The following is a 576716-nucleotide window of genomic DNA, read 5'->3' on the forward strand; positions in this document are numbered from 1 at the left end:
CAATTTTTTATCCACATATTCTTTTTGGCTATAGCACATGCACTCCAAGGCTTCCTCTTACTCTAATGTTTTGTGGTTCTGAGGCCCAGAACCCTTTGGGTCACAACCTCCATAAGTTGTAATAGAGTAGTCATGACAAGAAATCAGTAAATCCTGACCAGCGAGCCAAATATTCAGTGGTCATTTAGATGTCTGTCCTACTGAGTAGGCACATCACAGAGTCCATCAGAAGAAAGGGGGAGTAGGATGGAGCCCAGAAGGTGGCTGGGCCATGATGTCGATGATGGTGAATTGGTGTCAGTGGAAGAGGAGGAAGAAGAGCCACCTTTACAATATTTCAAAGTTCCCTTACTTTATCTTTTCAAGGCACATAGGACAGGCATAAGGAGTCCTAAATTGCAGAGGGAAAGTTGAATCTCATCAAGGTTAAGTACCTCATCCAAGTTCACCCACTCAATTAGAACCCAGGTCTTTCATATCCAGGAGCCAGCTATGGCCACTGGTCTCTGATGACCGTTTGCTGCCGAGGGATTCTCTTCCACACACACTTCAGGACAGTGACTTTGCCCACATAAATGGCTGCTGTGCCATTGCTGCCAAATAACAGATAAGGCAGCCTCTAGGGTCAAGATGATAAAGCAGAAAAAGATCCCTTGATCCTACTTGGTATAAACTTTCCCCCACCAGGATGGAGAGAGGGGGCGCTGAGGACATCACGAAACCCAAAGCAGTAGAGCCCACTGACTCTAGTGCAATGTCAGGTCTGGTGGCCACCCTCTGAGCCTGGGGCACTGATACCACCAAGCCATCAGCTCCACGCTCTCTTCCCCTGCAGACAGTGGGAGACAGGGACAAATATGGTCAAAGGCAGGTTCTTTCAGAATCTTCCTTCTTGTTCTGCCCCTAACACTTCGTGTTTTGTAATCATAGCACCTCATGAGCACTCTGTCATTTTTTGTTGAATTAATGCATGCATGCATGAATGGGTGATTGAATGAAGAAAATTCGGGCATATGTACAGCGCTTTCTACTTTTCACATCACCTTTGCATCCATTACCCATTTTATTTGTAGGGTACCCCTGTAAATGCAGGATTTGAATGCCTGCTTTACAGATGGGGAAACTGAGGCCCAGCTAGATGATTGTCTCACCTGAGATAATAGCAGAGCCTGGGTTAGAATCCAAGCCAGGGCTCCTACTTCCTTCCCTATAAGGGCTGCTGACCTAGGTTTAGATCTCCAGATGCCCAACCCTCCAAAGAGAGAAGCTTTGTTCCAGAGCCCAGCAAGTTAGAGATATCTGATCACCCAGCTCATCATGGGAGGCGAACTGTGGGAAGGACCCCAGAGAAAAGGAGCTCTCACACCTAAGCCAGGGAGCACTCATGACTTTCCAAACAGAACTCCACATTTTCCCCAGGTTAGCTGATCATTTCCAGATCACGATAAAGACCGGAAAACCCCTGTCATTACCTTTCTGACTGTGACTCACACCGGGGGCAGGGAGGTGGGAGAGGTGAGACACCCAAGTCTCAAGTCTCATCAGTTCCCAAAACAAAAAAGTCTCTTCTTTGACCCCACAGTCATTCATTCAACAGATGCTTCCTGACCGCGCACTGTGACTGGCACTGAGTATCCAGCCCTGTGCTCAGAGCTGTGAGGCTGGATTGGGCAGGGCAGCCTGCCACTCACACCACAGCCAATGTCCTCTCCGACATTCCATCGTCATCGCTCAGGCCAATGAACTTCCTGCCAATGGTCAAACCTTGTCTGCCTTAGTCTGCGCAGTCATTGGAAATGTTAACTATTCCTTCTTCACAGACTTCCCTTGGCATCCATCTCACCATTCTCCTACTCATTGCTCACTCCTTTCTCTGTATCCTCTACCCACTTATTAAATGTCAGTGCTCCCCAGAGCTCTTACTTGGACCCTATTATTTTTTTGTCTCCCTCTATTCACTCCCCTTTAATCATCTCATCTGCACCATAGGAATTCAAATCCCACCCAAATGCTGATGATGAGCAAGTCAGTTTTTCAAACTCTACACCAAATGCTTGTTGGATATCCTCTCCTGAGGTGTCCATGGGTATTCAAAACTCAGCATATCCACCTCTGAAGCCACCTGACATCCAACCTGCTCCTCTCCCATAGCCTGAGGAGTGGTGAGGGGCTCCAAGCTTTCAGCCACTTGAGCCAGGGACCTAGGAGTCAGCCCCTCCTCCTCCCTCTGCCATACCACCACATCCAAATGTTCATCAGTTGAATGGCTTCTACCCACCCAGGATCTCTCAGAGCTATTCCTCTACTCCTCCCCCCTGTCCTCCTTAATTGACCTCTTCCTCTTTTCCTGAACTATGACAATAACTTCCTCATTGGTCTCCACACAGCCTACAAGCTGCAGCTAGACTGCTCTGACCTGCATCCCAAGGCCCTCTGGGATCCAGATCCAACCTCAGCCTCATCTCCATTCACATACATTTGCTGAATACTTCCAACCCCAGAAGGAACCCTGCTCTCTCCCACCCCCCTCATCTGTTGTGTAGGTGTTTCCCCTTTCCCGGAAAATTCTCTCCCACTCTTCCACCCCCACCTAGGGAACTCCTACAGCTTTTCCTTCAGTACTTAACTCAAACCTCACCTTCTCTGAAAGCTACATTACCCTCACCTCCATGAGCAGAGCCAGGTTCTCCCCAATCCCCCAGGTACCTATAAGGCCCAGGGAAGGCCATCATCACAGCACTCAACACCCTAAATTTCAAGACCTTGTTTACAAATCTCACACTCCATAAACTCAAACCCTTCAAGGACTGTGTTCTGCTCTTTTATTTTGTACTACAGGCCTGGTGCATGAAATTCATGCAATGGGGGAGGAGAGAGAGACCCTCAGCCTGGCCAGCACCCTCTCACATTCCAGGACTCCTCAGGGGAGGTCTGACTGCCGGTTTAGGCCTGATCCTCCAGTCGGACATCCCTCTCGCAATCCAGGACCACTAGCTCCTAACCACTGGCCTGCTTGCCTGCCTGATTGCCCCTAACCACTCACCTGCCTGCCTGATCACCCCTACCCATTCGCCTATCTGCCTGATCATCCCTAACCCCTCTGTCTGCCTGCCTGATCGCCCCTAACCACGCACCTGCCTGCCTGATCACCCCTAATGGTCTCTGCCTCAGCCCCTGCCACCATGGATTCATTCAGAAGGACGTCTGGAGTGACGTCCGGAGGGTCATTCGGCTGTCAGGTCTAATTAGCATATTATGCTTTTATTATTATAGATGCCTAGCTCCTGGGATGTTCTGCTATCATGGGCCTCAATGAATGACTGAATGAATGAACAGTGCAGGTGGGTGGACTTGATGAAATAAAAAAATATTCACCAGGGACTGAATATGGCAGTGCCAACCAGTCAGGGGCAGGAAAAACACCAGAAACCTATCTGCCAGGCCCTAAGGAGTTTACAACCAGCTTGAGAAAGACAAGACTCATGAAACATCTAGCAAACTGGAATGGCTTACAATTAGCTCTGCAGGGCCGATTCCCTCTAGAGCTCAGAGGAACAGGGGCACTGCAGAGAGCTGAAGACGTGTCAGGAAGGAGCCTGCCTCTGTGCTACAACCCAAACCTTCCAGGGTCTGAGCAGAACAAGAGTCGAAGGGTTGAAAGAGGCACTTGGCTTCTCCAGCAAAATCCCACCCAGAAGATGCTCCTGGGCTCTTACTGGGGAAAGCTCGGCACCTTCTTTTCACCAGGGAGCCTGACATGAGGGTTGGAAAGGGGCAACAAAGGCATTGTAAGCAGAAGGCAGATGTCCCCACCCCACGCCCCAAGGTGATGACCTGGAGTGTTCATCTGTTTGACTTTCTCAAAAAACAAGCCTGACTAGTGCTCCAGACACCAGGCCAGAACACTGGGAGGGACCAGCACCAGGAGACGGGTACAGCACCCAGAGAAGGCAGGGAGGGAGAGCAGGAAACTCAAGTACTATTGGCAACCTCTTTTGTTTGACTTTGGGCCAACCAGGGTTAGGTGTAATGGTTTTGATCTGACCTTGGTCTTTATATGATCTGAAAGAGTGTAAATACTGAGACGCATGCCAACACTAAAGAAAAGCAAGCCGGTAATCCAGCCACTCCTGGAAAAGCTTCGCATCCAGCTAGTGACCCTCAGTGGCCCAAGTTTCCCCTATCATGCACCATTTTCCCTCTTAGTAGCCCCCTCCTGTCCTTCCTCCCATCCTTTCCCCAGGGCTAGGCTATCTTCCCATTCCTGAGTAGAAACATCTGCCCCAGAAACATAGGCTCCTAAAGCTGGAAGGGGCCCAGAGCTTGGCAGGCTCCAAACCCCTTTCACAGAAGAGGACATTGAGGCCCAGGGAGGGAAAGGGTTTGGAGGCAATCACACAGCTGCCCAACTCCCAGGACAAAGCCCGCTGGGCTGATTAAGCTCTCAGACCCTCCATGCAAGCTCTAGTGTCAATCTGGGAACAACTGCTAGCAGTCCTGCCCCTCCAACTTCCACACCCACCCCCACCAGAAAGAAAAATGGGGCTGGGCCATGTTTCAACACAGATGAAAGCTTTGTCAGTAATCACTTTGTCACCTACAGGTGTAGCGCCTCTTGATGCAGAGACCAGCAACTAAACAGACAGAACGATAGTGGAATTTGAGGCATCCCAAGAGAAGCCTGGGCCAGGCCTGAGGTCACAGGGCTCCGGCCAAGGTGGGTGGCTGTATGTTCTAAGGAGTGCTGGTGACGCTCTGTCCTGGCCTCCCTTCCAGCCTCGCTCTGGTGTGAGGATGGCAATCAAGGCAGAGCCAGGCCATATGAGAAAGCGAGAGTAAGGCCTGCTCTTTAGAGGCCATGGTGGGGCCATCAGCTCCACCATGATGTTCTCTGAAGCCTATTGTGGGGGAAGGGGAGCGAGCCTGCATGTTTCAAACATTTGCCCACAACTGCAGTGACATGAAAAAGGAGCAGGCCCTGGGATGTCTCCTGCTTAAGGCCTGAGTGCCACCCTCCTGCAGTGCCAGCTCCACCAACACCCGTGGTGGCACTAGGCAGGGGAAAGTGGAGACAGGCCTCTGGTGCCCTCTGCTGTTCAGCACTCTAGTCCCACAGCCTGAGGGATGGCACAGAGGCTGGCAGGAGAGACCCAAGAAATGTCACCTATGCCCAGGGTTGCCCCAACTCCTAACAGCCCCTCCATCTACTTTCCAAAAGGATCCAGGGAAAACGCCACGCTTGAGCCCTGGGAAGGGCAAGCCGAGCACCCCACAGTGCGTCATGGCAACGAACAACCCCAGAGTGAAATGTCTTCTAACACAAAGCTGACGCCCCAGGTTTCCTCTCTCCAGGACCTGGGGGGAGGAGGGGAGGGAGGCAGCCACCACCTTGACTGTCACAGCTACTGTGAGAAGACAAGTGGCTGAAGGGCCTCGAATAGACCATTAAACTTCCACTCACATCTCATTGGGCAGATCAGGCTTCATGGCCCCAGCCTAACAAGGGCTCTGATGTGCCCAGAAGTCAGGAAGCTAGAAATATTTAGAGAACTGCATTCGTGATGACTCATGGTTCATTTGCAATTCGGGTCACCAAACGTTCAGCTCATTCTCCTTCCTGCATGTGCAATACACCCACCCCTCCCCAGGGAACAGCCCCAAGTCCCCCGGGCGCAGCATCAGGTTCAGGGTGGAGTGTTGGGGTCACCACATCAGCAATGAGGGTCAGTAATCACTTTGTCACCTACAGGTATAGCGCCTCTTGATGCAAAGACCGGCGAACTAAGAATTAAAGTTATCTGCCCCCAAAACTGTATATTCAATAATATAACAAGTACAACATAACATCAATAATTGCACCCAATTAGAAGGAGGAAAAGTGGACAACAACCTCAACAGACACTGCTCCACACCTACCCTGACACCCCACTGGGCAGACACTTTAAGGGTTGCTGCCCTGGCAGTGGGCCCTTTTCCGTGATCAGCAGCGGCTCCTCCTGGTTCTTTGTTACTTGCTCCCTTCTCCCCTGTCTGGCTCCCTGAGTTTCTCCAAACTTGAGGGTGTTGGTAGCCCTGTAATGGCCACCCTACACTGAGTCTGCTGGACCGCCAAGTTCCAGCGTGACACCAATTGCATTGTTCCTTGGGTCTTAATTCAAATTCCAGAGAGAGAGAGGAGACTCGTCTGACTGGCACAGTCAGTCAGCATCCAGCGTATGAATGGGCCTCTCAAGAAGGGGCCACATGCTTACTGGGCCACACTGGAAGTAAGAGTGGGGAGGCCATGAGTGATTGTTTTATTTGAAACAAATTGGAGTTGCCTTTGAACAACTCTGAAAGAGACACAATTTGGGGTGAGAAAATGAGGGCTGGCCTTCTCCCACCTCAGACTGCTAATTGCTTTCACTATTTGTCTAAGTCTCAGTTTCCTCCTCTGTAAAGCGGGATGATAATCTCTGTCCTTACTCTTCTCCACTCACCTTTTGGCCCCCCAGGGCCCTCAGTGAAAGCAATCACGGATTCTGGCTGCCTGAGCTGCATCACCTTCCAAGCTTACTTGTTGCCTCTCCCAGGAACATTTGCATTTGGGTAGAGAAATCCTGGAGCCTGAATACCCAAAGGGATAAATTTCTAATGGTGAAATGTAAGGCAGTGAGCGAGACCAAAGGGGATAATATTTTGAAAGATGGGAGGCAGGAGACAGATCAAGATCCACCTAGATATGGATTCTTCCCGCTAGGCCTGACTTTCTGTTTCATCCTTCATGGGAGAAATGAGTCAAGGCCAAACTTGAATGATTCTTGTTACCAGAATCCTCAGGTCATTTTGAGAGCTATGTGGGCACAGTACCTGTGTAGATATCCACTTTGCCTCCTCGTCCCATGTTTTCTAAATTCTAACCAAAAGTGACACAGACATAGTTTCGATTAGGGCTAAACCACTATAGCCCACATTTCTCACCTCAGGGAATGGGAGTGCTGGGTTTGCCCTGGGGACTCTGCCTTCCTGCCTCAGGAACGGCCCACTGCCAGGGCACCCCCCCACCCCTGCCCCACCTGTCTAGCCCTGGGTCTGCGTGGTCTGCAGAGCTGGCTTAACTGTTCACTTCACTCTGTTTCTGAACCAAAAGTCACATCTCAGGTGAGGCTTGCACCCATCCCTGTGTCCTTGCACTCAGAGGCCCTACACAGATTTTGATAAGCAGGGATGGCATGTCCCCCAAGTGACAGCGCTGACTCCTCAGCCAGGCACTGGGGCACTTCCCACCTTGCGTCCCTGCAACTTTGCTGCCCCTGCCCATAGCACCTTCCTCCTCAGATCCTCGTGGATCTCATCATGGTCCAGTCCCTGGGCTCTAGGAAGATAAACCCCTTTTGCCCCACCCACTCTCAATACCCAAATCCAATCCCACTTCCTCCCCCTCTGTGATTTGGGGCAGTTTACATACACTTTCTGGGCTGTGACCTCACTCTAATGTGAAATTAAAGAATTAAAGTTCCCCAATTCTAGACCCCTCCTTCCCCCCTCCCCTCTAGGGTGTATGAAAAACAATGATAGGTGTAGTCTCTACAACATGACCAAATTTATTATTTTATTTAAATCTATTGATTGCTCCCAGAGGAATTAACGTATATGCCTAAGGTCACACAGCTAGTAAAAAAAAAAAAAAAAAAAAAAAAGAACTGGGATTAAATCCAGGCATCCAGACCATGTTCGTCTTCTACCTCAGCAACCGTGTCGCTCCCGCACCCTCTGGCTGATGGCTGAAATCCCTAGTCCCCAGGGAGACTACCCCTACCCCTCATATGCCAGAATCTCCAAGACTAGATTCAGGGTGTAACCCTCACTTCCCTCCCCTGGGACAGGGCACAGAGGCTCACAGAGCATCACCACAAAGTGGGTTGCCTTGGATCTGAGTGAACTGGAAGAAAAGAAAAAAAGAAATTATGACTTTAAGGCTATCCACACGTTCCCCTGTCACTGGCCTGGATCTCTTTGGAGCAGCTGGGCCAGTTCTAATTTGGCTAATCGGTGCCCTGTTCTCCTCCAGTGACAGCCCAGGACGCCCTGGGGCCAATGCCTGCAGGTCTCTCCTCCCAGTGCTGCTTTCCTGGGTCACCACAGGTGCCACCCAGGGTCAGAAGTTAGTGGTACCCTTCTCTTCACCTCAGTTTCTCTTTCTGTGCAATGGGAATGATCTTCAGTTTCCTGTTCCTCTTTCCTATAGGAGTGGAGGAGAGCGTGAGGGGGCATGAGCTGGTAGTGTTCCTTACAGGGCTTGAATCTCTTTATAGAGGTGATATCTAAATAAAAGCTAAGAGCAACAGTGGCCTCAATGCTACCTGATAAAAGAACTCCAGGGGAGAGGCTGATTCTCTGCATGTTCTGGAGAATTGAATTTTCTAGAAAATTAGAGGCCTCTTTGATTTCCACTTTTGTGGTTCCAAACCCTTCTACTCTTCCTGAGAGTCCCTCGCTGGGACCATGCCGGGACCTGATCTTGCTGGTGTGCATCTGCCAGGCTGGAAGCGGCGCTGCCCGGTGCTGGACCGGGACAACTGCAGGAGATGGCGTTGGGTGGACTTGGAGCCCAGATGGGCTCAGAGTGCATTCCAGATAAATCCCTGAGAGTCGTTTGTCTTATTTCGTTTCTTTGGTTTGTTCTCAAGGAGGTCACATCTGGCAAAAATTCCAGATGTGTGGGACTGCAATTCATTGTATGACAGCCATAGAAAGGTTCACTGAAACCAAGTGTGTATGGACAGCTGCTGTTACCTGGGAAAACAGTCCTAGGCACCATGAGCTGGTACCTTCACCACTTTTATAAAAAGCTCTCAGAGGCATGGTTCCCCATCTGTAAAATGAAAGATTTGCTTTTCCTTGACATGAGGTCCCATTAGAGCTAAAACTCGCTTGGAATAATAAGACAAAATCAACCTTAGAGGGAAAGACACTTCAGATTTAGTGGGGTAGATAAAGGGGCCAGGATGCACCCCCTCCCCCACTTTTCTCTCACTCTTGACTTTCCTCTTGTAGTCCCTAATGTGTAGCCCAATATTGCCACCACTTACAAGAAAATTACCTACTATTTTAGAACCCTAGGCCCCGTCCTATAGTTGTCTGCTTCTGTGCTGATCACCCTTCAGTAACATGTTAAGCTGTGAGCTTCTTGAGAGAAGGGATCACATCACCACTGTATTAGAGTTCTCTAGAGAAACAGAATTAGTAGGCAATAGGAAAGATGATAGATAGATGATAGATAGATAGATAGATAGATAGATAGATAGATAGATAGATGATAGACACATATATACATATATACCCACATATATGTATATAGACACATATATATACATATGTTCACACATGTGTATTTATAGATACATATACTCATGTGTGTGTGTGTGTGTGTGTGTGTGTGTGTGTGTGTGTGTGTGTGTGTGTGTACAGAGACAGAGAGCAGTGGGAAAGAGGGAGAGAGACAGATTTTAAGGAATTGGTTCATGCAATCATGAAGCTGGCAAGTCCAAAATCCTTAGGCAGGTTGGAGGTTTGAGTTGATGTAGCAATCCTGAGTTCAAATTCTAGAGCAGCAGGCTGGAAACCCAGGCTGTTTCTATGATGCAGTATTGAGGAGAATTCCCTCTTCTTTGGGAATCTCGATTTTTGACCTTAAGGTCTTCAACTGTTGGATGAAACTCACCCACATTATGTAGGGTAATCTGCTTTACTTGAAAGTTACTGATTTAAATGTTAACTACATCTAACAAACACTGTTATAGCAACATCTAACCTGGTGTTTGACAGAGTGACTGGTCACCATAGCCTAGCCAAGCTGACACATAAATTAACATCATACCCCTTGTCACTCACCTTTGTGTGCCTGCCTGGCACTTAGGGGTGGTCAATCTTGAACAGATAAACAACAAGGAGTCCTAAGTATTCCATGACATATTTTGATTTCTCTTTTCTTTTACATTTCTCCCCTTCCCATTTTTTATTAACATAGGTCTTCTAGGCCCAAAGACTCAGCCTCACTCAGCACCATTGAAGCTGGCACCTTGACCATATTCAAAAAGATGACAAACCTGGGCTTGACTCCTGGCTTCACCACTCATTTACCCAGAGACTCTGGGCAAGTTTAACCCCTAGAACGTGAGTTCTATACCTTTAAAGTGAGGGTGTATGGTGTTCTCATCTCAGGATTTTTGTGAGGCTGCATGGGACAATGCATGTGCCATACCCAGCTCAGTGTCTGCCATGAATGAAGCATCCCATCATCTTAGTAATGATTATTTTATTGCTCTTTACACACAATTAAAACTCACTAATTCAGATCTATCAGATAGGGCAGTCAATGGCTGAAAAGTCCACATTAAAAAATAATTTTAAGATAATGTTGTTTTATTACTTTAAAATATATTACTCAGTCCAGGCTAATAAAGTGTTGGACAGTGAGCCTTTGGGGGGACTTACATTGATGAACTAAGAAGGACAATTTGAGGTTAAACCTTCAACTATTGGTGTGAAAAAGGGCATATTCCAAAGTACTTGAAAAATGCTTCCAAATAGCACATTGTCCCCTTTAGATTATTTCCCTTGCAATTATCTTAATGCAATTTATTAATTCAACAACTTCTTGCCATCTTGAGAAGGCTCCACGCAACTTCTGCCCAGGACTGACCAGACTTCTACAAATTCTGACTTGGTGGTGACTGAGTGTAAGTCATTAGGTCAAGACCTTTATTTTAAGCTCTTTCCTTTTCTCAGAAGCCTGTTTCAGGGTGGCCATCTTGGTCTGTAACTCCCAGAAATTGAACTGTTTAACAAAGAGGCTGGACTTGGAAGCTTGGGCTCCGGCCTCTGGCAGACTCAGATTCAAATCCCAACTCTGGCTGTTGAAAGCTGTGTGAACGTGAACTTGGACAAGCACTTACCTTCTCTGAGGCACAGTAAAGTGGAGATAAGGTGGCCTGCCTCACGGGGCTGCTGTAAGATTAAATTAGCTGATATATCGAAAGCAGCTGAAAAATATGTGACTTGGCACCTTAACGGGCCCTTGTACAGGTGCCAAACCTAGAGATGAGTCAGGAGGTCCTGGGCACAATCCTAATAAGCACTGAGGGTAGCGGATGCTGAAAGTATTATTCTGGTGCTAGGCCAGTCCTTGGTGGGTGATGAGAGTTGGCTACAGACAGACTATGATCTCAGGGCAGAAGCCCAGGAATTATTGTCATTATTATTATTAGCAACAAAAATGACGATATATATCTTACAAGAGCTATCCAGCTTTTCTCAAAGCTCCACTGAGACCATTTCTATTTGCGGGAGGCTGTGCCAGGGCCATGGTATTCACGTGCTCCTCTAGACAGCCCTAGTTTGGTTTGGTTCACTCACCAGAGAACCACATGCCCCAAGTTAGCTCCGCGCCTGCAGAAAGGCCTGCCCTGAGTGCAGGTGCGAGTGAAGCCCTTGACCCTGCTGGGCGCCAGCCTGGAGACCCATCCGAAGGGGGGGTCTCCGGGGAGGCCTGGAGCCTGACACCCACCTGAATTTATCAAGCACTTCCTGTGGGGAGGGGCTGGAGCTTTACAACACCTCACTTTGTCCTCACTACCTCCAGCCAGAAGGTTGGACTCCTGCCCCCCACCCAATTTCTCAGAGGAGGGAGCTGAGTCCCAGAAGGCAGGGGGGATGTGCTCAAGTCACTGAGGTGGTAAGTAGTGGCTCTTGGATACAAACACAGCGTGTGATCAGGAAACACTGCCTTCAAAAGACTTCTCTCTCCGCCATCTCAGATTCTACAAGGCTCCCAGCCCTTCACAGAACCCCTAGGGAAAAATTCTCCCACCCTTCCTCAACCTCCCCTAAAGACTGTACCTGCCTCTCTCTTGGAGCTGCTTCTGCTTCCAGCACGCTCATGGTGAGGGCAGGCACTGCGTCTTGTCTTTGTTTCTTACTGGTAGTGCCCCGCACAGGGCCTGGCCCTAAAGAAGCCGCTTAATACATGTTTGTTGACTGTGTTGATAAGAATTAATAAGAATTTCCCAGAGGGCATTTGGAGAAACTGTAGCTATGTGACTCTTTTAGATGATCCCACTCTAAAAACAAGTGTCTAGAAGCAGAAGGAGGGCTGCTTTGACCTGGGGCAACCTTGGGTGACATTCCCCAAGTCTCCCTGCCAGCGTCCGTGCCTGAGGACAGGATGAGACAGGGCTGTGGACAGATGATGAACAGCTGAACCCCACTGACTTGAGCCAGCCTAAATGGGTGGCAGCTACTTGCAACATAATAACCCAAGTAGAGGTCCCTTTTCGAGGGAGCAGGAGCCAGTCAGGAAAGGGGGTGTGATGTAACTGACTTTGCCACACTTTGGTCCTTGAAAGAGACCCCCAACCCCCCTACCCCCGCCCAGCCCACGTAGCCCAGCCAGAGATAGCAAATCAGCAACATAACTAGAGCACTTGACAACCAGGCAGGTCATTTTTAAACTTAGTCCTCTTCCATACAACAAAATTACTTTATAAAAGTCATGAAATGCAATGAATAACAATAACATATAGATGCACTAGATATGCTAGTTAGTATTTCTTCAGAATTTTCGTTAACTACACATGATTTTGAATGCATTACATATTTTAAATACATCCAGACGTTATTTTGATTGCCTCCTCTTTTTTTCTTTTCATTTTTCTTTGTTTGAGCTCCACTGAATTTGTATGGTTTCATATTGGTACAGGTGCCCCACTTGCATTTTTCTACAGCTTCAGAACAATTATGAACGAGTTGCCAGTTTCACAATACTGCAAGACATTGCAAGTTACTCAAACTTCCCACAGGACAAAAAGATACCCTGATTTATACACTATCAGTTTGAACTTTGATCCTTTGGTTACAGTCTAGTATAATAATAATTTATGTAAATAGTTATCCAGTAACTAATAAGAGGATTTTAATAAGTCCAAAATGTCAACAAAAGGTATAATTTGTTAGTTGTATTTTTTTTAATCTTTATTGTTGAACGTATTATACATGTCCCCCTTTTTTTCCCCATTGACTCCTTATAAACTGCCCCTGCCTCCCGCCCCAGGCCTCCACCACCCTATTGTCTGTGTTCATGGGTTATGCATGTATGCATGCAAGTTCTTTGGTTGATCACCTCCCACCCACCACTCACCCCCCACTTCCCTCTGAGATTTAATAGTCTGTTCTATGCTTCCATGTCTCTGGATCTATTTTGTTCATCAGTTTATTTTGCTCATTAGATTTCACATATGAGTGAGATCATGTGATACTTGTCTCTCTGACTGACTTATTTCGCTTAGAATAATACTCTCCAGGTCCCTCCATGCTGTCTCAAAGGATCTGAGATCCTTCTTTTTTTACTGTTGCACAGTATTCCATGGTATAAATATACCACAGCTTTTTTATCCACTCCTCTACTGATGGGCACTTGGGCTGTTTCCAGATCTTAGCTGTTATAAATTGTGCTGCTATGAACATAGGAGTGCACACATTCTTTCTGATTGATGTTTTGGGTTTTTTAGAATATATTCCTAGAAGTGGGATCACTGGGTCAAATGGCAGCTCCATATTTAATTTTTTTAGGAAACTCCACACTGTTTTCCATAGTGGCTGCACCAGCCTGCATTCCCACCAGCAGTGTATAGGGTTCCCTTTTTTCCACATCCTCATCAGCACTTATCATATGTTAATTTTATTGATGGTAGCCATTCTGACAGGTGTGAGGTGATACCTCATTGTTGTTTTAATTTGCATCTCTCTGATGATCAATGACTTTGAACATTTTTCATATGTCTCTTGGCCATCTGTATGTCCACTTTGGAAGAGTGTCTATTTATGTCTTTTGCCCATTTTTTAATTGGACTGTTTGTCTTCCTTTTATTAAGTTGTATGAGTTCCTTATATATTTTGAATATTAACCCTTTATCAGATGTATTATTGACAAAAATGTCCTCCCATACAGTGAACTCCCTTTTCATTTTGTTGATGGTTTCTTTTGCTGTGCAGAAGCTTTTTGTTTTGATGTAGTCTCATTTATTTATTTTCTCCCTTGTTTCCTTTGACCTATGACCATGGTCGGCAAACTGCGGCTCGCGAGCCACATGTGGCTCTTTGGCCCCTTGAGTGTGGCTCTTCCTAAGCCTTAGGAGTACCCTAATTAATAATAATGTACCTACCTATATAGTTTAAGTTTTAAAAATTTGGCTCTCAAAAGAAATTTCGATCATTGTACTGTTGATATTTGGCTCTGTTGACTATTGAGTTTGCCGACCGCTAACCTATGAGATGTATCTGCAAACATACTATTATGAGAGATGTATGAGATTTTGCTGCCTATGGTTTCTTCTAAGATTTTTATGGTTTCACATCTCACGTTTAAGTCTTTTATCCATTTTGAGTTTATTTTTGTGTATGGTGTAAGTTGGTGGTCTAGTTTCATTTTTTGCATGTATCTGTCCAATTATCACAACACCATTTGGTGAAGAGACTGTCTTTACTCCATTGTATGTTCTTGCCTCCTTTGTCAAATATTAAATTGAATGTAATGGCCTGGGTTGATTTCTGGGGTCTCTATTTGGCTCCATTGATCTATTAGCCTGTTCTGTGCCAGTACCAGTCTATTTTGACTATAGTGACTTTGTAGAATAACTTGATATCTGGTATTGTGATCCCTCCAACTTTGTTCTTCTTTCTCACAAAAGGTATAATTTTTTTGATAAGTCTGTTTTCTGGATTTTGTTCTGTCATTTTAAAAGAACTAAAAAACAATTTTTAATTTTAAAAAAAATATTAAAATTTAGTAAAGTAAGTCAAGCATGAATTAAACTATACACTTACTAACAAGGATAGCACACCTGACAGTTTACACAATTTTACCACTTTAAATTTTAAACAAAAATAAACTCCAGTGGTTACCTAGAATGACTGAAAGAACTCAAGTTGCATTTTTTTCATCTTTACAACCACTGCACTATCATTGTTCATTTCAAATCTATTGTTAAACACAAAAATATGTGATGATGTGATGCCCCAGAGCTTGGGAGCACTGACTGTACCCAAAAGGAATGCGCAATGTCACCTGACAAAGTAATTCTTCAATGCATGTGGGAGGTCCACGTTTTGGGAGCTCCTCTCCAAAGTAACTTCCATGTATACTAAAATGTTTATTAAAGGATAATTGATAAAATTGTCTGAATGTGAAACTTATTTACTTATACTCCTACATATTCTGCAATAAGATAATTGTTTATACTTTAAGCCACGAAAAGATTTTTCATGAAGTATCTTATCGCTGATATTGTTTACGATTGTCAATGTACAGTGACACTAAGAGCAGACCTGCTTTCAGTCAAATGCGTTGTTTTTTTAAACTCCTCTGCACCTGTGTATTGCCTGCACCAGAGGACGGTGCCCGTTGCGCCACCTTCAGTACACACACAAGTCAAGATACTCTACTAGTAAAGGATGCCTTGAGGTGTCTTTTTGAGCTGGCTAACAGGAAACGCTATATGTTTTTCTTCACAGACAATGAGAAGCATGTAATTGATTATGTTGCCTTTATTGCATTGGCTCCAAGAAGTTCAGAGACAAATTTATAGCTCACCATGGAGAATCTTACGGCATTTCGATTTCTCCCCTTATCAACTTCATGCATACCTTCCCTGTCCCAACTTCCCTCATATTGTTTCAAAGATTTCAAAATGAACTCTCGCAGCCTAATTAACTTACACAATCCTTCTGCAAGTTTAAATTTTGACTTTAGGTGGTTTCAGGTAGGGCACAAAACCTCCAGTTTACCATAATCCCCACCACTCCCTAAGAACTGCCCTGTATGTAGCCTGTCTCTTTCATATCTACGGTAATCTCTGCTTAGCCTCTGAAAGTGGTTCAGTTTTCAAGCCACCTGTGTTTTTTTCTTTCTTATACATCTTTGTAAGACAGCTCATATCATTTGTGCAGTAGGGAGGGAACTCAGTCTAGCTTAGTCTGGTATGAGAGGTGCTGGAATCTGGGAAGATGGGAACCGTGTATCTGGCACTCAGTAATCAACTGGGAAAAGTATTGGTACCGTTTTATATCTGAGAAATTGAGGCCCCCAAGAGTTAAATGCCCCAATCTCAAGTTAACAGCTTCTTGATGGCAGAACCAGGATGGAAACCCAGCTGGTCTGGAGCCAGGTCTGTCTACCCCATGAGGTGAGGGAGTTGGAGGACTGGAGTGCTCCCCAAGGGAGTGGATGATGCCCTGGGGAGGAGCTAACCTTCCACTCCTCCTGCCCTTGGCTTCCTGGCTCCACACACAGATCCCACAGAGCTGTCCATCAGGAGGCCAGGTAATGCCAGCCCTGGGGCCACTGCATGGCAAGCCACCCTCAAGCCCTGTCCTCAGAGGTGTGCTGGATTAATTCTCTGCCTTCTTAAAATTCTTAATAATTTTTTAACAAAAGGCCACATCACCACCACTTTAGACTAAAAAGTGACAGTGGCAAGCGATGGCCAGGATGTAGAGAAAAAAGGAACCCTTTTGCACTGCTGGTGGCAATGCAGACTGGTGCAGCCACTGTGGAGAACAGTATGGAGTTTCCTCAAAAAACTAAAAGTGGAACTCCCATTGACTCAGTGATCCCACTTCTAGGAATGTATCACAAGAAGGTAGAAACACCAATCAGAAAGGACATATGCACCCCTATGTTCATAGCAGCACAATTCACCATAGCTAAGATTTGGAAGCAACCTAAGTGCCCATCAGCAGATGAGTGGATTAGAAAACTGTGGTACATCTACACAATGGAATACTACACTGCTGTTAAAAAGAAGGAATTCTTACCATTTGCAACAGTATGGATGGAACTGGAGAGCATTATGCTAAGCGAAATAAGTCAGTCAGAGAGACAAGTATCACATGATCTGACTCATTTGTGGAATGTAATGAACAACATAAACTGATGAACAAAAACAGATCCAGAGACAGAGAAGCATCAATCAGACAGTGAAACCTCAGAGGGAAAGTAGGGAAGGGTGGGGGTAAGGGGGAGAGATCAACCAAAGGACCTGTATGCATGCATATGAGCCTAACCAATGGACATGGACAACAGGGGGGTGAGGGCATGAGTGCGGAGGGGGGGGGGGGGACAGGAGAGGCAATGGGGCATAAGGACACATATGTAATACCTTAATCAATAAAGAAAAATAATAATAAAATAATAATAAAAAGTGACGGTGGCAAGATGGCCCCACCACCACCAGACTCCTGTGCCATTGGTGTGTAGCGGACACCTTGCCCCGAGCAAAGGCTTCTGGGAGTCATCGCCGCAGACCCAGCTCCTCCTCCTACTTAACCCAGAGTCCTTGGCTTCACTGATGCCCTGATCTGCCTGAGCTTTGCTCTGGACAGTCGCCACAGCAACCAGAGATTGGTCTCTGCAGCTGAATGAGTCAGCAAATATTTATCAAGCATTGTGCTAGGAACTGTGGGGGAGAAAGGGTGGCTTTGCCAGTTTTAACATATTTTTAGTAATAAATACTCAAAAAGAAGTGGGGGGAGGGGTTATTTATAAGAACCTATTTCTCTTCTTTCCTGGAAGCCATGAGGTAGACAAAACACTAGTGTCGTTTTTTTACATGCACAAATTTGGGAGCTAGATATTTTTGCGTTCAAATCCCAGCACTACTACTATGTGTGATAGTATGCAAGCCATACTTGCCTCAGTTTCCCCTTTTCAAGGGAAGAATGCTTCCCCTTGCCCACCTCATAAGGCTCTTTAAGGATGAAATGAGCTAATGTGTAACAAAGAGCTTTGTTGACTGTGCAAATGTTAGGTTGTTCTTTCAATAAACATTTATTAAGCATTTACTCTGAGCCAAAGCCTGAGTTAGGCATTAGAGTTTCTCAAATGTAAATGCCCTAGGCTCATTGAGATTTGCCCTTTTTTTTTCTAGCTGAGGTGAAATTCACCTAACATAAAATTAACCATTTTAAAGCAAACAATCAGTGGCATTTAGTGCGTTCACAACGTTGTGAACCAATACCTCTATCAAGTTCCAAAACTCAAAAAGCCTGTACCCATTAAATGTCACACTCCTCTTGGTAGATTTTCTCTTGCTATCATTTTGTCCTTCTCGGGAATTGATATCCTGGGCTTGATAATATCCTAATGTCCCTTTGATCTCCTAGGACTCCAACCCAACTCCTGGTCCCAGCTCCAGCTTCACAAGATGAAACCCAGTTTCCTTCGCCAGCGCCGGAACCAGGAACCTGCGCCTGCCGCTTCTAATTCCACCGGGGCTGGGTGGGCAGGTGGTGGCCCTGCGTTTCACCGGGTTACCTCCCACAGAGGAGCGCTGTGTTTGCTCGTGTGTGTGCTCTTCTTTCTTGGAATCGGCTTCTTGTTCGCAGCATCGTCTCTTCCCGGCAGCCTGTGCGCTTGGCGAACGTCCGCCCTTGTCAAGCTCAGGGAGAGTCAGGTGCAGGGGGAGGAGGCCGTGTTTGGGCAAATATTGGACTTGGCCACATTTGCTGTCCCTATCAGGAACCTGAATGGTGTTATTGATTGACAGATGCGGGGACCAACTGTTTGGAAAGCTGAGCCCCCTCGGATTGGGTAGGTGTTTCGGCAAACAGCCCTAATACTGGGCAAACAGGCCTGTTGGAAGAAGTGCCTGGCGTGTTAGCAAAGCAAACCAAGCGCTGAGCAAACAGCTTAAAAGAATGTGGCCACCTCCACGTAACCTCAACCGAGGTATTGATCCCGCTGGAGGCAGGAGAGGGGTTGAGCGGGGAACAGAGCGCTACAAACCCAGGCAGAATGTAAATGTTATCTTTAAGCTGTGCTGTCAGGGCCCTAATGGGCATCTGTTTGGAATTTGTCTTCTTGCAAATCTTTAAATCCAGGTTAGGACCATGCACAGAATTTAATAACAACTTTTCAGAAAGATCGGGGCTTGGAGCTGATTTCATTCTTCACAAGCCCAACTGGGACTTTCTGTTCTTGTTAGAGGTAGCAGCTTTACATTGAAACTTTCTAGGTGCAAATTCCAAGCTGGGAGGAGGCAGATCTGAACCTGATTCAGAAGGCTTCGGCAGAATAGAAGAAAATCCAGAAACAAAGATGCTTTATCTGACCACTGAGTTCTCCACGCATGAGAGCTGGTCAGTGGAAGGAATCCGAGAATCAATGCCAAGACACCTGGTTTTGCTGCAGCTGCTGGCTCCACCTGGCTGGGCCCTCTGTCATCACCGCCCTGGGCCTCAGCTTCTGCTCCTTCCAAGGGAAGGTGGCATTCGCAAAGGCCCAAGCTAACAGGGTGGGTGGGAGTACACTCTGTAGCCAAAAACACTGCCCCGGTGTAAGGAGGTGGGCTGTTTGCTGGGAGGCCCTGGGGGTGGCCCTCCAGGACTCTAGACCGTCTGACATCACCAAGTGGCAATGGAATGGGCCATGGCTGTGGCTGTCATCTGTTATTCACGGCAAGTGACTGACTGGACCTGGGTGTCCTTGCCCAGAAGGTGGTCGGGGGAAGGGATGTTTGCAAATTTCTTGAAAAGTCTAAAACCATGTTTTATTGCCTTCTAATGTTTCTGTAAAATAATAGAGTAAAAAATATGTACTTGCTCCTCAGTGTCTCAAATGAGGTTGGAGGGCTCTGAGCAGATGTCATTACTAGTCCACCATGTCTCCCTGAGAAAAGCCACAGAAAGAATAAGATCTGCTCTCTTCCCCTCCAACCCCTTCTCCAGCCTGGCCTGCTGCCCTGGTTGTTGCAGGCAGAGCCTAGGCACAGCTCAGCCATGTACCCCAAATAGTGAGTGGGCAAACCTATGCTGGGTCCTGGCCCATCAGGAAGACTGAGGCCTATTTTCAATGGAGATCATGAGCAGTGTGGGTAAGCCCGGGTATTACTTGACACTGCATTTTGTAAGAGTAAAGGAAGCTTATAAACCATGTTGGCTGTCTCTGGCATTTCACATCTGGTCCCACAATGATAAGAAAAATCAAAGAAGAATGTGGCTCTGAGAAGGGGGCATTCCTAATTTTAACGGATCTTTAAACATGCATTTAAGCATTTAACCAAAGGATATAAGTGAAGTGGCTTAGAGTATGGGCTTCAGAGTCAAATGCCTTGGGTAAAATCCCAGCTCTGCCGCTTACTAGCTGTGCGGTCTTGGGCAAGTTATCTAACTTCTCTGAACTTCAATACTCCTCCCTATAAAATGGAAATAATAATACATTTCTGAAGGGATTGTGATAAGGATTAAATGGGTGACTGTATGTTGGCCTCTCAGTGCATCCTCTCACCCCTCAGTATATAGTGGAGACTTATTACTGTTTCTGTGACATAGGCAGGACAGACCCTAGTGAAAACAAGTTGTCACTGCCAATTTGTGACTGTTGGGGGAAGCCCTGTTCCCAGTGAGAAAGCCCACCAGCTTTGCCTAGAAAACTTACCACTGGGCTGAGGTCAGCACAGAGAGGGCACCATGCAGGCGGAAAAATTCACTAAGTGTCTGAGGACAGGACCTGTGGGAGCTTCTCAGATTGCTTCCGCTGCAGGTAGACCACCCGAGGTTCTGCGCTCCAGGCAGGGAGGAGGCTGTGAAGACAAAGGGTCCTCCACTTGTAGATGGGACAGCGGAAGCCTCGAGAAAGGGGACACTTGCCCAACGTCATAGAGAGGGCCCGTTATGACAATAAGGACAGTCTTCAAAGGCAAAAACCACTGACGGGTTATCAGGAAGAAGTCAAAGCTAGTCTTAAAAAGGAGTGGAAGGTGACCTGATTCATCTCCCCTCACCAGAAAGTTATTAATTAATGAAGGTTTCTCTACTACAATTAGAAACAAATATGTAATCTGTACCTGTGTTGACACTCTTGCTCTCAACCTAATGATTAACCAGCCCTCAATGAAATGTGTATCTCAGCAAAGGTTGTCTCAAAACCATTTGCTTTGGGAACAAGAGAGTAAACACAAAGACACACAAACGCCAGGGTAACCTATGGCATGGGTTAAGTGGAGATGACTCTATTCTCCCGATCCACATGGCATAACCTCTGGGTAAACACGGAAGACTCCCTCCTCCTCCCTTAAGGAAAAGGCTCTTAAGCTGGGTCTCGCATTTGGCCAAAGCCCACCATGCAGCCTCAGGCTCCCCCATGGAGCACAAGCAGAGGCCCCTATCAGACCCCCCACTTTCTCTCCCTCCTGCCTCTCCCCTCAGTTCTGCAGACAGTGACATGGATGCTCGCTGCCAGGAACCAAAACGATGTTGAAAGCGAAAAGGGGTAAACTTGTTAAATACGACCACTGCTGTTTTCAAGGGTAAAGGACACTTGCCCCCACTGGCCTGGAAGTACAGGCACCATCCGCCCTCCCCTGGTCATCCTCGGGTTCCAGACCTCACTCTTGCTGCTGATGGACAAAGTCCTCCTTTCTTGGAGGGAAGACGCTGGGCACTCTGCAGACCTGGAGGAGCTTCCGTCTGGGGGCAGGAGTGGGTGCAGGGCCTGGAAGCAGAGGTCCAATGAGCTTGCACTTTGGAAAGAGGTTTTTGAGCACCTTGACCCAGAGCAGATTAGAGGTCCACGTTTGGACGCAGGAGCCCAGAAATCCCTTATGAATATCTGCTTTGCCTCATAGCAGAACCCGCCCCCTTGGAAAGCCTAACCCACAGGGTTGTGAAAGGCTCAGCCCCTGACTCCCCTGCTGTTACTTCGCATGGCACGTGGCACGTTCCTGCAGCTGCTGCAAACGCAGGGCCTGGAAAAACAAGTTCCCTCCTGAATTCCCACTTTCCCGTCCTATCGCTTTCCTCATAATTACCCAATTAGACTGGATCCCCTGATAGAAGAGGTTCATCGTTACAAGCCAGGAGAAGAGGGAGTTATTGTATGCTGAGCCCATCTACCCAGATCCACAGTCACTAGCACCGTTTTTGAAAAGACCCAGGTTGGTGCAGGGTTTTGACTTGAGAAGCACCAGCTAATTACGATAATGAGAACTACACAGTGGCAGTAGCCTTGCAGATGAATCACTGAAAAGGCTGAGAGATGCTGGGAATGCTCAATTAATGATCAGTTCAGTAAAAATGCACATTCGCCGAGGTGCCCAGATCTGGCCCTTTAGCTAAAATCACTGTCCTCTTTTTAACCCCAGTATCTTCCATATGGAGTTTAAACATTTTCAGAACTTCCAACTTTGAAATAAGTAAACAAATCTAGCCCAAACCAGGACTGACCTCATGGTTGTGCGACCCCTGCAGTCACTCAGGGCCTGAGTTCAGAAGGGCCCCTCATGTGATATTCTTAATAATTTCTGAGCAAGGGCCCCAGTATTTTCATTTTCCACAGGGACCTACAAATTATGTCATTGGTCTTCCACCAAACTCTTACTAAAACAAAAACAAGATGATGCTAATAGAAAGTGAGACACAGGAATCCACAGGCACGCCCCTTAGCCCTCATTTGAATCACAATGCCCTATTGTTTTAAAATTTTGAACAAGCCAAGTCTAAGCTAAAAAATCTTTTCTTGGTTGTTCTCTTTTTAACTTAATTTTATTTTATATTTTTCCATTACCATTTATCCCATCTATACCCTTTTCCACCTCCACTCACATCTCTGCCTCCCCCCACAACCACCACGCTATTTTCCATGTCCGTGAGCATTTTCTCTTTTTTCCTTTTTTGCAGAATCCCTCCACCTCCCATGCCTGCTCCCCATCCCAGAGCTGTCAGTCTGCTCTCAATCTATGAGTTTGTCTCTATTTTGCTTATTAGTTCAGTTTGTTCCTTAGATTTCACATGAGTAAAATCATATGGTACTTTTTTTTCTCTGACTGGCTTATTTCACTTAGCATAATGTTCTCCAGGTCCATCCATGTTGCCCCAAAAGTTAACATCTTTCTTCTTTTTTAAGGCCAAGTAATATTCCATTGTATAAATGTGCCAGACCTGCTTTATCCCTCAACCTCTGATGAACACTTGGGCTGCTTCCACATCTTGGCAATTGTAAATAATGCTGCAAGAAACATAGGGGTGCATATATATTTTTTTTTTTTGAATTAGTATTTCAGGTTTCTTCAGATAAATTCCCAGAAGTGGAATCACTACATTGTAAGGCAGCTCAATTTTTAATTTTTGAGGTAACTTCATACTACTTTCCACAGAGGCTGCACCAATCTGTATTCCCACCAACAGTGCACAATGGTTCCCTTTTCTCCACATCCTTGCCAACATTTGATGTTTGTTGATTTATTGATGATAGCATTCTGACAGGTGTGAAGTGATATCTCTCATTGTGATTTCAATTTGCATTTCTCTCATGATTAGTGACATTGAGCATCTTTTCATATGTCTATTGGGCATCTCTATGTTCTCTTTGGAGAAGTGTTTATTCAGGTCCTTTGCCCATTTTTTAGTTGGATAGTTTGGGGTTTTTTTATGTTGAGTTTTGTAAGTTCCTTATAAAATTTTGGATATTAACCCCTTATCAGATGTATCATTGGCAAACATGTCCTCCTATTCAGTAGGTTGTCTTTTCACATTGTTGATGATTCCCTTTGCTGTGCAAAATCATTTTAGTTTGATGTAGTTCCATTTGTTGTTGTTTTTTTCTTTAGTTTCTTTTGCCCAAGGAGGATATATCAGAGAAAATATTACTATAGGAAATGTCTGAGAGTCTACTGCCTATGTTTTCTTCTAGGATTTTTATGGTTTCAAGTCTAACATTTAAATATTTAATCCATTTTGAGTTTATTCTTGTGTGTGGTGTAAGAAGGAGGTCTAGTTTTATTTTTTTGCATGTATCTGTTCTAATTTTCCCATTTATTGAATAGACTATGTTAGCCCATTGTCTATTTTTTCCTTCTTTGTCAAATATTAATTGACTATAAAGGCATGGGTTTATTTCTGGGCTCTTTATTCTGTTTCATTGATCTCTATGTCTGTTTTTATGCCAGTGCCATGATATTTTGATTACTATGGCCTTGTAGTATAGTTTGATATTAGGTAGCATAATTCCTCCAACTTTATTCTTCTTTCTCAAGATCATTGTTACTATTAGGAATCTTTTGTGGTTCCATATACATCTTTGGAATATTTGTTCTAGTTCTGTGAAATATGCCATTGGTATCTTGTAAAGAATTGCTTTGGGTCTGTAGGTTTCTTTGGGTAGTATGGACGTTTTAATTATATTTATTCTTCCTATCCATGAACACAATATATGCTTCCACTTATCTGTATCTTCTTTGATTTCTTTCTTCAGTGTCTTACAGTTTTCTGAGTACAGATCCTTTACATCCTTGGTTAAATTTATTTCTAGGTGTGGGGGGGGTTTTTAAGCAATTGTGAATGGGATTTTTTTCTTGGTTTCCCTTTCTGATTGTTCATTAACTATATATATATAAACTAGAGGCCTGGTGCACAAATTTGTGCACAGGTGGAGTATGGCTGACCCACCCCGATTGGGGCCGGACTTGCTGATGGGAGGGGCCATGGGTGGTTGGTGGGCTGGCCCCGCCCCCAGTCAGGGTGGTGGGGTGATGGGGGATGGGACTGGCCAGGGGGAGAGGCCACGGGCAGTTGGCCAGCTGGCCCCACCTCCTGGTCGAACTCCCGGTCGAGGGGACAATTTGCATATTAGCCTTTTATTATATAAATAAATAAATATAGGATAAGGAATATGCTAATTAGCCAAGTGTCACAAACTGTTCAGGAGGAGCTGCGCATGAAGATGGGTGGGAGGGGACTGCGTGCCACCCTCACCCCAGCAGCCACTGGGAGGCTGGGCCTGGGGGCGGCCCAGAGTGGAGACACAACACATGGAAGGCTGGGGCTGGGGGTGGGCTGGAGTGGAGACACAACACATGGAGAGGCTGGGGCTGGGGGTGGGCTGGAGTGGAGACACAACACATGGAAGGCTGGGGCTGGGGGTGGGCTGGAGTGGAGACACAACACATGGAGAGGCTGGGGCTGGGGGCGGGCCAGAGTGGAGACACAACATAAACATAGCCTCCATGTCTTCTGAGCAGACACAACGCGGCAGGGTGCCTCCTCACACAGAGGGAGGTGGGGCGCCTCCTTGAGCTATTTCAATCGCATGCTGGGCCTCTAGTTGGTGTATGAAAATGCAACTGATTTCTGGATATTTATTTTGAATCATGCTACTTTACTGAATTCATTTATCAGTTCTAATAGTTTTTCAATGGAATCTTTAGGGTTCTTTATAAACAGTATAATATCATCTGCAAATACTGACAGTTTTACTTCTTCCTTTCCAATTTGGATGCTTTTTATTTCTTCTTGTCAGATTGCTATGGCTAGGACTTCCAGTACTATGTTTAATAAGAGTGGTGAAAGCTGATGTTCCTGTCATGTTCCTGATCTCAAGGGGAGCACTTGTAGTTTTTGCCCATTGAGTATGATGTTGGCTATGGGTTTGTCATATATGGCCTTTGTTATATTGAGGTATGTTCCCTATATTCCCACTTTGCTGAGAATTTTTTTCATAAATGTGTGGTGAATTTTATCAAATGCTTTTTCTGCATCACTTGATATGATCATGTGGTTTTTATCCTTTATTTTGTTCATGTGGTATATCACATTTATTGATTTGCAGATATTATGCCAACCTTGCATTCCCAGAATAAATCCCACTTGCTCATGGTGTAGGATATTTATTATGTACTAGAGGCCCGGTGCACAAAAATTTGTGCACTCGGGGGGGAAGGGGGGTCCCTCAGTCTGGCCTGTGCCCTCTCACAGTCTGGGACCCCTCAGGAGATAACGCCCTGCTGGCTTAGGCCTGCTCCCGAGTGGCAGAGGGCAGGCCCAATCCCTAGGTACAGCCCCTGGTCGGGCTCAGAGCAGGGCTGACTGGGGAGTTGGGGTGCAGCCCCTGTCATGCACAGAGCAGGACGGATGGGGAGGTTGCGATGCCACCCTCAGTCACGCTCAGGGTAGGGCCGATTGGGAGGTTGGGGCACCGCCACCTGTCACACTCAAGGGAGGATCGATGGGGAGGTTGCGGCGCCACCCCCTGTCACGCACAGAGCAGGGCCAATCAGGGGGTTGGGGCACCGCCCCCTGTCACACACAGAGCAGGGCAGATCAGGGGGTTGGGGTGCCGCACCCTGTCACACTCAGGGCAGGGCCGATGGGGAGGTTATGGCTCTACCCCATCACACACAGAGCAGGGCCCGTGGGGGGCGGTTGGGGCGTCACCCTCTATCACCCACAGAGCAGGGCCCATCAGGGGGTTGGGGAGCTGCCACTGTCACACTCAGGGCAGGGCCAATGGGGAGGTTATGGCTCTACCCTGGCACACACAGAGCAGGGCCGATCAGGGGGTTGGGGCGCCGCACCCTGTCACACAGAGAGCCGCAGGGCGATCAGGGGGTTTGGGCGCTGCCCCCTGTCACGCTGATCCTGGAGCCAGGAGGCCTCACGGCTCCACTGATCCCGGTGCTGGGAGGCATATTACCCTTTTACTATATAGGATAGAGGACTGGTGCACGGGTGGGGTCTGGCTGGTTTGCCCTGAAGGGTGTCCTGGATCAGGGTGGGGGTCCCCACTGGGGTGCCTGGCTAGTCTGGGTGAGGGGCTGAGGGCTGTTTTCAGGCTGGCGGGTGACGGAAGCTCCCAACTGCTCCTTTTTTTCTTTTTTCTTTTTTTATTCTGGGCCAGCTTTAGCTCTGAAGCTCCAGCTCTTAGGCCTCCGCTGCTGAAAGCAGGTATCTGGTTTGTTTTGGTTCTATAATCGAAACAATGTATAACTCCAGCTCTGAGATCCCGGCTCGCTGAAAGCAGGTTTCTGGGGTTTTGTTTAGCTTCTATATTTGTTACAATGTTTCAAACTGCAGGTTCAAAGGCTGGCAAGGCAGGCGGGGAACGTTGGTTTCCTCCGTCACTGAAGCAAGCAAGCCTCATGTTAGTTTCAAGCTGCCTGGCTGCCGGCCGCCATCTTGGCTGGCAGTTAATTTGCATATCTCGCTGATTAGCCAATGGGAAGGGTAGCGGTCGTACGCCAATTATCATGTTTCTCTTTTATTAGATAGGATTGTTGGATTCGGTTTGCTAAAGTTTTGTTGAGGATTTTAGCATTTATGTCCATCAAGGATATTGACCTATAATTTTCTTATTTTTGTAGTGTCTATCTGGTTTTGGAATTAGAATAATGTTGGCCTCATAAAAATGATCTTGGGAGTCTTCCTTCCTCTTGAGTCTTTTGGAATTGTTTGAGAAGGATAGGTGTTAGCTCTTCTCTGAATGTTTGGTAAAATTCACCTGTCAAGCCACCTGTTCCAGGGGTTTTGTTTGTTGGGGGTGTTTTCATTACTGCTTCAATTTCACTAGTGTAATCTGTCTATTCCGATTCTCTGATTCTTCCTGATTTAGTTTTGGAAGATTGTATGTTTTTAGGAATTTATCCATTTCATCCAGATTGTCAAATTTGTTGGCGTATAATTGTTGATACTAGTTTCTTACAATCCTTTATATTTCTTTGATGTCAGTTGTTACTTCTCCTCATTCATTTATTATTTTATTTATTTGGATCCTCTCTCTTTTTTTTCTTGTTGAGTTTGGTGAAAAGTTTCTCAATCTAGTTCATCTTTTCAAAGAACCAGCTCCTGGTTTCATTGATCTTTTGTATTGTTTTTTAGACTCCATTTTGTATTGTTGGTTTTGTGTTTGGGTTTTTTGTTTTTAGGTGTTTTTGTGTGTGTGTGTTTTGTTTTTTGTTTTTTCTCTGATCTTTATTGTTTCCTTTCTTCTACTCACTTTGGACTTTGTTGTTCTTTTTCAAGCTCCTTTATGTGTAAAGTTAGATTGTTTATTTGCATTTTTACTTGTTCCTTGTGATAGGCCTGTAGCGCTATGAATTTCCCTCTTAGGACTGCTTTCTCTGTGTCCCACAGATTTGAGGTTGTTGTGTTCTCATTTTCATTTGTTTCAAAATATCTTTTGATTTCTTCTTTGGTTTCATTATTAAGCCTTTCATTGTTTAGTAACATGTTATTTCGCCTCCATGTCTTTGTATGTTTTTCAGTTTTCTTTTTGTGATTGATTTCTACTTTCATAGCATTATGGTCAGAGAAGATGCTTGATACAATCTCAGTCTGCTTAAATTTATTGAGACGTGTTTTGTGTTCTAATATGTGGTCTATCCTAAAAAATGTTCCTGTGTGCTTGAAAAGAATGTATATTCTGCTGCTTCAGGGTGAAATGCTGTGAATATATCAATTAAATCTACTTGATCTGGTGCTTTCATTTAAGGCTACCACCTCCTTGGTGATTTTCTGTCTGGAAAATCTATCCATTGATGCCAATGGGTGTTAAAATCTCCTACTATAACTGCATTACTGTCAATCTCTCCCTTCATGTCCATCAAGACTTGCTTTACATATTTAAGTGCTTCTATGGTGGGTGCAAAAATGTTTATAACAGTTATATCCTCTTGTTGGGTTGCTTCCTTTTTCAGTATGTAGTGTCCCTTGTCTCTTACTATAGACTTTGTTTTAAAGTCTATTTTGTCAGACATAATTATGGCTACCTCAGCTTTTCAACCCTTTCCATTTGCATGAAATATCTTTTTCATTCCCTTTACTTTTAGTCTGTGTGTATCTTTCATTATGAGATGGGTCTCCTATAGACTGCATATACTATATATGGGACTTGCTCTCATATCCATTCAGCTATCCTATGTCTTTTGATGGGAGCATTTAAGCCATTTACATTTAAAGTGACTATTGATAGGTACATATGTATTGTCATTTCATTTTTTAGCTACGTTCCTCTATTTATTTATTTATTTATTTATTTATTTATTTATTTATTCCTTTTTTTCTTTGTCTTCTTCTTCTTCTTCTCCTGCTTCTGCTTCTGCTTCTGCTTCTGCTTCTAGCAAGCCCTTTAACATTTCTTTTAATACTTGTAATTCTGGTTTGATGGTAACAAACTCCTTTAGCTTTTTCTGGTCTGGAAAGCTCTTTATTTTTCCTTCTATTTTAACACATTGCAGACCAGTAGTTTTAGTGCTAGCTTTACCCAGTGACCAGACAAGTTTCTATTGAATAAGTACAAAAAACATTTTACATAAATGTTAAAGGCATGCTTTAAAATTAAATATTCATTGCATTTTAAATTTATTTATTACATGTTCTTACAAGCTAATATCTTCTTAAAGTATGATACTTTGTAAAACACTGTGTAATATGAAAACACACGAATTCTCGAGATCCGTCTACAATGTGTTAAATTATAACCTTGCTGGGTAAAATAGCCTTTGTTGTAGGTCCTTGTTTTGTATCACTTTGAATATTTCATGCCAGTCCCTCTGGCCTGAAATGTTTCTGTTGAGAAACCAGCTGAAAGTCTTATGGGAGCTCCTTTGTAGGTAACTAGCTGCCTTTCTCTTGTGGCTTTTAATATTCAGTCTCTGTCTTTAACCTTTGTCATTTTAACCATGATGTGTCTTGGTATGGGCCTCTTTGGGTCCATCTTGATTGGAACTCTGCACTTCCTAAACTTGTGTGTCTTTTTCCTATACCTGGTTAGGAAAGTTTTGAGTCATTATTTCTTCAAATAGGTTCTTGATCCCTTGCTCTCTCTCTCTCTCTTCTCCTTCTGGTACCCCTATGATGCAGATGTTGTTATGTTTCATGTTGTCCCAAAGGTCCCTTAAACTAGCCTCACTTTTTTAAATTATTTTTCTTTTTTCTGCTTTAATTGGGTGTTTTTTCCTATCTTGTCTTCCAAGTCACTGATTTGATCCTCTGCTTTACCTAGCCTACTATTTATTTCTTCCAGTGCATTCTTTATTTCAGATGTTGTATTCTTCATTTCTGACTGTTCATTTTTTTATGGTTTCTAAAACTTGTTCATATGTTTGTCCTTTCTCATACTGTTGTGCATTCTTACAATCATTACTTTGAACTCTATATCTGACAAATTACTTGCCTCCATCTCATTTAGCTCTTCTTCTGGAAAATTCTATTGTCTTTCATTTGGGGCCTGTTTCTTTGTTTCCCCATTTTGGCTGCCTCTTTGTGTTTGTTTCTATGTCTGTGGTAGATCTGCTATGACTCCCAGTCTTGGTAGGGTGGCCTTATATAGTAGGTGTCCTGTAGGACCCAGTGGCACAGCCTCCCTGATCACCTGAGCTGGGTCTCTAAGAATGTCCCTTGTGGGTATTATGTGGGTTCTCCTGTTGTAATCGAGTCTTAATTACTATTGGCCTGTTCATGCATGTGATCAACCCTCAGGCTGGCTGACTGTAAGGCTCAACTCCAACACAGTGGAAGCTGCTATGCAGGTGCTGCTCACACAAAGTAGAATTTGCCTCAGCAGGTTATGGTGCCTGTTGAGTTCTCCCTGTGCATATTCTGCTTGTGCAATTTATTGGATCCTGCTCTGCTGTTGTCTGAATCTGGCCACTGCTTGTATTGGTTCTGGGGCCTCTTCAGAGGGACTTTGGTGTAGGCCAATATCAGATACTGCCTGAGACTGGCTCTAGGTAACCTGTTTGGAGCTATCAGTGATACACAGCTTGTGGCTCCCTCTGCTGGGTCTAGGTGTGAGCATCAAAGCTGGCTTTAACCAGCACTGGGTCTGGGGGCAGGTCAGCAAAAGTCTCAAAGCACCCAGAGATCCACCTCCACCTGCCGGCTACCTGTTGGGCTTAGTCACTGAAAGAGCCTCTGGCTGTTCACCTCCGTAGGGCATAAGCTCCACAGGGTAGGCCTATTACTTTTCCCCATGCTGATCCCGCTTGTAGGGCAGTGCTCTGCTTGAGAAAGATGGCTTCTGCAATATGGGGGAATGACTCAGCACAGGGATCCTGGCAGCTGACCCTTCTGCTCTCTCCCCAGAGCCACCAACCCCAGAACCTCCTCCCGCAGCTCTATCCACTCTGCTCTTCTTCCACCATAGACCAGGGTGAGTGGCTACAAACAAAATTTTGTGCATTGGCCCTTTAAAGAGGGTGCATGTGTTTCTAACCATCTCTCCCTGACAGACAGAGACCCTGCTGCTTTCCACAGCTGGATATTGTATAGGTACCATTCCTGGTTCTGGTGCTCTAGGCTGGGGAGCCCAACTTGGGGTTTAGACTCATACTACTCAGGGGGAACCCCCCACAGCTGAAATATCCCTCTGGAAGTTCAGCTGCTGCCCATGGGAGTCTGGCCAGCCCTCTCATGCCTCAGTGCTTCCTACCAGTCTTGATGTGGCTCCTTTTTTATGTCCTTGGTTATAAGGTTTCTCTCCAGCTAGTCTTTAGTTGGTTATTCAGGATGATTTTTCTAAAATTTAGTTGTAATTCCAGTTTGGTCCTGAGAAGAAGTTAATATATCTTCCACTTAATCTGCTGCCATCTTGGATCTCCCCTCATTTGCTTTTCTTTTTTTGAGGAAAGGATTTTTATTACATTACAAATCCCTTATGAGTAGGTCTGACCCTGTCATCTGAGCAGACCCCTCTCCTCCCAACCAGGCTCTGCCAGAAAAGCATCTTTGTGACCTGCTGTCTGCAACTCAAGAAGCGATGACCGGGATGACAAAATCAGCCTTTCCCAGACTGCTTCTCAGTGGCTCAAAACAAAAATATTTGCTGAGAGGGAGTCTCTATGGTAAAAACAAGTTTTGGAAACTCTGGATCAAGTAACGTTAATGTTCTGAACTGCAGGACTTCTAAGAACCTTTAAAGAGTTCCTGGAAATTGTGACTCTCCAAGCATAGGCTAACCAACTTATTTGAGTACATTGTCCAGAATATGTAACTGGACAATCAGTGGGTCTGTGCTGCCTGTCATTACTTGAGCAAATTAAGCAGAGACAGGGTTGAATCATACATGAGCATTTATTTTAATACTGCTGGCAGTATGGGAGAACAGCAGGTCATCCACAAAAGGCCATGAGTACCAGGTCTTCAATGCATAATGGACAAACTTCCCCAACTTATTTGAGTACATTGTCCTAACAACCCACCCACTCAGGCAGGTATTTGTGTCACACATTCATTTATTTGTGCATTGATTTCTGAGCTGAAGAATTTTATTTTATTTTTATTTTTTTTGAGGAAAGGATTTTTTTTAGGACCTTCAGTGCTCCTCGCCTGCCATAGGTCATTCCAAGGCTCTGGAAGTGCCCTAACAAAGCCTGTTCATATGTTTGTATAATGTTTGTAAAAGTAACATATTATTTATTTATATTCCTAAAGAGAGCCCCTAAAATTACATGAACTTTGGACCCCACAAAATGTGCAACCTTCCTTACACCTATTCCCACATATGGAGGCCCCATCTCTACATCATGCCAAATATCTTAAAATGCACTCACCTCTCCCATTTAATATCCTATATAATAAACACCTAATATGCTAAATGTCTGGTTGTCCAGTTGTCCGTTCAACCAATCAAAGCATAATATGCTAATGATATGCTAAAGCCACTCAACTGCTCACTATGATGTGCACTGACCACCAGAGGCCAGATGCACCAACCAGTAGGTTAGCTGGAGTCCAGCTGATTGGGACTGAGCAAGATGGGCTGGGCTGGACATGCCCTGAGCCCTCCCTCCCCAGATGGCCAACCTCTTGCATCCCTCCCCAGCCCCAATTGTGCACTGATGGGGTCCCTCGGCCTGGCCTGTACCCTTTCGCAATCTGGAACCCCTAGGGAGATGTCAGAGAGCCAGTTTCAGCCTGATCCCACAGGCCAAGCCAAGGGACTCCACTGGTGCATGAATTCATGCACCAGGCCTCTAGTAATTTATAAATAACCCTAGGAGTTAAGACAAAGATGGCATGATATCATCTGTTTAGTAGGCTTTTAATTAAACATTCTTTCATATTGGTTTTGCTTGGCTGCAAGGAATGTTAATTTTGGAGACAACAGGTTTTTTTAATTTCCATGTCACAATCATTTTCTTACCTCCAGGGAAGCTTGGAGGCCCTGAGTACCAGGTCTTCAATGCATAATGGACAAAAAGTTGCTGCACTCACCAGCCTCTGCAGTTTGAGAAACACTCTGCTAGACATTTTCGTAGCCATTTCCAATTCTGAGGAACTATCTAGCTAATGTCTAGTTCAGACTAAAAGAGATTAGAGTGGTGGGGAAAGAATGAGTCTGGACTATAAAAATTGAGCTTTAGAAAGTAGATTTTTGTGGATGACCTGCTGTTCTCCCATACTGCCAGCAGTATTAAAATAAATGCTCATATATGATTCAACCCTGTCTCTGCTTAATTTGCTCAAGTAATGACAGGCAGCACGGACCCACTGATTGTCCAGTTACATATTCTGGTGACCCAGATGGGATGTAAGCAAGAGACTCCTCTGGAGTGACTAACTGGGATCCCGCTTGCTGCCTGGACTGGAGTTTCCTGGGGCTGAGGCCTGGACTCTTATTTGCAATGCTGCCAGAAATTTCCCTCTTCTGAGTCCCAGCCACAGCCTCAGCAATCCCCATTGTCTCATCTGAGACCTAAGTTGAATCAAGCATTTTTGTAAGGAGGAATCAAGCCTGTTTGTATGGCATGAGAAGCACTTGCTGCCTCTCATCTGGGCTTCCTTGTAAGGAATTATGTACTCTGTATGGCAGTACTGTGTATGGCACAAGAGGCATTTTACTATCTCTCATCTAGGCGAGCCTGCTCAGCTCCGGGTGGCAAGAGACTTCAAGCGTTCCTTGCCTGGTCTCTGAGCCCTTAGTTGATCCACTCTGGGACAAGAGACATTGCTCTGCTTCGGTCAATTTTAAATGCAGGGCATTCTGAGGTTTTTGTGGCTGGACAGACGAGGAGCATCGTGTGAAGTTCTTATCTGTGGGTGTGCACACCTGTAAATATTGTACATAGAGTGTCTCTGTTGATTTTTTGTGTGTCTTTGTTTGGTTTAATTTGTTTAAAGATGGGGCATATTTCACTTTGTTAGGGATCCCAGCTGCAGGTTCAGTGGAAGGCTGAACCCGTGGCAGGGATTGCAGAAACTTCCCAGCAGCTGCCGAGAATTCTTAATCTTGGGGTCCCTTCCTGCTCTCCCTTTCAAGGCATCAGCCACTGGAAACTCTTAGCTAGTGAAAGTTCTTGTCTGTCTGTAATGTAACTTGGTTACTGATGTTCTTTGCTTGCTTTCTTATATTTGGGGGACTTAGTTTATGTTCGCCGTTTTATGAACATAGGAAATCCTCTGTCTCTGCTGTTTGGGCTTTGCGTCACTCAGAACCCATTTCCTGTGCTGGGTTAGTGTGAGATAAGATTCTAAGGCCAATGTCCCAGTCCACCTTTTTGTGAGTACTCATTCATTTACTGTAGGGGGTTTTTCTGTTTCTGTTTTTAAGATCTGTTCTTATGGTAAAATTTCATATTGTTAGTCTACTCAGAAAGAAAAAAATATGGGAAATAAAAGTTTCTAAACCCCCCAAGTCTTTTTCCTAGGAGGACTAGATCTACAAAAGTTCCCTCCAGCAGGCTTCAAAAATAGCAGTGGGGGCCACTCCAATTTTGCAAAGAAAAATAAAATAAAATAGTACTTTCACCTTAAAGCCACTGAAGGCCAGTGTGTTATCCCTTTACAAAATTTGCCAAGAAAATGCCTTGGGTAATAATAAAATGGCTTTAAAAATCTCAAAGTTGTTAAACCAAAATAAATATAACTAAAATGAAGGGTATATGATAAAGCTTTTTCAGTGATAATTACATATGCCTAAACATAGTTTTCCAAAGTCTTTGGTAACTTTAAACTTTGGCGTTTGCTGGGTTAAGTAATACAAATTATTAAATATCTAGCTATTTTTAAATAGCAAGATACTGAAATATTAACCTGAATTTGCCTCATATGGAGAATCTAGGAGGATAGATTTGAATATGTTAATGAATATCTTGTATTTTATTTGAAATATCTCTTAAAATGTGAATGTATTGCTATTGTTAATTACTTACATGTCACCTAAAAATTAAGGTTTCTAAAGGTTAAGAATTCTAACCCTTGGAAAGAAATTATGGTTTTGGTATAATAGAAGGCATGAGGCATAGAGATGCATTTTGAAGAAAAAAGAAAGTGGATTCTAAAGTTGGTTATTTCTGAAAGTTGTAAGGTTTGTGAAGAAAGGTTTATGAAAGTTGTAAAATATTTGTAAAGAGAAATGTTGAAAGGAAGATATATAAATGGCACGGGCCAATAGGCCAGGAGTAGTAGAATAGGGAAATTTCGATGGTTAAACAGCAATTTGGAGCCATCTAGTAAATCCTTTTTCCCTAAATCAAGGGCACTTAAGAGTAAATGATTTGCATTTTGCCTACCTAACCAGAGAGTAAATAGCTTATATCAACCTACTCAGGAGACAGATAGCAAAAATCCAATTAGTGTCACTTGCTGACCACATCCAAGGACAAAGGAAGTTAGAGAATAAACCTCATTTTGGTCAGTCCTTTTCTAGTCTAGTCTATTAAAAGTCTTTCCTGGTTTTGCCAAGGAAGCAAAAGTTCTATAAGTTATTGAAATGGTTATATGTTATATTAATTAGGCACTTGATTATTTTTTTTAAAAGCCATCTTCTTAATCATGGGAACTGAAGTTTGCTAGCTTATGTTTGTATCTAATACCCTTTGTCAATTTGATATATGATCTTTTGGTAAAATAAGTTTGACAATCTTTCCAGAGTTTGAATTTTAAGAAACTTTTCTTGACCTAGAATTGGCTTTAGGTCATTCCAATAGGCCCTGGAAAGCCTCAAGCATTTGTTTTCTCTCATGAAGGAAAAGTTTCTGCTTAAGGTACTTGGGAAGTTTTGTCAAATAACAATAACTATATTATGCTTTCATTTATAGCTCTAATTGTTATTCTGGAATATTGTATTTTGCAGAAAAGACAAGATTCTGTGACATTACTCTATGAAGTATCTGGATTTATAGAATTACTGGCAGTAAAAGTCAAGAGAAACAAAAATTTGATTATGGGGCTGAACGAATGGAAAATAATTATATAGTTTTTATAACTTTTGTTGAAAGTATTGCAGATTCTTAAACTTTTTGTTTTTCAAATATAAGGAAGCATTTTTAAAGGATGCAGGGATGCTTCCTCTAAAGGTTAATGCAGTAGTTCCCTGTGGTGAATGTCTGACTTTTACTGGGTGTTCAAATTATTGTCTTTAAGTGTCTGATAACTTCAATATGAATTTTTCTGATAATTTCATCCTCTCTTATAGTAATGGACATAGTAAGCTGCTGGCTGGTTGGTTTCTGATATGTGGGGTAACTATTTATCCCTGCTAACGGCATCAGGGGGCCTTGTTCCTTAGGATGACTGGCTGTCTTTATGCCCCAGAAACATTACAGGGTCTGCACCCAAATATACTTTCTCAAGGTGGTAGCACCAGACTGCAATGACGATCTCCACCTGTGGAGCCCTGCTGAATATATTGCTTTGATCACTTTTGTTATCCTGGTAATGGTAGGCTCCCTTAATGTAGAAGTGATCTGGCTGGCTTGTAGCATGGTAAGAGCCCTGAATGCTGCCTCCAGGGCTATACATGGGATAAATCAAGAGCTGAGCCAGGTCAGGGAGGCAGTTCTAGAAAATTGGGCAGCAATAGATTATTTGCTGTTGCAGCATAACCATGGTTATGAGGACTTTAAAGGAATGTGCTGTTTTAATCTTTCTGAAAATTCTCAGTTGATAGAAAACATATCCAAGATCCTGCATTTGTGTATTCCATCCCTGGGAACTGCTTTCATGGCAGAAGCAGATGCCTTGAAAGTCCAGCAGGATGAGACTTTTCATCTAAAACTAATCTCATTGATATGAGATGATGGGGAAATGTTAGGGGCAAAAATGGAATATTGGAGACTAGCTATGGTTATGGGAAATATTATCATGCTCTGTTAACCATGATTGCCTTGTGTTGTTTAAAGAAAGGACATTCTGACCTTGCTAGGAGTTGTATGCCCCCAGGATCTGGGAGTCAACCTTGGACCTGGGAGTCAACCTTGGAACCATTCTCATTTAAGAACTGCCTATTATCATGGAAAGATTAACAACCTTGTTGCCAAAACAATGGAGTCCCACCCCAGCCTCCTACTTCCCCATGTAATCTTTGTATTACCCTATATAAGCAGCTGGCCTATGGAGGGCTGCAGAGCAGATTTTTGTGGATGACCTGCTGCTCTCCCATACTGCCAGCAGTATTGGAATAAACGCTTATATACGATTCAAGAAAAAGAAAGCAAGAATTTGAACTTTATTATTGTCAAGAAACAGCAGATGTTATCTAATGAGATGTGAGGGGCTTCTTGAAGTTAGGACAATATTGTTGTACAGTTAGCTTATCAACTCCAAATATGTAAATGAAGGCTTTTAAAGTCCTTGAAAACAACTCTTGCTCTTAAGTGATTGAACTGTTTCCCCTTGATGTTCTTCATTTTCTCCTGCTTGGACACCACTTCCTTTAATTAATCATTAATGCTCAAACAGTGTGCCCAGGGGTTTATATATGAAAAGAGCCTGCCCTCCACCAGCTTATTGTATAATCAGGAGTTGGCATCCTTTTTCTATAAAAGACCAAATAGTAAGTATCTTTGGCTTTGCAGACCACCTTTATTGCAAGAATAAACTGCCCTTCTAGCACAAAAACAGCCAGAGACAATGCACAAATAAATGTGTGGCTGTGTTCCAATAAACCATTTTTTGCAAAAACTACATGGGCTATATTGTGCTGACCCCTGGACTAATGAGAGAGAGAGACATAAAGAATCTACTATGTGAAGGTATAACCCTAACCCGGTACAGTGCCGACCAGGTATCGTGGATTGCAGAGGCTGAGGGAAGAAGCAATTGATCACCAGGGGAAGGACAGAGTCTTCCTGGAAGAGGTGTCTGCGCTTAGGGAACCATTGCTTCTTAGTTTGGGTCTTTATTGTTCCCCAGTTGCTTTGCTCTTCCCTGACTTTGTCCCCTAATAAGGCTGGAGTTTCTGACAGCTGGCATTGTCTTGTACCATTCATGGAGCTTAGCTAAAATGGGTATATATGTCCTGCCTACAAATTCTGAGTCAGCATCCGGTCAAATAAGGTTAACATAAGGGAGAAACTCAGATACCAGCCTCTCTCCCCCAGGCCTCAGATAACCACTTCTTGTTTGGGGAACCATGGTGCCTTTGGGTGGAATTAGACAGTATAATCTCCTGCACAACCTGGGCCCCTTTATTGTTCTTCCAGACGCTTTCTCTTTGCATTTTCAATATCCAAAGGCCACGTAGTTTATTGTGACTTGTTTGCTCAAGGCTGGGCAAATAAAAGAACAAAAGAGACTGTGAGCAGCACCTCAGCATTGCTATCACCTGCTCTCCCGATGAGCTGGGCAGTCTTCAGTACCCCACCCCTTAACAGGCTGGGGGTCAAGGTTGCTTGAGATGTGGGGCTATAAAGATTAGACAGGAGACAGTCGCTTTCTGAAAGGACTCCTGATAGCATATCTTTAACTTCATCAGAAACTGGGAAGACGATGGCACCCTGGCAATACAGTAGGTACATGAATTAGTCAATCAGTAAAATGGATAGAACTGATAACAGCAAGCCCAAGAGATTATAGAATCAGAGGTCTCACCAAGAGATGGCTTATGAGGTTCAGCCCCAGCATCATCTCCGTTAGCCCCTCTCTGAATTAATATCTAATCTACCTGTGAGTGCAATACACCGGCTATGCCACCCAGACCAGCACCACTCCTAAGCCCCTTCTGCAGAGTCACTCTGGAGCCCCCACTGCCCGTTGGTGCCTGGTATGCATGAGGGGGTGGCAATGCTCATGAATGCCCCTCTCCAGGAAGCTAGAGGAGGTCAAACCAAAGAATGCTGGATCCAGATGCTAATTCTTCTCACTTGTCAAATGCAGATAGGCCTGCAAGCACCCTACTCCTTTCCCCTAACCAATTAGTGCCCAGCTGCAGCGTCTCATCTGCAAATGAGGAACTATCTAGGTCTAGGAGCAGCCCTCCCACTTTCAAACAGCCTTCCCCTAGTTGTGGTGAGATGCAGATGAGCACCCAGCACAGCTCCAGGCTGAAGGGGAGCCCCTCCCTCATCTAGCCCTGCCCCGAGAAAACCGGCCTGCTTCCTCTTCACCTGCCCAGGACTACCCACCCTTCAAGCTCTGGCCCCAGGCTGCCTCTTGCAGGAAGCCTTCCTCCATCATTCTAGCCCTCCCAGCCTCCTCAGAACCCCTACATGTTTTCAGGCAGGCTGACACAACAACAAATTTAATAACCCTGTCCAATCCCACAGCCTCATTACCCCACATGTGTTCATTTTCTCCCCAAAGTGTGAGCTCATTGGCTGGAAACCATGCCTTTACTTTTAACCTACTAAGTGTACTGCACAGACAAACAGCAGGTGCCCAATAACTACTTGCTGATATAAATTCCAAGAATATAAAACGGGTTTAAGCCCAGCTTCCTTCTCTTTAAAAGAAGACATGAGGCCTGGCCAGCATGGCTTAGTGGTTGAGCATCGACCTGTGAACCAGGAGGTCATGGTTCGATTCCTGGTCAGGGCACATGTCCGGGTGGTGGGCTTGATCCCCTGTGTAGGGCGGGCAGGAGGCGGCCAATCAATGATTCTTTCTTATCACTGATGTTTCTATCTCTCTCTCCCTCTCCCTTCCTCTCTGAAATCAATAAAAATATATTAAAAATAAATTAAATAAATAAAAGAAGACATGAACATAGTAATAACCAATAGTTGTAAGGCATTCAATTTGGCAAAGGTGTACCACATTCACGATCTTAATTAATCAGCTAGCCAGGGAGGTGGGTGGAATCACTCCCCCAATGGAAACTGAGGGCCCGTGTGAGTTCAGGGACTTGCCTGAGAGAAAGAACAGCTAGTAAGTGGAGGAATCACAATACAAAGCCAGGTATTCTGAACCCAAGCCCTTTTTTTTTTTTCCATCACAAGGAGCAGTGATCCTTAAACACCAAGATTGGGCTCAAGGGGTAGCTGGCAGTTTTGCAACAGAGAAAACTGCAGCTGTTGGGAAATATGTAACCTGTTTATTCTCAGATGCAGGGACCACAGAGAAGGCAAGCTTCCACAGACCTTGAAGAAGTGATAGAATTTGAATAAAAAGAAAGAGAGAAGGGAGAAATGGTAGAAGCAAAGGCATAAAGGGGAGTAGGCAGAAGGCAGCCAAGGCAGATGGTAGGCACAGCCATGTGGCCAGAGCTGGGCTTGTGGAGGAGCTGTGAATAGCAGGCAAAGTCAGAGGGGAGTGATGTGGGACCGAATGTGAGGGACTCTGGATCCCAAGCTGAAGCTGGTGGCAACAGTGTGAGCAGAGAGAAGATGGAGGCGGGGAGGTGCTTGTGAGTGACAACTCTGCAGGACTAGGTGAGGGCCCAGATGGGGAGGGAGCAAGTAAGAATTAGCGCGGTCATTCCAAGCTCCTAAACCAGAGAGATCGCTACACTGTAGGTGTCAGTAACTAACTTGGGAGTGGCAAAAATTGTCACTGATTTTGACTGGGAAGGAAACAGGGAGTATCACACAATGTCACATTCAATAATATCCTGTTGCCACCCACTAGCTCATTATTCCACACAGGCTCATTATCTCCCCAGATTGTGTGCTAGCTGGCTTTTGGAAACTAGGTCTTCTCTTTAAGCCTCCACAGCTCCTTATCCAGGGCTGAGCAGATAGCAGGGACCCAGGAAATACCAGTGGATACAAATTTCAAGACTATAAAAAAGGCCTAACCCCTACAGTCAGTGGAGGGGCATTACAGAGAGACAGCTATCAACTCAATATTTTCTTAAAAGCACTTTGCAGTAGCTTCCCAGCTATGAAACACTGCCCTTCCAGGTAGAGGGTGCTCCCTCACTGGAGGTATTCAAGCAGAAACTGGATACTCTCATGGGAGGAGTCTCTGCCCTGGGGGGGAGACCAGACAGAACCGCTCCTCCAGCCCATCTCTCAGCCGCTGTGGTTCAAACATGCTGTGAATTCGATCTCCCGTTTCCCTGGCATGTCCCATTCAGAAATAGTCAGACTGGCTTAAAAAAAGAAATCCCCTGCCTCTTTCTATTTCTTTCAAACCCTTTAAATGTCAAGTTCCAGACCACCGCTCTGCCTTGCCGGGTGGTTGGATACCAAGCCCATGATTGCTGGGCTTAGAATAGCCCGCCTGCGCGGCCAGAGGAGGGGTCTGACTTCATGCATTCCTAATGCACATCTATTTTTGCACCCACGAGACACGTCGCCTTCTCTCGAGGCTCACATCAATATCACACAGGGACGCTGACACAGGGCCATCTGTCCCCACAGACGCATTCTTTTGGGAGAGGACCAGGAGGAGAAAGATAGACACTTTTGTTCTAAGTCTGAAAATTGACTTGGGATATGATATGATAGATTGCAGACTTGAGCTGGCCAGAGACCCTTTTGCCAATCCCTGTTGGGAACAGTGTCTCATTTTTTTCATCTCCTTCTGAAGTTTAGCACAGTGTGTCAGTCAACCCACACAAGCATTCACTCATTCCCTCCCTTATTCACTCTTCATTCTCACATTCCTTTGCCTAGGGCATGCCATTGGGGACCACACATCCTTTCACCTCGCTTGACTCTTCTTGAAATCTACAATGCAGAAGGGCCTGGAGACGGGGGAGTGGGGGGGGGGGGCGGGGGGGGGGCGGGGGGGGTAACATGACCAGGAGGGTGAGCAGGTGAAGCAAGTCCTCTTTGAGTGTTTTCAGTGCATCCAGAGCTGCACCCAAACTGCAAGTCTGACCAGGTGGAGATTTCCCCAAAAAGGCTCCCTGCACTGAGACAGGGATGGGTCCAGGCGTGGGGGGATGACTTCTATGCTGGAACAAAAACAAAGTGGTCACAAGGGAAATAAAGGCTCTGGGTCAGGGCGTCTGCGGACCCCAGAACCTGGCCTGAGCCAGCTCTTCTGAAAGAGCCCCACACTCTGGCGAAGGAGATCTGGGAATGTCTGAAGGAGAGCCCACTGGGAGCTCGCCCCTCTCGGGTTTGTTTTAGACTCTGGCTCCCAAAGCCTTTGGGGCCCATTGTGCCTTCCCATCTCCCTGCTCTGAAAATGCTTCCACTTTTCCTGGGACATGCTGCTCCCCATCTCTGGTGGTCCTGGTAGCCTTGTCAATCATGCAATGCCACCTTCCCTAGGTAAAGGGTCCTGCCAGCCAATGAGAATACATACCCCTCTAAAAGGGACTACAGTGATTAACTCAGGGAGTCATAAATGATCCTGGGGTGACCAATTAGAGGCTTCCCTGGGACTTTTCTTCCAGAGTTAACAAGGAAGATAAACGTTCTCAATTGCTTTTGCTAAATTGAGGGACTATGAGTCTAAAATACCAGTGACCATACTGACTCTCCCCACTCCCACCCCCGGTCCCCCCATTTCCTCAAAGTAATTGAGTTTAAACTTGCAACCAATAGTTTCTTCACTGGTCTGCACTTAGAACTAACTCTCTGGGCATGTGGGGCATTACTTAAGGGATCACAGGATCGCTCGTGCTCACCCTCTGAGAATTTCCAAACTCTGAACTGGAATGAGGACTGCAGAGGCAGCCCCAAGAACCCTGGTCCAGCCCCTGGCGGTGCCTTTTAGACCTGACCGGAGGTGCCACACTCGAGTGCCAGCCGCTGCAGCCAGCAGGGCATCTTGTTGAGCCCCCTCCAGGCTTCAGCTGTCCCTGACTTGGCAAGAGTCCCATTGGTGCTGCGGCTGCTAGATCCATGAAGCGTGTTCTGGCCTCAAGCGGCTGCCACTTTATTCCAGCTCTGGGAACAGACTGCACGGCCCCTTGTACAGTTGGGAAAAGGCTCCTGGAGAATCTGAGTATGTGGGGGCCTACACCCTGCTCTTCTGGCCACTAATGGAAGGGGCATTATTTATACTCAACTATGTCAGGTAGACTGTAAGGAACAGTCTCAGCCTCCAGGCTACTGGGGACCCACCCCCACTTCAGCACACAGCTAATTTGTGGGGTGTGATTAAAAGCCACAGAACAAAAAAGGGGGGAGCCACAGAACACACAGATAAAAATAAGACAAGATGGTCTTGCCTTGGGGGAGCCCACAACCCCCCGTTAGGAGACCTTCTTCTGAACAGAAAGCTACAATGCAGTGTGCATTAAGGCATATTTTTTATTTAAAATTTTGTGGTAAAATATACATAACAAAAATTTACTATTATAACCATTTTTAAGTGTACAATTCATTTGCATTAAGTTCATTCACAGTGCTGTGCAACCATCATCACTATTTCCAGAAGTTTTCAACATCCCATATTGAAACTGTATCCATTAAACAATTACTCCCCAGGCCCTGGTAACTACTATTCTGCTTTTTGTCTGTATGTATTTGATGATTCTAGGTAATTCATATACATGGAATCATACAATATTTGTCTTTTTAAGCCTGTTTATATCACTTAGCATAATGTTTTAATGGTTCATCCATGTTCTAGCACGTGTCAGAATTTCCCTCCCTTTAAAGGATGAACAATATTCCATTGTACATACAGTAGTCCCCCCTTATCCACAGTTTTAATTACTCATGGCCAACCACAGTCTGAAAATACTAAATGGAAATTTTCAGAACTAAACAATTCATAAGTTTTACATTATGCGCCATTCTGAGTAGTGTGATGAACTCTGGCATCATCCTTTGTCCCGCATCTCTACGCTCCCACCCTTTAGTCATTTGTTATCCATCTCTGTTATCAGATCAATTGTCACAGTGTCACAGTGCTTGTGTTCAAATCACCCTTACTTTACTTAGTAATGGCCCCAAAGCACCAGAGTAGTGATGCTGGCAATCAGATATGCCAATGAGAAGCCATAAAGTGCTTCCTTTTAGTCAAAGGGTGAGTAAAGTACAGTAAGATATTTTGAGAGAGATAGAGACCACATCCTCATAATTTTTATTATAATATCTATATTTATAAAAGTCAAGCAACTGGAACTACAGAACGACCAGAACAACTGGGATGACCAGAATGACCAGTCACTATGACATGCACTGGGGCGGCCAACTGGCCCAATTGGGGCCCCAATTGGCCCCCCTAATTTCCCATGGCCCCTCCCCCAGACGATCTAGCCCCCAATAGACCCCCCCCACCCCGATCGGGGGCGGGGTCAGCCAGTCAACCTCCCATGGGCCCCCCTGGCTGGCCCCGCCCCTGATCGCCCCTCCCCCATTGAGTCAGGCCGGTCAGACCGCACCCATACATGAATTTGTGCACCAGACTTCTAGTATTGTTATAATTGTTCTATTTTGTTATTATTGTTCTTAATCTCTTATTGCACCTAATCTATAAATTAAACTTTATCATAGATGTATATATATATATATATATATATATATATATATATATATATATGAAAAAACATAGTATGCATAGGGCTCGATACTATCCTAGGTTTCAGACATCCACTGGGGGTCTTAGAATGTATCCCCCATAGATAAGGGGCATTGTCTTTATTCAAGTTCTGATGTGCTTGCTTCTACCTTTTAGCTATTGTGGGTAACGCTGCTATGGACACTGGTATACAAGTATGTTTGAGTCCCTGATTTCAGCTTTTGGAGATATACTAGTATACCAGAAGTGGCACTTGTAGGTCACAGGTAGCTCTGTGTTTGACTTTTGAGGACAGACTGAGGTACATGAAGAACAGGATGAATGAATGGCACAAGGAGAGGGATGGGAGAGCAGTGACTTTAAGTTCAGAAGACCTCAGTTGGCGTCCCCAGTTGGCCCCTCACTTTAGGCTTTGGACCTAAAATTAAGCTTCTGTATCTGCCTGTTCATTTATAAAGTGGAGATGGTATCTCCAGCTCCTACGAATGTGATGAGGATGAAGTGGTGGAAAGTCATCACAGCTGACTCCCCAGAATCCCTCTCAAGGGAAAATCAGTCTTGGTTTGAGGTAATACCTTAGCAAATGCTTCTGACAGAAGCAGGACTGTCACAGAGGGTTGTGTATGGCACCTACCTGTCCAAAGGGGGAAAGGGGGCTGAAATCTAGCCTGCTGTCCACTCATCAAGTCATGGGACTCAGCATAGGGCCGTTTTTGACCTAGTCCCACAAAGCAGTGAAAGTAGGGCTCTCAGTCCAGATCTGACTTTTCTCTCTCCCAGCTTCTATGGCTCCCCACGGTCCTACGATAAAATCTAAGGTATATTGCATAGCTTACTAGGCTGTAGATCCAACCCTTACCTGCCTCCATAGCCCCCATTCTGGCCACCTTCTCCGTGAATACTGTTCTCCAGCCCTCCTGAATATCTTTCCATATTTCAATATCAAATAGTCTCTCCCGAGCGCGCGCTCTGTCTCTTCACTCTTTGGATGGGGAAACTGAACCTCTGTCAAGGTAGACAACAGGCCCAATGTCACACTGCTGGCCTGGAACACAGTCGGAACCCATACCCAGTAAACTCAAAGTCTATGATCTTCTGGCTACAGGGCTAGAGATGGCATCGGGCTAGAGTCCAGAGAGCTAGGGTGCAATGTCAACTTCACCCTCACTAGCTGGGTGACCTTGGCCCTGCCACAGACTAGCTTCATTTTCAACCCAAGGATCATTAGGAATATTGTAATGGGAGTATATTATTGCTGTTATGTGGGAGTTGGCTGTTCTGGTGCCTCTGCCCTCAATAGGAACTCTGTTGTGCCTTGTGAATAAAACCTGTAAACTAAAGCACAATTTGAAATGGAAACTTCCCTGGCCAGATCAGCTCAATTTCCAAAAGCCTCGGACATCAAAGTAGCCCCAGTATCTGGGGACTGCTAAAGCACTGAATGAAACAGACATCCAACTCCAGAGTTCAGTTCCTTAACAAAGACTGAAGCAAGCAGAGTTTCTGACACTGCAGAAATCTATTTTACAAAGATTTAAAAAACAAGAGAAGATAATTTCCATCACTTCAACCTGCAGATTGAAGCTCTTCCGTGGCCTGGCCGGATGCAATTGCACTTCTGTCAGTCAGGTCAGGGTAGCGCCACCCGCCCCCCCCCAGAGGAGGGGTCAGCTCCCCAGGGGTCCTCAGGCTCTTGATCATCCCAGCCAGGGTCTAGGCTGCTTTGACTCACAATAGACAGTCCTCTGGGACAGTCCTTTGAGCTTCTGTAGAAATGCTGGCTGCTGGCGAAGACAATATTCTCCCAGAGAGTCTGAATGCTGGGACCTTAAACTGAGGGGAATCCACTCACCTACTCCCCAGCACCCAGATGAGAAGGGGCCAGACAAAGAATAACTCTGCCCTAGGCTCTCTCTCAGGGCAGGGCCCTGCAGCCACCTAGCCATGCCATCAGAAACTGCATCCTTCTACCCCCTCGCTCAGCCCCACATCAGACGTGGCACCTTGTAGATACCAGTTCAAACTGTCATCATCCCCTGCTTAAACACAGAGCCTTTCTGTCTGCAATGGGGGAATATGAATATTTGCCATTGTGTCAAGACACTTTGAGTTACAAGTAACAAACTGCTCAAAGTGCTTCAAACAAAACCTAGCCAACAACCCAGCTGGAGTGGCTCAGTGGCTGAGCGTCAACCTATGAACCATGAGGTCACGGTTCGATTCCCGGTCAGGGCACATGCTCAGGTTGTGGGCTCGATCCCCAGTGTTGGGCGTGCAGGAGGCAGCTGATCAATGATTCTCATCATTGATGTTTTCCTCTCTCTCCCTCTCCCTTCCTCTCTGAAATCAATAAACACATACTTAAAAAACACAAAAACCTAGCTAACATATCAGCAGGTCCTGGTTTCTATCTGAAGGCTCAGTCAGGTCTGCTCTCTGCCTTGAGGAGGCACCACCTACCCATGGCTCTCAGAGAGGCTCTCCTCTCACGGTCACAAGCTGGAGGCAGAAACTCTTGGTCTTACATCCTCTCAGTGGCACATTCTTGAAGGAAAAGTAAGATCTTGTTTCCAAGAATCATTGGTTCTCCTTGGGTCATGTGACCATCCCTGAGCCAACCCCCATTGCCAGGGAAATGCTCTGACTTGCCAGGCCTGAGTCACACATTACACCTCTGCACTGGGGTCACCCATAGAAGCACAAGGAAGGAAAGTTGGGGAGGATGGGCCCCCCTCAGAGGAATCAGGACACAGTGACCTAATGAAGGTCAAATAAAACCTGGGTGGCCACCATGGCCTCACGAGTGTCACGAGGAAGCAGTGAGATTATGTGCCTGGCACATAGAATATTCTCAGCATCAGCATGGTTAACTTTTGGGGACATATTTGAGCACATGGTTATTTTTAAAAGCTAGAAATTCCAAAAACAATCAGATAAATACAAACCATTATAATCCTAAGAGTTCTTAACAACTTTAAATAATGGCCAGTGAGTACCACCCATGATTTTATTGTATGTCTGTAAATTAAAATGTTTTCACATGTCACAACTTTCTAATGAGCAACATGCAATATCGCAAAGAACATCTCAGTTTTAAATTTAAAACACTCTATTAAAGTTAAAGTCTTCACGTGAAGAAATATTCCAGTTTATCAGAATTCCTGCAGCTCTTCCATCTGGTTTCACAGACAAAACTCAGGCCCAGGTTTTTGCCCAGGTTTTTGCTCAGGTCTTTTCTCTTTCTTTGAGTTTTTTCCATGTCAAAGACTTCCCGCCTCAACTAATATGTGAGCTCCTAAAGGGCTGAAAGCCTGTCTACACTTTGCCCTGAGTCCCCAAAATCAGCCTCTCAGGGTGAAGATTCTGAGTTGGTTGTCTGGCTGGCTGGCTGGCTGGCTGGCTGTCCCACGGTCTGGCCGTCCTTCTGACTGACAGCGCAGCCTGGGTCCTGGTAGTTGGCAAAACTCCCATCTGTGTGCACAGCCTGCACACACCCAGACCTGCTGCCAACCAAGGGTTAGCCCCGGCCTTTAGGGACTCCATTTGTGCCACTAACAGGAACTTTGGAAACAGCTGCCGGCAGCAGGTGCAAAGCCAAACAGAACCCAGCTCTGAAGAGAAATCTTTTGCTTGTTCAAGTCATCTATAGAAACAGTGACGAGTAGGAGGGGGAATAGTTCTTTCTGCAATTCAGCACAGATCACAAGAGTGTGGTCCAAGCCATTTCCACCATTGAGTCAACCAGTTGGATGGGCCAGCTGGGTGGCCACCTTGTCACAGGGACTTGGATGGCCCCACCTGCTCCCCTCACTTCCAATGAGCCCTTGCCCCACCTCCAAATCCAGGCTGCCCTCCCTCCCTGAGAGTGGCTGCCTGTGCCTGACCCCTGAGAGAATCTGGAAGTCCCTGGCAGCTGCCAAGTGATTTTACTTGGCGCTGCCCACTGCTCTCCTGATATGGGTCACCTGCTACACCTGATTGAAGGAGGAAGTGGGTAGCTGGTGGATAGATGAGTCCAAGCTAGGTGGTCTCTGGTGTGAACAACAAGGATCCTAGTGCCCTGGGTGGCCACCGTGACCTCACGAGGAAGCAGTGAGATTATGTGCCTGGCACATAGAATATTCTCAGCATCAGCATGGTTAACTTTTGGGGACATATTTGAGCACATGGTTATTTTTAAAAGCTAGAAATTCCAAAAACAATCAGGTAAATACAAACCATTATAATCCTAAGAGTTCTTAGCAACTTTAAATAATGGCCAGTGAGTACCACCCATGATTTTATTTTATGTCTGTAAATTAAAATGAGTCCTTTGAACCATCTGGATCTCAGAAGAGATCAATAGGCACCACGTGGCGGAAGGCAAGGCTTAGTGACTAAGAAAAATCCTATCACCTCAGGTGGGGTTCGGTCTGAGTGGAGGGACCTGTGGAAGAGAAGAAATGGGACCACCTTCATCTATGGACTAGCTGAATCCCCATCACCTGGAGCTTTCAGAAATGCAGAATCTCAGTCTCTGCCCCAGACCTACTAATCAGAATCTGCAGTTTCACAATTTCCCCAGAGGACTCACATTCAAGTCTGAAAAGCACTGGTTTGCAGAGTCAGGCATTCGTTTAATCATTCAATCATTTTTATTGAGCATCTACTATGTGCCTGGCACTGTCATGGGCTCTGGCAATACATCAAGGACTAAAGAGAGAAAATAGCCTAGTTCTTGTGGATCTTATTTTCTAGTGAAAACAGACAATAAGTGAGATAAATACATAAAATAGATAGTGCACTAGTGGGTGATAACTCCTAAGGGGAAAAACTAAGTGGGGAAGAGGAACAGGGAATGTGGGGTAGGGAGGGGCCAGTTGTAAAGAGAAAGCCTCCCTGAGAGGGGGCTTTGGAGTGAGAACCACCCTCCCAGCAAGTGAACTGAAGGAAGGGGAGGAGAGGGGAGACCAACAGTCCCAGTTTGCCCAGGACTGAGGGAATTCCTGGGGCGTGGAACTTGCTTTTTTAAAATCAAGAGAGTCCCAGGCAAACAAGGACAGCTGATCACCCTAGTTGATCACCTGAGCCCAGGGGAGGGGCACACCATGCCGGGACCTCACTGCTCACAGTGTGGCCCTCCTTCGCCCGGCAACATGGAATCACCTGGGCAGCTGTGAGAAATGCAGAATTTCAGGTGCCACCTGGATCTTCTGGGCCAGAATCTGCATTTTCATAAGGTCCCCGGGGGGTCTGGGTGACTACAAGCTCCTCCTAGACCTTTGTCAGGACTTTGGCATTTACTCTGAGTGAGATGGGAAGCCATCATCTATGACATGCTTTAACATTTCACAGGCTGCTGCATTGAAAATAGACAGAGATGAGAGGGGGGCAATTAGGAGAGAGCGCAATAATCCAAGTGAGCAAGGATGGTGGCTGCTGGTCCCTGGCTGGCAGTAGTAGTGGAGGAAGCAGTCAGGTTCTAGATGTGTTTTTAAAGGGTCTGGGAGTTAGAAACCAAGTCTCTGAGGAGGTAAGCATATGAGATACTCGCTAAAATGTGCTGTCATTTAACCCCACCTCCCTGGTATTCTTGCAGTAATCGCCTTCCCCTCACCAATATTTTTGGGGGCTTAATTTAGGGAAGTCCCTATGCTTGGAGGAATGAGACCCAGTGCATGGACTGTGCTCTCTGATTAATTCTGTGCTTTCGGATGCTGGAGTGTGGCAGGGAGCGGGTATGTAGGCTCCAGGTGGGAATTTCCTCTTGGCTCCATAGACTGCTTGCTTCAAGGAGAAGGGTATGGCCAGAAGAGGGCCACATATGGGCCAGGCCCAGAACATGGAAGCCCTTTCTAGCCTAAAGTTCAACACCATCTTCATTCAAGCCCAGATATATTTTCAATTTCATTTACTTTTTATTTGACAAAGCTTTTCATGTGTTTTCAAGTATACCAAATAGGTCTAATCAGCTCAAAATTTCTTATTCATAAGGAGAAAGAATAAATCCCCAAGGCGTTCCAGGGGCCCATCAGAATAGTCCAAAGCCAATTCTGGGTGAAGAAAAGTTTCTTAAAAGTCAAACCCTGAGAAGGTTGTCAAACATATTTGACCAAAAGATTATATATTAATCTTAAACATTATTAAATTATGTATTTATTTAAAGTGACAATAGAAGGTATTAAATATAAATATAGGCTAGTAAAACTTTAGTTCTTAAGATTAAGAAGATGGGTTTTGAGCTCCTCGCATGAATTTCGTGAATTGGGCCTCTAGTAACATATAAAACAACTACTCACAGAACTAATGGGAGAAACAGACCAAAACACAATCATAGTTGGGAACATTAATATTCCATCAACAGCGCTAGATATACTATCCAAACAAAAATTCAATAAAGAAAAAAAAAAAAGAAGATGGGTTTTATGTAATCTAGTACCTGATTAAAATAATGTGACATGTAACTATTTTAATAATACATAGAATCTTTGCTCTCTAGGAAGAAATAAGAAAGGCTTTTTCCCCTTTTAACAGGCTGAAAAAGCTAAACAAATTCTGTATTGGCTTATCTTTGATATTTAGACTCATTTACCTAATTACATTTATTATTCAGTTTATTTATATGTTTCCTTTTGCTTCCTCCCCTTTATATAATCTTTCTTTAATTTGCACAGACCTTTTCAACTTTTCTGGTCTCTTTCAGTTTTTTTAATTCATTCAGAAATAACCAACTTTAGAACAACCTATTTTCAATTTTATATTATCAAAACTATACAATTTCTTTCCAACTTAATTAGAATTCTTAACTCGTAGAAACCTTGATCTTCTTAGTGACAAGTAAGTAATTAACATTGCTCAGATTGGCAAAAATATTTCATAACTTCTAGAAACAGGTTCTTTCATTGGCACATACATTCACATTTTTAAGAGGCGTATTTCCTCATCATTTTTTTTTTTAATTTTACTGTCTTGGGGGGGGGGGGGCGAGGGGTGTTTGAAATCTTTTGCCCTCTCATTAATTTAGATTTTTCTGAGTAGAATTTTTATAATATAACAACATGAAAGCTTGCATATAAGACATTTTATCTTTTTTCCAAATAGAAACAAAATTATCTAAAGCAAACAAACAAGTACTCTCAGAAGGAGGAAGTGGGACACTAGCCTTAGGATCTTGTCTCATACCAACAGTACATGAATGACCTTCAAAAGGTCTAAACGGCACAAAGCCCAAACAGCAGAGACAGAGTGCATACAGCAGCAAAAAGCAAACCAAGTTCCTAAAAGATAAAAAAAGCGAGCAAAGAACATCTATTACCAAGGTTTCATTTCAGGCAGATGAGAGCTCTCAGAGAGCTCTCAACAGAACAGAATACAACAGACAGACGAGAACTCCCATAACGGAATTCGGAAGTGCTCAAATCAGACCGTCCTCCACCTGGGGTGCTATGACTTTTCTTAGTCACTAAGCCTTGCCTTCCACCACGTGGTGCCTATTGATCTCTTCTGAGATCCAGATGGTTCAAAGGACTCAGACGGCAGGGCACTAGGCTCCTGGTTGTGCACACCAGAGGCCACCTAGCTTGGACTCATCTATCCACCAGCTACCCACGTCCTCCTTCAGCCAGGGGTAGCAGGTGACCCATATCAGGAGAGAGCAATGGGCAGCCCTGAGTAAAATCACTTGGCAGCTGCCAGGGACTTCTATATTCTCTCAGGGGTCAGGCACAGGCAGCCATGGGACTTACCAGGGGTCTCCCACCTGCCTCTGTTGGCTGGCTCACCAAAACTGAAACAACCCAAATGAACCTCAGGTTGTTTTGCCTGTTACCATGAAACCAAACACATGACACAGGTGCTAATGGAAGGAAAGTGATTTATTCAGGTGCTGACTAACTGAGAAGATGGCAGGCTTATCTATATACTAGTATATAAAAGCCTAAGCAACTGTTAAGATGGAATGACTGGAACCACTGGTTGCTATGATGCACACTGACCCCCAGGGGGCAGACGCTCAACTCAGAAGCTGTCCCCAACCTGCAGGCCCCAATCACCACCGATGGAGTCTGCCAGCCAACCTCCTGATCTCTTCCCCACCCCCCACCCCTCCCACCCCACCCCTCACCCCCCGCCAGCAGGCTCCCTGGGCTGGGATGGGGAACTGGGGGTGGGTGGTGGCAGACACAACCCCTTTCCCAGGAGGGGCGAGGGCCAGCTCCCTCCTTGGGGTCAGCGGCCAACCTCCCGGGTTCCTTCCCCCAGCCAGCAGGCCCCGATTGCCTGATCAGGGCTGGGCCCCAGGCAGGACAGGGAACCAGAGGGTGGGTGGCAAGGGAAGGAGGAGGCGGGGAGGCAGGGAGGCTGGGAGGCAGGGAACCTTATCAGCCCTGATCGCAGGCCAGGCCTAGGGACCCCACCCGTGCATGAATTTCCTGTACCAGGCCTCTAGTGTCTTAATAATCATCTTGTGTGTGTGTCAGTGTCTGGTGTTTTTTCCCCTCTGTGGGTTTTATTGCTGATGTCTGAGGACAGATGTTGCAGGCTTGATCAGCCATTGGCATCTGCTATACTCCTGTGGTCAACACTGGCGAAAAGGGGAACTGGAACTGCTGCTGCATGTAATATTTTTAAATATGAAACTATTAATATTTTAGACTATGTTTTGTTTGTATATTCTTATTTTTAATTTTTGGTTATTTAGTTAATGAAATGTGAGGTCTTTTTATAACCAATACCCTGTTATAAAACCTCTGAACAGTTTGTTAGTGTGACTATGACTTCCTAATATTTGGCCTATGATCTGTGGCCTCCATTTAGACTCTTGCCGTAGGCCCCACAAAGGTTCTGGCCAGGCCTGAGGCATAGCTGTGACCCTGCAATTCTCCTGGAATGCTCTTCCACTCCTCCACTTCTTCCATCTGAACCCAAGATTCTTTCAAGGCCTCGGTAGAGATCATCTCTCATTTTTGCCTGCCATCAATTCTATCCCCTTTTAGCTGGTGCCTGAAGCCCTATTTTCTGAAAGAAACCCATTCCCTGAGGTTTAAGTAGAGCTGAGTTCTAGGGGCTAGCCCTTTGCAAATATCCAAAAAATATAGTCTCCTTATAGAAAGACAAACTGGCCCAGAGAAAAGAAAGCATAACTATTATTGGGAAACCCCCAGTTAGGCGGGGCTGCCTGTCGCTGTGTCCAATAATGAAGGTAGGGTTGAATCGTATGAGGCATTTATTGAGAAGGCTAACCAACCAAAAAGACAGGGAGCTTGGGCATCAAATCCTGCCTCCCAGCAAGGTACAGGGACAGGATTAAAAAGGGAAAGGGGCCAGGATGCTACATGCAGCCCCAGGGTCCCTCGGATGTCAGCTATTGTCTTTAGTCATTGATGAGATGATGTTGATGAGATGATGTTTTGACTCCTGGTGGGTTGGCCTGACCATGCTTATCAGTTCTGCTTGCTGAATTCACAGCTGAGTCACCTCCTTAATTGTTTCACACAGGCCTTGAGAAAGCAACGTTTAGAAAAACTTAACCCCCATTCATATATAAGAAACTTAACCCCCTATTCACATAAGTACATGTGTTCTAAGATTTAAAATAATATGATTACTTTTCAGATTAATTCAGGTGCTCTATTAGGTTATAAGTCCCCCCTAACATAACTAGAGTGTGAAACAGGAGGGAGACAAAGCCAAAACAACTTTTTGTCCATTCCTGGATCCATCTATATCTGATTCTAGTTTTCCTCAGCCAATGAATGCCCCTTTTTTTATTAAGCTGGTTGGAGCTGGATTTCTGTTACTGGCAACTGAAAGAATCTTACTAATAATTCTCATAGAATCGTAGTTGTCAGAGCCCACAGGAGCCTTAGAAACCATCTGATCAACTTCCACTATTTAATGTGTGATGAATCTGGGACGCAGCAAGGTGAAATGGTACGTACCAGTTCACACAGAAAATCATGGCCAGAGCTGAGACTGGAATGCGGTCTCCATCTCACCTTCCTCGGCCCGCCCAAGCCCAAGCTGTACCCCCTCCTTCCCCTCCGTGTGACATCTATTCCCATGCATCGCCACATCTCTGGTTCTTGTCCTGCATATCCATTATCGCTTCATGGTCCCAGCAGGTGTCACATCCAAATTCAAACAGCAAATCCCTTGGTGGAGGAATGCTGGCCTTCTGTCTTGAAGCTCCACTGGGTGGAATATCACTGCAGGCACATGGTAGGCGCTGAGTAAGTCCTGGCTCACTGACCTGTCGAAGGCCTTGATGCCTGATTGGCCAAATCCAGCCTCCTTTTCCATCCAAAGCACCTTCTCTGAGTTAATGTTTCTGCCAGGCAAAACATTTTTTTATCCAACAAGCTATTTCCCAAGCTATTAGGAGGAAGTACAACCAGAGGCAGGAATGCTATGTTGCTTTTTTCTCCAGTTCCTTTTGTTTTCAATTTTCTGCCTGTGGAGACCTTTTTTTCCTCCCTTCTTTAACAGCCAAGTTGCTAAATTGCAATCACCAGCAATTCCTGTGAGTTTAGTCCTTAAGTGTTACATTTCTGTAACAGATACTCCATAAGCAACACTTATCTTTCAGGAGGGGCTGGTGAAATGCTAAAATTACATTTCCATTTCTGTTCCTATGTTTTTAAGCTGTTATTTTAGCATTTCTGACTAGTTCACAGTTGACACCTACTGATGGAAAATTAAATAAAACTTGGCCAAGAAAGAGCCTTGCCTGTCCCCCCACCCCCAGGCTGAGAACTAGCTCCTTTTTATAATGAGATGCAGCTGTGGAGGGGCGGAAACTCTCCTGGATGTGGAAGTGTGAGGTCCTGCAATATAGTCCCAGCTCTGCTGCTAACTAGCTCTTGGACCTCAGCCCTCTGAGCCTTGTTTGTCTTATCTGTAAAATGGGAATCATACCTGCAGAATCTGAGGTTACAATGAGGTTTTATATTGTGTAAACATTATCTGGCCATATACTGACAACATCAATACTGTACTATGAAAATTCTTGGCACATATTTGATATTAAATAAAAGTTAGTTGTTTCTAGGAGTTAGTCCTTTTTTCTTAGACCTATAATATCTTTTGGATTTGTTAGTGCTCCAAATTGGATAACCAAGTGATTAAATATAGGAATTATGGGATTCCTGTCCTTGGTTAAATGAGCAGACCATGCCCCAAATATAGGCCACACTAAGGCCCCAGGGTCAGTCTCAGTCAAAATCTGTCAGTGGCACCCTATTGTTCTGGGGATCAAGCCCAAACTCCATAACACCACATGCAGAATGAGCCAGTTCCCACCTTCCTCTTCCTCTCCAGCCACATCATCTGGAACCTTTAGTCATGCACTTCATCTGCTGGCAAGCCCTTTCCCTGGCCAGCTCCCCTTCAAACTGTGAGACAGTTTCATTACATCCTGTCTTTGAGCTTTCCTACCCCACCCCCACCTGTGCCCATGTCTTCCCCTGAGGCCCATCATCAATGATCCATCAGACTGTGAGCCTGGCTGGCACAGATTGTGTGCCCCGTTCATCTTTTATCCTTGGTTCCAGCAAAATGCTTGGCATACCGTAGGAGTTCAAAAAATATTTCTTAAACGTATAATTGGATTAATGAATGAAAAGGAAGTTTCCATTTGGAGAGTCAGAAATTCTCCTTCAATTAACATGTAAATTCAATGCAATTTCAACCCATATTCTAAGGATGTTTTTATGAAACTCGATCTACTAATTCTAAAGTTGGTCTAAAGAGTAAATTCATAAGAGAAAAAAAGGTAAGCTCTCTAGCCAGAGTTGTGAGCAAAATATTCTGTTCTGCAAAATACGTTATAAAGTGGTGAAAGAATAGGCAAATGGAATGATGGACCAGACTAAAGAGCCAGATTGCGGATGTGGCATATAAACATGGGATTTTTTTATAAGCAGGGGAAAACGGGCCATTTAAAAAAAATGGAAAGTCAACAATCAGCTGTCCATGTGGAAAAAAAGCAAAAGTTATATGCTGTCTGGTATCGACCCAGATAGGCTATACTGTGCCATGGTGCTAAATTGCCCCCAAATCTCAGTGACCAACACACGGAAGGCTGATTTCTAGCTCAGGCCATGTGCCCATTACAGGTTGGTGGGGGAGGCTCTGCTCATTGAAATCACACAGAAGCCTGCTGATAGAGCAGCCACCATTTCATGGAAGGTCTGGACAGGGACATGAAGGTCTTGCATTAGCAATTAAATGTTTGGTGCTGAAGTGACCCCATCACTTCTGCTCACAACTCTGGCTAGAACTAGTAACATGGCCCCACCCAACCTCAAGAGCACAGGAAGTGAAATCCAATTACGTGCTGTGTGGTGAAAAGAACCTAAAGGTTATTGTGGTGCAGGGCACAGTGACTATGCACCACAGTTACCAGGTCATGTCTCCACCTCCAAAAAAGTATTTTTAATTATTTCTTCAAAATCCAGAAGAAAATATGGGGTAACTTTTTTATAATCTTGGAGAGGAGGATTCCTTCCTATTCAAGTCAGAGTCAGTAAACTCAGAAGCCATAAAAGGAAAGAATTACAGATTTCATTAAATAAAATTGTAAAATTTGTGCATGGCAAAATAATATGAAAATTAAGATAAAGGTCAAATAATGGCACATGATAGGCAATCCTGTTTAGAGGATTTGGGGAAATGACAAGCTCATATACTTGTTAGAAGTGTAAACTGATTTTTCTTTTTTGAGAGTAATTTGAAAGTACTGTACTTATCAACATGTTAAGTGTATATACATTTAATGCACCAATTATTCTAAGTCTTCATACAAAATACTATATATAAATGTATATGCCTGATGTTATCATCCTATCTAATAAAAGAGAAACATGGTAATTAGCGTACGACCGCTACCCTTCCCATTGGCTAATCAGCGAGATATGCAAATTAACTGCCAGCCAAGATGGCGGCCGGCAGCCAGGCAGCTTGAAACTAACATGAGGCTTGCTTGCTTCAGTGACGGAGGACTCCAACGTTCCCCGCCTGCCTTGCCAGCCTCTGAGCTGCAACTCTTAGCAACTATGTTACAAATATAGAAGCTAAACAAAACCCCAGAAACCTGCTTTAGTCCGCCGGGCTTCAGCCAGCAGGATTGCAACATTGTTTGAAATACAGAAGGTAAACAAAGGCCAGAAACCTGCTTTCAGGAGCGGAGGCCTAAGAGCAGGAGCCAATCCTCAAAGCTAAAGCTGGCCCAGAATTTAAAAAAAAGAAAGAAAGAAAAAAAGGAGCGGTTGGGAGCTTTAGTCACCTGCCAGCCTGAAAACAGTCCTCAGCCCCCCCACCCAGACTGGCCAGGCACCCCAGTGGGGACCCCCACCCTGAAGGGTGTGTGACCAGCTGCAAACAGCCATCATCCCCTCACCCAGGCTGGCCAGGCACCCCAGTGGGGACCCCCACCCTGATCCAAGACACCCTTCAGGGCAAACCAGCCGGCCCCCACCCGTGCACCAGGCCTCTATCCTATATAGTAAAAGGGTAATATGCCTCCCAGCACTGGGACCAGCGGAGCCGAGAGGCCTCCCGGCACCAGGATCAGCGTGACAGGGGGCAGCGCCCAAACCCCCTGATCGCCCTGCGGCTCTGTGTGTGACAGGGGGTGGGGCCACAACCTCCCTATCCACCCTGCTCTGTTCATGACAGGGGGCAGCACCCCAACCCCCTGATCAGCCCTGCTCTGTGTGTGACGGGGTAGAGCCATAACCTCCCCATCGGCCCTGCCCTGAGGGTGAGAGTGGTGGCGCCCCAAACCCCTGATCAGCCCTGCTCTGTGGGTGACAGAGGGCGGCACCCCAACCCCCACCCCACGGGCCCTGCTCTGTGTGTGACAGTGGTGGTGCCCCAACTCCCCTATCGGCTCTACTCTGTGAGTGAAAGGGGGGAGCTCCCCAGCCCCCTGATGGGCCCTGCTCTGTGTGTGACAGGGGGTGGCGCCACAACCCCCCCATCGACCCTGCCTTGAGTGTGACAGGGGGCGGTGCCCCAAACCCCCAATCGGCCCTACCCTGAGCATGACTGAGGGTGGCATCGCAACCTCCCAAACTGCCCTGCTCTGTGCATGACAGTGGGCGGTGCCCCAACTCCCCAATCAGCCCTGCTCTGAGCCTGACCAGGGGCTGCACCTAGGGATTGGGCCTGCCCTCTGCCACCCGGGAGCAGGCCTAAGCCAGCAGGTCATTATCTCCCGAGGGGTCCCAGACTGCAAGAGGGCACAGGCCGGGCTGAGGGACCCCCTCTCCCCACCGAGTGCACAAATTTTTGTGCACTGGGCCTCTAGTATAAAATATTATTTGCAGATATATATGTACCATGTTGATTATTACAGAAGTAGACGCTGGCACAGGTAAGGTCCTGTAGGCCCGCCCTGATGGGGGCCTATCGGGACCAGGCTGGGGGGGGGGGGGTGTGTGCAGGAAGTTGACCAGTTGGCCCCGCCTCCAGGGGACTGATCAGGTGTAGGGCCTGCTGGGGGCGGGCAGCGGGAAGTTAGGGGGCTGGCCGGGGGAGGGGTCGAGGGCAGTTGACCAGCTGGCCCCGCCCTTGATCGGGGTGGGGGAGCTGATCAGAGCAGGGCCGGCTGGGGGGAGGGACCATGGGAGGTTGGGGGGGCCGCCGCAGTGCGTGTCATAGCAACCAGTCATTCCGGTCATTCCAGTTGTTCCACTTGGCTTTTATATAGAGAGATTATTGGTAATAGCAAAAAAGGTATTGCTTTTAAACAAATATGGAATACCATGCTGTCAATACAAGGGTGATGTAGTGTCCTAAGTTCAGACATGAAATGCCGGGGTCCAGCCCCAGCGGGTCCAGGGGTCCCCAAAGGTGTGGACGGAGTCGGCGAAGAAGGAAGGACACGGAGACAGTGTTCAGTTGATCAGCAGCCTAGCCAGGATCTCCAGCCAAGTTCTGGTCTGGATCTCCAGAAAGGTTCTGCTTCGGATCTCCAGCCAGGTTCTGTGGCCATGTTCCCTCGCTAGGTTCTCCAGCCAGGTTCTGTCCAGGTTCTCCAGCCAGGTTCAGTCACCAGGTTCTAGTCAGGTTCTCTTGCCAATTTCTGTAGTCAGGTTCAGCCCAGGATCTTTTGCCATGTTCTCTCCAGCGAAGTTCTTCTGTCTCCAGGCTCCGTGTAGGATCTGTCTTCTGAATTCTGTGTTCTAAGTTCTGAGTGTTTCTGTCTTGTTACAACTGTATTTATACCAGTTGATTCCAATCCTATCAATCTCTATTACAAAGGTTAGGGCGTTTCTTATCTCCATTCCTGGGAGAAAAGATTATGTAGTTTAAGCATGATTGTTCGTAGTTAAAGTGATTAATTACCCGCCTGGCACTTAGTTGAGGGGTTTTATTCCCTCCCTAACTTCAGGGGAAAATCCCTACCTGGGGATTCAACCTTTCTCAGAGAGGTGACCTTGGTTAAAACACAGGGCCAAGAAGGTGAGCAAACATATTAAGAACCGTATGCCATATATGCCAGGTCCCTTGAAACAGCAAGGATGGACCGGCTCCCGGCAATGAAAAGATGTTTCTGATACATTTGTTGTGTGAGGATTGTGCTGCTCATTGATCACTCTTCCTGCCTCACATTTTCTAACATGTTTATATGAACCCTAAGATCCAAGTGAGATCAGCTTTACTGACAGTGCAGTGGGATGAGAGGACTCAGTGGTGTGCCCAACCATGTCCCATGGACCCAGATCTGACTTTCCACAAATTAGCCATCAATTTCAGGTTTTTTTCTAAAGTCCCTGTCATTATAATGTTAATTCTTCTGGAATTTTTAAACATAGGAGGAAAAGGGCTCTGGGCCAGAGGCTTGGCATGAAATGAAATAACTAATTAGCTGGCCTAGAGTCACCATCAGGCTGGTGGCACACAGGGTTCAAAGTCTGATCTGACAGCAGGACAGGCTCTTTTCCTCACTCTCTAGATTGGACCCCTGTGCTAAGCCAGATCACCAGGGAGCTGCATTCCTGGGGTCAAGCCTTTGGTGTCCTCCCTCCAAACCCATCTCCGCCCTTAACATTACGGTTGGGCCTTCACCACTATTAACTCTACTCTTCCTCTGAAAACCAAGGCCAAAGAGGTTCTTCATACTGTTCAAATGTGGCGTGGGGAAGTGCGCTGTGGTCCTGGGCTGTCTGGGGCACAGCAGGCCCTTCCTGTAGCCATGGAGAAGGCGGAGACCCTGCCCGTGCTCCCTCCCCCACCCGCTTGCTCCTCTCTTAGGAAGCTCAAAATCCTATTTTGTCTTTAACCGCCAGCCTTTCCCTCAGTCAGAGTTTTGGGATGTGATTTCCCACTCCCAACTACCTCACTACACTTTGCTCTTTCCTCTGCACAATGTGCACCAACCCCACAGTGCCTTGTCTTTTGTGATACTTCCGTGTGTCACAGGCAACTTGGTTTCCATCCTGCTCCTGGGAAAATTCAGTTCTTTTTGCCTAGTTTCCCTGTCTGTACAAATGGGAGTAGTAGTCACAGTATCTCTCTCATGGATTCATCCTGAGGATTAAGTGGAACAATGCTTGTACTGCACCTATACACAGAAAGCAATCCATAGAGACCAAAATCACCGTTTTGTTCCAGAATGGGTGAATGTGGCAATTTCATGTGGTTCATTTAACCTAGTAGGTTTACTGACAAAAGTGGGTAGGCTGTAAATTAATGTGATGCACTGTCACACCCCATCGGTCATAGTTGGACATTTGGATGGTTTCCTAGTAACTTTGGAACCCTGGCCCACCTTGCTGTGGCCTGCGGGAAGGGGTCGGGGTGGAGGGACAGCTAGAGGGCAGCTGAGAACCCTGGGACAGGAGAGAGGAGTCTCTGAAGGGACATTGGAATGTAGCAAAGGAAAATATTCTCTGCTCAAGAATCGCCCAAGCACATCCCAAACCCTAGGCCTCGCTCTGTTCAAATTGTTCCCCACATCCTGCTGAAATCCCACCCAAATTCCTTTAAACAGTGACTTGCCTGGCCACAATCAGCCTTGTCCACCCAAGTGGTGTACGACCCACTCCCACAACCCCACAGCATGGCTTTGCAAGGAGCCAGGTCTCCGGCAGCTGACAAATGGGCCTGCCTCCCCATAGATGGTGAGCTAGAGCGGGCAGAGCCCTTGGCTTGCTGCCTTTTCTAAGTCCCCCGTGAGGCTTAGTTGGGTGCCTAGGTCAGAGCAAGGACTTGGAAAATGTTTGCTAAAGTGAAACTTCACTGAGGTCACAGTGTTTGCTGGAGGCCAGTCCTCACGTCCCACTGAGAAATGGGACACTGATCTTAAGAAGCTGTCCCACTTGGGAGCAAGGGGGCAAAGAGGGGAAAAGGGAACCCCGTAGGACAGGGACCACAGGCAGCTCAGGAATTTCCACCCAGAAGGGCTGAGGGGCACTCCCAGTTGGAAGGGGGTTGTCTTGAAGCCACGTTGGCATGGCAAGCTAACTGTTTGAGCGTAGAGAGTATGTTTACTTGGGGCGGCTTGGGAAGCAGCTGATAGCCACCAACCCTTCCCCAACCTGAAATGCATCCCTCCCCTGCTAAACATAAACGCAATCCTTTCTCTGGCAGGGACCCTCACTGGATTTACGATGCGACTGGATAATGAGCAAACTGAAATGGCAACTGGGCTCCACTGGGTCCCATCCCTGCTGGGTGACCATGGCAAACCCGCCTAACGCCCTGGGGCTTCAAGTTCCCCAGCTGTAAGTTAAGTTCAGCCACTGTGCCCGCCTCTCAGCACCTGCAGCCCAGCCCAAGAACCCTGCAGCCACCTCCGTGTAGACATCAGCACAACAGGAGCGATTTAGAACTGGAGCCCTGGTGTGTGGTATCAGGAACGCAGCTCTGCGTTTCATCCTGTGAGCAGGGCGGTTGCAGCTGGGGATTACAGGGCCGCCTCCAGAGGCCAGTGGCGGCACCTTCTGCCTGCCCACGAGGCCCCGCTCTTGTCAGAATATTAACGCCCTGCATGCATTTGTGTGTTACTCATGATTGCCACCACCGTTCCAAACGGATTATGCAGCATGCATATTTATGAGACAAGCCCAGACAAAGACTACCACATTTTAAAAGATGCAATTATCTCTAAAAAGTTCAGCTTTATTTTCATGCTAATGAATACAATATTTTTAAGCAAACCTAATTGGTTTGCCTGAGCTCCCATAAAAGCTCTCAACTCATTAGAGCCCTGAGGTCCCCCTCAAAAGGGGCTTTAGAGGGATCTGGGGGCTGGGAAGGAGCTGGCGTTCAGGCCATTTTCTGAAATTTTCAGTGCCTGCGCACTGCTGTCCCCCCAGCCCCTCCCATACCCAAGCCCTCTGGCTGGGTGACTGGTGAGGCCTTTCCGGAGGGGCCACCCCAGGAGTCTGGACCCTGAGAATGTGGAGAAGCTGAGGGCCAAAGGGAATACACTACCTTCTCTCTGCCGAGGAAGTGAGGCAAGTGCCTCACCTCACCCCTTCCCCACCCCCACAGCACACACTGTCCCCAAATCCATGGCTCCCTGATGGAAGCTTGAATTCCAACCAGAAAAGGGGTCTTTTCCATCATCTCAGGCTTGGGGCTCGGAGCAGGGGGGAGGGACTCCTTGTGCGCTGACAGCTGGTCATTTGCTTTGATGTCACTGGCGTTCAGATTTCACTGTCTACTTTTGAAGCACTTTCCATCTATTTTCTCATTACACACCCTCGTAAGTATTTGTTTTTGCCATCTTACAAATGAGAAAACTGAGGCCAAAAGCCACAGGGTGAGTTTGTGCCATCCTGCAGGCCCAAACATTCTCCATGACAAGCCCAATACAGGGCTTCCTGTGAAAAGGGGGTCTGTCCTCTGTCCTGCCTGATTCCATGTCCTGCTTCCCCGCTTATCTCAATCACCTCCCTGCAGTTCCAGCTGGGTCTTTTCCGTACCTGCCTGCGCTCCCCCTGGATCTCTGCCCCAGGGCACAGTGTACAGCTGTGCGCCTGTGCACTGTGCAAGGCCAGGGGGTGAAGCACTCTCTGAATGGCGCCCCCTGGAGTTGTGCAGCACCATGCCCTATGCTCATCCTGCTCCTGGCCAGGGACAGGTCAGGCTCAGGGGCTCAGGGAGAAGGCTGGGGGCCAGCAGAGCAAGTGGGAGGAGCATATAGGGCGGAGGGCATTGACTGAACCCTAAAACCTAAGCTAACTAACCAGAGAGGAACAAGAAGGGTGTTTCAGAAAGGGCTATGTGGCCCCAGCAACAACGAACCCCAGAAATGATGGTGAGTGCCTCACCTCACCCCTTTCCTGGCTGAGTGGCCAGGAAAGCAGACCAGCTGCTAAAGGAGTTAGAGGGCAGAAGGGAGGCCTCAATAGGGGTCTGTGGTTTATCCAGTGCCATAGTCATCATCTCCTGTGATCCTCATACCACCTGAGAAGGAAACCTCTGTTTCCATTTTACAGGGAGTAAGTGGAAGCCTACAGGTGCAGCTGCCTGTCTGAGAACCTCCAGCCTGGCCAGGCCAGCGCTGGGTAAGGCCTCAGTGTCCTGATCCCCAATTTGGTTATCATTTTCCTTAAATTACCAAGAGGCAAAACTTGCAGGGCCTTGAATAACAAGGTCAAGATTTTGGATGGTGTTATGGGACATAGGAAGCTCCTGAAAGTCTTGGAGTGAGAAATGACCGGGAAGGATGGACGGGTAGTGAGAGCAACGCAGGCAGGGCCCGCTCAGGAGGAGCTTTGTCTGGGTTCAGGGAAAGGCCAGTCCGGGACCTCTACCACTCTGCCCTGGAGCAGCTGCGTTAGAAGCTCTCCACTGGGCCTTCCAGGGTCGTGGGGGGCATGGCCCAGGGGCTTTGGGAACTGAACTGACACCCAGGGCACATCACTGCAGGGACCCAACCTCAGCTCAGAGCCAAGCCCTACACCCCAGGCTTTATGCCACCTAATTGGCTTAGATTTATCAAAGTAATTTTTAAGGGGGAATTTTATATGAAGGTAATTATGCTCAGCTGAACTAATGTTATTAAACAATGCTGCCTTAATGACAAACAAATCTGTTATTAATTTGTAACCAAGCAGCTATTTCATTCAATTTGCACCATCGGTAATGAGCCCTGTGGCCAGAGCAGCCCAGAAGCACCTCTTTCTGAGGAAGGCAGCCTGGCTGGGAGGCCAGAACCCGGGCCTGGCCCCCGCCCTGCCGGGGCCAAGTGTGTAACTCCAATTGCCCCTTCTCTCTCTGGGCTGTGTCTCTAAAGCAAGGGCTTGGAGGAGTGCCCAGAGGGAACGCCCACTCAGCAGGTTTAGGGACTGAGTCTGGATGGACTTTCAGTACTTAGCGTGTGCCCCAGTATCCTCATCTGTAAGGTGGGGGAGGATAGTGCCTATCTCATAGAGCAGCTGCTCTTTTTTTTAATTTTTTTAAAATATATTTTATTGATTTTTTTTTACAGAGAGGAAGGGAGAGGGATAGAGAGTTAGAAACATCGATGAGAGAGAAACATCGATCAGCTGCCTCCTGCACACCCCCCACTGGGGATGTACCCGCAACCAAGGTACACGCCCTTGACCAGAATCGAACCTGGGACCCTTCAGTCCACAGGCCGACACTCTATCCACTGAGCCAAGCCGGTCAGGGCACAGCAGCTATTCTTAACCTTTTTCATGTCATGGCACACATAAATGAGTTACTAAAACTCTGCAGCACACTAAAACATGTATTATATATTTGCTAATCTGACCAAAAATATAGGTATAATTTTGATTCATTCAAACTGGACAGCTATTGTTGTGCTGGCTGTTGTCATTTTTTTATTTGACAATCAAAGGGAAAAGAGATCACTGCCCTGACTAAATAGTCAGGTATCGCATGTTTTAAAAATTCTGTGGCACGTCAGTGTGCCTGCCACGGCGCACCAGTTGAAAATCACTGTCATGGGTAATTGTGAGGATTCATTGAGTTAGTACAAGCACAAAGCACTTAAGCAGTGCTCAGGCACACAGGATGCATTATATAAGCGCTTCTTATTTTTATGAATATTCCTGGAGCCAGGAATGTGAGCTGGGGTGGGGAAAGCTCCTGCTTCCCCTAATCACATGACCCCTTGCTGCTGCGTTTCCTTGGATCCATGACTGCCCACCCCTCCCAGGAGGGTAAGATCTCGCCCTCTGGCTCTCCGTGGTTGATGCTTCTGAGGAGCCAAGACAGCAGGTTTCTACAGCAGGTGGATGCGGAGGCATCATGTCAGCACGAGCCCAAAGCGCCTGAAAGCTGCACAGACTGATCTTACCCTCCTAGAAGCAGGTGGGCAGTCATGGGCCCAAGGAAACGCAGCATCCAGACAGCAGGAATGAAACTCCTAGTCACCCTGCCCTTGAGTGACCCTCGGCTTCTTTAGCTCCCGATGCAGATTGATGACACGTCCTGCCTCCTCACCAGGCCATCCTAGGGGACAGACAGGGTCATCCGGTGGCTCTCAAACATGCAGAGTGAGTCAGGATAACCTGGAGAGCATATAGGCGAATGCTGATTCCTGGGCCTGGCTCCTATATCTCCCCAGCTCTGTGCACTTGGGGCACCCTCTGGAGAACCCCTGCACCTCGATGTCCCTTACAGGTGTGCAGGGCACTCCACACCGCTGCCTCTTCGGTCTTACTGGCCTGTGTTCGAGGGAGGAAAGAGCAGTTTCTCATACTTAACTAACTTGCACAGTGAGTGGTGAATGGGAGACAATATCCATCACTGGACCCATTGGTTCCTTGTCCTTTGGGTGGGGCTGGGACAGGACAGTTTGTGCAGCTTTCAGGCACCTTGAGGTCGTGCTGACATGATGCCTCCGAGTCCATCTGCCGTAGAAACCTGCTGTCTTCGCTTCTCAGACACATCAACCACTGACCTGCTGTCTTCGTGTATCAGACACATCAACCACTGAGTCAGCCTTTCAGTGAGTGGCTATTAACCTATCACCTGTGTGTCACCTAGACAGCCACTTACCCAGGGTCCCAAGAGCCCCCGGGCCCATCACGTGGCTGACCTCCTGCAATTAGGGAGAGGACTACTCTGTCCCCAGAAGCATCTATAAACCCCAACATGCACCATTAGCCCCTTGGCAAGGTCTGAGTTTTATTCAGAAAAACCTTCCCTGTAGTTCATGTCCCAGTGCTGCACAGACCTGTGGAGCCAGGGCCACGCAGCCCTTACCCCCAAGGGAACATAACTTCCAGCCAGGAGCATAGGCTGGGGTAGAAAGAGCCACAGAGCCTCCCACAAGACCCCCCTGCATGGCAACTGGGGAATCAGAGGCATCTCACCTCAGCTGGGCCCACAGTCACCCTCAGTGAGGAGGTTAACAGGGAGCTCTGGCAGCCTCCAGTGGGGCCATGAGGAAGGGTGGGGAACTCACTCCACACCCATGATACACTGCTTTCCTCAGACAACCTCTCTGAAATGCCCTCTCCCTCTTGGCTCTCCATCCCAACATCTAAATTCTACCTGCCCTTGTGCCTAACTCAGTGCCCACCCCCTCCTACAGGCCTCCATGCACTTCTCATTTCCCTGCCTCCCTTCTAATTGGATGGAGGTCACGTGGCCTTGGCTGGCCAATGAAATGTGACTGGAAGTACCCGTACCTCCTCCAGGCTGGGGCAGTAGGGAGCTGGTGGGCTTCCTCCTTTGGTTACAAGTAACCAAATCCCTGACTAACAGTGACGTATTTTCTCATATAGTAAGTCCCAAAATAGGCAACCCCTTGTCATCTCATGGCTCCAAGCTGCATGACAACATACTCAGCGGTTATACCTGTGTCTCAAATGACCCAAACTTAGTGGCTTAAAGCAACAGTAAACAGTTATGATCTCACACAGTTCCTATGGATTCGGATTGTGCAGCAGCTTGGCTGGGTGTTGGGGGCTCTGGCTCGAGGTTTCTCATGAGGTGGCCGTCAAGGTGCTGGCCAGGGCTGCGGCCACCTGAAGGCTTGGCTGGGCCGGAAGAATGAGCTTCGGGGTGGCTCCTTCACACGCTGGGAAGTGGCTGCAGGTTGTGCTGCTGGTTGTTGGAAGGAAGCCTCCGTTTCTCTCCACGCAGGTCCCTCACAGGCTGCTTGAGTGTCCACCTGGCATGGCACTGGCTTCCCCCCGAATGGGCCAACATGAGACGAAGCTGCAGCATCAGGGTCTTCTTATTTTTTTAATTTTTTTAAATTTATTTCAGAGAGGAAGGGAGAGGGAGAGAGAGAGACAGAAACATCAATGATGAGAGTCATCGATCAGCTGCCTCCTGCTAGGGATCGAGCCCGAAACCTGGGCATGTGCCCTTGGCTGGAATCGAACCTGGGACCCTTCAGTCCACAGGTGGACGCTCTATCCGCTGAGCCAAACCAGCTAGGGCAGCATCAGGGTCTCTTTAGCCTGTCTTCAAAGGCGCACACCCTCGCTTCCATCACACTCTCTTCATTAGATCGTCACTAAGTGTGGCCCACAGTCAAGGGGAGGACGAGGCTCCACCTCTGGGAGGGAGGAAGGCCAAAGACTTGGCAGACAGATGTGTGAAACCACCACAAACAGTGTCCAAACCGGAAGACAGGAAAGGAAGCAGAGGCCTCCTCTCCACACCACTCTGTCATCTGAGAAGAGGTTTTCCAGAAAGCCCTGGAAGTCTTTCTCTTTCCTGCAACTGGTCAGAATTGAGGCACGTGCCTTTAGACCCATCACCGGCAAAGGGAAACAGAGTTCCACAACTGGTTCAGACCAATCATGAATTTTCCTCTGGCTCTGGGCACATTTCTGCCAACAAAATCGGGTTCCTAGTAGCAAGGAAGTAGAAAGTGTCTGCCATGTTGTTCTACTAATTGGGTAAATGGGAAAAGTTAGACACTGAGGCAGAGGATAATCCACAAATAGGATCATCACCTTTTCATACCATCCAGCTGAAATGAATCGATTCCAGGATCTGCCCTGAGAGAGATGTTTGCTTTCTTCGGTCTGAACTTTGTCCCTTAGGGTGGTATAGTTTGGGACCAGAGGACATGGGGCCCCTGCTGAGCCACATCCTCTGCACAACCCTCGGCCACAAGGTTGCCTGTGCAACCCTGAGCAAGTTCAGTTACCCTCTCTGAGCCTTGGTTTCCAGCTCTGAACAAGAATGGGAACACCTACCTCACTGGGTTCCAAGGACTGACTGAACGTGCTTTGTAATCTATCGAGTGGTGGGCCCGGGTACATTCTGACCATTGCCATTTGCCCTGGGTTTTGAATGCGAAGCCAGATATCACCAGAGGCTTCTGTCTCCTTTCCCCAGTCTCTAACTTCCAACACACAGTGCTCAGCAAAAAGAGGAGAACTGGGCACAGAAGGCAAATCCCCAGCATAGAAACAGCGGTGCCACTGTGAACGCCTCCAGCAATGGCACCCCACCCAGCTGAGGGAGCCTTATTCCCAGCCCGCTTAACAACGTGCAGCCTGATTTAATATGAGCAGCTGATCTCCCCGCTTCCATAGCAAGTTTAATTTGCTGGGGAAGCGAGTTGGTGAAGTTCTAATAATGCAGAGCCGCAAATAATACCAAAGAGAGTTTGCATTATGATAACTTTCCAATTAAAATGGATTAATGGAGGAGAAACGGCAGCAGTAGTGTCTAGACAACATATTATGAAATCCTTGGAGAGGGAGATGGAATGGAGTTGGGAGAACAAGAGGAAGCAAGATAAACAGGGGAGCTCCAGGAGTTGGGGCACCATTGTGCGGTGTGAGGTGAGGTACTGGGCATGGTGGGCTCCTTGTCCCTGTTGCCCCATCCGTCCCAGTGCCTACACTTCCATCACTCGGGAGGGTTGGCCTTTTAGGACCCAAAGGCCTTTGGTCTCAGGACATCCTTTACGAAAGTGCAATTAGCACCTTTAGTTTCCTAGCTGGCCCGCAGCTGCCCAGAGCACTGTGTGAGGCAGAGCCCAGGCCCTGGCTGAGAACCAGCCCAGCGGGGAGGTGTGCACACCTGTGGTGGGTGTGTCTGGGCTTCACTTCAGGACCCGAAACAGTTCCTCCACATCTGTACTAGTGACCCTGACCCCTGACCACTGATGAGTGATCCAGGTGGCCCATTCGGAAACTCTCTCGAAAGAAATCTGAATTTCAGCCTGAGAGATACAGGGCCTGGATGGGGCTGGAGCTGGGGCTCACTCATGCAGGCACTTCCAGGAGGGAAAGAGCTACAAACTACTGTCCGTGTTCTTGGGCAGCCCCGGGCCAAGCCAGTCAAGTCTCTTATTCTGTGAGAAGACCCAGCACCCACCTCCTCCCCTTTGCTGAAGCTAACTAGTCATTATCTGTTGCCTGCAAACAAAAGAAAGTAAACTAACATTTCCCTTCTTATCTGCCGGACCTAGCAATATCAGTGTGTCTCTCTGAGTCTCTATTTTCTATTCTGTGGGCATACACACATACCTACCTCGCAAGGTTGGTTGTCTCCTGTGTTGGTAAAATTATTTGTTAGGGTTAGATCCTCATTTAGGTTCCTCTCAGGTATCAAGTTGGGAGGTTTTATAAATGGGTCCTAGAGGATTGGGGAAAAGGTTGGCTGGACCACAGGGACTGGGAGATCAGGAATCCCAAGGACCCCAATTTTACCAACATCACTGCCTTACAGGGTATAATAATGAGCATCTTAACATCAGAATTGAGGCTCCTTCCAGAAACCCCCAATGTTCCTCAATGCCTAGGAAGGCTCTGATTTCTTGAAAAGTCCATGAGCTCCTGGGCCCCTGAGCCAGTCCCTCATGGATGAAGTACTGGTCATGTGCTGCCCCCTGCAGGTCTCTATTTCTCACCAAATATGCAGAGAAAGCGCATGCCATCAAACACAGCCACAGGTCCAATATTTAGCGTGCACAGTCATCCCACATTTTATTTCACTCTCCCATGTCCCTCACTGTCCGAATATGAACCTACCACTGAAAACAAATAATTCTGTGGAAAGAGAAAAAATGAGGCAAGAAACTACTGGAGGGAAAAATATCCCTTCATATTCAATAGACTCTCCACTTCATCCCACCTACACACACACACACACACACACACACACACACACACACACACACACAGAATTGAATCCAGGGTACCGTTGAGGAGAAGAGAGAACAGTCATCTGCATTGCACACCTGCTGTGAGTCATGTATTATATCCTCCACTATCTCATGATCGTCTTGATCTTTCAGTTCAGGTAACATGGATCACCATTTTACAGGGTATGAAACTGAGGCTCAGAGTAGTTAACTTGCCCAAGGTCAAACAGTTCAGAAGTATGAGGCCTGCTTGAGTCCAAAGACTTCCTTCTTCACTTTATTTTAAATAGAAATTGTGCTCTCAAATGAAACCTTATGCCCAGTGTATAAAAGAAATAATAAAAGCAGGGCCCTCTGGTTGAACTGGTTACTGTAGAGTCGGGGGAGGGTTTGTCCAGTGCCAACCCCCCTGTCCTTTGGCCACAGATGCTGGGACCCTGCAGAGCTCAGGGTGAGAACCACTGCTTGCCAGGCAGGTTTTGTTGCAGGCCCTAAGCAAACCAACAATGTTTTTCAATTAACCAAAAGGAAAGAGTTCCAACTTTGGGGATCTAGTTCAAAATTCTGGTTCTGCCGCATATTAACTGTGCAAGTTTCTCAGCTAATCTGAGCTTCCCCAGGATACTCTAGTCCAGCCACCATCCAGTAGAACTATAATGCGAGCCACACGTGTAATTTGCAATTTTCTACTATCCACATCGAAGGAAAGGCAAAACAGTTAAAAGGTGAAATCAATATTAGTAATATTTCTATTTAACCCACTATAGTCAAAACATGTAATCAATATCCACATGTAATCAATATAAAAATTATTAATCAGCTATTTCACACCTTTTTGGACTGAGTTTTGAAAATTCAATCATATTTTAGAACATCTTTCAGCACATCCCAATTCAGACACTAAGTTTACACTGAAAATGCTTGATCTGGCCCTAACCAGCTTGGCTCAGTGGACAGAGCATCGGCCCACGGACTGAAGTCTCCCGAGATCAGTTCTGGTTAGGAGCATGTACCTTGGTTGTGGGTTTGATCCCCAGTATGGGGCATGCTGGAGGCAGTTGACTGATGTTTCTCTCTCATCTTATTTCTAACTCTCTATCCTTCTCCCTTCCTCTTTGTAAAAACATCAATAAAAATATATATTTTTTTAAAAGAAAATACTTGATCTGAACTTAAATTTCATAAAGTTTATAGTTAAATAAGTATTTTCATAAAACCAGGTTGTTCCAAGCATGCTTAAATATTTTCCAGTAACTGTATTGACCAGAGGCTTTTAAATATAAATCAGTTTTAAATATAAATTAAAGTGAAGCACAAAATAGAAACCCTCATAAAACATCTCCTTGTAATAGTCTTGGAGTGGAACGGCTCCAGAGAGCTGCTACGGGGACACAGGGTTGAAATTAAAATTTAGCCAAGTCTCAAATCCTGTGTTGGGTTTAGGGGCAGGGCTGGGCAGCGCAGGGCCAGCTGAGCCTGTACTTCTGGTGCCAAAGAAGCAGACAGCTCCTCAGAGGCCTTTGGCCCCTTACACAGCTCCCCAGGGCCTGCCTTCCCATGACGCAGTTTCCCCAGCAAGTACTGCTGTCAGAGAAAACCCTGATGTCCACAGTGCCTGAGGAATATTTAGAAAAGGCTCTGCTTTCGGAGAATGAACTCTTCTCCTGCTTGTTTATGTCTCTCTTTCTTTCTCAGCTTTTTAAAATTGTGGTGGTAAAATATATATAACATAAAATTTACCATTTTAATCATTTTCAACTGTACAGTTCTGTGACATCCTATATAATAAAGAGCTAATTTGCTAATTAGACCAAACTGCAGAATGACTGTCTGGACAATCTTCAGGACGAAGCCAGGGCTGCGAGGGCCAAGCCCCTTGCATGAATTTCATGCATTGGGTCTCTAGTTATGTATAATCACATTGTTGTGAAACCATCATCATCATTAATATCCAGAGCATTTCCATCTTCCCAACTGAAAATCTGTACCCATTGACCTGGAGAGTATTGTGCTAAGTGAAATAAGCCAGTCAGAGAAGGACAAGTATCACATGATCTCACTCATATGTGGAATCTAATAAATAAAATAAACTGATGAACAAAATAGATTCAGGGACATAGAAGCATGGAACAGACTGTCAATTCTCAGAGGGAAGGTGGGGGTGGGTGGGTGAGTGGAAGGGATTAACCAAAGAACTTATATGCATACCAGGGGCCCAGTGCACAAATATTTGTGCACTCAGGGGGGTCCCTCAGCCCGGCCTATGCCCTCTTGCAGTCTGGGACCCCTTGGAGGATGTCCACCTGCTGGCTTAGACCCGCTCCCTGGGAGATCGGGCCCAAGCTGGCAGTCAGACATCCCTCTGGCAGCCTGGAAGCCCTCAGGGGATATCCACTTGCCAGCAGGGAGCAGCCTAAGCTGCAGTTGGACATCCTTAGCACTGCTGAGGAGGCGGGAGAGGCTCCCACCACCATCAGCCTGGCTTGTGGCTGAGCAGAGCTCCCCCTGTGGGAGAGCACTGAAGACCAGGGGGCAGCTCCTGCATTGAGCGTCTGCCCCCTGGTGGTCAGTGTGTGTCCTAGTGATCAGTCATTCCCAGTCATTTTGCTGTTAGGGTCAGTTTGCATATTACCCTTTTATTATATAGGATAGAGGCCTGGTGCACTGGTGGGGGCTGGCTGGTTTGCCCTGAAGGATGATCCGGATCAGGGTGGGGGTCCCGCTGGGGTGCCTGGCCAGCCTGGGTGAGGGGCTGATGGCAGTTTGCAGCTGGTCACATCCCCTCAGGGTGGGGGTCCCCACTGGGGTGCCTGGCCAGCCTGGGTGAGGGGCTGATGGCTGTTTGCAGGCTGGTCACACCCCCTTCAGGGTGGGGGTCCCCACTGGGGTGCCAGGCCAGCCTGGGTGAGGGGCTGATGGGTGTTTGCAGGCTGGTCAAGCCCCCCCAAGTTGGGACCCTCACCCCATGGAGGTTTGGCCAGCCTGGGTGAGGGGCTGATGGCTGTTTTCAGACTGGCCACACCCCCTTTAGGGTGGGGGGTCCCCACTGGGGTGCCTGGCCAGTCTGGATGAGGGGCTGAGGGCCGTTTTCAGGCTGGCCAAGCCCCCCCGGTGACGGAAGCTCCCAGCCTATCCTTTTTTTCTTTTTTCTTTTTTTATTCTGGGATTTATTTACCTTCTATAATTGAAACTTTGTAGCCTGGAGAGGAGCTCAGAGCCTGCCAGGGCGGGCGGGAGGGAAGCTTGGCTTCCTCCATCACCAGGGGCAACCCACTCCTGCGCTCCAGCTCTATGGCCACGGCTGGCTGAAAGCAGGTATCTGGGGTTTATTTACCTTCTATAATTAAAACTTTGTTGCTTTGAGTGGAGCTCAGAGCCGGCCACAACAGCTGGAAGCTTGGCTTCCTCCATCATTGGGGCAACCAAGCCTCCTGCTTGCTCCAGTTCCGTGGCTGCCAGCCACCATCTTGGTTGGGTTAATTTGCATGCAGTCGCTCTGATTGGCTGGTGGGCATGGCTTAAGGCATAGTGAAGGTACAGTCAATTTGCATGTTTGTCTTTTATTAGTGTAGATATGCATAACCCATGGACACAGAGAATAGTGTGGTGAAAGCCTGGGTTGGGGGGGAGGGGGGAGTAGAGAGGGGCTCATTGAGGGGGGGGAAATGGGATATCTGTAATACTTTCAACAATAAAAATAATTTTTTAATCTGGGCTCGTTAAACAATAACACTCCATTTCCCTCCCCCTAACCCTTGGCAACCACCATTCTATTTCCTGTTTTTCTAAATTTGACTCTTCTAGGTACCTACTTCATGAAGATGAAGTTATATAATATTTATATGAGTCCTTTTATGACTGGCGTATTTCACTTAGTACAACGTCTTCAAAGTTTGTCTATGTTGTAGCATGGGTCAGAATTTTCTTTATTTTAAAGATTGAATAGTATCCCATTGTATGCATATACCACATTTTGTTGTCCATTCATGTGTCAATAGACACTTGTGTTGCTTCCACCATTGGCTATTGTCCATAGTGCTCCTATAATGATAGGTGTGCAAATACTAGTGCAAGACCTTGCTTTCACTTCTTTGGGGTATACACAGAATGAAATTACATATGATAATTCTATGTTTAATTTTTTGAGGAATTGCCCTACCCTTTCCACAATGGCCCCCTCCAACAATGTATGAGGGTTCCAATTCCCCTACATCCTTGCCAACAGTTGTTATTTTCCAGGATTTTTTATTATAGCCATCCTACTGGGTATGTAATGGTATCTCATTGTGCTTCTGATTTGCATTTTCCTAATGATTTAGTAATGTTTAATATCTTTGCATGTGTTTATTAGCCATTTGTGTATTTTCTTTGTGAATATCTGTTTACTAGTAAGGCCTTTCCTATTTTTTTTTTCCAATCCTCACCTGAGGATGTGTTGATTGATTTTTTTATAAAGGAGAGAGAGAGAGTGAGAGGACAGAGAGAGAGGGGGGCTTGGATGTGAGAAACATAGATTGGTTTCCTCTCTTATGCACCCCAACCAGGGACTGAACCACAACCTAGGTGTGTACCCTGACCAGAAATCTCACCCACAACCTTTTCGTGTATGGGAGGATGTGAGGTCAGGGACAATGCCTATTTTTTAATCATTTGTTTTGTTGTGCTTAGGTTTTAGTTCTTTATATATTAATAGAAGCCTGGTGCATGAATTCGTGCAAGGGTGGGGTCTCTCAGCCTGGCCAGGGATCAGGGCAATCGGGGCGATCGGGGCCATGGGAGATTGGCCAGGGAGAGGGGCCAAGGGAGGTTGGCTGGCAGGGGGAGGGGCCCTGGGAGGTTGGCCAGCCAAGGGAGGTTGGTTGTGGGAGTGCACTGACCACCAGGGGGTAGTTCCTGCATTGAGCGTCTGCCCCTTGGTGGTTAGTGGGCATCATAGTGACCAGTCAACCTGTCATTCTATGTTCAGTCATTCAGTAGCTTAGGCTTTTAGATAGATAGATAGATAGATAGATAGATAGATAGATAGATAGATAGATAGAGATATAAATTCTTATCAAATATATATTTTGCAAATATTTTCTCCCTTTCCATGGGTTGCCTTATCACTCAATTGATAGTATCCTTTGAAGCACAAAAGTTTTTAATTTTGATGAAATTCTCCTTATCTATTTTTTCTCTTATTACCTATGCTTTTGGTGTCATATCTAAGAAATCTTTGCCAAATCCAATGTCTTGAAGCTTTTCTCTTATATTTTCTTCTAAGATTTTTATAGTTTCAGATTTTATAAGTTTTTAATCTATTTTTATTTAATTTTTGTATATGGTGTAAGGCAAAGTTTCAACTTCATTTTTTTGTATGTGGATATTCAATATTCCCAATATCATGTGTTGAAAAGACTGTGCTTTTCCCATTGAATGGTGTTGGCACCCTTGTCAAAAATCATTTCAAGAATTTATTTCTAGGCTCTCTATTATTTTTCATTGGTTTCTATATCTGTCCTTATGCCAGTACCATACTGTCTTTATTGCTGTTCTTTGTAGTAAGTTTTGAAATCAAAAGGTGTGAGAATGCCAACATGTTCTTTTTCAAGATTATTTGTGCTATCCAGAATCCCTTGAGATATGAATTTTAGATGAATTTTTCTATTTCTGCAAAAAAAACATAATTGGAATTTTGACAGAGATTACATTGAACCTATACGTCACTTTGCATAGTATTGACATCTTAGCATATTAAGTCTTCTCATTCATGAACATGGGATGTTTTTCCATTAATTTATGTCTTCTCTGATTTCTTTCAACAAGGTTTTATAGTTTTCAGTGTGCAAGTCTTTTGCCTCTTGTTTAAGTTAATTCCTAGGTGTCTTATATTTCTTGATTCTATTGTAAATGAATTTGTTTTCATTTTCTTTCAAATTTTTCATTGTTAGTGTATTAAAATGCAACTGACTTTTGTGTGTTTATTTTATATCCTGCAACTTTGCTAAATTTGTTTTTCTTGGTTTCTTAAGCTGGGTGGTGGGTATATGGTTTTGCATGTCTGGAATATTTTATTAAAAAATAAATACGCTGAGCCCCAAACATGCTCCCGCTAAAGTATTTCCCTTCCAGCAACAATTAGAGAAGGGGAAGCCTTTGGGCTCTTATTGGGTTCCTTGGCCCTGTGAAACACCGCCCCCCCCCCTTTCCTGCTCCCTGGGAGATGCCCGCTTCCTAGAAAATCAATAATACTGCCTGAGCATGAACACCACCACCAGGGATCTGTCTGAAGAGACAGAGGGGCACCCTGAACAGAGTCAGACCTTGAGGTAGGAGGACAGACTCCATCAGTGATGTCCTGGACAAATCCTCTCCTGGGCCTTAGTTTCCTCACCTGTAAAATAAGCAGGTAGGACCCAATGATCTCTAAGGCCCTTCAAGGAAGTCAGAGTAGAGGCAGGCAAAGCGAATGTGGATGGAGTCACCAGGGTCTGGCAGTGGTGATGTTCTCAGTCACCATTCTCACCCACGTCACTGCTATGCAGCATTCTCGCTCACTAAAGGAAGACTCCCTGTGATTTGCTGCAACTTGTCACTTCTGTAGTTAACCTTTGTGGCTTTAAAACAACAACAAATTACTTGTCCTGAAATTATTATAACATAACCTCTTGCTCTGCAGTTACTACAGTCCTTTCACATTCATTGCCCACTTTAGGAATGAGGTAACCAACTCCCAGAGATGTGGTGCTACTTGCCTGAAGCTAGGCTAGTAGATAGTATGCCTGGTCTGGATTAAATTGAGTCCTCGGGCAGCTGCCCAAAATGCTGTGTGGCCACCTTTGAATAATGAGGTGGTTAGGGGAAAGGAGAAACAGAAAGAATGAGAGAGAAAAATAAACTTAAGAAACTTGAATCATATATTGATTTAATACAGTTAATTTTCTGCAAGGTCTAATGGAAATGGGAAATCAAGAGGTGGACTCAGAATATAATAAAATACTGTACAAATATTACAGTAATCCTAATCTGGTTTTAAATATAAAGGCCAATTCTACCCTTCACCCCTACTCTAGCCCTGAATCCCCTCTGTCTCTCTGTCAAAGCATTTAGCTGGGTGAGGCCAGACTCCTTCCATAATGTCTCTTCATCTGGTTGATTACTTTCTCCAGGTCACACCCAAATTCCATCATTTCCCCTTCCATATGGGATGCTAGAATCACAAAAAAACAGGTTAAAGGTAAAGAATATGGATAGTAAATACAAGTCCACAAAAATATGTATAGAATACAAGTCTGCAAGAGATGAGGAAGGTAGCGACAGAGGGAGATCAAATGAGAGACAGAGAGAGGAAATCAGGAAGAGACAAAGGACTGGCATCAATGGAGGAAAGAATAGTCTCCTCAACAAATGGTACCCAGACAACTGTATACCCACATGCAAAGGAATCAGGTTGGACCCTGATTTCACGCCATATTATAAAATTAACTCCAATGGATCAACAACTTAAATATAAGAGGAAAACCTATATAAAACTATTAGAAGAAAATAGAGGCGAATCTTCATGACCTTAAATTTAGCAATGGATTTTTAGATATGACACTTAAAGCACAAGCAACAAGAGAAAAAATTGGTAAATTGGACTTGACACAAATTAAAACTTTTGTGCATCAAAGGACGTTATCAATATGTGAAAAGACAACCTACAGAATGGGAAAAATATTTGCAAGTCATATGTATGATAAGTATCCAGAATACATATAGAATTACAATACAAAAACAAAAAATAAACAACCCAATTAATGAAATAAGAAATGGCTTGAATAGGTATTTCTCCAAAAACATATGAATGTCCAGGAAGCACATGAAAAAATATGCAACATCACTAGTCATTAAGGAAATGCAAATCAGAACCACCATGAGATATCACTTCATACCCACTAGGATGGCTATAATAAAAAATAATAATAATAACAAGTATAGCCCAACCAATGTGGCTCAGTGGTTGAGCATCAACCCATGCAGGTTTAATTCACGGTCAGGGCATGCGCCTGGGTTGCAGTCTCGATCCCCAGTAGGGGGCATGCAGGAGGCAACCAATTGATATTTCTCTCATCAATGTTTCTGTCTCTCTCTCTCTCCTCCTCCCCTCCTCTCTCTCAACATCAATAAAAATATTTTTTAAAAATAACCATATTAGTCAGAATGTGGAGAATAGGAACCCTGATAATATCACTGGGACAGGGGGATATGAAACGATGCAGCTGCTGTGGAAAATAGTATGGCAGTTCCTCAAAAAGTTAAACATAGAATTAATATGATCCAGCAATTCAATTCCTAGGTGTATACCTAAGGGAAATGAAAGCACATGACCACATAGTACCTTGTACACAAATGTCCCTTTATAACAGCCAAAAGGTGGAAACAACCCAAATGTCCATCAGCAGATGAATTTCTAAACAAATTTTGGTATACCCATACAATGGAATATCATTCAGCCGTAAAAAGGAATAAAGTACTGATACATGCTATAATTTGGATGAACCTCAAAAACATTATGCTAAGTTAAAGAAGCCAGACACAAATGTTACATATTATATTATTCCTTTTATATGAAAAATCCAGAATAGGCAAATCCATAAATACAGAAAGCAGAGTGATCGCCAGGGGACAGGAAGAGGAAGAAATGGGGAGAGATTTCTTAATGAGTATGAGGTGCTCTTTGGGGGTGTGGGGGAATAAAAAAAACTTTGAAACTAGGGACAAGTGGTGGTTGCACTAAATGCCACTGAATTGTACACATTAAAATAATTAATTGTAAAACAGATCCAGAGACAGAGAAGCATCAATCAGACCATCAAACCTCAGAGGGAAGGTAGGGGAGGGTGGGAGTAAGGGGGAGAGATCAACCAAAAGACTTATATGCATGCATATAAGCATAACTAATGGACACCAGGGGAGTAAGGGCATGAGTGGCGGGGGAGGGGGGGGCAATGAGGGGATAAGGACACATATGTAATACCTTAATCAATAAAGAAAAAAAGAAAAAATAATTAATTGTACGTTCTGTGAATTTCCCCTCAGATTTTTTAAGTGACAGAGAGAGTAGACTGGAACCTGGAGGGGTAGAAAGAGAAGAGATGGAGCCCTCAGGAAGAGCTACAGGCCATTACAAGAAATGTATTAGTACCGTTCAGTCAGCAGGTTGCCAGCTAAATTTAATATGGATCTATATACAAAGAAAATGCCTCATTCTACATAATGAATATTTAATCATGCATGGGTTGGGCAATTTTACAGAAGTAATTAAAAGCAGTCTTTTGTTTATTGCTCAAAAATGATAGCGACCCGCTGACTGGGGCTGCAGACACAGTGACATATTGAAAACGTTACCTACTAACATATGTTATTAAAGAGGAATTAAGGGTTGCTTTCTTCCCCTCCCCTTAGAAGCTTATCATTCCTAAGCTTTCCTGTCTGCTCACATGCAGAGCACAGTTCTAAGGGGAAGTCACCTCCCAGATGAGGCTGGAAAGCTAGGCCAGCACCGCCCTCCCTCCCCCCACCCCTGTGATCTACAACCTTCCCCGACCCCAGGCCATAAATCAAAGCAGATGAGACGATTATTGAGAAGACCACAGAGAAGAAATATGCCACCATGTGTATTCATAGCCAGCCAGTAGTAAAATCCTATCAGTTTATCCTGCAGCCCTTGTCACGGTGCTGTTTCCTCCTTTGTCATTACTGTTGCCCTGGTTCAGCCCCTCACGTCCCCCACAGTCTCATTCCTTCCCGTTCCAGTCTACTGATGACTCTTCCTGGGTCTGTGCACCAAGGCACCCTTTGCTTACCTGCCTCCCGTGGCTCCCCATTATCTGTACTCCTCCTCACCATGGTGCTAAAGGCTCCCATCATCTGGCCTCAGCTGATCATTCTGATGGGTTCTTGGTTGTCAACAACAGAAAGTTACTATGATTAACTTAAGCCAAAAAGGTGCAGAGACGAAAGAAAGAAAAGAATAAAGAATAGGGGAAGAAGCCCTGACTGGCATGTGCTGTGGTTAGAGTTTGGGCTTGTGCACTGAAGGGTGATGGGCTCAATTCACAGTCAAGGGCATGTAGCTGGGTTGCAGGTTCAATCCCCAGCCCCTGTTTGGGTGTGTGCAGGAGGCAACCAGTCAATGAGTCTCTCTCACATCAATATTTCTCTCTCTCCCACCCTCCATCCCTCCTTTCCACTCTCTCTAAAATCAATGGAGAAAATATCCTCAGGTAAGGATTAACAACAAGACAAAAGAATAGGGGAAGGAAAACAATATAAAAGAAAAGAGGGGAAAAAATAATTGTGAAAAGGAAAATAGAGGAGAAAACAAACAAAAAAATAAGAAAAGGTAAAACAGGAGAAAGAATTTAAAAATATGGCAAGAAAAAGGAAGGGAAGAATTAGATCTATCAAAGAAAAAGCAAAGACTAAGCCCAGCTAGTGTGGCTCAGCAGTTGAGCACCAACCCAGAAACCAAAAGGTTGTTGGTTCAGTTCTCAATCATTGCATATGCTGGGGTTTCGAGCTCAATCCCCAGGAAGGAACGTGTAGGAAGCAGCTACTGGATGATGTTCCTCTCTCATCAATGTTTCTATCTCTTTATCCCTCTTCCTTCCTCTCTCTAAAAATTAATTTTAAAAAGCTTTTAAAAAAGAAAGAAAAAGCAGAGACTAAAATAACAACAAATCAATAAAGAAGAAAGGTGAAGAAGATAAAGGGGGGGAAAAGTGAAGTGGTGCCCAAACCGGTTTGGCTCAGTGGATAGAGCGTCGGCCTGCGGATTGAAGGGTCCCAGGTTCGATTCCGGTCAAGGGCATGTGCCTTGGTTGCAGCACATCCCCAGCTGGGGGTGTGCAGGAGGCAGCTGATCAATGATTCTCTCTCATCGATGTTTTTAACTCTCTATCCTTCTCCCTTCCTCTCTGTAAAAAAAATCAATAAAATATTTTTTTAAAAAGTGAAGTGGCATTCATCCGAGCAGTTTAGTGCCCCCCCTGGGAGCTCCCCTTGGACCCTGCTCTGATGGCTGAGGCTGACTGTTCTGTCTGCGGATTCTGGGCTTCCCTGGAGGTACTTAGGTGCTAACCACTGTCAGAAACTGCCCTCCCTGGGCTCTCAGCAACCTCTTTGAAGCTTCAATCCACAGTTTGTGTCTGTCTGCACAGGACTTGGCTGCTCGCGGGAGGGGCCAGGCTGCCCTCTAAGGCTGGTTTGTTAGCAGCATGGGGCCCAGGGCTGGGTGAGTAAGCTTCCCAGGTTCCCCATGCTCCACCTCCATCTTTGCCTGCCAGCCAGCTATCAGTATTCTTTTTAGGATGTTTTTATTGATTTCAGTGAAGAAGGGAGAGGGTGAAAGAGAGAGAAATATCAATGATGAGAGAGAATCATTGATTGGCTGCCTCCTGCATGACCCTCACTGGGGATCAAGCCTGCAACCGGGGCATGTGCCCTTGACCAGAATCGAACCCGGGACCCTTCAGTCCACAGGCCAATGCTCTATCCACTGAGCCAAACCGGCCAGGGCCAGCTATCAACCTTAATCACACAAAAGTCTGTTTCTGAAAGGCCTTTAGGAGGAATCAGGAGTCTAGACCTCTGGATCTCCCATGGAAGGGAGGTGCCGTTCAGATTTCCAGGAAAGTAATGGGTTTGTTTCCCAGAGCTACTCTACTGAGAGTGGCCCAGAATTTTCCCTTGCCTTGGCTGGGTGGAGATCCTTATATGCAGTCCAGTGGGATCAGCTGGGAACCTGGAGTTTCTATCAGCTCTCCCATGAGGGGGGGGCACCAGTCAGGGTCCCGGGTTAGAGGGGCAGACACCCCCATGCCCCAAGCCAGTGACTGATGCTTCCTGAGACTGTTCAAAGCCCTGGGCTTGGCCTCTGCTGCTGTCTCCTCTGCAAATGTCAAGATGCAGGTTGGGGCAGGCAGGGCTCCTGAGGGTGGGGTGGGCTGCATCACCTAAGGTGTGCTTTTTTTCTTTTTCCTGAGCTGTGGCTTCTGGAAGGGGCCAGTGCCTCTCAGGGAAAATGGCCATTTCAGTTTGGTGGGGTATGAGCTAATGCAGGTCTCCTAGCCACCTCTTTCTGCATCTCCCCCTAGCTTCTCCTGAGGCACCTTCAGTCCACACCACCCTCCTTCCACTGAAGCCTCAGATAAGTAGCTGCAAACAAAAGACCTATGCTCTGGGTTTAAAACAAAACAACACACACCAAAAAAAAAAATGTGGCTTTATCTCCAGCTGACTCTAGACCCCCCCCCGCAGCCAGCAGCCCTGACGCCTTTCAAGGCTGGATGTTATGTGAGCTGCTGATCTCAGCTCCTGACTATGGAGCCCAGCCTGGGTTTCACGTCTAGATCTTCTCAGGAAAAAGAGCCTCCATAGCCAAGAGATCCCTCTTCACTCTCCGCCTGCCGCCCGTAGAAGCTGGGTCAACCTCTCTCTCGACCAGTTTCCCAGGGCAAGAAAGGTCTGCCTATTTGGCTGCCATCTTCCTCCTTTGTTTATCATTTTATTATTGAGTTAAAGGTATTCTTTATATACTGATGATATAGGTTCTTTGTCAAATGTCTGTAAATATGTTCTCCCTGTCTGTAGTTTGCCTTTTCATTTTCTTAATAATGTCTTTTGAAGAGCAAAAGCTTTACAGTTTGATAGAATCTAAAGTGTGCATTTATTTTCTTTTATGGTTAGTATTTTTTTTGTCCTATCTAAGTAGTCTTAATCCCAAAGTTGTGAAGATTTTTCCCCCCACATTTTCTTCTTGAAGCTTTATAGTTCTAGTTTTTACATTCAGGTCTATAATCCATCTTAAAATAACTTTTGTGTCTGATGTGAGGTAGAAGGGGTTCAAGGTCAATTTTTTCCCCGTACAATGTCCAATTTTTCCAGCATCATTTATTTAAAAAGCCTATCATTGACTACTGAATTATGGGTGCCTCTAAAAGTCAATTAGCTATGTAAGTATTGGGTCTATTTAGGGACTCTCTAATCTGCCTGATTGATCTATTTGTCCATCCTTACACTAATCCTGCACTGCTTTGATTCCTATAACTGTACTTATTGATGACTTGTGAGTCCTGCTCTCTTTGAGTCTTGCTCTTCTCTCCCTAGCACACCATTCTCCTGGCACATTCAATTCAAGAGGCATTTGCCATGGGGAGAAAAAGTGGTAGCAACTACTAGCTATACTCCAACATTCAATTCGTATTGTTTCTAAAGTAATAAACCCCAAGTTTTAGTAGCCATCTGGATTTGAGGCTTGATTTGGCAGCCTCCCTGACAGCTGGCTAGATGTGGTCATAGATATGTCATATGTGCAACTTCTGAAGTGTGTGGTTAACAGAAGAAGGTATAACTCTCTCCTTTCTACGACTGGAATGCAAACATGAGGACCAGAGCCCCCGATGGATTACAAAGCAATCCTGGGAATCAAGGCCATGAATGCAAAACAACAAAATAGAAGGAGCTTGCATCCCCGACACCATGGAGCACCAGCCCTGGAACACATACCATTTTTTACACGAAAGAAAAATAAACTTCTGTCTTGTAGAAGCCACTGATATTTTTGGATCTCTCACTCATAGGGAAGCCAAATTATAACTAAGACAAGAAGGGATGGGGGGAAAAACTAATGTTTATTAAGGATGTATGTCCTAAGTTATGTCACATTCATGATTTCACTTAAAGTCACATTACAATCTCATGAAGCAGATGTGGTTATATCCAAATAGAAGAGGAAGCTAAGGTGCAGAGAGGTTGTGACTTATTTATAATCACAGAGCTAATAAAAAATAGGTCAGAATTCAAAAACAGAATTGACTAGACCCCAACCAGGGCTGGGGATTGAGCCTGCAACTGAGGTCTTTGTTCAACTATTATTGCTTCAAGTCAGAAATGGTATCTCTCTTGTTCACTTGGAAACTCACTGCCCAGCACACAAGTCCATGAATAGGAGGATTCCAAAATGGTGGCTGAGTAAATGGAAGCTACACTGACATGCTCCCAGGACCAAACTGGAATTGCAACTAAAATACAGAAAAACCACCCTGAATAATCAACTGAAGACTAGCTGGAGAGAACCCTGATAACCAAGGACAAAAAGTGAAGACCACATAGAGACTGGTAGAAAGGGTGAACATGAGAGGGCTGGCCAGGCTCCCACAGGCAGTAGCAGAAGTTCTGGAGAGATATCTCAGCTGGGGCGGGGGGGGGGGGCGGTCCCCCACTGAGAACTCTGGGGTCTAATCCCCAAGCAGGGCTCCCCATCCCAGAGCACCAGAACTGAGAAAGATGCCCACAGAACATCTGGCAGTGAGAAGTAGCAAGGTTGCTGCCTGCCAGGGAGAGACAGCTGGAAAAGCAGGCACCCTCTTAAAGGATCAACACACAAAATTTTGTGTGCAGCCACTCACCTTGGGCTCTGGCAGAGGGAGGGCAGAGTGCACTGGAGCTGTGTGAGCAGAAGCCAGGGTTAGGGGCTTTGGAGTTAGAGCTTGGAAGGCAGACACCCTGGTTTCCTGTGCTGAGTCATTCCTTCATACTGCAGAGAACATCTTTCCCCTGCAGACTTTACTATTCAGGGAGCTTTTGCCTGGGGTAGGAGGAGGCGGAAGCAATTGCCCCACTCTTTTGGAAAACCCCTTGCCCACCCTGTGGAGTTTCTGAGGCCCCTTAAGAGATTGAGAATAACAATCAGCTTCCAGGCAGAATCAATTACCCTACCCTTTTAGAAAACCTCTCATCCCACCCTGTGGTCAATAGCCTCAGGCTAATCAAGACTGAATAACAATTATATTGCAGGCAGAGGCAGGCCTCTGGAGGCTTTGAGTCTTTGATCTAATTTAGGGCCCGAGGATAGGAAAAGCAGATCTTGGTGCACATATCGGTCCTTTCCAAAGGCACCCAGCCCCAGCAGTGGGTGCCACAAGCTTTGGATTGCTGATATATCCAAACATGGCACTCAGAACCAGTCTTAAACAGTGTCTGACACTGTCCTGCACTAGAAATTAGGAGACATAGCAGACCTACCTAATACATAGACAGCCAAAATGGGGAGACAAAAAGCAAGCCCCAAATGAAAGACTGAGAGAATTCTCCAGAAGAGCTAAGTGAAATGGAAATAAGAAATTCATCAGACATAGAGTTCAGAATAATGATAGCAAAGATGCTCAACAGCATGAGAAAAGATATACCAACTATGAAGAATGACATAGCACTAATAAAGAACACAGTGGAAGGAATACACAGCAGATTAGGGGAAGCCAAGGATCAGATTAGTAAATTAGAAGACATGGTAGACAAAAAAATCACTCAATCAGAGAACCAAGAAGGAAAAACAATTAAAAAACAGGAGGATAGCAAAAGGGAGCTGTGGGACAATATGAAATGTAAAATATTCGCATATCAAAGTCCCAGAAGGGGAAGAAAGTGATCAAGGGCCAGAGAACATGTTGGAAGAAATAATGGCAGAAAACTTCCCTAAACTGGTGAAGGAAAGAGTCACACAAGTTCAGGAGGCACAGAGAACCCCAAACAAGAAGAACCCAAACAGACCCACGCCCAGACACATCATAATTAAAATGCCAAAAATTAAAGACAGACAGAATCTTAAAGGCAGCGTGAGAAAAGAAAAATGTTACCTACAAAGGAGTTCCCATAAGGCTGACACCTGATTTCTCATCAGAAACTTTACAGGCCAGAAGGGAATGGCATGAAGTACTCAAGGTAATGGAAAGCAAGGATCTGAGATCAAGATTACTATATCCAACAAGGCTGTCATTCAAAACAGATGATCAAATAAAGAGCTTCCCAGACAAAAAAAAAAAAAAAAAAAAAAGGCTAAAGGAGTTCATCACCACCAAGCCAACATTGCAAGAAATGCTAAAGGGATTGCTGTAAGGGATTGCTGAGAAGAAGAAACAGAGAGAGAATCCTAGCCATACAGAATTGAAATGGCTATAAATAAGTACCTCTCAGTAATAACCCTAAATGTAAATGAATTAAATGCTCCAATAAAAAGGTGCAGGGTAGCTGAATAGATACAAAAACATGACCCAACTATATGCTGTCTACAAGAGACCCACCTCAAAACAAAAGACACCAGGATGAAAGTGAAGGGATGGAAAAAAAATTTCCATGCAATAGACTTTAAAAGCATCATGCTAAGCAAAATAACCCAGTTTGCACAAAGATAAATATCATATGATCTCACTCATTTGTGGAATATAATGAACAACATAAACTGATGAACAAAATAGAGCCAGAGGGGGAAAAATAATATTCTAGAATATAATAGAAGTAATCCTGTTATTTGCAGATTTTTAATATTTCCTGCAACTTTTGTGATGTCATACTATGTTAGTACAGTTTTTTATATTATTATACTTAAAATCCTTTTATTCTTGAAATATTAATGTTTATTGCATGTAATATTATTATATGTAAGATTAGTTTTCTCAAATAATTGATGTTTATTGCATGTAACATTATCACATTTAAAATCCTTTTTCTTGAGATATTAATATCTATTACATGTAAATTATTATATTTAAGATCATTTTTCTTGACATATTAAGGTTTATTGCATGTAATGTTATATTTAAAATTGTTTTTCTTAAAATTAAAAAAAAAACACTGGAAAAAATGAATAAATAAAGAGGTTAAAGATGAAAAAAACAGACTGGTACTGGCACAAGAACAGGCATATAGATCGATGGAACAGAACAGAGAACCCAGAAATTATGCTCAATTAATATTTGACAAAGGAGGCAAGAGCATACAATGGAGTCAAGAGAGCTGCTTCAATAAAGGGTGTTGGGAAAATTGGACAGATATATGCAAAACAATGAAAACAGGCCACCAACTTACACCATACACAAGAATAAACTCAAAATGGATAAAAGACTTAAATGTAAGTTGTGAAACCATAAAAATCCTAGAAGAAACCATAGGCAGCAAAATCTCAGATATCTCTCATAGAAATATGTTTATGGATACATCTCCCAGGGCAAAGAAAACTAAGGAGAAATTAAACAAATGGGACTACATCAAAATAAAAAGCTTCTCCACAGCAAAAAAAAAAAAATCAACAAAATGAAAAGGAAGCCCACTGCATGGGAGAACATATTTGGCAATGATACATCAGATAAAGGGTCAATATCCAATATATAAGAAACTCATACAACTCAACAAAAAGGAAGACAAACAATCCAATTAAAAAATGGACAAAGGACCTAAATAGACACTCCTCCAAAGTGGACAAACAGAAGGCCAAGAGTCATAAAAAAATGCTCAAAGTCACTGATCATCAGAGAGATGCAAATTAAAATGACAATGAGGTATCACTTTACACCTATCATAATGGCAACCATCAACAAATGACAAGTGCTGGCCAGGATGTGGAGAAAAGGGAACCCTGGTATATTGCTGGTGGGAATGCAAACTGGTGCAGCCATTATGGAAAACAGTATGAAGTTTCCTCAAAAAATTTAAATAAGGAACTGCCATTTGACCCAGTGATCCCACTTCTAGGAATATATCCTAAGAAATCCAAAGCACCAATCAGAAAGAATGTATGCACCCTTATGTCCACAGCAGCACAATTTACAATAGCTAAGATCTGGAAACAGCCCAAGTGCCCATCATAGGTGAGTGTATGAAAAGCTGTGGTACATTTATACCATGGAATACTATGCAGCCATAAAAAAGAAGGAGAATCTCTTAACCTTTGAGACAGCATGGAGGGACCTGGAGAGTATCATGCTAAGTGAAATAAGTCAGTCAGAGAAAGACAAGTATCACATGATCTCACTCATATGTGGAATCTAATAAACAAAATAAACTGTTTAACAAAATAAATCCAAAGACATAGAAGCATGAACAGACTGTTGAACCTCAGAGGGAAGGCAAGGGTGGGTGGTGGGTGGGATGAGATCAGCCAAAGCAATTGTATGCATATATGCATAATCCGTGGACACAAACAATAGCAGGGTGAAGGCCTAGGGCTGAGCGGGGATGGAAGGTGTCATTGGGGGGAAAGGGGGATATATGTAATATTTTCGATAATAAAGATTTTTTTAAAAACACACACGCAAAAACAGAGCTGACTAGATTCAAACCAAGTTCATTCCATGAGCCCCTCTTGTGTATTCAAGACTCTTGGTTAAGTCTTTTTTCATCTGAACTAGCCAGGCTGCTCTTCTCCACCCAACTTAGCATTTCAACTGCATTGTCAATTGTTCTGTTTCCTCAAGGACCCAGAATACTGACCCCTTGAGGCCAGGACCCATCTCAGGAGGCTTGGTTCCCCCCGGCTGTAGTCACTAAGCATTTAATGAAGACTTGCTGAACGTTTGACTTAAAAACCTGTGCTAAAGGCCCATAAAGATGAAAAGAGGGCTGGGGCTGGGGCTGGGGCTGGGGCTGGCCTATAACATAAGTGCCCTGGAGCAGCTTCACAAAGCTTTCATCTCCGGGCCCTACACTTTCTTTTTTTAAATATATATCTCATTACATTGGGAAACAAAAAGAGAAACACACAATTACCTTTTATCGGCCAATATAAATGAGTACAGATTCCAAACTTCATTTCAGTTGAAGACCTTTATGGCGATATGGCCTGCTGACCAATTAAATCTAACAAGATGCCTGGGACTCAGAGTGGGTCAGGCAAGGGTGAAAAGCCATGTGTCTGAAGATGAAGTTCTTTGAAAGGAGGTAGGAAGGAGGCATACCCTGCCTGAGTCTCCAAGTTTTGGGGATAAATAGAAAGACTGGAATGGTGCTCAGGCTCAAAAGAGGCGGCAAATATAACAAACATATCAGCCAGAGGCCAGGATCCCAGTGATATCCAGGGCACCTGCTGGCATTCCTGAGACGGCTTCTAGGTCACATGGGGCTTGGTGGCCAGGACTTGTACAGAAAAAAAGCAGACCTGTGACTAGCATTGACCATCCAAAGGCCAGGCTGAGATCTCTCCATGCATTTGAACTATGGTAGCTGGGATAGAACTCCTCTATACTCAGTTTTCTCCTCGCGTGTGAAATCGCCGTTGAACATGAAAGAGCAGCTATAATTTTATCCAAAAGAGTGTCTATTTGGCATTCAGTATCTGCTTCACCACATAACTAGCCCTGGGGAGGTTGCTTCACATCTCTGTGCTTTAGTTTCTTTCTCAGTAAAATGGGGGTGAGGTTACAGGTCACATTGGTATTGCGAGGCTCAGCTTCATTCCCTGAGCTTTCCAGTCTTGTCATTTCCCACCATAAACTCCCTTTTTCTGAAGGAAGTTTTAGGGGCCTGTGTCCTTTATTATCAAAGAGGCTGAATGGTATAGAACCGTAATGCACTGTACAGATCCAGTAGTTTTTGTCCTGCCATGGAAAACAAATATTCCTGTAACAATTGCCACCACCCAAGCTTCAAGGCTGGGAGGCCAGGCCAACCATTCCAGGAGCCAGTCCAGGGCTGTGAGCACTCTACAAGGAATTTGCTGCATCACAGTTTCGGGCACAGGAGACGCCTTCACACTGCAGCACTGGGTCCCAGGCGTGGAACCAGCTATCCACAACCTGCTGTTGGGGCCCCACGCTTTTTAGTTAATGGTGACACCCAACTGCACCAGGCATTCCTGAGTGAAACCCAGTTTTGCACACTCAGTGATGTTTTCTGTGTTCTTTCCATTTCTTTCCCGATGCTATTCAATATATCATCAGCCTTTGGGGCCAAGCAACACACTGGCAGTGTGTCCGCACCTTATGATCAACAAAGTGTGTGGTTATGCTAAGCGAAATAAGCCAGTCAGAAAAGATAAATATCACATGATCTCACTCCTTTGTGGAATATAATGAACAACATAAACTGATGAACAAATATAGATACACAGACATAGAAGCATTGAACAGACCTCAGAGAAAAGGCATGGGACGGGGGAGGGGTAAGAGATCAACCAAAGGACTTGTATGCATGCATATAAGTATAACCCATGGACACAGACAATAGGGAGGTGAGGGCATGTGCTGGGGGTTGGGAGTGGGCAGGGAGAGGTCAATGGGGGATGGGGGGAAGGAGACATCTGTAATACTTTCAACAATAAAGAATTCTTTTAAAAAGTGTGTGGTCATTCGTGACCTACCTCATGCATCCCTCACAAACACCTACCTACACGCATACAGGGGTAATTAAGCTAATTATTCACAGGTTGCAATTAGGGCCCAGGGAAAGAACATGGCTTGTTCAAGGTCAAACAGCTGGGAGTCAATAGAATTGTCACTCTCTTTCACACACACCTACACGTACAAAGTTGAATTCACCCCATCATGTCCTCTGAGATACAGCTACGATAAGCCAGACCTTCTCCAAGGTGGTAACAGAAAGTTCGGCACTTGTGATTTAACAAGCATTCCGAAGTTTTGGTCCTAAAATGGTTTGTTGTTTCTTTTTTGAGGGGAGATGGCTAGGCCCCTGTTGCTTAGTTGTGATTTAAATCTCAGCTCCTCAAGCAAGTCATGGGGACAAGAGATGATGGGCTGCTGTGGAGATTCATTGAAACAACTTGATAATGGCATAGAGGAAGTGCCCAATAGGGGTCGTCCCCCTCCCCTGCTCCCATTCCATACTGCAATGATCCGCCTTGCATCTGTCCCAAACCATTAGTCGCTAGGACCCAATTTAAAGCGTCTCTCACAAGAGGCCTTTCTCTGACCATCCCAGTACACCTGGTCCCTTCCTCTCCAGAATTTCTATTGCATTCCTGGTCTGCAACATGTGGTTTCGGTGTTTGTTATTTTTCAGGTGTGTTTTCGATTAATAACTAAACTACTCATGAGGATGAAGATGACATCCTTTCCTTAGATAGCCCTTCAGTCTATGTAGTCGGTGGTTAATAAATACATGGTTCAGTCTCCCCTTTTCTTGCTCTTATTGCATTTTTTTTTTAGTTTTCTAAAATACATCACCATTAATCTGATAGTGAATTTAATCAAACCTAGAAGAGCTTATTAGTAATCACAACTTTGAAGATTTTTTGTACTCACCTACTTCTAGCTTGTGACAGAGAATCCCTTCCCCTTCCTCCAGAGTAATACCATTGTAGCCCAGATATGGACCACATTTCCCAGGCTCCTTTGCATTAGGTGTGGTCATGTGTCCAAGTTCTTGCCAATGGAATGTGAGAGAAGACTTCAAGCCCAGAACTCTTTCTGCACCACCCAAAGGAGACACCCATTTTTTATTTTCCTTAATCTCTTTACATAAGCTATCATAGGGAAAATTCCTATGTAAAATGCAGTGAGCCATCCCACAAAAGAGGAATGGCTCGCTTATATATGTTCCTTATAACATTAAGCAAGTCATTTTACCTCTCTGGGCCTCATTTTCTCTATCTGTAAGTAAGATTCCCAACTCTAACACTAAATGAGTCTAAACTCAACCTCTATTCTCTTCAGCTCCCTCCTGGTCTCTCCCCTTCTCACCTCCACCCACTAGCTGCCAGGCAGTCTGGGCTAACATTTTATCTGAGAAACAGCTGTGCCTGGGTTCCCTTCTCCTACATCAAGTCCCACCTCCTTCTGACTCTCAAAAACCTGCATGCCTCCCCTCATGATGTTTGACTTGTTGAGATGAGATCATACTAGAATAGGGTGGACCCTCAATCCAGCATGACTGATGTTCTTATAAGAAGAGGGGAGGAGACAGAGAGATAGACACACAGGAGAAGAGCCAGCCATGTGAGGACAGTGACAGGGACTAAAGTTTTGTAACCACAGGCCAAGGAATGCAAAGGATCACCAGCAAACTCCAGAACCTAAGAGAAAAGCAAGGAACAGAGTCTTGCCTACGGCTTCAGAGAAAATAAGACCCTACCAACACCTTGATTTCGAACTTCTGGCCTCCAGAGCCATAAGAAAATAAGTTTCTGTTGTTTTGAGCCAACCAGCTTGTGGTGCTTTGTTACAGCATCTCTAGGAAACTCATACTCTCCTTTGGGAGCTGCTTCTTAGATTATATTTCCTAAGACTTTGTCTCTCCAGCTCCCAGATAAATGATGCCAGCAGAACTGACAAAACAGGCAGAGGGGAAAAAGAGATAAACAGAACTAGGGCTGTGGGTTCAGGAAGTGACAAGGGACTGGACAAGTAGTTTAGGCCCATAGCTCAAAGAGTCAGATGCAAAGGGTCAGCCTGCAAGTTTGACTGAGCAGGAGACTAAGACCCTAAAAATAGCTCACTGTGCTTGGTGGGCCACTGAGTCCTCCCTAGGAGGACTATCCAGGCTCCCAGGGCACTCTGGGCCAAGCCCCAAGATTAAGCCATTCCCCATGGCAACTGGAACTGCTTTTGTCCCCAGAAGTTTAGTCATCTAAGTGCTAGGAGCACAGTGACCCAGGCACCTGGATCCCAGGTAGAAGTTCACACCTCTGCTCATCCAGAGCCCAGAGCACCTTCAGATGGAGCAGCAGGGCCATCGCATCAGCACGACGCAGAGGTGCCGTATGGTGACCTACCTGCTCCCAAATCTCCCAACCACCAGACTGAACATAATTGAGGTCTGTGAACAAAGAAGGATGTCAACCACATGAGACAGAAAGGGACTTAATGTGTGACCCAGAGTGTTCGGGGCAGGGAAGGGATTATCACTCCTCTCCAGCAAGGCCTGCCCTCAGCCTGATGATCCTCATGATGAAAATGAAAGAGACCAACTCAATTATCTCAAAGGCCTTTCCCCTCAATTTTCTCTAACTACAGGTACTTGAACCCTGCCAGGGCCTTGCACTCAATGCTCCCTCTAGGTTTCCCAGCCCTCCATCCATGTGATGCAGACCTCCCAGCTCTGAACCCATCATTAAAACCTGCCATGTCCCTACCCCAGTTTAGGTCCTGCTCTGATGCAGAAACTCTGTAACGGCCAGAAGTCCAGCATACTAATCCGGTCACGAAGAGGCCCAGGCAACCTTCTCTGTAAGATTCTACAATGAAAAGGGGGGTAGACTGCAGCGGAACAGGGGCACACGCTTTGTTCACCATTGATTCCTGAACACCATCCTCAGATCTGACACGTGGCAAGTGCTCGATAAATACTTGTTGGATGAATGAACAAATAGCCATTTCAGTCACTGCAACAGAATGTGCAAGCCTGGGGTGGGCAGGAGTGCAAGGACCCCTTATACTTTTAAGGACTCTACCGAAACTTTAAAACACTGGCTCTGCTCTATCCCCAAACCTTGAGATGGGTGCCAAGCCTGCTGACACTTCAGCCTCACTCCCTGTATCCCAGGGCCCATTGTCTCAGAGACCGAGGGATGCTGACCCAGCGCCTGAAGTCAACCCAGAACAAGTGCGGAGACTTGCATGGCTGCATGCATTGCATGTTTTCTCAACTGTCTGGGGATAAAACCATGAAAATTAAAGGCGGTGGGAAAGGAGACTCACTGAAAGGAGAAATCAAAGAGAAACCGGCCATCAGCTTATCTTTAGCAATAAGCAGGATAATCACAAAGGAAATTAAAAGCGAGTTTCCTTGAAGAAGAAGGGGGGACTATAATTGGTTCCCTCTGCTCTGAAGTCACAGCACTTGCCCTCCATCTGCACCCAGAAGAGAAATGGCCAGAGGTCGGGGAACTGATCTATCAAAACTCTTCCAGGCAGTCCTGAAATGCCGCGCGCGCGCGCGCACACACACACACACACAGTCCATCCATGTGTGACTTAAAATGCACAAATCTTCAATACTTGGAGGCCAATGCTAGGACCCATCCTCCTATCCTTCATCCTGTACTAAACCCTGGGTCACCCGGAAGAAGAATTTGCAGGCCAAGTGTGTGACCATCCTCTATGCAGGGATCAGCCGTGATGTGTGGAGCAAATAACTTACCACACGTTTGTGAGTGGTTCATCTAATTGTATAACTTGGGGAGGACTCACAGTTAGACCTTAATCTCATGTACTCCCTCCTGCTTCCTCGTAGGAAAGGCGGGGTGGGGTTGACAGTCAGTGCACCGGGAATGTGCTTCACTCACAGGGGGGAGCAGCCCTCCTCAGCCATGGGTTTGCTGCAGAAAAATATCAATAGTCTCCAGTCTGGAATGTGGAGCCCAGGGGCAGGCAGAGCTAAAAGACATGTCTTGGAGATGGGCTTGGATGAGATTTGGCCTGAACTGGCCTCATGTTGGCAAAATCAGATGGTCCAAATGGGAGAGAAAGAGAAAGTCAGAATCGGGGGGAGACAGAGACAGAGAGACTAGGAGAGGGACAGAGGGAGAGAGTGGGAGAGTCCGCCTGGGGTTCTCATTGGCATCAGGCCCTGTGAAACCATTCACCCTGTGTTCTGTTTCCTACCCCTCTCTCTTCCAATCAACACATCTTCGTACTTAAGCCAGTTTGGGTAGGATCCTGTTACTTGCAAACAAAAGTATAAGGCTTGGCCAAAGCCCATTCCTCAGCTACCAGCTGAGTGGGGAAGGAGGTAGGGAACCTTCTAGAGAGGCCGTGAGAAGGTGGAGAGCACGATTGAGCCACTGGGCTGCACAGTGGCTTTCTAGTTGTGCTCCTTGGAGCTGTAAGTGTTCTGGAACCGGACCCCAGGGACCAACCCATTTTCTGCTCCAGCTAAATTTTGTTTGAACAAATGTTTTTACTTCTTTTGAAATCCATTGGGCATAGCACAAGGCACTGGCAGGAAGTGGAGACTAGATGATTTCAAGCTGTTTTACTCTCACTCATTCTACCTTAATAAACAGAGAGAAATTCCAGCTACTTGTTATTTTAAGCTGTGTCGGCCAGAGAGAGGCTCTGGTTCAGGTTCCATAGAAGGGCCACTGTGCTGCCCATCCCCAGGTGATGCCGTCCAGTGCCATGGTCTCCAGGGGGTGCCCTGGGACAGCAGGGTTGGGCGCAGCCCTGGAGCTGGCTTTTTCTTGTCTGTTCACAGGGACGCTTCTGAGGATCCTTGCTGGGTGAGCTCTGAGATGGCAGTCCCACTCCATGAGACGTGGCCCTTCTTCCCCTGAGAATGGAGACGAGGAGAAGCACATGCTGACCCTCACAAGCCCCTCCCCATAGGCAGGGGGAGGAAATTCGGAGACCTTGCAAGTGGAAGCCTTGGTGCAGCAGAAGACCTCATCATTAGCCTGGGACACAGAGACTGAGGAAAAGCAAACGCTCCTCCAGATGAAAACCCTCGCCATGGAGATAGATCCCTACTGGATGCGGTGAGGGCCCAACAGCCCTCCAGAGTGGACACTGTGAGCAGTACAGAGACTGAGGGCTCTGTCCTAATCAAGTACCCATTTCACAGAACAGGAGACTAGAGGCTCCAGGAGGGATGGACTTGTTTAAGGCCACACCATGAATAACTTATTGTCTGACCCCTCTCTTGGCATATTCGTCCCCTGAGGAGCCAGCTGGGTCTTCCCTAGGTCACTGAGCCAAGTGTCCAAGGACTCAAGTTCCTTCTTCCAAAGGGTCACAGGGAACGCTCTACCCCCTTTCCTGCTATTCCCCCAGCTTCAGGAATTTGTCGTGTAATGGCAGAACCTGATGTAGGACTGTGCAGCCTGTCTGTCCCCACAGGGCATCATGGGACAGTAAAAAGAGCACTCGAATTGGTGTCCAAAAGCTGTTTTTCACCTGACCTCTATGTGTGCCCTTGTCAGTCTCTTCACTCTACAGTGGGACAATACACTCTGTCCTGCTGGTTTCTCAGGTCATGAGGATTAAGTAGGATGAAGTCTGGGGCCATTTCATGAGCCAGGATGGCCCAAAGGGATGGAAGATTATTCCCACCACCCCAGCAGAATCCCCAGCCTCACCTATCTGATGAGGCATTTCTGATATCACACTGACCTCACTGAAACTCCCCTAAAACAACTGCCTTTCCACAATGCCTCGGCCCAATTCTACACCCACCATCCTTACACCCCATCCTTTAAGGGGAAGGGAGGGTCAGGAGCCATCTCAGCTGAGGCTTCCAAATGTGGGATCCCACACAGCAAGGGACCCACAAACGTGGCCCTGTTGCCTCCAGGCTATCATCAAGGTGTCAAACACTCTGGTGATATTTCTCCAGATAAATTGAAGGGCCAAGTTTCTTTGCTCTGGACTAGAATGTTCTTTCAGTGTGCAGTGGGAACAACCATTATCTCTGTTAGCCAGAAACTCTGCTTGGTAACACATGAACATACATGTGCACTCTAATTAACTGTTAATTGATAAGTGAGGTTTATTTGATAGGAAATCTTTTTCAAAAGTCACGATCTCCAGCAAAACCATTTTTAGGCATTTCTCCTAAAAAATAATTATGAATGAATGTACTGATTTATGGACAAAACTATCTATGATATATTGTGTACAAAAGATGTTTAGAAGTCTTTCTGTCCAAATCAAGTACCCGTTTCACAGAACAGGAGACTGGAAGACAATTGTTTAAAGTTATGGTGCATTTAAATGATGGGATTATATGTCCTCAAAAACCACTTTGTAGAAGAATATTCAGTAACACTGAGAAAAATTATCCTATATAATAAAACCCTAATATACAAATCAACCAAATGGCAGAACGACCGGCAGAACAACTGGTCGCTATGACACGCACTGACCACCAGGGGGCAGATGCTCAACACAGGAGCTGACCCTAGCCCACAGGCCCTGACCGGTGGCGGTGATTACTTGATTGGGGAAATGTCATCTTATAATTAAACTAGGGGCCCAGTGCACAAATAGCGCCTCGCTGTCAGCAGGTGCATGCACCTTGAAAGGAACTGTGGGCCACAAGGCTGCAGTGGGCAGACCGGTGTGTCTCAGCCCATCCTCCGTGCCCCTATCCAGTCCCTCCCGTTACAGCCCCCAGCCCCCTGTCTGCTTGTAGCCCCACTCCTGCCACCGCCACTCCCACACACTGATGGGGCTGTTGCCAGCACCCGCAGAGGTGGCTGCCGGCCTTGATTGTCCCTCAAAAGCAAGGGGAAGTGGAAAAGCCCTGAGGGGCGATCAGCCACCACTCACACCCACTGCCGGCACTGGCCCGGCTCGCACCCACTGCTGGCGCCAGCCCCAATCGCTCCTAGCCATCAGCAGGTGCGAGCAGGGCCAGCACCATCAGCACATGGGAGTGGCAGTGGCAGGAGTGGGGCTGCAGGCAGACACAGGGGACTGGGGGCTGCGGCGGGAGGGGCCGGCACCAGGCTCTGGCAGTGGGTTCGAGCGGGACCAGCACCTGCAGCAGGTTCAAGCGCCCGGTGGGACTGCAGCACACGGGAGCAAAGAATTTTCAGTAACCACCAGAGGCTCGCCCTGATGACAGCAACCAGAGCCCGCCTTGGTCTGGCGCCCCCTCACCTGCTCCACCATCCCGCTGCAGCTGACACCTGCCATGATCCTTGCTCTGCCACCTGCTGCCAATGCCTGCCATGTTCCATGCACATGCCCCCTTGGTGGTCAACACACATCATAGCAACCGGTTGTTCAGTTGTTCAGTTGTTCCCCTGTTCATATTAGCCTTTTATTATATAGGATGTGTGCTATGATTAAGGTCCTATCTTTTATTGGGGGTGGAATCACAGGTGCTTATTACATTAAAATAAATAATATGGGAGGGAGGGAGGAAAAAATGAAAAGAGGGAGGGATGCAGGGAGGGAGAAGTGGAGGGAAGAGAGAAGAGAGAAGGGGGTCCTACATGTGCCAAAGATGAGAGTATGTCATGAAGCAAGGATTTTGATTTATCCAGTTGCGGTCACCTGGGCTCCTTTAAAAAGTGCTGAACTGAGATTGAGGAGACAAGATGGCGGCAGAATAGGTGGACGCATCTCAAGGCTTGTCCCGGAGCAAATAGAATGAGCAGCTGAAACGAAGAACATCCACCCCGAATTGGCAAAGGAGACTCAGCTGGTGAGACAGTTTGCAGCAGGGAAGGGCAGAGTTCCCCTGGAAAGGTAAAAACCAGAAATCTGGGCAGGAAAGTTTGCCAGATCTCTGAGCACAAAGGGTCAGAGGGAAACCGTGCGGCATCCAGCCACGTCCCTTGGGACAGGCACAGCCTCTGACTGGGGAAAGGTGATCCACAGGACTGTTGGCGCCGGGAGATTTGAGATCAGGGTTCCATTATTACGGAAGACTGAGCCCAGAGGGGGCAGCCTGAAGCGCTGACCAGACCATGCAGTGCCGGTAGGAGAGGAGCTTACAGAGACTCAGTCTTCCCAGTTTCTGCGGCCAGCATTTGGTTTTTTTTGGTTTTTTCACTGAGCCCTGTTCATAGGACAATTCGGATACAGACACTCACCCGTGCTGAGGAGGGGGAGAAGGTGTGGACGAGTGCAATTTGGGGAGAGGCTGGGGAAAGAAGGGGATCCAGGAGAGGTGGCAGAAAGTTGAGTGCTGAGTCACACCTGAGCCCAGGACCTGGGCAGCCATTTTTCTCCTGAAAATATAACCCCTCCCTCCAGTCTCCAGGCAAGGAATACAGCCTCACCCAGATTCCACCCTGAATGGTACGAAGGATTAAAAAAATCTGATTAGTCCCTGGGAGTTAACAGGGTCTAGCCTATAGAGAGGCCTTCAATCCCAGCAACAGAAAAATAAAATCACAGACATTCCAGAAAACTAGGATCTTAAGCCAGCCAAAGGAATGACATTTCAATTTTTCATTTTTATTTTTTTATTATTATTTTGTTAGCTCTTTTTTTCTTTTTGATTTTTTCTTTGTTTTCCTTTTTTTTGTTTCTTGCTCTTTTTTTGCTTTTCTATTTGTTTTCCTTTTTTTGTTTGTTGCTTTATTTTCTACTTCTTTTCACATTATTTTTCATAATTCAATTTTATTTTTACTTGCTATTTTCTATTTTTATACCATTTTTTTAAATCAATTTTTTGTAAATATATTATTTTTTTCCCCTTCTGCTCTTCTTATCCACTCATCCCTTTTCTACTCCCTCTATACTGAAGTGAGGTCCTCCCCATATTTATCCAATTCTTAACCTTATTTCCTGTATATCAGCTCAGCCTCTACAGATTCTGCCCCCACCCTCTTTACTGGGTGTTTGGTGTTTGTATTTGTTTGGTTTATCTATTGGTTCTGTGGTGTTTTCTCTATATATTCTCCTTTTTCTTTTCTCTCCTATCTTTTTTTTTCTCTCTTAGATATCATTTGTGCTCTCTTTTCTCGCCCCTAATTCTCTTTTCTCAGGTGGTCACTTATATTGGGGTTATCGGTGTCGTGAGTACATCATGCTTTATTCCCTTTGGGTCATGTCTTGTTAAGGTGAATTTTATCCTGTCTGGCTAAAGTGCTAGAGAGCAAGCCACATAACCAGACACCTGGAGAGGAAACTTCATTAACGAACGGGTCAATTACACCCTAGACCCAGCTACAGAGGCAGGAAGAAGGCGGCAGGAGGGAGTAAAAGAGGAGTGTGTGGTTGTGTGCGGTGTGTGTGTGTGTGTGTGTGTGTGTGTGTGTGTGTGTGTGAACGAGGCACAGTTAGACCCACAGGACCTTCGGGGGCAGACTAACTAACTGGGCTAGCCTAACTAGGCAGCCGCTGCTACCATTGCAAACAGTACCAGGAGGTCATCTCTTCTTCAGAGGCCTTGCCTTTTCGAAGGGGAGAGCTGATGTAACTGAGAGCCCAGCCTTACCTCCACCCAGGGTACCCTTGGAGCTGTAAGGTGCCCTCAGGTTTATAAGAGGGGAGGAGACAGAGAGATAGACACACAGGAGAAGAGCCAGCCATCTGGCTCTTAACTAAATCACAAGTCTCAGTAACACCTGGGACTCTACAGCCACCCCTGCCAGGGACCTGCTACCTCGGCTGTAGTCCCACAGTCACCGAGTCTCCAGCCACCCCGGGCACAGGTTCCTGTGAGTTCTGAAGCACGCTCCCCTCTGACCACCCCAGGGCACTTCTACCACGTGAGCAGCTGTCCAAGGAACATCAGCCCCACGAGCAGCCTGCCCCAGACCTAAGAGCAGCAGCCTCATATGGCCTGCCCCTGTCCAAGGAGCAGCAGCTGTGTGAGCAGCCTGCTCTCCCATCTGAGGAGCAGCAACCACGCGAGCAGCCTGACCCTTCTGAGGAGCAGCAGCAGCATGAGCAGTCTGCCTATGTCTGAGGAGCAGCAGCCCTGTGCAGCCCGCCCCCATCCGAGGAGCAGCAGCTGCGCACAGCCCGCACCCTGCACCAGTCCTAGGAGCAGCAGCTGTGCAAGCATCTTGCCCCCGTCCAAGCAGCAGCAGCTGATGAACAGCCTGCCCAATCCGAGAAGCAGCAGCTGTGTGAGCAGCCCGTCCCCATCCAAGGAGCAGCAGTTCTGCAAGCAGTCCATCCCCATTTGAGGAGCAGCAGCAGCCCACCCCGGTCTGAGGAGCAGCAGCCACACGAGCAGACCGCCCATGTCTGAGGAGCAGCAGCCCTGCGCAGCATGCACCAGTCCAAGGAGCAGAGCCAAACACAGCCTGCACCTGTCCGACGAGTATCAGCCGGGTGAGTGGCCCATCCCCGTCCGAGGAGGACAGCCACGTGTGCAGCTCACTCCCGTCTGAAGAGCAGCAGCCACGCGAGCAGCCCACCCCCATCCAAGGAGCAGCAGCCTTGCAATCAACCTGGCCATGTCCAAGGAGCAGTAGCCCCACAAGCAGCCCACCACATCAGAGGAACAACAGTAGCATGCAGCCAGCCCCCATCCAAGGAATAGCAGCCATGTAAGCAGTCCACCCCAGTTCAAGGAGTAGCAGCTGCTTGTGTAGCCCGCCCCCATCCAAGGAACAGCAGCGTCGTGATCAGCACACCCTCTGTCTGAGGAACAGCAGCTGTGTGAGAAGCCTCCCCCCACCAGCCAGAGGAGCCACCACAGCTGTGAACAGCACCCACCAGAGGAACTGCTGCCAACTGAGGAGCAGCTGCTACCACAACCGCCAGAGGAGCAACCGCAGCCCGAGGAGCCACAGCCACCCAAGGAGCAGCCCCTGAATGACTCAACATCTAGATCTGTCGGTGAGATCAAACATGGGTAGACAAGGAAACCCCCCCAAAGGAAAGAAAAGGAGGATGCTCGAGAAAGGCAGCTAAGTGAAACAGAGGCATGCAACATGTCAGAAAAAGAATTCAGAATAAGGGTCCTACAGTGCATAAACCAGATAGAGGAAAAAGTCAACAACTTATGCAAGAATCAAGGAGAAATGGATAAAAAAAAATCAATAACTTATGTAAGAATTTAAAAAAATGAAGAGTGATATAGCTGCAATAAAAAAACATGATGGAAAGTTTCAACAGTAGACTAGGAGAAGCGGAGGACCAAATTAGCGAATTAGAAGACAGGGAAGCAAAACACACCCAAACTGAACTACAATTGGAGAAAAAATTAAAAGACAGGAGGAGAACCTAAGGGAGCTATGGGACAACATGAAACGAAGCAACATACGAATAATAGGGGTGCCAGAACAACAGGAAGAGGAGTAAGGGTTAGAAAACCTATTTGAAGAAATAATGTCAGAAAACTTCCCTGAGGTGGGGAAGAAAAAAGTCACACAAGCACAGAGAGTCCCAAACAAGGTGAACCCGAAAAGACCCAAACCAAGACACATCATAATTACCATGGCAAATGTTCAGGACAAAGAGAGAATCTTACAGGCTACAAGAGAGAGACGGAAAGTTACATACAAGGGATCTCCCATTAGATTATCAAATGATTTCTCAACAGAAACACATCAGGCCAGAAAAGAATGGACGGGAATTTACAAAGTGATGCAAAGCAAGCGACTGAGCCCAAGAATACTCTATCCAGCAAGGCTATCATTCAAAATTGAAGGGGAAATAAGAAGCTTCACAGACAAAAAAAGGCTAAGGGAGTTTATCACCACCAAGCCAGCAATGCAATAAATGCTAAAGGGACTGGTGTAAAAAGAAGAAATAAAAAGCTAAAAAAGAACACAGGCACAAAAAATAGAAATGGCTATAAACAAGTACCTTTCAATAATAACTTTAAACGTAAATGGACTAAATGTTCCAATCAAAAGACATCGAGTGGCTGAATGGATAAAAAAACATGACCCATATATTTGCTGTCTACAAGAGTCCACCTCAGAATAAGGGACTCACACAGACTGAAAGTGAAGGGATGGAAAAATATCTTTCAGGCAAATGGAAATGAAAAAAAAGCTGGGGTAGCAATACTTATATCAGACAAAATAGACCTCAAAGTGAAGGCCATAACAAGAGATAAGGAAGGCCACTTCATGATACTAAAGGGATCGCTACAGCAAGAGGATATAACCCTGATAAACATATATGCACCCAATGCAGGAGCACCCAAATACATTAAAAAAAAAACCTTCTGGAAGATATCAAGGGAGAGATCGACAACAATACAATCATAGTAGGGAACTTTAATACACCACTGACATCACTGGATAAATCCTCTAGATAAAAAATCGGCAAAGAAACAGCAATCCTAAATGACTCACTAGATCAGATGGACTTAATTGACATCTTCAGAACATTTCACCCCAAAGCCATGGAATATACATTCTTCTCAAGTGCACATGGGACATTTTCAAAAATAGATCACAAGCAAAGTCTCCCCAAATTCAAGAAGATTGAAATCATACCAAGCATCTTCTCAGACCACAATGGCATAATATTAGAAATAAACTACAATAAAAACAACCCAAAACACTCAAACACTTGGAAGCTGAATTTATGAACAGGCAATTCACAAAAGAAAACAGGGTGATAAATAATCATATAAAAATGAGCTTAATCTCACTAGTAATCAGGGAAGCAAATGGAAACAACAGGGAGATTCCATTTCACACTGATCAGATTGGCAAAACCTTGCAAGTTTGATAACAGACTTGTAAGCAATGGGGAAAAGGGAACTCCTGTACTTGTTGATGGGAAAGTATTATTGATACGATTACTTTGAGGAGAAATACAATTAGTAGATTCTAATATGATCAAACCTCACAATACAGCAAACCAGTTCTAAGTAGAGACAATTTGGTGCATAGGGAGACAGGTACAAAGATGTCATTGAAGTCCTGCTTGTAATAGTGAGAAAGTAGACGTAACCATCCTTAGGAGAATGGAGATCTAAAAAATGTGGTTTATGGACAGTTTGGTTTGGTGGATAGAGCACTGGCCAGTGGACTGAAAGGTCCCAGGTTTGATTCTAGTCAAGGGCACGTACCTCGGTTGCAGGCTCAATCCCTATCCCTGGTCGGGGTGTGTGCAGGAGACAACTAATCAATGTGTCTTCCTCACATCAATGTTTCTCTCTCTCTATGTCTCCCCCTCCCTTCCACTCTCTCTAAAAATCATTGGAAAAATATTGTCAGGTGAGGATTAACAAAGAACAACAAAAAGGAAATATTATACAGCAGTTAAAATAAACCAGATGTATACATATTACCTCTCACATTTGCTCACATTTTATAGATCTCACCTCCTTGATGTCTGTGGGATCTATTTGCTCCTTTCCATCTGCCCCAACAATTACCTGCCATCATTTTTGCTTGGATGATGCAACAGCCACCTAACTGACCTCCCCGCTCCACATGGCTCCTGGGAGCCATTCCGTAGACAGAGGCTTCTTTCTAAGATGCATGCCTAACATTGGCACTTGTGCTTAAAGCCCTGCAATGACTGTGTCCTACAAGACAAAGCCCAGGTGCTTTAGCAGAGCCCAAGAAAGCCCCACCAACCCTTCCAAGCCACTTCATGGGGTTGTTCATGGTTCAACAGACATGCCAGCTTTCTGCTGCCATGCCTTCATCACGTGATTTGCTCTCTCTGCCCAGAGTAAACTTTCTTTTACTCAGCCCCTTCCCACCTGCACTGATCCACCTGGAAAACCGGATCAGTCTGCAAGTATCCATACTCAAAGCCCCACTCACGAATCTCTGAAGAATTTGCTGCTCTTCCCAGCCAATCTGAGCCATGGGCATCTCCCAGAACAACTGGCACAAGGGCCGTGAGACTGGCGATAAGAGAAAGCCCTACCACAGGAAGTGAAAATATGAGCTGAGACACTTGTGGCCAACACTAAGATTGGCCCTGCATGGGTGGGGAGGCAATAGGACGTACTGTGCCTTGATGCTGAACTGGGCACCTTCTTCTGGGGCTCCAAGTGTTATACATGCAAAACGAGGATTATTAATGTTGGCTACAATGTATCCAACAATGAACTGGTCTGTACCGAGACCCTAGTAAAGAGCTGCACTGTGCTCACTGACAGACAGCACACCCACAGCCCCACTAGGCACTGCCCCTGGGCAGCAAGAAGGGAGCCATGCTGACGGCTGAGGAGGAAGAGTTTTAAACAAACAAAAAACGATCAAAGCAAATTCAGAAGAAATATGATGAAAGGAAAAGGAATGCCAAAATCAGCAGTCTTCTCAAGGGGCATTCCAGCAGGCAGGCTTCTGGCACTCATTGCTCTAAGACCAGGCCAATGTGGCCAAGCAAATAACTATGTGCAAGGAGCTGGAGTTCTAGCTGAGGAAAATCAAGGCCTGGAAGGTCAAATAAATCCTCCTCCCTCCCATCTTAGCTAATGTAAGAAAAGTGTTCTACGTTATGTAAAAGAAAAAAAAAAAAGGGAAGAAAAAGGAAGCAACCAGCCCTCCTAGGTGACTGCATGGATACCCGCCAGTCTGGGTAACCAGCCAGGGGAGGAACCTAGACATTGCAGAGGAGGCGGGGCCAGTCAGGGAACTCCCGGAATTCAGGGAGTGGGTCCTCCACTCACTGAAGAGGTGGGATTTTCTATGAGGGCGGGGCTTGTGATGGGTGGGTCCCAGGTTGGTCACCTGGAGCCCCCTTCCTCCCCCCGCAGGTTCCTCTATTTGGGTCCTGGGCAGGGCTGGTGTGGGTGGTTGAAGAGCTAGCACAGGACACAGCCAAGTTGGACAAGAGCCATCATCTATACTAATAAAAGGGTAATATTAGACCAGGTCGACCGGATATCTTCCAGATGTCCGACTTCCTTATGGACAAAGCCACGGTGGTGGGGGCCTAGGTAGAGGCAGTTATGGGCAATCAGGCCGGTAGGGGAACAGTTAGGTGGCAACAAAGCTAGCAGGGGGGCAGTTAGGGGGCAGCCAGGCTGGCAGAGGACCAGTTAGGGGGCGACCAGGCCAGCAGGGGGGCAGTTAGAGGGCGACCAGGCTGGCAGAGGGGCAGTTAGGGGGTGACCAGGCCAGTAGGGGGGCAGTAAGGGGTGACCAGGCCAGCAGGAGACCAGTTAGCGGGGGATCAGGCCGGCAAGCAGAGGCAGTTAGGGGTGATCAGGCAGGCAGGTAGAGTGGTTAGGGGCAATCAGGCAGACAGGCAGGCAAGCGGTTAGGAGCCAGCGGTCCCGGATTGCGAGAGAGCTATCCAACTGCCAGTTTAGGCCCCATACCACAGGGATGGGGCCTAAACTGGCAGTCAGACATCCCCCAAGGGGTCCCAGATTGGAGAGGGTGCAGGCCGGGCTGCGGGATACCCCCCCCCATATACGAATTTCATGCACCAGGCCTCTAGTCTATATATATATAAAAGCCTAAGCAACCATTACGACTGAATGACCAGAACAACCGGTCAACCAGTCACTATGATATGCACTGACCACCAGGGGGCAGATGCTCAACACAGGAGCTGCCCCGTGGTGGTGAGTGCGCTCCCACAGCCAACCTCCCATGGTCCCTACACCCCCTACCAACCTCCTGCAGCCTCTCTTTCCTTCCCCCCTCCGCCCCCCCCCCCCCGCCCCCGCCAGCCAACCTCCTGCGGTCCCTTCCCCATGTCGGCCTCCCTCCATAGACCTCAATCGCTGGCCAGGCTAAGGGACCCCACTCATGCACGAATTCGTGCCCCAGGCCTCTAGTGTAATAGATAATTGCACACACAAAGTTACTACTTTAATATAAAAATATGAAAATTGGTGTTTATTTAAAATGCCATATTACTTTGTATTATTTACTTTCCTATTACATAAATGCTATTATTTGAACAAAACCACAATAGAACTACTTAACAGTGACAATTAGTAGTAATTATAGTAGGATTAATTAAACAATACATGGGAGTAAAAAGTAAAAACACACACACACACACACACACACACAAATTTGCCAAGTGCCCACACATACCCACAGTCCCCTCTCCCCACTCCTTTGCTTTCTCCTGTGGTCCCCCGGTCACACTTCTAGGTGCAAGAGCATATTCTCTTCTCTATGGGAACCAACGCAGGTCATTTCCCACTCAGAGCTGAAGCCCACCCTTCGCAAGAGCACTGATCATTCCTTCCAGCTTTTCCTGTCGGCTAGAGAGTGCTGGAGAGCGCTGGATGGGGTGAGACCAGTTCTCTCTCCTACACACTGCTTCTTCCCAATCTTGTCAAACTGCATCACTTTCAGTGGCTGTTTCCCTACTTCCTTCCTCCACATCTCTGGATCAAGTTCACACTCTGGGACCAGCACTGAAGACTCACCAATTGAGCGCAAAGATCCAGGCTTCAGAATGGGGCGGGGCGGGGGGGGGGGGGCTCCATGCTGGGAGACCTTGTAGGAGAGAACCCCACCTGACCACACCCCAGAAGGAGCCCATTGAGCAGATGCTCAAAGCCAAACTCTTTTGTCCTCCTCCACTTTGACACACACACACAGCTCAGAGGACCAGCCAAGGAGTAGGAGAAGGAGCCTGGATTGAACAGAAATGACAGCCAGGAGAGCGAGGCTGGATGCAGCCAGGGAAGAAGGGTAGTGTCAAATGGTACTGAATGTTCTCGTAGGATAGGTCTGTCTACAAGACAGCCTGTGGCCCAGTCCTGTGGATAATGAGTCAGAAGTGGTAGCATCACCCCTGATGCTGCCCAAGTGGTGTCAGAGCTGTAGCCTTGTAAAACTGTTTTATAATCTTTATGATGACACCTCCTGTCAATGGAAGGTTGATCCTGTTTAGTGGAAGTCTTTTTGCCTGAGGAGCACTTTGGCAGGTTTGGGTGTATGCAGATTGGAACAGCTGAGTACTGAACTGCCCTGCCAAATAGAAGAAAAAGAATTTGGACATCCATGGGAGGGAAGGGGAGAGCATCAGAAAAGGAATGGAGAGGGAGAAACCAGTAAGTGGGGGAAGGTTGGGCAGCTGGGGGCAAAGAGGAACATCAGAATCCTATCTAATAAAAGAGTAATATGCAAATTGACCATCACACAAGATGGCCGCCCCCATGTGGCCACAAAATGGCCAGCAGGGGAGGTCAGTTTTGGTCGATCAGGCCAGCAGGGGAGGGCAGTTGTGGGGGGAGGCGACCAGGCCTGCAGGGGAGAGCAGTTAGGGGCAACCAGGCTGGCAGGGGAGGGCAGTTAGGGGCAATTGGGACAGCAGGGGAGGGCAATTGGGGGCAACCAGGACTGCAGGAGAGGACAGTTGGGGGCAACCAGGCTGGCAAGGGAGGGAAGTTAGGGGCAACCATGCTAGCAAGGGAGGGAAGTTAGGGGTGACCAGGCCAGCAGGGAAGGGCAGTTGGGAGCTACCAGGCCTGCAGGGGAGGACAGTTAGGGATGACCAGGCCAGCAGGGGAGGGCAGTTAGGGGCAATTGGGCCAGCAGAGGAGCAGTTAGGGGTCGATCAGGCTGGCAGGGGAGTGGTTAGAGGGTAATCAGGCTGGAAGGGGAGTGGTTAGGGGAGATCAGGCTGGCAGGCAGAAGCAGTTAGGGGCAATCAGGCAGACAGGCAGGTGAGCAGTTGGGAGCCAGTAGTCCTGGATTGTGAGGGGGATGTCCGACTGCAATCAGACATCCCTCAAGGGGTCCCAGATTGGAGAGGGTGCAGGCTGGGCTGGGACACACACACACACACACACACACACACACACACACACACACACACGCATGGATTTCATAGACTGGGCCTCCAGTGTTGAAATAAGAAAGACTGCTGAGTGACTCTAAATTCTGTGCTGGACAGTGTGGCCCCTCCTCAGGTGGGTGGAAGTGTGGGCCAGGTTCAAGGATCTTTGTGTGCATGCATCTCTTGGGTGTGGAGATGGAGCAGTTGGTCATGTGGAGTGAAAGTGTTCTTGGGTCTGCACCTTGAGAGCATGGCGTCCTTCAGGGATCCACAGAATTTAGAGACGCAGAGGGGGCTTCAGAATGGGAATTGAGGATAAGCTGATCTAGATCTTAAGCACCTCCAGCTGACATCTGGATCACTCTTGTTCACTGCACAATACCTAATAAACTTGAAAATCACTATTCACCTTTCCAAAGTACATCAAGCCCTCTAGTACTATATCATCTCCTCAAAGGGAAATGGATAAGTGTGCACATCTGCCATGTTGTGCAGTGTTTAACACCCCTTCCTTGCACTTGGCCAGAGCCAGAGTTGGACCACACAGCTAATAGAGGCAGAGCTGGGGCTTATTTTCTTCCACCCCCAGATTTGGGCTTTTCCCCCAAACTACCACAGCTGCTTAGGAGTTTGGCTAGAGCCAATTTGGGTTTGAAGGCAATTTATTAAAATGTGTCCTGGGAGTCAGAACAGGAGACAAGGAAGCCTTGTTTTTTCTAAGTGAATGTCCCAGGGCTATGAGCTCCAAGCAAACACATTCCTGAATCTTTGCCACCACATTTAAAACCAGAATAGAAAAGTTATAAATGGGCTATTCCTCTCTATAGGTAAGAGAACCACAGGCTGTTAGGGCTGGTGGAGATGGGCTGGTGAGGTGTTTCCCTGCCCACGTGCTCTACAGCATAAGTGACTGAATTCTCTACCATGCACCCTTTAGAGTTCCATAGGCAAAAAAAAGAGCTATCTTTTTTTTCTCCTGCAACATCTGAATGAATCCCATTTCTAATTTTGTTTCATTCATTCCCCTGACCCCATCCCCTTTGGCAGCCATCACCTTATTCTCTATATTTATGGGTCTGTTTCTGTTTTATTTGTTTGTTTTATTTTTTAGGTTCTACATACAAGTGAAATCACATGGTATTTGTCTTTCTCTGTCTGACTTATTTCATAGCATAATACCCTCTAGGTCTATCCATGTTGTAGCAAATGACGAGATTTTATTCTTTTTTTTTGCTGAGTAATATTCCAGTGTGTGTGTGTGTGTGTGTGTGTGTGTGTGTGTGTGTGTATTACATTTTCTTTACCTATATATCTATCAATGAGCACCTAGGTTGCTTCCATATCTTGGCTATCTATAATAATAAAAGTGTAATATGCTAATAAGACCAGACATCCTTCTGGACATCCTTCCAGAAGACCTTCTGGACAAAACTGCAGCTGCAAGGGCAGAGCCCCTTGCATGAATTTCATGCATCAGGCCTCTAGTTGTAAATAATACTACAGTGAACACAGGAGTGCATATATCTTTTCGAATTAGTGTTTGTGCTTTCTTCAGATAAATACCCAGAAGTGGAATTGCTGAACTGTATGACAGCTATATTTTTAATTATCTGAAGAACTTCCATACTGTCTTTCAGTGACTGCACCAATGAGCATCCCCACCAACAGTGCAGGAGAGTTTCTTTTTCTCCACATCCTCGCCAATACTTGTTGTTTACTTATTTCTCTTTTTTTTAATTAAATCTTTATTGTTCAGATTATTACATTTGTTCCTCTTTTTTCCCCCCATAACTCCCCTCCTCCCAGTTCCCGCCCCACCCTCCGCCCTCACTCCCCACCCACTGTCCTCATCCATAGGTGCATGATTTTTGTCCAGTCTCTTCCCGCATCTCCCACACCCCTTCCCCCCCCCCCCAAGAATAGTCAGTCCATTCCCTTTCTATGTCCCTGATTCTATTATGATCACCAGATTATTTGTTCACTTGATTCTTAGATTCACTTGTTGATAGATGCATGTTTGTTGTTCATAATTTGTATCTTTACCTTTTTCTTCTTCTTCCTCTTCTTAAAGGATCCCTTTCAGCATTTCATATAATACTGGTTTGGTGGTGATGAACTCCTTTAGCTTTTCCTTATCTGTGAAGCTCTTTATCTGACCTTCAATTCTGAATGATAGCTTTGCTGGATAAAGTAATCTTGGTTGTAGATTCTTGTCATTCATCACTTTGAATATTTCTTGCCATTCCCTTCTGGCCTGCAAAGTTTCTGTTGAGAAATCAGCTGACAGTCGTATGGGTATTCCCTTGTAGGTAACTGAGTTTCTTTCTCTTGCTGCTTTTAGGATTTTCTCTTTGTCTTTTGCTCTTGGCATTTTAATAATGATGTGTCTTGGTGTGGTCCTCTTTGGATTCCTTTTGTTTGGGGTTCTCTGCGCTTCCTGGACCTGTAAGTCTATTTCTTTCACCAGGTGGGGGAAGTTTTCTGTCATTATTTCTTCAAATAGGTTTTCAATATCTTGCTCTCTCTCATCTTCTGGCACCCCTATAATTCTGATGTTGGTATGCTTGAAGCTGTCCCAGAGGCTCCTTGCACTATCTTCGTATTTTCGGATTCTTTTTTCATTTTGCTTTTCCAGTTGGGTGTTTTTTGCTTCTTCGCATTTCAAATCTTTGACTTGATTCTTGTGCTCCTCTGGTCTGCTGTTGGGAATCTGTATAGTATTCTTTATTTCAGTCAATATATGCTTAATTTCTAGTTGGTTCTTTATCATAACATCGAGGGTCTCATTAGATTTCTTGTAGATCTCATTAAGTTTATCGGCAGCTTCTAGACAGTTCTTAAGAGACCTTAAAAGTGTGGTTCTGAACTCTATATCTTCCATTGACATTTTTGTCCTGTTTCTTTGTCTCGCATTTTTTATGCTTTCTTGGTGCACCCCCTAGTGGTCTTTGTGCGCAGTCTTGTTGTAGTTAAGCCTTGATTGTTGTAGTTAATACTGGGGAGATTTGACCTCCAGGCCAACTGGCTATGAGAGTCAGCTGTGTCTGCAGTGGGAAAACTTCTGTCCTCTGGGGAGGTGCTAATCTAGCCTTTGCCTGAGGCTATCTGGCAAATGGCTCTGTGCAGGGCTTGGGCGGGGCGGGTCACACTGGATCAAACAGGGCGGGCAGAGCAAGCAGTTATGGCTGCTCTCAGTTCCGTCCCTAGGGGCTCTGCCTCACAGAGTACCAGCAACCGCTGCAAATATCGGAGAGAAAGCTGCCTTCGAGTTCCGACCAAAGCCAGACAGTCCCACTTCTCCCGTTTGAGTCTGGGTCCCTAGAGACTCGCCCGGATCTGGAGCTCAGAGTCTGAAACTCCCTCCCGATTGAAAACAACAACCGCGCCCTCCGCCGCCAGCCCGCTCCGCGTGCGCACTCCGCACCTGAGTATTTCACTTCAGCACTGCACCTCCTCTGAGTCTGGGTATGATATTCTCTTTCCTCCTAGTTGTAGCATTTCCACTCAGCTAACCTTCCTGTGGTTCTGGTTGATGTTCGTTCCGTCTTTTAGGTGTACCCTTGAATTGGTTGTTCAAGGCAGCACTCTCCGGCGTTAACCTATGCCGCCATCTTGGTTTCTCTACTTATTTCTTGATAATAGCTGTTTTGACAGGTATGAGGTGATATCTCATTGCAGGTTTTTTTTTGTTAATCCTCACCAGAGGATATTTATTTTTCCCATTGATTTTTAGAGAGAGTGGAAGGGAGGGAGGAAGAAGAGGGAGAGAGAGAAACATTGATGTGAGAGAGATACATTGATCAGCTGCCTCCTGCATGCACCCCAACAAGGGCCAGGAATTGAACCTGCAACCCAGGTATGTGACCTTGACCAGGAATCAAACCCACAACCCTTCGGTGCACAGACTTATGCTCTAACCACTGAACACACTGGCCAGGGCTCTCATTGCAGTTTTAATTTGCATTTCCCTGGTGATTAGTAATGTTGAGCATCTTTTCATATGTCTATTGGCCATATGTATGTCCTCTTTGGAGAAATGTCTATTCAGGTCCTCTGTCCATTTCTTAATTGGACTGTTCATTTTCTTAGTGTTAAGTTCTATGTGTTCCTTATATTTTTGGATATTAACCCCTTATCAGATGTATCATTTGTGAATCTCTTTTATGTTGTCTTTCCTTTTTGTTGATTCTTTCTTTGGCTGTGCAGAACATTTCTAGTGTAATGTAGTTCCATTTGTTTTTTGTTTGCTTGCTTGTTTTGAAGGGGTTTTTTCACCCTTACCCAAGGAGCCACATCCTAAAAGATATTGCTAAGATCAATGTCAAGGAGTTAACTGCCTATGTTTTATCCTAGGAGTTTTATGGTTTCAGGTCTTACATTTTAAGTCTTTAATCCATTTTGAGTTTATTTTTGTGTATGGTGTAAGAAAATGATCCATATATCTGTCCAGTTTTCCCAAAACAACTTATTGAAGAGATTGTCTTTACCCCATTGTATATCCCTACCCTCATGGCCATAGATTGACCATATAAGCGAGAATTTATTTCTGTGCTCTCTATTCTTATTCCATTGATATATATTGATATATATAGATATATATGTCTATATACATCGATATATATATCGATATATATATTTATGCCTGTACTATACTATTTTGATTATTGTAGTTGTGTTGTATAGTTTGAAATAAGGCAGTATAATACCTCTCATTTGTTTTGTTTTTCAAAGTTTCTTGGATACTTGGGGTCTTTTGCAGTTCCATATAAATTTTAGGCTTAGTTGTTCTAATTCAGAGAAGAATACCATTGGAATTTAATAGGGATTGCATTGAATATGTATATTGCTTTAGGCATTAAGGACATTTTAGCAATATTAATTATTCCAATCCAAGAGCATGGTATATCCTTTCATTTATTTGCAACTTCTTTAATTTCTTTCTTTAACATCTTATAGTTTTCAGAGTACAAGTCTTTTGCTTCTTTAGTTAAATTTACTCCTAGGTGTTTTAAGCTTTTTGATGCAATTGTAAATAGGATTGTTTTCTTAATGTCACCTTCATTATTGGTGTATAGAAACACAACAGATATCTGTATGTTGATTTTGTATCTGGCAACTTTACTGAATTTATTTATTAGTTCTAATAGTTTTTTGGTGGAGTATTTGATGCAGATGACATGTATATATAGTATCATGTCATCTGTGATATATATAGTATCATGTCATCTGCAAATAGTGAGCATTTTACTTCTTCCTTTTCTGACTTGACTGTCTTTTTTTATTTTATGATTACTATGGCTAAAATTTTGAATACTGTGTTGAATAAAAGTGGTGAAAGTGAGCATCTCTGTCTTGTTCCTGATCATAGAGAAAAAGCTTTCAACTTTTCACCATTGAGCATAATATTAGTTGTAGCCTTTAGCCTTTATTATGTTGAAGTATGTTCCTTCTATCTTCACCTTGTTGAGAGTGTTTATCTTAAAATGTGTTGAATTTTGTCAAATGCTTTTTCTGCACCTATTGAGATGATCATATGATTTTTATTCTTCATTTTGTTAATGTGATTTATCACATGGATTGCTTGATTTATTGACTGATTAATTGATTAAACCATCCTTGCATCCCTGGGATAAATCCCACTTGGCCATATTTAACCCTTATAATGTATTTCTGATCCAATTTGCTAATATTTTGTTAAAAGAGATGTGTGCTTTTATTAGCTTCTTCAACAAATACTGTAAATATTTTTAAAGATTTTTACTTCTTTTATCAGAGGAAAACAACAATAGGCATTAAGTGAATTACATTAAATATTTGCAAACTTCTAATTTATTTAACTCATTAAGAGTCCATTTCTTCAAGGAATGGCTGAATGTTGGTAAGCATCACAGTTAAGTTCTGGATATGTGGATGTTTTATTATACTAGTCTCTCTATTTTTACAGTTGTTTTTAAAATTCTCTAATAAAAAATTAAACCTATATGTGTAACTTTAAGTCTGCTTCTCTGATAAGTGTCAGAAGTCAGGGCTTCCATCATAAACAATTTTGCCTGTTGGTGAAAAATAGATACATGTCAAATTACCATCAGGAAGCTTTGGGCCATAGATCTGGGTTTGTATCAAATCTCTCCTTTTAAGATGAAATTAAAGGAGCCTCATTTTAAGTGGAAATTGAGATTCAATGCATTTGGGAAAGCTGCATAGCCCCACATATGCACACACACACACACACGCATAAACACTGGCAGTGTATTGATGCATTCTGTGTTGACCACTCACACTAAGCTCACTGCCTCCCCAGCAGAGGAGAAGCCCTCATAGCATTGCATCCATTCCACTAGTCTGCACTGGCCACATTCTTTTAGAATTCCTTCTGCTCATCTCTCTCCCCAGCTGCTCTCTGAGCTCCTTGAAGGCAAAAATGAGGCTGGTCACTCTCTGTTCTAGGCTGGGACCCTGCCCCACACAGAGTGGGCACTCAATAAATGTTAAATGGTTCGGCCAGTGTGGCTCAGTGGTTGAGCACTGACCTATGAACCAGGAGGTCACGATTTGATTCCTAGTCAGGGCACATGCCCAGGCTGCGGGCTCAATCCCAAGAAGGGGTGTGCAGGAGGCAGTAAATCAATGATTCTCTCTCATCATTGATGTTTCTATCTCTCCCTCTCCCTTCTTCTCTAAAATCAATAAAAATACATTTTTAAAGTTTATTAAAAATAAATAAATGTTAAATGATTCAAAAGTCAAACTGTGTAGCATTCTCAGCTTGGAGGAGAGAGTGGGGGGAAATATAGGAGAGAAGAGAAGTGACCTGAGAGATGGAGCAAGATCTGTGCTCCTTACCCCAGCTACGCTTACTCTCTGCAGGGACTCAGTCTCTCCATCAGCAAAATGGAAATAATAAATTTTACTTTGCAGAGTTGTGGTGAAGAAGATGGATGTGCAGTGCCTGGCACATAGCTTTAAATAAAAAGCTGCTATGACTAAAATGATGACACTGAGATGAAGATAACATCTGATGCAGAGCTTGGCACAAAGGTGAGTGTTCCAAGCAGGGGCAGTGAAGGGTTACCTGACTAAGATTAGCCAAGAAGTTCATGATCTTTTATTAACAGTCAAGGAGGAGAGAGAATTCACAGGCATTTAGTACTCTTATATGCCATGACTTTAATTAATCCTCACGTCAACCTGTCAATTGAGTGGTTTTATGACCAAGTCTACAGGAGGAAACATTAATACAGGCAGGTGCAGTCGCTCACCCGTGTTCTCAGGGGCAGGAACTGGTGGAATTTCTGGCACCTGGGGCAGGAAGAGTTTCTGGGCTCCAGGTACTCTCCCTATTCTCTTTAAATCAAATCAAGTCCTGGAAACAACTCAAAGCTCACCCTCTTTCAGGCCTAATCCCCATGCCTTTGTTTAACAAAAAACACGGTTTCATTCCAGGCTGGCCTAGTTCAAGCTGACCTGGGCAAGGCTGTTGCTTGGAAGGTGGACAGAGCCTCCCTGTTCCCGCCCCTGCGCAGTCAGAGGACATGACCCTCTCTCTTCTCCAGGCCTTGTAAACCTGCCTGCCTTGGCTTCAGCTCTGAGCACTTGACCTCGGAGACCCCTCCCTTCCCTTGGAACGTGGAGTGAAGACATCCTGTATGGACATCCCAGGTGCTTACTCACTGGCAGTGGGACACTCAGTCAAGTGACTTCACCTCCCTGTGCCTCAGTTTCCTGCAAAATGGGGATAATGGTTCCCACATCAAAGGTTGCTGGGAGAATTGTCAATATGACGATGTATAGAAAGTGTCCCGCCCACAGCAGGTGCTCACTAAATGTCAGTTTCCTGTTCTGTCTTCCCATAGCATCCCATGCTTCTATCACAGTGGCCGTTGCCATTTCTGTGCACCACCAATATGATCCTCATATTTTCCTATACATTAATTCACCTCTAAAACTCAATCTCAGTTCTACAAATAGAAAACCGGCAGCACTTGGCAAACATTTGTTCCTTTGTTTAGTCAATACTTACTGAGTGCTCAACATGTACCAGGTGCTGTTTCAGATTCTGGAGATACAGCAGTGAACCAAGGACCCCCTACCCTCATAGAGCATGCATTCCCATGGGGGAGGTGGACAGTGAACAAATAGAGATTGAGTATGACATCAAGTGGTGCAAGGCTAGACTTGTGGGGGTGGGACACCTGTTTCATTTTGTGGGGCCAGCAGAGGTGGACTTCCCCGACGCTAATGAAGCTTAAACCCCAGAGCTCTTTGCGTGACCAGGTCCCTTCTTATTCCCATTCTAAATACTTCCCTACCAAATTTTGTATCCACAATCACGGATTCTTTTTCCTAAAGAGTATTCTCAAAAAGGAGATAAGCTTCAGGCCCCACAAAGTCTGGTCCTGCTCCTAGTGGGTCAGGAATGGCCTCTCTAAGAAGGTAACATTTGAACATGGACTCGAATAAATAGAAAATAACTGTTAAAATTAACAACACAAAATTCTTGGCACCGCAGAAGCCAGTGACTCTAAAAAGGTCCCAATCTATCTGCTTTGCTGAGTGAAAGGCTGCATTTGAAACTCTATCTCAGGCCAGGTCTCCAAAACAAGTTGAGCTTGAAAGTTTCTATGTCTTCCCATACCTACCCTGCCCAGCCCCAAATTTTTGGCCTAAGCGAGGCCTGAGAAGTGGGGCAGGAAGGGTGGGAGCACCAGCAGGCCTTGGGTCTCAGGGAATGGCGGGCAGTGCAGACCAGTAGGAGGAAGAACCGAAACAGACAATACCAGGTGCTGATGAGAATGTGAAGCAACTAAAACCCTCATCCACTTCTGGTGGGAATGCAAAGTGCTCTAGCCACTCTGGAAAACAGTTTGGCAGTTTCTTACGAAGTTAAACACATACTTAACACGTGAGTCAGCAAACCCTTCCCAGCTATTTACCCTAGAGAAATGAAAACTTACATTCACACAAAAACCTGTACATGATGTTCATAGGAGCTTTATTCATAACAGCCAAAACCTGGAGGAGAGAGGAAGGAGTCAAAAACAGCCCAAATGTCCAACCACAAGTGAGCATGTGAACAAATTGTGGTCTAGCCTTGCAATGAAATACTCCTCAGTATTACGAAGGCACAACAACTGATATACCCAACAGCGTGTGTGAATCTGACAGACATTATGCTGACTCTGGAAGAAACTAGATACAAAAGGCTTATCTGTGGGGTTCTAATATGACACTTTAGCTCCAGGTACAGAAAGCAGATGATTTTAAGGTGACACAAAAGAACTTTCTGGGGAGACTGAAACAGATCTTGATTGTGCCGTGGACACAGAGAATAGCACAGGGAAGGCCGGGGGTGAACCGGGGGTTGGGTGGGTGGGAGCAGAAAGGGAGAAAATGGAAGACATCTGCAATACTGCCAGCAATAAAGTAATTTTTTTAAAAAAATCTTGGTTGTGGTATACCTCATTAAATTATATACTTAGAATGAGTGTGTTTTATTATACGTAAGTTATAGCTTAATAAAGTTGATAGAAAATCATATCACAACGCATTGTCCGCTGGAAAGACCCTCTGTGAACTCAATCATCCACCCCCTTTACTTCAGGCATCAGGTAACTGAGCACCAGAGCGGGGAGTGACTTGCCAGAGGTCAGGCAGGCAGTAAGTCAGGGCTGTTAACAGGCTGGCTAATTGCAACTCACTGAGCACTCTCCCAACCTCCTTCTGCTTAGTGTTCACTAGACTTGGGAGGCAGCAGCACTCTCTGCCCAAGTTACAGATGAGCACACTGAGGCCCAGAGGTTGGAAAACTCCACGGAGGTCACACAGCCAGCTTCACCATGACCTACTCTGCCTGGGCAACTGCTGGTGGAGCAGGAATGCAAGCCCAGGTCCTCTGCTCTCAGAGGCCAGTTCTTGTCTCCTCCCCACAATCTTCCTTGCAGAGGGAGTGTGAACTGAGACCCTTCACTGAAGCCCCAGGGCCCAGGGCCCAGCACGGAAGCAGGCAGAGCCAAGGGGAAGGAGCACGGAGCACTTGTGAGCTCTCCGCTGTGGGGCTGCGGGCTGCGCGCAGCCACCGCCAGGAGGCGCTTTTCCTCCCAGGCGGAACACACCAGTGGCACAGGAGCGGTGGCAAGACAGCCCTGGCTTTGCTCCAGAAAGATCCGGTTTCCCCTGGATGCGTTTTCCAGCACAGCCTGCCAGGAGAGATTAAGATCGCAGAGAGCAACACGATGCTGCCTGCTGCCAGCGAGGAGCTCCCCCTGTGACCACAGGCTCTTTCTACAGCGGGGGCTGCCCCAAACTCCGTCTCCAGCAACACCTGCATAGATGGGCTTTGCTGGCCGCTAGGCCCAAAGCTCCCAGCCTCTCTGCTCAGCTGCCCATCCCTGACTTGACCTTTTTTAAAGGCCCAGTCTGGTCCCCAGGTTGAGTTCTGTAAATAGCCAGGTGGCATGCTACCAATTAGGTGTTGGCCCTTCCTCTCCAATGGCAGGGACGGCATGATCCATTGCTTACTTGTTTGGGGTTTGCTTACCCAAAGGCAAAGTGACAGACCCACCAAACCTGTCCGGGGGCCTGTATTTCCACTGGCAGCTCCAATGCCAGCCCGAGGTCCTGCTGTAGCACCCAGAGCTGCCGCCTGGACGCCAAATTCTGGAACTGTGTGACCCTAGACAAGTCCCCGAGCTCCTTCATCTGTTCCCTCTGAACTGAGGAAGGTAGACATTCTCCAAGGTCCGTCAAGCTCTGACCAGAGCACCATGCCTCGCAGACCCCCCTCCTCAGTTAATGATCTCCCTGCAGGCCATTCCTTTGTAGAACACATGTATCTTCAGTACAATGCTTTTGGGCTGGTATTTACATGAGGGGGTGGGATATATGTCTATGTCTCCAAAATTCAACACATTTTCTAACAAAACAGCGTTCAAGGAAAGAATCATGATACATTCCAAATACAATTAGTTGTTTTGAAGAAAAAAAACAAACATGAAAGTAGTGACAAAGCAGATGGTGCCTCTCGGCTGTCCCTGGCACTAGAGAGGCCCGATTGCTAGGTACAGAACAGCTGGTTGTTAATGTCCATATGAATTATGGGGTGACCAGGAAGCAAAGCTTTAAGCATCTTACAACCTAACATAATCATGTGTTACACAAATAAGCATTTTACTGTATTTTAGTTAGATCTGGGAAACTGGTTATGGGATTGAGGTTAACACATAATGATATAATTTTCCCCTTTAAAAATAATGGAAAGAAAATAAATCAAAGGAAAAGAAAGACGTTCCCAGGAGCATTTTCACAGAACCGTTATGTTCAGGGATAGCCTAGTGACATCAAGCTGGACAAGCTGTGCGATCTTCCCAGTGTACATGGTAGTGGTATTCTAGGGAAATTCCATGTATATTAAAACCTCGCAAATTTACCTGGTGCTTATTGTGTAAAGCAGAGTTCAGTTTTTAGCTCAGATAATCGTCAACATTCATATCCTGAGAGATATTATAAAGTCATGTGGAATGCAAGACAATCCTTCACTGTGAAATGGCCCCAGGCATTGCAAAATGTCTAGCATCCCTGGCTCCTCACAGGCCTCCCACAGCCAGTAGCACCCCTGCAACATTGTGGCCAGAAATATCCCCACACATTGTAAGTGCCCCCTAAGGCTCTCCCACCTTCACTGAGAAATTAGCCTAGGAGGGGTGAGCATGGAGCATGGGGAGAGGGTGTTTATTTCAATCAAAGGTTTCAAAGACCCCATAATTCTTTCCATGGGCTTTTTGAGATATAATTCACATACCATAAAGTGGACTCTTTTAATGTGTACAGTCAGTGGTTTTTAGTGCAGTCACAAAGTTGGACAGCCATCATCACTATCTAATTCCAGAACTTCTTTGTCACCCCAAAAAGGAACCTGTTACCCATTAGTAGTCACTCCTCATCCTCCTCTCCCCTAAGCCCTGGCAACCACTAAACTACTTTCCATCTCTATGGATCTGCCTGTTCTGGATGTTTCATATAAATGAAATCATGTAACAAATGGCCTTTGTGTCTGGCTTTTTCACTTAAAATAATGTTTTCAAGGTTCACCTGCGGTGTAGTGTGTATCAGAACTTCATTCCATTTAATGGTTAAATAATATTTCAATATATGTTTATACCACAATGTATTGATTGATTCATCAGTTTATGACAGTTGAATAATGGCTATTTTTGGCTGTTGTGAATAATGCTGCCATGAACATTGTGTATAAGTTTTTGAATGGGCATATGTTTTTAATTTTCTTGGGTATATAGCAACTGGGTTGCTGCTGAGTCTTGTGGTAACTCCATACTTAACTTTTTGAGGAACTGCCAAACTGCTTTTCCAAAGTGACTAGCTATTTCAAAATCTCACTATCAATATATGCGGGTTCCAATTTCTCCATACCCTCTCCAACAATCTTTACTGTCTGTCTTTTTCAGAATAGCCACCCTAGAGAGTGTGAAGTGGTATCTCATTGTGGCTTTGATTTTCGTTTCCCTGGTGACTAAGGATGCTGAGCATTTTTTCATGTGCTTATTGGGCATTTGTATAGCTTCTCTAGAGAAATGTCTTTCAAGTCATTTGCTCATTTTTAATTGGGTCATTTGTCTTTTTGGTTGAGTTGTGAAAGGTCTTTATACATTCTGGATACAAGTCACCTATCAGACGTATACTTTTCAAATTCTGTCCATTGTCTTTGCATGTTCAATTTTGATGAAATTCAAGTTACTATCCTTTGGTTGGTATGTACCATAGACTTTTGAACCAGTTGTCCTAGCAGCCCCACCTCACAGAGCAAGGCCAGGGAACAGAGGCTGCTGTGATTTGAATGAAAGCAAAACATCCTTCCAGTTTCAAAGCTTCTTACGGAGATTCCATAAATACAGTTTAATTTCTCTGGATAAAACCTAAAAAAGTCTAAGCCTGCCAAGTTCAAATACCCTCAGAATGGGTAGCACTAGACCTACCAGTTAATCATACCTTAGGGAAAACTATTCCCAATTGGATCCTTCTCTAAGAGCAGACCATGCCCCTGGCGTGGGGAGAGTGTGGGACCCTGACCCCTTGGTGGGCACCACGTGGGTAGAAGGACATGGTGGGGAGCAAGCTGGACAGTGAGGAAGGCCAAGGTCACCTCCTTGCTAAAGGAAGTCACCATGAGCTCTCTACTGTTAGTCTTAGCTGGGAGCCTATCCAGTCCCTATCTCAGGCCCCACTTTTAGATTTTGCCACAAAAGGCTTTGGTAAAACATAAATATATTTGCAGGATGGGGACACATTCCTAGACGGCTGATGCTAGACTCAGCGGGACCTCAGTGCTTATTTCCTGCAGTCCCCCTAACTAAACATGGAGAAGTCAAGGCCCAGGCAGGACAGGGAACGTAAGAGCAAGTCCATAGAAGGACAGGGACCACACTGCCCTCCTAGTCCCCACTGACCTCCAGCAAGGTGGTGACCTGAATGGATTCAACAAGCAGGACCTTGGGGCGTGGCAGTTTGCTTGGGCAGAAAGAGGCACAGGTAGGTCAGTGTCCCAGAGGGTAAGCTCACTGAAGGACCATAGGAGGGGGCAGAGCAGCACAGAGGCTCTACACCTTGGAGGACAGGGGCATCATCTCTGTGGGACTACGCCGCAAATCACTTATGTCTTAACAATAATGGCTGCCTTTCGCTGAGCCCTGGCTAGGTGCCAGGTGCCATGCTAAGAAATGTACATGCATCATCGCCTTGTTCCTCCCAACAGTCTCAGGAGATGGATGTCAATTTTTTTCAATGAGGCCACTGAGGCTCCAAGAGCATTAGTGACTTGCCCAGGATCATGCAACAGGAAAGAGCTAAGCAGGCTTTCAAATCCAAGTCCACCAACTCCATAGTCAGTCCTCCTAATACCCATACAGGCTGGTTTCTGGAGAGCCCTCTGGTTCTCAGCTCTCAGGGAGAAGGTCCCTGAGTGGGTGGTGGGCTGTCTGCCTGTTGCCCACCGAATGAGGCTGAGCTTTGCTCAGGAGCAGTCAGAGCCCCAGGCTGTTCACCAGGGAAGGTGTGACTCTCCTCCGTGTCACAGTGACCCCTGCTGCTCCTTCCATCTCTTCTGCAAGATCACTTAACATAACAGAGACTCTGGGGATTGTCCAAATGAGAGCCCCCATTAACACCCTATCCTCTTGAAAGTCTCCTGGGGTTTGCAGCAAAGCAGAGAGAAAAGTGAGAATGTTTGTTTCTGGGCTATGAGGTCTGTGCCTAGGAGCCCCTAAATCCCACATCTTCTTACCCTCCTGTCACAAAGCAGAAACTCCAGACTTTGTGTCAGACACTGGAGGTCAGACACCAAGTCCAATTCTTCATAGTCCTGCAACGTGAAATGAGTCTCAGCTCCCTCATCCGCTAAGTGGAGACATCTGCTAAGTGCTTACCTCTATGCAGGGGTATGTCTGGAGTTTAACCTAGTGAGCTTCTCTCCTTCCTCAGCCTGAGTGTCCTCGTCTGCTGATGTTTATGGGGTACCCAGCCTTCACCTGCATTTCCTCACTCAATTATCACAGGAATGCATGAGGTAGAATAAGGAAACTGAAGCTCAGAGGAGATAAGTTGCCCAAAGTCACACAGTTGGCAAGATGTGGCGCCAGGTTTCCAACCCAAGCAGCCTGGTTCGGGTGCCAGGCTCATAAACACCATGCCACAGTGCCTTCCAGGTCGAGATGCCTTCATACTATGAAATATGCAAAGTGGGGAGCTGTGGAAGAGGAATACATTAGGAAAGTTAGTAATTAGAAAAATGAGACAATAATGGGGATGAAGTATGGTAGCAACCATTTCAGGTGGAAATTGTAGTTTAACTCTAACCCTGTTGTTTGGCTTAACAATATAAAAGTTACTTTGATTTTCTAAATTGTATAAGTCATCCCATTCGATTGAATGCCTTATCGATTGAATGACTATTCCATTAATTGTTATCATACTGGTCTTAGAGAGCACATTCTACTGTACCTGGAAACAGGACAGCACAATTACCCTAAATTGTTTTAGTGGCCACAGGTGGTACGTTCCAGCTGACTCAGTGGTCCTGAGACCAGAACAGCACAATTACTCTAAATTGTCCTGACAACTCAGTGGTCGGGAGACCAGGGGGCTCTAGATAATGTGTTTCTATCAACTCAGTGATCCGGAGACCCAAAACTGTAATTTAGATAACATGCCTAAGTTTAACCCAGGTTACCCAAGGACTCTAGATAATGTATTTCTGTCAATTCAGTGACCCCGAGACCCGAAACTGTAATTAACATGCTTAATTCTGCTTCTGTAATCTGCTTTTTTGGGAGCCAGGTGCCACATTCCAAACCCTGGGATGTAATCAATACCTTTGTGATTTTTGCCTATATAAGTCTGGTTTTGCCACCATCTTATTGCTATGAGATTTGGGAATGACCCCTCATAGTCCCGGATTGCAATAAATGTGACTCTTTAATTCGACTTCTTGAGGCATCCTTCTGTGATTCGGGGTACTTTACAACAGGGAGAATCTTTGAGCTAGCGTTCATCTTGGCAGACTTCTTGGAGGAGATGGGGACTGAGCCAAATCTCACCATGTCACAGGGTCCAGCCATCAGAGAAGGGTGAAGGCCTGGCTGCTCTCCATTTTCCCATCTGGGGTGGAGGGTTCCCCACCTCACAGGAACCAAGAGAGAAAAGGCATGATGGTATAGAACTGTCATGATATTGAAGATCATTTATTGTGTGTCCATACAGACCACACACAGTGCTAAGGGCTTTATGCAAATTATCTCCTGAAAGAAGGATTTGGAGCCCAGGCAAGTGTTGCTTAGTTAGAGTGTCGGCCCAGCATCAAAGGGTTTCAGGTTCGATTCCCCATCAAGGGCACTTACCTGGGTTTCAGTTCAGGTTGGGGTGTGTGCAAGAGGCAACCATTAATGTGTCTCTTTCACATCTCTCTCTCTTTGTTTCACCTCTCTCTCTCTCTCTCTCTCTCTCTCTCTCTCTCTTTCATTCTCCCTCCCTTCCTCCCTCTAAAAATCAATGGAAAAAATATCCTCAGGTGAGGATTAACAACAAAAAAAAGATTTGGAGTTAGAAGATTGGGGTTCAGAGTTTTGCCCCTCCATTTTATAGCTATGAATGAATCCTTAAGTATTAACCTTGTAACTTCATTTTCTTCATCTGTAAAATCAAATGAAAAATGGTATCATCACTAATGAAAAGTCACCATTTACTGAATATTTTTATGTCAAATATCACACTAAATACTTTAAATTTTTTCTTTTAATCTACACAGCCACCATATGAGCTAGTGAGTGTTACTATTTCACATATCATGCCTGGCTGGCATGGCTCAGTGGTATCAACCAGGAGGTCATGGTTCAATTCCTGGTCAGGGCACATACCTGGATTGCAGACTCAATCCCCAGTATGAGGCATGCAGGAGGCAGCCAATCAATGATTCTCTCTCATCATTAATGTTTCTATCCTTCTCCTTTCCTCTCTAAAATCAATAAAAATATCTTTTTAAAAAAATAGTTCACATATGAGTGTGAGATGGCCCAGAAAAGCGGCGAAGAGAACAAAGAGAACCGAGTGAATCAGAAAGAAAAAGGAGAAGTTTATTTGTGTTCTCCGGTGGGACCCACTGGCCCAAAAGGTGGGGCCAGTGAATTTCGCGCCTCCAGGGAGGGAGAGGAATCTTTTTATTCAGGTGTTTGGTGGGGGGGGGGGGGGCGGGGGGGGGGCTGAACTGAGGACATCCCCACCGCAGGGATCATCACGGCATTCAACTGAGGAAGTCTCAGCTGCAGGGGTTTGGGCGGGATATGCAGGAAGAAGTCCACATCTGTGTGGGGGTATGTGGATTCAGGGAGAAGAAGCTGGTATCTGTGTCTGGCACGTTGATCTGTGAGAAATTCCAGGGGAAGTCCATTGTCTCATCACATGTCTGCATGTATCCGAACCTGGGCTCTCTCCGACCTAACAATGAGGAGACTGGGGGTAAGACAGGGTAAGTAATTTTTTGAAGATCTGAGATTAAATCATGAATCTACAGCTCATCCTCTCTTTTTTAATGGTTCTTTATTGTTGAAAGTATTACATATGGTTACCTTTATCCCCATTGACCCACTCCAGCCCACCCCCACCCCAGGCCTTCGCTATCCTATTGTCTGTATCCATGGGTTATGCATATATGCATACAAGGTCTTTGATTAATTAACTCCTTCCACCCACCTTCCCTTTGAGATTCCGCACTCTGTTCCATGTTTCCATGACTCTGGATCCACTATATTCATCAGTTTATTTTCCACATATGCATGAGATCATGTGATACTTGTCTTTCTCTGACTGACTTATTTCACTTAGCATGATACTCTCCAGGTCACTCCATGCTGTTTCAAAGGGTAAGAGATTCTTCTTTTTTAGTGCTGCATAGTATTCCATGGTATAAATGTACCACAGCTTTTTTATCCACTCATCTGCTGATGGGCAGTTGGGCTGTTTCCAGATTTTATACAGCTCATCCTTTTAACCCCCAAATTATGTTATCTCCCTAACTAACAAACATAGTTGTTTTGAAGTTCAATTACAGTCATTCTTGAAATGCTTTATAACATAAAGTATCATATTAATTATTGTCACATTTGAGGAAGATATGTTTTAATATATGGCAAATGGAGGTATTGTATTTTGTTTAATTTCTACATAATACTTTTCTCAGAGCAGACTGAATTTTTTCCAAGAAGATGGTGAAAGGGCGAGGGCTATGCCCTCCATCTTGCCCCGTACCCTCCATGTTAGGGCAGCTGCCATGTGCTCAGGAGAGTACCTTCTTCCCGGAAGCCCAGGCCCCTGCTGGCCACGCCCGGGATTTCATTAAACTAACCAATGACAATCAAGGGACGTGCGCACCATAGAGATGACCACATCCTGTGTAAGAAGACCCGACTGGCGCCTGGCCAATCAGCAGGGCCCACAGTCAGCTCCCCTCCCCTCACTCCACCCCCTATTAAAACCCTGTTTCTCTCACGGCGGTTTCACTCTGCTTCCGGTCGCTGCGTCGGCCAGGAGGGGGAGTCGAGCTAGCTCAATAAAGGACCCTCTGCTTTTGCATCGGACTGGCTGGCTCCCTGGTGTGGTTTTCTTGGGGATCTTGAAATCTGGGCACAACATTGGGAGGTTGATCTGTTAGGCTTAGATTTCTTCAGTGAAGGCAGGATGTCATTAAAAACAAGCAACTTGCAGCCCCAGCATCCACCTGGCACTGGCACTGTGCTAGGGCCATGAAGTTCGTTTTGGAAAGCCATCTTCCATTTATATTCCACCACAATACAAGACTCACGGCGGCAGAGACGTTGTCCTGTCAACACCATGTCCCAAACGACCAGAAGACAGCATTTAAGTATCAGGAGCTCAGTCAGTATTTGAGTGAATAAATAAAGGTGAATCTGAGAAAGCAGAGGAGGCCTGAGGGAGGAAGGACAGAGACAGGTGTGGCAGATGCAGACTGCACTCCCCGAGGCCCCAGCCCACAAGATACCTGTGAAGGGTCAGGATGCCATGCCCACTGGGCAGACTGGAGGGGCAGAAGCAGCAAGTCAGCCTGAGTGGCTGGTACATATTGAGGCTGAGCCCAGGGTTAGGAGTGGAGGAGCGCTGCAGAGTGGCAGAGGTCAACAAGCCACCATCACCACTGCTGGAATCTGCCCCGCCCACCATCCTGTGGCCCACCCAGCATTACAATCCTAACTCAGCAGATCAAGAATCGGCAGAAGCGACTTTCCAATCCAGCTGGTCTGTACTCATTGCAATTAAGCCCACTAGAAAGAAAACAGCCACAGATGGGAAGACCAGTGTGGCTGGAAACCTCTTGCTTCACGATAGCAGTACAGGGAACACATAAGTCAAGAGACCCATAGCCCACCACACCCCACCATGGTGCCCCGAGATGAGGGTAACTGGGCCTTAAAGAGGACACTCACCTCCTCAGAGAAGACAGATTTTCTACCGCTGAGGTGACACCACCACAGAAACCCCTGAAGTCCCAATAGTGAAAGTAAGAGCAAACAAAAACTGGAGCTATAGCACCACCTACTGGAAAACAAAAGAAAGATATCTACTCAACCTGCTAAACAGTTGAGACAGTACTTAAATATACTGTATATACATATATACATATATCCTACCTAATAAAAGACAAAAATGGTAATTGACCGTACCTTCGATACACTTCCCATTGGATAATCAGGGCGATATGCAAATTAACTGCCAACTAAGATGGCGCCGGCAGCCATGCAGCTGAAGCGAGCAGGAGGCTTGCTTGCTCCAGTGATGGAGGAAGCCAAGGTTCCCTGCCTGCCGCGGCCGGCTCTGAGCTCTGAAAGAAACAAAGTTTCAATTATAGAAGCTAAACAAACCCCAGATACCTGCTTTCAGCAGGCTGTGGCCTCAGAGCTGGAGCCGGCTCTTAGCTCCAGTGACGGCAACAAAGTTTCAATTATAGAAGCTAAACAAACCCCAGATACCTGCTTTCAGCAGGCCATGGCCTCAGAGCTGGGAGCGAGCAGGAGCCGGCTCTCAGCTCCAGTGACAGCAACTAAGTTTCAATTAAAGAAGGTAAATAAATCCCAGAATAAAAAAGAAAAAGAAAAAAAGGAGAGGCTGGGCGCTTCAGTTGCCGGCCAGCCTGAAAACGGCCCTCAGCCCCTCACCCAGACTATCCAGGCACCCCAGTGGGGGCCCCAACCCTAAAGGGGGTGTGGCCAGCCTGAAAACAGCCTTCAGCCCCTCATCCAGGCTGGCCAGGCACCCCAGTGGAGACCCCCACCCTGATCTGGGACACCCTTCAGGGCAAACCAGCCGCCCCCCACCCATGCACCTGGCCTCTATCCTATATAGTAAAAGGGTAATATGCAAACTGACCCTAACAGCAGAAAGACTGGGAATGACTGGTCACTATGACACACACTGACCACCAGGGGGCAGATGCTCAATGCAGGAGCTGCCCTCTGGTGGTCAGTGCGCTCCCACATGGGGGAGTTCTGCTCAGCCACAAGCCAGGCTGATGGCTGCCAGTACAGCAGTGGTGGTGGGAGCCTCTCCTGCCTCCTCAGCAGAGCTAAGGATGTCCGACTGCAGTTTAGGCTTGCTCCCTGCTGGCAAGTAGACATCCCCCGAGGGCTGCTGGGCTGCCAGAGGGATGTCTGATTGCCAGCTTAGGCCCAATCCCCCGGGGAGCTGTCCTAAGCCAGGAGGTGGTCATCCCCCGAGGGGTCCCAGACTGCGAGAGGGCACAGGCCAGGCTGAGGGACCCCCTACCCCCGAATGCACAAATTTTTGTGTACTGGGCCTCTAGTATATTTTTATATATTTAATTTCCTCAAATGCCCAAGCAGAGAAATAATGTATTAAATATAATTTAAAATCAAGGTTACAAAGTAGTTCAGAAAGAAAGTTAAAAATCTCCAGAAAATAAACTTAAAGGCATGGAAGACTATTTTAAATGACAAAGAATTCAAGATTGCAATTTTGAAAAAACTCAACGAGATACCAGGAAACTCAGAAAAGCAATTCAATGAGCTAAGAAATAAAATCAATGAACAAAAGGAGTACTTTACTGTTAAGGGCCGTTAGAATACACTTGGCTTAATTTACTTCAGCTGGGACTCAGGGAGAGGGCAGAGCCACTCCCTGAGGGTAGGACCAGTCAAAGACTGGACACCACTCAGTCTGACTCTCCCACCCAGTGTTAAGGGGATGGATCTCATGATGTCAAAGGCCCACCCAGATATGATATAACTTCCTGTAATTTGAGTATATAATAAAAAGCTTTCGGAGCTGGTGCGCATGCTCTCTCTCTGTGTGCTCTGTCCGCCAGAGGGCAGGCACCACACCCAGCCCAAGCTTTTAATCTATTTTATGTCTGTCTTTCATTATTCTTTAATCCCGAAAGTGCCTCCTACTTGCAAGAACCGGTTCAAGTCTCCCCCTCTGTGTGGGACGCGGAGAGGAGACCCCAGCCCCAGCATGCCTGCCATACTTTACCAAAGAGATTAAACCTGTAAAAAGAATCAAACAGAAATTCTGGAGCTGAAGAACTCAATGAATGAGATGAAGAATGAATTAGAGAGTTTAGGAAATAGAGTAGATTAGATGAAAGTAAGAATTAGTGACATTGAAGATAGAAATATAGAAATGACTCAGATGGAAAGGAGCAAATTGAGAGTAAAAAAAATGAAAGAACTCTATGATAGTTAAAATGATTAGAAAGAGAAATATACGAATAATGGGTATACCAGAAGGAGAAGAGAGAGAAGGGAACAGAGAGCCTATTTAAACAAATAATCAATGAGAACTTCTCAAACCTATGGAAAGAGCTGGACCTTTGAATCCAAGAAGCTAGCAGAAGCCCTCGATGCAAAAGGACATTCTCCAAGGTACATGATATTAAAGCTCTCAAAAGCTAATGACAAAGAAGGAATTCTCAAGGCAGAGGAAGAAGATGGAAACCCCACTAGATTATCATCCAATTTTCACTAGAATCCCTAGAAGCTAGGAGCAAGAAGAAGCAAATATTTAAAATATTGAAAGAGAAATCACCAACCAAGAATGGCATATCTACCAAAGTTATTTCACTATGATGAGAAAATGAAGGCTTTTCCAGACAAACAGAAGCTGAGGAAATTTATCACCACAAGACCTGCATTATAAGAAATGCTAGAAGGAGTTCTTCTACCTGAAACAAAAAGGCAAAAGGATACAAAGCTGAGACTAAGATGACAAATAGACAGAAGCAGGAAATTGCAATTCTTGTTCAGAATAGGATATTAAACACCTAAACATAACATAAAGGTTAAAGGGGTAAAAGCATTTTTTACAAAGAAGACAATAAATCGCGTAATTTGGAAATGAACAAATTATGCACAGCATAAACAGGAATATCTTGTGATAACAAAAACATATACGGCAAGAGGAGAAAGAATGAATGGAGGTAACATGCTATCAAAAGAAAAAGGACTATTGTACATAAGAAATTTTCTTTGCATAGACATAATGGTAACCACAAAACAAAAATCTAGAAATGAGACCCATACAATTTTAAAAAAGATAAAACAGAGGAAAAAATTATAGAATATCACCAAACTGAAATAGCAGACAGAAACACAAGAGAAAAGAAACAATGAACACAGAGAAAAACAAGTAAAAAAGATAAAATGGCTATAGGAAATCCTCCTATATCAATAATCACCTTAAATGTAAACAGATTGAATTCACTAATTAAAAGGCACAAAGTAGCAGAATGGATTTTAAAAAACAACAACTATATGCTGCCTTCAGGAGACACATCTCAGCTGTAAAGACATAGACTCAAAGTGTATCCAGAGAAAAGGGGTTATAGCCATACTCATATCAGACAAAAATAAATTTGAAGATTTTTTTTAAAGTTAACAAGAGTCTACGTCGGATAGCTCAGTTGGTTAGAGTGTTGTCCTGATACACCAAGTTTGCATGTTCAATCCCTGCTTCAGGGTACATATAAGAAGCAACCAATAGATGCATAAATAAGTGGAACAACCAATCACTGTTTCTCTCTCCCTCTCTCTCAAATCAATAAGTTAAAAAGAATGTTTAGAATGAGATGATCATGGCAGCTCGAACCAGTCCGAGGGTCCTGAAAAAGATGGTTTCAGTCTTGGGATGTTGTCCGAAGTCACCGGTAGCAGCTGGAGTCCCCATTTCGGCTCAGGGTCCTACGCAGAACATCAGATACTTAGCTTCCTGTGTATACTGATGAGCAGAACTCTTCCACTACATACCTCAGTTTTGCCCAAGGAGATATATGCAAGAGCTTTCTTTAAAATTGCTGTACCATTAATAAACAAAAGGAAAGAGTATTCAGAGAGGAGAATTATAGGATACTCTATGCAGGAAATGTATGATGTGGTAGCAGGAATGGAAGATTACAAGCATTTTGTTCCGTGGTGCAAAAAATCCAATACATCAAAGAGATCCGGATACTGCAAAACACAATTAGAAATTGGGTTTCCACCTGTATTGGAGCGCTATACATCCATAGTAACCATGGTGAAACCACATTTAGTAAAGGCATCCTGCTTTTCAATCATTTGGAGACTGGTGTTTTAGCCCAGGTCTGCCTGGCTACCCAAGGGCTCGTACCTTGGATTTTTCAGTTTCTTTTGAATTCCACTCTCTCCTACACTCTCGGCTTGCCACATTGTTTTTCGATGAGGTCGGAAAGCAGATGGTAGCGGCCTTTGAAAGAAGAGTATGTAAGCTGTATTGTCCAGAAACAAATATACCTTGGGAATTAATGCTTCGTGTCGTTCATCACACGTAAAAAGAGAAAAGAACTGGACTGTTCACCTACTTGTGACTTCAGTGTATTCACTTTTAGAACCTGCTTTTATCACTTGCTTTCAGAAGCCAGAGAGCATTTGTTCAGCCCAGCTTTGATTATAAACCTGCACCATCGAAAATTTGCACTTGGAATATGGAAGCCCATGTACATAGAATTCAATCAAGTACTGAGTAGCATACTTACAGTCAACAGGATGTCATCACTATTGCTAGAATATGACATCACTTTTCTTAGAGATATTGAAACTAAATTTAAACCTTTTAGTTATCACTTTAACCAAAAGAGGTTAGTTGAGATACTCATGTAGTATGTATTGTAATAACCTATCACATTTAAGTTATTAAATTTAGACTATTTATAACTTACTGTCATAGGGCTTGTGTCATGAGTTACAACATTTGCATAATCATCAGATACTTACAGTAAAAATGTTGACTTAACAATACTGTTAATGAAGTTTCCTTGGCACTTTTATTTTTAAATTCTTCTGATTGTAGTAGGAGATAATTCAATGCTATGGTGAGGTTAGCTCCCTGATAACTCCTGGCTTTTTTGGTGAGTGGTCCAGAGCTCTAAGCTACATTTTTTATAGTTTGCAACCCTCTCCCAGGTACTTTGCTCTTTCAACAATGCTGCTTGTGTATCATATTGTGTCTACAGCAGTGGGCAACATGAAGAGAAGTTGGTTGCTGTCTTCAGCACCAGGCATCCCTATTTTCTATTTATTGTGGGTACTCACTTTCAATAATGCATTTCAAACTGATATTTTTGTATACAAATCAATGTAAGGATTGAAGTGGTAACTTTATAAAGTTAATTTGTTTATTTTTTGTAAAAAAAAAAATGTTTAAAGGCAACAAGAGATAAAAATAGACATTTTATAATGAGAAAGGGGACAATACATCAAGAAGACATAATACTGCTGTAGCTGATTTGGCTCAGTGGATAGAGCGTCAGACTGTGGAGCCCAGGTTGCGGGCTCGATCCCCTGTGTGGGGCATGCAGGAGGCAGTCAATCCGTGATTTTCTCTCATCATTGAAGTTTCTATCCCTCTCTCCCTCTCTCTTCCTCTCACTGAAATCAATAAAAATATATTTTTTAAAAAAAGAAGAAGACATAATACTTTTCAATACATATGCACCCAACCTGGGAGCACCAAAATATATAAAGCCATTACTAACAGAACTAAAGGGAGAAATTAACAAAAGGCAATTATTGTAGGGGAACTAACTACCCCCCTGACAGCAATAAATAGGTCATCCAAACAGGAAATCAATAAGAAAACATCAACTTTAAATGATACACTAGACCAAATGGACATAATAATTACAGAGCTTTTTTAAAAATATGTTTTATTGATTTTCTACAGAGAGCAAGGGAGAGAGATAAAGAGTTAGAAACATCGATGAGAGAGAAACACCAATCAGCCGCCTCCTGCACACCTCCTACTGGGGATGTGCCCACAACCAAGGTACATGCCCTTGACTGGGATCGAACCTGGGACCCTTCAGTCCACAGGCCGAGGCTCTATCCACTAAGCCAAACCGGTTCTGGCAAGAGCTTTTATTTTTTTTTTTATTGATTTCAGAGAGGAAGAGGGAGAGGTTGAAACATCAATGATGAGAGAGAATCATTGATTGGCTGCATCCTACAACCCCACACTGGGGATCGAGCCCACAACCCAGGTTTATGCCCTGACCGGAATGGAACCTTGACCTCCTGGTTCATAGGTTGATGCTCAACCACTGACCCACGCCAGGTGGGCATTTACAGAGCTTTTAATACCAGAACATAAGAATATATTTTCTTCCCTAATGCCCATGGAACATTCTCAAGGATAGAGCATATGTTGGGCACAAAACTAGTCTCAACAATGTTAAGAAGATTAAAATCATACCAAACATATTTCTGACCATAATGGTTTGAAACTAGAAATCAACTGCAAAAAGAAAGCTGGAAAAACCATAAATATGTGGAGATTAAAAACCATGCTACCAAATAACTACTTGATCAAAGAAGAAATAAAAGAAAAGGCCAAATGATACATTGAGACAAGTGAGAATAACAATATGACATATCAAAATTTGAAGATTGAAGCCAAAGGCAAGTTTATAGCTTTACAGGCCTACATCAAGAAACAAGAAAAATCTCAAATAAACAACCTAACTTTTCACTTTAAAGAACTAGAAAAAGAACAAATGAACTCCAAAGTCAGTAGAAAGAAGGCAATAATAAAAATTAGAACAGATTTAAGTAAAATAGGAAAGAAAAAGACAATAGAAAAAATTAATGCAACAAAGAGCTCAGTCAGTGAGAAGATAAATAAAATTGACAAAACTGCCTAGACTCACTAAGGAGAAAGATACAAAGGAGAAACAAAATTAGAAATGAAAGAGAAGTTACAAGTGATACCACAGAAATACGAAGAACTATAAAAGAATACTATAAAGACTGCGTGCCACCAAATACAATAACCTGAAGGAAATGGACAAATTTTTAGAAATATATAACCTTCCTTGACTGAGTCACAAAGAAATGGAAAATCTAAATAGACTGATCAACAGTAAGGAAATTGAAACAATCATCAAAAACCTTCCCAAAGTCTGGGATCAAGATAGCAGTATAGGTAAGCATGGTACTCACATTCTCCCACGCCACATCAAAATTACAACTCGACTACAGAACAGCCATCACTGAGAACAACCTGAAGTCCAGCTGAACAGAAACCCTGTAACTACGGAGATAAAAAGAAGCCACATCAAGACTAATAGGAAGGACAGAGACACAGGGCCTGGTGGTGGTTAAAAATCTGGAGGAGTATCTCAGCTGCGGAGATTCCCCTGAGGAGCAAGGGGTTCCAGCCCCACTCCGGGATGCCCAGCCAGGTTTTAGTGCTGGAAAGAGGAGTCTCCATAATGTCTAGTTGTGAAAAACAGTAGAGAGTGTGGCTGCGTGTGGAGCGCTGCTGGAGTCCTTCCTCTTATAGGACCCTGAATAGACTCACTCCCTCTGAACTCCAACAACGGGGCTGCAGCTTGAGAGGCGACAGGGACAATGGGGAGGAACTGAATTGTCTGGCTTTGGGACAAGCGTTGGAGGGGCAGCTTTCTCCCAGACAGCAGTGCTGGCAGAGGCCACTGTTCCTTTGCTGGGCCTTCCCCCGACCAAGCCAGCAGGAGGACACCCATCAACTTGGCTAAAACTATTCACCCCGCCCTGGTGATTCCCTGAGACCCCACCCAATTCTCAGGCCCTCCCAAGCTGTCCAGTGCTGTTTCCATACAAACGGCCTGTCTTGGCTCATGCTGCAGGCATTCCTAAACGCTCTCAAGCAAGCAGAAGCTGGCCTCAGCATGCACACTACCTCTTGCTAAGTGACCCCAACCGGGGCTAGGGATTGAGCCTGCAACCGGGGTATGTGCCCTTGACCAGGATCGAACCTGTGGCTCTTCAAGTCTGTGGGCAGATTCTTTAGCCACAGAGCCAAACCAGCTAGGGCCCCAACAGAAACTTTGCAGGCCAGAAGGGATTGGCACAAAATATTCAAAGTGATGAAAAGCAAGGACCTACAACCAAGATTACTTTACCCAGAAAAGCTATCATTTAGAACAAAACTAAAGAAGTTCATCACCACCAAACCAGTATTACAAGAAAAGTTAGAGGGACTTCTTGAAGAAAAAAAAAATGGAGAAGGAAGAAGAGAAGGACAAAAAGAAAGAAGGAGGAGGAAGAGGAGGAGAAGGAAGAGGAGGAGGAGGAAGAGGAGGAGGAGGAAGAGGAGGAGGAGGAAGAGGAGGAGGAGGAGGGAGGAAGAAAAGGATCAAAATAATAAAATGGCAATAAATACATATCTGTCAATAATTACTTTAAATGCAAATGGAGCCCTAACCGGTTTGGCTCAGTGGATAGAGTGTCGGCCTGCGGACTGAAAGGTCCCAGGTTTGATTCCGGTCAAGGGCATGTACCTTGGTTGCGGGCACATCCCCAGTAGTAGGAGTTGTGCAGGAAGCAACTGATCGATGTTTCTCTCTCATCGATGTTTCTAACTCTCTATCCCTCTCCCTTACTCTCTGTAAAAAATCAATAAAATATATTTTTTTAAATGCAAATGGATAAAAATGTTCAAATCGAAAGACATATGGTAGCTGAATGGATAAGAAAGCAAGACCCTTATATATGTTGTCTACAAGAGACTCACTTCAGATGGAAAGATATACACAGACAAAAATTGAACAGATGGAAAAGGTATTTCATGGAAATAAAAACACACAAAATAAGCTGGGGTAGCAATATTTATACCAGAAAAAAATGGGCTTTAAAACAAAGGTCATAACAAGAATCAATGAAGGAGCCAGAAATTCCACTTCTGGGCTTTATCTAAAGAAACCCAAACATTACATTGAAAAGACATATATGTTCACTGAAGCATTATTTAAAATAGCCAAGATATGAGCACAACTAAGTGTCTATCAGTGAATGAATGGATTTTAAAAAAGAAGTGATGCTGCCCAGCTGGTGTGGCTCAATGGTTGAGCATCAACCTACGAACCAGGAGGTCACAGCTTGATTCCTGGTCAGGACACATGCCTGGGTTGCGGGCTCAATCCTTGGTGTGGGGCATGCAGATGGCAGCCCACCAATGATTCTCTCTCATCATTGATATTTCTATCTCTCTCTCCCTCTCCCTTCTTCTCTGGAATCAATAAAAATATTTTTAAAAAATAAAATAAAAATAAATAAAAAGAGAATTAAATTTTGCCATCTGCAACAACATAGATGAGCCTAGAGGGTATTGTGCTGAGGGAAATAAGTCAGATAGAGAAAGACAAATACCATATGACTTCACATATGTGAAATCTAAAAAACAAAATAAACAAATAAGCAGACCAGAAACAGACTTCTATACACAGAGAACATTTTGATAGATGCCAGATGGGAGGGAGATTGGAGGAGATGAAAAGGTGGAGAAATTAAGAAGTACAGGTTAGTAGTTACAGATAGTCATGGGGATGTAAAGTACAGCATAGAGAATATAGTCAATAATGTTGCAATAACTATGTATGGTGTCAAATGGGTACTAGGCTTACAGGGTGATCAAGTCATAAGTTATATAAATGTCTAATCACTGTGTTTAACATCTGAAATGAATATAATATTGAACATCACCTGTAATCAAAAAATAAATTTGTTTAAAACCCTTCCAAGTCTGGAGAAACCAAGATGGCGGCATAGGTTAACGCTGGAGATTGCTGCCTCAAACAACCACTTCAAAAAACAACTAAAAGACGGAACGGACATCATCCAGAACCACAGGAAGGCTGGCTGAGTGGAAATTCTACAACTAGAAGGAAAGAGAATATCATACCCAGTCTCAGAGGAGGCGCAGTGCTGAAGTGAAATACTCAGGAGCGGAGTGCACGTGGAGTGGGCTGGCGGCGGAGGGTGCAGTTGTTGTTTTCAATCAGGAGGGAGTTTCAGACTCTGAGCTCCAGATATGGGTGAGTCTCTAGGGACCCAGAATCAAACAGGAGAAGCGGGACTGTCTGGCTTCGGTTGGAACTCGAAGGCAGCTTTCTCTCTGAGGTTTGCAGCGGTTGCTGGGACTCTGTGAGGCAGAGCCCCTAGGGATGGAACTGAGAGCAGCCATAACTGCTCACTCCAGCTCGCCCTGTAGATCCCCGGGGACCCGCCCCACCCAAGCCCTGCACAGAGCCATTTGCCGGATAGCCTCAGGCAAACACTAGATTAGCACCACCCTAGAGATCCAGCACAGAAGCTCTCCCACTGCAGACACAGCGGATTCTCATAGCCAGTTAGCCTGGAGGTCAAATCACCCCCGGTGTTGCCGACAACAATCAAGGCTTAACTACAACAAGACTGCACACAAAGACCACTAGGGGGTGCACCAAGAAAGCATAAAAAATGCGGAGACAAAGAAACAGGACAAAATTGTCAATGGAGGATGTTGAGTTCAGAACCACACTTTTAAGGTCTCTCAAGAACTGTCTAGAAGCCACCGATAAATGTAGTGAGATCCTCAAGAAATCTAATGAGACCCTCTATGTTATGATAAAGAACCAACTAGAAATTAAGCATACACTGACTGAAATAACGAATACTATACTGACTCCCAACAGCAGACCAGAGGAGCGCAAGAATCAAGGCAAAGATTTGAAATGCGAAGAAGCAAAAAACACCCAACCAGAAAAGCAAAATGAAAAAAGAATCCAAAAATACGAAGATAGTGTAAGGAGCCTCTGGGACAGCTTCAAGCGTACCAACATCAGAATTATAGGGGTGCCAGAAGATGAGAGAGAGCAAGATATTGAAAACCTATTTGAAGAAATAATGAAGAAAACTTCCCCCACCTGGTGAAAGAAATAGACTTACAGGTCCAGGAAGCGCAGAGAACCCCAAACAAAAGGAATCCAAAGAGGACCACACCAAGACACATCATAATTAAAATGCCAAGAGCAAAAGACAAAGAGAGCATCTTAAAAGCAGCAAGAGAAAGAAACTCAGTTACCTACAAGGGAGTACCCATATGACTGTCAGCTGATTTCTCCACAGAAACTTTGCAGGCCAGAAGGGAATGGCAAGAAATATTCAAAGTGATGAATACCAAGAACCTACAACCAAGATTACTTTATCCAGCAAAGCTATCATTCAGAACTGAAGGTCAGATAAAGAGCTTCACAGATAAGGAAAAGCTAAAGGAGTTCATCACCACCAAACCAGTATTATATGAAATGCTGAAAGGGATCCTTTAAGAAGAGGAAGAAGAAGAAAAAGGTAAAGATACAAATTATGAACAACAAACATGCATCTATCAACAAGTGAATCTAAGAATCAAGTGAATAAATAATCTGGTGATCATAATAGAATCAGGGACATAGAAAGGGAATGGACTGACTATTCTTGGGGGGGGAAAGGAGAGTGGGAGATGTGGGAAGAGACTGGACAAAAATCGTGCACCTATGGATGAGGACAGTGGGTGGGGAGTGAGGGCGGAGGGTGGGGCGGGAACTGGGAGGAGGGGAGTTATGGGGGAAAAAAGAGGAACAAATGTAAAATCTGAACAATAAAGGTTTAATTTAAAAAAAAAAAAGAGGGAGAAACTAAGATGGCGGCATAGATAAACACCGGGAAATTCCTGCCTCCCACAACAATTGAAAATCACATCAAAAACAGGAAACGGACATCATCCGGAACTTCAGGAAGGCTGGCTGAGTGTAAATTCTACAACTAGAAGGAAAGAAAAGCACACTGAGAGCCAAAGGAGCTGCGGAGGTGGAGTGCAGAGGTACGGGGGCCCGCGCTGGCGGAAAGGGTCTGGCACCTGAGGATGCGGCTGTCTTTTTGAATCCCGAGGGAGACACAAGCTCCCGACGGCTCAGAAATCCGGTTCCGGGAAGTCTCTGGGGACCCAGAACTCATACGGGGAGAAACTGGTCTGTCTGGCAGCGGGCGATCTTGAGGGCGGCTTTCCCTCAGAGGTGCTTGCAGCCATTGCCGGGACACTGGGACTCCCACTCCTTAGGGCGGGGCTGAGGCTCCGCCATAGCTGCTTGCTCCGCCCTTTGATTCCTTGAGACCCCGCCCTGCCCAGGCTGCGGCAGAGGCTTTTGCATATGAATGCCCCGGCCATTTGCAACCTGTAATTACCTAACTGCAGCCGGGCCAGATAGACCCAGAGCTTCCAAGAGAAGGCCCAAGGCCCCACAGCAGCTTGCATTGCTACACAGCTGAGCAGCATCAGGGAACTTCCAAACTCCAAAAAAAAGGAAGGGGAATCTGCAGTTCTCTTCGTAGTTCCTGCTGTGTAACCTCAGGCAGAGGCTAAATTAGCACCTCCTTAGATCCAAGAGCCACTGTACCCAGTGGTCAGAGGGGGACCATCCAGATCACAACTCCTCAGATCCATGAGGGACACACTCAGGGTGCAGTCTCAGTGAGCACCAAAGCCCCACTGAAGCAAGTCTTGCCCCAGAAGGGTGTCTCCAGCACAGAAGTTCTCCCACTGCAGACACAGCTAATTCTCACTGCCAATTGGCCTGGAGGTCAATTCCTCCCAGTGATCCTACAACAACCAAGGCATAGCTACAACAAGACTGTGCACAAAGCCCACAAGGGGGTGCACCAAGAGTGTCTACCTCAGGTAACTGGGGAGGCTGAGCCACTGGGCCCTACAGGACACCTAGCACACAAAGCCACTCTATCAACACAGGGAAGTAGCCAAAATGCAGAGACAAAGAAACAGGTCACAAATGGCAGAAATGGAGGAAAGCAAATGACTGGATATAGAGTTCAAGGCCACGTTTATAAGGTTTTTCAAGAATTTTATGGAAACCGCCGATAAATTTAATGAGTTCCTCAATAAGTATAGTGAGACCATGGAGGACATGAAAAAGGACCAACTAGAAATTAAGCATACACTGACTGAAATAAAGAATAATTTACAGAGATCCAATAGCAGACAAGAGGATCCCAAGAATCAAGTCAAAGATTTGAAATACAAAGAAACAAAAAATACCCAACCGAAAAAGAAAAAAGAAAAGAGATTCCAAAAATATGAAGATAGTGTAAGGAGCCTCTGGGACAACTTCAAGCGTACCAACATCAGAATTATAGGGGTACCAGAAGAAGAGAGAGGGCAAGATATTGAAAACCTATTTGAAGAAATAATGACAGAAAACTTCCCCTACCTGGTGAAAGAAATGGACTTACAAGTCCAGGAAGCGCAGAGAACCCCAAACAAAAGGAATCCAAAGAGGACCACACCAAGACACATCATAATTAAAATGCCAAGAGCAAAAGACAAAGAGAGAATCTTAAAAGCAGCAAGAGAAAGACAGTCAGCTACCTACAAGGGAGTACCCATACAACTGTCAGCTGATTTCTCAACAGAAACCATGCAGGCCAGAAGAGAGTGGCAAGAAATATTCAAAGTGATGAATACCAAGAACCTGCAACCAAGATTACTTTATCCAGCAAAGCTATCATTCAGAATAGAAGGTCAGATAAAGAGCTTCACGGATAAGAAAAAGCTAAAGGAGTTCATTACCACCAAACCAGCATTATATGAAATGCTGAAAGGGATTCTTTAAGAAGAGGAAGAAGAAAAAGGAACTCTTACCATTTGCCACAGCATGGATGGAACTGGAGAGCGGATAAATACCACATGATCTCACTCATTTGTGGAATATAATGAACAACATAAACTGATGAACAAGGACTGATCCAGAGACGGAGAGGCATTGATTGGACTGTCGGGCTTTGGAGGGAGGGTAGGGGAGGGTGGGGGTAAGAGGGAAAGATCAACCAAAGGACTTACATGCAGGCATATAGGCCTAACCAATGGACACGGACAACGGGGGGGGGGGGGGGGAGGGGAGGGGGAGGGCATGAGCAGGGGGGGGTAGAGGGTAACGTGGGGACAAGGACACATATGTAATATCTTAATCAATAAAAAATATATTAATTTAAAAAAAAGAACACACACATAAAATAAATAAATAAATAAATAAATAAATAAATAAATAAATAAATAAATAAATAAATAAATAAAACCCTTCCAAAAGTAAAATTCCGGGAGCAGATGGCTTCGCTAGTGAATTCTGCCAAACACTCAAAGAAGATTTAATGCCTATCCTTCTCAAACTCTGCCAAAAAACAAATAGATTTACACATTTAAGCCATCATAGAATATTAGCTGTCTGTATTACTTTTTGCCTCTATTATAGTATTCTTCATTTGATCTGCCTTACTTCTTGGCTTGTTATTTAGAGATTTAGCTTCTCAAAGAGACCCTTCTAATGGCTAGGTTGATGGTAAAAGCAAGATGAAATAAGTTTCCACGTTATAAAAGCCAGAGCAAAAACCTAGTCTTCCAGCCCTGGCCAGTGTTGCTCAGTTGGTTGGGCATCATCCTGTGAACAAAAAGGCTGCTGGTTTGATTCCCGGTCAGGGCACATGCCTGAATTGCAGTCTCAATCCCCTGCAGGAGGTAGTCAATCAATGCTCTCATGTTGATGTTTCTCTCTCTCTCTCCTTCTCCCTTTTCCTCCCTCTAAAAATCAGTAGAAATATATTTTTTAAAAATTTAATCTTTCAAATCTCAAGAAAAAATGGATTTAAAACCGAATAAATAAAATTACTTTTTATAATCACACAGTGCTGCTGCAGAGAGAAAATAAATGAATGAATTTTCAAATGAATGGGAAAGAAGATAGAGGAAAAATGGATATGGAAAGAAGGAAAAAAGGAAAAGATTGGATTGATAAGTAGAGCTTGACAATGTTGTAAACAGATACCCTAATGTAATTCAAAACCCAGCTTTGGATTGAAAAGGAAAAATTTCCTTAGGAAAGCATAACTAGGTAGATTCATATGAGATTTCCTCCGCCATAGCCTTTTTTTATTTTGCCTATGTACACATTGTCTGCTGATATCAAGGACAAACAGTGGATCTGTGTTTGCAGTTCAGTACCTTTGAACCATCAGCACATAATTGTCTATTGTAGCTCCTATTCCAAGATACAGTTTCGAGTACAATCAACTATATTTATGAGTAAGAAAATGGTTGTAAAATTCTAGGTAAATATTACACTATAACTAATTTAACGATGGCTTAGCTGGAGAAATTTTATAGGTTGTTTCCATTTCAAATAAGAAAGATTTATATTCCAACAGGCTTAGGAGGACACCTACTGGATTATATGCCCACAAATAATAGTCAGATAAAATAATCCTGCTCATCTTGTCACCAGATGAGACCAGCCTGGAGCAGGCCAGTCAGTAGTGTGTGGGTTCTTGACTTTGTGCAAGAAAGATTTCACAATATGAGTCCAGGTGATTTTGAGAGTTTGTTTATTAAATCTGGGGGCAGTGAAACAAAGGAAGGACTTAGGGTAGAAAAAGCAACAGAAGTGCCCTCGCTGGTTTGGCTCAGTGAATAGAGTGTCAGCCTGAAGACCAGAGGGCCCCAGGTTAGATTCCGGTCAGGGGCACATGCCTGGGTTTCGGGCTCGGTCCAACGTGGAGAAGGCAGCCAACCAATGATTCCCTCTCATCATTGATGTTTCTATCTCTCTCTTCCTCTCCTTTCCTCTCTGAAATCAATAAAAATATATTTAAAAAAAAAAGAAAAGAAAAAGCAACAGAAGAGAGTCTAGGACAGGGGTGGGCAACCCTGGCATGCATCCCAAACATGGCACACCAGTAACTTTTGCTGGCACATGAAACCCTCTCTTATAATCTTCCATTTACACTTTTTTTCTTAATACTGACTTTTTTATTTTTCAGATAAATTCAGTGTAGGTGCATCTTAGATAAATAAATAATTTTACATAACAAGTTATCTTAAAGATCATAGACATGGATTGACTAGAGAGGGGAAGAGCAATTTCTATGCCTCTGCCTTAACTCTCCCTGCCTTCCTAGATCCGACCAGTGTTTGGGTTTCATCCACATATGCTTGTGAATCTTTGTTCTCAGTGATGAATTTTGTTAAGTCTCATAATAGGAATAGCCTGACGGATGAAAGTAGTAGCTCGTGCATATCTCTGAAGGTCACGAAATATAAACCTGATGTAAAATCTCTGTCATCAGTGATGCAACAACAAAAGTCCCACTGATAATATCAAACGGAGTCATAAAGTTTTCTGTCGGACTATCAGTGTACATGTATACATTAAAAAATAAATGTATTTTTCATCATCATATACTGTGTTTTTGTCGCTCGAATGAATTTTATTATTTCTTCAAGGTTCCTCACATACATACACCTTAAGAGATATCAAGTAGGCGTAACATGTTCTCAAAAAATTAGAATTTTGAGTCAGAGATTTTGCTGGTTTTGGTACGCACTCACAAAAAGGTTGCCCACCCCTGGTCTAGGAGGTGCTCTGCTTTGGCTCCCTAAAAATGTTATAGGAAAGAAGTGAGCCTAAGCCCTGGCCTGGAAGCTCAGTTGGTTAGAGTGTCATCCCATTATGCCAAGATTGTGGGTTCGATCCCTGGCAAGGGCACATACAAGAAGCAATCAATGAGCCCTGACCAGTTTGGCTCAGTGGCTAGAGCGTCAGCCTGCGGACTGAAGGGTCCCAGGTTTGGTTCTGGTCAAGGGCATGTACTTGGGTTGCGGGCACATCCCCAGTAGGAGATGTGCAGGAGGCAGCTGATCGATGTTTCTCTCTCATCCATGTTTCTAACTCTCTATCCCTCTCCCTTCCTCTCCGTAAAAAATCAATAAAATGCCGAAACCGGTTTGGCTCAGTGAGTAGAGCGTCGGCCTGCGGACTGAAAGGTCCCAGGTTCGATTCCGGTCAAGGGCATGTACCTGGGTTGCGGGCATATCCCCAGTGGGAGATGTGCAGGAGGCAGCTGATCGATGTTTCTAACTCTCTATCTCTCTCCCTTCCTCTCTGTAAAAAATCAATAAAATATATTAAAAAAAAAAAAAGTTTAAAAAAAAATCAATAAAATATATTTTTTTTTAAAAAAGAAGCAATCAATGAATGCATAAATAAGTAGAGCAAAAAATCTCTCTCTAAAATCAATCAATAATTTTTTTTAAAGGTAGTTTTTTAAAAAAAAATGAAGTGAGCCAAGGCAGGGCTGCTGTTAGCTCACTGGAAAGTCAGAGAAGAAGAAGGCCTTGGAGACAAGATAGGGGGTAAACCAAGATGAGCTGCCACTGCCCATGCTCCCCTGGTCACAAGTCCCATGGGGATCCTTAGGTCCTTAGCTCCTAGGAGGCAGTACAAAGTTCGTGCCTGAGAAGGCGCAAGGGTGTGCGCTAGAACAAGGCCTCACTGGTATCCTTTGTCTTGAGGCTTCTATCTCTGTTCTGTGGGAGGGAATCTTAGGGGAGGGTGTCAGCAGAATATTCGTTAGCTTTCCAGGTGCATTTCTAATATGCTGATTCATCAAAATGAGCATATTGGGGAGTTTGGATTATTGTTTGGTCTGCTTTCCTGTTTTACTTTTATCTTGGGTGCCCGGCTCTAATCAGGGTTTGCTATTTGTTCTCCTGACTTCATCCTCCCTGGGTTTAGCTGGCACAAATGGCATTAACTGGGTCTCTGTTCTCTATTTCCCTAAGCAGAGTGATTTGAGCTCTGTATTCTCTGGTTAGGGAGGAGAGTTGCAAACCATTTGCTCTCAAGTGTCCTTGGTTAGGGAAGGGAAGGTCTTGAGATTCACTAAGTGGCTGTAAGTCATTCAAATTGTTTGGCCGCCTTTATCTTGTCTCAGTGTCCCCATTCCACTTGCCCAGGAACTTTCCTAGCTTTTTACTATCCTGCCTCAATCTGAAAACTGGCTTCAGGGGTAACATCACAATTTCACAAATTCGGGTCAGTAGTGCTCTGACCCTCTATTGTGAAGTAGGGCAATGGTTCCCGTGATCTCTTCACTGTGATGATAGCGATCCTGTGTGCCAGCTTTCCAAATAGATTAATGCTGGAAAAGGGAAGTTCTAGAGCCTTTGAAGCAGTTTCTGATATTGGATTTCATTTCCATATGTAAAAATGGGTTTTTCGCCCTAGCTGGTTTGGCTCAGTGGATAGAATATTGGCCTACAGACTGAAGGGTCCCTGGTTTGATTCAGGTCAAGGGCACATGCTTGATCCCCAGTAGGGGGCATGCAGGAGGCAGCCAATCAATAATTCTCTCTCCTCGCTGATGTTTCTATCTTTCTCTTCCTCTCCCTTCCTCTGAAATAATTTTTTTTAAATATATTCTATTGATTCTTTACAGAGAGGAAGGGAGAGGGATAGAGAGTTAGAAACATCGATGAGAGAGAAACATCGATCAGCTGCCTCCTGCACACCCCCCACTGGGGAGGTGCCCGCAACCAAGGCACATGCCCCTGACCGGAATCGAACCTGGGACCGTTCAGTCCGCAGGCCGACGCTCTATCCACTGAGCAAAACCGGCTAAGGCTGAAATAATTTTTTTAAATTGGTTTTTCTCCTGCTTATTATATCTTTTTAAATTACAAGAAACATAAATCATGAGTTCAAGGTGCTTATGAATCCAATGTGCTTACAACAGTAGTAATCTTGGTTATGCAAGAATTTAACCTGGAACTTTATAACAATTTCAATATGGATACATTGTAAGAGTATATCAAAGATTCTATGGAGTAGAACAAGTTACTCAATGTATTTGACACTTTTAGGATATCTGTGGTAATGGCCACCTCCATCCATAGGAATAGGAATGGATTCCTGGCAATCCTGTTTTTGCCATGTGACCCCTCAACACATACAGCTCTGGCCATGCCTGCTAGACAACAGGTAGATTCACTGTCCTAATCGGCTAATTGGATTCTTATTCATAAGAATTTAAAATCAGATCTAAAGGAAGACCAAATCAGCTTGTCTCTTCCCAGTGGATCCATATCTTACTAATGAGGCACTATGTCACAAGCATATTCTTCTTTGAGTACAGAAGTTAGTCTTTGGGACAGAAGTTAGTCTTCAGGGACAACGAAAAAAGCAGATATACAGAGAGGAGCAGAGGTGAAACAGAGATTATTCCCTGAGCTCCATTGCACAGTTCCAGGCCCTTCCTAGGGTCTACATACCAGCCTTTGAGTTTCATGAGACATATAAAATCACCTTTCTTTTGCTAAAGTAAACTCCAGTAGGCTGCTTTTACAGCAGCCATCATAAAAAAATGCTTCACTGAGCAGTTGTGGACATGCTTAAAACATGAAAAAATAAAAACTTTCAGCAAAGATATGGAAGGTATATGGGGGGAAATGTCAGTACAGAAAATGTTAAAGGTAATTATAAACAGAGATTAACAAAGGGACAGAAATATGTGAAGCAAAAACTGATAAAACTGAAAGAAGAAATGGGTAAATCGACAATTAGAGATGGAGATTTCAATGCCTCTCCTTCAATAATTGATAGAACAAAGTAGACCAAAAAAAAAAAAGGAAAGATAGAGAAAAACTCAATATTGACATCAACCAAAATGATACATTAAACAATTAGAGAACATTCACCTAACAACACAGAATGCACATTCTTATCAAGTACCAATGGAACATATAGTACTAAAATAGACCATATCCTGGGCCATAAAACAAATCTCCACAAATTTTTAAAGAACTGAAACAATATAGAATATGTTCTCCAACCACAATAAAATCAAAGTAGAAATTAATAATAGGAAAATCCTGATAGAGTTGGAAACTAAACAATACACTTTTGAATAGTTCATGGGTCAAAGAGTAAGACTGAAGGGAAAGAAAAATACAGTAGAATGAATTAAAATGAAAATACAACATATAAAAATTTTCAGGACACAGCTAAAACTAAGGGGGAAATTTATAGCACTAAATGCATACATTAGAATACAGGGCAAGTCACAAATCAATAATCTAAGTCCTCATCTCAAGAAGCTAAAAAAGAGCTAAGTAAATCTGAAGCAACAGAAAGAGGAAATATTCAAAATAAGAGCAGAAATCAATGAAATTGAGAACAGAAAAACAGTAAAGAAAACTAATGAAAGAAAGAGCTTGTTTGTTGAAAAGATCAATTAAAATAACAATCTCTAGCAAGACTGAAAAAAAGAAAAAAGAAGGCACAAATTACCAACATCAGAAATGAAACATGACGTATCACTACAAACCCTGCAGGTATCAAAGTGATAATAATGGAATAACACAAGTCACTTCACACGCATACATTTGACAACTTATATGAAAGACCAATTCCTCAAAAAGCAGAAACTTCCCCAATGCACCTAATATGAAATAAATCATTTTAATAGCCCTGTAATCATTAAGAATAATCTATCATAATAAAAGCATAATATGCTAATTAGACCAGACAGCCAAACGACCTTCCGGAGATCCTTTCAGACGACCTTCCAGACGAAGCCGATGCTGCAAGGGCTGAGGCAAGCCTCCGCAGCTGCAAGGGCTGAGCCCCTTGCACAAATTTCGTGCATCAGGCCTCTAGTATCAATATATTTAAAAGCCTAAGTGAGCGAACAACCGAACAACCAAATGACCAGTTGACGGGCTACTATAATGCGCACTGACCACCAGGGGGCAGACGCTCAATGCAGGAGCTGCCCCCTGGAAGTCAGTGCACTCCCACAGCGGTAGCACTGCTCAGCTGACCGACTGGTGCCAAACTCCAGGTTCGCGGCTGGCAAGCACAGCTGCAGCAGCACAAGCCTCTCCTACCTCCACAGGAGCGCTACCAAGTGGCGGTGGCAGGCGCAGTGGGACCTGGATGAGCAGGAGCGGCCTGGGTTTGGGCTCCTCCCCGGCCGGCCGCCTGCTGCTTCATGTGCTGCTACATCCCGCGGGGGATGTTGGACTGCTGGTTTCCCTGCAGGCCGGGATTGGGCCGAAACCAGCAGTCTGACATCCCCTGAGGGGTCCCGGATTGCGAGAAGGCGCAGGCCAGGCTGAGGGACCCCACCGGTGCATGAATCCATGCACTGGGCCTCTAGTAGTACAAATAAAAACCAAAAAGAACCTACAGACCAATATCCCTCACTTATATACACGCAAAAGTTTAAACAAAATATTAGCAAATAAAATTAAGCAATATATATTTTTAAATCATATACCATGACCAAGTGGAGTTTATTTCAGGGATGCAAGGCTGATTCAATATTTGAAAAATCAATGTACAGATAGTCCTCAGGTTATGTCGGACTTGACGTATGTCGTTTCATGGTTACGTCGCCATCTCCTATTAATTTATTTTAAAAACAAGTTCCTATCATTTCTACGTATGTACATATGTGCTTTATGTTTTTTATTATTTATTTACCACAAGTAAAGGTCAGGAATTGTTATCTTTCTTTAATTTTTTTTTACTGTTTCACTTCATTACTGCTGTGTATGTGCTCCATGTGAGTGACGTAGGTGCTTATGTAGGTGGGTTCCGACTTACGTCGAAAATCGCGTTATATTGCGCCATAGGAACGGACCTTTAATGTAACCCAAGGACCTACTGTAATCTACCATATTAACAGGCTGAAGAAGAAAAGTCACACAATCCTATCTAGCAATGCAGAAAAGCATTTGATAAAAGTCAGCACCTACTCCTGGTATTCTTAAGAAAGATAGGAATAGCCTTACTCAAGGTGTTTTCTTTAAGTCTACATAAAACCCTACAGATAACATTATACTTAACTAGAGGCCCTGTGCACGAAAATTTGTGCACTCGGGGGGGGGGGGGGGGTCCCTGAGCCTGGCCTGCGCCCTCTCACAGTCTGAGACCCCTCAGGGGATGTCTGACTGACAGCTTGGGCCCACTCCCCGGGGATCAGGCCTAAGCTGGCAGTCAGACATCCCTCTGGCAGCCTGGAGCCCTCGGGGGATATCCAACTAATGGCTTAGGCCCAGTCCCTGCCTTTAGTCAGACATCCTTAGTGCTGCCGCGGAGGTGGGAGAGGTTCCCACCAGTGCTGCTGCACTGGCCAGCCATGAGCAGGCTTCTGGCTGAGCAATGCTCCCTCTGTAGAAGCACACTGACCACCAGGGGGCAGCTCCTGCATTGATCATCTGCCCCCTGGTGGTCATTGTACATCATAGCGACCAGTCGTTCCCAGTTGTTCCACCATAAGGTGAATTTGCATATTACCCTTTTATTATATAGGAAGGATTATATAAGATGGTAAAAGACTGAATGCTCTCTCCTTAAGACCAGGTACTCTACCATTTTGTGTATATGGGTGATTTTTAGTTTGATGAAGAAAAAGAATGTGCATTTTCTCCTTTGGAGTAGGGAGATTAGCACATGTATTTTAGATGAAGTATGTTAGCTGAATTATTCGAATTTCCTTTCATTTAATTTATTTCTGCATATTTCATATGTTGAATTCTGATAAAATATATTAAAAATCGCTTACCTATATTTTTAGAATTATAAATTTACTTTTATTCATCACAGTTTTGTCTTACATTCTTTAAACCTGTAAGTTTTTATGAGCAATACATCTTCTTGAGCCATTGTTCTTTTTATTGATATGAAATATTACTTGCTCTTTCAAGCCTTTTTGCATGAATTCTATTTATCTGCCATTAGCTATATCTGCTTTTTGTTGGTATTTGTTTTGCAAATTTTTTCGGTTTACTTATTTTAAACATTTCTCTTTGTTTTGTTTCACATGTTTGTGCCTTAAACAGGACATAGTCCAATGTTTTTTCTTTTCTTAAATCCAATCTGAACATCTCTTGTCTTTTAATAGATGAATCTCACCCCTTCACATTAGTTGTGATGACTGATTTAACAAATACCCTTTTTGTGATATGCAATATTGTGCATCCATACATCATGATGACTCCAGATTGTCTCCTTTAACAGAATGTTGTTGATGAATGTGTAGTGGTTTTGTCTTTTTTTCTTTCTAAATGCCAGGCCATGGCCTCCTTGGGAAATGAGCTGTGCCACAAAACATATTAGAGCTCTGTCACTGTACAGTGAGGGGCTCATTTGAACAGGCACACGCAGCCTGTGCCTTCAGAATTCTCTGTATAAACAGGGCTGCTCTGGGGGCTCATTACCTTTAAAAAGCAATCCCTGAAGAAACTATGAATCACTTTGATTTCAAATGGTCATATACAGAAATCATAGTGTAACACAATATATTTTAATTATTAATAATGTGAATTGCGATAACATAATGTACTAATAAAGCACCCCCTAGCAAGCACCCATTGTGTTATATATTCAACCCTCATATCATAAAATCTAAACAAGCAATATAAAAAGTCTTCTAAACCACACACACACACAAGCTTTAAATTTCCCCTTCAAAATAAAAATGAAAGTAGATTGCCATTTGAACCTCCAAAGTCCTCAGTATTCTTTTACTGATTCATGGTAAGGGAAAGAGGCGTAGCTGAAGATATTGTCCTCCTCCCACCTCCACACAGGGAAGGCCTCACAAGATTAAACACTTTTCCAGTCATTCTCTCTTACAAATTAAGCCCTTTCCCAGAGTCCAAGGTGAACAGACATAAACCTATGTATTAGACTATTTGTATCACGTCAAGCAAATTGTTTTCCTGTTCACACTTTTATTCTCAAAACTAACCTGTGTCCCTATATCAATTAATAGTTAATAGTTCAGGCCATATAGAACATACCAGGTGTTCAATAATTATTTGTTGGAACAAATCAACAAACAACAAGTGTTGGAGAGGATGTGGAGAAAAAGGAACCCTTCTGCACTGCTGGTGGGAATGCAGACTGGTGCAGCCACTGTGGAGAACAGTATGGAGCTACCTCAAAAAACTAAAAATGGAACTCCCATTTGACCCAGTGATCCCACTACTAGGAATATATCCCAAGAAACCAGAAATGCCAATCACAATGGATATATGCACCCCTATGTTCATAGCAGCACAATTCACCATAGCTAAGATTTGGAAACAGCCTAAGTGCCCATCAGCAGATGAATGGATTAGAAAACTGTGGTACATATACACAATGGAATACTATGCTGCAGTAAAAAAAAAAAAAAAAAGGGAACTCTTGCCTTTTGCAACAGCATGGATGGAACTGGAGAGCATTATGCTAAGTGAAATAAGCCAGTCAGAGAAAGATAAATACCACATGATCTCACTCATTTGTGGATTATAGAGAACAACATAGACTGATGAAAAGGGACAGACCCAAAGACTGAGAAACAGCAATCAGGCTATCAATCCCCAGAAGGAAAGTAGGGGAGGGCGAGGGTAAGGGGGAGAGATCAACCAAAGGACTTGTATACATGTATATAAGCCAAACCAATGGACATGGACAACAGGGGGATGGGAGCATGAGTGTGCAGGGCGGGGGGTAGGGGGAGGTTGGGGGCTAATGGGGGGAATGAGGACACATTTGTAATACCTTAACTAATAATAATAAAAGTAAATGTTAACAGAAAAAAAATAATAATTATTTGTTGGAAGAATGATTTAAGTAAAGAATGTTATCTTGATTCTCTCTCACTTTAGTCAATGAAAGCTGTATGTCATTTAAAGTATTTGTTTTCCTACCAAAAGCCAAGCTGTTCAAATAATTAGCCTTGAGAATAGAAATTCACAAAAAAGTAAATCAATTTGCCAATTATTCTACCTGGGTGTGACATTCACCTATCTGGAAGTCCCTAAACAAAGGAAGCACTCCTTCAAATGTTATCTACTGGAAGCGAACCACTCTAATGCACTGTGATATTTCAAAACAAATAAATTAAATATAACAGAAAGCTTTGCCACACTGGTGTAAAGAGAGAGAATAATACTGAGATCAAGTCTTTTAAATATCAGATTTTAATGTATGAAGTTTTGGGTTGGGACGTGATTTATTCCACGGCAGATCAGAGTCAATGTAATAAATAGCCATGCTATAATGGAGTCATACTAATTCCTAAAACTTTAAAACATTTAGGCAGAACTGTCGTGTGAAAGTCAAAACATATTCAAATTTAAGGAAAATACCCCGTAAGTTTCACTTGTATGTATAGGTCTAACAGTGTCATTCTGGATAAGTAACTGTCCACTGTTAGGATTTATTCTTCTATTTAAAAACCCGCCTCAAGAAATAAGTTTCTGATCCATGGGGTATATTAAAGGCTCTTCCCCCATGCAGGATGTGGCCAAGAAGTAAATGCTTATTATGTCAAATTGTCAACTCTTGTTAATCCCTTGTTCGTTTATTAAATGTAATATGAATCAGGGTCAGCCCACTGGGGCTTGTCTCCGAAATGCAAATAACCTATGTAATGACAACCCCGCCGGCAGCGGCCAGGGACCCCGCGAGCGGGGAGCGGCGGAGAAGCGGCAGGCCGCCCACGGTGGGTGCAGGGGCCTTCGCGGGCGGCCGCAGCCCAGACTGGACCGCCTCGTCCTGGCGGTCCCCACGCTGGCCGGGCTGGTCCTGCCTTTCGGTCCTTTAAAGGCCCGCCTCCCCCGGCCCTGATGACTCCGCCTTTCGCCCTCCTCTCCACCCCGCCCTCCGCCCGCTGGCCGCACCCCCGCCCGCTGGCCGCACCCCCGCCCGCTGGCCGCACCCCCGCCCGCTGGCCGCTCGTTCCCCCAGCCCCTGTCGGACCCTCAGCCTCCCGGGCCAGTCCTGCCCCACCCTCCTGAAGGCCCCGCCTCTCCCCTGTGGCCCTGCCTCTCCCCCCGCCCCCTGCACCCCCTTGGCCACACCTTCCCAACCCGCTCCCCGCCTCTTCCGGCTCGCTTGGTGACCCCGGCCCTGGCCCTGCTGTCCCGCTTTCTCCGCAGCAGTGGTCTGGCAGGCCCCTCTCTGGTGATAGTTCCCAGGGCACATCCCTTCCTCTCGTCGGTCCATGCTTTCTAGCAGCGCCTGCTTTTCTTCAGCCTCCGGCTTTGGGGCCCAGCAATTAAGGACCCTGCCCCCGGAGCCTAAGCTCAGCCCCGTCCACTGCTGCTGCATGATGGCTGCTGAGACCCAGCTTGCCCACAAGCCTTCTCCCTGACCGGGACGGAAAGCCTCTGTCTGCTCGCATGCTCTTCCTCTCCTGACCTCTGGAAGGAATCATCTGTAAATGTCTTCAGCCCCAGAGAGTGTAGTCCAGTGGTTCTCAACCTTCCTAATCCCGCGACCCTTTAATACAGGTCCTCATGTTGTGGTGACCCCCAACCATAAAATTATTTTCATTGCTACTTCATAACTGTAGTTTTGCTACTGTTATGAATCATCATGTAAATATCTGATATGCAGGATGTATTTTCATTGTTACAAATTGAACATAATTAAAGCATAGTGATTAATCACAAAAACAATATGTAATTATATGTGTGTTTTCCGATGGTCTTAGGTGACCCCTGTGAAAGGGTCGTTCGACCCCCAAAGGGGTCTCGACCCACAGGTTGAGAACCGCTGGTGTAGTCTGTTAGATTGAGATATCCCACTTAGGATGAGTGCAGTATCTCTTCTGATGGTTAGTGTCTCAAAGTTGTGGAGGAAAGGGGGACACATGCTAACCAGACTAGCTCAGGGAAGGCCGCATGGCGGCCAGGGCGGAGACCACACATCCTCATTGTTATTGTTATTGTGGTAATTGTTGATTGTTACCTATCAGGTACCCACCTAGTAAAACAAGTGCATATCTATCATTTTACCTTTTATCCAATCCCGGAGAGTTCGTTCTCCCCTCCCCTTGCTTTCTCCTGCCTCCCTAATCTATCACCAGTGGATTTCGTGTAACCCAGTACGTCTCCTCTTTTGATTGCAATGTATAAAATAAGGTGCTGCCCAGCCAGTGTAGGTCAGTGGTTGAGCACCAACCTATGAACCAGGAGTTCACAGTTCAATTCCCAGTCAGGGCACTTGCCCGGGTTTCGGGCTCTATCCCTAGTGTGGGGCATGCAGAAGTCAGCCAATCAATAATTGTCTCTCATCAATGATGCTCCTATCGCTCTCTCCCACTTCCTTCTTCTCTGGAAATCAATGTAAATATATTTTTGAAAATTTTTAAAAATAAAATAAGGTGCAAAACTGTCATTCTCTGGAACATTATCCCAATGTGTTGAGATTTTGCTTCCCGGCAATTGTCAACAGTTTGGGCTCAAATAAACTCACAAAAATTCTTCACAATTTCAAACAAGCTTGAAAGTTTCTTATGCTGACAAAGTTAGCTGCCATTAAGGTTATGTTTTGAACAAGCAAAACCCACAGGCATTGTTACAGAGAACCAGAATAAATCAAGCAATGCTCAAAGAGTTTGGAGTCACACTTTATTCACTGCAGTGAGCTCAGAAAAAATGAATTCAAATTCTAAGCAAAGCTACAAGCAGAACTTCCCTTTTATTAAAGAGCCAGGCCTATGTGTGCTTAGTGGTTATCTCGCTAGTGGCCTTCAAAACAACACAGTTCTACCCAATTAAAAAATACACCTGGCATGGCATGAGTATGGGCGTATCTAGTCTCTGGCCTACAAGGTCAGACAGCTAACTTTATCTTCCTTATTTTTCAAGCAGGCTAAAGCAGGCTAGAAAGCAAAGTTATTTTTTTTTAGAATAAGAGGCCGTCTGCAGCGGTTCTCAACCTGTGGGTCGCGAACAATGAAAATACATCCTGCATATCAGATATTTACATTATGATTCATAACAGTAGCAAAATTACAGTTATGAAGTAGCAACAAAAATAATTTTATGGTTGGGGGTCACCACAACATGAGGAAGTATATTAAAGGGTCATGGCATTAGGAAGGTTGAAAACCACTGGAAGAATAGCAGAGAATTCCAAACAGTAGTTTTACAAAATAGGGGTTAGCCTTTTCAGCATGACCTTGTTTTTTTACAGTTAAAAAATAACCTACAGCGCTAGCTGGTTTGGCTCAGTGGATAAAGAAAGCATCAGCCAATGGTTCGATTCCGGTTAAAGGCACATGCCCAGGTTGTGGGCTTGATTCCCAGTAGGAGGCGAGCAGATGGCAGCCAATCGATGATTCTCACCATTGGTATTTCTAGCTCTCTCTCCCTCTCCCTTCCATTCTGAAATCAATAAAAATATTTTTTTAAATAATATTTTTAAAAAGGTAACCTACACCCCAGCTGGTGTGGCTCAGTGGTTGAGCTCTGACCCAGGAACCAAGAGTCCCAGTTGGATTCCTGATCAGGGCATATGCCTAGGTTGCAGGCGTGATCCCCGGTAGGGGTTGTGCAGGCGGCAGCCCATAGATATTTTTCTCTCATCAATGTTTTCATCTCTCTATCCTTCTCCTTCCCTCTCTCTTTAAAAAAAAAAAAAAAAAAATCAATAAAAATAGCCCTAGCTGGTTTGGCTCAGTGGCTAGAGCCTCAGCCTGCGGACTGAAGGGTCCTTGGTTCAATTCTGGTCAAAGGCACGTACCTGGGTTGCAGGCTCCTGGCCTTGGTCTGGGGCATGCTGGAGGCAACCAGTTGATGTGTCTCTCTCAAATTGGTGTTTCTCTCTGTTTCTTCCTCTCCCACTCTCTCTAAAAATCAATGGGAAAAATATCCTCAGGTGAGGATTTTTTTTTAAATCAATAAAAACATATTTTAAGAAAACTTTTTTTGAAAAAGTAACCTAGATAACAAATGCTAACTAGGATGTGGAGAAAAGAGGATCCTTATACATCTTTGATTTCCAGGGGCTGGGGCTGGGGAAATATGGAAAGGTTGGTAAAAAGGTACAAACTTTCAGTTATAAGATGAATAAGTTCTGAAGATCTATAATGTTGTGACTATTATCAATGTAAGAAACATTCAGCCTAAGCCGGTTTGGCTCAGTGGATAGAGCGTCGGCCTGCGGACTGAGGGGTCCCGGGTTCGATTCCGGTCAAGGGCATGTACCTGGGTTGCGGGCACATCCCCAGTGGGAGATGTGCAGGAGGCAGCTGATCGATGTTTCTCTCTCATCGATGTTTCTAACTCTCTATCTCTCTCTCCCTTCCTCTCTGTAAAAAATCAATAAAATATATTTAAAAAAAAAAAAAAAGAAAGAAACATTCAAACCTGCAAAGAATTTTTGTGAGTTTGTTTGAGCCCAAACTGTTGACAATTGCTGGGAAGCAAAGTCTCAACGGTTTGGGATAATGTTCCTGAGAATGGCAGTTTGCGCCTTATTTTACACATTACAATCAAAAGAGGAGATGTATGTGGGTTACGTGAAATCCATTGGTAATAGATTAGGGAGGCAGGAGAAAGCAAGGGGAGGGGGAAATGAACCCTCCAGGATTGGATAAAATGTAAAATAATACACTGAGTGGCCAGATTATTATGACCACCTGACGTTTGTAGGCAAATTAGCCGTACACTGCATCGTATGGGACATGGAAGCCGGAGGCGTGCTAGAACACCTTTGCTGTCTGCAGTTACCAAGATAAAACGTCTCCAATTCGCACAGGAACACAAGGATTGGACAGTCGAGCATTGGAAAAAAGTCATGTGGTCCGATGAATCACGTTTCCAGTTGCATCATGCAGATGGCAGAGTGAGAATTTGGCGGAAACAGCATGAAAGCATGCATCCCACATGCATGAGTACAACCCTTCAAGCTGGTGGGGGCAGTGTTATGGTTTGGGGCATGTTTTCCTGGCATGATTTGGGCCCTTTAATTCGTGTGGAACAACGTCTGAATAGCACAACATACCTGAGTATCGTTGCTGATCAGGTTCATCCTATCATGTTGATGGCGTATCCCAATGGAGATGGCTTCTTCCAACAAGACAATGCGCCATGCCACCGTGCTTGTATTGTGCAGGAGTGGTTTCAAGAACATGAGGGAGACTTTACCTTGCTTAGGTGGCCCCCACAATCACCAGATCTCAATCCAATTGAGCATTTGTGGGCCGAAGTTAAAAGGGCCATCAGGCAGCTGGTTCCATAACCATCAAATCTCACAGAACTGGACAGTGCTATTCATCAGGCATGGTGTCAGATTCCTCGCATCACCTTTCAACATCTTGTGGAGTCAATGCCAAGAAGAATCGCTGCAGTATTGAATGCAAAAGGTGGCCCAACAAAGTACTGATGTGGTGGTCATGATAATCTGGCCACTCAGTGTAGATACACACTTCTTTTTACATATGTGGGTACTGGATAGTTAATAGTCAACAACTAATACAATAACAATGCGGATTTATGGTCTCCTGCCCAGGTGCTGTGGTCTGGAAAAAGGGAAGTTGTGTTGGCATTCCCAAAATATGCAAAACGACAATGGACAGACTCAATTAAGATACAGATTGACTTTTTTTTTTTTTTTTTAGCAGGGAAGATTCTAGCCTGGGACATGCCTGCCTCCATGACTTGCTTTTAGTTTAATTTCTTCTTAAAATTCAATTTACAGACAGTCTTTATTGCTTGCAACCAAAGTATCCTAACAGATGCCTCATTCTTGAGACCCCAGTTTAAATGGCACCACCTCAAGGACTTCTTATCTAAAGGGGTCCCCTTCCCATCCCTGGCCACCATTGTTTTTTGTCCTGGCACTTTGTTTCATCTAGGACACTTATCACAGATTGTAATTATAAATTTTTCTCTGTGCTTTTGTTTTTCTCCCCCTCAGTCTCTTCTTCACTGCCACACCTTTATCACCTAGTACACTGCCTGCCATTGGATAGGCAAGAAGTAAATATTTGGCCCAGGTGAATGACACAGTGGTCAAGGATGACTCAGAGAATTCTGAAGTAAGCAACTAAATATATAGGTAGAGAGTGAAAATACAGGAAGTTGGGCAAACTTGGAGGAAGTGTTCAGAAGGTGATCGGTTTTACTTATGTGATAGGCAGTTAGACAGACATGAGCAGAGCAAGGACGATGGGCCAGTTACAGAAGGTGACCAGGACAGAACGTTCCAGACACCTGGCAATGGGGGGGAAACTGGCAAACCATGTATTGTAGATAAGTGTTAGGACTTAAGGTCCATTTGTAAGGCTCCTGACACAGAACAGAAGACCAGGAAAAACTTGCTGGACACCAGGAGTCAGACCATACAAGAAATAGAAAGTGTCCTGAAGGCACCTGCATTCCGACCGTATTCTAATCCCACCAGCTCAGCCCCCAAACCCGCAGACAACAGCTTCCCGCTAGTGACTGCATATAAGGATGAAACTCCAGCTCCTGAGTGCTGCCATCATGGATCCAATGTCCCCTTGGCTTAGTGCTGTACAGCCCTTCCCTTTGGATATCCCATCTCCCATCCCCTTTCCCTAAAAAAATTCAATTTTCTTTAATCACCATCTGAGATGGCTATTTAGCCCACCCATGTGCACCATCCACCATGTTCACCTTTCAATAAGTATAGTATTTTTGTTTGTTAACCCTCACCCAAGGATATTTTTCCCATTGGTTCTTAAAGAGGAGGGAGAGGGAAAAATAGAAACATCGATGTGAGAAAGACGCATAGATTAGTTGCATCCCTCTCCAGACCTGGACCCCATCATGTTCCTAAAACCGAGGTACATACCCTTGACCTGAATCGAACCTGAGACCCTCAGTCCTTGGGCCAATGTTCTTACCACTGTACCAAACCCGCTAGGGCTGAAGGTAAGTCTTGTTAATCAGGACCTCGCCCCTAAGATCCCCGACCTCCAATACCATGGGCTATCCTGCTTCATACAGCGAAGGCACCTCCTAAATGCTTGCTGGGGACAATGAGAGATTTAGGGACAGATGGTTCCCTCGTAAATAAAGCTCCCCCAAAAGACGCAGCACGTCTTTAAAGCCTGCTGAAGAAAGACAGTGCTGAGGGACCAGCGCTTCCTTTTTCGCTCGGGTGAGTCTGCCAACACCCGAGGCCCGCATTAGTGCACACTGACCCATTTCTGGTCCACAAGAACACAGAGTTCAGAAAATAACCTGGAGTCTGTGAAAATTGCATTCCGCCCTCCCTACCGATGACGTCACACGGACGCAGCCTTCAGACCACCGCCTGCTGGGCGTATTTATTCCCGTGACTAGCAGGGCCCCCGCTCCGCCCCCTGGTGACGTCACCCGCGCTCAGCCTCTAAGGCCGTTTCACGCCGCCTGCCAGCGCCGGGCGCGGTGGCGCGCGCCTGTAGTCCCAGCTACTCGGGAGGCTGAGGCTGGAGGATCGCTTGAGTCCAGGAGTTCTGGGCTGTAGTGCGCTATGCCGATCGGGTGTCCGCACTAAGTTCGGCATCAATATGGTGACCTCCCGGGAGCGGGGGGCCACCAGGTTGCCTAAGGAGGGGTGAACCGGCCCAGGTCGGAGACGGAGCAGGTCAAAGCTCCCGTGCTGATCAGTAGTGGGATCGCGCCTGTGAATAGCCACTGCACTCCAGCCTGGGCAACATAGCGAGACCCCGTCTCTTTTGCCCTTCCCTGATTTAAAAGGCAATTATCTCTGTACTTCCTAAATACATTATTTTTTGTATTTCCCAAATAAACCCAATTTGCCCCTTCCTTTCCAGATCCACACTCTTACGAAAGCAGGAGTTTAGTAGTCTTCAGCACGGGCTCCGCTCCCAACATTCTTTTGCTTCATATCTTACGTCTCCTTTACGATTAAAGCTCATGGGGTATCAGGATACTCGGGGACTCCCAGCCACCTCAACACTAACCCCTACTGGAGCACTGCCTAAACGTCTTTGCGAAAAGCTGTTATCACTCTCGGAGCCAATAGGGGTTGCTCGTGCACACACAACGTGTAGGAGAAAATGCGGAAGGACAGCAATGCAAAAATGCCTCTGACTCTAAAATTCCCCAGTTCTTCCCGCAGCGGTTCAGTTTGCTGCTCCTCAGCTTGGCCGGACTAGCCCTGTCCACCTCCTGCCATAGGATGTCACCTTCTTCCACCACTAGCCTACCAAGGTTTTTGCTTTTAAATGCTGTAGACGACAAGATCTGTCTAAACAAGTCTTTCTCCCAAATCCTTAAATTCTACCTGCTTGCGATGATGCTGACCTTCGGACCGGGGCTCCCTCTGCTCCCCCCTTGTAGGGGGATAAAAGCAACTTAAGGGGAGCCCAGATCCCTTGTGATAGCAGAGGCGAGGGGCTAGTGTGGCAGAATGCGTCATCCTTGTCTCTCTGCTTGCCAACAGCTAATGTAAAAGATCGAATCGAAGCGCGGAGCTTGGAGAACTGGTTGGGGCTGTTTTCTGAACCCAGTGTTGATGAGAGCAAAGCCATATTGAGCAAGTACTGTGCCCCTACCTCATTTTGAAAAGAAACAGGCGAATGATGTATAAAAGAAGAGAATTTTTTAAATTGCCACTTCTTGGTGGTCTGTGATAATAATTCCCTCATTATGAAAGAACTATCTTAGAAAACAAATATATGAGAAGTGTCAAGGTTAGTCTGTACCTGAAAAACTCTGAGGTCAGAAACTATCTTCTTTAACATACTTGTACTTTTTATAAAACTTTTCATATTGAACAAGTTTTCAAGGTCAATACTTTTCCCCTTTTGAGGGTGTGTGTGTGTCTTTCTTTAAACCAAAAATATTTTAACAATTTATCCAACCATTTATCTAGCCATCTATCCATTTATCTACACTTAACATGTTTAAGCGCCCAATATTTAACAGATCCCAATTTGATAGTAGATAAGTAGAAATAATATAGACAAGTCATTGCCTTTGTAGACCTTCCAGTCTGCTGTGGGATGGGGAGCAACAATTATTTTTATTTTTTTTTTTATTTTTTTATTTTTTTATTGCTTAAAGTATTACAAAGGGTATTACATATGTATCCATTTTATCCCCCTGCCCTAGACAGTCCCCTAGCCTCCCCTATCACCCAGTGTCTTATGTCCATTGGTTATGCTTATATGCATGCATACAAGTCCTTTAGTTGATCTCTTACCCCCCTACCTCCTGCCCCCCAACCCTTCCCAGCCTTCCCGCTGCAGTTTGACAATCTGTTTGAGGCAGCTCTGCCTCTGTATCTATTATAACAATTATTTTTAAATGAGTCATGTTAAGTGTGATTTAGTGTTCTTGTGATATCCTGCTAAATATATTTAATTATTTTGCCTGCCTGAATGCCTGAAATCTCCAATAACTCTCCTATTGGTTAAAATATGGTTTTTAGAAGGCCATTGTTACAAAGGCACTTTGGCATTTACTCGATATCATTGAAGAATACCTATTTCAACTATCCACCCAATACTTGGTTATACTTTACAATTTCCTACAACATTCATGAAAAAAAGTTCAGTATATCATGAAGTTGACTGTATTTTTTAAGCCTTTAATCATGTTAATGATGGAATGTTTTTCACATGCAGAGACTTTAAAGTTTTATGCATTCAAATCTATCACTCATATCTTTTACAAATTTGTGCACAGGTGGGGTCCAGCCACCTGCCCCAATGGGGGCCGATCAGGGATGGGCTGGTGGGGGGGAGGAGCCACGGGAAGTTGGCGGCAGACCCTCCCCGATCGACCAACCAGTACATGTTTTGTACTGAATAAAGTTTCCTTCCTCACTGCACCCCAATTTGGGGATTCCTGTTGGTGTTGAATTAGCCAATGACCATCAGTTGATGGTGTTGGTTGGTTCTAGCATCTGAGGAGATCTCTGTCAAACCATTAGTGGTCCATATTAATCTAATGGAACAGAGACTTCAGTGGCCACAAACAATAAAGACTTAAAATTAGTTCAAAAGGAGAGGATCTTGGGAAGGTGGTAGGGTAGAAAACACCAGGAACCTATCTCCCTACCTAGGCAACAATTACACTGGCAGAATCTGTTTGATGTAACTATTTTGGAATTCTGGAGTCTTGTAAGCTTGCAACTTCCAGGAAAAGGGTTGGATGGTAAATTGTGGTTAGTTTTTCTAATTCTCAGCTCTTAGCACAGTAGCAGCTACCCATCTGCAACTCCTAGCTATATGGCAGCCAGATGTAGACCTGTTTCTGGAGCAGCTTGCACACTGTTTTGGGGAGCCAGACTGGGCAAAAAAGGACCCTCTTTTCCAAACTGCTGCTTCTGGTCAAAGAGGTGTAAAGAGGCAGGTGGCCATTGTTGTTGCACCTCCTACCACTATTGGAAACCCTTGTCCCTTCTGGCTGAAGTAACTTACTAGTATAGGGTAAGATTTAAAAGGGCCGGCACCCTTTTTGTCCCCTCCCTACATTTTTTTCTTTCCCCCTTTTGGGAGCCAGAAATTAAAGACTAGGATGTTCAAAGCAACTTCATATAAGGGGAAAATTAGAAATTTCTGATTCAAATATCCTTTCTTTCTTTCCTTTTTTTAAAGATATATATATATATATATATATATATATATATATATATATATATATATATATATATATATATATTTGATTCGGAGAGAGGAAGGGAGAGATAGAAACGTCAATGATGAGAGAGAATCATCAACTGGCTACCTCCTGCACACCCGCACTAGGGATCAAAACTGCAACCTGGGCATGTGCCCTGATCAGGAATTGAACCACGACCTCCTGGTTCATAGGTCGATGCTCAACCACTGAGCCACATTGACAAATAAAATTAACCATGGTAAGTCCACCACACCTCAACTAGACACTCATGTGCATCTTCTTAAACTACACCTAATTTCCAAATTAGGACCATAACAACCAGGTCATACTTTTGCCTAACATGGTACAACTATCCTGTATACAGCCAAAAATGCCCTAACAATTTCCCTAGAAGAGGATGCAAAGTTTTTGGGTAATGTTTACTCTTCTTGATAGTCCATAACTTAAAGTAATATAAAGTGAACATACTTAAATACTATGACAGAAAGTTGTTACATCTTATGTTACATGATAAGAGGATAAAAGAGGGAAGAAAACAAAGATATTTGTTTGGTATATACATATCAAAATATACACACAAATACACACATAAACATATTCATAGCAAAAAAAATAAGTACTATGACAAATACAGTCCTTGTTTCTTTTTTAAAAATATTTTTATAGATTTCAGAGAGGAAGGGAGAGGAAGAGAGAGAGAGATAAGCCAATGATGAGAGAGAATCATTGATCAGTTGCCTCCTGCAAGCCCCACACTGGGATTTGAGCCTGCAACCCAGGCATGTGCCCTGACCAGGAATTGAACCATGACCTCCTGGTTCATAGGTCAACACTCAACCACTGAGCCACACTGGCAGGGCATACAGTCCTTGTTTCTGTTGCTGGTCATGTGGTTGTAGCTGGTATTTAAAACCACCTTCTTCCACAGCCCATTCCATAGTCCCTTTGCCTTCAGGAAGCACTTCAGCTACTCAAGCTTCTTTAACTAGTGGAGTTATCCAAACCTTCATTCCTGAACAATCTTAGCCATTAGTATTCCTGTCTGGATGGAGCTGTAGTTTTTAATTGACTTTCATCTCAGGGTGTGGTAATGCTAAGAAATGCCCTAAGAGATTTACTATATTCCAGATATGCTCTTCCTTACCTCCACTGTGGAGTAGCAGTCAAATTTCTCCTTGGTAATCAGGCCCAATCCCCCCACAGTAACTCCCTTCTTTGCCTGTTAATTCATAGTCATGAGGAGCCCAGAGCGACTGTGCAGCAGCCTAAACTTCTAGTTCAGTTGAATTGTGTCCCCTAGTGGAAACGTTCCTTCCTTTATAACTAAGACTTCTAGGCCAGCAGATTATAAGACTGGGGGACACAGGAAGCAAAACTTTTGCTAGTGCGTCACTAGGGGTAATAGTGGTGCCACTCTCATTTCCATCCGTATTAGTGATTTCTGGACTCAATAGTATTGGCTGTGGGAGAAAAGGCATCATATAGTGGATGCTGATTCAGAGCACACACAGCCTCCTGGAGAGACCTTTGCTTCAGTCCTGCAGAGTATTGCCACCTACCTGGTGCTGTAAGTGAGCCTTTGAAAGGCCACTTCAACACTATATAAAGCTAGCTGCTTCGGGATAGTGGGAGAAATGGTACAAACAGTGACAAACAGTGAATTCCATGCTCCTACGCTCCTTGTTGCACTTCATTTGCTGCGAAGTGAGTTTCTATATATATATATATGTGTGTGTATATATATATATATATATATATATATATATATATATATATATTATTGATTTTTTACAGAGAAGAAGGGAGAGGGATAGAGAGTTAGAAACATCGATGAGAGAGAGAAGCATCGATCAGCTGCCTCCTGCACATCCCCTACTGGGGATGTGCCCGCAACGAAGGTACATGCCCTTGACCGGAATCGAACCTGGGACCCTTCAGTCTGCAGGCAGGCGCTCTATCCACTGAGCCAAACCAGTCAGGGCTGAAGTGAGTTTCTTGACCAGAAGTAATGCTGTGTGGTACACCAGGACGATGAAAAAGGCATTCTGTAAGTCCATGGATGGTAGTTTCAGCAGGGAAAGCAAATCTGCTTCTAGAGTAAATGTCTATTCCAGTAAGAACAAAACCCTCTCCTTCCATGATGGAAGTGGTCCAGTGTAATCAACCTGCCACCAGGTAGCTGGCTGGTCACCCTGGGGGAATGTGCCATAGGCTCAGCGTTGGTCTCTGCTGTTGGCAGTCTGGGCACTCAGCATGGCTGCAGCCAGGTTTGCCTTGGCGAATGGGAGTCCATGTTGCTGAGCCCATGCACAACTTCCATCCTGCCACTATGGCCACTATATTCACGGTCCCATGAAACAATGACCCAGGTGGCTGAGGAAGGAGGCTGGCTGGTATCCACAGAACAGGTTTGTCATCCTATCAACTTGATTATTAAAATCCTCCTCTATTGATGAGTATTTGGTGAGTAGTCACATGGAATGCAAATATATTCACTTGTTGTTGTTGTTTTTTTACCCATTCAGAGACGTCTATCCACAGACCTCTCCCCCAGACTGCATCACCACTAAATTTCAAATTATGTGCCTTCAAAGTCCCTGGCCACCCAGTCATAGCCCATGAATTCGTATATAATCACATTTCTCCTTCCAAGAAAAATGAACAACCAGGTGCACTGCTGGGAATTCTGTCCACGGGGAGGATTTTCTCTTCACCACAGTCTTTCAGGAATGTCCCAGAAAGGGGCAGTAGTGCTGCAGCGGTCCATTTGCAGGTGACGCCCACATATCATACAGGACTGTCTATACATCAGTCCCGAGTCTTCTCTTCCTCTGTCAACTGATCCTAGGGAACTCCCCGTGAGACCAGGAGAGTAGCGCCCATCAAAATAGGAACTCCTTCTTGAGGGCCGGTTCGCCTTGATTGTTGAGGATAATCATAGGGCCAATGAAACAGTTTGACTTCTTGCATTTCTGCACGTACAGGTAAAGGAGACAGAACCCTACGGCCCCTCTGGGGAAATCAGGGTTCCTCCCTCATAAACTGCTACTACCAGCAGGGGTCACTATGGAGGCTGGTTTGAGTTCCGAAATACAAGGGGCAAGGTAACCGGATTAATCCGTAAACTTTCCAGGAAGGAATGTAGTTTTAATAGAACAGTTGGTATCTCTTTCTGGTACAAAATACAATTGTTCCAGTACAAAAAAATAAAATAAAAAAAGCGAGTCGACGGGGACTTGATAAACGAATTCTTCCGGAAAGCGACAGAAACGCGTTTAAGGAATGTTGGGTCTTCTGCGCGGCCGTAGATCTCCGCCAAGTGCGCCTGCGTGGAAGAGTAGAGGCGTCGAGTCCGGCGATCAGTGGGGAAAGCTGCGGTAGCGACCCTCCAACCTCGCCATGAAGACCCGCTTTAGCACCGTTGACCTCCGTGCGGTACTCGCGGAGCTGAATGCCAGGTAATGTGCGGCAGGTGCGGGGAGTGCGGGAGACAGAGGGTCCGCGGTGTAAAACAAGACCCGCCCGAGGTTCTCCCTTTCTCCCCCCGGGCTGCTCTGTGGGCACGGCTAGGCCCGGGTGTGCGAGCGCTCGCCCTCTCCCCGTGGCCCGCCGGGCACCTGCGGACCCAGCGCCCGCCTGCCCCACGGTCTGCCCCCGCGGTGGCTTGGCTCGCGGGTCTGGGGTCCGGCCATGGCGCGGCTCTCGCTTCGTCAGGCTGGGCAGCTAACATTTAGTGAAAAACGAGACGCCGGGTGGACGCCGAGACGCCAGAGTAAGTCATTTGCTTCAGAGGTTCCCAGGCTGGAGGCCCGTTTCCTTGGACACTCCTCGCCCGGAACAGAGGGAGCCTCGCCATCAGCCGAGGTGACAGATCTGGACGCTAGTCTGTCTGGCTTTTTATTCCTCCGCCGTGTGAGCTTTGTCATATTTCCCAGGGCCTTGTTCGCCCCCCCCCCCCTTTTAATTTGTTTTTCTCTTGCAGTAAATTAAGTGGACGAGACTGCCTTTCCTAAAAAACATTGGGTCATTTCAAAGTCACAAGGCACTGCATGGTGTTCCCAGGACTGATGGACCACTTTTGTTCTTGGTGACACTTAAGTTTTGAACTGAAAGCCTGATGGCCTTCGGACTTTGCTCCTTAGTTGACTCTGTATCTTCCGAGTCGGAGATTCCTGAAGTCCCCTCTTCCGTGGGCTCTGCTTCCGCCGGCAGCATTAAATTGTGGGAAGGTTTATGTTTCGGATGGTAGTGTGATTTGTTACCTGTTTGCTTTCTTTCTGCAGCTTGCTAGGAATGCGAGTAAACAATGTTTACGATGTGGATAATAAGACGTATCTTATTCGTCTTCAAAAGTAAGGCTTGTTTTATCTTCTGTGATTAAATGAGATTGATAATTTTTTTTTTTTTACCTGCACGTTTAGTCTGTTTCACTGAGTTAGCATTGGCAAATGCCCTAAAGAAAAAATCGACTTTTTTCTTCTACAGACCAGACTTTAAAGCAACACTTTTACTTGAATCTGGCATACGAATTCACACAACAGAATTTGAGTGGCCTAAGAATATGATGCCGTCTAGTTTTGCCATGAAGGTAAATTTTAACTTGTACTTGAAAGTAAATTTTAAGGCCCTGAGGTTGGTCACTAGCAGCTGAAGTTTTAAAGTAGAGATAAAATAAAGGTAAGAGTAGTTGATGGACACTGGAATGAATAAAGTGGATGTTTCCTGACTTCTCCTTATTACCCTTCACACCCAGTTGTGCTCCAGATCTTTCTGTTCCCACAGTCAGTATTCAAGTTCAAGCTTTTGTAACATTCAGCCTTGTCGTCCCTTAACTATAAATCCATTTCGTGTATCACAACAATTCTGTATTGGACCAAGATTGATTTTTTCTAAAGCATCTTTTTCATTAGTTATCTCACGTTTTAGGATTCCCTAATTTTTGAATATCCCATATCCTAGCGTTCTTGGCTTTCCATGATCTGTTCCTCACCTTCCCCACCCTGCCTTTTCCTAGTCTTGTCTTCCATAGCTCACTTTTGAGCTATCAATCTGTATTTTGTTGGACTACTTGGTGACATTAGTATGTTAACAATTATTATATCTTTTTACTTTTTACTTTTCTCCTTGCTTTTCTTTGTACTATTAAACTGAGATTCTGCATTGTGGACATGTTACTCATTTGCTTATTGACATAACAGATATACTGAAAGTTCATGTGCTACAGAGGAAAGATGTTGGAATCAGATATACTTAACTTTGAATTAATGGTTTTGCCACTCATTTTATAATTTGGAAAAGTTATTTAACCTCTTGGAACTTAGTTTCTTTGAATGTGAAATATGGATAATACCTCCCTCATGGGGTTATTGGTGAGGATGAATTGAAGTAACATGTAAAGCATCTAACACAATGCCTGACACATATTAGGCATCCATATGTATTAATTTCCTTCTTCCTCTCCTCCTCACTTTCCTTCAGAAATTTATTTGTTTTGGCATTGTGTTATTTCATTAGAGGCTTTACAGAGAAGAGCCTTATCCCCAGCAACTTAGAATCTGTTTTGGATTGCAAGTTAGGTAAGTGCTTCCCAGATCACAAGGGCTGTCATAAAATTATCAAATTCCTAAAACTTTATTTAATAGTAACCCAAAATGGTTCTTTTGGAGATTATCCTTACTAGTAATGCCACTTTATGTTTGTGTAGCACTTTTAAAAGTAGATGGGTAATGCATATTTCATTTAAGTTAACAACTCAGTGGATATGAAGAACATTTAGTTTTGCAGATGATGTAATAAGCAATAGGATATAATTGTGTAAACATTCCCAAATTAGGCTATAGTATCAATGGGACCTCAAACACTTTAAGAAAACTTAGAATTTTTGAGTTAAGTGTACATGTCAAGCTAAATGTATAGGAAGATTCCCTCTAATGGAGCAGACAATGTTAAGCACTTTATAAATAACTTAAAGAGCTGTTATTGTTGTATGATACAGGCAGGGCCATGTCCAGTACATGGTAAATCACAGTATTTGTCTCTAGTTCTCACATTTGGAGATGCCAGCTATGGCTCAGTGGGTGAAAGGTTGTTTTCACCAAGCTGCTAGTAAGGAAATAAGCAAACAAAACAGGATTTATATATGTACTCTGTGTCCACACATACTCATGATAAATAATCCCTTTTTCACCATTCCACGGTGCCAACTTTTGTTCCTCACAAGGATGCCTTTTATGTTCATCTTAACTCTACTTTTTTTTTTTTAAATTATTTAATCCTCACCTGAGGATATTTTTCCCATTGACCTTTAGGGAGAGAGTGGGAGAGAAAGTGGGAGTGGGGTACATATGTATGTGTATATATACATATACATATATATGTCCATATACATGTACATGTACATATACATATACCACACACACACACACACACACACACACTAGAGGCCTGGTGCACAAAAATTTGTGCACTGGGGTGGGGGGGTGGGGGGTGGGAGGTCCCCTCAGCCTGGCCTGCACCCATTTGCAGTCCAGGACCCCTTGGGGGATGTCCACCTGTTGACTTAGGCCCACTCCCTGGGGGATCAGGCCTAAGTTTGCAGTCAGACATCCTTCTGGCAGCCAGGGAGCCCTTGGGGGATGTCCGACTAAAGGCTTAGGCCCCCAAGGGATCGGGTCTAAACCATTACTTGGACATTCTTAGTGCTGCCACGGAGGTAGGAGAGGCTCCTGCCACCACCACTGCACTGGCCAGCCATGAGCCAGCTTCTGGCTGAGTGGCACTCCCCATATGGAAGTGCACTGACCACCCAGGGGGCAGCTCCTGCATTGAGCATCTGCCCCCTGTTGGCCAGTGCACATCATAGCAACTGGCCATTCTGCCGTTCAGTCAATTTGCATATTAGCCTTTTATTATTATTATATAGGGTGTCCCTATTTCCCCCCTTTTGCCCCCTCTACCCAGCTCTTGCCCCCACTTCTCTCTGGCCATCACCATACTGTTGTCTGTGTCCATGGGTTGTGCATATATTTTCTTTGGCTAATCCCTTCTTTAAATTCACTTCTTTAAATTTTTTTTTTTCAGATAAGTGCTTATAACTGCACTATTATATATTTTCTATTATATTATTTAGAATTAAGATATTTTTTAATTGAACCCTTGTAAATTTTAGCACAATTTAATAAATTATGCTAGAAGCAATTAGGAGATTTTTCATGTAATGCAGATACATTTCAATTAATATTTTATTAATTTTTAATTTTTTAATATTTTAATTTGAAATAATCTCATACATGTAAAAGAAACTGTAAAATACTACAGCATATTATATGTACCCTTCACCCAATTTCTTAAGTGTTAATAATTTAAACATAACCATTATACAACTAACAAAATTTGGAATATATTTTTCTTATAATCTCTTTAATGTTACTTAATCCATTTACTTTGTTTTTGTTAATCTTCACTCCAGGATATTTTTCCATTGAATTTTAGAGAGTGAAGGGAAAGGGAGAGACACATTGATTGGTTGCCTCCTGCACATGCTCTGATAGGGACTGGAGATCAAGCCAGCAACTGAGGTACATGCCCTTGACTGGAATGGAACCTGGGACCCTTCAGTCCACGGGCTGATGCTCTATCCACTGAGCAAAACAGGCTGCAGCTTAATTCATTTACTTTTAATCTACATGTGTCTTTATATGAAGTGAGTTTTGTTTTTGATTCACCCTCATAATCTGTCTTTTAATTGGTGCATTTATGCCACTGACTTTCAGAGTGCTTACTGATAGAGTTACTACCATATCAGGGGCCTTCTGGGACTGGCTAGTGGCCCAGGATCGGATCTGATCACGGGCGGCAGGCGGGCAGCTTCTGGGGCTTCCGGGGCCAGCCTGTGGCCCGGGATCGGATCTGATCTCGGGCGGCAGGCGGGCAGCTTCTGGGGCTTCCGGGGCCAGCCTGTGGCCCGGGATCGGATCCGATCACGGGCGGCAAGCAGGCGGCTTCCGGGGGCGGCCTGCAGCCCGGGACCAGATCTGATCACAGGCAGCAGGCAGGCAACTTCTGGGGTCGCACACGGGGGGGCCTGGATGGCAGCCCAGGACCGGATCCAATCACGGCAGCAGGCAGGCAGCTTCTGGGGTTGCCCACAGGGGCCTAGATGGCGGCTCGTGCTGTCCCGCCCTGCCTGCAGTATGCAAATTAGCCACCATCTTTGTTGGTGGTTAATTTGCATATCTCGCTGATTAGCCCATGGGAGGCATAGCAAAGGTACGGTCAATTACCATGTTTATGTATTATTAGGTAGGATACACACACACACACACACACACACACAGAGGTGAGGGGAGAGAGACAGAGAAACATTGATGTGAGAAAGACGCATCGACTGGTTGCCTCCTGTACCTACCTCAACCAGGGCCAGGCATCAAACCTGCAACTGAGGTACAGGCCCTTGACTGGTAATTAAATCCGACACCCTTCGGGGTAAGGGCCGACGCACCTCTGAGCAAAACCAGCTGGGGTTAACTCTACAGTTCTCGAATAAGAAGATTACTGAGGGACTCTAGAAGGCTTGATGGTGATTTTCCCCTGGGGATTTAAAGATAGCCTTATATGGAGGTCATTGTTTAAATCAACATCCATATAGGTTACTCTTAAATCAGAACTGTTGAATTTAGGAGGAGGAAGTTGTTTATTCTATGAAGTTTGAAAATTCTTCTTATATCTGCCTGAATATATAAGTACATAAAATGAAAATTTTAGTCAATTTGAAAGATAGGTCTGGAGGAGACTATTCTTAGTTGTGAAAGAGTGGACATTCATTCTAAGAATGACTCTATATTTCTTTTTTTCTTTTTTTTTAAGGTGGTTTTAGGTTAACTTCTCTGTGAAATTTATGTTGAATCTGAGTGTTGAAGAAAAGAAAGCATTCTTTCTTACTGGTCTAGACTAAAGGGTCTTTCAAATTCAAGAATTAGATACAGTTGTAAGATTTTTTTTTAAGGGCTACAGAGTAGTCTTGTTTCTGTTCCATATCTATAATAATAAAAGTGTAATATGTAAATTGACCGAGTGGCCAGACAGCACAACGACTGTCCAGATGGCCTTCCAGGCAATGCTGCAGCTGCAGAGGCCTACTCTTGCACGAATATTGTGCATCGGGCCCTAGTACTTAAATATTTGTACTGAAGAGTGGGACAAATAATCTGAAATAAAAGGTATTTATCAAGTAATTTGTATTCAGGTTTAATATGCTAATTTTATTCTCATTGCTAATAAGAACAATAACTTTATGACTGGGGATGTGAGGAATGAGATTTCATAATCAATAGGAGTTACTATATTTGGATTTCAGCTAGGTTGAGCAAAAGCTTGGAGATAGTACCAGAAGATTCTACTTGGGTTATATCAATAAAGTTTGTGGCAATAGCGGGTAATTGGATATAAGTTGGAGGACTAATTTCCACAATACCAATAAGCTCATGGTTTAGAATTTTTATTTGAAGTGGAAGATTAATGGAAACTTAATTAATTTTGAACACAAACACACAAAAGTAAATGTGGGATACTTAAAAGATTGGAGTAGAAAGAGACTTTAAAAAAAAAAGATGATTGCCCCAGCCGATTTGGCTCAGTGGATAGAGTGTCTACCTGAGGATTGAAGGGTCCAGGGTTCGATTCTAGTCAAGGGCATATACCTAGGTTGCAGGTTCGATTGTGGTTGGGCGAGTGCAGGAAGCAACCAATCAATGTGCCTCTCTCACATCAATGTTTCTCTCTCTCTCTGTCTCTCCCCCTCTCTTCCTCTCTTTAAAAACGAAAAGGTTATGGTTTTGAGTGAAGTCGTCAGGTTGAGAACAAGGGATTTAGCAGTGGTATAAAACAACAAGTAAGTTTCACTATGGGCCTATCATTATCTACTTAAATATTGAATATCAAATACTGTTTCAGAGTTAGCATTTAGAATTGTCTAAACCAAAATGTTTTTCTTCTTATTACCTGCAAGCTTTTATTTTATATTGTTTTATTTGCAACTTTAAAAATATTCCTGATGCTAATGAAAAGAAAAAAAAAACATATTTATAATCCAATACCAAATTATTAGGAATTAACTATACTAGTATAAATGCATTTTTCTTCTGTTTCTTACTAGTGCCGAAAACATTTGAAGAGTCGGAGATTAGTCAGTGCAAAACAGCTTGGTGTGGATAGAATTGTAGATTTTCAATTTGGAAGTGATGAAGCTGCATATCACTTAATCATTGAACTCTATGATAGGGTAAGTTAAATTTGGGGCATGGGGTGAGGGAGAATTCATGATTATATTGTTAATTATTCATGTAATAGTGCTGTAAAACATGGGCGGGGAAACATTTTTTCTGTATCAAAGGCTATTATTGATACATTAGGATAATAAGTGCCAAACAAGTTAAATACAGTTTTCCAGTTATTAACTGGAGATTAGAATTTAGGCAGATCTCAGCCATTTAAAATGGCATTATGAATGTAGGAGATGAAGATCTGAGAATTGAGGACATCATCTGTTACATTTCAGGACTACTGTGATGCAACCAGAAAATAGATAGTTGTGTCATAAATAAGACGGCAGTTGAGACTCAGGGACATTGCCATGTTTTCATAGTGTCATCAGTCTAAGAGGAAGAATGCTGATGTGTTCACCATTCTTGCTCCCTGCCTCTCACTTATTCCACTGGTCACCAAATTCTTTCTTGGAACTATTTTATGAGCCACTTACAGCAAAATAAATTCTATATGCATCAAAAATTTAAATGTGTAAGAGGAGGAATTTAAAATGTAGGAAGAGAAAAAAACAAGTGGTCCAATGGTCAGTTATCAAAATCAACCAAGGTCTCTAAAACAAAGGATCCTCAGTGAGGCAAGGTGACCTGGCTCTTGATTTAGTCATGTGTCTGGAAGTGTAGCCATATTTGAAGTGGATGCTTTTTTGAAGTAGATGCCTTTGCAACCAAAGCTTAAGTTAGGTACTTTCATTACAAAAAAAGAGAAAACCCAACTGTCAGGGCTGGGACTGGAGATGAAACATAAGACCTAACCACACTTATGTTTCCTTTGTATGACATTAATATTTTCAACTCTTTAGAATGACAGGAGGAAGATATATAGTTGAAATAATATCAAGAATATTGTTTAATTTTTATAAACCTAACTTCAGGAAAATGAGTCTAATTTAAGGAAGATCTTTGTCATGCTCCTATGGAGTGGTGAGCAAAAAATGCAAATAGTCTGGCTGGTGTGGCTCAGCAGTTGAGCGTCCACCCATGAATTAGGGGGGTCAGGGCTCAATTTCCAGTCTGGGCACATGCACGGGTTTTGGGCTCCATTCCCAGTGTGGGGCTTGCAGGAGGCAGCTGATTACTGACTCTCTCATCATTGATGTTTCTCTCCCTTTTCCTCTCTCTGAAATCAATTAAAAAAATTGTTTTAAATGCAAATAGGGGCTCTGAATAGAAATATTAGACCTAGTTTAATGAAACTAGAGAACACCGAAGACAAAGAGAAAACAACCAGAAAGGAAGACTAATTGCTCATGAAAAAAAATCAGTAGACACATTGTTAACCCACAAAAACTGAGAGACCATTTCAGAAGACAGAAATTACTGAGAAGTGGGTTAGAAGCAATAAAGAAAAATACATGGTACAATTTTATGTTTCAGAAAACTGGAAATGACAGGTGATCAAGTGAGTACCTTGCAGGTCTTTCCACAGGCCAAAGAATCCTATCATCACTACTCCCTTCTCTACTACCCAAAACTAACATTTCATGGAGCTAGTAAACCAGCCATCTTCTACGAATAATTCTATATAAAGTCTTTCTTAGAAGTATGTATGTTCCACCCAGCTGGCGTGGCTCCATGATTGAGTGTTGACTTATGAACCAGGAGGTCACAGTTCAGTTCCCGGTCAGGGCACATGCCTGGGTTGTGAGCTCTCTCATAATTAAATGTTTCTATCTCTCTCTCCCTCTCCTCTGAAATCAATAAAAATATATTTTAAAAAAAGAAGTGTATATGTCCCCTGTCAAGGTAGGGTTGCATTATTCATAGAAATTACTAATAATTCAGAGTCCCAAACTTCAGCAAGCTTTCTCTGTATATCAATGCCTAGAGGAGCAACATGAATAATTCCACAGCTTTGTACAACTTTGAATAAATTTGTGTTTTTAAATGCTATACATACGTAAACAAGGAATCATAGAAGTCATGTTCTCATGCTGTTTAGCAGACTTGTTGTGTAGAATGTATCAACAGAGTATTCAGAAAAGTGCTATTAGCCACTTGAAAGGAGTGCAAACATCATTCACCCAAACCACAATTGATTTAAAAACATTTTTTCAATATAAAAAGTGAAGCCATAGAAGTACTATGTAAAAATATGGATTAACATTGGTGAATTTGGGATGAAAAAGACTGCTAAACCTAACACTGGAAACAAATATTAATAGAGAGGACTACTAATTCTAGAACTGCATAAGGCAGAAAACACTGAACTGTATTGGAAGATGAAAAACTGGAAAAAGATATATATATTTAATTTTATTGATTTCAGAGAGGAAGGGAGAGGGAGAGAGAGATAGAAACATTAATGATGAGAGAGAATCACCAATCAGCTGCCTCCTGCACGCCCCCTACTGGGAATTGAGCCGCAACCCAGCCATGTGCCTTTGACTGGAATCAAACCTGGGACCCTTCAGTCCGCAGGCTAGTGCTTTATCCATTGAGCCACACCAGCTAGGGCTGGGGAAAGATATTTTAACTTGTGCCATAAAAAGATGTGCATAACCCTATATATACAGTTTTCATAAAGCACTTAAGTGGAAATAGGCAAAGTGCTTGAATAGTTCAAAAAAGAATAAATACAAATATAAAAGCATGAGTACATGCCTAAATTCATGAATTACTGAAATATAAAAAACAGGATATTTTTCTCCCTCCTTGTACTTCCTTTTTTCTCAGCCAGTCTATATTAATAAAAGGGTAATATGCTAATTAAACCAGATAGACTGAACATCTTCCAGACATCCTTCTGGACAAAGCCACGGTGGCAGGAGCTGAGGCAGAGGCAGTTAGGGGCGATCAGGTAGGCAGGCAGAGCGGTTAGGGGCGATTAGGCAGGCAGGCAGGTGAGCGGTTAGGAGTCAGCAGTCCCGGATTGCGAGAGGGATGTCCCAGATTGGAGAGGGTGCAGGCCAGGCTGAGGCTCCCCCCCCCCCTTCCTGTGCACGAATCTCATGCACTGGGCCTCTAGTTCTATATAATAAAAGGGTAATATGCATATTGACCCTAACACAGAACAACCAGTCACTGACATGCACTGACCACGAGGGGGCAGACGCTCAACGCAGGAGCTGCCCTCTAGTGGTCAGTGTGCTCTCGCAGGGGGAGCTCCACTCAGCCACAAGCTGATGGCTGTGAGCACAGCAGTGGTGGTTGGAGCCTCGCCTGCCTCCTCGGACATCCCCCGAGGGCTCCTGGGCTGCCATAGGATGTCTGACTGTCAGCTTAGGCCCGATCCCCTGGGGAGCAGGCCTAAGCTGGCAGGTGGACATCCCTTCAGGGATCCTGGACTGTGAGTAGACATGGGCTGGGCTGAGGGACCCCTGTGTGCTCCCCCTCGACCCCCACCCCCTGCATGAATTTTGTGCACTGGGGCTCTAGTATGTAATTAAACAATTAGAAAGTTTGACGACCAGTATTAGCATAAATGTAGAGGAACAAAAATGGATAAGAACACTTTCAGAAGATTATTTGACAGTATATAAGATGATTTTTAATGTTTATGTACATAACCTTTGACTCAGGAATCTCACTTCTAGTAATTTGTCGTAAGCAATTGAGACATTTCTCTTAGAACCAGTTTTGCCATTAATGAGATAAATTTTTGACAGTTACAAAAATAGTATATTGTCTGGCAACCATTGTTTCTAATGAAATCAGTGTCAATCATACTGTTGCTTCGAACGTTATTTGGCCATTTTATCTGGAAGCCTTAAAATTTTTTGGTTTTGGTTTTCAGTAGTTTGTTGTGATGTGCCTAGTTGAGTTTTTCTTTGTAATTGTCTTACTGGGGTTCATGTTGCTTCTAGAATCTTTGACTTGGTATTTTTCATCAGTTTTGGGAAATTCAGCCATATTTTCTTTTGACTTGTCTACCAATTCACTAATTTATTGCTATCAGACAAGAATCATTTGGTATCATTTGGAATTGTTCTATTATCTGACACCTCTAAGTGACTGGTTTCTTAGGTTTATTGGGTAATGTTGGCTAATAATATATAATTTTCAGGTGTATAAGATTATAATTCAATATTTGTGTACTCAATTGCGTGCTCCCCATCCAAAGTCTAGTTTTCTTCCATTACCATATATTTGACCTCCTTTACCCACTTTGCCCTCCCCCTACCCTCTTTCCCCTTTGGTAACCACCATTTTGTTGTCTGTAGCTATGAGTTTTGAGTATCTGTTTTTATGGTCTGTTGTTCCTTTGATTTAAATTACATTGTCTTGTTTCTTGACATGCCTGGTTATTTTATTGTGTGCAGGCATTGAGTAGGAAAAATATACTGTGAGACCTGGAAAGATGTCTTCATTTAAAGATGATATTTGTGCCCTGGCTGGTTTGGCTCAGTGGATAGAGTGTCAGCCTGTGGACTGAAGGGTCCCGGGTTTGATTCCGGCCAAGGGCATGTACCTTGGATGCGGGCACATCCCCAGTAGGGAGTGTGCAGGAGACAGCTGATCGATGTTTCTCTCTCATCGATGTTTCTAACTCTCTATCCCTCTCTCTTCCTCTCTGTAAAAAATCAATAAAATATATTTAAAGAAAAAAATAAATAAAAAATACTACCTCCTTACCTTAAAAAAAAAAAAAAAGATGATATTTGTTTGCTTTTTACAGGTAGCTAAGGGCACATGTAATCCCAGATTACCTTACTTTAGTTAGGAATTGAATTGATTAGAAGTTGACCCTAGGAAAGCTGGTATATTTCCAGTTTACCCCTTCTTCTGGGATGTATACTTTTGAGGTCACTACTCATAGCTGGACTTATCAGGGCTACCCCTCCCCACCATCCCCCCAAGACTTTTCGCTTGGGCCCTGAACTCCAATTTTTATTCCCCTTAGTTGTCCTGTGAGTCTATCAGAATTTAGACCAGGGGTGGGCAAACTTTTTGACTCGAGGGCCACAATGGGTTCTTAAACTGGACCGGAGGGCCGGAACAAAAGCATGGATGGAGTGTCTGTGTGAACTAATATAAATTCAAAGTAAACATCATTACATAAAAGGGTACGGTCTTTTTTTTCCATAGTTTTATTCATTTCAAACGGGCCGGATCCGGCCCGCGGGCCGTAGTTTGCCCACGGCTGATTCAGACAAATGATCCTAGGGGAAAAGTAGCCCCAAGTATGGGGCTCACCTTTCTGAGTTTCCTCTCCTAGATTTTGGTCCTGTAAATGTTACCTGCCCAGTCAGCTTTTTTTTCTTTCTTAAAAGTCATGCTTTGTGTATTTTATTCAGTTTTTCTATTTCTTAGTAGGACAGTGGTTGGGATTATCTAGTAATAGTACATGAATATATTCTCAGTATATAGAGAATTAGGTAGCATTAAAATTGAAGGTTTTGCCCTGGCCAGTATGGCTTAGTTGGTTGAGCATTGTTCCATGTACCTGTGGTCACTGGTTTGATTCCCAGTCAGGTAACATGCCCAGGTTGTGGGTTCGATTCCCAGTAGGGGACATGCAGGAGGCAGCCTATCAGTGTTTCTTTCTCTCCCTCTCCCTTTCTCCATAATCAATTTTAAAATATTTTTAAAATAAATATATATTTTTTTAAATGGGAGGTTTAACTACTCCTAGCTCAAATAAATTCCTCATACTAACGTAACATGTCTAATGTCCTATTTATGGTCCCCTCCCCCAACAAAAGAAAATAAAAAAAATTTTCATTTGAGGGTTAACATCTCTAGAATTTAACTAATTGCAGGCATGCCTTAGGTTTAGGTCAATATACTTAATACCCCTTATCTGTGGTTTTGCATTCCTTGGTTTCAGTTACCCCTGGTCAACCATGGTCAAAAAATATTAAATGGAAAATTCCAGAAATAATTTATAAGTTTTAAATTGCATACCATTCTGAGTAGCATGATGAAATCTTGTGTGCCTTCCCATTCTGGCATCTCCCCTGCCAATGTGAATCATTGCTTTATTCCAAGTGTGGAGAGCCACTACAGTGTTTTGGACAGGTTCAAGCCTTGGACTGATGAGAGGGCACAGGCCTCTCATTGCCACGTGCAAGTCCCAGCTTGGAGGGCAGGGCCTTCCCAGCACAATGATAGCCAACAGCTGTAGTTGTAAGCTTGAACCTATGGTCCGAACACGTGGCCCCACATGCCTGAGTGATGTAGGCTTGATAGAGTTCAGGTGCATGCAGTTAAGTAGGATTGAAACCCACAAGAATATTGTAAACATCTTGATCACGCCCTTACTTTGCCTCATGGCATCTGCTATAAAATAAAGACACAGCTTGTGGGCATCGTCGCTGTCTCTCAGAGAAGCAGCATCCCACCGAGACCCAGCTTTCATTCTCTTGTCTGTCTTTTCTAAGCCTTTCAGCCGCTCCGACTCAGGTTTACCCTTGGCCGTGCTGGCTGGGCACATCCAAGTATTTGTGCTGTATATGTAGCCATCTCTCTTATCAGATTGACTGTCCTGTATCTCAGTGCTTGTATTCAAGTACCGTATTTTATTTAATAACGACCCCAAAGCATAATAGCAGTGATGCCGACAATTCAAATATGCCAAAGAGAGGCCTTAAAAGTGCTTCCTTTAATCAGGGGTGGGGAACGTCCAGTCCCACAGGCCCCGGCACGGCCCACGAAATCATTTGGTCTGGCCCTGCCAAGGCATTAGGGGAGAGTTAATTAAATGTTCGACCACATACAGCAGGCTAATTTTTAAGTTAATGATTTTGTATGGCACTCAAATGATAAATATCCAAATGGCCCTTGACAGAAAAAAAGGTTTCCTATCCTACTTTAAGTATAAAGGTATGTGTTTATGATGGCCGGGGGGCACATAGTAAATTAGAATCCAAAGTTTCAGTCATCCACAAAGGGTCTTGGAACTTATCCCCTGTGGATAAGGGGGGACTACTCCATGCTTGCAGTCTAGGATATGTCTTATATATCATACGCGGACCTTTCTGGGTTTTTTTTCCTGTTTCAATTTAAACTTAGCACTTAATGATACCTAAAAATTCTTTCAATAGTATGAGTGAGTTTGTGTAATCTTTATTATTTTAAAAATCTATACCTTTTTATCTTGTAATAATTATAGATTTGTAGAAAAGTTGCAAAAATAATACAGAAAGTTCCTATATACCTTTTGCCTAGTTTTTCTTAATGTTAACATCTTACATAACCATGGTACATTTGTCAAAACTAAGAAATTAACATTGGTACATTACTATTAATTACACTGTACACTTTATTTGGATTTCACCAGTTTTTCTACTCATGACCTTTTTCTGTTCCAGGATCGAATTTAGGATACCCCATGGCATTTAGGATCTTTCTATTTTGAACTTTCTGAGCAATTGGCATGCATACAGTCTAGGTTCCAGAGGTCCAGTTAGTGATGAGTTTGGAATAGATATTAAGAATTTATATATGAGAGTTATGTGCTTGGGAATTTTCATAGTCACTGTGATATCAAGAGAGGTAGGTTGGTTGATGCTTAGAATAGATCCTGAAGATTGCTCTTTCCTCTGTCTATACCAGGGTTTGATCTTCAAAGTTTTATGTCAAAGATTTTAATGTGTCGTTTATCTAGAATTGACCAAACTTTGGGTAAAGAGGCTATTGTTACTCAAACTCATTTAAGAAAGTCGGTTTATTAATTTGTCTTTTGTTGTTTTGTATGTTTTTTTGTTAATCCTCACCCAAAGATATTTTTCCATTGATTTTTAGAGAGAGTGGAAGGAAGGGGGAGAGATGTGAGAGAGACACATTGATTGATTGCCTCCTGCACACACCTTGACCAGGGCCAGGGATTGAGCCTACAGCTGAGGTGCATGCCCTTGACTGGACTCAAACCCAGGACTTTGGCTCTATCTATTGAGCCAAACCAGCTAGGACCAGTTTATTAATTTGTAATAAGTTCCATTAGGAAAGACTCTGGAGAAAGTAAGTTAAGATCAGAAAGTACTTTATTGTGTACATCAGAGTCACGCATAGTATTTCCCAAAATATGTTCCTTGCATACCACTTCCATAAGATAATAGGTGTGCCTAGAAAAATGAGTCCCATAGTCATAAAAATTTGAGGAACTTTGAGAATAAGGTAAAAATTTAACTCTAGGACTTATCACTTCCTTTAATATGATAATGTGATATGTACATTTCCTGGAGAAGGATATGTTATATAGAATTCCCAAAGCTTACTTGATCACAGAATTCTTTTTTTTTTTTTTAATGGGAATAGGGAGAGCCATCTTACAGAATACTTTTGGGAAACCTTGGTTTAAGGAAAGCCTTTTCAGGGAGGTAACTGCCTTCTGGAATCTTTTCAGGTGTTCTGGGTAACTGCACAGTTTGATTCAGTAGACATTTACTAGTATTGTGCCCACCTTCTATGTGCCAGGCTCTATAGCCAGGTCTGTTTTTCAAGTCACATCTTCCTGAACAAGACACTATATCAGTGATGGCGAACCTTTTGAGCTCGGCGTGTCAGCATTTTGAAAAACCCTAACTTAATTCTGGTGCCGTGTCACATATAGAAATTTTTTGATATTTGCAACCATAGTAAAACAAAGACTTATATTTTTGATGTTTATTTTATATATTTAAATGCCATTTAACAAAGAAAAATCAACCAAAAAAATGAGTTCGTGTGTCACCTCTGACACGCGTGTCAGGTTCGCCATCACTGCATTATATGGACTTCTATTCCAGCTCTCTGCTTTCCTTCTCCAGTTAATTTTTTGTTCTTTAAGTTAAATAAGTGTTTAAAAATTTACATGCATGGTTGCTTTGAAGTCAGATTCTTTAGCAGTAGGTGCCTATACTCTCTTAACACCTAGTAACAACTTCTGGTTATCTTTCTCTCAAGTGAATGGTGTTCCCATCTACTGAAGCCATTTATCTTGCAAACTGTCATTCCTCAAGAGATTGGGGCCACTTTACCATCTTCTGTGACCAACTTCTAAGTAGTTGCTAAGGCATTTGTGACTATTTTCATGGATGCTTCTTTTAATTATGCAGTAACACCTGTCTTCACAGTCATCAATTTGAAAGGTTGTATTCTTTGGGCAGTTTTATTTTCATTCGGTTCTTTTGGTTGAAAAGATTATGTAACAATATTAAATTTTAAGAAGTCTGTTAAACCTTAACTCTTTAGTAAATATTATCATTTTTCTCTATATTTGCCTTCTACTTCCTAAGATACAGAAATTTTTTGTCTTGCTATTTATCTGACAGTATAAACAATTTTCTACTTTTTTTTTTACATAGTCTTCATAAGTTAACAGCTTATGTTGTATATCATAATTTATTTATTTAACAGTTTTCCCAATATTTACATTTAGGTTGTTTCTATTTTTTTATTGTAAATAACTGCAGTGAATAGCTTTAAGCGTATAGTTTTTTGTTTTATTGAGTTATTACATTAGGCAACATTATCAATTGTGGAATTACTTAGACGATGGGTATCACTGTCTTTATTGCCACATAACTACTGCTATTAAAAGACATAATGCTCCCTGGCTGACGTAGCCCAGTTGGTTGGAGGGTCATCCTGGACACGAAAAGGTGGCTGGTTCAATTTAGGTCAGGGCACGTACACACTTTGGGGGTTCGATCCCCAATGGGGCGCATGTGGGAGGCAACCAATCAATGTTTCACTCTCACATGAGTGTGTCTATCTTCTCTCTCCCCCTTCCTCTCTCTAAAAACTCAAAAATTTTTAAAAAGACACAGTGCAGGTGAAAATATATAAGCATACCTCATGTTATTGCTCCTCGCTTTATGACACGTTGGCTTCACCCATGTTACATGTTACGATTTTTGCAACTTGAAAGCAAGACCTTCCACCAGCAAAAAAAATTACAACTCACTTTATTGTGATACTTTATTGCAGTGGCCTGGGACTGAATCAGCAATATCTGTGATATTGCTTGGCTTCTGAAATATATATCTGTTCTGTTTTTCATAATAAGATACAGTGTTTGTAGACCGGTCTCATGAAAGTACAGCAGTAAGTTCAGCTGGTGGTCATCAAGGTCAAATGCTTTCTGTAATTTCATTTCTGGAGCCTTGATGAGGTTTTTAAGAGCCTACATTTTCTTTCTCAGTTTTTAAGCTTCAAAAATGATATGGGATAAGCATTAAATTATATTTTATTCTATTATAGGGGAACATTGTTCTTACAGATTATGAGTATCTAATTTTAAATATCCTAAGATTTCGAACTGATGAGTCAGATGAAGTTAAATTTGCTGTTCGTGAACGCTATCCCGTTGATCATGCTAGAGCTGTTGAACCGTTGCTTACCTTGGAAAGGTAACATGTTTTGTTTATAAACTCATTCCATATTGTATTAAAGGGCAAAATAGGCCATATGTAAGAATATAAAGAGCTGACATAAGATATTTTATTTGCATAAAAAAACTAAATTTGGACTGCTTGAACTGCATAAATGTGCATGTAAGCAATTAAGCCTTATTTGAGAGTAGCAAATGTATCTTTTTAGTCTAAATTTGGTGTTATTTCAGATGTTTATTATTTCTTGGTAAAGTGAGGGGATTTATCAGCTATTCTGTGAGAAGATAGATGGATATCTTGGGCAGAGTACAAAAAGATAGAGAAATTCTGATTTAGCTAAGAAAAGGGAGCAGGGTAATATACGAGCTAATTGTAGCTGTACTCTTCTGGCTGGAGGCTTTGCTGCCCAATAGGCTATAACAGTGTTTCGCAAAGTTTAGTATGCATTGGAATCACCTGGAGGGCTTGATAAACCAGATTTCTGAGTCAGTAGATCTGGTGTGGGGCTCAGAATTTTACATTTCTAGCAAGTTCACTGTAATCTGATGCCTTCAAAGGCCCACAAGCATCCTGAGTTCTCATTAAATGTTTAATTAGATAAAGCCATTTCAGGTTTTAAGATATATCTCCAGGCTTCACCAACAACATTTAATTGTTATATAAAAATGTGCCTTTCATATCATATATGGGCACACTAATGATAAGCAATATGACTGAGTTAAAAAAGTATTGATTTTTCTTAGAAAAAAAACCTGGTTTTAGGTCCCAGTCTGATGTATACTAACCTCAAATAAATTAATTTTATGACCCTACATTTTCTTACCTACAAAATGAACTAGTTCCTCTTATATTTTAGAATATTTGAAGATCAGGTGAATTGATGTGGTATTATGAGTATAAATATTGCTGTAAGGATTATTAAATATAAGATAGTAAGAGGTTTGTCAATTTTGTTTTACAGACTGACTGAAATAATAACCAGGGCACCTAAGGGTGAACTACTAAAGAGAGTTCTTAACCCATTACTTCGTGAGTAATCCTACATAGAGCAATGAAATGTTTGCAAGATAGTATAGTTTTCAGGAATTTACTTAAGCCTTTTATAGTTCTAGTAGAAAATTAGAACTTCTTGGTAACTTTAGAAAGGAGTTTAAAATGATCTTTTGAGTAAATAGAGTTTATTTTTTTTTGTTTATTTTTTTTTTAAATATATTTTATTGATTTTTTACAGAGAGGAAGGGAGAGAGATAGAAAGTTAGAAACATCGATGAGCGAAAAACATCGATCAGCTGCCTCCTGCACATCTCCTACTGGGGATATGCCCGCAACCCAGGTACATGCCCTTGACCGGAATCAAACCTGGGACCTTTCAGTCCGCAGGCCGACGCTCTATCCACTGAGCCAAACCGGTTTCGGCTAGAGTTTATTTTTAAGGAAGGATAAATTTGTCATACCACATGAAGTTTGACCTTAATCTGTTAGATTTTATTTAAAAGTAATATAGTTAACTAATATAGTATGTTATTTAGCTATAACATTATGTTGCTAAATTATGTTGCTTTGAAAAAAACTCCTAAATACTAATGATAGCTATAGTATTTTAAGAAATCTTTTCTTTTCCCAATATGAATCTTCAGTTTAATATCCACTTAGTTTTTTTTAATTATTATTATTAATGGGGCTCAGGGTATCCCAGGATGTCTGGTACTTTTGATAATCAGGGTAAAGAAAATCCAATAATTTTTATGCTTGAGAAAATCATCACTTATTCCTACAATAAGGAATTTTTTTCTTTATTAATGGGGTATATTACATTAACCACTCTTTGGATGATAAACCAACCTTGCATTCCTAGTTTATAATCTTTTTTATATGTGGCTAAGTTTCATTAAATTCCTATAACTTTTGCACTGGCTTTTACAGTTTTATTGTAGTCTCAAATTTCAATTAAGTACTTGAATTGTCATTTCTAATAGCATTTCAAAATAAGTAAACTAATTGTTATTTTCCCTGGCTACTGTTATTGAGTAGATCATTTATATTGAACACAAATTTGTATTATATTTTGATGTTACATTTTTTAGGAAAATACTAAAAATAATACCCTCTGTTATTATAGCCTATGGATCAGCTCTCATTGAACATTGTCTTATTGAAAATGGATTCTCTGGCAATGTCAAAGTGGATGAAAAATTTGAAAGTAAGGGTATGTCTGCATGGCACAAGTTTTGTTCGTCCATGTTTATTTATTTCCTTTTTTAAAACTATGAAAATTATTTCTGGGGAAGTAGTGAGTAAGTAGTTCTAGACTTAAAAACATTTGACCTGTGAGTGTTCTATCCATGTGGTATTCCTGGCTTCCTACTCTAAAGTGGCTCTTTTTCCCTGTTAATGTGTAGGTTAATCTCTTGACCTACCTTATTGCCTTTCAACTTTAGAATATTCTCCTTCTCTCCCCTAAAATTTTTTTTAATCCTATCAGAGGACATTTTTAGTGATTTTTACAGAGAGGGAGAGTGTGGGAAGGGAGGGAGGGAGAGAGCAAGAAAGAGTTTGAGAGAAACATTGATGGGAGAGAGAAACATCAATCAGCTGCCTCCCAAACACGCTTGACTAGGGCTGGGATGGAACCTGCAACTTAGGCATGTGCCCTGACCAGGAATCGAACCCAGGACCTTTTGTTAAATGGGCTGCTGCTCCTGCTAACTGAACCACACTGGCCAGGACTCTTCCCCTAAATTTTAGAAGTGGTAACTGACCTTGAGATAGTCTTTGGTACAAGGCTTGAAGGAGTTGGATTATTCACCTTCAGACTCAAGCTGGAATGTGTCTAGAAATATTAGCATTCATGCATTTAATTCTGTAAGTACGCTAATGTGGCTATATACGTTAGGCTCTCATAACTATTTAAGGCAAAGGTGGGGAACCTTTTTTCTGTCGAGGGCCATTTGGATATTTATAATATCATTTGAGGGCGATACAGAATTATCAACTTAAAAATTATGTTGCTATGAAAAATACTCCTAGATTTATTGAATTTCGAGTTCTGCCTGTGGTTTCCTTGGCAGGGCCAGATGTTCCCCCACCCTGATTTAAGGGAACCTAACTTACCTGCCAGATTAGGATAATAAGAAAATTAGAGGAAATACAAAGAATTTAGAAACAGGCCCAAATATATACGGGAACTTAGTATATGAACAAGGTGCCTTTCAGATTATGAGGGGCAAGATGGAATTAATAAAAGCTATTGGGATAACAGGCTGGCCAAAACATCCTATTTACATATGCTGATAACAAACATGAAATAACTGTATTTAATTTTCTTAAACACTCTTATAAGCACTGTCCTGTTTTCTGCATAGTTGTTTAATAATAGTTAATTGCATCTTGATTACCGCTCCTTTCCTTTTTTATTCTCCTTAGATATTGAAAAAGTACTTGTTTGTCTGCAGAAAGCAGAAGACTATATGAAAACAACGTCCAACTTCAGAGGAAAGGTAGCAGCAGCACATATACTTATATATTATAGTGGCTTTATTATTTACTAGGGGCCCGGTGCACGAAATTCGCGCACTGGGTGTGTGTGTGGGGGGGAGTGTCCCTCAGCCCAGCCTGCCCCCTCTCACATACTGGGAGCCCTCAGGCGTTGACCCCCATCACCCTCCAATCGCAGGATCGGCCCCTTGCCCAGGCCTGACGCCTCCGCCAGAGGTGTCAGGCTTGGACAGGGGACCCCCATCTCACGCCGGTCACTGGCTCTGGCCCCCGCCCAGGCCTAAGGCCTCTGGCCCAGGAATCATGCCTGGGCAGGGGACCCCCATCTCCCCTCTGATCGCTTGCTCCACCCCCCGCCCAAGCCTGACGCCTCTGACCCAGGCTTCAGGCCTGGGCAAGGGGACCATCATATCCCCCCAATCCCCGGCTCAGCCCCCCACCCAGGCCTGATGCCTTGGCCAGAGGAGTTGACCCTCATCACCCTCCGATCACCAATCACCGGATCGGCCCCTTGACCAGGCCTGAGGCCTCCAGGAGAGGTGTCAGGCCTGGGCAGGGGACCCCCAGCTCCCCGTGGTTGCAGGCTCCGCCTCTGCCCAGGCCTAACGCCTCTGGCTGAGGTGTCCAGCTCGGGCAGCGGGGACCCGCAGCTGCAGCGGCCCCGTGATCGTGGGCTCCGCTTTAGGCCCAGGCAAGGGACCCATAGCTCCCGGGACTGCCAGCTTCGACCGTGCCCAGCTCCCATCGCTGGCTCCACCCCTACTTCCTGCTATCACTGGCCAGGGCGGCAAAGGCACCTGATTCTCCGATCATGGCTGGGGGGCAGGGCAAAGGCGGCCCCAAGGCCGCCTTTGCCCTGCCCCCCAGCTCTTAGCTCCTCCCTGGGTTTCTGATCACTGTCAGTGGCAGGGGGCTTCTTCCTGCTTTCCCTTTCACCTCCCTGCATTGTGCCTACATATGCAAATTAACCGCCATCTTGTTGGCAGTTAACTGCCAATCTTAGTTGGCAGTTCACTGCCAATCTTAGTTGGCAGTTAACTGCCAATCATAGTTAGCAGTTAATTTGCATATAGCCCTGATTAGCCAATGAAAAGGGTATCGTCGTACGCCAATTACCATTTTTCTCTTTTATTAGTGTAGATATTTTTAGAAGTTAAATCTTCACTAAAGATCAATATATGTACATTTTTTGTTTTAGTTTAGAAATTCAACATTAGTAATATGCTTATTCTAGGGTGGATTTTTGTTTTCAATTTTCTTTTTATCCTCACCCAAGGATATGCTTTCATTGATTTTAGAGAGAGAGGAAAGTAGAAAGATAAACATCGATCAGCTGCCTTCCATATGTGCACTGACTGGGTATTGAGCCGGTAACCTAGGCATATGCCCTGGCTAGAAATCAAACCGGCAACCTTTTGGTGCATAGGACATGAGCCACCTGGCCAGGGCTAGGGTAGTTGTTGTTTTGGTGGGGTTTTTTTTAAAGCCTCACCCGAAGATATTTTTCCATTGATTTTTAGAGAAAGTGGGGGGTTGGGGGGGGAGCATTGTTGTGAGAGAGACACATCATTGGTTGCCTCCGGCAAGTGCCAGGGATTGAGCCTGCCCCGAGGTACATGCTCTTGATTGGAATCAAACCCAGGACTCTTCAGTCAGCAGGCCGAGGCTCTATCCACTGGGCTCTTTTGTGTGTGTTTTTTTTAATTGCTGTTGATTTGTAATTTTTTGTTCTGCTTTTTTGCCTTTCATAGAAAGTAATAGGTTAAATCAGTATTAGCCCTCCAGAAAAGAAGGGGAATTTGAAAATATTTCTCATTAGGTTAATTTTAGATAGCGAAGCATATTCTAATTTGCCAGCACTTTCCAAAAATTTGGTGATTTACATCCCTTAACAGTTAAACATCTTCTGAATTACCTCAGATCTTTTGTTTTTCTTCCCTATTCAAAGTATAACTTCACTTACCAGAAAAATAAAGAGACAGTTCTGATTAATTACACCTAAATTTAGTCCAAATGTACCTGCCTAAAATGTTTCTTTTTGTTTTGTTAATCCTCATCTGAGGAGATGTATATAGTTTTTTTTGTTTTGTTTTTTAGAGAGAGTGGACAGTTGAGGGAGGGAGGAAGGAAGAGAGAGAGAAACACCAATGTGAGAGAGACTCATCGATTGGTGCCTCCCTACCACGACCAGAGATCAAACCTGCAACCCAGATACATGTCCTTGACCAGGAATAAAACTTGTGACCCTACGATGCCTGGGACAGTGCTCTAACCATTGAGTAACACCTGCCAGGGCCCAGTTTTGTGTTTTTGTTTTTAATATTTTTTTAAAAATATGTTTTTACTATTTTAGAGGGGGAGGAAGGGTGAGGGATGGAGAGATAGGAACACTGATGAGAGAGAAACATCAATAGGCTGCCTCCTCATGCCCTTTACTGGGGATAGAGCCTGCAGCCCGGGCATATGCCCTGATTCGGAATGGAAATGGTGTTTCATGGGTCAGTGCTCAACCACTGAGCAACACAGGCTGAGCCCAGTTTTTTAAATGAATTAAAATCGCCTACCAACAAAGGAAATCTGTTTTTCTGTTGGCAGTGCTTTTGATTTATTTAAATTGCACCACATCTAAAAATGGAAAGAAGAAAGCAAAATGCAGCTGTATAATCCCACCATCTTATCAAATCATGAGTTTCCATTTTCTTTATTCCCTGATTTTTCTTGTGCATGTGAAAAAAACAATGTTTCCTAATAATACTTTGAGTCTAAGAATTTCTTGTGCATGTGAAAAAAACAGTGTTTCCAAATAATACTTTGAGTCTAAGAAAAGCTTCATTTATAATCTGTAGACAAATGCAGTTGATAAATTTATAACTAGAAAATGTTATAACTTAAATTACCATTAGTCATAAAAAGTAAATCTTTGATAATTATGGATAGAAATGAGTTTTATGTTGGATTTTTATAGGGATATATCATTCAGAAAAGAGAAATAAAACCAAGCCTGGAAGTAGATAAACCAACTGAAGACATACTCACGTAAGCATGTAGGCATGGATCAATTTATTTTAGATGTTTATTAATGTTCTTGAATATGATATAGTAAATATGTTTTACAGGTATGAGGAATTTCATCCTTTCTTGTTTTCTCAACATTCACAATGTCCATATATAGAATTTGAATCATTTGACAAGGTGGGTTTCAGATTCTATTTTTTGACCAGTTAGCATGATATAAATTATTGAATTAATATCAACTTGCTTTGATTGAGAAATTGCAAATATTTTTGCTTTTCAATCACTATAAATCTGAGCATTACAGAACAGTGCAGTCATAGATACAAACTGTTGGAAACTTTTTGCTACTTTATTTCAAGATAAAGGATAAAAAATGTGAACTTGATTCTTGATTATTTAGCTCTGTCTTTGAGTGTTGTTATAAACAAAATGGACTCAAAAATTCTATGTATGCAAGTTGAAATAGAGACTATCCTTTTTTTCCAACTAGTTACTTTTGTTTGTTTGTTTTAATAAGGCTGTGGATGAATTTTATTCCAAGATCGAAGGTCAGAAAATAGATTTAAAAGCTTTACAACAGGTATGGTATTTAAAACATTTATATTAAACTAACTAACTTTAGTGTGGTTTGCTGGGTAGATGATGCTCTCATAAGAATGGGCAGCCTTTCAAAGTGTATGGAACGCCCTGATCTTTTAGTTTATTGATAACGATCTAGGTCAGCGGTTCTCAACCTGTGGGTCGCTACCCCTCTGAGGGGTCGAACGACCCTTTCACGGGGGTCGCCTAAGACCATCGGAAAACACGTATATAATTACTTATTGTTTTTGTGATTAATCACTATGCTTTAATTATGTTCAATTTGTAACAATGAAATTACGGGTCACTACAACATGAGGAACTGTATTAAAGGGTCGCGGCATTAGGAAGGTTGAGAACCACTGATCTAGGTGACGTCGCCAGTGTTGAAAAGTATACCCTCATTTGTTCCATCGTATATCGGGTATTCTCTAAAATGGAAAATACAGTGGGAAGATGAGACCTGTTATTTATACCCTAGTTTGATTTGCTTTATTAAAGCAATCCAAAGCTTTTAAATTTTGCTGTTAAGGTAATACTGTTTTGAGAAGATTTTTAAATAGGTCAAAGGAGAGGGAAAAGTTTTTTCTATACAAATAAATATTTTTATTTATCATTAAACTGTTATTTCATTTTTTATTTATCTTTATTATTTAAAGTATTACAGATTTCCCCCTTGACCCTCTTTACACTGCTCCCATTCCCTGCCCAGGCCTTTGCCACCCTATTGTCTGTGTCCGTGGGTTATGCAGAGTGAACTTCTAAACTAGACCTTTAATGTGGTTTGTGTGGAGACCCACTGGTGATTGCCAGAGGGGATGCGTTGGGGACCACGTGGAAGAGGTGAAGAGATTAAAAAGTACAAATTGATATTTATAAAATAGTCACAGGGAGGTATAGCATAGGAAATATAATAAATAATATTGTGACAACTACAGGGTGCCAGGTGGGGGGAATACTTTGTAAAGAATACTTTGTAAGGTATTGTCTAATCCCTCTGCTGTACACCTGAAACTAATACAAAATAACACTAAAAGTAAACTGTAATTGAAATTTTTTAAAATAAATTTTAAAAAGATGTTTTTTGTGTATCATGACTCTACAAGGAGGTTTTAATATGCTGTATTTTTCCAGCACATGTGACCATGTTTTTGGAACATTTGCTCAAGAATGATTTCAGAAATTTTCCACAGTTACTCTTGATTTGAAGAGGATGTGATTTTTCAAAAATATTAATAAAGTGTTATAATATGTGTGCACAGTTTATAATTATGTGAATTCTTGTATCCTCCCTGCCCCTCAGTTTTAAAATAATTAACAAAGCACAATTTCTAAGCAGATGGGTCAAATTAATTAAATATTGTGATTGCCACTTGGTGGCAGCACTTTAGCTACTAAATAAATATTTAGCAGTGACATTGAACTCCATCTCCTTTATGTGCATTAGAATACCCATGAATTATTTTAGTAATCATTTTGCATTCTTTTAATAGTCACCATTTTTATAATTAACATTTTTTAATACTACATCCAGCGTTCAAACATTCATTAATTGGTAATGCTGTTACTACTGTTAGAAAATTTGTCCCAAAATCAAAAATCCTGAAATGTAAATTATATGTGATAAAATGCTATATAGATGATCAAATAGTTACTATGACCTTTTGTGTTGTTAATTTAGGAGACATTCTGTAAAATACTAGGAATAAGACTAAGAAAATTAAAGGCAGCAATGAAATAAAAAGAAGGAAGCAATTTGGGTAATTTAGGCTACGAATGCATTCCCCCAAGTTTTACTTTTCTGCCAGAGGGAAAAGATAGGCTCTAGGAGCATATTTTACATACAATGTAACCTGTAATCAAATTACTTTCAAATATGGAACAGGAGATCATTAGACATGACCTAGTTTTGGAGTATGAAACACTTTGGGGTAGTATAGAACTGGAGAGGTGGACTTTGGGGATCTCTAGCTAGCTAGGGGACAGATGTCGGGGCAGGATAATGAGTTTCAGGAGGTGCAGGATATGGGAGAAATCTAATTTTTTAAAAAATCTTTTTTTGTCAACAAAAGGAAAAACAAGCATTGAAGAAATTAGATAATGTCCGAAAGGATCACGAAAACAGATTAGAAGCTCTTCAACAGGCTCAGGTATTATGTTTAGCTTTTTCAGATGCTTTCTGAAAAATGGTAACTTTAACTGGCATTATGGTAAATGTTTTTGGTTTATTTCTTAAGGAAATAGATAAACTTAAAGGAGAGCTCATAGAAATGAATCTACAAATAGTTGACAGAGCCATTCAGGTTGTTCGAAGTGCTTTAGCCAACCAGATAGATTGGACAGAAATTGGGTTAATTGTGAAAGAAGCCCAAGCTCAAGGAGACCCTGTTGCAAATTCAATCAAAGAATTAAAACTACAAACAAATCATGTTACAATGCTACTAAGGTAAGTTTAAATTATTTATTTATTTTGTTAATCCTCACCCGAGGATATTTTTTCCATTGATTGTTTTTAGAAAGTGGCAGGAAGGGAAGGAGTGGAGAGAGAAACAGAAACAGAAACACATTGATTGGTTGCCTCCTGCACACGCCCACCTAGGGCCAGGTATCAAACCTGCAATCCAGTTACTGCTCTTGACTGGGAATCAAACCCATGACCCTTTGGTGTGTGGGCTGCTGCTCTAACCACTGATACACACTGGCCAGGGCAGGTAAGTGTAATTTTTAGTGAAGCAGTTAATGTTTGCCTTTATTTTGCTATTTAATTGTTCACTGTATTCATTTAAAATTTTTCTTTTGTTTGGAAATTTATCCTTGACAATACAGAAAAAAATAATTTGCAGTAAAATAATACAAACTAAATACTGTAAATCAGTGGTTCTCAACCTTCTGGCCCTTTAAATACAGTTCCTCATGTTGTGACCCAACCATAAAATTATTTTCGTTGCTACTTCATAACTGTAATGTTGCTACTGTTATGAATTGTAATGTAAATATCTGATATGCAGGATGGTCTTTGTGACCCCTGTGAAAGGGTCGTTCGACCGCCAAAGGGGTTGTGACCCACAGGTTGAGAACCGCTGCTGTAAATCATTTATGATTTCATTTAGGAATATACTGAAAATAAAAAAATGTGATGTCATTGACATTAGTGAAATACTATTGAATATTTTTAATAGAAATCCATACTTATTATCAGAGGAGGAAGATGACGATGTTGATGGTGACATCAGTGCTGAGAAAAATGAAACTGAACCACCAAAAGGAAAAAAGAAAAAGAAAAAGAATAAACAGCTGCAGAAGCCTCAGAAAAATAAGCCATTACTTGTTGATGTTGATCTCAGTTTATCAGCATATGCCAATGCCAAAAAGTGAGTCTTTAAAGTATAAATTTTAGGCGAAATATTATCTGCAATAACTCAGGGTATTAAAGGATAAGAAACATTGTTATTTTGCCTGTCTATACTTTGGGGTGAAAATACCTTCTTTTTTTGTGTGTCATAAAATTATATTTATTGTAAGAAAGAATACAGAAATTACTATTTTTCAAAACAGTAATCCTCCTGGAAACTTCAAATAAATTCTTTTTTAAATCTTATGTGCATTCTACAACTTGGTTTTCATATGGAACATAGAAAATAAAGGTGCATAAAGCACAAAACTTGTTCTGTATGATTTGAGAATCTATAAAATAGAAATAACAAATAGAAAACTAAAGAATAGAGATTTTACTTAAAATTTAAGAGAATTGTGTTTTTCTAGGTATTATGATCACAAGAGATATGCTGCTAAGAAAACACAAAAGACTGTTGAAGCTGCTGAGAAGGTACTTTGCATTTCTTAGAGTGAATGTTAATTGTTTTTCTCTACCTTAATTTAATGACCTTAATGATTTCTTATGTTTACTAGTAAATGAGGTTTTCTAATTCAGAAATACCTTTCAAATTTAATTTTGCTTTAAATGTGTTTCCAGTATTTATTTTTTCCCCCAAAACCTGCTCCTCCTTGGTTTTTGCCATCTCAGTAAATAGCATCTTCATTTTTTCCTTTGCTTAGATTAAAAATGTTGGAGTTATCCAGGACTCTTCTCTCATAAACCATGTGCAGTCCACCAGCAAATCGTTTTGGCTCTTCTTTTAGAGTATAACCAGAATCTGGCCACTTCTCATTGATCCAGGTCTCAATCACGTGTTTTCATGGACTATAGCAGTAGCTTCTTACTGGGTTGGTTACTCTCCCACCCTTTCCCTGCTACAGTCTGTTCTTCACACAGCAGCCATAGTGATCCTGTTAAATAAAAAATAAAGTCATTTCTCTCTGTTCAAAATTTCCTAGAAGCTTTTCATGTTAGCCAAGACAATCCAAAGCTCTTCTCCTGGTCTATAAGGTTCTATATGATCTGCTTCCCTCTGATCTCATCACCTGCCCTCCTCCTGTTACACATTCTTTCTAGCCACACTGGGATTTTTAGCTGTTCCTGCAACAGTGGTCCATGCTACCTTCTCAGGACCTTTGCACTTGCTGCTCTTTCTACCAAGAATGCTCTTCCCTAGAAATTTCTGTGGTTTGATTCCTCCCCTCATTCTCATGCCTACTTATATGAGATGTCAGGGAGGCCTTTCTTGACCACTCTTACTAAAATTAGTATCTTCAATTACTCTATCTTTACTCTGCTTTTCTTCTTAAAAAACACCCTTCCCAACACCCATTTACCTGTCTTCCCTCTTGAATGTGGATTGCATGAAAGTAAGATTTTGTCTGTGTTAGTCATTGCTATATTTCAGCCCTAGAATATTGCCTGGAACATTGGCACATTAATATCTGTTAAATGAGTGGCCCTCATGACTTAGCCCTCTGTCTACCTCTCCAACCTCATTTCTTGATATTATTTGCATAATTATGTGTTTTATATTTGTCTCTTCTCCTAGACCCCATTGGGGTACAAACTTTATCTTGTTCACTGATTTGTCCCCAGCATGTAGTTTGGAACCTGTTATATGGTAGGCACTTAGTATCTGGTAACTAAATATATTCTTGTTAATTTGGAGGTCTTGAGGAAATATATGTATACAGTAAATCTTTGACTTAAATTATTTTAATATTAAAGTAAAAAATATTTTCATTTCTTCATTACTTTTGTGTGTGTGTGTAGATAACGCCAATTTTTGATATTTAAAAAACTGTTTCTTGCCTTATCATTTGCTTGGTGTTATTTAAATAAATTTACAAATTATTTAAAAACTCTTTCTTATAAATAGGCATTCAAATCAGCTGAAAAGAAAACAAAGCAAACCTTAAAAGAAGTCCAAACAGTTACCTCTATTCAAAAAGCAAGAAAAGTGTATTGGTAAGTGTTCTACCTTTTAAAAATATAGTTTTTATTTTATCAAAATTATGCATGCACATTGTTTAGAAAAATGAAGCAATTCTACAAAGCTTGTTACAAAAACCAGTAGCCCTGCTATTTTTTACCCCTACTCCTATTGCTTCCTCTTCCAAAGAAACTTTTATACTTTTAGCTCTTTTACCTGATTCTCCTAGTATATACCTCTATTTCTCTAAGTAATATGCTTATATTGCTGCTTCTTAATTTTTCTATTTTACACTCTCTTGATGGCTTACCACTATGGAAGATTAAGATTTTACTCTATCTTCTTGTGTCCCAGTGTTACATAGGCATGCACCTTCAGCCTTCTAGAATAGTTACAGCACAATTCAATATTAACATTATTGTGAATATTTAAATTGTAGTCAAAGCTTTCTTTTTCTTTTTGTTCTTATTAATTTACCTCCACTCTTCCAAGTGTGCTCACATTGGAATTCTGTTAGTATCATCTTCTTGCAGAAGTCTCCTCTGGAGCTTTTTGACCATTGTTCTAGATTGGTTACTCTAAGCATTTTAAAATGCCCCTTTATTGTTATCCTGAAAGTTCTTTTTATCCCTCTCTGTGTTGGATTCTTTGTCCTGGATTTCATACTTTCTTTTTCTTTGTTGGTGGAATTATGAGCTATAGAAGCATAATGAGAGGAGTGCGTAGAAGGCAAAGTTTTTGAGGTATCCAGTGTATAAAAATGATTTTACTCTTATACCTAATTAATAGTTAGTCTGGGTATAAAATTCTAGTTTGAAACTGTTTTCGTAAGACTTTAAAGGTATTTGTCCATTATATTAACTTCCAGGTTTGATTTTGAGAAGTCTGATGTCATTTTGATAGTTAATATTTTATAGGAAACTTGTTTTATCTTTCGGTAAACTTGTGGATTTTTTCCCCTCTGTTTTCCAGAATTTCACAATGATATAGGTCTGTGAGGATGTTTTTTATCCATTATGCTGGATATTTTGTGGGCCTTTTTAATTTGGAAACTTTAATTTCTGAGAAATTTTCTTGACATATTTCTTAGAAAACTACCTGCCCTCTGGTTTTTGTTTCTGTTGTTGCTTCCTTTTCTTTCCCTCTTTTCTTTTTTGTGATTGGACAATCCTCCCATTTTCTTGCATTTTCTATTTTCAACTCTATCATTTTGTTTTATATTCTGAAAGATTTCCTGAACTTGATCTTTCAATCCTTCCACTGAATTTATTATTATTTTTTTAATTCTTCTATCATGTTTTAATTTAAGATGTTTTGGTTCTTGGAATTTTTTTTTTTTAATCCTCATCCGAGGATATTTTTCCATTATTGTTTAAGAGAGTGGAAGGGAGCAGGAGAGGTAGGAGAGAAACATTGATGTGAGAGAGACACATCGATTGGTTACCTCCCACAAGCACCCCAACCAGGCCCAGGGATTGAGCCTGCAACCGAGGTATGTGTTCTTAACCAGAATTGAACCCAGGACCCTTTAGTCTGCAGGCCAAAGCTTTATCCATTGAGCCAACTGGCCAGTTTTGAATGTTACTTTTTAAAAACTTCCATCTCTAGTTTCTCTATACTGAGACTAGTTTGGATGTATTAAATTTTATTTAGTATCCTTTTCCTGCAGGTCTTTGTCTTCTCCAAGTTATTTTTTCTATTTATTGGTTTTGTCTCCAGCTCTCATGCTAATGTCTAGTGATCCTTGGTTGTCCGCTCACATTTTATAGTAGAGCATTAAAAGGCTAATTGGGAGTTCTCTGTGGGGAGTTGTAAAATGATCTCTGTGTGGAACTCTGGATGTCTTTAGCTTTTTTCCTCTTCAGCGGGTCTTATTTCCCTTTTTTTTTTTTTTTTTTTTTTACAGTTGTTGTTATTATTTTTTTCTTTTCTTTTTTTTTTAAAGTTAATAAACTTTTATTTAAGGAATTTCACATGTTCTGAGTTCTTCCACTGCCTTAGTTCCTCCTGAGTTTGAGTCTTAATCATCTTATTCCCTTTTTTGCTCAATCCTGATGTCATCTCAAGTCAGTCCACAATCTTTTTAGTTGAGCTTCTTTGATCTACATTTGAATATGGACATACTTCAAAAATTCTGCACCTATAATCATTGGGAACTAATTTCTTCAAGCAATTTACTTTAGGACCGTGGTTAGGGTCTGAGTAGATGGATCTGCCTGGTTTTTTAATATCAGACACCCTCTACACATGAGTAAGTTAAAATCTTCACTCCTAAGCTATCACTCCCTAGAATCGTACAGATCTTCAGGATATACAAAAATACCTAAGATTAAAAAAAAAATTATATTAATTCTGTCACAGTTTTAGCAGCTGTCTTGTAATTCCTTCCCACAGATCTAACACACAGTTCTGTGAATAAAGGAAACAACATATTTATTCTATGAGGCGTTTCCAACGATGTTTCTTTTATTTTTAATCTTTATTGTTGAAAGTATTACATATGTCTCCTATTTTCCCCCCATCGACCCCCTTCAGCACAACCCCACCCTCCGCCCTAGGCCCTCATCATCCCATTGTGTCCATGGGCCATACATGTATGTATACAAGGTCTTTGGTTGATTACTTCCCACCCACCCACCCTTCCGTGCCTTCCCTCCAAGATTCCACACTCTGTTCCATGTTTCCATGTCTCTGGATCTACTCCGTTCATCAGTTTATTTTGTTCATTAGATTCCACATATAAGTGAGATAACATGATATTTGTTTTTCTCTGACTGACTTATTTCACTTAGCATGATACACTTCAGGTCCCTCCAGGCTGTCTCAGAGGGTAAGAGATTCTCCTTCTTTACCGCTGCATAGTATCCCATGGTATAAATGTACCACAGCTTTTTTATCCACTCATCTACTGATGGTCACTTCGGCTGTTTCCAGAACTTAGCTATTATAAATTGTGCTGATATGAACATAGGGGTGCATACATTCTTTCTGATTGGTGCTTCGGGTTTCTGGGGATATATTCCTAGAAGTGGGATCACTCAGTCACATGGCAGTTCCATATTTAATTTTTTGAGGAAACTCCATACTGTTTTCCATAATGGCTGCACTAGTCTGCATTCCCACCAGCAGTGTACTAGGGTTGCCTTTTCTCCACATCCTCGCCAACACTTGTCGTTTGTTGATTTGTTGATGGTAGCCATTCTGACAGGTGTGAGGTGATACCTCATTGTCGTTTTAATTTGCATCTCTCTGATGATCAGTGACTTTAAGCATTTTTTCATGTCTCTTGGCCATCTGTATATCAGCTGATCTTATTTCCTAGAAGAGATTCTTTTTCTCTCTTGCTTGTAAGCTAAAAGCTGGTTGTCACTTTTTAGGAGCCTAGTGAAAATAATTGGTGGGAGTCTCAGTATCCAGTCTTTTGTACATTTGCATAATTGCCTGTTTTACATATGTTACCCTTACTTATAACTGTGCCACATTTTTCTCTGGTCCATAGATCTTCTTTGACTCTTTTTATAGAATTAACTTCTGGCCTTCTGTTAGAGTGTGGAAGGGATAGTTGCACAATGATCAGAGTTGGAAAGAAGATATAGGGAAGTAACTGCTTCTTGATCAGACTTTCAGCCAGGCCTCCTCTTTTTAATCCCATCTTAAACCCTTTTTATGGCAGTACACTTATGGTACTATTTTTTATTTTTTTATTATTACTTTACTAGAGGCCCGGTGCACAACAATTTGTGCACTCGGGGGAAGGGGGGGTCCCTCAGACCGGCCTGTGCCCTCTTGCAGTCTGGGACCCCTCGGGAGGTAACGACCTGCTGGCTTAGGCCTGCTCCCGGGTGGCAGAGGGCAGGCCCAATCCCTAGGTGCAGCCCCTGGTCGGGCTCAGAGCAGGGCTGATTGGGGAGTTGGGGCGCCTTCCCCTGTCATGCACAGAGCAGGGCCGATCAGGGGGTTGAGGAGCCACCCCCTGTCACTCACAGAGTAGGGCCGATAGGGGAGTTGGGGCACCGCCCCCTGTCACACTCAGGGCAGGGTGGATCAGGGGGTTGGGGCGCCTCCCTCTATCACCCACAGAGCAGGGCCGATCAGGGGGTTGGGGCGCCGCCACTGTCACACTCAGGGCAGGGCCAATTGGGGAGGTTATGGCTCTACCCCATCACACACAGAGCAGGGCCCATGGGGGGGGGGGGGGGGTTGGGGCGCTGCCCTCTAATACCCACAGAGCAGGGCCGATCAGGTGGTTGGGGCACTGCCACTGTCACACTCAGGGCAGGGCCAATGGGGAGGTTATGGCTCTACCCCGTCACACACAGAGCAGGGCCCGTGGGGGGCAGGGGGGTTGGGGCGCCTCCCACTGTCACACACAGAGCTGCAGGGCGATCAGGGGGTTTGGGCGCTGCCCCCTGTCACGCTGATCCCGGTGCCGGGAGGCCTCGCGGCTCCGCTGATCCCGGTGCTGGGGGAGGCATATTACCCTTTTATTATATAGAATAGAAGCCTGGTGCATGGGTGGGGCTGGCTGGTTTGCCCTGAAGGGTGTCCTGGGTCAGCATGGGGGTCCCCACTGGGGTGCCTGGCCAGTCTGGCTGAGGGGATGATGGCTGTTTGCAGCTGGTCACACACCCTTCAGGGTGGGGGTCCCCACTGGGGTGCCTGGCCAGTCTGGGTGAGGGGCTGAGGGCTGTTTTCAGGCTGGGACTGAAGCTCCCAACCACTCCGTTTTTTCCTTTTTTTTTTTTTTTATTCTGGGTCAGCTTTAACTCTGAGGCCTCGGCTGCTGAAAACAGGTTTCTGGCCTTTGTTTACCGTCTGTATTTGATACAATGTTGTGGTCCGGCTGGCTGAAGCTCCGCTGAGTAAAACAGGTTTCTGGGGTTTTTTTAGCTTCTTTATTCGCAACATAGTTGCTTAGAGTTGCAGCTGAGAGGCCAGCAAGTCAGGCGGGGAATGTTGGAGTTCTCCGTCACTGAAGCAAGCAAGCCTCCCTGTTCGCATCAGCGGCCTGGCTGCCGGCCGCCATCTTGGCTGCCAGTTAATTTGCATATCTCGGCCCTACTCTGTGAGTGACGGGGGATTAGCCAATGGGAAGGGTAGCGGAGTGACACTAATTACCATGTTTCTCTTTTATTAGTGTAGATTGTTGTTGTTAATCCTCACCAAGGATATTTTTTCATTGATATTTAGAGAGAGTGGAAGGGAGGGGGAGAGATAGAGAGAGACACATCAATTGGTTGCCTCCTGCACACACCCCAACCAGGGCCAGGAATCTAGCCTGCAACCAAGGTATGTGTCCTTGATTGGAATCAAACCCGGGACCCTCAGTTCGATGGCTTGTGCTCTATCCACTGAGCCAACCCGACTAGGGCATTGTGGTGCTATTTTTTAGCTTTTTATGGGTTACATAGTGTAAATTGATTTACTTTGATCTTCTACTGTCAGCTAAGGATTCAGCTTGCCTTTGATCACTCATCCATTTATTTTCCAGCTTTCAAAAATTTTTTGTGATTTTCTCCCTCATCAATGTAACATCTGTATTGATGAATAGAATTGACTTGTCATTTTCATTCCTCATAATGTTCATGTTCAGTACTGGTTATATTCATAAGGTTTTATTCATACGGAAAATTTAGAGGGTTCCTTCTTTATTAATTGTTTTTAAATGTTTGATGGAATTCCCCTGTGTAGCCTAGTAGTCCTAGAGTTTTCTAAGACTTTGTCTAAAGTTTGAAATTTACTGGCAAAAAGTTCGTAATATTCCACTTAACTTTTTAACATCCTTTAGAATATTTAATGACATCTCATACATGGTAGTTATTTGTGCTTTCCCTTTTCTTGTTTAGTCTGACCAGAGGATTTTCAGTTGTACTAATATCTGTAAAGAGTCAGTTTTTTATTATTAATCTCCTCTATTATATATGTGTTCTCTCTCTTTTTTTGTTTTTTCATCATTATACTTTTCTTTAGTATTCATTTGCAGTTCTCTTATTGATTTCTTGTGATGGAATCTTAGTACATTGACTTTTTTTCCCTTCCAGCCGCTTTCTTTTCTAATATATATTGAAAATAATAACGTTACCTCTAAGCATGGCTTTGACTGCACCTAAAAAGTTTTATTATGGCCGAAGCCAGTTTGGCTCAGTGGATGGAGCATCGGCCTGCGGACTGAGAGGTCCCAGGTTCGATTCCGGTCAAGGGCATGTGCCTGGGTTGCGGGCATATCCCCAGTAGGAGATGTGCAGGAGGCAGCTAATCGATGTTTCTCTCTCATCGATGTTTCTAGCTCTCTATCTCTCTCCCTTCCTCTCTGTAGAAAATCAATAAAAAAAAATATTTAAAAAAAAAAGTTTTATTATGTATTGTTTTCATTATACTTCACACCACAATATGTTCTAATTTCCATTGTGATTTCTTCATCCATGCATTGCTTAGAAGTATTAATTTCCAAACATACGGGACTTTTTGGTTATTTTTTGTTACTGATTTCTAGTTTAATTTGCATAATGGTCATAGATGGTATTCTGAATTATCTCAGTCCTTTGACATTTGTTGTTTTAGCTTGCTTTATGACCAGCATATTTATGGTCAGCTTAATTTATAAATGTTTCATATATACATGAAAAAAAGTGTCAGTTCTATAGTTTTGGAGTGCATTTCTTTAAATATCAACTTGGTCATATTAACCATGCTGTTCAAATCTTTGGCATCCTTACTAATTCTTTTATTTTTATGATTGTTTTCTTAATTATTGAGAAAGGTGTGTTAAATACCACACAGTTGTGGATTTGTCTGTTTCTCCTTTTACTTCTGCCAGTTTTTGTTTTATATATATGAGGCCAGGTAATTAGGTGATACAAGTACAAAAGTTATATCTCCCTAGTGAATTGAGCCATTTATTAATGTTAATGAAATGTCCTTTTAACTTATTTTTTTCTTCTGTGTGAGATATTAAAACTGTATCAGCTTCACTTAGTATGTGCATGATATATATTTTTCCATCATTATACGTTAGCCTTTTTTAAAATTAATTAATTTTTAAAAAATCTTTATTGTGGAGGGTATTATAGGTACCCTCCTGCCTTCCCCACATTCCCCCCTCCAGACAGGTCCTGCCCTGCCCCAGGCCTTGACCACCCTGTTGTCTGTGTCCATAGGTAATATATACATGCATGTAAGATGTTTGGCTAATAGATTCCTGTCCCCTTTCCCCATCCTTCTGAGATTCAGCAGTCTGTTCCATGCTTCCATGCCTCTGATTCCATTTTATGCACCAGTTTATTTTGTTCATTAGATTTCTTGATTATTTTGATGTATAGATTCAGTTGTTGATAGATATGTATTGCCATTTTAATCATATTTCTTCTTCCTTCTCTTCTTCCTCTTCCTCTTCTTCACCCTTCAACATTTCATATTGGTTTGGTGGTGATGAACTCCTTTAGCTGTTTCTTATCTGTGAAGTTCTTTATCTGACCCTCAATTTTAAATGAGAGGTTTGCTGGGTAGAATAATTTGGTTGTAGGTCCTTGCTATTCACCACTTTGAATATTTCTTGCCACTCCCTTCTCGCCTGCAAAGTTTCTGTTGAGAAATGAAGGGACAGTCGTTTGGGGGCTTCCTTGTAAGTAACTTGCTGCTTTTAAGATTTTTCCCTTTGTCTTTAACCCTTGGCATCCTAATATATAAAAACCCTGGGTCTGTCATGACCGGAGGCTCTACCAACCAGAAGTCAGTCCTGCAGTCAGCACTGGGTTGCCGTGGTGACCCAGCACTGACTGCTGAGGGGGCTGCAGAGAGGCTTGGAGAGAGGCCTAAAGAGAGAAGCAGGGTCTGATCCGTAGCCTCTGTGGCAGCTGTTAATCAGTACTTGCCTCTCTCTTTCTCTCCAGCAGCTGCACCTCCATTTCTCTCCAGGCCTCCACTGGGGCTGCTGATCAGCCCTGCCTTTCTGATCAGGCCCCATTTATAGGCCCAGAGACGCTGACTAGCATAGAAACCCACCAATCAGATCCAAATCTGGGTGAACTGTGAGGAGCCAATGGCTGCCTAGGAGGCAGAGCTTTTGACACCGACTGGAATAGAAACCAACCAATCAGAACCAATTGGCCAGCAGAGGAGGGCAGTTGCGGGTGAGATCAGGCCGGAAGTAGAGGGCAATTAGGGGCAATCAGGCCGATAGGGAAGGGCAGTTGGGAGTGATCAGGCCAGCAAGGGAGAGCAGTTGGGGGTGAGATCAGGCCAGCAGGGGAGGGCAGATGGGGGCGAGATCAGGCCGGCAGGAGAGGGCAGTTGGGGGAGACCAGGCTTGCAGGGGAAGGCAGTTGGGGGCAACCAGGCCGGCAGGGGAGGGCAGTTGGGGGCGATTGGGCTGGCAGGAGAGAGCAGTTGGGGATGATCGGGCTGGCAGGAGAGCAGTTAGGTGTTAATCAGGCCGGCAGGGGAATGGTTAGGGGGTGGTCAGGCTGGCAGGCAGAAGCAGTTAGGGACAATCAGGCAGGCAGGCAGGTGAGCAGTTAGGAGCCAGCAGTCCCTGATTGTGAGAGGGTTCCCAGATTGAGAGGGTGCAGGCTGGGCGAGGTACAACCCCACCCCCCACCCCCGTGCACAAATTTCATGCACCAGCCCTTTCGTTTTAATTATAATGTATCTTGGTGTGGGCCTCTTTGGGTTCCTCTTGTTTGGGACTCTCTGGGCTTCCTAGACTTGTAAGTCTATTTCTTTCACCAGGTAGGGGACGTTTTCTGTCATTGTTTCTTCAAATAGGTTTTTAATATCTTGCTTTCTCTCTTCTCCTTCTGGCCATCCCCTAATGCAAATGCTGGTAAGCTTAAAGTTGTCCCACAGGCTCCTTATACTACCTTCATATTTTTTTATTCTTCTTTCTTTTGCTCTTCTGATTGGGTGTTTTTTGCTTCCTCATATTTCAAATCGTTAATTTGATTCTCAGAATCTTCTACTCCACTGTTGAATCCCAGTAAATTATTCTTTATTTCAGTTAGTGTATGCTTAATTTTTTGCTGGTCCTTTTTCATGTCTTTGACATTCTCACTAAGATCCTTGAAAGTTTCACTAAGTTACTTGAAGCTTTCTTTGAGTCCCTTGAAGCTCTCATTAAGATCCTTGAGTAACCTTATAACCATGGTTTTGTACTCTGTATCCAGTAGTTTGCTTGCTGCCATTTTTTTGTTGTTTGTGACATGTTTCTTTGTCTTCACATTTTGGCTGCTTCGCTGTGTTTGTTTCTGTGTATTAGGTGGAGCTGCTGTGTCTCCTGGAATTCATAGAGTGGCCTTTTGTAGTAGGTGTCCTATAGGACCCAGTGGCTCACCCTCCTCAGACACCAGAGCTGGACTCTCTAGTTGCGCCCCTGTGTGGGCTGTGTGCAGTCTTATGGTTGAGCCTTGATTGCTGTTGGCATCACTGGGAGAAATTGACCTCCAGGCCAATTGGCTGTGAGGACCAGCTGCAACTGCAGTGGAAGAGCCAGTTGTGCAGGAGACACCACTGTGGAGCATGACTTGCTTCAGTGGGGGCTTTGGTGCCCACTGACTCTGCACCTTGAGTGTGATACTTGTGGATGTGTAGAGTTGTAAACTGGTATGGTCTGAAGCTGTCCACCGTATGCACTGGCTCTGGGACCACATGGCAGGAGCTACAGAGAGGTCTGCAGATGGCTGCTACTTGCATTGAGCTTGTGAATTGCCCAGGTGAGGCTCAGATATGAAGCAAGGCAGGCTGGTGCTAGTGCCAGGTCTTGGGCCTTTTATTGATAGATTTGGGGCACACTGATGCCAGCTGCTGCTTGTTTGAGAGATTTTAGCAAAGTCTGAAGCCTGAGGTATCAAGTCTGAGTAAGTTCATGCCCCAGCCATTTAAGAGGAACACCTGGGTCTCCAGCAACCTCTGTGTCACTCAGCCACAATCCCCACTGGTTTTTACAGCCCAAAGTTATGGAGACTTCTCTTCCCAGCTCTGGAACCGGTGTGGGGCTGGAACCCCTTGCTCCTCACAGAAGGCCTCTGCAGAGATCATCTCCCTCCTGATTAAAGAAACCCCACACCTGTTCCTCATCTCCACCCCTCCTACCAGTCTTGGTTTGCTTTCTTCTTTACTTCTCTAGTTGTAGGACTTCCATTCAGCCAGCTTTCAGGTGGTTGTGAATAATGGTTTTTATGTATTTTAGTTGTAATTTTGATATGGTTGTGGGAAGTGGTGAGTACAGCATTTACCTATGCTGCCATGTTGGTTCTCTCTTTAAATCTAGTTCTGTCTTTTTAAAATCCTTGTTTTCCAGCCTGACAATCTTTGCATTTTACCTAGAGTATTTATAAATTTACATTTATACTAATGTAACTTCTGATACATATTTAGGTTTAAATCTACCCATCTTACCGTTTGCTTTCTATTCGTCCCATTTGTCCTGTATTCTTTTTTATTGCCTTATTTTGATGGATTTTTGGCCTTTTGTGGGGGGGGGGGCTGTTGGTTATATATTCCTTTACTAGCATGATTACAAACACATCCTTGACTGATCTGTCTCGTTTTCTTTGCCCTTCTGGGTTTTACAAACTTGTTTACCATCTATAGCAGAGTGGTTACATTAATTTTAATATATCCATTCAGCAATGAGGAAAGTACATTTTTAAGTGAAAAAAATATGCAGAACAGTGTGTACTATATTGAAAAAAAACTTTAGAATAAGCATTTTATTTTAGCTTTTGTATGTATAAAAATACTCTGGCCCTAACCGGTTTGGCTCAGTGAATAGAGTGTTGGCCTGCGGACTGGGGGGTCCAGGTTCAATTCCAGTCAAGGGCATGTACCTTGGTTGAGGGCACATCCCCAGTAGGAGGTGTGCAGGAGGCAGCTGATCGGTGTTTCTCTCTCATCGATGTTTCTAACTCTCTATCCCTCTCCCTTCCTCTCTGTAAAAAATTAATAAAATATATTTTTTAAAAAATACTCTGAAGAGGGATGCACAGGAAGCTAATTACAATGTCTCCCTATCTGGTAGTGGTGGTGGGAACTGAATAGATGCAGGATCTCTCACTATACCTTTTTATAAAATTTAAAAAAATTTTGAACCATATGCATCTATACTAATAAAAGGGTAATATGCAAATTGGTCAGGACGCCCTCACAGTAACAACTGAACAGCAGGGTGCATAGGGCGACCAGGCTGGCAGGGGGGTTAGTGAGGCACGACCAAACGACTGAACAGCAGGCTGCATGGGGCAACCAGACCGGCGTGGGGGCATTGAGGGGCGACCAAACAACTGAACAGACTGTGTGGTGACCAGGCCAGCGGGGGGGGGTGGGGGGGCAATGAGGGGCAACCAGGCCGGTGGGGGGGGCAGTTGGGGGCAACCGGCCGGTAGGAGGGGCAATTTGGGGCGACCAGGCCCGCAAGGGGCAGCAGTGAGGGGTGACCAGGCTGCAGGGGGGGGATAGTTAGGGGCAATCAGGCTGGCAGGCAGAGGCAGTTAGGGGTGATCAGGCTGGCAGGGGGTGCAGTTAGGGACGATCTGGCAGGCAGGCAGGTGAGCAGTTAGGAGCCAGTGGTCCTGGAATGTGAGAGGGATATCCAGATTGGAGAGGATGCAGGTTGGGTTGAAGGGACACCCCCCTCATGCACGAATTTCATGCACTGGGCCTCTAGTGTGTGCGCACAATTGGCTGTGAGGACCAGCTGCAAATGCAGTGGAAGAGCCAAAGCAAACACATAAAATGTCTCCAGGTCCTTAGGTTTAGCTTTCTTTTAGTAAAAAAATCAATTAGAATATAGGAATAAAATCGTTTTGCTCTTACATTTTGGGGGATATGAGGGAGTTTAGTTAATGCCTATGCTACACCTTTATCATCTCTAACAAGAAGTTTTTAAATTATAGATTAAATCATGAAAAAGATTATCTTGCTGGTTTACGTAGTATAGGAAATATGTATGTTCATTGTTTTGCATGTCATTTTCTAAATGTGATGAAAATATATACTCATTACTTTTTACTGTGATGGTACATATTAATTATGAAAAACCCAGATTACTTTGTCCCTTGAGAAAAGTTATACTTGGTAGGCAATATTTGGTCTTTTGTATAAAAATAAGTGTAAAGAATATCATATATGTAAGCATTCAGTTGATTGAGGACAAAATGGGAAAAACTTTTTCTTCTTTCTTACCAGTGGTCCCAAAACCTATATAGTTTCCCACTGAAAGAAAGCTAGCCGAAACCGGTTTGGCTCAGTGGATAGAGCGTAGGCCTGCGGACTGAAAGGTCCCGGGTTCGATTCCGGTCAAGGGCATGTACCTGGGTTGCGGGCACATCCCCAGTGGGAGATGTGCAGGAGGCAGCTGATCGATGTTTCTCTCTCATCGATGTTTCTAACTCTCTATCTCTCTCCCTTCCTCTCTGTAAAAAATCAATAAAATATATAAAAAATATATATATATTTAAAAAAAAAAAAGAAAGCTAAACCTGGGGACCTTGAGACATTTTATGCTTTGGCTTTGTATAACTCATTGTTATAAGTTATCCTTGTGTTTCAGACGGCTATGTATATGAGAGGGATTTAGGAGAGAAAAAAATATATATGTGTGTATTTTTAATATTTTTATTGATTTCAGAGAGGAAGGGAGAGGGAGAGAGCGATAGAAACATCAGTGATGAGAGAGATCATTGATCAGCCGCCTCCTGCACACTCCCTACAGGGATCAAGCCCAAAACCAGAGCCATGTGCCATGACTGGGAATCAACAGTGACTCCCCATTCATAGGTCGCTCAACCACTGAGCTACACCAGCTGGACAGAACATATATTTTTCAAATACAGAATTTAGTTGCTTTCTTCTCAGACTATCTTAAGAATGTCCTAGGGTAATTTATATTATAAGTTTTCAATAAAAATCAACTTCATTTTTTAAGAAAAATCAAACCTTAAAGTTGTCTTAACCTACACAGGATAGCCTCCTGTTGTTTTTGTTTGTTTGTTGTGTTTTGCTTTGTAAAAAAAAGGGGGGGTGTGTGAATTTAGGCAACTATAAAGGAAAAGAAATGTTAACTTTTCTTATTTCAATTTGGTAGGTTTGAGAAATTTTTGTGGTTCATTAGCTCAGAGAACTATTTAATTATAGGAGGACGAGATCAGCAGCAGAATGAAATAATCGTGAAAAGATACTTGACACCAGGTAGGTATGATTAAAATTCTAAAGACTATTTTCTTAAGTAATTGGATCAGTTATCTCAATATTAGCAATAGATTTTCATTTTAAACTTCTTTGACAAATTGAGTTAGTAGAGTTTGATGCTTGGTGGTTTATAGTTTGACACTTAATTATCATCGTAAGTGAATATTTCTAAGGTAGTAATGCTAAGCTAATCTGCAGTGTTGGACTTTTGATTCTTTGCTATATTAGCATATTGATTCTCCAAAATCATAGATTAAATTTTTAAAAGCTTAATTTTTCAGTGCTGAAGTTTATAACCTTTTTTAACATTTAAAAAGGACTGAATTCCTGTGGTGTAAGTCCTCTCATTTATTTTTGTATGCTTATAATCACCGCCTCACTGTGGCTAAACCCTCAGTGTGGATATCAGAAATCAATAATCAATACCGGAACTAATCTAATGACCACTGAAGATTCCTAACCATGGAAGAAAGCAGCAGGGTCAGGTTACATGGTGCCCAGGGCTTGGTCTCTGTCTTTTCTAGCTCTGTTCATTATGAGTTGAGCCTGTTATGGAGCATATGGGTTTTTCTCATTGAGTTTCAAACCCAGATAAGGTGTCCACAGCAAGCAGTGGCTGCTCATTTTACTGTTAAGAACCATGCATTTTCCTTTTCTCTGGTTGACCATTTACTCTTGTATTCATCTGTTTGTTCCTTTAATTCACATACTTAGAATAAAACTGGAAGTCTTTATCATGGCTTACAAGGATCCTGGCTTCTTCTCCAGCTTCTTTTCTTACCACTCTCCCCTCACTCTGGCCTCCTGACTGCTCTTCATACATGTCAAACAACCATAGTCCTCAGGACCTTTGCACTTACAATGATGACTCATCTGCTCCATCTGTCTCTCACCCTTTCAGCAGGCTAGTCTGGGCTTGCTTACATGGTAACTCAGCAAGTTGCTGAGAGAGAGGAAGCACACACGTACTCTCAAGGCCTAGGCTGGGAACTGGCACTTAGTCCCATCTGCCACATTCTTTTGGCCAAGGCAGGTCATGAGGTAGGCCCAGATCCAAGAGATGGGGACATGCACTCCACCTCTTTTTTTAAAAAAAATTATTATTATTATTATTTAATTTATTGGGGTGGACTCCACTCTTAATGGGAAAAGCTTCAGTCACAAAGCAAAGAGGTGTGGGTAGAGAGAGGGAGAGGAATTGTGGTCATTTTTGTAATCTACCATATTAGCATTGCTTTCTATAAGGAGGCCTATAAGAAATCTCCCAGGGATAGCAGATGGAATTTATATGTCTTCTTATCACTTTTAGGTTTTGAATCCATTAAACAGTAAATAGATAAATAATTGTAACAAAACAAAACAGAATTTAGAGTATCGTTTCTTCTTTTTAAGGGGACATTTATGTACATGCTGATCTTCATGGAGCTACTAGCTGTGTCATTAAAAATCCAACAGGTATTATATTTCTTTCTATTCAGAACTTTAATTCCTTTTGTTAAAATGTTTTAATATAACTATAAGACAAAAATTGTCAGTAGAGATAAGGTACTTTATAATGATAAAACAGTCAATCCATTAGTAAGTTATAACCATTATAAATACATATACACTCAACAACAGAGCCCTAGAATACATGAAGCAAAATCTGACAGAATTGAAGGGAAAAATAGGTAATTCAGCAATTATATTTAATTTTTAATATTTTCAATCATAGATAGAATAACTAGATATAAGATCAACAATGAAATTGAAGATGTGAACAGCACTAAGTTAACTAGATCTAATACATCTCTAGTATACTCCACCAAATTACAATAGATCCGTATTCTTCTCAAGTACACATGGAACATTCTCCAGGAGAGACCATATGATATTCATTAAAAAGTCTCAGCCCTGGCTGGTTTGGCTCAGTGGATAGAGCATCGGCCTGTGGACTGACGGATCCTGGGTTTGATTCCAGTCAAGGACACATGTCTGGATTGCGGACTTGATCCCCAGTGGGGGGCATGTAGGAGACAGCCAATCAATGATTCTCTCTTACCATTTATGTTTCTATCTCTCTCCCTCTCCCTTCCTCTCTAAAATCAATAAAAATATATTTTTTAAAAAGTCTCAATAAATTTTAAAACTATTGAAATCATACAAATTAAGTTTTCTGACCATAATGGAGTGAAATTAGAAACCACTAATAGAAGAGAATTTGGAGAATATACACATGTATGGAAATTAAAGTACACACTCATAAATAATCAATGGATCAAAGAGGAAATCTTTAGGGGCTGGGGTGTCAGCAAATACTTTGAGGTGAGTGAAATGAAAACCGTGTATCAAAACTTTGGAGATGTAGCTAAAGCAGTTCTTAAAGAGAGATTTATGGTGGTAATGCCTATAATAAAAAAGAAGAACAATTTCAAATCAATAACAAAATTATAATCATTAAAATCTAGAAAAACAAGCAAATAAAGGTTCAGATTCCTAAAATTAGGAACAAAAGAGGGGACATTACTGTCAACTTCACAGAAATCAAAAGAACCATGAGGGAATTCTATGAAAAGTTGCATAGCAGCGAATTAGATAACCTAGATGAAATGAGCAAATTCTTAGAAAGACACAAACTACCAAAACTGGCCTAAGGTGAAATAGAAAATCAAAACAAACCTATAATAAGTAAAGAAATTGAATTAGTAATTTAAAAAAACCTACTCAAAGAAATCTCAGGCTCACATGGCTTCACTGGTTAATTCTACCAAACTTTTAAAGAAGATTAAACCTCAGTCCTTCACAAAGTCTTCCAAAAAATAGAAGAGATGGGAACACTTTCTCACTCAGCGATCACCAACTGGTGGTCTGTAGACCACTGGTGGCCCGCAAGGTCCGGAAAGTTGGCAACCACTGTTCTAACTCTTCTACAAGACCATTTTACCCTAATAACAAAACCAGACAGACATAACAAGAAAACTACAGATCAATATCACTTATGAATATAGACACAAAAATCCTCAACAAAATATTAGGAAACTGAATCTAGTAGCATGTTAAAAGTATTATACACCATGACAAAGTGGGATTTATCCCAGGCATGCAAGGTTTGTCTTATGATTGAAAATTAATGTAGTAAAGTATAATAGCATAAAGTACAAAAATCACATGATCATTTAAATTGATGCAGAAGAAGCCTTTGGCAGTAATCTAACACCCACTTGTGGTAAAAGCATTCAACAAACTAGGAATAGAAGGGAATTTCCTCAACTCGGTAAAGAATAGCTATGGAAAACCCACAGCTAACAATTGTACTTACTGCTCACAGACTGAAAGCTTTCCCATAAGATCACAAAAGAGATAAGCATGGCTGTTATTGCTGCTTCTGTTCCATGTTTATGAAGGTACTAAATAGGTCACTAGGCAATAAAAATAAATTAAAAATATCCAAATTGATAAGGAACAAATAAAACTATATTAATGGATACAGGATTTAGAGGATTATGGAGATTCCTGGAATTAGTAATAATGGTTCCATAGCTTTATGAACATACTAAAACCCATTGAATTTTACAAAGTGGACAAAAGTAAGTTTATAGCTGTTCATGTGGGAAATAATCCTATGTAATAAAAGGGTAATATGCAAATTGACCCTAACAACAGAACAACTGCTCTCCTACAAAGGGAGCTCCGCTCAGCCACAAGCCGGGCTGATGGCTACAAGCGCAGTGGTGGTGGCAGGAGCCTCTCCCACCTCCTCTGCAGCGCTAAGATGTCCAACTGTGGCTTAGGCCCACAGGGAGCGGGCCTAAGCTGGAAGGTGGACATCCCCTGAGGGCTCCTGAGCTGCCAAAGGGATGTCTGACTGCCAGCTTAGGCCCTATCCCCCGGGGAACAGGCCTAAGCCAGCAGGTGGACATCCCCCAAGGTGTCCTGGACTGCGAGAGGGCACAGGCTGGGCTGAGGTAATCCCGAGCTTTTTGTACAATAATAAATAATAATTCAGAAATAAACTCTGTATTCACATACAACTATAAACCTACTTCTGCCCAAACCTGTGTATTTTTAAAAGGTCAATTTTATGTTATGTGAGATATCCCAATTTAAAAATATTTGAAATATAACTAGGGGTTTGTAATTATTATGCTCTTTATTTTGATGACTTAGTGAATCTGTAATAATTCTGGAAGTCTTCAAACTTTAAATAGATTGTTTAAATTATCCTTTTTGGAATGAGGCTAGATTTACTGACATAAGAGGAAATTTCTTCTCTAATTTGTTTTATTTACTTAGACCAGTGGTCAGCAAACCGTGGCTTGCAAGCCACATGCGGCTCTTTGGCCCCTTGAGTGTGGCTCTTCCACAAAATACCACATGCAGGCGTGCATGTACAGTGCAGTTGAAACTTCGTGGCCCATGCGCAGAAGTCGGTTTTCGGCCTGGGCGAGTCTATTTTGAAGAAGTGGGGGGGTGTCAGGCAACAGGAGACGCAGCGCAGGTGGGCCGTGGGATATGCAGCGCAGGGGGAGGCGCACGCGATTCATGCACGAGTGGAGTGAGCCAGTCAGTCAGCAGTCTCATGTGCAGTGGTTAGTGCTAGTCGCGTCCGCAAATCGCACGCAGGTGACAAAAGTACCTACTTGAAGCATAAAGTTACCTATATTTTTCCAACCAGCTGCAAATCCTACAGGTATTTTTGTCATCAATTTAAGAATTGTAATTATTTTGTGTTGGTGGCTTTATTATTATAAAATGAAACATTTTTAGCAAAGGCCAGCTTAGGAGTACCCTAATTAAGTTAATAACAATGTACCTACCTATATAGTTTAAGTTTAAAAAATTTGGCTCTCAAAAGAAATTTCAATCGTTGTACTGTTGATATTTGGCTCTGTTGACTAATGAGTTTGCCGACCACTGACTTAGACCATTTAAAAGCCTGCTGTAAATACATTTTAATAAAAAAAATAGTAACTTTTTATAATATTGAAATAAAAATGTAGTACTAGTATTTAAAATATAAGAAGATTAAACCTGCCACACCTGTGATTTTCATATCTTGCTCAGTAGAAAGTCTGTACTTGGTACTGACGCATTGTAGCATTGTTATTACAGGAGAACCGATTCCTCCTCGAACATTGACTGAAGCTGGCACAATGGCACTTTGCTACAGTGCTGCTTGGGATGCCCGAGTTATCACTAGTGCTTGGTGGGTGTACCATCATCAGGTAATAACAGCTATGGTCCTTTTCTTAATTTATTAAGACCTACCATGTACCAAATTTTAGGGGTATAGAAGTGAACAAGGCTGAGTACCTACCTACTTGATGGAGCTGACATTTTGGTAGTGGAGAAAAATACATAATGCCGGGTAGCAATTGCTATAAGTATTTTTTTTAAGGGGATAGAGAGTGATAGGGGCTGCCATTCTGAACAAAGTATCTGGGAAGGTAAGATTTGAGCTGCAGAGTCCTAAATGAAGAGAGAGTGATCCATGCAATTATATGGGATAGAGAGTGTTCTAATTATGACGGACATACTGACCTAAAACACCTTTCTCCTATTCATACTTGTTGGAATTTTCTGAATTCCTTTTGGCCCTTCCAGGAAAGTAGGTATATCCAATGGTTTTGTAGTCACTTGATTTTAGTGATTGTCCCTTTTTTATTTTTTAATATATTTCTATGATTTATAGGGGAGGGGGAGGAGAGATAGAAACATCAATGATGAGAGAATCATTGACCGGCTGCCTTCCGCACACCCCCTACTGGGGATGGAACCTGGGACTCTTCAGTCTACATGCCGACTGTCTATCTACTGAGCCAAACCAGCTAGGGCTAGTGATCCTCTTTCTTTATGGTTATGTTGTTTTTTGTGATGATACTTCATTCCACATTTGACTTTACACTGCTATTGATACACATTTTCAAGAATTATAATTAACTAGAGGCCCAGTGCACGAAATTTGTGCATGGGTAGGGTTCCTAGACCTGGCTGGCCATCAGGGCCTTCCTACTGGCTGCCAACCAGGGCCTTCCTTTTCTGGCTGCCGGCCAGGGCCTGCCTTCCCCAGCTGCCAGCTGGGCCTTCCGTGTTCCACGCCGCCCCCTGGTGGTCAGCGCATGTCATAGCAAGCAGTCAGTCTCCCGGTCAAACTCCCATGGGGACAATTTGCATATTAGCCTTTTTTTTTTTTTAAAGATTGAAGCTTTCTTTTTTAAAAAAATATATTTTATTGATTTTCCACAGAGAGGAAGGAAGGGAGAGAGATAGAGAGTCAGAAATATCGATGAGAGAGAAACATCGATCAGCTGCCTCCTGCACATCCCCCACTGGGGATGTGCCCACAACCCAGGTACATGCCCTTGACCTGAATCAAACCTGGGACCCTTCAGTCCGCAGGCTGATGCTCTATCCACTGAGCCAAACCAGTTTTGGCTGTATATTAGCCTTTTATATAGATAGATAGATAGATAGATAGATAATGAAAAAGCATGTGGTAAAAAGAATTCAATACCATTATCCTTTCTTATATTTTTGTTTCATTTTTATATCAGTTATATTATTTTCTGCTATGCTGTGATACTGGATTTTTAGGAAATACCACTTCTGAGATTAGGTTTGTCTGCCTCAGTCTTGTTATGAAAGTGACTTTAATTCTTTTATGAATAGGTTTTTTTAATCCTTTGCATAACTATGACTAATAAATATACTCTCAGATTTGGGGATTTCACAGATGTATGATAATATTTATTAGTTGTGGAATTATCTTGCTCACTTCCTATTTTGTCAAATTAGAATATATTTTAAAATCTGCTATCATTTTTATTTCCTAAAGTAAAAGATTATTTGATTACCAAAAAGTATCTCAGAAAAGGATTTCATTTAATAAATATAGTTTTATTTTAGTAAGTGTAGTTGTATGGTAAACTTACTAAACTACTACTTCTTTATTATATCTCACACTAGAGGAACGGTGTGGACCAGTTCTGGCTCTACTCCAAGACATTTGAAAATTACCGATGTAGTATGTTCTAGCATGTTCTTTTTTTTTTTTTTTCCCATTGTTACAGCAAAGGGTATATTTATCATTAAAGAGACGTATCCCATCAGCATTGATCATTTTTGCTAAATTTATAAACTTCTCATGACATAGCACTACTTACTTGAATATGACTTTCTTCATTGAAAATATTTTTTTTAAGTATTTCTAAAGACAAGAGTATAATGTATTACGTGTTCCTCAGGTGTCTAAAACAGCACCAACTGGAGAATATTTGACAACAGGAAGCTTCATGATAAGAGGTAATGATTGTCAGTGGGTTATAGGAACCAGTTTGAGGACCATCTGCTAATATTCTCAGAACAGACTCTTGTCTTGATTTCATATATTTGAAGTCTGTTATGCAATAAGGAAAATTACTCTGCTGTAGCAAATTTAGCATTTGTCATGTCATCTCCATATATATTTTTATTGATGAATATATACTTCACATAGTTTAAAGTTATAAGGATAAGAAAGTATAACATGACCTTTTTTTCTAAAAATTGATTATTCAGGGTCTGATTAACCCAAAGGATGAGAGCAAACAATCATATTTTTCTATCTTAATTCCTGTTCCTTACATAATGCCAATTTCTGTAAATGGGAAATGTTCCTCTTGACAGAGAAAAGACAAAACAAGTGTAACCATTGGTGTCAGATACCTTGCAAGCATAAAATGAAGAAAACAGATTTGTAAAACATTTATGTCCATTATCTTTTGTAGGAAAAAAGAATTTCCTTCCTCCGTCATATCTAATGCTGGGGTTTAGCTTCCTCTTTAAGGTACTTTTCATATTCTTCATTATTATATTTTTAAAATATGTTTTTACTGATTTTTAGGGAGAGATAGAAACATCAATGATGAGAATCATTGATTGGCTGCCTCCTGCAACCCAGGCTTGTGCCCTGAACGGGAATCAAACCATGCCCTCTGGTTCATGTGTCAATGCTCAGCCACTGAGCCACACCGGCCAGGCTCTTTATTATTATTTTTTTCTGATTTTCATTAGCCTCACTTAAAGTTCCATCAATGAAAAGGGATTATTTCCATAGGTAGATGAGTCTTGTGTTTGGAGACATCGAGGTGAACGAAAAGTCAGAGTGCAAGATGAAGACATGGAGACACTGGCGAGTTGCACAAGTGAACTCATATCAGAAGAAATGGAACAACTAGGTAGTTTACAGACTTTAATAAAGTACCTAATAATGTTTTCTATTACAGGCAATCTTTGGGTTACGTCGGACTTGATGTACGTCATTTCGTGGTTACGTGGTTACGTCGCCATCTCCCATTTTCAGTATTTATAAAAAAAAAAAGTTCCGTCATTTTAACATATGTACATATGTGCTTTATGTTTTTTATTATTTATTTACCACAAGTAAAGGTCAGGAATTGTTATCTTTTAAATTTTTTTTACTGTTTCACTTCATTACTGCTATGTATGTGCTCCATGTGAGTGACGTGGGTGCTTGTGTAGGTGGGTTCTGACTTACGGTGAAAATTGAGTTACATCGCGCCATAGGAACGGATCTCCGACGTAACCCGAGGACTGCCTGTATCTAGTTTTGCTTCTAAATTCTTACTTAGAATATCATAGCTCCTTTTGGATAATTAAAGTTTCATTTACTGAATTTTGTTTTGGAAAATGTTAAATATGCTTATAATCCTAGTGAATTATAAAGTAATTAGATCCATAACTAGTACACATGAGTATATATTTATATAATAAACCTTCAGTATTTATTGGGTAATTCATAAATATGAATGAGCACTTACTTTAGGGCAGTGGTTCTCAACCTTCTGGCCCTTTAAATACAGTTCCTCATGTTGTGACCCAACCATAAAATTATTTTCGTTGCTACTTCATAACTGTAATGTTGCTACTGTGATGAATCATAATGTAAATATCTGATATGCAGGATGGTCTTAGGCGACCCCTGTGAAAGGGTAGTTCGACCGCCAAAGGGGTCGTGACCCACAGGTTGAGAACCGCTGCTTTAGGGTTTAGAAGTGATACAAAGATGAGTTCATAACAAGTACAATTTCCTTTAAGATAATTTAGCTTGATTTAATAATATATTTGCTTCTAGTGGAGAGCAACTATGGTTACTAGAATAAATTTACCTATCTACCTGAAGGAACTAAAGAAAATATCTAAGTTATATTTATAGTTATCTTTCTCCTAGGGTCATTCATTTTTGGGAGTACTACTGCATTGTTTTATTTACGACTACTGACTGTTGTAACAAGTCTCTTTTTTTTAAAATTTTCAATCTGTTCTTGATACTATATAAAGTGCTTTATTTACATTGTTTTTTATTGAATTCTCAAAACCATCCTTGTCAGATGGGTGGTGGTATCCCATTTTATAGGTGAGGCAACTAGGCCATATTGCTATATGGTTCCTTTTGCCAGAGTGTGAACACATGCTGTGTGCCAGTTATATACCACACTAGAGGCCAGGTGCATGGAATTCAGCCCAGCCTGCACTCTCTCCAATCTGGGACACCTCAGGGGATGTCCGACTGCCAGTTTAGGCCCAATCCCGGACATCCCGGCAGTCGGACATCCCTCTCACAATCTGGGACTGCTGACTCCCAACCGCTCCCCTGCCAGCCTGATTGATGCCTAACTGCTCCCCTGCCGGCCTGATTGCCCCCAACAGCCCTCCCCTGCCAGCCTGGTCGCCCCTAACTGCCCTCCCCTGCCGGCATTATTGCCCACAACTGCCCTTCCCTGCCAGCCATCTTGTGGCCACATGGGGGCGGCCATCTTGTGCAAGAGTGTGATGGTCAATTTGCATATTACCGATGTATTATATAGGATGATCTAATTTCATTTCTCATGTGCAAATTATAATAAAAGCAACAGAATTTATAGAACTGCTGCTGTCCTCCTTTTTGGAAATACCTAACAAAGACAAGTTATAGTTTTTATTTTAGAAACTAGAGGCCTGGTGCACGGATTTGTGCATTGATGTGGTCCCTTGGCCTGGCCTGTACCCTCTGGCAATCCGGGACCCCTTGGGGGGTGTCAGATAGCTGGTTTTGGCCTGATTCCTACAGGCCCAATCCAGACAAGAGGGAGCCTGGTCCTGTCCATTGAGCATCTGTCCTCTGATGGTCAGTGCACATCACAGCGACCAGTCATTCGGTTGTTTGGTCGCTTAGGCTTTTATATATATAGATGGTTGTAATGTCCAAGAAGTTTATTATGGTAAAGCATCTTGGAGATCATTTGTTCCAACCAATTCATGATACAGAGTATCCTTTTGTGTAAATCAGAGAACCCTGTGGGAATGAACAGGCATTTTCTGGTAATCTTTTGGAGAAACGGAATCAGTAGAATATTTTTTGAAGTTTTCAAGGAAATCATCTAGCTTTTTGTGGTGATAGCACTCTTGACTTTTCTCATGGTAATTCTACAGATGGAGGAGACAGTAGCAGTGAAGAAGATAAAGAGGAATTACAGGAAACTCCTGTGGAAGTGGAATTCATGTCTCAGGTTGACCAGGAGGGTATTAATATTCATAGTGGTGGAGATGAGCTAAATGAAGAACTAATGCAGGAAGAAAGCTCCGAAGATGGAGAATCTGAAGAGGTGGTAAAAGATCAGGAATCTGTTGGTGAAATGAAGGATGAAGGGGAAGAGATATTAAATTATCCTGATACTACCATTGACTTGTCCCACCTTCAGTCCCAGAGGTAATTTAAAAACTATAATTGTAAGTTTTATTTTGGAAGCTAGGAATGATGAGTTAATCCTTAAAAAGATAATACCAAGAATTGACCTTAGTACTTTTACCCTGTTCTGTGACTTTATTATCTTTTATACAATTTGATTTGGAGGTCTGGTCTCTCTAAAGAAATTCCCAGGACCCACGGTGGAAAAATACAGTAAATACAAAAATGACTAAACTAGGTCAAAATAGAAATAAGTAAATTATTATAAATGCTAATAATATAAGAAAGGCATTGCCATGCGAAAAATAAGGTGTTTGAGTCTTTAATGTCTTTAACTGATCACCAAATTAACAGTACCATAGTTATAAAAGCATTACCATTGGAGTAGTTAAGAATGGCTTAGGAGTCAGATCAGAATTGAGTCTCAGAGTGTATCCTTGGGCAAGTTGCTTTATGTCTAAGCTTCAGTTTTCTTCTTGGTGAAAATTATTATCCAATTCATTGGGTTTTGGTGAAGATAATATGCATGTAAAGCATCTAGCAGTGCCTGGTACATAGTAAGTGTTCAATACATGTCAGCTATTTAAGAATATATTTAAAAGCGTGAAGAAATAAGTAAGCAATTAGATTTTGTAATTTGAAAATTTGTAGGATTGTCAGTAATTAAGGGTATGATATGGAAATGTTTTGCGACTTTGTAAATACATGCCTTCTACAGGCTAGTGGATTCCTCTTTTCATAGGTCCCTCCAGAAATTGGCTTCAAAAGAAGAATCTTCTAATATGGTAAGCTGTTTTGAAAGTTTTATGAAGAACAAACATGTCCTTCTCAATGAATAGAATAATTTTCTACTTGTCAGTTTTATTGTTTGGAAAATTAGTAGTGATATTGTTTGTTTGTTTTTTTAATAGATTGACAGTAAATTACAGAGCCGGAGACATTTGTCAGCCAAGGAAAGAAGGTAAACATATTTGTATTATCTAACTGAAAAGCATGTAATTATTTTTTATTGACAATTTAGTTATGACAGATCACCTTGCTGTTCTAAAGACCTCCTCCCTTTGTGCACTGAGGGGTCCCTTGGCAATTAAAATTGCCAAGATTTGCCATAAATCTTATTTCATTTTGTTGGAGATTTTTTGTTAATTCTTACCCAAGGATATATTTTTCCCATTGATTTTTAGAGAGAGTGGAAGGGAAGAGGGGGAGAGGGAGAGGCTGGGGATCAAACCTACAACCCAGAAACACGTCCTTGACCAGGAATCGAACCCTCGATACTCTAACCTATGAACCAGGAGGTCACTGCTCAATTCCAAGTCAGGGCTCATGCCCGGGTTGTGGGCTCAATTCCCAGTGTGGGGCGTGCAGGAGTCAGCCAATCAATGATTCTCTCTCATCATTGATGTTTCTATCTTTCCCTCTCCCTTCCTCTCTGAAATCAATAAAAATATATTTTTAAAATAAAATAAATAGCTAAGATCTGCCAAGGCCATATTAATTACAAAGACTACAAATCCTGTTGCCTGGCTGTCAAGGTGTTAAGGAACTGAATGTAGCTACTAAGTAAGGGTAAGTCGAGAGTGATCATGTGTTGAGGTGATTGACAGAAAGAATTAAAAACCCACGAGAGAAAAATTTTAAGCTTTTTTCCTTTGTGATGATTAGTGCTTCTTTGTATATGGTAATGGTGATTATCAGGTAAAGCAGAAGCCATGATCTGTTATACGTTGTACATGTTCCCTTCCCCATGTAATTTTTTTAGGGACTAAGAATTTGAAATTCTAAGAATTAGATGTTTTTGTTTTGTTTACATTTAGGGAACTGAAGAAGAAAAAGCTTCCAAGTGACTCAGGGGATTTAGAAGTGATAGAGGGAAAAGACAAAGAAAAAGAAAATGCTCTACACCTTGAAACACATCAGAACACAGGCAAAAATGCACCAGCTGTGCAGCCAGTGAAGCGAGGACAAAAGGTAATAAAACTTCAGGGTGAATTGGTGTTTTTTTTTACTTTTATTGCATTTAATGCTGAATTTACTCCTGGGCGATAAGTTTTTGTTTCTTTAGTTTCTTTTGGGATATTATTCCTTCTGTGCTCCTCTCCTGATTTAGGAACAGTCTGTTCCTTTGCAGTAAGGATCATCTCAATGTGGCAGGGAGAGCTCATGTATGGGTTCATCTGCCCGTGAGCTCCATAAGTTCTGGGAGCTTTGTTCACCTGGATGTGCTCAATGACCAGAGAATGGACATCTAAACCCTGAAGTTCAGCATCAGTCTCTGCATTTTTAAGCTTGTGCAGCAGAAATTCAGCACTCTATTTGGGCCACTCACCCTGTGTCCAGCCCCATGTTTGGCCTGGCACACCTACCAACTGCACCACTGTAACAACGAAATGGTACATACTGCTTCTGTAAAGGGACATCGTTCAGATACTTGGTGACTTTTTGAAATGCATACCCTTGATGGCCTGTGCAGTCCCATGAATGTTCTTAAAGTGAACGTGAAGATTTGAACCTCTTGATTTGCATGATTTTGTGGGGTTTGCTGGGTCAAATGAATAATGAATCGTTTTCAGATGTCACCACAGGCCACTTATGGGAAGAGCTGGGGTGAATTGTTAAAGTTAATACTATATGGTTCACAAATGAAGTTGTGAGGTTCCCCTTAAATTTTTAAAATTTAAGTGAAATAGATGCTGTAGGCAAAAAAATAATAATAATTCTAGCCCGGTCAGGGTGGCTTGGTGGTTGAGCGTTGACCCATGAACCAAGAGGTTGCTGGTTCGATTCCCAGTCAGGTCACTTGCCCAGGTTGTGGGCTCAATCCCCAGTGGGATGCGTGCAGAAGGCAGCTGATCGATGATTCTCTCTCATCATCTCTCTCATCATGTTTCTCTCTCTCCCTCCCCTTCCTCTCTGAAAACAATAAAAAATTTTGTTAATGTGTAGCGTGTAAAGAAGAGATTGTCAGTTACTATATCAGTGTATCCTTTTTTAAAAACTCTTTTGAAGTCTTAATAAAGATCATGTTTAATGAACTTTCCTACATCAATAGTATCAGAATTTCCTGTTGTTTTGCCAGTGGGCCTCATAAGTGAAGTGGCTAGTCATGTTTTAAAAAGATACCGAAGTAAATTCCAGGGGGAGAAAAGAACCCATCAGTAAAATTGCAAGACAAATGGCAAATCTGATAAAAAGAAATGCTTATGTAAACAAGGTGTGTTTTTCTCACCCATCAAATTAATAGATAATGTGTGTTCAATCTCATTCAATAAATGTTTGAGCGCACAGCATGGGAATTCCCATCAGGAGCCCTAACAATGTACTTACTCTTTGACTCAGCAATTCTACTTTTAGGAATTTATATTTTAAAAAATCATATATATATATATACTAAGGATAGTCATCAAGATATTTATAATAACAAGAAAACTGAAGATAATTTTAAATACCCAACAATATAAAATAACAAACAATCTGGTGTTTATACAGTGAGATATTCTGCAGATACTTTAAGTTCTAAGGCAAATCCTGATGAAATTTTTACTAAAATACATTACATTTTTAGATTATTTTTGTGGAGAGCTATCATCTTTACCACAGTGAGTCTTCGTGTCCATGAATGTGGACTATAATTATGTGAGACTTTGTATTCTTCCATTTTCCTCTAGAGTCTTACCTGTCTTATCTATTCCTACTTAAAATTTTTATTACTTTTTATAATAAAGTGGCATATTTTTTGAAATTTCACTTCCTAGTTATTAGTTGCTGGTATGTGGGAAGTCAGTTTTCATATTCTAGTAATAGGTAGTCTTACTGAATTTTTAAAATATTTCATCTGTATACAGTCACATTGCTTGCAAATGAAGGCTTTTCTTCCTTCTAATCCTAATATCTGTTATGCTTTTCTTATATTTTTTGCACTGGCTCAAACATCAGTTTACAGTGTTGCATAGAGGTAATAATAGTGTGCATCTTTGTTAATTACATTCAAGGGGACTGTAGCTAAGGTTGTTACCATGTTGTCTTAAGGGTTGTTGGTAGATGTCCTTTATGAAGAGTTATCCTATATAATAAAAGAAATATGTAAATTGACCATCCCTCTGCTACACTCACCAGCCAATCAGAAGTGAATATACAAATTAACCCGACAAAGATGGCGGGTTAATTTGCATATACAGGCGCCAGGCGGAGAGCAGAGCAGGAGAGCCGGTGGAGAGTGGAGCAGCTTGGGGAACTTTGCTCCCCAAGCCGCCAGATGGAGAGCAGAGAGGGAGAGCTGGCAGCTTGCAGGACTTGGCAGAGTGGGAGGCCATGGGATGGAGACAGAGCAGGAAGGGAAAACCAAGAGCGCAGGGAGCACCAGGAATTCTGGGAATAGTAGTTCTGGTGGCAGCCCCAGGACCGGAAGCAGAAGCCCAGAGCATGGGGAGCACCAGGAATGCTGGGAATTGTAGTTCTGGTGGCAGATGGATCTCCAGGGACCAGTGGTTCTCAAACTTCCAAATGCCGCACACCTTTAATACAGTTCCTCATGTTGTGGTGACCCCCAACCATAAAATTATTTTCATTGCTACTTCATAACTTTAATTTTGCTACTGTTAGGAATCGTAATATAAATATCTGATATGCAGGATGTATTTAGGCGACCCCTGTGAAAGGGTCATTCGACCCCCAAAAGGGGTCGCAACCCACAGGTTGAGAACCGCTGTTGACACTAGAGCAAAGTGAGCCTGGAGCACTGTTGTGGTTGGGGATGGAGGGAAAGCAAAGGTAAGAGACATAAGTAAAATCAGAGTGTCTAGGAAAAATTAAAGGGAAGATATCCTAAAACTTCCAGGAAATCTCCACCAATGAAGCAAAGAAAAAAAAATGCCTCTATTATTCTGTGAGCAACAAACCAAACTGAGTTGGGGTCTCAGACAATTCGCTAATATGATTGCAAAGACAGACAGAAACTCCCGGATTGGAGAGGGCTCCCCTGAGGGCTCCCAGATGGGAGAGGGTGCAGGTCGGGCTGAGGGATCCCCACACCTCCCCTCCCCCCCAGTGCATGAATGTCGTGCACCGGGCCTCTAGTTTTTAATGAAGAATTAAATTTTATTGAATGCTTTTTCTGCACGTATTATTTTTACTCCCTTAATCAGTTAATGTGGTAAATTACTTGAGAATATCGATTAAATTGCCCTCTAATTTCTTATACTGTCTTTGTGTGGTTTTGGTATGGTTATACCAGTTTCATAAAATAAGTTTGGGACTTTTTCCTCTTTTCTGCTCTCTAGAACTTGTATAAAATGGAGGTTGTTTGCATCTTGAAATTTAATAATATTTACTTATAAAACTGCCTAATATTTAGGGCTTTGAAGATAGGTTTTTTTAAGTACTAAATTTCTTTAGTGATAATAGGTCCATGCAGGTTTCCTGTTTTTTTCAGTTGATTATCCTATTTTACATTTTCCAGGAAACTGTTCTTTTATCAAGTTTTCCATTTCTTGGTTCAATTTATTAGTAATACTAGGGGCCTGGTGCATGAAATTCGTGCACAGGCGGGGTGTGTGTCCCTCAACCTGGCCTGCACCCTCTCCAATCTGGGACCCCTTGGGGGATGTCTGACTGCCGGTTTAGGGATCGGGCCTAAACCGGCAGTCGGACATCCCTCTCACAATCTGGGACTGCTTGTGACTCCTAACCGCTCACCCTGCCTGCCTGCCTGATTGCCCCTAATTGCTCCCCTGCCTGCCTGATCACCCCCAACTGCCCTCCCCTGCCAGCCTGATGGTCCCCAACTGGCCTCCCCTGAAGCCTGGTCATCCCCACCTGCCCTTCCCTGCCGGCCTGGTCGCTCCCAGATGCCCTCTCCTGTAGGCCTGGTTGCCTCCAACTGCCCTCCCCTGCCAGCCTGATCGTTCCCAACTGCCCTCCTCTGCAGGCCTGATCGCCCACAACTGCCCTCCCCTGCTGGCCATCTTGTGATGACGTGAGGGTGGCCATCTTGTGAAAACGTTGCGCGAGGGCATGACGCCACCTAGGCTTTTATTATATAGGACCAGGGGCCGGGTGCATGAAATTTGTGCACTGGAGGGGAGGTTCCCTCAGCCCAGCCTGTCGCCTCTCACAGACTGGGAGCCTTCTGTGGGAGGCGACCGGGCTGATCAGGGGAAGGCACCAGGCCCATCACCCCGCTGCTGCAGCCACTGCCAGCCACCACAGCCGCCAAGGTGTTTTCATGAACACAGACTCCAGTCCCTTCACCATGAAAAAATGACAACTTTCTTTAGGCATTTTCAAGATGTGTCTTTCAGAGGATATGACCTTTTTTTTTTTTTTATCCTCACCTGAGGATATATTTCCATTGATTTTTAGAGAGTGTGGAAGAGAGAGGGAGAGACAGAGAGAAACATCAATGTGAGAGGGACACTTTGATTGGTTGCCTCCTGCATGAGCCGTGACCTGGGCCCCGGCCAGGGAGGAGCCTGCAACCTAGGTACATGCCCTTGATCATAATCGAACCCGGACCCTGTGGTCAGCAGGCCAAGGCTCTATCCACTGAGCCAAACCGGCTAGGGCAGGACATGACATTTTTTTAAAAATATATACTTTTTTGATTTTTTACAGAGAGGAAGGGATAGTTAGAAACACTGATGAGAGAGAAATCGATCAGCTGCCTCCTGCAAACCCCCTACTGGGAATGTGCCCGCAACCAAGGTACATGCCCTTTTTGATCGGAATCGAACCTGGGACCCTTCAGTCCATAGGCTGACGTTCTACCCACTGAGCCAAACCGATTAGGGCAGGATATGATATTTCTTAGCCCCTCCAGCAGCCGACCTTTTTTTTTTTCCTCCAGGAATGTGGTGGAAAAACCCTAGATCACCTTCTTGGATCCATAACCCAAGTTACCAAGAACAGTGCAAGTGGCGACATACAGGGAGCTTAGCCAATGAGCGGTCAGAAAAGGTGTTTACACTTGAACTGATTTGGCTCAATGAATAGAGCGTCAGCCTGCAGACTGAAGGGTTCCAAGTTTGATTCCTGTTAAGGGCATGTACCTTTGTTGGGGGCACATTCCTAGTGGGGAGTGTGCAGGAGGCAGCTGATTGATGTTTCTCTCTCATCGATGTTTCCGACTGTCTATCCCTCTCTCCTCTTCTCTGTAAAAAATCAATAAAATATATGTTTAAAAAGAAGAAAAGGTGTTTCCTCTGTAGCTCATGCACAGAGGACCTCCTGTGTTGTGTCAACTGGGCTAGGGGTGTGTCCCCACCGCCAGGGAGGGTACACCCCCAAAGCCAGCAGCCAGCCCTGCACGTTGGGGGCATGCAGAGACCACGGGCCGTGCGCATGGCTGCCACTGGGTCTCCGCATGCCCCCCGAGGCCGGCAGCCAGCCCCACGCGTTGTGGGCGCTGGGCTGGGGGGCTTGGTGCCGGCGCACGCGCAAGCGGCCGTGGGGCGGGAACATCCACTTGGCGCCTGCGCCCATGGGCCCGGAGTGGCCGGGGGCGTTTTGGGACCCTGGCCACTCAGGGCCTATGCGTGGGCCTACAGGCTAGGAGCAGCCTGGGTCCCAAGGATGTTCCCAGGACCCAGGCCGCTCAGCGCCTGTGTATGCAAATTAACCCACCATCTTTATTGGGTTGATTTGCATACCCAATAAAGATGGTGGGTTAATTTGCATACTCACTCCTGATTGGCTGGTGCACATAGCGTAGGGATGGTCAATTTACAGGTTTCTCTTTTATTCTATAGGATTATTCATTTTATTCTCAAGATTTTTTTCCTGTATTTTATTTTATTTACTTTCTTTTTATTGATTTCAGAGAGAAAGGGAGGGGAGAGAAATATCAGTGACGAGAGAGAATCATTGATTGGCTGCTTTCTGTACACCCACACTGGGGATCTAGCTCACAGCCTGGGCATGTGCCCATGACCTCCTGGTTCATAGTGATGCTCAACCACTGAGCCACAGTGGCTGGGCTATTCTCAAGATTTTTTTTAAGTATAATCCTTACTAATAAAACGCTAAGTAGTTGTCATGCCCCCACGCCGTCACAAGATGGCTGCGCGCACAGCGGAGGCAGGACCTGGTGGCCGCTCCACACGGCAAGGCCTAGGGGTTTTGTGGCTCCGCATGGCACGGAGGGGGCTGGTCCCGGCATCTCTGCTGCCTCACAAGAGGAGGCGGGTCCTGGCGGAGAGTCCCCGCCGCCTCATGCGGAGGAGGCAAGTCGCAGTGGAGAGTCCCCACTGCCTCGCGTGCCGGAGGGCGGGTCCCCAGCTCCGGCCTACCTCTTTGGGACAATCCATTAAGGAGCCCCAGATGGGTGGGCGAGGCCTACCTCTTTGGGGTGATTGATCGCGAGGCTCCCACACTGTGAGAGGGCACAGGCCAGGCTGGGGGACCCCCTCCTCCAAGTGCACGAATTTCGTGCACCGGGCCTCTAGTGTACATATAATAAAATGCACAACTCATTCTTGTCTCTTTCTAAATAGCATCCCATCCAAAATATTACTTCTTTAAAAAATGTTTTTACTGATTTTTTTTTTTTTTTTTTTTTTTTAGAAATTGAGGAAGGGAGAGGGATAGAGAAATAGAAACATCTTTGATCAGCTGCCTCCTGCACTACCCCTACTGGGACCTAGCCCGCAACCCTGGCATGTGTCCTGACTGGGAATTGAACCAGTAACTTCTTGGTTCACTTGGGTCAGTGCTCAACCATTTAGCCACACCGGCTGGGCCAAAAACATTATTACTCACTAGATTATTTTGCCTGTTTTTGAACTTTATATAAAAACAATCATATGTTATATACTCCTTTGTCCAGCATGTTTCACTCAACATTGTATGTCATGCATGTTGCATATAAAAGTAGTTCATATGCATTGCTTAGTAGCATTCCATTGTATGACTGCCACAATTTATCTATGTACAGTATTGTTAATAGACATTCTCATCTAAGTCATTTATGCATTTCTGTTGTGTTGTATGAGAAGGAGTATTGCTGGGTTGTATTGTACATGTTTGGCTTTAGTAGATAATACTAGTTTCCAGAGTACATGTACCATTTCCCAACAAGCACTGTGTCAGAATTCTAGTTGCTTTCCAGTTGCTTCATATCCTCACTAACTTTTGGTATTGTCAGGTTATTTTTTGGTCATTTAAGTGTAGATATACTGAAATCTTATTTTTGCTTTAATTTGCATGTCCCTGATGACTAATTATATTGAGCACTTTGTGTTCTCTTAAATACTGAATATGTCTTTTATTGATATATGTATTACAAATACTTTTCACAGTTTTTAAAAATTATTGTTTTAATCTTCACCCAAGGACATGTTTTATTCATTTTAGAGAGAAAAGAAGGCAGAGGGAGAGGAAGAGAGAGAAACATTGATGTGAGAAACATTCATCAGTTGCCCCCCATATGTACCCTGACCAGGAATCAAACCCTTAACCCTTCAGTGCACAGGATGATGCTCCAGCCAACTGAGCCACACTGACCAGGGCCCAATACTTTTCACATTTTGAGACTTGAATTTTTTTCACTTTTATAATAGTGTTTTTTGATGAGCAGCATTTGTTAATTTTAATAAAGTCGGACTTACCAATCTTTTATGTGTGTGTGTGTCCTGTTTAAAAATTAGGAATTTGTTGTTTGGACCCCAGTTAAGTCTAATCAAGACAAAAAATCTTTGAATATGAGACCTAGATACAAGTCTGTAGTTTTAAAAAGCACTAGGATGATTTGGATATGTAGTTTGAGTAAAGATTTCACTAGTTCCATTGATAAAATTCAGTCTTAAGAGCCTTGATAGTAACTACCCAGCCTATCTGTGCTGCCTTGTTTCCTGTTTCTCCTCTATATGTATATCCTGACTCCAACCAAATGCAATGACTTGCTATTATTAGTCTTGTCTTTACCTTATAATCTTGCTTTTCCTATTTTCCCAGATACTATAAAATGTATTTCTTTAAGACTTTCAAGTTTTGCTTTATTCCCCCCCTCCAGTTCTTGCTCAATCTCAAAGAAATCTTTCTCAAAATTATCTTAGAAATAATTTATATGTACCTCTACTGTATTTAGAATATGTTGCATTAATTTGTTCATACTCTTATATGTATCTTCTTTTTCCACCAGATGGTAAATTCCTTGAGGGGTGAGGACTATGATTTATCTATCTTTAGAATGGTGCCTTGCTCAATAGCATTTTTGACAGAGAACTAAAGAAGTGATTTTTCTTTACCAACATTTGTTCTCATTTTTTTTTATTGCTGAATTTTTCCAACAAAAATCTTTTGATATTGTAGAGTAAAATGAAAAAAATGAAGGAAAAATACAAGGACCAAGATGAAGAAGACCGTGAACTCATTATGAAATTGCTGGGGGTAAGTAATATCTAAAAATATTTTCTTCCTTTGCTTTTCAAGGGGCATCCAGATCCCTGCCTATTATATATGCTAGGTATTCAATACACTTTTGTTAAAATATTGACAATATTGAAAATACTGACATTAACTTCTTTCCTCTATGAATTGAAGTCTGCAGGTTCAAATAAAGAAGAGAAAGGGAAGAAGGGGAAGAAAGGAAAAATGAAGGATGAACCAGTGAAGAAACAGCCCCAGAAACCTAGAGGAGGACTACAGGTCTCAGACAGCATAAAGAAAGAAACCCCATCCTTTGAGGTTATAACTCATGAGTTACAAGACTTGGCTGTAGATGATCCACATGATGACAAGGTAAGGTTACCATACACACGTGGGCTTTTGCTCCTTAGTTAGGGTGACCAATCATTCTAGGGTTCTCAGGACATGAGACTCAACAGTGCTAAAACCAGGACAAGTAATAACCCTATCCTTGATGAAAAGTCACCCTAGAAATAAACCTGTAAGACTAAAATTCCAGAACATAAACATAAAAATGGTGGTGTTCATAGTTGATAAAGTTTATCACAAGTCTTTTAAAATAATCAGTTTTTTGAAACAGGCTTTATTTGATTCTGGTGGGAACTCAGTTAAAATAAGACAAATAACTGGGACTGTTGTTAAGATGAGTCAAAAATAAGTTTGCACTTCTCGAGGTTTTTCTACAGGAATAAATGCTATGTTATCTTACGTAATGTTGTGAATGGCTACACAATCAAAAGTGCCAAGTGCCCTGATTTCAAAACCATGAGAAGTTAACATTTTTTCCGGTTAAGATGGTTGCCTGATTATTCTATCAAATGAGTACAAGACTAGCCCTAAGTATATCTTCTTACATGAATACATACATCTTCTTGAAATTCTGAGCAAAGGACTTAAATTTGTAAAAAATGTTATTCAGCCTGTATTTTCATTTATGGCAGTTGAAGCTTTGGTTTTAACTTTGTGTTCCATGAGTGCAGGTAATGTTCATGGAGATTCTAAATGTTTTGCTATTTTCCCCTGTTGTTTACTAATACTAAAACTCATTTCAGTCCTCAAATTTTTAGTTCTCATACTTACAATTTATTCTGTAAACTTTAGACTTACAAGTATTCATTAAAGGTGTTAATTTTGAATGTTCTTTCATGGACATATTATATCCAGATAGGTTTTTAATGTGAGCAAAAATTAAGCTTATCTTACTGTGTGAAAATTTATCCTAAAAGTGTTGAACAGAGACTAAAGTATAAAAGTTCTGTTTATCAAAATTTTGTTTTCTTTTTCCTTGGCAAATGCATCAAGCTTAGTTATTTGTCATTTTTATTTTTTTTGTTTACAAAATGTTTTATTGATTTTTAGAGATAGAGGAAGGGAGAGGGAGAGAGAGACATCATTGTGAGAGAGGAACATCGATTGGCTGCCTCCTGCACACCCCATATTAGGGATTGAGTCTGAAACTTGGGTATGTGCCCTGACCAGGAATTGAACCAGCAACCCTTTGGTTCACAGGATAATGTCCAACTGAGCCACATGGGCCAGGGCTGTTTGTCATTTAAATTGTCCTTATAACATTCATCGCTTCAGCATATACTCTGTGGCAGCGATTTTCAACTTGTGTGCCTCAAGAATTTTTAAAATATGTAATACCTGACTATTTAGTCAGGAGCACTGACCTCTTTTCCCTTAGATTAAAAAAAAAAAAAAAAAGACAACAGCCAACACAACAGCTGTCCGGTGTGAATAAATCAAAATTATATTCATTTTTTGGTCAGATCGGCAGTATATACAGTGGGGCTTTGACTTACGAGTTTAATTCGTTCCGTGACGGAGCTCGTAACTCAAATTACTCGTATGTCAAATCATAAAGTGAACGAGTGAGACGCGTGATGCTGGGCTGATGTTGTGGCTTTCACTGTGACGTTCGCTGCGCCAACTAGCGGTGGGGTATCTGAAGCTGGCTCGTAACCCGAATTTTAGCTCGCAACTCAAAGCAAAAAATCGGCCAAGAGACAGCTCATATCTCAAAAAACTCGTTAGTCGGGACACTCGTAAGTCAAGGCCCCACTGTATATTTTTTGATGTGCTGCAGAATCTTAGTAATTACTTTATGTGTGCCATGGGATGGAAAAGGTTGAAAATCGCTGCTCTATGGGAAAGTCCTTTTTTCAAACCTCAGAGAACAATCCTTTTTCTCTTTGAATGGCATTGCTTTTTGAATCATTAGACACAAATTAAGTTAGTCAGAGTCTTGGGACATGGAAGAACACAAAAATTAGATGTGGCAGTCTTGTTAAATCACTATTTCTTTCTCCTCATAGTTTTTAATAGTGTGGAATTTTGATTTAAGTTATAGCTGACTTTTAAAATTTTATATTTGGAGCAGGAAGAGCAAGATCTGGATCAACAGGGAAACGAGGTATGCTTTTTGTCGGGGTCCCTACCACAACACTTTTACTGCACTTCAGCTCCCAGAACGTTTGACACAACTAATTAAAACTGAAAAGGCTAAGACAAGGCTCTAGTCAGACACTCTGGGTTTGAATCCCAACTTTGCTACATATAATTGCAACCTTGGAAACATCATTCCTTGTGCCTGTTCCGTTATCTGAAGAATGGGGATGATAACTGTCCCTAAGAGAGAGCTGTTTTGAGAACTAAGGTAACATATGTAAAAGATTTAGAAGAGCTCATGGCACGTAGTACCAAGCATTTTGTCTCTAAATTTACTCATATTAAAAAATATGGGCAATCTTATAGGCAGCCACCAAATGGGAAACTCTAAGCCCTAGGAGTTCTCCTTAAGAAAAGGTAAGAGAGAAGGCTATTCTAGCTCTGAAATTTTCCACTTCAGCACTATGAATATTTGGGGATGGATAATTCTTTGTTGTGGGTAGCTGTCCCATCCTTGGTCTTTACCCACTAGATGTCAGTAGCGCTCTATCCCCACCCCCCCCAAACACACACTCCTCTCCCCCATTTGTGACCACCGAAAATGTCTCCAGACATTGCCCAGTGTGTTCTGGGGGCAAAACCCCCTGGTTGAGAACCACTGGTCTAGCCAAAGTATCAGTCCCATTTCCATGCAATGGATTTAAATCTATTTGTGGTCATGTTTCATTTTAATCCATAGTAGTTTCCCACAACTCAAGTAACACCTAGCAAGTTTTTTTCTCCCTTTCTCTTAAATGGATTATGAGTGCCGTTTTGAAAATCATTTTCTCATTTCTCATTATGCTAGGAAAAATGATAAGTAATCAAGAATATATATTTAAACACCATTGGTCTTAAGCTCTTCAGAGCTATAAAGCAGAGCTTACGACTATCAATCAGAAAAGGATAAAAATACATTGAGATACTATTTTGACAGGTTTTAGAGTTGTTTTTTAGAAGTGATGTGAATTACTTTAATAATTGTTTGTTTTCCCTTTTTAGGAAAATCTGTTTGACTCTTTGACGGGACAGCCACATGCTGAAGATGTACTATTGTTTGCCATTCCAATGTGTGCCCCTTATACCACCATGACAAACTATAAGTAAGTCATCACCATTTAACTAAAGCAGCTGTCACAACAGTGATTTATGAGTTGTTTGTAATATCTGTTTACTAACATATACAATTCCTCTTTAAAGATACAAAGTGAAACTTACTCCTGGAATTCAGAAAAAGGGAAAAGGTATTTAAAAACTTTTTTGAATTGTCATTTTAAACATTTCTTGACTGAACAGAACTAGATTCTTCTAATTTCTGTTTACAGCTGCAAAAACAGCCTTGCATAGTTTCATGCATTCCAAAGAAGCAACAGCAAGAGAAAAAGACTTATTCCGCAGCGTAAAGGTAAGGTATTCCTCCTGAACTTTCTGAAGATGGCAGAACATTCTGAAAATGTCAGCAGTTACTTGCTGTTTTTTTGTTCTTGATTTATTTAGTAGATGCAAGTTGCAGCTACTGTCTTGGTAGAAAATGCTTCCTAGAAGCAGTATCAAATAAGTAGAATCACTTCACATAAAAATTTTAGAAGTGCCTTTCTTTTGATAGCACAGGATACATAAACTGTCATAAAAAGAAATATGATTGACCATATAGAATGTGAAAATATTCAGCAATTCTCTTTTTTTAGGACACGGATTTATCAAGAAACATTCCTGGCAAAGTGAAAGTGTCTGCACCCAATCTTCTGAATATAAAGAGGAAATAGCTGAAATGAAATCCTAAAATATATTAAGAAGAGCCACTTTTATAGTCTTTTGGAAGTTCAAAGATGAAAAAACTATGTAACAAGATTTCGGCTTTTAAAAATGAACTAAACATTGCCTTGCTATATCTGCCAAAAGGACTTACTCTTGTTTTATTCCACTTTTACAGAGAGGAGACACTGTCTATGATAGGATTTCCAAAATATCTGTGGACAGTTAAATGCTAATTGTATACATCTGTAGTTATTCTAAATTTTCTCGAAATTTGTGAGGTTAATAAGTATTCATGCTGTAAAGAAATTGAATAGTGAAATGGCTCAGTTACTTAGACTATTGACTTGGTAGTCTACTGTATATAATGTCTAATATATCTGTCACTCACAGGCCAATCACAAGTTGTTGGGTTTTGTTTTTTTTTCTGGTGGTGGGGGTTGGGGGCAGTTAAACATTTAGAATTGAGTCTTGAAAACCCTAAGTATTGAAGGAGTAAGTTTCCTTCTGCCTTATACCTGTCAAAATGTATATTAGACCAGATTTAAAATATAAATAATTCCCATGACTAAGCTTAAGGAATAATACTTTGAAGAAACTGGTGTTGAACATTTCCATGCGTTTATACACCCTCACTTTTCACCTTCTTTCTTGTAATCTCATTCAGTTCTGTACCATTTTATTTTCCACCTCTAGTATCAGTGGCATGTTACTGAGTACCTTAACCTACAATGTCAGAAGTGCACTTTTAGGGTTAGAGTCAGGAAAGACTCCAGACCCAGTTTTCTTCTGTCTCCTAGCAGAATGGGGAATAAGGTCATACCTTATTTCCATTCTTTTATGAGCTACAAAACTGCTACTTTTTAAATGATCAAATAACAGCTACTTAGATTCAACATGACCAATTCCCCAAGACACTATACCAAAGCATTTAAGGTCAAAGTACTAAACAGCTGTTTGTCCTTCCAGAATTTATTTACCAGTTTTCAGTCCTATTGAGAGTATTTTTCCATTTGAAATTGATGTTTAAAAAAACTTTATAACTGTGTAGCCTCATATTGTAAGTACAACAAAATAGACTATTCTTGCCATTAAAAAACATCTAAATTAATTTTTGAAAATAATAACTTCAACTTGGGGGGTAGTATAAGTGTATAGATGACGTGTTGTGGAATTGTGCACCTGAAACCTGTATAATGTTAACCAGTGTCAACCCAATATACTCTCAATAAGAGGGGAAAAATAACTTCACCATTTTAGGTGGTAAGAATAAGTGTTTCTACCGATAGGTATCTTGAAGTTATCAAAAAGGAAATATAACAACCATGCCTTGGGGTAAAGCCCAAGTATTAATTTTCCTTTGTTTTAACAGAAGACAATGTTACTGGTGTTAAATACATTTATTGTAAACTTTGGACACAAAAATAGGTTCTCTAGGCCATTCACATGCACATTAAAACCAAAAAGCTGCAAAGCTACACAATGCATGTAACTATACAAATGATGCCACTCTTTGATGTTCACAGAATTGCTGTCCATGCAAGGTGATCAGAGGCATGATCTATGAAACCTAAGACCCAGAAGTGTTGTTACTACCAAACCTCTGATGAACACTGTGAAGTAAGTGTTTTGGAAGGCAGTTCCACGAGTTGGCTAACATTTCTTTAAAGCAAATGACTGCTTCTAAGCTTAGCCTGAAAGAATAAGGGAAGAGAAAAATAATTTCACTTTGCTGTTTAGAAGTACCCTCACTTGATAAGCTATTAAAAAGAAAGAAACCATTTTCTTTAAAGATTTTCATAGGAACTGGTTAGTTGGATCCATAAAAACTTGTTAGTACCCTTTTAAATTATCCATAAACCTAGTTTTTCAAGAGCACTATTTTAAATACTCTAAAGTTCCAAATAAAAAGCTACTTACCTTACAAGAGATTTTGGTTGAACTGAAAATATGAGTACTTCATTACTGTGTGCCTGAAAAATAGATAAGAACACATTAAAAAGCAAATACTTTACAAATAAGTTTCAGCAATATTATGAAGTCTCCTTTAACATAAGATAGTATACTTACCGCTCTGTGATGGACAAGAAGGTTATTGGCACAACCACCAAAAACAATTACTTCTCCTTCATCACTGGCACAAGCTGTATGCCATAATCTACATTCAAAACAAAAGCTTGAGTTTGCAGTCACCCAAAACACCAAATTGATCATTTATACTAGAGAGACTGATGACATAAAGACTAGAGATCTTTAGTTCAGACCAAAACATCATGGAGTGAGAAGCAATTACCTGAAAGAAAAGTAGCCAAAGCTAGAAAAATCAATGCTTTATTTGGATGTCAGCATTTCCTCTTTGGTCCAAACCTCCTATGCAGTGAGGGGTTTGAACTGAAACTGTTCTCTAGATCTTTGTTAGCAATACAGATCTGTGTGGCATTTGGCCTCTTCTGCTTTTCATAGGCAGGGCCAGCTGGCCTCACACAGAACTTCTGAGGGTGCTGAATCTGCCTGAGGGAACAAAGCCTCTGAAGGCCCGATGAGTCTACGGAAAGAATATTTGTGCCGAACGGCGTCTTAGTGGCTGACTATACTGAGGTTAGAGGCTTAGGAAAAATGCAGGATGACATGTCTTAATGTGCTTTGAACATCTAGTTTAACTGTCCTTTCCTTTCCAGTCTTTGTAACAGTTCTTTTTGAGGATAACAACAAAAATAACGGGGTGTTTAATGGGCTCTTCTTTTTCAATGGCTTGACTTCTTACTCTTTGTTATGCAGGGCCATTGAAAATCTAACGGAAAGTTCTTGGTTTTTTCCTATATACATTAATTAAGGTTTTGAAATTCTCTCCTTTCCAGTTCCTTTTCTTTTTCTTTTTTTAATAGTAGCCTAGATGCAGTTCAGTTCACTTAGGTAAAGAACTTGATTATAAATGTTAACTATATCAGTAATTTTATGATAAAGGAAAAAGTGAAAATCAAACTCCAGTCCTATCTTTCAGAGATGATGGAAAAGCAAATGACTGCTTCTAAGCTTAGCCTGAAAGAATAAGGGAAGAGAAAAATAATTTCACTTTGCTGTTTAGAAGTACCCTCACTTGATAAGCTATTAAAAAGAAAGAAACCATTTTCTTTAAAGATTTTCATAGGAACTGGTTAGTTGGATCCATAAAAACTTGTTAGTACCCTTTTAAATTATCCATAAACCTAGAAAAGCAAGCATCTGATACTAGGATGGGTTTGTTGTTGTTGTTTTTTCTTTCAAAAGGCCTGATGTTAGGGCCTTTTGAATGCTGTTAGTGAATGCTGTTAGTGAATGCTGTTAGTGAATGCTAGGGTATTTATCATTCTATCTTGTACACCTTTATGGACCTCATTAATTTAGTGTAAGAATTACCTTTTTAAAAAATATTTTTATTGATTTCAGAGAGGAAAGGAGCGGAAGAAAGAAAGAAACATCATTGATGAGAGAGAATCGTCGATTGGCTGCCTCCTGCATGCCCCACACTGGGGACTGAGCCTGCAAGAGAATTACCTTTTTAAATAGATCATACCTTGGTTTGTCAGTGTAGGGATGATTAAACTGTAGCCATTCATTTTTACTGATACAGTAAGTCCAGGCATCACCTGATTGAAACAAAAAAACAACTATGAAGTATGTTATTCTGCCAATGTGATATTAATATTTAAAGGACACAGCTTTAGCAAGAAAGCTTATTAATCAGATTGTGATAGATAAGAGAAAGTATATTTCCTTTTATCCTCTGCAATAAACCAAGTAAGCCCTTGCATATTAGAATCCTTCAGCAGGGCCTTTAAGTATTCCAGGGCATTTCTTTACAGAAAACAATTAACAGGGTTATATTATAGGGTCAAAATTAATAGTAAACCTTCCAACTGACCCTGTAGCCCTAATACATCCAAATAGACTAATTTTTTCCAACTAAGTATATATGATGAATGATAGTTTATCACTATTTTTTTAAAGAAAAGTTGAGAGAGGTGGTTTTAAATTGATTTCAGAGAGAGGAAGGCAGAGGGAGAGAGAGAGAGAGAAACATCAATTTCTCCTGCATGCCCTCTACTGGGGATTGAGCCCACAACCTGGGCATGTGACCTGACTGGGAATCGAACCATGACCTGATTCATGGGTTGACACTCAACCACTGAGACACACCAGCTGGGCTCCTTTTTTTTTTTTTTTTTAATATATTTTTATTGATTTCAGAGAGGAAGGGAGAGGGAGAGAGAGAGAGAAACATCAATGATGAGAATCATTGATTGGCTGCCTCCTTCATGCCCCCTACTGGGCCTCAAGCAACCCGGGCATGTGCCCTTGACCAGAATCGAACCTGGGACCCTTCAGTCCACAGACTCTGTCCACTGAGCCAAACTGGCTAGGCCAGGGCTCATATTTGTAAAGACTTACTTAGTGGCTGTTTATCAGTGGTAAATCCTCCAAAGAGAAAGAGATGATCTGAAGAAACCGGTGTCAGTGAGTGCCAAGATCGGCCAACTGGGCACAGGCCTTGTGGAATTCTGAAAATAATAGCTAAGTTAGAATACTGACTTCTAAAAGTAAAGAAATACTGAAGTTGTATGGAATTAAAGAAAAAAGAGACTTTAAACTTAAAAACGCTTTTTGGTATTAACTACATACTTTAGAATGAACTATTTTCTTTGACGGTCAACTTTAGACCTTTTCTTTTCAACAAACATTGAGCACATACTATAATGCCAGGCACATAGTTAATGGGAACTGGAAATAAAGAAAATTTAAGCAAGTACATTTTATACTAATAATAGAGAAAAGGGAAAAAAGCCATTGAAATTTTTTATAAAACTTTTTCTAAATAATTATCTAACATAATACCTACAATTCATTCCACTCCCATGTATCCAGATTAAGATAGTGAAGATCATTCATTCTAGCATCCTAAAAAAGGATAATTAAATAGTTACCATTTTGAATAATTCAAAGCAAGTCATTGAAACTGTTTATATACTCACCCGATATCTGCCTCCAAACACAAAGCCCTTGTTTCCAACTGTTGCACAGGCATGGGCAGCGCGAGGTGAAGGTGCTTTACCCTGTTAAAGTTAATAAGCAATTTATTAAGTAAGGGAATGTTTTATAAATACCAGAGTCTTCAGTATATGAAGATACTCATGATAATGGTGCTGTGTTAAGTGCTTTGATGCAGTAATTCATTTAATCCTCATATGTTCTACAGTTACAACGGTTTGGGCTGAGAATACTTGAATGACAAACCACTTTCCACATAATAATATGCAGACACTTGAGCTTTCAAGCTGAAGTGTAGACTTCTAGTCAATAGCAGTACTAAAGCAAACTAATAAAACTGGGACTTTTAATTTTACATTTTTGAGGTGTATTACTAAATGAACAGAATGCTTGTTTTATTTTTATCTGAAAGCTAGCACATTATATAACATCTGTAATCAGAGGAGAAAGAAACTGATATTTGAGTAACTTAAGTTCCAATATAGTGCTAGGTCATTTATTTAATTACAAACAGTAGCACTCAATATCTATTAGATAATAGATGCTGGGCTGGTCTGCACATTCATTAAACTTTTCTGAGTTCTAGAGTGCTTGGAGAATTATGAAAGCTATGGCCCTTCTCCAGAAAACAAGAAGAATGAACTATCAATCTTAACACCACCTCCCAACTTCCTTTCTCTAATAGTCATGCTTTAATAATCCATTAGTCTTTAGTAACTCACAGTAGTTATAGGCTGACTCCAGATAAATGTTTCAGTGTCTAAAATATGTACATGATCATTCCATCCTCTTGGGTGACTTGAATTCTACAGAAAATAGTAAGAATTTGAGTTATTTTGCAATTATTTTACAAAGAGTGTTTGCAAAATTATATAGCCTTGATCTGATTTATTAATTATTAACAAAATGAACAAAACTACTACCAAACAAAATGCATTATTTCAACATACTAAGCAGACCATATGCAAATATGAAACTTCACTTACCCAAAAAGATGTTTCATCAAATTCAAAAGTTCCCAATACTTTATCTTCAGGTAAATATCCATATCCTCCAAAAAATATTAACCTATTATATTAAAACAAAAACATAAGCCACTAAAAATTCAGATATGCAAGTTAGTATATAAGATTTTTCTTCTTTGTTATATGAGTTGCAAAGGCACAGTTGAGTATATGAAAATATTCATAATAATGGCTATATGTCTCAGTGCTATGTTAAGTGCTTTGATGTATTAATTCACTTAATCCTCATACATTCTATAATTTCAAAGGTTATTGGCTAAAGATACTTGAAGGCAAACCACTTTCCACATAAAACCCCAAACCTTAGTGCTGCTGCTAACTCACCTGTTTTTATATACCCAGACACCAAGTTTATCCTTTGATGACGGAGGAATTCCTTGGCAATCAATTCTTTCCCACTGTAATACTCTGTCTGTAGACCTTAAATCCAGCATGTAGAACTGTCAAAAACAATGGTTTCAGTTAGATCTGGTTTTGTGTAAGAAATTCAACCTTGGTATTTAACTTTGCTGTGATTTATAATAATAAGAATATCATCTAATTCAATACTACCTATGTGTCTACAAACTGTTCTTGAGTCTAGATAAGGAACTTGTGCCAGAATATAAATTACCTAAGTCACTAAGCATCCTGTTTATTAATTCAGCTAATTTTTTTTTTCCACAGCCACACTTTTTTGGTGAGGGAATAGAAGTATATTGGTTTACATTCTGGGCTTAGATAGGCACTTAGAGTTTACTGATCTAATTTATGGGTATCAGGATGGTATAACCAAAAAAAAAATCAGACTCAGCAACTGCACTCCAAATTCAACTTAACAAACATGTCCTATGTGCCTACTTAACTCTAGGAGCTAAGGACAAATCTTAAAAGATTAAACATTGGTCTATCTTTAAGGGTTCACATCCAGGTGCTTGAATATATATATATATTTTTTTAATTATTTTTTTTTTTACTTAAGACACCCAAGCCACTTGATATATTATGACTACAATTTCTCTAAAAGCCACAGCTCTCTTTCTCAAGCTTCCTCATGTTGTGCAAAATTATTTTTCTCCTTCTTAGCCCTGAAAAATACATGGTTCAAATACAGCCTATAGCTATGCTTCAGAACCCTTTCTTTAAACAAAATCTTTAAGTAAAAGCCTAAAATATAAAAACTAAAATGGTGCTACACTTGTTAAAATGGTAGCGGAAGGGGTGGTCTGGAGCCACCTAACACCATTATGCTCCTCTCACAGGTGCCCTGGAATTCCTAGGAGCAGTTTGAAACCATCTCAGCCATATGCTCCATCTACATTGGATCATTTGACATTTCCATAAACAACATATTTGTTTACACTTCTGCATCTTGACACCTATATCTTGCCTCCCCCTTTGAACTGTATTATTCAAGAATCACCTTCCTACCAAACACAATGTCAAGGAGTCTTTTTCAGATTCAAAAATATTTACTGAACTATTACAATAGCCAGGCTCTGTGTATCTCTGTACCATATGCTACTGAAATCATTTACCTGTTATATGTGTCCCTTCTAGAATGAGCTCCAGGAGGCACAGACTCATTCATCTGAGTCTCCAATGTCTAACCAAGTGCTCAGCATACAAGGTGCCCAAGAAGTTGCCAAATAAATGAATTTTTAGTCTACCTAGATCATATGCACCTTTCTGACTGACTTCATCTGTCTCTCCTGGCCTGAGAGAACAACTGATCATCTTTTTCCTATTTGGGTAAAGCATAAACAAAGTCTGAATGACAGTATCTCATGGTGCCAGATCATAGAAATGTTAGTAGATACAATTTTGTCAGTGTTAATTTATCCCTATGGCTTTCTGAGCGGTGGCCTGTTAATTTTTACCCTGCTCCCCCCCCCCCCATGATTACCTCGTTTTCATCTAATTTACTGTTACTCATCTAACACTCCAGGTTGCTAAAAGAACAAGTAGCTGCAAAGAACACAAAGAAAAACAACATAGGAAGTTACTGCACACAGGTTACCAACCAAGTTGATTTTATAAAAGGCCTAGGTAAATACAAACCGGTAGACAAAATACTGAAATGCACATTCATACCATAATCAAGTACACATATTTCTTAACTGGGATAGGAATAGCTATGGGTAACCATAGAAGTCTCAAGTTGTCTAAAGAAAGAATAAAACTGCCTTGAACCGTAACCCTTAGAAACACTAACCTTATTCGTATTGCCTCGTGAGTGGTGTCCTCCGAACAAGTACAGCATCCTGTCTACACACACGGCACAGCTTCCCGACATGGAAGGAGGAACATCACCTTCAGTGTTCATTTTTTTCCTGAGAGGAAAGCAATGTAAATAAGCCTCCCACAAGGGAAATGCAAAAATATTTTTATTTTTCTTCTATTTCCACAATAAAGGGGGGGAAATAAAATGAACGGGTTGACTAGATCATGTCCAGGGTCTCATCTAGCTCTAAAACTAATTCAAAGAACGAGCTCTTTCCTCTTTATCCCACAGGCTTTGCCGGCCCTGCACAGAGGCCGAATGAGAGCTTCTAAAAGCTACAGTGTCACATGACTCCAGGAGCGCACCATTTTATGTTTTTTAAACTAAATTGTTTGCTTTCTATTTACATGGCCAGAAAGTGGTTGTTTTGGTTTTTGTTCTTGACTGGGCCAGGAAAACGACGTCCCAGTCCTGACAGATTAATTCAGTAGGTGTTTTTATTTGGTCACCGTTAGCCATTCAAATGAATCTGATTCAGATCGTATGTAATACTACAGACACTTATGTAGTACTTACTATAAGTCAGGCACTGCTCTCAGTGCTTTGCATATTTTGACACATTCTGAATCTAAAAATAAAGCTGAATCAAAACTACTTAAGAAATAGACGATTCAGAATATTAATAGGTCACTCAAGGTCTTCTCACAATATCACTTTATAATAAGGTTTTAAGTTTTAATAGGCTTATTTTTTTAAAATTATGGGGCTGATTTATTATTTTTATTTATTCATTCATTTTTCATTCCTCATGCAAGAATATTTTTCCATTGCTTTTTTAGAGAGCGGGAAAGACAGATAGAAATACATCCATTGGTTGCCTCCTACATGAGCCCACCAGGGCCCAGCCCGGGGAGGAGCCTGCAGCCGAGGTACGTGCCCTTGACTGGAATAGAACCTGGGACCCTTGAGTCCCCAGGCAGAGGCTCTATCCCTGAGCCAAACCAGCTAGGGCTATGGGGCTGATTTTTAAAAATATGTAGAATTCCATATTATAGGGATACTATTACACATTTCCAATTATCTAGAAAAAGATTGGCAAACAGCTCAGAAAACACCGATTAACTATGTACAGAAGAATCTTAACATGCTTAGTTTAACTGTTAAATCAAGTGGGAGTACTATTCCAGTTCTGAGATCTATAATATGTAATATATGTAAAGCACAAAGTTCTCACAGTGCAAACCACGGGGGAAGCCTACTTCATAAATCCTCAAACATGACTAACCCAGCCTTTTGAGAATAGCGTTAATCCTGCCACGGACATACTCTTGAGTCCCACTGCTATGAGACTAGCAAAAGACCCTTTCACCATATCCCCACGGAAGGCAAATTTACGTTAGTTTTGTTTTTTTAAACAAAACATACTATTTTATGGAAATTTTAATGTTAAAATTAAAATACCACCTTTATTTCTAGTATATACAATCTATAATTTTTTGCATTCAAGATGCCACATAACAAAAGACATAATGTCTTGAAAAAATACATATGTGGAACTTTTATTATATTTCCATTCCAGGATCTGAAGCCTCTACCTCTATTATAATACTATGATACTTTATAGAGTCCTGAATAGAAATTTCTCCAAGGATCATAAAAATATCTAGTAATTACTGATATTTCTGAAGAGACGCTAAAGAGTAAGCTTAGCAGTTAGGCCAAACTAGCACAACACTGTTTTCAGAACATATAGCTTAGCATCTTTAACTAAAATGTTTTTATTGATTAGAATGGGCTCTACAGAGTTTTTTTTTTGTTTGCAACAGTATTTGAATGTTTTAGTCCCTCTTATAAATCCAACTAGAGGCCTGGTGCACAAATTTGTGCACCGGTGGGGTCCCTCTGCCTGGCTGGCGAGCGGGGCTGATTGGGGCATCTCTCCCAGTCCTGGACCAGGGCCAGCCGAGGGGAGGTTGGCTGTGGGAGCACACTGACCTCCAGGGGGCAGCTCCTGCATTGAGCATCTGCCCCCTGGTGGTCAGTGCACATCATAGTTACCGACCAGTCATCTAGTTCTGGTTGTCCAGGCATAATGGTCGCTTAGGCTTTTATATATATATATAGATTACCATCTTCCAGTCTCCATGTTGTAGATCCATAGTTCTTCTCTAGGCAGGTAAAAGTCATATAATCCTCTGACTTGATTACTCTAAGAACCAAAAAGAGAAAATTGAAAATATAAAAATAATTGGTATTCTAGAGGCACTATTGTATGCTTTTTCATATCTGAGATACTGAGAATTATGAAAAATTAAATATGTCCAACAAATCCATCAAATGCACAGTTCTCCCCACCCCATGCCACATACTCAAAGTAATGCTTATTATAGACAGCTCTTATTTCCAATTTTTGAGAGAACAGTTATAACGGTGTAGGTGCCGTGGTGCAGGAAGGTAAGAGATCGGGAAATCTCCAAGGCCACTCGGTCCTGAACAGACCGGGCACCAAATGTCATTGCATGGCTTCAGGAGGGTATCCCCGAGCCGTGGTCAGCAGACTAAAGGAAGGTCTACCTTTAACTCTTCACCCACACTGGCACGTGATGTATATAGTTTTCTAGCCATTGTTTCCTTTGACCCATGCATTCTCTACCAAAATGCAGAGAGGGCAGCACTGCAAATATGCAAATATTAAGTCCTTACGCAATATTTTAAGTTCCTTGTTCTGCTCCATTTCTTTCAGGTAATAATTTTTAACAGACTGTGCGTACCATATGCTCTTAGAACTAGCTGAGAGCTACCCATGGATTGCTTTATTTAACCCTCACAACCACCCTTAAACGTAGTTGGTATTTCAAGAAAACAGGTTTGTTAGAGAGGCGATTTGCCGAAGGTCCTTGGCAAGTGATGGTAGAACCAGGATTTCAGCCTTCTTTCCCTGAAGTTGCAACTTCAACTGCTATCTGACCTCTCCAGCCTTTGAGCCTCACTGGCCACTTTCTGAACGATGTCAACATCCAGTCAACAATTGCAGTTCACTGAGAATGGGTGTCGGAGTCCAATAAGCTTGAGTGTTCTACAGGAACAGAGCACCCGGCCGCCATGTGAGCTTTTCGCTTTTCACTCCACCCCTTGCAAAGGGAAAGGCTAGAAGACAGGAGGCTGACCCTGAGGAGATGAGCCTGGCCTGGAGAGGGCAACTGACTACTGTGTGAGAAGCTAGGGTTTATCGCCTTCAAACAACCTGCAGGAGCTTCCGAGCCTACTCTCAGGTTCCGGCCAGTCTATGGATAGCCTGTTTCTAACACCCACCTAGTTCACCAGTACGCCTCAACCTTGCCTCAGCCCTCAGCAGCCAAGACCTCAAAAACAGCACCAGAAATATTCTACCCTGACTACCCCACCCCTCCCCATGCCCAAAGAAAGCCCCATTCCCTCAATGCTGAATTTTACAGACAGAATTTTGAATAAAGTAGAAATATGATTAGACTGAAATATGATTGACCGACAGGTTTACTTTTCTCCTTGGGAGTTACTTACATTTCAATAAGGGTCCCACATACCTACCCCCCTTCCTCTTAACAAGTACCCTCTAAGCACCTACTCATCGAGGCTGAGGAAAACACAAATTAGACTGGCAAAAAGAAAACGCTTTTGTTGTTAAACTACATGAAATAATCAGGGCTGCCACCGCACTCTATCCCACCCTCTGAGTCATCTCACAAGCTGTCAACTGTGATCAGATCAACTACCATGAACTGAAATTTACTGCCAGAGTCACAAAACAAGTCATCAAAGGAACAGGTGTAGTGGCCTAGATTTCAAACCAATGGGGGAGGGAGGAGATAATGTTTTCCCCAGTATGTTTCATTGATTTTTAGAGGAAGGAAGGGAGAGAGAAATATCCTTGTGAGAGAGACATGGCTTGGTTGTCTCCCATACACACCCCATCCAGGTACCGAACGGGAAGCCTGGGCATGTGCCATGACCTGGAATGGAACCAGCGACCTTTCAGTGCAGGAGAGGATGCCCAACCGCGCCACACGCGCCAGGACTACGGCGAAAAGGGACTGAAAAGAATGGCTTTGGTAGGAATGCATCACAGCCAACTGGACAGATGACACAATTCTAGAATGTGGAGTGTTATTGGGAAGTTCTTAAGATCGAGAGAGAAATAGTGGGCAAGGGTTAACGTGGGGAGGAGTCCCCTGGCAGAGGGAGAGAAGAAATGCAACTGGCAACTAAGTACATTGTTTACATTAGGGTCAAGGAGCTGCTGATACTTGGTTACTGGTGGAGCGTTTCCATTAATTTTCGTAACATGTTTCTTCCGACAAATTCCAGCCCTGCCGCAGCGGGAACCAGCCCTACAATGTTCCCACCGCAGAGCGATGGCCACCCGCACAGGTGGCAGGACCGGGCGGGCGGGGGTGCGGGGCGACGGCTCCTGCGGCCTCGAGCTCCGGGCGGGGGGTGGGGGGGTCGCCTACACCCCAGCCGCCCGGTCAGTGGCCAACGGTGCCCGTGGGCCCAAGACCTCGGTGCCGCACGCCGCCACCTCTTACACACACCCCGGCTTTTAAATAAAAACACGGTTACCAGGCGCCGCCCACCCTGCCCTCGCCCCACACAACGCTCCGCGCTCCAACAGCCGCGCCGCCGCGAGCAGCGGGGAGGGTGCGGGCGGGCGGGAGGGCGGCGTGACAACAGCCCGGGAGCCTTGGGACGGGCCCGGGGTTCGAGAGAAGGTTCCCACACGCAGGGGGACAAGGGGGAAACCCAGGGGTCAGTCGGGGCGCGGTGCCGGCCGCGCTGGTCCGCCCGCCGGACCCGCGGCCACGGGCACCCCGAGCGCCGCCGCGGCCGGGCCCACTGACCTTGTAGCCGCCCCAGACGAACATGTGGCGCCCGTCGCCCACCGCTACGTGGCCGCTGCGCTCGGCGGGGCAGGCGAGCTCCGCGGCCTCGCAGCTCTCGTAGGCCGGGCCCGGCAAGTCGTCCCGCGGATCGTCGTTGCCATCAGCCATCTTGAGGCTGCACTTCTGTCCGCTAACAGTCCCCACCGCGGCGAGCGGGGAACAGACAAAGGAAACGGGAGAAAGAAACGAGCCGCGGCGAAAGGGACGGCGTTGAGGCCGCCCCTCGCCGCCCGCGCTCCGTCCGGCCGGCCCCTCGGAGGACGGCCCCTCGGAGGGGGTCGCGGGCGGGCGGGGCGGCGGGAGGGGCGCGCCCAGGGCCGGTGCCGCCTCCGGCCGTGCGCCCGCCCCCGCCCCGCCCCCGCCGCGCCTCCGAGCCCGGGTGGACGCCGCGGCCGGAACCGCCCGATCCGCGGAGGCCGCCGCTGGGCTCGGGCAGCGCTGCCCACGCTCAGCGCCCCCAGCGCCCGGTCCGCCTGCCGCCGAGCTCGCGCCTCCGCCCAGCCCCGGCCCCGAGCTGTGCCAGGGCTTCCGCGCGCGCCGAGCCGCCTCCCACGGCGGGCGCTACAAGGCTGCGCTGCACTCAGCCAGGGTTCCCCAAAGACTTTCTTCCCCAGAAATTCCCTCAACGGGTGCGCAGCCTGCACAGGGCAGTGAAATTGCCCCGCTGGCATCTCCTGGTCTCAGCCTCTCCAAGGGACCCATGCCCGGCTGCCCTGTGGACACGAGGAGACGCGCCTCGCCCTTTCTGGGCCACACGCCACCCACGCTCTTCTGGTTCAACAGAGACCTTTTTAAAACATATATATTTTTTTATTGATTTCAGAGAGGGAGAGAGAGAAACATCAATGATGAGAATCATTGATTGGTTGCCTTCTGCACGCCCCACACTGGGGATGGAGCCCGGAACCGGGCATGCGCCCTGACCAGGATGGAACCCAGGGACCCTCAAGTCCACAGGCCCAAGCTCTATCCACTGAGCCAAACTGGCTAGGGCTTCAGCAGAGATCTTGATTTAGTTTGGAAAATCACTCGAAAAGCGTTTCAAAACCCACCACTGCCCAGTCATTCAGGAGAATCGTGATCACACACACTGACAGGGTTTTCTCTTACATTTCAATTAGGTCAAGAGCAAGTTCAGAATTATCATCTAAACTTGATTCCTCTCCTGTAAAATAGGACGGGACTAGAGTACACCTAAATCCCTTATCTAATGGCGCCTCTGTATTTGGATGAGTTTGGTGAGGGGAGTGTACTTGATTATCATCTCTTCCCATCTAAACGCTGCAATCACTTTTTAGAAGGAATACTTTGTACAACCAAGGGCTTAACTTTTCATAGCCTGAAACTCCTTCCCTCCCCACTGCCTGCTTGTTACAACTTAGCAGAATCTGTGGTAACAGTGCTTAGAGGTAAATACATAGGGTGTCCCCCAAAAATGTACTGGTATACACACTTTGAATAATTATTGATTGCAGGAGGCCGCCCATTGTCTTCACTAGCAGAGAAGTGCAAACAAGGATCCTGGAGCGCTGGTGAACCTTGAACCCATGGCAAGGGCCTGAGTTATGCACCGACTGTCTAGTCCTGACAATGGGGGCTCAAGCTATTTCCTGATCAAATAGTCTCAGAGTAAAACCTTCTAATATTTACTGACCTTTAAGATAACCTGTCTGTTACTGCAATTACCTGCCTAAGGGTTTTATGTTTAACCAAAGTTGAATAAAAGGCTGGCGAGGCCTGGGCACCAGTGGAAGTCCTTGCCCTTGAGTTGGACTTGCCCGCCTGTACCCCCAATATTTCCAAATTATCTCTTGTCTCTTCTCTTTCATTTGTGTGCGGCTCCTCTTCCAGATCCTGAACCCTGAACCACGTGGGACATGGGGGAACAAATTAATTCCAATGTTTCTTTCTTTGAAAATTCCAATAGAATGACATAAATACCATGGAAAAAACAGGCACCAAAAAAGGTGCACAGGGGGCATTATTTGTTTCTTAAAATTGCTTCTTTTCCTTCAAAAATATTCTGAAATCAAAATTTTAAGTTGTCAATATATACTACCCTGAAAAGTATGCTGTCTTAGTGCATTGATTTCCTTTCTCACACACATACATATAAATAACGTATTGATGAGAACATCGCTTTGTGTCTGCGCTGACAGCATGAAGTTCTAAAGAATATTTTAGGCTTCTATCAAAAGGTTAATTTTTAAAAATGTTTGTGCAAAAAATACTATTTTGAAAAACTGTACACTAGTTTTGGTGTGCTATTTACTGTATCATACTAAAAGTGATAATACTAAAAAAGAACGCTTCTTGACAACTGGAAGAATATCCTGAGAGACATCATAAAGATGGCCAGAAATTCTTCTTCCTTGAGAACCAGACTGGAGACCTATTTTATGAACCATCTGAACAAAACCTTCAAGAATCATCTTTCTTTTTTCTTCTTCTTTTTTTTTTGTTAGAACAACTCAGCAAAATAAAATTCCCGTTAATTGTTGGACAACATTGTTTCACACACTCATCAAACAGGCCAAAAATAAATAAATAAACAGCAAATTCATAGACAAAAAAAAGGGGGAAAAAAGAAACCTTTTTATCTTTGGCCTTTTTTAACCATCTTATATAAACCAACTATTTATAGTACAGATAAGCACATACACAAAGTTACTGGAATGTTCAGAATAGATTGTTTTTGCTTTTTTTACAAGGTTTATTTCTCCTTTGAGATTATAATGAACATGGTCACACCACAAGTAAAGTCAGAAGTAGGACAGAGAACACTCCAAAGGCTGGTGTGGTCATCCCAAAATCATTAAAAACGGCTGACCCCTAACAATATGTACAAAAATATAAAATGTAAATAAAAATACAGCCAAAACCGGTTTGGCTCAGTGGATAGAGCGTCGGCCTGCGGACTGAAAGGTCCCAGGTTCGATTCCGGTCAAGGGCATGTACCTGGGGTGCAGGCATATCCCCAGTGGGAGATGTGCAGGAGGCAGCTGATCGATGTTTCTCTCTCATCGATGTTTCTAACTCTATCTCTCTCCCTTCCTCTCTGTAAAAAATCAATAAAATATATTTTTTAAAAAATAAAGAATTAAAAAATTAAAAAAAATAAAAATACAGACAAATTTTTCTTTTTAAAGTACTTTTAAGAAAAAAGGCAGGGCCTTGGACATTTTGGTTCTTTTCTCCTTCCCTGTTGCAAATTCACGTTGTGGTTTTGGTTGGATGGTGGACAGTGCGTGTCATCTGCAGGTGGTACTGCCCCAGGTGGGTGGGGGGACAGGCGGGCGAGAGTCTCTACTCGAAGTTGACCACGTTTAGATTCTGAGAGGGGAAGTGGAAGGTGAATAGGTCACAGAGGCCTTTAACTTTTCCCTTTTTTGTTGTTAGTCATCCTCATCGGTCTTCTGCTTCTTGGTGTCAACATCGTCATCCTCATCATCTTCAGCTGCCCGTTTGCCTGTAGCTGCCTCAGCCTCACCTTCATCTCCATCCTCTTCTCGCCATCACCTTCTTTCTCCTCTGCCCCCCTCCTCCTTCCTCTTCTTCATCTACCTCATTGTCAGCCTCCTGCTCCCCACTTTCCTCATCCTCAGCCTTCCCATTAACCGGTGCATCGCTTCCATTCTCTGCCTCCTCCACAACTTCCTTCTTCTCCCTTAGGGCCTTGATGGTGATCTCCGAGCTGGTGTCCACGGGCGTGTCTGACATGGTGGGGATTTTTTTTTTTTTTTTTAAAGCGAGAGTTGGAGGACTCTGGCGAAGAAGCTGCAGTGAAGGAGGCCCGCAGTGGAGGTGGTTGCAGCGAGCAAACCATTTCTATGTTACAGAATTTACCAGGCGACCAGAAAATACAAAGGAGTACCCAGAGATACAGGAGGAACCCATTTATTTTCAGATGTTTCGCATGTACTAGTACAATCACTCAGGGGAGCCTGTTTCTCCCCAAATCCTGAGCAAACCAATATGGAGGAAGCTGTCCCTTTATACCCTCTGGTTTCTTTGTCCCCCAAATATGGATGGGACTTCCGGACCTTTCACAGGCTTTGCAAAAAGCCCGTGTGTTGGGATGGGGGCAGCGAGACCACACCTAAAGGCCTGGCCCGGGGCCAGCGCTGATAACCCCTCCGGGGTTGTGTATGGTTCACGGTTTGTGGCCTCTGTTGTAGAGAAAGGGGCAGTGACTTCATTACAGGCTGTCAAGAATGTGCATTAGGTTACTGGCGCAGATTCAGACTGCCGGCCCCCAAAATGTCTGATTTTCCCGTCGTTTGGTGGAGCGGAGAGGGAGCCACAGGAACATGCAAAGATGGCTTTTCAGAGCAGCCAGTGGGCTAGACCCATCTTTCAAACAGAAAGTCCACAGGGAGAGTTCAGAGCTAATGTTATGAAGCTGAAGCTGTATTGCCTTGGGCTCCTGTATACTGTGGAGGTCAACAACACAAAAGTTGACAGTAAACCATCAGCTGTTGAAAAGTGAGGAATGAATACTGCTTGGCTATCACACTTCAAAACTGGCTTTGCCAGCTCCCAGACCCTCTCCATCTCCGAATAGCAGGAGGGCCCCGTTTTAAGCCAAGTTACAGAGACAAGTTAAAGATCAGAATTCCCTGTCACTCTCACTATGGGACTATCTCAAGACTTATAATTTTTGAAGTAGTACAGTATATTAGATCAAATAAGTACAGCACTAGTTATGTGTGCCATAGATAATATATAGATTTTCATTCTCTTGAAGCCTACATGTTGGTGTGCATTTGAGGGGCTAATCCAACTTTTAACGCTCTAAGTAAACCATTTAAAACCGGAAGTGCTTTTCTAAGAGGCTAGAGAAGGCATTCGTATACTAGTAACCCAGAAGCTATATTAAAAAGTATTCATCCCACTCAGTGTCATCTACCACTATCCAATAGGTTTTGATAATTTCCCCTTAAATGTGAAAGGCTGATACTGAAACTCATTGTAATAAAATACTTGTAAGCTGTACATTGCCTGTGCGATTCATTTTCTAAATTTTATTTAGTCTAAAAATAGTTAAGAAAAAATGAAAACTTACACTGAAATATTGTTTGTACAATCAACTCTAATGACTGGTTCACATGAACAAAACTGGAAAAATAGTAAATCTACATAGTTCATATAATAAATAAAATGTAAACACACACTATCTCAATACATAAATAGAAGTTTTACACATCAAAATACAATATATATAAAATATATCTCTAAAATTTAATGAGGTACTATAAATGACTATAATTTTCATTATATATTACATACATATTTCAATAGAGAAATATAGTTGCTCTAACATTTTGAATTTCAGAAATAACTTGTATGGTGGTATTGTGGAGAGTAATTTTATAACCAAGCCTTTGAGTAATACATCATTATTAGTAATTCACTGGAAGGGTATGCTGTAATAATATGAACAATTTCTTAATTAGGGCAAAAGTACTCTTAAGGAATATAAGCTATAGTGTTTTATTTCTGTATAAGCAGTTAATACTGAAAATGAATGGGAAGATAACATATTTTCAATATCCTTAAGCAACAACTTTGTAGAATGGTGTGGACCAAACTGAGGGGTTTCAATAAAGGCAACTTACTAGATTACCATTCCATTTCATTATTTATAAAAATCACTTTAGATGCACTCTTCCAAGGCAAACTATATTTTAATGTGCCTCAAAACTTAATAATTATACTGCTTCTCAATATTTCAGAGCCTGGATGACAAATAAACCTCCACTTTAGGCACTTTAAAATATGGTCTTTGTACATATAAAATTGGACAAACTAATAACTTAGGGGTAACAGAAAGCAATTGAATGCATTTATTCCCCGACTCAAATAAAGGTTTGACGAACACTTATGACAAGAAAAAGGAAAAGTACAATGATGCTTAAGAATTCTTTACTAGATAAGTGCTAAAAGGGTGGGGGTTCCACATTTAACACCATAGCAGTGTTTGTCTACTTTATAATTTTGGCCAGCTATATTAGTAATTTAAGAAGATGTTATTTAAATAACTGAATTATTTAATGAGAAGATTTAGGTAATTTTATAGTGACTTGAGAGAATCTATTCTATCTAAAAGTTGATATACAGTGTTTTTATGTATCATTATATTGAGGGATTTCTAAAGTCCTTGGGTAATTTCTTATTCTCCTCAAATATGTATAATCTTTCCAGCAATGAGTACACAGTGAGTTAAAATTGCCTACAATTGTAATTACTTTCAGAAAGCTTATTTTTTTTCTGTAGCTTATAAGGAAATTATTCTAGAAATATAAATTAATCTGCTATTAACATCTCATTCCCATATATCCCATTCCATGTAATCACTTTAACATAACATTTTTGCTTCAATTTTATCTTCTAAATAAAGCCTCCAATTTGGGGAGTAAATATACAGTCTGATTAAAATGTTAAACATATTAAACATATAAAGTATATAACAACTTAATTGTTACTGATCCACTGATACTTATTTTCTGTTTCTTCTTTTTGGGCTCTTTGTTCTTCTCGGTGGTTAGCTGCAGTCCAAAATGTGATTTTTTTGAGTGCTTGTTGAAGAAGTTTAGGAGGTAATGAAGATATTTGACTTTCTAAAATTATAGCATTTTTACCAATGCAGTCAAGGCATGACCTGCAAACAAAACATAATGGAATTATTCATTTTTAAAGTTATAATATAAAAAATATGTAGGTAAACTTCTTAAAAATAAAAGTCATTTAAAATCTCTATATAAAAGCATAATATGCAAATTGACCAGACGGCAGAATGACCACTCGCTATGATGCACAATGACCAGCAAGGGACAGGTGCTCAATGCAGGAGCTGCCCCCACCCACAGGCCCTGATAGCCTGATTGCAGGGGGGCAGGGGTGGGGCCTGCCGGCCAACCTCTTGGTCCCTCCCCCCAGCTAACAGGCTCCAATTGCCCAATGGGGAATGGGGAACTGGGGGTGGGTGGCAGCGCATGCAGGTGGCACCAGGCCAAGGCGGGTGTGAGCAGGGCCCCGATCGCCCCGCCAGTCGCCCCATACACAGAGGGCTACCGGCTCAGTGGCGGGGGAGTGGGGCCAGCTGCCGGCAGCTGGGGAAGATCGGCCCTGACTGCAGGCTAGGCCTAGGAACTCTACCCCTGCACGAATTTCATGCACCGGACCTCTAGTTTTTTACATAATAATGTATTTCCTTTGTATTGTTTGGAACATGACAGGATGTATATTCTTTGTAGAGCACCACAATAATTGAACATTTTTACAGCGTAGACACTGTTCTGACCAAATCCAATGGGAACAGAAATTACAACTTACCATGCATGATGTTAAGTAAAAAAAGGTTCAGACAATTTCAAAGCAGGTCAGTCTCTAGCAGACCCTTTTCACTTATCCTTACAGCCCAACACCCATTTACTCTTCTCTGAGAACTTTTTCTTCCATCTCCCAGATCAGTGATGGCGAACCTATGACACGCGTGTCAGAGGTGACACGTGAACTCATTTTGTTGGCTGATTTTTCTTTGTTAAATGGCATTTAAATATATAAAATAAATATCAAAAATATAAGTCTTTATTTTACTATGGTTGCAAATATCAAAAAATTTCTATATGTGACACGGCACCAGAGTTAAGTTAGGGTTTTTCAAAATGCTGACACGCTGAGCTCAAAAGGTCCGCCATCACTGGCCTAGATGAAGCATCTGACATCCATTTTCACATGGTGTGACCGGGTCCTCCTCAGACTCCCTCTATCAGTGTCTGACTTAAGTTGACCCAGAGAGAGCAGGTGTGAAGAGAGAAATGGAGCGATGCCCCAGAAAGAGCCAAGAGACTACCAGAGAGAGGTTCTGCCCATCTGGGGGCCAAGTGTTCATGTTTCCCCTTTCATCCCACTAGAGGGCAGTATCCTTTCAAATACAATTCCATTTTACTCTATAAACTACACTGAAGAGGGTTTTGTACTTGAAAACCAAAAGAAACCTGATTAAGATAAGAACCATCAAAAATGCATCTATTTCAACTGGTAAACTCTAATTTTAAAAGGTAAATATTTTATAAAAGTTTTAAAAATAGACTCAATGGATTCTGCTGTGGTTAATCTGTTGTCATTTTTATAAGGATTTACACTGTACAGATTTATATCTTCTTCCAAACTCTCATGAAGCCTTTTCTCTAGACTTTGTGAAAATGCTCAATAAAAAGTAAGAGTGAAATGAGAAATAACATTTATTACAGAGGAAGCATGTCCTACTCCTGTTTTTTCCCAGTTAGTGCCAGATGACTTCAGACTTGGAATTTAAAATAAAATGAGTACACTTGTTTACTGTGGACAACTAGCTTCACACAATAAATCTACTAAAGTCCTGATAGAGTCAAGTTTTGATACGCTCAGCATTCAGTACCCACTCACAGAAGCTCTGTACTAGGTGCAAAGGTCATACCAAGAAGCCTGACTGATGGGCACCCTTAGTCCCGGCCTCAAATGCAGGCCCATCCAGTGTGTCCTTTGCTCTCTTATTTCTATACTGATTCATCTTCCCCATCATTGCTTCTCTTTGTGGAGGAAAGACTGATCCAAGAGAGGAATGACCGCAGTCCTGACCAGTGAGCTGGACCTGGGCCAGAGGGGGGGGGGACCTGTTTCCCCACAACCCTCCCCCCTCTTGGGCACTGTCTGATCCTGATTGATGTTTGTTATGACATGAACCAGCGCCCTTCCCCTGCTTCGCACTACTGGTTCCTGGAATAGGCCATTGTCTTGAGCTGGACAAGCATGTAAAGCAATTTACCGTAATCGGTAGCATTCACATAGGAGTACAGGGACTATTGCCCCTTCGTCCCGTATAATTCTCTTTTAAAAAATGTTTTTTTATTAATATTTTAATTTTTAAAATATATTTTTATTGCTTTCAGAGAAACGTCAATGATGAGAGAGAATCATTAATCAACTGCCTCCTGCACATGCCCCACTGGGTAATGAGCCCACAACCTGGGCATGTGCCCTGACCGAGACTCGGAGCATGACCTCCTGGTTCATAGGTTGACACTCAGCCACTGAGCCCCCTCGGCCTGGCTCCCATATAATTCTTTGATGCCTGTCAAGTGGTGTGTGGATCCATTTCAAGTTACAGCCACTGAAGATGCACATCCCTTGTATGTTTTCCTCAATTAACTCCATTAATTACCAGACTAGAGTGGCCAACCTCTTTCTTCAGTCTTTCTCGGCCCTCTGCTTAAGGAGATTTTCAGTTCTGGGACCTTCCCCAGGGTCTGCGTGTACTAACAATATTCCCTTCCAAACCACCTCTTCATGCTTTTTGGAGCACCATTGTGTCTGCAAACACCCCTGCTTCCTCTGACTTTCTGTTCTAGCTTTAATTGAAATCGAAGAAAATTGCTTTATGTGCAGCCCTCTTGAGAAAAGAGTACATTTCCCTCACCTCCGCTCTCACAGTCCAGGAGCCAATGCTAGTATTCTCTCCTCACTGCTGCTTCCAGCTTGCGATCATTTCACCTTCAGGTGTCACCACCTATCAACCTCCTGCGCAACCCTACCCCAGGCCCAACCCCGATGGATAGTGAGGACTTTGGCCCTGGCTCACCACGATCTTGTCCCTTGACTGATTTTAGCATCTGTGGAGAAACCCTTTTTTATTCTTTATGACCTTATGAGGGCAATTCAACCTCTGAAATCTTAAACTTTCATATCCTCCTCTTGGACCATAATCCCTGCATCCTTTTAATTCTTACACTCATCTTTTGACTCTTCTTGGTTCACCAAATAATAAGAACCCCTCCAGTTTTAATTATCTTTCCTATCCAGCCTAGTCCATATGCAGGTCATTCTCTTGCCAACAATTTTAATCCCGCTCTCCATTGTCCCTCCATTAACCATCCTGGCTAAATTCCAGGGAACTATCTCCTTTCTGCACCTGCAACCTGGCTGCTCAGTGCTGCTGGAGAAACCAGGCTCCTGCCACTGCACCGTGGTTCCCCTCGACTCAGCGGCGCCCTCCTGAGTCTCAGCACTGTTACAGATCCTGAGTCAATCTTCTCAGTCACCTCAGCAGCTATTTAAATTTCACCACTATTCCTAAGTTCAAGTCCTCACCTCTCTTCTTTCTTAGCAGATGACCTCACTAGCAGCTAAAGCTTCCTCAGAGCCCTGCCCCTAACCAACAAATGTGTCTGTCTTTATATCTGTACTTCCTTCTTTGCCCACTGTGTCAAAATTATTCTTGCTCCAGTCAAGGGGCAATTCAATGACCTATTCGCAAAAATTCACCTCCTTGAGGAGAAACCAAAATGGCGGCATAGGTAAACACCGGAAATTGCTGCCTCGCACAGCCACTTCAAAAATACAACTAAAAGACAAAACAAACATCATCCAGAAACACAGGAAGGCTGGCCGAGTGGAAATTCTACAACTAGAAGGAAAGAGAAAAGCACACTGAGACTCAGAGGAGGTGCGGAAATAAAGTGCAGAGGTACAGACGCGCACGCAGAAAGGGCTGGCAACTGAGGACGCGGCTGTCTTTTTCAATTGGGAGGGAGACACAAGCTCCTGACAGCTCTGAACGCCAGTTCTGGGCAAGTCTTTGGGGACCCAGACTCATACGGGGAGAAACTGGACTGTCTGGCATCGAGCGAAACTCAAGGAAGGCTTTCTCTCAGAGGTGCTTGCAGCGATTACCGCAGAACAGTGAGAACCGGGACCTCTTAGGGCAGGGCTGAGGAGCAGCCATAGCTGTTTGCTCCGCCCTATTGATTCCCTGGGACCCGACCCCACCCAAGCTGTGTGCAGAGGCTTTTGCATATGAAAGGCCTGGCCCTTTGTAATCTGAAAATTACTTAACAAACTGCAGCTGGATCAGAGAGACCCAGAACATCCAAAAGAAGGCCCAAGGCCCCACAACAGCTTGCATTACGTCACAGCTGAGCCTCATCTGGGCACCTCCAAACCCCAAACAAGGAAAAGGAATCTGCAGATCTCTCCGTAGCTCCTGTTGGGTAGCCTCAGGCAGAGGCTAAATTAGCACCTCCTTAGAGATCCAAAAGCCAGTGTACCCAGTGGTCAGAGTGGGACCATCCAGATTACAACTCCTCAGATCCATAAGGGACACACTCAGGGGGCAGACTCAGTGAGCACCAAAGCCCCACTGAAGCAAGTCTTGCCCCATAAGGGTGTCTCCAGCACAGAAGTCCTCCCACCATAGACACAGCTGAATCTCATAGCCAATTAGCCTGGAGGTCAATTCCTCCCAGGGATACCTACAACAATCAAGACTCAACTACAACAAGACTGTGCACACAGCCCACGAAGGGGTGCACCAAGAATGTCCACCTCAGGTGATTGGGGAGGATGAGCCACTGGGCCCTATAGCACACAGAGCCACTCTATCAACACAGGGAAGCAGCCAAAATGCGGAGACAAAGAAACAGGTCACAAATGACAAAAATGGAGGAAAGCAAACTACTGGATATAGAGTTCAAAACCACGGTTATAAGGTTTTTCAAGAATTTTTTAGAAACTGCCGATAAATTTAGTGAGACCCTTGAGGATATGAAAAAGGACCAACTAGAAATTAAGCATACACTGACTGAAATAAAAAATAATATATAGAGATCCAACAGCAGACTAGAGGTTCCAAAGAATCAAGTCAAAGATTTGACTTGGAAGCAAAAATCACCCAACCAGAAGAGCAAAAAGAAAAAAGAATCCAAAAATATGAGGATAGTGTAAGGAGCCTCTGGGACAACTTCAAGCGTACCAACATCCGAATTATGGGGGTGCCAGAAGTGACAGAGCAAGATACTGAAAACCTATTTGAAGAAATAATGACAGAAAACTTCCCCTAACTGGTGAAAGAAGTAGATTTACAAGTCCAGGAAGGGCAGAGAACCCCAAACAAAAGGAATCCAAAGAGGACCACACCAAGATACATCATAATTAAAATGCCAAGAGCAAAAGACAAAGAGAGAATCTTAAAAGCAGCAAGAGAAAGACAGTCAGTTACCAACAAGGGAGTACCCATACGACTGTCAACTGATTTCTCAACAGAAACTATGAAGACCAGAAGGGAGTGGCAAGAAATATTCAAAGTGATGAATAGCAAGAATCAACAACCAAGAATAATAGCAAGAATCTACCCAGCAAAGCTATCATTTAGAATTGAAGGTCAGATAAAGAGCTTCACAGATAAGAAAAAGCTAGAGTTCATCACCACTAAACCAGTATTATATGAAATGCTGAAGGGCATTCTTTAAGAAGAGGAAGAAGAAAAAGGTAAAGATAAAAAATTATGAACAACAAAGTGACAACAAATACATATCAACAAGTGAATCTAAAAATCAAATGAATAAAAAATCTAATTAACAGAATAAACTGGTGAATAGAATAGAATCAGGGACATGGAAATGGAACAGCCTGACGATACTCAGAGGGAAGCAGGTGTGGGAGGGTGCGGGAAGAGATTAGACCAGTGATGACACGTGAACTCATTTTTTTGGTTGATTTTTCTTTGGTAAATGGCATTTAAACATATAAAATAAATATCAAAAAATAAGTCTTTGTTTTACTATGGTTGCAAATATCAAAAAATTTCTATATGTGACATGGCACCAGAGTTAAGTTAGGGTTTTTCAAAATGCTGACACGCTGATCTCAAAAGGTCCGCCATCACTGGATTAGACAAAGATCTTATATGCATGTGTGCAGTACCTGTGGACACAGACAATAGGGTGACGAGGGCCTGGGGTGGGGTGGGAACTGGGTGAAGGGGAGCTATGGGAGGAAAAAAGAGGGACATCTGTAATAATCTCAACAATAAAGAGTAATTTTAAAAAAAATGCTCTGTCAATTTTCTTCACTTCTTGTGTTTCCAACAACGTACTCCCATTGGTTTCTTCCCCTCAGCAGTGACCGAATGTGCTCACTTCTTTCTTAGTCCTGGTGTTCATCCCCAGAAGTCATCCTGGCTTCCACCTTCGCCTTACCAAAAACTTCCTAGTGTTGTCCAACTCCAAGGCATTTTTCAACCCAGGCACTCCGTGACCTCTTTACAATGAATAGTCTTTCCATCTTGAATTCTCCCCTCCCTCAGGTTTTGTGTTTCCATATCTCCTGCTTCACCTTGACGTCTCGGGTCACTCTCTGTGCCTCCTTTTCCTCTACCTGCTCCTCAAACATTATAAGCTCTCAATGCTCAGCTGTTGGCTTCATCCTTACTCTCAAAACTCGTTCTGGGCAGGACTAACCCATACCCATTTATACTCCAACAATTCTTAAATCATTATGTCAGACCCAGACCTCTCTCCATATGTTAACTATTTAATGGATAGCTCCACTTAGAGGTCCCATAAGCACTCCAAATGCAGTATGTCCAAAACCAAATTTGTCATTTCCACCCCATCCCACCATGAAATCCACTGCATTCTCCCTATTCTCTCTATTGCTACTCCTTCCACCTCTTTCCCTTGGCATCCATTCCCAAGCCCATTTTACCTCCTAAATATTCCCATCTCCCTTCCTTTTCTAGCTCCACTGCCATTTTCCAGGTCAGACCCTCACTTTGTGCCTGACAACTGCAGCAGTCTCTACCAACTTTCATCACCGAGTCACATAACCCTCCAGTCAGTCTCTCATCCACACTGCAGCCAGAGGGATTTTCTAACTGGTAATATGATCATCTCATTCCTCTGCTCCACATTTTCTCATGCTTCAAAAATACATGAAGAGACAAAGACCTGGATGACATATGGTTTCTGATTTCTTGTCCAACCTCATTTCTTACAACTCCCCCTTCATACTTATTTCCCAGGAATACTCAGAACTCAGTGTCCTCTGCACTGGTTGTTCATGGCAAATTCTTGTCTCAAACTCTTCTTCTGTAAAGACTTCCCTAACCTTCACAATCTTTTTTTTTTAAACCCTCACCTGAGGATATGTTCTTACAGATTTTTTTTTTCTTTTTAGAGAGAGAGGGAGGGAGGAAGGGAAGGAAGGAAGGAGAGAGAGAGAGAGAGAGAGAGAGAGAGAGAGAGAGAGAGAGAGAGATCATTTGCTCCCTGTACGCGCCCCAACTGGGGATTGAACTCGTAACCCTGGCCGGGAATCAAACCCGTAGCCTTTTGGTGTACAGGACAATGCCCACCAACTGAGCCACCTGGCCAGACTCTTGACCACATGGACAGAGAGCCTTCTTCTCTAGTATTGTCATAAACTTTCTATATGTTCCTCTTAAAGCAATTTTTATTTTTCTACTATAGTTGGGGTTTTTTTTGTTGTTTTTTAAATATATTTTTTTCAGAGAGAGGAAGGGAGAGGGAGAGAGAGAAACATCAATGATGAGAGAGAATCATTGATTGGCTGCCTTCTGCATGCCCCCTACTGGGGATTGAGCCTGCAACCTGGGCATGTGCCTTTGACCGGAATTGAACCCGGGACCCTTCAGTCTACAGGCCGACGCTCTATCCATTGAGCCAAACAGGATAGGGCTATAGTTGGGGTTTTTTTAACTGGTGGTCTTGAGAACAAAGTGTGATGGCTCCTCAAAAGGTCAGCCGTTCACAACTTGTGGTTCCCAAAATAATTCACTTTATTATTTAATAAATAGAAATATGCTTACAGTGATCATATTTTTCAGGCTTAAACAGGAAAAATAAACTTCAATGTAATAAGATATTTGAGACAATAACTTCCCTGAAAAATCTGGGACAAATAGTAACTTTCAGTACTACAGAAAGTTTACAGCCAAACTCCTTGTTGTTACATCTTCTATAACTACTTATCACCACTTCTTCCTATCTTCCATTCCTCTTACAAATATGTACAAAATAAATAAAATGGATGGGGGAAAATAAAAATTGTATGGCTTCCCTTCAATCTTTAAAAATGCATTTTTTGGGTTCCCCCCCCTTCCCCTTTTTCTACTATAGTTGTTTGAATGCCTGCCTTCTATATTATCAGCAATTTACCGGGAAGGTTGTGACTTTGTTTCATAGCACCATGCCGTCTTATGGTAGGCACTTGAATATTGTACTTCTTGATACCTGGATATAAGGAACTTGCAATCTACTTAGGGAAAGCAGTTATGTTCATGGTAAAAGTTAAGTAACAATACTCTGCAGTATAAAATCATTACAGTATCTATTTCAAAACTTTGCCTGAACAATAGCATTACCTTGGGATCTTTCAAATATTCTGAAGTCCACGCTACACCCCAGCCCAGTGAAACCACAAGCTGTGGGAGTGGAACACAGGCATCAATGTGTTTTAAAGTTCCACATGAGAGTGTAATGTGCAGCAAGTGCGGGAAACACTCACTAACGGAACGAGCAGCTACGAAAGACTGTAGGAGGGTCCGGTTTAAGCTAGTCCATTGGTGTTCAAGTGGTTCAAGCTGTAGAACGTCTGGAAGTGACAGTACAGTCCTTGACATACAGCATGCCCTCTTTCTCTTTCTCTCTCTCTCTCTCTCTCTCTCTCTCTCGCCTTCACCCATGTTATTCCTACTGCAAAAAAACCTACAGTTCTTCACTGGGCAACTTTTACTTCACTCAAATCCTTCCTCCCAACTCTCTCAGGCAGAAATAGGGTCTTCTTCCACAATCCTCTCACTAAACTTTGTATTTACTCCTTTTAAAGCAGAAGTACATGAGCTAAGACACTATAAGTCACAGCACCAATTTAATAACAGCTTTGGGATTATAAAAAACATTCTACTAAATTAAATGCATCTATGTGTGTTTACACTCTGAGTTCAGAGAAGTTAAATCAGGCTTAGAATCAAGGAAATACAGTATGTTTAATATTCCCATATGAACTAAATGCAATTTTACAAGCTAAGCAAAAATATGACTATACTGTGTATTTTAAGTTTTAAAAATAACATTGGTGTATGGTTGGTTCATCATTACAAATTTGATTATACTCTTAGGACAAATTTTTCTTTTAATCCTGACCCGAGGATATTTTTTTCCATTGATTTCTAGAGAAAGTGGAAAGGGGGGAGGAGGAGGACGAGGAAGAGGATGAGGAGGAGAGAGAGAAACATCGAGGTGAGAGACACATCGATTGGTTGCCTCTTGCACCCTCCCGCACAAGCCCCCACCAGGACTGGGGAACCTGCAACCTAGGAAGGGTGCCCTTGACTGGGATTCAAACCTGAGTCCCTTCAGTCCACAGGCTGACACTCTAACCATTGAGCAAAACCAGCCATGGCTATTGTTAGGGCAATTTAGACATTTTCTTAAATTCAAGTCATAAGCTACCTGAAAAATATTACAAAGCTGCTCTGGAGCATCATCCCAAATACCAAAGGTTGCGGTTTGATCCCAGGTCGGGGTGCATACGGGAAGCAACGAATTGATATTTCTCTCTCACGCAGATGTTTCTCTCTCACGCAGATGTTTCTCTCTCTCTTTCTCCCTCCCTCCCTTCCTCTCTCTCTAAAAATCAATAATAGCATATCCTTGGGTGATTGTTAGGGGAAAAAATATTACAAAGCTTTCCCAAAATGAGGAAGGAATTATCATATATTAATAGCATATATGAAAAATAAAATTGCTTACCTGAGTAGTGAATAAGGCTGTGTTTGAAAGATCAACAAATCATTACAGTGACCCTAATCAACATAAAAAGAAGTTATCAAGGTTTTTGATAAAAATAACTGCATTAAAAGCTAACATGATGATATTCTAGTTATTGCTGGGCCAGTGGTTCTCAACCTTCCTAATGCCGCGACCCTTTAATACAGTTCCTCATGTTGTGGTGACCCCCAACCATAAAATTATTTTCGTTGCTACTTCATAACTGTAGTTTTGCTACTGTTATGAATCGTAATGTAAATATCTGATATGCAGGATGTATTTTCATTGTTACAAATTGAACATAATTAAAGCATAGTGATTAATCACAAATACAATATGTAATTATAATGCGTTTTCCGATGGTCTTAGGCGACCCCTGTGAAAGGGTCATTCGACCCCCAAAGGGGTCGTGACCCACAGGTTGAGAACCACTGTGCTAGGTAGAAAATTTCATGAGTACTTACTACACTAAGTACTAATATACATTATATATTCATATGTATCAAATATTACTTACAAGTATTTTAATTCCATAAAATTATAAAAGCTCTTCTTAATAATTTGATTAATGAAGTTAATAGCCCTATTTTGATTTGTAAACCAACAATATCCTAACTGCTTCTCCACAGCCACTTATTCTGAAGATTAGTCACACCACAGAGGCCCATTTCATGCCTTCCATATTTTGCAATGTGAGAGATGCGCATAATTGAATAACCATTTAGGGTGACTAACACAATTACTCAGAGGAAATATTTAGATAGGAAATTTTCTTACTGTATCCAAGGAAAGTAAATCATCTTTGCTCCCACCAAATACCATTATTTCATTTTCTTTTCCCAAACAGGCTGTGTGCCATAACCTATGATTGAGAAGTATAAATAGAGTGAAATACTACCAAGGAAGAAGCTGTATATCACATATTAATCAATTTTCAATTGCACACTCTAAAATGTAATCTCTTTCAAAAGAGGATAGATTTTAAACATTCCTCTAGAACAGTGGTTGGCAAACTCATTAGTCAACAGAGCCAAATATCAACAGTACAACGATTGACATTTCTTTTGAGAGCCAAATTTTTAAAACTTAAACTATCTAGGTAGGTACATTGTTATTAACTTAATTAGGGTACTCCTAAGCTGGCCTTTGCTAAAAACGTCCTCAATCTGGTACGTTTGCTGAGGTCGACCCCTTCCAACTCTCCCATCCACACTCGTCTTGTATACTTGTTTCGTCTATCTCCTTTCCAAAAACCGACTTCTGCGCATGGGCCACGAAGTTTCAATCACACTGTACGTGCGCGCCCGCACGTGGTATTTTGTGGAAGAGCCACACTCAAGGGGCCAAAGAGCCGCATGTGGCTAGCGAGCCGCGGTTTGCTAACCACTGCTCTAGAATCATCAGAGGATTCGATTCTAGAGTTCATTAAATCATATAATTTCAATTAAAGGGATGACCCCCAATAACTCTTTCCCATTAAATCCCCCAATCTTTTTCTAATCTCTTTATCACATAGGTATTGAAATATTTTAGTCACAAAATGAAATAATTTAAAAAATATAGCTGGGTGTGGCTCAGTGGCTGAGCATTGATCCAGAAACCAAGAGGTCACCAGTTCAATTCCCAGTCAGGGCATATGCCTGGGTTGCAGACTCAATCCCCAGAAGGGGGCATGCAGGAGGCAGCCAATTGATGATTTTTTCTCATCATTGATGTTTCAATCTCTCTCTCCCTCTCCCTTCCCCTGTGAAATCAATAAAAATGTATTTAAAAAAATAAAAATAAAAATGAACTGACCAACAGAAATAGCCGCCTTTCCCATTCTTTTTCTTACTATCTGCCATCTTACTGCCCTCATCATTTTTGACTCTTTCTTTCCTGCTCTCTCTGCCCCCATCATCTGACAAATCCAATTTGGCATTTTCTTTTCATTTACATTGTCACACTATCACTCTGGGTACAGAATACCATACATGTTCCTCTTTTTTCTGCCTCCAATCTTTCTCACTATATAGCTGCTATTTAATATTTTTAAAGATGACATTTCCTGATCAAGAAGCACCTGTGCCATTTTTCTTCTCCTAATATTTATGACCAACAGCTATTTCTTTTTCCTATAAAACTAACTCTTGCCTCTCCCCAAATGAACCTTCTCTTCAGCCAACTTCATCTACTTGCGTCCCTAAGAGTGAAGCTTAGATGTCTCTAGGCTTTTGTTCACCCGATTTCCTAGTCTAGAATGAGAAGTCACTCTCTCGGGGCCTTAAAAAAAAGACTCAAAATTCCCAAATGCAACCCAAACTGGCTCTGTCACCCTCTCTATTCCGCATCTGTCAACATTTTGTGCTCATTTTATAATCTATCTTACATTTGAAGATAAACTCCTCTATATACTGCTTTGGTTGATGTATGTGTCTTTACCTCCCCACAAAAACTCTAAGATCCTTAAGGCCAGATGTTGCCACCACAGCGTGCTGGAGCTGGTTTGTCGGCTCGTTAAAGCCAGCTGGGCACATCGCTATCCAGCTCCCTGTTCAGTGACACGCTGATAGCTTGAAATGGCCATGGTGGAAATCAGCAAATGCTACAAATTAGGGCTTTCTCTGGTTTGTTTTTATGGGAAGCAGTGTAAACTGTTTACCAGCACATCACTGGAATTTGGGTAATTGAATTTTATGCTTCTCTTTCAAAATGCCCACTATGGTGTTCTGCATCCAGTAGTAGACCAAAAACTTTTGATTAACAAAAGCAAACACAAAATGCCAGCATAATTTATTCAGTAATTAAATAAACAAATCATTCATCGAGGAGTGGAGCATCTAATGTGTTTTTTAAAATGGTGTGATAGCTCATATCCATCTTCAGTTTCACAGTATTTACCAAGAATCGTTTCATGGTTTTAAAAAGTTCAATATTTCTCGGGGCTCAAACTCTCAGAGAAAAAGTACACATAAATTTATCAATTTTAAAAATAAATTGAGGGTTTATAAAGTCATTGCTTTGATTTTGAGAGTACTTTGATTACTTCTCTTAACACACCAAATTGCTGATGCAACAGATTCTACAATTATATTAATTACTTATTTTATTATCACATAACTTATTTTTAGCACATTAATCCTTTTACTTAACTTCCACAAGTGCAAACAGTGGGATGATGCACAATTTGTTAAACCAATCCCTTTCCTCAAACAATCATGACACAAGCAATGACAAAAGCACCGGGGACCCAGGATAGAACTGAGTCAGTAGAGACTTTGTTTGGGAAATACTCTGCCCAATTCTCCAACTTGTATGTTGGACCATGCTTTGATATAAATCATCCGTAACACCCAGATTATGTTGTGAAGTCAGAGAAGGGGACGGGGAGAAAGACTGAGTAAAGGAGACAGAATATGACGAAGTCCTCACATGTGGGAGAGAATAGCCTAACTTACTGGAGAGAAGGTCACATAACCTTGGCAATGCTCATGGATACAACAGTACCTACGGCTCTGAAGACCAACTCCTAGTTAGACATCTTTTAGACATTTAAGAAAGTTCTTTGCTGACAGCTATCTATACAGAGGATCAGATATGGCTAGATAGGTGGCTTCTCAACCAAGCATCATTTTGTCTAAGGTGAGACCTGTAGAAGAGAGTGCAACACTGTAGGGTCTCAACCAGTGGCAATTCTGTCCCCATAGGGACATCTGACAATATATGGAGATATTTTGGGTCATCATAACTCCAGGTTGGGTGGGGGCAGTACTACTGGCATCTTGTGGGTAGAGGCCAGATGCTGTTAAACATCCTCCAATGCCTAGGACGCCTCTCAAAATAAATATTTTGGTCCAAAATGTCAATAGTGCTGAGGTTGAGAAACCTGCTGTAGAATTACAAGAGGAGAATTGGGCAGCTTACATTTCAAATTATAGCTTGGAAAAGTTTGCACAAAATGCACATAGATGTTAAGTACATTCTCACTTTTATAAAAAAAATTAGTATATACACACATATATGTTCTCCTTACACTAAACTGTATCCCACCTGTTCTCCTCCTCACCTCATACCTGAAGATAGCTCTGCCTCTGTCTTATCTGCCTTATGGAAACTCTGGCCTGGACTGCAGCATCGGAGAACACTGGAAAGCCTTTCCTGCCTGGATTTTGGTGACATCTAGCTTGCAACCTGATGTTTTTCTACAGACTGACAGTTTCTGTCCTCTCACAGCTGCTCTAAACTTATCACCTAAACATGCTAATAAAGCATATTATTTACATGACACATAGCTGAATTAAAAAAAATCTCTTTACATAGCTCAGTTCTAACTAGTATATTATTGATCATAGTTGTATTACTTTAATCATTAAGGATTTAAATATAAAATAGCAATTTAAAAATTAAACATTCTTTCTACCACTTTAGTCTATAATTAATGCATTCATATAATCAAGCAAATGGAAGAGAACAAAGAGCTTATCTAGTCCCAGTCCCTCATTTCACAGATGAAGAAAATGAAGCTCAGTTTCGTAAGTGACTTTCCCAAAGCCAAAATGCTAACTAGTAGCTGAGCAAGGACTAGAATTCTGAGCTCTTATATCTTAATATAAAACTCTTTAAGTTAAAATACACATTACAAAAGATCCAGAATTGCTAAAGTAATATATTCCAATGAATTTTTATATATAAAAATATAAGAATCATATATATAATTATGATAAACTAAATATATTATGCATATTATCATAGAGATATAAAATGAGATATATTAAATATTTTAAGGTCTCTTTCTCAAGTTACTTGTTATATATTAAATTACTGAAATGCATGTCATTAAGTTGACTTCACATTAGTATAAATAATCTATAGTAAAAAAACTGAAAAACATGGCATGAAAAAGAATAAAATCTATTACTAACTATAATAATTATAATGTGCTAAATTTGAATTTCCTATGAATATATCTTTATTATACCATCAATCAAATTAGAAAAAAATAAGAATGACAGTGGTGTCTGGCCAATGTGGCTCAGTGGCTGAGCATTGGCCCATGAAACAAGAGGTCACCCGTTTGATTCCTGGTCAGGGCACATGCCCAGGTTGCAGGAGGCAGCTGATTGATGTTTTTATCTCTCTATCCCTCTCCCCTCCTCTCTCTCTCTCTAAATATCAATAAAAACTTATTTTTTTAAAAAGCATTATAGTATTAATGTGGTTTTCTTTGTAGTCTAATAATAGTATATTGTTTCTACAATTTTTTGTAGAAAATTATACTCTATAACATACCACAAATAACTAACATGTTTTTTAAAAAATTCACATTAATAAACATTAAGATAGTTTAATACAGAAAAATAATAACCTGCCATCTACTTGATCAACATAAAAGCAAATTCCCCATTAAGTTGCTCTCAACCTCTTCCATCAACAAGTAACTATTGCTAAAGCCATCCTCATTCTTGTCTACTTACTAAAAATAGTAACATTATATACTTTCAATTTCGTAAGCCTTTTCGTATTTATCAGGCAAGATTATGCATTTACCTAAAAGAATAATAGTTTCAAATATGCAAATATGGGTAGAAACTGAATAGATAATTTCTAACAATCAGATATCATTTAAATGATAATTAAATTATTTAGGTAATATCAAGCTTATTTGAAAGACATCCTTCCTGGTGATTTATGGTTTTAATGGCAAACACTATAAATTCAGTGCTATATTTTAATACTTTAAAAATTCTTAACTATTTTACTATTTATCAACTTCTAAACTTACCTGGGTCTTGTTTTAGGTAAATATGTCAGTTGTTTCCAACAATTTGTTATGACATTATGAATCCAACCATCACCTGCAATATTGTGACAGTTCAAAAATTAAGATTAGGTCTTTGGAATAAAATTTTAATTTTTATCCAAATTTATCATGCTACATTTATGCAGCTATCTAATGGGTATGCATATTTTCTCATAAAAATTTTCAGAGATATACAGAAGTAGAGTAAACATAACAATGAACCCACACATATTCCAGACTCAACAACTATCCAGATTTTGTCATATGTGCTCCATTTATTTCTTTTTATTATTGTTGTTTTTCAGTTATTCTAAAGCAAATTCTAAATCTTTGATTATTTTCCCCATACATACTTCAGTAAGCATTACTTTAAAAAAATTGATTTTGCAACTAAAGGACTTGTATGCATGCATATAAGCATAACCAATGGACATAAGACACTGGGTGATAGGGGAGGCTAGGGGACTGTCTAGGGCGGGGGGATAAAATGGATACATATGTAATACCCTTTGTAATACTTTAAGCAATAAAAAAAAAAATTGATTTTGTTTACATACCTACAACAGCTTTGTCACATAACTACAATGCCATTATCACAGTCAACAAAACTAAAAATTATTTCTTAGTATTATGTAAGACACATATGACCACATCTTAAGCTGAATCTATAAAGGAGGAAATTGACTGGACTAAGAGTTAGGGCATTTACAGATGGGTACTATACTTATCAGGGTGATCACTTTTTCTATACTTGAAACTAATATAATAGTGTATATCAAATATAATTGCAAAATAAGTTAATTTAAAATAAAAAAACACTTTTTAAAGAATTAGGACACTTAATTCCCCATAGGTCAAAGACCAAAAACCAGCACATAGGAGTTAAACACAATAATGCTGCCCAGCAAGTATGGCTCAATGGTTAAGCGTCAACACAGGAACCAAGAGTTCACCGGTTCAATTCTCAGTTGGGCACATGCCTGGGTTGCAGCTCTATCCCCAGTGAGGGGCATGCAGGAGGCAGCCAATCAATGTTTCTCTTTCATTGATGTTTCTATCTCTCTATCTTCTCCCTTCCTCTTTCTCTAAAATCAATAAAAACATATTTTTAAAAAAGAAAGTAAAAACACTAATGGCTCATGAAGATATGATATTAAACAACCTCTACTGAAATGGGTAAATGTTAGCTTTTTTATTAGATTCCAAATCTTTCTTTTTTTCTTTTTTTTTTTTTGTTAATCCTCACCCAAGGATATTTTTTCATTGATTGTTTTAGAAAGAGTGGAAGGGAGAGGGAGAGACAGAGAGAGAAAACACTGACGTGAGAGAGTCACATAGATTGGTTGGTTGCCTCCCACACGTGCCCTGACCAGGGCCTGCAACCAAGATACACGCCCTTGATCGGAATCGAATCTGGGACCCTTCAGTCCATGGGCCAATGCTCTATCCACTGAGCCAACCTGGGTAGGGAAGATTCCAAATCTCTTTTAATTAAAATGTCCAAAAACTGAAGAATGCCCTGGTTGGTTTGGCCCAATGGATAGAGCGTCAGTCTGCGGACTGAAGGGTCCCAGGTTCGATTCCAGCCAAAAACTGAAGAAGCATAATATTCTGCAACAGTTAACACCCCCTACTAGGAACTGCTGTTTCCAATCAACCTCTGGAGTTTGTTGGCCAGCAGACTGCAATATACACAGCTGATGCTCAATAAATTTTTTTAAAAATATATAGTTTTTTCCAAATCCTATATAAGATTATAGAAATTGTTTTCATTGTATATAAGTTATCTTAACGAAAACATCTCTAGCCATAGAAAACTTTTGAGTTAAGAAAATACTAGTACACAACATTTAGCATGTCAAACTAAGAAATGGATATTCTTGGTCTATCCTGATGGCATAATTTTACTGCGGAAAGAAAAACTGCATTTCAAAACCTTTGGGATCAGCAGTGACAGGAGTTTTAAAAATTTTAGCTAATCACTTTCCTTTATAGTTTGGGAACAAAGAAAGAAGCAACAGGCCTTCCCACCTTATATTTCCAGAGCATTCTGGAAAGGCTGCTCTTCTAATCTCCATTCCAGCCTACAGTATAAGCATCTGGATGAAAAATCAGGAGGAGATAGAATCATAGGCTACTATAGTTGAAAGGGGCTTTAATTCACCTAGGTTCAACCACCCTTCCTTCTCTCTACACCTAGGAACAGGAGAACATTGAGAGCCCAGGCCACAGAAGCAAAGGGGTCTTCCAGTTCCAATGCTCAGTGCGAGCATATAGTGAGGGATAAAATAAAGGTAAAGCATAAAATCAGAAAAAGAGGACTATACCTTAAGTATAAAATACAACTTAGGAAAAAAAAAATAAAAACTGTAGGCTACACATGATTCACTTACTTAATGGAATATTGTCCGCACTTAGTCCACCAAATAAGAAAAGCTTATCATCAGCTATTGGTGTTAGAGTATGCCATGATCGATGTTTAGGGCTTTCTCCATTAATAGGAATCCTGTGGCAAAAATATAAATATAAAAATCTAGGTGCTGTGTTAGTTAAAATAAATGGTTTTCAATAATCTTAAAGGGAAAAACTGCTCTCACTAATTTAAAATTTTTAAAAATTATTTGGTGAGTTTAAACAACCTTTTCACGTAGTGTCTATTCTACCTGGTCATAGAACACAGATTAAAAATTAATTCCCAGTTCATTCACAATGCATACTCAGCATCATTCTTGTTGGTTAATCAATACAACTTCCTCAAGTGTTTCAACATAATTATTTTCATGGCTATAACCTTTAACTGTTGTTTCATGTTTAATTTTGTGTTTTCAGCAGATTTCCTCAATGGTATTATGGGCTTTTATTGTTGTTTTTACTTGGTCTATTTGTTGTAGACTTTCCCAAAGCATTCTCTTTACTCTAGCTTCAAAACAAAAGCATGCAAGCCATTCCAGATCGAGGAAAAAAACTCTACTAAAGGTTACAAACAAATACTGTTTATTCCTTAAAAAATAGAAACAGAAGTAAAAACATAAGCACACAAGTTTAACTAATTTAGGAGGTGAGAAGGCACCATTCTCCAGCATTCTGGAATGCTCCAGAAGAACATGGGCCATTTGTAGAAGATGTTATTTGCTTTACTCAAAACTGGAAATATTTTTATTTATTGTTTTTATTTACTACAAAAAGCATTTTTATTTGAAAACATTCAACAACCACAAAAATATTTAATGTTTTATATAATCCTGTTTTCCAGCAATAAGAAACAATAATTTGGTATATATGTGTCTGGATTTTAATGTGCATATAAATATTTATTAAAAATTATAAATGGAGCCCAGCTGGAGTGGCTCAGTGACTGAGCATCGACCTCTGAACCAGGAGGACTCGGTTCAATTCCCAATCAGGGCACATGCCCAGATTGTGGGAGGCAGCCAATCAATGATTCTCTTTCATCGTTTGATATCTCTCTCTCTCTCTCTCTCTCCCTCTCTCTCTCCTCTCTCTCTCTCTCTCTCTCTCTCTCTCTCTCTCTCTCTCTCTATATATATATATATATATATATATGTATATATATATGTATATATATATATATATATTCCTCTCCCTTCCTCTCTGAAATCAATAAAAATATATTTTAAAAAATTATAGATGGGATATGTTCCATTCTGTAATTTTTTTCACTTTACTAGAACGTTATAGATTATTTCCATGAAGTAGATTCCTTTGCTAATGGAAGCATGGCAGTCCTTTGGGCAGATGTATTATGATTTAAACAATCCCCATTATGAGCATGAAGGTTGATCTCAAGTTTTTGTTTTCATAAATAATGTTGCAATAAACATTTTTGTGTATGCACACGCCCATAAATATACTTGTCCAATTATTGTCTTCAGAGAAATTCTGGATCAAAGTAGAAATTCCATTTTCTATTTTAAACATATTGCCAGACTACCCTCCAGGAAAACTGTACCAATTTATACATCTTCTAATTATGTTGTTACAACCTGGCACACATTGGTCATTTGTAGTTATTTTTATCTGATAGTGAAAACTAGTTTTATTAGTATTACCATTTCTTTAATATTCTATGAAGTTGAACATTTTTTAAAAATAATTTTGCCTATTTATATGTTTTTTTTGAGTTGCTCATTCATGTTCTTTGCCCACTTTCTTACTGGAGTATTTGTCTTTTTTTTTTTTTTTTTACTGACTTAGTTCTTGCAGATCTCAGCCCACTCTGTTAGAAATACTACAAATATTATATAAAGTATATGACTGTCTCACCACTATGCTGAACACATGACACTAATACAAAATAATATTAAATGTACAGTGTAATTCAAAAAATAAAAAAATTAAAAAGAAAAATTCAAAATAAAAAATACTATGGAATTCAAAAAAACATCAAAAAGAAATACTATAAATATTACTTCTAACTTATTTTTTGTTTGCATTTGCCAATCTGCCTTTTAACTTTTGTGGTATATTTTTTAACACAGAAATAATTAATTCTTAAGTAGTTTTATCAACCTATCTTTTAATTTATGAATTTTGAGATTATATCATTTTTAGAAAAGCCTTCTCCATGGCAAGATTTTATAGATAATCTGCTTTTTTTATACTCTTGTAGTTTCATTTTTTATAGCATTTATACTTTGAAATAATATATAGCTCTGAGTTCATCTCATTACATGAATAGATGAATTGATAGCTAAACATATTTATTCTATTGCTAAATATAGATTATGAGCCATAAATAAAATCTGACTTTTATCCACTCCATTATCTGTTCACCTGTGATGACCCTATTCAACTGTTCCTTTATTTCTTCTACTGACCAGTCCTAAAGAACAGAGTATATAAAACCAGTACTTTTATATAATCAATTTTCAACTGCTAGTATTCTCATGTTTTATATAGTTGGGTTAAAAAACAAACACTAAGCTATATATTCTTTGCTTAGACATATTATCTGAAGAGAAAAATATAATAATTCAGTTTTAGAGACCCCAATTTGGATTATGGTGCACACACATATACAGACACACACAGAAATGCCTATAGGTAAAAACAAACACATTTCATACTTACCTTCCAGACCAAATCCAGGTATCTAAGTTTAGATAGTGCAAATCATTCATCCTAGTTTGCTAAAATAAAAGTGTGTTAAACTGGTCAGTGTTTTACATCTTCCATAAGCTAAAATTTTGTTTTTAAAGTAGTTTTTATTAAAAGTAGATTATCTCTATTTTACTTAAGATCATAAGTTTATATATTGGGAAACAATGCTTAGCACTAATAAAGTTAACATAGAGCTATCAAATTAATGTGTCAAGGGGGAAAGGAAGAAATGAGTTTAAATTAACAGGATTTAGATGATAAGAAATGAAACTTTTCTAATAATACACTAAAGTGAAGGATTCTCCTCATTAAAATGTGATTTATCTGTGATGATTCATGTATGGTCTGTTTGGGAACAGAAGATAAAAGTTATTGAAGGACACTATTATTTCTAGATTTTTTTAATGTTCAGTTGTTCTATAAATTCAGAGGATATGTTTTTATAAGAAGCATCACACATAAAAAGATTATACTAACCAAAACACGTCCACCAAAGATATAGCCCTTATTTCCAAGAACTGCACAGGCATGTGCGGCTCGTGGCTGTGGTGGGACTCCACCCTGCAAGCAGAGACCAGAAAACAGTGCAAAACTTGAAACTTGTGAAATCACATTCTTATGCTTAGCATGAAAAATACTTGACTGCTAAGCTACCATTACCTATGTAATTCCATTAGAAAGCCTAATGTGAATTCCACTCTAACTCAGTGATTTTCAACCGCTGTGCCGCAGCAGGCACACTGCTGTACCACAAGAATTTTTAAAACATGCAATACCTGACTTTTTAGCCAGGGACACTGACCTCTTCTTTCTTAAATTATGAAATTAAAACACTGACACCCTAGCTGGTTCGGCTCAGTGGAGAGAGCATCAGCCTGTGGACTGAAGGGTCCTGGGTTCGATTCTGGTCAAGGCACATACCTGGGTTGCAAGCTTGATCCCAGTGTAGGGCTTACAGGAGGCAGCCAATCAATGATTCTCTCTCTCTCCCTCTTCCTTCTTCTCTAAAATCAATAAAAATGTATTTTAAAAATATATACTTTTTTAAAAAAGGATTGTTTTTTTTAAAAAATGACAACAGCTGTTGTTCAGTGGTTAGAGCACTGGCCCACACACCAAAGGATGGTGGATTTGATTCCCAGTCAAGTGCACATACCTGAGGTTGCATGTTTGATCCCAACCCTGGTTGGGGCACGTGCGGGAGGCAACCAATTGATGTGTCTCTCTTACATTGATGTTTCTCTCTCTCTCCCCTGCTCCTTGCCTCCCTCTACTCTCTCTCTAAAAATCAATGAGAAAATGACAACAGTCGCCACAACAATAGATGTCTGGTGTGAATGGATCAAAATTATATGAAATTTTTTTGTAAGATTAGCAAAAAATATATATATGGTGTGTTGCAGAATTTTAGTAATTAGTTCATGCATGCCATGAAATGAAAAAGGTTGAAAATTACTGCTCTAAATAGTAAGATACCTGGTTTTATTGTGCTTCACCTTATTGTGCTTTGTAGATATTGCGTTTTTTTATAAATTGAAGGTTTGTGGAAACTCTGCATCAAGCAAGTCCATCAATGCCATTTTTCCAACAGAATTTGCTCACTTCGTGTCTGTGTCACATTTTGGTAAGTCTCAAAATATTTCAAACTCTTTTTATTATATTTATTATTTATTATCATACCTAATAAAAGGCAAAAAGGGTAATTAACCGTACCTCCACTACGCTTCCCATTGGCTAATCAGCGAGATATGCAAATTAACTGCCAACTAAGATGGCGGCCGGCAGCCACGCAGCTGAGGCGAGCAGGAGGCTTGCTTGCTCCAGTGATGGAGGAAGCCAAGGTTCCCCGCCTGCCACGGCCCGGCTCTGAGCTCCAAAAGCAACAGCTCCAAAAGCAACAAAGTTTCAATTTAGAAGCCAAACACACCCCAGATACCTGCTTTCAGCAGTCCGTGGCCTCAGAGCTGGGAGCGCCAGTGAAGGCAACAGTGTTTCAATTATAGAAGGTAAATAAATCCCAGAATAAAAAAGAAAAAGAAAAAAGGAGAGGCTGGGAGCTTCAGTCACTGGCCAGCCTGAAAATGGCCCTCAGCCCCTCACCCAGACTGGCCAGGCACCCCAGTGGGGACCCCCACCCTGAAGGGGGTGTGGCCAGCTGCAAACAGCCATCATCCCCTCACCCAGGCTGGCCAGGCACCCAAGCGGGACCCCCACCCTGATCCGGGACACCCTTCAGGCCAAACCAGCCGCCCCCCACCCATACACCAGGCCTCTATCCTATATAGTAACAGGGTAATATGCAAACTGACCCTAACAGCAGAAGGACTGGGAATGGCTGGTCACTATGACACACACTGACCACCAGGGGGCAGACACTCAATGCAGGAGCTGCCCTCTGGTGGTCAGTGTGCTCCCACAGGGGGAGCTCTGCTTAGCCACAAGCCAGGCTGATGGCTGCCAGTACAGTGGTGGTGGTGGGAGCCTCTCCTGCCTCCTCAGCAGCGCTAAGGATGTTTGACTGCAGCTTAGGTCTGCTCCCCGCTGGCAAGTGGACATCCCCCGAGGGCTGCCGGGCTGCCAGAGGGATGTCTGATTGCCATCTTAGGCCCAATCCCCTGGGGAGCAGGCCTAAGCCAGCAGGGGGTCATTCCCCGAGGGGTCCCAGACTGTGAGAGGGCACAGGCCGGGCTGAGGGGACCCCCACCCCCAGTGCACAAATTTTTGTGCACCGAGCCTCTAGTTATTATTATAAAGATTCGTGCAATAGGCTTTCCTTTACCCTGGCTTCCGGCACCGGTTTTCCTCCGGCACCCGGGACCCAGGCCTTCACTCCGGCTGAAGCCGCCTTCAAGCCTTCACTGCCCTGTCCGACCGCTCGGGTCAGGTCACACACGGGACACCCGGGCGGGCCGGCAGATCGCTACTGCCCCACCCAGCTGTCCCGGGTTGGGTTGCACACAGGACACCAGCTGCACGGGGTCACAGATAACAGGCCCCGATGGTGGCAGGGCAGGTGGGATGACGCTGTCTCAACCTGCCTGCAGTATGCAAATTAGCCACCATCTTTGTTGGCGGTTAATTTGCATATCATGCTGATTAGCCAATGGGAGGCGTAGCAAACGTATGGACAATTACCATGTTTGTCTATTATTAGATAGGATTTCTAATGGTGACCTGTGATCAGTGATCTTTGATGTTACTGTTGTAATTGTTTTGGGGGTGCCAAGAAAAGCATCCATGTAAGACAGCAAACTTAACAGATAAATGTTGTGTGTGTTCTCACTGTTGCTCCAACTGGCCATTACCCATCTTTGTCCTTCTCCTCAGGCCTTCCTATTACCTAAGACACAACAATATTGAAATTAGGCCAATTAGGAACCCGAGAATGGCCTCTAAGTGCTCAAGTGAAAACAAGTGTCACATGCCTCTCACTTTAAATCAAAAGCTACAAATGATTCAGCTTAGTGAATAAGGCATGTCAAAAGTGGAGATAGATTGAAAGCTGAGAGAAGCTGAAAGCTAGGCTTCTTGTACCAAACAGTTAGCCAAGATGTGAATGAAAATGAAAAGTTCTTGCCCTAGCCGGTTTGCTCAGTGGATAGAGTGTCGGCCTGCAGATTGAAGGGTCCTTGGTTCGACTCTGGTCAAGGGCACATGCTCAGGTTGTGGGATCGATCCCCAGTAGGGGGCATGCAAGAAGCAGCTGATCAATGATTCTCTCATCATTGATGTTTCTACCTCTCCCTTCCTCTCAGAAATCAATAAAAATATATTTAAAAAAAGAAAAGAAAATGAAAAGTTCTTGAAGGAAATTGAAAGAGCTACTCCAGTAAACACATCAATGATCAGAAAGTGAGACGTTCTTATTGCTGATATTCAGGAAGTTTTAGTGATCTAGAGATAGGATCAAAGCAGACCAAACATCCCGTAAGCCAAAGCCTGATACAGAGCAAGGCCCTAACTCTCTTCAATTCTATGAAAGCTGAAAGAAGTGAGGAAGTTGCAGAAGAAAAATTTAAGGCTGGCGGTGGTTGATTTGTGAGGCTTAAGGGGGAAAAAGCCATCTCCAAAACATAAAAGTGCAAGGTGTAGCAGTAAATGCTGATGTAGAAGTTGCAGCAAGTTATCTAGAAAATCTAGCTAAGATATTTAATGAAGGTGGCTATTCTAAACAATATATTTTCAATGTAGACAAAACAGTTTTATATCAGAAGGAGATGCCATCTAGGACTTTCCTAGCTAGAGAAAAGTCAATACCTGGCTGCAAAGCTTCGAAGGACAGGCTAAATGCAGCTGGTGACTTTAAACTGTAATCAATACTTGCAGACTATCTGAAAATCCTAAGACCCTTAAGAATTATGCTAAATCTACTCTGCCTGTGCTGTATAAATGGAACAACAAAGACTGGGTGACAGCACATCTGTTTACAATATTGTTTACTGACTATTTTAAGCCCAATTTTACTGTTGAGACCTACTGCTCAGAAAAAAAGATTCCTGCCCGTGTGATTCAGTGGTTGGATGCCAACCCATGAACCAGGAGGTCATAGTTCAATGCCCATCAGGGCACATGTCTGCTTGTGGGCTCCATTCCCAGTAGGGGGCATGCAGGAGGCTGATTCTCTGTCATCACTGATATTTCTATTCCTCTCTCCCTCTCTCTTCTTCTCTCTGAAATCAATAAAAACATATTTTTTAAAAAAATAAAAGGAAGCTACTCCTGACTTTAGGCTGCCAGGAGCTCATGTGGCATAAAAAAAAAAGATTCCTTTCAAAATATTACTGCTCATTGAAAGTGCAACTGGTAACCCAAAAGCTCTGATGGAGATGTACAGTGAAATTAAGGTTGTTTTCATGCCTGCTAACACAGCATCCTTTCTGCAGCCCATGAAGGAATAATTATTTAAGAAATACATTTCATACAGCTATAGCTGCCATATTGTGATTCCTCTGATGAATCTGGGCAAAGTAAATTGAAAACCTTCTGGAAAGGATTCCCCATTCTAGATGCCATTAAGAACATTTGTAATTCATGAGAAGAGGTTAAAACATCAACATTAACAAGAGCTTGGAGGAATTTGATTCCAGCCCTCGTGGATGACTTTGAGGGGTTCAAGACTTCAGTGGAGGAAGTAATTGCAGATGTGGTGAAACAGCAAGAGAACTAGAATTAGAAGTGGAGCCTAAAGATGTGACTGAACTGCTGCAATCTCATGATAAAACTTTAACAGATGAGCAGATGCTTCTTATGGATGAGAAAAGTGGTTTCTTGAGATGGAATCTACTCCTGGTTAACATACTATGAAGACTGCTGAAATGACAATGAAGCATTTAGAATGTTACATAAACTCAGCTGATAAAGCAGCAGTGTTTAAAAGGATTGGCTCCAATTTTAAAATAAGTTCTCCTCTGGGTAAAATGCTATCAAACAGCACTGCATGCTACAGAGAAATCATTCATGAAAGGATGGGTCAATTGATGTGGCAAAATTCACTGTTGTCTTGTTGTAAGAAATTACCACAGCCACCTCACCTTCAGCACCCACCACCTGATCAGTCCTGATCAGTCAGTAGCCATCAACATCCAGGCAAGACCCTCCACCAGCTAAAAGATTAAAACTTGCTGGAGGTTCACATGAGGTTAGCATTTTTTAGCAATAAAGTATTTTTTAGTTAAGGTATTTTTTAGATATAAAGTATTTTAGATATAATATTATTGCACACTTAATATACTGCAGTACAGTGTAAATATAATTTTAGATGCTCTGGGAAACCAAAACATTTGTGTGAGTCACTTTATCACAATATTCACTTTATTACAGTGGTCTGAAATCTGTAATACCTGTGAGGTATGACTATACTCTTCAAGAATGAAATTTATTTGCCCTAGCCAGTTTGGCTCAGTGGCTAGAGTGTTGGCCTGTGGACCAAAGGGTCCTAGGTTCAATTCTAGTCAAGGGCACATACCTCAGTAGCAGGCTCCTCCCTGACACGGGCCCTGGTCAGGGCTTGTGCAGGAGGCAACCAATCGATGTGTTTCTCTCACATCAATATTTCTCTCTTTCAGTCTCTCTCTAAAAAAAACCAATGCAAAAATATCCTTGGGTGAGGATTTTTTTAAAAAGAGAATGAAATTTATTCACACAGATCTTTACTTTTTAAGGCATTTTTCTTAAATGCCTGAGACTATTTAGCAAAAATAATATTTTGTGTAAGTTTTAGCTTTAAAATAAGGATTTTAAAATGACATTTTAAAAGATTCTCTTTCTCCCCTCTTCCTTCCACTCCCCCTTCTCACGCACACATACACACACAAAGTTAATATTATTAAGTGAGCAATGCACAGTGTGATGATCCCAGAGACTCTAAAAAATTAAATCTGTCCCCCAGAACTCTTGGTGCTTCAAATGCCACAATAAAAATTTCATTTTTTGGCTTTTACTAATAGTACTTTATCTCTTCCTAAAACTCTTCACAATAACTGGTAATACGTCTCTATACTTTTCTTTGAACAAATATATTAGATATTTACTTCAGAGAAGTTTTGGATTGGTGGGAAAAGAGAGAGTGTAATGAGTAGATGAATAAGATTTGAAGGAAAAATTTTATGCATAATTTTCATGTGTTCCTGGTGGGTGTCTTTGTGTATGTATTTCATTCCAAGTTCTGAAAGAACCCTACATTATCAGCTCATTGGCTACCAATTGTGAGCATAGGAAACTTAAGCTCTACATCCACTATCATAACTCCCTAGACTTCTCAGGTTTATCTAGTAATTGTGCTGAAGTCAACATGGTAAGAAATAATTCAGATAGTACCTACAGAATACTTACATAAATGAGAGAGAACCATTTGAGCTGTGGTTCCCAGTCTTTCCAGCAAAACAATATTGTCATTTTTACCCCATCTCTTATCTGAAATTTGGAATAATTCTTCTACTATAAATATACTAGAGGCCCGGTGCACGAAATTCGTGCACAGGGGGCAGGGGGATCCCTCAGCCTGACCTGCACCCTCTCCAATCTGGGAGCCCTCAGGGGATGTCCTATTGACAGCTTAGGCCCGCTCCCCATGGTTCCCTGCTGTCTGCGGGGCCCGCTTGGCCGCTCTCAGGTCGCCGCGGGCAATGGCCAAGCAGGCCCTGATGTGCGTGGTCTGCAGCGCCCGCTTGGCCACTCCCGGGTCGGTGCCGGCGACAGCTAAGCAGGCCCTGCTGTGTGCGGTCTGGGGGGCCTGCTTGGCCGCTCCCAGGTCACCACGGGCGATGGCCAAGCAGGCCCTGCTCTCAGCAGCCGTCCCCCAGGATTGGAGGACTCCAACAGGGCTGAGAGGACTGGACACTGCCATCTTGTGGCTATGGGCACTGCCATCTTTGTGTCAGAGTGATGATTAATTTGCATATTACTCTTTTATTAGATAGGATTTATTATGAAATAAATATTGAATTTCTCCTTTTAACATATAAAATACATTTAGTAGCAAACCAAAGCTTCTGAATAAACTGAGTTCACACAACTTCAAACAAAAACAAAGAAATAACATTTGTATTAATGTGTGTGCCTAACTGCATAAGTAATGCACAATGTTTATTAGGTTGTTTGAAATACTGAAAATAACTCAAAGATCCCTGTTACTAGTATATTGCTCTTACAGAGGCAAAAACCCCATGAAGGAAAACATTTCCAACTTTCCATTTTACAGATGACACACTAAATGGCTTGTCTAAAGCACACAGGTCTTTCATGACACAATTAGAATGCAAATTCAGGTAGGTGGTGGGTGGAGGTGGAGGAGGGCATAGAGGGGATAAATAGTGATGGAAAAGAACTAAAATAAAATAAAGAGAAAAAAAATAACCAAAAAATGCAAATTTAGTTTTTTCAACTTCAACAGCAATAATTGATACCCTCTACCATGTCCTTTTCTAGAACTAAGAGTCCTTTTCTAGCACCAAAAGGAAGAACTGCTTGTGTGCCCGGGGCCATAATCCCTCCTAAATAAGCCGTCCAGTCTGCAGTAAACAGAATAAAGCTAACATACAACGAGAAATGGGGAGGAGCAGACAAAGAGAGATGGAAAGTGTTGGTGTTGAGTAACTTGCTCCAGTTCCTGATCACCACAGCTTTCTTCCACTGTGTGAGCTCCTCCATAACATACTTCCCAGCTGTGAGAATTCACTGCTGCTTACACGAATTGGATTTCTGTTTGCTTACAAGGATATGAAAGAATATTAATAATGTATTTTTGCCATGCTACGATTGCATATAGCCCTGATTTCAAGGGTTTAGAAAACAGGGGTTTTTACAAATCCTGCACTTGGTTTACAAAAGGACTTTTTAAAAGAACCTTCCTGCCCTGACTGGTTTGGCTCAGTGGATAGAGCATTGGCCTGCGGACTCAGGGGTCCAGGGTTCGACTCCAGTCAAGGGCATGTACCTCGGTTGTGGGCACATCCCTAGTGGGGGATGTGCAGGAGGCAGCTGGTCCATGTTTCTCTCTCATCGATGTTCCTAACTCTATCCCTCTCCCTTCCTCTCTGTAAAAAAATCAATAAAATATATATATTTTTAAAAAAAAGAAAAAAAAGAAAAGGACTTTCCTTAAATCAGGGCATCACACTTGTAGGTAAACAATAATGATTGCACCTCTTTACAAGCTTTTTCTAGAAAACCCTTAACTAATCCGGAAAAAAATATGTGATAAAAAATTAATAGTATTAGTGATAGTACTCAAGAGAAACCCTGTGTATGTGATTACAAACTCAATTATTAAAATCTAAATAACTTAATAAAAATGTATTTTAAATGTATCAATAAATATAAAAATAACATTTTATATTACTTACTTTAATTTCTGGTTGAAACCAATTCTGTGTCTTTGTGTCAAATACATGAACATCATTATGCCAACCCCAGAATATCTGCTCTTCCTAAAACAAAATTTTTTTAATATATAAAAGATTTTATAACTTTTAGATTATTGTTATAGTTTTATTGAATATTTACTGGTTAAATAATAGACACTTTTACAAAAATAAAGCTGTTACCATATTCATAAAGCTAATGCATACAGCAGTGGCTCGCAAAGTGTGGTCCCCAGACCAGAGCAGTGTCACTCAGCAACTTCTCTTCTCATAGTATTGCTTGCAGGATGCCATAATGTACTTGTTAACAATTTTCCAATTCCCTCAAAAGATTGTCTCTTTTAAAATTGCAGGGGACAGCCCTGGTTGCTGTGGCTCAGTTGGTTGGGCATCATCCCATGTACATAAAGATTGCCAGTTTGCTTCCGGATCAGGGCACATTCCTGGGTTGCAGGCTCAATCCCCGGTAAGGGGCATGCAGGAAGCAGCCAATCAATAATTCTCTCTTATCACTGATATTTCTCTCTCTCTCCCTCTTCCTTTCTCTCTAAAAAAATTTAAAAAAATAAAAATCTTAAAATATAAAAATAACATTACAGAGGATATTTATATTTTAAAATCTGTTTTTCTAAAGTACATGCTTAGAATCCCTAATCTTTGCTATTAGAAACTTTAGGTGACTATGAATCCTTTTTCAAAAAAGTTACAATCAACTCTACTTAACCAAGCAATTTGCTCTTAAAGGTAAAATTTGCTCACTTTCTTCTTTGTCTTCTAAGAGACAAAAATATCATCAAAGCAAAGATTTAGCAGTTATATTGTATTTAGAATCTTTCAGATTGCTAAAATCCTCTATTGCAGCTTATCTCTATACCAGATTTATCTGTAGGTGAGGAACACATCATTGTTGTCAGGACTTGTCAAACTAAAAATTTTACTTAGTTTAGAATCTAAACCAAAAAATCCACTATACATCAAAAATTTCAGAACATGATCATTAGCCTAACTGTACTAAGAGAGAAAAAAATGAGAGATTTTACTGATGAGTAAAAATAGATCTAAACAATGGGAAGTTTTATTTCTGAAAATTATCAATAATACTATTAAGTAGCAAAGCTTTAAAAATATTTCATATTAAAAGCTAAAAAATGTAAAGACATGGAAAATTTTTAAAATACCCACATACAAGGAGATATACACAAAATGTTCATATACATTAATAATGTACAATAATAATGTATGCTAGTAAAAGGTAAAACTGAAGAGTTACTGTGTATCTTGGTGGATCAATTTTTTTAAGTTATCTTTTAAAATATTTCATTTTTATACATTATGACTACTTTTATTAATTATAGCTTATTCTCTAACCAGTAAGATTAAGTAGGAAATGAATATCACTACTCACTCACTCCTGAATAAGAGTTACAACTAGTTCTAGTACACATATCTAAAAGCAGGTATATGTCAGCAATAGCCATTCTGGTTACCTATGGGCAAGTTTTTCTCAGTTGCGCTAAAGCCTCTACTTGTCTAACAGAAGCCTCTACTTGTGTTTCAATAGGTATAAGTGATTAACTATGTAAGAAAAGAAATTACTCTTTCAGTAGCCATGAAGGTGATAGAACTTCCTCTAATTGAAACCAAATTCAAAAGAGAAAGCACTTTTTTTTTCATAGTCAATTATAAAAAATGAAAATGAGAAAGAGTGGGCTCATTATTTTTAAAAACTTTAAGATAACAAACACTAAATTAGAGGAAAATGTAAATGGTGATTACTCTCTTACCCAAGATGCATCATGAACATCAAAACAGTCTTGGAGTTCATTGTGTCTCCTACACCCATAGCCACCAAAATATATTAATCTGAAAAACAAATACAAAAGGAGACACTTAGAAGTTCTATTTCCACTTTGTTCATAGACAATTGAATGAGATAATTTCTCTCACCCTAACAACCTAAATAAGCCAGATATAGTCATGTGCCATATAAAGACATTTCAGTCAATGACAAACTGCATAAATGACAGTGGCTCCATCCGATTGTAAGGGAGCTGAAAATTTTATATCACCTAGCAGTGTTGCAGACATAATGTTATTGTGCAACATATTATTCACGTTTGTGGTGATGCTGGTGTAAACAAACCTACTGCACTGCCAGTTGTACAAAAGTATGGCACATACATTATATACAGTACATACTACTTGATAATAACAACTATGTTATTGTTTATGTATTTACTATACTATACTTTCTATCATTATTTCAGAGTGTACTCTAATTATTTTAAAAAATGTTGTGCCCTGGCTGGTTTGGCTCAGTGGATAGTGTCGGCCTGCGGACTCAGGGGATCCCAGGTTCGATTCCAGTCAAGGGTATATACCTTGGTTGCGGGCATATCCCCAGTAGGGGGTGTGCAGGAGGCAGCTGATCAATGTTTCTCTCTCATCAATGTTTCTAACTCTCTATCCCTCTCCCCTCCTCTCTGTAAAAAAAAAAAAAAAAAAAAAAAAAAAAAAAAAAAAAATCAATAAAATATTTTTTTAAAAAAAAGTTGTAAAATGGTAATGCCAGGTTATGCTGGAAGCAGCCTCATACATATTGTGTTTATGTAGTCTCTTAATTGCATCATTTTCTCTTGTGCTTGATTTAATCTCATGTCTTTTATACAGTAACACACAGTACAAGCTTGTAGTCTAAGAGCAGCTGGTTATATCATACTAGAGGCCCAGTGCATGAATTTGTGCAGCAGTGGGGTCCCTCAGCCTGGCCTGAGGGATCGGGCCAAAACCGGCTCTACAACACCTCCCCAGGGATCCTGGATTGCGACAGAGCACAGGCCAGGCAGAGGGACCCCAGTGGTGCACGATCAGGGCTGGAGAGGTTGGCTAGCCAGGGAAGGACCACGGGATGGCTCCAAGGTGTGTCCAACCCGTCATGCTCAGTCCCAACTGACTGGACCCCAAGAGATAGCTAACCTATCAGTCAGAGCATCTGCCCCCTGGTGGTCAGTGCATGTCATAGCGACTGGTCGACCAGTCAACTGTCTGCCCCCTGGTGGTCAGTGCATGTCATAGCAACCTGTAGACCGGTCAACTGTCTGCCCTCTGATGGTCAGTGCACACCATAGCGACTGGTCGACTGGTCAACTGTCTGACCCTGGTGGTCAGTGCACATCATAGCAACTGGTCAACTGTCTGCCCCCTGGTGGTCAGTGCACATCATAGCGAGAGGTTGAGTGGCCCTAGCATATCATTAGCATATTATGCTTTGATTGGTTGAAGGGACGACTGGACACTTAGCATATTAGGCTTTTATTATATAGGAGTAGAGGCCTGATGCACAAAACTTGTGCAAGATGCTCAGCCCCCAACATCGTGGCAGCTGCCTCTGCCGTGGCCCCCGCCTGCTTCGGCTTCATCCGGAAGGATGTCTGGTCTAATTAGCATGTTACACTTTTATTGTTGTAGATAGCCTAGGTATGCAGTAGGCTATATCATCTAGGTTTGTATAAATACATTCTATGACATTTGCACAATGACAAAATTGCCTAACAACATATTTCTCAAAATGGATTCCCATCATTAAGTGCTGCATGACTATAAACTACAAAACCATAGTTTAAAAAAGTCAAAGTGCTAAAGGAACAAAAAGACCTAAATGAACTAATTCCAGGAAATGATGAGCTTTCAATAGCAGAGAAGAGATTCATGGCTGCTTTCATTCCTGGTGTAACAGCAAGAGGAAGAAGAATCCAATATAGAAAACACTATACAAGAAACAACCCAAAATTTTAACAGCCACATGTAGACTGGCAGGCTATCTAATAAAAGAGAAACATGGTAATTAGCGTACGTCCGCTACCCTTCCCATTGGCTAATCAGGGAGATATGCAAATTAACTGCCAGCCAAGATGGTGGCCGGCAGCCAGGCAGCCTGAAGCTAACATGAGGCTTGCTTGCTTCAGTGACGGAGGAAACCAACGTTCCCCGCCTGCCTTGCCAGCCTCTGAGCTTGCAGTTTGAAACATTGTTACAAATATAGAAGCTAAACAAAACCCCAGAAACCTGCTTTCAGCCCGCCGGGATCTCAGAGCTGGAGTTGATCAGTGTTTCGATTATAGAACCCAAACAAACCAGATACCTGCTTTCAGCAGCAGAGGCCTTCTGAGCTGGAGCCAGAGCTAAAGCTGGCCCAGAATAAAAAAAAAGAAAAAAAGGAGCAGTTGGGAGCTACAGTCACCCACCAGCCTGAAAACAGCCCTCAGCCCCTCACCCAGACTGGCCAGGCACCCCAGTGGGGACCCCCACCCTGAAGGGTGTGTGACCAGCTGCAAACAGCCATCATCCCCTCATCCAGGCTGACCAGGCACCCCAGTGGGGACCCCCACCCTGATCCAGGACACCCTTCAGGGCAAACCAGCCAGCCCCCACCCATGCACCAGGCCTCTATCATATATAGTAAAAGGGTAATATGCCTCCCAGCACTGGGATCAGCGGAGCTGAGAGGCCTCCTGACACCAGGATCAGTGTGACAGGGGGCAGCGCCCCAACCCCCTGATCACCCTGCGGTTCTGTGTGTGACAGGGGGCGGGGCCACAACCTCCCTATCCGCCCTGCTCTGTTCATGACAGGGGAAGGTGTCCCAACCCCCTGATGAGCCCTGCTCTGTGCCTTATAGGGGGGAGCTCCCCAACCCCCTGATCACCCTGCGGCTGTGTGTGTGACAGGGTACGGCGCCCCAACCCCCTGATTGGCCCTGCTCTGTGTGTGACAGGGTGCAGCGCCCCAACTCCCCCTCCACGGGCCCTGCTCTGTGTGTGACGGGGTAGAGCCATAACCTCCCCATCGGCCCTGCCCTGAGTGTGAGAGTGGCGGCTCCCCAACCCCCTGATCGACCCTGCTCTGTGGGTGATAGAGGGCGGCGCCCCAACCCCACCTCCACGGGCCCTGCTCTGTGTGTGATGGGGTAGAACCATAATCTCCCCATCGGCCCTGCCCTGAGTGTGACAGTGGCGGTGCCCCAACCCCCTGATCGGCCCTGCTCTGTGGGTCATAGAGGGCGGCACCCCAACACCCTGATCCACCCTGCTCTGTGCGTGACAGGGGGAGCTCCCCAACCCCCTGATGGGCCTTGCTCTGTGCGTGACAGGGTACGGAGCCCCAACCCCCCTGATGGGCCCTGCTCTGTGCGTGACAGGGGGTGGCGCCGCAACCTCCCCATCAACCCTGCCTTGAGTGTGACAGGGGGCGGTGCCCCAATCCCCAATCGGCCCTACCCTGAGCGTGACTGAAGGTGGCATCGCAACCTCCCGATCTGCCCTGCTCTGTGCATGACAGGGGGCGGCGCCCCAACTCCCCAATCAGCCCTGCTCTGAGCCCAACCAGGGGCTGCACCTAGGGATTGGGCCTGCCCTCTGCCACCCCGGAGCAGGCCTAAGCCAGCAGGTCGTTATCTCCCAAGGAGTCCCAGACTGCGAGAGGGCACAAGCTGGGCTGAGGGACCCCCCCTCCCCGCCGAGTGCACAAATTTTTGTGCACCGGGCCTCTAGTAGTAAATAAGAATCTTAAAAAGTTCAGGCACAGTGGGAGTTTTAACCCACTCAACAACTCTTTTGCATAGTCATCAGAGAGGGCTCATGATTAGTTAACAACAGCTGGAAGCAAAAGAGAGATGAGCAAAGCTTGAGGCAATTGGAGTTTTCCTTGGAAATGTGGGAACAGGGCAGAGATCTGAAGGAAACACTTTAGAAGTACGCCAAGCCATTATGGCATACAGGGTGACTTCCCCCAAAAGGCCAAAGAAGGAGGTGCAAGGCTGAAAGAGACCTCCCAAGGTACAGAAAGCATAAGGTGGGAATGGAGAGCAAAGAGAACTGCCTAGTGACTTGAAGACCTACCAATCAGGCTAACAACACAGAAAGATCTCCCACAGTTCAGAGAGGTGGAAACACAGTTGTGAAGCTCAGCTGAAAATCTCTGGGTGATCTCTAATGCTCAAACATGCAGCTCTAACAAAGGAAAGTCTTGATCCTGCCTCAAAAATTTGAAACTAACAGTAAAATTGAATCAAACTAAAGCTACAACACAGCCCAAACACAAGTCAACTACAGATTACTAGTATATTGACTCAACTCACACTAGCAGCTTAAATAAAGAAGGGCATTTCTTTTTCTGGTGATAAGTATTATTTATTCCAATATTTACTATTCTTTCACAGAGAATGTCTAGTACAGGGGTGGGCAACCCCTGGCACGCGTGCCAAACATGGCATGCCAGTAACTTTGCTGGCACGCGAAACCCTCTCTTATAATCTTCCATTTACAATCTTTTTCTTAATATCGACTTTTTTATTTTTCAGATAAATTCAATGTAGGTGCATCTTAGATAAATAAATAATTTTACATAACAAGTTATCTTAAAGACCATAGACATGGATTGACGAGAGAGGGGAAGAGCAATTTCTATGCCTCTGCCTTAACTCTCCCTGCCTTCCTAGATCCGACCAGTGTTTTGGTTTCATCCACATACGCTTGTGAATCTTTGTTCTCAGTGATGAATTTTGTTAAGTCTTGTAATAGGAGTAGCCTGACAGATGAAAGTAGTAGCTCGTGCATATCTCTGAAGGTCACGAAATATAAACCTGATGTAAAATCTCTGTCATCAGTGATGCAGCAGCAAAAGTCCCACTGATAATATCAAACGGAGTCATAAAGTTTTCTGTTGGACTACCAGTGTAATAAATGTAAATAATGTATTTTTCATCATCATATACTGTGCTTTTGTCGCTCGAACGAATTTTATTATTTCTTCAAGGTTCTTCACATACGTACACCTTAAGGCGTAACATGTTCTCAAAAAATTAGGGTTGGCACGCAGAAGAATTTTGCGTCAGAGATTTTGCTGGTTTTGGCACGCATTCACAAAAAGGTTGCCCACCTCTGGTCTAGTATATGATGAAAAAAATTATAAGATACACAAAAAGACAAAAAAAGTGACCCATGATTGAGAGAGGAGAGAATCAATATAAGCTGACACCAAGGTGGCCCAAATACTGGAATTAGACACTGCCTTTAAAGTAACTATGATAAAAATGCTTATGAACCTAGTCTATAAAAGCTGGACAATATGCAGGAAGAACTCAATAATTACAACAGAGACATGTAGCCATGAAAAAGAACTAAATGGCCTGGCTGGCGTGGTTCAGTGGTTGGGCGTCGACCTATGAACCAGGAGGTCATGGTTCAATTCCTGGTCAGGGCACATGCCCAGGTTGCAGGCTTGATTCACAGTGTGGGATGCGCAGGAGGAAGCCAATGTTTCTATCTCTCTCTCCCTCTCCCTCCTTCTCTGAAATCAATAAAAAAAAGAAAAAAGAAAAAAATAAGAACTAAATGGAAATACTGAAAGTGGAAAATAAGATGTCAGAAATAGTCTACGGCCATACCACCCTGAACGCGCCCGATCTCGTCTGATCTCGGAAGCTAAGCAGGGTCGGGCCTGGTTAGTACTTAGTACTTGGATGGGAGATGTCAGAAATAAAGAATTCTCTAGATAGAAATCCTATCTTGTCTATTATAAGTGGACATGGCAATGAAAAATATCAGTGAATTTGCAGACAGGTCAATAGGGTCAATAAAAGATAACCAAATTTTTTAAAAAGAAAGATCTCAAATTAATAATATCCCAAATTAAAGCAAAGAGAAAAAAAGAGCAGGGGCAAGGGGACAAGGAGCCCAAGCTCTTGGAACAATATCAAATGGTATAATATGCATGAAACAGGAGTCCCAGAAGGAAGAGAGACAAATAAATGTGTAGAAGAAATATTTAATAATTACTAAGTACTTTCTAAAATTGATGAGAGATATACAGCCACCAACTCCAAAAATTCAGCACAGTCCAAACAGGATAAATACAGAGGAAAGTACATGTAGGCACATTTTAATCAAATCAATAAAGAGCAAAAATAAAGAACAGATAAACAACAACAACAACAAAAAACAGAGAAAAAAAGACATATACATGGGAACAAAAACACAAATGAGAGTGAATTTCTCACTAGAAAAATGGAGGCCAAAAGATATGCTAAAAGGAAAAAAAATAACTTGTCAATCCAATGGGTGAAAAAAAACACAACAGGCAAAATTAGAAATTACCTTGAAATAAATGAATATAAAATAATGAAAATAAAACAAAACTAATGGGATACAGTGATGGCAGTGCTCAAAAGGAATTTTATAGGTATAAATACCTATGAATTTTTTAAAAAGAAAGATCTCAAATTAATAACATAATTGTACAAATTAAGAAACTAGAGAGAGCCCTAACCAATTTGGCTCAGTAAATAGAGCATCGGCCTGCAGACTGTAATGTCCCAGGTTCGATTCCGGTCAAGGGCATGTACCTTGGTTGCGGGCACATCCCCAGTGGGAGGTGTGCAGGAGGCAGCTGATCGATGTTTCTCTCTCATCGATGTTTCTGGCTCTCTATCCCTCTCCCTTCCTCTCTGTAAAAAATCAATAAAATAAATTTTTAAAAAAAGAAATGAGAGAGAAAGAGAGAGAGAGAGAGAGCGCAAAGCTAGATCCATAGATGACAGAAGGAAGGAAATAACAAAAATTAAAGGGGGAATAAACAAAATAGTTCATAGAAAAACTACAGAGAGAAAAACAAAACCAAAGTTGGTTCTTTGAAAAGATCAATAAAATTGAAAAATCTTTAGCTAAATTGAATAAGAAAAAAGGAGAAAAACATCAGAAAAGATATTACTGGTAACCTTACAGAAATAAAAAGGGAGGAGAAACCAAGATGGTGGCATAGGTAAACACCGGAATTTGCTGCCTCGACCAACCACTTCAAAAATACAACTAAAAGATGGAACAGACATCATCCAGAACCACAGGAAGGCTGGCTGAGTGGAAATTCTACAACTAGAAGGAAAGAGAAAAGCATACCGAGACTCAGAGGAGGTGCGGTGTGGAAGTAAAATAAAAAGGTGCGGAGGTGCCTGTGGAGTGGGCTGGCAGCTGAGGGCGCGCCTGTCGTTTTCAATCTGGAGGGAGTCTCAGGCTCTGAGCTCCAGTTCCAGGTGAGTCTCTAGGGACCCAGACTCATACGGGAGAAGCTGGACTGTCTGGCATTGGTCGGAACTCGAGGGCAGCTTTCTCTTGGAGGGGTTGGCAGGGATTTCCAAGATACTGAGAAGCAGAGACGCCATAACTTCTAGCCCCGCCCTGTTGATCCCGTGGGACCCACCCAGCCCAAGCCCTGCAGGGAGGCTTTTGCTGGATAGCCCCAGGCAAAGGCTAGATTAGCACCTCCCTAGAGATCCAGGAGCCAGGAAACCCAGAGGTCAGAGTGGGACCATCCAGTTTGCAGTGGAACCATAAAGGACACACTCAGGGGGAAGACTCAGTGAGCACCAAAGCCCCATTGAAGCAAGCTTGCCCCAGAGGGGTGTCTCCAGCACAGAAGTTTTCCCACTGCAGACACAGCTGATTCTCACAGCCAATTGGCCTGGAGGTCAATTCCTCTCAGTGATACCTACAACAATCAAGGCTTAACTACAACAAGACTGTGCACAAAGACCACAAGGGGGTGCACCAAAAGTGTCCTCCTCAGGTAATTGGGGAGGCTGAACCACTGGGCCCTAGAGGACACTTAGCACAGAAAACCACTTTATCAACACAGGGAAGCATAAAAAATGTGGAGACAAAGAAAAAGGACACAAATGACAGAAATGGCGGAAAGCAAACTACTGGATATAGAATTCAAAACCACACTTCTAAGGTTTTTCAAGAATTTTCTAGAAACTTAATGAGATCTACAAGAAATCTAATGAAACCCTCAAGGTTGTGATAAAGGACCAACTAGAAATTAAGCATACACTGACTGAAATAAAGAATATTATACAGACTCCCAACAGCAGACTAGAGGATTGCAAGAATCAAGTCAACGATTTGAAATACGAAGAAGCAAAAAACACCCAACCAGAAAAGCGAAATGAGGCCGTCGGGACCTCCACCACCTAAAGCTGCGGGACCGTCTTCCTCGCGGCCTGCTCCCAGCCGCGCGCGCCATGCCGTCAGAGAAGACCTTCAAGCAGTGCCGCACCTTCGAACAAAGAGTAGAAGATGTCCGGCTTATCCGACCAAAATCCTGGTGATAATAGAACGATACAAGGGTGAGAAGCAGCTTCCTGTCCTGGATAAAACCAAGTTTCTTGTACCTGATCATGTCAACATGAGTGAACTCATCAAGGTAATGAGAAGGCGCTTACAGCTCAACGCTAATCAAGCCTTCTTCCTGTTAGTGAATGGGCACAGCATGGTGAGTATGTCCACACCAATATAGGAAGTGTATGAAAGTGGGAAGGATGAAGATGGATTCCTGTATATGGTATACGCCTCTCAGGAGACATTTGGAATGAAATTGTCACTGTAAGACTAGAAAAATGCATCTGTTCTAGAATTTTTTAAATCCTTACCAACGGGGAAAAAAGGGATGTTACCAACTGAGATTGGATCTGTTCATCTAAATCACAGATCATCAAAACAGTAGTGTCTGGCCTAGGAGTTTTAGAAAGTTGTTTTTGTACTTTAAGCAGAAAAACTGAGCTCCAAGCCAGCACATTCAGCTTTGGAAAACTATATTATTTAACCTAGACTGTCTTGTTTCAAAGTTTAAAAATAAAATATTTTGCATTCTAACTTACCAATAAGATAGATCTTCAAGTTATTTTAATGTGTTTTCCCCAATAGGATCTTGCATTTTGAGCATTCAGAGATAGTAAGTCAGAACCTGCCAACTTCTTATTGAAGGGTTTCTATCCAACTAGAGAAATCTCAAGCATAGCCCCCAAACACATTTGCCATAATACAGGCTGAATGGAGGTGTATAAGAAAACGGTGAACTGCTGTTAAAGGTTCCTGATTCCTATCAAGTATACCCAAGGCAACGCTCTTGCAGTGTTAGGAAGTTCTTGTTTGTTCTCCAGACAGTAACATACATGATGACACCACTGCTCAGGGGGAACCTTGAATAATTTATTTTGGCCCAGAGGAAAAAAGTGACATTTCTTCTGTTTTGGATATTCTCTGATCACAGAGCTCAAACTAGTGCCTGCTTTGGTAAATAAACAAGCACTTGTATCAGTTTCATTCTTTAGGACAGTGGTAGAAACTACAGAATCCTGCAGATGATCCATGTTTTATGTTAAGTGTGTGACTAAAATATGTTGTTAAAAAGTTACCACATTTTTTAAAGAGTATTTCAGTCATCACTGTTAGGTCAAACCACCACTGAAATTCCCCCACTCTAAGCGCATGTCAGTTGTGAAGAAAGCAGTAAAAGGAGATATATTCTTTTCACAGATATTAATGTCAAAAAGTTAAACATTTCCCAAGTCCAACCATAATAACCAATACTTCCTACTACCTGCATGATTATTTACTATTTTCATGGAAATATCACAAAAAGATCACAGACCACTTTATATGTAGCAGGTCATGATTTGCCTTTGTGTATTTAGATGTGTATGGAATACTTATATCAGTTAGTGGAAATTATTTACTATAATGTTGGGATTAGGCAATATTACTGCGTATGGGCTCTCACCCCCCCCCCCCAACCTCCTATCACCTACCCCTACTGCTGCATGCATCTGTCTACATGGCTAACTTTTAATATGTATATTTTTACATTATGTACATTCTTAATCAGCCTGTCTTGTTTAGATTGTATGTCACTCTATCTGACATTCTTGTAACTACTGTGTGATCGATAAGATTCCTATAAAAAATTCTGCTTTTTAAAAAACAATACCATGCTGAGAGGGGTGACATATCCCACGTTAGTGGGTAGTCACTCTGTATTTATAGGATCTTTAAAACAAGTACATTTTTAAATGAACTAAGGTGCAAAAAGGCACAACTAAAAACTGAAAAAAGAAAAAAAAAAAGAAAAAAGAAAAGCGAAATGGAAAAAGAATCCGAAAATACAAAGATAGTGTAAGGAGCCTCTGGGACAGCTTCAAGCGTACCAACATCCAAATTATAGGGGTGCCAGAAGAAGAGAGAGAGCAAGATATTGAAAACGTATTTGAAGAAATAATGACAGAAAACTTCCCCTACCTGGTGAAAGTAATAGACTTACAAGTCCAGGAAGCGCAGAGAACCCCAAACAAAAAGAACCCAAAGAGGACCACACCAAGACACATCATAATTAAAATGCCAAGAGCAAAAGACAAAGAGAGAATCTTAAAGCAGCAAGAGAAAGAAACTCAGTTACCTACAAAGGAGTACCCATATGAATGTCAGCTGATTTCTCAGCAGAATCTATGCAGGCCAGAAGGGAGTGGCAAGAAATAGTCAAAGTGATGAATGCCAAGAACCTACAACCAAGATTACTTTATCCAGCAAAGCTATCATTCAGAATTGAAGGTCAGATAAAGAGCTTCACAGATAAGAAAAAGCTAAAGAAGTTCATCACCACCAAACCAGAATTATATGAAATGCTGAAAGGTATCGTTTAAGAAGAGGAAGAAGAAGAAAAAGGTAAAGATACAAATTATGAACAACAAATACACATCTATCAACAAGTGAATCTGAAAATCAAGTGAATAATCTGATGAACAGAATGAACTGGTGATTATAATAGAATCAGGGGCATAGAAAGGGAGTGGACTGGCTATTCTTGGGGGGGAAAGGAGTGAGGGGGATGCGGGAAGAGACTGGACAAAAATCGTGCACCTATGGATGAGGACAGTGGGTGAGGAGTGAGGGAGGAGGGTGGGGTGGCAACTGGGTGGAGGGGAGTTATGGGGGGGAAAAAGAGGAACAAATGTAATAATCTGAACAATAAAGATTTAATTAATGATAATAAAAAAGAGGACCTAAATAAATAAAATCAGAAATAAAAGAGAAGAAGCAACAACTGATATCAAAGACATGCAAAGGATTATTAAGAAAATGTTATGAAGAACTGAAGAACTATATGCCAACAAATTGGACAATCAGGGAGAAAGGATCAATTCCTAGAAACATATAATCTTCCAAAACTGAATCAGGAAGAATTAGAGAATCTGAATAGACAGAGTACAACTAGTGAAATAATAATTTTTAAGAAGCTCCCAACAAATAAAAGTCCTGGACCAGATGGCTTCACAAGTGGATTTTACCAAACATTCAAAGAACTAGCGTCCATCCTTCTCAAACTATTCCAACAATTCAAGAGGAGGAAAGACACCCACACTTATTTTCCAAGGCCAGCATTATTCTAATTCTAAAGTGAGATAAAGACACTATAAAGAAAAAAATATTATAGACCAACATCCCTGATGAACATAAATGCTAAAATCTTCAACAAAATATTAGCAAACCAGATCCAGCAATATATTAAACAGATCATACACCACTATTAAGTGGGTTTTATGCCGGGGATGCAAGGTTGGTTCAAAATCTGCAAATCAATAAATGTGATACATCACATAAAATGGAGTATAAAAACCACATGATTGAAGGGGTTGGAGGTAGGAGGTAAAGGAAGCCTAATATATGGTGATGGAAGAAGATATGACTTGGGTGGTGGGTACACAGTGTGATATACAGGTATTATATCATAGAAATCTACCTTTTTAATCAATGTCACTGTGCTGACATCTCAGCAGATCTCAGACTTCTAGCCTCCAGAACTGTGAGACAGTACATTTCTGTTTAAGCCACTGGGTTTGTGGTACTTTGTTACAGCAGCCTTAGCAAATTAAACATCTACAAAATTACAAATACATTACCTTTTGACCCAACCATATAATTCTGTAATTTTATTCAATAGATCTATCTGATATGTACACACACACACATACACAGATTCATTAAAGCATAGTTTGTAGAAAGGAGTTGAAACAATCAACAGGGTAAAGGTTAAATAAACAATGGTATTTATATTCACAGAGGAGAATCTATGCAGCTGCAAAAAGAAAAAAAACATCAAGAACCAACTTTCTAACTAGGGTTTCAGAAAGATGAAAGATCATCAGGTCTACACTGTTAACTAAAAAAAGTAGCAGGGTACAGAACAGTGTACACAGATATTTATGTAAGGAGAAGGGGAAAAAAGACCAATACATACATACATACATATTTGCTTCTATTTGCATAAAGTAACATTGATGGCAGTGGTTTCCTTGTTTCCAAACTTGTCTGCATCTTGCAAACACCTGAGGAGGTTCGAAAACTCATACTCCCAGGGACTGCAATCTAATTTGTCTAGGGCAGTGGTTCTCAACCTTCCTAAAACCTTGACCCTTTAATACAGTTCCTCATGTTGTGATGACCCCCAACCATAAAATTATTTTTGTTGCTACTTCATAACTATAATTTTGCTACTGAATCGTAATGTAAATATCTGATATGCAGGATGTATTTTCATTGTTACAAATTGAACATAATTAAAGCATAGTGATTAATCACAAAAACAATATGTAATTATATATGTGTTTTCCGATGGTCTTAGGCGACCCCTGTGAAAGGGTCATTCGACCCCCAAAGGGGTTGCAACCCACAGGTTGAGAACCGCTGGTCTAGGGTATCACCTGGGCTTTGGAATTTTTAAGACTCCAGGTGATTACAATGGCAGACAATTTTGGGAACCACTGTCATAACAATACAAAAGATATTAATATAAGTAGCTATTTGTGCATGGGGGATCAGGAGTGGGAGTCAAAGCTTTCACTGTAATATTTTTAATATGGTTTTGAACCACGTGAACTATTCAGAATTTTAATTAAATGTTTCTTTTTAGAAAACAAATTGTTGCTCCCACATGTTTATTTTTATATCTTAGCTCTTCCAGGGTTTAAAACGGCTGTTACCATTAACATTAAAAAAAACTTTGTAATTATATGATGAAAAAAATTCAGACTCCCAAGTTTTCCCTATTTTGGCCACAAGTTATCCGATCATCCTTACATAAATGTAGTTAATGAGGTGATTTGTGCATTACCTGTCTTTATATACCCAGCAAGAAAGTTTATCACGTGGTGTGGGTGGTTTTCCTTCAAAGTTGGTGATTTTTTCCCAAACATAGGTTCCATCTCTGGTTCTCAAATTAACAAAATAAAGCTTTTAAAAGAGGAGAATACCATTAATAGATAGGGCATTTGAAAACTGAATCCATATCTGAGGATTATATGATCTAAAATTAATAATATTACTTTTTCTTTTTAAAAGATAAAAATTTTACCTGTGGAGTTAATGAAAATGAGACTGTTTTAGAAGCAAAAATGATATATAAAACATACTGAACTAGATCTTTTCCCGGCATTCTCTTGCCATATAGATATTAAGTATATAGTTAATTCTGTAGCAGAAAGATATGGAAGAAAAGCACAACCACTACATTTTCACTCTAAAACCTTATAATCATAAACACAATATTTTCTATATATATCTTCTTTTTTAAATATATGTAAACTTGATCCTGGCTGGTGTGGCTCAATGGTTGAGTGTCGACCTATGAACCAGGAAGTCACAGTTAAATTCCCTGTCAGGGCACATTGCCTGAGCTGTGGGCTTGATCCCCAGTAGGGGGATTACCTGAGGCAGCCAATCAATGATTCTCTCTCATCACTGATGTTTCTATGTCTCCCTCTCCCTTCCTCTCTCTGAAATCAATAAAAAAACAAACTTAAAATATTTGTAAACTTATGAGGTAAAATGGTACACTAAATATTACACATTTTGCTGCACGCCTGAATTGAAAGAAAATATTACTCGATTGCTGTATCCTTTGTCATCATATCCTCCAAAAACGTAGAGCTTTCCATTAATGCAAGCACCACAACTTCCTGACATGGAGGTAGGGAGTTCTCCTTCCATGAGGTGCATTGTCCTGCAGCAAGAATAATATGAAATTTCAAAACTTTCCAGAAAAGCAAATTAAAATTCCCTTTGAACTCCAGGAGTCTTTTTAAAATGAAAATTGTCACTGACAATTACAATTAAAATAGAATGGTAGCCAATACTGTAAAGACTCTAAGAAGAGCCACTGTAAATCTTTTTCAGCTTCACATATGTCACCAGAATTGGGAATTAATTAGCAGAAGAAAGTCTTCAGAGACAGTCTTAGAATTGTGAGGAGTGGAAAGGACAAATAGTGGAGAAAGGAAGGGAGCAGAGGAAAGAAATAGCCAGAGAGAATAAAGCATTGAAAGAAAAAAAAAGGGAGAAATAAGTGGTGCAGTATGTTCTAAGTATGGTCTTAAATTCCCCTAAGTCTATGAAAACATTCATAATATATATGGTGAGTGCATGATACCGTATGCAGATAATGTTTTATTGAGTTGTACATGTGAAATCTGATTTCATTAACCAATGTCACACCCCAATAAATTAAATTTTAAAAAGACTGGACATTCTGCAATTTAAAATTACTTACCACAACCCACTATCAATATCATAGGTCCAAATTTCATCATTAGGCACATATACTTCATTGTCTTCAATAGACTAAAAACATAGAATACATGAATTATGCTTTTTAAATACATAGTAACAATTCAATAGTTCCTCGGGATGGGAAAACTGCAATTAAAATATTGTGAAACACAAAATCATAAACAGACTCAAACATTTTTAATATAAATTAAGTTAGATCAAAAGAGAAAAGGAAATACATTTTCTAAGAGAAAATTGGCAAACAAAGGTTTAAAATACAAAGTACATGAATTTCAAGAAAAAGACCAAGGACAATTAAACCTTAAAAAGGGATTTCAAGAAAGGGAAAACAGCAAAATAATAATATTCAGAGTAGAACTTCCAGGAAGAAAATAAATATCAAACAGAGCAATACGTTGTGTGTGAAGGGAAGGAATTAAGGGAGGACATTTTTATAAGGTGCAATTAAGAGCACTGTAAAGAAAAAGAAGGAAATCTGACCATTTTCGACAGCAGGGATGAACCTAGAGGGTACTGTGCTAAGTTAAATAAGTCAGACAGAGAAGGACAAATACCATATGATTCACTTATATGTAGAATCTAAAGAACAAAATAAATGAACAAACAAAATTGAAAAAGACTCATAGATACAATGAAGAGACTAATGGTTTCAAGGGGGTTGTTGGGAGATTGGGTGAAAACATTGAAGGGATTAAGAAGTACAAATTGGCAGTTACAAAACAGTCATGGGGATGGAAAGTACCACAGAGAGTACAGTCAGGAATACTGTAATAACTGTGTACCGTGCCTGGTGGGCACTGGAAATAACGGACGCGGGACCCTTTGAAAGAATATGACTATCTAATCACCGTGCTGTACACCTGAAACTAATACAAAATAATACTGAATATAACCGTAATTGAAAAATAAACTTTTAAAAAGGTAACTATATTAGATACCTCGATTCACTGAACTTATTTTTGAGTGCCTACTATGTGCGAAGCATAGTGCTAGGTGTCTATTAAATATAGAATCTATGGCTCAATATAAATTTAACTAGTCCAAATGATAACTCTGAATAATCTCTAAAGAAGCTGTTAATATAAACAGAAGAGTGCATTCTGACATTTGTGATGAAAAGAGAAATAAAAATAGAGTAACAATCATTTCTATTAAGTAAAAAACTTAGGGGTTGAAACAAAGTCTTACATAAATCTGTCATTTCTTAGAATAATACAAAAATAACCAAATATAAGATAGCAGTTTAAGAATTTCTAATACTGCATGATGCATAAATTATTAGCATGCTAAGTAGATTTAGGTAAATTCTCATTGCTATGTTAGATTTTAAAAATAGTATCTTACCTACCAGCTATCTCCTCTCTCTCTCTCTCTCTCTCTCACACACACACACACACACACACACACACACACACACACACAGCAGAAAATCATTTTATTAATTCCAAGGCAACTTCCACTTATGTCTGAATGAGGAAGTCATATTTAATGGCTAAGTAAACAAATAATTTGAAAAAGGGTAGTTGTATGATTGTAAAGTTTAATAGTGTCAGGCTCCAGGTATCTTTGTGTGTATACCTATATAACCAAAATATTACAAAAATGGATTCTGTCATGACTCTGTTTAAGTCACTTCAATACTTCCCTAGTGCTCTCAGGATAGACTAAAAATCTTGAGTCTGTTCTATTTGGTACCTGCTGTCCCTCCAGTTCATCTTGTCTTTCACTCATTATGCTCTAGTCTTCTGTCAATTCCTGAACCTCTGCAAATTCCTGCTGCAATAGGGCTTCAATTATGCTCTTCTCTCTTCTTGGAATGCTTCCAGGAGTTTTTCTGGCTAACTAACTCATTCTTTGGAAACAGCTTAAATGTCACTTCTCTATTATCCCAGAATAAGGTTGAAGGATTAAGTGACCTATTAAATGCTCTCATACAGTCCTGGACTTGCCCTTCAAAGTCCTTTATTTAGATCATAGCCACCCCCCACCACCACCACCATTAACCTATAAGTTTCATGAGTGCATGGACCATGTTTACGTTGTTATAATTTAGTGTCTAGAGAAGTGGTTCTCAACCTTTCTAATGCCGTGACCCTTTAATACAGTTCCTCATGTTGTGGTGACCCCTAACCATAAAATTATTTTCGTTGCTACTTCATAACTATAATTTTGCTACTGTTATGAATCATAATGTAAATATCTAATATGCAGGATGTATTTTCATTGTTACAAATTGAACATAATTAAAGCACAGTCATTAATCACAAAAACAATATGTAATTATAATGTGTTTTCCGATGGTCTTAGGCGACCCCTGTGAAAGGATCGTTCGATCCCCCAAAGGGGTTGCAACCCACAGGTTGACAACCGCTGGTCTAGAGCCTAGCACAGTGCCCGACACATAAAAAGCAAATGGAATATTTGTTGATTAAGTGAATGGGTAAGGTGAATAATACCTATTAAACTGATTGCACAGTCACCTCAGCCTGATTAAAAAGAAAAGTCCCTTTTTTTTAAAGGGGGTGGTACAAAAGCACAAATGAAGTTTAGAATTGAAAAATTTGGACCTAGTTCCTTCTCACTTTTTCAGAAATTTCGCTACAAAATTCTCTCTTCTTGTGGAGAAAAGGGATTCCTTGTGCACTGTTGGTGGGAATGCAGACTGGTGCAGCCACTGTGGAAAATAGTGTGGAGTGTCCTCAAAATATTAAAAATGGAACTGCCTTTTGACCCGGGGATCATACTTCTGGGAATATATCCTAAGAATCCCAAAATACCAATCAGAAAGAATATATGCACCCCTATGTTCATAGCAGCATTATTTACAACAGCCAAGATTTGGAAACAGCCCAAGTGCTCACCTATGGAGGAGTTGGGGGAAACGCTGTGATACATCTACACAATGGGATACTATGTGGTTGTAAAAAAGAATGAACTCTTACCTTGTGCCACAGCATGGATGGACTTGGCATTATTATGCTAAGCAAAATAAGCCAGACAGAGAAAGACAAATATCATATGACCTCACTTATATGTGGAATCCAATGAACAAAATAAACTGAAAAAATAGAACTAGAGGCATGGATACATGGAACAGACTGACAGAGGTCAGAGGGGAGGGGAGGGGGAGGATGGATGAAAGAATTAGCCAAAGAGCAAAACCCATGGACACAAACGGCCCCAGTGAGGTCGGGACGGCCCCGGTGAGATTGAAATGGCCCCAGTGAGGTCGGGACGGCCCTGGTGAGGTTGAACCGGCCCCAGTGAGGTCGAGACGGCCCCAGTGAGGCTGAATCAACCCCGGTGAGGTCGGCATAGCCCCGGTGAGGTTGAGATGGCCCCGGTGAGGTTGAAACAGCCCCGGTGAGGCTGAGACGGCCCCAGTGAGGTTGGGACTGCTCCAGTGAGGTTGGGACAGATAATGGGGACCAGTATAGACTGATGAACAGGGGTAGATGCAGAGGCAGAGCAACATTGAACAGACTGTCAAACTACAGTGGAAAGCCTGGGGAGGGTTTGGGGGGGGGGATTAAGAGATCAACTGAAGGACTTATATGCATGCATATAAGATTAACCAATGGACACAAGACACCGGGGGGGGGGGAGAGGGGGAGGCAGTAGGGGCCGGGGGAATGTCAAGGGGGGGGGGGAGGAGACATATGTAATACTCTTTGTAATACTTTAAGAAATAAAAATTATAAAAAAAAAAACAAAAAACATGGACACAGACAGCAGTGTGGTAATGGTCTGAGGGAGGGGGTGCAGGGACTGGGTGGAGGTGGGCAAAGAAGGGGCAATGGGGGATATCTGCAATAGTGTAAAAAACAAAACAAAATTATGTTCTTTTCTATATCATCAAGTTTTCCTTCTCTACTAGATCATTATAAACATGCCTTGATATCATTTTCTATATATTAAAAACAAACGAACACCAAATCTCATAACTCTTTCTTCTATTTCTCTGCACCCTTCAAAGAAAAGCTTCCACGGTTAACTATGGTGGATGTTTCCATAGTTTCACCTCGCATTTTCTCATCACTTCAGATTAATCTGGCTGCGGAGCCCATCACTCCCCTAAAATTGCTCTTGTCAAGGTTTCACTAAAATAGAGACTTTACTTAACTGATTTATCTAGAAATATAGCCCAGAGAGATGGAGTATATGGAAAAGAAGTTAAGAGACATGGAGAAAAATTAAGTCTAATCAGAATTACATTAGGAAGTAACAGAATGAGGAAGAGGCAATATTTGAAGAGACAAGGCTGAGAGTTTAGCAAAATTGTTGAAAGTCATCAATCCTTGAAATACACCAAGTCCTACAAATCCATAACTAGACACATCAGAGTAAAACTACAGATCATCAAAGAAAAAAAATTATTTAAAACTACCAGCGATAAGCCCTGGCTGCTGTGGCTCAGTTGGTTGGAGCGTTGTTCAGTACACCAGAAGGTGTCAGGTTCCATTCCTGCTCTGGGCACATGCTCAGGTTGCTGGTTCAATTCCCAGTCAAGGCACATATAGGAGACAACCAATCGATATTTCTTTCTTTTCTTTCTTTTCTTTTCTTTCTTTCTCTTCCTTCCTTCCTTCCTTTCTTCCTTCCTTCCTTCCTTCCTTCCTTCCTTCCTTCCTTCCTTCCTTCCTTCCTTCCTTTCTTTTTCTTTTCCTTCCTTCCTTCCTTCCTTCCTTCCTTCCTTCCTTCCTTCCTTCCTTCCTTCCTTCCTTCCTTTCTCTCTCTCTCTCTCTCTCTCTCTCTCTCTCTCTCTCTCTCTCTCTCTCCCTCCCTGCTCCTCCAACCCCAAACAATGAAAAACTTATACTCAGGTGAGGATTTATTTTAAAAAAAAATTGCCCTAGCCAATTTGGCTCAGTGTATAGAGCGTCAGCCTGCAGACTGAAGGCTCCCAGGTTATATTCCAATCAAGAGCACATACCTTGGTTGCAGGTTCTCTGGCCCTGGGTGTGCGCAGGAGGCAACCAATTGATGTGTCTCTCTCACATTGATGTTTCTCTCTGTCTCTCCCTCTCCCTTCCATTCTCAAAAAAAAAAAAAAAAAAAAAAAAAAAAAAGTCCATGGAAAAATATCCTTGGGTGAGCATTAACAAAAACAAACAAACTACAAAAGAATGATTGTTGTAGCTTGCCTTTTAATACTAAAAAAATAGAAACATTCAAATACTCATCAATAGTGGAATGAATAAATAAACTGCAGTAAATTCACATAATAGAGTATTTTACAGGACACACATCAAATGAATGAATTCAGTGATGATTTTCAAAATATTTAATAACTGGCCAACTGGAATGACACCAAATAGAGACAGGTTCAGCCATGCAATTACACACCAGCTAAATACAAGCAATTTGTGAATCCAAAAAAACATATCGTAGAAAAAGAGTTGTCATGAAGTAAAACACATGCTATGATTCCAAAACCAAAAAAAATATTGTTTAGAAATAGATGCAGCCCTGGTCAGTTTGGCTCAGTGGATAGTGTCAGAATGTGAACTGGAGGGTCCCAGGTTCGAATACGGTCCAGGGCACATGCCGGGTTACAGTCTCAATCCCAAGTGGGGGGCGGCCGATCAATGATTTTCTCTCATCATTGATGTATCTGTCTCTCTCTCCCTCTCCATTTCTCTCTGAAATCAATAAAAATATATATTTTTAAAAGAAATACATGCATATGTGCTAAAACTATAAAGAAAAGAGTAATTAACAATAAATCTAAGATAGTGCTACTCTCTTGGGGTGGGAGGAGCACTGTAATAAGTAAAGGATTAACAGGAATCTTCTAAGGTACTGGTTCTAGTCCATTTCTTAATCTGGAAGTTGAACATGTTTACCTTTAAATGGTACTCATTTTACACATTCTTTTGTACATACATTTCAAATTTTAAAATTAAGAAGAAAGTAAGATCTTAAGAAATGAATATTAAGGAGCTCACAGAATCAGGGAGGTTAGAAAACCAGCCTCTGATCTATGTAAGGAGGAGCAAGGTCTGAAACCATGCCAAAACACAGGTCTGGTGACCATCACACTGAAGCTTGCAGCACCACCTTTTATGCCTGGGGCCTTGACCATCCTACAAACTCTACTGCTGGGTAAGAATCCTCTTCAGGTCCTGATTTTTATATCTTTACTCCTAAGTCCAAATCTAGCACAGATTCATCTAACAGAGTCCAAGCCACCTGTCCACAACCTAGCTGCAAGTGAGGTTGGGAAAGTGAATATCTGGCACTTAGGTTCTTTTAACTGGGCATCTACTATACCCAATTCTAGACTCTAGGGATACAACAGGGAACAAATGCTACCTTTTAAAAATACAAACTATCTGTATGCTTAGCTGCTCATGTAATTTCTTTTCCATCCCCTCATGCTCTCTCAACTTGCATCAGGACCACTGATTTAATTATTACAGTATTATGATACATTTTAATAACTGCCACTGTAAGTCTCCCACTTTTATTCTTTTCAAATATTTCCTGAAATGATCCTTCTTGCCTTTAAGTATATATTCAAAACAGAAATATGTATTTAAGCACATTTATGCAGATGTCTTCTGTAAGGAAAAGTTTATAGCAAAATGTATTAACATCAGTTGTACTGTGGAAATAATACCGTTCATATGATTAAGACTTAAGAGGAAAGCACTTATCATCTGCAATCACGCTAAAACACTGCTTTTCTTCCAAAATTTTGGAAAACTACTCACAATTTTTAAATGTCCCTAGAAGCACCACTAAAGTTTGTATGAATTTCAGTAATCTGGAAAGGATATGGAAGAACTAGGAAAAAAGAACTGACACCAATTAAAACTTACCACTTACTTTTTTTGGCATTGCCACTCTTACCTTTAGAGGTAGGGGTGTTCTCAGATACAATGTCCTTTAGAATATGTTTGACAACAGCATAATAAGTAACTTAGCCATTCAAAAGTCTTAGGATATAAAGAAATCTGAAACCAATCAGAAAGAATGTATGCACTCCTATGTTCATAGCAGCACAATTTACAATAGCTAAGATCTGAAAACAGCCTGAGTGCCCATCCTATATAATAATCCTATATAATAAAAGGATAATATGCAAATTGACCAAACGGCAGAACAACTGGTTGTTATGATGCACATTGACTACCTGTGGGCAGACGCTCAACACAGGAGCTGCCCCCTGGTGGTCAGTGTGCTCCCATAGGGGGAGCGCTGCTCAGCCAGAAGCCCTGAGCCACGGCTGGCAAGAACAGCGGCGATGTGGCAGCGCTAAGGATGTCCAACTGCCAGTCGGATATTCCCCAAGAGGGCACAGGCCGGTCTGTGAGATGACACCCCCTCTCCAGTGCACAAAATTCGTGCACCAGGCCTCTAGTCAGTAGATAAGTGAATAAAAAAGCTGTGGTACATTTATACCGTGGAATACTATGCAGCAGTAAAAAAGAAGAATCTCTTACCCTTTGAGACAGCATGGAGGCACCTGGACAGTATCATGCTAAGTGAAATAAGTCAGTCAGAGAAAGACAAGTATCCCATGATCTCACCCTTATGTGGAATCTAAGTAACAAAATAAACTGATGAAGGGAGTGGATCCAGAGACATGGAAGCATGGAACACAGTGTGGAATCTTGGAGGGAAAGTGGGGAGAGTGGGTGGGTGGGAGTTAATCAACCAAGGACCTTGTATGCATATATGCATGGCCCATGGACACAGACAATGGGGTGGTGAGGGCCTGGGGTGGGGAGCTGGGGCGGGCTGGAGGGGACCAATGGGGGGGAAAAGGTGACATGTGTAATACTTTCAATAATAAAGAATTACTTTTTTAAAGTTTTAGGATATATGTTTGTCAATTTAAACAAATAGGGAAAATTGTGATTGGAACATAACAATCTGGAATCATCTGATCATTACTCTTAACTATTGACTACTGGTTTGGATTACCTTCAGATTCCAGAGCCTTTCAGCTATCTTCTGTTCAAAAAGATCTGAATAAGACAATTGTTGGAAGAATACTTTTTCTCATGTTGTGTCATGTCTTCTTTTATGCCTCTTACTCTCCCTTTCCTTTCACTTATGCCTTAGACATATTTTAACTGCTGATAATCACAGGCATTTAAAAAGTAGTAGTATCTGCCCAACCGGTTTGGCTCAATGGATAGAGCGTCGGCCTGCGGACTCAAGGGTCCCAGGTTTGATTCCGGTCAAGGGCATGTACCTTGGTTGTGGGCACATCCCCAGTAGGGAGTGTGCAAGAGGCAGCTGATAGATATTTCTCTCTCATCGATGTTTCTAACTCTATCCTTCTCCCTTCTTCGCTGTAAAAAATCAATAAAATATATATAAAAAAATAAAAAATAAAAAAAAATAAAAAGTAGTAGTATCAGTCTAAATCTATGTAGTACTTTCCAGGTTGGTTCTTACAGCACACTATTCATCGGATCAATAAGTAGTATGAAAAGATTTTTAATTCACTGACTGCCACCTAAAGACTTGGCATCTTATTGATTATACCATTTTCAAGATTAAAATGAGATACAAAAAATTCAGACATTTATGGGCCAAAAAGAAATCTATACTGTCACTAGATATCATATTAAAAACTACTATTTTAAGTGAAAAAATTTTCACTTAACTTTTACAATATTAAGAATCAAAATAGTTGCCCTAGCTGGTATGGCTCAGTGGACAGAGCGTCAGCCTGCAGACTGAAGGGTCCCAGGTTCGATTCCAGTCAAGGGCACATGCCTGGGTTGCAAGCTCAATCCCCAGTGGAGGGCATGCAAGAGGCAGCTGATCAATGATTCTCTCTCATCATTGATGTTTCTGTCTCTCCCTCTCACTTCCTCTCTGAAATCAATAAAAATATATTTTAAAAAATCAAAATAGTAGATGAAAGTTGACACCTCTACATCAAAATATTTCTTTGCATAAAACCATCATTATGTCTAGACTACTTTTTTGTCCAGAACAAATGGCGGAAATATCAGGCATTAATAAAGCACAGTAATCTAATGTATGTTCACTTATCACAGAAAAAAAATAGGCTCTGGAAATCCAATACATCTAGTTGGAATCTGCTACTGTTGAGGTCAATGGCCATTCAGGTTATTCATTCTCATTGACTCACTGTTCTTATTTTTAAAATAGAGTATTACTTACCTTACAAGATATAGTAAGGATTACATATGATTAGAGATAAGAGAGTTTCTAGCACATACCAGGTATAGTAGGCACTCAAAGGTTACTTCTAATTTTCCTGATACTGCACCAACTTAAAAACAAACACACAAACAAAACAACAAAACCAACTTAAATTTGAGAATCATTTAACATCGATAGTATGTACTTTATTTCAGTGGATGATGCAGTCATGTTACATCTGTCACAGTAGTATCGGGACAGTCAGAAAATGTAGTTTCTACCTCCAAATGGCTGGCCTTTTTTTTTTTAAATCTATAAACTAAAGGGCTGGTATATATTCTTGAACTATTTCCAACTATAGAATCCTTGATTCTATAATCCAGTGATTATAGAAACAAAACAAATACAAACTTCCATGACAGTAAGAAATTTTAATATTTTCTAGTATATTATTCCTAATATGAGTGACTCTACCTTGAGATTTGAAAACAAAAATCGTAATTATCCATCTGGCAACAGTGACATTTCCAAGTAAATCTGGAAATGTGTGTACCAAGTGACCCAGCAGCATTCCATTCCTCGGTATGTATGCCGAGCGTACACGCTCTTGGTAAAGAAATGCCACTAAAAATAGCTTCGAACTATTTAAATGATTCGGTGATTTCGATATTTTACGTCCACTTGCGCCGTGGCGAAAAGAAATATTTACAAAATAATACAACACGGCGTCCTCTGCGCACTTTTAAATCTCCGCAAGCATTTAAGGATCATTAATGGCGCGGGCACTGATTCAGTGTCGGGCAAACCGGCGGCCGGGGAGAGCGGGGCGGGGGACGGAGCTGGCGGCGCCGCGAACGGGGACCGGACGCAATCGGAGCGGGAGCCACCGCGGGCGGCGGCGGGAGCGCAGACGGCGGAGGGCGGAGAGTGGGGGCGCAGGGCCCGGGCGCGCCGCCCGGACCGCCAACCCCCGCCGCGGGGCCGGGCGTGGGCGGGCGCTCGGCGTCCGCTCGGGCCGCGCCGCCGGGCGGGCTCCCGGCGCGAGTCCGCCCCGTCCCGCCCCTTCCCCTTACCACGTAGCCCCCCCACACGTAGAGGCGGCTGCCGTCCACCACCGCGCAGTGGCCGCTGCGCTCCTCGGCCACGCAGAACAGCTGCGAGTCCTCCATCCGCGCCGGCGCTGGGCCCCGCCGCTCTTCACGCCGCAGCCCGGCCACGGCGGCCTCTCCTCCCGCCCAGCTCCGCCGCGCACGAACGGAACGCGTCGAGGACCGAGATTGGTGGAAGGCGGAAGCAGTGCGACTGCGCGCCCCGCAGCCGCAGGCCGCGCGGGCCGGCGGGCGGGTCTGGGCCGCCGGGGTCGGAGCGGAGGGCGGCCCGGCCCCCGCCGACTTCCCGGCCCGGGGTCGCTGTGCGGTCGGTGCAGCCAGCCCCCTCGCACTCACCGGCTGCCGCGCTTAGGGTCTGTGGGAGGTGATGCCGCGGCCACAGAAATCAGCATATTAATGCTTTCCATTCAACCTCCAGCGGAGATGCTTATCCACAATAATAGTGTGTGTGTATTTAATAGACTTTTTTTTTTTTTAAGTTAGGAATTTTCTAAAACATACCAGCAAACTAGGCCTGGAGGTCAGGTTCTGTCCACCACTAATTTTGTAGGGCCCACAAGCTGAGAACTTTTTACTTTTGTTGTTGTTTGGCATCTGGATTTTTTTTTCTTTTAATCTTTATTGTTGAAAGTATTACATAGGTCCTCACGTTTTACATTTTTAAAGGATTGGAGGGGGCGGAGAATCAAAGGAATGATCATTTATAACTTATGAAAATAAAATGAATTGAAATTTCAGTATCTGTACATAAAGTATTATTGTCACACAGCCACCCTAATTCACTTAAGTATTGTCCATGGCTGCTTTTAACCATAACCACAGAGTTGAGTAAGTGGAACCAAGGAGTTGCAACAAAGGCCGTGTAGCCCATGCTGCCGAAAATAGTTACTCTCCAGCCCCCTGCCGAAAAAGTTGGCTAGCCCTTGTAAAACGTTACTGAAGTAAAACTAAGACCAGGAGGGAAGATAATTCTACTAGTGACTGTCAATGCACTTGTCCAAAGCCACTTTTTGAAGAGATTGTGGCTGCCCTCCACTCAGAACAAGTTAATTCATTCACTTATTCAGTATGAACATATGAAGTGCCTGCTTGCTATAGATATGTGAAAGCAGAGTCCTGAGTGGCTTGGGTTCAGGACCTGGAGAAGGGCCGCTCACAAATGAAGAGACTAGACAAGAAATATGAATTTGGAAATTACAGGGGGCCAGGTGGAGAGTCTTTCTCAAGAGGAAAGGCTTCACTGTTGCCCAGGCCCTGCTAGCTTTTTATTCAATTTTAGATACACATCTTGCCCTTAGGCAGGCAATTCTGATAGCAGACAGACTATCTTAAAGATCAGTAAATAAAATAAATAAATAAATAAATAAATAAATAAGATCAGTAAATATTAGTAAAGATTCACTTTGAGACTATTAGGTCAGGAAGTTACTTGAGCTATCATTGTCTCAACAGAACAATTGGTGCATAGCTTTAGCCCTTGCCAAAGCTCAAGGTCCATCAGCCTTCTGGGTTCCTTGTTTGCACTTTCCTGTTAGTGTACACAATGGATAGCTTCCAGCACAGATAGTTGGTGTTGAGGCTCTATTACACTGGAATATTTGTTGACAATGAAAAACAAAGAGAATTTTTTTCAACATACAAAATAAATCTATTACTAGATTGTAGATACAAAGTAACCATTTACATACAATAAACATTAATATTTCAAGAAAAATTATTTCAAATATATTACATGCAATAAACAATATTTCAAGAAAAAAAGATTTTAAATATAATATTACCAAAACTGTAGTAACATAGTATAATACCATAAAAGTTGTAGGAAGTATTAAATATCTGCAAATAACAGGATTGCTTCTATTCTAAAATTTTTTTTCTCTGGCTCTATTTTTGTTCATCAGTTTATGTTATTATATTTCACAAATGAGTGAAATCATGTGATATTTATCCTTCTCCAACTGGCTTATTTCACTTAGCACAATGCTCTCCAGGTCCATCCATGCTGTTGCAAAAGAATTCCTTCTTTTTTATAGCAGTGTAATATTCCATTGTGTAGATGTACCACTGTTTTTTAATCCATTCATCTGCTGATGGGCACAAATCTTAGCTATGATGAATTGTTCTGCTATGAACATAGGGGTGCATATATCCTTTCTGATTGGTATTTCTGATTTCTTGGGATATATTCCTAGAAGTGGGGTTACTGGGACAAATGGGAGTTCCATTTTTAATTTTTTGAGGAAACTATACTGTTTTCCACAGTGGTTACACAGGTCTGCATTCCCACCAGCAGTGCAAGAGGGTTCTTCTTTCTCCGCATCCTCATAAGCTCTTGTTGTTTCTTGATTTGTTGATGACAGCCATTCTGACACCTGTGAGATGGTGCCTCTTTGTCATTTTGATTTGCATCTCTCCCAAGATTAGTGATTTTGAACATGTCTCTTGGCCTTCTGTATGTTCTCTTTGGAAAAGTATCTATTTAGGTCCATTGCCCATTTTTTTATTGGATTGTTTATCTTCCTTTTGTTAAGTATGCGTTCTCTGTAAATTTTGGAGATAACATTGGCAAATATGTTCTCCCATGCAGTGGGCTCTCTTGTTTTGTTGATTGTTTCTTTTGTTGTGCAGAAGCTTTTTATTTTGCTGTGCAGAAGCTTTTTATTTTGATGTAGTCCCATTTGTTTATTTTCTCCTTAGTTTCCATTGCCCTAGGAGCTGTATCAGTAAAGATATTGCTATGACATGTGTCTACTATTTTGCTGCCTACAGATTCTTCTAAGATTTTTATGGTTTCCCATCTTAAATTTAAGTCCTTTATCCATTTTGGGTTTATTTTTGTGTATGCTGTAAGTTGGTGACCTAGTTTCAATTTTTTTGCATGTATTTGTCCAATTTGCCCAGCACCATTTATTGAAGAGACTTACTTGACTCCATTGTATGCTCTTGCCTCCTTTGTCAAATATTAATTGAGCATAATGGCTTGGGTCAATTTTTGTATTCTCTGTTCTGTTCCATTGGTCTGTCTGTTCTTGTGCCAGTACCAGGCAGTTTTGAGAACAGTGGCTTTGTAATATAGCTTGATATCTGGTATTATGATCCCTCCAACTTTGTTCTTCTTTCTCAGGATTGCTGTGGCTATTCAGGGTCTTTTTCTTCATTCCATATGAATATTTGGATAGTTCTAGATCTGTGAAATATGCCGTTGGTATTTTAATGGGGAGTGCATTGAATCTGTAGTTTGCTTTGGGTAGTATGGACATTTTAATGATGTTAATTCTACCAATCCATGAACACGGTGTATTCTTCCATTTGTATATGTCTTCCTCTATCTTTTTTTTTTTTTTCTGTTCATCAGATTATTTATTCACTTGATTCTTAGATTCACTTGTTGATAGATGCATATTTGTTGTTCATAATTTGTATCTTTACCTTTTTCTTCCTCTTCCTCTTCTTAAAGGATACCTTTCAGCATTTCATATAATCCTGGTTTGGTGGTGATGAACTCCTTTAGCTTTTCCTTATCTGTGAAGCTCTTTATCTGACCTTCAATTCTGAATGATAGCTTTGCTGGATAAAGTAATCTTGGTTGTAGGTTCTTGGTATTCATCACTTTGAATATTTCTTGCCACTCCCTTCTGGCCTGCAAAGTTTCTGTTGAGAAATCAGCTGACAGTCGTATGGGTATTCCCTTGTAGGTAACTGAGTTACTTTCTCTTGCTGTTTTTAAGATTCTCTCTTTATCTTTTGCTCTTGGCATTTTAATTATGATGTGTCTTGGTGTGGTCCTCTTTGGATTCCTTTTGTTTGGGGTTCTCCGCGCTTCTTGGACCTGTAAGTCCATTTCTTTCACCAGGTGGGGGAAGTTTTCTGTCATTATTTCTTCAAATAGGTTTTCAATATCTTGGTCTCTCTCATCTTCTGGCACCCCTATAATTCTGATGTTGGTACGCTTGAAGCTGTCCCAGAGGCTCCTTACACTATCCTCGCATTTTTGGATTCTTTTTTCATTTTGCTTTTCCGGTTGGATGTTTTTTGCTTCCTCGCATTTCAAATCATTGACTTGATTCTTGCACTCCTCTGGTCTGCTGTCGGGCGTCTGTATAATATTCGTTATTTCAGTCTGTGTGTGCTTAATTTCTAGTTGGTTCCCCAATATAAGATCGAGGGTCTTATTAGTTTTCGTGTAGATCTCATTAAGTTTATCGGCAGCTTCTAAACAGTTCTTGAGAGACCTTAAAAGTGTGGTTCTGAACTCTATTTCTTCCATTGACAATTTTGTCCTGTTTCTTTGTCTCCGCATTTTGTTATGCTTCCTTGGTGCACCCCCTAGTGGTCTTTGTTCGCAGTCTTATAGATAAATCTTGATTGTTGTAGCTAATTCCAGGGAGGGTTTGACCTCCAGGCCAAGTGGCTATGAGAATCAGCTGTGTCAGTAGTGAGAGAACTTCTGTCCTCTAGGGAGGTGCTAATCTAGCCTTTGCCTGAGGCTATCCAGCAAATGCCTCTGTGCAGGGCTTGGGCGGGGCGGGTCGCACAGGATCAACAGGGTGGGCCAGAGAGAGCAGTTATGGCGGCTCTCAGTCCTGTCCCAAGGGGCTCTGCCTCTCTGAGTCCCAGCACCCGCTGCAAAGCTGGGAGAGAAAGCTGCACTCGCTCTGACTGAAGCCAGACAGTCCCGCTTCTCCCGTTTGAGTCTGGGTCCCTAAAGACTCGCCCGGATCTGGTGCTCAGAGTCTGCGACTCCCTCCCGATTGAAAACAACAACCGCGCCCTCCGCCGCCAGCCCGCTCCGCGCACTCCGCACCTCAGAATTTGACTTCAGCACTGCGCCTCCTCTGAGTGTCCGTATGGGTTTCTCTTTCCTCCTAGTTGTAGGACTTCCACTCAGCCTGCGTTCCTGTGGTTCTGGGTGATGTCCCTTCCATTTTTTGGTTTCACTTTTGAAGTAGTTGTTCAAAGCAGCAAACTCCGGCGTTAACCTATGCCGCCATCTTGGTTCTCCTGAATTCTGTGTTCTAAGTTCTGTGTCTCTATCTCTTTTTTCAACATGCTGTTGTTTTCTGAATACAGGTCTTTTATCTCCTTAATTAAGTTTATTCCTAGGTATCTTAATTTATTTATTTTTTTGCAATGGTAAATGGGATTGTTTTTTTAGTTTCTCTTTCTGTGAGTTCATTATTGGTGTATAAAAAAGCCATAGATTTCTGGGTATTAATTTTGTATCCTGCTTCATTGCTGAATTATTTTATTAAGTCTAGCAGTTTTTTTATGGAGTCTTTAGGGTTTTCTATGTACAATATCATATTGTCTGTGAATAGGGACAGGTTTACTTCTTTTCCAATCTGGATGCCTTTTATTTCTTCTTCTTGCCTGATCACTATGGCTAGCACTTCCAATACTATGTCAAACAAGAGTGGTGAGAGTGAGCATCCCTTTCTTGTTCCTATTCTTAGGGGAAATCGTTTTAGTTTTTGCCCATTTAGTATGATGTTGGCTGTAGGTTTGTCATATATGGCCTTTATCATGTTGAGGTATGATCCTGCTATTCCCACTTTACTAAGAGTTTTTATCAAAAATGGATGTTACATTGTGTCAAATGCTTTCTCTGTATCTATTGATATGATGATGCCATTTTTGTCTTTCAATTTGTTTATGTGATGTATCCCCCTTATTGATTTTCGAATATTGTACCAGCCTTGCATCCCTGGAATAAATCCCACTTGATCATGGTGTATGATCTTTTTAACATATTGCTGGATGCGATTTGCTAATATTTTATTGAGGGTTTTAGCATCTATATTCATTAGGGATATTGGCCTGTAATTCTCTTTCTTTGTAGTGTCTTTATCTGGTTTTGGAATTAGGTTAATCATGGCCTCATAAAAAGGGTTTGGAAGTGTTCCTTCCTCTTGGATTTCCTGAAATAGTTTGAGGAGAATAGGTGTTAATTCTTCTTTGGATGTTTGATAAAAACTCCCCTGGGTAGCCCTCTGGACCTGGGCTTTTGTTTGGTGGGAGTTTTTTTTATTACTGCTCCTATTTCATCAGTTGTTACTGGACTATTCAGATTTTCAGATTCTTCCAAAATCAGTTTTGGGAGATTATATTTTTCTAGGAATTTGTCTATTTCATCCACATTGTCCAGCTTGTTGGCATATAGTTGTTCATAGTATTTTCTTACAATCCTTTTTATTTCTGTGGTGTCTGTAACTACTTCTCCATTTTTGTTTCTGATTTTATTTATTTGAGTCCTCTCTCTTTTTTTCTTGATGAGTCTGGCTAACAGTTTGTCAATTTTGTTTATCCTTTCAACCAGCTCTTGGTTTCATTGATTTTTTTTGTATTGTGTTTTTAGTCTCTATGTTATTTATTTCTGCTCTAATCTTTATTATTTCCTCCTTTCTACTTACCCTGGGCTTTCCTTATTGTTGTCTTTCTAGTTCTTTAAGCTGTAGGGTTAAATAGTTTATTGCTAATTTTTCTTATTTTTTTGAGGTAGGCCTATTGTACTATGAACTTCCCTCTCAGGACTGCTTTTGCTGTGTCCCAGAGATTTTTGGTTTTAGTGTGTTTACTTTCACTTGTTTCTAGGAAGTTTTTTATTTCTTTCTTGATCTCATTGGTAACCCATTCATTGTTTAATAACATACTATTTAGCCTCCATGTGTTTAAATGTTTTGGGGTATTTTTACTGTAGTTTCTAATTTCATTCCACTGTGCTCTGAGAAGATGCTTAATATGATTTCAATCTTCTGGAACTTGTAGAGACTTGCTTTGTGTCCTAACATGTGGTCTACCTTTGTGAATTATCCATGTGCACTTGAGAAGAATGTATATTCTGCTGCGTGGGGTAATATATTCTATAGATGTCAATTATCCATCTGATCCAGTGTGTCCTTTAGAGTCTCTGTTTCCTTGTTAAGTTTTTGTCTGGAAGATCTATCCAGTGAAGTCAGCAGGGTGTTAAAGTCCCCTACTATGACTGTATTGTTGTCTTTCTCTCCGTTAAAGTCCTCTAGAGGTTTTGAAAGTATATTTAGGTGCTCCTATATTGGGTGCATATATGTTTACCAGGGTTATATCCTCTTCTTGGATCGATCCCTTTAGTATTGTGTAGTGACCTTTGTTGTCTCTTGTGATGGCCTTCATTTTAAAATCTATTTTGTTGGATATGAGTATTGCTATTCCAGCTGATTTTCTTTTCCATTTGCATAATTTTTTTTTTCCATTCCTTCACTGTCATCCTGTGTATGTCTTTTGTTTTGAGGTGAGTCTCTTGTAGACAGCATATAGTTGGATCGTGTTTTTGTATCCATTCAGCTACCCTATGTCTTTTGATGGGAGCATGTAATCTATTTACATTCAGGTTATTATTGATAAGTACTTATTTATTGCCATTATATTTCTGTATGGCTAGGTTTCTCTCTGTCTTTCTTCTTCTCATTACAGCAATCCCTTTAGCATTTCTTGTAATGCTGGCTTGGTGGTGATGAACTCCTTTAGCCTTTTTTTTTTTTTTTTGTCTGAAAAGCTCTTCATTAGACCATCTATTTTGAATGACAGCCTTGCTGGATATAGTAATCTTGATTGCAGATCCTTGCTTTCCATTACCTTGAGTTCTTCATGTCATTCCTTTCTAGCCTATAGAGTTTCTGATGAGAAATCAGGTGTCAGCCTTATGGGGACTCCTTTGTAGGTAACAGTTTTCTCTCGCTGCCTGTAAGATTCTCTCTTTGTCTTTAATTTTTGGCATTTTAATTATGATGTGTCTGAGTGTGGGCCTGTTTGGGTTCTTCTTGCTTGGGGTTCTCTGTGCCTCCTGAACTTGTGTGACTTTTTCCTTTACAGGTTAGGGCAGTTTTCTGCCATTATTTCTTCAAACATGTTCTCTATTCCTTCTCCCTTTCTGCCTCTTCTGGCACATGTGCTATTCTAATATTGTTACATTTCACATGGTCCCACACCTCCCTTAAGCTGTCCTCCTATTTTTTTATTGTTTTTTTTCTTTTTGGTTTTCTAATAGAGTGATATTTTCAACTCTGTCTTCTAATTCACTTCAGCTTCCCCTAATCTGCTGTGTATTCCTTCCAATGTGTTCTTTATTTGTGTTATGTCATTCTTTATCTCAGACTGTTCTTTTTTCATAGTTACCATATCTTTTTTTCATGTTGTGGAGCATCTTTACCATTGTTACTCTGAACTCTGTTTCAGATAAATTTCTTATCTCTGCTTCATTTTTCTCTTCTGGAGAATTCTCTAGTTCTTTCATTTGGTGGGTTCTTTCTTTGTCTCCTTATTTTGGTTGTTTGTTTGGGTTTGTCACTATGTGTTAGGTAGATCCTCTACATCTCTCAGTCTCTAGTGAAGGACAGTGTTAAAGGCTGTTTCTGACTAATTGGGTCAGGCAAAGACTCAAAGCCTCCAGAAATCATCTCTACCTACAGACTAATAGGAGTCCAATTTGAATTGCCCCCCAGGCAATCATCCTGAGGTGTGGCGAGAATTTTTTTTTTCAACAGGGTGGGCCAGCCCTAACTGCTTTGGCTCAGTGGGTAGGGTGTTGGCCTGCAGACTGAAGGGTCCCAGGTTTGATTCTAGTCAAGGGCACATGCCTGGGTTGAGGGCTCAATCCCTAGTAGGGGGCATGCAGGAGGCAGCCAATCAATGATTCCCTCTCATCATTGATGTTTTTATCTTTTTCTCCCTCTCCCTTCCTCCCTGAAATCAATAATATAGATATATTATTATATATATTATACATATTATATATATCAAATAGTATATATATTATATATATATCAAATATATATATATTTTTTAAACAGGGTGGGGCAGTTGCTTCTGCCTGGAGGCTAACTGTTACTTTTAATCTCTTAGTGGCCTCAGGGCAGGGTGTTTTCCAATAGGGTGTGTCAACTGTCCTCCCCCTCAGGCAAGGCAGATGTCTATGTGGGAAAGATGCCCTCCACTGTGTGAGGGAATGACTCAGCCCAGGAAACTTGGGGTGTCTGCCTTCTGAGCTCTATCCCCTGAGTCCCCAGTCCTGGTTCTGCTCTCACAGCTCCAGTCACTTCACCCTCCCTCTGCCAGAGCACAAGGGGGGTGGCTCCACGGGGAATTTTATGCATTGGCCCTTTAAGAGGGTGCCTGAATTTTCAGCTGTCACTCCCTGCAGACAGCACCCCAAAAGCTGCTTTTCATAGCTGGATGTTATGTGTGTACCCTCCTCAGTTTGGTGCTCTCTGCTGGGGAGTTCAGCTTTGGGATTAGATCCCAGAGTTCTCAGTGGCAACCCCCCACAGCTGAGATATCTCTCTGGGACTTCAGTTGCTGTCTGTGGGCGCCCAGCCAGCCCTTTTGTGCCTCCGCCCCTCCTACCAGTCTCTATGCGGTCTCTACTTTCTGTCCTGGGATATCACGGTTCCCTCCTGCGAGTTTTCCATTGATTATTCAGGAAGGTTTTCTGTATTTTACTTGTAATTCCAGCTTGTTCCTGGGAGTATGTCCGTGCAGCATCCTCCTACTCTGCCGCCCTCAGATGACTGTAACAAAGGAAATTAAGGTGCGTAAGACATAGCTCTACTACAGGGGCTTCAGCGTCCAGTCAGAGGAAAACATATGTAAGGAAATTAATGCCATATGGGTTGAGAAGTATAGTAGAAATGTGGACAAAATACAGGAGAAAACAGGAAGGAAAGATGTGATCTATTGGGGAAGGAGGTTCACAAAGGGAGACACTTGAATTTTTCTGACTAACTATAAATAGTTCAGTATGGCTATAGAATGAATGTGGGATGCAGCCAAGGATAAAGTTGGAATAGGCAATTACAAAGCCTTGTTTAAAGGCTGAACTTAAAGTGTAAGCCCAAGGATCTTAAGCAAGGAGTGAATAATGTAACTTGATTATTAGAACATTTACTCTGGATAGTTGGGCGGTCAGTATTTAAGGCAGCAAGTTGGATACCACATAGCACTGCTCTGGTGTAAGCACTCAGCTAGGTGCTCAGTAAATGGTAGTAGCAGTGGTAGAAGTCATTGTTATTAATATATGTAACCTTTGTCCCAGGAATCCCTTTCCTACCTGCAGTGGAATTCCAAAGCCCTCACCAAGATTTTTGTGAATTCTTAGAAGGCTTATAATCTCATAATCCTCTGGATTTAAACTCCTATGGTTACTGGAATAATTCCATTTACAGATTTAAGGATCTTCTCCCCCAAGAAGCATGCTAATTCTCTAATGTATCACTCCAGACATGAAACTCAGGGGGTCCCAAACTCAGATTTGGGAGTCAGGGAATGTTCCCAAGAGAAAGTAAAATCTAAACTAAGAACTAAAGGATGAGTGGAAGTTGTTTAGGCGAATGGAGGGGAAGAGGGAGAGAAGTGCTCCTGGCAGATGGGACAGGAGAGAAAGAAAGAAATGACCTGTTCACTTTATCCAAATAGAGGAGATTTGGAGTGTTTTAAAAGTAAGTAAGAATTATCTTTTTTTTTTTTAAGAAAACATCAAATATAATTTAAATTTAAAAAATCAGAAATTATCTGGAAAAAACAATGGAGCAAATCAACTCCTAAAAAAAGAGGGCTGCGTTTTTGTGATCACATTTATTGGAAGGGTTGGAGAAAAATAAAAATGCCATTTAGCTTTAGAATTTGTGAGTTATGTGCAAATAAACTCATTTCAGGAGCAGAAGAATCCTTGGTCATTTATTAATATCAAAATTTACACAGGTTTCTCTTTTGAATATCTTCTACCTTTAAAGACACAATCATGTAAAGTCTCCTAATTTCCACACAGGATATATTCTTTGTTTCAACCAACTCTCAATGGAGGGGCAACTAGGACAACACCATCTCCCCGGACAAAAAGCATTGGAATATTCCGTTTTGTTGCTTTATATATCTCTTCATATGTTTCTTCATCAATTTCTATAGTAGTCACAGTTTCTTCCACATCTCCCAATACCATATTTAAATGTTGATCATAAGCATGTAATCTACCTCTAAGCTCTCTGTCATCTCTCATTTTCACATAAATTCGCTCATCTAGGCTGAGCCTAATAAGATCCAGGGGCTCTTCTACAGTGTTGGTAGTTTGTTGCTGTTCCACGTCATCTGTCATGTTTCAAACCCTGCCTATAAGAATTATCTTTTAGAAAGTTTATCCTGATGGCAAGATTTATCCTAATGGTGTCCTAGTAAGGGCCCCAGCCATGGAGATAGAAATGGTTAGTTTGAGAGATAGTTAAATATTATTTCCTTAAACTGAAAGATCAAGATTTGATTAAATTGAGGTTAACATTTTGGCAAGAATACTTCAGAAGTGATGCTGTATATTGCATCATAACAGTAACAATGTAAAATTAGTCCATTATTTGTGAGGCAAGTTTGATGCTTGGTTAAGGTGGTAACCTCTGAAGATTCATTTTAAAAGTTTTGTCTGTGTATTATTAGCTAGTAGTCTATAGGGTGGTACTTTGGGACTGTGCAAATATCCTTTTCTCTTTTGTCTAATAGTTTTAGCATTTTATAGTCTTACTAGAGGCCCGGTGCACGAAATTCATGTATGGGGCTAGGGGGTCCCTCAGCCTGGCCTGCACCCTCTCCAATCCAGGACCCCTCGGGGGATGACCGACTGCTGGTTTAGGCCCGATGCCAGGGTTTGGGCCTAAACCGGCAGTAGGACATTCCTCTCGCAGTCCAGGACTGCTGGCTCCCAATGGCTCACCTGCCTGCCTGCCTGCCTGCCTGATGCCCCTAACTGTTCCCCTGCGGGCCTGATCGCCCCTAACTGTCTCTGCCTACCGGCCTGATTGTCCCTAACTGCTCTCCCCTCCCGGCCTGATCACCTCTAACTGCCTCTGCCTGCCTCCCTGATGCCCCTAACTGCTTTCCCCTGCGGGCCTGATCACTCCTAATTGCTCTCCCCTGCTGGCCTGATCGCCCTTAACCATCTCTGTCTCAGTCCCTGCCACCATGGCTTTGTCTGGAAGGATGCCCGGTCTATTTGGTCTAATTAGTATATTACCCTTTTATTAGTATAGATTCTTTCCACTTTCCTGCCCCAAATAACCATTTGTCCTTCGTTTTTTAAATTTTTATTTGATTGATTTCTAGAGAGAGAGGAAGTGTGTGTGTGTGAGAGAGAGAAGAGAGAGAGAGAGAGAGAGAGAGAGAGAGAGAGAGAGAGAGAGAGAGAGAAACATGGATTTGTTGCACCCATTTATGCATTCATTGGTTGTTTCTTGTAGTATGTGACCTGACCCAGGATGGAATCCAAAACCTTGGTGTATGAGGACACTCTAACCAACTGAGCTACCAGGTCACGGCCCATTTTTTTCTTGTTTATCCTTCTGGTAGTTAAGCAGATATAGTCAATCTTCATTATTTGTGCATTCTATATTTGTGAATTAATCTATTTACTAAAATTTACTTGTAACACCCAAATCAATATTGGGATCTTTCATAATCATTTGTGAACATTTGCAAAACATTGAAAATTTGTTGCCCATCACACATGCTCCCAGGTGAGTTTGAACAAGGTGACATTTTACTTTTTTGTTTCATTTCTCATACTATTTTTTAAAAGTGACTTTTTGAGATACATTTAGTGCCACATAGTACACATTTTGTGATTTCTCTTGGTGATGTTTTTGTTTAAATGGCTTCCAAGCATAGTGCTGACATGCTATCTAGTACTCCAAGGCACAGGAAGACTGTGATGTGCCTTAGGGAGAAAATACGTTAGATAGGCTTCCTCAGGTACAAGTACAAATTATCGTGCTGGGGCCTTAGTCAATGTTCATGGTTCAAAAATATATATTAGGTGTTTTTATACAGAAATACATGGAAAACAAGCTTATGTATTGATCAGTTAATGAAAATGTGAGGAAAGGCTCATAGGAACCTAGGAACGATGAGCATTCGTTAAATCAATGTTGGTGACCACTAACTATGTAGAAGAAAATTACCTCAAACAGTGAAAATTGACTGTTTCTTTTTATTTCAGACATAAAAATTCAAATTTTCTTTGCAGTTTTTTGTCTTTATATTTCACTGAAAACATACAGAAAACTGTTCAAAAATCACTTTTCTCTGTGATGTTATGTTACCAATTTAATATACAGTTAGGTATATTGGTTTGGTTATGCTTTTAATGTTAAGTTTACTTTTTTCTTTTTATTTTTTTGAATATGTAAAACATCATGGTTGATAGTTAAAACTCTCACTACAAAGAAAGTTCTCACTGTGATCTTTATCCCTTTCTGCCCTTTATGGTTAATCATATTTTTAGGGTCTAGTTTTAGTGTCAGAGGTTTTTTAAAATGCAAAAACAAGTATATGTGTGTTGTGCCCAGATTTCAAAGTTCCCAAGACCCCCAGGGAACCAGTCAGTCCGATGCAAAAGCAAAGAGTCATCTATTTCAAACCCGGGTTTGGCTCCCCTGCCACACTCACCCATGCAACGGTAAGCTCCAGTGGCAGAGAGAGAGAGAGAGAGAGAGAGAGAGAGAGAGAGAGAGGCCTGATGGGACAGGGGGTTTTAAAGGGGGGTGGAGTGAGGGCAGGAGAGGGGACTGTGGGCCCCGCTGATTGGCCAGGCGCGAGTCGGGTCATCTCTATGGCACGCACGTCCCTTGATTGTCATTGGTTAGTTTCAAGAAATCCTGGGCGTGGCCAGCAGGGGCCTGGGCTTCCGGGAAGAAGGCACTCTCCTGAGCACATGGCGGCTGCCCCAAAAATGGAGGACCCAGGGCAAGATGGAGGGCGCAGTCCTAGGCCCCCCCAGGGCGAGCTGAGCCTGGGCTCCAGGGGCCAGTCCGGTTGCTGGGGGTCCAGTAGATCGACCAGTTCCTTCCAGCCCAGGCAGGAAGTCCACGTCCTCCATCTCGTTCCCGGGGGCATCGGCGATCACCTCCTCCTCCATCTCCGCGGGCGAGGGCACGCGCCCCGCCCCGCCGCCGCTGCTGCCGCTGCGTGGGTCCTGTCCGGGGGGCGGCGGGCGGGTGGCAGCCTGCGCCGGGCTCCCGCCGTGGGCTGGGGAGTCGGTGCCGAGGCCGCCAGCAGCGTGGTCAGGCCCCGAGACGACTCGCCCTTTCAGTGTACACACACACACACACACACATTTCCCCTCCTTTACCATACTGTACTTTGCTTGTGTGTGTGTGTGTGTGGTTTTTTAAGTTAACCATATACCCCAGAGGTTACCGTACATCAGTACTTCAAAATTGTCCTTATATGTTATAAGGCTGTGTGCATTCCATGGTTTTATTCAACACACTGGAGCAAGCCTTCTGAAATGTGGCAGATTAATAGTCCACTTGCTGGAATCAGATTGAGTTCAAATCCTGACTCCACTCTCTGAACCTTTCATTTTGAGTTAGCCATCTACCAACTTTGTGTTTGTGTTCTCAGCTATAAAATGATGCTGAAAAAGTGGCATACAACTCAGAGTTTATGAGCATACAGCAATCAATACATTTATAGCACCTGTGACAGTTTATGGCGCATAGGAAAGCCTTTTTAAATAAAAAGTGGGCGGGTGGGAATGCATGATGGTGGTTTTTAGCTATTTCGAGTGAATGTCGGGGAAAACCAAGTGGCGCCCTGGCGTGCTTCCAGGGCCTGTGTAAAGCAGGAAGCACGGGTCACACCGGACCCCGGGTCGGGGCGAGTCCGACGGAGCGCTGGCAGACCGAGGGCAGCGCTGGGAGCGGCTCCAGGACGGATCGGGAGAAGCGGGGCCAGCACACGCCCCGGCAGACACGGAAGGCACTCTCCTTCCGTCGGGGGCGACACAGGAGCTCGAGTCCTCGCCTCCTTCGGCCGGCGCCGCCGCGCTCTCCGCGCACGGAAACCAGGTGCAGGGAGTCCACCCGGGACTCGGGCCCCGCGGCGGAGGCGGGGCGCACCCGGGAGGGGGCGGGGCCACGGGGCGGGGCGCGGCCACGAGGGGCGGGGTGCACCGGGAGGGGGCGGGGCCGCGGGGCGGGGCGCGGCCACGAGGGGCGGGGTGCACCGGGAAGGGGCGGGGCCGCGGCCGTGGCGCCAAAACGCGAACATGGCGCCGGAGCGGCTGCGGAGCCGGGCCCTCTCTGCCTTCAAGCTGCGCGGCTTGCTGCTCAGGGGGTGAGTGGGCCGCGCAGTGGGCAGGCCGGGAGGGGGGAGCCAGGGTCACACGGCGGCGCGGGGCCTCTGGACCCTCCGGGCAGCAGGAGGGGGCTCCACCTTAAATGACAGAGACCCTTCAAAAGTTCTAAGAAGCGGCCCCAGCCACCGTCTCAGTGGTTAGAGCGCCGGACCGCGGCCTGAAGGGTTCGTCCCGGTTCGATTCCGGTCTCGGGCGCGCACCGCGGCGGCAGGCTCGGTCCCTGGGCGGCCGGGGGCGTGGGGAGGCAGCCAATCGATGCGTCTGTCTCACCTGATGGACCCCTCTCTCTCCCCACCCCCTCCCTTCACTCTCCATAAAAATCAATGGAGAACAGTAGCCCTGGGTGAGGATTAACAACTACAAGAAAGTCCTAAGAAACAAGTGCTTTTGGGCGGTCAGGTTGCGATGCCTTCGTAGGTCTCTCTGAGGTTGGCAGAGTCGAAGAGTTTCTCCCGGGTTCGAGGGTCCCCTCCTGCCGGTGCCGAGCAGGGGCGATCGGAGTCGCAGCAGCGGCTTGTTAGCACCGTGACTGCCACCACCAGCACCCCCTCAACCTACCCCCCACCCCCACCCCACCCCATCCCACCTTCACCCCCACCCCAAGTCTCCGCCTCTGCGGAGTGGGAATCCTGGCGGCGCTGGCCGGCGTCCCCGAGACAGCAATGAGAGACCGGGGACGCTCCTGTGCCCTCAGCAGCTGTCAACTGATATTGTTGCAGAAACTGGGCCCGGCCAGCATTCCCGACTCCGGACCATGGGCAGTTCCGGAGCGTTAAACAGTGGGCAGGCTGCAAGCTGTGCCTGGGTCTCCTGGGTCTTTCTTTTTCTTTTTCTTTTTCTCTCCTCTTCTCTTTTCTCTCCTTTCTCTTTCCTCCCTCCCTTCCTTCCTTCCTTCCTTCCTTCCTTTCCTTTCCTTTCCTTTCCTTTCCTTTCCTTTCCTTTCCTTTCCTTTCCTTTCCTTTCCTTTCCTTTCCTTTCCTTTCCTTTCCTTTCCTTTCCTTTCCTTTCCTTTCCTTTCCTTTCCTTTCCTTTCCTTTCCTTTAGAACCTCTCTGATAGGTTTCCTGGCCATATCAGTGTTTTCTAGGACCTACAAAACGAAGCTTTCCAAGATTTTCTTCTCAAATCTGCTTTAAAAAGCAAGGAAGGAAGGAAGGGGAAAGAAAATACAGTGTTTACACATTTTAATACCTCCAGATGGGATATACTTTTCTGTTCCAGGTTTTCATTACAACTTGTGTGTAAAGAGGTTTTTTGTGTGTGTGTGTGTGTGTGTGTGTGTTTTGTAAGGATACGTTTTATGGGACTTTTAATTTTGCCTTTGGCTTAGTGGTGAACAAGGGCAAGAGTGGATATGCTTTGGGAGAAAATAATGAATTGTTTTCCGTTGATTCCTGGCATTTTAAAAATATGATCAACTTTTCTTTCTTTTCATTTAGAATTTGAATAGTAAGCTATCATTCATTCAGTCAGAAATACACTGAAATCTATGAGCTGCAAAACACTGTGCTGGGGCAAGGGAGTAGGAGAGAGTAAGACACTATGGTGCTTGGGGCAGATGGTATATTAGTTATTTATGCTGCATAACAAACTATCCCAAAACTTAGAAGCTTAAAACAGCACACACAGACTTTCTCACATTCCCCTCCTGAGGGTAATTTAAGCCGGCTTTACTGGGTCCTCAGCTTCAGGGCGCTCGCAAGGCTGTGGTCAAGTTGGGACTGTCTCCCATGTCAGCTGGGTAGGATTCGCTTCCAAGCTCATTCAGTGCTTGGCAGTGTTCTGTTCCTGCAGGATGGCTGGACTGGGGGCCTCTGTCCTTGTTGGCTGTCAGTGGGAGGACGCCCTCAGTTCCTTGCCATTTGGGCCTCCCCAACACCGCAGCTTGCTTCATCAAACCCAGCAAGAAGAGAAACCAAGATGGCGGCGTAGGTTAACGCAGGAGATCGCTGCCTCGAACAACCACTTCAGAGATATAACTAAAGGACAGAACGGACATCATCCAAAACCACAGGAAGTCTGGCTGACTGGAAATTCTACAACTAGGAGGAAAGAGAATATCATACCCAGACTCAGAGGAGGCGCAGTGCTGAAGTGAAATACTCAGGTGCGGAGTGCGCGCGCGGAGCGGGCTGGTGGCGGAGGGCGCGGTTGTTTTCAATCGGGAGGGAGTTTCAGACTCTGAGCTCCAGATCCAGGCGAGTCTCTGGGGACTCTCGGAGGTTTGCAGCCATTGCTGGGACTCTGAGAGGCAGAGCCCCTGGGGAAGGAACTGAGAGCAGCCATAACTGCTCGCTCCGGCCAGCCCTGTAGATCCCCTGGGACCCGCCCCGCCCAAGCCCTGCGCAGAACCATTTGCCGGATAGCCTCAGGCAAAGGCTAGATTAGCACCGCCTTAGAGATCCAGCACAGAAGCCCTCCCACTGCAGACCCAGCGGACTCTCATAGCCAGTTAGCCTGGAGGTCAACTCACCCCCGGTATTGCCGACATCAATCAAGGCTTAAAGGCAACAAGACTGCACACAAAGACCACTAGGGGGTGTACCAAGAAAGCATAAAAAATGCGGAGACAAAGAAACAGGACAAAACTGTCAATGGAGGATATTGAGTTCAGAACCACACTTTTAAGGTCTCTTAAGAACTGTTTAGAAGCTGCCGATAAACTTAGTAAGGCCCTCGAAAAGACTGGTGAGACCGCCGATAAATGTTGTGAGATCCTCAAGAAATCTAATGAGACCCTCGATGCTATATTGGGGAACCAACTAGAAATTAAGCATACACGGACTGAAATAACGAATATTATACAGACTCCCGACAGCAGACCAGAGGAGCGCAAGAATCAAGTCAATGATTTGAAATGTGAGGAAGCAAAAAACACCCAATGGGAAAAGCAAAATGAAAAAAGAATCCAAAAATGCGAGAATAGTGTAAGGAGCCTCTGGGACAGCTTCAAGCGTACCAACATCAGAATTATAGGGGTGCCAGAAGATGAGAGAGACCAAGATATTGAAAACCTATTTGAAGAAATAATGACAGAAAACTTCCCCCACCTGGTGAAAGAAATGGACTTACAGGTCCAAGAAGCGAGTAGAACCCCAAACAAAAGGAATCCAAAGAGGACCACACCAAGACACATCATCATTAAAATGCCAAGAGCAAAAGACAAAGAGAGAATCTTAAAAGCAGCAAGAGAAAGAAACCCAGTTACCTACAAGGGAATACCCATACGACTTTCAGCTGATTTCTCAACAGAAACTTTGCAGGCCAGAAGGGAATGGCAAGAAATATTCAAAGTGATGAATACCAAGAACCTACAACCAAGATTACTTTATCCAGCAAAGCTATCATTCAGAATTGAAGGTCAGATAAAGAGCTTCACAGATAAGGAAAAGCTAAAGGAGTTCATCACCACCAAACCAGGATTATATGAAATGCTGAAAGGTATCCTTTAAGAAGAGGAAGAGGAAGAAAAAGGTAAAGATACAAATTATGAACAACAAATATGCATCTATCAACAAGTGAATCTAAGAATCAAGTGAATAAATAATCTGATGAACAGAATGAACTGGTGATTATAATAGAATCAGGAACATAGAAAGGGAATGGACTGACTATTCTTGGGGGGGAAAGGGGTGTGGTAGATTCAGGAAGAGACTGGACAAAAATCGTGCACCTATGGATGAGGACAGTGGGTGGGGAGTGAGGGCGGAGGGTGGGGCGGGAACTGAGAGGAGGGGAATTATGGGGGGGGCAAAAGAGGAACAAATGTAATAATCTGAACAATAAAGATTATAAAAAAAAAAAAACCAGCAAGAGAGAGTCTGCTCTCAAGATGGAAACCACAATCTTTTATAAACTAATCATGTGACATTCTTGTCACTTACAAAATATTACTTTTAAAATTACAATATCACTTGTGCTATATACTGTGGTCAGAGGAAAGTCACTAAGTTCAGCCTCCAGTTAAAGGGAGGGGATTGCACATGGATGTGAATACCAGGAAGCATGGATTATTAGGGGGTCATCTTAGAAGTCTGGCTACCATGAATATTAAATAATTCACAATTATTTAACATCAATTGTGAAAAGTATCCAAGGAAAGATGTGTTGAAATAGCGTGTAATCAGGTGTATAAATGGCTCTAGAGTCAAGGAAGGGCTTTATTGAAGAATTGGTTTGAGTGAGTATTAAAGGATGAGCAGGACTTGACTAGGTGAAGAAATGAGTGGGAGGAAATGACCATCTAAGACTGTGCGGCACGAGAAGACCAGAAAAATCAGAGCCACTGGATGAGCCTAATGAGATTTGGCAGGTCCAGATCCTGTACAATTTTATGGGCTTTGGTCTATCCTAAGAGCTGTCCCAAAATGTGTGTGATTTTAGGGACTCAACATCAAATATTTATGGGCCACCTTTAGTGTGCTTAGCACTCTGCCTAAGGATGATACAGTTTCAATTCTCAAGGAGTATCATCTATAATAAATATGAAACACTTACATATGAAACAATCAATAAGCAATCCAAGATATAGAACAATTAGTGTGACCAGTAAAACAATAGTATTGACATAAAGTATAAAGTTGTGTGCTACAAATACAGAATGGCATGTAATTAGCTAATTGTTTAAGTGCAAAGTGTTCATTCTGAGCACTATTGGTATTTAAATCAGAGATTCATTGAATTTTTTTTTAATTTCAGCTTTATTGAGTTTTTTGTTGTTGTTGGAGAGAGTCATGTAATTTAATATGAGTGTTGCTTAAGTTAGGCTGTTATGTTCAGAACACCGAAACAGATGAAGTCCTGCCTTGAGAGTATGGTAAGAAATTGTACAAAGCTAATGTAATGTATCAAATCTCAGGTAAATATAAGTGAGCATCTTAAAAATACAGATTTTTATTGATTTCAGAAAGGAGGGGAAAGGGAGAGAGAGATAGAAACATCAATGATGAGAATCATTGATCATCTGCCTCCTGCGTATCCCCTACTGGGGATCCAGCCCGCAACCCAGGCATGTGCCCTGACCAGGAATCGAACTTCGATCTCCTGGTTCATAGGTCGATGCTCAACCACTGAGCCATACTGCTGGGCATAGTAAGCTTTTTAACAATTTCAGAAGGAAGGGGAGATTGCAGCAGGTAGTGCTAGTCTAGGAAGACTCCTATTTTTAAAAAAATATTTTTTATTATTATTGACTAGAGGCCCAGTGCACAAAATTCGTGCATGGGTGGGGGATCCCTCAGCCCGGCCTGCACCCTTTCCAATCCAGGGATTGGGCCTAAACCGGCAGCCGGACATGCCTCTAGCAATCCAGGACTGCTGGATCCTAACTGCTCGCCTGCCTGCCTGTCTGATAACCCCTAACCCCTCTGCCTGCCTGCCTGATTGCCCCTAACTACCTCTGCCTCGGCCCTGCACCCAGGACCCAGGATTCCCTCCTCCAACCAGCTGCAGGAACCCGGAACTGGTCTTCACTCCCTCTGGCCGGCCACAGGCACCCAGGCCCCGGGCCGGCTTCGCCCGGGCAGGCCACAGTCACAGGGAACCGTGGGTGGGCGGCTTCACCTGGGCCAGCCACAGGCGCCTGGTACCGTGGGGCGGGCGGCTTTTCTCTGTCTCATGGGCCACTAGCACTGGTGCCCAGGACTGCAGGGCGGGCAGCTTTTCTTTGTCTCCAGGGCCACAGGCGCTGACGCCTGGGACCAAGGGGCTGACAGCTTTTCTCCATCTCCCAGGCGGCAGGCTTTTCTCTGTCTCCTGGGCCTCAGCCGCAGGCGCTGGCACCCGGGACCGCAGGCAGGTGGCTTTGCCTGGGCCCGGCTTTGTCAGGAAGGACGTCCGGAAGGTCGTCCAGAAGACTTCCAGTCTAATTAGCATACTACCCTTTTATTAGTATAGAGTAGGGGCCTGGTGCATGAAATTCGTGCACTGGGTAGGGGGGGGGGTCCCTCAGCCCAGCCTGCCCCCTCTCACATACTGGGAGCCCTCAGGGAATGTCCTACTGATGGCTTAAGGCCTGCTCCCTGCTCCCCTTGGGGAGCGGGCCTAAGCCACAGTCTGGCCTCCCTTTGTGGGAGGTGACCAGGCTGATCAGGGGAAGGCACCAGCCCCATCACCCCGCTGCTGCAGCCACTGCCAGTCACTGCAGCCAGCAAGGTTTTTTCATCAACACGGACTCCAGTCCCTTCACCATGAAAAAATGACAACTTTCTTTAGGCATTTTCAAGATGTGTCTTTCATATAATAATTTCTTTATTATTTTTTTTTATCCTCACCTGAGGATATGTTTCCATTGATTTTTAGAGAATGTGGAAGAGAAAGGGAAAGACACAGGGAAACATCAAAGTGAGAGGGACACTTTGATTGGTTGCCTCCTGCATGAGCCCTGACCTGGGCCCCACCCAGGGAGAAGCCTGCAACCTAGGTACATGCCCTTGGTCAGAATTGACCCCAGACCCTGCCATCGGCAGGCCAAGGCATTATCCACTGAGCCAAACTGCCTAGGGCAGGATATGACATTTCTTACCCCTCCAGCAGCGGACCTTTGTTTTTTTTTGCCAGGAGTGTGGTGAAAAACCCTAGATCACTTTTTTGGATTCTTATTACCCAAGTTACTAAGAATATTACCAGTGGCATCCAGGGAGCTTAGCCAATGAGCAGTCAGAAAAGGTGTTTCCTCTGTAGTTCACACCAATCACTGGCTTGGCCCCCCCGGCCCAGGCCTGACGCCTCTGGCCCAGGCTTCAGGCCTGGGCAGGGGACCTCCATCTCCCCCAATCACCTGGCTTTTGGGCGGCTTCTGGGGCTTCTGGGGCCGGCCCGGATCGGATCCAATCACTGGCGGCAGGCAGGCAGCTTCTGGGGTCGCACACGGGGGTCTGGATGGCGGCTCTCGTGCTGGCAGCTATGCTGTCCTGCCCTGCCTGCAGTATGCAAATTAACCGCCATCTTTGTTGGCGGTCAATTTGCATATTGCGCTGATTAGCCCATGAGAGGCATAGCGAAGGTATGGTCAATTACCATGTTTGTCCATTATTAGATAGGATTTTTAGAGAGAGGGGAAGGGAGAAGGATAGAGAGATAGAAACATCAATGAGAGAGGAACATCATCAATCGGCTGCCTCCTGCACACCCCCTACTGGGGATCAAGCCTGCGACCCAGGCTTATGCCCTGACCAGGAATCAAACTGCAACCTCTTGGTTCCTGGGTCAACGCTTAACTGCTGAGCAACACTGGCTGGGCTAGGAAGGCTTCTTAAAAGGAGGATGTGCCCTAACTGGTTTGGCTCTGTGGATAGAGCGTCGGCCTGCGGACTGAAGGGTCCCAGGTTCGATTCTGGTCAAGGGCATGTACCTGGGTTGCAGGCACATCCCCAGTAGGGGGCGTGCAAGAGGCAGCTGAATCGATGTTTCTCTCTCATCGATGTTTCCAACACTCTATTTCTCTTCCTCACCCTTCCTCTCTGTAAAAAATCAATAAAATATATTTTTTAAAAGGAGGATGTGATTTGGGACTTTAAGAACAGTTAGGCTGGGACTCTTTCCCCCTCCTTATGTGGGAGTCTGTGCTGTGAGATTCTTTCCCCTCCCACATGGGAGTCTGTACTTGTTCTTCAATAAATTTCCACCTTTGCTATAAAAAAAAAAAAAAAAGAACGGTTATGTTGACAGGGGATAGAAGGAATAATTTGTTTAGAAAGTGCAGGAAAGGTGGGTACTCCTGCAGAGAGTGAGTGGATCTTAATTTCAATGCCATTTTGATGAGCGTTTGCTATTTTGTCATAAAACTTTTAGCCTTAATTACCAGTGACCTGCCTCATCTTTTCTTTCCATCTCTTATCAGTGAAGCTATTAAGTACCTCACAGAAGCTCTTCAGTCTATCAGTGAAGTAGAGCTTGAAGATGCACTGGAAAAGATCATTGATGCAGTTGAAAAGCAACCCTGTAAGTAACATTCTGATAGCTCTTAAATTGTTAGTATACTTCTACATCCTTAACAGACTTAGAGATTTGAGTAGAAGTTGAGGATTCAGTATGAAGTGTTACCCCTTGTAGCACTTCTTCCCAAGGGGTAACTTCTAGTTCCTTTGGAACCTCAATACATTCCCCAGAGATTCTTTTACAGTTCTTCCCCCTCACAGAGCCGTCGCCTCCATATTTCTGCACTTAACTTCTGATTTTGATCTGATCCTTTAGGGTCACTTTTGTCTTGCTGCAGGCCTATAACTTTGTCTTACTTAAGTACCCCTAACTGTTGGGGGTGGAGGAAAAAAGTGAGCCCGGCTAACTCCCTTCTTGCTTCAGCCTTTCTTCAGGGATCTTTTTGTTAAGTACTTAACTTTTTGCCACAAGTATAGGCCTACAAAGGGGAAGTGCTCTTCTAAAAAAAAAAAGTTCTCTGTTTCTAGAGCACTGAAGGAGAGAAGAGGATGTAGCTTGCTCTCATATGGTGGGTAGATGTCAGTTTCTTAATTAAAAAGGAAGAAACATGTTCTATGCTATAGGAGAAATTACTGTATATCTCATTTTCACTTCTAAAGGTAGATTTAAAAAAAATCTTATTTTATTTTTTCCATCCCTTCTATGCCCTCTTCAAGCCTCTCCCCTCTTTCCCTATCCCCCGCCCCCCCCCAATCACTACACTGTTGTCCATGTCCATGAGTTCTCCCTTTTTTTTCCTTTTTTGGTCAATCCCTCTAACCCCACAGCACCTGACCACTACCACCACCAGAGCTGTCTCTTGCTCTCTATCTATAAGTCAATCTCCATTTTGCTTGATAGTTCACTTTGTTCATTAAATTCCACATATGATGAAATTATATGGTACTTGTCTTTCTCTGACTGGTGTATTTCACTTAGCATAATGTTCTCCAGGTCCATCCATGCTTTTGCAAAGGGTAACTTTTTTCCTCTTTTTACAGCAGAGTAGTATTCCACTGTGTAAAGGTACCACAGCTTTTTTATCCACTCATCTACTTACGGACACTTGGGCTGCTTCCAAATCTTGGCTATCCTATATAATAAAAGAGAAACATATAAATTGACTGTCCCTCCGCTACGCTCACCAGCCAATCAGGAGTGAGTATGCAAATTACCGCATCTTTGGCAGGTTAATTTGCATACACAGGCGCTGGGCGGAGAGCAGAGCGGGAGAGCCAGAAGCTTGGGGGGACGTGGCTCCCTCGATTGCTCCCCCAAGCCACCAGGTGGAGAACAGAGTGGGAGAGCCGGCAGAAGTGAAGCGGCGTGGGGAACTTGGCTCCCCAAGCCGCCAGATGGAGAGCAGAGAGGGAGAGCTGGCGCTTGGAGAACTTGGCAGAGTGGGAGGCTGTGGGACAGAGACAGAGCAGGAAGGGAAAACCAAGAGCGCAGGGAGCACCAGGAATTCTGGGAATAGTAGTCTGGTGGCAGCCCCAGGACCGGAAGTGGAAGCCCAGAGTGCACAGAGCATCAGGAATGCTGGGAATCATAGTTCTGGTGGCAGACGGATCTAGACACCAGAGCAAAGTGAGCCTGGAGCACTGTTGCGGTTGGGGATGGAGGGAAAGCAAAGGTAAGAGACATAAGTAAAATCAGAGTGTCTAGAAAAAATTAAAGGGAAGATATCCTAAAACTTCCAGGAAATCTCCACCAATGGAGCAAAGAAAAAAAATGCCTCTATTATTCTGTGAGCAGCAAACCAAACTGGGTAGGGGGGTTTCAAACAATTTGCTCATATGATTCCAAATACAGACAGAAACTCCCGGATTGGAGAGGGCTCCCCTGAGGGCTCCCAGATTGCAGAGAGTGCAGGTCAGGCTGAGGAACCCACCCCCAGTGCACAAATCTTCGTGCACCGGGCCCCTAGTTGTAAATAACACTGCAATTCCCAGAAGTAGAATCACTGGGTTATAAGGCAGTTCCTTTTTTTTTTCTCTTCAGGTAACTCCATACTGCTTTCCACAGTGCGTGTACCAATCTGCATTCCCACCAACAGTGCACAAGGGTTCACTTTTCTCCACACCCTTGCCTACACTTGTTTGTTGACTTATTGATGACTAGAGGCCCGATACACGGAATTCGTGCAAGAGTAGGCCTTCCTTCTCCCAGCTGCCGGCACTGGCTTCCCTCTGGCACCTGGGACTGGGTTTCCCTCTGGCCACCAGCAGGCACCCGGGACCTGGGCTTCCCTCACAGGCCTGGCTTCATCCAGAAGGTTGTCCAGAAGGACGTTCGGAAGGACGTCTGGTCTAATTAGCATATTACGCTTTTATTATTATAGATAGCATTTCTGACAGTTGTGAGGTGATATTTCATTGTGGTTTTAATTTGCATTTCTCTGATGATTAGTGACTTTGAGCATCTTTTCATGTCTATTGGTCACCTGTATGTCCTCTTTTGAGAAGTGTCTATTCAGGTCTTTTGCCCATCGTAATTGAAATATGTGTGTGTGTGTGTGTGTGTGTGTGTGTGTTTGGTGTTGAGTTTTATAAGTTCTTTATAAATTTTGGATATTAACCCCTTATCAGATGTATCATTGGAGAATATGTTCTCCCATTCATTGGGTTGTTTTTTCATTTTGTTGATGGTTTCTTTTGCTGTGCAAAAACTCTTTAGTTTGATGTAGTCTATTTGTTTATTTTTTTTTTTTTTTTTTTTTTTATATATTTTATTGATTTTCCACAGAGAGAAAGGGAGAGAGACAGAGAGTCAGAAACATCGACGAGAGAGAAACATCGATCAGCCGCCTCCCGCACACCCCCCACTGGGGATGTGCCCGCAACCCAGGCACATGCCCCTGACCGGAATCGAACCCGGGACCCCTCAGTCCGCAGGCCGACGCTCTATCCACTGAGCCAAACCGGTTTCGGCTATTTGTTTATTTTCTTGTTTATTTTTTTCTTTTGTTTCCACTGCCCAAGGAGATATATCAGAAAAAATATTGCTATGAGAAATGTTTGAGATTTTACTGTAAAGGCAGAATTTTAAATATAATTTTGCTTTAAAAAATTATTTACAGTTTGAAAATTCAGAATATGGTTATATTTTAAAAATTGGTATTTGTAAAATTAAGATGGCGCATGGTATTTTGCCTGAGAACATACCAAAGTGGTTAAGGACACCCATTGTAGAATCAGGCTTTGGTTTGTGATGCTGTTCTAGTTATACTGTTGGGCAGGTTGTTCAACCTCTCAAAGTTGCACTTTCCTCACCTGTAAGATATGGGCATATGGTCATTAATCTCATAGAATATCTCTCTAATGGGAGAATGCTTATATAGTACTGAGCATAGTGCCAAACACACATCTTAATAAGTGGTAGCTGTTATTGTTATTATTGTTATTATCATGGCTACTAAAATATAGCACTTGTGATGAAAAGTTATGCTAATATAAAGTTATTAAACCTAGGAGCTTACAATATTACTAAACAATATTTACAACAGTAAGACACAGTTAAGGTATTTAAATTATGGCTTTTGTTAATGTTCTGACCTAATACTTTTTTTCCTCCTAAAAACTGTGTAATGAGAACCTCTGCATTAGTGTCTGCAGATTATTTGTAGGAAAAAAGCTATCTGTGGGAAGAACTAATTTTTAAGCCTGTTTTTAAAACTTGACTTTGAAATTCTTTTTTCAGTGTCATCCAACATGATTGAACGATCTGTAGTGGAGGCAGCAGTCCAGGAATGCAGTCAGTCGGTAGATGAAACTATGTATGTGGAAAAAATGAACTTTTCCCCCGTGTTGGAGGTGCTTTCTAAAAATTATTTTCTTGGGGAAATTAATTAGTGGTCAACAATTCTGTAGTGGTTATTTCCTAGTGTTTCCTTTAAAGTGATAGCCTACATTAAAACCTCATTATCAAATAACTCATCTTTACTATTTTTTCCTAGGATTTGAGGTAATCGTGTTGTTTCTATCATGACCACTTTTACCTCTTATCCAATGTTATATTCTGTAGGTTATGAATGAATTGAATTTAATATTCAAAAGTATAACTGACTTTTGCTCTCAGGAAAGTACTGAACCTAGAGAAGTTCAAAGACTTAACATGGGTCACATGGTGGATGGCAAATGAGGTAGAAACTCAGTTTTATGACTTTCCCCATCTCAGGCTACTAGAGCTTAGGAATTTGCATGGCAGTCATTTTCCTGGGTTTTATTTCCCTGAGTGGCCCTCTTTCTTTCCTCCTTTTGAAAGTGATACTTCTTTGCAAATTCACAAAGTTTAACTGAGAGAAAAACATCTGGGTTTTAACTTTAACAATTTTTTTCTATTCGGGGCAATGAGATCATTGAAAGGACTCATTACTGTTACTTTGGTCAGTCGTTTTAGTTTCCTATCAGAACAAAGAGCTGCTAAAACAATAGAGAAATCGTGGAATTTTAACTTTATCCTGGGAAATTCATTATTTAAGGTACTAGAGTACAGTGACATGCTCTTAAAGCCATCAATTAAAATTTTAAACGATCGTTTAGAAGTGTAAGGATGATAATCATAAAATAGGCATTAAAGTTACCAGTTATTTCTGTCTAGCTGTTTATATGCTCTAGTCAGCCAATGTAGAGGTCCAGTGGGGACTGACTGGTAAATAATCTTTGTAACTTCAATTGTCAGAAAGTCATAGTATAGAGCATGAGAGAGGCTCTCATTTCTCTAGATAGAGAAATGCCATAATGAGTTCAATAACTTGTCAAGATTGACCCACTAGAACATAGTGGAGCTGTGCTTGCATTCTAGTTTTTCCTCAAGTCCAGGATTCTCTGCTGCTCTATACTTAGTGCTACTATGGTAGCATGAACTTTTTTTTTCTGTTTTCAATTTTGGAGATAAACAGTTATCATTTTAGGGAAGATTTTTTTTGTTATTGGAATATTTATGCAATAGTGCTGTGACTTTTTTTTAAAACCTCTTTCAAACATGTTTATGTTATTAACATAATATAAGTACCTGAAAGTAAAATTATTTTGTTCATTTTCCTTCTCTAACTGTAAGTCTCAAAGATGTGGCCAGAATTTGGGGGAGTTCTTTTTCTATTTTACATCTTTTTCTGGAATACTTTTGCATAATTTGGAATAAAAAATTATTGAAAATTAATCATACCCTTTAATAACATTGTAGCTCATAAAAGTAGTTCATATGGGAAAATTTTTTCAGATGTGACTATTTTATACATAAATGTTCTTTTTCAACATGTGACAGTCTTAATTAGAAGTTAATTAAATTCTTTTCTTTGCTTGAGAATATTGGCAGTGCTTTCTTGTGTTTAGAGAGGAAAACGCACAAGCTAACCTTTGACTCTGTATTTTTTGACAGTATAAGATATTGTGTATATGACCTGTAAAAAGTATATATGTATGTAAGATTATTATGCAAGTTTTCATGTCCATCTAAAATACTTACGTTTTAGTAAATCAGGTCTATGTTTTTGTGGGATGTTTTTCAGAGAACATATTTTCAATATCATAGGAGCATTTGATATTCCACGCTTTGTGTACAATTCAGAAAGAAAAAAATTTCTTCCGTAAGTATTCCATCCATTGACTTTAAACAATTTCAAATGTACATTATTTTCAGAAGTCATGAGTAGGGATTCCTTTTTTTTTTTTTTTATATAGTCTATTAATGACCAACCACCCTAAACCAAATTTATTTGGAACAGCAAGAGATAAAGCAGAGCTGTTTCGTGAACGCTACACCATTTTACACCAGGTAAGTTGGTGGGGAAAGACATTGTTTCAGCTTAGGTAAGACTTGAGGATAATAAAAAGATGGAATTTTGTAGTCTAAAGTTTGTCATTCATTACATTTATTGGTCTCCCTATGTTTGAGACCTTGTAAGGGACACAGAAATAAAAAAGATACTTTCCCCTTAGCAATCATGATGATGATAAAAATAGTAGCTAACATTTATTACATGTGTTGTTTTTTAATTGATTTCAGAGAGGAAAGGAGATGGGGAGAGAGATAGAAACATCAATGAGAGAAAATCATTGATCGGCTGCCTCCTGCACTCCCCCCTATTGGGGATCGAGCCTGCAACCCAGACATGTGCTCTTGACCAGAATCAAACCCGGGACCTTTCAGTCCACAGTCTGATGCTCTATCTGCTTAACCAAACCAGCTAGGGCTATTATATGTTTTTGATATGCTAGGCACTGTTTATCACTTTATAGACATTATTTACCTTATTTAATCATCATAATATCAATGTATAAATGCTATTATTCCCATTTTACAAATGAGGAAACTGAGATCTAGAGAAGTTTAGAAACTTGCCCAAATATGACATCTAGGAAGTAGAGATAAGGTTTTAATCCAGTTAGTCTAACTCTGGAGCCCAACCTTTGCCTGATATAGTCTAGTATATCAGCTTCAAGCAGCTTGTAGTCTATGAAGTTAAAGACATTCGCACAAATAAAATATAAAGTACAATTTTATACTTGCTATAAAAGAGATTCAAATAAAATGCATTCAATGGAAAAACCAGGGAAGGCTTCAAGGAAACTATGGCACTTGACATGAATATTGATTGTTTTGCTCTTGTGGCACTAGGGGAAAGGTAGTAGTGTTAACAGTGTGAACAGAGGCACAGCAAAAGGAAAAAATGGACTCTGTCCACTTTGTGTGGGGAGGAAGGCTCATGAAGAGGAGCATTATGGGATAACTTTTGAAAGGTACTTGGGAGCCAAATTGTGGGAGTGCCTAACTCGGGAGTTAGGACTCTGTTCTTTTGGTACAAGGAGCCTTGGAATACCAGAGAGAGAGAGAGAGACTCTGACTCAATCTCAGCTTCCTTTACCAGCAGAGGGTGAGTTAGAGGGTGAGAGGAGACTCACAAGAGCTTGTGGTATTAGTCCTGGCATAAAAGATAGCCAGGATGAAGGAAATGGCGAGTGGAGTAGATAGAGGGGACAGCACTGGGGCAGTGAAAGCCATAGTTCATGATGACTGGTTGGATGTGAAGGAGAAGGAAGAGAGTGAAGATTCCAAGATGGTTAAGGGTTTGAATCTGAGAGAGTAGGATGGTAGAATAATGGTAATATGTTAACAAATAGGAACAAGATAATGTTTGAAGAAGATGATGACACGTTCTGTTTTAAACATTTGAGTTAAGGTTATAGTAGGGTATCAGGTAAAAGTTATGTCTGAACTAAAGAAAGCATCTGGGTAGAGAGAGATAAAGGGTGCATCTGCTTGTAGTAATAGATGGACTATTTAAGTGTGAGATCCTGATAGGAAGAGGCAATAGAAGAGGAAAGAGGATAGAATTTGGGGGCCATGCTAGGGTGGTGTTATAAGGCAGAAGCACAAGGTTTTAAGGAGGAGAGAAATGGCAGCAGGCACAAGAGTGAAAAGATTGAAGAGAGTGAGCACTGAAGATGTCTGCTCTCTCCTGCTTCCATCACCCACATAATGTTCCAGGTTGATCTTGAGATGGAGCTCTGATCATGTCATGACTTTGAATAGAATTCTTTCCAGGAAATCTGCCTATTGAATTAAATACAAATTATACTTAACTAGAGGCCTGGTGCAGGAAATTCGTGCATGGGGGGGGGTGTATGTCCCTCAGCCCAGGCTGCACCCTCTCCAATCTGGGACCCCATAACTGCCCTCCCCTGCTGGCCTGGTCGCCCCCAACAGTCCTCCCCTGCTGGCCATCTTGTGTGTTGGAGTGATGGTCAGTTTGCATATTACCTCTTTATTAGATAGGATACTTGAGATCTGTCACATGTTTTTGACCTAATCTCTACTTATCCTCTAATCATACTGTGCTAGAGCCAAAACTGAAGTTTGGAATTATTGTTGTTTCTTCCTCTGTTCTGTGACTTTGCTTAGACTGTTCACTCCCTAGACAACTCTTCCTTCTTATCTCTGGTTGAAACCCTCCTACTTTGGGAAGGCTCTTCTCAAATTCCTCTTCTTTCCTGAGGTCCTTCTTGATCTCCAGTTTGTTGCAGTGGTTTAAATCTCTGTTTTAATCCTACCAGACCTGAGGCCCTGAACCTAAGTGTCCCCTATACCTGGGCTCCTGAGCATTAAAGAGAAAAAACCAACATGATATAGAAAAATGTTAGTTACATGCAAACAAGTGGTTAGAATAAGATGGAACTTGGAGACATTGTAGAAAATAGGTCTACCTTTCATCTACCTTTCATCTAGCTCCAATATTCCACCTTTGTGTGGAAATTACCAAAAAATTGGTACAGCGGTCTGGTAGGGTTAAACCATTGGCTACTCGGTGTTTCCCTTCCATCACTTACTAGAGTTGGCCCCACCTTGCATTTGGGGTGCTTATCCCTGTCATCAAGCTGCAGGCTCCTTGCTTGTTTTCTCTACCCCATCTGGCACAGTGCTTTTCACAGGGAAGATGCTTAGTAAATACGACGTTTCTCTTTTTTTTAAAAATTGTGTCTTAAAGCCTACTATATTCTTTTGGATGTGTCACTAACCCTTTGAGAATTTTTGTCCTCATCTATGAAATTAAAGCCTTACATTTTATTTTAGTCCATTCACATTTTTATCACAGTTGCCTTCCTGAAAGCCAACCTGATTTCATCATTATTCTACTTCAAAATCTTTGTTTTCCATTTTCTATAAGATAAGCTTTTTGGTTTGGCATACAAAGTCTGTATTGTCAGGACTCTTTTATTGGAGGCTACAGAAATGCCAATTGACTAAAACAGAAAGAGGAATTTATTGGCTTGTATTATGGAGAAGGCTAGGGCTCCACCTGTATCAAGCATGACTGGATCCAGGTGCTCATACAATATCATGATACATCTACCTCTATCCATCTCCCCGTAATTTTTAAATTTGATTTTACTTTCTAACAAGTTCTACCTATAAGGTGACAGAGATGGCTACTAGTAACCTTAGCAATAATCTCTTTTTGGCCCAGCTTGAGTTCCTTGCTTAATCCTGAGACGATCAATGGTCAAAGAGATGGAGTACTTTGATTCATTAGGCCTTGGTGGCCTGTCTATAGAAAGGGGAAGGGGCACCAACTCTACCTAAACTACATGGACCGACACTGGGGGAAGGAGGGTTTTCCAAACAGAGGCTCCAACTAATCTCTTGCCTTGTCTGACATTCTGCCTCACGCATCTCAGGCTCTAACTGTACTAAACTTTGCAACAGTTCGTAAACACTCCTTTACTCTCATAACTCGTTCTTGTGACACACCCCTTCTTTTGCCTGAGGTGTCTTGTCTCAGCCTCCCTTTGATTCTTACTAGCAAAAGCTTTTTTTTTTTTTTTTTTTTTTTATCATTTAGGATCTTGTTAAATGGCCCCTCTGCCAAGGGTCCTTTTTTGTGTTGTGACCTGTTGGCGGTACTTCCCTCTCACTAGCCCCGTGCTCTGAGGATGACAACTTGGTTTGTTGTCTTCACATCCCTAGGCCAGAGTGTGCTGCTGCCAGGTAGACAATAGACCTTTGAATTTTTAAAAATAATTTTATTTCTAGGTTTCTATATTAAGTTATGTGGGTTTTCAATTTGTTGACAATAGATAACAAACATTAACTTAAGGACAGTGTTTTGTCAGGGCACTATTTTAATGAGTCTTCATTTTAAATGTATGCTTCAGTAATTCATGTGAATCTTTCTTTTTTATAGAGAACCCACAGACATGAATTATTTACTCCTCCAGTGATAGGTTCTCACCCTGATGAAAGCGGAAGCAAATTCCAGGTTAGAACATTATTCTAGTTATTTAGGGGGTGTAAGTATACAAATATAATATTTACTGCTTATTATAATTTACTGAAATTTTAATGAAAATTAACCACTAGTAACTGTTTGACTAGCTAACTGACCTGTGCATGCCCACTGTTGATAAAGTCCTTGAGTCCTGCAAATCTCTATTAAAAGCATTGACTTCCTTCTTTGAAGCAGGCCCTGGGATTGTGTAGCCCCCAGAGGGTCTCTGGCACCAAGACGGACCCCTAGTCCTCCCAGTCCATTTGCTATACACTACACTGGCTCTGTCCAACTCTCAGCATTTCCCTTTGCCTTCACTCATACTCCAAAATACTGGTCCTTGCCCAGCCCAGCCCTCTAGTGATCACCACACTTGTTCAACTAAAATATACTATATCAGTTGGAATGAAAACTTTATATGGCACTAAAGAACAACATTTACAGAATGAAGGAGATGTCACAGACAGGCCACAGGGCTGTTGGGATCCGAGGAGCAGAGGTAAAAGGGAGAGTTTCCTTCATGTGTGCTCCTTCCACTTTTATACCTTGGAAAGTGATTACCAACCAGCACTCTCGCTTTTGTTCCAGCAACACAGTCACTGTCAGCCTGTCGGTGGCTCTCTTTCTCTCTCCAGCACACAGAACCCTGCAGTGGGGATAATTCCTTAGCTACTTGTGTCTGGGCCCTACCATTTCTGCAAGGTTCCAAATAGGTTCTGAAGAGGCCCGGCCTCTTTTAAGATTCATCAAATTCTCTGCCAGGTTAGATGAGAAACCATGATGATGGGTAGTCTCATAGATACTAAAACCATAATACTAGAGAATGCTCAAATTAATGCTTGATGGCAGCACCGTAGGACAAGACATTTATAGTATTTGATAGTTTCTGCTTTTAACTTTTATTAAGAGAAAAATATATAGTATGTTTTTGGAAATTTATATTATGTATATTTCTCAAATATATATGTATATTTGTATAAATATACATATATATTTATGGTCTCCTATGGCAACTTTGATACCCACAGTCTGGAAGCAATATTTCTCCTCTCTACCTAAATAATTAATTTAAGGCTTAGCTAAGTAATTTATTTTTCTTTTCAGTCTTTCCAAGCTATTTAATTTTGTATCCTTGGTGGTAAGTTCCTTATTTGAACTACCACTTATAATACCTATTTGGTGGTCTCCCTTTAGAGACTGCAAAATGGTGTCCTCAGGAATCCTTTCTTGCAGCCTTGTATCCCTGTGTTGCTTATTTGCTTGATCAATTGATTGATTGATTTATTTTATGTGAATTGCAATGTTTTTCCCAGTTTTTAAAATTTATTTTTATTTTCTTAACTGTCTTTTTGAAGAACCTAAGTCCTTAATTTTGTTGAAGTCCAACTAACAATTTCTTTTTATTGGATATTTTTGGTGTTGTGTCTAAGAAATTTTTACCTAATCCAGTTTTTAGGTTACAGGTCTGATATACTTTTATTTATTTATTTTATATCTTTTTCTTTAGATTTATCTCTAAGTATCTCAGTTTTTTAAAACTATTTTAAATGTACACTATACTCCTGTATTGCTTTAGGTTCATGTTTTTTAAGAACTCCAATTGTTGTTCCACTTATTAATGCCTTCATTGGTTGATTCCTGTATGTGCCCTAACTGGGGATTGAACCCACAACCTTGGCATATCAAGATGATACTCTAACCAACTAAGCTACACAGCCAGGGCAAAGATTAGTTTCTTAAAAGAATATATTTTCAATCTTTAAGAATTTATTTTGTTTTATTTCAGCTTAAAACAATAGAAACCCTATTGGGCAATACAACCAAAATTGGAGATGTAATTGTTCTTGGAATGATAACACAGCTAAAAGAGGTAAGTTAAACTTAATCAGCATCATACTTTTAAGTGCACCCTTCAGATTAATGAAATGTCAGTTACATATGGCATCTCTACAGGAGCATAGTCTTTTTAAAGACTTTTTATTGATTTTAGAGAGGAAGGGAGAGGGAGAGAGATATAAACATTAATGATGAGAGAGAATCATTGATCGGCTGCCTCCTGCACACCTCACACTGAGGATCGAGCCCACAACCTGGGCATGTGCCCTGACTGGGAATCGAACCATCACCTTCTGGTTCATGGGTCAACACTCAACCACTGAGCCACACCTGCTGGGCAGGAGCACAGTCTTCATTGATGGTTCATTCCTCAGTTACCAAGTAGCCTTTTCATCTGTATTTGGTTTCCTGGGAGACATCTGGAAGGAGTGTCTTCTATAGGCTACCAGGTTGCATAGTCTGCAGTTAGTCTCCCAGTGACCTCTGGTTGCACTGAGAGTGCTGAGTTTCTGAACAAACAAAGCTGCAGACCATATCCTGGTCCCTTGGAGACACTGTTGACTCTCTTACGTGAAAGCACCTGGTGAGGTCCAGTGGCAGCCAGCAAGTGTCCTCTTGCCATCTCTTGGTCTTCAGTGGCCATTCTTTGAGCATCTAGGAGTCTGAGTCTCAATTAAGTGGTTTATCTGATGTCACCAGATTAGTAAATGGAAACGCCTAGACTAGGAATTGTTGATTTTTTTAAAATATATTTTTATTGCCGAAACCGGTTTGGCTCAGTGGATAGAGCGTCGGCCTGCGGACTGAAAGGTCCCAGGTTCGATTCCGGTCAAGGGCATGTACCTGGGTTGCGGGCACGTCCCCAGTAGGAGATGTGCAGGAGGCAGCTGATCGATGTTTCTCTCTCATCGATGTTTCTAACTCTCTATCTCTCTCCCTTCCTCTCTGTAAAAAATCAATAAAATATATTTAAAAAAATATATATATATATATATATTTTTTTATTGATTTCAGAGAGGAAGGGGGAGGGAAAGAGAGAGAGAAATATCAATGATGAGAGAGAATCATTGATCAGCTGCCTCCTGCACGCCCCCTACTGGGGATCGAGCCCGCAACCCAGGCATGTGCCCTTGACCAGAATCGAACCCGGGACCCTTCAGTCCGCAGGCCGACGCTCTAGCCACTGAGCCAAACCAGCTAAGGCAGGAATTGTTGATTTTTTAAGTATACTATACTCTCTACTATATTCTGTTGTCAAAATTGTCAGTATTTTAATTATTTTATTATTGTATTCATTTTTACATAATTGTGGACATATGTCTTTTAATTTGTTTTTAGGGAAAATTTTTTCTGGAAGATCCGACGGGCACAGTACAACTGGATCTTAGTAAAGCTATATCCTTCACTTTTATTTTCTTAAACCTATATCCTTCTCTTTTATTTTTTTAAATCTTCAAGTTAGGGAAATTGATTATATATCATTCCCAAATTTAGCTATTTGGTTTCCTGGTGTAACTTTCATATGGTGGTGGTATAGGAATTTACTGTAGAAACACAATCCTAAATAGAGACAAAAAAAAAAACTACTTCCCTCTTATCTGGAGAGTCCAGACAAATCACTGAGGGAGTTTATAACATGCCAAGAATGATTTATACTGTCAATATTACCGGGCTACATCCTAGAATCAGACATAGGTATATTTCAAACTAAAATTTTTTAAGGTGTGATCTAGCCATAGTTTCAAATGTGAAGTCTTTAATTATTATTTAGAAGTCCTGTCAGGCCCAAAATGTGTGTTGACTATCACTACCTCAAGCATAAAAATAAAATTATTTTCCTCAACTGTGTGTACCAGTTCCATAGTGGTTTATACACAGAGTCATGCTTTGTCTTAGCAGAAGGTAAGTCAGTATTCATCATTCTACAGTAAAACCATTTCTACATTGTTTAAAATACATTAACATGGTATAATTTGGGAGAATAGCAATTATAAAATCATACTTTTGACAACTTAAAATGACTGTCAGTCTGCTCATTGGCACGGGTTTCTTTTTGGGTTGATAAAAGCAGTCTGAAATCAGTGGTGATGGTTATACAACTTGTGAATATACTAAAATTTTTACTTTATATACTTTTAAAGGTGGATTGTATGATATGTGAATTATATCAATAAAGCTGAAAAAAACAGATTTTACATAGGGTCATAAGATAAAAGATTTCCTAATCAGGGTAACCTATCTCTCTTTATTGACACATGCATTCTGAGTAAAATGAAAAGTTTCAATTCTGAATCTATTTCTATTTCATGAGGGTTTTTTGTTTGTTTTAATAGAACTGAGACTGTCTCTGGATCTGAAGCTGTTTCCTAGCTCAGTGGGACTGGCAACTTCTGTAGTTAGTTGACAAGGGATGAGATGACAGCCTAGAATTACTGCTTTGTGTTCTATAGTTTTGTCCTTTCAAACAAGAAGGAGAATTGGACAAATGAAAGTGATTTTTGACTTATATTTTTTTCAGGTTGGTTTGAAGATCAAGTGTTTCATGTCAATGCCTTTGGATTTCCACCCACTGAGCCCTCTAGCACTACTAGGTATAAACATGTTTGACTTAAACACTTTAGGAATTTTGTAATGCTGACAGTAATGAATGTTAGATAGTATATCATATCTCGGTTATTACAAGGGCTCAGGCTTTGTGTCAGAACTCAAAGAGCAATGGAAAATTAGAGTTAGCAGACTGGGTAGTATATGTAACTGAAAACTAGTGGATTGACTCCAGATCAGTTGCAAAAGCATTTCCATACTTGTCTTTAACTGGAAAAGATTTCCACTTGAACTGTCTTACCTGTCTGTAGGGTAGATGAGAAGTTCAACTGAGATAAGAGATAGGAAAAACACTTAGGAGAATATAATTGCCATCCTATGTAATAAAATCCCAGCAACCATAATGGCAGAACGACTGCTCAGTCAGTCACGATGAGGTGCACTGACCACTTCTTGGTTTCTTTCCCTGGCCAGCAGGCTCCGATTGCCAATGACAAATGGGGACACTGGGGTGGGTGGCGGGGGATGTGGGCAGTGCCAGGCCAAGACCCCCACCCTGCCTATCACGCCACACACAGAGGGCGACTGGCGGCAGTGGGGGTGGGGCCGGTGATCAGCTGACCTCTTGGTCCCTCCCCCAGGGCCTTCAGGCTCCCACCACTGGGTGTGAAATGGGTGGGTGGCTGCAGAGGGCAGGGCCAGCTGCCAGCAGCCTGGGAAGATGGCCCTGTCATAGGCTGGGCCTAGGGACCGTACCCACACACGATTTTGTGCGCCGGGCCTCTAATGATAATATAAATTTCTTGTTTTTATATTCTACTGAGTGAAAGTTACAAGAGGCAGCTTCTGTAGCTCTTTAATATAAGTGAAAGCACCATAATATTAGAGTTATTCCAAAAGGGCCTTCTCTGAGAGGAGTGAGTTCCTATCATTTGAGCTATTTGAGCAGAAGCTGACTGATGGTATAAAAGTATAGCTGGTGGGCTGTGGGTTGAATGTTGTCTACAGACCTTTCTTTCCCCTTTGAGATGTTAAAACACATTTTGAGTTAGTTCCAGTGTTTAAAAATAGGATATTTCTCATAAAAGTCTAGATTTCTGAGTTCTCTTGAACCATCAGATCTGAGAACATGGTGCCTGAATTCTCACCTAGCTACAACCCTACTGCAGGTAATATGTGTGCACCCTAGCTCATTCCTAGTCAGCCTCAGCTGGCGGCTACTTCGATATCTGTGTTTCCTCCTTGAAGCCTTGCCAGCATTTGAGTTTGCTACCTCTGGGGGAATTAAAGTTGTATTCTAACTTTAGAATGTATTGTAATGGTGAAGATTTAAAGGAGTGTCAGGATTAAGATTTTAGTTCTACATACCTGTATCAGTCCAGGCGCAGAGGCCATGTCTCCTGGCTGGGAGTCCTGGCGGGCAGCCTTGGCAGTGCAGCCCCTCTTCCTTTGAAGTAATTTGGGGACAATGCTGGTCACACTAAGGAGAACACAAGCCCTCATCAAGCCAGCTCTCTTTTAAGGGAATGTTTTTAATGCTAGTTTGTGGCTTTTTACAACCTGGTAGGGTTTCCTTGAAATACGTTTCAATCAAATTTGCTGTTTTAGTTTCATACAAGCTTCAAAATTACTACTTGAGAATGAGAAGTATAATTAAGGAAGCTGGCCATGACTATTACCATTTGTTTCAATTTAGCAAAGAGATTATCATTGTAATGTCTCAAATAATATTCCATTTAAATTATGCCATTTTTTTCTAAATTGAACTGTTCTCTGTGTTTAGTACACCGAAGACTAGTATGAGTTGTCATAAAGTACATTAAAATGAAATAATCATTTTATTCCTGTTAGGATTATAAATTACTTTTCTCTTTAAACACCTTCCAAATAAAACTCTGGTGGTAGTCAGTGGATTCAGCAACAAATATTTTATTAAATATTCTTTTATGTGCAAATAAGCACAAATAATGGTCCTGTCCCAAAAGGATTTATACTAACCTAATGCCTTCCCACCATTGCACAGTATGTCATATAGGTTTGTTATCCTAGAATTTCTAGAATATTTCTTTCTTTTCAAATTTCACAAATTAGTATAATATGTATTGTCAGGCCTGCCTCTTGATCCTGTACTTGCACCTTATATTTCATGAACCATGGACAGATGATGTTAGTAAGTCTTGCCTGAGCTTTAATTTCTGAAGAATCAATTAATAGGTATATGCTTGGGTATATATTAAATTGAAGTCAGCATACAATTGTATCAACTTACTGCATTCCTCTGATAACTGCTAGATTATAACTGTAAGGTCATACCTTTGAAAATGCCAAGTATAATTCGTGGCAACAGTAACAGCTACCATGTCTGAGTGCTCACAGTGTACTAAGGGCTAGTTCTAGTATACCTCCAAATTTTCACAATTCTGGAATGTAGGCTAGCCTTTGTAGATATTCTTACCCCTTAGGACAAATTAGAAGTAAAATTGTTTGGTCAAATAGTACTCTTTTTGAGCACTTTGATTAGATATTGTTCAAATTGAGTACCCATTTCTCTTTCAACTACATGGGAAATTATGATTTATTTTAGTATTTGCTTTAGTTTTAAAAGGCACAGATATAGCCTATTATGAATTTTATTTACTGCTTCTGTATTGCTTCTTTTCTCATTTTAGAACATTTAAGTAAACTTGTTTGCTACAAATAATACATATTCATGGTACTATATACATTGATGGGAGGAAAAACCTCATTAGATAGAAAGAAGTTTAATTTGTAAAATTATAAAAATACCAGAGGCCTGGTGCACAAAATTTAGTGCACTGGGGGGAGTCCCTCAGCCCAGCCTGCGCCCTCTGCAAGAGGGATCCCTCGCTCCTTACTGCCTGCCTGCAGCGGAGGCAGGAGAGGCTCCCAACACCGCCACGGCACTCACCAGCTGTGAGCCCAGCTTCTGGCTGAGCGGAGCTCCCCCTGTGGGAGCACACTGACCACCAGGGGCAGCTCCTGCATTGAGCTTCTGCCCCCTTGGTGGTCAGTGCACATCATAGCAGCCAGTCCTTTCACCATTCAGTCGATTTGCATATTAGTGTTTTATTATATAGGATCTCCCAGAGATTATTGAAGATAATAATTATGTTATAATTACCTAGGGCATACTATGGAAATATTAATTTTTTTGGAGGGCCTTCTAATACATCTGTAAAGACTTCTGCAAAACTAAAACAACTAGAAGATGAGAATAAAGATGCCATGTTTGTGTTTATATCTGATGTTTGGTTAGACCAAGCAGAGGTGTTGGAAAAACTTCACACCATGTTTTCTGGTAGGTTTCATTTTTTTTTATTATTATTATTCTTTTTTGAACTGTTATCAGGGGTCACATTTTAAAACTTAATTCTTAAAAAATACATTAAGTAGTTTATTTTTTTTAAAAAAAACACGTTGAGTCAGCAGTGAGATATTTTAAGTGGGTTCATCTTAAAGGCTCACATTTTTACATTTGAAAAATAACTGTATGTGTGTGTGTATTCATGGTACATAAGAATTAGTCCTAAGTATAGTATAAGAGTGAACAAGAGCTTGGACTTGGGGTCTGACATAAATTTCAGCCTAATACCTTGGGCAGATTACTTAATTTCTGTTCAGCTTCTAGAGATGTCAGGAGGATTAATCAACCCATTGAAGGGCCTGGCATAAGTGCTCAATGGACCTACTATTACTATTACTTTTAAATAAGTTATTAAAATATTGTTTTTATTATTAACAACCCATGGCTAAAGGCTTTTAAACCTGATTTCTAGATTAGAAAAATAATGATATTTATTCTCATATTTTTAGGTTATTCACCAGCACCTCCAACCTGCTTTATTCTGTGTGGCAATTTTTCATCTGCACCATATGGAAAAAACCAAGTTCAAGCTTTGAAAGGTATTAAGGGTCTATTGAATAAATGTTTCTATATTTACATAAACTAACAAGAAATTATATTTTAATTTTATTCAAAGGATACAGGGTTCTAACTAATGAAACAATTTGATTCTTATGTGCATTATGTATAAATTAAATTTAATATCCCTTTAAAATTTTAGATTCCCTAAAAACTTTGGCAGACATAATATGCGAATATCCCAGTATTCACCAAAGGTAATGATTTCTACTGCTATATATATATATATATATATATTTTAAATATATTTTATTGATTTTAGACAGGAAGGGAGAGGAAGATAGAAACATCAATGATGAGAGAGAATCATTGATTGGCTGCCTCCTGCACACCCCCTACTGGGGATTGAGCCTGCAACCCAGGCATGTGCCCTTGGTCGAAATCGAACCTGGGACCCTTCAGTCCGCATGCCGACGCTCTATCTATTGAGCCAAGCCAGCTAGGGCAGCTATATTTTTTATTTAAACAATTTTATTTTTTTAAAAATGAATCTTGTTTGATATCAGTGATTATTAAGAAGTGAATAGAAGAAAAGGTTGAGGAAATTAATACAGCTAAGAGATAAATTATCCTCACATCATGATAATGTGTGTTACACTATACTAGAGACTTGTAGTTTAAAGTATTAAAAGTGTGAGTGACAATTTCAACCATATTTTGAATTTCTTGGTGATATTACTCTAAGTTAGGGGTGAGGAACTTCTGTCCCAGAAGCCATATCATTTGGTCTGGCCCTGCCAAGGCAACCACAGGTGGGTCTTGAAATTCAATAAATCTAGGAGCTTTTTTCATAGCAACATAATTTTTCAGCTGATAATTTTGTATGGTTCTTGAATGATGTTATAAATATCCAAATGGCCCTTGGTAGAAAAAAGGTCCCCCACCCCTGCCCTAAGTATAGAGCTTCATTCTTCAATAGGATAGTCACTGGCCACATGTGTCTCTTTAAATTAAATTATTTAAAGTTAAATAAAATCTAAAATTTAGTTGCACTAGCCACAGGTCACACACTCAGTTATTGGACAGTGCAAAAGGTCTACTGGTAGTGTTGGTCTAGAGACTCAGTAGTTCATTTATTAAAATCCATGTAATTTAAAAATCTTTTAAATTTATTACTTAATTAAAGGCAATAATTTGTTTTTAGAAAATTGGATTGGTTTGCAATTTTTTAAAATGAATTATGTTGAATTTTGCTACAGTAGTCGTTTTGTGTTTGTACCTGGTCCAGAGGATCCTGGATTTGGTTCCATCTTACCAAGGTAAGTTTTATTCAGATTTTGTGACAGTAAAGAAAATTTTATAAAGTTTAAAAATATACACTGTTTCACATAAATTGTTTTTATAGGCCACCACTTGCTGAAAGCATTACTAATGAATTCAGGCAAAGAGTGCCATTTTCGGTTTTTACTACTAATCCTTGCAGGTAAATATTAAAATTTTGTGGGGTTTTTTTTCCTTTCATATAAAAATTCTTATAACGTGTATCTGAAGTGTGACTATTATGAGATAAATATAAAATTTCACTTTATGTTTCTTAAAACTTTGAAAATATTTTAACTATATTTAAATAATTCACTAATAATTTAGAAGTTTGATTAATGGAGTTTTTAAAAAAATTTTTTTTATTGATTTCAGAGAGGAAGGGAAAGGGAAAGAGAGAGAGAAACATCAATGATGAGAGAGAATCATTGATCAGCTGCCTCGAGCCTACATGTCCCTAACTGGGAATCAAATTGTGACCTCCTGGTTCATAGGTCGATACTCAACCACTGAGTCACTTCAGCCTGGCAACTAACGGAGGTTTTAAAATAGATATTCTCATTACATACACATCCTTTTAAAAAAGTGACAATGGAAGAATGAAAAGATTACAAGTTTACTATTTATGCCACTTACTGTGATCATGGGCTCTTCTGAGGGCATACCCTCAGTCCTTGGTTCTCCTCTTTTCTGCCCACATTCACTCCTGCTGTGACCTTATCCATCCCTATGGCTTTAAATACCTATGTTTTGACAACTCCCACATTTATATATCCAGCTCTAACCTCCCAGACTCCAGCCTCACATAAGTGGTTGCCTACTCATCATTTTCCCTTGGATGTCTAATAACTGCGGACTGAACCTCTGATCTTCTTCCTCCCTTATCAGGCCCCAGCCTGTTCTGTAGCCTTCCTCATCAGAGGTCATGGGACCTTTATCCTTTCAGTTGCTCAGGCCCAAAACTTTGGGTTTCTCTCACATGCAGTTTTACAGGTGGTCCTTCAACCTTTTTAAGGAAGGCTTCAAAATATACGCAGTATTGGCTGCCTCTCTACAGCTTCATGCTTGTGACCCTCTGTCATCTGCTAGCCTGGGTTACTGTAATAGCCTTCTGGTTGGTCTCTAGCTTCTACCCCTACCCTTCTGTAGTCTATTCTTAACACTATGTCAGAGGATCCTTAAAAATGTAAGGCCCCTTACTGATCCTAAAAGATGGGACCCCTCATGTCATACAGTAACAGCCAATATCCTTGCAATGGTAGTCAGGCCCTGTATGATATGCCTCTGATTTCCTCTCCTACTTTTCTCCTCATCTATTCTGGTCATTACAGCTTTTTTTTTTTTTTTTCTGTTCATCAGATGTACCAAGCATGCTACATCTTAGAGCATCTGCTATTTTTATTTTATAATACCTGTTCCCTCTACCTGCAATGTTCTTCCTCTATCTGCCTCTCTCACTTCAAGTCTGTGCTCAAATCAAACTGCATTATGAGCCTACCTGTTCTGATCCTCCTCCTTCATACTCCAGCCTTCTAGACCTTTCTCCCACTTGACCTTTTTCTTTTTCCCATGCACATAATCATCTTCCAACATACTGTGTAATTATGTTTATTGTTTTTTTCTCTGATCACCCTCTTCTCATTAGAATGTAAACTCCATGAGGACTGGGATCCTTTTGTTTTGTTCACTCATTCCTAGAATAGTTCAGTACACATATTAAGAGCTCAATAAATTACTGTCTAATGAATGGGCGAATAGATAAATTCTGATTGAATTTTTGCTGTGGTAAACAATGGAAAGTGGGAATGATTTTGTATTATAAAACCATTTGCCTTTTAAATTACCTCATTTTTTCTGATGAAGTCAAATTCAACTACTATTTTTATTTCAGAATTCAGTATTGTACACAAGAAATTATTGTCTTTCGTGAAGACTTAGTGAATAAAATGTGCAGAAACTGTGTCCGTTTTCCTAGTAGCAATTTGGATATTCCTAATCATGTAAGTTCACAGTCTTCTTTATAAAACTATTACATGTTGCGTCACATAAAATTTTGTTAAGCCACTTGATAATTTACCCTTTAATGTTTATATAAATTATGGTTATAATCTGAACATACTTTTGTAAGTTAATATTTGTTAGTAATCAGTGTTTCTCAACTTTCTCACTGAAATATCCCCTAATGGGTGGAGGAAAACCCAGAAGCAGCAGTAAGTTTCATTGAAGCTTCCTTGTTTTGTCCTAAAACTCATAAATCTTACATTGTACTTCAAAATATATGTATATGTTTTAATAAAATGTTCATGTTTACTAAATATTTCCTGTGATATGACAGGATGTATAGTGCTTATCTTGTAGCTTCAAGGTTCCATGATACATGTACCCCCTTTTCAGAAGTTATGAAAAGAGATCATACAGAGCATTTTCTATATTTATTTTATAATAGCTAAAGCTTATATAGGCTAAATATCTATTTTTGGCATTGCTCAAGCTATGAATTATTTTTAGTTGAACAGAATTACTAAATGAGTTTATTATACAGTATACTAGTAGGTACAGTTGCTCCAATTTGACCATTGGGGGATTGGATTTTACAGTGAATTATATTAAATGAAAACTCAAAAATTTTTCCTAAACTACAGGATAGTCAATCTCATTTCATTTCTGTGTTTCCCACAGCTCCATAATTCAGAGTTCTAATTGTTTCTCAAATTTTCTAATTCTTTTGGGTAATTAATTTGAAGTTGTTAGTTGTTTTAACTTTTACAAATGAACTAAAGTTTGTTTTGTATCATTCTTTCTAGTTTGTGAAGACTATCTTATCCCAAGGACACCTGACTCCTCTACCCCTCTATGTCTGCCCAGTATACTGGGCATATGACTATGCTTTGAGAGTGTACCCTTTGCCTGATCTACTTGTCATCGCAGACAAATATGATCCTTTCACTTTGACCAATACTGAATGCCTCTGCATAAACCCAGTAAGAATGTAGTTACCATTATATAGTCATAGTTTGTCAAGATTAGAGTATTTCTTTTTTTCTTCTTTTTTTTTCTCAGAGTGTTATTTCTTTAAAATGTGTATTTAAAAATATTACTGTTAGAGTAAAAATATACTATTAATGAAACACTGAATTAGTTTGGTATATACTGAAAGTTCTTAAACCTTCAGTATGGCATGTGACTATAAAGTAATGTGATTTTTTCTAAAAAATATACATACACCCAAGCTTATAAATCCAAATGAATATTTTCCCTTCAAAGTAACTTACCTTGGGATTCCTTTCAGGGAATTGCTTTCAAAGCCTGTATCCATTCTCTTTAAACATATAAATGGTACTTATCCTTTGAGGAGGATTTTGATTTTTAGAAGTTGCCCAAGTCCCCAAAATCTAAACCTGATAAATGTGGAAATTCTTATTGAGACACATTTTATTACTTCGTTTTTTATGCAGAACCTTGAAATTGCTTCAGAATCTTGAAGTTGCTTCAGAATTTCTGCAGAAGTATGACTTTAAATTTAGGGAATACAGACTGCATAAACATTGTGGTTGATGTCAAAATGTCTCCACTAGAGGCTTTATGCTCTGTATGCTTTCTTAATTCTGGTGAATTTTATATCTTAATACAGTGGTTCTCAACCTTCCTAATGCTGCGACCCTTTAATACAGTTCCTCATGTTGTGGTGACCCCCAATTTCATTGTTACAAATTGAACATAATTAAAGCATAGTTATTAATCTCAAAAACAATATGTAATTATATATGTGTTTTCCGATGGTCTTAGGCGACCCCTGTGAAAGGGTCGTTCGACCTCCCCCCCAAAGGGGTCGCGACCCACAGGTTGAGAACCACTGCTTAAATACTTTTTTGTTTCATTTAGGTCATTACTAGAAACATCGCGCCTTCCTATTGGTTACTGCTTCCTCAAACACACACTTACTGTGCCCACCTCCCAGGGCATCTCATCACAGAACTGTTGACATTTTGAACCAAGTCTTTGTTGTGGAGCTCTGTCCTGTGCACTGTAGGGTGTTTAGCAGGATCCCTGGATTCAATCCACTGGATGCTAGCAGCCCCTAATTTATAACTATCAGAAATGTCTGAGGGTATTTGACAAATGTGCCCTGGGGGGCAAAATTGTCCCTGGTTGAGGACTACTCTAAGGATGAGCATAGTCAACTGATTTTATTTTATTGTTTGAAATTTGTGGCCTGATTTTTGTAGACTATTCACAGTTTAATATTCTTTAACAGAGGCTATATCTTTATTTAAATCGAATAGTTTGGATATTCTCATAATTAATGCTTTATTTGAAAATGCCTTATTTTTGAAATTTTCCACCTTTTCATCCTGTAGGTGAATAAACCACTTTCTACCATAATTACATCTTTTTTTTACCTTATTTATACCTTTTGGGTCCAAAACTTGCCTTTGACATTGCTTCATCCCTTCTTAATACTTACGTACATTAACGAATGCCTGCAATGGGCATGGCAATGGGCCAGGGACACAAAGACTGAAAGGACAGAGCCTCTACCCTAGTTTAGTAGTGGACAGACATCTGTATGTGTGTTCAGTTGCTTTGAGGGCATGTCGAAGGGCCATGAAACCCAGATTTTCACTGGGGAGAGGGATAGGAAAAATTTCTTAAAGATTCTGGGTGTCTTATATGCATCTTTAACATCATACATAGTCCTTATACTAAGTAGAGCCATTCCTACTTATATTTCCAGTCACACCTGTTAGCATAAGATGGTCTAGCCAACTTGAAAGATGTTTGTTTTAAGTAGATATTTTATACTAGTATCTTCTCTCTGTAAAGATCAAGCAAAAATCTTTCACATCACTTTATAGTCACATCTTATAACTTTTAAAGTCATGATGACCAAGGAATTTGATTTTAAAAACAGGAATTTTTCTATAAAAGTTGAGTATTCATTTACAGACATTTTTCCCCCCCAAAGGGCTCTTTTCCAAGAAGTGGATTTTCATTCAAAGTTTTTTATCCTTCCAACAAGACAGTAGAAGATAGGTAAGTGTGCCCACAGAAACTGGCAGAAAAAGCTGTTTCTTAGTGCTATATTGCTAATCATCAAACGCTCTGTAGGTGTGTTGAGGTTTTTAAAAATGTCTGTAGTGACCCATTGGAAATGTTCTAGGCTGAAGTTATTGTGGTCAGGCTGTGTGACATAGAATATTATGTATTTGATGGCATATTTGTGATGAAATAGATCAAGCATTGTTTTCTCGGGGAAATCTTGGACCAGCTATGGAGGTGGGCTAGTTTTCTCACAGTCTGACTTCTAATCATATTATTCTGAGAGCACAGCCCTGCCCTCCACATGGTTGAGTCTCAAAACCTAGGTAATCTGTCTTAAATTGGCAGCAAAGAATTTGGAAGGAGCTGGGTGCAAGTGTGGTGATGGGCAGGGGTTGGAGTTGGGGGAAGGTCTTTTTTTAAAATATATTTTTATTGATTTCAGAGAGAGAGGGAGAGAGATTGAAACACCAATGATGAGAGAGAATCATTGATTGGCCGCCTTTTGCATGCCCCCCACTGGGGATCGAACCCGCAACCCAGGCATATGCCCTTGATCAGAATCGAACCCAGGACCACCTCCACGCCCCCCCCCCCCCCACCACCACCACCTCCACCCCCGTTCCGCAGGCTGATGCTCTATCCACTGAGCCAAACCGGCTAGGGCTGGGGGAAGGTCTTGAGGTAAAAAAGAGAATAATCACCTGGTGGGTAGTGGTTTTCCAAGGGCGATCTATAGATCACCTACATCAGAGTCCTTGAGGATCCTTGTTAACAATATGTTGCCCTAGCTGGTTTGGGTTAGTGGATAGAGCATCGGCCTGTGGACTGAAGAGTCTTGGGTTCGATTTTGGTCAAGGGCACATGCCTGGGTTGCAGGCTCAGTCCCCAGTAGATGGCATGCAGGAGGCAGTCAATCAGTGATTCTCTCTCATTGATGTTTTCATCTTTTTCTCCTCTCTTCCTCTCTGAAATCAATAAAAACATATTTAAAAGAAAAAAAAAGTTAAGTTCTGGGATCCCATCCCACATTTAGCAAATGGCTTGCTCTATAGTTATCAGACTCATAAATATGCATTTTGATGCTGTGTCCCTTGTCAGGCATCTTAACATGTAATGTCAGTTAACCAAACATATTTTGAAAAAACTCCACTTCCTGTTAAGAGCAAATAACCAGCCCTGGCTGGAGGTTTGACTGCTGATCAGGGCACATACCTAGGTTGCAGGTTTGATCACCCACTGGTTGGGGTGTGTACAGGGAGGCAGCCAATAGATTATTTTTTCTCTCTCTCTCCTTTCTTTCTTCTTCCTTTCATTCTAAGATCAATGAGAAACATATTCTCAGGTGAGGATTAAAAAATATAAAGGAACAAATAACCAAATAACTGTCCTCTAGTTTCTTGTTAGAGAATATAATTTTGAACACACAGCTCAATTGTAATTTTTGCAATTAATATATTCAAATTAAAATCAATACAATCTCATGATAAAAATTTAAGCAATGCTTAAAAGTATAAAACTGCAAAGAAAAATATCTCTGTAATACCTCTGCTTTATAACCCTGAACCCATGATTAACAGTCCTTGTATATGTTTCTTAAAAAAAAATTTGTGCATTATTCTTTCTGCTCAGTACTTATGGATGATTGAAGTCCATTCAGTTTATGAGATATTATATGTTTTATTCTTGGATTCATTCATTTGACATATATATGACTAGAGGCCCAGTACACGAAATTCATGCACTGGTAGGGTCCCTAGCGGCTGCTGGCTGGGGTCTCCCTCCCTTCCCCCGGCTGCCTGCCAGCGCCAGGGCCTCCCTGGCCTGCCCGCCCCCTGGTCCAACTCCCAGAAGAACTCCAGTTGAGGGGACAATGTGCATACCACGCTTTTATTATATAGGATTCTAAACATATTCCAAGCATTGCTTAGTTTTTGGAATATAACCAGATACTTGAATAAAGGTTTTTTTGTTTTTGTTTGTTTTGTTTTTAATTAAATCTTTATTGTTCAGATTATTACATTTGTTCCTCTTTTTTCCCCCCATAATTCCCCTCCTCCCAGTTCCCGCCCCACTCTCCACCGTCACTCCCCACCCACTGTCCTCATCCATAGGTGCACGATTTTTGTCCAGTCTCTTCCCGCATCTCCCACACCCCTTTCCCCCCCAAGAATAGTCAGTCCATTCCCATTCTATGTCCCTGATTCTATTATGATCACCAGATTATTTATTCACTTGATTCTTAGATTCACTTGTTGATAGATGCATGTTTGTTGTTCATAATTTGTATCTTTACCTTTTTCTTCTTCCTCCTCTTCTTAAAGGATACCTTTCAGCATTTCATATAATACTGGTTTGGTGGTGATGAACTCCTTTAACTTTTTCTTATCTGTGAAGCTCTTTATCTGACCTTCAGTTCTGAATGATAGTTTTGCTGGATAAAGTAATCTTGGTTGTAGGTTCTTGGTATTCATCACTTTGAATATTTCTTGCCATTCCCTTCTGGCCTGCAAAGTTTCTGTTGAGAAATCAGCTGACAGTCATATGGGTGCTCCCTTGTAGGTAACTGAGTTTCTTTCTCTTGTTGCTCTTAAGAGTCTCTCTTTGTCTTTTGCTCTTGGCATTTTAATGATGATGTGTCTTGGTGTGGTCCTCTTTGGATTCCTTTTGTTTGGGGTTCTCTGCGCTTCCTGGACTTGTAAGTCTATTTCTTTCACCAGGTGGGGGAAGTTTTCTGTCATTATTTCTTCAAATAGGTTTTCAATATCTTGCTCTCTCTCATCTTCTGGCACCCCTGTAATTCTGATGTTGGTACGCTTGAAGCTGTCCCAGAGGCTCCTTACACTATCTTCGTATTTTCGGATTCTTTCTTCATTTTGCTTTTCCGGTTGGGTGTTTTTAGCTTCTTCGCATTTCAAATCTTTGCCTTGATTCTTGTGCTCCTCTGGTCTGCTGTTGGGAGTCTGTATAATATTCATTATTTCAGTCCGTGTATGTTTAATTTCTAGTTGGTTCTTTATCATAACATCGAGGGTCTCATTAGATTTGTTGAGGATCTCATTAAGTTTATCAGCGGCTTCTAGACAGTTCTTGAGAGACCTTAAAAGTGTGGTTCTGAACTGAATATCCTCCATTGACAGTTTTGTCCTGTTTCTTTGTCTCCGCATTTTTTTATGCTTTCTTGGTGCACCCCCTAGTGGTCTTTGTGTGCAGTCCTCCTGTAGTTAAGCCTTGATTGTTGTAGTTAATACTAGGGGGGGTTTGACCTCCAGGCCAGCTGGCTGTGAGAATCAGCTGTATCTGCAGTGGGAAAACTTCTGTCCTCTAGGGAGGTGCTAATCTAGCCTTTGCCTGAGGCTATCTGGCAAATGGCTCTGTGCAGGGCTTGGGCGGGGCGGGTGGGTCACTTGGGCTCGCGATCCACAGGGTGGGCCGGAGAGAGCGGTTATGGTGGCTCTCAGTTCCGTCCCTAGGGGCTCTGCCTTACAGAGTCCCAGCAACCACTGCAAACCTCGGAGAGAAAGCTGCCTTCGTGTTCCGACTGAAGCCAGACAGTCTCGTTTCTCCCGTTTGAGTCTGGGTCCCTAGAGACTCGCCCGGATCTGGAGCTCAGAATCTGAGACTCCCTCCTGATTGAAAGCACCAACCGCGCCCTCCACCGCCAGCCCGCTCCGTGCGCACTTCGTACCTGAGTATTTCACTTCAGCACTGCACCTCCTCTGAGTCTGGGTATGATATTCTCTTTCCTCCTAGTTGTAGAATTTCCACTCAGCCAGCCTTCCTGTGGTTCTGGATGATGTCTGTTCCGTCTTTTAGGTGTGTTTTGATTTGGTTGTTCAAGGCAGCAATCTCCGGCGTTAACCTATGCCACCATCTTGGTTCTCTCCTGATACTTGAATAAAGGTTTTTAATCCATAAGCCTGACATGTGTTAGACTTTACCTAGCCCACATTGAATCCTAGCTGGTTTGGTTCAGTGGATAGAGTGTTGCCTGCGAACCAAAGGGTTCTGGGTTCGATTCTGGTCAAGGGCACATACCTCACTTGCAGGCTTCTCCCTAGCCTGAGCCCTGGTTGGAGCATGTGCAGGAGGCAACTAATTGATATGTTTCTCTTACATCAGTATTTCTGTCTTTCCTCTCCTCTCTCTGCCACTCTCTCTGAAAGCCAATAGAAAAATATTGAGGAATTAAAAAAACATTTTTTTAAATATATTTTATTGATTTTTTACAGAGAGAAAGGGAGAGAGATAGAGAGTTAGAAACATCGATGAGAGAGAAACATCGATCAGCCGCCTCCCGCACATCTCCCACTGGGGATGTGCCCGCAACCCAGGTACATGCCCTTGACCGGAATCGAACCTGGGACCTCTCAGTCCGCAGGCCGTCGCTCTGTCCACTGAGCCAAACCGGTTTCGGCAAAAAAAACACATTTTTTTTTAAAGAATTGATAAGGTTGCTTTTAGGTAAGGGAACCAATCTTCTGAAGTCTCACCACTCTCTGTTGTCAACACTTGGATGTCCCCGAGGGCATCTGATTTTGTGACCTCAGGATTAAGTCACCTCTGAGGGTTGTCTCCCTGGTGCATATTTTGTCCACTTTCCTATTGACTTTTACTGAATTGAGATTTGGTATAAAACTTATCCTCCTATGAGAACTAGTCCTGGGAACTTTAAACAGGTCTTAGAACGCCGGACCGGTTTGGCTCAGTGGATAGAGCGTCTGCCTGCGGACTGAAGGGTCCCGGGTTCGATTCTGGTCGAGGGCATGTACTTTGGTTGTGGGCACATCCCCAGTGGGGGGCGTGCAGGAGGCAGCTGATCAATCTCTCTCATCGATGTTTCTAACTCTATCCTTCTCCCTTCTTCTCTATAAAAAAATCAATAAAATATTAAAAAAAAAATAAACAGGTCTTAGAACAAGAGAATCTGTCTGTCCCAAGTAAAAGTTGGGTGTAGCCCTGGCTTCATCTTTTCTGACCTGTATTTCCGCCTTACCCGAGTTTCCTCATTTTCTTTTATCTTTTTACTAGAGGCCTGATGCACAAAATTTGTGCAAGGGCTTGGCTCTTGCATTTAAGGCTTCGTCCGGAAGGTTATCCAGTCAAATTAGCATATTACGCTTTTATTATTATAGATTACATCTATCTACAAACCATTTACTGTGTTTTAATGAGTTGGGATGAAAGCAAATAACCCACAATGGGAGATTAACTGATTTATTATGATAGCACAAGAAACTTCAGTTATGTTTCTTGTAATGTTCCCCGATTGCCATGTAGAATTGTTTTGTGTTCTAAGCTCTTCGTACAAATTTCTGTGGTAGTTCTTAACAGTGTAGTATAAGTCACTTACGTGCCTATCCCTCTTTAAAATTTCTAGCATAGTAGTACTTGACTTGCATTTTGTTGAGATAAAATAGTTGGTTCCTTTATCTTCTGTGGACTCAGATGCTGAAAACCTTGGCATAATATCTAAACTGTAATTAGTATAAATAATTTGAGGAATCTTTTAGTGCTGGATCAAACAAATAGACGCATGTTTACTTTTGAGAGAATGAAAAAATTTTCAAGATATAGTGGAATAATTTGGTCTTCCTGCTATTTAGCTTCTCCTCAGAATAAATCTTTTGTTAGAATATTTGTGAAATCATATTGTAGAGTTAGCATCAAAATGTAGTGAAAGTAGATAAGCTTAACTGTTTCAATGAGCACTATCAAATATAGTTGTTTTACTTTAAAACACAGTATTGGTGATGTGAATACTCTCACACTTGATCAGAATAAAAAATGGTAAAAACTTTTATGGAGGGCAATCTGACAAGATTTCTTAAGACCTAACCTGCATATACCAGCAATTCCATTTCTAGGAATTTTTCCTACAGATTATACTTGGGCATATGCATAAAAAAAGGTACAACTGTTTTCTTATGTAGTTTCTAGACTAGCAAAACAAACATTTAAATATATATCCATTTAAATGTATATGCTTATTTAGAAGTTTCCTAACTTAGATTTTAAAGCATTTAAGGGATTAGTTTAAAAAATTATAAATATATTTATTACTAATTGAAAAAAGTATACTGTTCATAGTATTCTACCACTTATATGTGTTTTTATAGCACATACCCCCCCATGCATATATATGATTAGATGATATTTATAAGGATATATTGTATAAGGCTATATAATTGCTTCTGGGAGCAGAAATAGTGTGAGAGACTGACATATTTTTCCAGCACCTTTTCAATTTGGAACAATATGAATGTTTTTTAATTTAATTAACAAAACCTAAATATTAAGACATGTACAATAACTAGATTTCTAAAATGTTTCATTTTATGAATATTTTCTACTTTCAGCAAACTTCAAGGTTTTTGAGATTCTTGAATACCATCGAAGAAACAAAACTCAATTTTCTGCTTAATTTTATATTTCATGTAACTTTGATATTAGGTTACAATAAAATTATAGTAAACTTTAGAATGCTGTTTAAATTTATATTTTATGAGATTTTGATATTGTTATAATAAACATGATGGTATACTTTACAGGTTTTATAGGAAAAATATTTTCTAATCTTTTAAGAAAAATATGAAAATATGTATAAAGATGTAATCTAGTTATACATTTGCACCTAAAAACTGACCTTTTATTATTTCTATACTGGTTATATGCTAATGTTCATTTTAAGAAAAACAGATATTTAAACATTATTGAATCATTATTTTAGTTTAACTTAGGTTTTTATCACCATAAGAGTTCTTAGAGTATGTCTGACAATTTTGAAACTATTTAAATTTCAAGTCACAGAATTTATTCTAATGACTAGAGACCCAGTGCATGAAAATTCATGAACTGGGGGGTGTCCCTCAGCCCGGCCTGCCCCCTCTCACAGTCCAGGAGCCCTCAGGGGATGTCCTCCTCTGTGGGAGGTGACCAGGTCGACCAGGGGAAGGCACCACCCCATCACTCCACTGCTGCTGCCACTACCGGCTGCCACAGCTGCTGGCCCTCAGCCCTCGCTTCTTAGCGCCTCTGCGGAGGTGTGGCGCCGGGACCGGGCTCGCTCCGCTGTCTCTGTGGCTGCCTCTGCAGAAGGGGCGGCACTGGGACTGGGACCGAGCAGCCCCCTCTCCCACTGCCTCTCCCATGCCTCCTCTGCAGACTGGGCCACAGCGCCGGCCTTCTTGCGCGGCACAGGCCTTCTCCCTTCTTGCTCAGCCCTCCTCCCTTCCCCTGTGTCACCACCTTCTCCCGCGGCCTCTGCAAAAGGGACCGTGGTGCCGGACAGGCCTGTGCCACAGCCTCTCCCGTGTTGCCGGCCCTTGGCCCTTGTAGCTCTGTGGCTTTGTCTGGAAGGACGTCCAGAAGGACGTCTGGTCTAATTAGCATATTACCCTTTTATTAGTATGGATAGTTGAAAACCTTTGTTTCAGGATGTTACTGTGATATTCATTGCATAATTATCTCTAGGCACTGGAAATTTAAAAACACAGTTCCTTCAGTTTTTACATTTAGAAGACATGTTTACTTTGAAGCAGCATGTTTTGCCATATCAGCTGTAACCACTCAACACTATTCCCTTACTTTTAGTTTATGGTGTTACAACAATAGCCCAGAAATAAATCTGAATGACAGGAAGTTAGAGGACAATGAGTGTTTCAAATATAGAGTAACCTAAATATTATGAAGAGCCTGAAGATACTTTTCCTGGAAATGCACTTTTTGGGGAAAAGATAGTGATAAAAAAAAACACAAAAATGACATTAAAGGGAAAATTCCTCAAGAAAATTTAATGTGAATGTGATAAGTGAATCAGTAGTTAAGACTGAAGTGGTAATTTGAGATGTGGTTTGAGGATGGAAAAGTCAGGGAGACTGTCAGAAGAGGCCTGATATTAGAAAAATAAGACTTAACTTTAATTTCAAGTAGCCTAGAAAAATTGAAGTTAAAGTGAAATCAAGCCCTAGCCGGTTTGGCTCAGTGGATAAGAGCATCAGCCTGTGGACTGAAAGGTCCCGTGTTTGATTCTGGTCAAGGGCAAGTACCTTGGTTGCAGGCTCTTCCCTGGCCTGGGCCCTGGTCAAGGAAAAATATCCTTGAATGAGGGTTTTTTTTTAAAAAGTGAAATCAAGGCATAAGTTCAAAAGTTACTAACTACTTGGAAAAAATTACAATTTGGGCCTTGAAAGTGGTAGTGAAATAGACACAAGGTTGATGGTCCAGTTATGAGAACCACAGAGCTAAATATGAAAGATGATGGGTAGAAAGTTTAAGTGTAAACTGGGTACAAGGTGTCCCCTCATTAACTCATTAATTTGGCAGATAATTGCTTCCATATATAAAGATGAGCTATTTGAGACTTTTTCAGGAACACAGTTAATGGTAAAAGATAGGGTGTATTTAGGAGTTAGCAATGTGAAACGAGATGAAGCATGAAGCAAAACAATTATTTAAGAGCAGAGAAGTTGCCAGAACCAGGTAGTAAGTATCAGAATAAGATAAGACAGGAACTAGAACCAGGTGGGGATCAGCATCACCCAGAAATGAAAAGGAAGCAGAGGTCTGGATGGTGGGGCAGTGGAGGAGCAGCTCTGAAAGGGTCTCCTGGGCTCCTGCTGCAGGTACAAACAGAGGGGTGTGCTCCCTCACTTGGTGTTTAATCAGCTGAAGCAGGCTGATCTCACTGCAGAAACCTGGGTATGAGAGGCATTTTCATGTGATGTTGTGCCTCAGAGCAGGGGCCCGGTAGATCACACAAGACAGATATGGGTGAGAAAAGCAACACTTGATCACTGTGGGGAAACCAGAGAGTGTCTGGAACTGTACAGACGAGCTCCCAGTTGCTTGTCATTAGGTGTCAGACCATCTACTCTGGATCTCTATCCCCAATAGAGTTGACATGCAATATTTGTGGGGGGATAAAATAAAGTAGGTTGGACTAAGGGGTTAATAACTGATAATGGCTTTAATACCCAGTCCATCTCCCATGAAAGGCATTCGTATTTTAATAAGGATAGCCTTTCCTTAAGGGATGAATTTTAGGCAAAAGATCATTTGTTTGGGGCAGTGGCCGGCAAACTGTGGCTCGGCAAACTGCGGCTCGCGAGCCACATGCGGCTCTTTGGCCCCTTGAGTGTGGCTCTTCCACAAAATACTAACTTCTGCGCATGGGCCACAAACTTCAATCGCACTGTACGTGCGCGCCTGCACGTGGTATTTTGTGGAAGAGCCACACTCAAGGGGCCAAAGAGCCGCATGTGGCTTGAGAGCCGCGGTTTGCTGACCACGGGTTTGGGGCATAGGAGCTTCTCAACTCCATTTTTCCCAAAGAGCTGTTGGGAAAGGGACTGCCGCATAGTAAGAAATTTGGGAAGGTGGAGGGCATGGATCCTTAGAAAATCTAATGAAAACTAAGGTCCCTCAGAAAAATCAGCATGAGCCTACCCCCACTTATAATTTCACATATAATTTCAGAGGGCTCAGGAACTCTGAAGGCCATTCTCATTCCCAAACAGGCGTGGTCTGTTGTCATGTGTTCATGTTTGGAAATATCATTAAGATGAAACGTTTCCAGTATTTTGAAGTTAACAAAGGTACCAAAATAAACTGAAACCAATCATTGGGTATGTTCACTGACATCAAGGTTATAACAGAAAATACATCCTCTAGCCCTAGCTGGTTTGGCTCAGTGGATAGAGCATCGGCCTGAAGACTAAAGGGTTCCGGATTCAATTCGGGTCAAGGGCACATGTCCAGGTTGCAGACTCGATCCCTAGTAGGGGGCATGCAGGAGGCAGCCAATCAATGATTCTCTCTCATCAATGATGTTTCTCTTTCTTCTTCTCCCTTCCTCTCTGAAATCAATAAAAATACATTTTTTTTAAAAAAAAGAAAATACATCCTCCACATGCTTTAAAGATCTAGAATTCATCTTTATGCTTCAAAACCATTTCAGATGTAAATCTGAGAACTAAATTGTAGGGTATTTTTTAAAAATCCATTTTTATTGACTTCAGAGAGGAAGGGAGAGGGAGAGAGACATATCAATGATGTATCATTGATCAGCTGCTTCTGCCCCACACAGTGGATTGAGCCCAAAACCCGGGCATGTACCCTGACAGGGAATCAAACTGCAACCTCCTGGTTCATAGGTTGATGCTCAACCACTGAGTCATGCCGGCTGGGCTTTATTTATTAAAAATATATAGTTTTATAGTTTTACTGATTTCAGAGAGGAGGGAAGAGGGAGAGAGAAACATCCATGATGAGAATCATTGATCAGCTGCCTCCTGCATGCCCCCTACTGGGGATCGAGCCTGCAACCCGGGCATGTGCCCTTGACCAGAATTGAACCCGGGACCCTTCAGTCCGCAGGCCAACACTCTACCCACTGAGCCAAACCAGCTAGGGCTGGGCCTTAAACATTTTATTAAACAAGTTCATAATAGAACAATTAGGAAATACAGATAATAATAAAGAAAAAAGTTCTACAGACCTTCATTTCCACCATCAGAGATAATCTGTTAATATTCTGGTATAGATCCTTTCAGATTTCCTCTATGCATACATTTTTTCCTCTAAACATATTTTTTTAAATATATTTTATTGATTTTTTTACAGAGAGGAAGGTAGAGAGATAGAGAGTTAGAAGCATCAATGAGAGAGAGAGACATCGATCAGCTGCCTCCTGCACACCCCCCACTGGGGATGTGCCCACAACCAAGGTACATGCCCTTGACCGGAATCGAACCTGGGACCTTTCAGTCCGCAGGCTGACGCTCTATCCACTGAGCCAAACCGGTTTCGGCCCTCTAAACATATTTTAGGGATGCCCGTCTGGTGTAGCTCAGTGGCTGAGTGTCAACCTCTGAACCAGGGGGTCACGGTTCAATTCTGTTCAGGGCACATGCACGGGTTTCCAGCTCGATCCCCAGTGCGTGGCTTGCAGGAAACAGCCAATCAATGATTCTCTCCCATCATTGATGTTTCGATTTCTCCCTTCCTCTCTGAAATATATATTTTAAAAATACATACTTTAGGGATCATACTCTACACACTAAATTTGCCTTTTTTCTTGTTGTCAATCCTCACCCCAGGGTATTTTTTCCATTGCTTTTCAGAGAGAGTGGGAAGGAGAGGGGAGAGAAACATCGATGTGAGAGAGACACATTGATTGGTTGCCTCTCCCATGTATTCTGACTGGGGATGGAAACCTGCAACTCAGGTACGTCCCCTTGACTGAGAATAGAACCTGTGACCCTTCGGTGCATGGGCCAATACTATAACCACTGAGAAACACCGACCAGAGCTAAACTTGCCTTTTTCTTTACTATATTCATTCATCAAATACCTGAGTGATAATACAGGGGTGGACAAAAGTAGGTTTACAGTTGTTCATATGGAAAAGATATGCAGGTTATGATTATTACAGTAGCTTTACTAAAAAGAATATCACAATGGCACAGTGCACTTAGGTATAATCTTGCATGTGCTCAAATTGCTGACCTTCATTATGTACATATTCTTGAGTCTACTTTCTATACTCAAACATACTTTGGCACAGAGTTCTTTATAAACCTACTTTTGCCCATCCCTGTATATTCTATACTAAGGAATCCAATGGTAAACCAGAAAGGCAATATCCTCGCTTTCATGATGTTTACCTTCAAATGGGTGAGCCATACCCTAAAATAAAGTACCAAATATGAACCAGGCTGAAAATAAAAATGATGCGGGCAATTTTAGATGGGGTGCTGAAGGTGCAAGTCACTAAAGTGACATTGAAGTTCTTTAGACTCAAGGACCCATGCACAGGCTGCACAGGAAAGGTGAGTGTTTTGCCTCTGTGAAGTATAATGACCTAAGGGGAGACAATTCAGTGGTATGGAGTTTGGGGCTCAAGCATGATGAGCCTTGTAAACACAAGTAAGGAACTGGGATGTGAGTCTACTAGAAGGTGTTCAGCAGCTCTGGTTCCAAAAATTACTAAGGCTACTATGTGAAGAGATTGTAAAGAAGAGGTGAAGAGACCAGTCAGGAAACTATGGCATAAGTCTGCAATAGAGATGAGGGAGGCTCAGACCAGAAATGGAAAGAAGTGGATATATTTGGGGTGTGTAAGAAACAATAGGACTAGGTAACTGAATGGCAGTGCAGGGCAGGGGAGAGAGGGATCAAGGCTTACACTTAGGTTTTAAGCTTGAGCAGCTGGGTTGATGGTACTATTTACTGAGACCGGGGAATAACAATTTTGAGAAGGGGAAACCAGGATTTCTATTTGAGATGCCTATCAAACATCCAGGTGGAGGTACCTAGTAGGCAGTGGCATGAGGGTAGGCTCAGTGGTCAGGTAGGACTGGAGATAAAATGTTGGGAGTCACTGGTCTCATTCCACATGAGATCCATGTGGGCAAATATTTTTTTAAAAGCACATTGAGGAGAAACCAAGATGGCGGCATAGGTAAACACCGGAAATTGCTGCCTCACACAACCACTTCAAAAATACAACTAAAAGACAAACCAGACAGCATTCAGAACCACAGGAAGGCTGGCTGAGTGGAAATTCTACAACTAGAAGGACAGAGAAAAGCACACTGAGACTCAGAGGAGGTGTGGAAGTAAAGTGCAGAGGTACGGAGGCGCACGTGGAAAGGGCTGGCAACTGAGGATGCAGTTGTCTTTTTCAATCAGGAGGGAGACACAAGCTCTTGATTGCTCTGAACTCCAGTTCCGGGCGAGTCTCTGGGGACTCGCAGAAACTGGACTGTTTGGCATTGGTCAGAACTCGAGGGCGGCTTTCTCTCAGAGGTGCTTGCAGCGATTACCGGGACACTGAGACGCAGGGCCTCTTAGGGTAGGACTGAGGAGCAGCCATAGCTGTTTGCTCCATCCTGTTGATTCCCTGAGACACTGCCCCATCCAAACTGTGAGCAGAGGCTTTTGCATATCAAAGGCCTGGCCCTTTGTATTCTGAAAATTACCTAACAAATTGCAGCTGGGTCAGGGAGACCCAGAACTGCCAAAAGAAGGCCCAAGGCCCCAAGCAGCTTGCATTGCTTCACAGCTGGGCCTCATCTAGGCACCTCCAAACCCCAAACAAAGAAGAGGAATCTGCACATCTCTCCATAGCTTCTGCTGGGTAGCCTCAGGCACAGGCTAAATTAGCACCTCCTTAGAGATCTAAGAGCCAGTGTACCCAGTGGTCAGAGTGGGACCATCCAGATTACAACTCCTCAGATCCATAAGGGACACACTCAGGGGGCAGACTCAGTGAGCACCAAAGCCCCACTGAAGCAAGTCTTGCCTTAGAAAGGTGTCTCCAGCACAGAAGTTCTCCCACCATAGACACAGCTGATTCTCACAGCCAATTGGGGTGGAGGTCAATTCCTCCCAGTGATACCTACAACAATCAAGGCTTAACTACAACAAGACTGTGCACAAAGTCTTGTGAAGAGACTGGATAAAAATCCTTCACCTATGGATGAGGACAGTGGCGGGGGGCGGGGAGTAAGGGCAGAGGGTGGGGTGGGAACCGGGTCGAGGGGAGCTATGGGGGGAAAAAAGAGAAACAACTGTAATAATTTGAACAGTAAAGATTTAATTTAAAAAATCATTTAAAAAAAATCACACATTGAAAAACATTTAGCCCGGCCCTTGATGATTTGGCTCTGGACAGAGCATCAGCCAGTCCCGGGTTCAATTCAAGGGCACTTACCTCGATTGTAAGCTGGCTCCTCCCTGGTCTGGGTCCTGGTCAAGGCTTGTGCAGGAGGCAACTAATTGATGTGTTTCTCTCAATTGTTATTTCTCTCTTTACCTCTCTCTTCCACTCTCTCTGAAAATCAATAGGAAAATATTGAGGATTTAAAAAATTAAATTATGAAAATGAAAGAAGGGAAGGGTAGGAGAGGGGAGAAGTGGAGGGGAAAGAAGAGAGAGGAGAGGAAAGAGAGAGAGAGAGAAAGGAAGAGACGTTCAGCCTGGCCGGTGTGGCTCAGCGGTTGAGCGTCGACCCAAGAACCAAGAGGTCACCAATTTGATTCCTGGTCAGGGTACCAGGTTTCTGGCTTGATCCCCAGTAGAGAGCATGCCCATCAATGATGTTTCTCTCTCATCTCATCGATGTTTCTATATCTCTCTCTTCCTCCCTAAAATTCAATTAAAAAGCCAATATATTTAAATAAAAGCACATTGAAAAACGTTTAAAGTGAAGTATATCCTATATAATAAAAGGCTAATACGCAAATTGACTGAAGGGCGGGACGACTGGTCGCTATGATGTGTAGTGACCACCAGGGGGCAGACGCTCAACACAGGAGCTGCCCCCTGGAGGTCAGTGTGCTCCAGAAGCCCTAAGCCGGGGTCATGGCTGGCAAGTGGCGCTAAGGATGTCCTACTGCCAGCTTAGGCCTGCTCCCCCCCCCCCCCCCCCGCTCGCCCCACCCGCTATCAGTTGGACATCCCCAGAGGGCTCCCGGACTGCCAGAGGGTGCAAGCCAGGCTGAGCCCCCCGCCCCCGCATGCACGAATTTTGTGCACTGGGCCTCTAGTACCTACATAAAAATCCCATTGTCAGTGTACAATACAGCTTAATAAATTTTCACAAACTGCAAACCTTGCTACCAAAATTAAGAAATGGAATGTTACCCTCACCCCAGAAGCTCACTTCTCCTCTCCAATCACAACACTCCACTCGCCCTCAAAAGGACAATTATGCCCTGCTGGCGTGGCTCAATGGTTGAGCACTGACCTATGAAGCAGGAGGTCACAGTTCAACTCCAGTTGGGGTACATGCATGGATTGCATAATAGAACGGATATATAAATAGAATGGTTTGATCCCATGTGGGGCGTGCAGGAGGCAGCGGATTGGTGATTCTTTCTCATCATTGATGTTTCTATCTCTCCCTTCTTTGAAATCAATAAAAATATATTAAAAGCTTTGCTTTGCTTAGCTGGAGGATATTCTCAAGGAACTTCCTGAAAAAGAGGGTGTGTATGGGAGCCATGAGGAATTCCCTTCAATCACAAGTCTTGCCTCAAGATGTTGCCATGGAATATCCGAGACAGAAAAATGACCTTGAGACTGGAGACAGAATAAACTGGTGGTGATGCTTGGGTATGACATACCTATGACCCCAAGGACCACTGGGATTACGTTGTCATTAAGACTTTCCCCTTCACTCCATTCACCTGCCTCATCTTCAGCTATAGTCATGATATATTATAATCATTACCATTTTACTTTTATTACACAAATGAAAAAATTTTGCTGTTGAAACATTGGAACATACTCAAAACTAGTAACAAAATTATTAAAACCACCCACAACTCTACCACCTAGAGATGACTGCAGTGAATCTCTTAGGTGTTCCAATCCCTGGAAGTGAATGGCTGAGAAGATATAAGCGTCATTAAAACATATGGGCCTCCTCTTCCACCCCTGTGCTCTCTATTAATTCACTTGTAGGACATTCTACATTTTGCCATGGTTATTTGTTCAGTAACTATTTATAAATTACTATTTACTATATATATGTGTATATATATTTTTTAAGACAACCACTAGCCTGACTTTTAACAGATTTTGCCAAGTTTTGTCTATTATATAAGAGAATCATACAGTATGTATTTTATATCTGGTTTCTCACATTATGTTAGTGATACTCATCCACATTGTTTACTCATGTCCATTGTAAATATATACATTTTATTTATCCATTCTATTATTGATGGGAATATGGGTAATTTCCACTATTTGTCTATTACAAATAATGCTGTTATGAATATACAAAATCTAGTCTGTCTTTTGCTAGAAACAGAATTTCTTAGTCATAAAATATACATTATATTTAACAGCAATTTTCCATAGTGATTGACCCAATAGACGCTTCCAGCATACAAGTGTGCCAGTTGCTTTACATGTTTGGGGCATGATTTTTTGTTCTAGTGCCTAGAACACTGCCATAGTTACTCATCTACCTATACAATAGGTGCGACAAGTGTCCAATTCTGTTGAATGAATCTGAACATAGATGGCATTTAAAGCTGTGGGCTCTCATTGTCTTGGAAGAAGTATGATTAGAGAAGAAGGTTGATGAATAAGCCTTGGGTGACTCCTACATTTAGAGAACTGGCAGATGGGGAGGGAGAGCATGAAATTCTGCAAACCAAGAGAAATGTGTTCCAAGGGGGCACAGTCAACCGCTTTGAATGCTGTCAAGAGATCATAAGATACAGCGCGGAAAGGGTCTGGAGTTGTGTTTTTGGTCATTTCAAGCTTTAAGAATTTAAGCATTAAATCATTCAAGTGGAGACCTTAAATGGGCAACTGGCTATAGGAATTTGGAGTTTAGAACCTGCTCTGTAAGCCTGGTATTTATGAGTGTAAATTTATTTGTGAAGGAGAGTGTAAATGGAGGAGATGGGGACCCAGCCTTGACGCATGATGCATTTCCACTTACAAGCTGAACAGAGGTAAACACCTGCAAAGCAGTGTTAAGTGTCTGGTAAAGTAGAAGTCTGGAAAGTGTTTTGTTACTGAGATAATGACATCAATTGTGTGAAATGTTGGTGAGTTTCAATGAAAACAGGAAAATAATCACTGGATTTAACAACTACTAATTAGTAACTACTCTTGTCAATACTCTTCTATAACATTACTTTGAGTGGCTGCAAAGAATCCCATTGTATGGCTGTACCAAACCCAAACCTTTAGAATCATGAGTTCTCTAGAGCATGTTTTAGAGTTAGAATTCTAGATCAAGTATAAACCTTTTTTTAAAAAAAAATATATTTTTTATTAATTTCTGAGAGGAAGGAAGAGGGAGAGATAGAAATATTGATGAGATATAATCATTGATTAGCTGCCTCCTGCAACACTCCCCACTGGGGATCGAGCCCGCAACCTGGGCATGTGCCCTTGACCAGAATCGAATCTGGGACTCTTCAGTCCACAGGTCAATGCTCTATCCACTGACCAAACTAGCTAGGGTTTAAAAGCTTTTTATACAGCTACCAAACTATGCTCTAGAAAGGTTTTACTAAGTTCTACCATGACCCAAAGGATACAGTAATTGTAAAAACAAAAACAACTTTGCCATTTTGATAGGTGATGTGGTATCTTATACTTGGGTTTTTATTAATGAAGTCTTATATGTTTGTTGATCATTAGGTACTTATTAATAGCTTGCCCATATCTCTTGCCCCAAATGAGAGTTGTTACAGAGCAAACTGTATGGTAAAATATTCATAAGATTACCAGCCAGTTTGGCTCAGTGGATAGAGTGATGGCCTGCAGACTGAAGGGTCCTGGGCTCAATTCCAGGCCAAGGGTACATGCCCCGGTTGCAGGCTCGATCCCCTATAGGGGACAGGCAGGAGGCAGCCAATCAATGATTCCCTCTCATCACTGATGTTTCTATCTCTCCGTCTCCCTTCTTCTCTGAAATAAAAAATACGTTACAAAAAAATATTCAGAAGATTGAAATATTGGTTTAGTGAAGTGAAAAAAACAAACGAAGGTATGAATCCCAGCTTGTGAATACACGAGCTGCATGACCCTGGTTAGGTAACTTCTCAGGTCCTATTTCTTTTCTGTGAAATGGGGATCAGTTCTGCCCTTAAGTGTTATGAAATATGTAGATGATATATATGCTGGAAATTATGACAATTATTGATAGTTTTCCTAGTGCAAAAGTAACTGCGACGTGGCACAGGAATCTAAAATACAAAGACTGTAGAGTAGTTGGTTAGTTTGAAGCAACTAAGACGCTATTTCTGGCACTTCCACCATCCCACTCCAATTCCTTGCCTCCTCCTCCTGCGCGTGGTTGGCGTCACCATGGCAATAAGCACGCGGCCCAAGCACAATTCTCTGACAGTTGCTGACCTCGGCCGCTTACTGGCCTTGGGCCTGCGACTCCCATTCTCTCAGGCGGCTGAGGCTAGGGGCTGAGGAGCAGCATGGCCAAGGCGGCGGCCTCTTCGCCGCTGGAGGACTTGGATCTGAGCGGAGAGGAGGTCCAGCGGCTCACCTCCGCCTTTCAGGACCCCGAGTTCCGGCGAATGTTTTCCGAGTACGCCGAGGAGCTCACGGACCCCGAGAACCGGCGGCGCTACGAAGCGGAGATCACCGCGCTGGAGCGTGAGCGCGGAGTGGAGGTGCAGTTCGTGCACCCGGAGCCCGGCCACGTGCTGCGCACTAGCCTGGACGGGGCGCGGCGCTGCTACGTGAACGTGTGCAGCAACGCGCTGGTGGGTTCGCCCACCAGCCGGCCCGGCTCGGGCCACGCGGCGGCCGGTAGCCAGTGGTCCCTGCCGCACAGCCTGGCGCCCGGCCGCGAGTACCCGGGGGGCCGCGGCTCCCGCTACGCGGTCTACGATGTGGTCTTTCACCCAGACGCGCTCGCGCTGGGCCGGCGCCACGAGCGCTTCCGCCAGATGCTGGACGCCACGGCCCTGGAGGCCGTGGAGAAGCAATTCGGCGTGAAGCTGGACCACAGAAATGCCAAAACCCTGAAGATCAAATACAAGGGGACTCCGGAGGCCGCTGTGCTGCGCACGCCCCTGCCCGGGGGTGGCCCGGCCCGGCCCGCGGGGGAGCCGGAGAGCTCCCTCCCCGACTTCCCCTACCCCTACCGGCGTCCGGCGGCCGCCCGGAACTCTGCGGGCCCCGGGCCCCCTCCCTCCCCGCCAGAGGCGGTCCCGCAGCCCACCCCCACGGAGCCTCGCTACAGCGTGGTGCAGCGCCACCGCGTGGACCTGCAGGATTACCGCTGCTCCCGGGACTCGGCCCCCAGCCCCGTGCCCCAGGAGCTGGTGGTCACCATCGAGCTGCCGCTGCTGCGCTCGGCCGAGCAGGCGGCGCTGGAGGTGACGGGAAAATTGCTTTGTCTGGACTCGAGGAAACCCGACTACCAGCTGCGGCTCTCGCTCCCGTACCCGGTGGACGACAGCCGCGGCAAGGCGCAGTTCAACAAGGCCCGGCGGCAGCTGGTGGTCACGCTGCCCGTGGCGCCGTCCGCCGCGCGCCGGGAGCCCCTAGCGGTGCCGGAGGAGCCCGCCGGGGCCGGAACTGACAGCGCGGCCTGCACTTCCGCCCGCGAAAGAGCGACGGGCCCGGCTGAGGGTGGCGCTGGGGAAGAGGGCGCTGGGAAAGAGGACGCCGGGATCACCACGCCGGATGCCGGAGGGGAGGAACTTGTCTCCGAACCGGAACGGGACTTCGGCGGGCAAGCGGTGGCGACTGCCGGGATCGAGGAGAAGCCGCTTCCCGGAACTGGGAGCTCGCCCGGGGACCTAGACCGGGGGCCTCCTGCAGGAGGAGGGAGTGTGTGCGGAGGTCTCAGCGTCGGGACCCGCGTGGCCCGGGAAGACTCGGGCAGGGAGCCCTCCGATCCAGCCATGGGTGGTCCCGGGACAGACAGCCGGGGACCTCTGTGTCCTCCGTTGCAGTGTCATCAGGATGAAGAATCCCTGACTCTGCTCATCCTAGTGCCTCGGATCCAACCTCAAAGTCTTCAAGGGGATGTGAGCTCCCTCCGGTACAAATTGTGTTTCTCCACCCAAGACTTAGTTTATTATTCCTTCTTTTTGCAGTTTGCTCCAGAAAATAAATTGAGTATCAAAGAACCAGTGGTTAGCATTTCTTCAAACAATGCAGTAATAGAACTGGCCAAATCTTCAGAGTGCTATGGACATTGGAGAGAGTGGTATTATGGTTTAAACAACGATTCTTTGGAGGTAACAGTTCTTTCTCGAGTCTTAGTATTTGAAATATTCTATCCTACTTTTAAAATTCCATCCCCTCAGTGCATTCTGAACAAAGTGTTTTTCATTAGAACTTCTCTCGAAATTACTTGAAGTTGATACACGTGATGAAAGATGTCAGTGCACGTTAAACGCATATTGAAGAAACACGCATCCCTTCTGATGGATGGGTTTCAAACCTTCAAAATTGTCCTTAATGCATTTTTTCCCCGGAATCCATGAATGGATTCCCAGAAATCCATAAACCTCTCAGATTGTATGCAGAAAGTTGAGGGTGCTTTCTTCTGGGCAGAAGGGCTATAACTTTAGTCATACTCTAAAAGGGGTTGAGCCATATTTTAAGTTGGTAAGTAATACTGTCCAACTTTAGAAAATAAACAGCTTACTTCCAGAGAGCAAAAGTCACTTAGCCACATTTCTTATGTAGAAAAATGAATTCAGAATGAGGTGTCAATCTAAATAAATTCCCTGCCCTTTTGGCCATATAGTGCTGCTTGATTTTAGTGGCTGATCTTGGTAGGGTTGTCCTCCGGTGGGCATAATGTTACATTGAAATTACATCTCTTTTTGCATCTGTTTTAATCATCTAGTATTTTGCACAATGGCTGGCATTTAACAGTGTAATATAAACTACGGACAAATACTGAAAAAAATTAAATTTGAAGTTCGAAAGAACTTTGTAAACTCACAAATTCGAGGTTTTGATTGAGGTCTGTATCAGTGTTACATGTAAATTTTAAAGCTCTTTTAACATATTCAAGGGTTTAATTCCCAGAAACAACCCAAATTGCACACATTATATGCTTCTAAAAGTGGTAAAGTAAGTAGCCAGGGCTAGGGAAAATACTTTGTGATAATATAAAATAGGAAATTGATTATCTGTTTATGTCATTCGAAGGGAAAATTTAGAAAAGGGCTGTCGTTTTCCTGTAATTGTCTTAATAAATGTAAAAATAACTCAATATGGGAAGAAAGCTTTGTTGACAAACAGTTGAGAAAATACTAAAAAATATATTTTAATCTGATTTTCTAGTATGATAACATTTTAGCAAAGAAACCAGACAAAAATGAGATTATGGCGACTGTGTCATATCTTTGAAGCCTGAAATAGATTTATAATTTCTTCATTAGTAATCACATTTCCTAAGACTGACAGAATCATAATGTTTTTTATTTTACAGTTCACTGTCACTGGACCATGCTCTTATTAAATTTCTAAAACATCACAAGAGTAGCTCTGGCTGGTGTGGTTCAGGTGGTTGGGAAAGGTTGGGGGCAAGCAGGAGGCAGCTGATCGATGTTTCACTCTCACATAGATACTTCTCTCTCACTCTCCCTTCCTCTTTTTTTTTTAAAATATATTTTATTGATCTTTTACAGAGAGGAAGGGAGAGAGATAGAGAGCTAGAAACATCGATGAGAGAGAAACATCGATCAGCTGCCTCCTGCACATGTGCCCGCAACCCAGGTACATGCCCTTGACCGGAATCGAACCTAGGACCTCTCAGTCCGCAGGCCGACGCTCTATCCACTGAGCCAAACCGGTCCTGGCCCTTCCTCTTTCTTGAAAATTAATAAATAAGGAAAAATCACAAGAGTAGTAGGTGGGTAGATAATAGATACATTACACATATTATATGAAAATAATTATAATGTAAGGTTGATTTGTGGCTGTCAAGTTCAGAATTGTTACTTTACACATAAACAAGTACAAAATATATTTATATAAGCCTTAAATATTTACTGGGAATTTTCCTAAAGCTTTAGTTCCACTGAATACAGTATCTTTTATAGTAAAATCAGTCATCAGAATGTGAAGACAATTTTATACAAATTACATTTTAATCATAACCATTTCTATTCTAAATACATATTATTTTTCCTTGGGTAAACTAAAAAACTAAACTATTTGGTATATATTTTTACAATTAATGTGTAAGTCTTTTCCAGAGACAGGAAATTTAGAAATGCTTTTGATGGGGGCGTTTTTATAACATAGTGTTATTCTGGATCTTCAAATAATAGCAAGGCAAATTACTCCAAAAATAAATTTTTTCTGTTCCCAAGGTTCACTTGTTTGGTAGGTGTTCCCAAGTTCAAACAGTGTTGTTGTTTTTTTTGTTTTCTTTTTTAAAGCATTCTCTTTTTTTTATTTTTAAATATATTTTATTGATTTTTTACAGAGAGGAAGGGAGAGAGATAGAGAGTTAGAAACATCGATCAGCCGCCTCCTACACATCCCCCCCTGGGGATGTGCCCGCAACCCAGGTACATGCCCCTGACCGGAATCGAACCTGGGACCCCTCAGCCCGCAGGCCGACGCTCTATCCACTGAGCCAAACCGGCTTCGGCTCAAACAGTGTTTAATAGAAGGAAACTTGAAACTTGTCTCATATTTTCTGTCCTCATTTTGACTAAATAATGAACTTATTAAATTTATTTATATGAAAGTGCAGAGGAAAATACTTTTACTTTGGGCAACAATGAACTTATTTTATGAATATAGTTATTCTCTTAGTGCCCTAACAATATTTCTGTATTCGCTTGACATAAATATGAAGAAGTTGCTTTGTGTTTGGGATTTTTGTGAATGTGATTTTTGCATTTCCTAATAGTTTGGTAAACTATCTCATTCTTATAAATAGCTATATGCTGGTGTCACACTGGATTTTCTCATTGCTTAAAAGTAAAATATATTTCTTTTACATAAAATATTACAGTTAGCTCTTACCTGAACAAGAACTAAAAGGCAAACAGTTCACACAAAATTTTAATAGATCCTGTCATGTGTATTTCTTAGCTGACTCATTAAGAAGTGTTGTAAGCCCTAGCCAGTTGGGCTCAGTGGACAGAGTGCTGGCCTTATGACTAAAGGATCCCGGGTTCAATTCTGATCAAGGGCACGTACCTTGGTTGCAGGCTCCTCCCTGGCCCAGGCCCTGGTTGGGGCCCGTGCAGGAGGCAACCAATCAATGAGTTTCTCTCACGTTGATGTTTCTCTCTCTTTCCCTCTCTCTCCCACTCTCCCTAAAAATCAATGAAAAAATATCCTCGAGCGAGGATTAACAAAAAAAACAAAAACAAAAGGTGATGTATTTCTCATAAAATATTGAGAAAAAAGTAAAAGAAAATACAATTTTTAATTTAGATTATCTAAGAGAGAAAACATACCTAGATTCAATAGCGACGAAGAAGAGTAACTGAACTTTTTTTTTTAGGGTTTTTTTCCTATATGTGTATGTACTCTTGCTATTTTTTTAAAATGTATTTTTACTGATTTCAGAGAGGAAGGGAGAGGGAGAGAGAGAGAAATACATCACTGATGACAGAGAACCACTAATCAGCTGCCCCCTGCACCACCCACTGGGGATCGCTGCATGTGCCCTGAACAGGAATTGAACCATGACCTCCTGGTTCATAGATGGACGCCCAACCACTGAGCCATGCTGGCTGGGCACTCTTGCTGTGTACAAGACTGTTTTCTTTTGCCAAGAAAGCATAGAAATAACATTAAACATTTTAAAAGTGTAATCCTGAACTATGTGAGAACTTTTATGAGTTGTTTTTATATAACACTGTGAAGTATGACCTAGAAAGCAGAATATATTTTCTTTTTATTTTAGGAAAGGTTATTTGTCAATGAAGAAAATGTCAATGAATTTCTTGAAGAGGTCCTGAGCCCTCCATTCCAACAGACAATACCCCTAACTTCACCGTTAATTGAAGTTCTTCAGGTTACTGATAGTAAGATTCAAATTCATACAAAGGTAAGGATTTTGATTGGCCTTATAGAATAGTGACTTAGGACAAGATTAAAGCCTAATGAATAACTTAATTTTTGATGTTGGAGCTTTAAGCTAAGTGTACATAATGGCTGGGAAGAGGAATAGAGTTTTTTGCATGAATTTCACTATGTGCTAAAGTTTAGCAGCTAAACACTGCAATTCATTTTCATATATATTATCTAATTTAATCCCAAAATAAATGTCGAATGAGGAATAGAAAAAAACTGACATTTGAGAAGTTAGTCCAGGGACCATGATAACCATGTCACACAGTTTGTTTATTCTTTCTAGTTGAATCTTAAATTTGGTTATTTTTAGTCATCAGTATTAAATACAGAAATGATTTAGTTAACTGGCACAATTGGCATTTATAAATTGTGGGGGAGAGTGGCTTTGAAGAATCACAGAAATTCAAGAAAATTCAAGAATGCTCTTACTAGTAAGAATGACTACTAAAGGGTTTGTGAGCCAGAATTATTTTATCCTGAGGGAGATGAGTCATTGAAACAATTATCAGAGAATTAAGGCCAGGTTTGCACTGTCAGTAAATGACTGGCAGCATGTGGAGGATGACTTGGAGGAGGAAGAAGCCTGTCTGCAGGTCTACAAGGGTTATTCCCTCACAGCGTAAAAAAAAAAAAAAAAAAAAAAAAAAAATTCCCAATGGTACTACAATTTAATTTTCTATTTATTTCAAAGAATTACTAACTTGTTGTTTCTCTTGACATAGTTGCAAGAATGTAGTAACTCTGCTGAACAGCTTCATGAAAAGGAAGAAAAAGTCAACGAAGAAAGTCATCCAACCAAAAAAAAAGTAGAACATCCTACCACCTCAACAACTGCTTCTGATTCATCTATAGCTGTTAAAGTACTAGAATTAGACAGTTGTGGTTCAGTTGAATACTTGCAACAAGACTCTCTTGATGTGTCTCAAATATTTGGAAAGTCTCAGCAGCCTGAGTCAAAAATGGAAGAAAAAGGTGTTTACTCAAGTGAGGAAAAAGATAATTTAAAAGAACCAGTAATAACTGAAGAGGAAGAATTAACAGTTCAGAATATTCCTGGTTTTGACAACATAAAAGAAACCAATATGCAGGATGGTAGTGTGCAGATTATTAAAGATCATGTGACTCATTGTGCATTCAGTTTTCAGAATTCTTTGCTATATGACTTGGATTAATTCTTCAGAATTTAAAGGTTAAGAGTAGAAAATTTTTGGACTTAAATTCTATTTCTGTAAACTACTACCTTAAAACCAAAGATATTCAAGAAAGTCTATTTTGGATTTAAAATAGGTTTCTGTTTATTCTTTAAAAACTGAAGATATTCAAGAAATTAAAATTTGCAATTTTGATTCTAATGGGGAAACTGGAGATATTTTTTGCATGTTTATACAGCTTCCTTAATTAGGGAGATAAGTTTTGTGATTCCTCTGAGAGATGTATATTATTTCTGAGAGTTAAACATTTGTTTTAATATAACCTGTATATATTTACTTCTGTGTTTGTTTTCGGCTTGTTTATACTTTAATAAAAAGTTTCAAGATATTCACTAAGTTGTGTCTGTCGCAAAAAGCAACTCTTAAGAATGTAACTAGAAATATGAGTTGCATTTGTAAGGGGGTCAGAATCTCAAAACTGTGTTAAGAAATATCACTAAATAAGATGTATTTATGCTTGAAATAGAGATTCTTAGAGATGAAAGAACTTTACTAACCAATATTAATAATTCAAATAATTATAATACAAATATACTGAATGAAATTTAGTATTTTTGCTTCAATTCTATATTTTACTGTTCTTATTTGTCACCAAAAATATATATATATTTAATACAGGTTATTTAGTAATGACTTTAAGGTGGCAGCAGGTAATGTATCTGTGGCTAAGTTAATAATTTTGTGGAATAGTATTTATATTTGAGGTCAGAAGAAAATCCTAATAGATGTTTTTCTCACAAAAATTTTTAGGACAGGATGAAAGAAAATATCCGTTGACCTAATCTCTGACCCCAAAGGCCATGGCCTGATACATTTGTTCGAAAAACAGCTACAATCCAAACTTCTGGCTTTACCTTAGTCCTGGAAATTACCTAATATCTTTAGTCCTTTGAACTGGGGAGGTCAGATCAGAACACCAAAAGCTGTTATTCTTTACATTTATAATCTTGGTAAAGTCTGGAACCAGACTGGGCTGAGAACAGTATAAATGTGGCTAGCTCGCAAAGCAAGAGAACTATTTGCCCCAACTTAGATGACCAGATGCATTTTTCAACTATAACATGAATCTTAGTTTGAAGCAGTAATTTTGAAAATGTCCACTTAATAACACAATTTTTGTAGATTGGAATATTGTAATAGCTCCACAGAAATTAGTCTATAACTTTTGATTGAATGGAATTGTATATTGTTACGGGAAACTTCTACATTAAACGTGGAGTAAATTTTAAGCCTGTTTCCAATTATTTACTGTATCTGTCCTTTTAAAAAGTATGACTTCAGTTAAAATAAAGCTGGCACTAGAACATGTTTCACTTTGGCATGACTAAACTTTGTATCATTTATGGCTGTATTTCACTTACACAGCAGCTTTTTATTGTTCATTATCTATGCCTGGCTAGTTTCTTCCAAAGGAAATACATTGTCAAGAGCTGGGTTTTCTTTATTATTTCATTCAACGTACAAACAGCAAACATGAAGATATAATGCTAACTTTAAAACTTCTAGAATGTCTTTACTGAATTTTGGTGTAAAGAGTAAACAAAATTTGTTCTGCAAAATGATTAGGAACCTTTTTATGCAAAAAATGAGTATTTTATTTTGGCAGACTAAAAGAAAAGAAAGAAACAAAACCACTGTTTTTCTACATTGAGGTGAAACAGTGTTAAAATTTTTTATCAATCAAATACATTCCAAAAGAAAATGTGCTCTATGAAGGTTCCAAAGCACAGGCAAATCTTAACACAATAATATGGGAATCTGTAATACTGAAATTGATTGTTTTGACAGGGTGTTTAACAAACATAACTTTTGAATTATAAAACCAACGAAGCAATCTCTTCCTAGTAACTGTGTGGAGAGTGAAACTGGGCTTGTTCCATTAATACTTATTTCATTGTAATACTTCCTACTGCTATGACAATTTTAAGTAAATTTTGCTGTACTTAAGTTTTAAAGTGGAAAAGTGTACAAAGTTTCAGGTAAAAAGATTAATAGATGCAATTTAAATAAAATTTCCTCTCTTCTCTCACAGTAATGATTACCTTTCCCAGATACAGATTGAGCTTTAAAACCCAACTCCCAAAATGAAAACCTGTATTTTAAATCTTAATCAGACATAAAAGGAAGAGTACTATAATTGTACACCTTTTACAAGAATTTTTTTTCATATTAAAGCAGAAACCAATCCCTAAACTCTTATTCAATTGTCTGTCCTGTTGGTACAAATATCAAAAATAGAAGACTGTCACTTTTTGTAACTGATTTTTCACTGCAGTCTTCTATAACTTTTACAGAGTTCATGGTCTCTAATATCTCCCCACCCTCCATTTTTCCTAGGTGGGGAAACGGGTGCCATAAACTTTTCACTGACAGTTAGAGTTTCTGGAAACATGTACTGTTTGTTACTATTTAAGAGTGACTCAATTTGGGCACTCTGGGTGGATGGTCTACAGGTTTTCTTGTGGTGCATACCACAGTCTCCAGCATGAAAAATCCTAGGTACCTGAGGAACCAGCACTTTCCAGAATTTTGGAAGACAAGATACAGTCAAATACTGAAGAGTCCAGTCCCAGTTATAATCATCGTAAGTACAGAAAGTGTCTGTGCAGTCGATCAGCTTCTGATAAGCATCCCGGGTCAAGGCTAGACCCATATTGTGCTCTGTGGATTTCCAAGTTTTCACATCTACCTTGTCAGCAATGCCAGAGAAACTTCGAGGGGCAGTATAGGTTCCCAGGGAGAGAACATCACACTCGGGACACTCTTGCTGCTTTAATTTCCTCATTTTTTGGAAAACATGGTAAAAGTCTGGGGCTAAGTAGTGATCCTCCTCTAGGAAAAGTATGAAGCCGGCATAGTCTCGAAGAACTTTGACCCTTTCCCATACAAAATGCAGCTTCCACCACCAATGGTGTTTGGTTTGGGAGAACTTGGCCTCTCTATAATGGCCAAAGGAGTCGGGGTACTCAGCATTAATGCATCCCATCTTCAAAGCTGAATCCTTCTGCAGATCTCTGGGGCAATCTCTGGGGTCACTGCCCGGGAACTCGTTGGGGTACAACTGAATGCTGAAGGGAAAGAACACCTGCAGAACAGGGCAGAAGTCCACCCCAGCGATCAGCTGATTGATCTCTGTCGACCAGAAGTCATGGCTAAAGACGACGAGGACGTTGTCGATGCCCTGGGCTTTTCGAAGTGAGTCCAGCAACAGTTTGAGGTAATCAGGCCGGTTATGCACCTGGACCACCAGCACTAGCTCTCGGGGGGGCCAGGAGCCGGCCTTGTCTACATTCCTCAGCGTCTGGTCAAAGTTAAGCTGGTAGACGAGGGACCGGTACCGCAGCGTCAGGTTGTCCGCCTCGGGCAGCGGGGCCGCCGCGACCAGCGGGGCCGCCGACTCGTTGGAGACCCGGCGGATGCCCGTGGACACGGCGGGATGGTCCCCGCCCCGGCCACCCGCACCCCGCGCGGGCTCGGCGTCCAGCAGCGGCGGGGCGAGGGCCTCGCTCTTCCTTTGTCGCCCATTGCTGCTCCAGAGGACGAAGCCGCAGGCGGCCACCACGAGCGTCAGGATGAGCACCTTCCGCTTGTAGATGCGGAACCTCATGGTCTCCGGGGCCGGGAGCGCGGGCAGGCGGTGCGGGAAGGAGCTAGCGGCTTCTGCACGGAAGGGGCGGGCGGCGGCCGTCGCGTTGGCCTGTAGCAGTCGGAACTGGCCCCCGCGGCGGCCCTCGCTAACTCATCCCCGGCCCCGGGGGTCCTGGGACCCGCAGGCTCTCAGCTTCCCCGAGCCGCCGGGCTCCACTCATCCTCGTCGGGCAGCTGCAGCTCGACAGCGGCCCCTCCGCTAGGGACCGGAGCTCGGAGTCGCCTCTGTCCTCTCCATTAACACGGGTCCCAGCAAAAGCCCCGCGCGGCCCACCGCACCCCGCTCCGTTACCTGCGCCTCCAGCGGCCCTGCGTCCTCTGCGCTCTCATCCTTACGCGGGCCACAGACGGCCGACACCGAGCAACCAAGGCTCGCCCCACTCCGGCGGCGACCGCTCTGACAACCTAAGACCGGCCCGCGAAGCGCCGGGGCCCTCGGGCCCACACCCTCCGCCCCGCCCCTGGGGCCGTTGGTTGGCGCTTCCAAGACGCCGGCGGAGGTGCCCGGCCGTCGCTGGTCGTTGCCTATTGGTCCATGGCCCTGTCGCTCAACGCTCGGTTCCTGCTTCCGCTTCTTTCCTCCATTTCCTGTTAGGCGCGAGCCGAGCGAGCGAAGCGCGGAGCGTGGACTACGAGTTTCCCGGTAAGCTAAGGTCGGGCTGTAGGTCCCCACGGGGCCTCGAGTGCTCGGCGTCCGGGGGTGGGTCGGCCCTGGTAGGAAACGGTGGGAGAGCCCCGCTGCCTTGGCTCGAGAGAGTTCAAGAGCGGCTTCTGTCTCAGGAAAGGGGATCACGCGTGGCGCTGCTGGGCCGGGAGGCACTGGGTAAGGACACGTCAGCCTTCAGGGCGGCGGGTGGGTGACGGTGCACGGTCCTACGGAGGGGAAGCGCGAAACCAGACTCCTGCGGTTCTCGGGGAAGGGACGGGGGTGGGCTCCGCGCGCACGGAACCCAGGAGCTAGAACGTGGAAGGGCGTGCGAGGAGTCCTCGAAAAGCAACTCTAGCCTTGGCCCTCTCGGTGGTAGAAAATTAACCAATCATCACTACGCTTTTCTTTTTAGCGGCCACAGTCAATTAAGTCTCCTTTATACGCTTTTGCTATTTTTTAGTAAGTCTCATTCTAGAAGTGCGCTAATTTAAGCATTCCAAAGAGGTGGGCACAAAAACTTGTATGTGCACTTACGGAAAATGAGTAGTTGGTGGATTTATACATTACTGACTTATTTTCCTGTACTTATAAAGTACTTATCAAAATGTTTAAATCTGTTTTAAATATCTCAACAGTTTCCATCGTACAGACACCTCTACTGCCAAGATGGTGAATGTGCCTAAAACCCGAAGGACTTTCTGTAAGAAGTGTGGAAAGCATCAGCCTCACAAAGTGACCCAGTATAAGAAGGGGAAGGATTCCCTGTACGCCCAGGGAAAGAGGCGCTACGATAGGAAGCAGAGCGGTTACGGTGGGCAGACAAAGCCTATTTTCCGAAAGAAAGCGAAAACTACAAAGAAGATTGTGCTGAGGCTTGAATGTGTGGAGCCTAACTGCAGATCAAAGAGGATGCTGGCCATTAAGAGATGCAAGCATTTTGAACTGGGAGGAGATAAGAAGAGAAAGGGCCAAGTGATCCAGTTCTAAGCTTTTAGTTTTGAGAAGAAAATGTTAAAGCTGAAGAAAAATTACCTGTATGAAAATAAATGCAGTGATAATTCTTACTCATATCTTTTGTGTTTTTTGAAATATAGAATTTCATGTTTAATGTGGTTATAAATTAAGGAAATGAGTAAATTTGTAAGTGAATCCTCTTCAAATTATTCAACTTAATTCCACAAGAATTGAAAATTTTTATTTTTATGTAAAGGTAAGAGTCCCACCTCGAACTTAATATTAATAGCAGGGAAAATATTGGTACTTTATCTGATCAATTTCAAATATATGTTGGGTGAATTTACAATCATGATTGATGAGCTGCTGGGAAAACTAAGATTTTGAAAAATAAATGAAAAGGACAAGCTAAGCCTGTTATGTATAGCAGACTGAGTGGGGCAGAGGATCTAAGGGGATAAAAACGTTCTTTTTGCAAATGTACTGTAGTAGGAACCACTGGCCACATATAGCTACTTAAATTTAAAAGGCAGTTCCTCAGTTATACTGGCTACATTTAGAATTAACATATGGTTAGTGGCTACACTATTGCACAACATGGATATAGAATACTTCCCATCAGTTTTTGGACAGCATTCTTTAGGTCTTGAATGTAAGGTAGGAGTTGAAAACTGACTTCTACCTAAAATTCTGAAGCTAATAAAAAAGAAAAAAAACAAAACTAAGTCTGCCCAGCTAGTGTGGCTCAGTGGTTGAGCACTGACCTATGAACCAGGTCAGGATTCCATTCCCAGTTAGGGCACATGCCCACTGCGGCTTCCATCCCCAGTAGGGGCCATGCAGGAGGCAGCCAATTAATTTACATCAGTTTCCAACACTCGCTCCCTCTTCCTCTGAAATCAAACTTATTAAAACAACCCGTAAGTCTATGATATCATGAACTTTTTGGTTTTATAACATACTATAATTAAAGTTCCGTGAATGTGGTCTCTCATAACTAATAGCTACACTACTTGGAATGGCCCACAATTTTAAAACAATTATTTCTGGAATTTTTCCATTCAATATTGTCAGATCTTCACTGACCATGAGTAACTAAAACTGCAGATAAGGGTACTCTGAGATGTACTCAAATGTTATAACTTCTTGACTGTTCGTAAGGTTGAGAAGGTAAGCAGATAAGATTGAAAATAGAATGGAATGTGGAAACTCAAGTGAACCTAGTCATTGTCTATGAAAGGCAAGGAAGAAACAAGTTGAGTATCAAATGAAAGGAAAAACTGGGAAAGGATATAGGTTATAAGAGGGCAAGAAATTCTGCTTTTTGTATTGGCAGCTAGGGTATTTATATGGGACTAGGGGCCCGGTGCACGAAATTTGTGCACTAGGTGTGGGGCGGGGGGGGGGGGGCGGGGAGTGTCCCTCAGCCCAGCCTGCCCCCTCTCACATACTGGGAACCCTCAGGCGTTGACCCCCATCACCCTCCAATCGCAGGATCGTCCCCTGCCCAGGCCTGATGCCTCTGGCCTAGGCGTCTGGCCCGGGCAGCGGGGACCTGCAGTGGCAGCGGGGGGGCGCCACGATCACGCGGGCTCCGCCCCTGCCCCTGCAGGATGCCTCTGGCTGAGGCATTCGGCCTGGGCAGCGGGGACCCACAGCTGCAGCGGCCCCGCGATCATGGGCTCCGCTTTAGGCCCAGGCAAGGGGCCCCTAGCTCCTGGGACTGCCAGCTTCGACCATGCCCAGCTCCCATCGCTGGCTCCACCCCTACTTCCTGCTATCACTGGCCAGGGCGGAAAAGGCGCCTGATTCTCTGATCATGGCTGGGGGGCAGGGCAGAGGCGGCCCCAGGGCCGCCTTTGCCCTGCCCCCCAGCTCTTAGCTCCCCCCTGGGTTTCCGATCACTGTCAGTGGCAGGGGGCTTCTTCCTGCTTTCCCTTTTGCCTCCCTGCATTGTGCCTACATATGCAAATTAACCGCCATCTTGTTGGCAGTTAACTGCCAATCTTAGTTGGCAGTTAACTGCCAATCATAGTTGGCAGTTAATTTGCATATAGCCCTGATTAGCCAATGAAAAGGGTATCGTCGTACGCCAATTACCATTTTTCTTTTTTATTAGTGTAGGTGGTTTGTAGATGAGTAAGACAGGCAAAGGACTAGGGTGTAGAAGTATGATGGTTAATACTTATTCCCAACATTGACTATTATGTCTGCATTTGTTAATGAAAAAATAATTGTTTTTCTACAAGAACATAAAATTCAGATATGCACAAATTTTAAATATGCCATAAAACATCACCTTAAGGAACCATGTTGTTTTTTTTAATCCTCACCAGATATATTTAGGCATGTTTGCATTATATATAATTTTTTTAAATAAAAAAACTAGAAATTATATATGAAGATTTTTTCAGGAAGAATTTAAGTACTAGCAATACAAATTTAAGGTCATCCAAAGAATTACTCCTCTGGACCAAGATCTTGTCTCAAAGAATCAGCTCTGAGTAGAAATTTTAGAATTCATATACATAAAGTTTTAATAAAAATTCAAAACAGTATTCGCTCAAGAACATTTGCATTTTCAGGGTGAAAAAAATGCCCCAAATAAATACTTTAGGAAGACAATGGAGGTTATATAAGTCATAAGAAATAGTCATATAGCCCAGCTGGCATGGCTCAGTGGTTGAGTCAACCTATGAACCAGGAGGTCACCGTTCGATTCCCGGTCAGGGCACATGCCTGGGTTGCGGGCTCCATCCCCAGTGTGGAGCGTGCAGGTGGCCTCCAATCCATGATCCTCTCTCATCATTGATGTGTCTGTTTTCCTTTCTCTCTGAAATAAATACAATTTTTTAAAAAAGAAATAGTTATATAGACTCCACCTATAACTCCAAGCCCAAAGCAGCAATAATATACTGCTGGAAAAGTTTTTCTCCAGTAACTTTTACTCTTTATCCTCCTTTGTTCTGAGAAACTAGTTATGGGACTACTAGGGGCCCAGGGCACGAATTCATGCACCTTGAAAGGAATTGTGGGCCGCAAGACTGCAGTAGGCACAGGGGCGGGTATTGGCCCATCCTCTGCACCCCTCTCCTCCTGCCGCGGCCCCGTCACTGCTGCCGCTCCCACACACTAACAGCACAGTCCCGCTCGCACCTGCTGCCCCGATTGCCCCTCAGGAGCAGGAGGAGGTAGAGAAGCCCTGAGGGGCAGATACGAGTGCTGGACGGGACCACGGCACACAGGAGCAAAGAATTTTCAGTTACCACCAGAGGCTCACCCCAATGACAGCAACCACGCCCCGCCTTGGTCTGGTGCCCCTGTTCACCTGCTCCACCATCCCACCGTGGCCGACACCCGCCATGTTCTGTGCATGCCCCCTGGTGGTCAACACACATCATAGTGACTGGTTGGTTGTTCCACCGTTTGGTCTATTTGCGTATTAGCCTTTTATTATATAGGATTATAATGATCTAGGGGAGAGGTTGATTTAAGAAAGGCAGGGGAATGAACAGAAGGAACAGTTCTAGGGATTCCAGACTGTTTCAAGTTGGTTACTTTTCTATTCCCTGTGTCTAAACTTCAAACCCTCCTCATCCTTTAGTTGGTGTATGGCCACCACTCTTTACATTTAAAAAACTAAAACATATTAAGTGACTAAAATAATAAACAGAAAAAGAACCCTCAAATAACACAAAATAATGTCAGTAAAAAGTAGCACTTTTCTGCTCCTCTCACCCAACCAAAAACCTTGCTCGAATTCTAAAAATAAAACTTAGAAATACAACAAAGATTATGTGACTAACATTATAAAACTTATAAAAAGCTGAAGTCTTTCCCAAAGCAACTCCTACCTTATACTTGGTGAATATAAAATTCTATATATAGAATAGGTGGTATAACTTAAAAACTTACATACCAAACAAGTTTTCACTATAATTTAGACCAGTGGTTCTCAACCTTCTGGCCCTTTAAATACAGTTCTGTTGTGACCCAACCATAAAATTATTTTCGTTGCTACTTCATAATTGTAATGTTGCTACTGTTATGAATCGTAATGTAAATATCTGATATGCAGGGTGGTCTTAGGCGACCCCTGTGAAAGGGTCGTTCGACTGCCAAAGAGGTCGCGACCCACAGGTTGAGAACCGCTAATTTAGACCGTATTAATTCTCCAAGGAATATTTTCTGCATACAAAAACTCAATTTCTTTCATTTTATTTTATGAAAGAAGAAAGTTGGTAAGAAAATTCTATGACCAGAGTGATTGGGATTACTATCTACTTAACATTAAAAGATAACCCCACAACCTATTCTGGACACACTAGGCCAGGGGTGGGCAAACTTTTTGACTCGAGGTCCACAATGGGTTCTTAAACTGGACCGGAGGGCCGGAACAAAAGCATGGATGGAGTGTTTGTGTGAACTAATGTAAATTCAAAGTAAACATCATTACATAAAAGGGTACGGGGGGGGGGGGGGGGGTGTTTTTTTTTTTTTTTTAGTTTTATTCATTTCAAACAGGGCGGATCCGGCCTGCGGGCCGTAGTTTGCCCACAGCTGCACTAGGCTAAAATCAACACAAGTGCAATAAACACAAAAGTTAACCCCACAATAAAATCAGATTTTAATGAAATCAAGGTTTTCCAGTCAAATTATTGAAAATGTTAGCTAACACACATTCTTCCCCTCAAACATGTATGTATGCAAAAAAAGCTTCCCTTTCTCCAATGTGACATTGTTAAACCATAAATGAATCCCAAGATGACCTGTAATTTCTTTTTGTGGTATCATCTATTACTTTAGCATTTCACAGGAATTTGCGTAACATGACAGAGAACAGAAATAAGAAATAATGGGTGCTTCAGTGCCACCCATATTATCTACTAAGACCACAGTGTGAGCAACAGAGTGTAGATTCATGGTAGTCATTCCCTCAATAAAACTGTTTAGACAGAATCTTCCACAAACACAGGTTTTTGCAGTATCCAAATCTTGGCAAAGATGAAAAGGAATAATATGAGAGCCATATGGAATCCTATTGGAAAAAAAAGTTTTTAAAATATTTTAAAATATGTTACTAGATTCAGAACTTCACATATTAGGATATGAATTATTGAACACAGAATTATAACCATAAAAAATAAAACTACTAATTAAATGACACAGTATATTGTTTTATCTTACAAACTGGGTAATGAAGAAAATATTCCAAAAAACAGCATATGATATATTATTAGAGTAACATGATAAGTTAACCATTTGTACATCATAAGCATCTATAGACGTAAGCAGCGGACCTTTTTTGTTTAAATTCAAAATATCGAGGCAGTTAACTGGTTAAATATATAGCTCTGTCATATAATTCTCATGATGGTAACTGGAAAATTAAGGATTTCTACTTGTGAAGAAACACTTAAATAAATCAACATACTCTCCTAAGCATCAATTATTCAAAAGGAAATTTTAAACTGTGTGAAACAAATTTAAAACATTGTTTGGGGCATTAGTTTTACTTTACTGGCTGAGCAAGTAAAGCTGTCCTCACCTTGCTTAAATTATTCACCCTCCTGCTTTGCATTGGTGCCCAATGCAATGAAAATCAAGTCTAAGTCGTTGCCCTCATCTACACAAAACTAAAAGACAGTCTCTTGGGATTGCCTGCCTACTGCCCAACTTCTTCTCCCTAAATACAACAATGCCCCAGGTACTTGGTTGCCTGTATACTGCTGTTTCTATATGCTGGCACACATTAGGTGTTCAGATATTTTTCAACAAATAAATAAAACCCAGTCTTATTTCAACCAAAGTTTAAAACCCTTTTAGAAAAGTCTGAAAAGAAAAATATGAAATCAAAAATAGTCATTTACTTTTCTTAAGGAATTTGAAATTGGCCTTATTTGCAATTTTTCATTTTTTCACATGTACTTATTTGTTGCTTGTGTAAGTAACAATTTTTTAAAAACTGTGCCAGCAATTTATAATAGCTAAGATCTAGAAATAGCCCAAGTGCCCATCAGTAAATGAGAGGATAAAAACTTCTAATCAACCAAGGACCTTGTATGCATATATGCATGGCCCATGGACACAGACAATGGGGTGGTGAGGGCCTGGAGCGGAGGCTGGCTGGAGGAGGTCAATAGGGGGAAAAGGGGACATATGTAATACTTTCAACAATAAAGAATTATATAAAACAATCTGTGCAGGAAGTGTCTACCACATATTTACATCAATCTCATCTAGGCTATTGGTTATATTCTAAGGAAACAGATAATAGTTAGATAATAGTTAAAAACTGTATCATCAATCTAACAATTTAAATTTCCATATATTTTTCTTTTTCTTTTTTTTTTAAAATATATTTTATTGATTTTTCACAGAGAGGAAGAGAGAGAGATAGAGAGTCAGAAACATCGATGAGAGAGAAACATCGATCAGCTGCCTCCTGCACATCTCCCACTGGGGATGTGCCCGCAACCCAGGTACATGCCCTTGACCGGAATCGAACCTGGGACCTTTCAGTCCGCAGGCCGACGCTCTATCCACTGAGCCAAACCGGTTTCGGCCATATATTTTTCTAATAGATTTTAACTTTATATTTATAACCAGTAGGTAGAACAATTTACCAACAGATAGATAATAAGTATTATTCTCATGGCTTTAGGTTTATATTCTTTTTATTTTTTTTTATATTTTATTGATTTTTCACAGAGAGGAAGAGAGAGGGATAGAGAGTCAGAAACATCGATGAGAGAGAAACATCGATCAGCTGCCTTCTGCACACCTCCCACTGGGGATGTGCCCGCAACCAAGGCACATGCCCTTGGACGGAATCGAACCTGAGACCCCTCAGTCCAAAGGCCAATGCTCTATCCACTGAGCCAAACCGGTCAGGGCAGGTTTATATTCTTTTTAAAATGGGGCTGAAGCCCAGCCGGCATAGCTGTGTTGGAACATGGATCTACGAACCAGGAGGGCACAGTTCGATTCCTGATCAGGGCTCATGCCAAGGTTATGGGCTCAATCCCCAGTTTGCAATCCACATTGATGTTTCTATCTCTCTCTCCTTCTCCCTTCCTCTCAGAAACCAATAAAAATATATTTTAAAAAAACAACACAACAACAACAGGGCTGAAAACATGCAAAATTATACATTAGTAAAGGTTAGGGTCACTTTACAAGAACCAATATTAATAGAGTCAAGCTTAAAAAACAATGTAAATACTATATGTCAGATCATCACTAACAAATTATTTTTCTGACCTAGTTATATATCACATCTTGATCCTATAATTTTTTTCCTCTAACTCTGCACTTTTCCATGTTGGATATCAGCCTGTATTTTTTAAATCATTTAGTCAATTGATTATGGTCTTTTTAAAAAACATCAATGCCTGGACTCAGGGCAACCCAGACATGTGGCCTTACTGGGAATCAAACTAGCAACCTTGCCCTAGCCCAGTGGTTAGCAAACCGCGGCTCGCGAGCCACATGCGGCTCTTTGGCCCCTTGAGTGTGGCTCTTGCACAAAATACCACCTGCGGGTGCGCAGGTACAGTGCAATTGAAACTTCGTGGCCCATAGGCAGAAGTCGGTTTTCGGCCTGGGCGAGTCTATTTAGAAGAAGTGGGGGGTAGACATATAGAGAGGATGAATGAAAGGAGATAGATGAAACAAGTATACAAGACAGGTGGATAGAAGAGTTGGAAGGGATCGACCTCAGCAAACGTAACTCAATCAGATTGAGGACGTTTTTAGCAAAGGCCAGCTTAGGAGTACCCTAATTAAGTTAATAACAATGTACCTACCTAGATAGTTTAAATTTAACAAATTTGGCTCTCAAAAGAAATTTCAATCGTTGTACTGTTGATATTTGGCTCTGTTGACTAATGAGTTTGCCGACCACTGCCCTATCCGGTTTGGCTCAGTGCATAGAGTGTGGGCCTATGGACTGAAGAGTCACTAATTTGTAATATTTCTCATCTGGACATTATTTTCAAATTTGAATAAGTTATATATGTGTGTGTGTGTGTGTGTATATATATATATATATATATATATATATATATATATATATATATATATATATACACACACACATACATACACACATATTCATATAAATATTTCAGAGAAAGCCTAGAATGAGCTCGGAAGCAACTCATTACCGAAATACGCTATTTAGAGTTTCCCTCAAATCAGTGATCTTAACCCTGAATCATCAGTATCACCACTGGAGACTTAAAAAAAATATGTAACATAGCCCAAGCTGGTATGGTTCAGTGGACAGAGCATCAGCCTGCGGACCAACGGGTCCCAGGTTCAATTCTGGTCAAGGGCACGTACCTTGGTTACAGGGTCCTCCCCAGCCCTCGACCTGGTGAGGGCTCCTGCAAGAGGCAACCAATCCATGTATTTCTCTCACATCGACGTTTCCCTCTCTCTTCCACACTCCCTAAAAATCAACGGAAAAATATCCTCAGGCGAGGATTAACAAACAACAACAAAAAAGTAACATACAACAGGGGCCCATCTCTGGCAACTCTGAATTAATTGGTCTGAGGTAGAATCTAAGCATCAATAGTTCTCATCTGTACTATTTAAAACCTCCTCCACCGCTAAATATAACATTGATTTTTAATTGCTAGGTAAGCAATTAAATGTTAACTATTTATTGAGACTTATTACGAGCCAGGCACTGTTCTAGGCACTTACATGTACTGTCATTTAGCAGGTAATGTTTAATTCCTAATTAAGAGTCAATGCCAGTGGTTCTCAAAGTGTGGTCCCTGACCAACAGCATCAGCATCTCCTTAAAACTAGTTAGAGATGCAATTTTTTAGCCCCAATCCAAATTTCGTCAGAATCCAGCAATCTGCCTTGGCTGGTGTGGCTCAATTGGTTGGGCGTTGTCCTGTGCACAGAAAAGTTGCCAGTTTGTTTTGTTTCTTCATATATTTTTATTGATTTCAGAGAGGGAAAGGGAGAGATAGAAACATCAATGATGAGAGAGAACCATTGATAGGCTGCCTCATGCACACCCCCTACGGGGGGAATCGAGCCCACAACCCAGGATGTGCTCCTGACCGGAATTGAACCAGTGACTCTTCAGTCCACAGGCCCACACTATCCACTGAGCCAAACCAGCTAGGGCAGGGATGGGCAAACTTTTTGACTCAGGGCCACAATGGGTTCTTAAACTGGACCGGAGGGCTGGAACAAAATCATGGACGGAGTGTTTGTGTGAATATAAATTCAAAGTAAACATCATTACATAAAAGGGTACGGTCTTTTTTTTTTTTTTAGTTTTATTCATTTCAAATGGGCCGGATCCGGCCCGCGGGCCGTAGTTTGCCCACGGCTGAGCTAGGGCAAGGTTGCTAGTTTGATTCCCAGTAAGGGCACATGTCTGGGTTACCCTCAGTCCCTAGTAGGGGACATACAAGAGGCAGCTGATAGATGTTTTGCTCACACTGATGTTTCTTTCTCTCCCTCTCCCTTCTTCTAAAAACCAATTTTAAAATATTTTTCAAAAAATAATCCAGCAACCTGCTTTAATCACCATGTTTTTCAGTAAGTTTAATTCTGATGCACTCTCAAAATTTAAGAATCTTAGAAATAGTGAGTTCTTAGTTACTTTTAGAGCTTTAGTATTCAAAATGTGATTCATGGATTAGGAGCCTCAGTCTCACTAGGAAGCTTGTTTGAAAGGCAGAATCTCTACCCTAGACCTCTGAAACAATCTGCTAACAAGACTCCCAGGTGATTTGAATGCACATTAAAGTTTGAGAAGCACTGATGTGAAGTAGTGGTTTTTAATCATAGCTAGTTGTACACAGAATCACCTGGGTTTAAAAACAAAGCAAAAAAAACTGGATTCTACCTATAGACATTCTGATTAGTAAGTCTAGGGTGGGAACTAATCATCAGAATTTTTAAGCTCTTCAGATGATTCCAAATGTTAAGTAAAGTTTGAGAACCACTGCTCTAAAATAAGAATTCTTAAGCTATGGACTGAGAGGAAGGAGGATTGGATTTCAATGGGGTTCATGAACATTTTAAAGTTGTATGCAAAATTTTGTGTATACTCATGTGCATTTTTCTAGGACCATAATTTTGGTCAGTTGTTTTTATTTTCTTTTTAAAAAAATTTTAAATTTACTTTTAGAGAGAGGGGAAGGGATAGGGAGGGGGGAGGAGGGAGGAGGAAGAGAGGAAGAGAGAGAGAAACATCAGTGTGAGAGCAAAACATGGATGGGCTCCAGGAATCTAGCCCACAACCCAGGCATGTGCCCAACCCAGAATTGAACTGGCAACTCTTCAGTGCATGGGACGGGATGATGCCCAACCGAGCCACACCAGCCAGGGCAGGTTTTTTTTTAGTTTTAAAGAGTCTCTCCCCAACTAAAAAAATTAAGAATCTCTTCTTTGAAATATGGTCTTGCTACTATTTTATAGTCACTCAATAATGAAAGCAGCATCAACAAAACTGAATGAATACCCGAAGTTCCTTGTCTCACAAAACTAACTTCAGTTAGTGTACAAAGGGAAAAGAATCAACAGCTATTGAGTCCTAGTATATGTCAAATGCTTTGGCATTACATCAGCTCATTTATCTTCACAACTCTGTTCCCGTTTCAGATGGGAACACTGAATCAAAGAGATTAAATAACTTGCTAAAGTCTGACTCCAAAGACCACACTTTACCACTATACCAGTTTAGAGTTATCAAACTTTAGAGTGCATCAGAACTACCATGAGGACTTATTAACAGTTTCCAATTCAGTAGGTCTGGAGTGGAGTTCAAGGACTTGCATCTCTAACAAATTCCTACGTGATATTGATGCTGCTGGTCAGATCATAATTTGAAAAACAATGCCATTTTTTCAAGCATTTATTAAGTGCCTAATATATGGCAACAGCGGAGGTATCTCATTTTAGACACTTAGAGAAACAGTGGAAAATAAGACTAAGTCCACGCCCTCATGGAGCTTACAGTCTAGTGGAGAAAACTGACAGAAAACAAATGTTAAAAAAAGTAATGCCAGGTAATACATCCTATGACCCCTCAAAAAAAGGCAACGTAAGGAGTGGAGGATAAACCTTTAGATAGGGCCATAAAAGACCTTTCTGGGGTGCCACTTGGCAGAGAACTGGATGAAGTGAGAAAGTAAGCTATGAGACTTTCTGGAGGAAAAGCATTCCAAGCAGAGGTAAGGAGTAGCAAGAAGGCCACCACAGCAAGGGGTCAGATTGTGCACAGAGCTACGGTTAAATACTTACTAGTAGTCTAAGGATGATGACAACACTAGGATGCCATCAAAAGTACCACATCTTACGACTACCAAAGTCTTACCTATTATGTAATATGGTTCGTGCAGAAGATTCCAATAATGTTAATGGTGTTTGCAGCATTATAACTGGAAGAACTTTTGGCTGTTCAAAAGTATTTCCAAAAAGATCCAAGTACCCAAGGGACAAATCTTTAAATTCACTAGGCAAAAATGGGAGCTTATTTCGAGCTGCTGACAAAAATTGCAGGTTTGTCAACTGTCCTATCTTCATAGGAAATCGAATCAATTCATTATCATCAAGTTTTAAAACTGTAAGTTCTCGAAGCTGGCAAAACTGCACAGGGAGTGCCTTAATTTTGTTCTTGCTCAGATCCAACCTCCGAAGTGATTTCTGGAGTGTAGATTGACACAATGCCACACTAAATGACTCCAAGTGATTGTTACTCAGGTTGAGTTCTTGAAGGTGGATGAGGTCTCCAACCGTAGCTGGTAGCTTTTTTATATGATTGTGACTCAAGTCTAATTTTTTAAGGTTTTTTAAGCAAAGCATACGCATATCAACTCGGACAAGCCCACAATAAGAAGTCTGAAGATGTTCCAGATAATATGGAAAGTTCTTGCTTAGAGGATAGTCCTTTTTGGATGTGATGACCATTTTAGTTTTAAATTTTTCAAATTCTGAAGTCTTCACCGGTGTGAGGGGTGAAAATGGTGTCTCAACATCACAGCCTCTATGAGCCAGTCTCACAGCTGAAAGGAAACTCTTTAAACTGCTGGAATTGGCCTGAATAAATAAAAATAAGTTGTACAAGTATAAATTCCATTTTAGATAATGCATGCATGCTAATTCATCCTATAACAAATTCTGTAGAGTTATATATGCAAATGATGCAATTATTACTGAAAATGGCTATAAAAGTAATTTTTTAGTATTCTATTTTGACTAAATTTCAATATAGATACAAAGCCTTTAAGGTTTTTTTTTTTTAATGTTGAAAGACACACTCTAAATAAAACTGTTCAAAGGGGGAACCATAGAGTATAAAATAAAATAGAAAAGCATAAAAAAATTACACCTGAGATTTGGGTTTAAGATGAACTCACCCAGACCTCCAGTGCCCCCGCAATAGGCTAAGACAGCCCTGTGCACTGTAAAATGTACAGCGGTTCCATTCATAAAGATTAAGAGTTGTGAAAAGCCATGGCCTTGTCTTTCAAAAGCAGGGCTAACTGGCACTGTCAAGAGTGTAAGGAAATATCAAAATCAAGTGAGATTGCTTCCAACTGAACAGAGAAATCACCAATCAAGTAGTATATGAACTATCATCAAGCCCTAGCTGGTTTGGCTCAGTGGATAGAGCGTCAGCCTGCAGACTGAAGGGTCCTAGGTTCGATTCCGGTCAAGGGCATATGCCTGGGTTGAGGGCTCCATCCCCAGTGTGGGGTGTGCAGGAGGCAGCTGATCAATGATTCTCTCTCATCATTGATGTTTCTGTCTGTCTCTCTATCTCTTTCTCTCTCTCTTCCTCTCTGAAATCAATAAAAATATATATTTAAAATAAATAAATAAAAATAACAAACACTTGGCAGGATACTTACCAGTTTTGTAAAGTTTACGTGTGAAGAAATAGGGAACTTTAAGTGTGGGAAACGAAGTATGCAATCCTATTTGGTTAGAATGAGGAAGTTTGGTAGAGGAGTAAAAGATTATAAATACAGTATGGGGATAAATTCTAGATGAGCTTGACGTCAAGGTAAGGACAGAATGATCAGGCTGTGGGCAATCACTGAAGCATTTGAGCATGAGAATTACAGAGAGCTTAGTATTATTTTGGCAGTAGTATACAGTGAAGTAGAGTGAGAAAAATCTGGAGACCTTGGTCAAGTAGGTCTAATAGATGGTACCAACTTACAGACTTGGAAGTTACATACAATTCGGGTTGAGCTATGGGAATGGAAGGCAGGTATGGCAGAAAACTGGAATAAAGCCTTTATTTGGGGGACAGAAAAAAGGTTGTCGGAGATTAGAGACAAAGGAGTGGCTAACGGTAAATCAGGACAGTGTCCTGTCACAGATGCCAAGAAAGGAGTTTTATTAAGAAGGAAATGGTCATTAGTGTCAAATTCTGGAGCTAAAAAAAGTGAGAAAAAAATGGCAATGTGTTTGGCAAATAAAAGGAGATCACCGATCTTTGAGGCAGTGTTTTGAATACACCAGTGAAAATAAAGGTAAAAACAGATCCTAAGAAAAGTGGAGGCAACAGATTTAATCTTGTCTTTCCAGAAATCTGTTTATCCAATTTTTAAGTAGGTAAGACTTCACTTGTTTCTTAGGTAGAAGAAGAGTTAGTGCCCTAGCCAGTTTGGCTCAGTGGATAGAGTGTCGGCCTGTGGACTGAAAGGTCCCGGGTTGGTTTCTGGTCAAGGGCATGTACCTCGATTGCAGGCTTGATGCCAGCCCCTGGTCGGGGCTCAAGTGGGAGGCAGCCAATGCATGTGTCTCTCTCACATCGATATTTCTCCCTTTCTGTCTCTCCCCCTCACTTCCATTCTCTCTAAGAATCAATGGGAAAATATCCTTGGGTGAGGATTAACAAAAAATCAAACAAAAAAGAATTAGTAGGATAGGCTGAACATCAAGTGAAAATGAAAAATCACAAGAACAGAAGGAGGTAGGACAAAATGATTCCATTCAACACAAATACCTTAAAAAGTTATTAAACTTTTAATGTTTGCAAAGCATTTTGCTTGGGGTTAAGGATAATGCAAGGATGAATAAGACATTGCTCCTACCCTTTAGAAAAGGGGAAAACAAAAAAAGGGGAGATAGGACCAAGAAACAATCTTTTTTTTTGTTCTAATGGTCTATATAGTTTTAAAAATAATTATAATAATAAAATACCCCCAACAAGGTTCTAATTGCATTTTATCCTTTTTTTCCCCCCCACTAAACTTAGACTTATAACCTATAATTCAGCTGGCAAAATGTAGACCTGTGCCACCTTCCTTAAGAGCTCCAGTATAAGAACACTGGAAGGCTGCATTTTGGATACAGAAGCAAACTTAGTTTTCCTCCCCATCCTGGGCAGCCTTACCAAGGCTGCCTCTGCCCTTTTAGAGGAATATACTGGTAAGCACTCCTGGGAAGCTGCCATCACTTCTTCAAATACATCTGCAGGAGTCTGGCCCTGTTCAGCTATGTGAGATATCAGGATGCTCAAATAGCCTCTTTTATTTTTGGTCAATCCTCACCATATTTTTTCCATTGATTTTTTTTTTGGGGGGGGGGGGGTGGAAGGGACGGGGAGTGGAAGGGACGGGGAGAGACAGAAAGAGAAACACTGATGTGAGAGAGACACATCAATTGGTTGCCTCCCACACGAACCTCCACAGAGACTGGTTATTAAGCCTGCAACCAAGATATGTGCCCTTGACCCTTCAGTCCACCATTGATGTTCTAATCACTGAGCCAAACCAGCTAGGGCTCAAATAGCCTCTAATTTAAAGAAAATATAGCCAATCAACCTAAACATTAATGTTTTTAATATCGTACCTTACTTAGGCAGATATCCACAGCAGGTTCCTTTAACCGAACAGTGGCTTTCCCCTCATCCACAAATTTGGTGAAGAATTGCTCAATGTTCCCCTTTAGCTGCTTAAAACCAATGGGAAAAAAGAACAAAATCAGGTATTGTTACTCAATACTAGTAGTTATTACAAATAGGATGTGCCAGTCATTTTGTCAGGTTTGTCTTTTAGTCCGTATGTATGAGTATTTTACAGTTTTAAGCTTTAAAGTTTTTTGTTTGGTTGGGTTTGTTTTTAGTAGTTGGGTAGCTACATTTCTTACCTACCTTCTGATAGATACTATTGTTCTATCAGTCCAGTTAACTCTGTCCTCTTCTGAGAACAGAATCCCCTGTGTTTTGAGAGAATATTCCTCTTCTCCCATTTAACTATGTAGCTGTAATGAGTTGCCAAGAGTAATTACTTGCCTTTTAAATTTCAGTTCATTAGTCTGGGGTGGGCAAGCCTCCCACAGATTACAAACTCCATGAAAACAGGAATCTTGTCTCCTTTGTTCATTCTTGTATCCTCAGAGCTAGACAATGACTAACACATAACAGATGCTCAAAATATTTTAATGACTGATGCTGCTTCTGCTTTAGACTTCAACAACAATTTATCCAGAAGCCGTTATATACCAGGTTAACTATGATAGGGGGCTTGGGCCAATAGAGGTAAGTAAGACCAGCATGGTAATCACGCTTACACAGTTGCCAATCTGACATTTATTAAAATAATTATAAGCAAAATTAAGACAAATATATAAGCAATTATTAAGACAAGGAAGTACAGGCTGCTATAAAACCTTATAGAAAGAAATCTTACCTGGTCTTAGGATATGAAGGTGACCTTGAAGGTGAGAACTAAAGGATTAGGACATGTCTAGAAGAGATAGAAGATAGCTTACCAATAAGAGGGAACAATGTGCAAAGCCTTGAAAGCAAGAGAGCTTGGCAGCTGTGAGGAGCTAAAAGTTCAGTATGGCTGAAGGATCCCATGAAAAAAGGTAAGTGAGCCTGAAGAGGTAAACAGATTAAATGGTGAAAGATGTTTTATACCATGTTAAGAGTGCTGTGGGCCGAAACTGGTTTGGCTCAGTGGATAGAGCGTCTGCCTGCGGACTGAAAGGTCCCGGGTTCGATTCCAGTCAAGGGCATGTACCTGGGTTACGGGCACATCCCCAGTGGGAGATGTGTAGGTGGCAGCTGATCGATGTTTCTCTCTCATTGATGTTTCTGACTCTCTGTCTCTCTCCCTTCCTCTCTGTAAAAAAATCAATAAAATATATTAAAAAAAAAGAGAGAGTGCTGTGGGCGTTTTTGTTTTGTTAATCCTTACTCGAAGATATTTTTCCCATGGATTTTTAAAGAGGGAGAGAGGGAGGGAGGGAGGGAGGGAAAGAGAAACATCGATGTTACACATTGATTGGTTATGCGTGCTCAGCTGGGACTGGGGATCAAACCCATGATCCTTTGGTACATGGGCCTATGCTCTAACCCAGGGGTGAGAAAGATCTGGCCTGCTGGGCCGTATAAAGGTCTCGAAATCATTTGGTCTGATCCTGCCAAGGCATTAAAGGGTGAGTTAATTAAATGTTTACCAAATATAGCATGCTAATTTATAAGTTGATAATTTTGTATGACCCATGAATGATATTATAAAATGGCTCTTGACAGAAAAAAGGTGCCCATCCTGATCTAACCACTGAGAACACTGGCCAGGACAAGAATTTTATATTTTGGCCCTAGCTGGGTAGCTCAGTTGGTTAGAGCATCATCCAGATACACCAAAGTTTCGGGTTTGAGCCCCAGTCAGGGCACATACAAGAATCAACCAATGAATGCAGGAAAGTGGAACAACATATCGTTCTCTCTCTCTCCCTCCCTCTCTCTTTAAAATGGATAAATAAAAATTAAAAAAAAAAGAATTTTGGATTTATCCTAAGAACAATGATATCCATTGAATGACTTAAAGCTGAGAACATCATTAGATCTGTATCTTTACAGGTTCCCTTTAACCACAGGGTAAGAAAGAACTTTGGGGGTTTGGGGGTGGGGGATGAAGAGTAGGAGGGAAGACAACAATAGAGGTAGAGCGATCCTTTAAGAGAGTAGCTAGGCAAGGTATAATGATGGTTTAGACTACAACTGGGATAGATGAAAATTTAAAAGATAACTAGGAGGTAGAATTGAAAGGATTCAATAATATATTGGATGCAGAGAGGCAAAGGCTTTAAGATTTCTGCATGGGGCAGAATACTACTAAATGAGTTGTAGAGCACTGTCAGAAAAGCAGGTTTAGGGGTGACAATGACAATTACTGTCTAGGTCAGCGGTTCTCAACCTGTGGGTCGCAACCCTTTGGGGATCAAACAACCCTTTCACAGGGGTCGCCTAAGACCATCGGAAAACACATATATAATTACATATTGTTTTTGTGATTAATCACTATGCTTTAACTATGTTCAATTTGTAACAATGAAAATACATCCTGCATATCAGATATTTACATTACGATTCATAACAGTAGCAAAATTACAGTTATGAAGTAGCAACAAAAATAATTTTATGGTTGGGGGCCACCACAACATGAGGAACTGTATTAAAGGGTCGCAGCATTAGGAAGGTTGAGAACCACTGCTCTAGGTATTTTGAGGTTGAGATGCTGCAACACATCCAAGTGAAGATTTCAAGTAGACAACAGATTCAAGTCAGAAGTTAAGGGATTTATACATTTATCTGGATAAGATGAAAAGTATGTTTCTCACTGCTCTTCTAAGATCTATTCCTTCTGATGACCACCAATTTGCTGCCCTCCACCAATATGTCATGCAGATTTAGAAAGTCAGATTGAGTCATAACTATTTCTGTGGAGGAAAAATGCTAAATGTTGTTCAGCATTTTTTTAAGTGAAAAAAGAAGTAATATGAAAAAAGTGTGCCACAGTGGGCAAATATCCCATCTCTCTCACACACACACACACACACACACACACCCCTTTAAGATACAATTGTCCTCCCTTATCTAAGGGGGAGATACATTCCAAGACGCCAAGTCAATGTATGGAACAACAGAGACTGGCAAACTCATATAATGTTTTTTCCTATGCATACATACCTACGATAAAGTTTAAATTCTAAATTAAAAACAATAAGAGATTAACAACAATAATAGAACAATAATCATTTTTTAAAAAGGAAGTTAAAGAAGAAGACTGGCTAAAGGTACAAATTTGGACATCACAGTCGGATGGTAGCTGAAGTCATGGGACAAAAAAGTGAGTGTAAGAAAGAAGCCCATGGTACTTTCCATACTTAGCACAAATACCTACCCTTCAAGGCCCAGGACCAATACCAGCACCCCCTTAATTCATCCAAAAAACATTGAGCACCTATGATTTTCCAAGCCCTGTGGTACCTCTCTTCTGCAAAACTTTCCCAAGCCCCAGTAATCAGAATTCATCTGGTTGCTTCCACTTTTATTACAGCACTTATCATAGCCCATCTTGTAAGCAGTGGGTTTTTTTTTTCTCCTTTCTAATCTCAGAAGGACAGTGAGTAAATCAAAGTCAAGTACTCCCAGTACTTTATCTCCCAGTTTCTAGCACTGCACCCTGTGCAAAATAAGTCTTCAATTCGCGGTTTATAATAAAATTTTGATCAGAATTTCCTCCTGCAACTGACTGTTGGTGCAATAGGAGGTTACTTTTTTAAAATATGTTTTTATTGCTTTTAGGAAGAGGAAGGGAGTGGGAGAAACATCTAAGTACCCCAACTGGGGACCATAACCACAACCTGGGCATGTGCCCTGGTCAGGAATCAAACCGGTGACCTTTTGGTGCACAGGATGATGCTCAACCAACTGAGCCACACTGGCTAGGGCACAACAGGAGTTTTAAGAGAGACATCATCAGACTTTAAACAGGCAGTACCTGAGTGAGGCATGAAAGAGAGGCCTGGGGAGATCCAATTCTAGTTAGGAGTTTGTTTCTGTCACCTAACAATTTTGTAAGCTTTACAATGTTGGGAGATTTCCAAAGTCCTGTTGATTTGAAAAATGATGAGTTGATTCTAGCAACAGGAGGCAATTATTCACTTTCAACTATTTACATGAAGCACTAGGTGTCTCTGAATGAGACTGTAATATTCCGCAATTAAATATCCGCTGTCGAGTACAACACTATAAGGGAGTCCGATGTAAGGGTGGGCAATGAATTGCACCCTCGACTTTACTTATAGACACAGGGTAGTCCGGTCACTTTGACAAAATAATAGTGCCTGGTAATGAAGGAGAAAGATTTTATAAAACCTGTGCTTTAAAAATTCTATTCCAAGATCAACCACCTTGTATGATATATGCCTAACCCATGGACACAGACGACAGGGTGCTGAAAGCCAGCGATGGGGCTGGGGGCGGGCTAGAAGGGGGGGGGGGGGGAAGGAGGACATATGTAATACTTTTGACAATAAAGATTTGAGACTTTCTAAAGATTATAGTTCAACCTCCAACTGCTTCTAGAGAGTTTACTACTGCTACACAGGTAAGAAAAAGCCGTGGACCTATGAAATAAGGTCTTAGGAAATTACACATTTAAGGGGTGGGGGTGGGGGGGGGGAGAGAGAGAGAGAGATGCAGTAACCAACTTTAAGAAAAAATGAAGATGCAACCCAAAGCGTTACTACTGTACTGATCTGGTCTAGAGACCTTCGATAAGATTCATCATCCCTTAAAGCCCCTTTTTTTAAGCTAGCGAAAGTTCTGTGGAAGAAACAGAACTGATTGAACGGAAATACAGTTATTTTACTCTCCCCCCCGAACTGAATGACTCCTGTGAACTCGAAGTCGCAGAAATGAGCAAGAGAACAGCCGCGGGCGCCCTCCCAGAGCCCTCCTCCTCCGGGCGCGCGCGGCCCCGGGAACGCGTGGGGCGCGCGGGGAAGGGCCGGCTGGCCCCACGCACCTCATAGCGGGTCCCGCGCTTGTCCCTCAGGGTGGAGACGAGCAGGCAGGCGGGCCGCGGAGCCCCCGCTCGCCCCGCCGGAGGCCGCGGTGGGCTTCGGGGCGCCGGCTGCTGACAGAGGCTCAACAGCGCGCGGACGCCCTTGCCCGGGTTCCTCAGCCCCAAGGCCGGCAAGCGCCGACTCACCACCTCGACCTCGCAGTGCAGCCTCATCTTCCCGAGCGGCGGGCGGCAGCCCCTCAGCCCGACTTTTAAACGCCGCGGTTCCCGCGGGCGCGCCGCGACGCCGCCGAGGTCCTCGAAGGCGCGGGCTGTCCGCGGACCTGCCTGTCTGCTCCCGCGCCAGCGTCGCGCCTCTCAGCAGCCCGGGAGCCCGCCCTCGGGGTCGAGTTTTCCCGTGGCTGCAGCCGGCGGAGCGCGGGCACCCACAGCCTGAGGACCCCGCAGGCGCCTCCCGAAACCAGCGACGGGCGAGGGCGTGGTCCTTCCCCGGACTTGGGTGCTGGAGCTCGGCGTTGGGGGCGGAGTTCGCCTTTACTGTTGCCACTTAACCCGTTATTTACACACTTTGCGCCGCCGAGTTTTCCGAGGGAAGGCAGGTATCTCTGTGAAGAGGAAAATTTCTTTGCTTACCCAGCGTTGGCACTTGGGACCCTGACCAGTTGCCCAGTGCCACCTATTGGGCTGGTGTTTTGTTTTTGGCGGCTCTCCTCATTCCAGAGACAACACCTGTCACAGCAGAAGGAACTTGTTAGGACAGTACTTGACTTTGCAACTTCTGTTGAACAGATTCCCACTTTACAACTGCGAGGGGTCTGGATGGAGTAACTGGCTTAAATGCATGTGAGACTTGGAAAGCGGGGGAGGGGGGCGGGGGGGGGCGGGTCTGCCTCAGCACAGTCTGGGATGTGTGGGTTCTTGACTTCCTGCAAGAAAGAATTCAAGACAGGCTAGGTCAGTGGTCGGCAAACTGTGGCCCCTTGAGTGTGGCTCTTCCACAAAATACCACGTGCCGGCGCGCACTTACAGTGCTATTGAAACTTCGTGGCCACACTCAAGGGGCCAAATAGCCGCATGTGGCTCTTGATCCGCAGTTTGCAGACCACTGGGCTAGGTGATTTTGAGAGTGTCTGCCCCCTGGTGGTTAGTGTGTGTCATAGTGACCAGTCAGACGGTGGGACACTTAGCATATTAGCCTTTTTTATATATCTATATATATATAAACCTAAGTGACTATTATGACCAGTCCACCAAATGACCGGTGGACTGCTCAACTGGTCGCTATGATGACACACTGACCACCAGGGGGCAGACACTCAATGCAGGAGCTGCCCTCTGGTGGTCAGTGCGCTCCCACAGCCAACCTCCCACAGTCTCTCTCCCCCCTGCTAGCCAACCTCCTGCCATCCCTCCCCCTGGCCAGACAGATCTGATCGCCCAATTGGCCTGATCGCAGCCAGGCAGAGGCACCACACCCATGCACGAATTCGTGCACCAGGCCTCTAGTAATGTGTAAATGTTAGATGAGGACATTAGTATAAAGTAGTCAGATGATGAGAACAATTTGTTTGCTAAATCTAGGCCTTAGAAAACCATTGAAGCAAAATTTCAAGCAAGGAATAAACTTCACACCTATTTAGGAAAAGTTACTGTGGTCAGTAAAGAGATTACTTTGTAGGTGGAGCAAACCCAGAGGCAGTTATCAGGTAGCTAAAGCAACAACCCACAATCTGCACTGCTGCCAGAATACTTTTCTAAAGAGGTCTCCTAGCGCTAGCTGGTTTGGCTCAGTGGATAGAACGTCGGCCTGTGGGCTAAAGGGTAACGGGTTTGATTCTGGCCAAGGACACAGATGGGTTGGGGGCTCGATCCCTAGTAGGGAGCATGCAAGAGGCAGCCCATCAATGATTCTCTCTCATCATTAATGTTTCCATCTCTCTCTACCTCTCCCTTCCTTTCTGAAATCAATAAAAATATATATATATATATATTTTTTTTAAAAAAGAGGTCCTTGCTGGGAGCTGGTCCATCCTTGCTGTTTCAAGGGACCTGGCATATATGGCATATGGTTCTTAATATGTTTGCTCACCTTCTTGGCACTATGTGTTTTAACCAAGGTCACCTCTCTCTGAGAAAGGTTGTTTCCCCAGGTAGGGATTTTCCCCTGAAGTTAGGGAAGGAATAAAACCCCTTAACTAAGTGCCAGGCGGGTAATTAATCACTTTAACTACGAACAATCATGCTTAAGCTACATAATCTTTACTCCCTGGAATGGAGATAAGAAACGCCCTAACCTTTGGAATAGAGATTGATAGGATTGGAATCAACTGGTATAAATACAGATGTAACAAGACAACAGGACACAGAACCTAGACACAGAACCTACACAGAACCTAGAGACAGAACCTAGAGACTGAACATGGCAAAAGATCCTGGACAGAACCTGGCAATAGAACCAGGCAAGAGAACCCAACCATGCTGATCAACTGAACGCTGCCTCCGAGTCTTTCCCTCTTTGCTGACTCTGTTCACACCTTGGGGAACCCCTGGACCTGCTGGGGTTGCAGGTCCTAAGACAGAATGCTAAACTTTTTGAGTCAAAACATAGTTTACAAATAGATGTTCTAATTCAATTCTCTCAATTTATACCAGGGGACTAGAGACTGAACAGAGTAAAGGGACTTGCCTGTGACCTCATAGATAGTGTTAGAACAAATAGTGCTAGAACTCATCTTACATACTATACTTAATCCTTCCCAAAAACATTCATGGAGTTACGTTCTTTGTAATTTAAACACAAATGCCCAAAGGCTGGTCTCTTATTCCTTTGGAACCCAGGTTCTGTTATGTAGCTGGACAAATTGCCCCAGAGCAGCCTCTGCAGTTCTTCAATTCCTGCTTAGTATCTGCTCTTTAGGATTCCTTGGAGCTCAACTCTGTACTTTTTTTTTATTTTATGTTTTTTATTGACTTCAGAGAGGAAGGGAGAGGGAGAAAGAGATAGAAACAGCCTATATAATAAAGAGGCGATATGCAAATTGACCCTCATACCATCACACAAATGGCCACTCCCTTGTGGCCAAAGATGGCCGCCACAAGATGGCCAGCAGGAGAGGGTAGTTGTGGGTGATCAGGCCTGCAGGGGAGGACAGTTGAGGGTGACCAGGCCTGCAGGGGAGGGAAATTGGGGGCAACCAGGCCTGCACAGGAGGGCAGTTGTGGGGGGACCAGGCCTGCACAGGAGGGCAGTTGGAGGGGACCAGGCCTCTAGGGGCAGGCAATTGGGGGCAACCTTGATGGCAGGGGAGGATGGTTGGGGGCAATCGGGCCGGCAGGAGAGCAGTTAGGCATTGACAGGCTGGCAGTGGAGTGGTTAGGGAGTGATCAGGCTGGCAGGCAGGCGAACGGTTGGGAGCCAGCATTCCCGGATTGTGAGAGGGATGTCCGACTGCCGGTTTAGGCCCGATTCCACATTGGGCCTAAACCAGCAGTTGGACATTCCCCGAGGGGTCCCAGATTGGAGAGGGTGCAGGCTGGGATGAGGGACAACCCCCCCCCCCCCGCACGAATTTTGTGCACCGGGCCTCTAGTCAATGATAAGAGAGAATCATTGATCGGCTGTCTCCTGCATGCCCCCTACTGGGGATGGAGCCTGCAACCCAGCATATGCCTTGAGTGGAATCGAACCGAGGACCCTTGGCTGACACTCTATCCACTGAGCCAAAACCAACTCAACTCTGTACTTCAAAACATGATATTTCATCTAGCACTTTTTGTAATAAAAATCTTACATTAGCTTGTCCAAAATATTGCTATATGATTACTTATTTAATGCCTGTCTTCACCATTAGGCTACAGCAGCCGTGGGCAAACCACGGCCCGTGGGCCGGATCCGGCCCGTTTGGAATTAATAAAACTAAAAAAAAAAGACCGTACCCTTTTATGTAATGATGTTTACTTTGAATTTATATTAGTTCACACAGACACTCCATCCATGCTTTTGTTCCGGCCCTCCGGTCCAGTTTAAGAACCCATTGTGGCCCTCGAGTCAAAAAGTTTGCCCACCCCTGGGCTACAGGCTTCCCGGGGACAGGTATTGAGTCATTGCTGTTATATTCAAGGCCTACGGTAGTGTTCACATTTAGTAGGTATTAGTGATAACCTGAACAGTGAGCCAGGTTTCTTTCCCCCCTGGGGTTGTGTCTCGCGACGCTGAAGAATGTCTCCACGGACCAGAAGATGTAAGCAAAAGTGTGGAAAATTTAGTGCGAGCAGATTCAGACTCCCTGAAAGGAGAGGGGAACCCAATAATGGGCTGCCCCCCTGAAGCCTTATAGTCCAGGGGTATATATTTGCTACAAGCCTGTTTCTATATCTATCCGTGTCATCACCTCAATTGTTCTTGCCCAGCAAAGGACCTGAACTTTCCCTGTTTCTATGTGTTCTTTCTCTGTTCCTATGCTGAACTTTCTCTGTTTCTATGCATTCTTTGTACACCTTGTTGCTGCAGGCCCTCTCTTGTTTTCCCATGCCTCCTGCTTTAAGTCCAGAAACATTTTGTTATTTCTGCTTGGTTTGTTTCTGTGATTAGGCTGCTCAAACTGCCATGTCTGCCCTTGCCTATGTTCCACCTGCCTTTGTTTTCCACTGGGCCCCTACCTTATCTGCCTGCATTTCAAGTTAACCCTCTCATTAGGGTTTGGCTGGTGACACAGGCTGTGAAAGAATTCACAACTGAGAGAAGAGACAGATGCAGGGAGGAACTTTATTTTACTTTCCAAGAGAGGAAAGGGCCGGTGTATTGTTAGTCAATACAGGACGGGAAAGATAGAGAGGATTATACTTTTAAACAGTTGCTGTTGCTAAGTGATAAGGAAGGGAGGGGGGCTGTGTTGATGTTGAGCAGATACCAGGGAGGTTGTCGTGAGAAATTAGTTTGTTTGCATTCCAGGATTCAGTCCAGCAGATGTCCTAAGGAGGTGTCTTTTCAGTATTTTTCCCAAGCCTGTAAAACATGCTTAGAGCAAAAGTTATGAAGAGTTCAAAAGAAGCTTGTTTGAAGGGGAGGGAGGAAGGGAACTTTCTACTAACGAGAGCAGTGGTTCTCAACCTTGGCTGCACATTAGAATCACCTGGGGATCTTTTTTAAAATCCTGATTTCTGGGCCTCGTCCTCTGGAAATTCTGTTTCTTTGTTACTAATGTTGTGGCCTCACCCCATAACAAAGAAGCAGAATTTCCGGAGGATGAGGCCCAGAAATCAGGATTTTAAAAATATTCTCAGGTGATTCTACTGTGCAGCCAAGGTTGAGAACCACTGAACTAGAGACTCCTGGGTGAGAATTATCCCTGAGCTAAGAAAATAGCAGGGAGGAGGGGGATGCAAGAGTACAACCTTTGCCGAAACCGGTTTGGCTCAGTGGATAGAGCGTCAGCCTGTGGACTGAAGGGTCCCAGGTTCGATTTCTGTCAAGGGCATGTACCTTGGTTGCAGGCACATCCCCAGTAGGAGATGTGCAGGAGGCAGCTGATCGATGTTTCTAACTCTCTATCTCTCTCCTTTCCTCTCTGTAAAAAATCAATAAAATATATTTTTTTAAAAAAGAGATTTAATTAAAAAAAAAAAGAGAGAGAGAGTACAACCTTGAAAGTACCTTATCATGTCCAGTTGTTTGAACAGAGGAGCCGACAACCTCAGGGTTTAATTACCAGGTGCTTCTCACAAATCGTGGAAGGCCACAGCAAAGAAAGAGAGGCCTTTTTTTCTGTCCTTACAGTAGGTACTCAATGGTTACTTGTAGAAGGAATGAGTAAAAATGCTATTCACTTATTCATTTAACAAATATTTGTGAGAACCTGCTGTGGGGGCCCTGACCAGAGTACGCCTGATGTTAAAGGCCCATTTGCCACATGCCTGCATGAAGGCAATAACACAGCAGTATCACTATGTTAAAGGCCCATTTGTCACGTGCATGTGCAAAGGCAATGACTATACATACTGCGCAGGCGCACCCTTATATAACCCACTTATGTTAATGTAACACAGATGTCACTAATTGCAGGAAGCCTCTCCTGTTTGAGTTAGTATAAAAGCTGCTACTAACCAACCAGGAGCTGGCTGCTTTATTTGCAGTAAAGCATGTCCCATCTACCTGCGGCTGCTCATGTCTTCTTCCAGTCCCCGGCATCCAAGAAGTCCCTTCGCTGGCAGAGGAGCTCAGACCCATCACCTGCTCTGTGATAGAATAGAGCAAGCTTACAGATTAGTGCATATTCAGTTAATATTGCTTGTGTTGGAGTAAGTAGCTAGTAATTTGGAAGGGAGAAAAGCTGGATTTCTCCCTTACTCCCAGGGACAGTGAAATAAATTTTAGATGGATTCAAGATTTAAAGCCCTGAGTGTAACTTGAGGTGGCTGTGGCAGCATGGCTGGGGCCAGACTGGAAATACAACTAAATTGGGGAACATTCACCCAAAATTATCAACTGAGGTCCAGATGAAGAGACATATCAAGGAAAGACAAAAACACCTGGAGACTGGTAGGAAGGGTGAGGTCTCAAGAGTGGCTGACCTAGCTCCCATGAGCAGCAGGATGAGTGTAAGGAGGGAACTCTCGGCTACGGGAGGGTCTTTCCCCTGAGAAGGTTGAGTCCCGGAACCCAGGCTGGAAACAGCCCAACTGCCCATCAGTAGATGAGTGGGAAAAAAGCTGTGGTGATTTATACCATGAAATACTATGCAGCAGTAAAAACAAGGATTTCTTACCCTTTGAAACAGAATGGAGGGACCTGGAGAGTATTATGCTAAGTGAAATAAGCCAGTGAGCCCTGGCAGGTTTGGCTTACTGGTTAGAGTGTTGGCCCATGGACCAAAGGGTCAACGGTTCAATTCCCAGTCAAGGATACATACCTTGGTTGCAAGCTCAATCCCTGACCCTGCTCTGGGCATGTGGGAAAGGCAACCCATTGAAGTATCTCTTACACACTGATGTTTGTTTCCCCCCCCTCTCCTCCTCTTCCCTCCCCTCCCTGAAAGAATGAATGAAAAACTATTGGGTGAAGATTATAAAAACAAAAAAAGCCAGTTAAAGAAAGACAAGTATCACCTGATCTCACTTATATGTGGAATTTAATGAACAAAATAAACTGATGAACAAAATAGATGCAGAGACATAGAAGCATGGAACAGACTGATGAATCTTAGAGGGAAGGCTGGGGTGGGTTGGGAGAGATTAACCAAATAACTTATGTATGCACTAGATGCTGGTGCATGAAAATTCATGCACTGGAGGGAGGGTCCCTGAGCCTAGCCTGCCCCCTCCCACAGTCCAGGAGCCCTCAGGGGCGGGAGGCAACCTGGCGATCAGGGGATGGCGACGCCCCATCACACCTCTGTTGCTGCCACTGCCGGCAAGCCTCAGCCAACCCTGGTTACCTGTGCCTCGGGCTGGTCCTGGGCGCTGGGGAGCTGAGGGGACTGGGGGACTCTGGAGGCAGACGCTCAGAGTGGCTGCTGCCCCAGTGAGGCTGAGGAGACTAGGCACCGCCATCATGTGGCTGTGGGCACCGCTATCTTTGAGGGCATGGCAGTTAATTAGCATATTCCCTCCTTATTGGCTGTGGGTGCCGCCATCTTTGAGGGCGGAGCAGTCAATTAGCATATTCTCTCCTTATTGGCTGTGGGCGCTGCCATCTTTGGGGGCAGGACAGTCAATTAACATATTCCTTCCATATTAGCTGTGGGTGCTGCCATCTTTGTGATGGTGTGAGGGTCAATTAGCATATTTCTTCTTTATTAGATAGGCTTTATGCATAACCCAAGGACACAGACAATATTACAGTGAAGGTCTGGGGAGGGGGTGGGAGCAGGGTGGAGGGGATCAATGGTGGAAAAAAGGGGGACATCTGTAATGCTTTCAGCAATAATAATAATTTAAAAAGAGACTTAAATCCCTGTCTGAGCATCTCAGTTGGTTAGAGCATCTTCCCAATGCACTAAGGTTGTGGATTCAATCTCGGGTCAGGGCACATATAAGAAGCAACCAATCCATGAATAAGTAAGTGGAACAACATACTGGTGTTTCTCTCAAATCAATTAAAAGAAAATCTATCGCCCTGACCAGTTTAGCTCAGTGGATAGAGCGTCAGCCTGCAGACTCAAGGGTCCGAGGTTCGATTCTGGTCAAGGGCATGTACCTTGGTTGTGGGCACATCCCCAGTAGGGGGTGTGCAAGAGGCAGCTGATCGATGTTTCTCTCTCATCGATGTTTCTAACTCTCTATCCCTCTCCCTTCCTCTCTGTAAAAAATCAATAAAATATATTTTAAAAAAGAAAATCTATCATAATAAAAACATAATATGCAAATTGATTGAACGACCGAACAGCAGAATGACTGTCTGGACAACATTCTGAATGACCACACTATGACACATGCACTGGCCCAGGCCAGCCAAGGCAGGGGCTATGCGATTGGTGGGGGAGGGAAGGGGACGGCCGCCATCGCCCCATGATTGCCCCCCAGAAGGAGGCCCCGGCCACCAGCCAGGGGCCAATTGAAGGGGGGCTCTGATCGCTCCAAAGAGGGAGGCCCAGGCCACACTATGTGGGGCAATGGATCGGGGGGCTCCACGGAACTGGGGCGTGCGGCAGAGGACGTGGGCAGCACGAGGCCAAGGTGGGTGCGGGAGGTGGGGGCTGTGGGGCCTCAAATTTAGTGCATCAAGCCTCTAGTTTAAAATTTAAAAAATGTAAAAGTGCTATAAGATACAGAAATTTTAAAGAATTTTGACACAAAATCTAAAAGATATAATAAGTTGATAATTTTAAATATATAAACTGTAAATGTTTTACATGGAAGAATATACCAGAAACAAAGAAATAAGAATCTGGGATGGCCTTTGCTACCAAATTGAAGGGGTCCCCCCGGGGGTGTTCGGTTGAGGAACTAGATGTGGCTGTCCTTGGGTAGTTTCATTTACTTGTAGCGAGTGCAGGAGACAAGGGATTCACACCCAAAGCTGTGTCTCCGGGAAGGGAGGCTCAGACATTGGCTTCTTTGACGTTGGCCCCACTTGTCACATTGAGTTCCTATCAAGCTCATTCTTTTTACAGCTTTATCTGCAAAACACTGTGCTCCATTTTAACATGTAGCAGGAAAAGCATTTAGTAAAAACAGCCCAGACCTTGAGACCCTTGTCCTATCTAACATGATGAATAAAATAAGAGTGTAGTCAATATGAAGGTCAAAGGGCTCATTTTCTTGCTTGTAAGCTTAAAAGTATATAAACTAAAGTCAGCAATACATTAACAAAGTGGGCTGTAGACTTAAGGAGAAATTCCCAGATAAAGATACATGGCTGGATTATAAATTCAATGTAGACCAAAAAGGGTCCACAGCCCAGCTGGTATGACCCAGTGGTTGAGTGTCGACCTATGAACCAGGAGGTCATGGTTCAATTCCCGGTCAGGGCACATGTCCAGGTTATGGGCTCAATCCCCAGTGTGAGGCCTGCAGAAGGCAGCTGATCAATGATTCTCTCTCATCATTGATGTTTCTCTCTCTCTCTCTCTCTCTCTCTCTCTCTCTCTCTCTCTCTCTCTCTCTCTCTCTCCCTCTCCCTTCCTCTCTGAAATAAACACAACAACAAAAAACAAACAACAACAAAAAAGGGTCCACATAGTACTAGTAAACCTGACAAGCTCAGCAGCGGCCAGCATGGTGGGTGCTACAACTTAGTGACTGAAAGTAACCACATAGACCTGGGAAATGGGGTGCGCCCGGAAATGGGGCTGCCCCCTTGCCCTTCGCCCTTCACACAGTGCACGGTTGTGGGAAACCTGGTGCTAAACTATTCGTAGACAATCTGCTTCCAGGTTGGGGTTTCGTACATAGCAGAGAAGCTCCCTTGCTGCGATCTATTGAAAGTCAGCCCTTGACACAAGGGTTTGAAAAAAAAAAAGAGGAAAAAGAAAACACACACACACACACACACACACACACTCACACACACACTCACATACACACACAGGAAGTAACCACATAGGATGGTCTGAACATAAACATTCCTAACTAAAAGTGAGTCATGGCAGATAGTCAGGTCCTAGGCCTGTAGCTTCCTTGACAAAGTCAATCTTTATCTTAAGGAGTCCACAGAACCCTTCATCGTTATCTTGTTGCCTGAATACCATCTCCATGTGCTGTAAGTGCTAATGTTAACCATCCTGTGCCCACCAATGTAAAAGAAATATGGGTCTTTTTAGTTTTTCTCCAATTCCAGAGATTTCCCCACTTTGCTTTCTCCTGCCCCCTTAATTTACCACAAGTGGATTTCATGTAACCCTCCTTATGTCTCCCCATTTGATTCTAATTATATAAAATAAGCTGCAAAACTGCCATTCTCCAAAGCATTTTCTCAATGAATTAAGGGTTTGCTTCCCTGCAATTGTCAGTTTGGCTCAAATAAACTCATAAAAATTCTCTATAAGTTTGGATGTTTCTTATATCGACAATAAGAAAACATGATGTATTTCATCAGAATTCAAAATTCAAAAGGACAAATGTAAAAAAGTATGCTGTTAACGATAAGAGAGCCCACTGCAAGGGAGAACATATTTACCAAAGTTACATCCGATAAGGGTTTAACCTCCAAAATTTACAGAGAACTCATACAACTTAACAAAAGGAAGATAAACAATCCAATCAAAAAATGGGGAAAGGGCCGAAACCGGTTTGGCTCAGTGGATAGAGCGTCGGCCTGCGGACTGAAGGGTCCCGGGTTCGGTTCCGGTCGAGGGCATGTACCTTGGTTGCGGGCACATCCCCAGTAGGAGATGTGCAGGAGGCAGCTGATCAATGTTTCTCTCTCGTCGATGTTTCTAACTCTCTATCTCTCTCCCTTCCTCTCTGTAAAAAATCAATAAAATATAAAAAAAAAATGGGGAAAGGAATAGCCACAGCAATCCTGAAAATGAAGAATAAAGTTGGAGGGATCACAATACCAGACATCAGGCTATATTACAAAGGCACTGCTCTCAAAACTGCCTGGTACTGGCACAAGAACAGACAGATAGACCAATGGAACAGAACAGAGAACACAGAAATCGACCCAAGCCATTATGCTCAATTAATATTTGACAAAGGAGACAAGAGCAAACAATGGAGTCAAGACAGTCTCTTCAATAAATCGTGCTGGGCAAATTGGACAGATAGATGCAAAATAATGAAACTAGACCACACACTTACACCATACCCAAAAATAAACTCAAAATGGATAGAAGACTTAAATGTAACAAGAAACCATAAAAATCTTAGAAGAATCCATAGGCAGCAATATATCAGACATATGTGGTAGCAATATCTTTACTGATACATCTATTACAGTGGTCGGCAAACTCATTAGTCAACAGAGGCAAATATCAACAGTACTTCTTCAAAATAGACTCACCCAGGCTGAAAACCTACTTCTGCACATGGGCCACGAAGTTTCAATCGCACTGTATGTGCGTCCGCACGTGGTATTTTGTGGAAGAGCCACACTCAAGGGGCCAAAGAGCTGCATGTGGCTCGCGAGCTGCAGTTTGCCGACCATGATCCTAGGACAATGGAAACAAAGGAGAAAATAAACATATGATGGGACTACATCAAAATGAAAAGCTTCTGCCCAGCAAAAGCAACCATTAACAAAACAGCAAGAGAGCCCACTGCATGGGAGAACGTATTTGCCAATGTTATCTCCGATAAGGGTTTAATCTCCAAAATTTACAGGGAACTCATATAACTTAACGAAAAGGAAGATAAACAATCCAATCAAAAAATGGGTAAAAGACCTAAATAGACACTTTTTCAAAAGTGATACAGAAGGCCAAGAGACATATGAAAACATGCTCAAAATCATTAATCATCTAAGAGATGCAAATCAAAATGACAATGAGGTACCATCTCACATCTGTCAGAATGGCTATCACCAACAAACCAACAAACGACAAGTGCTAGCGAGGATGTGGAGGAAAAAAAACCCTTGTGCACTGCTGGAGGGAATGCAGACTGGTGCAACAACTGTGGAAAACAGTATGGAGTTTCCTCAAAAAATTAAAAATGGAACTGGCATTTGACCCAGTAATCCCACTTCTAGGAATATATCCCAAGAAAACAGAAACACCAATCAGAAAGGATATATGCACCGCTATGTTCATAGCAGCACAATTTACAATAGCTAAAATTTGGAAACAGCCTAAGTGCCCATCAGCAGAGAGTGGATTAAAAAACAGTGGTACAGCCCTAACCTGTTTGGCTCAGTGGACAGAGCGTCGGCCTGCGGATTCAAGGGTCCCAGGTTCGGTTCAGTTCCAGTGGGGGGCATGTACCTTGGTTGCAGACACACCCAGTAGGGAGTGTGCAGGAGGCAGCTGATTGATGTTTCTCTCTCATCGATGTTTTTGACTCTCTATCCCTCTCCCTTCCTCTCTGTAAAAAATCAATAAAATATATTTTAAAAAACAGTGGTACATCTACACAATGGAATACTACACTGCTGTAAAAAAGAAGGAACTCTTATCATTTGCAACAGCATGGATGGACCTGAAAAGCATTATGTTAAGCAAAATAAGCCAGTTGGAGAAAGAAAAATATCACATAATCTCACTCATTTGTGGACTATATTGAACAACATAAACTGATGAACAGAAATAGATCCAGAGACATAGAAGCACCAAACAGACCGTCCAACTTCAGAGGGAAGGCAGGGGATGGTAGGGATGAGGGTAAGAGATCCACCAAAGGACTTGTATGCATGCATATAAGCATAACCAATGGACACAGACAATAAGGGGGTGAGGGCATGTGCTGTGAGGTGGGAGTGGCCAGGGAGAGGTCAATGGGGGTAAAAGGAGACATATGTAATACTTTCAACAATAAAGAATTTTTTTAAATGTTTGCTGTTTGGGGATTATGGGAAAATATACTTTTCTATGGTATGAATTTGAGTTGTTACAATTTCTGTAGAGGGCAAATTGGTAATATCTAAAAAATGTAAAAAATATCCTTAGACCTAGCAGTCCCATTTCCAGAATTATTTTATAGATATACATTATTATATTGATATACTATATATCAATGCATACTGTATATGCAAAAAATGTTTACCCAAGGATATTTTAATTCATCTTTATTCCTTTTTTGCTATATGTTTCTCTATAGCTTTTGTACTCTTTTAAGATGCTTTATTATCTATTTACTAGAGGCCCAGTGCACAAAAATTTGTGCACTCGGGGAGGGGGGTGTCCTTCAGCCTGGCCTGTGTCCTCTTGCAGTCTGGGACCCCTCGGGGGATGACCACCTGCTGGCTTAGGCCCGCTCCCTGGGGGATTGGGCCTAAGCTGGAAGTCAGAGATCCCTCTGGCAGCCTGGGAGCCCTCGGGGGATGTCTACTTGCCAGCGGGGAGCAGGCCTAAGCTGTAGTCGGACATTCTTAGCACTGCTGAGGAGGCAGGAGAGGCTCCCACCACCACCTCTGTACTGGTGGCTGTCAACCTGGCTTGTGGCTGAGCAGAGCTCCTCCTGTGGGAGCACACTGACCACCAGGGCAGCTCCTGCATTGAGCATCTGCCCCCTGGTGTTCAGTGTGTGTCATAGTGACCAGTCATTCCCAGTCGTTCTGCTGGTAGGGTCAATTTGCATATTACCCTTTTATTATATAGGAGTGCCTGGCCAGCCTGGGTGAGGGGCTGATGGCTGTTTGCAGGCTGGCCACCACCCCTTCAGGGTGGGGGTCCCCCCTGAGGTGCCTGGCCAGCCTGGGTGAGGGGCTGATGGCTGTTTGCAGGCTGGCCACAGCCTCCAGCCACCCAAGCTCCTAGTGGAGGCTGGTTGGAAGCAGGTATCTGGGATTTATTTATCTTCTATAATTGAAACTTTGTTGCCATGAGCAGAGGCCAGAGAAGGCTCAGGGCAGGGAGAAGCTTGGCTTCCTCCATCGCCCGGGCAATCAAGGCTCTTGCTTGCTCCAGCTCTGTGGCTGCCAGCCGCCATCTTGGTTGGTTTAATTTGCATATAGTCGCTCTGATTGGCTGGTGGGCATGGCTTAGGGTGTAGCGAAGGTACGATTAATTAGCATCTTTGTCTTTTATTAGTGTAGATTTGTGAAAACATTGGATAGGGTATGCTTCTGTTTCTGTAAATAAAAAGAGATGTAAAAATGTATATAGTTATAAATACAAGCATATGTATGTGGACACATTTATGAATATACTAGAAGCCTGATGCACAAAAGTTCGTGCAAGAGTAGGCCTTCCTTCCCCTGGTAGCCAGCACCGGCTTCCCTCTGGCACTCAGGACCCAGGCTTCCCTCCTCAGGCTGCCGGCAGGTACCTGGGACCCGGGCTGGCTTCCCTCTGGCCCCGGCTTTGTCAAGAAGGATGTCCAGAATGACTTCTGGAAGGCGTTGGTGGTATAGTGGTGAGCATAGCTGCCTTCCAGAATGACTTCTGGTTTAATTAGCATATTACCCTTTTATTATTATAGATATGTCCTTATATGTACATATTTGTGTGTTAATGTACATAGAAAGATCGATTTTTTTAGGGATTCCCTCTTAAAACTGATAACATGTTGTTCTAGACCAGCCGTGGGCAAACTACGGCCCGCGGGCCGGATCCGGCCCGTTTGAAATGAATAAAACTAAAAAAAAAAAGAGGCCGTACCCTTTTATGTAATGATGTTTACTTTGAATTTATATTAGTTCACACAAACACTCCATCCATGCTTTTGTTCCGGCCCTCTGGTCCAGTTTAAGAACCCATTGTGGCCCTCGAGTCAAAAAGTTTGCCCACCCCTGTTCTAGACAAAAAGACTGAAGAAAATAGAGGTCTGTGTTGGAGACGTACTTTCATTTATTTATTTATTTTTAATTAAAAAAATATTTTTATTTATTCCAGAGAGGAAGGGAGGAGAGAGATAGAAACATCAATGATAAGAGAGAATTGTTGATTGGCTGCCACCTGGCATGCCCCACACCAGGGATTGAGCCTGCAACCTGGGCATGTGCCCAGACTTGGAATTGAACCGTGACCTCCTGGTTCATGGTCATCATCACTCAACCACTGAGCCATGCCGGCCAGGTGAGATTTACCTTTAAAAATATATTTTTGTATGTATGTATGCATGTTTTAGTTTAGAGCATAAAGTTCATTAAAATATCAATATTTGGTTAAATGTATGGCTATACAGACTATTAAACGTTGGGCTTTTATTAATTTTCGCCAGCTGGAAAGAACTGGTTGATGAAGCTGAAGTGTGTTCATATTATTGTAATAGCCAAACATGCAAAAAATATATATTAGACCTTTTTTTATAGTAAAATTTACTTTTAAAAGTTTAGAGAAAAAGTATGAGTCTATCCCTAAAACTTCTGAAATTGAAGATAATTCAAGAGAGATGCAGACCTTTAAACTATGAAATTTTGCTTATATAATACCAAATGATGGCAAAAGTAATTTGAGGGTGGAAACATGAGTTATCTTGAATAATAGTGTCTTAACATGCAGATCAGTCCAATTCGCTTGCATGAAAAAATAATGTCTATACTCTTTACTGTTGTTTCAATCTTATGAGGTTTTTTTTTTTTAAAGAAAATATTAAGGATTATCTGGGCAAGAAGATTAGGGCGCATTTTTTTCTTTTACTTTGCATTTCATTGTATTAAAAAAAACAGAACCAAGCCCATTAAGTATTGTATTAGGAAAAAAATGTGTATAAAAAAGTATTTAAAAGCCTAATTCAAAAGAGTACTAGGAGCTATAAATTCTTTATAGACATTTGGTTGAAATGGACTTTTAAAGCTGTACTCTTGAGAATTCAAAAAGCAACCATGCTTGTTGCTTTGCTTAAAAGAAAGAAAAAAGGTTTAAAGCTGTACTCTCAGCTTCCTTACTGAAAAAATAAATTTGTAATTCCATTGGTTGTGATGGTGTTATATTATCTTAAAAGTGAGAGGAAGTACAACTTCTCAACTGCAGTTTAGTAATATCTCCATCAAGAACACCTTTCAAGACCAGAGAAAACATTAAAAACTACTTGAATATTAAGATAGTTTAACAGATTATTCAAGTGTAATTAATTGGTTCTTATTCCTCCCCCCCCCCCTTTTTTTAAATGAGTTCACATCTCTAGGCCCAAATGATTATATATGAGTGTTGAAAATATTTATGGAATTGATCTCAGAACCGTTGTTATCTTTTATTGAAGCCAACTAGGTAAAGCCTGAGAGGAGTATACAGTATAGGTGGGCAAATGATGGATTAGCTTTTGAGAGGCACATTGATTCTGTTAACTAAACATCAATGACTGATAGAAATTCCAGGAAAACTATAGAAGCTTGACACTTAACCCTCCACCATCAGACTTTAAAATAAAATACCTTTTCAATCTTATCTACCACTAGGCTTTTTCTGTTTATCATCCACTTTAGTTACACAAAAGTTGTTCACTTTCTCCAAGTCTTTTCCAACTCCATTCTTTGGCTCAAACTTCCTTTCACGAGGCATTCCCTTCATCAAATGCTGTCTGTAGAGACCTCACTCTTCAAAATTTATGTCAGAGGACCCTTAAATGCATCAAGCTAGAATTAATTTCTCTCTTCTTGGCTCCTCTTGTACTCCAGGAGCACATCCACTGTTGAATATAGAATGTTCTGCTTACTTAGCGATATACAAGTCATTGACTCACAAAGGTTGAAAATGGAAGGAAGGGCTTTGAGACAATCCTGTTTCCATTACACCTGCAAGCTTTAAGGGCAGGAATCAAGTCCTATTTGGCTTTTAAATCTCTGATTTGCTCCCTTCCTTCATTATGTAATGAATTTAATGATTGGGAGGGGCATCCCACCAGAATCCTGAAGAAATACAACCTTTAAATGTATTTCAGTTCTAATATGAGTTCATGTGTAAAAGTTTCCTGGGCTATTTATTATACCCTGTGGTACAGTTTATAGGCTAAGTTAATGCTTTATGACTCCAGAGCCTCTATATACAGTTTTAAGTTTATCTGGAGACATTATAAATGATCGTGTGGCTATAGACATTTTTCAGCAGATTATCAGATGGCATTTATTTTTCACTAGTTTTTTTGTCACGAAATCATCTGGCCAAAGCCATGTACATTTCACGTTTACTTGTTTATCGGGTTAAACTCAATCAAGTCCATGTAAATATCAAACAGTAAGTCTGGCATCATTTTTCTGGAATGGTGTGGGTATATTTCTAGGAGGAGTATGCCAATTACAAAAACGGAAAACATACTCTGTTTAACAAAATAGGTACTCCTAGTGTTGACTTCTAATCGTTACAGCTGACTTGAAGTTTATAATTTATCCCAGTAGGAGTCAGTGCTGAGTTGAGGCAAAGTTCTTTTTCCACGTGTAAAATTTTAAAATTTTAATTAAGAGCAAAAAATTAAAAAGAGTTCAGGTAATGAAAAGGCAATGGAGTTATCACTACTACATTTCTTAAAATGTTCAAAAGAGACGGGGTCTCGCTATGTTGCCCAGGCTGGAGTGCAGTGGCTATTCACAGGCGCGATCCCACTACTGATCAGCACGGGAGCTTTGACCTGCTCCGTCTCCGACCTGGGCCGGTTCACCCCTCCTTAGGCAACCTGGTGGCCCCCCGCTCCCGGGAGGTCACCATATTGATGCCGAACTTAGTGCGGACACCCGATCGGCATAGCGCACTACAGCCCAGAACTCCTGGACTCAAGCGATCCTCCAGCCTCAGCCTCCCGAGTAGCTGGGACTACAGGCGCGCGCCACCGCGCCCGGCGCTGGCAGGCGGCACGAAACGGCCTTAGAGGCTGAGCGCGGGTGACGTCACCGCTGTGAGGGCGTAGACATCGCGCATGCGTGGTTTGTCAGCACTGCATTCTGGGAGACAGTCCCCAAAATATCAAGAACGCATGCGTCGGCTGGCTCTTTCCTTTTGCCTCGTTGCTACAGAGTGAGCAAGATGGGTCACCAGCAACTGTACTGGAGCCATCCGAGGAAATTCGGCCAAGGTTCTCGCTCTTGGTAAGAAAGAGAATGTGGTTTTAGAGAAGGTTTGTTCTGGGGCGTTGCTTGAAGCCGAGTGTAGAACTCGCAGGCGGCGCGTGCGGGGAGACCGATCGGAGCGGGGCTGCCGCCATTTCAGGCCTCGGGGACGGCGGCGGGCCGGATGGGGGCCTCCCGAGCGCGGGCCCCTTTCTTTTCTGCGACCTGCCGTAATGCCATCTCTCTTCCTACAGCCGCGTCTGCTCAAACCGCCACGGTCTGATCCGGAAGTACGGCCTCAACATGTGCCGCCAGTGTTTCCGTCAGTACGCGAAGGACATCGGCTTCATTAAGGTACGCGCCCGCCGGCGCCGTCCTGTGTCTGCGCGGCGCGTGTGCGACCGGGTCGCCGCAGTGAGCAGCCGGCCGCCGGCGCGCTCGGCTTTAGTTAGAGGGCGGCGGCGACACCTGGGAGTTCCGGCGGCCAGGTTCACTGCATGGGAGGCTGAGGCCCAGCTCTGCCAGGTCTAGGTGCCGTGTATCATGCTGGGTAACATGCACTTTTCAGAACCACTGCAGTTGGGTGGCAGATGTCTTTAATTGTGCCTACACACGTGTATGTGTGTGCTGACTGCTGCCCTGGAATGTTGCATAGGATTCTGTTCTGCAACGAGCTTGAGATTTGGAGCCAGATGACATCTTACAGCTCAGTTTCTGCCTGTGAAGAATAAACTGGGCGCTACCAATATTAGTTAATGTATATGTGAAGCTTAACTCCTGCCAATCAGTTACAGGGAGTTGTTTTTTTTTTAGATGAAAACTAGTCACATAGTAAGTAGTATGGTAAGTATAAATTGTTAATGTGACGTCTTTGTGGCAGAGACACAGTGTCTTAGCTTAGACTTGTACCCTTGACCACTATGTGCTTGGTGTTAATGTGGAATTTCAAATAACTCAAATGAGATAATGAACTCAGGCCTGTTCCCTAGCTTATAGTAGTGTTTCTCTAGTTTTAAGCTATCCTTTAGGGAAGAAGTGAGAATACCAGTTATGAAATTCACAGTCGAAGTGTAATTGTTGAGGTTTGTGGAACGAACAGCTTGTAGTAGGCATCATCTATAATAATAATAAAAGCGTAATATGGGACGACCTTCTGGATGAAGCTGGGCCTGCGAGGGAAGACTCGGTCTTGGGTGCCAGAGGGTAGCTGGTGCCAGCAGCCAGGGGAAGGAAGGCTTACTCTTGCACATATTTCGTGCATCAGGCCTCTAGTTCTAATATAATGAGCCAGTTTTTGTGAGTAAAGTGGATACTTAAAGTGTTTGAATTAATTCATTTTCTGTCTGCTTTTTTTTTTTCAGTTGGACTAAGAACTTCCATGAATGGGTCGTTCAAGACATCTACCTTATGACAGAATGCTATCTCTTTGTACATAAAATAAAATAAAAACCTTCAAATATGAGTGTTTTTGTGTGAATGGAGCAGTCACGTGATTGCAAAAATCTATCACTAAAATCTGCTCCGGCATTTGCTCAGAGGTGGCAGTCCTAGTTTTTGGGGTAATACAGGAAAGCTTGTAAATTTCTCAAAACAGTTGTATGCAAAAGGGGGCAATGGTTACAGATGCCAAGTGTGTAATTGCTGAGAAAAACTGTAATTTCTGAGCATGTGGGAGGGGTGAGGGTGAAGGTTGTATAAAATTGAATTACAGTCTTAAGCCATTTGCTGAGAACCCATGCCTGGTAGGCTAGGAACTTTTAGGCAGAAGTAAGTATAGGTCCTATGGGGAGGGGGGAGAATTTTGGAGCTCTGGGAACAGCAAAGCTGTGGCTGGAACAGAGTGAGAAGCTGGAAATTCGGAATTGTTGAGTTTGTAGGACATGGTTGGGTAATTGGAGATAAAGTTCCATTTGGTGAACAGATTAGAGTGCTATGAACTTTTTTTTTTAAGGTTCACTAAATTTTGTGGGCAAAATGGATTTTAGTGGGATACGAGTGGAAACAGGGAAACAAGGCTATTGGAATAGTTTAGGCAAGTGATCTTGTCTTGGATAAAAGGGAGTGGTTAAGGTAGTCAAGAACAGTGACTTGAGAAGATGGATGTGGGTGAAACGAAAAATGGTGCCTCCAAGGGTTTTGGTGCCAGAGCACCTGGAAGGCAAGAATTGCAATTGAGTTGGGACTGAAAATTGGGTTTGAGGGAAGGAAGGTTAATAGTTCAGTTTGGGGCAAAATCAGTTTAAAACTTGAACTAGATATCTATGTAGAGTTCTCAAGTATGCTTTGATATAAATTCTTGAATCTATTGGAGCTTGGGATTGGAGCTGCAACTTTGGTTGTCCTCAAAATGAGTTAGTATCTGGTATTCTGGGATCTTATCCTGTGAATAGGTGAGATCTAAGCCCTAAAGCAGGGGTGGGCAGACTTTTTGACTCGAGGGCCACAATGGGTTCTTAAACTGGACCAGAGGGCCGGAACAAAAGCATGGATGGAGTGTTTGTGTGAACTAATATAAATTCAAAGTAAACATTACATAAAAGGGTACGGTCTTTTTTCTTTTTGCCGTAGTTTGCCCACGGCTGGTCTAGGGAGTAAATACATGGAAAAGAGGATTGTTCCTGAATTACTCTGAGAATAGGTGGGATTCAGCAACATAGACCAAAGGACCAAAAGAAGTGGCATACTAGAAGCCAATCAGGAAGTGATCAAGTGTGAGTGCCTCTGATACAATTTATTGCTATAATGTCATTTGAAAGTGAGAGGAAGCTGGAGTGGGGAATAAACATCTTAACCAACTGCAGTTAAATCTGCAAAATTGTGAGCCTGGCAATACATTGCTAAGTACCTTCTAAGGCCTTTGAAAGGAGCGTATGGAAGTTAGGAACACTGAGGCTAAAGTTTTAAGAGCTTCATAGGAAATCGACCTCCGCTCCTTATACTGAGTCCCAGGAATAGGAAGATCCAGGGTTCAGTGGGTAAGGAGGTGGGAAGAATATTCGCAGAAGAGGCTGAAGGTGGAGTAAAGCTGGTATTGGAATGGAGCTGATCTTGCTGGTAGGGTGGGTGAGAAGCTGGTCAGCTAGGCAAAACAAAATTGAAAAATTCAGAGGTTTACATATCTAGTGATTGAGGTAAATGTTCCGAGTTGTGTTTGATTTGGGTATGAGAGCTTTGGATGAACTCACTGATCTAGAATGGCTCTGTGTAAATGCTGTAAGAATTGTGTGTTACCTGAGGGAATATGTGGAAGGGAAAACCTAGCATGCCCTGGCTTTGTGTATATGTGGTGGTAGTGGGAAGGCAGGAACTGGTTTCCATATTTACAACATATAGCATGATGCCTTGTATATTAATAGTAGGTCCTCATTTGTTGAGTTGAATTAAGTTACCTAGTGAATGTTCAGTGTTGATGGCAAAATATTATAGCAACCATTGGAACATAGAGTCTTATTCTTGGGTCCCTTGAATTATTAAATTAGGGCTGAATGGGACCCTAAAGGACTTGTCCTGTCAAAGATTTTATTTAGCTCATTGATTAACCAGTAAGATGTTTCAATTCGTTTAAAGGCGAGTTCAAAGCACCACAATATGTGAATCAGGGATGTGGAAATGAATTTACAAGTACAGTGGGTCCTTGACTTACGAGTATCCCGACTAACGAGTTTTTCGAGATAAGAGCTGTCTCTCGGCCGATTTTTTGCTTTGAGTTGCAAGCTAAAATTCGGGTTACGAGCCAGCTTCAGATACCCCACTAGTTGGCACAACGAACATCACAGTGAACGCCACATCAGCCCAGCATCACGTGTCTCACTCGTTCACTTTTTGATTTGACATACGAGTAATTTGAGTTACGAGCTCCGTCACAGAACGAATTAAACTCGTAAGTCAAGGCCCCACTGTACATTTAAAATTGGCTTTTTCGGCAGGGGAGATAATTAAGTTACTATCTACCAGACAGAATTTGGGTGTCTGGACAAGAATCATTTAGGGCTCACCCTCCAGGGAGCATACACTTGCCATTCTTTTCCCTCTCCCCCTCCCTCACTGGCATATATTTTCTAAACTCCAAGGGACCCCTCACCAGGGGAGCAGTGGGCAGCGGCTCATTTCATGCTAAGCCTGAACCTATCTCCAAGGGCCTTTTTCTCGGACTTTCCAGTGAGCCAAAGCGGCCAGCCTAGGTTTGACTCTCCTGTTGCTTCTAAGCTCTTTCTTGTTTCACTGTTCTGTGTTTTTGCTGCAGTCTATAAATTATTGCTTATTTTTCTACCAAAAAAAATCATTTATGTACAACTTTCGAAGTTGTAAAACAGCTCAAACACTAAGGTCAGAGTCCCCACCCACCCCGGGATTGTGCTAGACAAAGCTTTATTTTCCATGAAAGAAACCCAGTAATCTTGATTTGTTTCTAAGTCAGAATTTTTCTCCACAGATTTTTAGGCTTTTACCTATATTGGTTAAGTTTTTTGAGTGCATGCTCTCTGCTAGGCACTGTTAACTGCTTTACTTGAATAGCTTTAATGCAACTCAGGTATAACCCCATTTTACAAATGGGGCACAAAGAATAACTCTCCCAGGATAGCATAGTCTGAGATTGAACCAAGGTAGTGTGCTTTGAGAACTGTTATTGCCATTAAATTGTAAATGTCCAACAACTAGGGAAAGCTTTGGTAAATACTGGTAGTCTACAAAATAGCTTAGAAAAATAATTTTTAAAAAATGGAAAATTGTGTATGTAGTACAATTTCACTGTTAAAAGAATGCACAGAAAAACCCTGCTGGTTTGTTATCAGTGATTCCCTTGAAGTGATACAATTACGGGTGATTTGATTTGCAGTAGTCAGCTGAGATTTATTTAGGGGTACGGTATGCAGTGACTATAAAATAGCGTGTCCCGGGTACCAATATTGCTAATTAGGCTTCTGCTCCTCTGCCAACAGTTCTTAGATTGCTCTATTCGCAAGTGTGTTCTTAGCGTTGCTATGATTTCCTTCCACTGGTTTTCACCCGTTGATATTTTATGTGGTCCTGTACAAAACAAGTCTAATGTATTTTCCATAAGAAAAAAGGCTAGGTATTTAGGCACGACAGCTCTCATGTTCTCCCATAATCTTATTTTAGGCTAACTTCCTGATTATTTCAACTGTTCCTCATAAGACATTATTTAGAGCAAGCATGTCAAACTCACAGATCGCAGGCTGCATGTGGCCCACAACGAATATTCTAGCCAATATAACGGTATGTAAGAAATGTTTTAATAAAAATTTCGTAACTTAATTTTTACAATATCCTGTTATACATAATTATTAATAATGAACTACAACATTTGCTGACTGATTACTATAATCGTGTTGCATTCATTTCCCTTACATGACTTATACGCAGGCGCACCATTTCTTTCCACTAATACTAGCAACGAATATTTTAGCAGCCGATTGTCACATCATTAGTCTTGGACTGACTTGTTTGGTGTGTGCAACAGGAAATATTTCGGTTTTGGAGAACAAGAAAAATAGGTTTATTTGCGTTACACTTATTAATTTATGAAGTTATTCAGTGTCTGGTAAGTTAATGTTCAAGAAAAAATACTAATTTTCATTAAAATGTTCTATTACTTTATGTTAATGATTACTCATTTATTTCAGCCCTTTGTATTCATCATGTCTCTATTGAAATAAACCTATATTTGTGTGAAAATTGAAGCTTTCGTTTTTTTCGGCTCCCATAAACTTAAACCTTGTTTATTTGGCCCGTGTTAGCCTTTGAGTTTGACATGCTTGATTTAGAGCCATCTTTGGTGGTCTCTGAATTAATTCCACTGTTTGGATCCTGAGAGTGCCTGACAGCGTTTCACAGGGCAGGCATGCAGTAAAACTTGCTGAATGAATAAATGAGCAGATTTGGTAATGACTTGAATTTAGTTGGGCATCAGTACTTCATTTTTTTATGGGCCCTCTTTCACCATTACAGAAAGCCCAGAGACCCTGGCCTTTGACAGCTACCTCCATGGCTAATGCCCTTGACAGTTTTAAAGCTGTCTGCTTTGCACAACCTCTGCTTAGGAAATAGTTCTTGTAGACAACTATCTTTAATAATTGGTGCCTTAGAGATCTGGGCTTTTGGGTAAGTAGAGCAGAGCCCTTCTAGGGTTATGATGAAGGGTGCAACAATGTGTATTTCCTCAATATCCACAAGAGTTGAAAAAAGGAAGAGAAGGCTGCGCTACTAGATATTTCTCAAGGGTTAATCTAGAACAGTGGTTCTCAACCTTCTGGCCCTTTAAATACATTTCCTCATGTTGTGACCCAACCATAAAATTATTTTCGTTGCTACTTCATAACTGTAATGTTGCTACTGTTATGAATCATAATGTAAATATCTGATATGCAGGATGGTCTTAGGCGACCCCTGTGAAAGGGTCATTTGACCGCCAAAGAGGTCGCGACCCACAGGTTGAGAACCGCTGATCTAGAAAATTAAAGGTTCAGTATATTGGTAATACAAGTTAGGACTGACTTTTTAAAATTAAAAATCCTTTTGTTAAATTCAGGCTATTATGTATGTCAGTGGTGACACTCCTTTGAGCTGATTTGATTTGCAAACAAATGCTGGATTTTCTGGCTTGAATTGAAGACCTGTAGAACCACAATGCCTTTCCCACTTCATCACCGCCCCCTGCCCCCACCCAGTTGTTCCTATCAGCCTCCTTATCTCCTGGACACCTATCTGCTTACAAACAGATCTCTGCTTGCCTGTATGGTCTGAGAACCACTGGTCTTCGGGCAATGACTGAAACGTCTCTGGCTCTGAATGTCACTGGCATGTATGGACCTGAAGTGGAATCTCATCCCAAGTCCAAAGGACACATTTCAGGAAGCTGTGCTCTGGGTCACAATGACCAAAATCCCCTTCACCTCTGGACCTATACCATCTGGTCACTTTTCCAGAGTCCTTTCTCAGACCTTTCCGTTTTTCCACGGGTGACTCCTTCTGACTGTTTTTGAGATCCTTAGCTCACTTGGTCAGCCCAGCAGGCTGCCACTAAGCTGTTTTATTGTAAAACCTTTAGTAATTCACGTAGCCTTAACATAGTAACACAATAGCATTAACAAAAAAGAAGGGGAGGAGTGAATTTCACTGACAGAGACTGTTGTGCCCAGATTTCAAGATTCCCAAGGGCCCACCAGGGAGCCAGCGAGTCCGATGCAAAAGCAAAGAGTCCTTCATTTCAAGCTAGCTTGAGCTCCCCGTCCACCACACTCACCGACACAACGGCAAGCCAAGTGGCCGAGAGAGAAAACTCTGTGTGGAGAGAGGTTTTATAGGGGGTTGGGGTAAAGGGAGGAGAAAGGACTGTGGGCCCTGCCGATTGGCCAGGCGCAAGTCGGTGTCTTGTTACACAGGATGTGGTCATATCTATGGCGACTTCCCTTGATTGTCATTGGTTAGTTTAAAGAAGTCCTGGGTGTGGCTAGCAGAGGCTTGGCTCCCGGGAAGAAGCCTTGCTGAGCACATGACCAAGGTAAGATGGAGGGCATAGCCCTTACCCTGGGGCAAGGTGGAGGGCGTAGTCCTTGCCCTTTCAGAGACTAGAGTTGCTAGGTCTGGAAGGAAGGGAGGAGAGAGAGGCCAGTGTTATGGGAGTGGCTGGGGGTGAGGGCGTGCATTAATCGGGGGAAAAAGGAGACATGTAATACTTTAAATAACATATTTAAAAAAAGAGTATATTAGCCGAAACCGGTTTGGCTCAGTGGATAGAGCGTAGGCCTGCGGACTGAAGGGTTCCGGGTTCGATTCCGGTCAAGGGCATGTACCTGGGTTGCGGGCACGTCCCCGGTGGGAGATGTGCAGGAGGCGGCTGATCGATGTTCTCTCTCATCGATGTTTCTAACTCTCTATCTCTCTCCCTTCCTCTCTGTAAAAAGTCAATAAAAATATATATTAAAAAAAAAAGAGTATATTAAAGGACTAGTTGACAGAGTAGTAAGCATTCATGGCAGCACAGACAAATCAATAAAAGCTCAAAAATAAGGAATAGAACCTGTTTTTTGGCAATTTAGATAGTTTAAATTCATAGACTGAGTCTGGTTTACCCTGTTTTCACATATCCACAAATCCCATTTTATGATGACACAAGCATCTGTTCGTCCTTCTGTGCTAATTAACTCCTGTTACCATTCATGAAGATTAAGTGTGGACACATCTAGCACAGTAGTCAGTCATCAGAACAGAAAAGGGTTTGTGAAAATAAATTCATATTTGGAACTTTTTTTGGGAGATTTTTTGATAGGTAATCTCCTTAAACACAATTTCTTTTAAAGTTTTCTACATGGCTGGGAGTCTTCATTACCTGATTCCTGAGTTTCCTAGCTTCTTTGTTACCAAGGGAGCATATTATGACAATGATTGCTTCTTACTCGGGTCCTTCATTATAGGTTTTTTAAAGCTCTCACTGGCACCAATTACATGTGTGTGTTTCAATCTGTCATTGTTGATCATGAATTTGGTTGACACTTCTATTATAGAGAAAGGGCAAATAGCAATATTAAAATATTTCTTCTAATTAACTTCCTTTCAATGTGCACGAATTTGTGCACCAGGCCACTAGTTTGTCTATAATGTCGTATCTGAGGTTGCTGATAGTGCTGGAAAAAGGCATGATTCTTCCCAGCTGGTTTAATCAGGGAACTAGGAGATCAAAGGGATCCTTGGGCCTGCATGTCTCCCTTCAATGACACTCAGGCTTACTAGTATGTGGCTCAGATCTGAGTCTAAAAACCTGGCTAGAAAGTTGTGCTGCCTCTCTTTTAGACTGAGTCTCAGAGTTTGGAGAAATCCAAAGGGACATATGGCCCTTTTCCTCCTGCTAACTGGTTTCCGGTTTCTCCCAAACTTCCTGGAAAGAAATTAAGTTCTCTTATAGGATAATTTAAAAAACAACAACACGGTAATTCATGACTCTTACAGGTATAACTAATTAATTAATGAGAGAAGAAGTAAGATATTATAATCAGTTCAAAGTGCAGAGGCACAAATAGGCCATGCAATAAGTTTACAAATGGATGCAAACTAACTGGCTTTTTCTATGGGTGGAAGGAAATCTTTTGTGCCTCCAGTAGGCAGAATTGATTTGCATATCTGTAGACAAGAATTCTTTGTACTGCTATCAATTATTTACAGATTTATGAATAGAGCAAAGACAACAAAACCCCATAGCTAACCCCATATCAGATAACCCAGAAAGGAGTGCTGTAAACAACATAGATTTTCCATTGAAAACACCCAGCTATGTTTTGGTTTTTTTTTCCACCCAGCAATTTTTTGATTCATTTCAGTCTTCCCTGATTTTTTCTTGACAGTCCACATTGCGTATCTTTTTTTTTTTTTTAATTAAATCTTTATTGTTCAGATTATTACATTTGTTCCTTTTTTCCCCCCCCCCCATAACTCCCCTCCTCCCAGTTCCTGCCAGCTCAATCCCCAGTGCGGGGTGTGCAGGAGGCAGCCAATCAGTGATTCTCTCTCATCATTGATGTTTCTACCTCTCTCTCCCTCTTCCTTCCTCTCTGAAATCAATAAAAAAAAAAACTAAAAAAAAAACTAGTGAACTAGCATTTCTTTTCACGAGGTTTCAATTCCTCTCTCAAGCTATCCTGGCTCCCTACCCCACATCCTCTTCCTCTCCTCATCCTCATTTCCTTCCTTCCTGCAGATGCCCATAGGTGCCAGCAGGGCCCACCACCTCTACAAAGCTGTTCTTGCTACACTAGCCTGCAATGTGGTCTTCCCCATTAGTTCTCACGCCCTTGTCTCTAACACTCACTGAGAAGTTCTTATTCATTCTTGTGCTGTTCATTATCTCTGTGTGTGGTGTCATTTAGCCTTTATTTGCTGACATTGTGACTTGTTATAAGTATTTTAACAAATAGACCTATATTCAGGCCCAGTAATATGGATACTGAATTTTAAAACAAGGTAAGTAGATACAAATGAATAACACAGAAAAGAGAAATGTTGGCCACTTTTAGGGTCCAACAGTGAGCCTGGTTTTCCTTGCTGCTAACTCCCTTTGAACTTTCCAGAGATACTCCTATTAATAAAGAGGTACAGTTCCTACACAGCTTTATAAGTAAAATGGTTAGAAATGGAAAGAACATAAGAGACAGACTTGTTTTCTAGAAGAGCAGTGAGATGATCCTAGACTGAAAGTTAAAGTCATAGATTCTAATTAAGGTAAGGTCAACTGGCTGGAAATAGCAAAATGTACACCTGGGAGTCTTGATCTTTAAAAGCAGAGAAAGGTTGGGGTAACGTTGAAAAAGAGGGCTGGCTGTAGGTAGCAAGGAGGGGCAGTCAGAAGAGAGGCCCCACCACATAATCTATGCCAGGGCAGGGCTCCCCAAGATCCAGGAAGGGATTTCCACCAGCCCCCACAAACTGGGAGTGCCCTCTAGAGGGGAGATACATCCTTTACCTCCCTTCCTGGTGCTGTGCAAAGAGACTAAATATGGGATATTCTCAAGGCCAATAATAAAGGAGGCCTAGAGTGATTTCAAGGATCCTACACAAAGAAATCTCTCCCCACTAGTTTGCTGATTCCTGAAGTCTTTTCTTCTGTAATTAGAGATTGAGGCTTTAAATATGGCTGCCATTCCATATGGTGACTAAACAAAATGACCAGTGAGGGATGAGACCCCAGAAGTGAGTCAACTTTCTTTGAAGTTCAAACAAAGCAAGAGAATTTGTGTTCCAGGGTAGCTTCCTCCAGCTATGTTAGTATATTTGCAGGCAGCTCTGCTGGTTGGGAGACTTTGTGACACTAATAAAGTTGTGGACCCATATGGGCTGGTCCTGGAACTGTACCATATTAAAAAAAGTACATGATTTAATAGTAGAAATTATTTTGAAGAGATTTCCTCTACATTCCTCCATTAGTATGAAAAAGGGTTGTTATGGACTGAATTGTGTGTGTGTGTGTGTGTGTCCCCAAAAATTATATGTTAAAGCCCTAACCCCCAAGGTAAGGAGATAGAGCCCTTAAGGAGGTAATTAAGGTTAAATTAGGTTATAAGGGTGGCACTCCAATAATCCAAATGACTGCGTCCTCATAAAAAGAGGAAGAGACACCAGGAGTACGTGTGCACAAAGACAAGGCCGTGTGAGAACAGTGAGAAGACAGCTGTCCTCGAGCCAGAGAGAGAGAGGCCTTACTAGAAACCAACCCTGCTGGCAACTTGACCTGGGAATTCCACCCTCCAGAACTGTGAAAATATAAATTTGTTGTTTAAGCTACCAGTAAACATTTGCCTACATTTCTTTGTTTGTTTGTTTGTTTGGTTGGTTGGTTAATCCTCACCTGAGGATATTTTCCCACTGATTTTCAGGGAGAGTAGAAGAGAGAAAGACAGAGAGAAACATCGATGTGAGAGAAACACATTGTTTGGTTTCCTCCTGCACGAGCCCCAACCATGGTTTGGGCCAGAGAGGAGCCTGCAACCAAGGTATGTGCCCTTGACCATAATTGAACCCGGGACCCTTTGGACCACAGGCTAACACTCTATTCACTGAGCTAAACCTGCTAGGGATAGATTTGCCTACATTCCTAAAAGATCCCAGGGCTCCTCATTTGCAGTTGGTTTTGTTTGTAGAAAGCAGAATAATGATGGAAAGAGCCCTGAGTACAGAGTTGGGTCTGGATCGGTCAGGCTCCCACTTCGATGGCTCTGGCTTGCTCAGTCTCCATTGCAGGTAAATGTAGACGATGTGCCTACTTCACAATGTTGTAAGGATTTTTTAAAATGTGTGCACTTAGCTGCAAAGCTACATAAATAAGAGTCAGCAGTAATAATAATTATTGTGTATGAACTGTTTTCCATGTACAAGGAACAATGGTCAATCCTTCATCTTTACCAATAAGAGAAGTGAGACTTAAAGAGACTATACAACTAGGCTAACTTTGAAGCTGGGTGACTCCAGAGTTCTAGACACCTCTTAGCCTATTATATTCTTCCATAGATGCATAACCTTTTAATCAACTACTTCAGGTACTTTAAAGTCATTTGCATTTGTTACTTAGCACCATAATTTAAAAGAGTTAATACACACTTTACAGATGAAGCCACGAAGAACAGAAAGAAATACAGAAAATAGAAGCCTAAGTAACAGAGGGCTTGGAAGACACTCCTCATCCAGGCTTCTGCTAAGTCCATGTTTTGACATACCCCATTACTCTGCAAAGAACACTAATATATGAAGTTCATTACAATGATCAAATCTCTGGCATAAGAAAAAATTTCCCTGACTTTTTAACCTTAAAAATTGTTCCTCAGTTTCCAATCCAGATGGAGGCATAAGTAAATGCAGTACTAGCATCCTCCCACAACCATATCAAAACTACAACTAAACTATAGAACAACTATCATTCAGAACCTCCTGAAATCTAGCTGAAAAGAAGTCCTATAAATAAGAATGTAAAGAAGAAACCACCCTAACCGGTTTGGCTCAGTGGATTGAGCATCAGCCTGCGGACTCAAGGGTCCCAGGTTCGATTCCAGTCAAGGGCATGTACCTTGGTTGCGAGCACATCCCCAGTAGAGAGAGTGCAGAAGGCAGCTGATCGATGTTTCTAACTCTCTATTCCTCTCCCTTCCTCTCTGTAAAAAATCAATAAAATATATTAAAAAAAAAAAAAAAAGAAACCACATGGAGACTGGTAGGAAGGGTGGAGACAGGGAATGGGCTGGTCTCAGCCCAACGCCTAGTGGATAAAATTAGGAGGGCTCTGACCAGATAGCTCAGTTGGTTAGAGAGACATCCTGATACATCAAGGTTGTGGGTTTGATCCCTGGTCAGGGAATATATAAGAATCAACCAATGAATGCATAAGTGGAACAACAAATTGATGGTTCTCTCTCTCTCTCTCTCTCTCTCTCTCTCTCTCTCTCTCTCTCTCTCTCTCCCTTCCTCTATCTCTCTCTAAAATCAATCAATCAATCTTTTTATTTTTTATTTTTTTATTTTTTATTTTTTTTAATTAAATCTTTATTGTTCAGATTATTACATTTGTTCCCTTTTGATCTTTTTATTTTTTAAATTAAATCTTTATTGTTCAGATTATTACAGTTGTTCCTCTTTTTTCCCCCCATAATAGCTCCCCTCCACCCAGTTCCCACCCCACCCTCTGCCCTTACCCCCCCCCCCATCCATAGGTGTATGATTTTTGTCCAGTCTCTTTCCACACCCCCACACCCCTTTCCTCCCAAGAATTGTCAGTCCTCTACCTTTCTATGCCCCTGATTCTATTATATTCACCAGTTTATTCTGTTCATCAGATTATTTATTCACTTGATTTTTAGATTCACTTACCTGACCTTCAATTCTGAATGATAGCTTTGCTGGGTAAAGTAATCTTGGTTGTAGGTTCTTGGCATTCATCACTTTGAATATTTCTTGCCACTCCCTTCTGGCCTGCATAGTTTCTGTTGAGAAATCAGCTGACAATTGTATAGGTCCTCCCATGTAGGTAACTAACTGTTTTTCTCTTGCTGCTTTTAAGATTCTCTCTTTGTATTTTGCTCTTGGCATATTAATTATGATGTGTCTTAGTGTGGTCCTCTTTGGATTTCTTCTGTTTGGGATTCTCTGCGCTTCCTGGACTTGTAAGTCTTTTTAACCAGGTAGGGGAAGTTTTCTGTCATTATTTCTTCAAATAGGTTTTCAATATCTTGCTCTCTCCCTTCTTCTGGCATCCCCATAAATCAGATGTTGGTATGCTTGAAGTTGTCCCAGAGGCTCCTTACACTATCTTCATATTTTTGGATTCTTTTTCTTTTTGCTTTTCTGGTTGGGTGTTTTTTGCTTCTTCGTATTTCAAATCTTTGACTTGATTCTTGGGATCCTCTAGTCTGCTGTTGGATCTCTGTATAATATTCTTTATTTCAGTCAGTGTATGCTTAATTTCTAGTTGGTCCTTTACCACAACCTTGAGGGTCTCACTAGATTTACTGAGGGTCTCACTAAATTTATTGGCAGTTTCTAGAAAGTTTTTGAAAAACCTTATAACCGTGGTTTTGAACTCTATATCCAGTAGTTTGCTTCCCTCCATTTCTGTCATTTGTGACCTGTTTCTTTGTCTCCGCATTTTCGCTGCTTCCCTGTGTTGATAGAGTGGCTTTCTGTGCTATGTGTCCTATAGGGCCCAGTGGCTCAACCTCCCCAATTACCTGAGGTGGACACTCTTGGTGCACCCCTTTGTGGGCTTTGTGCACAGTCTTGTTGTACTTAAACCTTGATTGTTGTTGGTATCACTGGGAGGAATTGACCTCCAGGCCAATTGGCTGTGAGATTCAGCTGTGTCTATGGTGGGAGGACTTCTGTGCTGGAGACACCCTTATGGGGCAAGACTTGCTTCAGTGGGGCTTTGGTGCTCACTGAGTCTGCCCCCTGAGTGTGTCCCTTATGGATCTGAGGAGTTGTAATCTGGATGGTCCCACTCTGACCACTGGGTACACTGGCACTTGGATCTCTAAGGAGGTGCTAATTTAGCCTCTGCCTGAGGCTATCCAGCAGGAGCTATGGAGAAATCTGCAGATTCCTCTTCTTTGTTTGGGGTTTGGAGGTGCCCAGATGAGACCCAGCTGTGAAGCAATGCAAGCTGCTTGGGGCCTTGGGCCTTCTTTTGGATGTTCTGGGTCTCTCTGACCCAGCTGCAATTTGTTAGGTAATTTTAGATTGCAAAGGGCCAGGCCATTCAAATTCAAAAGCCTCTGTGCACAGCTTTGGTGGGGGGGGGTCTCAGGGAATCAACAGGGTGGAGCAAGCAGCTATGGCTGATCTTCAGCCCTGCCCTAAGAGGCCCCGGGTATCAGTGTCCCGTGGTAATCGCTGCAAGCACCTCTGAGAAAGCCGCCCTCGAGTTCCGACCAATGCCAAACAGCCCAGTTTCTCCCCGTATGAGTCTGGGTCCCCAGAGACTCGCCAGGAACTGGAGTTCAGAGCAGTCAAGAGCTTGTGCCTCCCTCCTGATTGAAAAATACAACCACATCCTCAGTTGCCCGCCCTTTCCTCGTGCACCTCCGTACCTCTGCACTTTACTTCTGTACCTCCTCTGAGTCTCAGTGTGCTTTTCTCTTTCCTTCTAGTTGTAGAATTTCCACTCAGCCAGCCTTCCTGTGGTTCTGGGTGATGTCCGTTTTGTCTTTTAGTTGTATTTTTGAAGTGGTTGTGGGAGGCAGCAATTTCAGGTGTTTACCTATGCCGCCATCTTGGTTTCTCCTCAACCATCTATTTTTGCATGTTGTCTATTTTTCCTTTAGTGCCCTTAACATAGTTGTTTTAAATTTATGGTTTGATAATTCTAACATCTTTACCTTATCTGAGTCTGCTTCTAATGCTTGCTCTGTCTCTTCAAACTGTTTTTTGCCTTTTGGTATGCTATAACTTTTTGTTGAAAGCTGGACATGATGTACTGGATAAAATTAATGCTGGTAAATAGGCCTGAACTGATGCTGTGGTGAGATGTTGGGGGAGGGGAGAAGGAGGGGTTCGGTCCTGTGATTAGGTCTGAGTGTCCTAGTGAGCCTGTGCCCTTGGACTGTGAACTTACCAAGTGCTTCCCAGTGTCCCTCCTTTCCTGCCCCTGCCCTAACCTGAGGTGGGACAGGATGTCTAGAAGGGGCTGGAGTTGGGTATTTCCCTTCTGGATCAGTTATGCTCTGATGACACCCCAGCAAGTTAAGCTCTCGTTGGTAACTAGTTTCTCCTAAAGACAGGCCTTGTTAAGAAAAGGACAGTACATTTCAAAGTGGTTTCTTTCTCCTCCCTCTGTGGGAAACACCAGGGAATTTTTCTCCAATCTTCACTAAGAACCTGGTAGAGTTCCTGTGCCGGGGTCCAACCCCAGCAGGTCCAGGGATCCCCAAAGGTGTGGACGGAGTCGGTGAAGAAGGAAGGACACGGAGGCAGTGTTCAGTTGATCAGCAGCCTAGCCAGGATCTCTAGCCCGGATCTCCAGCCAAGTTCTGGTCTGGATCTCCAGAGAGGTTCTGCTTCGGATCTCCAGCCAGGTTCTGTGGCCATGTTCCCTCGCTAGGTTCTCCAGCCAGGTTCTGTCTGAGATCTCCAGCCAGGTTCGGTCACCAGGTTCTAGTCAGGTTCTCTTGCCATATTTCTGTAGTCAGGTTCAGTCTAGGATCTTTTGCCATGTTCTCTTGCCAGGCTCTGCCTCCAGGCTCTGAGGCCAGTCCCTGTCCAGGATCCTCCGGCATGCTCTCTCCAGCGAAGTTCTTCTGTCTCTAGAGAACGTTCTGTGTAGGTTCTGTGCCTAGGCTCTGTCTCTTTTGGTCCTGTCTTCCAAGCCCTGTGTCTTGCTGTCTTGTTACATCTGTATTTATACCAGTTCATTTTAATCCTGTCAATCTCTATTACAAAGGCTAGGGCGTTTCTTATCTCCATTCCAGGGAGTAAAGATTATGTAGCTTAAGCATGATTGTTCGTAGTTAAAGTGATTAATTACCCGCCTGGCACTTAGTTGAGGGGTTTTATTCCCTCCCTAACTTCAGGGGAAAATCCCTACCTGGGGATTCAACCTTTCTCGGAGAGGTGACCTTGGTTAAAACACAGCGCCAAGGTGAGCAAACATATTAAGAACCGTATGCCATATATGCCAGGTCCCTTGAAACAGCAAGGATGGACCAGCTCCCGGCATTCCTGGAGGTACAATTTCTCCCTCCACCCCAGCCCCCTGGATTTCTGACCTGTCTACACTGGACCTCCAGGAATTTGTCAGTTATAGTTCAGGTTTTCCTATCCCCAGCATCAGTTCTAGGGAGGTTTCTGCTCTGATAAGTTGTATTCTCATTCTCTGTCTGCTGTTGCTCCAATTTTAGGGGCAGTACCCTGTGACCTCACTTCTCTGACAGACCTAAGAAGAGTTTGTTTGGCTTTTTATTTATTGTTAGGATGAGGGACTACTTCCAACCTCCTTACATGTTAACTGCAAGCCAGGGATTTTGTAATATCATCACCACAATTGCCTTATAACTGTTTCTTTTTTTTTTTCTGGCCCATTTTCTGATGAGACTTATTGTGCAATTACTACTTGCCAGTCACTGTTCCAAATGCTCTACTTGTACTAACCCTGTGTGAGTAGTTTTGACTTAGTTTGGGTTCCCTAAAAGCAGAGCTGCAGGAGTGATTTCTGTGCTTACTATTTATTAAGAGAACTAGAGCCGAAACCGGTTTGGCTCAGTGGATAGAGCGTCGGCCTGCGGATTGAAGGGTCCCAGGTTCGATTCCGGTCAAGGGCATGTGCCTGGGTTGTGGGCACATCCCCGGTGGGGGATGTGCAGGAGGCGGCTGATCGATGTTTCTCTCTCATCGATGTTTCTAACTCTCTATCCCTCTCCTTTCCTCTCTGTAAAAAATCAATAAAATATATTAAAAAAAAAAAAAAAGAGAACTAGAGGCCCGGTGCATGAAATTCGTGCATGGGGCGGGGGTTGGGGGGTACCTCAGCCTGACCTGTACCCTCTCCAATCCAGGAGCCCTCAGGGGATGTCCAACTTTCAGTTTAAACTGGAAGTTGGACATCCCTTTCGCAATCCGGGACCTCTGGCTCCTAACCGCTCACCTGCCTGCCTGCCCTAACCATTCTGCCTGCCAGCCTGATCCCTCTAATTGCCCTCCCCTGCTGGCCTGATCCCACTAACTGCCCTCCCCTGCTGGCCTGGTCACCCCTAACTGCTATTCTTCTCTACTTACTTCCACTGTTTTAATATCTATCTACCTGCCTAATTATTCACTATCATTTATCTTTTTTCTTTTCTGACTCCTACTTTTAAAATCTGTCCCCAGTACACAACTATACTTGATTTTCATTATAGCTCCTACAGTTCACTCATACATCCTCTTTCTTTCTTTAACTGTTCTCTACTGACTCCTTTATAAAGTTCTTCCCTTCCTCCTTCCCTTCTTCTCCATCTTCCCCCCTCCTCCCTCACTCTTTTACTCTTTTTACAGGCTAATTAAAAATTCTATGCTTTTCACCCTTAGTACTGACTGCTTTCCTCTCTGGGACCTGTAGCCACTTCTGTTTGGGCACTGGGGTCCCTCTTGCACCAGCTTTGAGGGGCCAAGTGAGACACAGCTGTGTCTTGCTTACTGTGGCCTGCACCTCCCGCCTCCGAGTTGGGGGAGGGTCCAGCTGGCCTGGGCCAGCGTCCATCGTGAGGACCACTGCGTTACGTGCACACACGTGTGCATTCATGCATGCATGAGGCTTTTCTCCCATTGAGTGCTGAAGGGGGAGGACACGGAGGCCTTTCCCACCCCCGGCATGCCCACTCCCATGCCTCGAGCGGCTCTCTGTCCACTCCCCTCCGGAATTCTCAGGCGACGGGAGTACTTGTGCAGGCACGGTCAGGGCCCAGTTTGTCCTTGGGGGGCATTCTACCCAGGATGCGAGCCCCAGTCCGGGTCGGAATAGGCAGATGAATGGATGGACGGCTGGAGAAAGCTGTGGCAGCTTCCCGGTGGTGTGAGGGTTGCCTGTGGCCTCCATTGTGGTGGGGCCGGGTCCGCATGGTGGCAGGAGGCTTCAAGGTTGTGCGCTTGGGAGGATCAACTGGCGTCCTGGGTGTCATGGGCGCCCTGTGTGTCTGTGGTGGTGGGATCCCCACATTGTTTACCCGGTGACCCGTCCAGGTCCAGTGCCTTACCTCGACGTCCACTCTCTGTCGTCGCGCCTGGGCCCTTCCTTTGTGTTGGGTACACACCCTCTTGATTTGCCCGAGCGACCCCTCCCGGGGGTCACTGCCCATGCGCACACCCCACGGTTGGTGTCTGCTGACGTGGCCTGAGAACCGGCCTTCTGCCATGCAGGTGTTGCCCCTCAGCCCCCGTCCCCCACCTCAGGAGGGGGGTTGGTGGCGTCCCTGGGCAGAGTGCTCTTGGGCAGGGCGTGGTGTCGCAGGGGTGTTTATCAGGCACCAGGGGCAGGGCAGCAAACCTCACACAAGTCCCCATGCTGCACGTGCAGGCTCCTGCTGGTCTGTCAATATGCAAATTGGTCGTTACTATGACACCATTAGGACCAATTTGTATATTACCTCTTTATTACATAGATGCTTGGCCCTAGCTGGTTTGGCTCAGTGGATCCAACGTCAGCCTGGGGACTGAAAGGTCCTGGGTTCGATTCTGGTCAGGGGCACATGCCTGGGTTGCAGGCTCAATCCCCAGTAGGGGGCCTGCAGGAGGCAGCCAATCAATGGTTCTCATTCATCAGTGATGTTCCTATCTGTCTCTGCCTCTCCCTTCCTCTCTGAAATCAATAAAAAAAATCTATATTATAAAAGGCCCATGGCCCTAAGGCTGTAATGACCAAAGACCGGCACAGGTGGGCGGGGTTGTGAGCGCTGCGAGGCATGCGTAGGTGGGTGGGGCTGCGCAATTTCATGCTGGGCTTCTAGTATCCTATCCAATAAAAGAGAAACATGGTAATTGGCGTACAACCGCTACCCTTCATATTGGCTAATCAGGGTGATATGCAAATTAATTGCCAGCCAAGATGGCGGCCGGCAGCCAGGCAGCTTGAAACTAACATGAGGCTTTCTTGCTTCAGTGACGTAGGACTCCAACGTTCCCCGCCTGCCTTGCCGGCCTCTGAGCTTGCAGTTTAAGAAACTTTGTAACAAATATAGAAGCTAAACAAAACCCCAGAAACCTGCTTTCAGCGAGCCTGGGATCTCAGAGCTGGAGTTGATACAGAGTTTCAATTATAGAACCAAAACAAACCAGATACCTGATTTCAGCAGCAGAGGCCTAAGACCTGGAGCCAAAGCTAAATCTGGCCCAGAATAAAAAAGAAAAAAAGGAGCAGTTGGGAGCTTCAGTCGGCCTGAAAACAGCCCTCAGCCCCTCACCCAGACTGGCCAGGCACCCCAGTGGGGACCCCCACCCTGAAGGGTGTGTGACCAGCTGCAAACAGCCATCATCCCCTCACCCAGGCTGGCCAGGCACCCCAGTGGGGACCCCCACCCTGATCCAGGACACCCTTCAGGGCAAACCAGCCAGCCCCACCTGTGCACCAGGCCTCTATCCTATATAGTAAAAGGGTAATATTTCTCCCAGCACTGGGATCAGCGGAGCCGAGAGGCCTCCCGGCACTGGGATCAGTGTGACAGGGGGCAGCGCCCAAACCCCCTGATCGCCCTGCGGCTCTGTGTGTGACAGGGGGCGGGGCCACAACCTCCCTATCCACCCTGTTCTGTTTGTGACAGGGGAAGGTGCCCCAACCCCCTGATCAGCCCTGCTCTGTGCCTGATAGGGGGGAGCTCCCTATCCCCCTGATCGCCCTGCCCTGAGTGTGACAGGGGGCGGTGCCCCAATTCCCCTATCGACCCTACTCTGTGAGTGACAGGGCAGAGCTCCTCAACCCCCTGATTGGCCCTGCTCTGTGCATGACAGGGAGGAGCTCCCCAACCCCCTGATTGACCCTTCTCTGTGGGTGACAGGGTACGGAGACCCAACCCCCTGATTGGCCCTGCTCTGTGGGTGACAGGGTATGGAGCCCCAACCCCCCTGTTGGGCCCTGCTCTGTGCATGACAGGGGGTGGCGCTGCAACCTCCCCATCGACCCTGCCTTGAGTGTGACAGGGGGCAGTGCCCCAACCCCCCAATCGGCCCTACCCTGAGCGTGACTGAGGGTGGCATCGCAACCTCCCAATCTGCCCTGCTCTGTGCATGACGGGGAAGGCGCCCCAACTCCCCAATTGGCCCTGCTCTGAGCCTGACCAGGGGCTGCACTTAGGCATTGGGTCTGCCCTCTGCCACCCGGGAGCAGGCCTAAGCCAGCAGGTCGTTATCTCCCGAGGGGTCCCAGACTGCGAGAGGGCACAGGCCGGGCTGAGGGACCCCTCCTTTCCCCTGAGTGCACAAATTTTTGTGCACCGGGCCTCTAGTATATATATATAAAGAGAATGCTTGGAGGAAAAACTGGTAAGGGAGAGAGGGGAGCAGAATCAGGAAAGAGAAGGTGCTACACAAGGATGGGGTTTCAGGTGAGCATGGGATGCAGGTCATTCGTGGAAGCTCCAGAGTGTAAATTGCACCTTGTCTCATTGTTGAGGAAGGGAGCAGGGTTTTGGTTCCCCACTCCAGCCTGTCATTAGATACTCTTTCCATTTTACAGATGAAGAAATTAAGACAGAGAAGTTGAATAATTTGTTCAAGTTTACATGGCCAGAAAGTGGTGGGATTGGGTTTGGACCCCAGGCATACTGGCTCTGTAGATAGAATATATATATATTATTGATTTCTTACAGAGAAGAAGGGAGAAAAATAGAGAGTTAGAAACATTGATGAGAGAGAAACATCAATTCAACTGCCTCCTGCACACTCCCTACTGGGGATGTGCCCACAACCAAGGTATATGCCCTTGACTGGAATCGAACCTGGGACCCTTCAGTCCGCAGGCCAACACTCTATCCACTGAGCCAAACCAGTTAGGGCTAGATATATTTTTATATTGCATTTTATAAGGAACACTCAACTACTTATCTCATTTGATCTTCCAAAAACTAGTTAGGGCACAAGTTATTATTCTAATTTGTCAGATGAGGAAATTGAAGATCAGTGTAGGCTTTTAAACAAAATCCAGGTCCTGGTCCTGATCTGTCTCTCTGTAATGTCTAGCTGCCTTAAATCAACCAGAGTTTGTTTCATTGACCACATGATTAAAAGCAGTAATTGTTTGATTTAAGAGGATGTAACTTGAAGAGTATAGAGATTCTATATTCTAAGCTATTCAGATGATAGAAATGGAAAACATTATCTTGTCAATAGGTGAGTGGCCTTAGCTTTCACCTAGATGTTATTTTAAATCACTGGCTGGTTATCTCTCAAGTGAATGGATTTACTGATTTGTAATTGCAAATTAATAACAACAACAGCATCTTGCTGCTGAATTCCTCATTGCTGAAAAATTAAAAAAGAAAAGGAATTATTCTATAATAATAAAAGACTAATATGCAAATCAACTGAATGGCGGAACCACTGGTCGCTATGATGCGCACTGACCACCAGGGGGCAGACACTCAATGCAGGAGCTGCCCCCTGGTGGTCATTGCACTCCCACAGGCGGAGCGCTGCTCAGCCAGAAGCAGCGAGCAGGCCTAAGCCAGCAGGCAGACATCCTGTGAGGGGTCCCGGACTGCAAGAGGGCACAGGCTAGGGCAGGGGTGGGCAAACTTTTTGACTCGAGGGCCACAATGGGTTCTTAAACTGGACCGGAGGGCCGGAACAAAAGCATGGATGGAGTGTTTGTGTGAACTAATACATGTTAACACTGCTGCTGGTGAAGGAGCAGAGGGGAGAGCAAGAGAACCCTCTGCTCTTTTGGCTCCGTGGGCCGGATAGAACAGCTGAACGGGCCGGATCCGGCCCACGGGCCGTAGTTTGCCCACGGCTGGGCTAGGCTGAGGGACCTCTCCCCCAGTGCACTAATGTCGTGCACCAGGCCTCAAGTAAATTATAAATTAATGAAGAGGCTATAAATTTCAGCAGAAAAGGAGAATGGAGAAACTTGGGGGGGGGGGGAATAACTTGAAATGGAGCTTTTTAACAGTCAGCTTTTTGGAATTAGTGTCCTGAAAATCTCAGAAATATAAGAATGCAAACAGCAAAATTTGCTCTGAAACAATGAAACAGTTCAAATGACTGAAATGTGTGATCTACATTTACTGCTTTTATTTATTATTCCTCAATTCTTCTTAAATCCTTTAAAATATGATTTCCACCTAGTTATTTGGGGTTGCTCCCAGATTTTTCTTGACTCTTTCCCTGTTCTGTCTGTATCAAACCTACATTTCTGAGTAGGTTTGGCCAATAGGAGGAGCTGGCAGAAGACTCAGCTGCTTTCTCTGGCAGTGGCTCCGACTCTTCTGTCCTTTCAGGTTGGGGAGATCATGCTTTTTCCTGTAGTTCTCACTTGTGGCAGTCAGTCTCCATCCTGTTCTAGTTCTCACTGGAGTCCTGGCTTCTGGGCTCTGGTGGCAAAGCTTATAATAGTCTCCCCTCATTTATGGTGGATATGCTCCAAGGCTCCCAGTGGACGTCTGAGATCATGGATAGTACCAAACCCTATATATACTGCTTTTCCTATATATGCATACCTATGATAGAGTTTAATTTATGAAGTAGGCACAGTAAGAGATTAACAACGATAGCTGATAATAAAATAGGACAATCCTAACAATATACTGTATTAAAAGTTATGTGGATGTGCTCTCCCTGTCTCAAAATACCTTATTGTACTCTTCTCAACTTTTCACTTAAAGGAAGCACTTTATGGCTTCTCATGAGCATATCTGAATTTACAGTGTCACTACTCTTTCACTTTAGGACCATTCCTAAGGAAAATAAGGGTAACTTCAATACAACCACTGCGATACTGTGACAGTCAATCTGATAACCAAGATGACTACTAAGGACAAAGGGAAGGGTGATTCTTGTCTGAGTGGGACAGGGTGGTGAGAAATTTCATTACACTACTCAGAATGGCATGCAATTTAAAATTATTACTAATTATTTATTTCTGGAATTTTCCACTTACTATTGGAATCATGGTTGACAGTAGGTAACTAAAACTGTAGAAAGTGAAACCTCTTTCTACAGATAAGGGGGACTAATGTATTGTTAATCTCTGTGTTGCTTCATTGTCCATTTAGTTTCTTAACACTTCCATCACTTGGGTAACCAATGTCCTGTATTAAATTCCCTCTATTCAACTGACTTTCCTTGATTTTTAATTGCCCACACCTCTTATGGCTCTGTTCTTGCCCTCTGCCTTTTCTCTCCATACTCCTTTAACTAATTGAACCCATCTACTCCCATACCTTGAACCATCATCTCTGTGTCACATGTCCTTGTCTCTAGGTCCATTTTCTACCTTCCTGGAGGATGTCTCCACCTGGCATTGCTGCAAACCTTTGAGATCTATATGCTCAAAATTACTTAGAGGACAAAGTATGGTGGAGAGCTCCTTGATGCAGAGACATTGCCATACATGCAGAGTTAACATTAGTGTCAGGGAATTGCAGTAGTATAAAGAATACTGTGGGTAAGTGACATGAAATTTAGCTTTCCACCTGCATGGCTCTAGTGCTAGATCTCAAGCTGCAATATTTACAGAGTTTGAGGCAGGTGACATAATTGAGTGAAGTGGGCTGGGTCAAACAAAAACAGTCTCTTATGCTCTTTTGATATAGAAACGCTTTGTGTACAATTTGTAACAAGTAGGAACACCCTTCCCTTCCAGAAGGAAAATGTTTTTTTCCATTTTTCAGAAAAAACTTGGTCCTCTCGGTCTATTTTTTACTTTCCCATTTTGGCAGAGACATAAACACAGAAAAGTACTTTTCTACTATAAGAAGTACTTTTCTACCCCTGCAAGCCTGATGCTCACTGAGAACTTCTGGGAGAAAACTCACTCTTGACCTCAGTGTTAGGGATGTAAGAAAAGGTGGTTGAGCCTGAAAAAAAATAGGAGAAGGTTTGGCTTGTCTAAAGGGGCTGCTGTTACTCAGCTCCAGCTCAGTCTTACCCTGAAGGAAATGCATCTGGTGTTGCAAGATCTTCTAACTTTTAAGAAGGCAGAAATGTATGTTTTTATGTGATGTCTCTTGATTTAAAAACACTTGGAAATGTGCTATCTTTGATTTGAAAACATATACACACATATGTTCTATTGGCCAAACAAAAGCTGTCTACGGGCTGAATTTCCTGTGTGTTCAGTTTGTGGCTTTTGATCTCATCCCAGTCCGCCTGCTGAGTCTCAAGCATTTCTTTAAACCAGTGTCTGAGCTAAAGACACATCCTGGGGAATCACTACAGCTTTCTCAATTCTTGTTAAATCTGCTGGGCCCTAGCTAGTTTGGCTCAGTGGAGTGTTGGCCTATGGACTGAAGGGTCCTGGGTTTGATTCCAGTCAAGGGCATGTGCTTCACTTGCCGGCTCAATCCCCAGTCCTGGTCAGGGCGCATACAGGAGGCAACCAATTGATGTGTCTCTGTCACATTGATGTTTCTCTCTCTGTCTCCCCCTCCCTTCCATTCTCTCTAAAAATCAATGGGAAAATATCCTTGGGTGAGGATTAACAACAACAATAAGTAGATCTGCTGGACAGTTTGATTTCCTTCTCTAGACCCACTCTTTGCCTCTCTCCTGTCCTGGGAGGCTGACTGGTATGTTCCGCATCAATGGTCTTTTATCTGGTTCCCTATTAAGTTGAGCCAATGAGAGTCACAAGTGGGAGATGGGCGGAAGGAAGGAGAGTGAGGTCTCAACATAGATTGCACTCAAAGCTGGGCAGTGATGAGCACCCCTTTCAGGCCATGACTTTGGCTATTACTGAGGAAATTACGAAGTAAGTAATGTTTCAATGTGCTATCCCAAAGTCTAGCTCTACACCTCTGTAGCCACAGTCCTTGACCCGTCTTGGTATAGAATATTTGGATTGCAGTTATTGTCAAAAGTGGGAATGTGCTTCTCATTCATGTGTCATTTTCAGATTGTCACATCAGAAGCAGGACCTAATTTTTCACTGGCTCTAGCTTTTTATATGACAACTAGAGGCCCGGTGCACAAAAATTTGTGCACTGGGGGGGGAGGGGGGTCCCTCAGCCTGGCCTGTGCCCTCTCGCAGTCTGGGACCCCTTGGGAGATAACGACCTGCTGGCTTAGGCCTGCTCCCGGGTGGCAGAGGGCAGGCCCAATCCCTAGGTGCAGCCACTGGTCGGGCTCAGAGCAGGGCTGATTGGGGAGTTGGGGCGCCGCCCCCTGTCACGCACAGAGCAGGGCCAATCAGGGGGGTTGGGGTTCTGTACCCTGTCACGCACAGAGCAGGGTCAATCAGGGGGTTGGGGAGCTCCCCCGTCACGCACAGAGCAGGGCCCATCAGGGGGGTTGGGGTTCCGTACTCTGTCATGCATAGAGCAGGGTCAATCAGGGGGTTGGGGAGCTCCCCCGTCATGCACAGAGCAGGGCCCATCAGGGGGTTTGGGGTTCTGTACCCTGTCACGCACAGTGCAGGGTCAATCAGGGGGTTGGGGAGCTCCCCCGTCATGCACAGAGCAGGGCCTATCAGGGGGTTGGGGAGCTCCCCCCTGTCACGCACAGAGTAGGGTGGATAGGGGAGTTGGGGCACCGCCCCCTGTCACACACAGAGCAGGGAGGATCAGGGGGTTGGGGTGCCGCCACTGTCACACTCAGGGCAGGGCTGATGGGGAGGTTATGGCTCTACCCCATCACACACAGAGCAGGGCCCATGGGGGGGGCGGTTGGGGCGCCGCACCCTGTCACACACAGAGCAGGGCCGATCAGGGGGTTGGGGCGCTGTACCCTGTCACACACAGAGCCACAGGCCGATGAGGGGGTTGGGGAGCTCCCCCCTATCAGGCACAGAGCAGGGCTGATCAGGGGGTTGGGGCACCTTCCCCTGTCACGAATAGAGCAGGGCGATCAGGGGGTTTGGGCGCTGCCCCCTGTCATGCTGATCCTGGTGCCGGGAAGCCTCTCGGCTCCATTGATCCCGGTGCTGGGAGGCATATTACCCTTTTACTATAGGGGATAGAGGCCTGGTGCACGGGTGGGGGCCGGCTGGTTTGCCTTGAAGGGTGTCCTGGATCAGGGTGGGAGTCCCCACTGGGGTGCCTGGCCAGCCTGGATGAGGGGATGATGGCTGTTTGCAGCTGGTCACACACCCTTCAGGGTGGGGGTCCCCACTGGGGTGACTGGCCAGTCTGGGTGAGGGGCTGAGGGCTGTTTTCAGGCTGGTGGGTGATTGAAGCTCCAAACTGCTCCTTTTTTTCATTTTTTAAAATTCTGGGCCAGCTTTAGCTCTGACTCCAGCTCAGAAGGCCTCTGCTGCTGAAAGCAGGTATCTGGTTTGTTTGGGTTCTATAATCGAAACACTGTATCAACTCCAGCTCTGAGATACTGGCTGGCTGAAAGCAGGTTTCTGGGGTTTTGTTTAGCTTCTATATTTGTAACAATGTTTCAAACTGCAAGCTCAGAGGCCGGCAAGGCAGGCGGGGAACGTTGGTTTCCTCCGTCACTGAAGCAAGCAAGGCTCATGTTAGCTTCAAGCTGCCTGGCTGCCGGCCGCCATCTTGGCTGGCAGTTAATTTGCATATCGCCCTGATTAGCCAATGGGAAGGGTAGTGGATGTATGCTAATTACCATGTTTCTCTTTTATTAGATAGGATGCCTGTAACTGGCATTTCTTTGAAGTTGTCAGGTTTAGATAAATAGAAATTTGCTTTTACTTCTTAAAAGTAGTATTTGCAGTTCATAAACACACCTGTCCTTTACCCCATCCCTCAGTTCCCTAGGCAGGATAGTTACAATCAGAATACTTTGGAAACACCCCATGTTATGAATGTAGGACCCGCCCTTTCACATTCCCTTTAATATAGATTTGAAATCCCTCCCACTTTTTCTTTGTGGGAATCTCCAATATCTTGCTCCCTCATTCTTCTCCCAAATCTGCCAGCCCCTTCCTGGCTTCATTTCTTTATCATTCAATATGAAATTTTATAGTATGTTTCATCCTTCATTCTCTTTCTTGCTGACAGCTTTAATTCCTGTGTCCCTGTGCCCATCTGCTACACCTGTTTTGCAAACGCCCAACTCATATCTCAACACCTGAGGTGATCCTTCTCCCAAACTTGAGATTCTGAGAGGTGCTGGATGCAGTCTCACAACATACATGGGCCCTGGTGTAGATGTAGGTTCATAGCATCCCATGTCAACAGAGTATAAAATCCTTCAATTCTCTCCCACTCTTCCTAGGCGTCTATCTCCACTCCAGTTTCCTCACTTTCTATGGATAATATTATTTAACTAGGGGACCAATGCATGAATTCGTGACCTCGAAAAGAACTGTGGGCTGCGAGGCTGTGGTGGGCACAGGGGCGGGTCTGGGTCCATCCTCCATGCCCCCACCTGGCCCCTCCCGCCGTGGCCCCTGGTTCCCTGTCTGCCCGCAGCCCCTTTGCTGTTGCTCCCACATGCTGATGGCACCAGCCCCGCTTGCACCTGCTGATGGTGTGGAGCAACTGGGGCTGAAGCCGTCAGCAGGTGCGAGCGGTGGCTGCTGCCCTGATTGCCCCTCAGGAGTAGGGCCAGGTGGAGAAGCCCTCAGGGGTGATCAGGGACAGCAGCTGCTGCTCACATCTGCTGATGGTGCTGAGCGATCGGGTCGGTGCCAGACGCCAGCAGCAGGTGCGAGTGGCGGCTCCAGCACCAGCAGCAGGTGTGAGCGGGGCTGGCTCCAGCAGCGGGTCCAAGCGCTGGGTAGTGACCACAGTGCATGGGAGCAAAGAATTTTCAGTAACCACCAGAGGCTCCTCTGATGACAGTGACTGGCTCCCCACCTTGGTCTGGCACCCTTGCTCACCTGCTCCACCATCCCGCCACAGGCGATGTCCGCCATGTTCTGTGCTCTGCTGCCTGCTCCTGACGCCTACCATGTTAAGTGCGTGGCTCCTGGTGGTCAGCGCACGTCATAGTGACCAGTTGTTCAGTTGTTCCGCCGTTTGGTCTATTTGCATATTAGTCTTTTATTATATAGGATATTTCCCAGTAAAAAGACAGACAGCAATTGCTCCCATGTAAAAATTTCTCTCTCATTGTCACGCTTTTGTCACCACAAAGGAACCTGGCCCTGAGTAGGTCTGCCTAGGGCCCACCAGCAGTGTATGGATTTTATCTATCTATCTATCTATCTATCTATCTATCTATCTATCTATCTATTTATTTATCAGTGTGTGGATTACTGACTTCCTGCAGGAAAGATTTCACAACAGGAGTCTAGGTGACTTTGAGGGTACACTTATTAAAGCTGGGGAGAGTGAAGTAAGAAAGGGCTTAGCATAAAAGCAGCAATGGGAGAGCCCTAGGTGGGGCTGATTTGGCCCTCTAGAAATGTTCTAAGAAAGAAGTGAGCCAGGGCAGGGCTGCTTTAGCTCACTTGGACGTCAGAGAAAAAAGGCCCTGGAGACCGGTTCAGGGGGATAGCCTGGGATAAGCTGCCACTGTCCATTGCTGCCCTGGTTGCAAGTCTCCTGGGGATCCTTAGAGTTTATGACAGTGGTCGGCAAACGGTGGCTCGCGAGCCACATGCGGCTTTTTGGCCCCTTGAGTGTGGCTCTTCCACAAAATACCATGTGCGGGCAACAACATACAAACCTGACTTACCCAAACTTTCCAAGGAGATGCAAGGCCATCGTTCACATTAGTGTTTGTCAGTCATTGTCATGATTTAATTTTATGGATATTGTAAGGTAAATTGTAAGGAATTTAATTTTATCAATAAATAATATCGTTATTAAGTATGACATCAAGTTTTATTCAACGTACCTATAGTTTAACTAAGACTTAAAACTTTAAGTAAAGTTTAAGTTAAATTTAGGGAACGTTGTGGAGTGAAAGATGTAGTGTCGAGGATTGAGAAAGGTATCTTGAAATGGTTTGGACATATAGAGAGGATGAACAAAAGGAGATAGACAAAACAAGTATACAAGACAAGTGTGGATGGGAGAGTTGGAAGGGGTCGACCTCAGCGAACGTACCTCATTGAGGACATTTTTAGCAAAGGCCAGCTTAGGAGTACCCTAATTAAGTTAATAACAATTTACCTACCTATATAGTTTAAGTTTAAAAAATTTGGCTCTCAAAAGAAATTTCAATCGTTGTACTGTTGATATTTGGCTCTGTTGACTAATGAGTTTGCCGACCACTGGTTTAGGAGATGCACACCTGTGAGGAAGGAGAGGGAAAGGGAAAGAGAGAATGGAAGGGAAGGGAAAGGCAATGGCATGCTCCTGGGAGGGAGAGCACTGGGTTCTTTGTTTTGAGGGTTTTAATGACCTCCCTCAAAACAAAGCTAATATTCATCAGCTTTTCCAGGTGTGCCCTTTCAGGGTCGTGGTTTCTACTGAGGTCAGTGCCAGGACAGAGGTCATTAGTCATTGCAACTGGTCCTGCTGTTACCTGGTTTTGCTGCTTTTCTGGGTCTGGAGCTGAAATACAGCTGAGGCCTAGATGTTCTCTCTAAGGAGGTGACCTTTTGCATCTGTTGTAAATTGCGAGGTCAGTTTATCCAGCAGTCTGTCTCAGTTTTCCAATTCCGCTTGCCAAGGACTTTTCCTAGCTTCTTACTCTCTGCCTCACTTTGATGATGAGTCCCTCCTATCTAAGGCTCACCTGTGAGCTTTAGTGCTACCACTCCAGTCTCCTCTGAGAACTTACTCTGTCAACCTTCCTTTCTATTTTCTATCTATACTTTTCTCTTCCTCTCCATTGCTTTCTTCTCTGCAGAATAAAAACACTTTCAAACCTTTCCCATTAGAAATATATGGCAACAAAAGAACATCTGCTGATGACCCAGTTCCTCTTCTGGAGGTCCCCACCCCCAAATTCCCTTCTTCCCTTCAGTCACACTCACCAAGGAGCTGTCCACAGTACCTTACCTTCATTCACTCTTCAACCCTCAGTAATGTGCTCTCTGCCCCTCTCTTGAAAAGGTTACCAATTATTTCTCAGTTAAATCCAATAGACATGTTTTCAGTTGATATTTTATTTGAACTTTTTGGGATATTTGAGCTCTGGAACCACTTTATTTTTGAAAATCTTCCCTTAATTTCCTTAGTGCTGTTCTATTGGTTAATCTAGCTGTCTTGTTTTTTTCTCAACCTCCTTTGTTTAGTTCTTAAATATTGGTTTCCCCCATGGTCCTCTTCTCAGCCTCCTGTGCTTTCTATTCTATATTTTCTTTTTCTTTTTTAATACATTTTATTGATTTTTTACAGAGAGGAAGGGAGAGGGATAGAGAGTCAGAAACATCAATGAGAGAGAAACATTGATTAGCTGCCTCCTGCACACCCCCCATGGGGATGTGCCACAACCAAGGTACATACCCTTGACTGGAATCGAACCTGGGACCCTTGAGTCCGAAAGCCGACGATCTATCCACTGAGCCAAACCGGTCAGGGCTCTATATTTTCTTTTTGGGCACTCTCATCTATACTCATGACTTTGGTCACCACTCATTTGCTGCTATTTTCAAAATCTGTGTCCAGACTGGACTACCATCCTAAACTCTAGGCTTGTATATTCAACATATTTTGGTTGTATGTTCCAAAAGTACATAAGAAATGATACTTCCAACACAGAACTTAACTCATAGTCTCTCCTTCCAGCAACCCTCATCCCCATCTCACCGCCCTGGACTTCCCACCGCTCCTCATTTCACTGAAGTGCACTATCAAAGCCCAAGTTCCCTGGGCAAGAAACCTGGGCAGCATTTTAATTTCCCTTTTTTACTTTTCTTCTACACTTCCAGTTAAGAAAATCTATTTTCTAAAAGTGTCTGGTACTCATTGCCTTCTCTCCACATCTATTGCCTCTCCTCTCCTGTTTAGACCTTTCTGTTTTCTCCTTTAAAAGGGATTCCAAAGCTTGTGACCCCCCTCAGTGCCTGCTCAAAGCTCCAGGATTCCCTTTTAGCAGTCACATACCTGCCAAAGCACTGCATTTGGGCTCCCAAGAAGCCAGCCACAAAAGGCCACCTACTTCAGAAAAAATTCCTTATATGATTTATTCAGAGATCATAGAGGCCAACGCAGCTACAGACCAGAGAAGAAAATCTGGCTCCACTGCTGTTAAATCCAAATTCAAAAACTGAGGCCCCTTGAGCTTCCTGTGGGGAGATTTTACTATTTCCCCAGAGATAGAGACACCTGAAGCTAGTCTGGCTGTGCTAGTCTGGATTTTCACATTTTGTTGTTTTCCTCAACAACAGTGGGGGAAACAGGTTGGAATTTAGGCTCGTCAATACAGCGTCCTTAGGGTTTATTTCCCCTCTAGTTTCTCAAATATTCTCATACTTCCCATTCTCCCCTCAGCTGTCAGTGTGAACTTCCTTATTCTTAGACTCCTTTCCTCCTATCTCCCGTAGGCAACACTCAGCTGAGAACATAAACAGATGTGGGCTGTTGGGTGTGGGGAGAATGTAACTTGTGGTTCTTCCTAGTAAAACATGAGGGCTCTGTAATGCACCCCCCCCCCTCAGTCCATTAGGAAAGCTCTTCAAGAATCTGATATTCCTGGCCAGATTGTGGGCTTCATGATGCTCCCCTCACTTTGTCTCTGGATCCACTCCATTCATCAGTTTATTTTGTTATTTAGATTCAACATATGAGTGGGATCATGTACATTTGTGTTTCTCTGACTTATTTCACTTGGCATGATACTCTCCAGGTCCCTCCATGCTGTCTCCAAGGGTAAAAGATTTTTTTTTTTACTGCTGCATAGTATTCCATGATATAAATGTACCACAGCCTTTTTATCCACTCATCTACTGATGGACACTGTTTCCAGATCTTAGCTATTGTAAATTGTGCTGCTATGAACATAGGGGTGCATGCATTCTTTCTGATTGGTGCTTTGGATTTCTTAGGATATATTCCTAGAAATGGGATCACTGGGTCAAATGGCAGTCTCATATTTAATTTTTTGAGGAAACCCCATACTGCTTTCTATAATGATTGCACTAGTCTGCATTCCCACCAGCAGTGTACTAGGGTTCCCTTTTCTCCACATCCTCCCCAGCACTTGTCCTTTGTTGATTTGTTGATGATAGCCATTCTGACAGGTGTGAGATGGTACCTCACTGTCGTTTTAATTTTCATCTATCAGATGATTAGTGACTTTGAGCATGTTTTCTTTTTGTTTTTTAGGCTTTTAAAGTAACATTTATTTTTTTAAAGTTAACATGTGCATATATAAGAAACTGAAAAACACAAGCAAAGAATTTAGCCATCCATAATCACAAGCAGTTTACAGTCTGACGTGTCCTTCTAAGTCCTGTATATCTACACAACTAAGCTTTCATTTTTATGTAAATAAGATGGTACAGTTATGTATCATGCTTTCTCACACATCATGAATATTTACCATTTCAAAGTCCCAAAGCTATGAATATTTTGATAACCAAGAATACCCAACATCAACTCAATCTGGAAGAAAATGTAATCTGCCTTACTTGATGATAAAAATTTCATAAAGGACAAAAATAGCAACAAACCTCTAGATAAAAGATATTCACAAAGTTACAATTAAAATAATGCGTTCCCTTCATGTTCCATTAAAAATGAGACCCAAAGCAAGAGTACACAAAGTATAATGCTTCTAAGAGAATTATGATTTATACTTTAAAATATTAGCAAGGTGGCAAGTTTTGACAGAAGTACTTAACAACATATTCCTATAGCAGTCTAAAGAGATGCACGCACATCAGTGGTTATCACCACAATGTGAATATGAACACATCCACACACACCCCTCGGTATGAACAAGTCCTGATGTCCATTTCTGAGATGGTTCAACAACTCCATGTCCAAGACGCCTCTTTTCTAACAATGATAACACAAAGATATTTACAAATTGGTTAATTCACTAGCTCCACTTTTTTAAAAAAATATGTATTTTATTAATTTTTTTTTACAGAGAGGAAGGAAGAGGGAAAGTTAGAAACATCAATGAGAGAGAAATATCTATCAGCTGCCTCCCGTACACCCCCTACTGGGGATGTGCCCGCCACCAAGGTACATGCCCTTGACTGGAATCGAACCTGGGACCCTTCAGTTCGCAGGCCGACGCGCTATCCACTGAGCCAAACCGGTTACGGCAGTAGCTCTACTTTTTATCAGACATTGTCACCTCAGGACATCTAAAAAGCTCCAATGTTGCAAAATAAAGAACCTTGTCCACAATAAACACAGGAACTTTACAAAAATGCATATAGACCTATAGTTATAACCTAAAACTTTCTTCTAGGTATGGAGATATTAGCAAAGAGCCCTTCCCTTCACCCTTCCTCTTCTCCCTCCTCCACCACGCCAGTGACTAAATACAGAACACCTGGCTCCAAGAGGTGGCTTAACAAAGACACTCCCAGACAACAGTCCTTCCTAAAAACTAACAAGAGGGCTTTTATAAAGGGATTATTTTACTACCTCTACTTTTTATATACTTCAGGCTTTATCCTTGAGTACACAGCAATATTAACTAATATGCACATATGTAATAATGGTTAGATAATTTTAATTTATCTAAAGACTCATGGGCACAGAACCCTTTTTTCTGTACTTCCTTCCCTCCCCCTTCCCTTGTGAACAGTCAGCATACTCTCCAAGACATCAAATTTAACAATTCCATCCCTCAAATACCACCATTCCTATAAATTAACAGAAAAAATACTTAAAGGGTGTTACTTTAACTCTTTTAACATATGTTGTGCACTTTCAAACATCCAAAAAGACTAGCCATCTCAAATAAGGATTTGATTAAACTGCACATAGAGGCTATAATCTGAAAGTGTCTTCTGAATAGTAAGGAACTTTCTGGCCTAAAACCCTTCCCCTTTTCATCTCTATCAACACAGTGGACAGTATAATAAGCATCTGTAATGCTTAGAGAGGATTTTAAAAATTTTACTTCTCATGTTTTCAAAAACAGTTCTTCTTAGGAATCTAACACAAACTGTACAGCATGTATTTGTTTACTAACTACTTCTGTCATACACTGGCAACCTCTGTAACATCTAGAAAGGCTAGATGTTGTAAATTAGAACAGTTTGTCCTTCACATACAATATATACACAGCTAAGTAAAACACAATGCACAGGCTCAAGGGAAGATGGTTAATCTTGCCTAACTATGAACATACTGGTATAAAGCCCTTTGCACTTTCTTCTCCTTCCTCCCTGAACCAGTACAAATATAATAATGTGTACTGCTCAGAGAGGTGGTTTGATCATCCCATTTCCAAAAGATAGTATTTGAAATGAACTTTAACAAAAGGATATATACAAAATGTGTCATTTTACTACCTCTACTTTTAACATACTTTGTGCACTTCTAAACATCTAGAAAGACTAGATGTTTCAAATAAGGACTTAAGTTTGTCCACTATATACACAGTAGTGTTGAATAAACTACACACATGTAACAATGGTTATATCTGAAAGTGTCTTCCTTATAGGAACATTCTAGTCTGGAACCCTTCATTTCCTCCTGACCACCATCAACTCAACGGGTTGAGTAGGCACATGTGTCACTTACAGGTAGATTTCACAATTTGATTTCCCAAGTCCTTTTCAGAAGACAGCCTTTCTATGAATTTTAACACAAAGTGTACAAAATATGTTTATTTACTAAGTCTACTTTTGTCATACATTGGCAACCTCTTTAATATCTAGAGACTAGATATTATAAAATTAGGACCTATTTGTCCAGTATATTCACAATATATACAGTAAAGGTAAATGAAATGCATGTAACATATACAGTGGCAAAGGATAAACTAAAGTTTTCTATTACACACTAGCAAAACATCTTTTTGCAATTTCTTCCCTCCCACCTCCTTCAACCTAGTAGTGAACAAGTACATAGAGTACACTGTTCAGAGAGGTGATTTAACAATTCCATTTCTAAAGACAGTATTTTCTATCAGGTTTTAAAGGCTATTTATAAGAAACATTCTACTACTTCTACTTTTAAGTACATCAAGCACTTCTAAATGTCTAGAAGGACTAGATATTTCATATAATTCTTACTTGCCCACTATGTGCACAGCACTGTTAAAATTGCACATACTAACAATGGTTATAAGCTGAGGTATCTACTAAATATGACCATGTTGGCCTGAACCATTCCCTCTCACTCCCTTCTCTTCACCACCAATCCAATGGACAAGTACAGGTGTGTGTAATATTTAGAGGTGGTTGAACAAATTCATATCCAAAAGTCATTTACACAATACAAGCTTTCCTATGAATTTCAACACAAAGTGTACAAAAATGATAATTTTACTACTTTGTCATATACTGGCAACCTCTTTAACATCTAAAGACTAGCTATTGCAATTTTAGGACTTATTTGTCCACTATATACACAGCAAAACAAAATGCACATAACATATAAAAATGGTTTTATCTGAAAATATACAAATATGAACACACTAGCATATTACCTTTTGCAATTCTTTTCCTCCCACCTCCTCCAAACTACTGAACAAATATCGACTATATTATATTGCTCACAGAGGGGGTTAACAATTCCATTCCCAAAAGATAGTATTTCCTATGAATTTTACTAAAAAGATATTTATAAAAGTGATATTTTACTACCTCTACATTTAACATATGTTGGGCACATCTAGATGGACTAGATGTTTCAAAAAAGGACTTAATTTGTCCACTATATACACAGCAGTTTTGAATAAACTGCACACATTTAACAGTTATAATCTGAAAGTGTCTTTGAAATATGAACATTATAGCCTAAGCCCATCTTTCCCTTCTTGCCCTCCTCCACCAACCATGTAGGCTATAATGTTCAACTATTCAGAAGACAATCTTTCCTAGAAATTTTAGCACAAAGGTACAAAATGCATTAGTTTACTAACTCTACTTTTTTTAAAAAAATATATTTTATTGATTTTTTACAGAGAGGAAGGGAGAGAGATAGAGAGTTAGAAACATCGATGAGAGAGAAACATCGATCAGCTGCCTCCTGCACATCTCCTACTGGGGATATGCCCGCAACCCAGGTACATGCCCTTGACCGGAATCGAACCTGGGACCTTTCAGTCCGCAGGCCGACGCTCTATCCACTGAGCCAAACCGGTTTCGGCACTAACTCTACTTTTGTCATACACTGGCAACCTCTTTAACATCCAGAAAGACTAGGTGTTGTAAATTAGGACTCATTTGTCCATTATATACACTGTATACACAGCTAAGGAAAACTAAATGCATGAACATAAGGGACAATGTTAATCTGCCTCCTTTTGAAACACACTGGCATCCAGCTCTTTGCCCTTCCTTCTCCCTTGGACCAGTGCACACATGTGTACTGTCAAAGAGGTGGTTTGGCCATTTCCCAAAGTTAGAGTATTTGATATGAATTTTAACACGGTATTTACTAAAATGTATTTTTTTTTTTACTACCTCTACTTTGATCAGGCACTTCAGAACATACAGAAAGATAGGTATTTCAAAAAAGTACTTGGCATTGTCAACTATTCGACAGTAGTGAGGAATAAAATGCACACATAAAACAATGGCTATAGTATGAAAATGTCTTCTAAACATGACCAGCCTGGCATAGAACCTTCTTTTCTTCCTCCCCAAGGTCTTCTCTCCGGGTCCTCTCACCCACGGGGAACGTGGCTGTGTCGCTCCGACGTCGCACCGTTTCTAGCGGTGGTCTGACAATTCCATCTCAGAGTCATTTCCAGAAGACATTTCTTTTGATATATTTTTAAAAAATGGGCGTTTGCAAGAGGTGTGATTTTCTAACTCTACTTTGTCACACGTTGGCAGCCTCTTTACATCTAGAAGGGCCTAGATGTAGCAAAGTTCTCTTTCGAAAGGTTAGGGGGAAAGGTGAGAGCAGCTTTTTCATATTCTGTACACAGGCGCCTGTAAAGGGCCAGTAAATCTTCGCCAAGGGCGGCGGGCCCTTCCTAGTAGCCGGATGTGGCATGTTCTTCTGCCCTTTCTCTTCCGAAATCAAGGTTTACAGTAGAACGAAGACCAACCGCCCGAAGGCCCGCTCACCGCCCCACCCGCCATGGATGGGGATCCGCTCACCTTCGGCCGTCAAGGCCTTGGTCCATCGGGGTCCAGACGAGGTGAGGTCTCCTCCCCCTGGGACGGAGGGGTCACCCCAGGCGCCCATCCGCGCCGCTTCCAGCCCTGAGGGTGGGCGAGCTGTGTCCACGCAGACCCGCCTCTGGGCCCCCGAGGCCCTAACGGCCTCCCTCTGCGCCTTCCAGCGGCCTCGGGGGCTGGTCTCGCCCGGGGCTGGCGGCGGTGGCTTGGCGGGGCTCCGCTGAGGCCGGAGGGTCAGGCTGGAGACCCTGCGGTGCACAGGGTGCGCCTGGGGGAGGCCACCGCCCTCAGGTCGCGGAGATGGAGGTGGGGGTGGAGAGCGAGGTTCGCTGCCCCGTCGGAGCTTGGACCTGGGCAGTGGGCGCCCGCAGGGGGCTCCGGGTCTGCAGGACAGAGCCTGCTGCCCGACCCGGGCCCCCAGTTCACTCCCGGGCCCCCAGTGCACCCGCCGGCCGGGGCTGGGGGGCCGCGCTCCGATTCTCACTGTGCTCTCTGCCGCAACTCTGAGCATGTTTTCATATGCCTCTTGGCCATCAGTATGTCCTCTTTGGAGAATTGTCTACTTAGGTCCTTTGCCCATTTTTTAATTGGGTTGTTTATCTTCCTTTTGTTAAGTTGTATGAGTTCCTTACATATTTTGGATATTAACCCTTTATCATCTACTGACTTTCAAAGAATCTGTAGTGACCCACCTCAGTGCCTGCTCAAAGCTCCAGGATTTGAGCAGAGGAAATTAAAATGCTGCCCAGGTCTTCTTTCCCATGTAAACGCTTCATAAATGTACCTGGGCCACGATCCTTTCCTGAAGCCCTATTTGCATGTTGTCTCCAGTTCAGAGAGACTCACCTGACTCCTCTCAGTGCCCTCCCCCCCGCTAATTTGGCCTAATCCGACTTTTCCAGCCTGATTTTATACTCCCTCCTGTCTTGAGCCCTTTGTTCTAGGCAGCTGCTCTCCTCCGTCATGCTCCTGACCCTCCTCCTGCACTTGGCAGGGATTCTGGGCACTGGGCAGGAGTGAAGGGGGCTGTCTTTGGGACACTCATGGAGCACTGCAGAGGATGGTGCAGAGGGTGGAGGAAACTGGGCACAGGATGATAAATATATCCAGTGGATCCTTGTTGTCTGACCTGGAGAGGTGAGTTTTAGGGCAGGAGAATCATGGAATGTGTGCTCTGGAGAACAGCTCTGAGAGATTTAATGATCTGGCTTAATCTGCAACAAAGATGGAAAAAGAGGAGTAGTCTGGCTGATGTTTTGCACCTATTCGCTCATGGAGGGTGATGGGAGGGCTCAGGGGTGGGCAGTGAGCAAGCAGCCACTGAGTATGGGTGGAGAGAGCACATGGGGTACTATTTCAGGTCAGCGCCAAGGAGATCAGCAGAAGGTAGCTGGCCAGTCAATCAACTAATATTCATTGAACAGCTATTTCATATCTGGCAAAACTCCATCAATGGGTCTGGATTTTAGAAGCTAGATTTTATTATATTTTATTTAAAAAATCTTTATTTCAGAGAGGAAGAGAGAGATAGAAACATCAATGATGAAAGAGAATCATTGATCGGCTGCCTCCTGCACTCCCCATACTGGAGATTGAGCCTGCAACCCAGGCATGTGCCCTTGGCCGGGATTGAACCTGGGACCCTTCAGCCTGTAGGCTGACCCTCTATCCACTGAGCCAAACTGGCTAGGGCAGGAACTAGATCAGGGGTGGGCAAACTTTTTGACTCGAGGGCCACAATGGGTTCTTAAACTGGACCGGAGGGCCGGAACAAAAGCATGGATGGAGTGCTTGTGTGAACTAATATAAATTCAAAGTAAACATCATTACATAAAAGGGTACGGTCTTTTTTTTTTTTAGTTTTATTCATTTCAAACGGGCCGGATCTGGCCCGCGGGCTGTAGTTTGCCCACGGCTGAACTAGATTTTAGTCACAAGAAGGAGACTAAAGGTATGGAGTTGGTGGTAGAGAGAGTGGACCTTGGGCAGATTACCAAGGCAAGGATACAGTTATAGGGGTCCAAGGTAGGAATCTTATTCTCCACAAAATAACGCAGGAGTAAAACTGGACTTCTTAAACTGGGAAGAATAGAATAGGACTAGGAGCAAGGTGAGATTCCCTGTCTTACTCCCAAGGAATAATCCTTTAAATTTGGAATTTTGAGCACCGTGGAAGAGAATAGATAATAGCTCTGATTTATTGAGTACTAACTATGTGCCAGGTATTGTTCAAAGCATTTCATGTATATTGTTTCATTTAATTCTCACAACAACTCTGTGGAGCCACATGCACAGGCGCCCTCATTTTTAGATGAGAAAACTGAGTGGAATGGTTAAGGAATAATTTGTCCAAGGTCACACACATTTAGTTAGTGATGGAGCTGGGGTTTGAACCCAGGCTAGCCACATTCCTGCAGGCCCTCAAATCCACCTAGGCAATTGCCAGCTCTGCGGATCTGACTTCAGGGGGTCCTACTGTGAGGGCACAGTGACTGCTGGGTGCATCTGGTTGCCTTACTAACAAAGGGTTGTTTGTCTCTGTTGGCAACCCATTCTCTTGCTTTTGTGGTGCCCCTACTTCCTACTCTGTGAATGGCTCTAATAGTAAGTATTGAAAAGGGAGAGAGAGAGAGAGAGAGAGAGAGAGAGAGAGAGAGAGAGAGAGAGAGGGAGAGAGAGGGGCAACAAAATGATTCAGGAAAGATAAACAGAGATATTTATCTGACTGAGCTGGGTGATAGTTAAGAAAGTATATGAAGACCCAAGAGGGCAGAGAATGGGCTAGATCTGTCTTTTTTAGGTACTTTACAGCCCCAGCATCAATACCTACTTCTCTCTCTGTGGTCTCATACTGAAATTCAACAAGGATTTATTGAGTGTAGGAGGCTTTACTTTTAGATTCAATGTGTTTCCAGAGGCTGCGTCTTAAGTGGATCAGTTGTAAAGTAAAAACCTAGGGCACCTGTGTTAGTGTCTTCATCTGAGCTGATGTATTTTGGTATCATTGTTGGAAGTCATCAAATGAATGGAATAAGATAGCAAGAAGTGATTTTTATACCCGAAAGAGACCTTAAATGTGATCTAATCTTCACTTTATAGATGTGAAGATTGAAGCTTCATGCAGTTAAGTGATCTACCCAAAGTCATGTAGTGAAGGTGGTGACAGGGGAGCCAGGGAGGCATCCTCATTGGAAAGAATAGCTTGAATGAAAGCTGTGAAAAAAAAAAAAAAAGCCAGGTTAAATCCAGTGCAGATATATTGAAGGACTCTTTTGTACCAAGCCCAGTTCTAATCTCTGAGATCCAGTCATAAATCAGACAGGTCAGGCCCCTGCCCTCCTAGTGATGACATTCTCATAGAAATAATAGGGTTTGGCAAAATCCAGGTTAAACCCAGCTGTTCTTCCTCCTGGATCTGTAACCAAGCAGCCAAAAGGCAATGGACAAAAACGTATAACTCTGCCTACTGGCCTCTCTTTAATTCATGACTAGCTATCTCACAATAGCACTCAACACAGCCCTGCAATCTTATTCATTAATATTTTTTGTTATGGCTTGTAATGGTTTAGAACAGTGATTTTTAACCTTTTTCCTTTCATGGCACACATAAACTAGTTATTAAAATTCTGTGCCACACACACAAAAAATAGGTATAATTGTGATTGATTTTATTTTAAAAAAGTAATTACCTACCCTTTTTGTTCCAAAGTGACTTTTAAAAAAATCAGGTGCTTATACTTGTATATAAGGATTTCTGGTACCAAGAATTAACCAATCAGATGCAACTTTGTTATGCAATGTGACCAATAAGATGCAACCAAATATATATGGTCTATATATTTATGGTTTAAGACAGGGCATTTACACCAGATGGCTATTGTTGTGTTGGCTGTTGTCCCTTTTTTTTTTTTCTAAAAAAATATGGAATACTTCACGAATTTGCGTGTCATCCTTGCTCAGGGGCCATGCTAATCTTCTCTGTATCGTTCCGATTTTAGTATATGTGCTGCCGAAGCAAGCACCTATTGTCACTTTTTAAAAAATATTTTTTAATTGATTTCAGAGAGGAAGGGAGAGAGAGATAGAAACATCAATGATGAGAGAGAATCATTGGTCGTCTGCCTCCTGCATGCCCTCTACTGTGGATTGAGCCTGCAACCCGGGCATGTGCCCTTGACCGAAATTGAACCCGGGACCCTTCAGTCCGCAGGTTGATGCTCTATCCACTGAGCCAAACTGGCTAGGGTGGCTGTTGTCATTTTTAAATTTGAGAATGGGGGAAAAGAGTTCAGTGGCCCTGACTAAATAGTCAGGTATTGCATGTTTTAAAAATTCTTGCAGCACACTGGTTGAACACCACTGGTTTATAAGTACTTCTGCAAATCCTTTGACATTTCTCCATGTAAGAGATAGAGTCTGCATTCCCTCCCTTTGAGTCTGGGTAGGACTTTGTGACTGCTTCCATGATGAGCACATAGCAGAAGGGACTGTGTGCATTTGGAGGCCAGGTTAGAAAAGGCCATGGAGATTCTGCCAGTTTCTCTTGGGACATTGGGAACCTCTAGCTGCTACTTGAAAAGGCCATTTATCCTAGGCCACCATGTGGAAAGACCATGTGAATAGTCTATGCATATGTAATATGTAATATATGTAATATGATATATATATATATATATATATATATATATATATATATATATATATATATAGTAGGTCCTTAAATAACATTGTTTCATTCAATGTCATTTTGTCATTAGGTTGTTTATGTCAGTTAGCCTATGGTAGAATGGTTTCATTGCATTCCATTTTGTTTAAAGTAGCAGAACCTATTGACAATGTGAAGTGAATATTTACTGTATGTAATATGCATATATATCCACCACCTAACTGCAATTTTACGAGGGACCCTAAGTGAGAACTGGCTGGCTAGGCACATCCAATCCCCAGATTCATAAGCAAAATAAGTGATTATTATTCCTGTAAGTCATTGTTTGGGGGTGGTTTCCTAGGTAGCAGTTGATAACAGGAACATGACCCTCCAAAGGCACTCTTTCACACTTTTTTCTCTAAAGTCTTTAACGCTGCTGTCTCCCTTTCCTCTGAGCTAATAGTCTTTGTCATAATCCACTGAGAAAATAGAAGCAAGCAATCAGAAAGTCCTTCATCTCTGCCTCCCCAAACCCAAATTCCTACCAGCATCTAGACCAGTGATGGCGAACCTTTTGAGCTCGGCGTGTCAGCATTTTGAAAAACCCTAACTTAACTCTGGTGCCGTGTCACATATAGAAATTTTTTGATATTTGCAACCATAGTAAAACAAAGACTTATACTTTTTTTTTTTTTTTTTTTTAGTTAAGGTATTACAAATGTGTCCTCATCCCCCCCAAGGACTTATACTTTTGATATTTATTTTATATATTTACATGCCATTTAACAAAGAAAAATCAACCCAAAAAATGAGTTCGCCCTAGCTATCTGTTCACACTTCTGTTAGAGCGAGTGGCTGCTCCTGCCCTGGACCTTGAGGGTGTAAGCTGAAGGCACAGGAGAGTCTACATGACTCACTGTGGAGGCAGAGTTGAGGCCTCAGTAACCGGTGGTGGTGGCTTATCTGTGGCAGTGTCCTAGCTGGCATGGCATCACCCTGAGTTCCAGTGGCATCATTATGCTGGTGCCCTGGGCTGCCTTGCATCCTGCCCACTTTTTAGCTCCTTTCCTAGGCTTCCCATCAACTTTATTAGCCACTTCATGCCTTCTGATGCATTCCTGTTCTGTTTAATGTAGCCTGAGCTTGTTTCTGGTCTGTTTTTTTTTTTTTTCCTAACCAAGGACCCTGACTTGTAGAGGGATGATTATTAATTCTATAAAAGGACTTTTTTCCCTCCCTCCCTCCCCCCTCCCCTCCCTCTCTCCCTCCTTTCCTTTCTCCCTCCCTCCTTTCCTTCCTTCCTTCCTTCCTTCCTTCCTTCCTTCCTTCCTTCCTTCCTTCCTTCCTTCCTTCCATGAGTTTTCATGTTTGTTTTAATACAGAACGGTATAAAGAAGAACACAAAATAGTCCATAATTATATTTTCCAATCACCTTTTGTGGACAGTTTCCACCCCTGTCCCTTAAACTGAATAACTAATACATAAACATGGTTAGAAAAATCCAAATGGTACCAGTGGGTAGTCACTGAAAAGCCTGTCTTCTCTCCTAGTCTCTCTCTCCAAGGGAAACCACATTTATATCATCACACACAGGCAAATCACATACTGTAAAATATAGTAGTCTCCCCTTATCTGCGGGGGATATGTCTCAAGATTCCCAGTGGATGCCTGAAACTGTGGGTGGTACCGAATCTTAATCAACTTCTTCAAGTCTGCCAGAAATGTAGCCTCTTCAGCAGCAGACACAGCCTCTCCAGAAATTTTTATATTTTTTAATTCAAAAGTATTCCCGAATCTGTGCAACCCTCCCTTACTCGCAGTAAACAGCTCGCTGTCACTCATTTCAGGGGACCCATTGTTGAAGTCCTCATATAGGCCCAATGCTTTATGCATTGCTGTTAATCAGAACATGTTTTCTATTCTTGTCTTCCATCCACAAATTTAATGCCTTTTCCATCTTAAACACTTATTATGCACGGTGGCCATAACTTTTGCTGTTTGATGTGTGATAGCAAAACTAGCATGAATTTATTTTTCCTGCTTCACAATTTCACACATGGAAGATTCATTCTTACCATAGATCTTAGCAACTTCAGCATCTGACTTGTTTTTCTTTCCTTAGTAAGTGGAGAACTTTCATTTTTTCACTTAAAGGAAGTACTCTGTGGCTTCCTTTCAGTGTGTCAAATTGCCATCATCACCACTCTGTGCTTTGGGGCCACTATTAAGTAAAATGAGGGTCATTGCACACAAGCACTGAGATATTACCAGAGTCAATTTGATACCGTGGGTGGTTACTAGTGACTAACAGGTGGGTAGCACATACAGTGTGAAACACCAGACAAAGGGATGATTCACATCCTGGGAGTGGAATATGCAAAATTTCATCACACTACTTAGAATGGCAAACAATTGAAAACGAATGTATTGTTTGGTTCTGGAATTTTTAATTTAATATTTTTGGACCATGGTTGACTCTGAGTTACTGAAACCAGGAGGGTAAAATTACAGGTAAAGGGGAGACTACTATTTTTTTTAATATTATTTGTATGGATCAGTCATTCATTCATTTATTCATTATTAGGGGCCTATGTGCTGTGCCAGCACAACCAAGAGTTCAGTCAGCTTGAGCGGGGGCGGCTAAGGATGTAGAAAAGACAGACAGACAGAATAAGCTGGGACTAGGTGGATGTCCTGTGCCTGGCTGAGCCCACAGAGAGAGATCCAGAGGCAAGCTGAGCCTTTATTTTATAGCCACAGGTAAACAAGATAGTGGTCACCATAGTTACAATGTTCTTGTGGATTTCACTTGTTTTGGCAGCCCCTGCTGCACCTCCCACAGCCTATTAGCTACCCAGATAAGATCTAGGGAGCTTCATAAGGTCAAGCCTAATTATGCTAAGAGGGCTGTGCCCTCTAAGCTGGGACCTGTTTGTGGCTTTGCCAATAGGTCAGTCCGAGGCTTAACCTTATAGCTGCTCCCTACAGGCCTAGATTCTGGTCTAGGGATATAGTGATGAGCAAAACAGATATAATTCGTATCTTCACGGAGTTTTTTTTTTTTTTTTTAATATATTTTTTATTGATTTTTCACAGAGAGGAAGGGAGAGAGATAGAGAGTTAGAAACATCGATGAGAGAGAAACATCGATCAGCCGCCTCCTGCACATCTCCCACTGGGGATGTGCCCGCAACCCAGGCATATGCCCTTGGCTGGAATCGAACCTGGGACCTTTCAGTCCGCAGGCCGACGCTCTATCCATTGAGCCAAACTGGCTTCGGCATCTTCACAGAGTTTTTATTTGTGGGCATGTGGTGGAGCATCTCTTTTCCTTGCTCAACTTCTGATTAAATTGAAATAGTAAAGAAAAAATTGACATTTATAGTCATTGAACAAGGGATTATTTACCTTTATTGTTTTAAGATGCTGAGTTGAAAGATATAGGATAGAGTGCAAATCTCATGGACTTCCTAATGCCAAGGTCCAACATTGGGCAGCTGTATCTACCTAGTCAAGGCAAGGCTGATCTGGAGTGGGCTTCCCAATTTAGGGGGACTGTCCACTAAGACAATGGGGAGGAGCAGAAGAGAGCTCCTGTTCTCTGTTATGTCCAGTTATTCTCCCCAGGTTTACCAATTGCATGAGTTACTCTACCACCTTTGGGTTGAGTGCATAAATGGGCAGAGAGAGGTCAGCCGTGTATCACTAACAGGGACTATCTCATATGGAAGGAAACTTTAGGAGAGGGAACAAGTGTTCTCTCCTCATAGGAAAAAAAGACAATAATAATATACAAAGGTAAAATTTCCTTTGTGACAAGGCCTATAGTGGCAGTCATGGTAATTTACTTAATTATTTGTTGATGGGCATTTCAGTTGTTCCCTTATTTTGTTCTTGCACAAATGCAGCAGTGAACACCCTGGGATGGAGATCTAGAACATCTGGGCTATATATTTGCTCACTATCTAGTGATAAGTGAATTCCCAGGAATAGAGTTGTTGGATCAAAGAAAATGTGCATTTCGAAAGTTTGATAGCTATTGCCAAGTTGCTCTGCAAGAATGTCTCACCAATTTGCATTCCCATCAACAGTGTATGAAAGTTGTTACAGGCTAAAACAATGGACATGCGAATCTGTTTTAAATGATTTAGCTAGAATGTTCCATTTAAACAAAATCAAGTAAAGTGATAGCAGTTAGGTTCATTCAGTTTTCTGGGAATTTTACTCATATGACCTTATTTAATCATTTCTCTGAGGAGGGTTTCATGATTTCCATTTCAGAAATGATGACATTGAGGCAAAACAAGATGAAACTGCCCCAGGTCACAGAGTCGTAAATGGCAAAGCTAGTTTAAATTCAGTGTGGTTCCAGTGTTTGTGCTCGTAACTTGGACACCACAATGCCACCCAACACACCAGCTGTGTGACACATGGTGACTCTGCAAAGAAGAAAAGATTGTAATAAATGGTGGTCCTGTAAAAGGATGAATTCTTTTAAGAAAAGGTACTGCTTTCATGCAAAAGTTCCTGATACTAAAGAATGTGAAACAATGGGCCCTGGCAGGGTAGCTCAGCTGGTTGGACTAGAGCATGACTCCCCATACGCCAAGATGGCAGGTTTGATCCCGGGTCAGGTTACGTACAAGAATCAACCAATGAATGCATAAATAAGTGGAACAACAAATTGATGTTTCTCTCTTCCTCTCTCTCTCAAATCAATAAATTTTAAAAAAGTGTGAAAGAATCACCAACAATATGTACTGTACATAAGAACTGCTAAATAAAATGTTTTCCAAAGATTTTCATGAAACAGCTGGGTTTTGATGCTTGCTGGTTGTTTAAAGTGTTTAGTCATGTTGAACAATGTTTATTTGTTGAAATAAAATTATCTCCATAACTGAATATTTATACAGATGCTTTATTGAATATTCCTAAAAATTTGCCCAAACCACAATTTATTCACAGTTATGTTTACTTCTCTAGAGTAAAAAATTGCTTAAAAGCAAATTAACAGCAAATTGACATTTCTGTAGTTTGTGAACATCTGCAATGCTTTCTGCACATTAGCTGCTAGATATTTCTGCTTTAGAAAATGGTTAGATATTCTAATTATTTATGGTCAATAAAATATTTAAAATTTACACAGCACCTCCTTTATTGTGTCATAGAACAGCAGCAGCTCTTGGCTCTGGGAGAGGCTGGTAATAGATGAATTTTGAGAATTTTCAAACACCTCAGCTTTGTGCCAGCATTTAATTAGCTGAAACCCCATTTATTTCACTGTATACTCCAGCACCATGAACATTAGGCCTTAAATAATTCTAGGCTGAACAGATGCCAGTATGAGCTGTGAAAAAAGCAATAAACAAAGTGATGTAGTGTCTCACAGTTTTATTCACTGTACTAAAGGTTCCAAGGGACTGGTTTTGGAAATCTCACTGATATCTATAAAGGCTCATTGGCCCCCTGGTTGATGGGTGTGACTATGCACTTATCTGGCTCAAGGGAAGATGAGCACTCTGAATGTCTAGAGGCCTAGTTGGGAAGCCTTGATGTTCTCACCTGTAAAGTGGGGGGTCAGGGAAGGGTGGTGCACTGGATGATGACTTCTGCGCTCTCTTGGACTGTCTCATCTATGTATGATTCCATGATTCTGGTCATTGAGTGCCAAGGCTGGGAGGGAGGGACTTTCAGTGCTCCCTCTCATTCTGCGTGTAGCAATTACTTTGTTGCTGTTGCCTTAATGAGCACTATTACATTGCTTTTGAAACAGGTGGGAGTTCCAGTTGGCCAGGTTACACTCAACACCCCCTCTCCCCAAACATATGTACCCATTCAGTGCCAGCTTTAAAAGTGCCCTGAATTGGTCCCCACTACTAAAGCAGTTGGAGAACATGTTGGGAAGACAGAGAGTGAGCCAGTCTGGAGCAAAGAGGCACATACTTGCCAAGAAGGTGTCTTGGAAGGCTGATTGTAGATTTCCTAACCAGCTGTCCTCTCCTCCCCCACTGTAATTTATGAGCCTCAAGTTCTTGGGGTGAGGGGGTACCTGCCTCAAGGTAAGGTCTGTCACAATGGAAAAATAAATTGGAAAGTAGGAAGAGGCTCACCTCAACCCATAACTTTCTACTCTTTCTCCACCACTCTTGCCTCTTTCTCTTCAACACTTCAAGGTGCAAGAACATTATGGGAGAAAGTGAAGTGAAATAATCAGAATAATGTGGAATAGAAAAAGAGGAAGAATAAATAAATTATTGCCAGCCAGGAATACAAATGGCTGGTAGAGGATAGATACACATGGGACTGCCCCGTGCTCCCCAGCATTCACCCACTAGTTGAGGGCTGGGGATGAAACAAAGCGGGGAGAGATGTGTGGGTTCTCTTTTCCCATCTCCTCCAATTTAGTTTTAAACCACTCATTGTGCTCCTCTCCCAGGGGCACAACGATGAGACTGCCGCATCCTTGGTGATGGTGGAGGTGGCGGGCGTGGCCATGTCTGTGAACGGAGGAGGCCAAGCCAAGGTCTGCCGCTCCTCTCCCCTCCTCTGCTTGGCTTTTCTCTGCCCCTGGCTACAGTCCATGGCTGTTGGGGACTAAAGGACCTGCACGCTAAGTGCTCCTCTGTCCTGCCTGTCCATGTCAGATTCAGGTGGTGATGAGAGAGGCTAAGCTCTCTTCTCCTCTGCTTGGCTTCTCTCTGCTCCTGTCTACAGTCCATGGCTGTTGGGAACTAAAGGACCCGCACGCTAAGTGCTCCTCTGCCCTGCCTGTCCATGTCAGATTCAGGTGGTGATGAGAGAGGCTAAGCTCTCCTCTAGCTCTGCTTGGGGTGCTGCTGTGCTCACTGCTAACTCCCATTTCTGGGACCGAGTAGCTGAAGTCTGGAGGACAGGTCGATTAGCTTTCTTAAGAGAAAACTTTAGCTAAATATTGCCTTAGACAATTTTTTTTTTTTTTTTTGCTATAAGGGAGTTGTTGACCATATGCCTAAAGAAGAAATATTTTGACTTACTGTGAAGGTTTAGAGATTTAGCTTAATTAGGAAAAATCACCTATTGGGTATTTATCTTGATTTTAACTCATGTTTTTTGTTGTTGTTGTTTTGTACTTAATTAAATTAAATGTTTGTACTTAATTAAATGCTCATAAAAATGGTAATATATGAAGTATGTCTAGTAAAAAGTAGAGATTTACCCTTCCTCTATCACCTCTTCATAGTTTGATACCTTGTTCTATAGTTTTTGGACATTTTTTGCTTTATTAGCATATCAATAATTAGAAAAAATAATTTAACAGAATGATGATGTTTGATCCACTACTCATCCAAAGAGTGTGAAACTGATGGTAGCTCAAGAATAATAAATGGCACTTGAGACAGAATTAATAAAATTGGACAGATACATGCAAAAAGATGAAACTAGACCACCAACTCACACCATACACAAAAATAAACTCAAAATGGATAAAAGACTTAAACGTAAGACGGGAAACCATAAAAATACTAGAGGAATCCACAGGCAGCGAAATCGCAAACATATGCTGAAGGAATTTCTTCTCTGATAATGCTCCTAGGGCAATGGAAACTAAAGAGAAAATAAACAAATGGGACTACATCAAAATAAAAAGCTTTTGCACAGCAAAGGAAACCATCAACAAAACAACAAGAAGACCCACTACATGGGAGAACATATTTGCCAATGATACCACCGATAAGGGTTTAATTTCCAACACTTACAGGGATCTCATGAAACTTAACGAAAGGAAGATAAACAATCCAATAAAAAAATAGGCAACGGACCTAGATAGACACTTTTCGAAAGAGGACATACAGAAGGCTGAAAGATATGAAAACATGCGCAAAGTCACTAATTATACGAGAGATGCAAATCAAAACGACAATGCGTTATCATCTCACACCTGTCAGAATGGCTATCATCAACAAATCAACAAACAACAAGTGTTGGAGAGGATGTGGAGAAAAAGGAACCCTCTGCACTGCTGGTGGGAATGCAGACTGGTGCAGCCACTGTGGAGAACAGTATGGAGCTACCTCAAAAAACTAAAAATGGAACTCCCATTTGACCCTGTGATCCCACTTCTAGGAATATATCCCAAGAAACCAGAAACGCAAATCAGAAAGGATATATGCACCCCTATGTTCATAGCAGCACAATTCACCATAGCTAAGATTTGGAAACAGCCTAGGTGCCCATCAGCAGATGAGTGGATTAGAAAACTGTGGTACATCTACACGATGGAATACTATGCTGCGGTAAAAAAAAAGGAACTCTTACCATTTGCAACAGCATGGATGGAACTGGAGAGCATTATGCTAAGTGAAATAAGCCAGTCAGAGAAAGATAAATACCACATGATCTCACTCATTTGTGGATTATAGAGAACAACATAGACTGATGAAAAGGGACAGATCCAAAGACTGAGAAACAGTGATCAGGCTATCAATCCCCAGAAGGAAAGTAGGGGAGGGCGGGGGTAAGGGGAAGAGATCAACCGAAGGACTTGTATACATGTATATAAGCCAAACCAATGGACATGGACAACAGGGGGATGGGATCATGAGTGTGCGGGGTGGGGGGGGGAGGTTGGGGGTTAATAGGGGGGATGAGGACACATTTGTAATACCTTAACTGATAATTAAAAAAAAAATTAAAAAAAGAATAATAAATGGCACTTGAGACAGAATTAATAAATCATCACAAAGCTATCCTATCTAATAATAGACAAACATGGTAATTAACCATACCTCTGACACGCTTCCCATTGGCTAATCAGAGAGATATGCAAATTAACTGCCAACCAAGATGGCGGCCGGCAGTCAGGCAGCTGAAGCGAACAGGAGGCTTGCTTGCTCAGTGATGGAGGAAGCCAAGGTTCCCCGCCTGTTTTGCCGGCCTCTGAGCTGCACTCTAAGAAACAATGTTGCAATTATAGAACCCAAACAAACCCTAGATTCCTGCTTTCAGCAGCTGAGGCCTCAAGCTGGAGCCGGCCTCAGAGCTAAAGCCAGCTCTCAGCTCCAGTGACAGCCATAGAAGGTAAATAAATCCCAGAATAAAAGAAAAAAAGAAAAAAAGGAGAGGTTGGGAGCTTCAGTCGCCTGCCAGCCTGAAAACAGCCCTCAGCCCCTCACCCAGACTGGCCAGGCACCCCAGTGGGGACCCCCACCCTAAAGGGGGTGTGACCAGCTGCAAACAGCCATCATCCCTCATCCAGGCTGGCTAGGGACCCCCACTCTGAAGGGGGTGTGGCCAGCTGCAAACAGCCATCAGCCCCTCACCGAGGCTGGCCAGGCACCCAAGCGGGACCCCCACCCTGATCTGGGACACCCTTCAGGGCAAACCAGCCGGCCCCCATCCGTGCACCAGGCATCTGTCCTATATAGTAAAAGGGTAATATGCAAACTGACCCTAACAGCAGAAAGACTGGGAATGACTGGTCACTATGACACACACTGACCACCAGGGGGCAGACTCTCAATGCAGGAGCTGCCCTCTGGTGGTCAGGGCACTCTCACATGGGGGAGCTCTGCTCAGCCACAGCCAGGCTGATGGCTGCCAGTACAGCAGTGGTGGTGGGAGCCTCTCCTGCCTCCTAAGTAGTGCTAAGGATGTTTGACTGCAGCTTAGGTCTGCTCCCTGCTGGCAAGTGGACATCCCCCAAGGGCTCCCAGGCTGCCAGAGGGATGTCTGATTGCCATTTTAGGCCCAATCCCCCGGGGAGCAGGCCTAAGACAGCAAGTGGTCACCCCCGAGGGGCCCCAGACTGCGAGTGGGCACGGGCCTGGCTGAGGGACCGCCTACCCCTGAGTGCACAAATTTTTGTGCACTGGGCCTCTAGTCTATCTATATAATAGAGGAATATGCAAATTAGCCCAGATGCTGTAATGTCACAACCAGACAGCAGGGATCTGAGGCTGCATGGCACCTGGCTGGGACGAGGGACCTCAGGCAGCGCCCCCCCCCGCCCCCCCATTTCACAGGGCTTGACAGGGGACCTCAGGCAGCACCCCCCCCCATCCCACAGGGCTTGACAGGGGACCTCAGGCTGCACCCCCTGCCCCAGTGCAGGGCCGGGAAACCTCAGGCCGTGCCCAGCGCCAGGCTGGGAGACCTCAGGTTGCGTCCTCCCCCGCCCCGCGGGGCTTGACTGAGGACCTCAGGCCGTGTCCCCGCACCCTGGCACCAGGCCGGGAGATCTCAGGTCGTGCCCCCTGCCCAGCCGGGCTTGATGGGGACCTCAGGCCATGCCCCTTGCCTGGCGAGGCTTCACAGGGGACCTCAGGCCATGGCCCCTGCCCAGCAGGGCTTGATGGGGACCTCAGGCTGCACCCCCCACCCAGCAGGACTTGACAGGAGACCTCAGGCCGCACCTCCTGCCCCAGCGACGGGCTGGGGGACCTGAGGCTGTGCCCCCTGCCCAGAGGGGCTTGACAGGGGTGGGGCTGGCCAAATCTGGGTCTCACCCAATGGGGGTGGGGCCAGCCAGGTCTGGGTCTCCTGCATTTTCAAAGAGCGTGTGGGTGGTGGGCGGGGACTTGACTCTAGGTCCCAAGGTGTGCCCCAGACTCTGGATAGGAGGGAGATTTTCATATACATTTTACTAATTTTCTTTAATCTCTGACACTTCTATTATAGAGAAAGGGCAAATGGCAATATTAAAATATTTCCTCTAATTAATTCCCTTTTAATGTGCACACATTTTGTAACCACTTTATGGTAATTGGAGGCAAACTTAATTTTGTCTTACAACATTAGGTTAACTTTTTATTATATGCTTATTCTTATTCAAATTTTCATTATTAAGTTTGACTTAGTAAACATGATAGCCTTTCGTGGTCTTGTTGATACTCTTTCAGGTTAAAGTAGGTAAAAGTCACTTAATAAAAGCTGATTTCCATCACAGGATTTTCAGAGAGGAACACAGGTCTTTTCATTATTTTTCTGTCATATGTCCTGTGATGTTTGCTCTCAGTTCCTTCTTGAGAGCAGTGATGGTATCCTATGTCAGTGTAGGGAACAGTGGCCTCCCCTAAAAGAGAAAAGTTTTGTTAAATAAATGAGTTCCGGAAGGTTTTAGGGCAGGGGTGGGCAAACTTTTTGACTCGAGGGCTACAATGGGTTCTTAAATTGGACCGGAGGGCCGAAATAAAAGCATGGATGGAGTGTTTGTGTGAACTAATATAAATTCAAAGTAAACATCATTACATAAAAGGGTACCGTCTTTTATTTTTTTAGTTTTATTCATTTCAAACGGGCCGGATCCGGCCCGCGGGCCGTAGTTTGCCCACTGCTGTTTTTTTAGGGAGTAATAAAGATATCTTGTACATGTTCATATATGTATTTCCATTTTTTAAAAGAACTTTTATATTCTTTTTTTTTTATTGCTTAAAGTATTACAAAGGGTATTACATATGTATCCATTTTATCCCCCCGCCCTAGACAGTCCCCTAGCCTCCCCTATCCCCCAGTGTCTTATGTCCATTGGTTATGCTTATATGCATGCATACAAGTCCTTTAGTTGATCTCTTACCCCCCTACCTCCTGCCCCCCAACCCTCCCCGGCCTTCCCGCTGCAGTTTGACAATCTGTTTGAGGCAGCTCTGCCTCTGTATCTATTATTGTTCAAAAGTTTATAATGGTCTCTATTGTCCATGAATGAGTGAGATCATGTGGTATTTTTCCTTTATTGACTGGCTTATTTCACTTAGCATAATGCTCTCCAGTTCCATCCATGCCGTTGCAAATGGTAAGAGTTCCTTCCATTTTACAGCAGCATAGTATTCCATCGTGTAGATGTACCACAGTTTTCTAATCCATTCATCTACTGATGGGCACTTAGGCTGTTTCCAGATCTTAGCTATGGTGAATTGTGCTGCTATGAACATAGGGGTGCATATATCCTTTCTGATTGGTGTTTCTGGTTTCTTGGGATATATTCCTAGAAGTGGGATCACAGGGTCAAATGGGAGTTCCATTTTCAGTTTTTTAAGGAAACTCCATACTGTCTTCCATAGTGGCTGCACCAGTCTGCATTCCCACCAGCAGTGCACAAGTGTTCCTTTTTCTCCACATCCTCTCCAGCACTTGTCGTTTGTTGATTTGTTGATGATAGCCAGTCTGACAGGTGTGAGATGGTACCTCATTGCTGTTTTGATTTGCATCTCTCGGATGATTAGTGACTTTGAGCATGTTTTCATATGTCTCTTGGCTTTCTGAATGTCCTCTTTTGAAAGGTGTCTATTTAGGTCCTTTGCCCATTTTTTGATTGGATTGTTTATCTTCCTTTTGTTAAGTTGTATGAGTTCCCTATAAATTTTGGAGATTAGGCCCTTATCAGATATGTCATTGGCAAATATGTTTTCCCACACAGTGGGTTTTCTCGTTGTTTTGTTGATGGTTTCTTTTGCTGTGCAGAAGCTTTTTATTTTGATGTAGTCCCATTTGTTCATTTTTTCTTTAGTTTCAAGTGCCCTAGGAGCTGTATCAGTGAAGAAATTGCTTAGTTTTCTGAGTAGAGGTCTTTTACCTCTTTAGTTAAGTTTATTCCTAGGTAGCTTAGTTTTTTCGGTGCAATGGTAAACGGGATTGTTTTTATAATCTCTCTTTCTGAAAGTTCACTATTGGTGTATAGAAATGCCTCAGATTTCTTGGGGTTAATTTTGTATCCTGCTACATTGCCAAATTCATGTATTAAGTCTAGTAGCTTTTTGATGGAATCTCTAGGGTTTTGTATGTATAATATCATGTCGTCTGCAAATAAGGACAGTTTTACTTCCTCTTTTCCAATTTGCATGCCTTTTATTTCTTCTTCTTGCCGAATTGCAATGGCTAACACTTCCAGTACTATGTTGAACAGGAGTGGTGAGAGGGGGCATCCCTGTCTTGTTCCTGTTCTTAGGGGAAATGGTGTTAGTTTTTGTCCGTTGAGTATGATGTTGGCTGTGGGCCTGTCATATATGGCTTTTATTATGTTGAGGTATGATCCTTCTACTCCCACCTTGCTGAGAGTTTTTATCAAAAATGGGTGTTGAATTTTGTCAAATGCTTTTTCTGCATCAATTGATATGACCATGTGGTTTTTTTCTTTCAATTTGTTTATGTGATGTATCACGTTTATTGATTTGCGGATATTGTACCATCCTTGCATCCCTGGGATAAATCCTACTTGGTCATGGTGTATGATCTTTCTGATGTACTGCTGGATCCGATTTGCTAAGATTTTGTTGAGGATTTTGGCATCTATGTTCATGAGGGATATTGGCCTGTAATTCTCTTTCATTGTGTTGTCTTTACCTGGTTTTGGTATTAGGGTGATGCTGGCTTCATAGAATGAGCTTGGAAGTGTTCCTTCCTCTTGAATTTTTGGTAGTAGTCTGAGGAGGATAGGTTTTAGTTCTTCCTTGAATGTTTGGTAAAACTCCCCTGTGAAGCCGTCTGGTCCTGGGCTTTTGTTTGATGGAAGCTTTTTGATGACTGCTTCAATTTCTTCCATAGTTATTGGCCTGTTGAGATTTTTAGATTCTTCCTGATTGAGTTTTGGAATGCTGTATTTTTCTAGGAATTTGTCCATTTCCTCCAGGTTGTCTAGTTTGTTGGAGTAAAGCTGTCCATAGTATTTTTTAACAATCATTTGTATTTCTGTGGGGTCTGTTGTTATTTCGCCTCTATCGTTTCTGATTTTATTTATTTGGGTCCTCTCTCTCTGCTTCTTGGTGAGTCTGGCTAGAGGTTTGTCAATCTTGTTTATCCTTTCAAAGAACCAGCTCTTGGTTTCATTGATTTTCTGTATTGTTTTTTTGGTCTCTATGTCATTTATTTCTGCTCTAATCTTTATTATCTCCTTCCTTCTGCTCACTCTGGGGTTTTCTTGTTGCTCTCTTTCTAATTCTTTGAGTTGTAGAGTTAGATGATTTACTACCATTTTTTCTTGTTTTTTGAGATAGGCCTGTAGAGCTATAAACTTCCCTCTCAGGACTGCTTTCAATGTGTCCCATAGGTTTTGGATTGTTGTGTTTTCATTGTCATTAGTTTCCAGGATGTTTTGAATTTCTTCTTTGATCTCATTGGTAACCCAATCAATATTTAATAGCATGCTATTCAGCTTCCAGGTGTTTGAGTATTTTGGGTTGTTTTTATTGTAGTTTATTTCTAATATTATGCCATCGTGGTCTGCGAAGACGCTTTTTATGATTTCAATCTTCTTGAATTTGGGGATACTTTGCTTGTGACCCAATATGTGGTCTATTATTGAATATGTCCCATGAGCACCTGAGAAGAACGTATATTCTCTGGCTTTGGGGTGAAGTGTTCTGAAGATGTCTATTAAGTCCATCTGATCTAGTGAGTCATTTAGGATTGCTATATCTTTGCTGGTTGTTTGTCTATAGGACTTATCCAGTGCTGTCAATGGTGTATTAAAGTCCCCTACTATGATTGTATTGTTGTCGATCTCTCCTTTGATATTTTCCAGGAGTTTTTTTATGAATTTGGGTGCTCCTACATTGGGTGCATATATGTTTACCAGGGTTATATCTTCTTGTTGTATTGATCCCTTTAGTATTATGAAGTGGCCTTCCTTATCTCTTGTTAAGGCCTTCACTTTGAGGTCTATTTTGTCCGATATAAGTATTGCTACCCCAGCTTTCTTTTCCTTTCCATTTGCCTGAAAGATATTTTTCCATCCTTTCACTTTCAGTCTGTGTGAGTCCCTTCTAATGAGGTGGGTTTCTTGTAGACAGCAGATGTATGGGTCATGTTTTTTTATCCATTCAGCCACTCGATGTCTTTTGGTTGGAGCATTTAGTCCGTTTACGTTTAAAGTTATTATTGAAAGGTACTTGTTTGTAGCCATTTCTTTTTTTGTGTGGCTGTTTTCTTTCTGAGCTTTTTATTTCTTATTTTTATACCAGTCCCTTTAACATTCCTTGCATTGCTGGCTTGGTGGTGACAAACTCCCTTAGTCTTTTTTTGTCTGTGAAGCTTCTTATTTCCCCTTCAAGTTTGAATGATAGCCTTGCTGGATAGAGTATTCTTGGATTCAGTCCTTTGCTTTGCATCACTTTGTAAATTTCAGTCCATTCTTTTCTGGCCTGATGTGTTTCTGTTGAGAAGTCATTTGACAATCTAATGGGAGATCCCTTGTATGTAACTTTCCGTCTCTCTCTTGCAGCCTGTAAGATTCTCTCTTTGTCCTGAACATTTGCCATGGTGATTATGATGTGTCTTGGTGTGGGTCTTTTCGGGTTCACCTTGTTTGGGACTCTCTGGGCTTGTGTGACTTTTTTCTTCCCCACCTCAGGAAAGTTTTCTGATATTATTTCTTCGAGTAGGTTTTCTAATCCTTGTTCATCCTTCTGTTGTTCTGGTACTCCTATTATTCGTATGTTGTTTCGTTTCATGTTGTCCCAAAGCTCCCTTAGGCTCTCCTCCTGTCTTTTAATTTTTTTCTCCAATTGCAGTACATTTTGGGTGTGTTTTGCTTCCTTGTCTTCTAATTCACTTATTCGGTCCTCCGCTTCTCCTAGTCTACTGTTGATACTTTCAATGGAGTTTTTCATTGCAGCTATATCACTCTTCATTTCTTCTTGGGTCTTACTTAGGTTGTTGATTTTTTCATCTGTTTCTTCTAGCTTCTTCCATATGTTATCGATTTTTTCATCTGTTTCTTCTAGCTTCTTCCATATGTTATCGATTTTTTCATCTGTTTCTTCTTGCTTCTTGCAGAGGTTGTCGATTTTTTCCTCCATCCGGTTTATGCACTCTAGGACCCTTATTCTGAATTCTTTATCTGTCATGTTGCATGCCTCTGTATTACTTAGCTGCTTTTCTGGAGAGTCCTCCTTCTCTTTCCTTTGGGGGTTTCTTTGTCTACCCATGTTTGATCTCACTGACATATCTAGACGTTGAGTTGTTCAGTGGTTGCTCCCTTGGTAGCAGTGACTCCTTGGTCTGTGGTTGCTCTTCGGGCGGTTGCGGTAGCAGCTGCTCTTCAGTTGTCAGCAGCTCCTCTGGTGGGTGCTGTTCACAGCTGTGGTGGCTCTTCCGGCTGGTGGGGCGAGGTTTCACATACAGCTGCTGTTTCTCAGCAGAGGATGAGGTGCTCAGGAGGTTGGTGTTGCTTGGATCTGCTGCGTTGATTTAAAGGCACAAAATACAACACAACAAGGCACCACGTACCAGGCACTATACACAGATATATTCACGATATTAATAACCCCAATTAAAGGTGACCACCTGAATTAAGAGAATTAGGGGATAAGGAAGAAGGAAGAGAAAAAGATAAAAGAGAAAAAGGAAAAGAAAAGTAGGGACCAAAAAAAGGGAGTGCAAAAATGAAATTGGGAAAAAGGAAGGGGGAAAATAAAAGCGAGAAAAGAAAAGAAAAAAAAAAAAGAGCAAAAAGAGAGAATGAAGTGGAAGAGGGGAGAGACTTATTATATGAGGAGAATACTCCTATAGAACAGCCATTAATCCCAACAAATTCCAGCAACAGCTCCCTGGATATGAATGCAAACTAGAAACAACCAATAATATAACGATGAAAATAGAATGGTGAACACTAATCCCAAAATAAAATAAAGAAAAAATAAAATGGCACTTTAAAAAATGGTAAAATGGTAGCAGTAATAATACTGGTTAAAAATAAGAAGGTAGTAATTAAAAGGGTAAAATCAGGTGATGGAAAAAGAAGAAAAGAAAGAAAAAAAAAAAGAAAAAAAAAGAAGAAAAAAAAAAGAACAGAAAAAAAAGAATGAAAAAAAATTGGTTTCTTAGTTGAAAAGTGAAAAAAGAAAAAAAATTGCAGTAGTGGAGGTCCTTCGTTTCTTCTATTCTTCAGTGTGGCTCACCTTAGACCTTCCAGGTATTCAGGAGAGTGTTGAGTTTCCCTGCGATATACTGTTCCTCTGTGTTGTAAACCACAGTCCTTATTTTAAAGCATGCCGCATTTATTTCCCAGACTGCCTTATTTTGTGTTTAGCAAAGAGTCAGTTTGTGGGTCAGCCTCTGGGTGGCAGTGTTCTGGGGTTGGCCTCTGAGGCTATAGGGCCTCTCTGTCCAGTGGAAGTTCACTGCCCAGAGCTGACTGCGTAATAGTTAGTTACTGGCGCTATGTTGTTGCTGGGATTGAAAATCCCCCTATAGGCCAGACCCTGTTAACTCCCAGGGACTGATCAGGTTATCTTAATCCTTGATCTCGTACAGGGTGGAATCTGGGTGTGGCTGTGCTCCTTGCCTGGGGGCTGGGAGGAGGAGACTCACTCTCAGGAGCGGGTGGCTGCCCCAGTCCTGGGCTCAGGGGTGTCTCAGCACTCAATTCACTACCACCTCTCCCGGCTCCCCCTCTTTCCCCAGTCTCTCCCCAGATTCCACTCCTCAGCACACTCTCCCTCTCTTCAGCACAGGTGAGTGTCTGTATCCGAAATGTCCCATGAACAGGATTCAGTGAAAACAAACAAACAAATGCCGGCCGCGGAAACGGGGAAGGCTTGGTTTCTGTAAGCTTCTTCTCTTACCAGGACTGCATGGTCAGGTCAGCTCTTCAGGCTGCCCCCTTTAGGCTCAGTCCTCCGCGGTCACAGAACCCAGCTCTCAATTTCCCTGGCGGCGCCAGGAATCCCGCGGTTCTCCTTTCCCCCCCCCCGTCAGGGGCTGTGCCTGTCCCAAGGGACGCGGCTGTCTGCCACGCGGTCTCCCTCTGACTCCAACTTTTATATTCTTTTAAAAATATATTTTTATGATTTCAGAGAGAAAGATGGATGGAGAGAGAGATAGAGACATCAATGATGAGAGAGAATCATTGATCAGCTGCCTCCTGCACACCCCCACTGGGGATTGAGCCCGCAATGCAGGCATGTGTCCGTGACCGGAATTGAACCTGGGACACTTGAGTCTGAAGGCTGACGCTCTATCCACTGAGCAAAACCAGCTAAGGTGAACTTTTATATTCTTCATCTCATTTGTTCCTCAATACAAATGGTATAGAATCTCTCCTGATTTTTCTTCTGGCAGCCAAACAGTCCTAACAGTCATTTCCAAGTTACTGAACAAACATAACTCCACCGGAGTAAGTGAGTTACCTAAAGAATTCCTATCTCTAACCTTCAGAATTGTGTGTTCTATGTCAATGACTAAGGTTTTTTTTCTAGCAAAGTATTCTTATTTATTGGTTTTTAAATACTTATTAGTCTTTAATGTAATTATTTTAAACTATTATACAAAAAGTATTTGAGGATCATGATAAAAATTGTGTGTGCTTAGTAGATCCTTTTTGTTCTTTGTCTTTGACATTGCCTGTCTGCTTTATGACAAACTGAATTGAAAACTTTTACTATGTGGGGCACCTTTTCTGAGGAGCCAGGAGGAAGACAGTGTCATATCAAACTCTGTTGTCAAGTTGTTGTCTTTAGAAAATACAGTCGATTATTTCCTCCTGGTGCCAGGTTTGAAGGGGACCTGTCACACAGCAATAATGTAATGTTTAAAATAAATATTTCATCAAAATAAAAGCATGTGGGAGAAACATCCTTTTCACTTTGTTGACAAGTTGAGTTTGCTTTAAAAAATTTTTTTGGAATTTCTTGCTTGTTTGTATTAAAGGGGTTAGTAGTCCTTCGAAGTCATTACCATCCTGAGTCATTGAGAGATGGGTGTGAGGGTATCTGGGGTGGGGTGGGAATTGTGGGAGCATAGTGTGGGAGTTAAAATGAATGTGTCTGAAAAAGTTTGGCATACATTACACATTTGGAAAGGCAGGATGTGTTAGTTCCTTAGGGCTGCTGTAACATCAGACTGGCTGGCTTAAAACAATAGACATTTATTATCTCTGAGTTCTAGAGGCTGGCAGTCCAAAATTAAGGTGTTAGTAGGGCTTTGCTCCCTTTGCTCCCTTCCAGGGAATCCTGCCTTGCCTCTTCCTGGCTTCTGGTGGCCTGTCAGCAATCTTTGGGTTCTTCGGCTTGTAGATGTGTCCCTGTGTTGTAGGAGGCAGGAATGGCACTAGGTGTTAGACTGGTGGGGTCGGCCTGAACCTGGGTTTAGCAACCTCAGTACTTGAGTTCTGGCTGGGGAAAAATCCAGAGCCAAGACTCAAACTATAAGAGAACATTTCTTTATAAAACTACGGAGGTAGAAGTAATTTGTAGAAGAAATGAGCTCAGGGAACAAGTTATAGAGGCAAAGGATGTGCCCTAGTGATCACCAGAATGGGGAGCCAAGGCATCTTCCCCGGGTTGTGTCTTGCGATGCCGAAGAATGAGCACCTCAGACCAGAAGATTTAAGCAAAAGTGTGGAAATTTTATTACAAGCAGATTCAGACTCCCTGCACGGGGAGGGAGCCCAATGATGGGTTGTCAGTGAAGCCAAACATATAGGGGAGTATATTTGCTACAAGTCTGCTCTATATCTACCTGTGTTGCCACCTGATTGGTTCCCTCAATTGTTCTTGCGCAGGAATGGACCTGAACTTTCCGTGTTCCTATGTGTCAGTTCATCTTATTGTTGCAGACGCTCCCTAGTTTCACATGCCTCTTGCTCTGAGTCCAAAAACATTCTATTATTTCTGTAAGGTTGGTTCCTGTGATTAGGCTTGCTCAAACTGCCGTGTCTGCCTCTACCTATGTTCCACCTGCCTTTTTTTCCAACTGGACCCCTGCCTTGTCAGCCTGTGTGTCAAGCTAATTCCTCTCACTAGGACCTTGGGAGTGAGGAAGGTAATGATAACTTCCCTGGAAGGAGGGGGAGGGGGAAAAGGAAAAGTAAGAAAGGGGAAGGGGAGAGGGAGCGGTAAGAAAGGGGAGGGGGAGGGGAGGAGAAAGGAGCAGGTGTGCTATTTGGAGAGAGAGCACACTGGATCCTCTGTCCTAAGGGTTATTTTTTAAAAAATATATATTTTATTGATTTTTTACAGAGAGGAAGGGAGAGGGATAGAGAGTTAGAAACATCAATGAGAGAAACATCCATCAGCTGCCTCCTGCACCCTCCCCACTGGGGATGTGCCCGCAACCAAGGTATATGCCTTTGACCAGATTCGAACCTGGGACCCTTGAGTCTGCAAGCTGACACTATCCACTGAGCCAAACCAGTCAGGGCATGTCCTAAGGGTTTTAAGGGTGGAGATTTTAGGGGAGGTCCCAGGGGAGGATCTCAATAGAATATTCAGCAGTTTTCCAGGTATGTCCTTTCAGGTTCCTGGTGGACTGGTTGGCGCCAGGGCAGGGGGTCATTATGCAATGCATTTAAGGTCAGCCATGGGGTCGCGTGTAGGGTTTTGCTGCTTTTCTCGGCCTGGAGCTGAAATATAACTGCAGCCTAGATGTTATCTCTAGGGAGGAAAAGTCAGGGGGTCCAAACTGCAAGACCAGTGATATGCTAGTGGAGGAAAGGTCAGCCTGGGGGTGAGGTCCCACCCACAACTGTCCCTTGCTAGGCACCCAGGACTTTCCGTCCTGGTGACCTTCTGTAGCTGGCCTATTGTCCTTGCTCTGCTCATGGCTGTCTAACTGCCTATCAAAACTCCACTCCTCCATCTCCACATAGCATCCTGCCTGTGTGTTTTTACATTGTCTTCCACCTGTGTTCAAATCCCCACTTTGATCATGGTACCAGTTATATTACTGTGATGACCTCATTTTGATTTGATTTCTTCTGTGATTATATTATGTGACATTTACGGGTTCTAGAGACTAGGGTGTGATATCTTTCCTGCTATTATTCAGCCCATCACAGGTAGAATGTGTGACAGATGTGTATCTACATCCAGGTGCAGGGGATCTCTCTACCTCGAGCTGCCCGTCTTTTGGAAGGGACTTTGTCTCAGCTGGGGACCCTCTTTTTGTTATTACGAAGGTCCTCAGCACACTCCCTGACCACTGGTGTGTTATTAGGGAGAACTGGAGAGATGGGTTTTTGTACTGCCTGAGATCTCTGCTCACAGCCTTAGCAATGAATGGCAGATCAGGGAATCTGGGTTAAGTGCTTCAGCCCACAGAGAGCACTGAGGGTGTGTGTATGCAATGTGTTCCTGTAAAAGAACAAAGTTTCTCCCTTGTCTTGGGACTTGGCTTTTGCTCTGGACTCAGGAACAGCAGAGTTCTATTTATTTGCAAAAAGGTTTGTTGTCGGAGGAATTAATGGGCCAGATTTCCCAGACATGAGTGGGAATGAGGTGGAGGTTCTTGGGGTGCCACTGAAATAAGCCTTTTCAGAAGCTCCAATGGGAGGATGGGATGTGGAAAATTTTATTGGCATGAACCTACATTCCTTAGTTGCAAATGTCCCATTTTCCTCAAGCCAGTTCTGGAAAAGGGGCAGCTGGGAGTCCAGCAAAGCTAGAAGGAGGGCCAATGTGCAGAGTTTCCGTTCCATGTTGCAACCAGGTGTGGTTCAGCAGCCAAGCTAATTAAGATTAGTCCATGTGTGGAGTCCGACATGGCTGTGCACCATATGGGCACAGGGGAGAGCACCCCCTGCCTCAGGAGTCCCAAGAGGGAGAAGAGAGAGAGAGAGAGAGAGCTTCCATTGTTTAGAAATTTAAATATTCATGTTTCTCGAGCTTGCAGTGGCCATGCCCATTCTGGCCACTGACTAGCTGGAAGGTGTGATTGACAGGCAAGCAGGTAGGGACCTGGAAGAACAGGAAAAAGGCCTCTTTTTTCCTTTACCGTGGCCTTCCACAATTTATGAGAAGCAACTGGCAATTAAACCCCAAGATCGTTGGCTCCTCTGACAGGACAAGCTACTCTCAAGGCTATACTCTGGCATCCCCTTCCTCTCTGCTGTTTTCACAACTCAGGGAAAATTTGCACCAAGGAGTCTCTAGTTCCCTTCTCCACTCCCCTTCAAACAAACCTCTTTTGAACTCTTCATAACTTCTTGCCGGGAGCCGGTCCATCCTTGCTGTTTCAAGGGACCTGGCATATATGGCATACGGTTCTTAATATGTTTGCTCACCTTCTTGGCGTTGTGTTTTAACCAAGGTCACCAGGTAGGGATTTTCCCCTGACGTTAGGGAGGGAATAAAACCCCTCAACTAAGTGCCAGGCAGGTAATTAATCCCTTTAACTACGAACAATCATGCTTAAACTACATAATCTTTTCTCCCTGGAATGGAGATAAGAAACGCCCTAACCTTTGTAATAGAGATTGATAGGATTGAGTCAACTGGTATAAATACAGTTGTAACAAGACAGAAACACTCAGAACTCAGAACACAGAACTAAGGACACAGGGCTTGGAAGACAGAACTCAGAAGAGAGCCAAGAACACAGAACCTACAAAGAACGTTCTCTAGAGACAGAAGAACTTCGCTGGCGAGAGCATGCCGGAGGATCCTGGACAGGGACTGGCCTGGGAGCCTGGAGGCGGAGCCTGGCGAGAGAGCATGGCAGGGGATCCTGGACTGAACCTGACTGCGGAGATTGGCAGGAGAGCCTGACTGGAACCTGGTGACTGAGCCTGGCTGGAGAGCCTGGACGGAACCTGGCTGGAGATCCTAAGCAGAGCCTCTCTGGAGATCAAGACCAGAACTTGGCTGGAGATCCTGGCTAGGCTGCTGATCAACTGAACGCTGTCTCCGTGTCATTCCTTCTTCGCCGACTCCGTCCACACCTTTGGGGACCCCTGGACCTGCTGGGGTTGGACCCCGGCATCTGGCGCCCGAACAGGGTTCCCCTAGGTAAGCGCCCCGCACTCGGGACGGATAGGACTCCACCATAGGAAGAGGGTGGATAGTCTTCGCCGACTCCGTCCACACCTTTGGGAACCCCTGGAACAGGATTCCCCTAGGTAAGCCCCACGCCCCATTGAGAAGCCCCACACTCGGGACGGATAGGACTCCACCAGGGTGCTACAGACCCCCCTATAGAGGATAGGGTAAGAAGGTGGATAGTACAGAACTTAGATTGAGAAGATGTGCCATACTGAGTCCAAAGAAAGAAGACTCTGTATTGATTCTTAGATTGAGAAGATGTGCCATACTGAGTCCAAAGAAAGAAGACTCTGTATTGATCTTTAGATTAAGAAGATGTGCCATACTGAGTCTAAAGAAAAAAGACTCTGTATTGATCTTTTAACATATGTGCTTGCTAGCAGAAGAATTAAGGTTACTCCCAGTCAGACAGAACGTTTTATACAAGAAGTATGTCCATGCTTTCCTGAGGAAGGAAAGGTAAATGTAATGGCATGGGAGAAGGTAGGCCCAAGGAGCCTTATCCTTAACCCCACTGCAGCCTTTCTACCCTGGGAAAGTGCAGGATTGGCAAGCTCTCCCTGGGATGATAGATCAGGACTCAGGTAATAGCGGAAAGCGCCAATCCTACTCTTAAAATGGATATAAGAGAGCATTTCAGGTTTTTCTTTTTAATGCCTGCTTTTAAAAAATAAAAAAGGGGGAATTTGCCGGGAGCCGGTCCATCCTTGCTGTTTCAAGGGACCTGGCATATATGGCATACGGTTCTTAATATGTTTGCTCACCTTCTTGGCGTTGTGTTTTAACCAAGGTCACCAGGTAGGGATTTTCCCCTGACGTTAGGGAGGGAATAAAACCCCTCAACTAAGTGCCAGGCAGGTAATTAATCCCTTTAACTACGAACAATCATGCTTAAACTACATAATCTTTTCTCCCTGGAATGGAGATAAGAAACGCCCTAACCTTTGTAATAGAGATTGATAGGATTGAGTCAACTGGTATAAATACAGTTGTAACAAGACAGAAACACTCAGAACTCAGAACACAGAACTAAGGACACAGGGCTTGGAAGACAGAACTCAGAAGAGAGCCAAGAACACAGAACCTACAAAGAACGTTCTCTAGAGACAGAAGAACTTCGCTGGCGAGAGCATGCCGGAGGATCCTGGACAGGGACTGGCCTGGGAGCCTGGAGGCGGAGCCTGGCGAGAGAGCATGGCAGGGGATCCTGGACTGAACCTGACTGCGGAGATTGGCAGGAGAGCCTGACTGGAACCTGGTGACTGAGCCTGGCTGGAGAGCCTGGACGGAACCTGGCTGGAGATCCTAAGCAGAGCCTCTCTGGAGATCAAGACCAGAACTTGGCTGGAGATCCTGGCTAGGCTGCTGATCAACTGAACGCTGTCTCCGTGTCATTCCTTCTTCGCCGACTCCGTCCACACCTTTGGGGACCCCTGGACCTGCTGGGGTTGGACCCCGGCAACTTCTGCTCTAGGCATGTTTTACAGCTTAATCTGCCAGACTGTCTCCTGTAAAGCAAAGAAACTAACTTTTCAAGACAACCTGGCATCTGCTCAACTTCAATATAAATCCTCCTCCTTTTCTTGTCACCTAGCAACAGCAACCGTAACTCTTTAAAAGTGGAAGCCGCTCTTTGTTCCCTGCCCTATATTGACTAGCAATACTTGTTCCTTTCCTCTCCTGGAAAGCAAAATGAACTTCCTCTTTGCATCTCTTCTTTTAGTTGTAATTTTCTTCACAGCCCTTGTCATTGGCCAAACCCTAACAGTACCTTCCATGTCACTCAGACCTTTACTGGGCATGGCTCTAAATTGCCTTTGTCTAGTCCAGTGGTTCTCAACCTTGGTTGCACATTAGAATCACCTGGGAATCTTTTTAAAATCCTGATTTCTGGGCCTCATCCTCCAGAAATTCTGTTTCTTTCTTATGGGGTGGGGCCACAACATTAGTAACAAAGAAACAGAATTTCCGGAGGATGAGGCCCAGAAATCAGGATTTTAAAAAGATTCCCAGGTGATTCTAATGTGCAGCCAAGGCTGAGAACCACTGGTCTAGTCCCTTCCTCCATCAATCAGTAGGGACAGACTTGGAGAATGTTAAATGCAGCTTTTTGGCAAAGCTGTATAAATACCTATATTATTTGGTCTCCCCTTTCACTCCTTTCCTGTTAAATAATAACCAGGTTATTACAATGGCATCAGGTTCACGGAAACCTTACCTTTTTTTTTTTTTTTTAAATATATTTTATTGATTTTTTACAGAGAGGAAAGGAGAAAGAGAGGGATAGAGAGGTAGAAACATCGATGAGAGAGAAACATCTATTCAGCTGCCTCCTGCACACTCCCCACTGGCGATGCGCCCGCAACCAAGGTACATGCCCTTAACAGGAATTGAACCTGGGACCCTACAGTCTGCAGGCCGATGCTCTATCCACTGAGCCAAACTGATCAGGGCCACGGAAACCTTAACTGTGAAGCCCGTCCTATCTCTCAACAATGAAGTAAATAAAGCATTCCTTCCTCAAGGTTCTGCTACACCTGGAGCCCTGCTACATGGAGGCCACAGGAGGAAGGAGGGAGCCACAGACTGCTCAGGATTCTTGCTCTAACTCATAGAGTAACCGTTTATTCAGTCTTGGTCTATGTAGGGCATGGAGGAAGGTTTGGCTTCACTTTTAAGTCTTCCTTGAGGCTCATTATAGGTTGTTGAAAGTCTCTGGGGATGTGCTTTCCCCCCATTTGACCTTGGCGTTGCTGTTTGCTATTGATAAGGTTTTGGGAAAATGGTGTAATTTAACCAAGGTTATCGGTTTTACTTTCCTGGTGCTTCTTTAATTAGGCTGCTGACACCAAGAAATTCAGGTTTTGACATTCAGAACAAGGGTAAGAACTGTAGTTAGGTCCAAACTTTGAATCACTGAAGACCTAGGTAACTTTCCTGTACCCAATTAGCATTTAAATTAGAATTTATCAACTTGGCTCTGCATGCAGAATTTTCTGTTCCTTTACCTTTTCCAAACAGGAACCACTGGCATGAGGGGTTATCAGTATATTAAGAAAAAAGTATAGTTAGTAATAAAATACATTCCTCTTCTTATCTTGTTTGTTCTTTTTTTTTTTTTTTAAATTCTTTACTGTTGAAAGTGTTACATATGTCTCCTTTTCCCCCATTGACCTCTCCCAGCCTGCTCCTGCCTCCCAGCCCAGACCCTCACCCCGCTATTATCTGTGTCCACTGGTTATGCTTATATGCATGCATATAAATCTTTTGGTTGATCTCTTACCCCACCCCTACCCCCACCCCCACTTTCTCCTGCCTTCCCTCTGAGGTTTGATGGTCTGTTCAATGCTTCTATGTCTCTTAATCCCCATATAATGTATTTTTTTCTGAGCCAAGGGGTCCTCCTTCTCTTCTCAATTCCAGGATAGTCACCTAATCATTCCTTAGGCTATATTTATGGTGCAGCTGATACCCTTTGATTCATTATGCGGAGGACAGTTGTATTGTTCTGAGGATGGCTACATCTACCCAGGTGTATCCTTTTTGGGTAATTATGGCCATTTCCTTACTGCATTCTTGAGGTTTCCATCTCTGTGGCTTTCAGAGGCATTGTACCCAAAATACCTGGTGAGCCTGGAGGGTGGCCTGGAGCCCCCTGGGAGACAAAAGGAGAGACCACCCTCACTGCAGGTACACCCCTCTGCCCTTACTTGGTGAAACCTCAGAGACTGAACTGATCCTCTTCTATGTTTGTGAGGGAGAGGGTGGTTCTGATTAAACTACTGGATTCTTACAGACCATGTAATAAACTGGATGCTCCAGAAAGATGTATCAAATACTCTGTTCTGCATGCTCCCTCCACAGAAGTGGGGCAGAGCTCAGGCTGTTCATCCTCCAGTTTGAGAAGCATGTAGTGATGTAGTACTTGGACTTAATCAGAACAACTAATGGAAAAACGACTGTGGTTTCAAAGGGAAAGGCTGCGAATCCTAAGCTCCCAGAGGAGGAGGCACTCCACACCACGCAGGGCCACAGAGGGAAGCGCCAGGGCCAGTCAGAAGCTGGAGAAAACAGATTTTCCTTCCTTTTCCTCCCTCTGAGATATCTCCTCAGGGAGCCCGAGGAAACCAAACTCCCATCAGCGTGGACATAGTCCCACATGCTACTGAAGCTGGACACCTCACGGGCAAGTCCTCAGGAGCCCGAGCTCCTGTCAGTGTGGCGGTGGCCCCACGATCTCCGGGAGCTGTGGAGGCCCCTCTCCAGACAGACACAGTCTCTCTTAAGAACAGAGAAGCCCTAACTAACCTGTGCCGTGCTCAGCATGGCCAGGGGTGTACCTGAAGTGGGGAGTTGGGCGGGGGGGGGGGGGGGGGGGGAGGGGGGCGGTCGGTGAAGGATTAAAAAAGACAGGCAAGAGAATAAATCTGGGGCTAGGTGGGACGCCGCTCTCGGATGGAGAGACAGTGCCACAGCCTGCAAGCCGAGTCTTTATTTTATAGCCAGATTCCACCAGGCAAAATAAGGGCGTGGTCAAGATGTTGACAATATTCTCGCGGGCTTCGAATCTACTCAATTACATGCACTTGAACTCTATCAAGCTTTGTTTTGGCAGCACTTGCTGCACCTCCTGCAGCTCACCTCACTTAGCCACCTGGGACCACAGGTTCGGACCATAAAATCAAGCTTCCACGTGTAGCCTTTGGCTATCATTGTGCTGGGAGAGCTTTGCCCTCCAAACTGGGAGTTGCACATGGCTTTGCCACTAGAGGACAGTGCCCTCTCATTAGTCCGAGGCTTGAACCTGTCCAAACGCTGTGGCCGCTTTCCACACTAACTAGTTTGGCTCAGTGGATAGAGCGTCAGCCTGTGAGCTGAAGGGTTCTAGGTTCGATTCCAATCAAGGGCACATGCCTGGGTTTTGGGCTTGATCCCCAGTAAGGGGCTTGCAGGAGGCAGCCAGTCAATGATTCTCTCTCATCATTGATGTTTCTATCTCTCAATCCCTCTCCCTTTCTCTCTGAAATCAATAAAAATATATTCAAAAAACAAAATAAAAACAAAACAGAGAAAATAATTGAACCCAGCTCAGCACAGGTGATAGGAAGCTTAACAATAACTACCATATTAGAACTTTTCCTTCACCAAGCACTTTATAGATATCTTAAAAATGACATACCCATAAAGTATAAAGCCTGACCTCCCCCCCTCCCCCCCTCCCCCCAATATCCTACTTAGGAATAGATGGAAAAAAGATCTTGGAGTGGTTGTGAATGGTATTTTTTTCATATTCATTCATCTATCCTATGCCTTTTGATTGGAGCATCTAATCCATTTACATTTAGGGTTATTATTGATAGGTACTTATTTACTGTCATTTAAATTCTGTACCAGTGACCTGGTGCATGGATTCGTGCACATTGAAAGGAAATTGGGAGCCTGCGCCTGTGTGCTTGGGGAGTTTTCACGTCCCTATGAGCCTCCGGGAAGTTGTGTGGGGAGTCTGTCCTCATCCCTGCAGCTTCCTGAAAAAATATTTCCAAATGTCCCTTCTGCGGCCAGGGTCACACCTTGCCAGCTGGGAGGTCCCCAGTGGGTGCCTTGGGCCATGCTGGATGCTTTCCACCCCTCAGATCCCGATAAGAGACGCTCTGGCCCTAACTGGTTTAGCTCAGTGGATAGAGCATCAGCTTGTGGACCGAAAGGTCCCAGATTCAATTCCAGTCAAGGGCATGTACCTTGGTTGCGGGCATATCCCCAGTGGGGGATGTGCAGGAGACAGCTGATCGATGTTTCTCTCTCATTGATGTTTCTAACTCTCTATCTCTCTCCTTTCCTCTCTGTAAAAAATCAATAAAATACATTTTTAAAAAAAGAGACGTTCTGAGGTGAACAATACAAAGTTGGGGATCTTAACCCCACCCTTCAGATCCATCTCTCTGACTTTTACCCCAATTGTCAGTCACCACCTTGTGGCCACTTTTATATTGCTGCTTTCCTCTGTAGCTCCTGGGCAATTGGTAAGGGATGAGATTTGATCTTGATGCCTGAGGCAGAGTTCCAGGAGTCCAGTGGCGATATCAGGCTTGTCCCAGTTACTCCGAGTGTCCTGCTATGAAAGTTGTGGTATCCACGTCCTGTGTGGCTTGGGTTCGGGACCTGGAGAAGGGCTACGCACAAATGACAAGACTAGATAAGAAATATGAATTTGGGAACAAGGAGCCAGGCGGAGAGCCCAACTCTAGTGGGAGGGCTTCACTGGTGCTCAGGCCCTGCCAACCTTTTATTCAATTTTAGATACACATATTGCCCTTAGGCAGGCAATTCCAGTAGCAGACAGACTATCTTAAAGGTCAGTAAATAATAGTAAAGATTTACTTTGAGACTATTAGGTCAGTAAATTGCTTGAGCCACCATTGTCTTGACTAAACAATTGGTGCATAGCTTTGGCCCTTGCCAGAGCTCAAGGTCCATCAGCATTCTGGGTTCCTTGCTTACACTTTCCTGATAGTGTAGACAATGGGTAGCTTCCAGCATCCCGCTTCATCTATTCCCTGGAGATTGTACCTGTAGGCTTCTGCGATATGTGCCTCATGGCAACTTCTGGCTGAGCTGTGGGCGTCCTCAGGGTGGGTACCAACACTGCCAGGGGTCTGTCTGCGGGAGCTGCCATTCGTGGGCCCACTTGCCTGTAGGAGCCACTGGGGATCCATGGGGAACATGGGAGCCTGGATGCTGGCCAGGCCTGGGAAGGGTGCATGGGAGACCCGCTTGTCGGATTGGGATTTTCTCACTTTTTCCAGGACTCTCTCCAGAGGTGGGGTCTGGTACGGCTTGGAAGTGGCAGCTGGGGGTGCTAGGAAGGAAGAAAGAAGAGGCCGATGGTGGTCCTGGATAAGGCGTTCTTAGTATTTCAGTTCTGCATCCAAAGGAACACGGCAATAGCTAAGGGGTGGAACGTTGCCCTGATGCCCGAGGGGGAGTTTCAGGGGGCCGGCGTGGGTATCAAGGTCATCCCGGTCACGTGCGAATGTTCCATGCTGCATTTGTTCGCAGATTGTACCTGCAGATTGTACCTGTATAGGAGGTGATTTTTCCACACAACTCCCAGCCCAAGTGTGGGGCTGCCTGAACCAAACAGGTCAGGTCAGCACCTGCTGGTGCCCCTCCGCCCACTGGAGCCAACCAGAGCTCTGCAGGGATCCAAGAGCAGGTATTCGGTGCCAGGACACTGACCTTTCCAGGAGATGGGACTGGGGCTGGGTAGTAGGTGGAAGTTGTGAAGGCTCGCCCGTGGATATGTGTGGGTGTCGGTCATTGGGCTAGACTTCACCGGTGCTCACTCTCAAGATGGGGGCTGCCCAGGCAGTATGTGTGTGAAGCGCCTCTGTGGGTTTTTCCCGAGCCCGCATCTGGAGACCCAGAGGGCAATAGGTAAGGGGTACGGTGCAGCTGCAGGGTCTGAAGAGAGAGTTCCAGGGGCAGGCAGCAGCTGATCCGTGGTCATTCTGGCTACACCCCCACCACCCAGGCGTCGGGACTGCAGTCTGTTCGCTGGAGATTGCACCTGCTGGAGGTGGGAGAGACTCATGCACCACAGCTGTGCTTGCTAGCCATGAGCCTGGCTTCTGGTTGAGCAGCGCTCCTGCTATGGGAGTGCACTGGCCACCAGGGGGCAGCTCCTGTGTTGAGCGTCTGCCCCCTGGTGGTCAGTGTGCATCATAGTGACTGGTTGTTCTGGTCATTCCGCTGTAACTCTTGCTAGGCTTTTATATATATACTAGGGGCCCGGTGCACGAAATTCGTGCACTAGGTATGTGTGTGTGTGTGTGGCGGGGGAGTGTCCCTCAGCCCAGCCTGCCCCCTCTCACATACTGGGAGCCCTCAGGCGTTGACCCCTATCACCCTCCAATCGCAGGATCGGCCCCTTGCCCAGGCCTGACGCCTCTGGCTGAGGCGTCTGGCCCGGGCAGCGGGGACCCGCAGCTGCAGAGGCCCCAGGATCGTGGGCTTCACTTTAGGCCCAGACAAGAGACCCCTAGCTCCCGGGACTTCCAGCTTCGACCATGCCCAGCTCCCATCGCTGGCTCCACCCCTACTTCCTGCTATCACTGGCCAGGGCGGAAAAGGCACCTGATTCTCTGATCATGGCTGGGGGGGCAGGGCAAAGGCGGCCTCAGGGCCGCCTTTGCCCTGCCCCCCAGTTCTTAGCTCCCCCCTGGGTTTCCGATCACTGTCAGTGGCAGGGGGCTTCTTCCTGCTTTCCCTTTCGCCTCCCTGCATTGTGCCTACATATGCAAATTAACCGCCATCTTGTTGGCAGTTAACTGCCAATCTTAGTTGGCAGTTAATTTGCATATAGCCCTGATTAGCCAATGAAAAGGGTAGCTCGTACGCCAATTACCATTTTTCTCTTTTATTAGTGTTGACTAGAGGCCCAATGCACGAAATTCGTGCAAGGGGCTCAGCCCTCACAGCCTCAGCTGCCTCTCGGCCCGGCCCAATGTTCCAGAAGGTCGTTCCAGAAGGTCATTCCAGAAGGTCGTTCTGCTGTCCAGTCTAATTAGCATATTAGCTCTTTATTATATAGGATATATAGACTAGTGGCCCGGTGCACGAATTTGTGCACATTGAAAGGGAATTAATTAGAGGAAATATTTTAATATTGCTATTTGCCCTTTATAATAGAAGTGACAGAGATGAAAGAAAATTAGTAAAATGTATATGAAAATAATATATAAATTTATTAATAAATAAACAATAACAATATGATATAACAACAACAAAGACATGATAAAAAACAACAAAAACATGATATAAAAACAACAGTGATGCAAACAATGACTGATAAAGTGATTAAACTTATTCTAATATCTCCCTGTACACCACATTAAGAGTGAAAACACTTTCAGAGTGCTTGACTAATTTCCCTTGTGATAAAGTATTTACAACTTTAATGTCACACGCTCTTCGAATTTGAGAGAAAGCAACATATAACTGACCATGTGCAAAAACAGGTTCAGGTAGGAATATTCCTATTCTGTCTAGAGTTTGTCCTTGTGATTTATTGATAGTCATCACAAATGCTGGCATCACGGGAAACTGTCTTTGAATTAGTTTAAATGGGAGGCCAGTGTCAGACGAGGACAAATCAATTCTTAGAATTAGAACAACCTCTCCTGCAGATCCTGTTAATACCTCAGCTTTGATAATGTTAGGTTGCAACCTTTTGATAATAAATCTAGTACCATTACAAAGACCCCATTTACTATTAAGATTTCTCAGTAGCATGATGATTGCACTCACTTTCAATTTTAATTTATGACACGGCATTCCCGAAGGAGTAATACTATTAAGAAATTTGATGGGAAAATTTTCCTTTCCAGCATCATCTGTTGAATCAATGGAATCATCACTCAAATAGGTGTGAAAATCTCCATCAAGTATATCCAAAATTTCTTCATTTAATTTTTGAATGTGCTCATTTTTAGGACAAAGAATCACACATTTAGATATATTTTTAATATTATCTATAGATATACTATTTCCAAAGGTAGCTTCAATAATAGATCCATTAAAAATCATTTCACGCCAAAACTGGTTTGGCTCAGTGGATAGAGCGTCAGCCTGCGGACCGAAAGGTCCCGGGTTCGATTCCGGTCAAGGGCATGTACCTGGGTTGCGGGCACATCCCCAGTAGGAGATGTGCAGGAGGCAGCTGATCGATGTTTCTCTCTCATCGATGTTTCTAACTATCTATCTCTCTCCCTTCCTCTCTGTAAAAAATCAATAAAATATATTTAAAAAAATCATTTCACAGGGGATTTCAATAATATCCATTCCTAAATGAAAACTGCTATCAAGTTTGCCATTTCCAAGTTTTACTAACCATCCACTATAAGCAGAATCCTCTGATCTCATATTTGTTTTAGGAGACAACTTTCTGAAACATCCCCAAACATTACAGTACTTTAAACTCGTTTGTACTATGGCTGATCGCATAGCATGTGGTACAATACTGATACATTGTTGAAAATCCCCTCTGAGAAAAAGAACTTTTCCACCAAATACAACATTCAGACTCATAACTTCTCTTAGTAATCTGTCTATGGCGTTTATAGCATGACTGGATGCCATGGTGCATTCATCAATAATGAGAAGTTGGGGCTTTTTAATGGTTTTAGCAACTTCACTCTTTATATCGAGTCTAGAAATTGAAGTTTCATTTATGGAATTGGTAATTTATATTGGGAATGAAAGGTTCTTCCACCAAGAAGTAAATTTGCAGCAATTCCTGTAGACGCTGTGGGTAAAACAGTACCACCATGACCTCTAATATAATGTATTAAAACTTTATAAAGATATGTTTTTCCACTACTGCCTGGACCATCCAAGAAAAAGCATTTGAGGTATACAGTTTGTTCTTTGATGGCTGAAGTTATAGTCTGAAAAGCTGCCAACTGTTCATCATTCAGAGAATTTATCAAAACCTCTGCCTGTTGTCACTCGTATGATTGGTCACATGTATTTGAATTTGTTAATAAAGGATAGTCTGGAAGTTTAAAATGTGTACATTTCATTCCATGCAATTTGAATACCTCCTGAATTTCATTAAGGGCACGCATTTCACAGTTCACCCAGGCACCTTCTCTTTGGTGTAATTTCCAACAAAATTCTTCAATAAAATGAGATTTATTCTCATCCCATAATTTGTCTGCATCAGAAGGACATCCAAACACACATATATATGCAAAAAGTTGCCGTAGTTTTTTGGGCATGTTAAGGATGATCACATCGTCAATCATTATCTTTCCAGATAGTGTCATTGATTAATAATCTTCGGTGTTTAGCAGCTTCATGAAATGTATCATAAGTTACACCCCTTACAGTTCACAGATCATCAAAACTTACTGCACCTTTTACATGAAGAAGCAAGTCTAAGGTAATATTGTTCTGGTTCTCTAAAGCTCACAGTGAACAGTATACCTAATACTTCCCACCCTTTCGGCGTTTTGTTCACAAAGAATTATTAAATACATAATGCTGTGGAATCTCCCAACAATAATAATTATGTGCGTCAGAATCTTCTCTATTCAATAAGAACCAAACCATCAAAGTTGAGTTATGCCTTTTAGCCCTAACTATAACTTCAGCAAAATCATCAGTATGAAAATACAAATTCTGATCATTTGGCAAATGAATAGCTAATCTTGTGATTGCATAAGATTGGTCATGCATTCACATTGCAATACGTCTCTAAACAGCCTCAGGAGCACTCACATACCTGGAGTCAATGAAGTCCTGTACTTCATCATGATTGATATTTTTTTTTCAGAAATTTGAATATTTCACAATCGTGCCCTTTATAGATGTATTTAAATAAATATTTGACACTTTTAATCGATGCACAAACTTCAACGTTTATATGACAGTTATATTTAAGGAACAAATGCGGGTTATAAGGGACAATCCAAGTGTTATTGACAACTTCATTTCCAATAGACATGGTGCTACCAGATCTTCGTTTGTATTTGGGATATCCATCAATATTTCCAATAGTCACATTTTGAAATTCTTTTGGATATCCCTTTGAACGTTTCCCATACATGGACTATTTGGATTTTGCATTCCACATGGTCCATGTACCATATTTGATTTTACAACTTGAAAAAGTCAAGGACACTTGTTCTCATCTGAAATTTCTGCCTTAACTATACAGTCAATATCATCTTCTGTTCGTAATTTGGATTCACTATCTAATATCTAATATCAATAATATGTGAGCATGAGGCAGTCCACGTTTCTGAAATTCAGTGACATGAATTTTAGCTATTTCTTTGCCAAATAAATGGAATTTACAGATATCATTTAAAAGAGCATTCAGCTTAATATTAAAAACTCTGACTACCAAGTCAGGTCTGTTTTCAACTTTTTTTTTTGAAATACAATTTCCATTTATTCCCCCCCAGAGAACTTTCTTCACTCTTTGAAGACTCAGCTCCTTACATGGGCTTTGGTGGAGGTCGTGGGGCAGCACCCGCAGGTCTAAGTCGGGGTGGGGGTGTTGGGTCCTTTCGGGCCTCACGAGAACGATTCCTGTCCACCTTGCTGTGAATGGCGCAGCTCACACAGTGATGCAGCTTCACACACAGCTCGGGAAGCACACAGGCGTCGAAGACACTCGCTTCGGAGGTGTCCCGAACGGCTGCGGCCTCCACTACGTTTCGGATGACAAACTTCTTAATGGCCTTGTCCTTGGGCACGCACCGGGCGCAGTTGGTGCAACGAATAGGCTGCACGTGGCCTCGGCCTTTTTTGGCACGACCGTTATTCCTTCTTTTCTTGGTCATCTTGGAAACGAGGACCCGAGAGAGCTGTTTTCAACTTTTTGCCAGTGTTGTAAATTGTTTGTAATATCTGCCTATTTGGGGTTGCATGTCATGGTTATGAATAAATCGGGCTTGCCATACCTCGTTACAATTGCCATAGCATCCTGATATCGCTGCTGCATATTTCTGGGACTACCCTCAAAAGATGATGGAAGTATTATCATTTTATCAATCGGCACATTGTCATTTTCAGATTTAGATGTGAGATAATCTATCAAACCACTATATTTTTTAACTCTCAACTTAGATTGGTTTGCTTTAATGAAATTTATCTGATTGGCTTCCATTTTTGAATATGAATTGACAATATATTGTTGAGTTAATTTTCCTGCATTTAAAATAGGATTGAACGTGTCCTGGACAGAGAGATGAAATCCATAATATTGTATTTGTGTGACTCGTGTCTTTACATTTTGTCTAGTATCATTGTCAATTACATTGTCGTCTCTGAGTCTTAATGCAATATCTGTTCCCCAGCATTTCTCACCATGTGGAAAAAGAATAGGATATGTCACTGCATCTAATGTAGGAAACAGGATACTGATTTGTTTCATTTTAGTGGCACTTGGATTATTGGGATCTGGTTTACAATGAATGAGCAGTCCCTTTCAAAAGGAGGTTCTCCATCTTCGTTTCTTAATATGACAGCAACTTTGGTTACACGGGGAGAATTATAACTACCCGGATCATTATTACGATCATATTTAATTACCATTGTTACTTCTGTGGGAGCAATACCTTTCGCTGCTGCTTCAGATTGGGCTTCCTTTTCTACCTCATGTAGCATCTTGTAAATTTTGTTAATTCATTTATTTCATGCATGAAGTTGTTGATGTTGATCATGAGTCTTTCTGAGCAATCTTAATTTTCTGGCATTGCTAATCTTTTACTCGTCACTTTGGCCATATCTAAAATACAGAGTTGAGCAAACTTCTGAGAAACTTTACATCTGAAGGATGTAAAGTTCCAGTATGGTGATAAACCTGTCCCTGTATTCTAAAACAGTATGGCCCATATCCTGATGGTGATGCAATATTTGCACCCATTGAAGCAAAAGCAAAATAACTATTTATTGAATGAATATTTTCCATGAAATTTTTACTGTCAGAATCTTCATTTATCAATTAATTTTTAAAAATATGCTGAGTATTCTGGAAAATGTATATCATTTGGACAAACTTTACCTTTACTACAACATTGAGTAAATTTTCCATCAGATGGTTTTTCATTGGAGAAATTTAGTGATAGGCAAAATTGACATGAACAGTCATTCCACCACAACTATGTTCGGTAATCTCACCCTCATTTACTTCATTTTCACTGTGAAGGCAGTTCCTACCAGGATTGGTAGTACTTGTCAATGGCTGTTCTTCAGACATATTCTGTCTACGACGCTGGCTTCTTTCAGCTTCGGAGGTACATTGTGCCAATAGCTGGTCTTCAGACATATTCTGTCCTGGATACAGTCTCAGGGAGGGACGGGCGGAATCGGGCTCTCTCCTCCCTCCTGTCAGGTTCAGGAGTGGGGGGCGGGCAATTGAGGGTGGGGCTGGCGGGGGAAGGGGCCTATCGGGGCTTTTCTTCCCCTGGCTGTCAGCAGCTGGCCCCAACCCAGAGGCTGCCACTGCTTGCCATCTGTGTGGTGCTGCCCCCACTCTGCCACTGGTCACCTCCCTCTGCTGGCGAAAGGTGTGGGGTGCCATCACTTGGCCGGCCTGGGCCTCCCGCTGTGGGGAGATAGCTGGCTGGCCTCACCCACCCGCCACAGTGTCACTGGCCGGTGACCTGGGCCTCCCTCTGTGGGGCAATGGATCACGGGGCCCCCAGATCGATGCCCCGCAAAGGGAGGTGCTGCCCACCCTGCTGGGGCTCTGTGATCAATTGCAGAGCAGAGGGAGGACCTTCCCACCCGGCCTGGGCTCTGCCGTTCATCGCTGCCCACAGGGAGGCCCTGCCCACCCGGCTTGGGCTCCACCACTAATCACCACCCACAGGGAGGCCCTGCGCACCCTGCTGAGGCTCTGTGACGGAGGACCTGCCCACTTGACCTGGGCTCCGCCATTGATCACTGCCCACAGGGTGGCCCTGTCCACTCGACCTGGGCTCCGCTATTGATCGCTGCCCACAGGGAGGCCCTGCCCACCTGGCCTCGGCTCCGCCATTGATCGCTGCCCACAGGGAGGCCCTGCCCACTCGACCTGGGCTCCGCCATTGATCGCTGCCCACAGGGAGGCCCTGCTCTCCCTGCCCACCCTGCCAGGGCTCTGAGATCAATGCTGTGCAGAGGGAGGCCCTGCCCACCCAGCCGAGGCTCCGTGATGGGCCCTCGCAGCTGTGGTGGCTTGCCTCAGCCCTCGCAGCCCTGGCTTCATCCTGAAGGTTGTCCAGAAGGATGTCCGGAATGACATCCAGAAGGTTGTTTGGCTCTCTGGTCTAATTCGCATGTTACACTTTTATTATTATAGATGCCTAGGTTTCTCTCTCTGTTTCTTCTTCTTTACAGCAATCCCTTTAGCATTTCTTGTAATGCTGGCTTGGGTGGTGATGAACTCCTTTAGCTTTTTTTATGTGAGAAGCTCTTTTTTTTTTTAATTAAATCTTTATTGTTCAGATTATTACATTTGTTCCTCTTTTTTTCCCCCCCATAACTCCCCTCCTCCCAGCTCCCACCCCACCCTCTGCCCTCACTCCCCACCCACTGTCCTCATCCATAGGTGCACGATTTTTGTCCAGTCTCTTTTCGCATCTCCCACACCCCTTTCCCCCCCAAGAATAGTCAGTCCATTCCCTTTCTATGTCCCTGATTCTATTATGATCACCAGATTATTTATTCACTTGATTCTTAGATTCACTTGTTGATAGATGCATATTTGTTGTTCATAATTTTTATCTTTACCTTTTTCTTCTTCCTCTTCTTAAAGGATACCTTTCAGCATTTCATATAATGCTGGTTTGGTGGTGATGAACTCCTTTAGCTTTTCCTTATCTGTGAAGCTCTTTATCTGACCTTCCGTTCTGAATGATAGCTTTGCTGGATAAAGTAATCTTGGTTGTAGGTTCTTGGTATTCATCACTTTGAATATTTCTTGCCATTCCCTTCTGGCCTGCAAAGTTTCTGTTGAGAAATCAGCTGACAGTCGTATGGGTATTCCCTTGTAGGTAACTGGGTTTCTTTCTCTTGCTGCTTTTAAGATTTTCTCTTTGTCTTTTGCTCTTGGCATTTTAATTATGATGTGTCTTGGTGTGGTCCTCTTTGGATTCCTTTTGTTTGGGGTTCTCTGCGCTTCCTGGACCTGTAGGTCTATTTCTTTCACCAGGTGGGGGAAGTTTTCTGTCATTATTTCTTCAAATAGGTTTTCAATATCTTGCTCTCTCTCTTCTTCTGGCACCCCTATAATTCTGATGTTGGTGCGCTTGAAGCTGTCCCAGAGGCTCCTTACACTATCTTCGTATTTTCGGATTCTTTTTTCATTTTGCTTTTCTGGTTGGGTGTTTTTTGCTTCTTCGCATTTCGAATCTTTGACTTGATTCTTGCACTCCTCTGGTCTGCTGTTGGGTGTCTGTATAATATTCTTTATTTCAGTCAGTGTATGCTTAATTTCTAGTTGGTTCTTTATCACAACATCGAGGGTCTCATTAGATTTCTTGAGGATCTCACTACATTTATCGGCGGTCTCACCAGTCTTTTCGAGGGCCTTACTAAGTTTATCGGCAGCTTCTAGACAGTTCTTAAGAGACCTTAAAAGTATGGATCTGAACTCAATATCCTCCATTGACAGTTTTGTCCTGTTTCTTTGTCTCCGCATTTTTTATGCTTTCTTGGTACACCTCCTAGTGGTCTTTGTGCGCAGTCTTGTTGCCTTTAAGCCTTGATTGATGTCGGCAATACCGGGGGTGATTTGACCTCCAGGCTAACTGGCTATGAAAGTCTGCTGTGTCTGCAGTGGGAGGGCTTCTGTGCTGGATCTCTAGGGCGGTGCTAATCTAGCGTTTGCCCGAGGCAATCCGGCAAATGGTTCTGTGCAGGGCTTGGGCGGGGCGGGTCCCCAGGGATCTACAGGGAGGGCTGAGTGAGCAGTTATGGTTGTTCTCAGTTCCTTCCCCAGGGGCTCTGCCTCTCAGAGTCCCAGCAATGGCTGCAAACCTCGGAGAGAAAGCTGCCCTCAAGTTCCGACCGAAGCCAGACAGTCCCGCTTCTCCCGTTTGAGTCTTGGTCCCCAGAGACTCGCCCGGATCTGGAGCTCAGAGTCTGAAACTCCCTCCCGATTGAAAACAACAACCGTGCCCTCCGCCGCCAGCCCGCTCCGTGCGCGCACTCCGCACCTGAGTATTTCACTTCAGCACTGCGCCTCCTCTGAGTCTGGGTATGATATTCTCTTTCCTCCTAGTTGTAGAATTTCCACTCAGCCAGCCTTCCTGTGGTTCTGGATGCTGTCTGTTCTGTCCTTTAGTTATATCTCTGAAGTGGTTGTTCGAGGGCAGCAATCTCCGGCGTTAACCTATGCCGCCATCTTGGTTTCTCGGGAAGCTCTTTATTTGACTGTCTATTTTGAATGATAGCCTTGCTGGATATAGTCATCTTGGACTCAGATCCTTGCTTTCCATTACCTTGAGTACTTCTTGCCATTCCCTTCTGACCTGTAGTTTCTGATGAGAAATCAGGTGTCAGCCTTATGGGAGCTCCTTTGTAGGTAACAGATTTCTTTTCTCTTGCTGCCTTTAAGATTCTCTCTGTCTTTAATTTTTGGCATTTTAATTATGATGTGTCTGGGTGTGGGTCTGTTTGGGTTCTTCTTGTTTGAGGTTCTCTGTGACTCCTGAACTTGTGTGACTTTTTCCTTTATCAGCTTAGGGAAGTTTTCTGCCATTATTTCTTCAAATACCTTCTCCATGCCTTTGTCCCTTTCTGCCTCTTCTGGCACACCTGCTATTTTAATATTGTTATGTTTCATGTTGTCCCACAGCTCCCTTAAGCTATTCTCCTGTTTTTTTAAATTGTTTTTTTTGTTTTTCTTTTTGGTTCTCTAATAGAGTGATTTTTTTCAACCCTGTCTTCTAATTCACTGATTTGATCCTGAATGGTAGTTTTTTCCTCATGGTGGCATGATGTTCATGGCCCTTGCTTTATTTTCCCATCCTATATAATAAAGAGGGAATATGCAAATTGACCATAACTCCACCACAAAGATGGCTGCCCCCACAGCTGAGGCCAAGTTCCCATAACGAGCCTTAAGGAGCAATCAGCAGGGACCTGAGGCTGCGCACCCCCCTTGCCCCATGGCGCTTGACAGGGGACCTCAGGCCGCGTCCCCACCCTGGCGCCAAGCTGGGGGACCTCAGGCCATGCTCCCCGCCCTAGTGCCAGGCTGGGAGACCTCAGGCTGTGCCCCCCACCTGGCAGGGCTTGATGGGGGACCTCAGGCCATGCCCCCAGCCCAGGAGGGATTGATGGGGGACCTCAGGCCGCACACCCCTGCTCAGCGGGGCTTGACGGGGGACCTCAGGCCATGCCCCCTGCCCCGGCACCGGGCCAGAGGACCTGAGGCCATGCCCCTCACCCTGGCGGGGCTTAACAGGGGACCTCAAGGTGTGCTCCCTGCCCCAGTGCTGGGCCAGGGGACCTCAGGCCACGTCCCCCACCCTGGCACCAGGCCAGGGGAACTGAGGCTGCACCCCACACCCACCCGGCAGGGCTTGACAGGGGACCTCAAGGTGTGCCCCCCACCCTGGTGCCAGGCTGGGGGACTTCAGGCTGAGCCCCTCACCCTGGTGCCAGACCAGGGGACCTGAGGCTGTGCCCCCCAACCTGGGGGCTTGACAAGGGTGGGACCGGCCAGGTCTGGATCTAGCCCAATGAGGGGGGGCCAGCCGGGTCTGTGTCTTGTGTGATTTTGAGGGAAACGTGGGTCAGTGGGGACTTGACTCTGGGTCCCGTGGTGCACCCCAGACTCTGACAGGAGGAAGATTTTCATATACATTTTACTAATTTTCTTTCATCTCTGACACTTCTATTATAGAGAAAGGGCAAATAGCAACATTAAAATATTTCCTCTAATTAATCCCCTTTTAATGTGCATGAATTTCGTGCACTGGGCCACAAGTGTTAAATAAAAACTCATAGTACTCTATAAACTATCTCACAGTCTATGGAGTTATTTCCATGTAGTTCTGACAATTCTATTATAGGTCTTACAGTTCCAAAAGTTTTGCCCTCTTCTGGGCTCACAGATTGTTAATTTGTAGGCAGGCTGGGGAGCAAGTTGGGAGCCCCAGTCTGTCATGTCCTTTACCTGTGATGTTGTGCATTCACTAGAAATTGTGGATCCAAGCAATTGTCTTCTTAAGAGATCCCAATGGGATTGATGGTGCACATTTATATATTGTTGGTGTCACTTAAAACCTAATAGAAATTCTTACTCTGCCTTCAGAACCAGTAGTATGAGCCACACACACTTAAAAATTCATCCTCAATGCTTTATGGTCATTTGGGGTGAAAATGTGGTTGTAACAAGCCCATTCTCCATACTATTCAGCAACTTTAGCTGCAAATTTTATTTAGCTGTTATCAGTTATCAAACTACTAAAAAATTTTCCATTAGTTAGGATAGAAGAATATATGCTACAAGCCTTGTCAGTCACTGTAACAAAGAATTTCCAAAATGTTTTGTGGATCAACATATGTGATTGTTGGAAGTAGCATATAGCCACATAAATAGGCTACTTTGAAGATTACGTGTTTGTTAAAAAAAGCACAACTCTATATTGTGAATGAGGAGGCATGAGTGCACAGCAGATTAACGTGTTTGGGCCAGGAAGTGTCAGGACCAGGAAGCAAGTACAATGGGTGGAATGACTGTCTTTGGTTATTAGTAAACGATGGCTTTGGGGGAGCAGGACATGGAGAAAGAAGATGGGGCAGAACACCAGTTACCTCTCAGGATGAAGAATATCTCGGTATAGTTCTGGTGGTTTGCCAGCATAATCTGCACATTTGCAGAAGAAGCCAATCCTGCCAACACTTGGACCTGAGACCTCTGGCCTCCAGAATTGTGAGAAAATAAATTTCTCTTGGCTAATCCGCTCAGCCTGCCACTTTGTTGCAGCAGCCTTAAAAGCCTACTGCAGGGACCATACTGCCTATAGAGAAGCGGACAGGGGAGGCACTCAGCATGGTGCCCAGCCTCTGGAGTCTGCTATACCTGGGCTGGGTCCCAGATACTCCACCCACAGTGTGTAGCCCTGAGCGAGGTACTTAACTTCTCTAACTTGGGTTTCTTATATGTAAACAGGGATAATAACACCTACTCTCTAAGACAATTTGTGTTATTTAACATCACTTATCATTTACTATGTGCCAGGTGCTACTCTAAGCACTTTGAAAATATTAAGTGTGAATTAAATGAGAATACTGTAGGTAATGTGTTTAATACAATGTCAAGCATGGAGTTAGAGTGTAACAAACATATTATCATTGTTATTATTATTATTAATATGTGCTCTATAAGAAATACTTTTTTTTCTAGAAAAATCCACAAATATTTCTCTAGGGAATTAAGAATATTCTTAAGCAATTACTACTGTCTGATAGTTTAAGCACAGTATGCTAATGATTGAAGATTCTGTCAGTATTTTGTTTGAAACTATTTTCCTAGTAAATGTGTAATTTTAAAAGATTTGCTATATTTTAAACTGAGATCTTTATAATGTCTCAGGGACTATTTAAATGTGAACACATATTTGTAGTACACATATATCAACTGAAGTTTAATTTTATTTGAAAATAAAACATGTCTACATATACACTTTAGCATTGCATAAAGGCTCTTCTGTACTCCAACAAATGATGTTTTATGCCCTAAACATATTGAAGAAAATTTGGGTGCAGTTCCGCAGATAGGCACTAGGCGGCACTCTTGTAAGGCAAACTCAGGCTTCCCTACTAAAAATGAGTCTGGGTTTTACTGGTAAAGTGAATCTTTCTAAGTTGCTTCTCTCATTTAGCAGTAAGATATTCAACCTGCTGAGCATGAGAAATGGAGAATAAATGATTTATTCAGATACTCTAAAAGAGACACTACAGGGAGCAATCTTAAAAATCCTATGAATGTAGGACTTAATGGGGCACCATATTCTGTAGAGTGGGCCCAGAAAACAAGGAATTTGGTGGAAGTGGGTAGTGCTCAGTCATTTTTTGAATATTTTAAGATCAGTACTTATAGGTATATCTTTAAAGCAATTTTTATTGTTTCCAGTTTGTGCTTCCCCAGTCAACTGATGCTGTGTGGACGGAATAGAAGAAGAAATGAGTGGGAGAGAGAATACCTAGCAACGCAGTTTGGGACTTTTCATTTTCCTCTCCATGCCCTTCATCAGCAGCTCCAGTTTTCAGAACAATTTAGTGCTGTCATTGAAGAGAGCGTCGGTTCAGGAGACCTGTCCTTGCCCAGCTCACCCACAGGCTGTGTGTCTTAGGGATCTTGAGGCTGTGCCGCTGATGAGAGAGGCATTCATTTCAACTTTCCTTCTCTCCCACTGCTACTTCATCCCTGGCTGATCTTCCTTCTCACTCTCCGGCCTGCCTCTCAGATGTGCCTAAGACTCTGTCTTCTGCAGTCAAATGGAATGGTCTTTTGTTGTTTGATTTTTTTTATTAATAATCATAGAAAAATTGTCACATATTTTAAAGAGGTAAGGAGAAGAGGGAAAGCTTACTGAAGTAATCAAGCTAATTCTCAGTTTTTTAAAAAATATACTTTATTGATTTTACAGAGAGGAAGGGAGAGGGATGAGAGAGTCAGAAACATCAATCATCTGCCTCCTGCACGCCCCCTACTGGGGATCGAGCCTGCAACCAAGGTATACGTCCTTGACCAGAATCAAACTCGGGAACTTTCAGTCCACAGGCAGATGCTCTATCTACTGAGCCAAACTGATTAGGGCTGCGTGTGTGTGTGTGTGTGTGTGTGTGTGTGTGTGTGTGTGTGTGTGTTTTAACAGTGTTGGTATCCTGGGATCTCATATAGTAGTTTAGGTATAGGTATCTTGATATTAAGAAAGAATCTGTCAGTTGGATGATATTTTCTTTCTTTTAAAAAAATGTTTTATTGATTTTAGAGAGAGAGAGGAAGGGAGAAAGAGAGAGAAACATTGATGCGAGAGAACCATCCACCAACTGCCTCCTTCGTGACCCCTACTGGGGATCGAGCCCACAACCCAGGCATGGGCCTGACGAGGAACTGAACCTTTGACCTCTTGGTGCATGGGACAATGCCCACCCAGCTGAGGGTGGTTGGATGTCATTTTCTATCCTGTCTCCTCACCCTCTCTGCACAGCTTGTGTAGTCTGCCGAGGATGCCAGGTCTATTTTTTACCCTCAGTGTTTGTTTTCTAGCCATCATCCATCTGTCCATTCATTCACCTACCTCCATCATCATGGCCCCTTTCTCTCAGTTGGTAAATGTGCCTCAGCGTATCTGATGCATTCACTGCTCCAGGTGAGGCCTTTTTGAATTCAAGATAGGTTTTCTGACTTTCTAATTTTACTCTACACTCTACTTTCTTCATTTAAAAAATTGATTAAAATTCTTTATTGTTTAAAGTATTACATATGTCTCCTTTTCCCCCCATGGACCTCTCCCTGCCACTCCCATCCCCCAGCATAGGCCCTCACCCCCCTACTGTCTGTGTCCATTGGTTATGCTCATATGCATGCATACAAGTCCTTTGGTTGGCCTCTTACCCGCCCCCCCCTCCCACATTCCCTCTGAGGTTTGATGGTCTGATGGATGCTTCTCTGTCTCTGGATCTGTTTTTGTTCATTAGTTTATGTTGTTCATTATATTCCACAAATGAGTGAGATCATGTGATATTTATCTTTCTCCGATTGGCTTATTTCACTTAGCATAATGCTCTCCAGTTCATCCATGCTGTTGCAAATGGTAAGAACTCCTTCTTTTTTTACCGCAGTCTAGTATTCCATTGTGTGGATGTACCACAGTTTTTAAATCCACTCATCTGCTGATGGGCACTTAGGCTGTTTCTAAATCTTAGCTACGGTGAATTGTGCTGCTCTGAACATGGGGGTGCATATATCCTTTCTGATTGGTCTACATTCTACTTTCTAAATATTATAGTCCCTTCCTCACGAAGTTAATCACCAAGAGACACAGAATACTCACCTTTCCTGAGCCAAAAGAAAAATGAAATAGGAAAAAATATAAAGATGTGTACGTATTGTAAAGAATAATTTCAAAATTTGTAAAATTAGCATTGGAACACATTGGCCAAATTTCAGTTCTTTTCTAGCTGGGAGGATTGAAGGCATCATGTGCACCTTGCCCCGCCTCCCCTCTCCTATATCCTGTGCTAGATTCGAGTCCCTGGGAGTTTCCAAGCTTTCCAAGTAAAAGGGTGACTTGGAAGACAGGACGTGGGTTGAAGCAAAGGGGTTACTTCATTGCTTCTGGTTGTTGATTCTGAATGCACTTACTCCACCCACCCTTAGCTCAGAAAGCTTTAATTGCAAGGTTCGATGAAATTTTGCTGTTCTTTAGCTACTAAGAGAAGATGAGGCTCAGTAATGCTTAGGTGACAAAAAGATGTGCCCCAGCTTCATGCCTAACCCCTGAGTTTTGGTGACAGTAGGCAACGGTGCCACTTCTCTCTCCGTCTGAGTGCTTGCAATTTGAGCATCTGAGCCACAGTTTTTGATTCAGGCATTGATTTTGGAAGACCCCGTTAATATGCAAATATCTAAGAGGAGAAAATTATCCTCATTTTCTTTCACCTGTTAACAGGTTAGCTGATTGGAAAAATTTGTTGGCAGAGCACAAGGTCCTGGGAGAAAAACACCTTGAGAGGCAACGTTCTGACAGGGAAGGGAGAACCTCCTGGGCTGGGGTTCTTGCTTAGGACGGAGACAGGCTCCGAAGGAAACTGCACAAAGAGGTCTGGGGCCTGGAGGAGGCAAAGTAAGCCCTGGCAGGGAGATAGACTTGATCAAAGGCCAACCCTGTCAGCTGCACAGGCTGCCTGCTTCGCTTAGAGATGGGGCCAGAGGTGGCCATGCAAATGCTCAGCCTGCAGCACAGGCCTCCGGATGCCCGACAGGCTGCTCTTTCCCGTAAGCCTCAGCTCATTTTCCTCCCACCCTTGAATTCAGCAACAGTAGCGTCATCAGTACTTCCACATTCTCTCCTGCACTCCACCTCAGGAATTGGATGCTGCAAAGACATGGAGCTGTGCCAGGCAGCCCCGGGCCCAGCAGAGGTGCCCTCTGGTGCCTGTGCCTCTCTCACGGGACCTCTGAGCCTCATCTTGGGCTTTCCACCTGGAGGCATTTCATATGGGATTCCCACCAAGAAGCCAAAGATTCCATTCACGGGTTATTTTTCTTTGCAATTCTATCTCTCACAGCTGTGCAACTCATTTGGTCCTGGGGCTCTTGACTGGGCAGGACTTCTCCTGGGAGGTAAAAGACAGTTTAATTAGAAAATGATCCCCTTGCCCATGGTGGTGATTATCATACTTCATCAAGGGGCACAGTCTTGACCCCTGTCCGCTCCCCATTTTCAGTGCTTGGCCAGAGACGCCAGTAATCTGATTCCCATGGCTGATGGCGGCTTACTTACTGCTCTCCCCACCCCCACCCCTTTAGCTGAAGGAAATGGTTCTGTGAAAAGCCTTTGCACAAGGCTTTAAACAGCTCCACAGCGCTTCAGGTAAGGTCAGAGAGAGAGTTTTTAGTGAGGATTTTATTAGCCCAAACTTTGAGGCTTTCATTGCATTTACCAGGAAATAGGGCCCTGGAAGCACATTCTCTCCAGGTGCCTCAGGTCACTGCTGTTGAAGTGCAGGGAGCCGGGGCCTTAGAATTCCTTCCTCTGAGTAAATGTAGTCAGCTGAAGGCGACACATTTTAAAGAGATGCAGCTCGAGTGTTTAAAAGATTAAGGTTGGGCTGAGCACAGTAGAGCATAGGGGCTGTGGGTCTGGGAACTGGCAGTCACAGGTCCTGCCTCAATCTTGCTTTTGTGACTTAGAGGCCATGTGCAGTGGCTTTGATTAAAATTTTTTTAAAATTTATTTTTAATTTGTATTCTTCTTAACTTTTAAAAAAATATGTTTTTATTTTCACAGAAGAAGGGAGAAGGAGAGAGAGATAGAAACATTAAGGATGAGAGAGAATCATTGATTGGCTGCCTCATGCGTGCCCTCTACTGGGGATCCAGCCTGCAACCCGGGCATGTGCACTGACCTGGAATGGAACCGTGACTTCCTGGTTCATGGGTCGATGCTCAATCATTGAGCTACACTAGCCAGTCTATTTTTAGTTTTTAAATTCATTTTTAGAGAGAGAGAAGACTGGGGGGAAAAAGGCAGAGAGAGAGGAAGAGAGGAAGAGAGAGAAACATGGATTTGTTGTTATGCTTATTTATGCATCCATTGGTTGCTTCTTGTATGTGCCCTGACTGAAGACTGAACCCACAACCTTGGCATATTGGGGACAACGCTCGAACCAACTGAGCTACCCGGCCAAAGCTTAGCAAATTTTTTTATGGAAACTGCCTGGTTGTCTGTTGGCTCAAGCTGAATTCCACAAACAGCAACATAATATCCAGAGATACTCCTCTGCACTAGAGCTAGGACAGGGGCCCGCAGGAATGGCAGGGGTCCCTGGGGTCGGGGCCACTGAGGAAGCTCTTCCTCTTCCCCTCTGTACCCCAACATGCACAATCCCAGCCTGTAACAAGTCTCCATGCTCACAGTGTACTCCACACAGTTCTGTGTTACCTTAACATACAGTCCTTTCCAAAAAGTAAGAAGTGGGTGGGGACCTGTGTGCAGGATATAATGTGTTCTAAATTTCTTGATGTTCTGGACATCTGGGTATCAGGACAAGGCCTTCAATTAAAATACAAATTCCCAATTTCTGTCATCCTGTGCGGTAGTTCGGGTCTCCTTTTTCAAGGAAAGAATTGGCAGTGGTCAAGGTAGCATGTTTTCAGAAGGCGAGGCTACCTGACTAAAAATATCTAAAAATATCTGCCTATCCTCCTCTCCATTATAGAATGTTGCATTTGGGTAAAGGAATTGCTCGCTCTAGATCCTCATAAAAATTCTTAAACCTCTGAGAGGAAAAGACAGGTAGCTACTTATTAACACTACTAGAGGCCCGGCGCATGAAATTCGTGCACGGGTATGATCCCTAGACCTGGCCTGTGATCAGGGCCATCTTCCCAGCTGCCCGCAGCCAGCCCTGTCCCTGCCACCACCCACCCCAGGTTCCTTGTTTGTCATCAGCCAATCGAAATCTGCCGGCCAGGGAAAGGGACTGAGAGGTGGTCAGTGTGCCTCATAGTGACTGGTTGAGTGGTCATTCTGGTCATTTGCCATTAGGGTCAATTTGCATATTATCCTTTTATTATATAGGATAGAGGCCCAGTGCATGGGTGGGGGCCAGCTGGCCTGCCCTGATGGGGGCCCCGGATCAGGGTGGGGGTCCCCCATGGGGGGTGGGGCCGGCCAGGCCAAGGGCTGTGGTTGTTCTGGTCTCTGGTCATTCTGGTCGTCCTCCATTTCGGTTGCTGGGCTTTTATTATATAGGATAGTCTGAATTAGTTGTGCTAGTAACTTTCTAATGGCAGCTAGGTGAGGGCTTATAGGGAGAGGGGGACGTTGTAGGTGAGTTGGTGCATGTGTGGCTCTGTGTGTGTTGGGGGAGTGGGAGAAGGTGAGGAGGGTCCAGAGTACCTGGGTTGGGGGGGGGTCAGTTGCTCAAAGACAACTTCTTTCTCTGTTGTGGTTTCCTCAGAGCACTCTTTCTTTGGCATTGACACTGGCCAGGGGTCACAAGCCATTGTGGTTTCTCCCAATTTAATGCTAACGCAGTTACCGAGCAATGTAGCCAAGTAATTAGAGAGACCCAATTGGAAGCGTTTCAGTGCATCTACTCTCTTCCTACTGTAAAATGACCTTAGAGCTTACTAATTGTGCTGTCTTCTCAGAGCTTTTCATTTTTTTGCTTGTAAGTGTATCAGTTATTTTTGTTTGAAGCTTTTTGGCAGGGGGGCAGTAAGAGAAAAATCTCACTTCTATGAAAGACTTGAGTTTTTTTGTAATCTTTTCCTAGGAGAGTATCTTAGTGCAGGGGTCCAGGCTGGTAGTAGCTGGGACCCACCAGCATCCAGTTGTTAAAATATTGGTAAACTTTGAAAAATATATATTTTTATTGATTTCAGAGAGGAAGGGCAGGAGATAGAAACACCAATGATGAGAGAGAATCATTGATAGTTGCCTCCTGCATGCCCCCTACTGGGGATCGAGCCCGCAACCTGGACATATGCCCTTGCCCAGAATTGAACCCGGGACCCTTCAATCAACAGGCTGACACTCTATCCACTGAGCCAAACCAGCTAGGGCAGTGGTCGGCAAACCGTGGCTCTTGAGCCACATGCGGCTCTTTGGCCCCTTGAGTGTGGCTCTTCCACAAAATACCACGTGCGGGCGTGCACATACAGTGCGATTAAAACTTTGTGGCCCATGTGCAGAAGTCGGTTTTCGGAAAGGATAGACAAAACAAGTATACAAGATGAGTGTGGATGGGAGAGTTGGAAGGGGTCGACCTCAGCGAACCTACCTCAATCAGATTGAGGACGTTTTTAGCAAAGGCCAACTTAAGAGTACCCTAATTAAGTTAATAACAATGTACCTACCTATATAGTTTAAGTTTAAAAAATTTGGCTCTCAAAAGAAATTTCAATCGTTGTATTGTTGATATTTGGCTCTGTTGACTAATGAGTTTGCCGACCACTGAGCTAGGATGTCAGTGGTTGGAGTTAGCTGCTTCCCTGAAGCTCTTGACACCAGCCCTTCCAGCCCTTCATCTGGAAGTCCCCTTTCCCCAATGAAAGGGTTAACACAGCGGTTCTCAACCTGTGGGTCACGACCCCTTTGAGGGTCGAACGACCCTTTCACAGGGGTCGCCTAAGACCATCCGGCATATCAGATATTTACATTACGATTCATAACAGTAGCAACATTACAGTTATGAAGTAGCAACAAAAATAATTTTATGGTTGGGGGTCACAACATGAGGAACTGTATTAAAGGGCCAGAAGGTTGAGAACCACTGGAACAGCTGGTCCACAGGAGGCCTCCCAGCCTGCACACTGTGCTGCCATGGAAGCTTCTGGGGAGTGGTGTTTGTGACTCCCTCCTTTCCTTGCTAACATTATTTTTTAAATGCCAGTCACATCATAATCCAGGGGTCTGCAAATCTGGCCTGTGGGGCATAGCTAGCCACCTCCCTATGTTTGTAAAAATCAATAAAGAAAAAGAAAAGGTTTTATTGGGCAGAGCCACGTCCACTGTTCCGGTTGCCTTCATCCTGCAAGGGCGGAGTTAAGTCATTGCAGCTGAGGCTCTGTGGCCCACAAAGCCTGAGATATTTATCACCTGGCCCTTGCAGAGAAAGCTAGCCCACCCCGGCTAACCCACCCCCAGGCTAGCAGCTGGGCGGAGGCCTTTGCTTGCTGACCGTTCTGGAGACGTGGCAGTACCACCTGGGCAGGCAAGGAGCCTCTTGTTTTCCTGACTTTGATCCCTCCCTTGGCCCCCCCTGTCCCATGTCCTGCTTCACTCTACTGCCTTTAGTCGGTGAAAAAGGTAATAAAGAAAGGGGAGATGGCAACTGGTTTTTGTTTTTTAAACAAATGTCAAAAAACCCTATGAGTATGTCTGATATTTTTAAAAAAATGTTGGTGGTTTTCCATTTACATGGAGTTTTATGTGGTTCAGAAAGCCCATCTGTAATCCATTTGAGTTAAAGTCCCATTTGTCACTGCTGTCAGGATGGTAAAATATATTTGAAACCTTTTTGCTTTAAGGAAAATAGAAGGCTTCGCTGCACTTGACATTGAGCTGAAGACTTGCCACTCTCAGAGAAATGTCAGTTCTGAGAAAGTCCTGAGCAAAATGAGAGCTGGACAAAATAATCACCCTGGTAAGAGGGTTTTGCTCTTTGCTTCAACAGAATCCATTTCCCCCAAAAGTCTGTGGGTTCCTAAAACAACCACAAGCCTTGAGAGGGTTAGGGTCAGCGTAGCCAGCACTAGCAGCCTTGACTTCACTTATCTGCTTGATGGAGGGATCAGTAGCAAGAACAGTCAAAATGGCAGAGAACCCAGGAGGCAGTTCCATTTAGCTCTGGGAGATGTTTTGTAGTCATTTTAGAATAAAGATCTTATTTACTTAGGTAAAAATGGTAAATCACTATTAAAAAAGCTCATCAATATAGAAGAGTACAATGAAGCAAAAAGAGAATTCTAAATCCCTGTTTTCACGTTTGAGAAAGTGTTTCTGAAGTTCTGGTGCCCCTTAAATTGCAGCCTTTTAAAGACCCATGTTGAAGGAGCAGGAAACCTGGCTACTTTACTCAAGGTCTCCTGGGCACCCCGCCTCCTTGGCTGCCGTCTTCTTCTTCTTCTTTTTTAAAAATTACTTATTGTTTAAATTATTACATATAGTATTGCATATGTCTCCTTTCCCCCCATTGACTTCTCCCCGGCCAGCCCCACCCCCTAGCACAAGCCCTCACCCCCCCAGTGTCTGTGTCCATCGGTTATGCTATATGCCTGTACACAAGTCCTTTGGTGGATCTCTCCCCCCTCCCCCACCGGCCTTCCCGCTGAAGTTGCCTTCCTCTGTTCTGAGGAGGAACGCAGGGCTGTCAGAGAGGTGACTGCATCAGAAAAGCGGCATCCCCGCATGCTCTTGCTTTCTCTGCAGCAAAGGAATGGTTGCTTTGGTTGCAAAGGTAACTTTTCAGCCTTTCTCCTCAGTCAATTAAGAAAAGATCCTGTTTGGTCCATCCATGGGTTTAGGACTTTAGGTGCTCAGATCAGAAGATGATGAAAAAGTGGCTGCCGAGACGCAAGCTTGGGGCAGTAGCTTCACTGGAGAAGATGAGCCCCTGCTGCAGCCGCGCTGCCCACTGGTCTGCGGTGGTGGCCAGCGCGGCTGTCCAGGCACAGACGCCAAGGTGGCAGCGCTTCAGGTGAAGCTGCTTTCAATCTCCAGGTAACCCCACTGTGCCCGACGGCTCCGAAGCTCTTCTCAGGCAGTCTTTGTGCTGTGTTATTGCTTCTCTAATGTCTTATGTCATGTCCTTTCCCCACTTGCTACCATCCACCCACTCTTTTTCTTAGATTTTCTACCCATGTGGTAGAGAAAAGAGAAAGTCAAGAAGAGAAGGGTGGAGGGAATGGGGTATTGGAAACATCAGAGGATGGCAGTGACCATACAGACCTTTAAAACAAAAAAGAAAAAAGGGAATAAAAGAGAAAACAAAAGAAAGAAGATATAAACATAATCATTTTAAGAGACAAAGAAATAAGTTCACACACAGACACACACCCCTTACCTAACTGGTTTTTCTTCCTTTACATATTTGGTAATACAAATGATCATTTTTTTATTACATGGTAATTAGTTATAAACAAAAGTTATTCATAAAGACTATTGGGTTAGGCTTATTTTTGCAAAACTAGATTAATTTTTTTTAATTTGAAAAAAAGAAGTGCATATAATAGGCTTATTATAACTATCCTAAGATAGTTTCTCAGGAGCTGTCTCAGAATTATTTTTTATTTTTTATTTTTTTATTGCTTAAAGTATTACAAAGGGTATTACATATGTGTCCATTTTCCCCCCCCTGCCCTTGACAGTCCCCTAGCTTCCCCTATCCCCCAGTGTCTTATGTCCATTGGTTATGCTTATATGCATGCATACAAGTCCTTTGGTTGATCTCTTACCCCCCTCCCTCCTGCCCCCCAACCCTCCCCAGCCTTCCCGCTGCAGTTTGACAATCTGTTTGAGGAGCTGTCTCAGAATTATTGAGGGCCTCAGAATCTTCAGGGAAATCTGAAGAAATCGGCATATTTTATACCAGTAGGTCATTTTCTTTCTCTGAATATGAAGTTTTTATGTGGAAAAGAGTTGGCTTTTTTTTTTTTTAAAGAGTGAGCTTACTAAAAAAATAAGAAAATAGGTGTGTGTGTGTGTGTGTGTGTGTGTGTGTGTGTGTTCCCTTCCTTTCCTGTTTCCACCTAGGAATCCATTCTGCGTGCTGCCTGTCTTCTTTCCCCACTCCTCTTCCTTCCTTTTTCTCTTTCTTTCTTTTTAAAAAATTGTTGACAGTATTACAGTTGTCCCCTCTTTGCCCCCATCTCTCATTGCCCCCACCCACCCGAACTGTACGCCACTCCAGGCCTTCCCCACACTATTGTCTGTGTACATGGGTTATGCATATACGCACATACGTTCTTTGGTTAATCTCTTCCTGTTCCCGCCCACTCCCCTTCCCTTCTGAGATCTGTTCGTCTGTCCCATGCATCCACGCTTCTGGAATTATTTTGTTCGTCAGTTTATTTTGTGGATTAGATTCCACATATAAGTGAGATCATGTGATACTTGTCTTTCTCTGACTGGTTTATTTCACTTAGCATGATACTCTCCAGGTCTCTCCATGCTGCCTCAAAGGGTAGGAGATCCTTCATTTTAACAGCTGCATGGTATTCCATTGTGTAAATGTACCACAGCTTTTTTTTTTTTTTATCTACTGATCTATTGATGGACACATAGATTGCTCCATATCTTGGCTATTGTAAATAATGCTGCTATGAACATAGGGGTGCATATACTCTTTCTGATTGGTGTTTTGGGATTCTTAGGATATATTCCCAGAAGTGGGATCACTGGGTCAAATGGCAATTCCATTTTTTAAATTTATTTTAAAATATATTTTTATTGATTTCAAAGAGTAAGGGAGAGGGAAAAAGAGATAGAAACATCAATGATGAGAGAGAATCATGGATCGGCTGCCTCCTGCATGCCCAACTACTGGGGATTAAGCCCACTAGCTAGGCATGTGCTCTTGACCTGAATTGAAACCAGGACCCTTCAGCCACAGGCCGACACTCCATCCACTGAGCCAAAGAGGCTAGGGCGGCAGTTCCATTTTTAATTTTTTGAGGAAACTCCATACTGTTTACCATAGTGACTACACCAGTCTGCATTCCCACCAGCAGTGAACTAGTCTTTTCTTTTCTCCACATTCCCCTCAGCACTTGTTTGTTGATTTGTTGATGGTAGCCATTCTGACAGGTGTGAGGTGATATCTCATTGTCCTTTTATTTTGCATGTCTCTGATTAGTGATGGTGAGCATTTTTTCATATGTCTCTTGGCCATCTGTATGTTCTCTTTGGAGAAGTGTCTATTCAGGTCCTTAGGCTTTTAATTGGTTTGTCTTCCTACCTTTCTTTCTTTTTCAATACATGGCAGAGAGCAGACTGGCTCAAATCTCATATCTGTAGGCCAACTGCTACTTTTTATTGAATGCATGTAAAGCAAATATTTCTTATTTGGAAGAATGCATAAAAAGTATTTGGGACTCTTTGGATGAGAAGCCAGGAATAAGCTTTGAACACACAACCAGCAGTTGTGGAAAAAAGTTTTTAGACATCTGAGTGTGAGAGGAATACGAAGATTAGGTCAACAGGTTTGAATTTAGTTCAGTTATGCATTTAGTACTCCTCAGGGTACTAAACCTGAGGAATTATTATTGCCTGTCAGCTCATATTCCCCCAGAATTTCTAGGGAAGAGGCAAGGCCGGGTCTGAGTCCAGGTGCGTTCTAGAGAGTGGATGGGGTGGAAGGACGAGCCCCAGGCTTCCCAGGGCCACTGCAGACCACTCCGGTTTGCTCTCTCTGTACCAGGAACTCCTCTAGTCTTGAGACCCTTAGGAAGAAATGACCTCGGGAGAACGTAGTCTCCTTCGTTTATGATTCGCAAACTTTGGTGTTTGGCAAGGGTTTGGGGTGGGTGGGTGGGTGGTGAGGTTGAGGCAGCTCATTACTTGTCTTCACCACACATGGAAACAATATAAATTTGTTTTCAGAAACAGTTATAAACATTGGTAAGCCTCTCTATAATCTCTTTGAAAAGTATGCTTTTTTGTAGTTCCAGTTTTAGGCAGAGTGAAACTTGCCTTTCTGGTTGAAAATATGCTACCTGATAAAATGGGAATCATAGAAGAGGCTAAGGAACTGTATCAGCTAAAAATATGTTTAGTTGAAGGCAAAGGAAAACTGGATGTACAGTGGTTTGAACAAGTGAGCGTTTTTCTCACATAAGAAATTTAGAGGTTGATGGCAGCTGTTCTTGATTCATGGGCCCAGTGTTGTCAGGGTTGGCATCTCTCAGAGCCTCTTAGCCTTTCCTTTGATCTTTCTTCTTCTTGGGAGTAAGGTTGGTGGCCCCAACTCCAGAAATCATGCTGGCAGCCAAGGCAGAAAGTAGAGGAAAAGAGTAGTGCCAGCTATAGCTGCCTTCTTTACTAGGGGAGTGAAACTTCTTCAGAAACTCCTATTAGATTTCTGCTTGTATCTGATTGACTGGAACTATATTACATGGCTATCTCTAATTACAAAAGAGGCTTGGAATGAAAGTAGGGGTGGATATCAAAGTATAGTTTTCAAAGAAAATAAAACATGACTCTCATATGGGTAAAGAATATGCATGTGTCAAACATTTAATTTATTAATGAGGCAACCAGAAGGATAAGTGAAGGTGGCTCAAAAGAAAATTTGAAGAGTAATTTGCTGACATAACTTTGCTAGGTTAGAGATAAAACTAGTTCATGATAAGTAAACCATTATCTTCAGTGTTCTCTTCTTGAATAGCCAAAATCATTAGCATGTCTACTGTACAAAAATATATATAAACAAGTAGAAGCATATACTGTGTTCATGGATTGGTAGAATTAACATCATTAAAGTGTCCATACTACCCCAAACAAACTATAGATTCAATGCAATGCCTATTACCAGTAAAATACCAACAGCATCTTTCACAGATCTAGACCAAACTTTCTAAAAATTTATATGGAACCAAAGAAGACCCTGAATAGCCACAACAATCTTGAGAAAGAAGAACAAAGTTGGTGGATCACAATACCAGATATCAAGTTATATTACAAAGCCACTGTATTCAAAACAGCCTGGTACTGGCACAAGAACAGGAATATAGATTAATGGAATAGAACAGAGACCTCAGAAATCGACCCAAGCCATTATGCTCAATTAACATTTAACAAAGGAGGCAAGAGCTACAGTGGAGCAAAAACAGTCTTTTCAATAAATGGTGTTGGGAAAATTGGATCGGTACATGACAAAAAATAAAACTAGAACACAAACTTACCATACACTATACACAAGAATAAAATAAAAACGAATAAAATACTTTATGTCATGAAACCATAAAAATCCTAGAAGAAGCCATAGGTAGGAAAATCTCAGACATCTCTCAGCAATATGTTTGCAGATTCATCTACTAGGGCAAGGGAAATAAAGGAGAAATTAAACAAAAGGGACTATGTTAAAATAAAAAGCTACTGCACAGCAAATGAAACCATCAACAAAATGAAAAGGGAGCCCACTATATGGGAGAACATATTTGCCAATGACACATCTGATAAAGGGTTAATATCCAGAACATATAAGGAACTCATACAACTTAACAAAACAAAAACAATCCAATTAAAAAATGGGTAAAGGATCTAACTAGATACTTCTCCGAAGTGGACAGATGGCCAAGAGACATATGAAAAAATACTCAAAGTCACGGATCATCAAAAAATATGCAAATTAAAATGATAATGAGGTATCATCTCACACTTATCAGAATAGCTACCATCAACAAATCAACAAATGACAAGTGCTGGAGAGGATGTGGAGAAAAGAGAACCCTAGTACACTGCTGGTGGGAATGCAGACTGGTGCAGCCACTATGGAAAACAGTATGGAGTTGTTTCAGAAAATTAAAAATGGAACTCCAATTTGACCCAGTGATCCTGTTTCTGGGACTATATCCTAAGAATCCCAAAGCCCCAATCAGAAAGAATGTATGCACCCTTATGTTCATAGCAGCACAATTTATAATAGCTAAGATCTGGAAACTGCTTTAGTAAAAAAATAAGGATCTCTTACCTTTTGAGACAGCATGGAGGTACCTGGAGGATATTATGCTAAGTGAAATAAGCCAGTGAGAACTGGCAGGTTTGGCTCACTAGTTAAAGCATTGGCTCATGGACTGATGGGTCTTAGGTTTGATTACCAGTCAAGGGCACATACCTTGATTGCAGGCTCAATCCCCAGCCCCAGTCTGGGTGTGTGGAGAAGGCAACCAATTGATGTGTCTCTCTTACATTTATGTTTCTCTCTCTCCCCCTCTTCCCTTCCTTCCTTCCACTCTCTCTGAAATAATTAATGGAAAAAATATCTTTGGGTGAGGGTTAAAAAAAAAAAGCCTGTCAGAGAAAGACAACTATCACCTGATCACACTCATATGTAGAATCTAATGAACAAATAAAATGATGAACAAAATAGATGCAGAGACATAGAAGCATGGAACAGACTGATGAATCTCAGAGGGAAGGCAGGGGTGGGTGGGTCAGGAGAGATTAACCAAAGAATTTATATGCAAAGATTCATAACCCACAGACATAAGACAACAGTGTGGCGAAGGCTTGGGTGGGGGGCGGGGGACAAGTGCGGGGTGGAGGGGGTCAATGTGGGGAAAAAGGAGACATATGTAATACTTTCAACAATAAAGATAAATTATTATTATTTTAAAATATATTTTATTGATTTTTTACGGAGAGGAAGGGAGAGGGATAGAGAGTTAGAAACATCGATGAGAGAGAAACATCGAACAGCTGCCTCCTGCACAGCCCCTATTGGGGATATGCCCGCAACCAAGGTACATGCCCGTGACCGGAATTGAACCTGGGACCCTTCAGTCTGCAGGCCGACGCTCTATCCACTGAGCCAAACTGGTTAGGGCAATAAAGATAAATTTAAAAAAAGAATGGGTGTTTTATACAGTAATAAGTGTCAGTGTCTGCTACAGGAGGAGGTGTGCAGGTAGCAGGGTGAAGGTTAAAATTTGCTGTTGGGATATTATGGTTAATTGTGGTTCATGAAAAACATTTGATAAGACAGGACAGACATTCTAAGTACTTTCAAAACCCATAAATAAGTGCACCCCACCTTGGAAAACTGAGCACCAAAAGCCAAACTTAAAACCATTGTATGGAAATGTATATTTTTTTAAATCAGAAATGATTCCTGCACATCACAGATTTTCCACCTTTACAAAGGATTATATCTATTATAACTGCTTCTCTGAATTTCTTTAAAATATTTGACATATAAAAATTTGATTTACTGCTGTTTTCCAGAACTACATTTCTGGCGTGAAGTTGAGTATGCTTGCAATCTAAATTTTTTTCTTGTGCAAAGATATCTTTCTTTTAGTTATAATTATAGAATGCTTTCTTGAAACTGTATTTGTATGGCTTGCTTTGAAACCTCCCCAAATCTTTCAACTATAAAGATCTTACCGAAAGGCTTTCCCAGAGGGGAGAAAAAATATTCATCTAATGTCTACTGGACTTTTTACATTGTTAAAATCCAGCCAGAATGAGAAAGGTCTCCTCACATCTAGAGGGAATAAAATAGATTGATTTATGATTTTTAACAAGCATGACTGAGTCAGGAATCATGCTTATATAATTTCAAAGTCATGAAAAGATATTAATCATAATTAAATTTCCTGTGAGAAGACATTTGAAACAGAGATCAGATGCCAGGCTAATTGATTACACAACTATAGGACAGTCGCCCCTACAGCAGAGGGAGGGAACAGTTTAGACTCACTGTCTAAATATTTAATACCCAGTGGGAAGCAGGGAATTGGAACAACGCCTGTAATGAGGAATAATAGAAATCAGCTAGAAGGGCAATGGACATGTCCCTATTGATTATGTAGTTTGTAAAGAGAAAAAGTGATTAATAGAAATAAGAGAATGAACAGCAGGAATGATTTTTTTTTTTTTTTAGCTGCAGACAGAAACCACACACTTGTAAAGGTCATATCCAGTCATTTAGAAATAAAATATCCATCTTAAGGAAGAGTAATGTTGCTTTAAAATGGAAATGCAGGGACCTTATATTCTGCCCAAATTCTGAATTCATGTGTTACTTTTAATTGTGAAATAGTATAGTTTTCAGCTAGCCAAACCTTTAAGTATAAAACCAGTGGACCAAAGAGTGTTTAGTTGATCTAGCTTGGAATTCCTTAAAAGGAACAGTGGTTTTAGCTCTCTGGGTTCTTGTGTTTTAAGGCTCTTTCTTCTCATGTGGGAATTAAATACCCACAGTCTGGAGGAAAAGAGACAAAAGAAAGTGTTTTTCAGTTGGGGAGATGTTGTCTGGAATGGTTCATACTTGGTGTTAGGATAAGTGAGAATCAACGCTGATTACCTGAAGCTGCTTAAAGCACTTTTTCCTTGATTTAATAGTCTTCATGTGCTATTCATGAGGTCACCATTTCCTTCTTGGATCTATGTCCCACGACAATGCACGCAGCATTACAAACGTAGCAGGAAGGACAGCGAGGGACTGTCCTAGCAGAGCCATCTGTTCTTGTCACACAAACCATACATTTTGCTGCTCGACGACACCGCATTCATCTTTGCAGTGACCTCTCTTGCACTCCATTACCGGCTGGTGTGTTTAAAAGCTCAGGTACCTTCGATGGATGTTTCTGGAGAGTACACTTCTACAGCTAGCTCCCAGGGAGGGACTTTTGTTTCTGCCCAGTGTCCTTTTTCACTTTCTCACTTACTTTTCCTCCTGCCTTTTTCTCTCTGGAAAGCTCAGAGCACATTTTTCTCCTAAGGGCTTAATTATACTGCCTTGTACTCCACGACTGCTCCATAGGTGGCTGTTGATTGTAGGACACCCCATTTGTATCGAGAGCCTCTCTTTTCAGCAGGCACGGAGGCTGCCATTATTTGCTCCATTACAGCTCAGGACACTAAAATGCTGGGAAGGACACTTGCCTGAAGTCCTGTGAAAAGTTGAAGCCGGGGACCCACTCAAAAAACAAACACACACACACACACACACACACACACACACACAAACAACTTAAGCCTTTTGACTTGGTTGACTGCTCTTGTGTTATATTGTTTCTGAAACTCTCACGCAGACACACACACACACACACACACACACACACACACACACGGGAATGCTACTCTTCTACTGACCTCCATGCTTATCCATAAAAAGAAGCCCCACTGTGAGTCCTTCCAAGTGGAGGAGTGCCCTGGGTCACACCAGGACCACTGCAAAGGACGTGTTGTTTCTCCCAGGTGCTGGATTTAAAGATCCATGAATCTTAACATTGGAGGGATTTTAGATGTGAACTCACTAGTGTGGAATATACTGAAAGCACCATCTCCCTCGACCCAGGCACTCTACTTCAGTTTCTATACTTTAAATTGTAGGTTCTTTTAATTGTAAGGTGAATCACACTGAACATAAGTTCCACTAAGATCCCTCGCTCGCTGGCGTGGCTCAGTGGTTGAGTCTCAACCTATAAACCAGGGGGTCATGTGTCACAGTTCAATTCTGGGTCAGAGCACATGCCTGGGTTGTGGGCTTGATCCAGGTGTAGGGCACATGCAGGAGGCAGCCGATCAATGATTCTCTCTCATCATTGATGTTTCTATCTTCGTCTCCCTTCCCCTTTGAAATTAATACAAATTTATTAAAAAAACAACCCGTTGCTCATTTTCTCATAGATTACTGTAAGGCCGGTTTTCTCTTATCCTGCATTTTTGCAGTTGAATTTTAACATCCAAGAGCTGTGTTGACATGTCCTTATTACATTTTTTTTGAATGTTTAAGATAATTCTGAATTCCTTTTTTGTCATCTATCAAAATTCTCAGGGTCATTGTTGGCTTCTTACTTCTTTTTACACCTCGCATCCATGTCATCTGCAAAGTTTGTCACCTCAGGCTTTAAAATATATTGAATACAGTTACTTCTTATGCATTTGCCTCTATCACTATAGCATTAGCCACTGCCATTTCTTGCCTACACTAATGCATTGGCCTGTACCAGGCCTCTCTGCTTCCACCCAAATTCCCCTACAGTCTATCCTGCTCCACTGTTAAAGGTTAATTACCTTCTTCCTGAGGGAGGGTAAAGGGCACAGACACACAGAATAGCAGCCTCAGCCATGAGTCAGAAGTAAATACAAAGCCCAACTTGTCAGATCTCAGCAAAAACTCACCAATCAGTTGCAGCAAAAACTCACTTAATCAGGTCAAGAAGAAGAGGGACACATGCATGTCAAAGGCATCCTCGCTGTGGCATTACTAGATCCAGGTGTAACTCTCTGTTCCGGGGAAGGGGACGCAGAACTTTATCTTTATTTTTTTTAACCCTCACTCGAGGATATGTTTTTATTGATGAGAGAGAGAGAGAGAGAGAGGTGAGAGAAACATTAATCAGTTGTTTTCTTATGTGCTCTGACAAGGGGTTGAACCTGCAACCCCTTGGTGTATGGGACGACGCTCGACCAACTGAGCCATCCAGCCAGACAACTTTTATCTTTTTTATTTTGAGTGATTTGAGCTAATAGTTGACAAGCTAAACTGTGAAGATTTTACTGATAGTTGGAAACAAAAATGTATGATGAGTGGTTTAGGATGTGACAGGAGTGAGTTCTCAGCACTGTGGTTAAGCACCCAATGACTGACTAAACTAGTTTAATGACCTGGTGACAAAGAGAAGGGTGTTCTGATGGCAGAACATATCAGAATTTCTCAAGACATGGATAAATAAAAAGGAAAAAGATAAAGAGAACACAAGTCTCTGTTGTCTGCCACCCATCAGAATCCAGTTGGTCCGAGTGTAGAGTAGAAACCTGTCTCCGATTTCTGCTGTCACTTCAGAGGGGATGAAGCAGTGGTCATGTGTAAGCAGAACCAGACCTGGCCAAGAACCATACTTAATCCAAAAGACAAATGGTTAGAAATGGCCGCTGAGTCACCCAGAGTAAAAGCTACATCTCCACAGCTTTTAATTCCAGGAGCTGAGAAAGGAAAACCTGGTGAAGGGGGTCTAAGCGCTGAATTTCTCCAGTTACATCGATTATTTAGCCTCAGTGGGTGGAAGAAAAACTTAGATAAAAACAATAAGAAAACAAAAGGATCTTTTTTGCCATGTTTGCAAGGAAGACTGGCTTTCAGAATTGGCTCTCCAAGTATAAGACACAGCAAATATGCAAGAAAAAAAACCCCAAAACTCCAAACCCTTCAAGGTTATTATTAGCTCTTCATGATGGGGAAAAAGGCAGCTTTCTCAAGTATTACATCTGTAGGATCATCAAATATCTGCAGATGCTGGTATTGTAAAAGTCAGGGGTAAACATATGCACTCTTGAGTTAGCAATTTTTGGGATAGAGCTCAAGGTCTTATTTATTTTGAGGACTAAGGATATTTCTGTTTTTGAAGTTTATCTCAGGATGGTAAAATGCCTCCTCACCACCCCCCCCCCCCACCCCCCGATTGTAGTATGTGGTGTGCTGGTAACAATGATGGCAGACAAGGTGTTAGTTTTGCTTATTCATTATATGTATTGGTTTGTCTGTTTAATGTCTGTTAAATAACAGAGTATTTGTTTACTATTAAAATTAGTTTCATCATTAATTAACCAGTTAATAAGTTACTCGGCTGGGTGTTAGATGTACAAAAATGAAGGGTACATGGTTTCTGCCTTAAAAAAGCTGAAAGTCCTATGGGAAGAACTGTATAAATAATCATGATTCTGCATTGAAGGTGTTTACAATGTGCTATGGGAGTGCTGAGCAAGGTCAGAAGCTGGGGAACAAGGAAGGCCTCTGCCTAGATCAGGGGTGGGGAACCTTTCTCCTGCCAAGGGCCATTAGATATTTATAACATCATTCGTGGACCATACAAAATTATCAACTTAAAAATTAGCCTGCTATATTTGGTCAAATATTTAATTAACTCACTCCTGAGTTAAAGTCCTATGGGAAGAACTGCTCACTCGTACTAAAATGTAAGCTCTGCAAAAGCTCTCTTTTCTGTTTGGGTTTCTAATGTGTTTCTCACCCGTATACCAGCCACTGGCAAAGAGTAGGTATGCAGTGAATATGTTTACCCCTGACTTTTACAATATCAGCATCTACAGATATTTGATCATCCTACAGATATAATAATTAAGTGAGAAAACTGCAGGGCCAGATAAAATGATTTTGCAGGCCTTATATGGCTCAAGGGCCTGGTGTTCCCCACCCCTGGTTTAGATGATCCAGGTCAATTGTGATAAGTGCTTCCGTGAAGGCAGAGGTAGTAGGTATGGTTAAGAGGGGACAGAAATTAGAGATGTCAAAGCATTCAATGTTTATTTACTTAGCACTTATTCAGCATCTCCAATGTGACTAGGCTAAGTACCGGGTTATAGAGATAAATAAAACCTAATCTCAATCTCTCTGAGGAATTTGTAGTAGACAGACACAAAAATAAGTGCTATGATGGAGATATGTATATACTATGCTATGCTATGCTATGAGCTCAAAGAGGAGGGTGAGTGGCAGGCGGTGGAAGAGATTATTAGGGAAGACCAGATGGGGAAGGCATCCCAGGAAAAGGAACAGAAGTGCTTAGGCAGAGGAAGCTCTGGAAAAGTTTTCAACACTACTTGAGAAAGAATGGAAGGCAATAAGCATCGGAAAACTTCTAGACAAGTTTATCACTTAGCTTTTGTTGTGGAACACACCATCCTAAAATCTTCTGGTTTAACACAGCTACTATTTATTTCATGATGATGTGGGCCAGCAATTTGGGCTGGACTCAGATGGGTGGTTCTTTTGGTCTTTGCTAGGCTCACTTATGTATCTTCATTGCTCCCAGGTGGCTGGGAGATGGCTGATCTAGGATGGCCCTGGCTGGGATGATGTAGCTCTGCTCCATGTGGTATCCAACGCTCTAGCAGGCTAGCCAAGAGAGTGAGCAAGAGTGTGCTTCCTTCTGCTGAAGCCTGGGATCAGAGTTTCCACGCATCACTTCGGCTGCAATTTATGGGGCAAAGCAAGTCACAAGATTAGCCCAGACTTATTGGACTAGGGAAATAGACTCCACCGCTTGATGGGAAGAGTTCAAAATTCACATTGCAAAGGATGTGGATACAGGGAGGTGTGAACAACTGTGACCCTTTTGCTATTTACTACAACTCGTTTGAAAATGAAGAAGATACCAATGGCTTCTCTTCTCTGCAAATGAGAATTGGGATAGAAAAGCGTGAGGAAAGTAATAAGAATTGGGCATATCAGGCTATAAAACATAGAACACGAATAAGATTGGCATAAATGGTTTACTGAGTAAGATGGAGGGTCAGCTGAGAATGGAAACTGTACACTGGAAAAAACTTGCAAAAAACAAGTTGACTCCTGTAACATTTTTTTTTTTGAACCAGGTGTGTCTGGTTTTATCTATTTATTTAACTTCATTTTTATTGTTTACAGATGTCCCCATTCCTCTCTCCTCCCCCACCACTCCTCCTTTGTCCATCCTCCAAGCTCTTGCCCTCATCCCACCCTTCCCTCTGGCCATCACCACACTGTTGTATGTATCCATGGATTATGCTATATGTTCTTTAACTGGTCCCTTCATATTCTTTCATTCAGTTCCCCCCTCTTGTAGCATTATTTGCTGCTTAATATAATTATCAACTTGGTGGAAGACTTTTAGTTAAATTCAAGTCATTTTATTTCCAAGTATTACAACAACAATTTTTATTTTTATTAATTAATTAGTTAATTCACCCATTAAATAAATATTTACTGCATATATACTCTATGCCAGAGGCTGTTCTAAGGGTGGGAAATACATTAGAAATCCAAACAGAAAAGAGAGCTTTTGTGGAGCTTACATTTTAGTATGAGGGGACAAAAAATGAACAAGATAAATTAGAAAACACAGACTATGTTAATGAGAAGTGTTAAAGATAAAAATAAAGCAGGGAAGGGGGATATGAAAAGATTTAAAAATCGTTTCAGCTTTAGATAGGATGGCCAGGGATGGCCTCACTGGGAAGGTGGACAAAAGTATGAAGTGGTAGGGGTACAGGGGGGGCAGATCATAAGGTTTTTAGGCATTGTAAGGAATTTCTCTTTCCTGTGAGTGAATTGGGAAGTCAATTGGAGAGTTTTGAGCAGAAGAGTGAGGTGATCTGATAATATTTTGGAAGGACAAAGCAGCAGTAATGAGACCTCTCCTTGGTATATGGGGCAAGGACAGAAGCAGGGAGGTTACTGACGAGGCTATTGTCATCAAGCAGGAGACAGGCTGGTGGTAGCAGTAAAGCTGGTGAGAAATGGTCAGATTCTGGACATATTTTGATGACAATGCTCAATCTTAGTCTTCTCTGATGGACTTTTATGCTTTGACCAAAGTTGTTTTCATGAATGATATCATCTTTATCCTTGCTTCTCTAAATGAACTTTCTTTGTATTCTTTGTAGTAGAGTATTTTAAACAATCTCAGGTCTATGAGCGATCCTTGAAGTCTACCCTTGATAAACAAGAATATGAAGAATGGGGGGGGGGTGGGTGAGGATGAAGTGAAGGGGCAAAAAGGGAAAAAAGGACATGATTAAGGGTCTGGTTTATTCTAGATCTGGTTCTGGACACCTTACCTGTTCTATTAGTGAAGGAGAATAGAATGTCTTGCCAAAAGTGTTGCTTTGCTTTTCAGCCTATTTGATTTTATCTTGGAGAAAGAAATATAAATGTTTTCACAGACTCTATTGTAAGATGATGATTAGGCCAAGAGAGTGGGCCATGCCATTCACTGACTAATATTTGTTGAGTACCTACTAGTGCCAGGTACAGTTTAGATGTTGAGGACAGAGGGACAATAAGACACAGTAATAAGACACCTTTAAGATGTTTGCAGGCTTGTGGGTTCTACAGATGAGCACACAGACAAATTTAATACAGGGCAATGGGCACATGGGATGAGTATCTAGCTTAGCTTTATAGTATCAGAGAGGACTTCCTAGAGAAAAAGACCAAAAAGATGAGTAGGGATTATGTAAAAGTGACGAGGTAGGAAGATAGTGTTTCAGGTAAAGAGAACAGAATATGCAAAAGAGGGCAGATGAGAAAGATTCCAAGTACCTTAAGAGAAGGATGCTGGGAAGCTGTAAAAGATAAGACCAGATTATATAAGGAGGTCCTCAAAACCCACAGGACTTCCACAATATAAGACATCATCGTATTTCTGTCCTTTGGCCTATTTTGTTTGAACTGCTTGTGTTTTCCTATTTTGTATCAACAAAGGATTAGAAATGAATCAAGGATGAATCAGAGTTCACTATCACCACTGAAGGTTGATTACTGATCTTAACAAACTCTGCTTTTAACTTTGCCTACTTTAGTGTTTGCTTCTATTGTTTATTCTCTATGAGCATGTAAAAATATCACAGAAACAAAGGCCCTGCCACTGCAGCTTACAACTTGTAATAAATAACATGAAAACAAGACACTTATTATTGGCGAGTCTATTTTCTTTCTGGTCTTTTATCTCCATCCTTTTATTCTTATTTTATTGGAAGCACCTCTTTTGATGACCAGGGCAGGAACTGTGTCTCATGTGGGCCCTGGAAGCATACAGTGTCTGTTTAATAAATACTCAATAAAGGGATCTGGGTGAAGGAGAAATGCAAACTTGATCCACTGAAAAGTTTTTACCTGATAGAGGGATTCTTTACAACAACAACACTTTCTCTGTCCCCTCGCCCAGAAATGTTCCAGTGTGTGCAGAGTTGGCTTCAACCTGTCCTTCTAATCTACTCTCTTGCTACCCTGCAATGAGGGTAGAGGTTAAATTACTCACTTATTACTTAGGAGACTACATTTGGAATCGAGTTTAGAGATTATTTGGGTTATTTCTCACCCCACCCCCAAACCCATTGACTGATAAGGAAGCAGCCTTAGAGAGGTCAAGAACTTGCCCAAGGGCACATGTCCACTGCAGTTTAGACCTTAGACCAGAAACCAGGTCTTCTGATTTAGAGTTGAGGGTCTGTTTCCCTCACCTATTGACTCTTTGCAGAGGCAGAAATCAAAACAAATGAGGAAAATCAGCAATCTCAAGATCCTGTGGATTTCTGCCTGGCTAGTGTGGCTCAGTGGTTGAACAATGACTTATGAACCAAGAGGTCATGGTTTGATTTCCTGGTTGGTGGTAGGGCAGCTTGCAATTCTCTCTCATCATTGATGTTTCTCTCTCTCTCTCCCTCTCCCTTTCTCTCTCTGAAAAAAAAAATCCTGTGGGGTTTCATTTGACATGAGTACTCATTCAAAAACACTTAGGTAGTTGGGTGTTTTTATTAAAATATTGATCTCTAGACATTTATGCAAAGTTGTAATATACAGCAAATTGTATAAATACTAAGATTAATAAGGGATTTTGAAAATGTTTAATAAAGGAGAGCTCTGACTGTGCAACCCAGAGCAACAGGTGTCCACTCCACCCTGGCCCCTGGGATAGTCCTATTGGGGCTACCTAGAACAACCCAGAACACACCCCACTCAGGGCCCAGGACAGCATGGACTGTGCAACTCAGAGCAACCCACACATGATCCACTCCAAGCCCAAGGACTTGCTTCCAGGGCAAACTGGAGTAACCCAGTGTGCACCCCACTCTGGGCCACAGGAGAGCTCGACTATGTGACCCAGAGCAGCCCACACCCATTCCACCCCAGCTCCTGGGACAGTCCTGCCAGGGCTACCTGGAGCAACCCAGCATGCACCCCACTGTGGGCTATAGGAGAGCGCTGCCAGGGCAACCCAGGGCAATCTGGTGTGCCTACCCAGGAGCCACAGGACCATGCTACAAGTGCACTGCCTGTGGTACCTAGGGTGCCACTTTGATAGAGGGACCTAAGGTACCACCCTATCATGGGTGCTGGGGCTGCATAGCAAATTGCACGCCAGAGGGTTCTGGGTCCTCACAAGGAGTCTCACACCAGAGGAACTGTGCATGTGCTCCTGCCACCCCGAGCATCTGAAGTGGACAACTGAGGGACCAGATCCATGGGAAAAGGGGATACAACTCAGAACAGAGACAACAAAGGCATGAGACTCAATGTAGACCCATCTCTGGGCTAATGATTTCCAGACCATTGACTTAATAAGGTCTTCAACCTCTCAAACCTCAAGCAGAGTGCCCAGGGCCAGAAGGAGACATCAAAAATGGGGAGACAAAAAAACAACTCCAAGGAAAGAAAAGGAGGAATAGCCAGAAAAGGAAGTAAATGAAATGAAGGCAAGCAATATTTTAGATAAAGAATTCAGAGTAAGGGTCATAAAGTTCCTAAATCAGCTGGATGAGAAAATCAACAACATATGCAAGAATCAAGAGGAAATTAAGAATGATATAGCTACAATAAAAAACACAATGGAAAGTTTAAACGGTAGACTAGAAGAAGCCAAGGACTGAATCAGCGAGTTAGAAGACAGGGTAGAAAAAACACCCAATCTGAACAGCAATTGGAAAAAAAAATTAAAAAGCAGGAGGAGAGTTGAAGGTAGCTTTGGGACAACATGAAATGAAGCAACATCCGAATAATAGGGATGCCAGAAGGTCAAGAAGAGGAGTAAGGAATAGAAAACCTATTTGAAGAAATAATGACAGCAAACTTCTCTGACTTGGGGAAGAAAAAAGTCACATAAGCACAGAGAATCCCAAACCAGCTAGGGCTTAACCATTTTTAAATATACAGTTCACTAATATGGAGTACATTCACATTGTTGTGCAACTGATCTACAAAACTCTTTCTTGCAAAACTGAAACTCTCTACCCATTAAACAAGTCCTCATTCTCCTCCTATCTCCAGTCCCTGGCAACCACCATTCTACCTTCTCTCTCGATGAATTTGACTACTCTGGTTACCTCATGAAAGTGAAATTATATAGTATATGTCTTCTTGTGACTGAATTGTTTCATGTAGTGTAATGTCTTCATGGTTTAGTAGTATATATGTTGTAGCATGTCAGAATTGCCTTCGTTTTGAAGTCTGTGTAATAGTCTACTGTATGGATTATTGTTCATTCATCCATTGATGGGCACTTGGGTTGCTTCTACTTTTTGGCTATCACAAATAAAGCTGCTATGAACATGGATGTACAATTATCTCTCTGAGCTCATGCTTTACATTCTTCTGCATATGTACCCAGAAGTGAGATTGATAGATTATATAGAAATCCAGTTTTCTGAGGACACACCATACCATTTTCCATAGCTTTTTCTTACTCATGTTAATTTTACTTTTATCAAAGTAATGCATCCTATCTAATAAAAGGGTAATATGCAAATTAACCATCACTCTGTCACAAAGATGGCAGTACCCATAGCCACAAGATGGTGGCGCCCAGTCCCCTCAGGCCCGCCGAGTCCCCAGTCCTTTCAGCACGAACTGATTACTATGGCAAGTGGACCCAAAAGGTTTTCAGCAAGTGTGAGAACAAGCCTTGGTGGGATCTAGGGAGAGCCGGGGGGCTCAGGGCCACTGCCCCCTTGGAGTTCGGTTCTGAAGCCACAGGGACCCACTCCAGCGCAGGCTGGGAAGGAAGCGCTGCTACCGCTGGCCCAGCGCCAGGTCCCTGGTTAAGGAAGTGGGTCCAAGTTGCAGCCACGAGGCATGGCGGGGCTGTCTCACCCAGGACCATGGTGGCTGAGCTCTGGTGGGGTTGGGGAGTACCTCCAGGATCACTGTGCCCCCAGGATGCCTGCAGACACCCGTTGAGCAGGTATGGGTTGAACATTTTAATGAAAATGTGACAACTTCACCCCGCCTCACTGTGCCCTGGGCCCTGGGGAGGAGAGGGCAGCAGGATCAGGGGGTGCAGCCTCAGGACCCCATTAGGAGGCACCAGGGCTTGGGAGGGGCTGGGAGCAACCTGCAGAGGTGCTGAACCACCAGGACAGCGAGGGCCGGCTGCTGGAGGCACAAAGGTGCAGATGAGGTGGCTCCCGCCTGCTCTCGCCAGCACTGAACTTGAAAAGTGCATCGACAGCCTGATGAACGAAATCACCTTTCTAAGAAGGTGCAGGAAGAGGAGATCACTGAGCTGCAGGCACAGATCCAGTACACTCAGATCTCCGTAGAGATGGACGTCTTCTCCAAGCCCGACCTCTCCGCTGCGCTCAAGGACATCTGGCCCAGTACGAGAAGCTGGCTGCCAAGAACATGCAGAATGCTGAAGAATGATTCAAGAGCTGCTTCACCGTACTGACTGAGAGTGCTGCTAAGAACACCGACATCGATGCACGCCGCCAAGGATGAGGTGTCCGAGAGCCGCCGTATGCTCAAGGCCAAGACCCTGGAGATCAAAGCATGCCGGAGCATGAAGGAAGTGCAGGAAAAGCAGCTGCAAGAGCTGGAGGATAAGCAGAACGCCGACATTAGTGCTATGTAGGACACAATCAACAAATTAGAAAATGAGTTGCGAACAGCAGAGAGTGAATTGGCACGATATTTGGACCTCCTCAATGTGAAGATGGCTTTGGACATTGACATTGCAGCTTACGGGAAACTCTTGGAAGCTGACGAGCCCCGGCTCAGTTTCACCAGCGTGGGAAGCATAGCCAGCAGCTACTCCCAGAGTTCCCAGGTCGTTGGCCGATCTGCCTACGGTGGTTTACAGACCAGTTCCTACTTGATGTCCGCTCGCTCCTTCCCTTCTTAGTACACCAGCCACATCCAGGAGGAGCAGATCGAGGTGGAGGAGACCACTGAGGCTGCAAAAACCGAGGAAGCTAAGGATGAACCCCCCTCTGAAGGAGAAGCTGAAGAGGAGGAGAAGGAGAAGGCAGAGGCTGAGGAAGAGGAAGGAGAGGAAGAGGAAGAAGGTGCCAAGGAAGAATTTGAGGACGCAAAGGAGGAAGAAGGAGGTGAAGGTGATGGAGAAGATGCCCAGGAAGCTGAGGACGAGAAGAAAGAGGAAGGTGCTGGGGAGGAGCAAGCAACCAAGAAGGAAGATTGAGCCCCCCTTTCCTTAATTATTTCAGGAATAATCCTCCCGAAACCAGGCCAACCCCATCACCAACCAAGCAGTTGAGTTTCCGATACCATATGAATTAAGAAGTCAATATATGTAACAGTCTGAGGTGACTCAGGTTGTACATTAAATGTTGTGCTATGACTTTTCTCCTTATGCAAAGTATTTGTTTGCTTGCAGAGTGGCTTCCTGGCTTGCTGCCAGCCTGTGCATGGTCCACGCTTATGAGTTCAGGATCTATGGCAATGTGAATAATTCAGACGTTTACAATAAAAACACATGAATACATGAATCACTAATGTTAATGTTAAACTTCATGGAAAAAATAGTCCTTTGAATCTTTGGTGGTTAGAAATTAAAGACCTCAAATCATGTGCAATAAACAGTAAATGAAGTTACACTGAATGACAAAAAAAAAATACATGAGGGGTCAGGAAATGTTCAAAGAACTGGGGAACCATTCCCAAACCAGGAAGGGAAATCACAGGGTGTATAATATTGCTACGAATAAAGTATTTCCTACTACTTACAACATATACAATGTAATGTATTAGATGCCTTCCTATCACATGAAGTACTTATTCTCATAGAGTAATACTGGTAGATATGTTATAGTTATGATGGTATGTTATATCTTATCTATACTAATAAAAGGGTAATATGCTAATTAGACTGTGAGATCTTCTGGACGTCCTTCTGGACAAAGCCATGGTGGCAGGGCTGAGGCAGAGGCAGTTAGGGGTGATCAGACCAGGAAGGGAGGGCAGTTGGGGGTGAGCAGGCTGGCAGGCAGAGTGGTTAGGGGTGATCAAGCAGGCAGGCAGGTGAACAGTTAGGAGCCAGCGGTCTCGGATTGCGAGGGGGTTGTCTGACTGCCGGTTTAGGCCTGATCTCACAGTCAGACATCCCCTGAGGGGTCCCAGATTAGAGAGGGTGCAGGTTGGGCTGAGGGACACCCCCAGTGCATGAATTTCATGCACTGGACCACTAGTATGTGTGTGTGTGTGTGTGTGTGTGTGTGTGTGTGTGTGTGTATAATTAGATAGTACTAAAAGGATTTATTTATCTAAAGTAGTTATGTCACAAGTTTTGGTTAAATAATCAGTGTTTACATTATTATGACTTTTTAAAAATATTTTACATTGCTGAGCCACTATGAGGCAAACATAATATGATAGATTTTTTTCCTTACACTATTTTTTTTAGGTTGACTATAGCATTCTAGGACAATCAATGGAATTTAAAGTCAATAACTAAATGAGGAGGTCCCTTCTATGTTTCTTTTTTTAATTATTCCTGGAATTATTAATATCTCATTTTTATTGGCTCTGTCTCTGTGCCTATTGCTATATTTCCCCAATGCTTTAATATAGCTGTGAATGTCTACCACTAGTTTTTCCACATGCTCAAGCACAGCATTCATCCTGTCAGTTACACTATTTCCTTCAGCAGCTCTGCCATCCTGCTCCACTCTGGCTGCAGTGACTTCTAGGCTTGAAGCACGGCTGATGTCCTGGGACTTCTTTCTTCACCCATTCTCTGTGTTGGATGCTATGTTTCTTTTTTCTTTTCTTTTTTTTTTTTTATATATTTCTTTACTGATTTCAGAGAGGAAGGGAGAAGGACAGAGAGATAGAAACATCAATGACGAGAGAGAATCATTGATTGGCTGCCTCCTGCACACCCCTTACTGGGGAACGAGCCCGCAACCCAGGCCTGTGCCCTTGGCCGGAATCGAACCTGGGACCCTTCAGTCCACAGGCTGACGCTCTATCCACTGAGCCAAGCCAGCTAGGGCTGGATGCTATGTTTCTTAGTTCTCTTGTCTTAAGCTTACTTTTGCCTCATCTACCTTGCTTTCTTCTTCCTGAAAACTTTTACCATTTTTATTCCTGGTGTGAGTCTTTCTTCATTCATTGTGCTTGGAACATGGTGGACTTTCTGTATTATTTCACATTTTTTTTTTTGACAGTTCCTCTCCTGTTTTTTCTATGTTCTCTCTTAATGGAACTTAAATTCTTTCAGAAATTCTTTCAACTAATTCTCTAATTTTCCTACTCATGGTCTATTTTCCATTTCTTTGTGTGTTTGTTCTACTTTGGAGATTAATTTGATTAAGATCACATTCCAACCTTTACTGAGTTTTTCTTTTTGCTATTGTATCTCTTTAAAAGTTTCCCATAACTCTTTCTTTTGCCATCATTGCTACTTTTTAAAAATAGCTTCTTGTTCCTGTTTCATGAATGTATTACATTCTTTTTCCTGATTGAGAGAATTTAATATAGATTTTTAAAAGTTTCTCCTCTTTTTCCTTGCAGTTTATTTCCTCCAAATGTTTCTTTCTATTTGTTTTTATGCTCTCCCTCTTTCATCATGTCATCTTCCCCCCAATTTCCTTTGACTCTTGGTTTTCTGTTCCCACTTAAAAGCAAGACACAAAAGAACTGATAGAAAATTGTAAATATAAGGTGAGTTTCTCTGTAGGGTAATTAGGTTATGAGCAGGCCTTGTTTTCAGGGAAACCTAGAGATAAGAATATTTTACTCTTTTGTCCTCGCTCTGGGCTATTCAGTTTCTCCCCGCCAAAATTCCCCAATTCTTTTTTTTTAAAGGTGAGAATGATGATTTTTATTTTTTATTTTTATTTTTTATATATTTTATTGATTTTTTTACAGAGAGGAAGGGAGAGGAATAGAGAGTTAGAAACATCGATGAGAAACATCGATCAGCTGCCTCCTGCACACTCCCTACTGGGGATGTGCCTGCAACCAAGGTACATGCCCTTGACCGGAATCGAACCTGGGACCCTTGAGTCCGCAGGCTGATGCTCTATCCACTGAGCCAAACAGGTTAGGGAAGAATTCCCCAATTCTTGAAAAGAGCTGTGTGCCAGGCTGTTAGCAACTTGGACATGGAATGGAACCTTAAATAAGCAGGCTTTCATTTAGATCCTGATTTTAGTTTTGGCATATCACTTCTTACTTCTATTGTCAGGACCTCTGAGCCTGGTGGTTATAATGCAGATTAAACGACTTTCTAAAGTTACAAGTTGATATTTATCAGTTGATATTACCAATTATAATTTGTATTACTGGTGATATTTGAAGTTCTGGGACGGCTCAGTTAACAGAATAAAAATCAAAATCAAACATTTAACATTCTGGAAAGACAGCAAATTCTTTTAAAAAGTTTCACACAGAGATTCCAATTTGGCAGCTGACAGGATTAGAGTGAGGGTGAGAGTGTGAGTGAATGAGTGAGAGTGCAGATGTGTGTGTGTGTGTGTGTGTGTGTGTGTGTGTGTGTGTGTGTATGTGTGTCAGGGTCAGTCTGATCCCATGAGGGAGTCTTGGGGGCAGATGGTTCAGGCTCTCCTAGCTCAGAAGCTGCTGCTACCGCCACAGCCACTCCCCAGCGGGGCTCTGGCTTGGAGATCATGCCATCTTGAAGGGTTTATAAGGTCCTTCTTGGGAGGAGGCTGCAGGGAACAGCAGTGGCTAGGTGCCCAGCCTTGCCACCACCCATGCCCATCCCAGACCCCATGTATCTGCTGTGGACATTGCTGCCTAAGTGGACTCTGACAGGACCTTGCACACCTGCAGTGGACATGGGGGGGGTGGGAGGTGGGGAGGACCCCACATGATTGCAGCAGACACCAGTGGGACCCCATGTGCCTGCCATCACCCAGTCTGACCATGCCCATCCCATAGGGAACCAGCTGGGACCCGTGCCACTGCCTGCAACCACCATAGACCTGGGCAGGACTCTTTGCCCTTGCTGTGGATTTACCCACCATGCCACTGCTTACCCACTGTGCCACTGCTACTGTGCTTCTTAGAGCCCAGCTGCTCAGCTCCACTGCCAGGGCTCAGGGCAGGAACTAGGCTGAAGGCCATGAGTGGATGTAGCCTCCCCTGCCCTGGGCCTACTAGAACTGTGGACCTGAGGAGACTGAAGAGGCTTCAGATCTGCGGGTGAAGTGGAGTGCCTGGGACCGAGAGAAGAGACCACCCCAGGGCAATGGCTGTGGAGACTGTGGAGTGGGTGCAGCAGTGAAAGACTGGGGCTGAAGTCCCTGGATAGAGCAGTGCTAGCACCTCTCCGTGATGCAGCCTGGGAAGCTCCACCTGATCAGTGGGAAGGGCCATGCAGTGGAGCTCAGGGTCAGCGTCCAATTAAGGGATATGAAGGTCACACCCAGCATTGAATCTGGGGGGCCCTCTATTTCTTGGAGGAACTCATGCTGGTGAGCAGAAAGGGGCTAGACCAGGGGTGGGCAAACTTTTTGACTCGAGGGCCACAATGGGTTCTTAAACTGAACCGGAGGGCCGGAACAAAAGCATGGATGGAGTGTTTGTGTGAACTAATATAAATTCAAAGTAAACATCATTACATAAAAGGGTACGGTCTTTTTTTTTTTTTAGTTTTATTCATTTCAAACGGGCCGGATCCGGCCCGCAGGCCGTAGTTTGCCCACGGCTGGGCTAGACGGTAGGACAAGGAAGGAGTATAGGTTCTACCCACCTGGAATGCAAGGGAGGTGCACACTTTCCCACCTGCAAAACAGTTGCTTCTGACCTTACCTGCAGCGACCTGAGGCAAGGGGGGACAGCCCAGGGCTGGAAATCGTGCCACTGCAGGTGGCAGTGAGGAGGTGCTAGCAAGTGAGGCAGAGCTGAGGCATTGGAAAGAGAGGAAGGGCCCAGCCTCCCCTCCTACAAGCTATTGGCACCACCCCCAACACAAGTCTGATCAAACCAACCTGGCCAAGACCAGGTTACCTTGGCAGAGCCCAGATTCCTTGGGGGAAGGGAGAACAGCTCAGAATAGGAACACTCAAGGTGTGAGACTTGAGGTAGACCCAGCCTCTGGGTGAAGGAGTCTGATCTGCTGAACTACTAGGCGCTTGAACCTATTGGGCCTTAATCAGGTTGTCAAGAACCAGAAAGGGACAGTGACTCACATTGGCCTGCACAAGAGAAGCTTCCAGGAGGCATAGGAAAGACACACCAAGGGACCAGATTTAACAACATCAGAGCAAAATCTAGTGAGCTCCACAAATAGTGGACCCAAAGGTTTTTTTTTTTTTTTTTTTTAATGATGAAAAATACATTTATTTTTTAATGTATACATGTACACTGACAGTCCGACAGAAAACTTTATGACTCCGTTTGACATTATCAGTGGTAGGTTTTTGTGTGTGTGTGATTCTTTTTCTCTGTGTGTGTGTGCACGTGCGCACACGTGTGTATGTGCCTTTTGTTGTTGTTTGTTTTTTTCCCCATTTTTCTTTCTTCTCTTTTTTCTCTCATTTCTTTCTTTCCTTTGATTCTATTCTTTTTTGTCTCTTTTTATTGTCATTATTAAATTTTCTTACGTTTACTAATCTTTCTTACTAATCTTCCCCCCCCCACCCCCCCATAGTCTGTTGTATCTTGTTCTGTTATGTCAGTACCTGTATAACAGCTAGCATGACGAAGTTAGGGTTAAGCCTCACTGTCAGCAAGTCAGAGGGGAGATCCCTCTCATGAATGGGACATTAACAATCAAGTAGATGTTACTTTTTACATCCCAATTACAATAGGAGAGCCCAAATAATGCACACAAGGGGATTTCCTAGAGCATCCAGCTAAAGAGATCAAAAGAGAGCGTACCACTGGACCCTTCAAGACACTTTCTATATAAGGCCATCTCACAAAGACTGGAGGCATAACAGTTTTATCTAATACATAAAAATAAATACAAAGAGACAGATAAAATGAAGAGACAAAGAAACAACACCCACATGAAAGATTAGGAGGAATCTCCACAAAAAGAACTAAATGAAATGGAGGCAAGCAACCTATCAGACGTAGAGTTTAAAGTAATGATTATAAAGGTGCTTAAGGAACATAGTAAAAATTACAAGGAACTCAGTGGGAACTACAATAGCATGAAAGAGGTAATAGAACCCAGACAGAAATGAAGAATAACATATCTGACATCAAGAATACACTGGAAAGATGAAGCAGAGGATTGAATCAGCAATTTGGAAGACAAGGTAGAAATAAGCACACAATTAAAGCAGCAAATAGAAAAAAGAATTAAAAAGGAGGAGGATAGGAGAGAGACAAGATGGTGGCGGAATAGGCAGACGCATACCAAGGCTTGTCCCAGAGAAAATAGAATGAGAAGCTGAAACAGATAACATCCACCCCCAAATTGGAGAAGTATACCCAGCTGGTGAGACAGTTTGCAGCCGGGAAGGGCAGAGTTCCCCTTGAAAGTGCTAGAGAGCAAGCCACATAACCAGAAACCTGGAGAGGAGGAGCAGCGAAGCGTGCAGCTCACTCCTGTCCAAAGAGCAGCAGCTGTACAAGCAGCCCACCCCCATCCGAAGAGCAGCAGACTTGCAATCAACCTGTCCAAGTCCAAGGAGCAGTAGCCCCACAAGCAGCCCACCAATTAGAGGAACAGCAGCAGCATGCAGCCAGCCCCCATTCAAGGAACAGCAGCCACGTGAGCAGTCTGCCCCAGTTCAAGGAGTAGCAGCTGCATGGGTAGCCCGCCCCCATCCAAGGAACAGCAGCCTCGTGATCAGCACACCCTCTGTCTGAGGAACAGCAGCTGTGTGAGAAGCCTCCCCCCACCAGCCAGAGGAGCCACCACCGCTGTGAATAGCACCCACCAGAGGAGCTGCTGCCAACTGAGGAGCAACTGCTACCACAACCGCCCGAGGAGCAACTGCAGCCCGAGGAGCCATAGCCACCCAAGGAGCAGCCCCTGAACGACTCAACATCTAGATCTGTCAGTGAGATCAAACATGGGTAGACAAAGAAACCCCCAAAGGAAAGAAGAGGAGGACTCTCCAGAAAAGCAGCTAAGTGAAACAGAGGCATGCAACATGTCAGAAAAAGAATTCAGATTAAGGGTCCTAGAGTGCATAAACCAGATGGAGACAAAAATCAACAACTTATGTAAGAATCAAAAAGAAATGGATGAAAAAATCAATAACTTATGTAAGAACCAAGAAGAAATGAAGAGTGATATAGCTGCAATAAAAAACACCATTGAAAGTTTCAACAGTAGACTAGGAGAAGCGGAGGACCGAATTAGCAAATTAGAAGACAGGGAAACAAAACACACTCAAACTGAACTGCAATTGGAGAAAAAAATTAAAAGACAGGAGGAGAGCCTAAAGAAGCTATGGGACAACATGAAACGAAACAACATACGAATAATAGGGGTGCCAGAACAACAGAAAGAGGAACAAGGGTTAGAAAACCTATTCGAAGAAATAATATCAGAAAACTTCCCTGGGGTGGGGAGAAAAAAGTCACACAAGCACAGAGAGTCCCAAACAAGATGAACCCGAAAAGACCCATGCTAAGACATATCATAATTGAGATGGCAAATGTTCAGGACAAAGAGAGAATCTTACAGGCTGCAAGAGAGAGACAGAAAGTTGCATACAAGGGATCTCCCATTAGATTATCAAATGATTTCTCAAAAGAAACACATCAGGCCAGAAAAGAATGGACGGAAATTTACAAAGTGATGCAAAGCAAAGGACTGAATCCAAGAATACTCTATCCAGCAAGGCTATCATTCAAACTTGAAGGGGAAATAAGAAGCTTCACAGACAAAAAACGACTAAGGGAGTTTATCACCACCAAGCCAGCAATGCAAGAAATGCTAAAGGGACTGGTATAAAAAGAAGAAATAAAAAGCTAAGAAAGAACACAGGCACAAAAAATAGAAATGGCTACAAACAAGTACCTTTCAATAATAACTTAAAACATAAATGGACTAAATGCTCCAATCAAAAGACATCGAGTGGCTGAATGGATAAAAAAACATGACCCATATATTTGCTGTCTACAAGAGACCCACCTCAGAATAAGGGACTCACACAGACTGAAAATGAATGGATGGAAAAATATCTTTCAGGTAAATGGAAATGAAAAAAAAGCTGGGGTAGCAATACTTATATCAGACAAAATAGACATCAAAGTGAAGGCCATAACAAGAGATAAAGAAGGCCATTTCATAATACTAAAGGGATCAATACAACAAGAAGATATAACCCTGAAATTGATTTCAAGAACCAAGATGGCAGCATAGGTTAACGCCAGAGTTTGCTGCTTTGAACAACTACTTCAAAAGTGAAACTAAAGACGGAAGGGACATCACCCAGAACCACAGGAACGCTGGCTGAGTGGAAGTCTTACAACTAGGAGGAAAGAGAAACACGTACGGACACTCAGAGGAGGCGCAGTGCTGAAGTCAAACTCTGAGGTGCGGAGTGTGCGGAGCGGGCTGGCGGCAGAGGGCGCGGTTGGTGTTTTCAATCGAGAGGGAGTCACAGACTCTGAGCTCCAGATACAGGCGAGTCTTTAGGGACCCAGACTCAAACGGGAGAAGCGGGACTGCCTGGCTTCGGTCAGAGCGAGTGCAGCTTTCTCTCCGAGCTTTGCAGCGGGTGCTGGGACTCAGAGAGGCAGAGCCCCTGGGGACAGGACTGAGAGCCACCATAACTGCTCTCTCCGGCCCGCCCTGTTGATCCCGTGAGACCCACCTGCCCCGCCCAAGCCCTGCACAAAGGCATTTGCCGGATAGCCTCAGGCAAAGGCTAGATTAGCACCTCCCTAGAGGACAGAAGTTCTCTCACTGCAGACACAGCTAATTTTCACAGCCACTTGGCCTGGAGGTCAAACCCTCCCTGGTATTAGCTACAACAATCAAGGCTTAACTACAAGACTGCGCACAAAGACCACTAGGGGGTGCACCAAGAAAGCATAACAAAATGCGGAGACAAAGAAACAGGACAAAATTGTCAATGGAAGATATAGAGTTCAGAACCACACTTTTTTTTTAATTTTTTTTTTATTTTTCATCTTATTTTATAAGTTACAAGCAAAGTGCAGACTTATGTGTGTTACATGAAATCCATGGGTGATAGATTAGGGAGAGAGGAGAAAGAAAAGTGGGGAAACTTCTGTGATTGGATAAAGGCTAAAATGATAGGCACATACTTCTTTTACAATGGTGGACGTAAGATAGTTTCAAGTCAACAATGAACTCAATAACAACAAAGGGATCTCTGAACTCCCCCAGAGCACAGAAGGGTGCCTGTGCACGAGGTGTCCAAAATAAGAAAAATTCCTTTGATAATCCAAAGCTATGTTATCATAGATGCAAAAAGGCCGTACACAGGCTCAGTTAAGGTAAAGATTGACCTTTGTCAGGGAAGATGCCAGACTAGGGCATGACTACCCACCATGAGCTCCTTTCAGTTAGTGTTTTATTTCAGACCATCCTTTGTAGTTACTTAAAGTCTCTGAGTTTGCAAGGCCTCCACGCAGGACTTCCCTGAGCTAGTCAGGTTAACGTGGGGCCCCTTTTTTCTTCCATACACACTCCTTTTGTTCATAAATTAATATGAATTATGCATTGATGATCAGTGTTAGTGTTTTGTCTTGCTGAACAATGGACCATTGGGGATGATGCAAGACTATAACCTTAAATGGCATTCAAGGTGGAATTTTTATTATTATTCAAAATAAATAGGCAGGTGAATGGGAGGCCATGAGATCACATATGGCCTTGTTAAAAAATATTCTGTATCAATTTTAAATTTTGAGCTACCATGTGCAGAGTCCTCTTGCTGCTTGTCTTAGTTTTGGTATTTTGCATCTAGTATAACATTTACATACCAGGAACAAAAGCTACAGCATTAAAGCAGTAACACCGTTTAGGTATAAAAAATGTCTAGTGCTAGACTGAGGGGAATAAGCATCGCAACCAACCAAAATCACTTTCCATGTATTATCATAATTGTTTATTAAGCTAATTATATGTTTTCCTTCTGTATCCACTGTCCCTTGTACTTATGCTATGTTTGGACAGATGAATTAAGACTCTCTACTCTTTTGTTCTAATTGAACATCAGAATGTCACTGTCTAGTAGGTGGGAAAAAGTAGCAGGTATCCAAATTCAACTTTTCATATTTAATAAGGCAGGAGCCTGGGGAGATAGATATTGTTTCCATTAGAAAACCATAAGGAGGGTAATAACTATATAAAATCATCTGATGTACATTTAATCATAACAATGAAGTGATGTAGGAACAAGGTTTGAGCAGCAGCAATTTGTCAGCATCCAGGCCTTGCTGACTTCTTGGGGAAGCTGTCAGCCCCCATGGTCAGTGGTTTCTCGTCCTTGAAAAGTCTTCAATGTCCATGGTGGATGGAGGCCAGTGTCAGAGACAGATGTCCATCTGTGGTTAGGCCTCTGATAAGGGAAGGAAGGTCCTTTTTAACACGTTGGAGAGTCTTTAATGAATGTGTTTCAATAAACAAAAATCTCCTGGTTGTAAGTTTTTTTTTTTTTTCTGTAGCCATGTTCCCTCGCTAGGTTCTCCAGCCAGGTTCTGTCCAGGTTCTCCAGCCAGCAGAACCACACTTTTAAGGTCTCTTAAGAACTGTTTAGAAGCCGCCGATAAACTTAATGAGATCTACAAGAAAACTAATGAGACCCTCGATGTTATGTTGGGGAACCAACTAGAAATTAAGCATACACGGACTGAAATAACGAATATTATACAGACTCCCGACAGCAGACCAGAGGAGCGCAAGAATCAAGTTAATGATTTGAAATGCGAGGAAGCAAAAAACACCCAACCGGAAAAGCAAAATGAAAAAAGAATCCAAAAATGCGAGGATAGTGTAAGGAGCCTCTGGGACAGCTTCAAGCGTACCAACATCAGAATTATAGGGGTGCCAGAAGATGAGAGAGAGCAAGATATTGAAAACCTATTTGAAGAAATCATGACAGAAAACTTCCCCCACCTGGTGAAAGAAATGGACTTACAGGTCCAAGAAGCGCGGAGAACCCCAAACAAAAGGAATCCAAAGAGGACCACACCAAGACACATCATAATTAAAATGCCAAGAGCAAAAAATAAAGAGAGAATCTTAAAAACAGCAAGAGAAAGAAACTCAGTTACCTACAAGGGAATACCCATACGACTGTCAGCTGATTTCTCAACAGAAACTTTGCAGGCCAGAAGGGAATGGCAAGAAATATTCAAAGTGATGAATACCAAGAACCTACAACCAAGATTACTTTATCCAGCAAAGCTATCATTCAGAATTGAAGGTCAGATAAAGAGCTTCACAGATAAGGAAAAGCTAAAGGAGTTCATCACCACCAAACCAGGATTATATGAAATGCTGAAAGGTATCCTTTAAGAAGAGGAAGAGGAAGAAAAAGGTAAAGATACAAATTATGAACAACAAATATGCATCTATCAACAAGTGAATCTAAGAATCAAGTGAATAAATAATCTGATGAACAGAATGAACTGGTGATTATAATAGAATCAGGGACATAGAAAGGGAATGGACTGACTATTCTTGGGGGGGAAAGGGGTGTGGGAGATGCGGGAAGAGACTGGACAAAAATAGTGCACCTATGGATGAGGACAGTGGGTGGGGAGTGAGGGCGGAGGGTGGGGCGGGAACCGGGAGGAGGGGAGTTATGGGGGGGGGGGGAAAGAGGAACAAATGTAATAATCTGAACAATAAAGATTTAATTAAAAAATAAATATAAAATAAATAATAATAATAATAATAATAAAAAAGAAACAGCAAAAAAAAAAATAAAAAAAAATACTTCTGCTCTTCTGGATGTTAGCACTCTGACAGGAGGGCTCTTATTTCCAGACACTTACCAATTACCTGTAGCTCCACCAAGGGTTTCTCTTCTTCTTCAGTTTCTCCTGTAAGTAAACCTCATTCCTTTTCCTTCCTTTGGAGAGGGATGGCCCAGGCCCCAGGATTTATCCCTCCCAAAGGTTTCCCTTTCTCAGCCTACTTCTAAGGCTCTGCAGTCAGACCCAGTCAGGGGAAGGGTGAATGAGAAGAGCTTCCTCCACTTTTGTGGGGCACCCTGACTTCCTGTGCTCCCTTGGGCAATCTGGGGGTTAGTCCAACAAGGCTTCTTTGAAATTTCCTGTTGTATTTTGAAAAATTCATGCAATTAAAATATTTCAAATCCATACTTTTTTTGTATTATTCGAATATTTAAATATTAGAATGATATAAAGTTATATAAATAAAATAATGTTATTTCCCTTTCAATCTTCAAGTACATTTGACCCTTGAGCTTTATCCTATGATTGCAAGCTCTGTTCTTTGAACCTCTGGGGGTTATATATAAACTAGCTTGAGAAGTAAAACTGTGAAGAACAGCGAACCAGATGTTAGAGAATGTGGCTCTGGTCCTGGTTCTCCACTCATGGGCCCTGTGCCTGAGGGGCACTCCCTACTCTCTCCAAACCTCTGTTTCCTCATCTGTAAAATGGGGAGGTTGGAATCGAAGTTCTCTTCCCATCCATTCATTAGCATTTTTCTGTCTTGAATCACCTAGATTTTGTTTCAATATTTTGCCTCATTTCACACAAAATCATAGCCATCTTGTAATCTCTACAGACCTTTTGTTTGCAATATTTGTGGCTAAATGTTAGTTCTCCCTGGAAGGTTGTTGGGAGCCATCAAGAATAAAAGTTATTGCAAAGCTATTTGCATTAAGTAGAGAATAACATAATGTCATGTTAATTAATTTTATGCCCATTTGTTTCCAGTTGCAACCTGGCATTTTCATTTGAACATACATATGATATACTAGAGGCCCAGTGCATGAATTTGTGCACTGGTGGGTCCCTCAGCCTGGCAGGCAATTGGGGCCAATTGGGGCTGTCTTGCCCAGTCCCAATCAGATGATGGGGGCCAGCCAGCAGGGGAGGGACTTTGGGAGGGCTCCAGGGCGTGTCTGACCCTCTTGCCCAGTCCCGATTGGCCGGACGCCAACAGCAAGCTAATGTGTCCGTCAAAGTGTCTGCCTCCCGGTGATCAGTGTGTGTCATAGCGACTGATTGGTTGAACACTTAGCATATTGCACTTCTATTATATAGGATATTTATGTATGAAACGTGTATGAGCCTGTGTAATTAGGTTTGTCAAATTATATTAATGGCTTAAAGTCTCTTCCAGGCATAATGCTTAAAAAAATCAAAACATTTAATTAAAAGTAGAACTGGCTCAGCTGGAATGCCTCAGTGGTTGAGTGTCAACCTATAAACCAGGAGGTCACAGTTTGATTCCTGGTTAGGGCAAGATCCCCAGTGTGGGGGATGCAGAGGCAGCTGATCAATGATTCTCTTTTATAATTGATGTCTCTATTTCTCTCTCCCTTTCCCTTCCTCTCTGAAATCAGGAAGAAATATATATATTTTAAAAAGTAAAACTGTCTTGACTATTACAATTAAGGGAGAAATGTTAAAACCCACAATGGCTGGAGGCATTTTGAAGACACACACATACACATCTGAAATACTGCTCTGGGTCTTTATGTGACAAAAGTTGATACCATGTTTCAAAGTAATTGTAATTGAAGGGGGCTTGAGGGGAATGGCAGGAGATGGGACTGGAAAGGTGGGACTGAGTAGAACTGTTCCCTGACAAACACTCAGAGAACAGCTAGTTACCTATAAGGGAGCGCCCATATGACTGGTTTGGTGGTGATGAATTCCTTTAGCTTTTTCTTGTCTGTGAAGCTCTTTATCTGACCTTCAATGTTAAATGATAGCTTTGCTGGGTAGAGTAATCTAGGTCCTTGCTTTTCATCACTTTGAATATTTCTTGCCTCTCCCTTCTGGTCTGCGAAGTTTCTGTTGAGAAATCAGATGATGGTTGTATGGGTGCTCCCTTGTAGGTAACTAACTGCTTTTCTCTTGCTTCTTTTAAGATTTTATCTTTGTCTTTAACCCTTGGCATTTTAATTACAATGTGTTTTGGTGTCAGCCTCTTTTGGTTCATCTTGTTGTGACACTGCGCTTCCTGGACTTGTAAGTCTAGTTCTTTCACCAGTTTTCTGTCATTATTTCTTTAAATAGGTTTTCAACTTCTTTCTCCCTCTTTTTTCCTTCTGGCACCCCCATAATCCAAATGTTGGTACACTTGAAGTTGTCCCAGAGGCTCCTTACACTATCTTCATATATTTGTATTCTTTTTCCTTTTTGCTCTTCTGATTGGTTGTTTTACATTTTCTCATATTCCAAATCGCCGATTTGATTCTTGGAATCCTGTACTCTACTGTTGAATTTTTGTAAATTGTTATTTATTTTAGTTAGTGTATCCTTAATTTCTGACTGGTCCTTTTTTATGTCTTTGATATTATTATTGATTTCCTTGAAATTCTCATTAACTTCCTTGAGCATCCTTATAACCATTCTTTTGACCTCTATATCTAGTAGTTTTCTTGCTTCCATTTAATTTAGTTCTTTTTCTGGAGATTTCTTCTGTTCTTTCATTTGTGACATGTTTCTTTGTCTCCACATTTTGGCTTCTTCTCTGTGTTTGTTTCTATGTATTAGGTAGAGCTGCTGTGTTTCCTGGAATCGGTAGAGTGGCCTTATGTAGTAGATGTCCTGTAGGGCCCAGTGGCTCAGCCTTGCCAGTCACTTGAGCTGGCCACTCTAGATACCCCCCTGTTTAGGCTGTGTGCACTATCCTAGTTGTAGCTGAGCCTTTATTACTGGTGGCATCACTGGGAGGAATGGATGCCTAGACCAGCTGCGACTACAGTGGAAGAGCTGCTGTGCAGGAGACACCCTTGTGGAGTAGGACTTGCTTTAGTGGGCCTGTGGTGCTCACTGAGTCCACCCCTTGAGTGTGTCACTTGTGGATGTGGTAGAGTTGTAATCTGGCATGGTCTGAAGCTCTCCAACAGGTGCATGGGATCTAAGGCCTCCCAAGAGGTGTAAAGTCAGCCACTGCCTATGCCCTGCCTGGGGCTACACTGCACGAGCTACAGAGTAATCTACAGATGGCTGCTACTTGTGCTGGGCTTGGAAATGCCCAGGAGAGGCCAAGTTATGAACCTTGGAAAGCTGCTACTAGTGCCGGGTGTGGGGCTACTTATTGAGAGGTGTGGGTCACACTGAGTCCAGTTGCTGCTTGAGAGATTTTAGGAAAGTCTGAAACCTGAGCCAGGACAGGCCATTCATATAGAAAAGCTGTTGCAAATGGCTTGGATGGTGCTACAAATCAGGTGGGTAGGATTTCAGAGAATCACCAGGGTGGGGAGAACATTGTGGACCAAGTTGATGGAGACTCAGATATAGTGTCCACCTGTCAGCTCTGTGGGGGTTCGGGGGAGGTTCCAGCACTCTTGTCTTGGAGAAAGCTTCCTCTGAGTTCCTGCCCCAATACCAGACAACTCAGTTTCTCCCAGTATGTCCATGGAATCCCTTAAGCCACTTCCCCAGCACTGGAGCTCAGAGGGAGTGAGTCTGAGTAAGTCTGTGTGGGGGCCATTTAAGAGAAATGCCTGGGACTCCAGAAGTCTCCTTGCCACTCAGCCTGAAGTTATGGGGACGCTTCTTATCACTGGAACCCTGAGCTGGGGCCTGGTGTGGGGCTGTGACTCCTTGCTCCTCATGGGAGGCCTCCTCAGCCAAGATATCCCTTTCAATGAAAACATGCCTTACAGGTTGTGAGACCAGCCTGTTCAGTGCCTCCATACCTCCTACCAGTCTCAATATGCTTTCTTCTTCAATTATCTAGTTGTAAGACTTCCATTCAGCCCAATTTCAGGCAATTCTGAATGATTGTATTTTAGTTATAATTTTTTGTCGTTGTTAATCCTCACCTGAGAATAATTTCCCATTGATTTTTATAGAGAGTGGAAGGGAAGGAGATAGATAGAGAGAGAAAAATTGATGTGAGAGAGATACATCAATTGTTTGCCTCCTGCATGTGCCCCAACTGGGCCAGGGATTGAGCCTGCAACTGAGTACGTAATCTTGACTGGAATAGAATCCGAGACTGATGCTCTGTCCACTGAGCCAAACCTGCTAGTTGTAATTTTGATGTGGTTGTGGGAGGATCTGAGTACCAGTGTTTACCTAGCCACCATCTTGGTTCCTCTCTGAAGGTGTATTTTAAATAAATAAAATAATTTTGGGGCTCTGAATCAACACAACAGACAGATGGTTATAAGTATGGGTCTAGTCCCCAGATTGTACAGAGAATGACCTTTATTGATGGATCCCATGCAAATTTACATCCTATAAGAGAATAGTTAGAAACCAGAATAGACCTCACTATAGGAGTGAAACCTTATTTATTACTAACTGAAAAACAACGTAGACCTTTGACTCAGGAAAATAAAACAATTTTAATACCCTCTTCACCTATTTGTTTAACCTTTAATATGTGCAGCTTTTATTTAACCACATCCCTACCCTGTTTAACGTATGAATTGCCTTCATACTGCCCCCAATTTTTCAATGTGGCTTCCAAGGTCCCATTTACCATTGACAGCCTCATCTCTTGCCACCTTATTTCTCCTTTTTTTTAGCATTAAGTTCCAGGCATGCACTTCCTTCTGTTCCCAAACCGGCAAAGTTTTTTTCCTGACTTTCCTGTGCTTTCTGTTTCTTCTGTGTAAATGTACCTCCTCCCATTGCCCTGGTTTTCAATTCAATTTAGGCATCACCTCTTCTGGGTTATCTCAGGGGCCCTTGGCTGTCTGCTCCCTGAGCACTTGGAGCTCCCTTATCATATCACTTGTTACCTGTAGTACATTTATTGCTTAATTGTCAGCTTTTCCCATCCTATATAATAAAAGCCTAATATGCTAAGTATCTGGTCGTCTGTTTATCTGTTCAACCAATCAAAGCATAATATGCTAATGATATGCTAAGGCCACTGATGTGCACTGACTATCAGGGGGCAGACAATCGACTGGTCAACCAGTTGCTATGACGTACACTGACCACCAGGGGGCAGATGCTCTGACTGGTAGGTTAGTTTGCTGCTGGGATCCAGCTGATCCCGACTGAGCAAGATGGTCTGGACACACCCTAGAGCCCTCCTGTGGTCCCTCCCCAGCTGGCCAACCTCCCATGTCCCTCCCCGGCCCTAGTGTGCACCGGTGGTGTCCCTCAGCCTGGCCTGCACCCTCTTGCAATCCTGGACCCCTCAGGGGATGTTGGCGAGCCAGTTTCAGCCTGATCCCACAGGCTAGGCCGAGCGACCCCACTGGTGCACAGATTCGTGCACTGGGCCTCTAGTTAGATAATAATCTCCAAGGGGGCAGAGACCAAGTTTGTTTTGATCACTGCTGTATCCTTATTATTTTAAACAAGGATGTCATGCAGTAGGCACCCAATAAATACTTCCTGAATGAGTGTTTAATTTTAGAAATCAGAAGCTTTTAACTTTAAACCAACCCATAGTTTAGCTGTCTAAGTGTCCCCAAGACCTCCAGCTTGTTGCACTGAACTTATCTGTTAAGATTGAGTGAAATTTCTGGCTTGTGTCTCCATCCTGTTTATGGCAGTAATCTTATCTTTGTAGAGCACTGGGGGATAGTTCCATTTTCCCCAAGCATCTCTGTTGACTTTTTCCCAAGCATCTCTGTTGACTTTATCTCCTGTGCCTACTGGCCCTTTGCCACACTGTGGTTCTCTGCCAGACACCATCCCAACTCCCTAAGTACCCACACTGCCCCCTTCAAGGCTCTATGTGTCATGGTGTGGTTACTTGGCAGTGCAGCAAAGCAAGCAGCTTGCAATAAACTATGACACATCTCCGTTTTGAATGGTCCTATGTCTATTTTGATCTCTGAGATTTTTTGTTTTCGATGGAGGGTTCCTGTGATGATTCTGGGCCCTCTATGTCTTCTTTCCTTCTCCTAGATCCCCAAATTCCTGTTAATTTCTTATGCGGACTCAGCTTAGCTATTTCATTGTCTGATTTTTGCTCAACTGGGTTCTGTCCCTAGTCTTTTATTTTCATAAACCAATATGTCCATAACCACAGAGTGTGAATTTAGAGGGTGGGCTCTAGGGCCAAACAACCTGGCTCCAAATCGAGTTCCACATTTCCCGGCTGCATGGCTTCCCTATGCTACTTAACTTCTACCTGCCTTGTGCCTGTGTCTGTATGATGGTTATGCTAGTGATATAAAACAGTAACTGTTATGAGGATTAAATGAGTCCATACAGGTAAAATACTTAGAAAAATGCATGGCACACAATAAACATCTGCTAAATCTTAACTCTTTTGGCTAGTAAGGTGTATGCATAATCAAGACAGCTTTCTGCCTGAAAGACATTCTTCAGAAAGCTATTTAAGCACCAGTGCATTTTCCTCATCACACTAATTCCAAGTCATCTGCCAATTTTCTAAGATGCCTTCTGACTATTGTCAGCATATAGGACTGGCTGAGAGTGCCAGCGTAGGGTCAGGCTGGGTTTAGAGCTTGGTTCCACCTGGTTTCCTATGTGATCTTCAGAAATCAATTCAATTTGCTGAGACTAAATTTCCTCTGGGGGACAATCCTGCTCCCTAGAGTTTGTGTTAAATGAGCTCATGTATGTACAGAGTGTAGTGTTGAGTATGTAATAACTACTTTATAACTGTAAGTGATTATTACTATTAGTTTTGTTACATTTTTTACATAATCAAGAGTGGCAGCATGTGCTTCTGAAAGGCTGAAGAATTAAGTATCACCTCACTTCATCATACCCTCTGGTGCAAAATATCTTCTCATGTATTTAGAAGAGGCTATTAGTCTTAGAGCTCAGTTGGAGCTCTTACAGAAGGGTTAAGGGAAGAGGCACAAAATACATTTTTGTGAAAAGAGTGATGAAACTGTCCTATATGGCACTTCCTCCATTGTTGGAATCAGAAAATATTTAACAGAAAGCTTCTGTTTTCTCAAGGGGCCCTAGCTCTGCAGGAGTAGAACTTTCTGCTCTTCTGACTGGTTAGTGCATGGATAAATGTAAACTTGCTATCCAGCAGAGACTGACAGAGCGATACCCTAATGGAGCCATTGGCAAAGGATAAAACCGAGATAGAAACAAAGCTGCATTCCAAATAATGCTCAGTGCCTTTCTGGTTATGTTCCATTATAATCCATCCCCATGAGAGGCACGCTGGACCATTTTAAGGCTATTATATTGTAATTTCAGGGCTGACTGTAAATTTAAAAGAATACATATGCACAGTTTCTTAAAAATTGAGATAAAATGGATAAAAATGTAAGATCTGCCACCCAGAATCCAAATTCCAAAGCCGGTGAGATGTTGAAATACTGCTCTGCATTTTATTTGAACTCAATAGACAACACATTTCAGAAAAAAATCCAAACTTTAAACAATTGTTCTTGTGCTGATTGCATAAACATATATATCAAAGAGGGTAGAGAATCAAAGATTCAAAGGCGACAAGGACCTTTCAAGAGCTAAACGATCCTGAATTTAGTTTGACTCTTCAGCTAAGATGTATTAAAAATGTGAACAGTCGCTTCCTTGTTCAGGTGGCAGTTAAATTCTGTGACTAGAACCAAGTACAAAGAATAGTGTATCTTGTACAAAAAGCAAGTGCCCATTATGTTATTCAATGGCACCAATTCTCCTATATTTGGGCCACTCAAGGGAAAAAAAAGTCTGAACGAAAGCTCTTGCCAAGAATTTTTTAAGACTCAGATTTTGCTAGGTAATAAAGTTTATGTAGCTGTACCGCATGGGCTACTTTGCAGACAATCTGTGGTTCAGGCACACTGCAGAATTTTCTTTTTATTTCTTTTAATAAACATTCCTCACAGTTAGACTTATTGATAGTTTTAAGTGAAATAGCTTCAACTTTTAGTACTTTCTTCCTAAGTCAGCAGCTACCTGAGGAAGCTTTGGATTAGAGGGAGAAGTACAGGAAGACATTAAAACCACATTATTCATTCTGCTGTCAGATGGGTCCCTACCCTGACCTAAGCTAGAGGAAAGGTCTCCATTTTCTGATACGTTCTCTAATATCCAGGGGCCCCATGATCAACTCAGGACCATTTCTGGGCATGAAGCCAACTTTCTTTGACATTTGCTGTGCTCTTGAAAGTAGTGCTGAATCTTGTCATAGCAGGAAATAGTGGTTGAAGCTTCAAAAAAACAAACTAACAACAACAACAACAACAAACAACAACAACAACATCCAAATAAAAAAAACAGAAAACAAACCATACCCTGATTTATAAATTGAAAGTTCTGGAAAGAATTTTAATGGTTATCTAGTCCCAATACCTCCTTTTACAAATGAGAAAACAAAGGCCTAGAGGAGGAGCCTACCTAAGTAACATAATGTATGAGGTTGGAACAGGAACTGGTATTTTCTTGCTGGTTTGGAGGCACATGTCCTGTTACTGTGTTTATCTACTTGGGTTTATCTTTTATATATATATATTTTATTGATTTTTTACAAAGAGGAAGGGAGAGGGATAGAGAGTTAGAAACATCAATGAGAGAGAAACATCGATCAGCTGCCTCCTGCACACCTCCTCCCCCCACTGGGGATGTGCCCGCAACCAAGGTACATGCCCTTGACCAGAATCAAACCTGGGACCCTTGAGTCCGCAGGCTGACGCTCTATCCACTGAGCCAAACCGGTCAGGGCCTTGGGTTTATCTTTTAATGAAGAGTAGCTACATTGCTTGGCACACTTTGGGCTTCATGCACTCAAAATGGCTGACATTATTCAGGTCTACATAGAAACGCTTGAATTAATTCACCAATACTTGTGCAACTGGATGCTATTGCAGTGCCATCTGTGAACCCTGTGAAACTTTCAGGTTATTATGTAAAAACAATTCAGTTTGGAGAGAATTCTTGTGCATCAAGAGAGTGAGGTCTTCAATTTCTTTTCTACACTCTTGAGTGGGAACACTTGTGGAGTGGGTACCAGCTGGCGCCTCTCAAGCAGTACACTATCTCCTGAAAGGTACATAGTTCCAGCAGGCCAGGCTCTGTGGTAGGTGTGGCTGAAATGTGGTCAGTTTTCTATTTCTAAACATGCCCTAGGTACCTCTGCCCGCACTGCCCCATGGTTCTGGTGGTCCTCACATGAACTGACCCTGGGATTCTGCCCTGGACCTCAGCACCTCTTCATGGCAACCACAGCTCAAGGATCCCTGAGACATGGAGGATTAGACAGTGAAGCGTTGCTTCAGGTTCTCAGCTCTTTATTTCTCCTGTTAACCTCTCAAATATGGACAGTGAGTAAGCCACACATTTGCAATCCTCTTTTCAGTTTTCTGTTTCTATATTCAGCCTAATTGTCATTCTGACTGGGTTCTAATAGTGGTCTCGCCTCTTAGGTCTTTCTAACAATCACACATTATTGTTTTGCTTATGTGCAATGGTCATCCGCAAAAACTCCCATCAGAAGCATCCTGCTTTGGCTTCTCCTCCTCCTGCTAGGGATCTCTCATCACACTGAGGTTTTTTGTTGTTGTTATTTTGTTTTTTTTTTTTCCATTCAGTTCTGTTATCTAATCCCCTTTCTCACATAAATAATGTTTTACACCACTTTAACTTTCTAGTATATATTAGAAGACTTGTCTGATGCATTTATCATCATAACATTCCTATGAGATAAACCCTATTATCATCTCTCCTTTGTAGATGAGGAAACTGAGGTCTAAAAGATTAAATAATGACTGGTAAGTGGCAGATATAGGATTGAGACCTTAGGCTTTCAGCCAGTATACTATACCAGTCCCGCCCATCTGAAACTGGCTTCAGCTTCTTGAGTCTTGCTGTTGAACTTAAGCACAAGAGTGACATTTCTCAGTGACTGTTAGTACCAACGCCACGCCAGGAGCAGCAGGATCATTCCCAAATTTAAATTGCTACTTGCAATTCTGTGAGCTCAGAGTACAAAATCTCATACAGTTTGCACCATGTCTTTGCATTCCCATTTTTTTGCAAATATCTTTGATACTGAACTATACTAGACCTATTATTGTCCTTTCGGCTCCTCTGATTTACTGTCTGTTGGATACATGGTCCTTCACAAAGCAGGAGGCAGGGTGGGGGAAATAGGGAGAAGGAACCCATATTTTATTTCAGTTAATATTTTATTTCAGTTCTGGCTACCTTTCTGTACCATGGAAAAACTCACATATACAAGTTTCAATGACAAACTGGGAAGGAGAATGATTTTCTTTACTCTCTTGAAAAATCTTCCATGGATTTTGTGTAATTGGAGAGTAGCCTTTCCAGCACAGAAGTAGAGAATTTGTTCCATTTCTATCTATTGTTTCAATTTTTAGTGACTCTGTAAAATTGCAACAATATTGTAAGGATCACTTTTGATTTGAAAGTCTGTTTTGAAGGAGCTCACATACTGAAGAGGACAAGTTGATGAGAGATGTGGTGAAGGACGTAGTTTTTCAGTAAAAAATGTCAGCTCCTGGAGTAAGATTTTGTGTTGCTTTGGGTGTGTGAAGCTGTGTAAAGGTATTTTTAGATATAAAAATACACAGTTAGAAGGACATTTTATTGGCTTTGGAGATAGTAACATAGAAAGTTTGGAACTTGGAATGGTCCCTGAGAGTCTAAGTCAGGGGTGGGCAAACTTTTTGACTTGAGGGCCACAATGGGTTCTTAAACTGGACCGGAGGGCCGGAACAAAAGCATGGATGGAGTATTTGTGTGAACTAATATAAATTCAAAGTAAACATCATTACATAAAAGGGTACGGTCTTTTTTTTTTTAGTTTTATTCATTTCAAACGGGCCGGAATCCGGCCCGCGGGCTGTAGTTTGCCCATGGCTGGTCTAAGTGCTACAGTATTGATAATCAGAGAACTTACTTTCACATTGGTTTGAGAGAAGTCAGATGGACAAAGCAGAAGTTTTCTCTGACATTAGTATCTTAATAAAAAATGTGGTACATTTACACTATCGAATACTATGCAGCAGTAAAAAAGAAGGATCTCTTGTCCTTTGAGACACATAGGGGGACCTGGAGAGTATCATGCTAAGGGAAATAAGCCAGTCAGGGAAAGACAAGTATCACATGATCACACTCATATGCCCAATCTAAACTGATGAACAAAATAAAGAAAATCAAGATGACGGCATAGGTAAACACTAATTCGGCTGCCTCCCACAATCACATCAAAATTACAACTAAAATACAGAACAGCCATCATTAAGAGCCACCTAAAATCTGGCTGAACGGAAGTCCTACAACCAGAGAAGTAGAGAAGAAAGCACACTGAGAGTGGTATGAGGCAAAGGAGTGGAACGGGCTGGTCAGACACCCACGTGAGGCTTTATATATATATATATTTTTTAATTTTCTTGTTTAAAGTATTACAAATAGTAGTACATATGTCTCCTTTTTTTCTCCCATTGACCTTTCTCCAGTGCCCCCTACCCCCCAACACATGCCCTACCCCTTCTCCCCACCCCCAGTGTCTTGTGTCCATTGGTTATGCTTATATGCATGCATATAAGTCCTTCGGTTGATCTCTTACCCGCCCCCCGAAGACTCCCCAGATTTCCCGCTATAATTTGACAGTCTGTTCGATGCTTCTCTGCCTCTGTATCTATCTTTTTGTTAATTAGGTTATAATGTTATTTATTATCTATAAATGAGTGAGGTCTTGTGGTATTTTTCTTTCACTGACTGGCTTATTTCACTTAGTGTAATGCTCTCCAGTTCCATCCATGCTGCTGCAAATGGTAAGAATTCCTTCTTTTTTTTATAGCAGTGTAGTATACTATTGTGTAGATGTACCATAGTTTTCTAATCCATTCATCTGCTGATGGGCATTTAAGCTGTTTCCAAATCTTAGCTATTGTAAATTGTGCTGCTATGAACATAGGGGTGCATATATCCTTTCTGATTGGTGTTTCTGGTTTCTTGGGATATAGTCCTAGAAGTGGGATTACTGGGTCAAATGAGAGTTCCATTTTTAACTTTTTGAGGAAACTCCATACTGTCTTCCATAGTGGCTGCACCAGTCTGCATTCCCACCAGCAGTGCAAGAGGGTTCCTTTTTCTCCACATTCTCTCTAGCACTTGTCATTTGTTGGTTTGTTGATGATAGTATTCTGACAGGCGTGAGATGGTACCTCATTGTTGTTTTGATTTGCATCTCTCAGATGATTAGTGACTTTGAGCATGTTTTCATATGTCTCTGGGCCTTCTGTATGTTCTCATTTGAAAAGTGTCTATTTAAGTCCGTTGCCCATTTTTTGATTGGATCGCTTATCTTCTTTTTGTTAAGTTGTATAAGTTCCCTATAAATGTTGGAGATTAAACCCTTATCGGTGATAAATTGGCAAATATGTTCTCCCATGCAGTGGGCTTTCTTGTTGTTTTGTTGATGGTTTCTTCTGCTGTGCAGAAGCTTTCTATATTGATGTAGTTTCATTTTTTTAATTTTCTCCTTAGTCTTCATTGCCCTAGTAGCTGTGTCTGTAAAGATATTGCTACAACATGTGTCTGCTATTTTGTTGCATATGGAATCTTGTAGAATTTTTATGGATTACTGTCTTACATTTAAGTCCTTTAGCCATTTTGAGTTTGTTTCTGTCCATGGTGTAAGTTGGTGGTCTATTTTCATTTTTTGCATGTATCTGACCAAATTTCCCAACACCATTTATTGAAGAGACTGTTTTGATTCCATTGCATTATCTTGCCTCCTTTGTCAAATATAAATTGAGCATAACGGCTTGGGTCGATTTCTGGGGTCTCTGTTCTTTTCCATTGGTCTATATGTCTGTTCTTGTGCCAGTACCAGGCAGTTTTGAGAATCGTGGCTTTGTAATATAGCTTGATATCTAGTATTGTGATCCCTCCAACTTTGTCCTTCTTTCTCAGAATTGCTGTGGCTATTCGGGGTCTTTTTTTTTTATTCCAGATGAAATTTTGGAGAGTTTGCTCTAGATCTTTGAAGTATGCTGTTGGTATTTTAATGGAGATTGCATTGAATCTGTAGATTGCTTTGGGTAGTATGGACATTTTAATGATGTTGATTCTACCAATCCATGAGCATGGTTTTACCAAGTTTCTGACAAAGAATTGTTTTAGGAACTCATGCTCTTCTCTAATAAAAACAAAACTATTCTACCACAGTAGACCATTGAATCATACAATTGTTTGATGTCCTTAGCAAAATGATTCCAGTCCATATATTGACTTCCTAGTTATGGATATAATCACTACATACAAAGAAATAGAGGCTCTCTCTTTTGGGAGATTGGTTTGGTTTAAATTTCTTAATTATCATGTAATTCATAACCTGTATAACCCATAAATCAGAATATTGTTTTTCTACTTCCTCCAACACTTTTGTGCATCTTTTTGTAATTTCCAATCACTAGACACTCATTTATTCATCCATTCAGTTATTCATTAATTCATTTATGCTATTGCATACCAGCAAATGAATAGCATGTGCAAAAAGAGTGGCAATTCAGGCCATTTCTGCAGGAAACTCTCTAGCTTGCTAGAAGTATCCGACATTCTTATTGGTTTTAAAGTCAAAGGGTTAGTTTTGAGTCTATTACTGTTGTAACAAATGATCACAAACTTAGTGTGCTAAACCTACAAATTTATTATCTTACAGTTTTGTAGTTCAGAAATCCAACATGGGGCTCACGGGATAAGATCGAAGAATTGGCAGGGCTGTGTTCTTTCTGCAGGACCTGGAGGAGACATGTTTCCTTGCCTTTTCTAGCTTTGAGAGGCCACCTGCACTCCTTGGTTCATGTCCCTTCTTTCCATCTTCAAAGCTGGCAATGGTGTGTTGAGTCCTTTTTACATTGTATCTCTCTGATGCTTCATATGTATATGGATATTATATATATCCTTAGCTAGCAAAGTTTCTCCACTTTTAAGGAGAAACTTTGATTAGATTGAGCACATTCAGAAAATTCATAATAATCTTATCTCAAAATTCTAAACTTTAGTGACTTTTCTTTGTTCCACATAAGGTAACATTCACAGGTTCTGAGGAATAGGATGTGGGCATCTTTGGGATTATTCTACTGAACAAATAGAATATGAAGATGCTCTTCAACCCTTATAGTCTTTGCAAGTGCATTTTAAATAAAGAAAATTGCTATTTATGAAAGTAGTCTCATGATCCTATATAATCCTATATAATAAAAGCCTAATATGCTAAGTGTCCAGTTGGCTGGTCGTCCATTCAACCAATCAAAGCATAATATGCTAATGATATGCTAAGGCCACTCAACTGCTTGCTATGATGTACATTGACCACCAGGGGGCAGACAGTTGACTAGTCGACCAGTCACTATGATGTGCACTGACCATCAGGGAGCAGACAAGTCGACTGGTCAACCAGTTGCTATGACATGCACTGACCACCATGGGGCAGACGCTTCGACTGGTAGCTTAGCTTGTGGCTGGGGTCCGGCCAATCAGGACTGAGCAAGAAAGGCTCGACATGCCTTGGAGCCCTCCCGCAGTCCCTCCCCAGCTGGCCAACCTCCCGCGTCCCTCCCCAGCCCCAATCGTGCACCGGTGGTGTCCCTAGGCCTGGCTTACGCCCTCTTGCAATCTGGGACCCCTTGAGGGATGTCAGAGAGCCAGTTTTGGCACGAGCCCACAGGCCAGGCCGAGGGACCCCATTGGTGCACAAATTCGTGCACCAGGCCTCTAGTTAATAAATAAAAGATAAAGCTACATTCTTTACTAATGTACTGAAGTGCATACTACAGATCTATTAGGTGCAGTATTTGACTCCTAGAGGACAGAGCACTTTTCCATCACTACAACAGAAACATACTGAGAGACCAAAATATTAATAACAAAAGACTCAGTAAGTGGAGAATGAAATAAGATCCACAGGCCTGCCAATTTCCAGGAAAATCTAGACTAATGTTCTGTATTATATTTTCTTCCTTACAAGAAAAGACAAAACCCACACAGCTGAACTGAATACAGAGAATTTCACATGAACAAAGATATTTCCATTTTCCCAGCACACATAAGTAGACCATCTCTTTTTCTAAAAAATTTACTTTCTGGGTGAATTTGGTCAAAATGGGGAATACTGAAATGCTTTATTATCTTGGAACAAAAGGAATGAGAATATTTATTACAGTTTCCTAATATGTAAACAAGGAAACAAGGAAAAGCTCTAAAATATGTCTTAAAATAAGTTACAGGATTGCCAGTGCAGAGATGACTGCCCTGGAATGTGGGTGAAGTGACATTTGACCACAAAAAAGGGACGGGACACAGTTTCAGTGTGTTGTACGTGACGGGGTCAAGCTTGACACCTGGCCATCATTTCTTTTTGTTTCAAATGTAATCCTATAGACGTTGAAAAAAGAGATAGAGGAAGACATAAACAGATGGAAGAAAATACCATGTTCTTGGATTGATAGAATCAACATCATTAAAATGTCCATACTACCCAAAGCAATCTATAATTCAATGCACTTCCCATTAAAATACCAACGGCATATTTCACAGACCTAGAAGGAACTCTCCAAAAATTCATCTGGAATAAAAAAAGACCCCGGATAGCTGCAGCGATCCTGAGAAAGAACAAAGTAGGTGGGATCTCAATACCAGATATCAAGCTGTATTACAAAGCCACTGTTCTCAAAACTGCCTGGTACTGGCACAAGAATAGACATACAGATCAATGGAATAGAATAGAGAGCCCAGAAATCGACCCAAACCAATATGCTCAATTTATATTTGCTCAATTAATATTTGACAAAGGAGGCAAGAACATACAATGGAGTCAAGATAGTCTCTTCAATAAATATTGTTGGGAAAATTGGAGAGATACATGCAAGAAAATGAAACTAGATCACCAACTTACATCATACACAAAAATAAACTCAAAATGGATAAAGGACTTAAATGTATGATGGGAAACCATAAAAATACTAGAAAATTCCAAAGGCAACAAAATCTCAGACATATGCTGAAGCAATTTCTTCACTGATACAGCTCCTAGGGCATTGGAAACTAAAGAGAAAATAAAAAAATGAAACTACATCAAAATAAAAAGCTTCTGCACAGCAAAAGAAGCCATCAACAAAACAACAAGAAAGCCCACTGCATGGGAGAACATATTTGCCAATGTTATCACCAATAAGGGTTTAATCTCCAACATTTATAGGGAACTCATACAACTTAACAAAAAGAGGATAAACAATCCAATCAAAAAATGGGCAAAGGACCTAAATAGATACTTTTCAAACGAGGACATTCAGAAAGCCAAGAGACATATGAAAACATGCTCAAAGTCACTAATCATCCGAGAAATGCAAATCAAAACAACAAAGAGGTACCATCTCACACCTGTCAGAATGGCTATCATCAACAAATCAACAAACGACAAGTGCTGGAGAGGATGTGGCGAAAAAGGAACACTCGTGCACTGCTGGTGGGAATGCAGACTGGTGCAGCCACTATGGAAGACAGTATGGAGTTTCCTCAAAAAACTGAAAATGGAACTCCCATTTGACCCAGTGATCCCACTTCTAGGACTATATCCCAAGAAACCAGAAACACCAATCAGGAAGGATATATGCACCCCTATGTTCATAGCAGCACAATTCACCACAGCTAAGATCTGGAAACAGCCTAAGTGCCCATCTGTAGATGAATGGATTAGAAAACTGTGGTACATCTACACGATGGAATACTATGCTGCTGTAAAAAAGAAGGGATTCTTACCATTTGCAACAGCATGGATGGAACTGGAGAGCATTATGCTAAGTGAAATAAGCCAGTCAATGAAAGAAAAATACCACATGATCTCACTCATTTATGGATAATAAAGACCATTATAAACTTATGAACAAAAATAGATACAGATGCAGAGCAGCCTCGAACAGACTGTCAAACTACAGCGGGAAGGCTGGGGAGGGTTGTATGCATGCATATAAGCATAACCAATGGACATAAGACACTGGTGGGTAGGGGAGGCCAGGGGATTGTCAAGGGCGGGAAAAAAAAGGAGACATATGTAATACTCTTTGTAATACTTTAAGCAATAAAACAATTAAAAAATGTAATCCTATATAATAAAATTCTAATATTCAAATCGACTGAATGGTGGAATGACTGGTCGCTATGATGTGCACTGACCACCAGAGGGCGGGTGCCCCACCCCTTGGTTGAGGCATGTTGGGGAAGCAACCAATTGATATGTCTCTTACATGGATGTTTCTCTCTCTTTCTCCCCCTCCCTCTCTCCCACCCTTCCACTCTGTCTGAAAAGCAATAGGAAAAAAATATCCTCTGGTGAGGATTAACAAACAAACAAAAAGTTTAGGTCCTGCCCCAAGGTGCTCAAAGCCTGAGAGAGAGCCATGTAGGAAGACAAGATGGAATGAGAAACCTTACTGCCAGGCTCAGGGAAGACTTCTCGAGGACACTGGCATTTGCGCAGGGCCTTGGAGTGTATACAGGAACTGGTCAGTAGAGGGAGGAGAAAGGTGGAAGGAAGAGCAGGAGCAAAAGAACACAGAGGTGGGAGGAGACCATGAGAAGTTCTGAGCCCAGGACAGGAGGCTGGAAAGATGGGCTCGAGCCAGAATGAAAGGACACAGACCTTGGGCCAAGAAATTAAAATTTTATCCTTTAACCCTCCTACAAAAGTGTGTCTGTAGTTCCCTGTCTTTGGACACATAAGAATTGGAGGCAAAGACATGTGGACTTGGAGAAGTCTGGAGCCAGCTTGCTCCCTGCAGGCTCAAGAGCCACCATCCCACGTAGGGGAAAAATATTTATCCTTTAAGCCGTTGGTTCTCAAACTTTAATGTCCATAAAACTTATTTGAGTACTTGTTACAAATTCAGATCTCCAGGCCTGCTCTCAGAGCTTCCAAATCAGCAGGTGCATATTTGACAAGCAGATGATTCTAATGCAAGTGGCCTACTAAGGGGGGCGGCGGGGGGGCGGCTAGCAAACTACATGGTTTGCTGACAGTGGAACTGTCTTTATTCTCACTGCGCAGAAGATAGTGTGCACACAGCAATCCAGAGCCCCATTTAGCCACACCCACAGTGATTCCTTGATGTTACAATCCCATCCAAAAATACTCTGCCCTTATGCCAGGAGATAGGGGCAAGAAACAGTCCCCTCCATTCAAGACAACCAACCACACACGTGGCCCATACCTGGAAGGACAAGCCTAGGAAAGTGCCAGTCGTGATGCCTGGCCTGAGTACATGCTCAATAAAGGTGGCAAATAGGATCTCCTCTCCAGAAGGCAGAGGAACTCTAAGATCCTCATTTCAGCAAATTCAAAAATCTCATGGTAACAAACACCCAGCAAAGATTACCATTTTCCCCAAGACAACGTAGGTGAAAGAGCAGCCTCCTATACTGTGTTTATCCAGCCTTCCTTATAAAGGGGGTTTGGAAGTTCTTCTCCGGAGAGAAGTTGTACGATGGCAATATCTTCCTAGGCTCTAGCAGAGAGTTTCTGGCTGCTGCTGCTGGGAAGACATTGCCTAGATGTTCATACTTAGCTGTTCGTACTGCAAACGTTAGTGAGAGTCTGCGCTGAGTATCTGGGAAGGTTTGGATTTACTCTCCAGGACACCGGGAGGTCAGAAACAGTCATTTATCCCTTTCTGAGCGCTGCTGAGAACTGTCATGCCACACCCCCCAGTGAGCACGGGATCCACTCGCAGAGGCACCAACACCCTCGGAGAGCAATACAGGATCCACTCCTGAGCTGCTCCACTTCACAGGTTTTCACTGATGGTCCAACTTTTCATCTTTAAAAAGGGAGAATTCAGCTCCCAGTGACATAGACCCCTAATGCAGCCCACCTCTGTGCTCAGCTCTCCTGCTTAGGAATTCATCCTGTCACAAGGCTTGACTCTCTCAGCCAAACCACTGGGAGGAATGTGTGATGTCCCTTGATCAGCTCTTGGTACCTAATAGCATAAATATTTGCTCAGGGTTATTCTAATAGTCCACTGGTTTCTGCTGAAATGGATCAGGCTTCTCACAAGGCGTGCTGGAAAGGGGCGAATACCTTCCCTTGAAGACTCTGTTCAGTGTTTACTTCGCTAAAACCCTCAATTATTGCACAGTGAGTGAGAGAAGGGACACAGGGAGGACTCAATTTTGTAGTGATTAAATGCAGAGTAATTGTTGAAAGTATTTGCATTTGTCTGAATAGCACTAACTTTTAAGACTATGTCATTCAAAGTAAATTGTTGGATATTATTTTTCTGGCAGCAATAATCAGGCATTTTTCATAAAATGGCTTCCTTGCAAGAAAATCGCTAAATAATGGCAGAAAAACACCCAGCTCTAAATACAATGAAGCATGAAGAGGCAACGTCAAGATTAAAACGGGTTCTCACGCTGTGGATACAGACTAGAGTCGCGAAATGGTGCCCTGCTGTTCCTGGGCACACGGGGAGCCGCTGCTGAGGTGCTAATGGGCCCCACACAGGCCTTGAGAGTGGCTTCCTCGCAGGGCGCCTATAATAACAGGGCTTCGGGGTTTACCAGATGAAGTAAGTGCAGGGCCCAGCGTTTCTGAGAACAAAAGCTTCCTGCACCAGAGGAGATGTGCAGGCTTCCGGCCCATCTTGGGCTGGTTCCGCCAGCCTGTCCATTCGCCCCCTTGTTCCATGACACTGATAAAACACAGCTCACAAAAGCCACACATGAGGCCTCCACACTGGCCCTTGGTGGGGGAAGGGAACTCTGGAACCACAAAGCTAGTTATTTTTCTATTGCCACTGGGCCTCCCTTATCCCCACCAAAAAAAGAGGGAGGAGGGCAGAGCCCTTCATATTCACCCTTTTAGAATTAGTTCTTATGTAATACCTCCCCACACAACCCTGGTCCCATAAAAAGCTACCTATGGCATGGCCAGTGTGGCTCAGTAGTTGAGCATCGACCCATGAGCCAGGAGGTGACAGTTTGAATCCAGGTCAGGGCACATGTCCAGGTTTTGGGTTTGATCCCCAGTAGAGGGCGTGCAGGAGGCAGCCCATCAATAATTCTCTCTCATTGATGTTTCGAAATCAATAAAAACATATTTAAAAAGCTACCTCTGAATCTTGGCAATAACATCTGAGTTATATTTTCTAATAAGAACTATAGATTTAAAACCCCTTCCCAATTCATTTCATATGTTACTTCTAAATTTGTCTTCCATCCAGTTCAACAAGTGTGTACTGAATGAAGGAACCTATATCTTCCCAGTACTACTCAGATTGAGAACCAGCCATTTCTCTGGTGGTCAAGGCCATCAGTGAGTCAGCCCCATTCTATGTCCAACCATATCCGCTCCTATTCCCCATCAGTCACCCCTCCAAAGGTTGTCATGCATTAGCTCCTCCCTTGCAGCTCTCTGCCAACTTCAGAGCGGCCACCCAGTTCCTCACAGTGTCCCTTCTGTACTTCCTGTGATGCACTGTGTTCATTCCCAGCCTCTACATCTGGCAGCCAGGTGGTGAGGGCCCAGCCTCCTAAGTGAAGCAGATGCGTAAGGTTTTCCTTCAGCTCCCCACCCACAAGTGTTTGCTTTGCTCACAACCGAACACTGACATGCTGACTGTGGAGACAGCAATTCCCAGACATGGCACATCAGCGCAACTCCAGAACACCAGGCCTTAGGACAACTCCTGGAGGCCAGCCAGGAAGCTGAGATGGCATCTCCTCTGCCCAACCCAAGCCATTCTAGGGGCGAGAGGGACAATAAACAAACCAAATAGAATTTGAAATCCTGGCCTCTATAGCTGTGTGACCTCCACAGCTATAGGGGTGGAGGAGTGAGCCCACAACCCTGGTACATGCCCTTGACTGGGAATCACACCCAAGACCTTTCTGTGCTCTGGCCAACACTTTAACTGATGAGGAAAATAAGACATTTTTTGGGGGGTGGGGGTGGGGGGGAGACCCGAAGCCTGACTCTGTACCTAGTTAATTAGTATCCCTGATGCACTGCCCCTTCCTTAATTATCTGGTCTTGCAAGGCCTGTTTACCTAAATACTCACATTTTACAGAGGCCATAAACCATGAACCATACACAACCCCCAGAGGGGGTTATCAGCGCTGGCCCCAGGCCAGGCCTTTAGATGTGATCTCACGGCCCCCATCCCAACACACAGGGCTTTTTGCAAAGCCCGCAAAAGGTCTGGAAATCTGATCCTTATTTGGGGGACAAAGAAACCAAAGGGTATAAAGAGAAAGCTTCCTCCATATTGGCTTGCTCAGGATTTGGAAACAGGCTCCCCTGAGTCATGATACTAGTACATCTGGAAATAAATGGGTTTTTCCTGTATCTCTGAGTACTCCTGTGTGTGTATTTTCCAGTCGCCTGTAAATTCTGTAACATAACCACTGAGCAACACTGTCCAGGGCAGAACCTAGATTTTGACATATTGGACATAGGCATCCAATCCCATCGTGGGGGGCACCACTGACTCCACTTGTGTGAGCATGCTGGAAATATTGGTAAATTGCCAAAATTATTATTAATTTTTACAAAGAAAACCAAGTTGCTCTGTTAGTTTGATGCATTTTCCACCTGGAAGTTCTGAAGGAATTAAGTTTCTGAGAAAAAGGAGGACATTATGAGACTTGAGTTGGGAAGGATCCAGGGAATAGAAGAGTTTCATAGCAGGGTGATATTTACAGGATTAGCTTCCCTCCCTCCTTCTCTGACCTCCCCCTTTCTCTCCCCCTACCTTTTATTTATCATAAGCAGTTATAAGAACTGCTCTTGAATAGTAAGGGAACTGAGAGGAAGCATTAACAGAGTGCTAAATGAACAAATTAGAACCACAAGGACAACATATAATTGTAAGTGCAAATTCTTAGCACAGGATTAGATTGCAAAAAGGCCATGGTCTCAAGTTCTCTTGAAAATAAGGGGGTGGTACATATGTTCTGTGTCCCATGACACCTCAAGCCTGATGGCTTGTGATGTACAAAAAATTTGTTGCATTGTAAATGTCCAGGATCAATCCCACCGGGCAGTTTTATTAATGGTTTCACCCAGACAGTGGTCAGCAAACTCATTTGTCAACAGAGCCAAATATCAAAAAAAAAAAAAAATATCAACAGTACAACGATTGAAATTTCTCTTGAGAGACAAATTTTTTAAACTTAAACTATATAGGTAGGTACATTGTTATTAACTTAATTAGGGTACTCCTAAGGCTTAGGAAGAGCCACACTCAAGGGGCCAAAGAGCCACATGTGGCTCGCGAGCCGCAGTTTGCCGACCATGGAACAGGAGCCTTCACAAAGGTCTAAGGATATACTTCAAGGGATCCCTTGAAATTATTTGAAAAATTTGGCATGAACTTATATATATTTTCTTGAGGAAATTTCCATTGTTTTTGTAAATTTTAAAAGGGTCCATACACCTGAGAATTAAGAAGCATGGCTCCAGAGCTCCGTAACAGGGAGCCCCATTCTTTAGCTTCCATGAGAAGGGGCTTCAGAGCAACTTCTGGGTTCAAATGATGTCTTTGCTCAATTACTCACTGTGTGATCTTGGGCAAGTTACCTATTTTCTCTGAGCCTTAGTTTCTTCAACTCTAAAATGAGTCAGTAATCTTACCTACTTCACAGAACGGTTGTGAGAATTAAATGAGTTAATGTATGTGAGGTATTTAGAACAATGCCTGTGACCTAGTAAGCATTCAGTAAATGTTAACTGTTTTCATATTATTGTCGTTGCTTTTATTATCATCATCTAGTGAGTCTGGGACAGGCCTCTGTACATCTACTGTCCTGTCAAATCTCTACTTCCTTTATTCCTCCAGCTCATTGCCCTATCATTCAGTCTGTAAGCTTAGGGACAGAGTAACTCCCATCTCTTGCATTGAAATATCCATGACGTACTTGCATTTACAAGATTCTTTAGTAGACAGTAATATTCAGATCTATTCCTACTTTCTTACTAATCAATGATGCCATGAATCTTTAGGGATGTGCTCTGCATAAATAATATTTTGTGTAATTTTTTATTTTCTGCATAATTCTACTTTGGTGGACAAAAATGTGTCAGTTCATTTTCCCCCTTTCTGTGCCCTGGAGAAAAAGAAAGGGCTGGCAATTTCACACAAGTTTGCTCATTAACGTTACAGATTGGGAATATTCCCTAGAGGTATGCCACTAGACAATGAGCAAAACAACAATAAAGAACATCAAGGAAGAAAAAAAAATACACTACTGCAAAACAGATTTGTAGCTTTTAGTGCTTCCCAGTCATTGTGCTGCTCAGCCTTGGAGCTGTTAATTGTATGCAATTATGAAGCACTGAACTATGAATGGTCCTATCTTGAAGCTGGAAACACAGAAGGAGACTATATTCAAATGGTGCATTGATCTGTGAAGTGTTACATGTTGTTTACAATCTTCATAAGTTGTTTCCCTCATAGTTTTATGATTCTTCAGATAGTATTTTGATTATGGAGAAACTTAAAAAAAAGGTGCACATGAAAACATCTTCCACATCAGGAGTTTAGAGAATGGAATAAAAATAAGATCTGTTTTCATTAGCTTATCCTTCAAGATAGAGAAGTTTTATTTCAATAATTTGGACATAAATCTTACCATGAATATTATGCAAGCACTCTTCAAAGCCAAGAAAGAGGGTGTTTGGGAACTGTAAGGAGAACCGGAAAGAACCAGTAACTGAAAGACCATCAAGTCTCAGAGAAGCGGGCTTTCTGCGTGGTCCTTTACATCCATATTGAATAGTTTTATGGAAGTGCCTCCAGGCATCAGCCACACCTCAATTAGCCTATACTGTTTTAAGGAGGATCATTACTTGTTATTTAACTGGAAAAACTCTGTGGAACTGTAGGTGACCTTGAAAGTAATTCAGAGCAAGCGAAGAGTCTGGAGAAATGGTAATTGCTTTCAGTTTCATTTAGCTGCTGTTTATTGTACCTTCTAAGCCCTGATAAAAGTACTCTTTAGACTGAAAACACTAGAGAAATTTTACAGTCATAAATGACTATAGGAACTATAGAGTCTCTAGGAGACCCTGTGCTTTAATGTTTTTAACAAGTGTTGAGATACTGGGTTCTAGAGTCAGAAGTTCAAGCTCTACCACTTACTACCTACAACCCTCAGGTGCTTCAATCTGTAAAATGGGTATGATACCAATATGCGTTCTTCCTATCTCACCGACATATTCAGAGGATCAAATAAGGTATTACCTGTGAAAGTGACTGGTAAACTTTGGTGTTCCATAATTATTACTTGTTACTACAGACTGATTTTCTTTCCTCCTCAGCCGTGTAAATTTTTACCCCATTGATGTAACAACTGACATTTTTTTGGGGGGAGGGGTTCCCAGAAAGTGTGTTAGACATAGCATATGTAGTCTAAGTTGATTCTTGGAATGATTCTATGAAACAGTTGCCATGATTTCTCTCCTTTACAAATGAGGAATTTAGGGGTCAGCAAGTTAAGTTATTAAGGTCACACAGATAGAACCGGGGGTTGGGTGGGGCTAAAGTCTTTATTTGTGTTGGTCAATTAACTAATTATTGAGAGATCCATGTTTAACAGAAATAACAGTGCTTCTGAAAGGACAAGTCGTCTCGGGGCCTGACCACGCTGCTGGCGGCCTCGGGCACCGACTCCCCAGCCCACGGCGGGAGCCCGGCGCAGGCTGCCACCCGCCCGCCGCCCCCGGACCGGACCCACGCGCCCCGCCCGAGGAGATGGAGGAGGAGGCGACCGCCGACGCCGCCGGGAACGAGACGGAGGACGTGGACTTCCTGCCTGGGCTGGAACTGGTCGATCTACTGGACCCCCAGCAATCGGACTGGCCCCTGGAGCCTGGGCTCAGCTCGCCCTGGGGGGGGCTAGGACTGCACCCTCCATCTTGCCCTGGGTCCTCCATTTTTGGGGCGGCCCATGTGCTCAGGAGAGTGCCTTCTTCCCGGAAGCCCAGGCCCCTGCTGGCCACACCCAGGATTTCTTTAAACTAACCAATGACAATCAAGGGACGTGCGCGCCATAGAGATGACCCGACTCGCGCCTGGCCAATCAGCGGGGCCCACAGTCCCCTCTCCTGCCCTCACTCCACCCCCCTTTAAAACCCCCTGTCCCATCAGGCCTCTCTCTCTCGGCCACTGGAGCTTACCGTTACATCGGTGAGTGTGGCAGGGGAGCCAAACCCGGGTTTGAAATAGATGACTCTTTGCTTTTGCATCGGACTGACTGGCTCCCTGGGGGTCTTGGGAACTTTGAAATCTGGGCACAACACTTCAAATTTGTGGATTTTTTTTTTTTTTTTTAAAACAGGATACAAACCATGTACTTTGGCAAACAAGACATGCTAGCATTGTGATTCTTAGGTAATCACTCAAGAAGTTTGTGAAATAGGCAGATCCTAGGGCCCAGTCCTCTGTGAATCTAAGCTACGAGGTGTGAGGAGGGGCCTTAGGGTCTGCGTTTTGAATAAGTTTTCCCAGGAATTATCTCAGGGTATAGGGGTAACTAGAGGACCACACAGGGAAGCCTTGAGAGTCTGGTTGTTAGAGAGTTTTGGGAGCATATTTTTGTTCCTTTGCATAATGCTCTTTATTATTTTCACCCAGTTTTTTCAGTTAAATAACAGATGATGAGCCTCCTTAAGACAATATAGGCTGATTCAGGTGTGGCTAATGCTGAAAGACATTAAAAACAGTAAAAATTCTGCTAGTTTCTTTTTCTGTCAGCCTTGCAGGAAAGTAAGTGATCATTGCCATTAAACAAAAGTTAAATAATGAAAAATTAGGACCTGTTTAAAAATTTAAGCCCTAAAGATGTGTTAAAAAATTTCCAGCAGCTTTAAGAATCATTAACTAGGCTGTATGATAAAAGGAATTATTAGGGAGATTTTTGGAAGTTCTTCTTTTGTGAGCAAAGGACATGAACAAATACTTCACAAAAAATGAAATATATATGGAAGCATCTTCAACCCCAGTAATAATCAAAGAAATATAAATTGAA

General features: G+C 42.8%; 12 protein-coding genes, 1 long non-coding RNA gene, 2 other non-coding genes and 5 pseudogenes across 40 annotated transcripts; 11 read left to right on the forward strand and 9 right to left on the reverse strand.

The window, feature by feature from the left end:
* Positions 1–12516: 12516 nt before the first annotated feature.
* On the reverse strand, positions 12517–20751 carry LOC132226375 (uncharacterized). Its single transcript, XR_009451039.1, has 3 exons — positions 20471–20751; positions 19633–19702; positions 12517–12803 (listed from the first exon to the last, which is right to left on the reverse strand). It is a non-coding gene; the product is annotated as an uncharacterized LOC132226375 (long non-coding RNA).
* Positions 20752–104361: 83610 nt separating this feature from the next.
* Positions 104362–104978, forward strand: LOC132232566 (small ribosomal subunit protein eS8-like; annotated as a pseudogene).
* A 25934-nt stretch (positions 104979–130912) lies between these two features.
* LOC132226381 (coenzyme Q-binding protein COQ10 homolog B, mitochondrial-like) lies at positions 130913–131813 on the forward strand (annotated as a pseudogene).
* Positions 131814–165668: 33855 nt separating this feature from the next.
* On the forward strand, positions 165669–234216 carry NEMF (nuclear export mediator factor). Of its 11 annotated transcripts, none has more exons than XM_059658752.1 (33): positions 165669–165827; positions 166653–166721; positions 166855–166957; positions 172523–172648; positions 182814–182962; positions 183906–183973; positions 185064–185150; positions 186368–186441; positions 189405–189475; positions 189556–189631; positions 189972–190034; positions 192106–192183; positions 192271–192479; positions 193213–193404; positions 193796–193859; positions 195292–195380; positions 208424–208527; positions 209920–209982; positions 213619–213731; positions 215751–215808; positions 216273–216331; positions 216602–216722; positions 218977–219253; positions 219975–220017; positions 220144–220193; positions 221050–221203; positions 229538–229615; positions 229769–229966; positions 232014–232049; positions 233066–233166; positions 233264–233307; positions 233389–233468; positions 233752–234216. In XM_059658752.1, exons 1-33 carry the CDS (start codon positions 165769–165771, stop codon positions 233827–233829), a joined length of 3234 nt encoding a protein of 1077 aa, XP_059514735.1. In that variant the 5' UTR covers positions 165669–165768; the 3' UTR covers positions 233830–234216. The 11 variants fall into 11 exon arrangements, with proteins under 11 accessions (XP_059514735.1, XP_059514740.1, XP_059514746.1 ...); XM_059658757.1 differs by having other exon boundaries at positions 232017–232049; XM_059658763.1 differs by having other exon boundaries at positions 185064–185144.
* A 987-nt stretch (positions 234217–235203) lies between these two features.
* KLHDC2 (kelch domain containing 2) lies at positions 235204–247306 on the reverse strand. Its single transcript, XM_059658823.1, has 13 exons — positions 246949–247306; positions 244201–244280; positions 242063–242180; positions 240193–240308; positions 239830–239911; positions 239566–239649; positions 238828–238908; positions 238695–238753; positions 238247–238356; positions 237372–237444; positions 235889–235976; positions 235739–235791; positions 235204–235512 (listed from the first exon to the last, which is right to left on the reverse strand). The coding sequence occupies exons 1-13, from the start codon at positions 247096–247098 to the stop codon at positions 235389–235391; spliced, it is 1218 nt and encodes a 405-aa protein (XP_059514806.1). The 5' UTR covers positions 247099–247306; the 3' UTR covers positions 235204–235388.
* Positions 247307–250090: 2784 nt separating this feature from the next.
* Positions 250091–251072, reverse strand: LOC132213006 (prothymosin alpha-like). The gene is given in 3 exon segments (XM_059658965.1): positions 250091–250501; positions 250504–250527; positions 250530–251072. Coding segments are annotated over 3 exon segments (321 nt in total). The 5' UTR covers positions 250711–251072; the 3' UTR covers positions 250091–250385.
* A 137-nt stretch (positions 251073–251209) lies between these two features.
* KLHDC1 (kelch domain containing 1) lies at positions 251210–310398 on the reverse strand. 6 transcript variants are annotated; one of them, XM_059658947.1, is made up of 16 exons: positions 310018–310398; positions 309022–309074; positions 307745–307788; positions 307261–307298; positions 299793–299863; positions 299129–299246; positions 298359–298451; positions 285146–285224; positions 283344–283427; positions 274978–275061; positions 274471–274529; positions 271773–271885; positions 269362–269434; positions 264378–264462; positions 263583–263635; positions 251210–253651 (listed from the first exon to the last, which is right to left on the reverse strand). In XM_059658947.1, exons 5-16 carry the CDS (start codon positions 299848–299850, stop codon positions 253465–253467), a joined length of 1086 nt encoding a protein of 361 aa, XP_059514930.1. In that variant the 5' UTR covers positions 299851–299863; positions 307261–307298; positions 307745–307788; positions 309022–309074; positions 310018–310398; the 3' UTR covers positions 251210–253464. The 6 variants fall into 6 exon arrangements, with proteins under 6 accessions (XP_059514930.1, XP_059514906.1, XP_059514895.1 ...); XM_059658923.1 differs by having other exon boundaries at positions 298359–298477; positions 310018–310397; XM_059658912.1 differs by having other exon boundaries at positions 298359–298477; positions 307261–307788; positions 310018–310396.
* On the forward strand, positions 277886–280153 carry LOC132228248 (tigger transposable element-derived protein 1-like; annotated as a pseudogene).
* On the forward strand, positions 293414–294071 carry LOC132212848 (microtubule-associated proteins 1A/1B light chain 3B-like; annotated as a pseudogene).
* Positions 310399–320639: 10241 nt separating the features above from the next.
* Positions 320640–321175, reverse strand: LOC132226392 (U6 snRNA-associated Sm-like protein LSm3). Its single transcript, XM_059681082.1, has one exon. It carries the CDS (start codon positions 321173–321175, stop codon positions 320867–320869), a length of 309 nt encoding a protein of 102 aa, XP_059537065.1. The 3' UTR covers positions 320640–320866.
* Positions 321176–324882: 3707 nt separating this feature from the next.
* Positions 324883–372963, forward strand: POLE2 (DNA polymerase epsilon 2, accessory subunit). Of its 9 annotated transcripts, none has more exons than XM_059658832.1 (19): positions 324883–324914; positions 333044–333144; positions 336820–336895; positions 338630–338707; positions 338802–338895; positions 342803–342877; positions 344673–344756; positions 346061–346117; positions 346576–346624; positions 347241–347309; positions 350409–350585; positions 351101–351190; positions 351352–351406; positions 352409–352468; positions 352555–352632; positions 354361–354469; positions 355274–355450; positions 357436–357503; positions 372466–372961. In XM_059658832.1, exons 3-19 carry the CDS (start codon positions 336831–336833, stop codon positions 372620–372622), a joined length of 1542 nt encoding a protein of 513 aa, XP_059514815.1. In that variant the 5' UTR covers positions 324883–324914; positions 333044–333144; positions 336820–336830; the 3' UTR covers positions 372623–372961. The 9 variants fall into 9 exon arrangements, with proteins under 9 accessions (XP_059514815.1, XP_059514818.1, XP_059514809.1 ...); XM_059658826.1 differs by lacking the exon at positions 324883–324914 and adding an exon at positions 325085–325182 and having other exon boundaries at positions 372466–372960; XM_059658831.1 differs by lacking the exons at positions 324883–324914; positions 372466–372961 and adding exons at positions 325085–325182; positions 363869–364057.
* A 2073-nt stretch (positions 372964–375036) lies between these two features.
* DNAAF2 (dynein axonemal assembly factor 2) lies at positions 375037–383594 on the forward strand. Its single transcript, XM_059658825.1, has 3 exons — positions 375037–377254; positions 380905–381048; positions 381797–383594. Exons 1-3 carry the CDS (start codon positions 375476–375478, stop codon positions 382244–382246), a joined length of 2373 nt encoding a protein of 790 aa, XP_059514808.1. The 5' UTR covers positions 375037–375475; the 3' UTR covers positions 382247–383594.
* Positions 383595–383856: 262 nt separating this feature from the next.
* MGAT2 (alpha-1,6-mannosyl-glycoprotein 2-beta-N-acetylglucosaminyltransferase) lies at positions 383857–385902 on the reverse strand. The gene has a single exon (XM_059658848.1). It carries the CDS (start codon positions 385890–385892, stop codon positions 384552–384554), a length of 1341 nt encoding a protein of 446 aa, XP_059514831.1. The 5' UTR covers positions 385893–385902; the 3' UTR covers positions 383857–384551.
* A 551-nt stretch (positions 385903–386453) lies between these two features.
* Positions 386454–387646, forward strand: RPL36AL (ribosomal protein L36a like). Its single transcript, XM_059658861.1, has 2 exons — positions 386454–386576; positions 387218–387646. Exon 2 carries the CDS (start codon positions 387249–387251, stop codon positions 387567–387569), a length of 321 nt encoding a protein of 106 aa, XP_059514844.1. The 5' UTR covers positions 386454–386576; positions 387218–387248; the 3' UTR covers positions 387570–387646.
* Positions 387647–392139: 4493 nt separating this feature from the next.
* On the reverse strand, positions 392140–407827 carry LRR1 (leucine rich repeat protein 1). 3 transcript variants are annotated; one of them, XM_059658885.1, is made up of 4 exons: positions 407357–407825; positions 402384–402482; positions 398893–399614; positions 392140–392574 (listed from the first exon to the last, which is right to left on the reverse strand). In XM_059658885.1, exons 1-4 carry the CDS (start codon positions 407567–407569, stop codon positions 392334–392336), a joined length of 1275 nt encoding a protein of 424 aa, XP_059514868.1. In that variant the 5' UTR covers positions 407570–407825; the 3' UTR covers positions 392140–392333. The 3 variants fall into 3 exon arrangements, with proteins under 3 accessions (XP_059514868.1, XP_059514857.1, XP_059514879.1); XM_059658874.1 differs by having other exon boundaries at positions 402384–402485; XM_059658896.1 differs by lacking the exon at positions 398893–399614 and having other exon boundaries at positions 392332–392574; positions 407357–407827.
* A 17423-nt stretch (positions 407828–425250) lies between these two features.
* RPS29 (ribosomal protein S29) lies at positions 425251–426834 on the forward strand. Its single transcript, XM_059658975.1, has 3 exons — positions 425251–425411; positions 425627–425726; positions 426734–426834. Exons 1-3 carry the CDS (start codon positions 425350–425352, stop codon positions 426740–426742), a joined length of 171 nt encoding a protein of 56 aa, XP_059514958.1. The 5' UTR covers positions 425251–425349; the 3' UTR covers positions 426743–426834.
* Positions 426835–467022: 40188 nt separating this feature from the next.
* On the reverse strand, positions 467023–467129 carry LOC132223499 (U6 spliceosomal RNA). Its single transcript, XR_009450483.1, has one exon. It is a non-coding gene; the product is annotated as a U6 spliceosomal RNA (small nuclear RNA).
* Positions 467130–502412: 35283 nt separating this feature from the next.
* On the reverse strand, positions 502413–502854 carry LOC132226401 (small ribosomal subunit protein eS26-like). Its single transcript, XM_059681085.1, has one exon. The coding sequence runs from the start codon at positions 502831–502833 to the stop codon at positions 502486–502488; it is 348 nt and encodes a 115-aa protein (XP_059537068.1). The 5' UTR covers positions 502834–502854; the 3' UTR covers positions 502413–502485.
* Positions 502855–509748: 6894 nt separating this feature from the next.
* LOC132232640 (neurofilament light polypeptide-like) lies at positions 509749–539296 on the forward strand (annotated as a pseudogene).
* A 29065-nt stretch (positions 539297–568361) lies between these two features.
* LOC132224915 (small nucleolar RNA SNORA38) lies at positions 568362–568492 on the forward strand. Its single transcript, XR_009450764.1, has one exon. It is a non-coding gene; the product is annotated as a small nucleolar RNA SNORA38 (small nucleolar RNA).
* The last annotated feature ends 8224 nt before the right edge of the window (positions 568493–576716 follow it).

This window comes from Myotis daubentonii, chromosome 1 (assembly GCF_963259705.1).
Source record: "Myotis daubentonii chromosome 1, mMyoDau2.1, whole genome shotgun sequence".
Classification (NCBI taxonomy): domain Eukaryota; kingdom Metazoa; phylum Chordata; class Mammalia; order Chiroptera; family Vespertilionidae; genus Myotis; species Myotis daubentonii.

What these genes read in the sequence shown, in the direction of transcription:
- LOC132226401 (XM_059681085.1), bottom strand. Translation starts at nt 502,833, where the DNA reads ATGACCAAGAAAAGAAGGAATAACGGTCGTGCCAAAAAAGGCCGAGGC.
- NEMF (XM_059658752.1), top strand. Translation starts at nt 165,769, where the DNA reads ATGAAGACCCGCTTTAGCACCGTTGACCTCCGTGCGGTACTCGCGGAG. An exon ending in AGTTCTTAACCCATTACTTC is followed by an intron (nt 183,974 to 185,063) that starts GTGAGTAATCCT and finishes CTGTTATTATAG; the next exon opens with CCTATGGATCAGCTCTCATT. An exon ending in GAAAAGATACTTGACACCAG is followed by an intron (nt 208,528 to 209,919) that starts GTAGGTATGATT and finishes CTTCTTTTTAAG; the next exon opens with GGGACATTTATGTACATGCT.
- RPL36AL (XM_059658861.1), top strand. Translation starts at nt 387,249, where the DNA reads ATGGTGAATGTGCCTAAAACCCGAAGGACTTTCTGTAAGAAGTGTGGA.
- KLHDC1 (XM_059658955.1), bottom strand. Translation starts at nt 310,113, where the DNA reads ATGGAGGACTCGCAGCTGTTCTGCGTGGCCGAGGAGCGCAGCGGCCAC. An exon ending in GATATTGATAGTGGGTTGTG is followed by an intron (nt 299,247 to 299,792) that starts GTAAGTAATTTT and finishes TTCTTGCTGCAG; the next exon opens with GACAATGCACCTCATGGAAG. An exon ending in TCTTTGGTGGACGTGTTTTG is followed by an intron (nt 274,530 to 274,977) that starts GTTAGTATAATC and finishes CTTTTATTTTAG; the next exon opens with CAAACTAGGATGAATGATTT.
- KLHDC2 (XM_059658823.1), bottom strand. Translation starts at nt 247,098, where the DNA reads ATGGCTGATGGCAACGACGATCCGCGGGACGACTTGCCGGGCCCGGCC. An exon ending in GTCTGGGTATATAAAAACAG is followed by an intron (nt 239,912 to 240,192) that starts GTGAGTTAGCAG and finishes TTAATATAATAG; the next exon opens with GTTAATATTTTTTGGAGGAT. An exon ending in GGAGTCAGCCTATAACTACT is followed by an intron (nt 238,909 to 239,565) that starts GTGAGTTACTAA and finishes TAACTTTAACAG; the next exon opens with GGTAAAGCACCTTCACCTCG.
- POLE2 (XM_059658826.1), top strand. Translation starts at nt 325,115, where the DNA reads ATGGCGCCGGAGCGGCTGCGGAGCCGGGCCCTCTCTGCCTTCAAGCTG. An exon ending in GAAAGAAAAAAATTTCTTCC is followed by an intron (nt 338,708 to 338,801) that starts GTAAGTATTCCA and finishes TTTTTTATATAG; the next exon opens with TCTATTAATGACCAACCACC. An exon ending in AATGCCTCTGCATAAACCCA is followed by an intron (nt 355,451 to 357,435) that starts GTAAGAATGTAG and finishes TCCCCCCCAAAG; the next exon opens with GGCTCTTTTCCAAGAAGTGG.
- LOC132226392 (XM_059681082.1), bottom strand. Translation starts at nt 321,175, where the DNA reads ATGACAGATGACGTGGAACAGCAACAAACTACCAACACTGTAGAAGAG.
- DNAAF2 (XM_059658825.1), top strand. Translation starts at nt 375,476, where the DNA reads ATGGCCAAGGCGGCGGCCTCTTCGCCGCTGGAGGACTTGGATCTGAGC. An exon ending in TAAACAACGATTCTTTGGAG is followed by an intron (nt 377,255 to 380,904) that starts GTAACAGTTCTT and finishes TTTTTATTTTAG; the next exon opens with GAAAGGTTATTTGTCAATGA. An exon ending in AGATTCAAATTCATACAAAG is followed by an intron (nt 381,049 to 381,796) that starts GTAAGGATTTTG and finishes CTCTTGACATAG; the next exon opens with TTGCAAGAATGTAGTAACTC.
- RPS29 (XM_059658975.1), top strand. Translation starts at nt 425,350, where the DNA reads ATGGGTCACCAGCAACTGTACTGGAGCCATCCGAGGAAATTCGGCCAA. An exon ending in GGCCAAGGTTCTCGCTCTTG is followed by an intron (nt 425,412 to 425,626) that starts GTAAGAAAGAGA and finishes CTCTTCCTACAG; the next exon opens with CCGCGTCTGCTCAAACCGCC.
- LRR1 (XM_059658874.1), bottom strand. Translation starts at nt 407,569, where the DNA reads ATGAGGCTGCACTGCGAGGTCGAGGTGGTGAGTCGGCGCTTGCCGGCC. An exon ending in TGGATATCTGCCTAAGTAAG is followed by an intron (nt 399,615 to 402,383) that starts GTACGATATTAA and finishes TTATTTATTCAG; the next exon opens with GCCAATTCCAGCAGTTTAAA. An exon ending in CGAACCATATTACATAATAG is followed by an intron (nt 392,575 to 398,892) that starts GTAAGACTTTGG and finishes TTTTTCCAATAG; the next exon opens with GATTCCATATGGCTCTCATA.
- MGAT2 (XM_059658848.1), bottom strand. Translation starts at nt 385,892, where the DNA reads ATGAGGTTCCGCATCTACAAGCGGAAGGTGCTCATCCTGACGCTCGTG.